This window comes from Megalops cyprinoides, chromosome 18 (genome assembly GCF_013368585.1).
Source record: "Megalops cyprinoides isolate fMegCyp1 chromosome 18, fMegCyp1.pri, whole genome shotgun sequence".
In the NCBI taxonomy this organism is placed as follows: Eukaryota; Metazoa; Chordata; class Actinopteri; order Elopiformes; family Megalopidae; genus Megalops; species Megalops cyprinoides.
Window position 1 is genome coordinate 14,415,105 of NC_050600.1, and position 576,716 is coordinate 14,991,820.

General features: G+C 38.2%; 7 protein-coding genes across 24 annotated transcripts; 5 read left to right on the plus strand and 2 right to left on the minus strand.

Annotated features, from left to right (window-relative positions):
• Positions 1 to 56,567: 56,567 nt before the first annotated feature.
• On the minus strand, positions 56,568 to 309,756 carry si:dkey-237h12.3 (teneurin-3). Of its 17 annotated transcripts, none has more exons than XM_036551907.1 (34): positions 309,688 to 309,756; positions 246,080 to 246,154; positions 213,680 to 213,985; positions 209,831 to 210,109; positions 150,918 to 151,124; positions 138,250 to 138,472; positions 130,535 to 130,633; positions 128,246 to 128,484; positions 121,124 to 121,246; positions 112,330 to 112,544; positions 108,795 to 109,005; positions 107,267 to 107,368; positions 106,784 to 106,978; positions 105,406 to 105,606; positions 101,971 to 102,156; positions 96,680 to 96,706; positions 95,866 to 95,886; positions 94,773 to 94,919; positions 92,312 to 92,522; positions 89,569 to 89,688; positions 87,574 to 87,835; positions 84,519 to 84,786; positions 83,475 to 83,618; positions 74,968 to 75,217; positions 73,345 to 73,365; positions 71,196 to 71,428; positions 68,977 to 69,131; positions 66,243 to 67,117; positions 64,706 to 64,881; positions 63,525 to 63,760; positions 62,328 to 62,624; positions 58,675 to 60,286; positions 58,092 to 58,222; positions 56,568 to 57,343 (listed from the first exon to the last, which is right to left on the minus strand). In XM_036551907.1, the coding sequence occupies exons 3-34, from the start codon at positions 213,909 to 213,911 to the stop codon at positions 56,588 to 56,590; spliced, it is 8,454 nt and encodes a 2,817-aa protein (XP_036407800.1). In that variant the 5' UTR covers positions 213,912 to 213,985; positions 246,080 to 246,154; positions 309,688 to 309,756; the 3' UTR covers positions 56,568 to 56,587. The 17 variants fall into 17 exon arrangements, with proteins under 17 accessions (XP_036407800.1, XP_036407803.1, XP_036407799.1 ...); XM_036551910.1 differs by lacking the exon at positions 309,688 to 309,756 and adding an exon at positions 270,448 to 270,962 and having other exon boundaries at positions 95,866 to 95,883; XM_036551906.1 differs by lacking the exon at positions 309,688 to 309,756 and adding an exon at positions 270,448 to 270,962.
• Positions 309,757 to 478,897: 169,141 nt separating this feature from the next.
• Positions 478,898 to 485,923, plus strand: aga (aspartylglucosaminidase). Its single transcript, XM_036551334.1, has 9 exons — positions 478,898 to 479,334; positions 480,374 to 480,527; positions 480,675 to 480,787; positions 481,722 to 481,834; positions 483,837 to 483,945; positions 484,200 to 484,275; positions 484,906 to 485,013; positions 485,417 to 485,550; positions 485,725 to 485,923. Exons 1-9 carry the CDS (start codon positions 479,220 to 479,222, stop codon positions 485,823 to 485,825), a joined length of 1,023 nt encoding a protein of 340 aa, XP_036407227.1. The 5' UTR covers positions 478,898 to 479,219; the 3' UTR covers positions 485,826 to 485,923.
• Positions 485,924 to 486,579: 656 nt separating this feature from the next.
• neil3 (nei-like DNA glycosylase 3) lies at positions 486,580 to 493,143 on the minus strand. The gene is made up of 10 exons (XM_036551957.1): positions 493,036 to 493,143; positions 492,159 to 492,268; positions 491,477 to 491,611; positions 490,800 to 491,013; positions 490,396 to 490,470; positions 489,789 to 489,955; positions 488,891 to 489,060; positions 487,977 to 488,397; positions 487,335 to 487,509; positions 486,580 to 486,762 (listed from the first exon to the last, which is right to left on the minus strand). Exons 1-10 carry the CDS (start codon positions 493,141 to 493,143, stop codon positions 486,580 to 486,582), a joined length of 1,758 nt encoding a protein of 585 aa, XP_036407850.1.
• Positions 493,144 to 493,246: 103 nt separating this feature from the next.
• On the plus strand, positions 493,247 to 501,987 carry LOC118793618 (vascular endothelial growth factor C-like). Its single transcript, XM_036551845.1, has 8 exons — positions 493,247 to 493,274; positions 495,615 to 495,688; positions 498,196 to 498,409; positions 498,840 to 499,030; positions 500,301 to 500,440; positions 501,016 to 501,122; positions 501,358 to 501,679; positions 501,867 to 501,987. Exons 1-8 carry the CDS (start codon positions 493,247 to 493,249, stop codon positions 501,985 to 501,987), a joined length of 1,197 nt encoding a protein of 398 aa, XP_036407738.1.
• A 5,276-nt stretch (positions 501,988 to 507,263) lies between these two features.
• On the plus strand, positions 507,264 to 515,265 carry LOC118793428 (ankyrin repeat and SOCS box protein 5-like). 2 transcript variants are annotated; one of them, XM_036551605.1, is made up of 8 exons: positions 509,207 to 509,305; positions 511,055 to 511,141; positions 511,619 to 511,698; positions 512,031 to 512,138; positions 512,431 to 512,581; positions 512,741 to 512,875; positions 513,966 to 514,157; positions 514,586 to 515,265. In XM_036551605.1, exons 2-8 carry the CDS (start codon positions 511,063 to 511,065, stop codon positions 514,711 to 514,713), a joined length of 873 nt encoding a protein of 290 aa, XP_036407498.1. In that variant the 5' UTR covers positions 509,207 to 509,305; positions 511,055 to 511,062; the 3' UTR covers positions 514,714 to 515,265. The 2 variants fall into 2 exon arrangements, with proteins under 2 accessions (XP_036407497.1, XP_036407498.1); XM_036551604.1 differs by lacking the exons at positions 509,207 to 509,305; positions 511,055 to 511,141 and adding an exon at positions 507,264 to 507,472.
• A 562-nt stretch (positions 515,266 to 515,827) lies between these two features.
• Positions 515,828 to 519,417, plus strand: spata4 (spermatogenesis associated 4). The gene is made up of 6 exons (XM_036550706.1): positions 515,828 to 516,024; positions 516,364 to 516,493; positions 517,463 to 517,581; positions 517,716 to 517,936; positions 518,782 to 518,898; positions 519,271 to 519,417. Exons 1-6 carry the CDS (start codon positions 515,924 to 515,926, stop codon positions 519,393 to 519,395), a joined length of 813 nt encoding a protein of 270 aa, XP_036406599.1. The 5' UTR covers positions 515,828 to 515,923; the 3' UTR covers positions 519,396 to 519,417.
• Positions 519,418 to 531,708: 12,291 nt separating this feature from the next.
• On the plus strand, positions 531,709 to 558,455 carry gpm6aa (glycoprotein M6Aa). Its single transcript, XM_036551290.1, has 7 exons — positions 531,709 to 532,239; positions 551,482 to 551,674; positions 553,453 to 553,609; positions 554,324 to 554,477; positions 554,895 to 554,971; positions 555,419 to 555,484; positions 557,793 to 558,455. Exons 1-7 carry the CDS (start codon positions 532,203 to 532,205, stop codon positions 557,943 to 557,945), a joined length of 837 nt encoding a protein of 278 aa, XP_036407183.1. The 5' UTR covers positions 531,709 to 532,202; the 3' UTR covers positions 557,946 to 558,455.
• The last annotated feature ends 18,261 nt before the right edge of the window (positions 558,456 to 576,716 follow it).

Sequence of the window (576,716 nt, forward strand, 5' to 3'; positions counted from 1 at the left end):
AGTCACATATCATGTTAAATGATAATGGTAAGGTGACATATTTATTGTTTAAATTTATGTATTATTTCAGAGAGTAACTCTTGAGATGCTCATTTTTAAACTCTGCACCCAATACAGCTGGGAAAAGAGCAGTGTCAAGATGTGAGTGAACTCTGGCTACACTAAAGCCCTTTAGAGTGCCCTTCCAGGCACACAAAGTAATTAAACACAAAACCGATAGCCAACAGAAGGGACACAAATTGAGGTGTAATGAAGCAAGTCATTTCCTGCAGGGAGGAAATTAAAATGTACGGTGCAGTCTTTCGGTTAATTATGAAGTTGTGAACTACTTTCCAGTGTTGTTGGCACCAAAAGTGTAAAACTTCCCTCAGGCTCATTCCAAATTACCTTGATTACCTTAACACAATATTCAGCATATAATCTCTGCTCCCAAAAAGAGTAAACTAACCCCACTCACTGAGGGTCTGTGAAGACCCTTGCAGCCCTCAGCCCTGCCCCCCCCACAGGCACACACAAATACACACACACACACACACACACACACACACACACACACACACACACACACACACACACACTATAGAAGTGAGCTAGACACACATAATGTTTATGTAAAGGGAAATCCAAGTTCAGAATTGAAATCTTGTATTAGTTGACCTCAGTAAGACTTTGTTCAAAATCCTCTTAGCGTTGCATGTCATGCTCAAGGTGTCACCAGAAAAAAAGATAAATTAATGGGGAAATAATATGATCAATCATAAATATAATAATACCAATCATACTAATACTACTGCTAAAACCGATCAATATACAATATCAATATACTGACTGACTGATAAACTTCAGTACTAAATCAATGCAATATATACAGCACACAGTGGGATAGTTTAATTTAATAGGTTCTGTGATAATTAGCTTCCATTATTACAGTATTACCATGAGTATCTCAGAAAATCATTTTTTATGTCTTTTTATGTTTTGTCACGATCCCTTCCATCCCTCATCCCTAATCCCAGCAAAGCTCGCGTCCCACAAGGATTTTCACAGCGCTGCAGATGTAGCCTGTTTCCGCCACATTTATCCACAAGCCATTTCTGGGGTCATTAGCTCTGACAGTAAAGTGGGTCAGAAATGCCTACTGAAAGCCAATTAGATAATGAACGTGCAAAAGCCGATTCAAGCAATGTCTCTTAATCCAGACGCAGCAAACAGAAATTATTCATAGAACTAAATGGCTCTTAATGCTAATATATCGATGGCACTAAAAAAATCCCTTGTGAGGATGGTGCAAAATGAGCAGTCAGGCAGAACTTTGTGACTCCATGAAAGCCATCATAAAGACCACCTGCCTCTTGTACACTTTTCCCTCAAGTCAGGAGTTCTAAGAAAAGCCAATGCATTGATGGCCGCTGTTGGATGTGTGCCACAAGGGGTTGGGTAACTTCATGCCTGCGCACGCCCCTTCCACACTTTCCCTGATCCCTGACACTGACAGTCTGCTCTTGAGACATCATTCTGTCCCCCACTGAGAGCAAAGATGCAGGGTACTGGGCAAAAGAATTAGTATGGACATCTGTGCAGACAGTTCCATGACTTTTCCTCCTCTAAGATAACACTGATATTGTTACCCAAGGCAGTGAGACAGTCAGTGATATTTTCTTTATTGTTTTGTATGACATTCACCTTGCTACAATCTCACCCCAGTTCCTGGCAGATGAAAATGACCAGAATCATCTCCAGAAATCCTCAATACATTCTGTACTGGGAAGTAATCTCTACCACTGAATAGAGCAAAAACTATCAAATCTATGTACATTTCAAGATATTTAAAATGTGTTGTCACAATCAATTGTGTGTTCGGTTATCCTGGAGACTTCTCATGTTGTTTGAAATACTATCATGCATTGCTTTTGGAAAACTGGAGAGATGCACATAGTGAGAAATTACACAACAAGGTGGATATTAGTGACACCAGAGCTGAGTAGTATAGTGTGGAAAAGACTAAAAGGACTAAACTGGAATACTGCTGGTGCAAATTGGATTCAAGCACATTGATCTAATAAATCAACGTGGTGAAATTATCCCACATTTCCATGTTATTGTACAGTTACAGTAACGCTGCCTATCCTGAAATAAGATTCTGACAAGTTACCAGAAAGGAATTGTCTATGTAATCACAAAGAAGCCAATCAGTACATACCAGCACTGAGGAGAAAACCAGAGTGGCAAAAAAAGAGATTGATGAAGCCTCTTACTGGGAGACATTCTTTTTCCCTATGGCAACATTTTAGAAAACAATAGCACAGCCACACATGGATAAGCAGATGTTTTTAACCTCATGTATGACATGGGAGCACATGCACTGAAATCCCAGACGATATTATGAAACAAACTGAGGATTAAATTCCAGGTACTGTTCAAATGGACCTCCATATTGACTTTTTGGAGTAGCGTTCATTTAAGTGTGCCTGCTACTCAGCCACACCATTCCGCTGACAGGAAAATCAATTCCGCTTCAAAGGGATTCATTTACGTTCTTGAATAATGTTGAGAGCAGTGCAAATGACTGCAATTCTGACTTTAGACTCTGGTTTTCTTTATTAATATTTGCTGTCAGTCAAACACAATCAACAGACACATAACCTTTGAAGCGATGATGGTGGATCATTGAAGGCACAGTAAAATTGAACCTGTACACAGGTGGTGACATTTTTGAATAAGTTAGATTTTTTTTTTTTTTTTTTCCAGCAGGGCAGCACTTTCAGAACATCGTTTTTAGCCAGGTTTTATGTGTGGATGTTCATCTTGACTTAGTTTCTGTGAATTTCTTCTGATCAATAGACCTCTGTGTCTAATAATTAGACTTAAAACAAAGCTGCAGTCCATTGAAATGAAAACGGTATTGATCTCCTTTTAGGATCTGGTGCCATGAGTATTGAAACTCATTTTAAAAGCTTTTACTGAGAATAGAGGCACTTCTGACTGGCAGTTGCACCCTAATTGACTTGTGCACCTGTTGAAATGTGTTTTTGAACTTAGGTATATAATCTGTTAACAAAGGTGCACACTCAGTGCCAGTATGCGAGTGTGTATCTTTATCATGGATTTCTTTTTACCTTTATTTAGATCAACAGACCTCTGTCTCTAACCAGACTTAAAATATGGCCACAGTGCCTTTCAACTGAACACCATAGAAGTAAACTGATCCTTTTCAAATTGTCCAGAAATCATAACATGATATGGGCAACGACCCTTACATGCTGATTTTAGATTAACTCAAACCTGAGTAAACACACACTGATTTTGACATTATGCTGACATAACATGCTCTGTTTGAAACAGTGCACTTACACTCACAAATATAGGGAAAGTACACAGGAATATAAAAAAGGGATTCAGAAGCTTTGGATTCATACATAAACTCATTTTCATCAATGTCCCCATTTATTGCATATTTTAACATTTTTCATTCATTGCATGACTTGTAGAAGTATTTTTAGATGTATGATTTTTTCCTAGCATGCAGTGCAGGGATGGAATGCTGATCTGAAATATTGATGGAGGAAATGTATACTCATACTTGATTTGTGGTAGCCTCATTGTTTTATGTGAAAACTTGCTATCAACAACCATAGCTGGAGGGGAAGTCTTTACAAAGGATGGGATGGGAGATTTTCACAAGTACTACTAACAAGCACAACTAATAAAAATCTAGGTGTGAGCAGTTGCCATTTTCTCACATTAACAATGTGGTTAGATTGTCATTTGGGACATATGACAGCACATATTCCTGCCACCCGATGCTAGTCCATTTTGCCAGAGGCATTGTGCAGAATGACATTTTGCTGAAGTAAGTGGCTGTGGGCAAACTCTCTCTGAATTGACTGTCTTAACTCGCAAGCATAGATATCTCTATTGCAGCCAGATTCTCTTTGCAGTCACTATTGTGCCAGGGTTCATGGAATCAGCAAAGACCTAGGAGTGAAAGGATGAGGACCTGCTCTGGCCAGGGCAGCAAGAGCAGTCCCTGAGTTTGGCAGATGTGATGACAGCTGTCAGGAGAGCTGATGGAGTGTGTCTGCTGGTAGTGGCTACACACACAGTACAATGCATGTCCTGGGGTTGAGGTGTTCACTGAAGTAATACTGGGAGAAAGGTGCATTCCTCTAGAAGTACTGTTTTTCATTCTAAGATAAACACAGCTATTGATTTGACAATGTTGCTGATGATTTCAAAGTGAAACACCCTGTTTATTTCCCAGAACACCTCAATGTTAAGTTGTTCGATTTTAATTTCCAGAAGCCACCTGGGAGTTGGGACGTCGTTTGGAGAATCTCTTGTCTAGTCAAACAGCTAAAAGTTTTGTTGCCATAACAGTGAGAAAAAATTGAAGTCAGTCATGCCAAGATCTGTTTTCCACAAGGTAGCACTTCAAAACACAGTTCACTCAGGGCATTCATGTAGGATGTATGTCACACATAGACCTCTGAGCATCTGAAACAATTCAGATCAGTTGTGACCAATCTACTTTGAAATGACAGCTCTTTATTTAACCCTAACTGACTCATTTATTTGCCTCTTAGGGCAATGTACTACATGTTTTAAAAATAGTACTAGCTGTTGTGCATTGGCAGGTGGTTGACTCACCATCACCATCATCTTGTTTATCTCTCAATAAAACAATTAACCATAATATATGTGTTAAACTCTGATCATATAGTCTAACTGATGAAAGTAACTTTATAACTAACTGCAGGCTAACTTTTCTGGATGATATCTGTATTGACCATTGTTCAACAATATCTTGAGAATATCATAAAATGGCTTAAATGATCATGCACAGCTACTCCATCCTCAACACTTTAACAGTTCAAATTTTAGAAACAACCTGTCTGAACTTTCCACTGAGGGACAGCACAAGGGGGTACATCACTTTTGAAATGGCAGTGTATCTGAAGATTTCTGTTCCATACCAATGCCGTGCATATCCGTGCATACATATGTGCAGAAGCAATTTCAGTGATATCCTCTCTGCTAAATGTTAGCAGGCCCGGTGAGACTTCTGAAGCACCTTCAGGAACCCCTCACTGCCTCATGTTACTGATGTTGCATCACCCTGTGCAGTCATAGTCTCCCTTGCATTTGTGTGTTTATTTAAATACACAATGACCATTCCTAGAGGATAGATTGTTTGTAGTTGTTTATTCTAATCCTTTGTAATTACTTAATTAATTTACTCATCTTGACATTTTGGTATGCATTGTTTTTTTTTTCACAGCTAAATATTTTCCAGCACAAAATATATTTGATAATATTTTGAAAATTGCAAGTTAAAAAAACATAGCATTAAAAGCATAGCATTTAAAAAGTCGTAGCATTTAAGCAAACAGACAAGACTGGATTAAACACTGTTTTTTATGTATTACTTAATTTCTCTGAAAGGTCTGTAGGACTACAAGCGCAGTTGAATGAATACTTACTCCTTGTAATGAGCATTGTCTAAGATTAAACTTCATCTAATCAACGGGTCAGTTAAAAAGCTGCCTTGTGCAAGGGGGGTGTGGAATGACAGCCATAGTTTTGACTGATGGCGCATGCATCATTTTTGCATTAACTGGAGACCCATTGACTGGATCCTACAGAAGCAGTGCCAACTGTGGAACTAAAGGAGCATCAGCAGGACTATATGATCCATTAGCCAGCGCAGCAGTGCCTAGCAGAGCGCAGCGGAGTAGACTGGGGGGGGGGGGGGGGGGGGGGGGCTGAAGGTAAACAGAATGAGATGTTACAGGGTAGGAGAGTGGTCACAGTGGGACGGAGAACAGACAGCTTACGATAGGCGGGGGGCCACGCCGCTGGGTGTCAGCGCGGCTTGGCGGGAAGAAAAACAAAGCAAAGGGAGGTGAAGAGAGACTCAAAGGACCTGTCCGCAAAGGTCAGGAGGACTGAGAGAGAGAGATTGGCAGACTAGCGGATAGAGGGTGACCCTCATCAGATACCAGCACAGCTTAGTCCAGGCCAGACTGCGTGAAGAGCCCATGCTAGATAGCGGAGGCAGAGAGAGATTAGGTGAGGGAGCAAATGAAGACCTGTAAGGAGAATGGTGAGAGAAGTTGGAGACGGAGATCCTGGCAGATGGATTGGTCAAAACTCCCCCGTCACAGGGAGCCGAGGAGATGAATAAGACCACCCACTGAGATTGAGGTGAAAGAGGAAGTAAGGAACTGAACATTGAAGAAAAGGCTATAAAGTTAGAGCAGAGCACTTTCTTCAGAAGTTATGAACCGCTGCCCCATCTATGGACAGACTTTGAGTTTGAGTTGCAGTCTGGGTCACATTGGTTGTGAACACAGTGCATTGCAACAGCATATCATTTTCCAAACATTTGTGATTGATTATATGCGCTGTTCTGTTCTCTTTCACATTTGGTTTATTCCGTTGAATAAGATTGTTTTCTGCCTTTTTTCTCAGGAAATGTAAGTGAAAAATGCAGAAACCAGAAGAATTAATATACGAGCACCAGCAAAAAGTGAAATATAGGTTCTGAGTACACAGAATGAAAAGATTTGTGGAAGCATAACCTGGAGGACAGATGAAATAAATATTGCATCACTGTTGTACTGCGGATGATTTTTTGTTCTATGGTGCATGACAGACACAATGAATCATGCAAATGGTAGCATCAAGAGCTGTAATTACAGTGACATTGTGGACATTGTGTGAAATTACACATTTGTATATTTATACTGGCATCAAAGGGAAAACAAACACCATTGATGCAAAATACATTTGATGATGATGATGATGATGATGATGATGACAATAATATGAAGAAGAAAAAGAAAAAGAAAAAGAAGAAGAATGATTTGGTATTTGAATAAATGGGGAGTTCAGTGTCTTAACTTCAATATAATCATCCAATTATCAGGAATTATTGTCCATCTACAGTGTTTATGCTTTACATACAGTTAAGAGCAGATAAAGACAGAAATGAAAAAAGGAAAGAAAAAACAACAATATCTCCTTTAACAAGCCAACAGTGGTGGGAATCATTTACAGAAAAGAAAATGAATGCTTTAATTGGTCATGCAGTATCAGGCTGGTGTCTCCTCAGGTAATTCTTCAGTTACTGCAGTGCACCTTCTTACTGGTGAAGTCTGAACAGCGCGTAACCACGGTGCCAGTGGGATGTGAATGTGACGCTCATTAGAGATGCCGCGGCTTTATCTCTAAATAAGCAAAACAGCAGCTTCATGGAGTGGTGACCACAGAACTATGGGCCGTTAGAACATTCTGTGCACAGCGTTATTGTTTCAGTTTTCTGTGGCCTGTGAGAAACGTACTGTGAGTACCGCAAGTGAAAACTGGTGACACGGACACTGAGTCACTTTTTCCACTGTGACCTTTATGGTTTTGGATGACTAGGGTTCATATTGAGCGACCAGGCAGGGTAATGTCCATTCACAATAAATTAGTGTGTAAGACTATGGTAATGCAGTTATGCTATGTTAACATTAGCAGTCCCTTTTCTCATGACATAAGGAAAAATACTTTTAAATTATTAATCTTGTTAATAAGAAGGTATTATTAATAATTAATAGTGTAATTTCTTTTGTTTTGTCTGAGATTATCTCTTTCTATGGCACCTTACCTCTTGGGACCATAATTCTGTTATTGGACTTTGGAACATGCCATGTTCATTTTACAAAAAATGTCATTATTGTCCATGTTTCTGCACTGTTAAATGAAATGTTTCGGTATTACATTTAGTGGAGGAGCAATGTTGTTCTGTCCAAAATCTAGAGTCAATAAGAATAATACTATTTTCATCATAATATCAGAAATCAATGGTGAAACTTAGCAGTTTGTGTGGCTGGATCACAAAAGGAGATCAAGGCAACCATGCTGATGAAGTCCAATCAAGAGCGAAGGAAACAGCCCAGAACATAAAACACTCTTTGTAATAGACATATGACTTGTGTTAACACTGAACATAAGAGTATGGCATCTGTCCAGAATGTAATACAAATCCTAGACAGCACAGACTTTAAGGACTAGTATTAAAATAGCATTGACCATTGAAGATTAGTATGTCAGTGGAAAAATGAGCAGAAGTGTGGCATAGTGGTGAGGAGCAGGGTTTGTAACTGAAAGGTTGCTAGTTTGATTGCTGCTGTTGTAACCTTGGGCAAAGTACTCTAAACTAGAATTGCCTCAGTAAATATCCAGCTATATGAATGTATAAAACTGTAACCTATGTCATGTTGGGTAAGAATGTCTGCTAAATAACAATAATTTAGTGTAAGCAGGGTATTTCAATGGATAAGGACTAGAGACATCTGCAGTACATGGGTACACAACCACCTACTGTTAAAGATTGATCTCGTCCAATGCATCAACCAGGATCACACTGCAGACAATAGAAATACAAGAATGTGTTACCTTTTCTTTGTATTTTATTCAGTGGCCACAGTGTCTGCAGTGTACTGACAATACAGTGTGAAGAGCTTTCATACAAAGTGTTTAAGGTGGGGAGATGGAGCAAGGAGTCAAGGTGAGAGGGGAGCTGTGGAGAAGAAGAGTGATGGTGGGAGTGATTGCTTCTGAAAAAAACAACAGCACAAGACCAGTGGAGCTGGAGCCCCAGCTGATTTTTAGGGGTGGGGGGTTCAGATGCTGTCCGACACACAGACCAAGTGATTTCTCAGTCAGGAGGCGCTTCATGATCTCTGTGCAGGATGCAGACTGAGCGAGGTTTAGCAGCATGCTGTGCTGATTGAAAGTGAATGTGGGATGAGTGCCGGGGCTTCGCACAGTTTCACTGTAGGCCGGTGTGGAATCTCAAAGAGGCCTGCAAAAGGAGGGAAGTGCTTTTGATGATTACAGGCCTAACCTAAATCTAAACCTTTTTATCAGCTGTTGGACAGCTGTAAGCAGCTGGTGCAGTGATGTAAATTATTGCTTACTGTTTTCCTGTATTTACTGTAGCTGCATACAGAATTCAGTTATTCAAGTATATCAAAAAAGGATCAATTTCCTATACTCCTATAGTTTCCACCTGTACATTTACATGAGTCACCTGCTAATGAATCATTATAGCTGAATTATGACTGCCCTGTTTGAAAGTATTTGATACAATAATATAGACTGAACATTTTTGCTGAATTACGTGTTCCCTGCTGTAAAGTACCAGCACGGGTCAGGCACTATTTAGAGGGCCAATCAGTTGGTGAAGATGCTGCCATTATGACATCACAGACGCCTCTGCCAAGGCCCATGCCTAAGGGAAGGAACACTCCAGCGGAACACTCCACACCATGCTAGCCTACCCATCATGCCTTTGAAGGGCTCTTGCTGCTCAGAAGAAAAAAAGTGAGCAGTGCCAGGCTGTGACCTGGCACCACTTCTCCCTGGCCCTCTTTATGGCATCTACCACTGTGAAGAGGTGCCCTCATTTCCCTTGGCTGCCTCACAGAGGTGACCCTGTGCAGCTCGTTTAAGCCACTTGTGATTGTAATTTTATTTCCTTGAAACTTGACTTGGACTAAAAACACTGATACTCGATGGAATGTGGACAAATGTGTCTGGACTGCAGTAATGGTATCGAAAAAGCCTGAATTATGTGTTCCTGGGCCTGTAGCTATATTTTGGCTTGTACTGATGTGAATGTATGAATAGAGATAAGCTGATGACACAGAAAACTAAACAGAAAACGAAGAGTATCTGTGAAGTGCGGATACTGGACATTATTATAAAATTAAGATCACTGACATGGACAGGAATATCAATACAGCACATACAGTATCACAAGACTGATTAGGGCATACATTTATGCTTAGGTATACTATCAAATAAATGAGACTTTGCAATTAATTTGGGTTTGCTGTTTTGTAACTGTATGCTTTTTGAAGCATGTAGGGTCAGTGGGATTCAACACTATTTTTGATCTCAAACAAAGAGTCATAACACAGTTCAAAGTGCTTTCCTACTGCCATTTTCTGTGATATTAACTGCTGAACAGCTTCAATTTACAGATGAAAGACTCCTCGCGCTGGTCTGTGTTTGCTTTCAGGGTTGCTAGATAGGATGATGTTGTACAGCTAGATAGGCTGATGTTGTACAGCCTTTCTTGCCAATTCATTTAGTGGCAGGTGGTCTTATTTTAATTACTTAGGCTAAACTGGACTCTGTTCACACAGCAAGAAACAGCAAGACTGTTTCCATGTTCAAATGTCCAGTTGGTACCACTGCTGGTACATTAATGATTAAGGTGAATGCCCTACAGCCTGAATGTTCATTGCATAAAATAAGAAAAAAAAAAAAGAAAAACTGGAAATAAGGCCTCCATAATGTTGGTGTTACAATTATCATGATTCAGATTTTTCCTCGTCCTTTGAGGTCTTTGCTTTACTGCTGAGAGTGACGGTGGCTGCATTACTGAAGTGTCTGATTAGCAGCATGGGACTGTCAGGTTTCTTCCTGATGGATAGATTTGCGAACTGACAGGAGCTGAGCACTGCCCCCGAGGTGAGAGAGTGCTTGTGCTGCTCTTCCTGAAACGGATCGGCCTGCCCAACACACGGCTTTGGAGTGTACTCCTTCCATCTCTCCAGGGCCAAGACTCGGGCTTTGTGCGAGAAAAGGGAGGACTACCTGGAGTGGCCTGAATATTTCATGGCTGTTGCCTTCCTGTCAGCTCACAGAAGCAAGGATCCAAGCTCGCAGGTACAACCCCCCCTGGCCCCCCCTCAAACAATGATCGATCTGGACCCCACTCTTCTGATACCACCCTGTGTGCTGCCTGCCGGCTGCCTATTTAATATGAGCTCACCATTAAATATTAACCACCCTGACAGGCTTCCATTGGGTTTCTCAATCTGGCACTGACAGAGGTAGAGGCGCAGCTAATAAATCAGCAGCAGCATTTTGGAGTAGGGTTGGTGAGCTGGGATTTGGGAATTAAATTGGACTACTGAGTGCTGCAAGAAATTTGGATAACTTTGTTGTCCTGTTAGTCCTCATTTCATACAGTTCTGTTCAACAACTGAATTCAACCATCGTGTGCTACTGATCCTACTGCTATGACAACTATGGAAAGATGATAAAGGAAATGTTGAGATTAGAACAACCCAGAAAGGTGAAATTGCATCACATTCACTTCATCCACAGAACTGGAATTAGGAAGGAATTTGAAACACAGAAACTTGGAAAACATTCTTTTTAAAATTTACAATAGAAAAGTCATTCTGATCAGCGAAAATGGATGCTTATTCCACTCAGCCACTATGAAAATAACTGTTACTCTATGCACAGGTTTTTTTTTTACATAAGAAGATGTGTCCAACTATAATGTAAACAGAAATAAATTCAGTTCTCAAAGTCATACAGGTCCGACAACAGGATAAATCATTCACAAACCTGATCAAGCATTTTTATGGCAGATGTGATTTTTTTTGCGTGTGTATGCATGTGTGCAGGTGTCTGTATGTGCGGGGTTGTGTGTACGTTTGTGTGCGCATCTATATATGTATATGAGTGTGTTGTTTGTATGGAGAGGGTGGGAAGCTGGCGCTGCTCATTTGTGATAAACCCCAAAGCCAGTAGAAAGGGAGTGTGGAGCGAGAGGGGGCGCAGCGGGGTGTCCGGTTCTTCTCTAATCCGTGCCCTGCCGCAACATGGCAATCTCCCAGGTGCTCAGCAGCGCAACACCAGCGAGGGGACCCAGGAGGAACACCAGATGCCAGAAAAGATGTGGAAGTTTTTAAAAACAGGAAGAAAGTTCAAGGCAGTTAATGACTTCTGCGTGGCGTCATTTGGATCTTAGGGATGCAGGGCGGAGAGAAGGAGAGGGGGGAAAACGGGAGTTAAGACGGCTTGATCAAAACTAGGGAGGATGAAAAGAGTTTTCTTTCTCTCTTATGAAGAAAGAAAATTGGTATCTGTTTCATGTTGCTGTGAAGCTTGATTGTTTATGCAACGCAGTGGGAGGCCCAGGCAGGTTCCTAGGCACAACAGCAGCTCTACAACCCAGTAACTGATGACCTTGCTGAGGCAATTTGCCCAAAACAAGAGAAAAGTTATTATTCATAAAGGAGAACATGACTTTCTTTTGCCCCCATATGTGTAGCTTTATGAGAAGCAAAAGTTTGATTAAATATCACTTTTTATGCCAATTTGGGCCCTGCTTCGCTTTTAGATGTGTTTCATATTCCCCTCTGCAATGGAACATCTAAAACAGGAATTAATTCCATAGTGTCCTTTGCTGTACAAGGAGAGTGAGTATTGATATCAGCATGTCTCATACTTGGAGCTGGCCTTTGCACACATTGCGTCTGGATTTTATGTGTTTTATACTTTTTATTGGGGAAAGTACATATGTATGTGCATATGTAGCACACGGCTCATTTTGCATTCATTTAAAGCCTAGATTTTCAATATGGTTAGGCCTGCTTCTTACATGAAATGTGTAGCCCCACTTCAAAAAGGAATGTCGGCAAACCCTTTGTCTTGAATGAGAAAGAGGTTTTGGTTTTGATCCAATTTGACAATGTGTTGAACGAGAATTGCACTGGTGAAGGGCATACAAGCTTGTGTCGACAATCATGGAATACAAAACATTTGTTTTGGGTTTTTATAGAGCTTAACAGTATCTCTATTTTCTATTTTTCATATGAAGCCTGTGCATTGTACACAAAAGCAAAGGTTTGTCTTTTTACCTGACAAAACTGGCCTCATGTTGAGATTTTGAAATGACTTCAGTGGTGTTTTTATAGTGAAATTGCTATGTGTTCAAAGGAGATGGAATTCCTCTCAGACTGCTCCTCTCTGTGCTAATGGTGGGATGTTTAGTTCATATCATTTTACTCATTAGACAGATTGTGTGAAAGCACCACATGCACTGTTATCTTTGTTGGAAATACAACCTCAGGTCAATATCTGCATTGAGATTTTAATGTTCTTACATAGCTTCATCTTTTCATATAAATACTGATAATCTGTCAGAATAATTTCTTAGCATCGGGGGTATGTCAGGGCCTAAAGTTATCTTAATAGCAAACAGCACTTACCTTATATATTTATGCTCCAAAACTGACATGTAAAGATGACCAAGAAACTTTATTTGATAATATTGGCAATTTTTATGAGTCTGCATTTCAGCTGCTACTGCAGCATGGTTGCTTTAATTAAAGATGACGGCAAGTCCTATCCTCTGCTTGTTCATTCTCTCCCATGAAGCCTTACTCAATAGTGGCTAATGTCCTATGATTTTTTCAAATTATTTGGACTCAGAAAAAACATGCGATGAGAGCTTGTATGTCTCTCACTTCTTCAATGTTACATTACATAAGTATGGCAGCAAACCTTTGTTGGCAGTCATTGACCTGAAGTGCACACACTCCATTCCGTGTATACCGTAGCTATCTTAGGAGTGTGGAAACATGGAACTGAGATAAACTGAAATCAAAAAAAGAATGTGATATATTTTAATTAATCGCATGGTTTTACACATTACTACTGACAACCCTCATTTGATTAAAATTCCCACAATATAGCAGATATATGAAATTCAGACTCTAAATATAGGTGGAGATATTATATGAGATATGGAAATCATCATGACAAGAATGCCAATCCACACTATGGGAAGAACATGGATGATGAGTTCTTTTATTGAATTTGTCCCCATGAAAATATTACTTATGTCTGGATTTTCAGAATGATTGAATATGGATTTAGAATGTGGTTCATAGAAAAGTAGAAGATGCACCCCCATTTAATTGTGTATGTACTGTTCTGTTCATAACTGTATGTATTTTGAACAGAATTTCAAAAACAGTACCATGATAAGTGTTCCAAAGATTTACAGCTTAAAGGTCCGTGACTCATGTTTGTTGACCCACCTGATGATGTAATTAGCTTTAGCTATTTTGGTATTTCTGTATTGGTCAGTGTCTGTGTAGCTTGGGATGAGGGATATTTACAACTGGATTGGAATTACAGAACCACAGTCTATACTGATAAAAGAATGTGTTCACAGAGGTGTGCATGTAAATACGTTTTGCAGATGTGGTGTTCACTTGCATAATCATTTAAAAAATGCAGACAGAAATTGCCTTCATTGGCAGTGAGAAAGTGAGAACATTGTGGTTATTTTAATTTTTGCAAAAGAGTGGAGCTTAAAGTGCTGCTTAAAAGGAGCCAGAGAAAAAGGGAGATTTGTGTGGCTACACTGCTGAGCACACACACTAGCTGGCAGGCTTATGGCTTCCTGGTTATTATGGTATTAGTAAGAACTGCAATGAAAAGTGTATCTTTGAAAAGTTACATTCTTAGAAGTATCTCACATTTTCTTAAGTGAAACACTGCATTTCAGTAATAGTAACCCTTTGCCTGATTGTTCTTTTTCCAATAAAAAACAGTCAGTTTTTACATTTTAATTTTTTTTTTAATTTATTTTTTTTTTGGAACTGTGGCTTTTGTGGTCTTGGATTTGTATAATCAAGGAGAGGTTTAACCTGTAGAGGGTGCTGGTTCCTAAAACTTAAAACTGCACTGCCACAAAACAAAATCCAGTCTTTATGGTAACATTACCATTAGATGTTTTTTGTTTATTTGGAGAAAGAAAACTGGGTTTGAATGACTTCCTTAGAGAAATGTGTGTGAGTGGAAATGTGTGAATGAACTGAATCAGCAAGGTGACTCGATGCCAGTGTCAAGCTGTGAGTGAAGGGAAATGGCTGAAGCTGGCACTCTGGAGGTGTCAAAGATGCCAGAGTAGAAGAATCCTTCAGTTCTGCCACTCTGAAAGTCTGGGGAAGAGAGGTTTAAAAAGGATTTGTTTGGTTGATTCCTGGCTGCTCCTTTTAACCCTTTGGTTAACGTGCACAGCCATGCAGGGTCTTGTGCTGGCTTAAGGATGAAAGCATGTCAGTTTACCTCAATGTCTCATCCTATGAGGTTTCCACAGACAGAAGCTGCAGAGATGTTGCACTGTTTATCAGTATAATTTAATTGCATGTGTGTGTGTGTGTGTGTGTGTGTGTGTGTGTGTGTGTGTGTGTTTTGGCTGTGACTGGAAGAAACAACCCTGCAACCCTCCCTTTCTTGTTGATTGATAAACCAACTGATTGATTGACTGACTGACTCCTGCAGTAACAACATTTTACCTCTAGCTGTCACAAAGACTGAACAGTGCAGGTTCTATTATTTCTTTCAGTTAATACGTGTATGAAATGTAATACGGAATTCAGTATTCCCGAACAGTTAATACAAAACAGCATTTCTGTGAAGAATGAAACAAGCAGAAATTAAACCACACTACTATATTTGTATTCCGTGAATAATAAAATAATATACGCATTTTCACCAAATACAGAGGAATTGTTAAAGGTTCTGCTAATGTTTAATTCATGTTCATTTATTTCACTGTAGCATATCTTAACACATAATGATGTTAATGTTATTGCTCCATCCACAATGGACAGATAATAATGTGTAATTTGTCAGAGTTAGCAATGAGGCCGTAAGTGCTGGCATAAAGCTCGCTCTATCACGCCTGGGCATTGAATGTCATGATCTGTCAAACATATTAATAAGCTGGTTTCAGTTCTTAAAAGCCCATATATGGCCTCACATTCTATTGTGAGGAATGTGCTACTATGTACACCAGAGGCAAGCCTGATATCTGTCAAGTATTTTATGCTTGTATCTTATGTTCTGTTTAGTATTTGCTAGGCCTACATGTGTTTGCTTGGGGGTGTGAGCTCAGATGGGGCCGTGTAGTGCTTGCTATCCACTGCACCCTGTCTGGCACACAGCTGCTGTATTTACTGTGGCTGAGATGAGAGGCAGGGTCCGTGGCAGAGGAGAGAGCACAGAGTGCATCTGTCAGCCTGTCTGTCTGGGCTGCTCAAGTAACTGTCCCATTGAGGAGCACATCTGTTCAGCACAGACACTGACCACCTGTACATCTAACACTTTTCTGTCCTTTTAGCAATGCTGCTTTACTCTTAGCCTGCACATGTCCATCTCAAAACCATAAAACCATACAATAATGAAATACCCTTGCAATACTGAAAAATACTTGAACCCCTACAATGTACTCTGCTCCCCAGAAAGGACGTATATTTGCCCACATTCGCCTTTGGCACTTATATGTCATGCACATCTGCACCATGTCAATACAGCTCCACTTGGTCCACAGCACAGATATTGAGTGCTTTCCCCCTCTGCAGCATTCTCAGACTAGAGACAGATTCACAACATTTTACCACTTAAGATTGATGGGAGCAGGACAAAGAAATAGCACAGAGTTTAAAGTAAAAGCTTGCCAGGGTTGGCTACTTCTTAAAAGAGCCGCCTTGTTAGTTTTGTAAATATAGGCCTTTCAAAATCAGTTGCCTTCTGAAAGTAATTGGATGCAGTTTGGATTGCTACCTGGAGCTGCAGGGTGTCGGCTCTCAATAGCATGCTGCGGAAACAACTTCACTGACAGAAATTACACATACCTGTCCAGACTAAATGAACTTGCTAAACTCCAGCCCTTATGTCTCAGAAGAGAAGGTTTTAGTGAGGTGTAAAAGGTGACTCTCTTTTTGGAATAATTTAGAATGATCTGACATACCAAACCCAAATGAGATGAAGGATCAGCACTGTTGTTCACATTAGAGAAGGGAAGATAGCAGCCATCAAATTCAGCTATGTAATGGTGGGCAGAACCAACAATCCAACAAAAAAATGTGCTGGAACAGTGCCTGGAATAACTATGAGAAGCAAAGAGTGCAAAAGTGACATTTTTTCAAACTAATTTTCCATCTTGCAATTAAAACATTCACACCTGACTATGGCATTCACTTTTCTGACAAGAATATCAGTCTGTTCACTTCAACAGGAAGCACTACATGCATTAAAATGTGGGTTTTATCCCACTTCTTGCTTCTGAAATGCTTCCGAAGTATTTGTCAATCCATCTGATTTTTCATTTACCTGGCCAGTCTAAGATGTCAGGCCTGGTTAGAGATTACTCACTCCGTTTTTGAAACATAAGCTTTCCAGGGACTTTTTGTGATCTACTTTTTACACATCCAATGTGAAAGTATTCCAATAACACATAGTGTTTGAGTTGTTTTTCAAAAGGGGCCCCATTGTAATAAGCTCAGATTTTTCCATGTTGTAAACTCAGGGGTGGCACTGTTGCCTGTTAGACAAATGGTTCCTCACTCATTTAGACAAATGTAGAAGTGTGATTGGGATGAGAGAAATTAATCGAGCAGCACAAATCCTTCTGATCAGTCTAAGCAGACGGAGGACATTCTAACTTGCATTTAGATATCCCACCTTCCTTCACACACTCTTTTCTTGTGCAGACTGCTCAAAATAAATCTGTATTAAATATGTAAAGCAGACATTATGAAGTGACAGCAGCTTGTCATTATGCTCATCAGTTTGAATGTCATTGTTAATTTTGAGCCAATGTTTTTTTTTTACCCGAATTCCCTTCACAATTGACATGTTCACCAAACTTCTCATTGAATGTTTATAATTTTTGGACATACCATAGTGCTTTACTGTCCCCGGAAAAGAAGCCCACGGGCTACTATGGCATGCCATAAAATGGAAGTGGAAGCTTTTGGATTTTACTGAAGCAGTTGCTATAGCAGCCATGGCACACCCACAGGGAGCCTGCTCTTCCAAGTTGCCTCAGCAGTTGGTCATCATCCTCAGCATGTTCCTCTGAACCAGGCTAACACCTGCTCAGCAACAGGGCCCTCCTCTTGCCTGTCATTAACATGTGATAAGCATCCTCTTCTGGTAGGAAAACATATTTTAATAGTTTTCATGCTGGAAGTGTACCTCCACATTTTCCAATTACCTGTACATTATACTCTCCCTTGTAATTCTCTAGGATCTTTTGTGTACACATAATACACACATAAGATCATTCAGTCTTCTGGTACTTTTCTCATCTTAGGAATCCTTGATAAAGTCGATGATAGGAGGTAACTATATTCTTTTGCTTTGAGTGAATAATGTTGGAATGCAATGGAATCTTTCATGTTTAATCAGAAATGTACTCAGAAATGTTACATTCTTAATCGTAGATCTCATATAATAATGTCATAGTACCCTTTAATGTATTGGTTTCTCTCAATCGGTGCTCAGGTTTTTACCAATTCTTTGCCCTCCATGGTCTTGATTTGATGGTCTTTTCAAATTTTAACATTGTCTTCCAGGCCCTGGAAGAGTCATGCTATAGCAGTACATCTTAAATAATTGATATGGCTTTATTCTCACATCCATTATACATGGCTGCCTGCTCTCTAACCTTAGTGCATGTTTTGTGTTTGGATTGTTCTCTTAGGCCATAGGTATAACCAACAGCATGGTTATTATTGGCTTGCAATCAAAATATGGTTATTTGTCAATGTTAGAGGGCATCAGGTCAGCAATTCATAGGTTCACTTGTTGAATTACAGGTTATCATACATGAGACATGACATGTAGATGTTGCAGATTTTCTTTCAAAATTCCATATATGTGGTTCAGTTTGTGCTGTAGCTGTGACAGATTCCTGATTTTTCTTTCCTCAAACTGTCGTTCGGAATCAAACGCAATCACAAACAAAAAGTGTGCAGATCTGAAGGGCCAAACCATGTGCGCAGCACCTTTTCCATGCGACAAATGTGCAAATCTCATCATCCAAGCAAGTGAGAAAATGCTGCCGCAGTACTTGGTGATTTTAACTCATTGGGTAATTCCCTGGAACGAAATAAGATGAAATACCCTGTCCCTTCCCCCTCTCCCTTCCTCCTCTGTAATTACTGTCAGGGTTCTTGTGGTGGTGTAGAAGCTTGTATTTTCTTTCAGTAGATTAAATGAAGGGGGTCACCGTGCAACAAATGAGTCCCACAGAGATGGGTCCTGCAGAGCTGAAGGCTGCCCCCCCCCACCCCAATCATGCCCCAAAATATTGTTTGAGGTAAAACTGCATTTTTTGACATTCCTGCTTTTTGTACCAAGGTAACATATTCAGGGAGAGTTTCGGTCCTCTCCCCTGCCAACTTTTCATTTTTCCACTACTTTCCAGATCCCCCGCCGCTGGTATTGAGATGCGGCCTTTGTAGGATTACTCAAGCTGCATATTGAGATGGGATCGAAGTTTGCCTCTCTGATCATGAGGAGGGTTGCCTGGCCTTCTCCTCCCAGCACAGTGGGGGTATAAGCTCCATCTCGGGGCTGTCACTTTATTAAGAGGCCTTTTTCACCTATGCTTCTTACTTACCAGTTCACCACCCAGAATGCTCATTATGGATTCAATGCCTTTTATTTTCTCACCAAACACTTTTTGGCAGATGAATGTTAAAATGATGTCATTTCCAATGGTTATTTACACCTCTGCTGCAGGAAAAAAAAAATGTCTGGCAAAGTGTATGAAATAAGCTGGGATTCTCCTATTCACCCTCTTGCCTATTTTTACCCTGAAATAAATGCAATAAAAAATTGAATAGCTAAATTATCCATTGTTTCAAGTTTCCATTTGGTGTAATGAGTGAGAATGAGTGTTAAGAACAACTGAAAGCAATAAAGCCCTCGGTTCAAGAGAATATGGTTAATACATTTATTAGAATCTTCTGCTTAAATCTATAAAACACTTTGATAACACAATTTTCTCAACTGAGCCTTTTTAGCCAGAATCCTCTTGAATGCATGTCCTTCAGACTGAGGGAGTATAATATTGGCTCAGCGAATCTGCTGCTGTGATGAACTTCCATTCCCATCAGCCAGCACACAGCAGAGAGAGATTAGTGTGCTTTAGGGGGCACTGTGGTCTTATTCCTTTCAGTAAAGAACACCCACTGCTCACCTCTGATACCCCCTGCTCCTGTATGGCAGGACACATTCAATCGTCTTTAAAAGGAAAAGAAAAGGAAAAAAAAATCTCTCCAACGACTTGTTTGGAGCTGGAGTGAAATGAGTTATGCTGCTTTCAGCCGAGTCTCCGCACAAAAAGACCCACCGAGCAGTCTCTGTCTCTCTCCTGCAGCAGACGGCTAATCGCGCACCGCCTTTTTATTTATTCATTCCGAAAATCAGTCTGAGTCACTGAAATTAACGTCTATTTTCAGTGATGCTAATGGGAAAAATCTGCCCTTCGTGCCAGGCAGGCGTCATCCTATTTTTTTTAATCCCTGGATCGAGAACGATTAAGACACATTTGTTTTGTGCATTCTGCACCACTCGCTCCGCAAGCCTTCGGTTTGAAACACTCCACTCCCCATCTCTGGGTTTCATTTCAAGTTGAGGGGATTGATTATCACAACCTGTCACAATCATTTAGTGAATCATTATCCATGGAAAGGCTGTGAAATAATTAGTGTGGAAAAATGATAAATCTCTCAGAGCTCCTAAAGTCTCATTGAGCTGCGAATTGCATCTGCGGCGAGAGCCAGTTTTGTTAGGGTGATCTAGGCTTTTGCGTTCATTTAGAAAAATAAATTACATGAAATTACAGGCCTGTGCTCAGGAGTGAGAAGTATGTGAAATGCTGATTGCATTCTGATGCAGTTTAATTGTGTCTTGGTTGCCTCTAATTTAGTGTCTTTTCAGGACCCTTTTTATGTCACCCTTCTAATTCTATCCAACACCTCCTATTGTGTGCCCATTAGCTAATCTGCTGCCTCTGTGTAGCTTAATCCCCTCCCATTGAAATGCTAAGAGTTGTCCTCTCCTGTTTACTGCCCTAACAGTTCCCATCATTGTTTGCGCCCCCATGCCTCAGCACAGCACCTGAACCCCCAATGCCAACAGAACAAATGACGGCTTTGCCGACTCCATTTTTCTCCCCTCTCATTTTTCTCCCCCTTTGATTGTTTTTTATGGAGCAGTTCATGGTCTCTCACTGGTTTAGGGGTGTTTTATCCCCTGCTGTTTATGTGGCATTTCTGCCCTGGTGAAGTGAAAGAGAGTTTTGGGGTTTTGTTATCTGGGAATAACAAATCTGTCTCCAGTGGTCCATTATGAAGGTTCCCATTTAGGTGGCATCATGGCCTTGCCATTTGCCTTTCCAGGCTCTTAAGGAAATGGTTCTCTCTCCCTGGTTTTTGCACCGTGGGATCCTTTTTTTGCTTTGTGGTAATGCCAGCAGCGCCACAGCTCTGTACCACATTGTGCAGAAAAAAGAAGAGTAAGTGTCCTCTCTACTGAACTTTTCATTGCAACAGTAATTATGTTTAGTGGCAGCAGGAACACAAACCTTGGAACCTGTGTCCACATAAAGAACTCACAGATTGCATGATTTGCAATCATAGCCTTGTAAGACATTTTCAGTGATGACCGAACCTTTCTGTCAGTTGGATTTATTATTTGTCCATTACCTCCATTAATCTACTTAATTACAGGGTAGCCCTTTATATGCTGCAAGTCCGATGAACCTAGCTCTCGAAATAAACTTCCCTGACTCACAGGCAGTTGAAAAATATACAAGGATTCATGAAAAATGCATGTCCTCACAAGGGTCCCGCCGGCAGATTCCCTGTGCTGCGGACGTGTCACCAATGGGCGTGCTGGATTGACTGTGTCCGTCACTGGCGGTCTCTGGAGGACTGGGGGGGAAGCTGTGGCTTTCTCCAAGCTCTGCTCCTGTCACCAGCAGGCCAGGAGGGAGGCAGCTCAGGGAGGGGAAGACGACATGACAGCATACAATTGGCATGTGCTGCAGCATTAGTGCACTTGCCCGGCCACCTGAACTTTTACCATAAAGAGACGTCTCAGAAGGCCTGGAAAGTGCGGACTTTTTGAGAACATTCACACTCGGTAATAAGTGTGTACTTCCTCAGCGCTGGTGACAGATGCCATCAAATGAATATTGGTATAGTGGGTTTCCAGTCTGGTTTTTGATTAATAAGTTTGCTATGAGCCAGATGGTTTTGGAGGTATAATTAATGTGTTAATGCTGTACGTTATATACACATGTATCATGTACCAGATCATTATTTTCTCTCTATCAGCTGTTTAGCAATTACAGTCATATGTAACTAAATCTTTGCTAGGTAGCTTGTTAAAAATAGCCGAACTATGGTGAGGGCAGTAATTGCAAACATTGAGCAGGTTTATCTGTTAGTTTACATGCAGAGGAAAAAGATTGTTTGAATGATGCTGATTATGTGTAGATCCAGCCTACAGTATCTGAGGTACTGTAACTGTAAGTGCTGTAAAGTGAACTATCAATGACATGTGAACTAGACCATGCTGCCTATATTGAAGTAAAGATACTATCTGGCTGTGGTATTATACACAGTTCAAACATGCTTACCTTCACTTGACTTACCAGGGCTTTAGGCGAACCTATTGCTTTGCACTTGAGATTGGTCCCTACTGTTAGCCCAGATTTAGAGTAGAAATGCATCTGTAGATATAGCACACCTACAGCTAAGGTGAGTCAGTGGAAATACAGTTATTACTGTCGTTTACTATCGTAAATAGTGTTGTCAGGTCACTTAACTTTAAATACTTTTCTTTATGTGCATTTTATGTTATCTTTACATTTCTTCTGAACAAAACAAAACTAAATCAGTGGACATGAACTTCAGTATATTAAAAACTGTAGTTTTCATTTACAGAATAAGTTAACAACCCCATATGCCACTGTGTTTTATTATAGCCTGGACAGGCATATCTTCTTGGTTACAGGTTAACGAGTCGTAATGATAACTAAAAATAATTTTAACTGCTACACAGGTTTGACATGATTTAGACCACAATTGTATTTGGATCATAATTTGAACTCCAAAATTTTGTAAAACAATGTTGTTCACTTCTACATATGGAATGGGGAGCTGCCACAAACATCAGGTGTTCATTATATATACCATGTAGTTTGTCATGCGAGTGCCTTATCTTTTGGTTCAGACATGGCACACAGAAAAACCCCTTGTGTCGGTCTCAGCACAAAGCCCAAGAGGATATACATGTCACACTAGAGAATAGGAACCCTTACAAATGTGTTGTTGTGTAAAAATACTGTGCAGAAAAAAAAGAACAGTCGTTCATTTAAAGGGCAGATCCCAAACACTGAAGCAAAGTTACACCAAAATAGGTCAAACTAATTTGTTTGCAGTCCTTTTTGTGCATATTCGCCCTGACGGCAGGAATGAGCCTGTTGCTGAATGGGCTCCTGATATACAGCCAGCACGCAGTGCTCTGCCAGCCCTGTAATGGCTCGTTATTCCTCTCCTATTGAAAAGGCTAGACTGCCTTCCAAGCCAAAATCCAAAACATTATGCACTCTGAATTTTTAATATTGACAATATGTTGTGCACATTTTCATTTATGCTGACTGTTTATTAAGATATAAATGCTGTACTTGGACGATTGTCTATCCCGCCTTTTCCACTTGCAAACCCTGCACACGGACATGACTTTCACACCTTGTGATGAGTTTTGATTTTTTTTTACTCTCAAATTAAAGATGAAGTTCCAGTGGCCTCACTCTGATTCATGTTCATAACACGAGAACAATCTGTCTCCCATAGCAACACTATTCTCTCCGCCACATGTCCATGCTGGGGGAATTGTCTGTCTCTTCTTCATAACTTCTTTTTTTCCTTGTTCAATAATGGCTGGTCTCTACTGAGTAGGTGTGTGTGGTGAGGGGCTTGACCCTGTGCTTCCCATTTGATCTAGCTGTTCACAGCTATCTGTGAACCAGCGTCCCATTTCATCTTTTCAGACAGGAAGACTTATTTTGAAGCTCTGCCGGTTCATCATCAGCTCTTTCGTTAGCCGTAGTCTCTACAAATATTTCTTTCAGTATTATTGGACAATAAAACTGTCCTTGTCTATAGTTGTCGTGGGACGCGTTTCGCATTTCTTTACAGAGGATCAGTGGATTTTGGGGAAAAAAAATGAAATGGTGTGAAATTAATATTGATCTTGTGGTGAACTGCTGCCTCACTTTGCTGGAGGAAACCAGGCATGAGGCTATCTGTGTGGCCACAGAAGTGCATTCAACAGAAGATGGTTAACAGTGGTAACCAGAGAGGACGAGGGACATGGAAGCTGCCTCTGCATTCGAAAATGTCAGGCACGGCAGTTGCCTGCTGTTTGACCTCTGGCCAGCCTCTGTCTCGCCCTGTCTCTGCCCAGCACCCTGCAGGGAACAGGAGTACTCAGCTGCAAACTCCGCTGCGGCTCCTAGCGGTGCGGCCTTATGTACTCTTTATCCGCTGATCAGGGGTGACATGTCCGTTTTAAAGATGACAGCACTGTCTGCAGGTGCCCTGCATGTCTCAAGATCTTGACAAAGGGTGACTTTCAGAGTTTGTGTTCGTGAGGGCCCCTGTCCCCCACCTTCCTATTTCTCAAAGCTATTCCTTTGCTTTAATTTGATTGTACAATCCTACGGAATTTACGCTGATGTTGATAATTGATTTGTCTCCCACTTTATGGATGATTAAGGCACTTCAGTGATTTAGCATGTTTTCTCTTACAAATCACCATTGCTCTCTGGGCTGCCACAGAGAAAAACAAAACGTGACTACAGTGGTCCTGGACTGTGTGGCGTTATGAGAGAAATGACCATGAGGAGAAAGCCCTCATCTCCTGTTTCTGGTTGCTGCGTCCACTACAGAGCACATATCACTGAAGGGATCTGTCGGCACTGCAGCATAGTGGTAAGGGGCAGGGATCATAACCAAAAGAGTGCTGGTTCAAGTCTCTGCTGGTGCACTGCTGCTGTACCCTTGGGCAACATACTTAACCCAAAATCGCCTCAGTAAATACCATCTGTATAAATGGGAAACATGTAAGAACTGTAATCTACGGAAGTCACTCTGGATAAGAGCATCTGCTAAATGTCAGTCATTTAATGTGCTAAAACACAGTAGTTTTTTTTTTTTTTTCCGGTTTTCCACAGTTTCATCAGGCCAGGAGGATGGATATATAAGTGCAGGGCTTTATGCACCTACCTACCATGCGGGATACCCAGGTGGCAGTCTGTGGAGGCTTGTACCTGACAGCATACTTTCCAATCCCTCCTGCCTCTGTGTGGAATTACTATTAATGGAAATGCTCAGCTGCTTATTGAGTTCAGTGTGGTGATCCAGAGTAAGCAATGCTGGAAATAATTTATCAAATGGATTTTTCAAAATTATAATAATAAACAGCTTGGATGGCATCAAAACTCATTTGCAGCAGGCACCTGAGAGGGTGGCCATGTTCGGTTTCCTCACCAATATCTTCATTTGTTTGCTCATAAGTATAGCCTATTGCCTTTTTCTTTTATCAACATGCTATGCTATTATTTCAAAATTTTATTTAAACACATTTCTCTGAATTAAATGAGAAGCTGAAGTTCTTCACGACACATTTTAACTCTCTTTTCAATTACATGCAAGCTGCCCTCCCCTTTTGAGAACTGGAGCAGCTCCCAGAACTACTTCTTTACACGTGTACAGTACACCCTGTGCTAGAACATATTCTGAGGTTTAGAGCAATAACCTTGGGTATATGTTTTTATATGATTTGGTTTTATCATGAATGATTTATCAGATAAACTAAACCTATAAAACAAGCATGGACATATACAGGCATGTATAAAACATGTATAAATCAAGTTCAGCATGTGAATTTGCTTAGTAGTTATTTGAATTTAATGAAAAATCTGAAGCACATCTAATCTGTTCTTGATTTAGAAGTATTTCTGATCACGAAAGTCAGAGTCATTTGCAAATGTATAGCTTTTAAACAGCTTTGTATCAAGTGAATAAATATGTTTGCTGTACATTAGATAATTAGATGTCAGGAACTTGACACCTGCATTTTTGTTGTTTCACATGCTTTTATATGGGGCAAATTAAAAAGTAGAAGTACAAAAATGCATTTGATGAACAGTAGTTACAATACAGAGCAGAGCACATCACATCCAAATGTATCAATAAGACAGTGCTGTGATGACCCTGTTCAAGCCAACGCACAGACAGACGCACAGGGACGATCACATAATAACCGTTAAGCACCTGGGAGCTGAGGTAAAATATTTATGGTTAGGGCTTGACGATTTTTGAAATTCCTCATGGCACTCCCTCCCTTTAATGATATTAAAGAAAAATGTGACTCCATGACTTAAAATAGTATTTAATAAATTACCTGTCATTAACTTTGCATTACACTGAATTAGTTTACTTATGATTTCCCCTGCCATGGTATGCTGACTTATGCCTGCAGTTGCCAGCTGAAATGTGTCATTAATTTCAGTTTTGAGCTTGAATTAAATCAAGGGCTTTTTTTAATATCACGTCAGGCAGCAAGGTTAATTCAGCTCTAATAAATTCAACACCATGGCAGATTAGAATCACCTCCATTCATTGAAGATACACTGAAACAATGATGAAACTAATGATTTTCAGCTGTACAATGCTCAGTACTGCTCCTTAGTAACATATCTGGGAACATGGTTATTAAAACCTAAAGCCAGGTATTACCAGCAGCAAGAGACACAAAAACAGGAATCACATTTATTAACTACTAAAGATATAAAAAGAATGAAAATTGCCTCACTGGAAGTTTCAGGTCAATCATTCAGTGAGTCATATCGTATTTAGTGTACCACCCTTAGTAGAGGCAAATAGCTACTACCAAAGATGCAATTCAAAGAAATGAAGGCTGCTAAGTGGCTTTTTTTCATTTGGCAAGTTGCTCAACTTGGGTTCAGGCTGGACCCTACTGCTCAGGTTTAATCCTACCTGCGTCATCAGCGGGCAATCACTAGGATCCTACAGCAGCAGGGGAAACAAATTTTGCTCTGCTGATGCAGGGCTGGGTTTGTCAGCAGGGTATCCTCATTGCACTGCTCTTAGGCTCAGTACAATGGGATGTTGCCAGTGGAGATGCACCTGCCATTCAAACAGCCCCCACTTTATATACATTCAGAGTATGTACAGTATAAAAGAGTATGAGCACAGAGTATGTAACACATAAAAGAATAGATGGTTTAACCTTGCAAGTGTAATGCGTGTCTTAAACTTTCTGATTCATACATTGGTTGCAACACAAGGAGATATCCACAGTTATGTCAACAGTATTATTGAAGCACACTCCCTATTTTTTCCACCCAATGACTGACTAGCTAGCTAGTTAGTTAAGCTGTGAGAAGTGACACATACTAGTTAGCTAGCTATTCTAAAAAGGAAACTCAAACATGCAACTAATTCACAACGTAAATGCAAATACAGAAAAACTGGCTTCGCAAACTGGATGCTGCTTAGATGTACAGATACCTAACTACTTAGCCTTTCCAAGTCATACAGGTAGCAAACCAAGGACAATTATGGCATGCTCTAATAGGTAGCAAGCTGGTTGTTTGTCATCCATTTTTCAGTCAGAGGGTCTCCATAATTCGAAATGTCATGGACATCACAAAATACATTGATTTGTTGAACATAAGATAAGTCATTAACATAGCAGTTGCACATATACTTCAACAGGGTCATGTTGTCATTACAAGAAAACAGATATCTTCTTTGGCAAGATCCAGTATGCAGTGTGCAAACTCTTCTTGTGTGATGCTATCCTGGAAGCAGACATCACTTTTCTTCTTCAAGTGTAGCTCTTGGGTGAAACTCATGAGTTTAAACAAGCTGAAGATGATGTTGTTTAGAAAAAACTTTGCATTAATAGCCCAGTGTGCACTCATCAAGCCTTTGAGTTCAAGAACAGTTGAGCACAATACCATTATTGAAGTTGTGACATCATTTCATACAATCCAATGTGGATCATACTACATTTGATTGAGAAATAGACCAGGACCCAACACATCTTCCAAAACCATGAATTCGTAGCCACAGGTCTGGTCTGTAGACTCCACTGCTAACCTCTTCTAGCCCAGCAGCACACAGCTAGGGCACAGTGAGGCTAGTCAGACCAGTTGTGGGGGTGGCCTCCTTCACAGGGTCAGCAGCAGGAGCTGGCTAGAAATGGTGCTGACTGGTGTTGAGAAACACGACCCTGGTGATTCATTCTGGGAGGCTTTATGTCCTGAACCTCCTCTCTTTCTCCAGTGTGTTGTATGGTAATTGGTTCTTTCACAGATCTGATGTGCTGGAGGACATTTAGGCGACAGGTTGTGAATTTAAAACGATTTTTTTCTGCTCTACATTTGCAGAGGAAATTGAGACTGGAAAAAGGGGAAAAACATTATGTTATGTATTTTAGTCAGCTTGAGCCAGCCCCAGCAAATTTGTCATTGACTTTAATTTAATTAACTTTGGAATGGGAAAAATGAGGGAGTGAATCCACTCATATCAGCCTCTCTCACTGAAGAAATTGTAATGTGGATTCACAGAAATGCAATATGAAGTATAGCAATCTATGACTTGTGAAAGGCACATTTCCCTATATTCATTATGACACACACAGCTCAGTTCTGCACAGAAGCATTGCCTAATTTTACAGCTGTATTTTAAACCCTTGATTATAAATTGGTCAAAAGGAAAAAAAAATCATTAAGGAATAAGAATTGTCTCACAGTGCTAAAAGATTCTGTACATTCAGCCAAGTAACTGCTTTTCAGTATGGACTCTTATGGACACTTATTTTTTCCAATGGGACTTTTAACTGAACAAATACATCTCTTCCTTGTGCACCAAATAAATGTCTCTGTTTAATCTTGTCACATGCTTCTGCTTAGAGACCTGAAAATAAAAATGGAAGAAAAGGAGCTCATATTTACCCTGTTGGTACTGTTGAGAGAGTGGGAAACAAGTAAAGGGTTTCTTATCCCCTTAGCAAAATTGAGTGGGGTGGTGTTGTCTAATGATGTTCTGGCTGCATGCCTATTGAAACCTGATTATGGTTGGTCTGTCTCTTTGATGGAAGTCCTCCCCACTGTTACTTCCTGCTCTTGAATCCTCAGTGGTGTCAATTCCATTTCAGTTACTGCAATGAAAGTTGTTGCCAAGAAACCCTTCAATCTAGAAATTTGAAAGGTGGTTTCCTCTTTGCTGTCGTATTCCAAGTCAGAAAGAATTACAGACGAGAAAATAATAGTTCAGACGGTAGATGTTTCTTTGGATATGGAGCCTGAGATCTGAGGCACCTGTGTGTCTTTGAATTGTCAAACTCTATGAAGACATTATGAATTTCAATTTCAAACCTGAAGAGAAAAAAAAAATCAACACAAGATCTGAAAAGAACAGCCAAGATGTTGAAAAAAAAAAGATCCAGGCATTTCCATTCTCTATACTCTTTACAAGTGACAAAATAATCGATTGTCAGTGTCTATTATCTTGAGGGTATTAATATGGTGAAACGTGCGAGTTGCAAAAGCTCTCAGAAGTTGCCCTGAAGCCCGCTTTCCCTCTCGCTCCCTTTCTCACTACACTGTCAGATGTTGTCCTTCACTCTCTTCAATGTGCTTGAGTTTCAGATCTACTCTTAGCACTTGCAAGGCACTCTCCAGTCCACTCAAACACAGAGAACACACAAAGGACATCTCTGTCTGCTCAGATATCCAAGTCATCTCTTCCATTTAGAACCTGTACAACTGCTCTGATTAACCAGTTAGAGTGCAGGAGACATGAGATCCGAATTTGGTCGAGTAAGTTTGAAAAGAGTGCTGGTGGATCATTGTGACCTCTGATGTGTTTGGTGCAAGTTCCTCAGCTGCGAACATTAAGTCAGCTTAGTATAGATGTTCTGTAGAACTCTGTAGGTGAACTAGTCTATGAAAATCTAGCCCATGGATTTGAATGTAAAAGTGTTTAAACATAATATAATTCAAGTAAGGCTTGGAAAAATAGTTGTTAAAATGAACAGTTTTAGTGCTGTTATATCTATATCTTAGATATAAGGAATTTGTAACATCCATCTTGCATAGATCAAAGTGTCTGTTGCTGTGTTTTTGCGGCTCAATATGGTGTGTCTGTGCCACAGCCTCTCAGTACAGTGGAGGTTGTTATTTGTTCTGCCCTCTTTTTCAGTTGTTAAATAATTCCTCTGTCAACCGTATGATTCACTCGAGTGCAGTCTGTCTCCCAGTTTCACACCAGCTGACACCACACTGCTGATGTACGAGTTTTTCCTACAAACCCTGAGATATGAATGCAGGTGCCTTGGATTGCCAGGCCCTCTAGACTCACAGATGCTGTTGAAAAGTCCATCTCCAAATCTGTTCCAAAAAAGGAGCAGTCAGCAGTTTGGTTTTCACCGCCGTGAGCAAGTTTGATTTTCGTACTGCTGAAGAATGTGTGTGAGCACAGAAAGTAACGTTTTCAGATATTTTTAACGTCTCACTTGAATGGTCCTTGCAGGCTCTTTGAAATGCACAGTGTTAAGAGTAAGACAAAAATCTGTTACAGACCATTTGCACAATAATAATTCTCAAGTGGTAATTGCTAAGCAAATTGTTGGGTTTTGAGAGGCTATGGGTCAGTATTTGAATTAGGTTTTTTCTGTAATTTTTTTTTTTTTTTTACCATTCAAGACATTTTTTCCAGCTGTATTTTTATTATTATTACAAAATTAACAAATGCACTTGTTGCAGTCACTAAGGTAATGGTACTAAAAATGGTGACAGGCTTGTTTGGTCTTTCATGTTCTATAACATGTTTGCTTGATGTTGAATTAGTTCTAGGTTGCCTGTGTAATGCCTTCAATGTGTAATTAAAAATGTACGAAATCAATTATTCCCTTTATTCCCCAAATATAAATTATTTCTTTCATTTCACTCACGGTATTACAGTGCTGTTTGTGAACTTCTTAGGGTTTAGCAATGTGCACATACCTAAATAAACCACACACATTTGTAAAACCTCAGAATCCATTTATTTTTCAGTTCAATATCATGTGCGTCATCCATTAGTAACACTTGTACATGACTAGATGCAAATGATGATTTCAAGATTTCCCAATTTCCCAGGTATTTTCAAGAGTATCCTAGGTCCAGAGACTTCACAGTATGTCTTGGGGGAACCTGCCTCTACACTGCTTATTTGTAGTCGTAAAACTGTCAGTTGGAGCACATTAAGGTTTCCTACCCAGGATGAAAGTTTCCATGTATTTTTTTACACAAATAATACATCGAAATTTACGTTTTATATTTATGTCCAACAGCACACAAATAGCAGCTCCAAAAAAGTGCACCTATAGGATATCAGTTTATTAAACATCAGTTTATTGTGTCATCAGTGCTCCTGTTAGGTCATATACAATGTGCAATCCAAATGTTGCCAGTTATGTGTAGAAAGAGGCCTGCACTGCTCACCTATAAGTATTTTTTTCCTGACAAAAATACATTTGTCATGCATTCGAGTACATTTACCCTTCTACATATGTGCATATGTGCTTCCTGTCAAATCTGTACTATATGCAAATTGAACACAGTTCAGGAAACATTTTCATTTTAATTTTTCACATGCATTGGGTTTGTTATGCTATAATCTGTTTTAAAATAAAGATACCCGAATAGTGTACTACTGCACTGGAATGCACTTTCAATCACATAACAAACAAACTACATTAACATAAGTAATTTTCAATGTAATTGTGGGTTTATCAGTTAGACCATGTTAGTTCTATCCTGTCAGAGGGTATCAGAAACTGTCAGATAAAAATCATTCCTTTAGAACCTATTTTAGGACATGTAAGCAGCTTTGTAAATATGCATGTTGTTGCACAAATAAATAAATAAATTGTGCTTTCCATTTTCTAATGTATTAATTATGGTCTACAATTTTATGTATAGGGAAAGCAAAATTGCTGTATATTATACATTGGATTGAATAATCATTATTGATATTTGAATAAAGTGCAACATAAGCCCTTGAGAAATTTCCACAAACTACCCTCTGCACCTAATTCAGCATAATCACTAAGGACCTTGAAAATTTGCAGCCGTCTGACTACTTTCAAGTCCTGTCGCCGTTGTAGTATTGCTGATCTGTCCAAACCAAACATCTTTTCACTATCGTGAAGTGATTGGGTTGCTGATTATGTGTACTCAGGTAAGATTGTGTTTTTCAGTTTTGATGTTGTTGTATGCGGTTTGTTTTCCCTCAGGTTAATCCTTTACATAAATAATAAAATATCAGTAGGATCTGCCAGAGACTGAAATGTTGGAATACTAAGTTGCATTGTTGGCATCGCATAATTTATCATTTTAAATTCTGTGGAGTGACACGGAAAATAAATCTGAAGTATTATGATATAAAACTACCTGAGGAGCATATCTGTAATGATTCAGCATGTCTTTTATCCACCTTGATGCACATCACATTTATTTGCTATATGCAATAGACTCATCAATTTTCCCAGCCTTTCTGGATCCTCTATATGCTGTTGTTTAAGAATGTCTTTTCAATAACTTACAAACATTTTCCCCTGGCAAAAAGGTGGATTAGGATGATTCAGTGCTTTGGTGCATGAGATATAGCCATCTAAGAGATTCCTGGTTTGAACAGAAACACATTTAGTGAGATAATGTACAGATGGTTCAGCATGTGTAATGCATCATTGGTACAAGGCCATTCTAACACTGTTGATTTGTGCTGGGAGTGCAAATTATGGTGCAGTTCTTCAGAACTTTTACATTTTTTAACTGAGGGATGTGACATAAAAAAGACTCCCTAGCTTTTTTTCTTCAGTTCTTTCATTATATTTTGTTGCTTATTGTTACCCTAAACAGCAGTTAATACTTATATTAGAGTACATGTGGCTTAATAGTATAATAATTAGGGGGTGTTTTTAGTCTTCAGCACTGTGTGTTTAAGGTTTTGAAACCAAATCTGCTATTGTGTAAGGCTCCATTTACAGAAACAATATTGTTTGATTGTCTTGGCAGTGGCATCTGGCATAAGATGATGCAAGAGACTTAAGTACTGCACAGAGAGAAGAGTGATTACAGCATCTGTCTTTTGTGACACAATCTCATAACACATTCAGTGCATTAGGCTTTTCAGATATTTTACACCACTTACTGCAGTATGTCTACAGTAGTTACAGGTGTAGTATGAACACAAACGGGATCAAGGAATTGCCCTTCTGTCTGGATAGAACTTTGGTAGAAAAGCACTGTTGTTTATGTTACAGCTAAGAGTGTCTGGAGGAGAGACAACATATCATTGACTGCTATGTAATAGAGAGAAACAATTGCTTGCCAGCCTGTTATTAGGGCAGTAACCAATGACAGAAAGATTTACCCTTTGATGACACAAAGAAGAACTTCATTACACAAGTGATACAACTGAGGAATAATGCAGGACTGTAATAAGGGAGCGGTATCCATTATTACCATCCAACAGGAAGAGTGTTGTTTAAATCTGGCTCTAAGTATGCAGATCCCGGTCCTTTTGTCGTGGAACCCCTGGCATTTTGCAACAAGCTGTATATCTTTTAGCATAACAGTTACACATCCTAAAGAAAACATCTTGCATGAATGGGGACCTGGGGCATGTTGTGGCATACAGGAACAGTGGGGATTCTAATAAGCCATGATGTCAACACTTTGAGTTCAAAATTGCCAAAGTAGTTTAACTTTTATGGCTCATGATGGGTTCTTCATGTTCCCTTGTACTGTACATGGGGCAATGTTGAAGGTAGCAGTGAAGGAAATGCCCAAATAAATCAATGTTTATAAAAAGCCTGAAATATTATGACATACAGTTTACATAAAAATGAACAAAAATGGAGTAACCTATAACAGTTATCCTGTATTATTGCTGAGGGAATACTGAGTAATACTTCTTCAGCACTGCTTACTAATGGACAAAATACATGAATTTTGTACTTCATTAAAGTTACATATCTAGTTAGCTAGCTAGTTACTTGCCAGAAGGTAACTTTAGATCTTATGGCTTGTCTGCTCACTGTAATTTTACTTGTTTTGTTTTCGTATTACATCCAAATAGGGTCATATGCCACCACAGCACATCGATAGTTTACACAGGCAAATTGTATGAGTTGACTCCTACATGTGCATCTGCACCTTTATTAGTTGAGGGCTTTATTTCACCACAGCCTGGGGAGCAAGGCATTGTATTTGTGGTTAGTGGGGCACAGCTGAGATCTCTCCAACTTTATTATCATCTGCTTACCTGGTCTGTGACTGGTGGGTTGGGGTGGCTAGTCCTGCATCTGGGGTACACACAGACAGTTTCATGGAACCTTAAACAAGGCTAAGATGTTGTTGTGGAATCAGGATAGATTTTATGCTGTGTTCAATTGTATATGCCTTGCCCTATTGGGTTTTGAAATGAATGCAAGTTTCTATTAATTGGAATGGATGAGAATATTTTCTCACCGTCCCCCTGTACAAAATGGACACAATTATGTATCTACGCATCATGTTTGTTTTCGTGTCAAAATCTCTAAAGATAATGAAACTGTTGATACAACCTATATATTCGATTACAGGTCTATGGCAAATAAGAATTGCCATGAAATTGTGAAATAATAGTAGGTGTTTTCAAGTTGCATTGTTTTGCTGGTTTACTGCAATGTATGTTTACAGTTTGCCATTCTACTTCCTTAAATGATACCCACTAATCTGGGAAAGCCATGTATCTGTTCAAATATACATTATTTATCAATTAACACATTGCATGACTTCTCCTTTTTACACCAATATACTCAGCACTTTAATGTACTGTGTATTGGTGAAATGTTTTGCATTTTTGTAGTCCATTTGTTCAGAGAGATGTCTAATTCCTTTACAATAACAGCATCCTTTCTTGGCAGGCTCTCAGAAACCTCTGATAGGCTCACATCCAGATCTTGCAAATGAAAACCAGCAAAGGCCAGCGGCTAAATGGCAAGGCCTCCTGAGAAGCCCCCTCCCCTCAGAAAGAGAGGGAAAACTGCATATTTCATGTTTCTGCATAGCTTTTTTGAACTTCAGCAATTTATTCCTGCTTTAATATTTGTTCATAAGCAGCTTTTGTGTATCAGGTTGACAATGCTGCAATGAGTTACTGCAGTATTCTCCACCTAATACAGAAAATATGAAATATTGAGCATTGAATATGAGACATGCAGCAAATATTAAATATCAGAGATGAGTCAACAGAATGCTTTTGATCAGTAGATGAGGACAACAGGTCACATGATGTTTATGGGTCATAGACAAACACATGGGCAAACACAACAAACAAAACCCATAGATGTTCAATGTATTTTCTCTAGCATTGCTGCAATGCTGACTGTGCAAAAAAACATAACTTACTCTGCCAGTTACCTCGTTATTTAACTTGCCTAGACATAGTGGCAACATGGCTGTCTTTTCATGTCACCTCTATGTATTGTTAGTTAGTCATGCTTTTCTGATGTCTCTTGACAAGTTCACTACGTGTGATTGACACACCCTCCCTGTTGCTAAATATTTAAGCTTGCTAGAAGCCAATTATGTGGAGTTAAACTGTGCAGAGTTATGTGTGTATAGTATAAGTATATACATTACATACATTTTTATGATCCCACCTTATGAATTCTCCTTATAAATTTCACTCATGGGTATACTGTTAATACAAACAAAATGCATAAATAATCTATCTTTATGGCTAAACACATTTAGGAAATTTGATTCTAAATCCAACGTCCATTTTTGTTATTCAGGTTGTGCTGTAACTATGATCTTCCTGTTTATATTATAAGGCCTCAAAGGAGGCACACTGTTAGTGTTCCACACATCAGGAAGAAAAGTATTCTCAGGTATTCCAATAGCAACTGGGCAGTACTCCCCAAATCTGAATACTTGCATGAAACTAGTATTGAAAGTCATGGCACTGAAAAGCAGAAGTAATCATCTTTATTCCAGATTCACTTCAGGATCTCTGTCTGAAAAGCCAACAGAATGTGAACCGAAAACATAACTGAGCATTATCTTAATCACGATTTAAGGAGCTCAGTGGATGTCACCATTGCTTTCTCCAAATAAAATGGAGTTTACTTTGTTTTCTGCTCATGTTAGTGGTGAGTGCCATGTTTTGCATTCTTAAGATTCCCTTTTATAAAGAAAACCAGACATTTCAATCAGGAACTGCCATTAGGAGCACTTTGCTTGCTGTGTGCACCTGCTCCACTTTGCACACAAATGATCAGCTGAAAATATATCTGCTACTGTTCTGAGGAAATTCATATTTGTTTTGCTTTGGATTTTTATACACAAACTATGCCAGCTGCAGCAGATGGTCCAATATTTTATTTTCCAAAGTCTGTTTTCTTCATTCTAATCTTCAGTCAATGTTTTCAGAATATCTGAAAGCAAATGGCAACCTGCTTCAAAAACCTTACATTGGTGTAATTGTTGAGGCTATCAGTAGTTTGTTTTAGTCTTTTGGCTTTCTGTGAATTTCTTGCTACTTCAGTTTTCAGCCAAAAACAAGATATTGGGATGCACAAAAAATGTCCTTTTCAACAGATTTGTATAAAGATTTTATTCAGTTTTTACACTAAATTATGGAAGTATTGTTTACAAGTCATGGCAGTAGAAGTCTTATTTGAAGGTCTTATTTGGAAGTCCCTCTGGGTAAATGGCATAATGTAATGTAATGTTTTCAAGTACAGCAACCATTACAGTATCAGAATTCAGTGTTCAACCAAATGACTACATCTAACAATTAGGTGTAATACTTGAACTGTGCACTGTAACCACCTCTGACGCAGCTTCTTAGGTGAACAACAGGTGTGGCACTGGACCACATGGTGTGCTATTGGCTCCCAGCAGTAACAGAATGTCTGTTGATGTGGTGAAGGTTTTAGAGTAAACCAACACCTACACAACAGAAGTATGTCAGAAAGTGCAGCTATTGCAGGCTGCATAGACAATGCAGTTGTAAATTGTGTGGTTTTCATTGGTGACTGGCTGAATTTTTATCCCTTCATTGTAGCCGTTGGGCCTTGCCTTGGCTCTAGTGGTGCATCTGTGTTGCAGACTGTTGTAAATGGAAATATAAATGAGTCCTAGCCACCTTCAAACCCACCACTGTAGCCAGCAAGATATTTGCATAGAAAAAAAAGATCAATCAAAAATGGATGAATCATTTGGTGTGTCATATCTAATAAATTGTCCTCTCATATAAATCTGAAGTGTGACCGTAGACATGTCAAATTTCCAAACAACGTGGTAGAACAATTATTGTTGGAGATAACAGGATATTTTCCTTTTTGGTTAGGATAATTGCATACAAGCACTATTCAAAGAAACCATTTAAAGTTCTGACCCTTGACAAATTATCAGTTGCTTTGTACATTTTTTCTTTGAGTCTAAGAAAAAGAATAACATTTTTTATAAAAATATATGTAAAAGGATTTGTCTGAGAGACATTCCAAAGTAAAGGAATAATTGCACTTCTGACATGGAAATTGGCACCAGAATAGTCTACATTTTTCTAACACAAAATGTTTTAATTAAAAGGTTTGTGATTTTTTGTGATTCTTTTTCATTCTGTGACTATTTACAGCATAGCAGTTTTGTTAGAAGGTCCACTTTTGGAATTTAGTAGGTTTTGTTAACATGGAGATTACATTTCTTTGGTTCTTCAATTGCCTGCATGTTTTTTGTTTGTCTGTTTTTTCCAATGGGCTTATCGTTTGGAGGAACTATAATGGGACAGAAGTAAGACACACAGTCTTGTCATGTAATTACGTAAGAGCAACTATTTCTGTTTGACAGTGGAGGCACAGTTAAAAGTCTCAAAATGAATACATAAATTTAAACAAATTGCAAACATTCACACAGAAAGCCTAATTCTTATGATCCATTATTAGTTTACAGCAGATTAGAACTATTTCATCAATTCTTATTTAATGGTAAATGTGTCAGCCAGCAGTATTGCTATCTACAATGTGCCTGGATTATTGGCTTGTATTGTGTGTAGTGCTGTGTGCTCCAGGGGGCACTATGCCAGTGTGGCCCCATCTTGTGTCCCAGATTCCATTATGGTGTTTGCTATGCCTTCATAACAGAGCTATACATAAAGTAAAAACTTAAATATACATGTCCTACTATATTGTATGTAGTATTTCGTTGTCGCTGTTTGGTAAATGGTGTATGATATAGCAACTGAAATGGAGCATAATGCACTGTTTCAGAGTGCACTTCAGTGTTTTTTTTTTTCCTTTTCTGTCCTTGCTCTTTCCCTCTCCATTTTGGTGTTGCTCTTAGTCCTGATTATAGAGGGAGGAAGCAGCAGGGGAGAGAACAGCTGCTGAAAGGGACCATCACTCTGGCTTTTGTTCTGTCTCCCACTCAAAATGAACTTTTGAGGGGACAATTCTTTTGAAAACAAAACATAGAGCACAAACTGTGTATTTTATGTCTTTGTCAATATTTTTGTTTTGTGGTGTGTGCAAGCAGAATGGTCTGTCATGTGTCTAGCTCTTTGCTGTTTTAGTCCCCAAGCTTTTCTTGCACGTGCGTGGAGACATAATGTTAGTTTTCGTGACACCTTCAGTCAATTTTTGTGAAAGTCATCCATTCAAAGGAAATGTACGACAAAAATATTTCACTGTTCATCTTTTCATCGACTAATAAATCAAGGGTCAATGAGGCAGGTCATTCTAGATTCACTTCAAGGCTCAGAGCTGAACTGTCTGAACTCTGGCTTGCCATAATGTAATTTTTTTTTTTTTTGTCTCATTGGGATGCTTTCACATCATAATTCACACTGCATCAACTTCAGAAGCAACAAAAGGGTGAGTGATATATTAACACACAATTTTTGAAAAATGACATTGGATTGGTTTATCTGTAATTTACTAAACACATTGCTATTAGTTTTTGCTATGTGTCTTAAGTAGACTCTATCATGCCATATTCATTAAAATCATCTAACAAGCTGTCCTGCACATCTTTACATGTATCAGGTCTGCAGTAATATATATATATATATATATTTTTTTATGTTTGTTTCTTTCAGTCACCATCACCATACATAACTTGTATGCTATGGGAAAATAGCACTTGCTTATGACTTGTCAGTCAAGACTAAGAAATGGGGACATTGAATAGCCAGACCCCGGAGATTGTTGTTCTGTAATTGTGCCACAAACCCAAGAGGCAACATAAACTGTGTGACTGCTAGAACATTTTATTATTTGAATGCAGTGCATGTTAGGCAGGACATGTCATTTGTGCTGATTTGAGCAATCTCACAATCAGTGAAGTAATTGCTGTACCATGCAGTTTATTTTAGCTCTGAGTTCCTCTGTAATTCAAAATCAAAAGCAATATTAGCGAAAACACCTTCTCTTAAACCACTCAATCCTGAAGCCCCTGCATCCACGGATAGTAAATCTAGTTAATGTTCTCTTACTCATTTGAAAATTTAAATGATGAGTATATATATACAAAGTACATGATATAATTGGAGGATGGGCACTACCTACATTGCAAAAACACCACAGAAAAGTTATTACAACATTGCAGTACAAAACTGAACATTGCATCATGACAGCATGTAACTCCACCAGTTTGGGAATGGTCTGATCAGACTACTATCAAGGTATCCACTCTGTCAAAGTCTGACCAATACAATTACTTCAAAGCACTGTGATAATTATAAGAGAATTCCACACATTTGCTATCTCATCTCATTTAAATACAGGTGACCAGAAAATTAGGAGGATGAAAAATGCATGCCATCACAGAAATGCAACCAATCCACTAGGCTGCAATCTGTTATGAATATGTTTTTTTTTTACTCTAATATCAGTGGCACATAAATATAAATATAATTCAACAAACAACATAGTATTGGGTAAAATCTATCAGTTCAAATATACAGGGTATTCTGAAAGAATATATCAAATGTCGAATTTACTGTTTGGGAGGAAGAGAGGAAATCACATTTCTCCCTGGGGCACTTCGATATCCGTGGTCAATGGAAGTGGAAGAAAGGCTGGCAACCCACTATTAATAATACAATTACACTCCCAAAGTCACTGCGCTTCTGGTGGAGTATCACACAATGGAGCGCAACACAATGACGTGTGACACTAAAAGCGGAGAGGTCTCTGACCAGGCTGTCTTTGTCTCTCATGTCACACCTCGCCCACTCTCCTCATGGGGACGGCTCGGGGAAGCTCGGGGAGGTGAGAATCTGCCTCGGACTCAGCCGTGTGCACCCGGTGGCAATAAAAGGCCAAGCCACCCTCATGATCCTTGATACGCTCAGCTTTTAAAATATGCAGATCAGGAGAAAAAAAAAAAAGATGCAGGGGCACTCTGGCAAAATGGCATTTGCTGCGGATCATAATTACGACAGATCTCTTCCTCTGTCCAACTGGTGGGTTCTGGCTCTTTACGAGCACAATGAGCAAGGGTTTCAGATGCTGTGTCTTTATGGGGATCGAGCTGAAGTATGCCTTCTGCACTGCATTTTGATTCCAGCTCAATTTAAGGGCTGCTCCGATTTCTTTGAACCGCGGCCATTAAATTAGCCATTAGAAAGCTGAGCAAAGCACAGCAGACTTTGTGGCTGGCAGGGAAAGCATGCTATTGTCACCAGATCACTGAACCAGTCCAAAACCCAGCATGGAGCCTCTGATAGTCAGCCAAAAGCCATTAATTTGACGTCAGTTAACAAAGGTACAGGGCAACCATCTTATTGGGTAGTCAAAATACGCTTGCAGCATACACTTTATAACACTGATAGTGATGTTGTGAATTGCTGGAATGGCAGAAAGTACTGCTCAAAGAACACACTGAATTGGCCACCCAATGAGTTTCTTCCCTTTACCTAATTTGTTCAGATTTGTTCATATTTTCATGTATATGTAATGCCTTCTCCCAGAGCAAAGTGAAATAACTTGGTGTTTTTTTTTGGGGGGGGGGGGGGGGGGGGCACTCATAAATAGAAGCAATGGTTATTGTCTAGCCTTCCTGCATCTATACTTATATCCAGCCTTGAGGAACTTTCCTGGTGGTTGTTTTTTTTCTAACTTTTTTCTTCTAACATGATTTTGTTTTTCATTGCAAACCATCACATCATTGGCTTATTGCACTACATCGCCGGTGGGGAAATCACTCATCATTATGTTGAAAGGCATCAATCAAAATTAAGAGAGGCCTAAACACTCAATTGAAGTTAATGAGGAAACAGTATCTCCCTGAAAGCATAGACCGGCTGGAGCCATTGTTTCCCTGTCTCTTTCACCAGCTGCTTCTCACCGTGTGCTGATCAATCAATACAAGTCCCTCAGGATGTTTAGCACCGCATTGGGTGCAGGGCTACATCTGTTTTTCATTTATCACTTGGGGTTATAATCTAGCACATGGAGTGGCTGGCCGCACCTCCATTATTTTTACACCTCTCTGTCTTCAGACTAACGGGAGGGGGGAGGGCAGGGATGAGGGTTCTATGGCACATTCTCTCACACCTGTGGAGAGGCTCTGGTGTAGTGACTAAATTTAGAGCGTATCAGCAGATGTCACCTCCGAGGAGGCTGTCCATCCTTTTTGAAAAATTAATTTGTGTGGACCACAGGGGTTTTAATCCATTTGCTTGTGGAACAGGTTGCTTGTGGACAGCTAACATTGGGTGTGTGATTTTTTTACCAGTCAGACAGTCCCACCAGAATCTGCCGGTGCACAATTAAAAACAGACATGAGTGGTGTGCTGTTAGTTACTGGAGGAAACCAACCCAATTGGAATACTGTTAGCATAGCAACAGATTCCTTTTTAGAGTTACGCCACTCTGTGACATGACATAAAATACATTTCTAAATTATCAGGTTTTGCAGTGAATCATTCTGATTGAATCTCATTGTAGACACTCCTCTGTCACACAATGTTCAATCACAGTCCACAGTAACATTCACCTTCCTCATCTAATCATTAAAATGATTTGCCTGCAGCGACTACACCCCAACTGTCTGTGCTGATTTACAAGTACTTCATTGTCTATTCATTTGATGAAAAATTTGATTTGCACATTGGATATATTATATTTGGTTAATGTTAATGTAAATGTATGTGCAGTGTTCAAAAACAGATGCTATGTTTTAATACAGTCTTCTTGAATTATTCTTTCATGTTTTAGTCTTACATTAATGATGTAGATTTTAAAATCTGCATGGTAGTATTGAAGAAATAATTGATGAATTAAATGCAATGCAATGCTTTTGATATAGGTTCAGTCATTGAGCAATGGCAGTGAACTGCCAATGTTTAATGTAATAGCTGTAGTTAAAGGTTTAGAGAGTATATTTACATGTAAAATGTCATGGGGTGTAGGGAAGATAACTGAAATATTAAGCAAATATATGCATACATGGAATGATAATCATGCATGGAAAGTTTCAATAGCACTAATTTGTGCAGGTTGTCATCACGTGTTACAATAACGACTTATCATTCCAGTAGTACGAGGCAGAAATGTGGAGAAGCACAATTTGGTACGGACATAATGGTGTTAAGAATGCAATTTACAATTCATGTACACATCCCTTTATTTAAAATGACACTTGTATTAAAGCAAAAAAAAAAAAAAAAACAATTGTACCAGTCACAAGGACAACAGTCATTTGTATTTGTACACTTCCCAGGCAAGCAAACATTCACATCAGTAGTTCTGGTGCAGTACTTTGTTTTATCAGTTGTCTTTTAGTTACATCTTTTAATTGACTTCCATTTTTCAAATTCTTATGGCTGCACAAGAATGGTTGTTACCGTCTTCAGTGCACCAGCATATGCTAAATTTTGGTGAATGCAGAACAGTGCACTCTCTAGGCACATATTGTACTGAGAATACAGGTCATTTCCTGCTAATCGCACACATGAATGTCTTGATTATGATAAATAAAGACAATAACCGAGAACAATCCTCCCACTCACACCAGTCTTCTGAGCATAAGGATGATGTTTCTTGACAAGTGCTCTCTTTCAGTTTGCCTTCACTTCCCCTGAGAGGACTGTAATTTGACATTGTCATTGTGCGTTGGCCCTCTCGATTCAGAATCTCTCATGCATCACTTGCACTTCGCGTTTTCACTACCATTAGGCATTTAAAACTTTCCCAACCTTAACAGTCCCCTCACTAACAATTTTGTGGATGGTAGCAAGACAACTAGGCAATAAATACTTGATACAAATGAACTGGTGGGTACATCTGAATGGAACTTCTCTTGTGAGACAGTCCCATATGAAAGGCGTTTTTCTCTCAATGGCGAATCAAATGCATACATAAAAGGCATGGATATTTATGTGTAATGCAGGAACCACATGTAATCTGTATAACTATGCATGCATGATTCAGGTGCGGTTTTTCTTTAGACTGACTCTCGGATGGTGAGAGTCTCATCTACCCTGGCATAGGGGCAGCGTGAGTAAAAGGTGCAGTTTATTTGCTTCAACATGCATGTCACCACGACTTCCCACAGTCAGCCTGACAATAATTTCTCAGGGCTGCCAGACCCAAATGAAGCTGTGCGGGTGTAAGGAGCCAGGAGCGAAATGTCAACAGACATTGACAGAACCCTGTCAGACGATGTGCCAGACCTCCCACTCTGTCTCATAACACTCAGCCCTCCCTCTGGAAGAGGAGGTGCTGAGAGTTATTGATTGGTCCTTAATTTCAAATGCATTTTATTGTTTTCCACAGGTACGCTTTGTTGTATGGCATCTCTTCTCAAACTCTTGACATCTCATCTTCAGCTAATTGTTGGGTATGACCTTGCAGTTAATATCAAGGCAGGATTTATTTATTTATGTATTTATTTTTTAAACCCACGTTTATGGCTTGGAGCCATTAAAAATTGTTGTTGGTGCTTTCATTAAGTATACCTTATTTCAGATCCCTACTAACAGTATCACACTGCTGGTATGCATATGATACATATTCCATACCTATCTGCCAAATGGTACTGAAGTATGGCAGGGAAGTACTAGCTAATTAAAAAATAGATAGAATAGATAGAAGGTATTTACAGATGTCTGTGTAAAGATATGTTAAAATCTGGGTAATATGGAAACTTAGAAGAAATGATTGTGCTACTTCTTGTCTGTACCACCTTGTATATTCTTATGAAGAGTGCTTTTGTCTTTATTTACTACTACATCCATATTCAACTTTAGTTTGTCTTGATTAGGTTGTCAGCAATGAATTTAAATGTAATTGATATTCAAGTGTGTTTTGAAAGCAGTACATTCATCTGGAATGTTTTAAATCCAGGAAATCAAGAAGTGATAAGGGTCCTGCTATGGGACCTGCTAAGGGCAAAAACGCTTTCAATGAGCGTAAGAAAGTGCTACATGAACAAAATAAAATAAAATAAAAAAAAAAACTTTATCATGAGATCAGTAGTCACATAAATTAATAGAAAATACTGTTCAAGAATGGAAAAATGCAATGGTTGTTCCCAGTCATGACTCAACTTTAAGAGGAAGGCACCTTAGGGATAAGATTTAATGCCCTTGTAAACATGCTGGAAATTCAGATTAGAATAAGAACCCAAACAAACATTGTTCAGATACAGGTAGGGATGGTTAGAGTAGCTTGGAACAGCTCCATCAAAGGTCTGGAGGTAATATAAGCAGCTGAATGCTAATGTTAGTGTGGTCTGGGCTTTGTTACAAAGTACTCTTGGCTATCCTCTGTATTGACGATAAGCTTGATGAAATGCAAAATGCCATTTTCATCATTCATGTAGGAAAGGAGCTGCTTAATGACATGAGGGACTTCAATGCCTTGGGCTCTCTTCCTGTCTATACAGATCAATACCACTGGCTTTCTACCCATTCAACAATACAACCAAGAAAAGAGAGTTGCTAAAACATACAAGGCATGTAAGTGTTTCAGATATTGATTAGGTTTTCAACTGCAGTGTCTGACTTCAGACTGTACTATTGGGAAATAATGACATGCATCAATACAGCCAGTTTTTTTGCCCAAAAGTTCTATTTTGACTGTGCTCTTCTCCTGTGATGATAAATGCAACCAACCTGCTCATACATACAGCTTTCAGTTGTGCCTTCTATCAATGTTTTTCTAGTTCACATTTTCAGCAAGATTCCAGGTCATGGGAGAATGTATATTTTCTGTGATCTGTGTTGACACTGCGTTGCAGTGATTGACCTGACAGCAATGGGCAATTTAGAGGAATCAGTTTAGCCAGGGGAAGAAATGTGGGAAATGAAGCTGTCTGCTAAATTAGAAGGTGAAAATAACATAGCCAATTCTACACAATTTGAAAAGTGATGTTTTTGTGTTGGGTCAGAGACTGTCAGGAGTTTTTCCTATGAACTCCAAAACTATCTTAGCTGACCTGAAGAGAAGAGATCATGTTCTCCTTGCTGCTAAATAAAAAATGCTAACGGTAACTTTTGGTGTTTTACCACATTCATATATTTTGTTATTTAAATACAGAAAAATATGGCCATCAATAAATTAATAAAACTGTACTCATTTTTCAATTATGAGCAGTGTAATAATGTAAATAATATATATATATATATTATATATATATATTTAATGATTTGTTTTAATCATGTTTAAGCTTAATTGAATTATTTCATTTCATGTTTCATTTGTTTATTCTTAAGTAAATGAGTAATAACAATATTTATGAAATATTAATGCTTTGTTGAGTACTAAGTGATCCAGTGGACTTTCTATTCATTAGGAAAAGGGATGGTAACTGCAGACTGTGATTGATTCCATTAGCTACCATGTTTTTATACCCTCTACTATATATATAGTATACCTTCTACTAAATTCCAAATGTTATCTTAAATATTTTTTTGCAAATCATTAGGGTTTTCACCTCATCAAAATTCCTCTCACTTACAATGAATGCGCCGGAGGTGTTTAGCTTCAACAACAACACTAAACATCCCATAATCACTCCTCAGAATCATCATCGCCCAGCTCCTTGGAACTCATTATTGTCTTGACAACATGGCTCCCTGGAGGAATGGGTGATTGGGGAGGAAATGATGGGAACCAGGTGTAACTTTTTGAATTGAATTGAATTAGGTAATTATGTGTAGTAATGTGATAATGCTGTGCAAACTGCACTTTGCCTGACTGTGTACATTTCTTCTCTCATTAGTTTTGATTCATCTACGGTCAAGCATTATCTTTGTTTTCAAAGTCATTTACTTTACCCCTGCTCCTTGATCATCACAGTATGTGTTGATTGTAGTGTAAATTACTAAGATGCATGATTGTTACTAGTATGCAAGCCAAAGGTCAATTGATCATGAAGATTTTAAGATACTCTGAAATAGAATAGAGCCACTGTTTTGGTGGATTTATTAACTGTGGTTTTGTATTCTATCAGAGACACTATAGTTATATTGATATAGAATGCATATCATGTCAGGTTGCAGTCTTTAGAAAATAAATGGATGCAGCTGTGCCTGTAAATACAAAGCATGCACTAGACAACACCATAACTCACTCCAATTACCAAAATTTCTTTGGGAATAATTATTCTGTTTGATAGATCAGTCTTAAGAAAGCTTAAATACCATATGACCCATCTTAACAAAATGTCCCTTTAAATTTAAATTTAAATGTTATTTGTAGCTCTCCCCCCAAGATGATTGTACAGAAGCTTCTTTTATGAAAGTTTTAATTATTGATAGGGTTAGGACTACACACACTCCTCACGCACACACACTTTTTGTTTTGTTTCCTGACGCAGCTAGAGACAGCCTCCCTTTGCAGGTAAACATAAAAGGTGAGCTGTTGAGTGCAAGGGGGGAGACAGGAAATACAAATCCATCTTCACAGACACTGGTGATGAGTTCAGTTTGGATGCTGTCTGGATGGGGAGACCAGCATATAGCATTTTGTCAGGGGGCTTACAATGATATTTAATCATTTGCAAACACTCTGTGTTTAAGCCAGAATGTGGGTATACAGGGTTTGTTGGGGGCCTACCACAACGAGAATGCAAGGTCCTGTTTGTTGACACTGTTGAACTTTACATTCCAATACATCATCTTAAAAGTGTAGGTAGATTTTCAGGAGATACAGATTATACCCCCCCCCCCCCCCCCTAGCATTCAGATACCTGGGTTTCAGATCATACTTCTATCAGACATATTTGAGTTTGTGCCAGTCAAGGAAGTCTCATCTGATCTCTCTAGCGTGAATTAAGGAGTGCCATAAGGTTCTAAACTTCTCTTCACATGTTTCTGCCAGGGTACGTTATTTGGGAATGTATCAATCAATCTTCACCACTATGCAGATGATACACAGCTTTAACCTATCGGCTTCTGATGCTTTGGGTGTGCTGAACCTGATGCCTAAGTGTCCCATTTGCTTGGTTTCACACTGGTTCTCTTTGCTTCCCCCAAGATTCATGATTTAGCTCATGAATTGGCACTGCTCAAAATCCTGTTATTAAGTGAAATCTCATAAGTCAGGGCAAATCACTTTCTTAACAAGGGACTGCCAAAATTCGAAAATAGAAGAGTCACAGCTAAATCATGCTTTTGCATGCTGGTATTCATATGTGCAAGCCAGTGCAATGCTGCTAGCTCACTACTCCACACACACAGTGGTAAATGTCAGGAACTATAAACTAGTTCAACATCTTGTACTTTTTTGACAGCAATGATTGAATTGTGGAAAATAATCTGTTATATACTGGCAAATATTTTTTGCAAGTACATTCTCTGACCAATGAAGGCATTCTAATAGTAACATATTGGGGATAGTGGAAGCATGGGAGCCTGTTTGACTCATAGGTCTTGGTAGAATCTCAAGTGAAATCCATCAATGACCCTTGTGGACTGTGTGGACTACAACGTTTTGTGTCCAGAATGCTTCTGCTCCAGAATTCCTTTGCCAATCCAACTCTCCAAGAGGAGATTCAGATTAGTTTCAGTAGTTGCTGCAGTGCAAATTGAGGCACGTTTTAATTCTTACGATATACAGTATGTACAACAACTTGGTCATATGGAAGCTCTATAAATAGAGAGACAATAGTGTGCCTTGTGATTGCAACAGTTTTTGTTATGTCAGTATGCTACACCAGTCGCTTAGTAGAAGCACTTACTGGAGGCGGAGAAGGGAATGTACCAACAAACTTATTGGTCCTGGATATAAGCTATGTCAATGAGCAATCGTGTACCTTACCTATAATGCATTTCAACAGCAGGATATTTACTGATGCAATTCAGGTTAAATACCTTGCTCAAAGTTACAACAGCGGGGCCCACATTGGGAATGGAAATGGCATCTCTTGGGTCATTGAGTCCTCGCCAGTAAGCCACATTGCTGCCCCACTGAAAAGAAGACATGTTTTGTTCTAAATGTGGATGACTTTTCTTTAGGTCTAGAAGCAGAGGTTGCAGATTTGGGTCCAACATTAATCCCTTATCTGTCTTTAGAATCTCAAGTTAAAAACAATCAAACAAAAAAAGCAACAAAAACATTGCCATTTCCATCGTTCTGTCCAGATACATAGCAAAACTAAGACAATTTCTGACTCTCAAGAGGATTTCTGTCTCTCAAGAATGCAGAAAAACTTGTCCATGCCTGAAGGCTAGGTTAATGCAATACCTAGCTGTCTGGCAGTTGAAACTGTATTTTATGTATTCACTCTTCAATTAGTCTTGAATGCTTCTGCTTCTTGACTAAAAGAAAAAAAAAATCAAATATTACCCATGCTAGTCCCTCTTCACTGCCCCACCCCCCCCACCCCCACTGTACTCCAAGCAGGCAAAATTTTGATCCTTACCTACAAAGTGAATGGGTAGCTTTGCTGTAGCTGTTTGAGCTTATTATTCAATATAACCCTGCTATTATTCCCTGCCACAGACCACTGCTGTCACAGACATACTTCCAGACATCCTTATCTCTTCAGAAGCACTCTCAACACTTATTTCCAAAATTTCAACAGTTAAAAGAGGTGAAAGAGTTTTTGTCTACTAGACCAAAATTATCGCGTGGCTTCTCTCATTATATGTGGGAATCATTTACTATCTCAGTATTTGCAGCCATTCCCATGGTAAAAACATCCTCCCTGTGGTGTATCCTGTACATACACATACTGTAGCTATGCTGCCACAGATTAGCATCTGCTGTGGTTCTTCCATGTCATGTTGATGCTTAAATATCATACCTTCAAACTACCACACACCCACTATACAAACACTTACTAAATCCATCTAACATTCAGGCCTGCTTCGTTTTCCTCTGTTCTTCTTCTATATGTCTCGACTCGCTGGTTGCCATTGTTATCCCACATCCACTTCAACACCTAGTCAACTTCAAATCTATGCAAGGCAACTTATTCACTAATGAGCGCAGCAGCCTTTTGTATTCCAGAATCTGTGACTGTGTTCTTTTGGTACAGCTTATAATAACTGTTAGCATTGTCATTTGTCTGCATCTGTTACAGTTTAGTTCATTTTCATTTTTTAGTTTAATTTCTCCTGTCTATCAAAATGACAAAGGAATTTACCAAAATTTATCTCTGGTTGCCATTTGGGGACACTTTGTGTCACTAATGTATTCACTAATGTATTCGTTTTTTGTGATAAATCATCCTCTCTAGAGCAAATCATATATTCAATAATTCTTAGTATCTGTCAGGTGTTTTGCCAGCACATACTGCTGTCCATAAACCAGTATAATCTGAACACATCTCTTTTCTGCTAATACTATCACTCTAGGTGATTTTCTCTGCATAACTCAAACTGTTTCTGTGAAATGGTTTCCCTCTTGTCTTCCCACTGTAATTCTTGAAATCACTGATAAATTATGAACTGCATTTGAACTTCAGGCTATACAAATAATTTAGTATCTTTGATTTATAATAATAGTAGGCTACTTTCAGTGCTGGGAGGATGTAAAAACGCCTGAAAAATGCACTCTGTGGTGGTACACAAACAAATACACATGATATGGTCAATGCACCACTATTTGGTCGCCTCACATTCCTGCCCGATCATTCCATGGCAAAATGGTTTGCCATTTACTGTGTATTTTTGTGATTATAGGTCAAATGTACAGTTTGCAGATATAGATGTGGCAGAAATACGTGTATTTATGTATGTATGCATGTAGTGCTTTTCAAAGCAAAACTGAATCTGTGAAGGACATGCAGTATGAGCAATATTATCCACCTAGCCCTGCAGAGTAGAAGGCAGAGGTCTAAATCAAGGGTTATTTTCACTGCCTATAGAGAGGTTTCATTCTCTGTTACTACAACTAACACAGACATCAAGAGGTACCCAAGACAATACACCACCAGTAAAAAGGCAGTTCTCTCACAATGAACCCCCTTCCTCAGCAGTCCCACAAATGGACCTGTCCCAAATCAGCTAGGGCTCCTCCAGTGGAAAAAGAGTCTGTCAGTGATTCAGCAAGTCCTGCTTGGTGTTGTCAAACTGCACTACACTTTGTAAAGTTGTATGTACTGTATACTACTTAAATCAAGTAACTCCTCCAGCACTGAATAGAACCTCCTTAAGCCAGATGGATATAATTTCCAAAATTATAACAGTAAATAAATTACAAATTACACTAAAGAAGACTATGGTATTTACCCCCTTTCCCCTACTGTCATAGATTAGTCTTTTTAAACATTCAATTTTATTGACTAATTAAGAATTTAAAAGGATACAATTTTATCCCCAATCAATAAGAATACTATTTTTGGAATTAACAATTTTACTGCAGAAGGAAAAGAGATGATCTAGACAATGTTACTTCAGTGAGATTGTGATGTGACATGCACTATGTGTCTAATACATGTTCAGCTCTGGGACTAAGTGCGGACAGCCATCTAATGTGCGCAAGGCTGAGGTTTCTAATTATGTGCGTGGTGCAGGGCTGTTTAGGGCCAACTTACCTGGCTCTCCTCCAGTCAGTCTCAACAGTAGAAGTAAGCGGTTGTGACCACACAGTGATGGAGTGCTCCCGGAGGCTCCACCAGCTCTGTCTGCGAGATGGCACAGTCACAAAATGTAAAAACAGACTTATCCCAGGGTTTCTGAAGCTGTCTGGCGACTTACGCAACCCCGGCTTCCTGTCACAAATGTCACGGGAGGGCAAACTGTGGACAGGAAACACAGCTGTGTTAGTGAGGGTGTGGCTCAGGGCAGCTCCTTTCCTGGGACCTTGAAATAATCTTACCGTAAAATGTTTATGTTAATGGGTCATGTCCTGCTGTCAAGGGGCCAATGAGCTCTAATGAATGAGGAGTAAAAATGAAAAAATTCACTGAAAATCAAACATGGAAAACATCTGGGTAACTTTTTTGTTTCCTACAAGGGCCATATGTGTGCACACATTATTGGAGCATACTTAAACTGTGAGCTGTATCACTGCACCATCAGTAAAATCCCAGAGTGCTGTTTGAAGTTGAATGGGATCCTTGAGTAAGGCGTACTTTCCCTCACTATAGCTTTTTCACGTGGATTAAATCTACACTATTGCTGTGAGATCCTTGTATCCAGATCTGAGCTGTCAGTTAGTAGCCTTGAGTTTTCAGAAATAAATATGTGCCAAGATAGTCCATACCAATGGTATTCTCATGGCCCTGTGGGGTGGAGTGGGACACACCACCTTCTGTAGCAGATGTTTATGTGTGCAATCATGGCAATGAACTCTGATACATCTACCTGTAAGCCACGATGAACAAATGGACCAGCTATTTTCTTTCACCCTCTTGTCTACCCTTATGGTTCAGACGGACTGAGAGAGGAACATGGAAGACAGGTGTCCTCGGGACAGTACCTTAGGTCATCAGAGGCAGGCCCTGGAGCGCCTGTCAGTGGAGTTGTGAGCTTAGCGTGCTGTTTCTCTGTGTGATGGAGGCAGATAGCTACTGGCTGTGTGAGGTAGCCAAGCAGGATTCCTTGACATGGGCAACAAATGCAGTGGACATCAAATGTTAAAATGCCAGCGTCCCCCTCCAAGCAAAACACAACCTCATTTTCATGGATATTATGGCATGTGTTTGCTCTACAGCAGCAGCAGAACAGCTCCAGGACTGGGAGTGGTGCTGTACTGAATGCCCTCTTAAGGCTTATGTTTCATAATAAATGGTTATATGAATCTGTATGCATACAAATTTGGAAATATATAATCTTGAAAAGGTTCACAGGTTGACACTCATAATCCGTAGTGATATATGCGGGGGTTATATTGGGTGGGAATGGGAACAGGACCTTTTCCAACACCTTATATAAATGATAAAATTATGCAAAATTAGTCCTCATACATGAAAGAGTTCACTGAACCCTGTGTTCTTTTGGCAGCTTTTCAAAACCTAACTTTGAGGTCAGGCTATCAGATACAGTATAACTGTCTATTTGAACCTGGGTAACATTCAGAAACAGATGACAAGTGACTGGAACAGGTTGTCTCTGCTGCTTGTACTGTATGTAAAATAGGGTGAGGAATGCTTTGCTTGACCCTGGTTGCCCAACAGTTTTCATAAAAATGAACATTATAACTTGTCAAAAAAGAGATGGACAAAAACTCCTTTTTTCCTGAAACGAAAACCAACAGTTGCTCGCAGGCTATAGATGGTCTTCCCCATGTTAAGGGACCAAACTGTTTTGTATGCATTATGCAGGAGGAATGCAACTGGGGACTATTTGTCTGTAGGGGTTATCACTTCAGTGCTGTCTTGCACAATAAAGTATACAGGATAATAAAAAAGATTTTGTGTTTTATTTCCATTATGACAAATCATTTGTTTATTAAGCATTAATTCAACTTTTTATTGCATTTTATGTGCATTTGGTAGCAATGGGAAAAAGCCCTTTCTTATCTGGGTATCTAAAATATGCTCCATAAATGAAGCTGCCTGCTATTTGCATGGGTCACAGAGTATCTAATACTCTAAATATTTTTTTGTGCTTTTAATCTTTTCTGGGTAAAGTATGTTTTTTCATGGTGCTTAGTTTCTGAACATCTTATTAAGCAGTCTCTCCTCATGAAAAGTGGCATTCTAGTCTGAAATAAGATGAATATGACCAGTGTTCAACTCACCAATATAATTAAATTGCCTGTACAATGATGTGACTTTGCCAAACCTTCTTGATTATTGCAATTCAAATTTTGTTATTATACCACCGTGATTTAACCCAAATGTAACAATTGCTCCTGAAAAAAAAAATTAAGCATTTGTATAATTGCAACTATATTTGCGAATGCAAATTTCTGTGATTTCTTATTTAATTATTTTGATTGATTGATTTATTTTACCTTTACTTCAGTATGCTTATAATATGCCTTGCACTAATAAAATTTAAACTGACGTTGAGAAAGCTTACAGAGCTTGCAAGTGCAACATAAACCATCATGACACTGAAGGGTGCTCAGGGAGGCTTACACTACCTGTAAAATCCAAATATATTTGCTGGACAGATGACTACCCATATCACCATATGAGTACTGTCAGATGATACCCCAATAACAGAAAGCATTTATGTGAGGTGACATTGCTCATAGTTCAACAGCAATACTTAAAGAAAGGCATTGAGTTGGTCATTGATTTATGAAACACAGTCAAATACATCTTCAGAATCCTTTGCAGAAATCTTGTTTTATTTGTATTATTGATCTCTGTAGAGCAATAACATGTTGGAGAAAGTATGGATCATGTCAAGGCAAAAAGTGTTTTGAGATTACATAAAATTGCACATGAACTTGTAGCAAAGAAAGTTATAAAACAATTTAATACACCTACACGGATGAGATTTAAATAAAGTCAAATAGGATAAATCAAAATATTTGTGCACCATCAATAGAAAAAGAGAAATTTAATGCTTTTACAATTATGGTCATTTATATGTAGAGACCAATAGGTCCATTTTAAAACTGGCATGACTGAACTGCTCTCAATTTTATGAAAACGCACTGGCAAAATAATCAAATTCCCTGAAAATAATCAAAACAAAACATACAGATTTCATTACATATTATATGTTAAAAAACACCTGGGGCCATTCTCTGAAAAAAACTATGATTACTTATTCCTACTTTTATCATTTTATACTTAATTGTAGTTTAACATTAATTTTAAGCTGTCTTTAGAAAGTCAAGTATTTGGAAATACAGGAAATACAGGAAAAGGTGTTATATGCACAACTCAAAGATGGCCTTTACTTACAAGGTCTTTACATGGGTGACTGATAAATGCTTGGTACATCCAACTAAGCAATTTCTCAGGGTTTATATTTTTCAGAGAATCACTCCTGGTAGTTTTTAGCTTATAAAGAGAAAACTTTTGGCAGTTATTTTGGAGGCACATGCACATATGACAACTCTGAAGCTAAATTTAATGAATAAAGAACCATTGCTGGACTAATCTGAGATTTTTTTGGTCATATCCAGTGTTTAAAGGTGATGGAACACAAAATGCAACTTTGCGCTAAGTATCACTATGTGCCTTTCTCTTTAACCAAGGATGACCATAGACTAAAATGCAATCCTTGGAAAAGGTGTCTGTGAATGGACATTGTACATCTTTCAGGTAACAACTGAAATGTAAGGGAGGGTCAATGTGGTCAAAAAGATGTACAGACATGTGACCGTCAGACTTCTTTTGTCCACATGGTGTAGTGGGATGTGGAGAAAAGCACTGTGTTAGGCTCTGCCTCAGGTGGGTGTTGAAACAAGGCAATTGGGAGTCGGCAGAGGCACAAAACAGGAAATGTCCATCATCATTTGTACAACACTCCTGGTGTTAACTGACTCTTAGCCACACTGTAAATGAAAAAAAAGTTTGTGTCAGAAAAAAAAGGTTTAACTTTTGGCAAAACATTATTTTCTAGTAAATCTGTATGCCCCCCTCAGCCAGAAACAACAGAATTTCAACACTGTAAAAAAGGGGAATAAAAGCAGCCTTCTGTTTGCTGATTTCATCTCTTACTGCCTAGCAACTGTTACACTGACTAGTTATTTAGGTTATGTCTGACAAATTATGTGCCATCCAGAGGGCTTTATATTGCTGTATCTTAAAAAAGGGCATTTTGAGCATTACTTAAAAACCATGTTCCTGCTTTTATTAATGAAACAGGTGAGTCTGTACATGTATTACACTAAATGCTAAGGTTTCAAATTGTATTGTAAAATTAATATTATGGTAAATAGTTCCTCAAAGGGAAGGATTTATTCAAGTCACAGTCAGAATTTGGCTTTTTTTAGACTGTGTTTGACACAGATCTCATTGCAGCCCATGGCAACTACATCCTTGCTTTGTGCTAAGCAGATTAACAATAATGCTTCTAACTATGGAAAGGGGGCTGTTTTTGCAAAGAATCTGATCATTTACATTTAGATTAACAAGACACAGTGAAATACTTGGGGAAAGAAAGGCTTATCCAGCCGTCCTGTTTCTCCTGGAGGAAAAGCTCCACAAAAGCACTTCAGTTTAAGGGACCGAAGCAAAGCCACTGAATGGACCTGCCTCAAACTTTTATTTTCAAATTAAATAATCAAAGCAGATATAATCAGGGGAATGTTACTGAAAAAATCTGTTATTCATCTTAAAAAAAAAAAAAAACAAGTGTCATTACCTGTAATGAAAACAATTTGTGGATGAGATTACTTCATACTTCATCTTACAAAAGTTACTATAAGATTTTATGCAGTAATACATCTTTAGAAATCAATATTACAGTACATTTATTACTTTTTATTTGAATTAGCATTACCATAAAATTTAATATAGAATAGAATATTTAAAATGTATGAAGAGTATAAACAACACATGACCAGAAAAAAATCCTCAGTATTCTTAATATTTTATTTGTAATGTATAAACACTTTACATAAATTACTTCCTCTGAGACTAATATTTGATGAACAGTTAATTGGAATTCATAGAAAAAATCCATAAAGAACCAGTCTCACATAATTTACAAAAAGTTTGAGTTTTCCTTTGCTTAGTAAGACATTATTTTGTTGTGTTTGTTTTTTTTTCCTTTTAAACTCTTTACGTACCATTTCACCTTTTTCTGTCCCAAAACCAAGGAAACCCAAGATAAATTTGCAAAATGAACAATACATTGGATATTTACTGGTGGCAATGTCCTTTTAGAAAGCAGCACAGGAGAAGCAGTTGGATTTATTAACAGCAGTATTTCCCAGTTTTGGCTTTGCACTGAGACACATCTTTTTTCATCATCAAGAGCAAAACTACTTTTTATAAGCAAAGTTCAACCATTCATAATCAAAACAAACATTTGATAATAGACATTGCCTAGTAAGAAAACTGATAGGCTTTTTACATATTAGTCCAGCTGAGTGCAGTGATATGCATATGTAAACACATTAATTTTTTTCTTTTCTTTTTTTTTTTTTTTTTAAAGCAGATACCCTTTTAAGGTCAGTTGTAAAAACACGTTGCGTTTATAAACTGCCACTCTTTCCCTTTGCTCCTTCTCTTAAAAACGGTCCACAGTCCAGTCAAGGTTGTGCTACAGACAAACATCTGTGTCACGGCCTTGTTAAGGCCCAAAGTAGTTCTTTTTTCCTTTTTTTCTACATTAACTTTGTAGAAGCTTTGTACCACAACACACAGCGTTGGTTTCAAGCCTGCCCGCCCCCTCCAACCCCCCCACCCCCCCACATTAGGAATGGCCAACGGCAGTCTCTTTGGCAGCCAGTGAAGAACAGTTTGTTACCTCTTCCCTATTTCGCTTTGCCGTAAGAATTGTATGTTGTTAGCACTGTCGGCTAACTCCGGGTATTGCTCTATGGAGAGTACATAGTACCCATCATATCCTAGTACCTTCCCACTACTCAGTAGCTGCCTCTTCTCCCCCTCTGTCCAGAGCCGGGCTCCTTCCTCTCCGTCACGCACACGCTGCTGCTCCCGTGCCCACGCGCTCGACAGCGCCCTCTGTCGGGCCTGCTCCAGGATGCGGGCCTTCTCCTCGTCCAGGGTCATGCCGTAGCGCACGTGCAGCACCAGGGCGCCGTACTGCATCTCCACGTCAGCGAACCTGCGAGTCCTGCCATTCACCACCGTGGTGGACTGGGAGACGGTCACGTTGATGCCGTTCTCCAGGGACTTGCGCCCGCTGGTGAGCCTGAGTGTGCTCAGGTCGCTCTCCGGCAGGGTGGTCTTGATGAAGTAGTGCGTGTCCCTCCCCTCGATGGTGAAGTGCAGGTTCTCAAGGTAGAAGGCGTTGTTCAGAACGGCTGCGACTTTGATGCAGTCCTCGTTGGCGATGTTGAGTGCGTTCGTGACCACTCGTCCCTGACTGACAGCCAGCATGACTCCTTTCCCAATGAGGGACTTGATTGTGGCAAACCAGAGCCACGACTTCTCTCTGCTGGCTCGTCGTCTGTTCAGCTGGATCTCTGGCAGCCTCTCAAAGGACAGGAAGGCCTTCGCTTGTCTTACTACCTCTTGCTGGACCCCAGAGATGGACTACAAAGACAGAAAAAAATCCATTTATGAATGTCTAAACATTGCCGAACTTTACAGTGCAAACTATCCGACTACAAGCTGAACAAAGCTGTTTCAACGCCTCTCCTTTCTCTAATGATGCAATCTCTCTTTTATTGCACAGTGTAATGCGTAAACAAGCAGAAATATGAAGAAATAAAGCAACATAACATTTCAAATTTGTTTCACTTCATGTCCTAATTTATAAGATCAAACACAAATATCATGTAATAGCAGCAGGGATGAAAACACATTTGTTAGACAAGTTAAAGGCAAAAAAGATATTGCTTCATCAGGAACGCTGTTTTCAGAAAACAATGACATGAAATGTGTGAAAATCGGCTTTAAATTGGTTTTCTTTTGAAAATATTGCACAATTGAGCTTGCAGTTGTACACCACAGCTTGCCAACTGCAAGCTGGAAAACAGCAGTGGTACTTCAACAGACAAATGTGGTATCATCTGCACAAATATACATGATGGGCAATCTTTTAAATAATAATAAAATCATATAACTTTAGAGTAAAATGATTGTGCACAGCATTTTTCAGCAGATCGCTGCATTTTTTCCGTCTCTGCCATCAATAACATACTGTAGCTATAGCTCTCTCTCTCTTTCAGAGTACAGGTTATTTTTCTAGTTTTCTTTTCTGTTTGCATAATCAAAAAACTAAAACTCAGACCAAAAGCAAACTAAACTGAAATGAAAGTACTGCCAAAGGATGTGTTACCGGCAGATCATCCCAAAGCTGACTCTTCTTCAGTTCAAACGACGGTTCAGTCAGGTCAAATTTGGGGATTGGGAAGCCAGGAATGGCATTGTGGAGATGGAACCCAAATGTCACCAGCCAGCTGTTGACATCTGTAATGTGAAGAAATGTGAAATATTTCTCATGGTGATGTTTCAGCTTAAAGTTTAAGCATGGCACCTTTATCAAATGGAAAAATCGATTCAAACAAAGGCATCCCCTTATACTGCGGCTATTTGTAGAACTTTTAAATATGCAGGTAAATATTTCATTTTAGATGTTTCAGATTTAATAACAGCTCTCATACTGTATACTTTTTATATTTCTACACTGGACAAACTATGAACTTCAAATTACAAGTAAAACCTAAAGTGTAATGCCATTATACATATACATTATCCTACTTACACCACTGCATATGTGATAAAGTCCTGACAAATTAAAGTCAAATAAAGTTTAATCAAGTTTACTCAATTCTACTGATGTGGCACTGTCAGAAACTGTTTTTTATATTCATTGTGATAAAATTAATGTCACATAAACACCAAGCCCATTTATGTCTTACCTGTGACATATTCTTTAACTTCATGTACTTTGCTGACGGGATTGTTGTTTCTGAACATGTACAGGTTAAATGGAGCAGGGTCCTTCCCCACCCTTTTCCATGTGGTGATGTCAGGTATGGTCCATCGCCCGGCCAGGATGTCATAGTCCCGCTCACCGAAATGTAGCAGTTTGGTCAGGGGGTCGTACAGACCTCCGTGGAAGCCGATCACCAGCTGAAAGTCCGGGTTGGAGTCGAAGTAGATCTCCCCGTAGGCTGTGTACTGGACCTGCTTGATCATGAGCCCGTTGCTGCTGAACACTGCCAGAGGGGTGCCCGTGTTGTCACAGGCGATGTAGAACTCCTCTCCGCTGCTGATCTCCATGGCGAAGAGGTGGCCCTGAAGGTCGTAGTAGAGGGAGGTGATCTCGGAGCTTGAGTGGTTGTACACATGGGTGATTCTGGTGGGGTAGTTCAGATCTGCATAGAAGAACTGGAGGTGCTGTCCCAGGCTTGTCCTGGTGGAGACCCTCCTTCCAAGGCCGTCGTAGCGATACTGGATGGTCCAGCCATTGCCTTTGCTGTAGACTCGCACGAGGAGGCCCTTGGAGTTGTACTCGAAGATCTCGGCGCCTCTCTGCCGCAGGAAACCGTCCTCGTCCAGGCGATATTGGACATCTCCCAGGCGTGTGATCCTGTCCCTCAGGTCGTACCGGAGCGGAGTGAGACGGGCACTGTTACTCGGGTTAAGCAGGTGGAGGTTTCCATTCAGGTCGTAATTGTAGCGCCACATGATCTTCTCGTTCAGGTAGACGGTCTGCAGCTGGCCATCCACGTCATATTCGTAGCCATACTTTGTTGTGTTGGCGAATGGCCCAATTTTGATCTCCCTCTTTGTGACTCGGCCCATGTTGTCATACTGTATGGTTATCCAATACATCAGCGAGCGGAATATCTCGTACTGAATCTCCTTAATCCGCCCATGCGCGTCGAAGTGCTTTGTGTAAGTCATGACCGCGGTGGAGATGATCTGGTTGATGTCGTAGTAGATGACGCCGAATTTGCCGAACTGCTCAACCTTCCCGGAGATGTCATCGAACTGATAGAGATCGATGGGCAGGGGTGTTTCGTTAATCACGCCCTGCATGCTCGTCACGCGGAAGCTGTTGTCGTAGGTGTAGTCGAAGCGGGCGTTCACCATCCCATCCTCGCTGAAGCGGAAAATCTGCCGGTCGATTAGGGGCCCGATTTGCCTGTACCTAATGGTGCAGATAAAGCCCTCGCTCTGCAGGTTGACGGTTTTCAGGACCCCCGCGGTCTCATCGTACGTGAAGCTCACGCGGGTGCTGTCGTACAGGATCTCTGACAGCTTTGTCTGCCGCCGGTACTTGTAGAGGACGCGCCGGCCCGTGCCCAGGTGCGCCACCTTCAGCAGCTGCCCGTCCTCACTGTAGTCCACGATGACGGACGCGTTGCTCTCCGGGGGGTTGTAGATGTTGCGGTAGTAGCCGATGGAGCGGATGGTCTGCATTGTGTGGCGGGCCACGCTCGGCATCGTTATGGCGGACAGGTGATCCAGCAAGTCGTAATCGAAGATGTACTGGCGTTGGCTGTGCAGCAGCAGCACCATGGACTGAAAAATGGATGGGGGCAGAATAATTGCACTCATTAGTTTCAAAATGCAAATGGCGTGACAACGGGTATTAACATTCCATTTTAGCGGCGACTTAGTTTTTTAATTGAGATATCCTTGACCCACGAGTCTCTAATGCTGCTCTGTTAAATGTACTTGAATGCATAATTCTAAAGGCTTTTGCAATTATTAGCTCTGGCCTCATAGTGTGTCGGTACTTATATCATACGGCAGGCGGCACTTAAAGTCACAATCACTTAAGAAAACATCAGCTAATTAAGCATTTTGCACCCTGGCAGGAGGTCGGGGATTTAATGCAGGAAAAAAAAATTTAAATAAAATAAACCAGAACCCACGGAACTGACTTCACCTTATTTAACTGCATAAAGTTTTGGCAAAAAATATGCCAGCCCTGTCAACGTCCTTCATTGAAATGTCTCATGTTTATATGCAGCATGTCCTCTGAGTGACAACACAAAAAGCCAAAGCATGGTAAACAGGATGTGGGGCACAAACAATGTGGGGTGTGCTGCGGACTGCAGAATGACGTTGCCTTTTGCTACCGCATACGGTATGTGGATGAGACGAAATCTTTTTATTTCGAGCAGGACCTATCCTATCCGAGCTCGCTAAAAAAAACAAATTCTAATAACCCTCCAAGAAGCAAACCGCTGGGCCATTGCATATGCGAACTCTGATTCTGAGGGCCCCTAGTGACTGCACACGATTCCTGTGAGAATCCCTCATCTTGTCATCTGCACTGGGCGGGACACTCCTTCAGTTCCCAGGGCTCTCAGTGCAGCATATGTTTCCGCATTGATATCCTTCTTTCTGGTCACACTACCTGCACCCGTGGCAGGTGCCAAGAAAAAAACTGAAATCTATGCATAAATAATATGCACACCTCTACATACTTTATGTTACGCAGGGGCAAATTCCTCTAGGCTCCTCTGCGGCACTTTTCCCTCAAACTCCAAGAAAAGTTACCCTCATGGAGCGGGCCCGCTTTCAAAAAGTTCTGCTGGAAGTGGAAAAACAATGACTGTAAAAAATCAGCCGTCGAGTTTAATCTTTGGATCACACCGGGGATGTCACGGTACTAAGCGCAACATCGCCGGGTCCTGCTATTCCCTGTACCAGGAATGCGCAATCGATCCCCTTTTTTGGGATGATAATAACACAGTGGAGTCAGCCGCAGACTCAGACTCCTGGCGCTTGCCAGGATTACATCTGAGTATCTGCACTGCTGTCCTTGTTTCTCCCCCTCATTTTTGGGCCACAATTTTATCTTTCCAAACACTTCTTCACCATCTATAGGTGCATAAACATAAGCAATGCTTTCTGTCTTTTGACACTGGACCTCCTGATTGCCAAGAATACACCTCTCTACCTCTCTTCCTACCTAAAGTGCTTGCTAGTCATTTACAGCTGAAGCCTTTGCGCTCAGAGCATTTATTTCCAATCTGATTTCTGACGTGAAGCCACTTTATAAACGTGTTTATTTTATCCAAAGTTCTTCTTTGTTTGCTCTTGTGAAAGTGTTGCTTGCCTTCATGAGCTTCATTTTCGAAAGCAGCATTTACAGTTAACACCAGGAAATGCACTTTACTTAAGGTGTCAAGTTTCCCTGCGTTTCTTCTCTCAAATTGAACAGCGATGTTGTCAAAAGCTGACCTTTCATTAACCTCTGCAAAAAACAAGCTGTGTTCTGACAGCAGGCCTGCTAACTGTCAAGTAAAAACATTGCTTTCCTTCACCACCTCAGTAATTAAAATGATATTAGGTCATGTTCCATGAAATTATTTTGGTGTTTACAAATGTCTGATTGCTCTAAAAGCAGCAGATCCTTTAGCCTCGAGGCAATCAATATACAGCAGAAGCAAATTAGTCTGATAACAATGTGTGGCCGCAGTAATGGAAATGTACTCAGCACAGCTAAACTTGGCAGCAGCCCTACTATGCCTGGCTACGTGGGATACATATGCAGTGTGTGTAAAGATATATGCATGGAGCTTTTCCATGCAGTGGACAGGGATCTCACCTTCTCCAGGTAGGTGTAGCTCCAGGTCTTGCCATCTGCAAACACTCGGGAGATGAGCCGGCCCTGGCTGTCGTACTCCACCCTCTCGGTGGTGGGGCCTCTCTGGATGCTGGTGATCTGGCCGGTGGAGGAGTACGTCAGGTTGACAGACATCAGCTTGCTGCTGGGCACCCACAGAGTTGGGTGACCCGAGGTGTCGTAAATGATCTTGAGGAGGAATTTGCGGTGGTCGTCGTAGATCTTCTCCGTCCGTAGCGTTCGATCATAATCGACAGACAGCAGGTTTCTTCCATTCACCTTTTTTTCCCCCAAAACATAAACAAAGCCACAGTCAGAGTCAATAATGGCGCCCTCAAAATACCCACTTATTGTTTCTCAATGACCTACTATTGTTTAAACACCATTAACTGTGATTGATTCTCTTTGACAGTAAATTAATTTTCAGAGTTCTTGATATAAGTGGAAAGCATTAGATTAGCTGCTGTTTTAAAGGGTTTCATTAGACTGAAAGACACTCTGGCATTTGTTCAAACTCTTTTAAATTAAGACCCTCAGAGTCCAGCGAACCGGTAAAAAGATATATTAGTGTGTATCCATGCAAAATTTCCTCTCAGTGGGAGACATTCTTTTAAAGATGACCAGCTTTAGAAATGGAGGCACTGCAAATCATATTCTGACCCACGCCCTATTTATTTCACATAAAAAGAAAAAAAAACAATGCGTCTTTATTGATGTTTTGAGAATACCCGATTCTCAGAAGTTTTGTATTGATGGATTAAAAAAAAAACAACAACCACAGAATATATAAATATCGGGCTTATACATTTTAAAGGAACTTGCAGAAATAGCAATAAAGTGCCTTCCAAAAATGCTGAATCAAGTAGTTCTGTGAATAAAGAAGGAAGGGCTTTCAAATTCTGAAATATCAATACAACTTTCCATACATCGTCACCCATGTTGGGTGCAGGGAGTGTAGGCAAGCTGATTTATATTGCAACAAGATTCAAACCTATGTAGGACGACAAGGGGGACACTGATCCTCTAATCACACCCTACAAACAGAGTGTTATCTGCAATAATGAGGACTTTTGTGTAACCCACACAGACATTGGTTAAAGATTGCTGCACCACTCCTAAATCACAAGTTTTCTCACAATACTATGACTGTATAGCGAAGCCAACCAGACCCTTCCTCACCCTCAGCTTCCTTCCAAACACAATGACTTTGCCCCTTGTCTGTTCCTTGCGGAAGCGCCACTCCACCAGGTTCTGTCCATTTTCTCCTGGCAGCGTCATGTTGCGACGGGCCACGGTGGGGTTGGCAGGACCAGCTAGGATGTGGGGCTCTGTTTGGTAGTGTGTATCCATTCCGTTGGCATAGATAATCCTCAGTGAATTGTCATAGCCCACCTGGTAACCATTTCTTAGCTGATCTGAAATAAAAAACAACCAAAAAAGCAAGAAGGAAAGAGTTAACAGCAGATCTATTTTAAAGGGCAAGACGTATGTTTATGAGCTTTAAAAAGATAGAACGCCAAGGTCAAAGCCTGTTCTGTTCAGTGACAGGTGCGCTGGAATGTATAAAGGTAACAAAGCCTACAAGATCTTTTCATTTAATCTACTTTGATGGATGACTCCTTTGGCAGCATCTCATCCATACAAGTCATGCCAGAGTGTTGGTGGCTGAGAGAATAGCAGCACTTTTCTCTCTTCAACGTCAACCTGCCTCTGCAGAGGCTGATTCCTCTATTTCACAATTTTCATGACCCTTCAGCGGTTCTGTAACTGCAACATATTTGTGCAATTTCTGAATAAAATTAGGTAATATTGCAATGTTAAATTGCAATTACCAAAATGTCTCCCCGGACTGTGGGTTGTTACACAGAAACAAAGCAAAAGCAAAAAAACAGTAACAATGAAATTAGGTGGTGTAAGAGCAGTAACATATTCTTTGTATCTTTCTTCTATGCCATGGTTAGAATTAAAAAAAATATATATTGAACTTGTGATCCATTGAAGGATGCCGCTAATAACAAATGTAAATAGCTGCTACGCATTAACTGTAATTGTAATTGAGAATCAAAACAATCCTCTGATTCCATAACAATTGGTTCCAGATCTGCCCTGTAACTCACACGCTCCACAGATTAAGTCACAGGACTGCTATTTACTCCTAAATTCCATGAAAAACCGCACTGAGAAGGCTTCAATACTGCTGCGCTGCCAAAGTGGTTTGTTCTCAAGATGATGAATGGCTGAAGGTTAGTCTACATTGCCCTGGTGGTCGTAACAAAAGAAGGAAAAAAACACACAAAGTTAAAAAAAAAAAAATGACTACCCTCCCTCTTTCTGCCTGCTGCAGCAAACCGCTGGCCTACCTTGAACCAGAGTGTAGAAGGAATCAATGGATGAGAGGTTAGTGGTGATGCTGACATCCTCTTCCCTCCCAGAGGTCTCGATGTCCACTGTAATAGCCCCCTCCATGTCTCCGTGCAGGTTGGTCACCACTCCGGTCGGGAAAGTTACATTCGTTAGCCGGCCCTCGCTGTCATAGCTGAAAGAAAAGCCGACGCGGAGGCACAAAAAGTCACTCGTAAGTCACAGCACCCTGGGTCAGTCCAGTGCGGTATGATCTAAGAAAGAACGGGAGTGTTTTGCTGACATTATGTTCTACTGTATATATCGGTGTGAACTGATGTTCTGTACATGCAGTACCAGTCAAAAGTTTGGACACATCTACTCATAGAAGGGTTTTCCTTTTTTTTTTTTTACTATTTTCCACATTTTAGAATAATAGTACTATGAAATAATGAAATAACAGAAATGGAATTATGCAGTGACCACAAAGGTGTTGAATAAATCAAAACTATCTTTTAGATTCTACATTTTATATTTTATATTTTAGATTCTTCAAAGTAGCCATTTTTTTAAAATAATTTTTTTGGAAAGAAATTCATACACAGACATCAATTTCATAACTGATTTTTGTCTAAGAAACAAATTTCATTTTTTTTATAACGAATGAAGTCATGCCTGCACTGTTTCAGCACATTTTAAAACATATTCTAGGACATATTCTTTTGCACTGGTTTGGGTGAAACTCATGTTAAGCCAAATGAGCTCATCCACACTATGAAGACAAATTACAGACAGGAGGGGAACACCACTTGGCGAGATGTTTCAGGCAGTAAATTCATATTTTGTGAATAGGCAGCCTCCTAATTGGAACTGAATTTTCACTGCTTGCGAAGCCAATCAGCAGCCATTCTGCAGGACACTGCGTGGGAATGTGACAAACAGCCGAGGACTGGCTAATGTCACCGCACACTTTCTGCTCTTTAATGATGACAATATCTGGTGTCAGCCGTACTAGTGAGCAGCCCTCAGTGACTCGCACGCCGATCCGCTGCGCACGCCCACGGTCCTACTCTAGACTATTGGTGCTTTGAGTGATTGGTGATAGTACAGTCTGCCTCTTCTGGAGGGCTGCCAGTACCAGCGCTCTGTGATTCATCCCTGACTTCACTTTATCTCTTCTTTCTGTAATTTCCTTTCAGCATCCACAATGACAGCGGGTCCCAGTGACAGCGCACATCACAGCCTGCCACTACTTCCCAGCCAAACCACGCCTTCAGCCTTACATGAGAGCACCATTCATGCCTTATTAATTCTCTATGGATACAAAACTATTTAAATTTTAGGTTATGGGACATTCAGTGGCTTTTTAATCTCAGGTTGCAGCTGAAGCTTGCGGGGACAAATATAATATGTTTTACAGCAAATGCATAATTACGCTCACCACTGAAACTGAATAAATATCTCTGGTAAGGGAAATATAGCACAGTTGGCATTTTATATTACCCACTAACATACTTCCTCTTACAGGAAAGCACTGAAGCACTGAATGATACTTACTCAAAGAATGTGGTCCATCCAATCTCAATGCTCTTGGTTGCCAGGAGACCACTGCTGCCATGGTATGTAAACAGAACCAGCTCTTGGCCCTGGGCGGTGAGAGTCTTCAGCCCGCCATTGGTCCCGATGGTCAACCAGATCACCTGGTTATCCGGGGAGACGATCCGGACAGGCATGCGATTGGGGTCCCTCCGGATGCGCAGTGTGTTCCCGCTGCTGTCCGTCACTGCTGTGATGTCGTTCTCGTTGCTGTAGCTGAAGTTGTACTTGTAGTCGCCCGTGACCAAGCTCATGGTGTACTGGTGCGTGCCGTTGGTGTCAAAGACATACAGCTCCTGGTCAGCAGGTGAGGCCACCTCGTAGAAGTTCATGGAGTTAAGCTGCGGTTTGTTCCTGTAGACCGCCCGTATTCTGATGTTGCCCAGGTCGGCGATGTACAGGGTGCCGTCGGGCGACACCACCAGGGAGGACGGGGCGTTGAGCTTGGCGTCTTTGGCGTAGCCGTCGCCGGTCTGGTAGCAGTCACAGTTGGCGTCGTTCTTGCAGTCGCACTCTGAAAGGGTCCCAGCCAGGTGAGAGATCTCGCCGTCCGTGGACACCTGCCTGATCCGGTTGATCTTCTTCTCGTCCGTCTCGGCGATGTACAGTATGCCGCTGTAGGACACAGCGATGGCGCTGGCCGACTCCAGCGTGGTCTGCACCGCCCTCTTGCCCATGGCGTACTCGATCCCGGGCACCTGGCAGTGCATGGGCCGTCCGGCCGCGATGCGCACCTGCCTGTTCTCTGTGATCTGCAGGACCACGTTGTTGTCCAGCACGTAAATCGAATTGTCCATCGGGTTGATGGCAAGATCGGTGGGCCACTCGAGGCGGACCTGCAACATGAATAAACCATAATGTGCCCATCAGCTCTGCCTCCGAACGGCATCGGAATTGTTTCTGCCAGACAGTGATGAAGAAGGATACTTTACTTCCAAGGCTCAATACATATTATGCTTCTCCATGATTCGATTCGGCTGCCAGTGTAATTTTTCTAAGACTTGATATTCTCTTACATCACTTGTTCGCCTAAGGATAACAAAAAAAAAAAAAGTCTGGCCAAAAAGAAAAAAAAATGTCTCTGTTGGGTTACAGCATTAAAATGTCTTAATTAACTAAACCTGCCTTTGAAATCCTGGTTCCTTTTGTCTGACTGCTAATGTGCTCGTGCAACAGTGCTGATAACACAGACAGAAATCCCCCTCTGTCCATTTGCACATTGCAAGTAGGGACAACAGTTTGGGTTCTAGTGGCTCAAGTCCAAGCCTGAAATAAACCTCGACCCTGATCGACACGGAGCGACCTCAAGGGTCAAGTGCCTTCAAGGGCTACAAATTAAAATGTAATGCCAGCTCATCTCCCATTCCGGCATGACAAAAGCCTCTCCTAGTTAAGCAGTCAGGCTATAATTTTAGGCCTTAAAATTACAGGGGGAATTTTAAGCGCCTGTGACTTGAGGTACACCCTGATGTTCCATTTCCGCTGTGTACTGTATCCTCACCGTCAGGTCACAGCTCAGACTCGAGCAGCCGACACAGTTGCTTAACTTCCCTTCAACTTAACATATTCTTGAAAAGCACAGGAGATGCACTAATTATTCACATCCCTTCAAAACGCCTATACAGTACTGCGGGTCGTGTCACTGCAGCGGAACATTTGATTCAGAAGACTGGAGGCTGCATCAAAATCCCTCAGGCAGACAATAATGTACACGCACTTCTTTGCTGTTTTTTACATTAATGCCGTCGACAAAAGCAATGCGGCTTTCAGCCATACACCCCAGGGGCTTTACAGTTTGGACTCTGCGCTTGGTGGTAATTAAACTGGTGACAAGTGCTGTCTTTGTTTGTTTTTGCTCCACTGGATCACAGTATAGCCTGCCACAATGCCCTGCCTCCCTTGCCCTCAGGAGAAATGCCTTATGGGTAACTTCTCTCTCTGATGGTGACAGTCGGGAGCCAGTGGAGGAGTACAGGCGGTACTTGGATTTAGTTTGAGATTTTGGTCTTGGTCTGATTGACTGCAAGGAGCTGAGCAGAGCATAACAGAAAGATGATCACACCCCGTTTCTCTGATGGAGAAAAACAGGAAAGCGCAGACAAGGCGTGGCAGAAGATTTTTCACTCACTGATTACGTGCTGCTCATGCACAGTAAACCAAGTGTTTGGAGACCTAGACCGGGTTGTGAACATATGTGTTCATCCCAAGCTTCCCAAGTGCTTATACACTTGCCCCGCCCCCAACAAATTTAATTTGTCACCCCACAGTTCCAGAGGGAAACAATGATAAGGAAAGCTTGCAAACAGACATACGGGCAAGGACAGCCTCTTTGCACTAACTGTAGAGTACATATACAACAGAATTAACTTACAAAGGGTAAGTTAAGTGCAAGAATGTGGAATGTCAGTTTCAGTTGTGAAGCTCTCTTCAGTTATTAAAAGTGTGCCACAAATGCGTTCTACTCCCAAAAGCGTTACGCAGTCAGTATGTACGACGTGTGAGGTGTATGATACAACATTGAAATGCAGTGTGTACACATGCCTAGATTCAGGTATCTTAATTATAGCCATGGAGAAAGGCCCAGCCATTGACGAGGTGCCACAAGGTGGTGCTGTAACCTTTCAGGTACATCCTGAGAGCGCCTGGGCTCTTGGTGACTCAACTGACCCAGGTGGGCACTGGGTTTAACAATCACCTGACGGATGTGCATGCTAGTGTCACAGGTCAGAGGTCGGGCAGAAGTGAGGTCGTTGGATCCCAAGACGGTGGAGATGATGCCGTTTCTATCCACCTTCCGGATCATAGTCCCGTCAACGAAGTAAATAAATCCATTCTTGTCCACTGCGATACCTGGAAGTAGAAAAAATAAAAGAAAACAAAAACATCAGGAAAAAAACAGGTGTGTTAGCTGCAGACACCCTCTGCTTGCATGATTCACTAGGCATACAAGACGGGTACATGTGTCAAGTTTGGCTTCACATTATTCAGGTCACTGCAAAAGCATGCTGTTAATAATTCACATTCTGCTTTCGAGTATTAAATTATTTCTCAGGGAGAGTGGGAAAGGATGTAGTGATGTTTATGTCTCCTTTTAAAACCCAAGGTCTAAAAACAGACCTCGGAGGCACCATACTATTGAATAGTCCATTAAAAAGGCAATTAAAAATGGAAAACAACAACAACCTTTTCTCCACCTGTGGAAGGAGGAAAACTGCAGCTTTGACCATTCCTAAATGAAACACTTGAAAGACAGTGAGTTGCCATGGTTACGACGGCTTGCCAAAACGTCAACCTGATAGAGTGGGGCCAAGCACACCGAAATTAGACTACCTGCAACAATCCTCTCTTACCCAGTACATATACATTAACACTCGACAGATTCTGCATTTCTCAAACTAATAACAGTGGCAACATTTAATTCAGCCTTTATTCAGAGAACCAGCTCCTTTGGTAATTAAAAAAAAGATATTTCCTTTGACTTGCTGCCAGTTGACAGGAGAGAATGTGACAAATTCTTTGTGTTGCAGCAGTGGCAGTGGTGGAGGGGAGGGCAGGGACGCAATGGGTGTGTGCAGTGATTTTGTGCAGAGAAACCACAGACAGATGAAAGGTGTCATTCTTGTGCAAAGTCCACAAACCATCTGGAAAACATACAAATCACTACAGCCATCTGGCAACTGACTTTTTTTTCTTTAGATATTCTCTTAACAGTACTCCAACATTCTCTAACTGCAGTTTAAAAGCTGCTGTGAGAGTGATCTTTCCAAGTAGGGCTTACAGCCATGCCAAACCCAGGGCTGTGTCTATCTCACACTTCATTATTGGCACCAAGGCCCCACACAAAATCTGTCCATATGGACAGAATGCTTTACACAGCCCTAAACAGCAATTGAACATGCCTGATAATCCTCCTGGAACACAAGTGATTTTTTTGTATGATGCACACTTACTGATATTATAGCACGTCAGTAAATCTAACTTAAATAAAATCATTTGAATATTGAATACAATTGATCATACAATTCAGTAACACTGTGGTTTAATTGTAAATTTCACATTAAAGGCAAATCCACCTAATATCAGTACCAATACAATACTATCCCTCAACTTTAGGCAAGCTGAGACTAATCCTGGACTGCATTTGGAAAGAAGAGAATTCAGGGAAATTGACATATTGCATCATAATAACATGCTTTTTTTATAAATTATTGCAGAATCTCAGTTACTCAATTGCTTTTGGTTCAAGTGTTGAAGACATCAATATGTTCACAGGAATTCTATCCAGTGAGAATTGACTGGTAAAACGGTCATCTGCTGAGAAGTATTCAGAAGTAGAATGATGTGAGAAATATGTTATAAGAATACAGTAAACAGTTCAAAAAAGACACAGTTGCAATGGATGAATATCCTGGTTAAAAACCTATCCATTCAAAATCACCTTGTTTTGAAGAACTGGTCTCCAGCACCTAGCTCCCTATGCTGAAAACACTGAGTGAAACTGATTGTTGGTAATATGTGGTAAAGTGTGTTACTGTAATGTAAGATCATGTTGCTCTTTAGGATCGTTGTATGGTACGCCATAGATTCTTTTGTGGATGGTAATGTTGCTTTTACAAAGCTTTGTCAGATATCACACGCATGTTAGAACGATGTTGGGTAACTGGCATACATCTAAAGCAACAATTATGCATTCAGCACTGCTTCAGTATGACGTGTAGTTACTGTCTTATTGGCTGTTCTGTATCAACTGCATGTTCTTGTACTTATTATTTGTGTAATATGTTTGCAATGTATCTTACCACAATGGCCTTGTGAGCCACTGGATGAGAGAACATGCCTACAAATCCAACAAATAATAAATAATGAGCATTTATTACCAGAGGAATGCGTTTGGGGTGTCAGGCTGTACACTACCTTTGGGGCCCATCAGTAAGGCCTCAGTGGCCTTTCCGCCATCCCCACACCGGGCCTCGTCAAAGGGCAGACAGTGCTCGCCGGTGCCTGCCACCACCTCGGCATTCTGAATCAGGTCTTTCGTCCCGGTCAGCACCTTCGGCCGGTATATCCGGCGGGAGTTGGTGTCCGAAACGTAAAGCTGTCCCGTGACAGGATCAGTGGCCAGGTAGTATCTATGAGCGGGGTTGTTACTGTCGAAGAAAAGGGCTTGTGTGAGCGCCATCAGTGAGAATACACAATCATTTCCACTGTCACAACAGTCACACATGCACAATTAAAAATGACAAGACTGTTAAAGCGATGACGATAATGATTACAAAAATACAATGATGCACTGCATTTCCTTTCTGACTGCTGGGAGGCTTTTTGTCAATTTGCACAGCAGACAAAAAAGGCCCTCAACAGAAAAAAGAGACCCCTATCAAAATGAATATAATAGGATCTGACTAGGAATCACTATCATTTGACATGGCATTAATGACACTTTCAAAATTGTCAGATCACTTCAATCATTTTCACTTCCCAGTGAGAGGGTGGCTTTGGAAAAAAAAACACGAGTGATAGGAATACTTTAATGAAAGTCAACATCAGATGACATTTCATTAGTCCGTATTTATTTGCTTATATTAAATCTGCCTTAAATACTGCTTGGCCACTTCACAAATAGTAAGCAGTATTTAGACATGGCATTCAAAAATAAATTGATGACAGCCACAAACAGAAATATTTTTTTCTCTCTTTGTGCAATTGCACTTTGGCAATTGGCAAGCTTTCCTGAATAACTACAGCTTAAATTTTAAATCCAAACGTGCCAAAAGGGTTGCTGAAGGTGAAAGCAAAAACAAATACAACTGTAACTATGGAAAATTGTGGAGAAATGTAATCCTTTTTAAATATTAAGTAAACGCTGCAGCTGAGGGCAAAGAGATTGAACTCATAAATAAGCAAAATGGCCAAACAAGCAAGGAATGAAACAGGACATGAATAACAAAGAACTATGAGAAGAGCTGAAAAATGAAGATAAGATGCTTTACTGTATTGCAATAAAGACAGCTTGATTTGGACAGGCTGAGCAGACAGAGGTCAGTACTCCATAACACTCATGAGCCTTCACGGTGCACTAATCAATACAGGTTGCCTTCATGACACAAAAAAGGACACAGTGTTTCTGTGGATGCATTAAAATGAATACCTGAGACTGAACAGAACTGCCATTAGTACACGGTCATCAAAAATCTGTATCACAAATGAACTGTTCACCAGAGATCGGCAATAATTAGATGCCTTGGGGTTAAATTAAAAGCTCCTTAAAGGGATTCTAAATATCTGTTTAATCTTCAAATAAAATGTACATCTGCAAAGGTATCTGCATTATGCAGTGTGCTGTTTGCTGGTTCAGGAGTAGACCTTAGTGGGGCTTAGCATAAGAGGGGAGGTCTGACTATTACATTTTCATTCTGTCAGAGAAGACAGGGAACCCACTGTACATCTGATTTACCAATGATTGGGCTTCCAAATCACAGAACCACAGTAAAAAAAAAAGAAAGGAAACGGCACTTCTTTGAAGACTGGCAGTTCTCGGTCTTCCCTTTCATCAGGATTACGTACACTTGTACTGTTCCGGCTGCAGGTAAGTCATTACGGCCGCCCTATTTCCCCCTTCTTAAGTGACTGCTGTGTCTGACGGCAAAGTGCCCCACATGCGCACAGGTGTTCAGAAGAATCTCCTTTATTTATGCCAATCGAAAACCTAGAGCGGCACCTCTCGTTTTGTGGAATGGGCCCTCTATCAGCAATCGCCGAAACCAGCGTGATCTCCCGCTCTCTTGGGCGGATGTTACATTTATTCACAGAAGTGATGAGCTGCAGAATGGAGCTGTTATACAAGAGTGGTTACCATCTTTCATCCATCTACTTGGAAATGAACTGAGCTTTTTTTTTTATACAAAGGTTACGCAGAAATAAATCTACACAGAGAACACTTTTCAGCCATCTGCAAAGTACATGGACTGTGACAGCTGTCATGGACTACATGGTCATGTAAAAATAAAGCAATACAACATAAAGACTTTCATAGACACAGGTTCACAGTAGGTCTGAGGCTTACCTATGTCTGAAATCTTTATTTCTTGGAAAAGTAGGAAGGGAAAGAAGAATAAAGAAGTGTGAATTATAGATTAAGAGGAAATACATATAAAAGAAGATTAAATATGACACAGATTTATTGAATAAAGAGAGGAACTGCAGGGCTGCTACACATGACATTTCCCTAACTGAAAGCAGCCAGGAGTTATTCCAACGATAATTCTTAAACTGTAGGAAGGTACAAATTTTACACCTGGGAGTTCACTGCCACATTAGATCACTGCTTATGCTTAGGTTAACGGGCTCATAATGGGTTATTGATTGTGTCACAGACAATAAAAACAGGCTTCTAAATTGTTTCTTTAACATAACACATTGTATCAAGGCTGTGGCATGCTGAGACAATGTGAGGTTGAGGGAACGTTTCCATTAATTTTATATAACCTTCTTAATGAGCAATTTAATTAGTAGGACGTATTCCCCCCCCAACACTATCCAACAAAGGCAATCATAAAACCAAGCAGGGCTGAGATACATTAGTGTAGTGTATGCTGGTGTGGCTGGGAGAAAGAAGTGACTGGAGGACACTGCGCTGTTTAAGAGCTAAATGAACTACTACAGCTCGGAGCACCATGTCACAGCACTCCTCTGGGTGGCAAAATGTGAAGTGCAAATTTATGATAATTTCGCCAAATGTCGATAGCAGCTTCGGACTGGATTTGATTTTATATGCACCAGTATATGTGAGGGCAGAGAATACAAGATGGAGAATGCACAACAAATGTGTGCGTCTCCTGAGAGTCTGTTCGATCCAAATGGCATTGCTGAAGGGAATAAAAGCAACTGTGTTTCCACCATGGCACTATGGTGACAAGCTATTTTCCCTATGTGGATGCATATTAACACACACAGACAGCAGCATGAGGTATTGCATTAAAGGAATCTGTTTGGATAAGGCAGGTAAAACAGGACTGTTCCAGAGTATCTTGCTGGATCAAGGTTTTTTTCTTCTCTGCCTCTGCTTTGTATTGTTTTTCTCCACAATAAGAACCACGTTACCCACAGGGTGCCCCATCAGTCAGAATTTCTTTAAACCTTTCAAGGTTTCTGTCGTTGATACTGAAAAGACAGTGTAGTGCAAATCAATGCAAGCCTGAAAGGACATTTAGGGTCGATAAGAGATGATGATAAGAAAGGGCTCATAATCATTTAACTTAGCATTGTCAGCTCAGATGTATGCCACTAAAAATTAATTTAATGTTCTCTGGAACAAAAATCAGAAGAATCGAGAAACAGAAGAAATACTTGATTGGACATAGTAAACATGTGCCAAGCTAATACATTATTTGTCTGGATGTCCTGCCCAGGATTCAAATCTATAACCTTCTACTTAAAACTCCCAAAGAAGAATTCCCAAACTACTATTCCAAACTAGACATAAGGAAAGTATCATTCAATTAAAGCAGAGGAATGCTCTCCCTAGACTCACATTATCTCTGCCTCCACGTGCAACACATATCATTCTGGACAACAGGAGATTGTCCCTCACTCAATTTTGGAGGAATTTGTGGGGAGAAAAAGTGTGAGTAAAAGCTTCGTGCTGAAGGTCATTCCCGGCATCAATCAATCACGTTCAGAGCCTTACCTCAGCTCCATCACGCTGCTGACATTCCCCGAGGGGAAAATCCGCCTGATGTAATTGAAGTCACCCACAAACAGGCTGCCGTCTATGCCACAGGCCAGGGCCACTGGGGCCAGCAGCTTGTTACCATCTGCCTGGCCGTTGCAGCTGGGGCAGGAGATGCTACGGCGACGGCCGTTCCCCATGATGGTGCTGACGACTGGGGGCTGCTGGGAAATAAACTGGTTCTCCCCGTTTCCTTTATACAAGATGCCTGAAGGGGGGAAAAAAGAAACAAAATAGTACACGTTTTAGCAATTGGATTTATTTTGAAGGTGATGTTTTTCATTTAATCATTTTATTTGGTGAAAAGTGGATGTCAGTGACCCACCCCCCACAATGTATTAGCATTACACAAAATGTAATTACTTTGGCTTTGAAAGCTATGTCCTCAGATCATGTTCTACTTCTGAAAATGCGATCAAAGAAAGCCCAGAGTTTCTCAGATTAAATTAGATTTAACAACTCTGTACATAATTAACAATATAAATAACACTTTTATATTAATTTCACTTTAGAAGGCATGTGTAGGACTTGAAAATCTCAGAGCTGCCAAGGCTTGTTTGAATACTGGAATTTTATGCAGATGGAACTCTTTACCTACATACTATGAAATTATTAATTACACAACTGGGTCTCATAATAATATGTTCATCATATGCAAGTGACAGGTTGGATCGTTTTTAAAAGTAAAATTATTATTATTATTATTATTATTATTATTATTATTATTATACACAGCCCCATTTATGACACTGGATTGTTTCTGGAAACCATGCTGTAAACCCCATTCTTGGGAAGGGATCCTATTTTCCCACTGACACAATGTTATAAACAGGGGTATCTTCACAGTAATGTTACCATGTAATAATATAAGGGAGATACTGGGTATTAGGACAGTGTGCGAGGTTTGAAAATGACAGGACACAGAGAGTAGTCAGACACAAATCATGGGTTTTAGACAGGTGTCTGTTTACGCTACAGAGCGAGCAGCGCATACATGCTAAGGGTAAAATAAATATTTAAAAAAATCTCCAGCTAGTCCTCACACCATAAAAACGTTCAATTAGGAAAGACCACATAACAAACTAAATAATAAATAACAATAAAAATGGTGAGATTCTGTTTCACTGTGGTCATTAAAAACCACATGGTACTTATCACGGTAGGGGGTTCGCCAGTGTCCTGCCTCAATTCGCAGTCAGGCTCTTTCAATATGGCGTCTAATGATCCCTCAGTTTAATTGGCTAAATAGCTTCCTAAGTCTCCATCTCAGCTGAAGTGGGATGAATTTTCTGTTGACCAGGGTGGGTGCTACATTTTTCTGGTGCCTGAGTGCTTTGAGATTACATATACATGTAATCACTTACTTGTTTTACTACAGACTACAACAAAAACACCTTAGAGAGGACACAGAAAAAGAAGACTTTTCATTACTTTGTCTAGCTCATATTCTCATTCTGCAGCCTTGTCAATATTCAGGACTTTGTGCCATAGAGCAAGTCTTAAAAAAAAATTATAAGGATAAACAAGGATTATCAAGCAACATGGGCTAGCTGTACATAATTATTATTATTATTATTATTATTGACAATTATTATGATATAAATGACAATACTATATTGCTACTCTAGTACTACACATAAGGTACTACAAAAATAAACAAAGAATGTGTTAAAAAAGACACCATAACCCTTGCTTCATACTACAGTTCAACCAGATTGAATTTAGGTCTAGAGTGTAACAATGCAAAATATAACCCAACTTCACTTATAATAACTGATAATTTTATCATTTCATCCTTAAATCACATGATTTAAGGTCACGCACTAACACCAAGCGCTGTGGTTAGAGAGTGGTCCTGAAACTAGATGTGACACAGAATTGGAAGGGGCTGGAAAAGCTGTCTGCATTATAAAAGCATAAGTCAGTATGACAGCGTAGTGTTCCTGAATCCAGTCTCACTTTTCTGCTGTGACTGAAAATAGCGCTTAAATCCCAGTGGCAGAGCTTCAAGATAGCCTCTTGAGAAATGTGGTAAGCAAAGTGAGAAGACATTTACAAACGCTCACAGAGAGCCTCAGACTTGCATGGAGTCAGATTTGCGTCAAGTCAAATGGATTTTTGTTCCATCTAATTTCCGCTATGTGTTGCTCTGCTCTGAGGAAAGATCTTTAGTCTTGTCTGTTCCTAAGATTTTGCTCCTGTCTCCATCTCTCCACTGGAGGTGAATTGGCCTATTGGGAATTTAAATGGCAGAGAGGAGGACATGTAAAGGAATGTTAGAGTCACCTTCAAGAGTTGAACGGTACCATTGTTGAGGACAGCAACTACGATTACCCCTGGCTTGGCAGGTAACCTAGGCCTTACCTGTAAACGAAATCAAAGTCTGTCCTTGCAAATTATGGCCTGATATGTTCTGGGAGGACTTTTATGGATTGCAGAGAAAGAATAAATTAAGAGAAGGTGAATGCCGAAGGCTGTGGATTTAGATTTGTAGGTTTTGACGAGTGTGCAGGTCAAAAATGTGATTTCATCTGACAAGTAGTTTAATATATGGCCGAAGGACATTGTGCAAAAGGTTCTGATTGAGTCTTAAATCCTCTTGACTAAGTGTTAAGCCTTAATGCAAGATGTTGTCTGTACTTAACATGTAGAGAGTTTTTTACATATTGCAGCAGGGGAAGAATGTGAGGAAGAGTTAAAAAATAAACCAATGGTATCTTGTGTGGTGCAGTATAGCAATACAGCATAATTGCTGTAAATAATAACACATTTTCTCTGGAAAATGAAAAATACATTTGAAACTGACATTTAGATAAGAATATTATTCAATTTTATAAAACAGATGGCTCTCCTGGCAACAATGAAATACAAACATTTTGCTCTTTTATTTCTAAGCTGAGAAAAACAGCTGCTCTTTTAAAATGACAGCTACTGTGACAGAGGAGATCTTTCAAAAATATCAAAAACAGCAATGACTGTCAACTCCTCAAACTCTCAAAATAGGTGTCAGATATGCACTTCATCACCTATCAGTAATTATATGTACTTCGGGTCTTGTAAACTATTTATTTTTCCCTTTTAATTGCTATGCCACATTTGTAAAGACAGATACAACATAAGCCTTTGCCGGACACATTTAATCATAATGCTTCTTTAAACTGAAGTACTCATAGAGCTTGAGTCATTTTGGATAAATATTTAAGTACCGTGCAAATATGACTTGTTTTGGGGCTCTTCAAAGAAGAACTTCAAAGGGCAATTACATGCTGTGAGTGTTAAATTATTCACAACTCAGCAACATGTTAGAATTCCAACACTCACTCTGTCCTAATTACTACAAAGATCAATGACTCCATCTAGACCTTCTATGTGAATGGTTAGCTAATACAGCTGCTCTTCCATTGCTTGTATGTCACAATAAATCTCAATATACTTAAAGCCACATATACCACGTGGCATTTTGTTCTTCTCTGATTAGTTCTTTTCATTGATTAATTGATCCAGGGAGGACTCAAATGAAGACACAGTCAAGGGAGACGACAAGGCAAATCCAACCAATACTTTTTTCCTAATTCAGAGCTGTACAAATGCTCTGTTAACAAAGATAAATTGGTCTAAGAGACTGCTGAGAATGTGACACAAAGGAATGTACGACCTTGACTTCAATCCGCCTTCAATTTTGACTTTCAGCATGCCCATTCTAACATGTTACACAGATAAGGAGGCTTTGTTCTCTCTGTGTCTAATTGGAAATATGAACAGCAATCTCTCCAGAAAATAACAGACAGGCCTGGCAAAGGTATGATGAAATATGTTGAGTACCATACTTAAATGAATTAAAAAGAAAACAATAAGATGAGGAGGCATCGCTGCCACAAATTTACCACTAAGTGCATTTTTATCTTTCCACACAAAGAGGACAGTCCTTCAGAAACATCAGATGCAGTTCAAACAAGCATGTGTGGAATTTAAACAGAGAAGACACCGGAATGTAGCACTGCTGCTGAGTCCAGTTCAATTTAGTGTACAAATGATCTACAGCTTTCTAGGCCTTTTGTAGAAAGGGTCCTTTTCTCGTACCCTTGTTTAAAGAAAAAAACAGAATCTTGGGAGGCTGCATGCGCATGGCCTAATGTGTCGGAGTACCACGTCTGGGGTCCTATTGTTGAGTAAACAGGAAATAGGATAGACTGAACATGTTCCCTCCAGCACACATCCTCACAGAGACACTGCATTATTTGGTAAAATTGGCAGTCGGCCACACCAACTCCTCTCCACCCCAACCAGCTGCCAAACCCTTTGGAACGAAAGAATACAAAAATGAATAGCTCCACAATTTGAACAGCAAAAGCAAAACAAGCACCCACGCAAGTGCACACACACACACGCACACACACACATAAGCGTACACACACACACACACACACACACACAGGCATGTGCATGCATACTCAAATGTCGTCCAGAGACAAGACATGTCAAAATCAGACAAGCACAGACAAAAGGACTATATCTGGGCTGTACTGCATGTGTCAAGAGCAAACATTCAGCAAACATTGTGCGAACACAAGTTAATGATTGCCATACACTACGGAAGATGAAGTACCCCTGACATTTTGTGTTCAGTACATTTATCTTAAACATGATGAGATGACAAGCACTCTTTTAAACATCTTTGGAATTATTCATAAATATAAACCATAACACATCAACAAAAAGCCAGGTAGGAGCACTTTAATGCATGCCACTGTATCAACTCCTGACATGAATGAACTGAAAGCTACCTCGCAAAAAGAACTGATATAGAGCATGCTTTTCTTGTTTTTATGGTCATCAGTTGTGCTACACTAAACAAAAAGTATTGGTAACATCTTGACGAATTGCTCTTGCAGGACCAATAATACTGAGTAGCATCAATGACGTTCAGAAATTCAGCAGAGGGAGATGACTCAAGCTGGCATTCTTCACAGCCGAATTTTCTCAGGTGTTGCGCACACTGAAGGAAACCTGGGGTGGCTCTCATTATCACCTTGTTTGTGCCGAATGGGCTCAATACTTCTGAATGACACAGAAGAGGTGCCGTAAAAGAAAGAGCTGCTAGATAGGAAAGCCTGGGGGGGGTCCATGACACAACTGCAGAGTGCCTGAAGAAACAATGGAGAAGGAGATTCCACCAACCAATTACCCACTGGCATCCAATGGTATCTACTCTGACCAAGAGTAGCATTTCTGGGGGGGAAAGGACAAACTGACACAGCATAATATGTGACACAGCCACTCCCTGTGTATGAGGTAATTTTGCATTGAACTGTTTTGGAAATGATTGCTGCGGGAAAGTGAGGACTCTGGGTAACAGGTAGGTGAATGACTTTTACAATTGGATTATACAGTGGGGTCTCCATGAACAGGCTGCGCCATATCAGCAAAAATATGTCGTCTCGAAGATTAGAATTTAGTCAGTGCTCTGTGTCCAATCCCCTGCCAACAGGCGGCAGGGGGACATGAGATGATGACAGCTGTACCCGCTGCAGAAATGGAGCAGCGCTTTACCTTATCGCCTCGGGAAGGCTGCAGAGGTGTAAACCAGCTGCTGTGGAGGAGCTGAGAGGCAATAGAACACCTGCTGGAGGCCGAGGAAAAATTATGCCGTCTTTAAGACTTGAATCGCGCCGGAAGCTTCAGATACTGAAGATTGCACAAGAAGATGGAAAAAGCCACAGAGACGTTCACAAAAATGACCAAAACGCATCGGTTTCCTGGCTGCCGTCTTTCCAGCTGACAGAGCCTGACGGTCTCTTAGAGTTTTATGATGGCGGCTCTGAGAAACAGGCACCGCGCTGATGATGAATGAAAACCAGAACTTGCCGCTGAAGTGTTGATCTGTGTAATGCTCAGCTGCAATCACTCAACTAAATTCTTCATCAATTCAAGGACTTTGCTCTGTAAAAACTCAAATGTGAGGCTGTCATACATCTGAGGCATCACTGTAATGGCATATTCATTAAATGACACAGAATTCTGATAACTGCCAAAAGAAGCAAAGGGAATATGAATTTCAAATAAAAACTTTTTAAAAATATTCATCATATCAATCACTGCAGCATATCAGAAAATAAGGAAAAGGATGAGGTTTACACAGGATAGAGAGAACTTATACCTGACATGGTGATTAGAATGCTTATTTCAGGGCACTGCTAAGCTGTAATGGTTAACTGCTGAAAGCATTCACCTGTAGACAATCTCCCAGGGAATCAAACTACTATGATAAGGAGATTAAGCTGTGGACAGACAGTGGACAGGGGGGAGGCCAGTGATATTCCATTGCAATTACCACTCTAAGTAACTGACAAAGGCAGCAGTCTATTACAATGGAAGCTTGATGGCCAGATACATGTGTGTATCAATGAAAGATCATGGGTCCCATTATAATCTCTATAAAGGGCCTTTTTTGTCATTTTTAAAACACAAGTCACTGACAAAGTGCTTTCATCTCTAATGACAGGATGACATTTTCATTATTTTTATTAATTGTATTTGCAAAATGAAAAAGTTAGTGACATGGTCACAACTAATTTGGTAATGTGGCACCAATGTCATTTTGCCTTTGTCAATATTAGAACAACTTAAAATCAGTCATCAACACTGTGTAATCATATAAAATATCTACTTTTGAGAAAGCTACTGTGTAGTTTGTAGTTTCTGAGGATGCAGTCAGAAGTACCCTTCACTTTGATTCATGGGACTGATAAAAAAGAGGGACATACAAAAAAATCCTTTGTATATAACTGCAGACTTCCACACAGTACTTGCTGCCAGTACTTTAAGATAGGGTTGGCTCCATAACACAGCGTGATGGCATTTCTTGTTTGATGGAGTGATAGCACATGTTGCTGCTGCTCCACAGTATGGGTGGGCACTGTAATAATGGGAGAGGTTATTGTGTTTAATGGAGGGGGGCGCTCAAATGGAGCGAACAGCCATTCCTATGCACAGAGATGGCACACTGAATGAGCACACTGGGTATGTGCTGGGTATGTGAGGGGCGGCAGTGTAGCATAGTGGTAAGGAGCCCGACTCGTAACCGAAAGGTTGCCGGTTCAATTCTCTGCTAGGGCACTGCTGTTGTACCCTTGGGCAAGGTACTTAATCCAGAATTGCCTCATAAATAAATATCCAGCTTTATAAATGGGTAACATGTAAAAAAAATGTGACCAATGTAGGTCACTCTGGATAAGAGCATCTGCTAAATGCCAACAATGTCAAAAGAGGAAACCTGAATCGCTTGGCAGGGACTGGGGACCCATTAGGGGTTAAACCAGAGCGGGACACTAAGGCAAAAATGCTGAACTGCAGGCTTGACCAGCTTCACTGAGTCTCGAGATTAAAGGGTCACAAATTCCTCAAGACAACTGGCACTAAGCTGGAGAGGTACAGAGGGTTTAGTGTCACTCAGAATGAGGCCGCCTAAAAAAGCTGGCCTGGGTCTCGTCCATAAGAGCCTGGTTGAGGACTATCACACCAGACAACCGGACATATAATTATATGTTTATTAGCCTTGTCCCTTTGGTTCCAGGTCACATCCAGAGAGTATTTATAACAAAGGCAGAACCTTTATGAACAAAGCAGAGGGTTTAGCGTATTCAGAGACTGTCTGTCAGAGGAGGCTTCATTCTTCATGACCCGCCACAGACCATCACATCCTCTAAATAGCTGAGTTCTGTAATTCTCCTCATACCATTCCTACAAGTCAGCACACAGCGTTATTGCAGCTGATTTATTCTGTCATTACTTTGAAAGATTGGTCCTTCACAACTCTCCTCTATTATTTCCAAATGGGATGATGAACAATATTTCATCTTCATTAGAATATTTATTACCGTGTTTCAGGGCGCTGGTGCAACCACCTGTCACTGTCCACATCCCCTCGCTCGGAATGAATTTCACTGCCTCATCCGGCTTGTCATTACAACTAATCACTTCGTTTATTCAATTAGACACACGTCACTTTGAGAAGTCACTGCCTCTCAAACTCCTGTCCTTACTATAATTTAGAACTTGGATCAATTCACCTGGTGCATTCAAACATTCATTTTTCTTTTATTTTTTTGGCTGTCTTAACATTTTCGCAATATTTAAAGTTAATGTCTCCTGGCTTACGCTAGATGGACATGATTGCTTATACATTTTTATAGGATCTTCTCTGCAGAACTCATTTCAGATAGTAAAGAGGAAGTCTGTCCTCAGATTATGCGAATAACATAACCAACATTTTACAAATATTTAACAAGCATTTTTGGATATAATAGGAAATATCAGCTTCTCCTTTTTGAACAGCAAACAATATGCTGCTTCATGCTGTTTGTATTTAAACAACACATTTTTCCTCCAAAGTAGCATCTAAATAAATTCACTGAACATTTACACTTGGGCAATATAGAGATTGTATTTGAAATTAATCCCCTTACCATTCTGCACATCCAACACATGATGCTTGTCCAAAGTCCAACCGCCCATGTTAGATGCATCCAGTTCATATCCCTGTAAAATGGCAGTTCTTTTCTCCCAGAGAATCAAATCCAGGCAAGATTCATATTCAAAACCCACAGATACTGTAATGACAAGAAAAAGTCAATCAGAACATAACTCCCCCATGTTGGTGACAAAAACGTACGGACCTGCAGTACTATCTCTTAACTGCTGGCTTTTGAAAAACTGAAAAAACTTCAACTATGTCTGTCTTTTTATGGAAGTTTTTTCATGTCTATTTTTATCCAGCCACATTAGGAGACAAACCCTGTGATAGTGAAAAATCAATAACGATGCATGGTTTCAGCTAGTTAAATAACTGGTGTAATTTATTTGGAAATACAACAAAATGAAGACAAAGTATTGGCAAAGTCTATAACCTTGACCCATCTCTGGTCATTGCACAATATCTATTGCCTACATTCTCTAAGGAAGGCTTTTATATCTGGTACAGAAAAGATGAATATGTTAAGCGGGGAGTCCTTTATTACATTTACAAAGAATTGTCATTGTATAACTTTTAACTAAGTGAACAAAAAAAAAACTTTATGCCACTATTATCTGACAGAGTTTAAGCAAAACAAACTTTGTTTTTCAGCTAAGAAAGCCATGTAGTTTGGCCCATTGTTTGAATGAATACCCTTGTTTATCAGCAGAAGAATTGAGAAATACATTTAGAAAAAGCTGCGGAAGTGAAGTGACCTTCAGAAGACTTGTGTTTCTAACTGTGGTTTCTGTGAAGGGTAATTACATATGCAAGAAACTACAGTCAGCAAAAGAGCCCTGGCCTTCAAAAACAGCCATACTGTTTTTTTTACATAGCGTGCAGTTCTCATTCTAAAAGGCAGACCTCACAGAGGACTAAAAAAACAACATCTGTTACAGAATCACAAACCTAAAACACAAAGTCTGGACTGAGGCCGTCATTATACTAAACCTCATTCCTGACATCACATTTGCACCAAACAAGGAATGCAACTCACCCATGGCCTCTGATAGACCATAGACACGCTGATTGTAGGCGTCAGTCTTGTCCCATATAAAGGTGTAGGACAAGTTGGGTGAGGCGGGGAACCACTTCTGAAACAGACGTCCCACCACGGCCACCATAAGGTGAACCTTCATGAGGTTGAAGGGGATGTTGGCCTGGGTCATGGTCACTTTAAGGATAGGTTTGTAGCCGGCCGCCCGCGAGCTCAGGTAGAAGAGGTTGAGGTCACTTCCCGGGATGGCCGTCTCCTCTTGAAGGACCTTCAATTCAAAGCAGACCCCCAAGCGTGAGTGCACCGGAACCCCCGGTCCTAACACCTTTGAAACCTGGTGCTTCAAAGAGTACTGCCCGAAGAGGCATTAGCATTTATAAATCCTCCACTTTCCATTGGATTTTTCACCTTAAACGTGTCTCAAACAGACCATCAGTATGCTGTCCTCAACCACTTCTGATTTTATATATCCTCTATATGGTTGACTATTATAATAGTAACATTTATATACAAGCATAAATATATAACACAATACATCATGCCATGATAGACTGTTTGAACAAACAAGTGGGTTTATTTCCTCACAGTGTCAGGAGCACATCTGATGAATTCACAAAGGCCCTTTCCCTTGTCTTTGAAATGAGGAAATAGACTTAAAATGATTTAAAATAACAGACAAATTTATCACCCGAGATTTCATTTCCCGTTAATATTGAAAAGATAGTCATGGTCCCCTGACAAGACAGTAATCCCCTCGATTCTGTGAAATGTCTTATGGCAATGGAACATTTAGATTGCAGAACAGCAAGTGGAGCATTACAGCAAGGTATCAGTGTGATGGCCTTGCCTTTTGTGTCAGATCATAGAGTGTTTCTGTTCCTGAGCCACTTGTGGGGGAAAACAAAAATCAGACATTTAGATAATATGTTTATCTTCTGGGGGCCATCAATTCATTATTTCAAAGACAAAGGAGCTCCTTAAAAATAAAAGGCACAGAAACATGCACTATGAAACCAATAGTTCACCATATGAGCCAACAGTCATAATCAGTGCAGTCTCATGTGTAATCCCTGTTAATCAATTTGTCATTATATTCACAGCAGACAAACAGCCTTCACTGTTATGTTATTTAATCTGCTGCACAAGTATTTTCCTAGGGGTCAACAAGATGCAAGAATAATTCTACAAACTGACCCTCCTCCTGATCGCCAATTACACCTGCCGTGCTAATAGTGGGCTCCCTATCACTTCAAACAAGCAAACAGTAAAAGGCACAATTAGAACCTGGGGTGTCACTGGTGACCTATGGGTAGGCCAATAATTACCTTCTAGAAAGTACCCTGATTATATAAGTGAAATAGGTGAGTATAATCAACACTTAATATGAGTATATATATATATGGATAAATGGTTAACCATTTTTCTCTCCCAGCCTGGGTAAAGATCATGATTTTATGTATCCATTCTAGTCCAGTTTTCTGAGAGGACATCTCTCTTTGAGAGGAAAGCTTGTTTTTCGTAAGACCAGCACCACCAACACCACCAAAGTGAGTTGTACAAAAAAGGAAGGAAAAAAAAAAACAAGATGAGTAACCGCTGCTGTGCTTCTAAAATGTCTGCTCAAAATGAAAGATTATTTTTTTGTTTCCAGTAGTAGTTGTATAACAATCAAACGGCCTTATCTTACATCTTCAAATTTTGCAGGCCAAGGTGAGGAAGTAAGGATGTAATCATGGAGAGTTTCTCTCTGACTGAGTGAGTACAAAGGGTAAATGGTTCTTACTGGGTCTAACATAAAACATTCTGTTTTCAGCATACAACCATCTATACAGCACTGTTCTTGTAATTTTTCTAACCATAAAAACATTCCTGTGAGATTTAGTGCTTACACTGGCACTTACTACCATATCAAAAATGGCTGCTTCCAGCAATTTTCTGTAACTCTTTATATAACTTGATGTATCTGGTGAATCAGAGTCACAAATGACCCCTTGAGACTTAATGGAGTGAATGCTTGTTCATTTCTTATATCTCTGTATCTTGATTTGCAGACCGCTTTATTGCATTCATCCAGATTCACTCTGACCAATGACACACTACAAACAACTACACGTATGTACAGTAAGTAAGCATACGGTATAATAAATGACCTCCACCACACACACACACACAATATCACATGAACACACACACACAAACACACAGTAAAGCCCTTGAGATGCTTTAAAGGTGCTACATGAATGCAATCCATTTTCATTATGTTACACTTACAGTAAAGCATTAATTGCATCGATCAGACTTTTGATTTGCAATGTAATATCTATCTATTTTCAATGCATTTGGTAGGAAACATCTAATTTCAGAAGATTCCTCCACCAGATTTACTGAGATTTTGCTCTAATGGAAAGCCGTAGTTTTGATGAGAAAGAAAATCAAATTTTTAAACACAATTGGAGCCATCTGAGGACAAAGCTTTGCATAACACTGTAGAGAAACTGTTTTCTAGTTTCAAACTGAGTTTTTCTTGGGTTAAGCCCAGGAAATGGCTACCATCTACGATATAATTTCAAATGCATTACTTGCATCATGATAGAGAAGAAAATATAACATTTTGCAGACCTTTACAACAAATACCCAGTGCCAACTGTGGGTGGTAATTCTTTTTACTGTTTCATCTTAAGAACACATATGCATACAGATGTAATAGATAGCTTTAAACCATAAAACTCAGATCAATCTTTCTTTCATTCAAGTTCATCATAATGAGATTCATCCTTTCCTATTTCCTTTTGTTTTAAGCAGCATTCTCTACAAATGTATGATGCCCACAAGCAATCTTTCAAGACTCACTTCAGCAATGTTTCACCTGTCCACAGTATGATATGACTTCCCTTACCTACCTGTATAATCAGACCTTTCTTGGATATGATAGGGATGTCCTCGCTAACATGTGTCTCATGTATGATGGGCCAGTTTCACTAAACAATGCCGCAGGCAAGATGGAATTGTTCTTACTCACCTGTGTCTCAGGTATAATGGGGCACCTCTAACTCACCTGTGTCTCAGGTATGATGGGGATGTCCTCGGGGGAGGACCTGTAGAAGGTGGACAGCGGGGAGGACACGATCAGGGGGCTGGGCCGGACGAAACCGCTCAGATCGCAGCTGGGAATGTCATTCTCCTCCTTCTTCATCACCAGAGTGTCCATCACGTAGAACACGTTCCAGGGGATCCAGACTGTGCGGTACTGAGTTAGGAAGGGGGAACGCTCAAAGCTCAGGGTCAACGAGGCTCCACCGTTAGCCAGCAGGTCAAACCTACACATAAAAATCAGGGAGAGGCAAAAAAAAATGCACATTTTACCCTAAGCATCTCTTTCCTTTCTCCCTTTGCCCTTGTCTAGCTGTGGGAGGACAACCATTTCAGATGAAATAAAAAATGTATGGAATTTCCCAGTAGGCATGAGCCAAGATGATTTTTTTCCCTAATTGAATTGTCAATTGGCTGACCTTTTGGTCCCCAAGCAGCTGGCATATACTGTATTATTTCAGAGAATCTGCATTATTCCCAAACAGTTTGGAACTGCCTGAAATCACGGAAAACATATGAAATTGCACACAGAATTTTTATAGTGTGGTGTAGCTCTGATTATCATACAGACCGGTTTGTATGGATGTTGTTCTGTACTGGAGAAAACTGGTTTCGAAATGAAGGGCAGCACTGTTAAGTAATGCCCTAAATTCTGCTGGCCCCATTACACAGCCAGTGGACCTGTGCGTGAGGACAGCATGCACTATGCACGCACACACGCATGCACACACACCCACACCAACCGATCCACCATCATACCCCCCCACACACACACACAAACTCATCCGCTGATCCACCCATATACCCACACACCCACACACACCAGCACACCCATCCACCCACACACATACACACACACACCCATCCGCACACATGCACACACCCATCTGCCCACATACACACAGGCACACACACCCATCCGTCTACACGCACATACACCCATCTGCCCACGTACACACACGCACACACATCCCGGTGGTGCTGCTGACCTGAAACTGCTTCCTCCACCAATGCTCTATCCAGCTTCATGCTGGCCACAGGATGCAAACAGCTCTCATGCTGTCATGCTGGTTTACATTTCTTTTTCTTTTTTTTATATTTTGTATGGAATATGGAATTCTACCAAGCATGATTATCTGTGTGAATTTTCATGCCTACCGTTAGAAGGTCACAGGGCGGAACTCTCAGACAGAATCCCTCTGTGGCGGTTATTTCAGCACCTTGTGCTTTATAAGGAAAGCTTTTGCAGGCATCTCCCAGTGCATTTCAACTCCTTTCACGTCATCAGCGCCACGACACACCTACACTGAGCCAATACCTTGCCAGCATCATTAACTCATCTCAGGAAGACACAGATCAGAATGCACCAGACATCTTTCAGCAGATGTGAAAACTAATCCAAAAATGTGTGTGTGTGTGTGATGCTCTCTTACCTCAACAACCTCCTTTCTTCCCAGAATCTCACTGAAAGTTGTGCTAGTAATAATGAACTGATGTTATATTCTGGGCACAATCACTCAGTTTCTGGTAATAAAAAGAGGTCAAACGGCTTCGTGTAATACCACGGTGCTATTTTTACAACAACTGAAAGCTGCCAGATACACTGATTGATTCTGTCCTTGCAGATTCAATGCATTTTAAACAGCTCCATTTAACTGGCTTCTTCCATGGTCACATTTGCATAAGATAATCTAGACGTTCAAAAACGTGACATTTTAGAGCTTTTCAAAAACAGACTAAAACACACTAAAGGTAAAGTCAACATCAGTTAAGACACATTATTTTAATGGATTTTACAGTTAACTGCTGCGCCAAACACTCGCGGGGTAATTGCCTCCAGTTTGCACTTTCTAGCAGCAGCACGATTTGGATGTTGTTTTAGGCTATTTGCATCTACTGTAAACACTTTAATGGGTCAGACCTTGACCAGATCCTAGATGTGTGTAAATGGGACACGTACATGCCGTCCTGTCGGGTGATGGTAAATCCATGATCCGGGTAGTGCACGAAGGAGACGTTGACTCCGATGAGGGGCGTCCCGTCCGCTGTCAACACCTGACCCCTGATGATGGACACTAGGCTGCAAAGCAAACAAACACAACATGGCCGCCATTAACATCTGTTCCCCCTCAAGGCCAGAGCCTCTCTGATTTACAGATATTTCCACTTACACTCACACACACACACACACACACACACGCCATTGTTATGCATGAAATCACAGCGCAACAACACCCCTAGCCCCTTTTAACCCCACATAAAGCATACTCTCTAAGTGTCTCAGAAATTATTCTGCCTTTTTAATGTAATGCAGGTCATTCCCTGCAGCGGCATTAATATTCTGACAACGAATGATTGTTTAAAATGTATAAAATATTTTGTCACTGTGGTTATCAGTTGCTTGAAACCCTTGAATTTCCAATTAATTTTGAGGTCTGTTTTTTTTTTCCTTGCATTCACCTTAAATCAACTGCTGGGCATCACTGTGTTGCTGCCACCAAATTCCGTAGTTTCTGGGATATTAATCTCTCATTGCTTAATGGGCTACAGGACACTTGTCTTTACGTGCTGGTTTATTTTCAGGTCATTACGGCTTTGTAAAGTGCTGATCAACAACTCAGACTGCCCTATTTCCATATTGTGACAAGTGCTGTATAACACCCTCTCATTTGTTATTTCCATCTTAGGGAATCAGTCCACTTAAAAGCTTTGCAAGTTCACTCTCTCCATTGCCCCATTAATCTCCTGGAGTCTATCTGACCCAACATGCGATGACCTCCAAGTAAACATTACATAAATTACCCGGTATAACCTAAACGCATTAATAATTTATGCCTCCCTTTTTATCACCGTAAAACAATAGCTGTCACTGCCACCATTTCTTCCACTGCCTGGATATTTGATAGTGCTGTTGACTTCACAGAAATATATGCCTGTGTAGTTAAGTGCTGTCCTCTATACAAGCCGAAAGGGAAACCCATTTAAAGTTAATCCGTTATTGAAGTCATCAAACATCAAGCCTTAATATGAACACTATTCTTTGTTCTTGGCTTAGTCTGAGGTTGACACTGGATATACATGCGTGCTGCACACTTTATTCACAGCTACTGTACGCTCACAATCTGAGCACATTTCCCCATCAAAACACACAAGCTGCTCATGATACTGCTTCTGTCAGAGGAGGGGAGAAGTGACTCTGCTCAAAATACAGAAGCATTGACTGCTTTCATTTAGGAACCTTTCAAGCATGCACTTTAAAGCAGCATTCTAATCATAAATTCTGCACATGGAGCAAGCGAGATGGTAGCCCCTGGACCCATGGCTAATTTGACACGTAATGATCCGTAGACAGAACATCTCAGACGTTTAAGACATCATTAGCTCCGATTACGGTTCCTCTCCTGCCTAATAAGTCCACCTGAACCCTCACCAGAACCAGATGCACAAAAATGCAGATGCTCCTAAAAAATCTGCTTTTAACACTACAATGGGATACCTCATTAAGTAACAGTCCATTGCTAGTGAATTGCAATCTAATTTACAAAGATCTACATTAAGAAAAACAATCTGATTTAACTGTTGTGACTTGAGAGACTGAACATCAGCATAAATTGAAATGATATAACTGTGGCTTTTAACTTAAAGCTAAGTGCATTTTATATACAATGTACAATCTCCTTGAGTTTGATTAAACACTTAACTATAACTATCTGCTCAGTTTTAACAGTGGCAAAACACAAACCACAGACACATTCTGCACACTGACAGTGTAGCAACTAATATATTTTATATACGTAGTATATTCATAATGCATTGTATTTTTAGGGATCAAAAGGAAAGCACAAGTTTCTGGCAACTTGTGAATGCTAACTGTGATGACAGCAAGTTGTTGAAGAAACAGTGAGTGGCTATATAAATTATCAAAAGAGGGCACAAGTGCCTTTTTATTTTATATTTTGTGTGAAAAATCATCACAGAGGGAATGTACAGAGTTTTCTTTACATTACAGAGGAAGCACTCACAAATCCCCACATGTGCTTTCATTTCTTCGTTTTTTCCCTCTACTGACTGCCAAACAAATCCTCTTGCATGTGTTTATTATTCAATACAGATGTGAGAGTACACTGTGGTTTTGATAAAAATAAAATTCTAAATCAAATCGTGGCAGGAAACCAGTTTTCAAAGCTTAGTACTTTTACATTGGAAACAAGTACTACTTGGTACAAAAAGATTTTGTGTAAGTTAATGTTTTATAAAATGCTATCACTATATGATCCAGTTTATTATCTTTTTAGCAGATTTTGCTTGAACTGTCTTATGGAGAGAACTTGCATCTCTGTCAACAGTCACTGATTGTCTGTATGCTGTTCATGACTACATATTGGTTATATATCATGAAGAGTCAATGAGTATTTTTTAAATACAAATGAGATTATACAAATGCCCATGTCTAGCAAAGAGGGAGAAGGAACACTCCGCTCTATCTGTTTAATGAAATTTTGAATCTACATGACAGACAGACTGCATTCTGCAAGATTTATAGTTAACATGGCCTGCTAGCCAACTAACTATAATGTATCTAGTGAAGACTGTGATAAATAATAAAAACAGACTCTGAAAAAGGGTATGAGAAAGACAAGAAATTATTATTAACAGATAGGCGTGTTTCCCTCTCCACTAGCTAAACAGAGACACTTTCTCACCTCCTGTTGAATGGATTTTCTCCAGGTATGACATGGCTACTGTCCGGCCCTGCCAAAAAGCTGATTCGGTCATAAAAGGACCTGGCGGGAGCAGGTGGCTGCTGGCTCTGTCCGATGATGTCACCGGGGTCAGGTGCTCCACGGCAGTAGGGCTGGTTCTGACACGAACTTTGCAAACAGCAGTCAGGGTCCATACAGTCCACTAATCCATCTGCAAGCACAGAGAGAGCGCACCACTCAGGATGTCATCCCCTCCACTGATGACACGCGCTGCTTCGCAGACAAATGTGCTGCTCATTTCAGAACTGTAAGCGCTCTGCCACCCCACACATAATATGAATCCTACCGATTTGCACGTTTGAAATGGTACATTATGTTTGGTGAAAAATATCAAGATGTGTTCACTTAATCACACATACATTCATAACACCTTTGATTTAGTGCGCGACACCAAAGGTGGCATATGATCCTGGCTCCGCTTAGCTCACAGGCATTTGTCATTATGCCACAGCTTTTATGTATATCATTAAGAGTATCAATTGAACACTCATTTCTAAAAGTGAAGTGTGCACTTACGTGTCAGCTTGCATGATTACTCAGCCCCACTTTCTCGAGTCATAAATCTTTTTTTTTTTTTGCCCACAGTGACAAATGACTACTGATTAACAGGACTGAAATGGCTGAAATTCTGTTTGTGAATATACGTCACACTTCCATAGATGCACAGATCCATGCTTTTCTCTGGCAGACAGGCGGTTAAAATTTTGTGGAGAGATTAGTTCTCCCACAGGTGGAGCATGGAACTCACATAAAATGTAGTCATTCATCTTTGTTAGTTTATAAAAAGCAAGCGTACATCTGGCACATAGTCTGGGGGGTCATAAAGCTGCGTGTGATTGACACCCCCTGAACTAATCAGCAGGAAATGCATTTTTACAAGCCTCTCTGCTGACATCAATCAGAGCTCAGATCTCATTTTCTCCTCTCACGATTCGGAGATACTGTGTTATTTTTCATGGGAGTTGCCTAAGCAAGTGAGGGATTGTTATGAAATTGCTTCCTCATAACTCAAGCGGGGCATTTTTCTCCCTCTTTCCTTTGTTTGTTTGTGCTTCCATGGCTGGGAGTGATTTCACCGTGATGGCTTGACTGTCCAAACAGAGGTGAGGGTGCCCAGGTTTGTAGAGCAGAAGGGACATTTTCCTCAGCTCATGCCTTCGAGGTAGCCCACTCGTGCTTTCAATACAAATTATTTGCATACGGAAGGGTGCCTGCTGAGGGACAGAGAGTCCTACCGCATGGTGGGCGGCTCTCTCGAAAAGTCAAGTTCAAATATGCTTGGGGAAAAAAATGACAGAAGTCCTTTTTTAAGCTGAGTGGGGCATTGCAGCAGCCATTTATTTCCAAGTAAAACAGAAAAGGTTTTTTCCCCTCAGTATCCATCACATAATGGAGCACGTTTGTGCTTGAAGACATCTGATGAATAGGAAAGGGTGATGTGAAAAAGACAGGAGAGAAAATGTTACCACTTCATACAGAAGAGTGAGTCTGGACACTGCCTGCAGGTCCCATTGCTCTTTTACACACTCATTACCACTACTTCCTCTGCAAGGCCGTTCGGAGATTAAAGGCCAGCAGCCAAAATATACTTACCTTATCACAGCTCCTATAGGTGGGGAATGGAGATGGACCCACAGGAGACTGTTCATGCAAACACTTTTTTACACTGTCATGTGAAGTAACAGGAAAGCCCTCTAATATTCAGTTGGTGAATGAAAAAAGGAAAAATGTTCTAATTTTATCAGCAAGCAAATAATTTATCCTGCTTGATCAACAACTGGTTCACACCATAATTGACAATTTGAAATTATGCATTCATTACATTACATGACATTATTGGCATTTAGCAGAAGCTCTTATCCAGATCGACTTACAAGAGATACAGTTTTTACAATGTTATCTATTTATACAGTTAGATATTTACTGAGGCAATTGTGGGTTACGTACCTTGCCCAAGGGTACAGCAGCAGTGCCCCAGCAAGAAATTGAATCGGCGAGTCCTGCTACTTAACCACTACGCTACACTGCCACCCCCCCAACTGTGATCTATGCTTCTTGTTAGAATTAATATGCAGAAAAGTGACTGCAAGCACTAGGTTCGGTGATTAGCAGATGGGTAAAACTTCTGGTGGCACTTCAGTGATGGAAGTGTTGTTTTAGAGAATCTTAGAGGGCTCCTGGTTCTATTCCAGAGGACCGGTCCTCATCAACACCCGCACCGTGATTGGCTGTCTGCGGTCGGTGAAGGCTTTGACTCTTTCCCCTGCTCATCCATGCAATTTGCCTGACTGATTGCGGTCGTGCCGCATGTTGTTTACCAATCAAAACAATCCAAACAAACACGGAATGGGCCTCAATGCCCTTAATCCCCCGGGCTACATGTTTCTGGCATTGCCCTTACCTCCCTCGTTGTCCTTGCCGTCTGTACAGAGGGTCTCCATGGCGACGTCGCACCCCGCCCCTCTCCATCCAGACTGACAGACGCAGTGCCAGCCGTTCTGGTCCAGAGTACACCTCCCGTTGCTGTTGCATAACCCAGGGCACCCCTCTGTCAAGGCAATTACATCAATGAAATACACAGAGGAAGCAGAGAGAGCCAGCATGGGGAGAAATTATACCCTTCTCATTCAAACCAAACAAAAAAAAGAAAGAAAATAGAAACATATCAAAATATCAATATTTGGTGAACATATACTGACACTGAAGTTCAGACAGGCCTCGAGAAATGCAAGGACACCGTAATTTCACATGAGCGTAACAATGACTGGTTTTGTATAGTGTTCTTTGTGCTTCTATTTATTTCAATAAAGTTTTGTGATCAGACAGAATGCTTTAAAATATACACTACATTGACGGCCAGACATAATAAACAACCAAGACAGCTAACTCAGCCTTGCAGTATTCTGCAGGGCAATACTGGGGCAATCCACAATATATATTTTGGCATTTATTTTATTGGCTTACCAGCTCAGTTGACTGATTTTATAGGCACTGCGTGGTACATAATGGGCCACAGTTGCTTAACACCTTACTGTTCACATCAAATCCAATATAACCCAAAAATAACATGATAGGAATTTTCTCTGGCCTTAAGGCAACACAGCGTTCATGTGAAGTTACAGCACATTCAAAAATCAAAGCACAAAGTATAGTGAGGGTTTATTTTGCTGCCTCCACATCTATACTTTATGCTGAAATTACATTCCTTTTCACGGAATAAGCAAAGCCCAGGAAATAACTAAAGCAGCTTAGCATCTATTCTAACAGACATTAGGATTCAGGCTGCAAATGCATGGAACAGGACCAACAGGATTTCCAACAAAACGTAATAATCGCGTGTGTTTGACTAGTTAGGACGGACAAGAATGAGATACCAGAAAGGACCACAATAAAACATTGATAGACTGAACAAAGACACGTTTACGCCGTGCTTCAAGACAGAGAGCAAAGAGTGATTGTTTGTGACAATCTCCCTGGGGCTTTTGTTCCATTACCTTTATATCCTATCTTGTCTGCTATTATGGGTGGGGAGGAGGAAAATTTGGGAAAGAAAATTAAAATACTCAGAACTTATCTCAGCAAAGGATGTTTCAGACCGACAAACATATAGGAAAATAAAGAGGGAAAAAAAATGGAAAAGCAGAACTGCTTGCAGACACCGGGTAGTACTAGCACAGCATCAGATAAAGTGTTATTGTATATTGTGATTGTAGATTAGAACCTGAGAAATAAATCTATGATTTTGTGAGGAGTTGCGAGTTTAGTATGTGGTCTGCTGTATGTGGAACAGTTATTGTTTGTCTTTTTCTATCGATATGAGTAATATTATATTGAAAATAAGTAATCATGAGGAAGGTTGCATAATTTTTATTTTAGTCAGTTGAAATCTTATGACAAGATATATATGAGCAACAGAATGTGTTTTGTTTAGATTAGAAATGTACATGTTAAACACTCATGAAATTACATTGTGTATCTCTTACAGCATGCCCTTAAAAAAAAAAAAACCCTTACGAGGGCTGGTTGACACACTGTGTTTTGTCAGAAGAAATATGTTTGAAATGAATAACAATTAACCTGTTATTCTGAGGGAAATGTTGAGATACATGAACTTTGTTTTGGTACAAAAAAAAAAACCCACAAGTGTAATTCTTTCCTCCAAGGTTAAACAATGGAATGGCATTGGATTTCAGTGGTCAGTTACAAAAAAAATAAAGAAAAAAAAGAAAAGAGAGAAGTTAGAAAATTGAGAATGTTACAGGAGTTGCATAGAAAAGCAGGTTTGGAGAAAGTGTGAAAGCACAGTACCTTTTACTATCTTATCCAGATAGTGAGCTTGAGAGATGAAAAGGAGAAAGAGAACAGACATTTCAGTTGAGTGTTTCACAGAACAGGAAATTCGCTAGTCTCACACACAAGTAAATAGAGCAGAGCTGACAGATCCACAGGAGAGCTGCTGTGACGTCTTCACCACAGAAATGACAATACATCTCACACCGCTGAGCACAGTGCACTCCTGCTAGCGCTCTCCTTTGATGAGAGGATATGACTAATTCCAGTTACTGCTTCAGTTTTCAGAGCAGGGCTATTTTTAATGCAACAAAGTACATATTTTACTTCTCCACTATTGCTGTATATTGTAGCTGAACTAGCTCAGTCTAGCTGAAATCGTACCATAAAGCGTTAACTGGCCACAGTTACACATCTGGCTGGTGCTCATGGGGGGTGGTTCAGTGTGCCTGCTCTTGCCGTGAACAATAATATGTTGAATGAATTAAATTTGTAAAGGGTATTTAACCCCTTAACCATAGACCCCAGGACTCTTGTTGTCAGCATCCATCTACTATATTCTCAATATTAAACCGAATAATCCATGTTCACAAACAACTATGTTTAGTCAAATAAATTTTTCTTTTGAGATTGCTTGGTCTTGGGAGTACATTTTTCCTGCATGCTGTCACCCACATTGCCATCACAACAATCATTCTGAGTGTTTATCAAAGGTCAATTGCGTGTGGAGGCTTAATTTTGGGTCTACAGTCTTCGCTGTTCACATCGAGCGGTAATGACGAGAATCTTTGGCACACGTGTGACTGCTTACCATAGTAACGACCAGACATAATTCGCCGGGACCTGTCTCTGATGGGAGCAGATAACGCTTCCTCGGGAGCAATGCAATCAGATACGAAATGTACGGTATGAAAACAATTACAATCATCCCTGAACTCTGGCATCCCAGCAGCAATTCGCCCACCATTAAGCGGGCACGTTTTCTCATTTGCTCCTTTTCCCAGACAAGGGAAGAGCAGAATCAATCACCCCCTTATGGACATCATTGCTTCATTATTTATCTGCTGATTCTGCAAGCTATGATAAAAGTGACATTAATCTGTGAACAATTACACGTTATGTTCGCGGAGTTCAATCAGCTCTCCCTCCGAGGAAGAACAGGGCGCACATTGATTTACAATATCTTAATTGCCATTTAGAACACACCGGTTTTTATAGCCACATAGCTGCAGGTAAACCCACAGTAAAAAGAAATTGACTTACGTGCTTTAATCACGGCAGGAGAGCCTCGGCTTTATTAAAACAATGTGCACAAAAGGAGGCTTTGGGGTCATTTGCATGGATACCACTTCCCCTGTTTTATATGCAGAATTATTGTTAAGTATCACAACACTGTATATGTCAACTTTTCACTTAACCACCTCCTCCACTTCACTGTGTTAAGCTTTCGGCAGCACTGGCTGTAGGCAGAAAAACCAAAGAAGATGTACATTTTAATTGTTTAAATCAAATTGGTTACTGTGTTGTTGCTGAATAGAACATTATTTCCTCTGCCTACTCTGTCAAAAACCACTGTCGAAAGAAAAGTGCTGAATGCTTAACACATTTAATATCAGCCTTACTAAAATATAAAGTGTAAGCACCAGCAGTACAATACGCATGGACTACTATAGGAAAGTAAAAAAGAGACATAAAAGACAGATTCAAAGAAAGACATTGATTATAACAGCAGCAAAACAGAGGTGATGTGTTTATAAACAATTACTTTTTAGCCTTTATAATAACTGGTAAATAAGGAGAAGGGGGCACTGTAGTTTGAAAATATGAAAGGATTTAATCCATCAAATCACTAACTGAAATCCACAAATTCCAAAGAAGACTGTACCAGAGCATAAAGCAACATGACAGCCCCATTTTGAAACCCTCTGACTATGAGCTACAGTGGATATTACATCCATAAACAGTTGTACTTTGAAGTGAGGCTGATACAGGTCACACAAGGCTGGTCTGATACTGCCTGCTCTATAGCTGCAGGGCCCTGATGCTCAGCAACATGCCGGCCAATGGGGTTCTTCCATAGAAGACTGGGAAGGAGAAGAACTGGAGGGAGGAGTCACAGCCTGGCTTGGAACCAGACTATCAGGGAAGAGGTGGCTCCTTTTCACTTAAAGCATGCATTTCATGTTAAATTCTCTTTGAATACAATGTTCAGTTCATATTTGGAGGGATAAATGTAGCTGGTTTAAAAAAAGCAATGCATTTTTTATGTTGATATACTGGATTTGGAGACCACTTTTATACATAATGGATGTTATAATTGCATGCTTGAGGGCTATACAAAGATATTTGACTGTGAGAAGTTTGCACCAAAAAACACTTACAAGTAGATATATTTTCATCCATGTTTCATTTAGATGTTAGACTTTGCTCAGTATATGTTACAGTTGCGAAACATCATCAGTATATCAAAAGATTCAAGGTTAATCATAACAAGTCTACTTAATTTAAAGTAGTTTGTATGCATTTAAAAACTCGAACACTTCTGTTAATGAAGTGCACCCTTACATTGATGTAACCACTGCACATTGTTGGCTGTTGGTTGATGGGGTATAACCTAACTACATGTTGGTATATGCTGGTAGCTAACTGTAAGATACAGTAACTGGCTAACTGACCAAATAACCAAAAAAGGCAAAAAAAACCTGAAACCACTGTAAAACTATTTAGATATATAGTGTACAAAGTGGCTTGTGATAGAATCCAAAATGTTTTTTTTTGTAAATCTGTAAATAAAGTATCATGGGATTCATCCATACTTAAAATAATCCAAAAACAATTAATCTGATGCAAATTTGTATATGGACACTTAAAACTATTTATAGTTTTCTTATTTAAGTTATCATTTACTTCTTAATTTCTGTATAAACCCCACCAAGTGAAATGGTCAGTGGCATACAAACATTAACAGGAAAAAAATAAACCAAAAAATGCCACTTTTTAAAACAACAACAACAAACTCACAGATTTTACTCAGCATTAAAAAAAACCCTGAATGGATAAGTAAAGCTTCCCTCAAAAACTCAACATCCATGCGTCAAACAATAGTGAAGGCTGGAGATGCAATCTTTTTAAATTGCTGCAGCTGCCCCCATACAACATAGATGCCATGTAATGGGATTAAAGCCCCTTTGTTGAAGTGGAAGTTATTTAAAACCTGAAACAAGATGCTGTCCTTGTTCTGGGTTCGGGAAAAAGGGGAAATTAGCATTCTTTTTTGCCCCTCAGTCCATCTGATGTGCGACTGTTTCCTGCCACAGGTCACACAGGATTTAAAGAGTGGATCAGCAGCATTATTGAAACTGCGAGGATTAATAACATGAGGAATGCACATCATGATGTGGCTCCTAAATCACTCTCCTAAGGTCTTTGTATGCTGGAGCTCCCACTTTATTTCCTGGATACAGAGAGAGGTGCCACCGATAATTCAACAAAGGCCATGCAAACATGTGATTATGTATGATCCATAAGTTGTTTCGGGGCGAATGGGGCTTCTGTCTGTGGGGGCCGGGGGAGGATCGCGGCAGACTGAGTGAGTAATGGCCAGCTCATACCCCAGTTATTCAGACCTCCACCAGTCTGGCCAAGGCAGTGCAGTGAGGCAGTGGGTCAAAAGAGCCACAAGTGAGCGCAGATCTCATTATCTCAATGTGCAGGAGCTGTCACTACTATCAAAGGTTATTCCAATGAAAAGCTGCAAGATCAAAGTTCTGGCTCTCTGTTGCCTGCTTTAGAAGTTAACCCAAAGAGTCCCTTTGTTACAGAGCCATATAGGATGCCTTGGGGCCCTGAGGAGCAGGATGGACAAAATGCATTGATGCAAGTTTAGGTGAAAAAAAAAAAACACTTGGAAGACATAGAAGTTAAGGTCTGTCAATGATTGTCTCACTTTCTTACAGCATGTGAAATGTCCATGGCCAAACTGTTAAAAGCTGCCCTTTTACTGAGTCATTTGCAAAGAGATTAAGCATTCCGTATCCACATTTAATTTCACTTTCTGTGCTTACCTAGATAAAACATGTCATTTTGGAAATGAATTAAGACATAGGGCTATGTAGATGAGCTCTCCCTCCATTTCAAATGTGATGCCATTCTTTTGCTGAAGCCCAGTGTTTTCTATCTACTTGTTTGTAGTTTTCAGGATTTCGCTAAGTGCAAATAAGCTCTGTAATGATCTAATCTTCCAAAACCCCTGAGCACCATGATCCCCTGCTCCCAGCAACCTGCAGTTTATTAAAGGAATGCACAAAGCAACTTTTGATTAAGCAAACAAGGTGTGTCTTTGTGATTGTTAACGATCCCTTACTCAGCTACTCCAGTGTGTCTGAATGAAAAACAAATAGCTGTTCTTGGAACTTCAAGGCATTAGGTAGTCCCCTAGGCCAAGTTTCCATTTGAAATGGCTAAATGCACGTACGTGGAAATCAAAGAGAATCGATGGGCAAGGCTGTGTTAACGGCTTGTAAATACCACAAGGATTATCCCCTAACTTGCCTAACAGAGAAAATAAATTCTAAAATAATGGAAAAATTCAAAAGCTGCTTGACACAGCAAGCCTATTTGTTACTGAGAAACAGGGTTTTCAATTATCCCTGTTGACTAATTGAGCGCTGTGGTTTCCTGTATCCTACTGAGAGTTTAACTAAAACAAATGCATTGAATGATGTATTCTACTGTTGTTAATAAACACACTTGCCAAAAGACATGATTCACTTGATAATACACTTTTGGGATGAAATAATAAAAAGCAAATTCAATAAAACATTTTTTGTTGTTTATCTGCGTTATCTGTTATCGAGCTATTCTTCGTAAACAGCGTAACTCAGGGATTCACAAAGGCAATGGGAGTTTGCTGGCATTCTGTACAGCTTCTGAATAACGCAGCCACTGAAGAGACTCATAGGCAGCAATGCAATAACATTTCTGCTCCTATGCGATTTGTCTCTTCTCCACACAACCTTAGAAATGTCAGGGCTTTGATAGAACACAAAGGTCAAGTGTTATGTGGAGGCCACTTCACTCATTCCACCACAGGTAAATAAACCTGATCATAGACCTGCAGAGGTTAAGGGCTGCTGCTCCATCAAAAGCACTCAGAAAAAAAGGGGATTGGGGGATCAGAAACACTGCCAGTTCAAGGCACCGCCATGCACCCGTAAACGCCTCTGATATCTCGGCACTTAGAACTTTCTCTGAATTACGGGCGGCCTAACGCCAGCGGGATGTGGCAAGAACGTCCGCGGGGCACCTACCGATGCTGCAGTGCTCGCCGTTCCAGCCCTGGTGGCACTCGCACTTGCCGTCCTTGCACGTGCCGTGCTCCGAGCAGCGCGGGTGGCAGGCCTTCTGGTCGCAGACGGCGCCGGTCCAGCCCTCCTCACAGCGGCACGCGCCGCCGACGCAGACGCCGTGGCTGCCGCAGTCCACTGCGCACACCTCTGTTCCAAGGGGAGGGGGGGGGGAGAAGGTGAGCTCAGCACACAGTCACTGAGGAAATAACAGCTCTGTACACAAGAAGTCTGAATACATCATCTCCACGTACAAGGACCTTCACAGAATATAACAACAACACAAGATAAAACTGCTCAGGATACAATGGCACAAAAAAGCAAAGCAAAAGGACAGGATACAACAGCTCCGTGCATGGTAGCTCAGAATACATCTCAGGATACAGTACAGAAGTTAAATAAGCAACTCAGGATATGACAAGTCCAAATACAATAGCGCATAGAAGTGCATAGAAATAGCGCAATAGTGCAGTAGAACAAGGACCATTCCGGATGCAACTGTTCGGGGTACAGTGGAGATTTGGCACGCATGCAAATTGAAACCAGCAAGGAGATTCAGAGATTGCTCCTTCCATGTATCTGAATGGAATCTCTCCCCATCTTTTATTTTGTAACCCTGAAACAAAGGGCCTTAAAATGAATTCTTCGACATCCCCGCTCACAAACGATTTGCAATTCCTACCACACCATTGTGTTTGCACATCAAAATCAGAGAGCTAACCTGGGCGTTGGTGCACATAAGAGGGGGAGATGCAGGAGTGTGCTGTAATTGTGGCGCAAGGACATTCACAGAAGTGGAAGTGTTGCACTTGCCACAGCAAGAAGAGGCAGACAAGAGGGGGCCAATGTAAAGAACCAGCCTGCTGTGGTACAGACACCAAACAACCACACATTCAATTAAAAATGAATAATTGATAAGGAAATGTTCCTATAGCACTAATACAAAACAAGAGTTTGTATCAAACACTGGACCGGCATGAAAATCTTAGGTGTGTATTTTTGGGGAAGACTATTCATTTTGCTTTAAGCAAAGATGATGATAAATCATTTAAATGGACAATTCCTGCAGGTAAATGCACATTTCTGCCCGTGAAAACCTTTTTATTAAAATAGGCACCAAATCTCTGTTGCAGTAGGTTTATTAATGTTTTTGTCTTTAATAAATAAAAACCACATGGGGCAAGCAAGCAATTCTGTTTGTTGTGTACTGGGCTATGGACGAAAAAAAAAGTTTAAAGCAAGTTTCTGCCGTTTGCATTGTATACTTCTTCCATGTTGGTGTCATGCATTTTTTGAGTCCTTCATTCCTTTTCATTTTCATGCAACTTGCCAGGGAGACTAAACAAATCAGTTTTGTTAGGCTCTTGTTATCCCAAGAGGTTTCCCTTTAGAACAAATCCAGCTCTGATGGATTCCTGCATCCCACAACAACCTTACATTCAAATCAGACACGGGACAGGGGGCAGAGCGAAAACCAGATGACTCCTTAATGAGCAGGACAAAAGGTCAGCTCACCATTTACAGTCACTAAACATCTTTGAAGGTTACATCAACCACTTACGAAATGTCTCTCTGTTCAGTGCATTGTTATAAAAGGAACACTGTAATTACTGAATCCACAGGTGGTTGGAAAGTGGTTTTCAGTCTTTGGCAGTGACAAAGCAATGTTTGAGGCGTTTTATGAAAACCGCATGATATGCCCAGAAATCCATTCTTTGATCCAGACTGGGAGTCCTAATATCATTTCCCTGAGGGCTTCCCAAAACATTTAGGGAGTTCACCGAGACTTTGAAATGTCTCCACGACCACAAGAGCGACAGGTCTTTCAAGTGGGCTGCGCAATGTCCTTCCCAAAGGTCACAGGAGTCCTGCAAGTCTGGAAACAAGCCTGAAATGACTGCTTTTGTTTTTCTGTTTCCACTGACACGGCAAGGATATCAGACAGATAGATTTATGAATCCCAGAGGAATTCTGACTCATGTGGAACACTGGAGAGGCAACAGAACATTCACATACCAAGTTCACCCATTTGTATGTATTTATTTGTTATTTTCTTGTCTTCCTTTTCACTTTCTCCTTGTTACGGGGCCATTTTCATCCCCTCTGAGTGAAAGTTTTTTTTCCTATTAAGAGACCTTGGACGGTCTGATTAACCTTAGCACTCCAGAATATTAACTGGGCCCAGGGAGGGGACTGCTTGATTCTAAGGGCCCCCTTTTTCCATGAGAATCGATGTAATCAATTTTTCATTAGTGCAAAGGTGTTTATCAGCTTTTAGCACCCCCGGCTTCCAGCGGGGGGAAGTCGATCCACGGCACGCACTTATTAATTAAAGTGTGTTTAATTGAAGTGGAGTTGCCGAGCTAATTAATAGAAAAAGCCGCACTGCTGGGGTAAAGGATGAGGGCTGGGCTCAGGTGGGCCGACTCCGGGCTGGGATCACGCTGTGCCCGCGCTCTCCTTACTTATCCAGCTCCTTATCTCCACGTTAAATATTGGTCCAGACCTGAGAAAATATCAGCGGAGGCAATCGCGTCCGTTCTTCTCTCTTTTCTCCTTGGCTCCCGCGGTAAATGGCAGCTCGTTTCCCCCCGCGTTGTCTCGGGGAGAATGAACTTGGTTTCCGTCCTGTAATGGGCCGGAGAGCTGCATGCAGCGCCAGCGCTCCACCAGAGAAATTCTCAAACAGCAGGAGCTCAGAGTGTTTTCATTACTTTCATCATTACTTCCATCATTCCCCCCTTTGCTGCTGCTCATGCCAGACTTAATAGCCCACTTGCTCTATAGATAATGAATAAACATTTCAGTATAGTGAATGAATATGGGATAAAGACAGCATTTGGTGTAATAGTTACAGTAACGGAGCCTGGGCCTGTGGGCCTGGTCCTGCTCTCTTGAGCAATTCACTTTATGTATATTCCACTATGAATCCAGCTGCATATTTGTGGTATAGAATATGTAAAAAAATATTACTGTGGGAACAGTCCCACAGTTCCACAGGATACAGGAATCTGCTAAGTGAATAGACATTAATATCAAGCACATGTCAGGACATTGTGCTAAGAAGCGTCAGTTTGAACCTGTGCAATGTTTTATTTTCAGGCAGACAGATATTGTCAGCCAAGAGAGTAAAACAGACTAGTGTTAGGAAGAACTTGTTGACAGAGCACAATTGCTGGCAGCATTCAAGGTTCCAAAGCTTTGGAAATAAGTTCCTGTAAGCAAGCCCTTGGAGGGCCCTTCCTGTGCAAATCCAAAGGCTCTGTTTTCCACATCTACAGAACTGTTAAAGACCAATTAGGAACATTAAAACAGTGCCAGGAAAATTATCTCTGGATGAAGAGAAAAATAAAATAAAGAACACTTGGGAAAAAAAAAAAACAGTGCGGTAGTTCTTACCGACAGAACAGTCTGGACCAGTCCAGTTGGCATCACAGTTGCAGGTTCCACTCTCTGTCTGGTAGGCACCATGGCCCGAACACTGATCAGGGCACATGGTCTTGAGGATCTCACAGTTAGCTCCACCCCAGCCAGGATTACAGTGACACTCTCCATGGATACACACCCCATGCGCAGAGCAGGATGGGTCCAGGCAGTCCACTGTGTGAGGAGTGATGTCAGAGACAATCATGTCCTCCATGCAAATTATCATCTATATTTTCACAAACTTTATTCTTCTCATTGTTTTCATTTTGTTCTCATAATCTACATGTTTTGTTCATGTATAAGACCTCTGTGTATCTAACAGTAACCACACAGATGACCTGCAACTTGTTAAAATGTTCGTGATTTTAGGAAAGATGAATACATAGTGATTTTCTACACCTGTTAACTAGCATGGGTTGGACTGTACAACTGTTGTCTCAATGAATATGTTACAGCATGCGTAGAGACAACAACCACACACAAGAGACATTCAGAGAAACAGATGGATTCTTTTCCTCTTAATTCACTTTAACATGTTGGAGATGATTGGATTTAATTACTCATTCAACTCAATAACATTTTACACATTGGGTCAACGACCTGAAAATGTAATTCTGTTGAGTTAATTGCATTAGTCTCTGAACAGGGATCAATGAAATCAATTTGAGTGAATACAGCAGTTGGGATCTTTTCCTCTGAGGAAAAAAAGAATGCCTGAGTGAAGGTATGTTGAAAAAAAAAAACAGAATTATATTGGAAAATGTAAAACTAATTTAATCAGCTGACAACAGAGCAAATCCATTCCAATCTGCAATTACCATTACCACTGAATATAAAAATGCAGGTTGAGGGGGAACTAGGGTATCAATAAGGACATCAGAGTAATTATTTGCTTGGCGAAGTTGAACAAAGCAATTGTCTATGGAATGTTAGACCAGCATCTTCAGAAATTTGCCTTACAGTAAGTGATTACAGTCACAAAGAGCAATCGATGCCCAGTAAATAACGATTGAGGCCACTGGGGTTTCTTTTGTACAGTAAAATCCAAATAGCCTGAAATATAAGACTTCTAAAAAGGGGAAATGCAATTTATCGACCGGGAAGAGGAATCTAATTTTAGGAGGACCGGTCATTTTCATCGTAAAAAGAGTTCATTTATTGGCTCAAAATGCAACTCAGTGCACCTCATTAAGCTGAGATGAACTGTAGGGAGCTGAGCTGAGACGTGCAAGGCTTTCCTGCCAGGACGAGTACCGTGTGAAATGTTATCTTTATTTTGAAAGGGTGAAAATGACACTGAACACGCGCTCCATCAGCTCTCTCTCTTCAGTTCTCCACAGGACGGCGTTACCTTCCTCGCAGTGGTCCCCCTTGTAGCCGGTGTTGCAGACGCAGGAGCCCACGATGCAGATGCCGTGACCGCCGCAGTGGATGTCGATGCACTGGCTGTTGGGCACGTCGCACTCGGTGCCCTTCCACCCGCTGAAGCAAAGACAGCGCCCCCTGGAGTACTGACCATTCCCGCTGCACAGCACGGGGCAGGCGGCTGCACAGAACGGTGAATTACACATCGTTTCCGCTACAAGACACCTGCTCATTAGCGTGTGTTGCCCAGATGAGTGGATTTGCCTCTGCATACCAACCATATAATAGTGGATAGACTACGAAAACTACAATGGCAACAGTGGAGGAAAAGGGACCATTTTAATTGAGACAGTAACTGCATTCAGATTGTAAATGCTTGAATTGTTCACGCACCGAATCTTTCCAGAGATAATCACCAATTACACATTTTGATGTTAGGTGTCAGATGTGAGGGTTGAAACAAACATACCTCTTGAGCAGTCCGGCCCAAGGAACCCTGGGAAACAATGGCATGTTCCAGAGAGACATTCTCCGTTTCCATGACAGTTGTGCGGGCACTCCATGATGGATTCTGCAAAAAAAAGAAAAATTCAAATGCGGGCTGTAATGACTACTTTCAACATTACTAGGAGATGGTAATTCAATAGCTCTTTGTGCAGGGGGTTAACCTGCAGTTAGAGTTTATGATTATCCCATTTCCCTCTATATTATGGCAAACCAGTATATTATCAGGTCAAACTGTCAACCGGATTTTTAAAAAAATCTTTCCCGTTCTTCCGAATATGGGTACTTAGCAATCTTTCAATACCATTCACTAACTATAGTTTACATTCAAAAAAATTATACATAATAAAATGGGAAATGAATTGAAGACATTTTAAGCATCTTGAGCACACTGTGTAACATCTTCTGTGTATTTAAGGATAGGTTTGCTATCGCCCCGGCCATTTCACCCTCCCCTTCTCTTTCACTGCAAATGGTTTCAATTGGCTTGAAACCTATTAAATCATTTCTGAAACAGAACATAATGTACATCTACGGTCAAAGTAGATGCGCTGCTTTCAAATAGCTTCTGATTGCCTCTCACAGTGATGGTTTATTCAAGGTGAAGGTTGAAAACATACATCTTTTTTACCTGCACAGAGTTGTGCTGGATGCTCATAATGCTGTCAACACAGCCTGGCAATAATGACTTTTCACTTGTCAATACTTTCATATGATGGGGACAAAATAAAGATCCAAAGCACAGAATAACTCTAAGAAGATAATGAATGTTTCATTTCAAAGGTAAAAACATGACACTCTATCCATTCCCTACATCAGTGCTGATTGGTGAGCTACAAATAGGGGAGGTAGAGAACTTACCTTTATTTGATCATTATTGTGAGGCTGCTTTTGATCATTCTGTGCATTAACATGTCAATTTCAATAAAGATCACTCACTACCAGCTAATTCCTTTTTATGCATTTGACATGGCAATTTTAGTTATATTGTTATATATAATCATATAATAGCAACACACTATTTTTATGGAAGGTGCATTAAGGTACTGTAATGTACCTGTAATTGTATTGTTATGGAACAACTATACAAGAATCAATTAGTTGCTAATGGGTGCTTCTTAGATTGCAGAGGTGTCAGGTGGTTTAACTATAGCATTACTTTCATTAGTGTGTTGTAATAGCGTCACTGTGTTGCTGGGCTGTGGGGAAACTATGGACTGTGATATTTGCACAAAGTCTCATATGCTTTATAGTGAGGCTTCTCATGTCATTCAATAACGTTAATGCACCAGGTGCTTACTTTCCAATAATGTGATTCCAACTCTTTATTAAAGTTGGCTGCACTAATGGCTGAAGTGCATACAGTATTTAATAACCATGTTTGCTGAATTTGTTCCTTATACGCAAGAAGGTCCGTATTGCAATGACATCACACTCGTTCATCACTGCCTGGTGAGAGACGGTGGAGGGCTCATTACACAAGTGGCACTCACCAATGAAAATGGTGTTGTACGACACCTGCTCTGTATTCCTCCCGTCATTGTAGAAGGCCAGGTGCCAGACGCCAGAATCCAGGTACTGGATGAAACCAGCCTCATGAACATTTATGGAACGGGCCCTCCTGCCGCCACCCTCTGATTCAATCAAACTGCGCTTCTCTTTGGCAATGAGTCGGCTCCCGTCCAGCAGCTCCACAAAATCATACTAAAAAACAAACAGGAAGCTTTCAATAGTACCAAATCACAACACTGCTCTTGAGAACCTTACTGATAGATAAATTGTGCATCATCAAGATAAACAGTTATGCCAGAGAAATGTACATATCACAAAGGATGCATCCCAATCCTCAAATGGGTGAGGGACGTGAGTGAGCCAGTTCATAATTCATGTGACATCACAGAAGTATGTACTTGTGGGTATTTTTTGGGAGTGCATGATGAAACAAGAACAAATCCAAAAAAACACACGAAACCATGGAAACAGCAGAAGTGATGACATCCAGAAATCACATCCGAATCTTACGTAACAATGTTTTAACACTACACAGTTCTGAAAATCTGAGGCCTTTCCTGCACTAAACCTTCCCACTATTAGAGGCATAGTTTGTTATTTGAGGGGCAGTACAGGTAAAATCAACAGACAGAGGTAAAATTAAATACATCTGCGGGAAGTGACATTAGATGCAAAATATCAATATGGGCAAATGCACAAAACATTACAGTAAGGTGAGTCCTGCTCCTATTAATCTACCAGTTTTAGACTAGCAGTACAACAATTTAAATATTACTTGCTTATAATTGACCTCAGGGAGCTATCTACATTGTAGCAAAGGCAGTCCTTTGTAAATTTGGCTTTAATGAAGAAAAAGGCTAGCAATTGGTAGGAAATATCTTGGTTTTCTACCAATTGACAATCACCACTTGATAACCAGACAAATGTCAAGTTAATCTGAGATTAGTTTGAGCCTTGATATCCAGTTGCAATCTTTTTGTGAATCACTCTGCAGGAGCACCTGGAAAATCATGCATACATGTAAATGTGCATACATGTCAGTTTTTTGTCACAATTTCTGTTTACTTATCATTACAGTATTTGTTGGTGTCCCTGTGGTTGACTCAAACTCTCGTAAAATTAAAAAAAATTTAGTTAGTGCAATAGTGCACTGTGGGATGCCAAATGAAAGGGATCCCGGGATACAACTCCAACATCTTGTACACTCGCTGGACAAAATGGGGGAAAGAGAAAGTTTTTTTTTTTTTGCTGACTGTGGTATCCTTGACCACATGCCTTGGCGGCGATTTAAGGTTAAGTGCTTAGGGCTAGTGAGAAAACATGCAGAGAGGGACGCAATCTAACTTTAAGTACCCAAATGACATACACAAAACATTCAATGTACTGAAGCAAAAGTGTCATTAATGTGTGCCCTTATTAGTACTTTTTAACATGAAACACTTGTTCCAGTATTGGATATTGTTGTAGAACAGAAATGCGTAATCGGCTACTCAAACTTGGGTATCCCTGGCTGATGTATGTACCCCCTTCCCTGGCAGAACAAAGCCAATTTGTTCTGACTCTGTCTCAGTCATTGTCAGAAAAAGATGCACACAGTTCTGAACCCGGGCTGTAAGGATCAGCCTGGGTTCAAAATGAGTGTGTTAACATCTGAGCCACTTGGGGTCAAATTTGTTTCACTTATACATGTGCAACCAACACCTTTTGATTACTTATATTTGACAAATGAAATAAACATCAATATTAGCATCATATTTAAAATTGACATAAAATTTAAATTATTTAAAATATTAAAACAATATAAATTCATCCTTTTATAAACTATTTTTTCCAGAGGGTTGAAATAAGGTGACCTTTTATTTCCTTTTCTTTGCCTTGAATAACGAAGAATCATCCATATGAATATTTGCGATAAGAAATGTTCACCTCAGAACTGTAAAAGAAATGGCAAACAAAGTCCATTAAAAAGGCATTTGGTATCGACCGTTGCGTGAGCAAAGGGCACATAATCTTTCAGTCCTCTGCATCTTTATACTTTGGACAACACAGTTTTAGCGACGGAGGGTGAGAACAATTCGCAGATAGTGGAAACCTTTTAAGGAGGTTGACAGATGCGAGTTTCTTTCTACTGGAGAAGAGACGAGATGGTAATGAAGGGGGCTAAGCTTTCATGCCTTAATTCACAAGTAAGTGTATACATCAGGATTATCTGGTGTGAAAGCTCCTTCTCATCTTAATCTCACAAAGGGGAAGCAATAATGGGCCAGAGGAGAACACACCAGCCCTCTTACTGCAGCTTTAACTGCATGGCCAGAGCAATTTGAAAAACTACCTTTAAAAAACGCCTTTAAGCTTTCCACATTCAACTGTATATGATGCCTTGCATGAAATACAGCTGTGCGCTTCACTTTACTGAGAGGCTTATAGGAATGTATCCAACAATATATCCCGCAGTGACCGCTTCAGAGGAAGCACTGATAGGATGAAAGAGGAGAAAAGATAACCGGCAGAAATTAGGGAGGAGGAATCACACAGGGCGAAAAAATCTGAAACCCTGAACTCTGACCCCGTTTTCATTTCTCTTCTGATGACCAACATAGCTTCAACTGCTGATGCCTTTCAGACTTGCTGCAGTTAAGCCTTAATTTTTTTTCATGATAGACTTTGCTATTGATAGTGTGGAACATTTGCTACCAATTACCTGAGAAATGTAAGGTATGTCTTTTATTAAGCGTCTTGGTTTGTGTGGAAGAGTATTTCTGCCTTGTATAGCCTTGGAAGGGCAACCCCTTATTGTCATATATATATTGGATTGTCTGTCAGGAGTGACCTGACATGCCAGTTCTTAAATTAACAAATCACTTTGCTCAGAGGCTGCTTTATTAAAGCTGAAGAAATTTAAAGAAGCTAAGGTTTGATGAATTAACTCCTCAAAGCCATGACAAAATAGTACTCCATTTGCGACAGTCTTGGCATCCAAGAGTTTTTTTTTTTTTAACCACAGTAACACAATCAACGATTTCATCAACCATCAACATTTCAATCATAACTACAATCATCAGATCTATAGCAAAACCAGTTTTGAAAACTGGATTAACAACACCCTAGAATTCATCCCAGAACACATATTCTACATTGAGTAAAATTTTAAACAGCAAATGAAGGCAGGTCACTGTGCTCACTGAATTCATGTGGGTTGCATGATGATGAAAAAGCAACAATGTAGAAACTGATGGATCACCACAGTCAAACAAAGGGGAAATACGCTTGCCATGGTGTGATCAGAGAGTACTATTTGTTTGGCAAGCACTAGGAGGGCAGCCTAAAAGTGCTGTGTACAGTGAACTGGGGCAGAACCAACGTGGCTGCCACACTGCCCATGGGAAACCCTGTCACAGGCGGGCAAGGCAAAGGCTGAGCAGCAGGAGCGCCAGGCCACAAAGTGGGTTTACAAAATTCAGCCGTCGGGGGCGGCCCCCGGGGCACGGAGCCCCTGCGGATGAGCTGGGGCTGTACCTGTGTGTGCGATGGCGGCAGGCCTTTCCTCCCGTACACCCCGATGAGGGCGTCCTTCTGCACCGAGATGTTAAACTTGAGGAACTGAGGCTGGTCGATAAAGAGTTGTGAGCGCCAGAACACCCCTGGGGGCACCTCCTGCCCCACCCTGCGCCCCACATCAACCTCCCCCGTGTCAATGGTGTTGTTTTCCTGCAGGAACACACCCAGCTTCCCTACAGAGAGAGAGAGAGAGCCATGGCATGAGCAAAATGCTGGTAACAATCACCGGACCAGCAGGAAAGAATGCGCTGTGAAACGGAAACAAAGGGAAAATACATGGCAAACATAGTCCTACATATTTACAAGCTTGCAAATATGCAGATATGTATGTTCCTTTAACACAAAATGCCTTTTAAAATAATTATTATGATGAAAACTGTTTATAAAGTACACCTTGACCCAGAGACCACCACTTAAACTTTCCTAAGAGCATTTTCTAAGACCTTAATTAGTTATTTATAATTAAGTATACTGAAGAGCTGAATACCAAGAATCTGTAGATGTTTTTACAGAAAGTGGGCATTATGATGGAGTAGATTTCCGTTTATGAAAAAAAGAAACCTCTCACAAGTGACAATGAGACAAAAATAAAAGCTATCCAAGTATTGCATGCAGTCAAACATGGAAAATCCATTTAATTATTTATTTTTTTTGTATGTGCCACCACTGTTTGCAACGTTTCTGCATTTGTAAATCTCTGACCCTTCCTGGTTTAATAGATAATAAATCCATGGTATGGTTTGGTATAGTATGATATAAGTTACAGTTATATAAAAAAAATAATAATAATAAGGTAGAGGCTAGAGTAGTGTAACCTTATTTTTAAGCAAAACAATGTATCAGTTGAGTGGGAAAGATTGTGTATGGGCATAATGGTCCTCAGAAATTTCAACAGTCTGTCATGTATATGGTTTTACATTTCTGAGTTGAGATAAATGGATTAAATAGTAAATGGACTAAATTATTAGGTGCCATCTTTCTATTAAGTTTGTTTTCACTCATTCAGCTCTTCTTCAGTATAACCCACAAATCAGTCTCACTCCATGTTGTAGCATTTCAAAATAATGACATTTCTACTGCTGCAGCTGACCTTATTCAACTTCTGCCCAATGAGGCATGTAGCCATGGGCATGTCGTAAATAATGGTAAACGATAGTTTAAATTAAATGTGTCTGAAACACATTTTCCTCTCAAAGTGGGGCATTTACTGGAAGACCAGGCCACATAACTGTGTGTGGGCTCATTCATGTCCAGGATAAAAAATATGACGTTTCATTTCCTCATCTTGAAGTCAGGATTGTCATGTAGAGAGCAACACTCTCGATATTAGTTCAATTTTCTTGAAAACTTTCTTTGTTGAAATATATTTATATGTATATTTACATATTTTCTAAATGTTTATGCATATTTTGTTTCACAGATGTCATTTGTTAGCCCATAGGGCTGCTGCTGTTTTTGTTACAAAGACATGTGAGCTTCATGTGAAACTTATAGGAGGGGAAGCTGTATTTTCAGACACAAAGTTAACAGTTTAATCATAAATTTTAGATTTATCTAGAATTTTAGATTTGTCTGGTGCTTTGCAATGCTATAATAACAAAAATATATGTCTTGTCCAAAAGAATAATTATTCTCTTGGACAAGACATATAAATAATCCACCCCCTTTTGAGAAGAGAAAACCACAGAATCCTTGTTTATTTGGTGTTTTTGTAGAAATGCTGACAGCAAGACTGGAATTATATTTCTTAATATTTAAATTCAGATTTTACAAAGGTTTGAAGCCAAAGTAAACACAGAGTAAATCCATTATATACAAAATACATTCTAAGAAAATTTGTTTTTGAATAAAATTTCCTGGGCTGCCCTTTGATTTGCATTATTTCTTGGGAACATGAAAATGACTCACTACAGACCAAACCGATTATGGTTTTGGCATCTTTTGTTTCGTAGTACAATTATTTTGTAGAATTACAAAATAATTGTACTAACATGATTTATCACTCCACTTAAGCTCTGTTAAATTGTCATAATACAACTTCTAGATAGATAGATTATTAAATAATAATAATAATAATAATAATAATATGCTAGTTATTGTCATGTCATTATGAAAAAGCCTTCCAAAAGCCCAACTTTTTAAAACTTGGCTGTGTACACTCCCAACTATACTGCAAAAGCATTGGAAATTTACAAAAAAGCTTTCCTACACATAGATTCCCAATGGCAGGGGCAGAGCAGGATTATACATAACCTCTCATAAAGCTCCAAAGTGAACTTCTCCAAAAATGTTCAAAAGAGGAAAAAAGGTTCTCATTCACCTATGTTAGAACACATGCCTCAAGATCTTCCATTCTGACAAGCATACTCAGTGACAAGCACTGGCATTTATTATCAATCACATCAAGTCGTTATGAAGGAAAAAACAGCAACAACTAATAAACTAAAAAAAATAAAAGGCGATTTTATTAAAGCCTTAACAATCAGGAGTGATTGTAACCATTCCTTCTCAATACACCTCACGGACTTTAAACATAAAATATCTGATTCTGGGTCACTGAAAATGTGAAACTCACAGCAAGAGGTAGGAATATAGACAATTTTCTAAAGAGGAGAGCCTATTTGATTTTCCTTTTTTTACTTCAAACGTTAATACCCAAAGACCTGAAAGGTGAACTACAGTTGAATGTCATGCAATAAATATGAGATTCCGCTCTTCACAGGCTCATGACAATACACATATTTGTAGTAATACATGTACTAATTTAACAGATGACATGAATCACAGGTACTGCATATGCATAGCTTGCAGCTGTACAGACACTATAACTGGCAAGTACCTTATTTTCACTCCCACTGTTTATCTCCATGTCTTTAGAAAGGTATTTGCAACTGAGCTACAGATGAATACATAGGTATTCCTGTCAGTCTGACATCTCGGAACAGTTGGCTTATCACCACAGTGGAGGCTGAGAGGACATAAGGCCGAGGCTCCTTTAGCCTGGTTTAAGTGGAATACTCTAAATCCCTGACTCAGAGCTGCAAACAAACAAACAAACACAGACAAGCAGCTGATGAGGTGACATTTTGCAGCCCGGCGCTGGTGTAGAGGAAATGAGGATGCATTATTTTGAAGGTTGTGCAGATATGACCCATGGGGCAAATAGGAGCTTGCTGATCCTTCTCCACACTACAGGAGATACCTAATAGCAGCCCTTGCAGGATAACTTCTCTGAACATCTAAACTGTGTTACTGTTGCTCATGACCTTATAGTTTAGCAAGTATGCATGAAGCAAGGAACTAGCTTCTTAGTGGAAAAAACCTAGATTCTCTTTCACAAGAATGTTACACTTTGATGCTCTGAGACATGCCGACTATCCTTTTCTTTTTACTTCAGTGTCCCTATTCCATTCATTTAGTTGAAACAGTGTAGGTCTTTCTATTTCCTTCTGCCCCAGAGTCCCTTTTGTCTGTGTCTTCTGTCAGTATGTGGCTAACCATAAGGTGGATAAAAATTCAAATTTCACACAGTAAAATGACAGCTTATCCTACAAAGTGTATCTACCACTTACCTAAGCATATGGAATGTGTGTTTATGTATTTAAATGATCAAGAATGTTTTTAAATGAAATTTTCACAGTGAGACAGAGGGAGGAAAAATGCATTCTGGGGTTTAGAGAGATAACACCAGCTTCTATATTATGAATCTTGAGAATTGTTAGTGAGTGAATTGTGACAATCAGGGAGGCACAAATTCACCAGGTAACTTATTTTACTAAGCTTTCCACCCACACTATCACGCTTCCATTATTTGTCAAGGTAGCTATTTGTGGAGGGATTAAATCCCCCATGGTCTTGCTATATCTTAAAGGATAATTCAATATCTATTGTGTATATGCATATATCTTTCTTCATGTTTACTATAGTAGAGGTCCACACAGAGGTGTTATTTTAAAAAATTTATGTGCAAAGCAAAAGCATATATGATTTAAAATTCTTTCATTGTATGCTGGGGACTGGATGCTCTGTCTGTTGCAACTGCAGCCTTGCAGAATGATAAGATCCTTGTAAAAATGCGTATGGGGTAATGTTCTTGGTTTCTTAATTAGTGAAACAAATGAAAAGCTGTTCAATAAAGATACCTACCATCATAGTGGTCAGGAATAACATAATGCATTTTAAATTTTCATAAAGTTACCCTTTGTGATCCATTTCAAGGGCTGCTATGACACTGCTATGCATTGCACTGGTGGATACCACTGTCTTTCAGAAATTTGTCCTGTGGTCTCACGGAACTTGAGTAAACTCTTGCAAAACAACTATAAAATATGATGAATATGCTCTTTAGAAAAACACACATTTTGATGTGGTTGATCTGGACATACACATTTTAACTTTTGGAGATTAAATACAAACAATCTGAATCACTCCTTATGAATCTAGCATACTACATTCATTAGACATTTCGGAAGACATTTCCATTGTTGGAAAACAAAACGCAATATGGTTAAAATGTCGGTTATTACACAGACACTATATTTCATACCTTATTTGAGAACAGCAACAACAACAAAGTACCAAGAAACAATTGAGAGCTCATCAGAGAATAGCAATTATGCAGGCTCAGTTCAAGTTTCAAGAGGAATATAAAAAACAGATCTGCACATCAAGAGGCTAACTCCCTGCTTGTCTACCTGCTACCACCAAGAGTAAGTTACTGTCGATGGTTTTAAAGTACAGTACATATTGTATATTGATATTATTGCATTGCCCTGCCTCCGGCATGCAGCATTACCTTGCCTTTAGCAGGCAAAGCTGTTTGTCTGTGATGGGAATCAAACATTTTACAGATTTAACATTTTACACAACAATTTTAAAAACATTTCCACACTCGGTACTGACAGGTTGCAGATCTGATTCCTAAGCTGGACACTGACTGACTGTACAACTGAGCAAGGTACTGTACTTAACCCGAAAAAGTTCAGTACACATGCAGCTGCACAAAATGCTGTGCCATGCTAATAATGAACAACCACAATAAGACATATAGCTACAAGCATCAATTATGGGACCAGCAAAAGCAAAAAATAAATAAGTAATATCCTACAAAACATTGCAGACATATTTCCCTAATTAGGTGCTACATTTAATAGCTGTATGCCAGACTTGAAACTATCTGAAATTCAACATATCCCTCCACTGGGTGTGACGGAGCGCAGCGCGTCCGTCACTGGGATCGGCGGAAAGCCGCCTCCGCATGAACAATGACATGATGAAACCGCAAATAATGCTTTACCGTCGGTTTGTATGATGTTAATGTGTTTGCTGGTAGGTCTGGGGTTTAGCTAGAGTCTGAGATAACAATTAAAAGTTGTAATGTAAGTAACAGAATCAATGAAAGACGCAAAACACGGTACATTGTAATTTAGAATCGCAATTTATTTAAAGCGGCTATGTAAGAGTTCTTTTAGTGCGCACATTTAACATCAGAACACTTGCTAGTTGGCTGTTATTTATGGTGTTTCTAAATGTATGTATCTACTTACTGGTGGTTCCTGTACTCCTGTTGTCTTCTGGGTGTGAGCGAGCAAACTGGGGTGCAGGACGGGGAAGCTTTTTCTGCGCTCCGATAAGGAAGCGCTCATTGGTGCAGGGGTGCTCCGTGCAAATTTATTTTAATCGTTAAAGAAGTGTCTAAGGGCATTGGTAAAATAAACATCTGATTGTCTGTAAGGAAGGTGTTTTGCCTAGGTGCTTTGATCACTGAAATATTGTGTGTAGTGGTTAATTGATTTATGTCTGTGCAATAGATGAGACCGGGGTTTCATATGGTTGCTGTGTAGCTCAGACGGGGAGATGCCTCTGAAGTGAGAGGTCATGCCATGAGACCTTTGTAATAGGGCCTAGTTAGTATATGGGCATTGTCTCAGTGTTCTTTTCCTTTTTTTGCCAAAGTGTTTTGTTTGTTTGTCTTTAGTGTCTGCATGCTTATAACCCTGCCGGTAGCCTAAAGTAAAATAAAAAGTTTTCAAATTGGAAACTTTTGTCTGCAGTTGTCCCTCATTCAGTCTTGACCACATCTCCGCTCGGGCACACTCCTTTACACTGGGTTGAACTGAACAGCATGTTATCAACTGCACCACTTAAGACATTACACTGACCAGGCACCCTGAGTTTAAAAAGTATGTTTTGAATTGACATTCAAAGATTTACTGCAGATAATTTATAGCCCATGACCAAATTATCCACTTACAAATAAATCAGAGCAAAATGCAGAAATACTACTACTGCTTTGTCATACATATAATTCATTTAGTACTGACATGCCTCACATAAGTCTTGAACTGAGAATGTAATGAAGGGCAGCCTAAGGATCAGGTACGGGCAATTTCATGCACATCGGAGGCTAAGTCCAAAAGATGTTGTCTTCTTAGCATTTCATAAAACACGGTCTATCTATTGTGGTGTCTGCATTCTATAATTGATTAAGTTATGTAACTGCACACCATATCTGACACATAGTGACCCAAAGCTGAATAAGATTTACTGGCAGCCATGCTGTTTCATATAATATAATAATAACAATAATAATAATAATAATAATAATCTGAATTTAACAAATCTGACATCTGAAAGTCCACAAACGGTGCTTACCAAATTTCATGCCATGGCAAATACGTGTAAAAGACATCAGACTGTGTTTACATACTCACTATTTTTAATGAATATTTAAAAACTGGATTTCATTTAACTACCAACGTACCACCATGTATCTAATAAGCCCCACATTGATGGTTTGGGGTTAGACAAAGGAACCTTTCCGTCAAACAGATTCGATGGGTTTTTAAGAATGGAGGACCAGTGGAAGACAAAGGAGAAAGCTGAGGAAGTAGAAGGGAGAAGAATGAAATAGTAATAGAGCACTTGGCCCCCAGGTAACACTAATCACTATATGACCAGCAGCACTGATCTGAGGCTATATTAGGCTCTGTGACAGTTGTTACAGCAGTGTTTTTTTTTCTGGTTGTTTCTGTAAAGGTAGTCATCTCAGCGTCATGTATCTGAGGCTCGATGGTTCGCTTCAGTGATCACTGATCTGGAGCTTTTTGCAGTTCTGTAACCAGCACAGCGTAGAAGCAGAGCATATCCTGCAATTTTCGAGTGAGGACACAAACAGAATTGCTTTTCACTTGCTGTTTTATAGAGTAAGAATGATGTAGGTCATCTGTCTGTTACATAGGTGAGCAAAAAACAACAAAAAATTACAACATACACATTACTTCTTTGATTTTTAGGTCCATGTTCACTGAAGACAGGGATGGGGGGTACTGTTTAATCTGTAGTGGTGATTGTCTGTGGATAAAGATGTCTGCTGTCATTTAAGACAACTCATAGCGGGAGGTACGGAGCCAAGGTTATCTCAAGGAGGAGAGTAGCCAGCTATTGATTGCCTATAAAAAGTCCGGTCCTGCTTCCTGACATTTTAATTAGCGGTACTTATGAGCATTTAAATCTACATCAGCGTACACAATAGACCATTTACTTGTGGCTTCCTTTACAATTAAAATTACTGCAGCTGTCTGCCGTAAATGCATTAACATCCACAATAGTCAGCTCAGAAGCTTTTTCCCCCTCAGTCACGAGGGAAATGTACCCTGAGTGATACCAAAAGCAGATGAAGTCTTGATGCAAATTCTGTTCCAACAAACCTCAACCTGATTGTGTCACCAACAGCTGTGGGACACAGCTGAACAACTGTGCCGCTCTGTATATTCAGCAGTTTCAAAAGCCCTGCTCGGTACACTACAATGTCCTCCACATAGTCATATTTTCTCTGTCACTAACATGTTTAACTTAGCTTAGTCTATGAATGGTGTATAATATAAATACCATCTGCTCCCTTAAAGGAGTTTATGCTGCGACTGTCCAGCATAATTAGTGTCATTCTGTCATCACCTTACCACAGGACATCCACATTAGATGAGCTATCACTTTGTTTAAGAGGTCAATCCACTTTAACCATCCAAAACAGATGAATAAAAAAGAGTAATGAAGTAGCAAAACCGCAATGAGCCAGAAAAAAAAACAAATGCTAGTCTGCAGCCAGGGTTAATGCCTCTGATGCAGGACTCCTGCTCTTGTTGTGTTCCAGTCACTGAGTCTGCAGTGATGAAGCACTTCTAAAAAGCAATGGAGGGCTTGGAAGACACATCCTTTTCATTAGTTGCCTGGGTGACCTTTCCCGAAACAGTGTTTGGCTTCGCTGAGTAACAGCACTCTAAATCAGCAGCGTGAGGCTGAAGTTCATTCTGATTGTGTGCAATCTTAACATAGTGTAATTTCACATCCTCTCCATTTAGACTCCAACATATCTGAGTTACAGTCAGACTGTGCCCTGGTCAGATGTTCTTTATCTCTCTATCCAAATGCTCAGACTAAAATTCAAAATGGAGCTTTACTGTTATGACAATAAGCAAATGTGTTGCAAAAAAAAAAAAAACAGAGAAAGACCGCTGAAAACAGAAATAGGGCACCTTGTCACTTGTCACTTTTTTTTCCCAAAAGCATGACCGGATAGACACCCAGACAGGCAACGTGCATCAAACAGCCAAAGAACAGAAGAACATACATAGCAAACAGGAGCAGGACTAAATGCACCATGTGACTCCTCAGTTATGGCTACAACTGTCTTGACAACAACTGACTGAGGAACATACTGGCGGTGATGCAAGCAATGATGGTTTTCACTTACCGTTGTCCACTGAGAGAACTGTCACTGCATTTGTGGGAGTGGCATCTGACTTAACCTGCCCGTTTTCAAAGGTGTAGTTTTCTGTCTCTTGGAGCTGCCAGTTGAGGCCAAAGAGGTGCATGGCTGCAAGGAGGAAAAAAAACAGTGAAACTTAGGCTGTCATGGACTACAAGCTACCACGGCTCACTCATTCAATATTAAGTTTCAAGTTATAATATAAAATGCTTGTGTGTTCGCTTGCAAACTCTTGGCCGTGTGTAATGTTTAACTAGCTCTAAGATCGCAGATAACACTAAGAGGCTTTTAATAACAGTTTCTTTTCAAGACTGAAAAAAACTCATTTTAACAAGCCCTCAAATACAGTTCTGCCTGAACCACTGGGATTCTCTGACATCGATCAAAACCAGAGCTGGTACTTCCACAAATTAAAGTTGGCCCAGACTGAATACAAAACTTCAAGAGCAATACATTTAGATTTTAAGGATTCCTATTAAAAATATCAAATGAGCAATAAATTTCTTGAATTACCACAGAGAAGGCATAATTTATTGCTGCTAAATATTTCAAGGGAAGTGATGAGTGGAGGGTGATGGATAAAGCCTCCTGAGCTGGAGGTATCTATTATATACTGCAGTGTCAAGGCGGGACTTTGGAGACGCCCACACCCTGGACTCGACCTTGATGGTAGAACCACATGTGGGCTGATCCAGGATCACTTCTTCAAGTAACAATGCTCCCTCACTGCAGACATTCAGCCTAATAAGGGTAATCTGTGGCTGCAAACAGCCTCCAGTCTACTTATGTTTTCCCCCCAGACTTTTGAAAGAAAGAAAGAAAAAGAAACAACATAGATCAAAACTTGTGTGCACGCTGAAATAACCTACAGACTTTGTGACACAAAGTGAAAAGCACAAGAGACAGACAGCCTCCAAAATGGGCAAATCCAGTAGCCTGAGAGAGGGCTGGTGCAGGAACATTTCCATCTGGCCCCACCAGACCCCCCCTGCTGCGGTGGAACCACGCACACACTACCCCTCCTCCCGGGCACCAGCTCCCCTCTCTGCAGACTCATTAAATCAGACTCCCGCTGGGCCGGGCCTGGTCCAGAGTGGTGCTCAGCGCAGACCCTCGCCTGGGTGGAGACGGGGTCATGGGAGAGATACAGCACCCACGCAACCTGCAGTAAAAAAGGGGCCTCGACCACCTGCTGGGCCGTGAAGGGCTGAGATGTGCAGGGAGTTGCTCTTTGCTGCTTGATAAGCTCGTCACAGAGCATTGCAACATCATTAAAATCATCACTTAAGTCTTATGTTTTTAGCTTGTGGTTTTTTTTTTCTCAGATGACATATTGATGGGATGTAAGGGAAATGCGCAAAGATGGTATATGGAAAGTCTGGAACTTAAGTGGAAGGTTTTTAGTTAATGTTTCACAAAGTGGCGAGCTGAAGTGAATGGAAAAATAGACAGGAAAACTCAATGCTTTTATTTCGGGGTAATATTAGACACACCCTTGCATTTAGCATGGTGCATGCTGTCAGTACATCTAACCAAAATCTATTCCTAGATTCCATTTTAAAATACATATTGACTCACTTCCATGAACTGGAAACAGTTTTCATATTTGACAAACAGGATAACTGTATGGTCAGCCTAGATTCTTTTTTACTTTGGAAACCCAAGGCACCATTTAAAAAAACACAGACAACATTCCTCTAAGATAAAAAGCTCTGGAGACAGTCCAGATCAAAATTTTCACCCTATATTTTAATGACATATGTATGTTACAGTCCATAGACACTAGTGCCTTGTGAACATCACAACACAGTCAAAGTCAGCAGCAGCCAACTTCAGTGGCTATCCATCCAACTATTCCATGGGCAAAAACAATGTCAACTCCTTATAAAAGAACAAAGATCACATCTGATGGGCAGATTTCATATACACACATAAATATGTATTGAAGGTATGAAAATGGTGTTCATTATGACACAGTCTAATGGTCTCTCTTGTGAAACAGCAGTGTTTTTTGTCAAAACAGGTTGATTCTGTGTTTGCACACAATCATTTGTCACTATGTAGCCGATACTGGTACTACATTATCTCCCTCTAATACAAAGCAAGGAACATAAAACAGCATAAATCAAAAAGTTTGACAAATATGTGGGAGAAGGAAGAACTCCCTCAAAGCTTAACTCACAAAACATTGTAAGTTTTAAAAAAGTTATCAGAAACTGCCTTTATCCTTTTCCCACTATCAACTGTTTCATGCATAGCTAAACAACACATACACACACACACGTGCACACACACACACACACACGCACACACACACACACACACACACACACACACACACATACTTTTTCTCCCTTTTAGGTTTGTTGTTGCTCCCCCAACAGATATTGTGGTGTGTAGCCCAGCACTGAGAGCACTGAATGAGCACAGTTTGGGAAATGGCCTCCTTCAAAGCTGTCTGGGAGGGGACATACTGGGTGGCTTCCTTGCATGTGTCTTTAGGGATTTTTTTCAAAAGCATTTCTTACAGGATGAGGTACTGACTACAGCAAATTACACACTGAGGGTATCAATGCAGGGAATTGGACAGAATACTAAATATGACATGAATCAGGGTAGAAAAGCCCTTGTGCTTGTTTGTTTCTATTGCAGGATGTCGGCCCTACTGCTTTCTTAATCTCCGATTCACAAACTGCATCTAAAACACCTTAAAACTGTGTGTCATCAATGTCAATAGAATGCAGATGCCTCCAAAGGTTGATTTTTTTTCCTTGGAAATTAAAACAAGGCTATCAGGAAAACACAATTAGTATACTGCAATGTTTTAAGAATTTCTGCAGTGCAATATTCCTCATCAGAAGACAGACTGAGCTTGCTGCCCTATTGAACATATGCATATTTTAAGATGTTTGATTTCTCAGAGTTATGGAAAGATACCTGTGTGTAAGAAAACTAAGGGTAAGAAAATTAAATGGGCAATAAGCAGGGGGTCAAAGTTAAGAAATCAAGCCAGGGGTCCTAAGAAAGTAGAAAAGTATGGATTACATATTATTGTCATGTGCATGAGGGAATACATGTATGTGTGTACTAGGAGACACAGTGATTCCACTGCTAAGTCTAACTTCTCAGTTGTATTTATTATTAATAAAAAAAGATGACAAGGTCAAGCAGATTAAGGAGAAAAGGGGGGTTGGGGGGCAAAGGAGACCTGCATACGTTTATGCCAGACTGGTAACCTAAAGGTCTGGAATTACCAAATGAAAATTTGTAGTGATCAGAAAAGAGAATATCACCATCATATCATCATTTTGTCAAAGACTGCTGTCTTTGACAAAAAAAGACAATAACTCATGACTCTGCTGGGCTTTATAAAAAAGCCAATCTGACACAGGATGTGTCACCTGAATATGCAATTACTGAATTTAGCAGGTATACTGGCAAAGAAAAGAGAATACTTATGAAGTGTTCTTGACAAGAATAATTCAAATCTCACAGCAGATGGCCTCCAAAAGGGATCCGGTATATATAATTTTTTTTTCCCCAACACTGAATGTGCCAAATTAGGTGAAGACATTTAGCATCCAAGGCATTGTTGCTGATGTGAATGGAGAACATATGACGTGAGGAGGCACACCATCTGTGGAAATTCTATAGTGAGCAGAAAATATTAAACTGCCACAATGGAACCCCTACACAATCTCCTCAGATACAGACATTGCAAAATATTTAACTCCACAAGACCCAGCATTGCAAACCAGAAAAAATGACCAACCGTGCACTAGTCCATTGCACAGTAACTACACATATTTTATATCTAGTCATGCAAGCCACAGTACTATGTGTGCCACCTTTGACAACTCCTGGAAGGAGTACACTGATCTATTCTCGCAGTAACTTTTTAAACAGAACTATGTGATCATCCTTATGTACCAAGAACTGGACCCTCAAGGACTGCATGCCATGCATACTCTGCTGTAAAACTTTTAAGATTCAAGATTTACAAGACTTATCATGTTTTACGCACCGTATATTATTGTGTCTTACTACCTACATGTTTCACCATTCTTAAGTACTGTTAAGAACATCTTAGGAAATTCTTTCCTACTCTATTAGTCTACCCAGTGCCAGCCAGAAGTAGACGGGCTCCCCCTCTGACCCAGGTTCTGTTCAAGGTTTCTTCCTATCAGTCAGGTTTTCCTTGCCACTGCTGCCTTTGGCTTGCTCTGAGGGGGTATCAGGCCTGGAATACCGATGTAAAGTTGCTTTGTGACAACTCATGTTGTAAAAAGCGCTATATAAATAACATGGATTGAATTGAATTGAATAACGATGCCAAGAATGTTTAATACAGTATGATTTTTGCAGGTTAAAAAAAAACTTGTATTCCTGATTTTTATTGCGTCACTTGGAGCTATCTACCCTACCAGTAGACTTTGGCTCAGGAGGCATTTAAAATGACAAGCATTAGAGATTCAAGTAGTATTTTGTAATTCTTTAATGGGCCATCCCCAATAGGTATCTGATGCAGTCATGGTTCAGGCTGCCTGGACTCAAATAAACCCTTAGAGAGGGTAAATGAATTCAAAGATTTGACTTGGAAATATAAATTTAATTAAAAAAGAGTAAAAGGAGACAGAAACAAAACATAAATATATGAGAAAGAGGAGATATGGTATGTGAGTTTCAACTTTATCCATATTTCTGTTTTCACTGCAAGGCATTGTATCAATGTTTCAAAGCACAGTGTGAATGTTTCAAAGCATTGTGTGAATGCTTAAAAGCATTGTGTGAACGTTTTTACGCATGGTGTGAATGTTTCAGGGCATTGTGTAAACCTTTCAAAGCATTGTGTGAACGTACATTCTTCATGACTATTTAACAGAGTCTATTGGCCTTGTTATTGGAGATATATGGACACAGTGCACCAGTGATGTTTAAGGTTATTAGAGGGAGATAATAAGGCTTGATAAGGACAGTCAGAGCAGTGCCAAAACAAGAATTTAAGATAAAAGCTTGTGACTCTAAAGCTGCATGGTAATATCTGTCCCCTACAGTGCCACACTGTGATTAGGAATCCATATTTTTCCATAATTTAGCTTTCACTTAAGCACCCTGCTGTGCTCATATGCAAATAGTTAATGTGCACCAAGTACCTCTGAGATCCATTGTCAAATATTGCACCATTTCTTCTCCAGATTGATCAAATATTTGAGAAGTATGTGACAGTATACTAATATGCAGAAAAGATCGCTTTACGCTCCCCAAACCCTTGTGCTGCTGAAAGCTAGCCTTCTCTTATGGTGGCTATTAAGAAACTGACAGATATTACCAAGTTACAATCTCTGAAATGAATGTATCATAACCCAAGGAAAACTGCCAGCTTTGAAAAAAACCTTAAAAATCAATTTTTTTATCCTTTTTTTACTCTGAAGCTTGCCTCACTGCAACGTCCTCAGCTCTCACACTGGAGTGTTGAAGCATAGCAAATGCAATCCACTTATACACCTGCATGCAGCTAACAGCACTTTAAGTGCCACAGTGTACCACGGGGGGGGGGGGGGGGGGGGGCAAACATCAAACGGAGGGTGAGTGCATATCTCACTGACATCACCTGAGCAAGACATAGGTGCCTGAACAGTCACTAGAGAGTGCTATTAAAAAGTGCAACAAGGGGGCCCTGGCTGATGTAACCCACCCTACTTCTGCAAAACAGAGACCATTAAGTTTCACTGCTTTGGACTCTGTTGTCTAATGACACAGCCTAGACTTGAACTTTGGACTTGAACTTTGGAGTCCTTGGCTGTAAACCTCAAGCTGCACTTGGAATGAACTTTAACAGACTGAGACACTCAGGAGTCCAAAACCAACAATTTTGACTGTATCTGTTCTTTCTTCTAATTTACAATGGACTCATTCATTTGAAATTAATCTATTACTAGATAATAAACACATGAATTAGACCCCATAATATAACAGACAAATCAAAATAATAAAAAGAAGAATAATAATTTAAAAATTACAATCAAATGAGAATTACAGCTGATACTTTCATGTAATAGTGCCAAGAAGTGGACCCAAGGAAAACATTCATAAGCATATATTTTCCTTAATTACTGCTGCATTGTATTGTCTTCTCCTCCTCCTCTTTTGAGCATATATTGGGTTCAAAAATGGGTCATCACACTGGGGTTATATATCCACCTGACACAACAGGAAAAGTTGAAGGAGATAAATCTAGCATTTTTATCATCCCACCCCAGACACTAAAGGTTAGCGGAGAGCTGGCTTGGACTCGCATCATAAAAATGGCAAAGCCCTCATACATTTATGTGTCCCGCGGGAGGCGGCGCTGGAACTTGTGTGTACTTTACGGCCAAGATGAAAACATTTTAGCTGAAGTAAGCTGTGAAGATGTTATCAGACCATGAGCCGGTTTATACAAGAGCTCCTCGTGGCTTCAAGTGCGGAGGATTCTTATGAAGAGGGCTCCTGGCAGCCCTTCCCCCTGTGTGAGACTCCCCTTTGCTCGACTTTCGAGCTTTTTTTACACTGACATGCTCTCTGCTGTTTGTCACCACTGCTAAAGTACAACCCGCCTGACGTTTCATGAGGTGTGGCACCTGTCTGCATGGGCAAAAGATAACACCAAGGTCAAATGGAAAAGATTGAGTCAAGTGAAGAAAATCGACCTGTAAGCAAGCTGATTCACTTTTCATATATACTGTATGAATAATGCCTGATGCATAGCTATCTCCAGGTCTAGTCAAAACATCATAACAGAGGCGCGAGGGCCAAAGTCAACAAGCTACAGTAATGACACTGTAGTGTGTGAGTACGAAAATGCAAACAAACAAAAACTGCCTTCACAGTAAGATTTTTTCAGAATATGACTAGAACTCCTGACTGAATATTGAATGGTTGTTTACAAAGAACAAAAAAAAAAAATCAAATGAGTCATTACAGTACCAACAACAAGCACATCGGTGCTCAACAATCCTCTGAATGAATGGACAGGCAATGCTAGCCTTTCTTATAATGTTAACAGCAATACAGTTTGTACCCCGTTTCAATGTGGGCGTTCAGTGTGGGGGCGTCATACGGACTTACCTATACAGTAACATAGCAGGATGGACAGCAGGACGGAGACACCCACAGCACTGAGCGCAGTGCACCTCCAGGAGCAGTACTTTGAGGACTTCTTGAATTTAAAAGCACTTCTGGAGAGTGTGTTCCTGGGCAGTGGCCTAGTGGGCGGGGAATAAACCGCTCCTGTCGCCATGGTGTAGCCTGGGGTTGCTGTGCTGAAGAGAGGGGTCGTGCCAGTTCCGGTCTTAAAGAGGAAGTGCCTGGAAATGCAACATTAAACAAGCCTCACAACTGTGAACCATGAGACCAACAGGAACACTCGCTACAAAACATGTTCAAACAAACACAGACAAAACAGAAATGACCAATACATGTTTCACAATACACACTGCAAGTGCGCTGGGCCTTTTTGTCATCAAATCTACTGTGACAGATGAACGCAAGGAGATTTTTTCTAGGCCAACAGAAATCCCCTTGTTGTCCTTTAGCAAAACTACGATTGACTAATAGACCATTGTGTGCACTGTAATTACAAAAGGTGAACTATTTTAATCAAATGACTTAGATGGCTGCCTTCTATTAACTTTTGCTCCCATATGAAAACCTCTGTAGTTGATAAATTAAAACATTGGTGCTTGCTTTGCGTTTCCATCACCCACAGATCTAATGGCTTAATAATCTAGGTTAAAAGTAAGGTCTGGTTAATTAAAACTGATCCGCTAATTCGGACTAAAGAGTTTTGACAGAATGCTGGTCTTAAGTTGTAGTGAGTGCTCCAGGGGAGAACACATGAATGTAACATAAAGGCAAAGTAATAATATTAAGCTCATCGCTTTGATAACTTTGCAGTTTAACACCCAAGAGAGTCATGGTGACATCCTCCTGTTATTAAATAGTTAGGAGGTACTCCCATATGCATAGGTCTATGTTTCGAAAAAGGAATTTGCAGACGCAGTACATTTCCAAATTTCCAACTCTCTTTTGATCTGCAAACAAACATCTAGAAGCAGGACTATGCAAAGTTAAGCAATTCTCCAAAACAATCATTTTTTAAACATAAAAATTTAACCATGAGGACATTAAACAATGTAACAAACAGGGATGACTCTAGCTCTGATATCAATACAACTGAGCATTAAATCCAATTCGCCTTACCTGCCTCCTACCACAACACAAACATAGACCACATCTAAAGGCATCATGTCCTCCAAAGCCTGATAAGACTTAGGCATTAAGACATTACACTAGTTATTAAAGGCAGAATGTAAGGCAGAATATCAGAAAAAGTATGTGTTTTTGTGACAAAGAAACTTTGTAAATACCTTTGACTGCTGTATCCCCTGATATTGCATATGCCAAAAACAGAAACAACATTAATTTGAGAGAAAGAGTAGTTTTTTTTTTTAATCATTGAAATGCTAGACTTGTTGAGGAGATGAATTGCTCAGTATATTATAAGTTAATAATTTACATAGCCCTAATGAATTCAAACATTAAATATTTCTTTTGAAAATGCTGTCATATGAACACTGTCTTTTTCATTCAGGGCCTCATGAACCAATCTTTTAAGTGTATGTATCCTTTAAGAGTGCTATTAACATTTAGTTCAAGCTATACTTGCTTGAAAAAGATTTTGGTCTGTGCTGTCAAAGCTGAGTAATGTAAAAGTTTAGAATCTTCCTTCATTCCGACTAAATGCAATGTTTGCTCCTTGAACTCTACCCGGGCCTGTCTCTTGATATTGCCTATAGTAAGTGCCATCCTGTCTTCATTGGATTTGGTTGGAAAAGCTGTTCTGTGCAGCACAATTACTGTAATAGGTATCAGCCAGAGTAGCAGAGGTGGGGTGTTAGAGAGAGGCGCTTGTTCACCCCTTCTGGCCTGTGCTGCAGCTCATCTCAGCAGTGTCATTCAAAGTCCCCACCCAGGAGACCGAACTGAACTCGCTAGTGGGGCGGCGGACCAGATTTAGAAGGTAATGAGGCAAAATGTCCGCCCATTAAAACACATGCACCTCAGAGTGTGTTTGTCTGAAACTACAGCTGGCCCACATATCATCTTACCAACTATGAAATGTGACAATGCAATTAGCCCGGGTAGAGCACATGAAAACATTTCTCTGCGTCAGCCGGTGTAATTCTCAAGAAGGGGTACAGTGCTCGGCGACAACAGGTATTTACAAATTGAGGGCAGAAAGGATCAGCCCAGTCTCACAGAAACACTCCCCTTGATGTTGAAGGGGGATTTAGTCTGCTCAGTGTTGACATTGACATCAGCAGCTAGCGTCAGGCGAACACTCAGAGAACATACCCATCCCCATAACCGCCATCGTGGCACGCTGGAGTGAATACATCCATCTCTATTAGGTTGTCATGCCCGTTTTCGAGAACTGCTTGCTTTGCTATTTTTCTACATGTGGGAATGAGATATAGAAACAAAAAAAATTAGAAGGTTTTCATATAGCAGAAGTTACAACCGTGCCCTGGGGTTAGATAAGACTATTTTCAGATGGTGAGGGTTTCCAGTGAATTAATACAAAGACACTACACAACACTGCAGTATTTGTGTATACGTTTTAATGTTGGTGGCAATAAACTCTAGAGTACAAGCAAAGAAGAAGCCACACAACAAACATTTTTGTAATTTTATAATTTACTGTAACTTCAGGTCTTGATTTTGAACTGAACCTGCAATCTGTGTGGCCTGTAATACCCTAGTAAATGTAGGAATTCTAACAATATCAATATAGATATATATATACATACATACATGCAGCTATTATTCATCAGCTTTATGATTAAAGGTGGACGACACTCATATACTGTACAGAGCATCTCCACTAATCTAAATAGCAAGGAGCAATAATCCAAGGAGTGAACATAAGAGGATTTGGCAGGTTTATAAGATGAATTACAAGATGTCTTTTCCGCTAAAACAGTGCTTCTCTCCTAACTTATCAATTTCTACTAATAAGCATTCATCACAGCTTTGATGAAAAGTGAAAAAAGTAAGTTTCCTCTTCATAGCAGTTAAATATAGGTTATGTAGAAAGACTGAAATGCATAATTTAATTTGAAGTAATAAATCTTGAAAGGCACAGTTTTGTCAGATATGACAGCTACACTCCAGATGATTTTACAGTATGTGCACTGCTATGTGCACTCTGAAAAGCCCCAAAACAACTAGTTTCACGAGTGCAGATGGTTGGATTTAACATTGAAAATGTTGAAAGATTAACTTGTAACTGAAGTAAAAAACAAATCACGACCAAATACATGCCCAAGTGCTGCCATTTATTAAAATAATTATAACATTACAATTTGTATTCTGGAATGCATATATGGGCCTTTACAAAATTCAGTATTTGCACTGTTATTAATAATTCTTGTATGCTATTGCAGACGCATCGTTTTGTTATTGCTGTAATGGGAGAAATAGGGTTCTTTCTGCAGTGATACTGGCAAATAAACTGTGACACAAACAATTTACATTATAATTAGGGAACACTCTTTCTGACCCACAGAAATACCAAAGCAAATGAGTATATTGTTTTCAACTAGAGTAGCTTTCTGTTGTGTGCATACCCACACCACCATGAATAGTTGTTGTTGCACCACTAAAATAAAACCATTTGTTCCCTGTCTAAGGGGCAGTCATTTTAAGCTTCATCTGTCCACAACCATTTCAGTTATTTTGTTTTAGGCAGACAAAGTAACAACTGGCCAACAAGCAGACAGTGGCGATTCTTGTAACCTTGGCTCTGCCTACACTTGAACCATTCTTATGACTGGGCTTGCTGTGGGTGATTAACATGACTGCAGACATGGTGTGCGCAAGAATAGAGAGAAAGAGAATAACCTACTAACCTTAAAGCACTCACTGATTCTGCACTCACCCATGCTTGATGGCAGTGATATATTACAAAATTGTCCAACATACCGCTTGCTAATGAGATCTAAGCTGGCGAAGGCTGACAGGCTTCACATGCAATGACAGAGCACTGTTCAGCATGCAATGCATGGAGGAAGAGCCGTTCCTCCGAACTAGCCTGCACTACTCTTCAGTGTCTGACCAGTCTGTTTTAACTGCATGTGAGCAGGACTTTTGTTTGAACGGGTAACATGAAGATGTGCAACCAAGGATTTATGGTGAAACTGATATGCCACAAGAGACGGCATTAAAAGGAGCTTAATGCACACTGTCCTGGGACGTGACCCATTGGGAGGATTAGAATAAGATGGGATACTTGCTGGAGGAGTACCAAGCTAAATTTATGAAGTGAGGTGGACATGGAGGAGGGAACCGGAATGGGCGGTGCACTCACAGCATGCTCAGGAGGAGCACAGGTGCAGAACCAAAACACAGAGGTCTGAGTATGTGCACAGTCAGTCACACACACACACACAAACACACACACACAAACACACACACACACTCACACACCTGAATATGTGCACACACTAGTGGACATGTGCACATGCATGTGCACACACACACACACACACACACACACACACACACACACACACACACACACACACACACAGCCAGACAAACAGACAGACAGACACACACACATAACCAGACATAACCACACACACAATCACACAACCACACACAAACACTAGAAATACTCAACAAATCAAAACAACTCAGGACATCAGATACGTGGAACATTAAGTTACTGAATTAACAGATAAACTGCTTTACCAGAAAGACCATATTTATGTCAAATGCAAAGGAGAAGCGCACTGGAGCGCACTCCCATTCCTGTAAAAGGGCACATTCTCCTTCTGGTGAGCTACGCTCATTTATATCTTTATAAGAGAATCAGGACCCTAACCTTCAGCTGAAGAGCCTTGGTTGTGTGGCACTGCTGTAGTTTTAATTACTGTCGTGTCCGTCCTCATGAGCGAGGAGACCTCAGGGACGTTGGTGCCGCTGTCCTCAGAGACGAGGCTGATCCGCGCCTCTCCCTCTCCCACTGCACAGCGAGATATATTTCACACCCTGGGGAGGCTACCTTCTCTGCATCCTAATGCCAAAACACAGTGCTCTCTTACACATGTGAGCAATTCTCACTGGGCTCATGGGTTTACTGGTCCCACTCCTCATGTCACAATGCCACAGTCCACCGTACCAACACCTATGACCTCACCAAATCAATGCACTTTCATTTACAGTGGGTTTCGGATTTCTGTACAGCAGAAACAGCAGCCAAGTAACAAACAACACTGATCTAGTATTGTATGTCCTTACGATGTATGGACATGTTTTTAGTGATCTATGAAACTGATGAGACTGGATACATGAATATTGATAAAATGCATTTAGTGAAATAAATAACAACTATGTTGCCCTTTGTTATTTCAGCTCTGTCGATAGACAATTTGTGTTTTTCCATATGTCTTCATTATGTATTTCTACTGAGACTGGTTGACATTGTATTTCAGAACACAGAACAGATACAAATTGCTTTTTCATTTGGTGAAACCACTGGTGTAGACCAATATAGTCTTACAGTAGCTAAGCTATTAGAATAAGATATAGTGGGTAAAAAATGCATAATGGATTGATGACTTCATTCAAATAGAGATAACATTGTACTACATTTGTAATGTATCATTTTTCTGAATTAATATTTTAAGATTTTAAAACTGCCAAATAAAATTTATATCAAATAAAAAATACTACTTTTCAAATAACCTACATTGGTTCATGATACTGGTGCTTTTTAGTAATATGTAAAATATAATAATATGTGATATGTAAAAATAACATTGGCTAGAAAGGAGAGTCTGAGGACAAACATGAAGTTGGCTTGAAAAAGCCTAGCATAGTAATAGTTAGTAGTCACAAGCTTTACTCAAGAGACACAGTCCGTACCTAAGGCCATTATAGTAGGCCTATAGTGACACCAGCTGCATCATAAATATCTAAAATATTTGAGGTATCGACACAAAATGCACAAGCTATGCTTAGCTGAAGGTATTGGCCAAGTTTCATATGTTTCCTATGTATAGCTAAAAGTCTGTAGGAGGAGTTACCTACAGAATATCAGATGGAAGAACAGCTTTTTCAAGTCAACTTTATAATACACACTCTGTCATAGTATTACAGAGAGTGTAGGAGAGAATTTTTATGATAAGAAAGATTTCATTATAAATACTTCCAGATTATAGAAGTCTGAAATTATATTTAATAATAAGATACTATCTATGGAGTTGTGTGCATTTCTGTAGTGGTGAGAAATTTACATGAGAACAGATTTGCTGTTTAGGCATATCTCCAAGCAAGCCTCCAGCTCCAGATCTAGGCTAAAACACAACAGCATGCACAGCATCTCTGAAATGGACTGATTATGTTTTTTTAGAAATTAACAAACACAATAGCAGGGTAAAGTTTTTGAAGCCAAACAGGCTGGATGACCGTTGATAATTGATTAGAGATGGTGTACCGCTCAGCAGCAAATTACTATGCTAATCCACATATCTCTTTTCATGTTTGTGAATGCTGCTCTCAAACAAGCGATTACAGAGAACCCGGCTCAAAGAAAGAGGAGAGCCGGGGCATCTGAGCCTCATGGAGAGTGCGGCAAGCTCCTTGTCATTGATGTGACATGTGGAACACTACTGTAAACAGAGGAAAAAAAAGTTGCGCCCCTTCTCAAATAGCCTGTACTTTGTGGGAGCATTTAGATGCAGATTAGCTCAAAGGTGAGGAAATGTAACAGGGAGAAAAAAAGGAAAATGCTTACATGTAATCTCAACAATTAGCTAGTAGATTAAGTAAATGATCCTGTGTCAATGCATGAATCAGTTCCTCAGCCTGTGTGCATTTACAGACAGAGGCCTTGGCAGGGTTTGTCCCCTGAAAACAATGGAGCACTTTTTCTTCCACAGAAACACCTGCTGACTTTGTCAGAGGGCAGGCAGCAGGTGCTAGACAAATGATCACCTCTGCAGCAGTATTTTGAGAAGGATCCTCAGTGCATTTGTATTGCTGATCATGTAAATACTGTATTCCTTGTGGCACGCTCCAAAGTGAAAGCAAACAAATGTGGAATGGCACCGCATTGGTGAAAACAGTTGAAAAAAAGGAAAAAAAAAAAAAAAAAACAAGAAAGCAGATGGGAATACAACATACTTGTGTGCCTCTCAATAACAAAGTGTAATCTGTTCACAAACTTTCAGCTTCAACTATGTTTTATTTCCAGAGACATACTCCAGTGGCACCTGCTTTGCATGTGAGCTGAGAATTGAGTGGGATGTGTCAGACGGTGGATATGGGGATGCTGTTGAGTCGGTTTTGAGGGTGCTGGGAAACGTCCCTTTTCAGCTACTGACACAGCATGTCTCTTCATTTTGAGTTGAGCTTTCCATTTCTTCATAATTGGTTTCTATTTTTTATATGAGCCATATGAAATATAAAACTGAAGCAGTTTCAAAATGAAATCCATCTTTCCATAGAACTCAGAACAGACCCTTTAAAACTGAAATGCAAATGTACATTTCTGGAACATCCTAAATGCCTTTGAGAATATAAAAGAAATAAAACATCTCATAATACAGAGATGCATATAAACCTTTGGACAAAAAAGCATTGTCATTCAGGGAGTGGTTTATACACTTCACTGCCTTCCACATGCAATATCTGCTGGTGATGCGCAATCAAAGTAGATAGAGTATAGAAGATAGAGTATCCTACAATTTTCTTTCATCTATCTAAAATTACCCTTGATCATATGCCATTTGTAACTGGTTATTTATCCTGAAACAACACTACAGAGAAAAAAAAATCCCAGACAAAAAACTGTACACAATGTATGATATCATGACTGATCATTACTACTAATACATACTCCATATACTCTTTACATAAGACTGTAACCACCCATGCATAAACAAGTTTGTAATACACATAAAAAGACTTTCTCCAGAATTTTACTGAGCATGAATATTTTCAGTGCAATGTCCTGAATTTTTATAAGTGCATTTTATTTGTAAGCCATAGTTCCTGAGGTAAGCAAATGAAAATTTGACTAAGAACATACACAGGGCACTTACAAGGAAGATTAAAACTTTTACTAGATGCAGGAAAGCAGGGTGACTTTACATTAATACATAACAGTGATCAGGATGAAGGAACTGGCTTTATTTTGGTGGTGCTGATAGATTTACTCAGAAACATTCTCATTATGAAGATATCACACAGGAAATGAACTGCTCCGTTGTTAAAACAAGGCAGAAATTTTACTGGCAAGTTGAATTCACTTTTGTGAAATAGAATTTATCAGCTAGATCTCAGTCTATTCTTGGATTTTATGACTGTAAAAATCTCAAGGAACATTTTGCTTTCTTGCATCCAAAGACTGTTTTTGGTTGATGATCTCATTATCTCTGTGTGAAGTGCAAGAAGATGGCTATGTTTAGCAGGCTGAAACCTGTGAACGCTGACTAGCTTGGAAGTTTAGGACAAGTGAGATTCACAGAAACTGAAAATGTGCTGAAGACCTTTCTCAGTCATTAACAGAAAGTACCCTGGTGTGTCACAAAACAATGTGCAATTGCAATTTCTACCAAAAAATAAGCTATTTGATTGGATATATTTGCTCAGCAAAAACACATATACATTTTAAAATAAAGAGAGGTGTATACATACAAACTCATACAGTTCTTGCTGCTTCATAATCTTAATCATCTTCTAATTTTGGAAAAGATGATCATTGATGAACCTGATGAACAGATTGTTGTTGTGCTGCACATCTTTACATTCTGTATTCATTTAATGCTCAGTTTTGCAGTATGTACTGGTTCTTTACTCTTCATTTTTATTCATAATGTTACTCATTTGCAAGTAAATGAAAACAACAACCCAGAACCAGGCTGATGTTTTTTTTCTTCCACATTGGTACATTGCAGAAAGGCAGATTGTTGTGTCAAGTTGTGTTTAACATAGTAAATACAGAACTTAAGATGGCACCAGTACTTTAGTGAGAGGCATATTTATGTGTGAAGCCATAACCATCCTACAGGCCATCATTCCACTATAACATATTCTCTTCCCACAGAGATACTTGCTTTGAGTACAGTGTACAGGCTGAGTGATTTATGCCCTTGTTGATAATAGCTGTCTACATATTGTTTTGTCAATACAGTTCAGACTGGCAAGGTCAAAGCAAGGATGTTATGTGGTTACTGAATCCCTCCTTCAGTGTGTAAAGCAGTGGATTGACACCGCTGTCGATGATGCCATACTGGAAGAAGTATCTGATTGACAATAACGGACCATTGAAGAGGCAGGCGTATTTTCCCTAGATCAGTCCTCCGAGGGTTCACTTTAGCACACAGGTACTAAAACACCAAACTATACTGATTATTTAAAAAAAAAAATACAGCTGAAATTATATTTCTCATAAGGTAACATTTTGTTGGCTGTTTTAGACAGAATCAAACTAGTGGAAAGCGGGTGGAAAATAAACATTGCAGGGATGGGAGATGCACTGTGGCCTTCGACCTCATGGGGCTCATAACCCTGTTGAATCTTATTTCCCTATCCTGCCTTAGTGATGTTTGTAGTCTTGAGTTTGCTAGCTTTAAATTTTAGAAAGCTGGAAACCATCTTATAAAAGGTTTGATGATCAGCCTACGTGCTCCAATTTAAGGGTGGGCGAGGTGACAGACTCCTCGCACTAAAGAGAAAATGCATTAGTGTGCTCAGGCTCAACCTCCGAGCAGAACAAAATTGAGTCCCCCGATGGGACTCTGTCGGCCATTCAATTGCTTTTGCGTGATAGACAGTGTCCCTGTTTTTCCTTCTATTAAACTTTGCGAGGTAGACGGTGTGATTTTGTGCTATTTTGTTCTAAAAAAAAAAACTTCCAGCCAAGCGATTGCCTGTGCAAGGTCTTATAAGAATGGATTTTCTGGCACTGCATAAGACTCATGCTATGTTTGCAACTGATTAAAACAGCACAGCACCCTGGCCAAGGCAAATGCAGTCTCAAGAGCAAAGATGGTGCTCACCTGCTCTCCAGAGGCACATTGCTGCCCAGGACCCAGCTGTCCTGCAGCTGGACCGATTCGGGTGTGGTTTGCAGCTCGGCGGGCAAGGCGGCCGGTGGGGCCGGGCTGTGGTTCCTTCGGTTAGTCAGAGAGTTACGGTTCAGCGAGGTGACGGACGGATGCTGCTTGTGAGTAGGCGGGGCAGGCTGCAGCGTGGACTGGCCTTGTTGGCTGGGAGGTTGTTCTGTCAGAAGGAAGACATCAAGAGAAGCAGTGATGTTAAGGAATGTTCTTTCAGGCTATGGAAATATGCAAAGGTGCTCTCTGTCAACATGCCCTATCATCATCAGCAATTAAGCATTCCAGCTAAGTAAGCCTATCCAAATACATACAAATGTCATTGCAACGTTACATCTGGAATAAAGTGCAATGGACTAGTGGTTATGGTACTGTATCTATTTAAATCAAGACAGCCTGTCTTGATCAAGTGTCACCTGTGAATAAAACACACAAAAAAAAAAAAAATACCGCCATTGTGATCATATGATGTTTGCTTTCCCAAATGAAAAATCTCAAAAATTTGTCTCAGCTTCCATCTTGTTTTAAGAGTGGTCATAAACAATAAGAATATAAACTAACAATCACTAGATGAATGTTTTGCATTCTTTACCAGAAGGACATTAAGTGAAGCAGATGTTTCTTTATGGGTGCTTAACAGAATGTATCACATCTGATTATGGCACGAGAAGACTCATGTAACTAATGACCTTATTGTCCATTAGTCCACAGAAAGAATAGGTTTCTCAGTTTCTCACAATGCTGTGATCGCTCCATCTTTTCTTTTTGTGGTAAAACCACCATGCATAAATAATAGGTTATTTCAAAATGCGAAACACTCAATTGCTTTTGATTTGAGGAAATTAGCGACAAAGAATGTAATGTTTTACATTGTAAAGGGTGCAAGGGTATTTTTTCTTAATTCAAAATTAATCATAAATGGGACACTATTTAAATCAGAAAAAATGTTAAATGTTTCATTTCTTCAAACACATTTTTATATTTGAATGAGGTGTCCTTCTGTAAGCCATGAGAAACTGTGAACAAAGACCGGTAGCTGCGATCAGCTGAGAGGTTAGGTTTATATTCTTAAGGGGTTACTAGAATTCTTCTTTTGCATGTGCGACAATGTGCAGATTCCATTGTGCATATTCCATTCTTAATTCAGTACTGTAATGTTTTTTTTCTTGTTTTTCTAACAAAAACATTATTTTAGCACTCTATGATTTCCAGGAAAAGGAAGGGGAAAAGTGAGTGAACTATAACATCCACCACCTTCTGGTTCAAGAGGCTTAAATGGAACAGAGGAATAACGCAAAGAAGGAGCTCTCAATAAGATTTCCTCTAATCTTGATTACAGTAATAGGGATGATCCTCAGCATCTACAATAGACCTAAACTGAGCTTTAGTTCTTAGAAGCAGGCAGATGCAGTCTCTGAATTCAGGGTGAAATACTTTGAGCGCATACAAAATGCCCACGTGCTTGGCCAATGCCTCTCATACTGACACTAACACACAATGTCCTATGTGCTGTGTCAATAGAGCGTATTGACAGTTTTCACATTTCCATCACAATTTTTTTTTTTTATCACGTCATATTAACACAGGAAAACAATTCGCAGAGAGTCCAGACTGTTGCAATGAGCAGACGGTCACATCATAAAAGGGCATGTTTCGTAAACAGAAAATTGCCGTCCTGTCAGCGCACAGACAGCATTCACAGCAAGTTCATTTACGGGAGGCAGCAAGGTGGAAACTGTTTTGCTAACATCAGACTGAAAAGGTCCAAGTTAAGGAAATCCACTGGGCGGGCTTGACGCTGAGGAGGAGGCAAACACTGTCAGCACGGTGGCACCTTATTGTTAGCTTACAGCATTCTCCCTCCTCTAAATGTCACTGGAATTAGGAGATACAAACTATGACAAGTAATAGTGATCGCCCGTAACAGGTTCTGCAAAGTGTGGGGACTGGCCGGTGCACCTGTGTGACAGCTTCCTCCGAGGGACGGCTCCGATCGCACTGGTGGTGTCGGTTTTCGTTTTGATGCAAATTTCGTCCTTGTCAATGTGTCTTTTCCACTCTTTGGGGCGGCATGTAAATCTGAAGCCGAACGCGCGATGGAGGGGCACTGATGTGTTTCTCTACACCAGGAAGCAAATGAATGCTTATTATTTAGATTTTATTCAATGTAGCAGCCTGGGCTCGCTGGCAGAATTAATCAGCCGCCCGTCCCAGCAGAGAATGCAGATCTCCAGAGCCCACTGTTCTCGACAAAGGGGATTCCAGGGCATAGGGAGGGGACTGTGTTTGCCTTAGGGCCACCGCCTGCAGAAAATCAGCCTGCGGAACATCCCTGATCCCCTGTGCGGCCCATGATGAACACGATCATCCCCCGCTCCTGCTATTTCATTGTTAAGGAGCCATGCCATGCCTAGGTACAGGATCAGTCAAAAGTCTGGACACACTTTTCTTTCTTTACTTTTGCTATTTTCCACATTATGGAGTAATAGTAAACACATCAAAACTATGAAATAACAGAAGCGGAATTATGCAGTGACCAAAAAAAGTGTTCTAAACAGATCAAAACTGTCTTATATTTTAGATTCTTCAAAATAACCAGAAAATATATATATTTTTTTAAAAAAAAAAAAAAAAAAAAACCTCATACATAGGCATCAACTTCACTATTTATATTTGTCTATGGAACAAATTTCAAGCACTTAATCATAAGTCTTTAGATCTAAATGTCTTTGAATGCATGTTAACCATTATGTTAATCAGGTGTGTCCAAACTTTTGGCATTTGTATATGCGATGGATAGTTTCACTGCTGGATTCAGGGTTCTCCATGTCCATTGCAAAACCTTTCACGACTAGAGTCCCCCGTCAGCATCTGTCACCTTGAATGTCCAAAGAAGTGGCAATCCAATAAATGTCCTCTAACAGCAAAGGGAGGCGTGGTCTACAGACAGTGAACTCTAATCTGCTTGACAGTGATTATTAACTGGGTTCAAAATGTCCTCTGTATCCTTTTTTTCCTCTGAAAACTCTTATAAATGAATAAATTGCATCACTTTACTGAGAACCATACTAGCAATTGAGGAAAACTGCAAAATAATAATCAAACAAATCTGTTTTCAAATCAGGAACAATTTTGAAGAGCTTCTGCCTTCAAATTAACTTGAGACAGAGGAAGAAAGGCTCAAATATTCAATTTCTAAGCCCATACATAATTCAGAGCAAGCACTACATGGCAGGGAAAAATACACACATACGCGCAACTATGCACACACATATGCACACGCACATGTGCGCACACAAACACACAAAAGGGCTTGAGATGGCCCTTCTTCAGGTTCACTGCTTTTGCAAAAGTGATCTACTGTCTCAATTCATTCAAAATCCCTTTAGGCAACTATGCCAGTCTCACCTGGAACTAAAAAACCGTAAACACAATCCAAATGATCGTAAAGTCAGCGGTCATAATAAGAGACATTACATACAGTGGAGGTTATGGCTTTGGTTAGGACCTCAAATGACCTTTAATTGGGACTCTAAAGTATTTCTGAGTTATTTTCTCTATATTATTATTTTCTCTGTGTTATTATAGAGCTATTTCTTTGATAAATACATTGGGCAATAGAGAGTGTCATGGTTTCACCTTGTGGGGTAACATAGTTACCAGCCTTATTACTGACTATTCAATACAAAAAAAAAGAAAAAAGTTACACTAATATTGGTCCTTTCACACCTCTGTATTCTGAGACAGTGCACCTGTAAAGAAAAGGTACAACTCTATATCTATAGGTTTATGATATGAGCAATAGTCCATTTGACTGGTATTACACATGATGAAGCATATTAAAATGAACTTTTATGCATGTGTCTCATGTGTGTCTCATTGAAAGCTCCTGACACCACATATAACACTGAGTTATGTTCTAATAACCTGAGTGAATATGACATGGTTAATGGAAACAAACTCAAACCTGTGGCCATCCATAATCTATGGTGTGTGTGTGTGTGTGTGTGTGTGTGTGTGTGTGTAAATTGATCTGTCTCAGGAAGGTCGACATTCTCATGCTCTCTGAATTACACTGCCATGTCACAACCTGTGGTGAGATGTGAAGATGGATGAAACAGCTGTATGTTTTATGGAGTTTACTTTGAAATAAGATCAAGACGGATGCCTCGGTCACATAATTCTTCAGTGTCAGATTGTCATACTTGCCATCAATGAGATGTTTTAAAGGCTTTTTGATTAATATTGCATGGCAGAACTGAAATTACATCCTTTGTCATTTAGATCTTAATGGTGCAAGTGATATCTATCAAATGCTGTTTTATGAAGTGTGCGCACTTTTATTGCTGCCCAGTTTTCAAATGTCCAAGAACACGTTATTATTTTAGTTCTGGTTTCGAAAGGCATTTTATTATTTCACGTGCAGCATCGGTTGGGGTTTCACATGTGGTGACATTCACATACCCCTGTTAGTCCGACACACATGTTCAAGTAAATCATGTGTATGTAGGTACAATTTTTACGGTGACTTCCATGCAGGTTTCAAACACAGTTCTATGATACAAATTCATGTGCTACTGGGGTGGCAGCACAGCTTAGTGGATGGAGAACTGGTCTATTAAATGAAAGGATACAGGCTCTGTTCCCAGCTGGCCTACTGTTGTTGTACACTTGCGAGCACTTAACCTGACTTGCTTCAGGAAATCCAGCTGTACAAGCGACTAATATAAGTTTCACTGTGGCAAATGAATCTGGGTCATCAAATCATTTAATGCACTGTCAACTGCATTTGATTGAAATCATTTTCTATTGCAGGACTGATCCATAACAGAACATTTTCCTGGTAACAATTTTTGCAATTATTAATATCTGAACGTTAACGTGCTGCTGCTAGTGGTACCGGTAGGAGTAAAGAAATCATTTCAAACAAGCAAGCAGCAGGTCCGGGCAGCCTGGCCATACCTTTCAAGACTCTGTTCACACAATCAGTGCTGTAATGAAAACTGTTAAAGCCAGCACAACAGGAGCGTGCACGAGAAAGCACACCATAGCAACAATGCCGTGACTATCCGAAAAAAAATACTTGTTTGTAGGAAACGGCTGTATTCTTTAACTACAATACTGACAGAAAGTACAGCACGTACTTGAATTTCTGTTGTCACTAAAAAATACACTGGGTGCTGCTGAATAACATGTGAACCCTCACTCTCTAATGGGACAAGAAATGAAAGGCATAGTCCCACATGTGTTTGATCCATTATTGATAATAAAGCTCGGGCAAGGTTCTTAATCTACAATTGCCTTAGTAAACATCCAGCTATATAAATGGGCAACAGAGTAAAAAAAAACTGTAACCGATGTAACTCACTCTGGATAAGAGTGTCTGCTAAATGTCAATAATGTAATGTAATGTAACATGCTGCAGAAGTTACAAAGCGCCACTGCGGTGTAACCGTCCACATCTGCACTGACGCTGCACCACAACACAAGGGCACCTTAGGGAGGCTTTTTTGGGGACTGAAATACTGGGACAGATTGGGTCCCGTTGCTACAATGGCCCTGCAGAGACCTCTCTGGGAACGCAGTTACCATAGCGATCAAGCGTCTTTGGAAAAATCACAGCGGAGCTACAGCAGTTTCACTTGAGAGGAACGGCTGTGTCCACGTGCCCTTTAGAGGAACAGCAGCTGGCTGTCACTTATCCGGGTGCAACAACTCTGGGGATAGAAAGACAGCGGCCGTTGTCATGTTGCAGCAGGGAACTCATTAAAGAGATATGGTTTCATAACGCACAGTATCTCTGTTCCAAAGCCGGAGCACCAGTCGTCTGTTGTCTCCTTCTGCTGCAAAGGAATCATCAGCCTGTAAAATAAGCCCAGGCTCTGCTCCAGAGAAACACATCCACCCAAATGGGAGCAAATAATCAAGAAACACAGGAGGGTTTCTCATTTGGAACATCAATGCGAAAAAAAAAAGGAAAAGAGAAAGCACTACATGCCTGCGCATACACGCGTGTGTGTGTACGTGCACACACACACACACACATCTTGAGGTAAAATAGCTTACAAAGCCCAGATGGGATTAATGTTACTAGAAGAGTGATTAAGCTTCCTTGTTGAAAAATAATGAACATCTATTGTTACACCTTTGAGACAAAAATAGGAAATCAAACAAAAGTGATGAGAAGGCGAGAGTAACTCACTTATGCCTGGAACCAAATGGTATTACAGAAAAAATAACAGTAATACTATTCCCTGTAAAGTCAAAAGCTATCATGTACATCATCTAAGATCTATTTAAATATCCTCCCATTAATAGAACATTGTGTGGCCTCATGTACTTGCAGTTTATAAATCTGTGCATGTACTGTAAACATTGCTGCTTCTTATTCTTTTAAGAATGGGATGTAAGATTAAAATCAGCATGAATGACTTGAAAAGTCTGCTGTTATGATGCTGCTTGGCATTTAGGTAAACTGAAAACCTTTTCCTTACTGGGGGACCATGAATGTCAGCTCCATTATCAATAATGTGTCAAGATGCTAAATTGAAATTTCATACCATGCTGTTGTTGGAGGAACTGTCTGAAAGCGACAATCTTCATTCCAGTTTGACAGAAATGGCAGGAAAGGTTATTTGTCAAAAATACAATATGCTGCCATGTTTCACCTCGGTGTTTATTTTATCAGTAACAGGACGCATGCCACCAATCTCCGACTGTTAAACTTGTCAGCTTCAAAGCTATGCCGTGAATCACTGTTCAAAACCACTTTATTACTCACAGATAAAGACAGATCACCACATGAATATGTTCAAAGTACTATTGTGAGATTATTTCATTGCAGGTTTCCTTCATATTCATACCCACGCAGGTATATTGTCTTGGACACAGTGCATCATATTTTGCTGACATTACACTGTACCTGTTACAGTATGTGCAAAAACAGTACCTTAGATGCCACACATGCATTGACCATTAAAAAAATGCATGGCCAACTCTGCATCAGGTACCTGACCTGAGATGTTTGCAGCATTTAACCTAAGATGAAGTGCTGGAGGATTATAGGAATTGGGTACAAGCTGGGTTCTTCTTTCACTGCCAGAGTCCCTGTTGGAACTCTAGTGTTTACACTCATAACCACACTCTCATCTTCTAGCCTGCCATGTAAATGTCACCATGCTCAGCCATGTGGCCATGGATTGGGCAAAGTGCTGTGGAACTGGTGGACAAAGTACAGAGGGGGGTTCCTGAAATTTTCACAGCTGTGTGGGTCACGGGGACGGTCACATTGACCTTCACCAGTACAATTAGCCAAGAGTCCCATGTCTAGGGTGTGAGATTATTTCCCTTCTGGTCTATCCAGAGAAAGGACCTTTCTGACTGGCAAGGGAAAGATCACAAAACCTTTTGTGAAATAGCAGGGGGGAGACCGAGACCTCCCATTCTGTGGAGTGCACCATCCTCTGGTCAGGGACCCAGAGAGAATTGCAAATGCCCCAGACGGATCTCTGTGAAAAGCATTAGCTGACAGATGTGTGCCAGGGAGAGGAGAGGAGCACTCCCATTCTCTCAGGGTCACTCCGCTGCTCCCTGCTGCCGTCCCCTTTCCATTTCAGATCTCTCTACGCACATAAACCACTCAGCAGCCCGGGATGCGGCTCGGCTTCATGCACAAATTCTCATTTCCAAAAAGGAGACAGGGTCAATTGACTTTTCTTTTTTAACAGACACAACACAGATCTGTACTCAAGACTTTATACCAGTTTAAGAAGTCCTTAAAATTATACTATGAAAATTATTATTAATGGCACTTAAAGTGTGAAACAAAACAGAGATGAAAATGTATGGTACAAAATGTCTGTCATACAACTCAGAAAAGATAAAATTGATCTGAATTCATTGACTTTTCAAAATGTATCTATATCCTACAGATACACATGCGGATTGCTTGGAACTATGATATTACTGTAACAACCAGGAACCTAAAATGGCTCAATGTCTTCAGAAACATGTAAATTTAATGCTATTTGTTGCTTTTGGGCTGTACTGTACCTTGGATACCTTGGATAGTAAAAGGTACCTAAGTTTTTTCTCTTCTCTTTCATCTACCTTTTCTGCTCATCTTTTTTCTGCACCCTTAAAAAATGCATCAAAATGTATGGTATAAAAAGAAGAAGAAAATATTTTTGGAGTACCTGTATAACACACTTTTCATCTTATTTTACCTTTCAGTATTCCAAATTATGTATCTGTATCTCTTATGTATTCCATATCTTCTGATTAAAACGTTTACATTGAAATACTCTTATATTTTATATTTATATTTATAGCACAGGGCAAAGTCATATTGTTCACAAATATTGGATTTTGTTCCAGAAAACACAAGGGTCACATTTATTTACATCCCCGTAATTAGTATTTTGTAAATCCTCCTCAGGCATGGATTACACTAACGCAATGGTTCCTGTAGTGTTTTATGAGGTCCTGGCATTTCTGAGTAGGATTTCTGACCATTCCCCCTAGCAGGATTGGTCTAGGCTTCAGATCTTCAGATCTTCTGTTTATTTTTCTTTTTTTTTCCCTGAACCATTGCTTAAAACTGAATTACAAACTTTTGATTGGACTGGAGTCTCGAAATAGAGATGAAGAGTCGAGAATATTCATTTTATGCTCAGTTAACCATTTCTTTGTAGATCTGGATGAATACTATGGACCATTACCATTCTGTGATGTTCATCTTCACCCCTCCCAACATATTTTACAGAGGGCATATGTTCTTTCTTACCATAACGTTAGCCTTTTTAGGTGAAGGCCAAACATACAGTAAAACTGATGACAACTCCCAAGCTCTGTTTTCATTTCATTGAACCATGAGCCATGCTTCTAGCTGTCATTCAGATGTTTGACAAATACAAGTTGCCTCTTTTGTGACTTGCTTTCAATAGAGTCTTCTCTCTTCCAACCAGGCCATGAATGTCACATTCATCCATGCAACTTTGAATGGTACTTGTAACCTGAACATTCAGTTAGTGTTCTGTACAGTCTGTTTGCATAGTAGATGTCCAACAGTTGCTACTGAGCTTTTGATTTCTTAGCAATTGACATATTAGCGGAAAGTGGCAGATTCAGCCTTTTGTGAATTCCTCTACAGCCACCTTCCACCTTGTGGGTGTCAATGTCCATTTACCTTCAAAGAGCTCTCTGACCTTAACCATGATAATGCATACTACATATGAAGTGATATCTCTTTTAATATCAAAGGGGTACAGTAACACTTTTGATGACTCTATATTTGAAGAAGCTCAAGAAGCTTCCACTGAACCAATAAACAAAATGTTGGCGTAGATGTTTTTTTGTCAGTCTGTTTAAATGACTACTTAAATGTGTGAATAAATTTTACTCATGTTTCTGGATTCGATCTGACCTAAACCTAAAATTCAACGTTAACAATCGTGTAATGTTCATAAGATTCTTTTTGAACCTATTTAGTAAAGGGCTTGTGGGGTACTGTATGTACAGTATATAAGGTCAAGTGTTGATGTGTACAACAGGTGGTATAGTGTAAATAGAAGGAAACATCTGCAGTCCTGGTAAAAATAAAAGTCAGTGCTAGGGGGTTTCTGAATACTAACTACAACTAAATCATTATTAGATCATGGTGAAATGATAGTGAAAAATATTTAAAAGTTTCTAAAGCCTTAGTTCAGTCCTATTACATGACGATTTATCCTTAATTTGGAGTCATTTTAAACAAATAACTTTTTAAACAAATAACCTCAAACAAATTTTTGAGGGAAGCAACAATGAGCATTCAATTGGATTGCTTTGCAAACCTACCCATGAAAAGCTCTATGAAGGTATGGGAATTGTATAAAACACAGCAGGACCACTTGTTAATGTCTAATAAACACAATATAAACACAGTGCTTTTATTAATGAATACCTGTCTGCGACACCCAGCAATTCTTGGCAATTATTCTGCACTAACGCGGTTGACTGCAAAGCTGTAAAACGGCACGAGAAGTTCTATGCGGTAAATGCGGGCTGGAGAAACGGTATGATTCACAAGACGGGAAAAAGCAAATCATTAAAAACCGTCAAGGGAGCCACAAACAGACAAGCCAGTTTCCTTACTGGTTATTGACCAGCACTTCAAAACACCTCGGAAAACAACAGACAGCCAATCACTCTCTAAATAATGGTATCATTTCCAGAGGGGTGTGACTGCTTCGAGACATGGGAATTTTCACCCTTAAGCTGCATCACATCAGACAGAACTTAGACTGCATTACAACCATTAGCACCAATAGCATTGGAACACACGTCCCATGCTGCTGCTACCATCACGCTTGAACTTAAATGCAAAAAAAGTTTGCTTGACTATATGCACAAAGTGAAATAATATACACTAACCAGTAGGTGAATGTACTGAACATTTGGTGCAGTCTGAGAATAATGAACAAATAATAATAAAAATATTAAGTATAACCATGTATTTGTATTTCTTTAATCTGATATATTAGAATCACCAGCAAACCTGATTTAATTACTGTTAACTTTAGTGTGATGCCCAGGCTGCATCATTGTTTTTCTGTTCCAAAAACGGCAGCCCTAATTACTCCTGCTTGTATGCAGTGCACATTTTCATTTCTGAAAAAAGAGACAAAAGAATAGTCCAATAATGCCCTTCCATCCCCACAGCGAGAGAGAAGGGATCTGCTTTTTTTCCTTTTTGTAACATTTATCAAGCCCTGTTTTTTCTCGTCCCTGAAAGACTAACCGGAGCAGAGAAAAAGAGCTGCATTTGAAAGACAGCCAGAAGACCTGGTGCTTCGGCAAGGAGACCGTGCTGCACCCACGTGCGTTTCAGTCTCAGCCGGCCACACTAAATGTTATTGGAATTTCTGTGCTGTAAAATTGCTACTTTCATGCCCAGTGCATCTGACAATAGCAATCCTTAGCCAAGGATGAGGCTGCCATTCTGACTGGCCTGCTAGAAGGATCTGAGCATTCCGCTACAATGGGGTTAGAACTCAGCTGAGTCCTTAATAGGGTAATCGAGAATGAGATACATGTCAGTGGATGAGTCAAAGAAGCACAGTGAACAGAGAAGCCTTTTTAAGGTTTTTTTTTTTTTTTGCATAGATGTGAGCACGACTTAAATGGGTAATCCTTAAATAAGCAAGCAAAGAGAAAGGCACAGACATCAATGGTAGTCTCAAGGCCAGCAACACTTTAAAACAATGAAAAAAGGAAAAAAAAATTCAAGTGGATCCTCTGTACTTCTGTCTTAAAAAAGAACATCAAAGCCTCGCAACAGTTCTGCCATCGATCTGTGTGAATCACAGCTCTGAAAGTAGCAATTCTGTTCACAGCTTTCGTATGTCAAGAAAAGTTGGTCCACAAACATTTTTACAATTCTTTAATTAATAAGACATATCTTGGAGGAAGCATGGAGGCAGTCGTAGGTCTTTGGTTTGCTGTTTGATTTACAGTGCTCGCTATGTTGGAATCAGGGTGAACTTTACCCTGTTCTCAGATCTCATGGCATATGCCAATAATGGCTTTGAATCCCATGTTACAGACATTGGATTGTTTGGGCCATTAAGCTACTTCATATTTTTAGGTAATTACAGCAAGGCCAGAAGCAGTGACAAAAAGTTAACACAACAGTGGCAGTGTAACATAGTGGTTAGGGAGCAGGCCTTGTAACTGAAAGGTTACAATTCCCCTCTGGAGCACTGCTCCTGTCCCCTTGGGCAAAGTACTTAACCCACAATAGCCTCAGTAAATATCCAGCTGTATAAATGGATAACACTGTAAAAAATGTAACTGTAACTGTAACTCTCCCTGGATGAGAGCATCTGCTAAATGGCAATAATGTAATGTGATGTAACAGGTATCGGTATAAGAAGGTAAAACATCTCTGACACAACACAATTTCTTTTCCATAAATTGACTTTTGTTTAATTTCTCTCTCCACTGATAGCTGTGATACACATTGTAGATGGAAGTCTTCTCAGTAGCATGCAATTAAAGGTAGCTTTACAACAGATAAATCTGAAAGCTAAACTTTAAATTGGCATGCTAAAAGCCCTCCTGTTTGCAAGTGAATGTAAAATAACACACTAACTGGATAATAAGCCAGTTAAACCTGCTATAATGTCAATAAATTGCAATTACTACCAAATACATATAAGGTTTATATAATATATAATACATTTTATATAAAATATTGCAAATGGCTTATTTGATAATATGACACATGCTTCTTTCACCTTATGTTTAGTAGCCTTGTATCTTATATTGCTTTCAAAGCACTGATGAATGGGGCAGTGCATCTCACAGACAAGGTGTTGGGCTTCAGAGCCAAAGCATGGCCTAGCCAGGAAGTGCTCCAGATGATACACGCTCTGAGACTGGGGGTCGCAGATGTTTCAAGATGTGGTTGTAAATGACCATGAGTAAAACAGCCAGGGGAGGTGTGTGTGCACATACATGGGTGTGTGTGTGTGTGCCCATGTGTAAATTTGATCCAGTCAGATAACAGCTGAAACAACAGCATCCAATGTGTCTCAGTGAAGCAAAGCAGGAAGTTTAAATTGCCTTACCATTACAAGCAGGGTCTTGACCAGCATGTGTTACTGGTAAAAACAGGCTGGCAGTGTACTCTTCATCCGAGTCAGAGTCATGAACTGGCTGGGTGGTGTCATTACTTAGCAACTGCCTCTGGTTGTCATGGAGATTGGGTGATGGAGGCTGGGAATGTGAATGCTCAATGACTGATGGACTGGATAAAGAGGATGGCATGGAAGAACCTAAGGAAGAGAAAATAATGTCAAATGAAAAAAAAAAAAAAAAACATACTCCAAAACAATAAAAAAGCCAAATAAATATAAATTAAATAATATTAAAAAATAAATATGAAGTATGAAAATTCTTGAAAATTATGTGGCATATCACAAAAAAGAAAAAAAAAAAGTACAAATAATATTTTGTGACATTAGAAAGAAGTATCATACACTAAAAGATCAGAGAAAGAAGCAAATATGCTTTAATTATCTAGGACTAGGTGAAACCACAGCTAAAGCTCTTGTGAAACCAATTCAGTGATTTCGGATGTCTACATAAACTCTACTGAGACTAGATGCAAGCTATGCATGTCCATATGAGTGTGAAAGTCTACTTTCAACTAATTTCAAAATGAAAGAACTTTATTTACAATATACCATGCAGAACAGTGATAGATGTGTTCCTTACACAATAGCTCAGCGGGTGATTGCATACAGCAAAGCTTTCAACCACCCTTTCCACCATTCTTATTATCTTTAAGTGTTTAGAACTACAGAAATCAAATGTGCATTTAAATAATGTTTCTTCAGTTTGTGTTTACTGATGGGGGCTGATTCATGCAAATGTCCATAAGCTAGACTTTTCTCCCTCTGTTCAGATCCCCTTCAACTGTCCCCAGTAACACAAAGCAACTCACATTATCATTTCCCACTTTTCAAATGCAAGGCACTCAGCATTACAAGTCCATTTACAAGGCTCTTATGTGTCATTCATTATTGACAGAAAGTGTGAGACCACTCTTGCACTCGACTCGAGGGTGAAAGCAGGCACATTTTTACCATGTGGAAGAGGAGGTGAGCGGTGTCGCTCCCTGTGAAATCAGCTCAATTTTGGAAAGCCCTTCTCAGAGACTCCTGAAAGCTTTCTCCTACATTTTTTCCTGTTGATATATAATAACCAACTAGAGCAAATTTTCACATATACCTCTTTAATACTTTTTGCAACTTTTCTTTTTTGGAGAGTTCCTTCATAAATGTCCTGGTGAAATATTGAAGGAAGCCATAGAGAGATTCAAAGAAAAGGACATTGATTTGTATTTTTATATAGGAGGCAGCTGGAAATCCCATTGACAATAAAATAGAGGTAGAAATCAAAATCTTATTTGATTTGCAACTCACATTTATGTAAATGTGATCATGAAGTGTTTGAGCAATTCTCCATTTTACATCTATCAACAAAAGGTCTCCAGCAGATCTGTTGCTCAGCAAATGACATCAAATAAATTTCACCACAAGACATTCTTACTTGACAGTTGAAGAAACTTGGGAAAGAATGTGTTTTAATCACGTATGTTTAGTAATTCTAAACCATTTGTCATATGTACAGATCTCAGCGCTTATTATGTCCCAAATTATTCATAATTTCTTAATAAACAATAGAAAAATAGATAATGGAAAGAAAATACATAAAATAATGGATTATAAAATCAGTCACAAAGCAAATGCCTCTTCTGTTTGTATGAGTAGATTCTGTCCTAGTTTAAGTAATTACCTTTTCTGTTCACATCCTGCTGTATTGTTAGAGAGGATAAGTTACAACTCCAGAAAGAAAAAAGGAGGAAATCAAAGGTTCATTTTAATCAATTGAAGATGCATTATTCACAAAAGACCTGGCATAACCTCTATCGATGAGTGGGCAAGCATTAGGAAATGACACAGCTTTGATGTTTAACTTGCAATCAGCTTTGAGGAAATGTAGATTTATTAACTCATGAAGGAGTGAAGTCACTAAATCAACTTTGATTTACTCAACAGTTGTTTTACTGGACACAGAGATTGCAGTGTTTATTCACTTAAATACTTTAATCATATTTCATTATTGAAGGCAAAAGAATTCATGGCTTGCAGAGACATGAGTGTCATCCAACACTGAGAGATTTTTCTGAACAGTGTTGCGCGCAGTAAATCATTTAGGCGCTCTCTGAAATCATCCTGTTTTAATTCACAGAAATAAAAGGCACTTCAGTGGGAAACATAAATGTGACAGCTTTACAGAGAGAGTGGAGTGAGCAGCACAAGAAAATAAAAGTGAATCTCTGTCCTCACAGAATACTCCTAACTGTCTGTTATTATCCTCAGCAGTGTATTTATTTTGACAGCTGAGTGTCTGATAGGGCCCTCTCTCCACATGGCATGCTGGGAAGGTTCACAGGTAGAGAATGGCTATAAATTGCTTTCCCACTGTTACAGTGTCCTGTGCTGTGTACTTCGGCACGGCAGGGGCGTTTTGACTGTTGCACAGGGCAATGCAGAAGTGCGGCAGCAATTAATAACTGCTATGAGCACTGGGCTGTTTCAGTGAGAGCAAGGGGATAAAAACATCGAAGGAGTCATGAATCTTTTCCTGATCTCGAAACCTTTGCCATCTCCAGGTTGTCTGAGGTCAGACCCATAACTTCCTGTCCCCTCAACACCCCTTTAAGGCTAAACTGGTCTGGCAGAACTTCCTGACCCAGTCTGTGTAATCAGACACATCTCTATCACTGCAGGCCAAGACAGAAGGAAGAGGGAACACGCGGGGAGGGGATCAAAATATATTGACCTGTCTGTGTGGTAAAATATGTTATAGAAGCTACAGATCTGGTGTTATTTGCTAAGGTCCAGCAGTTCAGACAAACAGATTATGGACTCCTATTAAAATATCTGATATGAGCCTCTGAATGCTGTCGAAATCAGACAAGAGACATACATTATCTACCGGGTATCAAACGTTACAATCAAACTGCTGACACAAGTGTGAACTGAATTGTTGCTCTCACTCCCAAAAGCTTTTTCGTCCTATCACAACCACAGGCATACAATACATAGAAGCTCCAGTCAAACGGGCTCCAGGTCCAAATGACCCTCTCGCTGCTGCTGAAAGCAGCGGAAAGCAAAAGTGTGCTTTCAGCTGTATGATTTTCAACTTCCGAGCAGTACAGGGCTGCCATCTCTCAGACCCCCCGCTCACCAGCCAACCTGCTTGAATTGGCTTTACCATTTATATCACTGCTGGAGACAGCAGGCTGGTACACTCCTCCTGTGGTGACAGTTCTCACTTAATTAAAAACCTCCATGCAGATAGAACGAGTGCATGTAACTTTGTGCCTGCATAAGGAAAGTGGAAAACACAGTTGCGGTAAAAGACCTACCACTCTCAATATGGTAGCAGCATTGGGCTTGAGGGAATATGTGTTGAAATGGATCTAACATAAAATGGATGCAAAAGGGAGGTCCCTTCACGCTGGAATGAAGGAAGCTGTGGTTGAAAAAAGAACCACAGAGGTACCAAACATCTACTACCTCTCCTTCTAAAACTTAAAAATCTGATGAAAAGCATGATGTGCACCCCCAAAAGGGGCCACATTTGGGGGTGGACAAGAACCTGCATTCCTGATGTGGAAGTGCTATGCCAAGAGGCCTTGTTTCCAAGTGCTTGGCTTGGTCTTCCTCTAATCAATGGTGTGGGGGACTGTAAGACTATTGTACACTAACATTGGATTAAATGTCTTTTTTAATCACAAATCCTTGCATTAAAAAAAAGAAGAAATTAGTCTCTCAGATTTAAAAATGGAGAAGAAAATCAGACATGCTGTCCTGCAACCTTTTCCTCCTGCGCCTCAAGTGTCTCCCTGCTCAGTGCAAACTGACAACGTCAGACGGCGTCCTTTGTAATCCGGATGTTATTCACATAAGAAAATATCACCGTGTGCCTAATCTGTCATGTAACAGCAGAAACCAGATATTTTTTGTTTGCTTGGCAGCCATTGATTTTTGCCTCTTTGTGTTCTGGAAACAGCACTGGCCTATACTGGGTCAGAACAAATCAACAGACTCTTCCTCACTATTCGCTATTGTCTTGTATTCACAGGAATGTACAGACACAAAGCGGCTTTAGAAGTAACAACTTTATGTAATCATCAGAGTACTCGAGCTGAGACCACCGAGCCGGTGACCATGAGGGTTGAATCAATAACTAAGGTTATGACATTCATCAAAAAGACCATTCATTTAAACAATATTGAGATGGACAGAAACAGCACCACATATAATATTCACTTTACTGATGTGTACTGAGTGTATGACTGCTCTGCGCAAGGAAACCCTGTATAAAATAATAACATTAGTAATTGTTTTATGTATATCCAAATGTTTTAAAAGAAAATGATCTAAAATACATTAGGACAGAATGCTGATAAGAAAACTCAATAATCAGTACTTACACTTTATAACAGAGATTAACTTTAGTTGAGCAAGGCTGACCCAGTCATCAGCAATTTACTTACTATGCATTGCCAATAACTGAGACAAACAGCGCTTAACATGCCTTTTTTAAGGAGCGGTTATTTACTCAAAATCTGAAATGGTTCCCAAATAATGTAACCTACATAACTGTTAGCAACATAAACTGTTAGCAAATCCTTCTCTTCCCTGTCCAGTACAATGACATTATCCCACTGTATTCTGTAGTTCTCTGAGAATATAATATCACAGGCTGTAATATTATAAAAATATAGATATACAGATATAAAGGGTCATAGAGCAGTAAATTAAGGGTCAAAAGGATGGTAATTGTGTCTTTCTAACAGGGTATTTTTTCTAAGAAAGAAGAAAAAAATAAACCCTTGTTAGGCAGGATTCAGTAGTCAACATAAAGAAATCAGCTGGAAAAACCTGAAGAGGCCCATACATAAAATGCAAACCATCTTTGCCCTAATGATAATAAGAAAATAAAAAAGACCATTTCCTCTATATCTCAGGCTATCACTTGCCATTTCTTCTGTCACACTCACTTGAAAGAAAAACAAAGAAGTGATGGGCTGTAGGGTCAAGCGTTTCTGAATGTCATTTATTTTCTTTACTGCCTGCTAGATACTTGCGTTATCTGTCTCTGCCGTTACAGACTGAGGCATATGGGGAACATCACAGCCATGCAAATACACCATTAAGACTAGCTAAACGCTGCATCAGTATCCTGGCTTGTCAAAGCAATCACTGCAAGTTTTATAAATGCAGTGGAAAAAACCCACAAGGGAGAGTTAATAGGGAGACAATCCAAACAAAGCATTTCTCAACAGCAGATGTTGAAGGGAGTGGAATGTAGCCCCTAATGCCACATCTAACATTTTTCAGAGCAAACCTTTACATGAGGAAAGCGCTCCATCTTTCAGATATCATTTGGATTTAAATCAATTTCACTAGGAAAAAAAAAACACATAAAGTTCAATAGTTTACAGTGCAATTCTGGTGCTAACGATCGTTTTAGTGGCCATGATTGTGTCAGCAGAAAAATGCTCGCAACAGCCGAAGCTCCTTAAAAATAGAGTAACAGAGAATGGTTTTCACTCCATAAACCACTATTAAGAATGTCTATAGGGACTGCCTTCCTTAGCCTCCATATAACAAATAACAAGAGAATATTTCTATACCCATCAATTATTAGATAGCAGTTTCTCCTACATATCTCTCTCTCTCTCTCTCTCTCTCTCTCAGTTGCAGGCATGTCTGTTGTCTGTGGATGAACATTATGAGATGAGCATGTACACTGCTTCATAGCTGCGGTGGCAGTAGGTGGCTAAGGTTCTGCCATGCTGCACAGTTCCATTAACATAACTGCAACAGTCTGACTCTCGCTGATCCTTGCAGGCAAGGTCCTGTCATGGCACATTAGTGACATACTCTTGCACGAGCCTGTGTTCAAAAGTGAGCAATTGCCTGTTGGAAATAACACAACACAGAGGTTTCCTCCCTCTGGAGACCTTGTCTGGTGGACAGTGGACTGCAGGGATGCTCAGCTACAAAGGACCAAGTAATGCCTGTTACGCTGACCACATAGTGAGGGCTACACTGTCTTGGAGTGGGACAGTTTGTAAGACAGCAGTTACTGCACATTGTCTCCACTGTAACTCTGGTGCTGGAGCCCAGCTGCAGGTCAGGTGACAATCAGAAGGCACTCCTACTTCTGCACAGAATCTTAAAAGCAGGATAGCAACAGTATAAACTTACAGATGATTTAAATGGAAAAATTGAAGATTAGTAACTTCATTAACATAAATCTAAAATGAAACTAATTACCAGAGAGGATCAAGCTTTTTTGATCTTTCCAAGGTTGCCATCATTCCATCTATTGTTGACATGTTCAGCGTGTCTGGAAAATGGCTGGCTCTACTTTATGATCTTGCGGGAGAAACAGACGGCAGAAGCTGATGTCTTTCATTGCCAGATCTACTCCTCCACATCCCCGGGAAAAAAAAAAAAACAGAAGCCCTCGGACACATCACAGCTGAGCTCCAGCTTCCTGAAGATCTAAGTATATTTTAGATCCACGTGAGATAGTACAATGCCCCTGGAGCCTCTCTGTTGCTGGGACTTTCTACTTGCCATTCCTCCTTGAGGCAGCTGTCCAGCTCACCTGAAGTTCCACAACAAAGCTCTATAAGGCCCCTGACAGATATCAAAATAGGAAAGAACTTGCATACAGATATACGTTTGATGAAGTATGTTCCATAAGGTCATTTTGTTCTCAAATTTTGCTTGCCAGAGACATAAAGCAGCGTATTTAGATGTATCTTCTGGGACTTCAGAAAACAGAAGCAATTTTCAAAATATTGTTATCCACCACAGAATTACAATGAAATGAGTGTTAAACATTTATATTTATTAAAAACAAGAAACACATAAAAGAATATTGTCTACTTCATTTACAGTGTATTTTTACGATGAATCCACCCTATTCATGATCTGCACTTTAGCATCTAGAAAATTTATACTATGGTTCATGTGTAGGTTTGTGATGAAAGACCTTCATTTACAGGGGTATACCTGTATTCAACTAAAAAATCAAGTATTTCACACAGAAACAGTAAAGGAGAATTAAACTTCAACAACACCTGCAGTGCTCTGGAGTATGTAAAAAATGTCCATTACATCATGTGGGGGAAAATGTCCTTAGGAAAAGTATGTGAGTATGTCTGTGAGAAAGCTGAAAGAAAAAGAATTTTCACTTGTCACTTTTCTTAAAGGAGAGGCATGCCATGGCTTACTCACTGCTACCTGAGCAGTAAAGGTGAACCATGGTACCATTCACTGTAGTGGATTTCCAATTAGTTGTCTTTTTGCAAACCTATAATTGGCCTGTGAAATGTTCCTGCAGCTGGACGTTTGCCAATGCTCTTCTGTACTCATTCAAATCATTCAAATACTTCATACAAAAATAGGTTCCTGTAAGACAGTGGAAAATGTTCCCATCCTCCATCCTACAACATTGGAGAGAGTCAAATCATTGACATCATTTTTTTCCCCCACAATTGAATTCTTTGTGCCTGAAAAAGTAAAAACCGGAGATTTTACAGAAAAATATGTTTCTATTACGTAAATTGCTGGCTAACTAGAGAGGTAGACTCAAATAATTTAAATAAATTAATTATAAGTGGCAGATTAAACTGTAAAATGAGCATACATAAGCTCATTTTAAGGAAAAATGCTTGATTTGAACAAAAATATAAATCAAAAACTACTTTTAAGCAGCTATGCACTTGACAAAAACATGCATTACAGAACTGAAATAAGCTCATAGTTTTTGGCCATGTGTTCTGGAGTCAACCATGTTGAGGTATAGCTTATCTCGGTTTAACAGAAACAGGACTTTAGATCAATGAATAATAGATACTTATACAACACCACAATTAACCATAATGTCACAATTAATATGCTTTCATTAACTGATATTGCTATTATGCTTATTTTGTTAACTGATAAACTGTTAAATACATGCACAATCATACAGACTACAGTTTGCAAATTACTGAAGGTAATTTACAGAAAACACTCAACTCCAAACAGTTATTTTTTTTTTAAGTGATGAGCCAATTACCACTGTAGGATTGCATGGTAGTTATAATATCACTTCAAGAAGAGTCAGAAAAGGACAGAATCTGTTTATTGCATTACACTGAGATCAAGGTCACCTTACTTGTATCACTCATGACTCATCAACCACAGTGAAAGCTTTCAAACCCTGCAGAGTTCAGCTCACGACCACACAGAGAATTCAAAACTCAAAATTCAAAAATGCATTTATTTCAACAGTTACCTGTAAAACGAATACATCTTAATCACTGCAACATTTCTGTACGCACCCTGCCCTTTCATTTTTCATCTTAATAACCTTCAGCATATTTAAGATATCATCCCTATGTCATCCCCACTGACAAAGGAACACAATCAAGCTGTTAACGATCATGTCCTCCATCTCTCCTCATGGACAATTATGCAGAAATAGACACAATATACAGTGATATGCATGTTCAGAAATATCTGTGTTCATAGCCCTTTCATCTGCTAAAAAGACTCAGCAGAGACAACACACATACTTTTTGGCTGCAAGATCTCAGCCAAAGGTCCCTTTCGTAAAACAGGAGTAGGCCCAATGCTTGCCTTCTGTGACCACAAATTTGAAAATGGAAAAAAAGAAACATTCTTACTTTAGTTTATGATGACATTCGTGTAAGTGATATATAAAACTGTGCTATGTCGTAATGTTGAAAATGTGCAAAAATCAGGATAAAAATGCAGGTAGCCCTGCCCCTCACTCTACTCATTTTAATACCACAAACAAAGTAACTGAACTTGACTTCAATACTGAACGAACTGTACCTTGCAAAAGATACACTCATAATACAGTAACAAATGACATCTTCTTGTTATAAGAGATTTTGCAAATGAAGACCAGTCACTCATTCTGGAGTCTGGGGAGAGAAAAAGCACAGCTGGTTTTGGTAGCAATTAAGTTTCACTCTAGCTTTAACCTTGAACACTTTCAAACTGTGAAACCAGAAAAAAAAAATATTCCATTTCTGAGGTAGAGGTAGAGGAAAAGTAATTATTCTACCAAATTAAGAACAGCAGTGAGGTTTTGTGCAAGTTTTCAATGGGAGTCAATCTGAAGGTCCTTCACCTTAATTGGGCTTTGTTTGTTTGCTTAAATTCATAAGTCTTAATTAACAGATGTGCTATTATAAGCTATTTATTCTCCCCAGTCTCTTCCTGATCTGCAAATGGGAGCAGCAGGAGGGAGAAACCGCCTGTTTGCACATGCATACTGTCATTCCCTCAGCTATAGGACTATAATATGAATTTCATCTATATTCTGGATATTGCAACATTAAAAAAGCAAGCTCTGCTAGCACATTCTCTGGCAAAAGGTAATGCAATAGCTCAAAGACAATGACTGGATACCACAAATCAATGGTATATTCAGTGAATTATAAACAAGGCAATTTCCAACTGATTAAAGTAATGAACTTCTTCCAAGTTCACTCTGAAAAACACCCCCCTATTGGAACAGTCAATGCTGTGCCAATGTTTCAGTTCATCTTTTCCTCTGTGCTGGACCTTCCCTGTCTCATGCTGGGGGGAGCAGAGGAACTGAATCATCGCCACAAGCAGCCATCCTCTCCCTTGTGTCATTACAGCCTCTAGCACTCACTCCAAATTACCAAGCAAGAATTACTACTGCAGGGTAGGTAAGGGTTAACAAAAGGAATATTCCAGCACAAAAAAAAAACATCCATGGGACAGGGATGAAGAGGGATTTGTTGAATATTTTCTCAATGAGAGAAAAACAATAAGCATGTTGTGTGAATATCAGGTTCCCCCTGCATCTCAGTTACTGTGGCCTAAGGGACAGGCATGTTTCCCTGTGGTGCACGGTCAGTCTCTGCAGGGACTGAAAACTCTAGTGTTGCGTAGCTGGCAGAACAGACTGAGCAAGAAACTGGATCAAAATTGTGCACATGCCAATAACGGGATTTAGATACGAGATTTACATAACTAATGCATTTATGCTCTGTCAATAATCACGGTTGTATAAAATATAACCAAATGATGAATACTGCTTTGATATATTTTGTGAAAATGTGTAATATTGGAATGACAGGCATGTCATCTACCAAATTGGTTCAATGTAGCCCGTACCCATGCTGCACTGGTACAGTTAGGCACTTTTTGGGGTTTCCTACAGAAATGAGGTCTGACTCATCACTGATATTAAATTCTTTGCTATCTAACTTCATTTGTCCAGCACTATATGTACAGTATGTATGCATGGCCACACAATAATGCCCAAAGTTTGACTATTTTCACTGTCTTCCTTATCACCTTTTATCTTAATGTTTCTGCTATATCAAAGAATATGTTCTGATTCCCCAGGTTTTGTATCTCACCATTGATCTCTCCTAATATATAGTCAATTTTCCCATCTGTTCAATTGCAAAATGCTTTCTGCCCTTAGCAGAAAATAGGTGATGACCATCTTGGTTCTACTAGGCAGCTAGCAAACTAAACCACTACCTAACTAGGAATGATATATTCGGCTTATGATATGATACATTTTGCAGAATTCATAAGACAAAACTATCATAATCGATATATTCCCAGAGATAATTCTGATAAGAAAAATAAAATTCAATGACTGAATCACTGAGCAGGATTTTTTTTTTCTTTCCTGTCTTCAGATAAGAATATTCTTTCCTTGCTTTCCTTTCTTCAAAATTCTTGCCTGTCCTTTCCTATGGCTGTGCCAATATTCATGATGTACCACGGGTTTAAGCGTCATGTCACTTTTATAGAATAGATCCATAATTGGCTAAACCCTACTTAGGTACATAAAGCAAGAAAGGAGACCGACATTAACGTGTTGTACTGATTATATGAAACCACCAATGAAAGTAATACCTAGCTTGTTACAGTGCTTACAGTAACTTCCCTAAAATTTTCTAAATTCAAAGTTTTCAAAGCTAGCTACTCAGGCACTTAGTTTTGTAAAACATAGTTCACACTTTTAAAATGTTGAGCTGTACTTACCACCCAAGCTACTACTTAGTGGTCCAACCATCTGAAAATGAGAGTTTAAATAATGTAGATTTATTTAAAACCCATGTACTCTGGACAGAGAATTCTGAAGGAAGAAACAGCTTGTCAGCAGCTGTGTACTTCCACTAGACAATTTCAGTGACATGTGACATTACCTGATGCAAACTGGACAAGCACTATTCCAAAGCAAATGTATTCAAACCAATCCAAAATTTCTGAATTGTTTTGTGCAAGAAAAAAAATGACATGGAAGAATTCAGCTAGCATTGAATAGGCTTGCTTTGGAATACTGCTTGTACAGTTTGTGCTGGGTAATATTACTCAATTTTTTACTGTATCTAAAAAACTTTTATCAATATATTTATATAATATAATAACAACTATATTATTTTTATATCATTTTATATCAATAATTTTAATGTAAGTGTTAAAGTTTAGAGAAAAAGTATTTATAACATGTAACTTGGCATTTTCATATCATGAAAGCATTCTCTGTTTCATGGAGATACTTAATATACAACCTCTTCCAGTCAAACACACTATCAGTCTGTGAGGCATTTAATCATAATGCCTTGAGGTTTTTTTTCCCTTTCTATTCTGTTGACATGTTAAGAGCAGAGACTGCCTTCTGTGTAATTCAAATGTCCATCATGGACTGGGCTCTGACAACTTACAGGTGACTCCAGCTTTGAGATCACCAGTGGTGTGATTATGCCTGAATGAGTGTGCTGTGTGATGTGTCGCATCCTCTTTGTTGGCTGCAAAACTACCATTACAGTGTCAGGTGTTTACTGAGATAAGGTCATAAACCTTAGAGATTATTGTCCACTCTCCTTAAATGTATTCTTTATGTTTAACAAACATGCAGAAATGAAGACCGACCAGTTTCAATGCTGAATCTCTTCAAAAAAGATTGGGGTCATGAGACATATTGCAAATAAATCAATTGCACCAAGTGATGACTCAGGGAAGAAAATGAAAGACCCTCACACCTCACAAGTATTAGTATCAATTACAGGCTAAGGAACATCAGATAATGCTGACAGTGTAACACGAGCAAGAGTATCACCTTCTGTTCCTGTCTTGAAATGTTTCTTTTGTGGGAGGAAACTAGAAAGTGAACTAATAGCACACATATACCTTTGATATTTTTAATGTAGCACAAAGTAGCAACTTGTGTAAAACTAAAAATAAAATAACGGTATATTCTCCCAACCAAATAAAAAAGTTAAACACCATGTGAAAAATGTAACTTGCTTGCTTGCAACCTTACCTCTAAACGAATGAGGAGCTATTGATCCCACCAACAGTTTTCTTTCTCCCCCTCTATCTCAGCGCCATAAAAATCAATGGAACAAATATATTATAGCCACAGAATTTTTATAGCCCAGGTTATATATCATTATGAGTAATGCAAGATAGTCTGGGCTGAATTAATAGCAGTATGGCTTCATTGGATAAACTCTTTTATCATTGGTAAATGTGAAAGTATGAAAGTAAATGTGAAATATGTCATTCTTTCTATAGTCTGTATCACTTAAAGTATAGCTACCACTCCATAATTTATACTGCTATACCTTGTATTGCAGTCTGCCAAAACTGTGTACTGTACATCTGTAAAGGCTCCACAATCATGCCTAAGTGCACTTGAGAAATGATTAAATGAACTTGCACATATGCATAAATGCAGAATGACTTTTCAATACAATTGTTAATACAGTTAAAACAATGATGAGGAGTAGTCCAAATGTTTTTTTAATATAAGTTGTGTCGGTAAACTACATTTTTGCATTTACACTTTAAACTTCAAATCTGAGCCCTAATGTGTACGTACAGTATTCATGTAGAACAGTGTGAAATATAAGGGCGTGCCCTGCTGTAATGCCTCTCACACACACCACAAAGTTCAGAAATCAGTATAAGGGCTCCAGGCCTGTAATCAGCTTCCACTCTTGGCACTGGTTGAATGAGGAACGCCCTGGCACTGACTGGGAGACCTCGCTCTTCATCCCAGCAGAGCGTGGCCTGCCATCAATCTCGGCGCTGTTGTGAGCGCGCAAGGAGACCAATCAGAGAGGAACTCTGGCATGGAGAGGCAGAGCTAAAAGACAACGCTGTGGCGAGGTTGGGAGCACATTAATCATGGCCCGTCCTGCTGCGGAGAACGGCCATGGGCACCGACAGGAAAAACAAAACTAAACAAACCAGAAAAATCCCACACATTTCCTACATAAGAAGGTTGCAGGCCCCTGATAATGCTCCCTGAGAAGTGAAAGCGAAGTCTGTGGACTGTTCTACCATGGCGGTCATAATAAGCGTACATGTGACATTTGTGTTGATGTACTGAACTTAAATCTTAGCACGATATCTCTCTTGCCTGTTGCTTCACAATGAGGTCTACTGCTCACCACTGTGCACTGCTCACTGACCTGTTCATTAACTCAGTCCAATGAGTCTGGTCTTGCACAAAAAGTGGCAGTGTGAGTCACCTGACACCCAGACATATAGGGGTTTTATTCTGGATCCAGTTTCATTTTTCCTTTTTCTTCCTGTCTAAGCACAAAATCCATGTTTAAACAAAACCAATAAAACAATAAAAACAGCTGCTATGAAACACCAGCTGAGACAACCCAAAGCAACGCCATTTCAACACTGGAAACTGCTGTAGCGACTGTCACAAATGTGCAGAGAAACTATCATCCCCTCTGCTATTTTTTTACGCTCCTCATCTTCTGATTCTTTTTTTCCTGTCTGTCTACAAATCTGTACTTATTTGGTGAGTGTCCTTAGCAACAAAGCAACAGCTGATATTTGACAAATGTAGCAGGGGTGAGCTTAGTCACTCTCTACATTGATATGTATCACAATCCTTCATAATGTGGTGTGGGTGCGAGTGGAAGTCAGAGGAGCTGAAGTTATTTACCCTCTCAGAGATACAAATCAGAGGCTTAGCTTGGTCTGGCAATGTCTGGAACCATGTGCACAAAGTCACAGCGAGAACACTCTATGGCCAATCCCAGGCTCTACCCGCCCAGCTTTGCTCACCAAGCCTGGATACAGTTAACTCGACAAACATGGTGCATTTATTTATTCCTTTTTCAAAAAGAAAATCATGTAGCAGAATTCAATTTATACAGGCAATTTTTTTCATTTAGCAAATACATCAGGCATCCTGGTTTGGTTTGAAATTCAATATGTAATTATTTTCCCTCTGCATTTATCAGAATACAGGACACTCAATGCAGACATTTCTGTATGTCTGAAAAAGGGCGGCAGGGTTAATTGTGTGCGGCTTATTGTAGTAGCTGGTTTTTAATGAAATGTGTATTTTCTAAATCATTCAGTTGTTATAGCTGCATGCTAAGATAACTTCCTATAGAGTCCCCTGCAGTCCCACACTGTTTTCTGCTCCCGGATCACGTTTCCCTCCAGAGCTGTATTTTCTTTTTTCCTCCCATCGTTGGGCAGCTCAGCTTGAGTTACAAGCATGCAAAAAAGATTTTTTTTTCTCCCCCCGACAACACAACGTGTGACCAGTGCCCACAATTTCTTCACTGACCTTCACACAACTTCCACTGGCCTAATGACATTTTCTGCATTGCATTTAAGTTCAAGACATTTGCTTTTCCCTGGTTTTTTTCCCAGTGTTATGAGCCCAGCATTCTGAGTCATTAGTCCTCTTTTTGTCCGCTCCTCAGGGGAGATAGATTTACTGGCTACAGGAATCGATGCGGCCCACACCTGGAGTGGATCTTTCGCTTTAAATTCCCCAGCGGGGAGGGGCCGGGCGCTGCCGAGACAAACGCCTCTCTGTTCTCCCTCCTTCATTCAGGGGACCCTGGAAATTAGACATTTCTGTCTCAGTTACCGATTTCCTAGTTACACCACGCTGAAACAAATAGCTTTTATGCCATTGCGAAGTTTGCAGATTGGAGGGGCTGGGAGCGATCGAGTGGAGAAATGGCCTGTGAGGCGGTATGGTTTCCGTGGTGTTTGGAGCCCCTTTCCTGAGACCACACATCACTTTGGCTCCTCTCTGTGAGCGGCTATTCTGCCATAGACCCGAGCAAGAAGGGAAAAATCCCCAGGAATGCTACACCAAATAGTTCAGTTATGTGCTTGAGGTAATTGGTCTAGCGAAGCAACTTGTTTATGCAAAGCCATTCTTCCGCTCTGTCCCTGATGCTACTGCATTATGCTGTCACAAACAACACCACCGCAACAATCAAAAGCTGTCATCATCCTGCAGGATGAAGGGAATTGTGGGATAGTTCTTTGCATGACTGTGGTATTTTACATGTCTGTGTGTGTATGTGTGTGTGTGTGTGTGTGGAGAAAGGCGGTCATTTCCAGTGTAGGGCTCCACTGCCTCTGATTCTACTGCCTCTTCCAGGGCCCCTGTTCCTCTGAGCAAATGTCCTGCCAAGCTCTCCTCCAACGACAGCTCCACCGAGTGCCACGGAGACAGACATCAGCAGTCAACATGCTATTTGTGATATGAGAGAAAGAGCGCTTCAGGAGGGATATTTTCACCAGCTCCCAAGTCAAGGCACAGTGCTAACAGAGAAATTGCATAGGGTGTACCACTCAATACTCCACTTTGAAGGAAGTTGCCTATACAGACTGGTGTCTCAGACTGCACCATGCTGTCTGTAAAGACACGGGACTACATGACCTTGATACAAATATATTACTGTTGCATAATCAAATGACAGACACTGTTTTGATCGAGGAAAGTCACATAAAAAGGGAGAAATACATTTCAGAATTTAAAAAAATACGCTAAGCACATGTGACAATGATGTGCAGTGAGATACTCTGAAAAAGCACCGTTCTTAATGTGACTTCATACATGAAAACAGAGCAATAGAAACCATTTGAAGAAAAAAAAAACAAAACAAAAACCCTGTGAACTGTGAACTGGCATACGGATCAAAACAAAGCCCAGTCATACTACAGCCACAGAAATCCCTTAGTGGGACATGCCGCCCCACTTGGTGTGTAGAGGAAGTCTCGTCAATCTGGGGGAGATGAAGAGATGCGCGTATCTCCTTTATGATGCCTCTCCTGTTAGATCTCGGCGTTCTGCAGCGCGTTCCTGGGAGGCTTCGGCGCTGTTGGAGGAGCCTCCAGAGATGCGTGGCCGTGATACAAAAGGACGCAGCCGGAGAATCAGTGCCTGCACTCATCCCCCATACATCACACGGTGCTCGGCCCAAAAGGGCGAGCGAGGAGGCCCGGGGACAGCTACCTCTCCGCCGTCTGATGTATGATTAATACCGCCTATTAATAGGAATCGGTTTTCCGACTGACACCGGGTCATGGGGAAAACAAGGCGGCTGGTCCCCGAGATAAACACCAGCTCCTCCCGTAACTGGGGTGTGTGCGGATGCGGGGAAAATAGGTCAGCCGCCGATGACGGTGGGCGCAGGGAATCTGTCTGTACCTGGTCCTTTGCTAATGAGACCACCTGAAAGGCCGGGGCAGGAGAGCAGAGCATGACTAAATCCTTTCTTCTGACAGACTTCACATAATTAAGGGTGGTGCGTTAAGAGGGAGTCATTGCTCTCCTGAATATTAATGATGACATCTTTGAGAGGGGGTCACCTGCAGAACAGTTATGAAAGAATAGATGATTTATTGCTCTGCCGGGACTAAAGGAAATGTAAGGAAAGCCAAGAATTTGCAGCCAGTGTTTGGCAATGTATTTATTTATATATTTTCACTATTTGAAGCACGTGTTCCGCTATTAAAAAAAAAAGTAAGTAAACAAATAAATAAATAACTCATGAAGTGTATAGATAAACCCTTAGGAAATGTAAGTAAATGAATTACAATTCCCATTGTGGGAGAAGCAGAAATTCACGTGTGTTTAGTTGTTTTTTCTATGACAATGTGCTTGACATGCTATACTTGAAGCATAGAGAGCAATTAAAACAGACACAAAGTACATCATTAAATAAGGGGGGGAGCCAGTAGTAACAATCACTTGGGAAAACTGACACATGCTGTGTAAACTTATTTCAAAACTGATTTCATGACACAAATCTGGATTAAAAATCATACATACTGAACACTAGCCTGAAATATCTGCTATTCGCCCTCACACAACCAACATGCCTTACATGTGGTCTCCATTTAAAGACTTTGGAATTCACAAGATATGTCTGCAGTGAATCCTGGAAGCATTCCAACAGTGATATCATTTGCAATCGCTCTGGGTGACCAATGAAATTACACCTACTAGGCACTTGCTTCTTTGCCCAATGCCAGCGTCACAACTAATGTGCAGGCTTCATTGGCTTGTACTGGCAATGAACTCTTCTAGTATATCAGTTCTAATGTCACTTTCTAGCTTTATTCTGAGCACACGAAAAGACTTATAATGGCTGCTATATCCAAGACAAAGAGCTGAGCTTCTGTAATACAGAGGCATGTCTGCGCTGAGAGAACCTCTACTTTGAGTTATCACTACCTATTGCCAACATACAAACTCCATCACTGTCCTCATAGACTGGAGCAGCTGCAGTAGATAAGCTGCAGTTATTTGCTGGGACCAGCCAACAACCCTTCCATGCGACCATCCTCTTTCCTGAAAATAATATCACCTGATAGCCTGTGTCTAACGCAGGGGCATCATCGGTTGCTAATTATGTACGGTGACGGGAACAGCAGAGGTTTCGGACACAAATGGCAATGCTATTCCTGTCCAGCACTGCAGGGGCTTTGTACTGTTTGCCTTTCAATAACCTCCCCAGTTTGCCAGATATTCCACCTCGTAAGCATGATTATACAAAGGTTAACATATTTGTACTGGCGTTGAAACATGTGTATGCAAATATAATTGTAAATGTCTAGATGTAAGTCTAAATGTCTAAAAAGAAAACATAAAAATAAAAAGGAAAAATGTCCAGACAAGTAAATCACATGATCCAATAAATATCAATAAAAACACACACACACACACACACACACACACACACACACACACACACACACACACACACACACACACACACACACACACACGCACACACAAACACAAACGCAAAGACACACACACATGCACACACAGACGTGCACACATGCGCACACACACACGCACACGCACACAATTCTTTTTTAGCTTTCTTGTCCCCTGTGGTGAACTGCACTCAGAACATGTCTTTGGGGTTTCTGCAGGCAGAAAGCACCCTGAGGGACGTGACATTTAATAGATCACATCAGACTGTATTGTCTGGTCACAGTTTCTGGCAGTGAAAGACATGAGCATACTCCCCTCAATTAAGCTGACCCTTCAGAAGCCAGCGCTTTAAAAAAATGCCCATTGATTGAGAATACCCTGCAGCGGCATTACATAGCCAAGCAGAAGAAAGTTTACAAATGCACAAATACAGAGGATGTTCCTAGCTCTGCAGACCACACTGCATGTTCTTTTTGAATGTGTGCACGGTGCCAGCTAAATGCTGTAGTGCTACAGACTGGCCTTTTCCAGCCAGAAAATTAGGTCAGCCATCATCAAAAAAAAAAAAAAAATCAAACATCGACAGTTGTGTTTCATCTACTGTAGTGACTACATCTGTGTGTGTGTGTGTGTGTGTGTGTGTGTGTGTGTGTGTGTGTGTGTGCGTTTGTGTGTGCATTTCACCAGACCATTCACCTTCAATGTGCTTTCTGAAGCATGGTAAATTAAAAAAAAAAAGAAAAAAGTGAAGGGAGATCGTTTAAATGTATTAGCATTTTAATAGAAAGATAAGGACCGGCTCTTTCCATTCCTAAAGTAACGGCTTGAAATGGATAACACTTTAAACTTTAGTATTTGGTCAGTAGGCAGTCAGAATGTTAAAATAAATCCTTTATAAATACTGCCCCTTCTTTCCGACAACACAATGACATTTATAATATAAACACTCTTTTTATGTTCACTGTAATATCTTGCCTAATAGGATGGCCTTAAATGAATAATATAACCTCATGGAATTTAGTTTTCAGGCTTTGGCACAGAATGGCGAGGGAGCTGGGGTGTATGCAAGGTGCTATCCTGACCGACGTGTTGTTGGACCCCTCCGGGCCACAGGCAGGACACTACAGGAAGCGGCATGGCTGACAGAGATTCAGATGACACCGGACTTGTAGGCCAACCTCTCCCACCACAGGTTAGCACACCGGCCAGCATGTTGCCACATGAAAGCACAGTGCAACCTTCTGTTTCAGTGGCTGTCAGATCACATAAGATAGAAAGCAAAAAGGGCTCAAGCGAGTTCACTCCACCCTCAGACAAACCAGACAAGACACTATTCCTTTCAATAACCATTATATAATGTTTAATGAAAAGATTGCTCTTTGAGTTATTTCCAAAAAAAATCATTTGCAGATAAAAGCTGCTTTGCAGGGAATAATGCACCACACATGCCTTTTGTAATTTATTTTTTTATGGTATTTCTGTAACCAAACATAAGGGACTGAAAGCCAAGGAAAGCCTTTCTTTTTTTTAATGCAGCACTCTCTTACACAGCACTTCACTCCGTCATAAAGCATCAGCATCAGGCAGCTCAGAGATGGAGACAACACAGAAACGCCCCAACAGGAGCAGCTCACAAAGCTCAACAGAGGCCCATATGAAGAAGAATACACAATCCTGAATCTTGCAAAAAAAAAAAAAAACTAAAAACCCACTCCACCTGCCGTGGCCAGAAAACCACCAAATGAGTTGTGAAAAAATCAGGCTATCCAGACAATGACAATATCTAATTTCAAGGAGGACCTTGAAAAAACAGATGGGGGTGTTCAACCACATTGTTTGAAAATTAGATCAGTCAGTTTCAACACATATGAGATCCTAGAAAGGCACTATATAAATACACTCCATTTTATTTTCATGCTAGACACTGTTTGATGAGAGTAATTTACTTGGACATGTCAAACAAAACAATATTAAAAGGCACAGAAACACCAATATTTCCCACTTAACCACTGAAACCGAAATTCAAATAGATCAATGCATACACACAAAGTGTAGTTCTTCATTTTTCCAACTGTCCGATCGGAACGCATGTGACCATACAGATGATTACTATCAGCAAAACAGAACTGTGGGGGATTAATGAGGGTTATCCAAGGAACCACTTCAGACTACAAACTACAAACAAAAATCATGCTGCTGTCTCTTTCTGCTAGTTTAATCAAGAGGTTCCACGGTCTGGTTCTCTATTATACTGACTCTGGGATCGAAACAAACCTGACCTGCGGTTCACTCAGCTCCTAGTGAGGAATTCATATTTCCTCCACAGCTACGATAACAAACTGAAAATGTCTGACCTGATCACATCCTTGAATTATCTCCAAATGGAAGAAATACAGACCGAAAAACATCATCACCCCACAAACAGATACAAGCCATGGCTGCAGATTATTATTACCCTATGTAAGAACTTGGTCCAACATCAAAAGATCCAGGAGCGTCTTTGAAAAAAGGGAGTAATCTCATCTACTTTTCTGCTCCTTCTTTCTTTCTCCTCCTGCTCTGAATGCAGAAATATGCCTCTTGCATGCAGCAGGCCCCGCAACTCATCGCTCTCCTGTCATTACCTGGAGCCCTGGCAGCGGGGGTCCCAGGATCTGAAATCATGCTTTCTTTGCCCAGGATTGGCTGGCCACTCACACATTGTGGTGTCAGACAGCTCCCACGCTCGCCCCGCTCTCTCTCTCCCGCACCGCAGCAGCACCGCTACCCGCTCTCATTCCTACAAGCGCAGGGAGGTAGCGGGAGAACTAGGTTCCCTGGTCGTGGCTATGCCGTCCTCTCTGCGGCTCCCCCGGGGAGTCGGGTAAACCAACTGCTGATTTCACAGCAGCACCAGCGTAGGCTTGTATCCAGATAAGGACAGATCCCTTTTTATTTCCTGAAGCAAAAACTTTCAGCCTAGACACACAACTACTTTTCCTCACTCGGTGTTCAGTGCAGAGGCGTGTAGCGAATCTCAGCCCCAGAGTCGATGGCACTGCCTCCTCTTCCACCACAGCAATATAAATAATGAATACTTACTGCTGCTCGCTGTAATCTTCCAGTAGCATTGTACGCAAATAGAACAGCACAGTATAGCATGCCAGAGCAGTTTTTAATCCTTTAACAAAATACAGAGCCGATTTCAATATGGGTGAAATCTGATCCCCACTGCAAGCTTTTACTGTACACATAGTGTATGAGTAAATGTGATATATAAATACATAAACTTGCCTTGTTTAACTTACTAAAGAATACTAATGAAATAAACTGTTTTGTTATTTAAGGAATATTCATTTCAGGGAAAAACCGAACTCTTCCATGGCCTTGCAAAAATAAATTGCATGCTGCTAACTGTAAATGTAAAACTGTAACAAAAAATCTACAACTTGATTTGTCTATTTAAAATACCAATAAATGCTATCTAATTAAAAACATTATAATTATTTCTTAAAAGTTCTCTGTTGACCAGTTCACTCCCTATTTCCAGTTCATCAGCTTAACGCACCCTGGCTGTTACTAATGAAAAACACTTTGTGTCCAGTGCAGTGACACAACACAGCACAGCACTGTATGAATTGTTGATAATCGCTTTGCAGGAAGCTCAGAGCAAACAGGTATATTTACATTTGTAAAAAGCGTAATGGGGACAGCTATTTCTGCTCGGTGTGTACAAACATCTCAATGTGTCCAAATTCATTATGAAACGAGCCCGTGTGCATCTGATTTGATTTGACATTTGCAATGTGCTGAAGTTTACAATGCACCACACCTATGACTACTGAACAATACAGCTTTGTGCTCCGCTTATCGCAGGCACAAGCATCAGCTGTCATCATTGTAAGCCAATATACATGAAATCCTTTTGTTATTTATATCTCAGCAAACACAGCAATTATCAGAATCCATTCAGCAGATCAATCTATTGTATGAGTAGTCCTTGATATCCTGCTAGTATGCAGCATGGTAGCCGTTATTGACACGGACTCCAAAATAGACTGCTGAAACACATTCTAGAACGCTCCTTTTATCTCTTACCAACCAACTGGAACCGGCAGCTCTTCTTACATTAAGGGAAGAAAATGGGAAAAAAAGACTTGGGTTCAGGTTTTGTCTTCTTTGATCGTTTTATACATTTCCTCTTTGAACTGTCAATCAGATCCTAGGTGTCTAGATTAAAGTAAGAACCACAGTTATATCAAAATAAACAATAATATTATTACATCAGCATGCTATCATCATCAGCAAACAAAATACAAGTATAATGCATTCACTGTGTTTGTTTCTGTGTAATTAATTATATTACAAAAGATACTTTGTGCAGTTTATACAGAATAAGTGAAAGCGGGAGAAGAGAATCTTTTAAAACAATCTAACACAGACTTCCCTATTGATTTTTTTTTCCCATGTTTTCATTTTTATATGTAGATGCACTTTGAACGATACAAATAACATATCAGCTATCCTTAATATAGGCAAGGGGAGATTATTGTATAGAAATTTGCTTTGTCAGACAAATCTCATCCTATTTGACCGACTGTTCAAATCTGTATGAAATGGCATGTCCTGTGGTGGAATGGTCAATGTACAGTGCCAGTTCTCCACCAGGCCTGTGCTCCATCCAGCATTTTTTGTATTTACTGAGTCATTAGATGATGACAAATCTGTGTTTTCACTCCACCTCTTACAAGTATATCCAAAGGTGTCAGTGTGAACGTGAGCTACAGTAATAGGTTATGGCACCTCGTGAGCTATACTTGTTAGGTGGCAACAGCTAGAGAAAATATATGAATGGCACAATTAAATGTGTTTTTCTGTCTTCAAGGAATCCCTTCATGTCAAACCAGAGAAATAGCAGAATGGAAGATTCTAAACAGAAACATTTGTTTAAGAAGGCTTTTATTACAGGATCAAACAGTCCCTCTTTCAGACACAATGCCCAGGCCTGCTGCAGATTAATTCAAATTAAATAGGATGGAGTTAAACTGCAGGCAGCAAAGAGCATGAAGCCACGAATGTACCAATGTCCCATATACCACATGCATAGCGACTGGGGTTTCAATGGAGGGGCATCGCTATGGAGCAGAGACAACTTTCCATTGCTTTTCAATGAAAGCCTTTTTTTGGTTCCAATCCAGTTCCAAAAGGGGGGAAAATCGCACGCAACCACATTGTACAATCTATCAGTATTTCAACAAAGAAGACACAATTAACGCAATTACCTCTAGCTGAACCTGTAAAACTATAAGCTCTTCCTGGCACACAAATTCAAAGTAAACTAGTGCCTAATTAACATTTAAGGTAATGAGCGTATAGGGTTTCAGAGAGAACTGTTAATTTTTTTTCCGTTAGTTTTAAAAACATGTTCACTTAATGGTGATCCTTTCCTGGCTTTTACTGGGACAATGGCACGGTGGAGGTACTGTTTTTATTCCACAAATTCTATTTTTTTTTTTTGTAAGCTGAAGCACATCACCTGCTAAGAAGGGCTCTTTTTCCCATGTAAATTAATGAATGACAAAAATGAATACAACAGGATTAGAGGTTGATGCGGCATTACTTCAGAAAAGGGAAAAAATTATGCTTAATTTAAGAAAAAAAAAGTATAACGTGGAAGACAAATCAAAAATCTTAGGAGACATTTGGAAATAGGACAACTGGAGGGGCCAAATCTGCTGATTAATTACAATTAGGGGGGAGTGTGATTGAGAGCCAAGAGACCAGGGGATATGTAATCAGTAATCCTTGACATTTTGTGTGATAGAAGAGGGTGCAGAGGGGCACTGTCATAAAGTAGCCAAATGGCTTTTTCCACCTCCACCAAGGGCACACTCCTGCTGCTGGCTGTTTGAGCAGGAGACCATAATGATGCAAACAGCAGCCTGCACAAACACTCAACGCTGACCCCAGCATTCTGCTCATCAGAGGGCCGGTTCAAGCATCACCACACCTGAAACACACCGCAATGCACAAACATACCTTGGCAGACGTAATTAAAACCGACATTTTACTGCAGACCGTTCCTCCTGAGCTGAATGTATACACTTCTACGCTTTCAAAACATGATTTGCAATTCAACATAAGGTAGGCAGCCAATGGGGTATTGTTTTCAAAAGGGGGCTCACACAAAGGTGACGCACGCCATTGCTGTCAGCGTGATCCCAAATAAAGCATCTTCCGGTAACCCGATCCCTGTCTCCTGGTCACAACCTGACAGACCTTTCACAACCCCAAAACAAGGTGAGGTCTCCATTACCTCCCTCAACTGACATTATCGGTTTAGCTAATTACCAATGACATCCATTAAAATGCTTGTCAAGGACGCTTTCAGCGAAGCAGGTAATGAGATGAGAGCAAAGCGTCTTATCAAATGCCGATTTGTACATCTGTAGCCTGATCCTTTAATTGCTGATCACGGTCCAAAACAGAGGTCATTTCCATTCTACAATCCGTGGGTTTTATTTTTCTTCGAAACACTCAGAAACACTTAAGCAAATTTAAAATAGGAGCAGTTTAAACTTAGGGTCTGTGGCCATTGTACCATTGACATGATATCTCAGAACTACTGCTTGCTCTAGGCTGGGGGGGGGGGGGGGGGGGGCGGGCGGGTGTATTAGTCTATTCAAATTTTCATTCCTCACTCAGTTCATTGGTTAAAAAAAAAAAAAAAGTACATTCTCCACACATTCTGCTTTTTGACTTGCTGCCTTTTGTGCAATTTAGTGTTCCAAGTGGAATATCTGATCCGGGAATAATTACACTTTGTAATGTTGAAAATGATCCCTCATGATGATTTTTCATCAGATTAAAGTAATACTGCTCTCAATGCTATGAATAATTTAATGCTGCCACTGGCCGTTTAGAAGTTGGTTGACAAGTATGCACTGGATTTCCGAAGTCGCTGCCTCTGTATGCCTTTGATATCAGAAGAGTTTTGCTTTCTTCCCCTTAAGATCTTGCCTGAGAAAAGGAACTATTGGAATTTTCAGTTTTCTAAAAGAATACAGATATACATGAGTTTTTGTCAGCTGTGCAGTTAAATTGTGTTTTTTTTTGTTTTTTTTTTGACTTGAGTGTCGAGTAGTATGGAATTTCAGCAAGACAGGGAAAAATCTATTTTAAACAAACCTTTATTCTGTCATTTTTTACTTACTCATACAGCAGTTGAGGAGATACAGACATGTATAATGTGGTTATCCTATAATCTGATTACTTAAGGTTAAGAGGATAAAGAAGGATATATTGCAGCTGTTATACAGCAAATTATTTAAACAGTTTTCAAGAAAAAATAAAACAAAACAAATTACAGCTTGTTTCATGTGCTTGGCCCCTAGCGACTCCAGAGAAGAGCAAATGGACGAATGCGCTACAGCACACCTTCTGGCTCTCGCTATAAATCACAGGAATGGGACTGTGATACAACACTGCAGAAATGATGACAAGCACACAGTACTTATATCATCTGCACACAAAGGGCCTGCTGTCTGTAAATGTGTGTTCATGACCGCACGACCCTGTATAACATGGCTGTTTATTTCTGTTTGATGAATCTACGTGGTTTACTTTGGTTGCCACTTCCTATGTGCCAGTAAATCTTTGAATTAATGGCTAAAACTGCGCTAATCAGATAAATCTGTCACTCTCGTTAAGAAAATGATGCAGCCTCAACATGTTTTGTCTTCCTAACTTCAGGTGCCTCAAAGGCCACACCCTTAAATACCGATGAACAGTACAATAACAGGTCAAGGTAAATTCAAAAGTACAGCAATCATAGTGTCCAAAAAAAAAGGTTGTGATGAAATGTGATTCTACACAAATTTGGAGAAGAATTACAACTAAAAATCACAACTTAAATATTTTTTTCTCTGATGACATAGTCTTTGTTCATGCATAAAATGTGGTATTTATTATGCATGTGTATGTGAGGAGCGGGACACATTATATGATTGTGTAAGATGACTGCATGATTAAATGTACAATTTGTGTATTTGTAAAAATGCATGTATAATTACACATTATATCTTAAAAACATTTAAAAAGTACACAAAATACATTTAAAATGAAAAACAAATAGTTCATGAATTCCTGAATGTCTAATGAAGTGTTATATCATAAATGTTTTTTATTTAATATTTTTATTTTTTTTAAAGATAGACCTAATGTTGTATCTGTGGTAGAATACAAAATTATTTATGTTAATAATTTATAATATATATAATATAATGCAATATTATGCAGTATTATATCCACACATTTCAGAGTGTCTCTGGTCTATTAATTGCGTTGTCTCTTCAATTCAGCCTATTTTTACCTTATTGAAATCATAGAGACTCCAATAATGAAACACAAAGAACACGGCTGTCATTCAGATGAACTCCTCCCACTGCATACATGATCAGTGCAGTGGGCATACCCTTGTGATCATGCACACAGAATATGTTGTCAATAAGGGTCTTATAATATTTTAAGTGCCAACTACAAGTAAATTCAGACACTAAATTTCACATTGTACTTTGATTTTGCTGTATTTCATCAAGAAATTCTCACAGAAGTAATGCAAAAAATCTGTCGAAATGATGACGTTACTAATGTAAAAATTCTCCTTCACTCCTTCACATGCACACAAATTCACAGACACACAATTTGCAACAATAGCGAATATCAGAAGCCAACAAAACGCATGCTTTAATTTATGTCAAGATCTCAGCTAGAATCTCCATTCAGGCTACACTGAATGGTCCAATCTGTAGCGATCTGGACCCTCGCCAAGGTAATAAAAGGAATATTCAGGGAACCGCCTTTAAAAGCCTTCTTTTCAGCAGCTCTCAAGGGCATCATACACCCATGATGCTTCATTCTTTACTAGTTGAACTATCATATCCAAAAGAATCTGCAACGTACCATGAGCAAATTAAAACATAATAAGGCAATACAAGTGGCAAAACTTAAATGGTATCTACCAAAATAAATAAGAGAAAAATAATCTTAATATGGTAGATAGCTTCCAATGTAAATAATCTCATGTCTCGTCATTCTCCTCCAGTATTGCAATGTATTAGAAACATTTATCTGTTTTGTTTTGTTTTTGTACAATATGCACAGGTAGGGATACTATGTGCATTAATAATGTGAATAAAATTTGATGCCGATATAAATGTTTTTTAAGTGATACTGAATACCACCATAGCCCTATCAAATATGTAAATCACTGTAACTTCAAGGACTTAGCATCTCTTTCAAGTATATTCCCAGATGATTTTCCAGCAAAACACTTTATATGATTAAACTCATGTCCTGTTGCACCTACAAGGCTTTGAAGGTGGAAGCCACAGCTAACAGTGGAATAGCTTGATTTCTGTTTCAGAGAATTGAAATTATTCATTAATCCTATTTTGATTTTTTCCCTGGTAGGTGGCATACGCTATGAAAATGAACATTAATTTTAAAACTTAAACCTTCCATATCAAAAATGTGTATTATTATTATTATTATTATTATTATTATCACTCCGTGCAAGACTGTCTGCTAAACACGTGATTAAAGTCCATGATAGAGCATCTGAAATGCTCCCACACACAATATAGGCCTACTCCCCTCATTGAAATGCTGAAACTTTTTACAACTGAGTCTTCACCTCCATCTTCACAAATGCATTTCATCGGGATGATTATGGCTCACATTCTACCTTAGCAGATCACAAATTAATACATTTGGTTGCTAGGCAATCTTCTGCCATTTATAGATTGTACAGCCCAGCTGAGCTCACTTCCTCCTATATTTTTAACATTCCAAACCATCACTTCCCCCCCAAATCAATTTTGTGTTCTGATTCATACGGCGCTGTCGTAAATCAAATGGCAGCATAATACATGACTCTAAGTGGAAACACACTCTGACACCAGCAGTGCACAGTACCCTTACAGATGGCTGCATCACTAATTCTGACATCTTATTTCTTATTTCTTATTGCTTATGGGGCCATACATTTTGCATCACAACTGAATCCCCTTTTTTCCCCCCACGTGAAATGGTTGACACAGTGCATTCTGCAGGTGTGTACTTGCGTAGAATTCTTATTTTCAATCATTTGCTGGTATATTAATATGCATTCTACTGTCAAGGTAAGTCTCAACATTGTATGTGCCCTGGTGTATATGTGCCTGTAGTACACATGTGTGCATGCATGTAAGTACATCTCAGCCCTACACATCATTTCAATGAAATAATACCTAAAGGTAAAATATCCCAGCACAGTACTGCAGATGATCCGTTTAGATTTAATAATAGTAACATCAAATGTTCCAGTCCTCAGAAACAAAGGTTTATTTACGAATGTAACCTGACACTGGAGAATTCCAGGCTTCAATCTGTTTCCAATTACTAGCACTGTAAGTATTTATAGTCTGGAAGAAACAGCTTTCAAGCACCTATTTTAGAAAAAAGAAGCATTACATCTGTATACTCACTGTCTAGAATTTCCAGACAATCTAGAAAACAGGGAGTGGAAAAAAAAATATGTACGTTTAAACGTGATTTTACACGTTGTAGAAAAAAGTGTCTTTTGGCATGCCTCAGTTAACTGAGCACTCACGTCATCTGGAAGAGTAGATTTAAGGGGCAATGAAACATACCAGGACCACTGCGGCCTTGACAAATGGCACAATATTGGTTTTAATATTCCTTAGTTTACCAATATTGCAATTTAGAATTCCGACCACATTCAAATTCAGAACAGCACCAGGCTGCTCAGAACAGCTACAGCTGAGATGCTCTGTGACACAATTCTCTCTGTCAGTGTTTTTCATTTAACCCCCCCCCCCCCCCCCCCCCCCCCCCCGCCCCCCCGAAACACATGCCAGTAACGGTAACTCATACCAAGATTATCATGAATTATCAGTTGGGCATTTCTTCAACAAAAAGCAGATAAAACATTTAGGAAATAAATGTGTCATTCCTTTAAACCAAGCTCACCGTATAAAACTTAAAGAGAAATGGTAGCTGACGGCTCTTTTGTGTAAGAAATAACAAGCATGTGGAAAAAGTTGAGCTGTTACCTTGGGAAAATCCTGTAGCTGCTCCCCAAAGGGTTAAGCGAGACCACCGCTTGTGCTCAGATAGTGATGAAGCTGCCGTGCTGGTCAAAAATGCTCAAGGTACCTCCTCCTCCCATTCCACATGCATAACCACACTGCAGAAAAAGAGGCTTGCACTTTCAAGCAGCTACCGGAACGACTTCATGGACTGCCAAAAGAGTTAGCGTATCCTGGCTGGACTGGGAAGTCAAATGGGCATCATGCTGGTCGCCCACCTTTTCTCTGCTGCCGTCTGTTCTGTCTTTTCTCTCTCTCCCTCTCTCTCTCTCTCTCTTTCTCTCTCTCTCTCACTCTCTCTCTTCTCCCTTCGCGAAACAGCAGACCCGACGCTGGCAAGTTTAACCACTCTATCATGTATCGTGTTACGGAGTCCGGTGCTCGCACAGCACCGAGCAGCAATCACACATGATAGGCTGAGCTTTGTCTGTTTACACCCAGCAGGGGAGGGAAGGAGGGAGGGGGGGAGTGAAGGAGAGGGGGAGAGAGAGAGAGAGAGAGAGAGAGAGAGAGAGGGAGAGAGAGCGAGGGAGGGGATAGATGGGGAAGGGGGAAGGGGGGAGGGGGTGTTGAAGGGAGGGGGTGGGACCTGTCTCCCTTAACCGTTTGGAATCTTGTGTTTGTCCTCAAAACATGGCTCCACTCTCACCCCAGTTTGAAAAAGCTTCAGCAGTTGCTGCTATGAGGTGACAAAAGTATGCCTTCTCATCGATTCATTACAGAGTTCCAGTGGTCTTTACATCAGGATAAATCTAGATATAGAGGGATGTTTAATCAAACCCCTTCACTTCATAAGAAGTTCTTTGAATGAAGCTATAGAAATGTTCTCTGTGCATATAAACGGACAGGGTGCAGAACTGTGGAAGACACATTATGCAAAAATTGCCCATTGTCTACATTACAGTTAAATTGCCACTTGAGTACTGAATTATTGAGTTCTACTATTAAATATTGAGCCTTACATATTGAGTCATATTTAGTGGTGACTACTAAAATATGCCGCTTGTAAAATAAATTAATTCTAAACTTGCATTTTAGTTCAAAGTCAATTTAAATATGCAAAAATCACATGTACAAAAAAAAACTTTAGCTTTCATCATATGAACATGTTACCTGCCATGTTTTGTAGACAGACATGGCCCACATTTCTCCACCTGGGGATCAACAAAGTGTTATCTTATCTTATATTATATTATCAGCCTGAACAAGTATGCATACCCTGCATGAATTCTGGTCATATATCAGCCCTTGAAGACAAATTTCTGGGGAAATCAATGGCAACACTTTTCTTCATCAGGGAGCAGCCAAATAAAATATGAACATAAATATCATAACCTTCAATCATTTTTTCCAACACCAACAATTACATTTATAACTGTTCAACAAACCTCAAGGCGGGAATATATAAGGGAATTTAAAAAAAGAATGGAAGAAAAAAAAAACCAATGTACTGTGGCTTAGGTCTAAATGTAGCAAGATATATATATATTTTTCCAAAAAACAAAGACATTTTGAAAACAGTCTTGAACAATGAAACAGGATTTGCAGGGTTGCATAAATAGGTAGACAATGACTGCTGTGGTCCAGGGAATTGTGATGCCATAAGGATACCATGTCCTCCCCAGCAACACACTACATACCAAGGGCATCTACTCCACCCAGAAGGGAACATTCCACTGAATTTACATTTAACATGGATGGATGCATCACCTGTTAACTCATGTATGAGGCTTCCACCATACACTCTAAAAATACATTTCACATACCCTCTGAAGTATTTTATACTTCTTCCAGAAACAACTTTCCAAACATTTAATATTTATATACTCATGCCTAATTCAGTAGGTCTACAATTTCTCTATATCTCCGCACATACTCTGACAAGTGCACTTGCAGACTTTCACCTGTTTTCTTTTTGGAGCCTTTTGGATCATGTCTTACTGCCTTCCCCTCCGCATTGAACTTTAAAAGTGGCCAGTAACCTATTAACTAGTTTTTTTATTCATCAAGGAAGTGGCATTTTGGACCTGTTTATCAATGCCAACAAGCTCAACAGGTGTACCTTTTTGGAAGTAGTTTTAATTCCACACGCAAATAAAGCCACGTCATGCTTATGCCTTCGGGTGTCACACATTACAAAGGTCCAGATACGCTGTGTTTCATACTAGTGCATCATGTTGTGAATCCTGCTTTGCTTAGTGGATTAAATCTTCCACTCCAATGGACTGAGCCAAATGAACACCATACTGGACCCCATAACCTCCCTCGACTGATTATCAGCTCCATGGACTGCTGGAATCATGGAGTGTTTTTTTTTTTTCTTGTTTTATTTTTTTTTTATTTTCTCAAGGGAATTTTCTTAACTCATGGATGGCTAAACATAAAGCCTTTAGTGTCCAAGATGAAGCCATTGGAAACATCCTGACAGCCTGCCTTCGGGCCAAGCCCAGATCAATAAAGGGTCATCAAATGTGTAAGAAGTGATGTTCCTGCTCTCATTCATGCACAACTGTGACAATGCTGGGAGTGGAACCACAAGTGGTGTAGGATATTGATGTGCTTCAGAGGGTCAAGTAATAAGAGACTGGATAGACACTTTATAGAAACATGCAGTGATGCAAAACATTGAATCAGCCCAATAGCATATTTTTTTCATTTCACTTCATTGTTTGTGTTGCTATTTAGGCTGATATGGCAATTATTGGTGAACAGTCAGTCTACAGATGATTTTGAATGAAACTGTCTTCAGGCTCATGGCAAAGTCCATGGGTGACCCCAAGACAGAATACAGCAGCAATGAGATGCAGATAAGACTGCACACAAGACGTGTTTATGAATGCATAGAAAAATATAAATAAGGCTACTTTCCAAAAGTTTCACATCTTCTAGAGAATTACAAAATTACCTGAAAAGGTAAATCACATGTTCTGAACAAGACAGGAAACTTTGTTCAATGTGAAGATGTTTGCCTTCAGACAACACAGAATCCATAACATTCCAATACTGATTTAACAAAGACTTGTCGAAAATTGTCACATTAATCAAATAAGATTTAACGTGCAAGGTATTTTATACTATGCTATTAACGCATAATATCATGAGTCATTTTTCTGAAAGCCTACAGCTCAAATATCATGAGCATGACAGGACTGGATGAATGGGCGCTACCCACTGGAAATCTGTTCTTGCAGGAAGGCAGGCTTCTACAATCTTTAACTCGAACAATGCAGATAAAACACATTCTTCCACTACTACAAACCTAGCTGAAATAACGCTACCTAGAGTTAATACTCTATGGCAAAGGCAACATTTTGAAAAGAATTCTATTAAAAAAAAGTAAACTGTAAAATGTAAAGGTATGGAGCCCTTTTATGTATACATTTCAGACAATCTAGAACATTTTTTTGATCAGGCTGACTGCAGTTTTTGTTTTCATACAATGCATGCAACTTAGCAAAGAGTTAGGTAAGAAGTGTTTGCATTAAGAAAGAAGAGGATTTCTTTGTTTCCCGTGTGTTAATGAGCTAGCTACAATATGTATATGTATATTTAGCAGAACAGTGTTTGAGCACTATTTTTTTTAGAGCTGACAAAAACATCACTCATCTGATGGACAGGAAACCTAAGAAAAACCAATTTCCTCTGTGTGCATACACAAAATAATTATATAATTCATATGAAATATTTTAAAGCTACAATACCATAATTTCAGTTTAATTGTTACTTTGCTCCTTGGTTCCATGAAATACTCTATATATGCCACATGGGGGATTCAGGTTCAGGTAATTGAAACTTTGCATTACAATCTACCACACTGAAACATATTATTACCCCTTTATCCTCAGCTGTAAAATGAAGTGCAATAAATTCCTCTATCAATGTTCTGGTGTTAATAACTTCAAAAGCATGAACCTATGAGACAATTTCAAAGTGTAAAATAAGTATGTGAACTGCAAAAACCAACATGAAGGCTTAATATAGACAAAGGTCTGCTAATATGACTCAATCCTCTGGATATTTGAAGGTGCAAACCAAAGCAACCTGCATAATCTAGCAGCTGCTGTAGAGACTGTGGGAAGGGAGTCAAAATGTCCTTTCTGCATTGCACAATCTCACCCGTACTGGTGTCAGGGTGAAGCAGCCTTTCCATCATAAACTCGAAGCAAAGGGTTAATTTACTGTCACTTTTACAATGAAATAAACTACAATCATTAAAGATTGAACTTTCAAAGCAAGCAATTCATTCCGAAGACATATCCCCACAATTGCATACTGCACTAAATATTGACTGGCTATTTCTTACTTTTTACTCTGTTGTATTATTACTTGCTGGATTCAGTTGTACAAAAACTTTCCATTCCAGTTTATATAGAGCAGGAAACAAAGACAGAACTTTTGCTTACTACATGCAATGTTGAGTGTTTATTTCACATTCCTTCCAACCTCTGTATAATATGTATAGTCACACACACATAGATAGATAGATAGATAGATAGATAGATATTCTAGTGCAATGTATTTCCATAAAACATCTGAGAAAATATGCGTATTACATAAGTCGATATTCTTCTTCTCCTCTGGGATTTTGTACTTCCCTCGCTGCATTAATCATATGTTGGTTTACCTTCAGCTCAGGTAATACAATATGAGGATATGTGCAATTGCATTTAATGATCCCATACTTCAGTGGGATCTAATGATATGCTATTTGGGAAGGTTCCTTATTTTTAAGGGACATCAAAAAAGATGAGACCATTCAGAGTCCTTCTATAGAAGATTATAATTGGGACCAGAGAGGAGGCCATAAGCTTGAAGCGGACTGCCTAGGGAATAGCCATCACATGAAATGTGCACCTTTCCCATCGTCTGGCGAATGTTGATCTATTTTCCTCTTGAAGCAGGCTTTTTTCCCCCCTCAGCCCTTAGTGAAAAGACCACCTATGGTTCAGCAGCTCATTTTCACTTGAAGCAGTATATGCAAAATTAAGAGTTTACGGCATCTCCCTGACAGTTTGAGTCTCTAACTGAAGGTGTCAGGAATGGTGAGAAATGCTTCAAAATGTTACAATGCAAATGTCTTGAGTAAACTGTTTCTCGATTCAATAAGCGGCAGTCCTCAAGGAGAATACAGGGGCAAAAGGGGGAGCCCTTTCTAATTTTGTAATGCATATTTATGTTTATATCATTTGATGTGCGGAGACCGTCTGCAGAGATAATATTTATTTTAGAAAGGACGCTTATCTTTTCTTTAATGGAGCTTGGGTATTGGTCCAGCTGCACATTACAATATGGATTATATGCGCAGTGGACAGAGGGGCTCGGAGGGGTGCAAAGGATTTCAGCTGCTGACTCCCCGTGGAGAACCTTGTGTGGGGGAGACGCTGAGAGGCCCAGGTTCACTAAGCCAGTTTATTTAGATTCTCACTCGTTTCCCACACAGAAAAAGAGTGTGGGAGAGCAGGAGAGAAAGAGAAAGAGAGGAACGGAGAATAAAAACAGCAAAACAAAACAAAAGTGGGGTTCAGATCGAATTCTCTTCTGCTCAGTTGCTCGTCATGCAAATCCACAATTATTGTCACCCCGTCAAAAAGATTTCTAGCATGCCACATTGCTAATTTCACTTTCAAATGGTCTAAATAACATTAATTTTCACAGCTAAGCTGGCAGGGGCTACAAACCCAAACTGAAGTTAATCAGAGGTCCTCCTGTTTTATGGAAGCAATGGCAGTTATAACTAACTGTAGAGCACTGTGCCTGTTTCTCAGCACCACAAAATGGGGCAGGTGATCTCCCATCTCATCCATTACCCAGAGGTCCAGCCAATCATAGGGAGACACTCAGCGTTGTGAGAATGATGAGCTGGAGACCAAGCTTTGATTTAAGGCCTGACTCAAAGTTTACACAATTGATTGTTTATTATTTGGATAATTAGATATCATATGGTATTCATGTTTTTACAAGTATACTTTACAAATACAGATATTTTTTGGCAATGCAATCGTCCACTCCATGGTTGATAAGCATATATATTATATATATCATTTTTTTTCCACTAACGAAATGATCATTACATGTGAACACAAATCTCCATACACTGATCCACTACACAATGTATTTTTTTTTTAATTTTGGAGATGAACACTGGTCACCCTTAAAAATTTACCAGTTGCCTGTAAATGTTCACACTACATTGACAATACGGTCACCACTAAAGAAGACATGAGGTTCAGCCATGATCAATTCCTCAAGAGAAAAGACGATGAAAGCTCCTGCTTTAAACTTAGCCAAATGTTTTACATTTCAGATTAGCCAAATGTAACCTGGATTATCATGAGGCACACTTCAAAGATTTCCCCTCCATCTCTTTTAAGCACAATCAATCTGTTCAGTATGCATGGATGTGACAGTCCAACACATTCCCTTTGAGGCTCAGCAGTTCTTTGATTGATCGGGAATCAATAACCCGAATGTGGCTAATCATCACTAAAGGCTACAGAAACAATGACTTTTGTTCAGTCATTTGTCTTCAGCAAAGACATTTGGAATCAGTAGTTTTTTATCACGTCTTGGGGACTGTGCTCAGAATTAAAGACCTAAGGATGCTGCTCAAATAACCAATTGCACTTAGATCTCAGAACAAAGATTAGTCATGTACCAACACATTTCATTCATGTTTTCAGGCCAGGAATCCAGTTTTGGACATTGTTTTTCCAACCCTTACCTTAAGACATCCCAACATGATCAAAACAGTGTGAATATTTATGAGTAGTTTAGAGCCATAACAGCCATGTTGACGAGAATTGGCCTACAGCCTTTAAAATGAATATACATAGTAAAAGTTTGGTGAAACAAAACCTGAACAGGCACATCCTGGAGACTAGAGCAACTGTTCTGACCTTCTTGCCCTCTAGTGGTAAAACATTGTTACTACTTTTCACTACAGTGGGAGCCACTTTGTCCAGATCGGTCAGTGAGGGGTTTGACAATGTTTAGTATTGCTTCAAGATTTTTACAATCCAATTGTACATTTTTCAACTCTGCAGAAATTTGGACATAGAAAAAACACATAGAATACTTTCAGAACACAACACAGAAATGTAAAGGTCTTAATTATGCCTTAATTACACTTAACATTTATGTTTCAAAATATTAAATCATAAAATATAAATAACAAAAAGAAGAGGTGTGTGAACACAATTGTCATCTTGGTACAGTAGAATTCAAAGCAAACATTTTTTTTTTCATCATTTCATCTTCCACTCTAGAAGGATAAGAACTGCTCTTTTGAGTTTGTAGCTGCCTGGATTTTACTGAAAGATGTGCAGCTCCTTGAAATTTCCATGTGCATTTAAAAACAAAGCCAGAGGAAATCACACAGTACTAGAGAATAGCCTACACATAGCCTATACAGACACAGGATAACTCATTATTATAATTAAACTGAAAGAAGTGGCTTAATTATCAAAGCATGTTATGTATTATCATTGTCATTTCATTAATAAAATTACGGCAGAGCTCTGTGACCACCCAACAACAGAACATATCACTTATCAACAATGGCTGAAGAGCTGCAAGTATCCCTACTCAAGATCATCAGGGAGTCCTGCAAAAAAAAAAAAAAAAGACACCTCTTTTCAAAACAAAATCACCTGAATAACGAATGTCCAAATCATTCAAGCTGAAGCTGGCATTTTAGGATGTTCTGTGTCTTATAGTTGAGAGTAGACACTCACTGTGTTTCTTTTTTTCAATATTAAAAAGCATGATCATTTCTTAAAGCAGCTTAACTAAAAACAAACTATAACAATGTTCCAAAATGCTTGGCTTTGTTGGAGCTGCATTATTTATGCCCTTTCACCATTTGTTGAGCACGGACCTCTGATCTGAAGGAGCCAGTGACAAAATTCAAACCGACAGTGATTCACCTAATCCAGTGAGTGTTCAGTCTCGCACAACAGGTTTAGCATTCCACACCATCAATGAACGTAGGCCTGTACTGCTATGCATTTCTAGCGACAATACCCCTTTTTCGGCCACTATACACTCAGAGCGGGGACCGTTTACACATAAACTATATTTTATACAAATATAATTTTTTAAACTCTTTTATTGAATAAATCAGCCATTTGTGCCACCATATCGCTAAATGAAAATGGCTGGGAGAAATCACTGCATGACAAATAAAAGCAGTCTCAATTTCTACATATGGAAATTAGTTTTGTACACTACCATAAATACAATAGGCTTATTTATATGAAATTATATAACATTTATAATAGAACATTTCAGTAGACATTCAAGCATGCATGACCTTTTATTTGTTTTTCTTTTAAATGTATGTTGTGCACTTAAATGTTTATAAGATTAATAATACATGCATTTGTACTGTTGTACAAATCATGCATGCAATCATTTATGTATATATGATCCCACATATTCATGAATGTATGTCCTATGTAACCATATATTCATTTCATATATATGTAAGTTCCTTCATTTTCATACCTGTATCATTTACCCAAACAAGAAGCTCACCATTCTGTGGATACTGGGAAGAAAATAAAACACAAGGAAAGCACCCTCTAAAGAAGGATGCAGGAATATGAAAAATAGCTTCATCCAGCTAGCACTTAAAGGTTAGGTCTCTATTACAGACAGTACAAAATGTCAGCAGAATCCCCTAAAACAGCACTCGCCAATATTAATGGAGGGCTTTGGTCTGGTTTCAGTCGGGTTTTCCCTAACTCCGAGGCATTATTAATTCTACTGTCATCCAGCACCTGGTACATGTCACATCTATTTTTTTTGTTGGCTTCTTAAACTAAATGAAAGGGTACAAAAGATTTCACTTATATCTGTGCTCTGAGCACTAGCTGAGCAGAATAATGCAACACTAAAGGTCATTACCATGCATACATTGTTACATTGCAATGTACATTGCAATTTTCTATTAGAGTTTTCAAAACCTGTAATTTTCTTGTGGCTTAATTTCATGCTCTCCACTGCACTAAGAAACCTTTTCTCTGTGTTAACAGTCTCAGTAAGAACAGTTAACATGAAACTGGATATATCTGTCTTTAGGGAAGTAAGGGTTGTACCTGACTTCAGCTTATTAAATACTGGCTCAAGTCACCATTATCCAGCAAATAAATACAGCAAAGAATAAACACCAAAAGCATGATTCCCTAACTGCTATATTACTCGTAGCAGATTATGAAGAAATAATATAGTGTCATGAAGTTATATGAATTATGTGTAGATAGAATATGAAAAAGTAGTGTGCATGAAACATAATTATTAATAAGACCACAAAATACATAATTTAATTTCCGGCATAATTTAATTTCCTTCATGGCGAACAATTGCATGAAGCTGAATTTTGATGGATTCAGATCAGTGAATATATAACAATGATCGCAGGGATAGTTGAGATAATTTTTTCCAATATCTTCCTATCGAAAAAAGGTCCTAAATGAGTGCCAACGATACATTGGCAGAGACAGAAAAATTGGAGTGCAAATTCACCGTGCAGTTAGCCAGCTCCCGTCTTCTATGCATCAGTACGACTTTGCAGGACAGTTTTAACACTATGCTTCTTCAGCCAGCCAGAAAATAGAAACAAAACTATTAAGGCATTGTCAAGGTACACTGTACACCAGGTAATGAAGGTCCCGTGGAGCCTCAGGCCTGACTGACCAGCAAATGTCAGAGCAAGGGCTACCTTGTACACAACATATCTCCACACCACAGTTCAAAAGACACTGGTATGTCACAGACAATCTCCCGATACTAAATATCAATCTAAAATTAGCGCACGGTGGTTTTACTTATTGAAAGCCCCACTCCCGTATATGTTGCATTTGTGAGAAACGAAGGAAAAACGTCAGCCACTTACTTTCAAACAGCAAAGGCTAAAAATGGCTTATACTAGCAGCCACAGACTGTCTCATTTGAAGTATGCCCATATAATTACCATTCCCCACAAGACTCTTTTGAGCCAGGTAAAGTGATCCAATGGAAAGATAAATAAATAAATGAATGCATTTGCCAATCATTTTATAATAGGTGCTCAGAAGTGGAATGAACATTACTTCACTTTGCTTAATACTGTGTGAGAGTTTTTTTGATCTTGACTGCTTCAGGCTTTGTTCCTGACAGCCACACGACCGCCACTTAACAAGGAGATTAAGTGCCATAAAGTCAAGCACCTGGTTTGTCTTAATGTTTTCAGCAGTTTATATGAGGGCTTGTTTCTCAGGATAATTGAGCCTTTTCATGTAAAACTCTAATGGAACTATACAAATTACCTTGATTAAGTGAGAGGAGTTTTGCCAAATAACATCTATTTTTTGTGCCACCTGACAAGGGACTAAAGGTGATTTTCGTCTCAAATTTAAGCTTTCCATTGATGGCATTCCCCCACCGCTTCATCACTGAGGAGTATGAATGAACATAAACTATTATATTCTTTCTTATCTTTCTCATCTATATTCTTATCGTTTCAAATGCAATGTTCAACAAATTGATTTTGCAAGAGAAGACACCAAAATCCATGTATTGATCGATATCCTCAGTATATCATGTTCTTATAATATGAAGGTAGTGGGCGGGTGTGTGTGTGTGCATGCACATGCGTGTGTGTGTGTATCAATGCAGCTCGGTTGTTCTTTTATAGCAGCCTGGATTCCTAGTAATGGAAAGATATTTTTAATCCTACATAAAGTGGGGCATATCTGATGATTATTTTTTTACTTGGGAACTGAAGAAAAGTGATATTATATATAAGAATATAGACACATCTCCTCTTCATAACCAATGTGGAGGAGAACACTCCACTGTTCCAGCCTGTTCTGACTGACTCACTGGAGTCTTTCTCATCATCACCACAGGGGCTGCCTGGCGTGGGTGGGATGCGCCATTTAAACTTCCACAATGCGAGATCCATCCCGCCTCTGTCTGTCCAAGTGGGTCTCCCGGCTCACCTTCTGTCCCTTCTCCAACGTCGAAGGCAGAAGGACTTTGCAGCTCTTCACAGATGTTGAGAATAAAAAATGCCCTAGCTTGGCTCAGCTCCAACGCACATGGGCCAACGGGCCTTACAGTCCTCCCGTTCGACTTAAGGGGAAGAAAGTTTCCATTAAGTCGCAGAGCCAAAGGTTAATCAGTTGTTTTGCTAACTCTCCGGTTCCTAACTGCCTGCTCCGCTACGGCTCCATGCTGGTAGAAGGAGGGAGATTCACACAGGCGAGACTTGGACTGGTCAGGTGATAGTGCTCGTTACACTGACTGACACATTCCCTCACAAACCAGACACACTAATCTCAGACAACAACACTGACTTGGCACTCAGTGGCATCTTTTTTGCTTAAACCGTGAGATGTATCGCACAAGTTGTCACTCCAGAAAGAGCTAATTACTTCTTATTACGGGTACCAGTAGAGCGGCAGTGCATATTCACTGCCAAGTGGCCCTTACTTTACATTGATCAGGGGAACCGTCTAACATTATTTGAAATAATAGATGCACTCGTTTCATTTCCTTTAGAGAGTTAGAGATTCTCAGAGCAAAGTATTGCCATCATATTGCACTAAATCTGTGGTGGAGGGAAACAGTCATCGTTGAGCAATGCATTTCATGTGTGACTGTGCAACAAGAGGAATCCTTCCTCCTACTTGCATGCCTCCTACTTTTTAAAGGCCTTTTTTTGGAGAAGACTCAACAGTGCCATCTTCATTTCAGAGAAAATATCAAATTATTTCAGGAGGCAAAACAATGAGCATGATTTCATCCGTGACGAAAATACTCATGTCAGATTATAAGGTAGAAATCTTCACGGCTGCTCTACTTTGCATCCTCATATCAAATAAAAAACAGTAATCTGCATTTAATGTAGCAGTAGAAAGAAAAAAAAAAACTGAAAAAGCACTCTTGTTATTGTGTTTCTTACACGATTGTTGTTTTCAGATTTTCACATCCTTCTTGCATGACAATATTGCATGATGAGACTTTTAAACACTCTTTATTGTAGCTTCTGCCAGGATCATCATTTCCTTATAGCTGATAATGGCACCTAGGGGAAATGGGGAGAACTCCCTCTGACAGAACCCATCAAGGCCTGTAATTTATCTTGTGTGTGAATATCCAGACAGCACTTCATTTAGTGAGTCACAAACTCACAGCAGATTCCATTTTCAGACTGTTTTGAGGGTCTCTTTGTATGGGGCACTCTCACAGCTAAGACATACAGTATGTTCTTTATGCTTTGCTTCAAATAAAGTCCCAATTCCTTTTATAAGGCACAGTTTCCATGTAGCAATCAGCAGCTCATGTGCATGTGCACACACACACACACACACACACACACACACACACACACACACACACATTACCTTCACATCCTCAGGTGAATCAGCAGCATCCAGCAGCTTTTTGGCATGCTTATAATATGGATGGCTTTCAAATATGCATACTCGCTTTCCTTGTGTTCTAACACTTCTAATTGGCATTGACATTGCAGCAATAATTGCTTTGTGAATGCCAGCCTCTACAGCTACAGGTAGCATCTATTGCTTATTATTTGTGAGAAGTTCCCATTGTTGCTTCTGGTGTTTCATGCCAGCTATTTGTGCTACATGTTATATGTAGGTCTTACATCTCATAATTTGATATGCTGAAGAGAGGAAAACATTACTACCACAAAGTCATTTAATTAAGGTTCCTTTGCGGTGACAGTAAGTCTGCCAGCTATATGTGGTTAAAGGCAATGAGGTCTATGTCTGTGGCTGCAATCAATTCCAGGAATAAAACCAAGAAAAGGAAAAAATATTAAGCACAGTAACTTTGCAAAATATTAATACAAGAGGACTTCTAGCAGTGGAAGCATTTTTCTGCTCAGAAACTCTGCAATCTCTCCTTTTGCACAGCCAGTTCACTTTAGACCTGATGTATTACAGAAGCTCTCCTAATAATGTTCCCTGTGTGAGAATCATTTATAATGGTGGCAGTCTGCACACAGTGAGCTCCCAATAATTATGGCCATCTAACTATTTTTTCCTCTCTCTTTGCATTCATGCATGTATTGCATGGGTATATTCAGTTCCTCTTGAAAAGGGTGCTGGCTTGTCATAGTAATGTAATCACCCATTAGTTCACCATTGAGAAAAAACCTTGGCATGTACATGGCTTGAACTTGATTGAACTTTAAATCTCATCCATATTGTAATAATAAAGGAATCCATTTTGATGGCTACATAGCCAACCACTTATCAAGAATTCAGTGGCTCCTTAAAATGTTAAGATGAAGTGCCAGGTTTCTGTATTTTGGAAGAGTGGGGGAAAGACACCACATCCAAAATCTTTCCTTCTGCCTCAGGAAGTCTGCTATAAGCCCTACTACAAAGTCAAACAAAAAATCTGATGAGTGCTCTGTTAGTGAATTGTGTGGCATGTGTTTGCTTTCTCAGATTCTGGATGGCTTCAGAGATTAGCTCTGATCTTCTGAAATACTGTGCAATGCAGTGAAGCTGCACCATCCATTTGCTTAGCAGGCACCCTATCCAAGGAAACTTGAATAAAGTTATGTACATTTTATACATGATCAATCTATACAGCTGGTTATGAACAGGATGTAGGATATTTTTGAGTCAAGTGGTTTGGTGTTTTCCTTGAAGGTAACTAGTGCCCTGCATAAATTCCGAACAAGAAACATTCTGGTGTCAAGGCAAATTTCTTCATCTTTAGTTGACCATCACATGATGGTGTCTTTCTTCCTTTCTGCCTGCCTGTCTCTCCACCTTTCTTTCTGTATTTCTTTCTCCTTCGATTTTTACTTTTCAAAAACTGTATCCAGCTGACCTCTACCATAGACTGCCGACGGTCAACCTACTGCTACCCCTCCTCCATTGGGGCCAACAGTCTGAATCAATGCCACTGGGGTACAGAGCCCTGTAGAACTGTGCTACCACAGATGATTTCTTGAGCAAAGTTATTACAGAAAGTTTATTACAGTCAATTTTTAAGCCCATTTTTTGATCGAAGTTCTCAAAGTCAAACTCACGCTCATTTAAACAATGACCTTGCTTCAATAACCCATACAGTTTCACATTCATAAAGTAGAGCTCAGAGAAATACATGGATGCTCTGTTTGCCCATGAAAACACATAATAAAGCATAATTCACATATCTGCCCACACATTTTGACACCTAGATAAAGGAAACTCTCAACTCTCTATGTAAATACAGAGGCTAGCCTTTCATTTCCTTTGCCTTTGCTTTGTGTGACTCTTTTTAAACAGCAGAAAGAAGGTGACTAAATAATTCAGGCGGTTGTGTAAGATGGACTTCTCATGTGCTGACAAAACAAGTGTTGCCATTAACTTATGCAAGCACACTTAAAACTACCATGGGAATTTTTCTGCAGATCACATAATCATATAATTCTAATGTGCACTGTTCACACATGTACCAGTTGATTACTTACCAGGGAAGGGAACAAGATGAGAGAGTTACAAGAGTGTGATAGAGAAGTGATAGATAATGTGTTGTGTTGCTCAGGAGGAGGTGAGTAAGAGACACCTGCTATAACTGTCAATATTAAAAAGAATAGTTACATATTGAAGAAGCATCTGCGCTGTCTCTCGTATGTGGAAAGCGAGAGGATCAGTGTCAAACTGGGGATCTCGCTTTTCAATGTTCAGGTTTGGAATGACATCCAGAGGAGATGTCAGTCACATAATTTGGAGACCACCTCTGCACCCTCTGCTTACCCCTTCTGCCAGACCTCCACAGTGGCTCCTCTCTGAAGTTGACGCACTAAAGACACAATCTGTCAAATCCTCTGCCACGGTGGGTGTGTGCAGTATGTTCTGTGCCTCCTCTGGCCATTGAGCTGACAAGTATTACTGCACCAGTCAAATCTTTCTTTCCTAATTCCGCAGTGTTTGTTCTTCCTCCTAAAATCCCTGCTCTCAAAGGCAGAGTGTACTTACTGTTCTTATTTCAGCTGTTGAATTAATCCCCCGTGTCTACAACAATTCCTCCGGCAGTGCCTTGTGTCTCTGTTTTTTTATTCCTTGCAATCATTCACATTAAACTTGAACACTGGCATAAAAGAGGCTTTGGCAGACCTGAATCATGCTTTCACTTACTGCAAGTACACATATTATGGTTCATAAACAAAAAAAAAACATCATCGAAAGCTTGGCTACAATTAGAATATTCAGTAATATGTAGCTTATATAAATATATATATATATATATATATATATATATATATATATATATATATATATGAGAATATCAACACAAATTGTGCTGCCAACTTTAATGATATTTTAAAGCAAACATAGACGGTTTGAAAGCATGTGAACATAATTACATGTTTCTTGTCATTCTGTATCTCTTTAATTGCATGTTCCAAGTGGAAATAATACTAAAACAAATCAGTTGCCACATTTCAATTGGTAGGATCTGGATTTCCGAAATGCTAATTTGTTCCTGTTAAAATCATGTAAATTAGTGAAGGCATTTGTCACTTAACAGCTGCCGAGAACTGGAGAACATCTCGCAAACATATTATCACCATGTGTTAATCAACCTTCATGATCGCTTGCATAATCCCCCATCAGTATTCTGCTACATATTAAAATAGCCAAATATGGATGCCATAATGTTTCTCATCAATACTTATGTCATTCACCTCAGTCTGGGGATCTCATCTACTCAAACACAGTTCAAAACAAAGAATGCTTTCATTAAGGAAATCATTTATCATATATGCCTTTTACAATTCAATTTCTGTTTGTAGAATTGACATATACCTTGGATAACAAACTGATACAATCATACAAGCTTATTCTTGACAAACCAAAAATGAAAGGTGTCAGTAGTTAGTGTGGCCTATGTTTTATAGAGCAGCAATTTAAACTGAGTGGTTAGAACATCTCTTGTCTTTCTGTACACCAACTTGAATCAAAGTCACAACCCAGATGAATCAGCAAGATTAAAAAGAGCAGGAAAAAAGGCTGATGGTGTTGTTTGTGGATTAATCCTGTAGAATAGATCATCATCACAGCTACCTTTGGCGTCTCCCGTGAACACTGTTTTCATCCCACACATGAAGACCCTGCTAATGGTTATGGAGGGGAGACCCTGCTATTGAATGATCCGCCGCTGTTCAATATTTAATCCTGCAATTGAGGCCGCTAAAAGGATACAGCAAGGTAACAAGATGAATGACTACTGACCTCAAACCTGCTAAAAGACAACCTAACAAATTTATCCAGGTGACCTCCACCATAAGCTGCCAGTGGTCAACCTTCTGCCTCTCCTCCCTCAGGGTCAGCAGTCTGGATCAGTGCCAGTGGAGTACAGAATCTAGACAAAAACCTTGATAAAAAACTGCATGCATTATCTACAAACACATGCAGAAACCTGTATTCCCATAAATATCCTGTTCAGGATCTAGCCTGTTGATCACCGCTGGTTGGATTTTTTTCCTTATGCTTTTGAGTGCTCCTGTATTGCTATTTTATATACTAATACATTTTTTGATTTTTTTTTAAAACTAATGAGCACTTTTTCAGGGTCAAACTGCACTCATAATTCACTCTAATATCGGGCTGAGTCTTTGCAGAACTCAGATAAATGCGCAAAATATGCGAGTTCACCACCTCATTTTCAGAACTCACATAATCGATATGAAAATTAACCAACAGATATGCATTTTAACTGAATAGGGTATATGTATTTAATATTTGAGACAGAAAAAAAAATAATGTCATGCTCACTGAAGTACACATATGTGGAAAGAAGTGTGCTCTTCAAAACTTGGAATAAGTTTCAACTTCAGGGACACAGACTGTATAGCCATTGAGGCTCACGACAAACTTGAAAAATTTTTCCAGAAATTAATATGTCACAGGGTATGAAATTTCATAAACTGGCATTGAATCTAAATTTATCCATGAACGCCTGATAGCTACATTGGTAATGTGATAAATTGCATTAAGAAATGACAGTCAATTGACCATTCCTCATGGACATGACCCATAGTAATTACAGCACCAGATTTTGGTGCCTACAGTGTTCTACTATACAGCCGGAACAAATCAATAATTACAAGCCAGAGAATGATGTATTCAGGTACGATTTTTGAGTTTAATCAAGAGAAAAATACTGGTTTTTATTTTTCCCAGATCACACATTTATAGTATTCAAGGAACTTAAACAGCCTACTGATTATGTCTCTGTGCTTTGTAATGGAAGCGATGCAAATCCTATCTATGTATGTACGCTTATTTTTAATAAATGATAATGTGTAAAAATATAATACTATGAAAATCTGCACAGATTTAAAAACAAGAATTGCATTTTTTTTAGAACAGTGATGAAACATCTTCCTTTAACTTTAATGACATAGAGGAGATACTGTATATGGTATAGCCTTTTTTCAGGTTCAGGCAACTCTCTGGAGGGATTCTGACCTTCCTGGCAGAATTTCTTGGTATTAACTTGGAAGCTGCATTCTTGAATTTGAACCACGAATGTTCAACGGGACTGAGGCCTGGTGATTGCATTGCATCCCTCAGAACACAGCTTTTGCCAACCACTTCCTTGCAGACTTTGATCCAACCTTTTGTTCATTATCTTGCTAGAATACCCTTTTTCAACTGAGCATGAGCATCTTGGCAGGATAAACCAGAATTTTAGCTAAAATGTACAGGCACATGTTTAAATTTAGCCTCCTCTCAATTCTGACAAGGGCACCAACACCAGGAAAAAGTCAACCCTCATGTCAAACAGAACAACCTCCTCTCCCCCCGAACATAACTGCTGATGAACATGCTTTGAAAGCTCAATTTTCGTTTAATCTGACCACAAACCTTGGTGTTGAGTGTTATGAAATATTTTAGAGATACGTGCTGCTCGTCTCTGAGCTAGGGTTTCTCAAGAGGCTCCTTGAGAGGCTATCCTTGGAACTGTGCCATGTCTACTCATCTCATGCAACAAATATGGAAGGGGAGTTTCTGGGATGTTGCATCACAGTGATCTTCAAAATCCCTGACATGGAAAGTTAATGATCATCCATGTTGCTTTGAAATTCAAGACAATGGACACTCTAGTGGAATCTCATAGGCCCAGCCAAGTGACAATGGACACTACTAATGGACTGCTTGCCTCTTATTTTTGTCTATCACCAGGTAAGACAGATTTTCGAAGCTTCTGTATATTTACAGCGGCTTCAACTAACTTTCACATTACAGCAATTTGAATGGATACACTTATGTTCCATGTATTGTGCTGAAAGCCACTCTGGATAAGCATTTGCTAAATTAATTTAATATAATAATGTAATTCCAGGATTACAATTATGTGATTTAATTATTACATAAAAATAAACAGTGAATAAATGAGATCATTCAAATATTTTGCCTTAATATTTTACAAGTGTTTCCTACTATATACTTTTGCCCTGTGCAAAAATTTTATATATTTATATTCAGTTGAAACAAAAGAATATTGTGACTTTTTTCCACAAATTTACAAAAGTTGGAGGGAACTGTCTACACTTTATATAAATATTATATACAGTAGACAGATGTAGTTTGATTCTCCCAATCAAATCTGATCAAATAATTTCTCTACTACAGGGACATCCCAGATATGTAACAGGAATCCCCAGTTACAATAGGAAGGGATTCATTTACGCACTGCTTTTGTGAACAGGTATTGAGACACTGTACAGACAGCACGTGAGACAGGGAAAGCTTTATTTTATCTGACTGCTTCCTTCTCTTTATTACAGTTTTGCAACTAAACAACAGCCAACAGAAGCCCATAGGAAATGTAGCCGTTAATGAATTATTAAAGCAGGCTTTTTTTGTTCCAGAACATCGGCAACGGGCACTACAAAGGCTCGCCACCTCCTGTCACAAATCGCAGCATCTGTGAGACTGGGGAGGGGGGGGGGAGTCACCCGAGCCTTGGAAACAGCTGGCTCTGCACATCCGTTGGGCCACAGGGGACCCGCCTAGCAGAAGCTTGTCGCTCAGCGCCTCTGTACCGCCAGTGCCGCGCCTGGAGCGCGTGGTCACAGAGGGCCGACATGGTTGACCGATGTCCTCAGAAACACGCCAGCGGCTGCGTGACCTCTCGTTCGCTCAGGCGGTGCGTGCCCCCGATTTGAAGGGAGCGCCGCTTCTCCATCAATGCTCTGAAACAGTCTTATCTCTTGGAAGCAATATCTACCACATTCACTTAGAGCTGCTCTGGGCCTGTGTCAGGGCCTCACAAAACTATACAACTACACTGATGTTACCATCTCATATTTTTGTTTCCTTCAAACACCAGTGTGTGACAAAGCCGTATTGTATAACTATCAATAAATAGAAATATTTTAATAGAATGTATTAAGCAAATGAATTACTGCATTAAAGCAAATGGTGTAAATTAATAAATAAATGATATCCACTGCTATATGTAAATGAATACTTGCATTTAATCAAACTTGAATCGACAAGAATATACTTTGATATGATTATTTCAGCATTACCATAGACTGCATTTCTGCTTTTTTCGCTTTTTTTCAGCAAAGACATGAAATGTTTCATTGTCAACACATGTAAACATGGTAATTACACAGCCTGCTGTGTCCTTTATTTAGAGGAACTAAACCAAAGTCAAAAGACTTCAAATTCTCTTGGGCAAACTTGAACATTTGTTTTCAAATGATTAATGAAATAGTCAATGGAAGGAAAAAAAGCACATAAAAATCATTGCAACTACATAAGCATATATTGGCCTAGCACGATGGCTTACAGCTACAATGGAACACAGTGTAAGGACTGTGTTGGCATAACATCTGGGCATAACTATTCCTCAGTGGCATTACTTAATGCAAACTAGTGGGCATAGATTAATTTTCATTTTAACATAAAATTCTTTATAAAACATCCCTGCAACAGAATATACCAATATATAACAATACCTCAATAATATGTGAAGAAGCGTGCTTTGTGTTCAATTTTCTTTTCAGTCCAATCATATCTAAATTGCTTACATTCCTGTAATGACCACTCATTGGCAAATAATTGTTCAATAACAACACATTTGGTTTCCTGTTCTTGAAATACTGCAGTACACATTTCTTCATCAAATGACCAAATACTGTGAAGAACAATGCTTCACTATAGTCTGGACATAAGCAATGCCTAAGAGATGTTGGACACAAGTTCAAGCAGCTTCCCAATCGTTTGATTAGGTGCTAATTAATACAGTTATGCAATTAATCAGCCTGTTGAACCAAAAAGCCTTTCTCTGGAATTCAGTGTAAGGTCTAGTAATTGACTATCCTGGCCTAACTCTTGATTTAAACAGCTTGTGTTCCTAAGCACTGGGCTTTCTCCCAAAAACCAAACCACAGTAAATACTGAACATACAAAATCAATTTGAATTGCAAGAAGCCTGTTTTCTTCCCAAGTCCTCTTCTGTCTGTACCACGTTCAGAAATAGAACACTGCACGAAATATGCAGTAATTATAGATGAAGGAGCTAACCTAACATGACACCTCCAAAACTCACGTGTCATATTTTTAGCGTCCACTGATACAGTTACCCACAAAATCACAGAACAAACCGAGAATTAAACCATAAAAAAACAGGGTTAAGTGGATGAAAAATAATGATAATACATCAAACACATATCTTCTCATTCAGCTTTCTGTTTGAAATGATAAGCATGTATCCAGTAGCACAAGATAAAAACGCAGGCACGATGCACCCATGGCTTTCTGGCGAGATAAACAGTGACTTGTAACATATCCAAAAATTTTCTTCAAACACATCACAGATGGCACGAGGCCTCCTCTTACACCCATGGAAAAAGTATTGTTGCATTTATTCTCTATACATTCTCAATTAGCGGGATAAATTAATGTGGGGGAGACTGCCGCATTTGTGTTGTGGATGATTAATAGACTAAATTTGATATTGAAAAATGTGATGTCGACCGAGACGGAAATTTGGTAGAAGGCATTGCTTCACTCATCTGTTGAATGTCTTCTTTTAGTTACAATCTATGGTAGGTTAAACAGCATTAAGACATCTTGACAGGCACTTGAAAGTTCCAGTATGACCCATTTCCATAAACACTGGATAATGGCACACATCACTGATTGCATTTTCTGTGAGATCAAATTAATTCCCAGCTTGGTCCTAAAAGTGAGGAAAGGAAAGAGGGAAAAAAAGGTATATTCACCATTACACATGCAGTAAGGATGTTGTTTTTATTCTGCCAAGTATCCACAGTGGGTTTGGGCTGGTTCAAGAGCCACGCTAGGAGACATGGGCTTACTTTAGAATCAGTCATCTCAAAGACCTTCTAATAGGCGTTTCAAGCCCAACCAAAAAGTTGTATAATCATTTCACTGGCCCGAAATCAAAGGTTGGTGCTTTCATACAAGGCCAGCGCTGGCACTTCTCTTAGGCGTGTGCTCCACACGTTCATCGTCCTGAGTGTCTCTCTACAGCACCAGAAGAGAAATCAAACCAACACTGGGCATGCCTGACTGAGACCTGGCCCGGTCATCTGTGCACACGCTGTCCCCCCTGTGTGCGCACATCTGTTTTCACATCCACATTACTACAGCACTGTATGTTCTGCCTTACAGTATTATTATGCATGCGTCTGAACTTATAACCTGTAAATACTAAATAATCAGCCAAATGAATATGTGCGGGTCATGAAATATTTCAGCTAATGCAAATTTATTTGTGTGTATGGTTTTATGTGGTGTGTAAGTGTGAGTTAGGCTTTGGACTAAACAGTCTGCCTGCTGACTGGATGTATCACAAGATGTAGAATCAGTAAATATCTTCATTGAATTATTTACATGTTATATGGGTTACAGCGTGACAAGCTACTGACTAATCTGAAGAGGATATGTTGAGGATACAGAGTATTTTACAGACCAGTGAAACTTTTCTTCTCTTTTTTTAATGACTTTGTGTTACTGCATGACCCCAATCTCTGCTGTATGAGGCCAGTGAGGCATGAAGGAAAGAGGATCAGGGACAGAGATATGGCTGTTCCCTACAGGTAAACTTATTTCACCACCGGAAGTGAGCGCTTCTCAGCCATTGTTGTTGTTTCGGACAGGGGTCAGACAGTCTTTCCAACCGAAAAAAGGCACAGTGATATTGATGTCACGCAGGGAAGGGGGCTCTCTCGACAGGCTCAAGCAAACAACCCATAAACTTTAGACTCTGGCTACGGCATGGGTCAGGTAAGATTAAAGCATCTTTCCATGTCTTTCTAAATTCTAAATAAGTCTTCTGATTCAATTGGAATTTAATCTGGATTGGAAAAACCCATTTGTCTTTGGGGGCACGCTTTTCTTTCAGTTTATGTTCAATTTAGATTTTTTAATGACTTAATGCTGTTCGGTGCAGCTTTTGTGTAGCCCCCAGTTGCTGTTGATTGTAGGTATCTTGTTTGTTTTATTTGTATTGCATTAATATCTCATTAAAAAGTTCTCAGATGTTCATGACAAAAAGTTTTATTTATTTTTATTTATTTCTAGTTGTTTATGCCTACCATCAGCAATTCATGAGGGGCTGATGTTTTGATATCTCCCTGACAGCAGAGCAATTCTGAACAGCAGGGTTCACATTAAGACCAAATCCAACATTCATAGACTACACAGTGTTTACTAATTTCCTCATCTTATAAAATGTGATTCCATTAGACCATTGGTTCTTGTTTGTTTGGAATGTGAATGAGATCATCTATTTGTGTGAAGATCAAATGCAGGGTCTTGTAGTGCCCTCTGGCATGATCAAATAAAGCAATGTACACTTAGGACAAACCTAATTAAATATTTCCTTGTGTGCTGTTTTTCAAAACAGGACAGAATAATGAGTTGAAGATTTCAAATCAATGCAAAATGACATTCAAAGCAAGGTACTGACACAGGTGGAATATCTTTGCTAAATCTTACTGTAATAAACCTATCAATAGTTAAAAAAAGCACACAGAGTTATGAGCAACACAAAGGTAATAACCGTCCACGTTGAGAGGAAACAGTAAAGAATACAGTCACCAGGAAGTGAGATGAAGGTCAAGGATCAAGGTTTTCATACAACATGAATTAACACTGTAGATTTTCATTTGCTTTGGGTTCAGTGTTCAACATTCGGCAGTGTTCAACAGTATGCAACCATTCCATGCTGTTTCACCAAGGTGCCACTGAATACACACACTGAATGTGAACTGTATCAAAAGAAAATGATCCCATTGTCTCAGTATGCGTTACAGAATGGTACCTTCATACTGGTACAAAGCTGCCGGAAAATTTCTAGAAGCTTCTTTCTGGTATGAAGGCAGGATTTTTTGCTACAACATATTTTGCCAAACACCTGGAGCTCAATTTAAAGGACACTAAAAGCCAGTATAGTTACCTCTGACACAATGTGCAATACTATTATTTTGGTACAGTGCAAACAGGAAAAATGACAGCTGCATTGAAGATGCCATTTTCCATCTTGCTTTTCTTAGCACTTGCACTGAGTGGGTGTGACAGGTGTATGACCATTGGTTTGGGGATGAGGTTTAGCACAAACACTCAGCATGTTCGCATTTAATTGGTCCTACACTCAACGTGGTAGAAGGTATTTTTTAATGCAAAATGCAAATTGTAAAGTGTAACCTTATGCTTATACCATAGCATCTGACAGGGAACAATTATAAGAAAAAGATTTAGTGAATGAACAGAAGAGGGTTGCACAGGCATACTACAATAGCATGAACTACATATATTCCAACTCATTACTATTCTGCAATTCATTTTTCTGTCCTGTTTTGAAAAACCGATCGAGGACACATCAGTTAAGCACTTGCCCGCCCCTCAGACTTTGGTTGATCAATGACATGAGTGTAGCCCTGCAATCACGATACTCACACGATGCATATAGAAGGAACTGTATTGTAGCTATCCCACATTTTCAGCGAACCTGTGACATCACACCAAATTGGTGTTCTAGGGAACACAGCTTTACACAGCATTGCCTCATATCATGTCTGTGGATATTTGTAAGAAATCAAAAGATGCTACTGTTGACTTGAAAGCTACACAGCTCTTCAGATTCAGATCTAGGTATATGTCAGATGCTCCTGTGATAGGTGATACAGACAAAGCAGCAATACAACTGTTCTACACAAATGAAAGAAATGTCTGTCGCAAACATGCATCAAATAGCCACAACCTCATGTATGCAGAAATAGAGTTTGTTCCAGCATTTGATCGCTGTCATGTACAGATATAACGGCCTCTGCTTACAGTTTCTGGATCTCTGGTATCATCAGTGACACCTATCATGGACAGCACATTCTCCCTGGCATAATTAAAAGAACAAAGCATTTATAATATGAATGGAATTGTGTTGTGTAATTCTTTCCTGTTATCCATGCAGGTTCAGTGTAATTGGCATGTGGTAACGATCCGTGATTAACCTGTACCTTTCATACGCAACGTACACTGCTTGATTGTTCATTGAAGTGAGGGGACTTGACACGTTGTTGACACAAAGATTGTTCACTACAGATTCCATGTAGTCCATGTTCTCTACCTGAAACCACATGGTAACAGAGATATGATTTTATCCATTATTTTAAACTGAACACTAAATACAAAGCCAAACAGTTGTACAACAGACACATTTTAATGATTTTGCTACAACAGGTTTATATACAATTTTATTACTATTGTAGTACCTGTATGGACGCCCCACTACATATTCAGTAAATCTTCATTTATCTCAATCTTACATCTCTTTCTCATGAATTTAATCAGTTTTCTTGGCATGGCAAATTTTGCTGTGCTAGCTAATTCTGAGCAAAAAAACTGCACTACAGCGGGTTATTCTAGTACAACTTGAAATCACTTCCCAGAATGTCCCCACCAAGTGTTAGTTGTGCCGTACACCACACCATGCCAGGGTCGGTAAGGAAAGCTCTGAGGCGTGTTAATTTTCTTTCTAATACCCACAAGGCAAGAGAGCACTAAGATGGAGTTTCTGGATGAGTAAAGACTCCCTAATGTCTCCAGTATATTTCATGTGCAGTGCTCCTTAATGCCATACATGATGAGTCTAAGGTTTCCACTGTCTGGTTTCAGTCTCATGTAGTATTATTTAGCTAGTTTGTGCTTTGACAAAGTTAATAGGGATTAAGACTCTGGAGTTAACTGGATACAGCATAAATGAACACAAGACAATGGACAGTAGTAGTACCTTGCTCACAGTGTTGCTCCCAAAGCTTGTCACTAGGTGACACAGCAATATTGTGTTGTCGACATTAAAAGAAAAAAAAGTATGGTTTAATGGCACTTGCATGGACACATCTATTGATACAACAGCACTACAGATTATCACCTTCATTTGAAATAGGCGTTTCCATCATTTGAATAAAGCCCACAGAATAACACTGATGAGTGCATGCTTTACTGAGGTTCATTTAGCAATATGCAATGAAGATGCAATTTGAATGTTCTGCTATTAACCTTGTTCAAATGGCAAAAGGACCCTCCATCCTGCCATTAACGTGATCAACCCTCTTGAGCCAAAACTGAATCTTGGACCAGCATGTTAAAGATAATTGTACTCATTCCACCAAATGCGCATGCATATTGAACTTCAAGGTGAAACTTGAAAAAGACAATACAACTTGCATAACCTCTCTAAATCAAACAGGACTAGACAATAGCCAAATTTTATCTTCATGGTCTGAATATTCAAAGGAACACTGTCATACCCTGGAAACAAGATGCATACTGTCACTGCAGAGCTAGAAGATCTGCACACAGCTCTCTCTGACTGGTTATGGCCTACCACTCCAAAAGCAATTGGCTGGTTTTGAACAAAGGGACGCATACATTTGCAGGGAACACTTGTGCTTGTTACTCGCGTCTCTCTGCAATCCACATCTCTGCTAACTACCTTCTCTTTCAATCAGAAGGGAAATACACTCTCACACACATCTTCCCTGGGTTTAATATTGAGTAGTGGAAAGAATAATGCCCGATTCCTTACTAAATATGTAGGCTACTGATCTCCACAAAATGAATATTAAATTTAAAGAACAAAGTCTCCTCAGACAAGAAGATTCTAAAGGTCATTAGAATAATTGATAATTAATAATGATAAAATGAAAAGTATAAAATAAGGCAAGACTTCAGCTTGGGTGACCAGAGGTATTTTAAAAGGTATAATGGCATTTTGCATTTTCTTTTTTTTTTTTTTTTAAATAATTAAAGTTACATTCCCTTGATATTGATCCTGGAGGACAGTTTGTTAAACAACTGGTTAAACTGGTAAATATATTTAATGGATTTAGAACGCTGTTGACACATATTTCTTAATCTAATTAAGAGCAGGCTCTTGACACGTGAACATACATTTCAGCTTCCTCTGTGTATTGCACAACATTGCAATACTAATTATGTGTTGACCAATCTGCACTAATACAAGAGAAATAAATCACGCAAACAAAGAGGGGGAGCAGGAGACCAAATCCCTCCAGCTGGGCCGGAGTTTACTGTAAGGTTTAGGTAGCAAAGCAAACACTGCTGACAAGCAACAGAGTCTCAAAAAAGACCTGCACTGTAGCCCAATGAATTTTATACTTCTAGGTTCTTCCATTCACTAAATGATCATTTTAACCATACCCTGTTTGTACAGAGCATATGCAGACCGCTTCACCAAAAAAACTGACGTTCTCCTTGGCCTGATCATATCAGATCAAATAGCATTATAATAAAATATTGAGGTCATTTAAGAGTAAGTGGAGCTCGAAGCCTCTTTGTAATGGCTTTAGCATGCACATCCACTTGATGAAAAACTCTGCAATAGGCCATTTCTCTGAGCTGCGTCATTCAATAAATGAAATAAAGTCGAGGATTCAATGTGTTGTGACCAAAGAAAAAAAAAAAAAACAGAAGCACAAAATATATGACAAGGAGGAAATATCAATTTTTATTATTGATCTGTTTTAGTCTTGTCTTCAGGAAAAATGAGCAAATTTATTGCATTTGTAATTTCCAATAATGCCTTAATAATAATGACAAAACAAAATAATTATCAATATCTCTAGACTACCTTGTGAATTTTTTGGTAATTAGAGCATATGAATCCAGCCTGAAGTGCCCCAATGTACCTTAATTAAAAAAAAAAAAAAACTGCAAGAGGGGGCAAGATGAGGGTTTCTTCGTTTAGACAAACAGTAACCACCTGCAACCAAGTTGGTGCATATCAGCAGGCATGATTCTTTTGCATCCATTGTATGTTTCAGTAATTAAAAGTAATAGTCAAAAAGGAGATAAAAGCCACAGTAGGGATCCTTGCTAACAAGACCCCAAATTGACAGCAGTCCTCCAGACGTATCCAAAAGACTCCAAAGGAACAAGACAACGGGGGGTCTGAAACAGGTCAGCACACAGCGGTGTACTTTTGAAATGAGTGATTCAGAGGCATCAGAGATGACAAGAAGCAGGCGTCAAGCGCACTGTACGAACATAGCTGAAAGTGACATTGGCAACAAGGTGCCATTTTGATGACATTCGCCAGTATATTGTTTCCAACTCTCCTATATATTCTAATGACAATAAAGACAACAAGCAAATACAACATAAAATGAAAAATAATAGATAGGATATTAGACATTAGACTTTGTTGGAACTCAGTCTGAGTTTGACATCGGAGAGCGCCAATTGATTGCTTTATGTGTTTTCCAACCCCTTTTCACTCCCAAACACAAGGATGTCAAAGGAAGAGCGTGCAGTTTAAGTACTTTTCTTTCACTCCTGACCTCTTGTGTCCCCTCAGGATAGGGAATGGTTTCCAATGACTGAGTCAGGTGCACACAGTGGGCCTAGAGATTCTTTGAGCAGCTGACAGTGGTAGCAGGGCAAAGCACCCCTGTGTCTCAAATATCCCCTGAAAAAAAGTCCACCCCCTTTGTGACCATCTCTTTTGAATCTTCCCACTACATAGAAGCCACGCTGGACTTGGATGACCTCAATTTACTGTCTCCATTACTGAAATTTAAAACCAAGGAATCATTGCCAAAAACACTTTGCATGTGATTTACGTCATTATTTTATTCTTATTAAGTTATCTAGTAAATGAACAGCGGCTGTTTTAAATTATCCAGGCTTAAAAATACAATTACTTTCTCTTCTTTGATGTTAATGGCAAATAGTAACAGTGCCAATAGTGCAGTCATGTAAACAGTGGCTAACTTTATACTTCATGTTAAATGGCAAGAACCTTGGAAACAATGACTCATTCAAGCATTTACACAGAGAACAATTAAATCTGCGTCTTTTTATTTCTTTAAAGGTGTTCCTTCACAATTGGAACCCCCCCCCCCCCCCCCCCACACACACACACACACACACACACACACACAGAGTAAATTTGATTGACACTGTGTTCAAAGAACTTTGCATCTGACTGACTTTAAGTGATGTTGATCAATTAGAACAGTAAAGTAAAAATATCAATATGAATATCCATTCTCCCATGAGTTCTAACAGCTTATGATTTTTCAAATAGTATTTGGAAAGGATCTAAAAAAAAAATCAGATAAAGAGTTTTGTAAGAAAATGCATTTCCAGATGAATTTGCTGGACAACCAGCAAAAGGGTGTTACAGAAATGGACATTTTATAGATTTATAAATGTGCAAAAGCATGTCCAGCAATATAAAGTGTATTCATGTATGTGTAATTTTAAAAAGCAAGAATGTTATACTCCTAAAAGGTTTTTCAGCAGTATACATATTATAATTATGCAGGGAGTCTACAGAAATCTTCTTCCAGCACTTTCACAATTCTGCATGCATTGGGGGCAAAAATCACAAAAAAATGGGTGGGCGTGACCGTTTAACATTTCCAATCTTCAAGAAAGTGCTTCTTAAAGAACTTTAAAAAATCAAAATTACTTGAAGGAACATACATGGAATAGCATAAATTTGTGGGTTTTTTTTCCACAAGAAAAATAGCACAGAAGCCTCATTTCCTCCTTTTGAAAGATTTCAAACGCACACCTCAGTCTTCCGAGTTTCAAGCATGATCAGATTTGCACTTCAACCTCAGTCTTCTAACTTTCAGGCATGATCAAATTTGCACTTCAAACCACTGAACCCTGTTAATCTACCATTGTGTGTGCTCGTTCAACCATCTCTGCATTCTGAATTTTCTCAGAGATCTCCGAGCGAGACCTACAAAGCTATCTTTGATTACACTCTGGCCCAAGGGGAAACTTTATCAACACACGCTTTACATCCCCAAGGAAAATAACAGGTGACTCATACAGACTCATTTGGAGTTTGTGTTTCTTCTTCAGGAGGAAGTGATAAAACTCCCATTAATCCTCTAAACGTGGCAACACATGCTCAGCCCTGTCTATCAACAACATCTTTGGAAAACTCACCAATCAGGGACCCAACCTAAAGACACCGACACACTGACAAATCCAGTCAATTCTATTCGAGCAGCAACAATACTGAACTCAATCAGATGGCAAAATCGCTTTAAAGATAAACATTCACTCTTTTTCAAAAAAAAAAAAAAATCCTGGATCGCGCCGAGGAACATCCAACAAAAGCCTGGCAAACCGCGCAACGCGCCAAAGAGGACAGACCGGGATTAAGAGATAAAAGACGGACAGACTCACCGCTCTCGCTGTCAGACCTGTTCTCGTGCTCCGTGTCGGTCAGAGTGAGGGCGGAGTTGGAGCGGCTCGACAGGCACGAGCTTCGGCCAGACTTGACCCCCCTGCCCCACAGGCGCATGGCGTGCTCCGGGGACATCACTCCCTCGTTCTCCGCGTCAACGTCGGAGCCCGCGCCGATGGAGTAGCCGCGGTGGGGGAGCCCCATCTCGGCGCAGAACGCCAGGCCCCGGCGCGTGGAGGGTTCGCATATCCCTAGCTGCCTCAGGGTAAAATTCTGCCCTGCAATATTTTGGAAAAAAAAAAGTAACAGATATCAGTAACATCCCAAGAATGCAATCTGCACATCACCAGCACACTTCATCTTACTGGTTTACATTAAAGGAGCCCCTTGTACGCCTTTGTCACACGAATATACATTCATTAAATCCCTGCATTAATATTTGTCAAAAATCAGTATGTATACATTATAACATGCTGTCAAACAACAAATGTGTACATATTTTTTTCCCTTTGTACGTGTTTTTAATCACACTTTAATGCAAGCACATGCCATTTTTTTTCTTTTCCAGAGAGTAATATGGGAGTGTTTCTCGCGGTCTCCACTGTTAAGCCTAAGTATCTTCTTTTGTGTCTACTATGGGAGACCTTGTCTACACCAACATGTGAGGCACGCAGGTCTGATTTGTTAGCTATTTAAGTGACTCGTGAAAGCCTCTCAGATTTTAGAAAAACAAAAGCTGACAGGTAAATGGGGCTCAGGGAACATTACTCTTTTGAGTGTTGAACAATGGAAAAATCCTCGTGTTAAAATACATTGAAAATTGATACGGCCACCTTTTCTTAGAGATTATATCAACTAACCCAGAACTGAAACCAAAAACATTGCCTCTATAAACAGAATTCCATCATGCTGACTCATCTGTGGGTAAAATGGTTCACTACATGCTTTATTATTTTTGGAAAATCCTACAATGTCTGGCCTAAAGTACAAACTGAGATGAATTCATAGCTCAAACTCTTAACTCAAAACTCATAGCAAGATGAATATTCACAAATGGCCTTTACCAAACTATGTTTTATACTGTATGTAGTGAATGAAAATGATTTATGAGATTAAAAAAAAACCTTCAATCGCAGCCACACATCAAGTATGTTTTGTTATTTAACCAAAGAACTAGCAATTAGCATATTATATTCATAATACTTAATGCAACTGAAGTTGGTAATATGTTTTGTTTTTGTCAAATGAAACCTTTAGTAATGTATTCATGTAGTGGAGTATAGTTTCCCCAAAGTAACAAAAAGGCATGATCACTGTTCTCTGATCAAGGCCATTCCCAGTATATTCAGCCACTTAGGTTAACTACAGAGTACCACATAATATGAAAATAAATATTTATTTTTCAACAGCGTTTCATTCCCCGTACTTTATGCCTAAATAGATCCTTATCATAACTTCCGCAGATTGATCCCTGCGAGAACATTCTCATGTTTTCATTGACCTACCTTTGACCATTTCGCATCTAATTTCGGTGACTATAGCAGTATAGTACAGGCAATTATTCTTTTAATCAGCGATACCGTCACTGTCACTACTGATGATTGCTAAATTTTAAAGTCAGAAAAGAGTCCAGTAATATATGATGAGGTCACCTAACAACTAACAAACAGCTTTTTTTTTTTTTTTTTTTTTTTTTGGAGGCCTGAAGAAGCACAACTGACAAACTATCAAATACTAAAACTATAAAGGTAAACTGTTTTATTACAAAAAAAACACAAAGCAATTCTGCATGCATAAAAATTAGTAGCTGGGATTATTATTATTACTATCATTATTAACAGCAGTGAATGAAGAAGCAGCTGCAGTGGCAGTAGCAGTACCGATTTAATTAAGGTGAAAATAATACATAAATATCGATAATCAAAACCTTGATGATAATCACACAAAGCTTGCTGTGGTAATTGAAGCATCCCACAACAACACAATTTATAATGATAATTTATTTATTATCATAATGTTTATTGATAATGTTTCTTTTTTAAAATAACAACTGACTAATACTAAATGCCAGAATAAAAATACCAGAAAATATATGATAGCAATAAAACCTTAACATTTATAATACAGAACCGATGTTGAACAGCTTCATGCTCAATTACTCTGCACCTAACCAAACCCAATAAGGCAGCACTGCGTCCTTAACAACAATATACAGAGCACAAACACACAATTTTCCACTTGCATTTCCTGTGCTGTTGTACCTATTTTGTATGCTATTAAGGCTGGAAAGCGATTTAAACTACAGCAGAAACCTTTAGAATGTGCGCAGTTTCCACAATATTTTCTACTTCCTGACTTAAGAATAAAATTTTATAAAGATCTGAATGGTTGAAGTGGACAAGCCAAGACAACAATCGTTCCAATGATCAAAGTATGCCAAAACTACTAGGGAGCATAAGGTTTGAATTACATGCAAATTAATTAATTCATATCTTTAAAGGTTTGAAATGAAAATGTGTTTTCACTTTGCATTTTTTCATATTTTCTCATTACCAGGAATTCTGTTTGACCTAATTTCTCTAATAAATCCAAATATGAATTTTGCTATATTTTATTGCAGGGTCATAATAAGCATGTGTTGAAATGGGGAAACCTTGATTAAATGTTATCCCTACAACCATGTTTTTGTGAAATACTGATACGCATTTCCATAATACTTAGATATAAATAACAAATAGTAAAATTTCAACTTTATAGAGAGTATACACAGTATATTCCATGTTTGCTAGTAAACTACATCAGTAATACAGGTGATCACAGAGAAGGCCTTTCACATTGCACCTTCAGCAAAATGCCACCTTTCTTTGTGTGAAGGAAGAAAATGAAACTGACTTGCTTCAGATGACATGCAATTACCATACAAAAAGATAGCAACTGCTGTTTAATTATAATTCTATTAATTTTAAATGAACACCAATTAACATACAATAAAAAATCCATGATAAGATATTTAAGTAATTATGATTTTCTACTATCAAATATTTATGAAGTGTTAATTGGAGTTTGTGAACAATCAATAAATCAGTAATAAAATAAATACAGCTTCCTGACTGTATATTAAATATGCACCTTACAAATCATTTCCGTTGGATTGTTGGATTTGTTTTAACTTAATACAAAGCAGATAACTACATAACTCCATTATCTATTATACACTTTTTAATTGTTAACATTACCCAGTTAAAGACAAGTAAGATTTGTCAGTTTTGCAAATTAAATGAGCGCATAAATTTTAAATGTAGTAGAGCAGATATGATTATTTTCTGTATTTTCTCTCTGTTTTAAAATAATGGATACTTGTGTAATGAAATAATAATAGTAATAATAATAATAGAAATAACGATAAAAGTCAGATAACGAAGTGTCAGAAAACAAATCAGGAGATCATATGCCAATTTGTCTGAACAGCAATAAACATCTTAAGTTTCTCTTCACAGCATCTCTGAAAGTACACCCACCGCCCCCCTTAAGGGAAGGCTTCATATGAATGGGAGAGCCACAGAATCCTTTGATCTGGTTGACCCCTTTTCACCCCTGCTCACAATTTCTTTCTTAACAAATCTGAGTATTGAACTGGCTGTTTCAACAACCCCACACACCCACCCACCCCCCCCATACCCCCCCCCCCCCAAAAAAAAAAAAAAACAACTGCTAAATTATTTTGTCCAGCATGTAAAACTTTCCCTAAACTAAACAGAGTAAATTCAGAAAAACAATAACTCCACCTGTACAGCAGTGTTGCTGGTACGCTCGTAATATGATCTAGTCCCAGCATTCTCTCCACTAACCTTGCCTATTATACTCGTCCGTCTCCCTGTGGACCATTTCTTTCACTCTGCCTCCATAGAGGAGTCTGGAGGAGTCATTGTCGAAGGCTTTGAGCGTCTCGCTGGAGCTGTAGGACTTCTGGGTAGGCACTCTGCACTCCTCGCCGTCGGCCGAGGGGCCGGTGTAGCGCCGCTCTTTGTCTCGCCTGTTCTTTGTCAGCGAGCAGTAGGGCCTGCGCTCTTTCACATCCATGCTGCAGACATTCTGTGTCCAAAGCAGTCCGGGGCTCACTGGAGACTCCACCCAGTGTTCGGATTAGGGTCTACCTGGTCAAACAGAAAGCAGACAGCGGTCAGATAACACTAATCCAGGCACTTAATCTTCCAAGGATTCGGAAATCCCCACGGAAACGTACGCGCAAGTATTTGCACGGGTGAACTCCTGGGAGAGGAGGCTTGTGTTTCTAATGAAGGGGAACAGTGCTAATTGATTGTTTCTCTCCCCACATGTGCAGCTGGTATATGACAGCCTATAATTTCGATTTATCAATTAAGCAGGATTCGAAAATTGAGGCATTTTAATAAAGAAGGGAGGTATTCTCATTAGAGAATCAAGCAAAAAAAAAAAAGACTAATAAAGAAACTACCTACAAAGTCCTAGCAACTAGGGAAAAAAGGTATCGAAAATTAAATTGAAATATTAGAGTGGCAAACCTTGAGAATCCCCCATGTGCTGTTCAGATGTTTATAAGCACAACATTCTCAGTTCCTGTGTGTTTGTTCTGATAATTGAGGTACTCCTATCTTGGCGGGCCATTTTTAATCTCTCTCTAGGAGAATATGTTGCCTACAGTGAAAATCTCCTCTTTTCCAATCATTTTAAGACATCAAAGTATTCTGAGAAGGCTTCCTACATGGGAGAAATTCCTCCCACAGTCAAGATAGGCACATGCTATGGCAACTCACCCAAACAATTTGGAAAAATGGGCACCATAACTCACACTAATGCAAAAAGCCAGCTTTTCCCCAGGCTTCATTACTCGTCCAACATTAATGTGTTACACACAGACATAAGCCTTCTGCTGCTGAGAGGCAATCAAAACTGACTAAAAGTTAGTTATGCCGCTTCCTACCCACGAAAAGGGGTAAGGTTGTTAACATGGTTTTTTTCTCTTCCCCAAAATTTGTTTTTTATGGGATTTTACTCCTCCCCTGAAGCCCAGGCCCGTTTAGCCAAAAAAAAGGGAAAAAAAGAGGTTAAGAAGCCATCCTTTTGTGGGAGGAACATGCCAGTCGGAACCTTGCAAATTCCTGTAATGCCCACACAGTGCCGGAACCTTTCCCCATACAACAGAGAGCTTCGCTTCAAAGTGTGCCTCGCGGTCTGGCCCTGCCTGATTAATGCAGCCAGAGGGAGAGAGAGGACACACATCACACACAGAGGGCCAGAGATGATGCCTGCTCCCTTCATTTATTGTCCTGTAAACATTTACTGAGGCTTATACGGGCTGCAGGATGAGTGTTGATGCCGCTCTGTCACTTGAGCTGTGAGAACTGCTTATGTGGAAATAAGATTACGGTCTAAATCACCTAAGCATCCAGTCTGTCAGGGACAACATTACAGATGCAGGACTCGCAAAATAAGGTGTGTATCAGACCGTGTTTGGCCTCAGTTGACCTCATAATTCTACTACCAGTAACAAAAATGTAAGCAAGTCACAAAATGGCAAAAGTGGCAAAGCTTATGGGTTTTTTTTATAAGGTGTTCGTACACAAAATGTTACCATCCATTCTAAGGCTGAGCCAAGCATAATGATGTAATTGCAGAGCCACAATAACAAATTCACTTAAGGAACATATTTAGCTTTTGGTCAACCATCCCTAAAACATTTATTTTTTTTTAATCATCATGGAATAATGCATGTTATAAAAGAAAAAAATTTAAAGTTTTCAAAAAATGAAAATGGAAATAACGGAAATCATTCTGAATCACTGTCATGTACCTATTGTGATCTTACTGTATTTTGTTTCCCCTTGCACAACATATGTTTACCAGGCACATGTGTAAGAAAAGCTAAGAAAAACACATTATCTCATAACCTTTCATACTTCAGATTTCTGGGCAAAACACATGACATAAACCCACAACCTCTGTCATGCTCTTGGACATAACAGAACACAACAGATGTAGGTGTAGGTGAACACAACTTCATTCATCTCATGAATATACGTTTAAAACTATATCTTCTTTGTCAAGTCTTTCATTTGGCAAATGATACTTAAGCAGTACTCTAAAATGAATGTGTTCATCATAGTCCATAAACACTGGAAATCAAATCGGGAATGTGAAACAAAGGGTGGCTAGATACTATATAATTGATAATCCTACACTGCTATTTACTGTATGAGTCATTGTGGATGCAATTAACAGGCCTGTGTAAGGCCTGGGGTGGAACAATTAAACAAACATTCATATATGAATGTGTATGAACGTGCTCATAACCCCTTCTGTTTTTACACTGCCATCTAGATTTAAATGTTTAATCGGGAGGAGAGAACACTTGATCCTTTCGATGGCTGCATTCCACACTAAATCCAATATGAAAACATAAAACTCCCCTCCCTAGATTAATCACTCCGCATTTATCATTTATCATGCCACCTGGAATACAAAAGATCAATAAAACCATCATCCTGTTATAATCTAATGTTAAATCAGAATAGCAACAATCTGATAAGGACAAATGACATTACATTGTGAGGACAGAATTATGTATGTCCTTTTTTTTTTTCTTAAAAAGGAAACTGTTGGGATTTGAATCACACAGAATAGATCAGGCCAAGCCCTGTAGCTGTGGGAGAAAGAGATGAGCAGGAAAACCCACAGTCCTGAGAGTGTGTATTGCTTGTAAATGTACCGTCCCCAGAAAAGCAAACACACAACACCAGCTTCTGCAGATGATGTATGCTGATTTCTGCTTATACTGACTGTGTGTATGTGTGTGTGTGTGTCTGTGTGTGTGTATTTTTTTTTTCTCCCCCTCCATTGCAAAGATGCAATCTGAACAAACGATGCTCTGTTTGTGCCCTCTCTCCAACAATAACCTGGGCTACTCAAACAGCAAGTCAGCCATGAAACGTATTAAAAGCACACACGCAGCAGAAGTGGCAATGGCCAGATGCGTTAGGATCCATCAGAGGGGAAGTGAGGCGGAAAAAGGGACACTTGGCAGGGTAGGCGCTTTGGTTGATCTACGGCCGTGGCTCCGGGCTACTTGGGCTGATAACTCCTGCTACCTAGTCGAAGGGTGTGCCAGGTTCTTCCTACAAGGCCCGACACTTTCAGGGTGACCTCAGAGATGTCCTAAAAGCACCCAATGCACTTCAGAGGCCGACGTAAAAGGCAATCCCTTCAAAACTACGCCTCCCTTATTGTACTGGCCTTCAACTTCCACCACCCCGAACTGAAACTTACAAAAAAGTGTTCTGTGAACAGAGCATTTCAATTAATTTATGTCATGCCTTTTTTGAGATCCCAAAATGAAAGAAAGAAGTCTATTTGCTCAATATAACATATTCAAATCAACAGGATGACATCTACTTTTAAGAATCAGATAGAAAGTCCTTCAAAATTTAGTGGGTTTTCAACTGAAGTGACCCATATTCTTTATATAACTGAAGAGTGCATTTTTTAACAGCTGCCATTGGAGAATTACCTGCTGAAATGGCATATCCTCCTCACTCAACCTCTTTCTTCGGTAATTACATTTCAGTAGATCTGCATTAAATATTAACTCTGACCCCCTCTAACCTTTGCTTCTGTAAATAAAGGCAATAAAAGGAATTGTCCACTTTGACATTCTTGCAGATGTAACACCAGCAACCAGAAACCTCAGCCCCTCCCCTTGTTTTATTATTTGGGCCCCGATGATTCGATGAAAGGGGAGGCGGTGAAAATGTGCTGAGGATTTAACATGGCCGCATCACTGCTGCCACCACCTCCAACAATAGCGAGCTTTCACTGTCCTGAATAATTCACATCAATGGGCTCAATGCCGCACGCTGTGTAGACGGACTAAGGAAGACGAGGAACAAGGGCGTTTTTTTTCATTAGCTGTTGCCATTTCCTCCCTGACACCGGGCTCTGATGACTATCCCCATTCTCTTCCATGGGCTCCTCTGTAAAGCTCTGACAGTATGTTCTATTCAAGAATCCCATCACAACGGCCGAGAGAGCGTACAGGATTGGAAGCGTTTCAACCTTTACCCTTCCTGTATTCATTTCCCCTCAGAGAAGTCTTCCTTCTCACTTCACTTAAAAGAAACTTTAAAAAAAATGGACACAAGAGTGCACAGGTATATGACACAATTTACAGATAAGGCTAGTGAAGGCATACAAAACCAGTGCTTTCTACATGTTATCAGATTACAGAGGATTCATTTTAATACCTGAAAATATGATGGTAATCTGACATTTTCAGTATAAATTATTTCCTGGGTGCAGAACATGAACAATAGAAAACAGGAAATATATAATCAAAAGGACAAGTGAGTTTATTTTAATAAAAGATTTCCCCCAACGACCAGATTAAAAGAGTCATATGCAGGCTGAACCACTTCAAAGTTCAAACCACTTATCACTGTGAGCATCATCTGAATGAAAATGGCATTCTAATAAAACATGCTTAACATAAACATTTTGACATAAATATCTTGAAAACCATTTGATTTCTTACATGTCTGTTTTTATACAATTTACAATCTGGAACTGTCACTACTGAATCACAGACTGAGACTCTTATGTCTCTCCCTTCGAAAGAACCACTGAAATTTAAACTTTTACAAATGACAAATACAGTACATCAACAAATGACTCCTGGTATGTTTCAGAGAACCTAAAGTATGAGGTCATCAAAAAAAAACACAAATAAATAACAAACCTTAATGACAGGTCTGCAAAAGAGCTTTCACGTCATAATCAAAAACAGACTTGCTCTGTTTTACCTTTTTTATATACCATAGAGGATCTGTTTTGTATGTTTCAGCTTTTGTTTCTACAAAGGCACTCATTAGTCATATAGAATACCAAGTATGCAACTCCCCAGTGAACTCCCATTAAGAAGTATGCTATTCATCATACATGTATTCAGGGCCATCACTGCTGTAACACAAATGTTACAGAACTGTTTACAGAGCGAGGTTCAGACTTACAAACACATCTGTTTACTTTCAGCACAGATTTCACATCACGTACATCTTCAAACAGTGTTCTCGTTAAAGGATACGATTTTTCCCCATCTTATAAAGAAAACACAATCCCCAGAAAAAAAAAAAAATCAGCAATGACAGCGTCTGCAGAGACACTGTTGCATGCAGATTGCTCTTTAATCGCAATACCGGGTTTAAGTGTGGACATGTGTAAGCGCCAGGCCCATCCATGCATGACAAATAAATCTCCCAGGCCTCCCCTTTAACGCTGTCCCTGGCCATCACAAGACCTCAGGATCGCTGTGCTTGGCTAGCCTGCCCTCTGAACAATCAACACCGCCCTCCCCCCCATGGATCCAGTTGAGTTTATCTAGAAACCCGAGACACTCACTCACGTTCAACCAGCCCCCAATAAATCGGCCCGGTGTTCTCTAATTTATGGCCAGTGTCCTGCGCCGAGGCTGGGAAAGCAAGTCGTTTCCAGATGGCTGAGGCGGGAGACACGCCCTGCCTGCAGCTGCTGGAGACCCAGCGGAACTGGCTGACACCGGCGGCTAATCCTGGCCTGCCCGAATCAAACCTCGCCATTCCATCACACTGCACCGCTCAGGCACCGCACAGCCAGGCCACAATGCCCGCTGTAATTTACTAGGCCCTCTGAGATATTCCAGCATGCTTTGTTTTTAGGCCCTGCCCCCCTTTCCAACACACATACACACACACACACACACACAAATGCACACACGCACACGCACACACGGAAGGAATGAAGGCGGTTAATAAAGGAACATTTTCAACTAATTACGCACTGGGTCAAATGTATCAAAATTACTCACTATAAAAAAAATTAATTAATGAACCACATAACCACATAAGAACATTAATTTCAGGAAAAAAGAACCGTAAATCAGCATCTGGCTATGTGATATTAGCACAGCCGCTTTGTTTCACAAACATGTTCTACAGCTGAGGACTATTTCAATGCAAAAAATGGCCTTACATTTTTCACATAGGCTTTATCAGTTGAACAGTATCTACTGTTACAGGTCACCTGTCAGCTGGATCAGTTCTGGTGTGAGAAGGTAATCTGGTGCCTATTTCTCCACCCTTACTTCACTTGTGAGATTCCGTCTTTTGTAGCTCCCTCATATTCAATTTGTATTTTAAAGTTCGAAATCATTATTTTCAGCCAAATAAAATGAAATACATACTTTGAAATGATTCTATTTCAAAGTATGAATAAAGTTGTCAGGCTCTGTTGATTTATGCTCTGCTCCCTCATTTTTAACGGTTGGCACACCCTGGCTTTTGTCACATAAAACAATGTGTTAAATGAGCACATTCATCCATATCATCTTTGCTGAGAAATCATCTGCTGAATGTTTTACAGGAGGTCTGTACCAGGATCCATATGGTGGCAAGAATAAGGGGGCATCTGCAGGTCCTGCCTGTCCTTACGTCTGTGACAAGCACCGGGGTCCACGGCAGTCACAGATCTGCAGACAACAGCTCAGGGATTCTTTTTATGATGTTATTTAAGCAAATTATTTTTTTACGGTACAGTGAAATATCATCTGGTTTAGGAATCTTATGTCAACATCATGCTGCTGTGTCATTCCCTACCATCAGGTAGGGAACATGTCATGCCACTTTAACAACCAGTTAATTAAACTTATTTCACACTGCCCCTCCAAAAGTGAATCTCATTTCAGGGACACTCCATGTATCTGTAGCCTACGCTATTTTTCTGCTGTTGATCTCGCTTACTTCCTGACTTCATATCTTCCCTTTTATCAGCAGTGTGGGAATAAGGTCAGATTAGGTCACAAGTACAAACATTTTATTTATGTTCTGATTAATTTTGTTTATGACAAATCGTCTTGCATTGAATCATCACAGGTAGGTGCAGTAAGGTACAGTGAACACGACTCTGAGCCCAGCAGCTGAAATCTTGACAAATAATGAATTTACAAACAGGTCTATCTCATTCTTAATGCACCTGGAAAGTAGGTTATTCATGGCATGCGGACACAGATATCGTACCTTTAGAATAAATAAACAAATTCACTTCATCATTTTTGCTGCATGAGCCTGTGGGAAAAGTCAAACAAAAAGAGATCCTCCACCTTATTTAGTCACCAGCTGAATGGAATAATGAGAAAAAGGATAACTGGAGGGCATTCATTCTACCATCTAACCTGTGTGCTCTTAAATGTGAGTATCCAATTAAAGCAAGCATAACTTACTTTTCATTTTTAACACATCATCACAAGTTCATCACTCACATAAGCCAGCGTAAAAATGTTGTAAGATGTAGATGTAATGTACTGTTTAAATTTAAATTCACCCTAGTCCATTGTTACTCCACATTTCTCCTATTAGAAGGCATGACAAAACTCCTTCAGTCTTCAGATATAATGCAAAAATAATTATCTTGTAATCATTACATTATCAAACTATGAATCGGTTAGCAGATACTTGTCTGAATGTGCACTGACACTAGGGAGGTACAGTATTGCACAAAGAACATATTGATTAAATTCCTTTTCTGTGTTTACCAAGATGATAACAGGTGAGCCTCTCAGACCCAACCAAACAATGGGCTGATTGTGACTGCCTGGAAAAGCTCTCATGTTCCTTGAAGACTGCATCACCTGATACAGCTGCAGTGAGGAGCTCTCTGGGGATGGGAGTTATGGGGGTTATGTATTAGATTCCCACTGGCAGGAGACTGATGACATCAAGGCTTAGGGGAGGTTTGGTAACAATAAAAAAAACAGCATCAAAAATGAGGAAATGCAGGCCTCCAGCCAAAATGAGACTAAAGTCACTGCAGTCCCTTGGGTCCACTCAGCTACTGAGCCTCTTGTACATTAAACTGCAATACCAATAATCAGACCGCATCAGCTGTATATATGTACTTGCTTATCATTGGATTATGCACACTGTCTGTGTTTATTCAGATCAAGTGGATATGCAGCAGGACATTTTACATACAGTACCTTCAATTATCAAGCAGTACAGAGTTCATTAATACTTTTGCCTATTTATACATTTATTAAAGAGATGTTCTCACCATAAATGCTTCCCTCTGATGCTGTAAATGCCTCACTACTATAGGGAATGATGCATGGAGTTTTTTAATGTTAAAAACATCTCTTAGGCTTCTCAAAATAGTGAGAAACAATTCTACCATTATTCATGAAATAAAACAGTAAAGCTATTGTTTACTGTTGGTCTGAGATATAATCCTCTCAAATAAGAACTGCAGTCATGTTGGCTTTGACTATGCAACCTGGTTCTCTGTGTATCTCTTCTACTGCATTACTCATTATGAACTAGACCCAAGCAGTACTGACACAAGGAACATCTTGGATGGATTCTTCACTCTCAAAGACAAAGACAACTAAACACACCTCCAACCTGCAGCATGCAGACAGCTGTGCAATCCTGGGACTCCACCTAGAACCACCAAAGCACATGCTGAAGTGAGACTAACTCTGCATCTAAAGCACCAGAGAGACATACCCCAGATCACAACCAAAAACTCCTCTCAAAAGGATACTGAAGGTGGGTCGGGGTAGAGGTGTCAATATGCACTTGTATTACAAGTACATCATAGACCCATATTTTATCACCATGAAATAACAAGACCCATGATAATTCAGTGGAGGAACCCATAATAATGCGCTGGTGTGAAAACATACAAATACAGTATATGCAGCATGGATCTTTAAAAGACCCAAATCCTATGGTTTCTTTTGTACATCTTCACAGGTCCCCAACCCCAAAAGATCAAATAATTCCCATCTTTAACTGAGTGTAGCAAGTACTGAATTGATTGTATCATGCAAAGCCCTCTCCACCTGCACAACATGAATATAAAAGGTATCACTTATACGTAAGTATTTCACAAATTTCACAAAGAACACCCTCAGAAAAAATATGAGGAAGTAGGCCACAAGTATCATCTTTCTTCCATTACAAGACACACATCTCGGTTCCCTCTGCAAAGAATCATTTATTCAAATGTGAAATTATTCTAAATAAAATTATTATTAAAGCCTTTGAAAAGCATTCCAGCACATCAGTTTAAACCAAATAAGGTTAAGGTTAACATAACCACAGCAAGTGATCCTCATTTTACAGCAGTGGCAGTAGTCGTAAAAAGAGACATACCATTATGAATCATACTAAATGATGTTGGACAGACAAACAGGTAAAAATTCAGTTCTGGGCAGGCGATGATTCAACTAAATTTACAGTAAATACTGTGGAGCAGCTGGCTGTTATCTTACTTTCAAAGGATCCCAAATGTGGCATGACTGGAAATACCCTCCCAAGACATAAACCTGTTGACACATGTGAGATCCAAGTACAATACAGGATTGTTATGTCTCTCTGAACATCCGTGGAAGCAACCATTTTAATCCACAGCAAACTTCAACGTCTTCCTGCCCTCCAGCACTAGCATTTACATTTCATCAACAGCTTCCATCAGTCAAGAACCGCAGAAACTATATATTTATGCATCCTTGCACTTCCTGTTGTATTATGTCGTTATTGTTGTTATCAAAATAAACACCCCTCTGCTGACATTTTCACACACGATTAAGCTGACTGCCTACAAATCAAGCTTACGAGTAAAATGTCTGCTCCTTTTCCCCCTCCTGTTTTCATGTAAAATTACCTCATCATCATTGATGCATGATGCATTTACTGATAATAGTTTGAGACCTGCACTTATTTTCCTCTCCTATGCATTGTCGTAGTGGCTTTCTTTAAGCATGGAGTGTACTAACAGAAAAATAACAAAATTACACAGCAATGAAACGTATTATTATTAGGGATGCACCGATCAGGGTTGTTGGGGCCAATCATTGAACGCCGATCACCGGAATCAGAATTGGCCGATACCAATCACCGATCACAGGGTGGATGTGGGGGGGCGATGGGGATCTTCCATTTAAAGTGTTCTATTTATTGTGTAGCATTATTAATTTATTTACTATTTATAGCAATAAAAGTAACTAATTTTAACAACATTGCAGAAATATTATAATTAAGAGCTGAGAAAGTATCATAAATTGACAACTTTATTTATTGGAAGGCAACATATTCCACTCTCTTATTAGGTCATGTAGATTATGAAGAAACTGAAACCAATATAATAGCCTACGCTCGGCTAAAGAGCAGTTTAGCAAATATTTTTATATATTTATCCTTCCTATAAAATAAAAGCTAAATGTGCTCAACACTATGCATTATGTTTCAAAGCATAAGAAAGCACAAAAAACCATTATAGCCTATATATGGCAATAAAAATCAATTCCAATAGATGGAACAAAATACAGGGCCTTTCTAAATTTAGGCCTACTACAAATCTAGACAATATAAAACAGCAACAAAGAAAGGCTATAGCCAAATACTGTACAAAGCATTCCTCATCATTTACACGTTTTTACAACCTGCCATTCTTGCTACCATTCTTTAGCTTAGCCTACTTCTTAAGCATCGACGACAAGTTTTTCTTTATAACTGTAAGTATCTCCGCATTTTTGGAAGTCAGCCTGTTCCTCTTCTCATCTCCAACATTCGCTGCTGTGCTGAAAAGTCGCCCGCTATCTACACTTGTGCACAGCGCACAGAGGTAGGCTCTCGCTGTTTCTGCGAGTGTGGGGAAGCGGCTTTAATTGTCCTGCCAGAAAGCAAGCGGCTGTCCGCTATGTGGGATAAGTGGCTCTGATAATTAGAGGTTCATCTGTGATGCTGTTTGGTTGCTGGTGTCGCCACCACCATGTTCCACATCTTCAATTGTATAAAATTGTATAGAACAATTGTATAAAACATGTTAAATATGTGTACTCTGGCCAAGATGAAGGCTAGGCTATTTCTTTCATATTAGTAGGCTAGCTAATGTTTCACACAACGCCATTGATTAAAGAACAGCTTACGTAGTTGACGGTATCAATAATAGTAGTCCTACGAAACATTTCAAAGCCAAATTTGGAAATTAATATAAGTGTATAATGACGTTAGCTTGTAATGGTGTTACTCTCAAGCATTCTTCTTTTATTTTTAATAGCTAGCTAAGGTTACAAATGACCCCCCACCCATAATGGTCGGCAGCCGATCGATCAGAGCATCCCTAATTATTATTATTATGCTTTAGTTTATACAATAGTAATAATTTCATCTGACCCATTGGTAGACTACATATGGAAACATAAACAAATAATGATGTAATCATATATTCTCCACAAAGAGTGGATCACATAGTTTATAAACGTTATTTTGAAGATTATGACCACATATTTACTTTACTTACAGTATATGCCGACATTAGTGTTCCAACAAACATCCACATGCACAATCATACCATTATATGCTGTACCTAACTTTATGTAATGTGTAACATGGGTTGTATTGGTTATGGAGAAAAAAAAGTATAAATCCAAGTAACCTGACTGTCCTTTAAAGTACCACACAAAGATTCAGTTATCTTGATCAATACTGATGTGTCTTTAAATCAGGATGGCTGGTTGCTTCTTATGGCAACAAAGACTACTGCACAGCTATGTATATTGAGAAGTGTTTCACAGAGGTAGACTGTGAAGAAGCAACCAACACTGCTGCAATGTAAAGATGAGAGTGAAGCCAGAAAACTGCTCAGATATCACTCCATTTTTACTGCCTTATCATAGAGATCTTCATACCACAATAATTACAATCACGCAAATGCAATGACTGTGCATATTTTGCTTCTGCACGGCAACATCCAATCTTTTTCACCAGAGAAAACAATATACATGTATAAATGTATTCAACATAAATCAAACAATGGAAAGATCTGAGTTAATCTGTGCCGGGGTTTTCTATTCTTCGGGCGTCAGCATCTACGGAGAGAATGTAGGTCATGATAGCATGCTATTTGAATACACAGAGATCACAGCCCTTATTAAAAAAACATAAATCTGAAATTCCTTGAATACTGATCCAGTGTGCCTTTTTTCTGCACTGGTGGAAATCAGAAAGTCTGCACAGCAGCAGTGGCGCATAAAGGCACACACCAGAGGCATTATGGGTTATTAAAAGAGCCGCCACGCATGTAATTTTCTCTCTGCTGAAAATGTGGATTGTTCACAACAGCTCCGTATGAATGAAGTGCTTTCTGGGTAACGGAGATGCAGAAGCACTGCGCCCCGCCTTCTGATGCGGTAAGATGGTGGCGAGTGCTGGCGCAGGGAGCCCTTTGTGCCCCCCTGTAAGAGAGAATTGCAGATCATCACCTGCCGAAGCCGCGGCTCCCCCGCTACAGAGGTTATGTCACTTGAATTATTTAAGCGAGTCGTCAAATGGTTTCATCTTCATGCATAACCGAAGCTCTCAGGAACTCTTCTGCACTTCCTGCTGTGTTGAGATGGCGCACAATAGGCTGGGCCAATATGGAAATCTCCCATCCGCAGCCTCCTTGCTTTTGGAAGCCTCTCATGGGGAAGAATATTGGTTTACCCTCCTAATGGCATGGCTTCTGTAAAACACTCTCTCTTTGCTACACAGTTGCCTTCCATTTTAGCTCAGGGGTTTGCTCCCGGGGCATAATTGAGGCTAGTCTTCCTCATGTGAACTTGGCATTGTGTGGGGGTGTGGGCTGGATATGTTGGTGGGGAGTGGGTGGGGTGGGGGGCAGTTTCCCTGCTCAGAGATGGCATTAGCAGTTGCCCACAGGGGAAATAAATGCAAATCTTTTGGTTCCAGAAGCAGACCGCTCTCTGAGTATCGGCAAGCTCAGAGGCCTGGTCAGCGAGCTGCCAGCCTGTAGCTAATCGGAGACCCGCCTCAGCCCCAGCAGGGAGGCCATGGGGAGCTAAGCATGTAAAGCTCCCAGGCAGTCACACAAACACATCGCAAGAGACGGGAGGGGGGGGGGGGGGTAAATAAATAAAGCTAAATAGCTGCGTGTGCAGCTTTCCATCAAAACCAGTTTAAAGCATTTTAGGAAGCGTTTTAAGGCCGCTGACAGGAGCATCGCATCGAGCAGGCTGACACCAACCAGAAGTGTCAAGTTTAAAACCACATTTGGAGCTGCTTTCAAAGCAATCATTCTTAGCAGCTAGAATTGGACCAAATAACAATACATTTTAAAATAATACAATATATAATCGTTCTTATGTATCTGCACATCAGATGTCCATACTCAAAGTGCTGTTTAACATACAGTCAATTTACACAGATGTATTGGTACAGAATCAGTTCAGATGAACTTCCTTGTTAAAGGATACAACAGCACTATGCCACCTAACTTTCAAACCCCTTTTACAGTGCCAGTTTTTTAGCCAATACTCTGCACCACTAACCCTTTGTCACAAGCCTGTTCCCCATCTCTCACCCCACCCTCCCACTTCCAGTCTCTCTTCCATATTCTCTCTCCCTGCTCTTTTTCATTGTCTCAGTCTCTTCTCCCTTGTCATTCTCTCCTTTACCCCTCCCTCTTCCTGTCCTTTACCCCTCCCTCCCCCTTTGTTTCTCCCTCTTTGGGTCTCTCTTCATCCTCCCCTCCCTTCCTCTTCAGGCCATGTTGAACGGCGTGGATTCACAAGGTTTTGTTAAGGAGAAGTGAAGCAGCTATAAGGGATGATGGCATTTATGCCTCAATGTCTAAAGCAAACCAAATCAATATTAATGGTTTCCAATTCAGCACTAGTGAGTCTGATTTTCAATATCCACCGTTTCATTTTACATGTTAAACTTTCAACAATATCTAAATCAATTTCTCTGTCATACACAGTCTACTTACTGCAATGCGTGCATGCGCTTGTGTGTATGCCTGTGTGCCTGCATAAAAGAAGACAGGTGATAGTAGCAAATACAAAAGGCAATCTTGTCTTCCGCGAGCTTACTGCCTAAACCACCATGGCAAGTGGGATGGGGGACAGCAGGTCAGCTCAGCACTGTTTTAGATTAACAGGCTGGTTGCGACCTGCCCACATCTTGCCATTTATTTATTCTCTGTTACTTCCAGTGCTGTTTGCCCGACACCTACTGTAGTGTGAAGGACTTTAGCCGTAATACATCAAAACCCGAACATGCACTGGCACATATGCACAATTCCTGTTCTCTGTGCACACAACCCCGCAAAGAATATGAATCCTTGAATGACTTTCAGAGCTAGACTTTGACACATAAAGGCACACACGCACACACACACACACACACACACACACACACACACACACACACACACAAACATGCTTCCACCCACACAGTTACACAAATGGACAAAGAGAAAGACAGACAGAAAGAAAGAGATCTCTTTGCATGGTAAGACATTTAAATGAATATGTAATACATATCTGTATACTGTATCTGTCAGTACACAGAGGCAACAACACAAATAAAACAAATGACCAAAGGCAATAAACAAAGGCATCCAATTAACATATGATCCATGTTATGCTTCAGAAAAATGCATGGGTGGTTAGCGGTTTCATAGATTTCAGCACGGAAAAGAACCCATTCTGTGAGCTGTATCATATTGATCAGCCCCAGTATGGTTGCTGCCATTCAATTAATATGAGATCATTTCATTTACAATATAGTCAAATGAAATGCTAGTCCAGTGTTCTCTCCCAAACAGCCTAATTACAAGAGTGACATAACTCAAGGCTAACCACAAAGGCACGGATAGCCGCAGTCAGTGAAGGCTTTTATGGGATGCTGTGTACATCTGAGAAGAAGAAATCTGAGTTGTAGTTGCTGTTAAAACAGTGAACCCAAAGCAAAAGTATGCCCTCTGATTACTTGCATATCCAACACATCATTACAAAACATGTAGATTTAGTCCCGCCTGACTTGACTGAATATTAAATGTACAGTATATAAACACATACATTCAGAACAGAAATATTGAATAATACAAAATAGAGTAAGCATAGCTATATGAGGAGAGATTTCATAATGAATAAGCATTTTGTAGTCTTACCTTCCTTCTGCATATCTTCAGTAGGTGTACCTTTAAAGCTATATGCTTTCAATTGTACTGTGGCATGGTGCTAATAGCACCTTGTCATATTACCTCAATAAGACTACACACACACACTCAAAAAAGGGACTGACTTTAGCAATCATGTACTAAACTCAAAGTATTCACTGTGGTTTGATACACAAGAGACTGGAATAAAATCAGCAACCCTACAATGGCCTACAGCAACACAGTAATATGTCCACAAAGGATTGCAAAATAATTATACTGAGTACCTTATACTTTATTCTTTTAAGACCAGCTGATGATGCCCAGCATCGTCTTTTTCCATACAAAAATCAAAACTTGCTAATGTCAAACTAATATTCTGCTGTATCAACACTATTCGCGGAACACAAATAGCCCTCCTGTCTAATGCTATAAAAATCTTTTTTTACAGGTATAGGATTTATGAAGATAGTAAACTTACATGACAGGAGCACAAACCTGGAGCAAACATTTTTTCATGTTTTTTTTTTCATTTATTTTCATACTCACGACTTGTTGAACAATAGTTTCTGCAAAACAGCAAAAAAAGAGTTAAAAGAGTTGATTAAAGGATTTTTAGTTGGGGGAAAGGTGGCACTAATTTTTTATTTTTTTTTACTTTTTCTGCACATGACCTATTTATTCAAAAGATGACATATCTGCCAGTGCGTTACAGTAATTCAATTAACCGGTTGGCCTTGTGTCAAATAAAGACTGTCCACCATCAAGCTAGCAGAGTGCAGTTGTGCAAATAAATCACAGTGGCACAGCATAAACACAGCAGTCAGACATTTCCCATAATTGTAGATGTTTACACAGAGGATGAATGTCAGACTTATCTGTACTAAAAAATAAACACTGTACGAAACGGGACTAACACGGTCAAGCTGTGTGACTGAGCTCCCCTGTTTCTGAGACGGTCCATCATACAGAGAGAGATGGAGTAATGAGGAGCAGAGCTGTGCTGTCAGCTGAAGCACATCAGGGTTAAACGAAATATGAAAATAAACATTTTAACATTCCACGAAAATCTGCTATATCCACACACACACACACACACACACACATATATAAGATACATACAGATGCAACAATGTTTAAAATAGGGTTTTTCTTCCCAGCAAAGACCGTGAAACATATTGTGCAAATTTCAAAATACCAAGTCTCTTTCATAAAATGTAATCCACACCATTGCATGTGCCTTCCTTGAGGGTTTATGCAGTGATCACCATTTTCAGAACACGCTGAAGAGCACGGCAATTTATGGTAAGCACTTGTGGTTTCACAAATGTACCGCACTGAAAAAGTATCTGAGGTAAGGAATGTCATCAGTGATGACCACTGCAGCCAAATGCACGCCATTAGCAAAGCCTCGACCAGCTACTTAAGGATCAAAGTGCGTGTTATGTAGAATTTAATCCTCTCCCCGAAGCTCCATGTGAAAGCACTTCTTAAATGGTGATTGGATGTTGCCTTGCAATCACGCTCCTCACATGTGTGCTAAATTACAATGCGTTTCTCTCCGCGTGAAAGATCCACAAGATCGCGCTATGAGTGGGATGTAATCAAGGCAAATTGGCACCAATCTGTTCTGAAGAAAATTAAATGGAATTTTGTTCAATTATCACATCCCTTTTGAAATTGAATATTGCACAATGAGCTGTTAAAAGCTGTGAATGTCTGGAATTACCAAAGAGAGCTCTCTCTGCACACCTGTGCAGGGCAGACAGCTCTCACCACAATAAAGTACAGACAGAGCACATTACACGCAGAGCGGCTCCTATGTGGAAAAAAAGTGAAGAAAAATTACTTCAACATTATTCAACATATATTAATCTAATAGGAATAATAAAATTGTCACAGATACAAAAATACTGATATTTTGATTAATAATAAACCCATCTAGCAAATGTTGGCAGAAAATCCTCTTGTATTATTTTAGATAAACGTTTACAGTTCCTTAAAATAAATACACCAGGATTGGAGGCAAATGATGTGCCTGAAAGATTAGTGAATATGAATATGATTTGAAGAACATCGATTATAATGCTAGAGCAAAGGTTTATGTGCATACAAAGCTTCCAGATCATTAACACATCTTCACTGCCATGAAATCTCAATGAAAATTATGTGATTCCTATTCGGAAAAGACACGGTATTGACGGAATCCCGCTACTTTCATGATATGTGGACATCTTCAGCAGCTGCACAAGCATCCAGCAACAGTTTGCTGTTGTTTTATCTTACTGCATTGGTGACAGCGAGCAACATGGAATATTTTAGTCAGAGGTAGCCACACTTCCTGCATTTAGACACGTACCGCAAACAACAGAAGACTAACATCTCAGGTGTTTCACCAGGGATTCTTGACTTGTGATCTGGCAACGTGTTGATTAGTGTTATACAGTAGTTCCTTCCACTCCACCATACTGATTCACTGATTGCTTACTGAGGCCAAGAGCAGGACCTTAACTGTGCTACTGTATACAGCGTTGTTGCAACAGAAAATGGCATAACTTGAAAGGGAAGGCAGCAGGTGTGACAGCTTTTTCATTTTGAGTGCAGCATTGTTTATCTTTCATCGCTGGTGTGTAAATTAAAGAGGGTGGTGCCTAATGTGACAGCATCCCACAGAGGGAACTCGACATGAGAATATAGGGTACAGATGTGAATATAATTGGTTCTGTGAGGGTAAAACAACAGGAAACACATGAATACAGGAAAAAAAACTCTTTTTCAAACAGCTACAGTAACTTTATCACAGATACACACCAACAATTGGCTACATGTAGTATATACAGTCATGTCATTGTTTCTAATTAATAGATACAGAGGGAATAGAAGTTATGGCGAAGTGGTTTAAGTACATTACAACACAGAATTTCTTGATAACTCAAGATCTGGCTCAAATAAGGACAACTGTCAGCTAGGGACTGTACACAGATCAAATGCATTTAGTATTTTGGTCTTGTTTTGGAATCAATATACAACTGAACAGCAGAGGTTAATATTGCACCTTTAATAGACAACACTGTTCCCTCAACTTGGTGTGTTCTTCAAACACCTTTTTAAATCACAAAAGATATGGATGGTGTCCAAGTATGCCACGGTCACACACCCAGAGGGTTTCGATCGGTTTTGTAGTCCTTATAACAGGCTGCAGCTCACTTATTTTGAACAGGAGGGTTCCACAATATGTGTCATGGCAAGAGGCACAAAAATCACCACTATTGTTCTCTACCAGCAGACTCTGGACAGCAGTCAATGCAGCCTGCATCCAGGGACCAGCTGTCCAAGGTACACAATCAATGCATTCTTTCCTGGAAGATCTGGACTGACATTCCACAGCAGTCCTGAAACAGACCAAAACTTCAAAACTTGGCTGTCAACTTTTTTTAAATATAAACTGTGAAATAGATGCAAGAGTTCACTATTAGAAAAGCAAATACATGTACGCTGTACTCTGCTATGTGTGGATGTTTCAAATCAACCTTTTGCATCTGTACGCCCTTTCCGGAGACACATCTCTTTCACTCTATACAATCTTGAACCTGAGATCTGGGGTGTAACACTACCGGGCTCCAAATCCAAGGACAGAAGGCCTTTCCCTATAGAATCAAACTTCCACTGTGGCAGATGTGTATGCTGCCCTCCTTGTAGTCCCGTCTGTCATTAGGAGGGATTGTTTTAACATGAAACTCTCACTCCAAGTTGGTGACCTAAAAAGACTCCTTCGATTGAGGGTTAACAATGCCTTTATTATAGTCTGTGTCTCATAACAGACTGTGACAGCCTTTGACTACACTGCCACTCCATGGCACAGGAGCCTTTGAAAATGAAATAGCTTGCAATGGTTTAAGGACAGCATTTCAGCGCTTGTCCTGGAGTGTTTATGTGGGTTGTTGTGATCTCTATGTAGAACCTTCACTTTAATCCTTTTATCTAAATATACTAATGAGGGTGAAGCATGGGTTAGGAATTTTGGCAGGGCAAAAAAAAAAGAGCACAACATCTGGATGACACTGTACTTTTATTCTTTAAGGGAGAAAATGAGATTGATAGGTGAGTTTCATTTCACTCTCTCCTTAACATTCACTTAACTTGTGACAATGATTACAAAATGTAGAAAAGAAATTCAACAAATTTACATTTCCCGTTAGAATGTTATGCTGTACTGAAAATGCAATATTATTCCAACATCATTGGCCTAGTTTCAAATGTAATTTTTCTGTAAACTATGACTCCCAGCAAATTCTTCACATTCAGAAGTCTACTGGGAAAAAAAGAGAAAAATCTGTGTTTACAACACAACACGCATGAGCTGAAAGAGATATGTACACACAGGCTGCCGCATCTCTGTTTGTGTACATTCCTCGGGTGGGAGGGTCATTAGGTTTACCCTAAGAGGAGAAGGGTCACCCTCAGTGGCTGCTGCTTGTTAAACACACAGAAACTACACAGATCAGTAATCAGAGTTCCAGAAGCCTGAACGTCCTCCTTTTCCAAACAGTTCTGAGGAATGCCACTCCCACAGTCACACGCACTTGACTACATGAACTAAGACAACCTTTTGACTTCAAAAATCAATTACATTTTTTTAAAGTAATCTCACACTATCATCTACAGCGTAGATGGGTAGGATTCTGGAAGTGACTTTGCAGTCCAAATGTTTGGAAAAAGTGCCGTATAACCTGGAGCCCATCTACCAGGTGCCTCTTTGCATCTGAGTGTCAAGCCTTTTAGAGAGATGGGCACTATCCCAACATTTAGGAGCCGCAAGCCCACTCGGCACTTACCATAACTTATAGGTTTTCACATTCCACCACAATGAGACTTTGCACTTCTGTGTTAATAAAAAGAGCTTTTCACTCCAAATCTCCATGACTGGTGCCAGGAACACTTCCAACCGCACTCTACCAAGTACAGCATTCTCCCCTCTTTATGAATTTACGACTACGGTTCTGAACACATGCAGTCAATCTTGCCTCTTCAGTATGTTCTTCCACTAAGGGTGAAGCACATGTTTTGTCTCACACATCAGAAGTGCAAGGCTAGCTTAATGGCTCTTCTCTGTTTTACCTTTACAGTATTTTTTTGTTTGTTTAAGCCGCTGAAAATTAATTTTCAAGTGATTGTAAAACGTGCTTCTTTAGAGAAAAAAAAATCTTATTCATATTAAGTAACCACTTGCAATTCAAGGAATGGAATATTTTCAGAAATGTGGATATTGGGATTAAATACATGTTTTCAAACTGATTTTTCACCCAGACCCTATTAAATGTCCTTTAAATTATTATTAAATTATTTGCTATCAATAGTCCTTTAGAATCCATTCACAAACATGGGGGACAAAGTGGAGATCAGCATTTTTCCAACCTCTCTGTGGTGTATAGTATCAGTAAAGGTTTGGACACACCTGATTAAGATAATGGGAAACATGCATTCAAAAACATGTTGATCAAAAGACTTATTCTTAAATGATTGAAATTTATTTCTTAGACAAATATAAATAGTGAAATTGAAATCCTGTTTTCTTGACATTTGTTTAACAACAGTCTATCCAGACTCTTCAATTTGCATTATTTTGCATAGTTTACATGGTTTGTTCTGCCAATACAACACCTACACAAGTGAGAAATGGGATAAATGACCTCTCAGAAGTGAGGAAGAAAGTTTGTGTTTATTTCAGTTTTGACAAATAGCCAGGTGTGACCTTTTAACCACCCATTTCAAAAGGCCAGGATAGTATATATCCAAATTCCAAAGTGCTTGCCTATGAGTAACAGGCTGAGAAACAAATGCTAACCGACCCTTTTGAAGAACGTTTTAACTGAAGAACGTATTGTGCAGGAGATGATAGACTTGACACTCCATGACTAGGTCCCAAGTCCTAAATGATGCCAGGAAAAGTGAGCTGTGGTTTCCACAGAGAGAAGATACCCAAGGGAGAGAGACCATCAGAGTGAACTGCACTGTCAAACATATTCATATGTACAACAGTCACACATTTGAAAGAATGCCGATCCACGAATGGACATGTGATGGAGAGGAAGTATTTTTTCCTTCCCTTTGCAGTTCACCAAGGCTCACATGAGTAACAAAAAATAACAACACATTTCAGGCAACCTCAAGGCTTTTGATTCAAATATCTAGTGTGTATCCAGAGACAGTGTTTGAGAAATATTATTTGAGTGAATGAATGCTGACAATATTTAGGTAAGGATCTTGTTTAGAAAATTAAATGATGCACATCTTGAGGCAACAATACTGTTTGCCAATCTGGGCATGTCTCAGCATGACTATAGACCAAGAGGCATTATCCGTTTGAATGTCTGCCTAATGAATGAGCGGAATTCAATGAATTCTCCCAAAAGTTTGAAATGTACGGTATATTCTTACCTACAATTGAAAAAGTATTTCAGACACATCGAGATACAATTAACAGTAAATGAACACAATTTTTGCTTCATGAAGCAAGTTAAGTTATGTAAGGTGTGTTTTGTGATCACATTTGGCACAGCTGGATATAATGTAGTTTAAAATCCGAACTGAGTGAAGACTATGAAAATGAATAATGTATTTGCACAAACATATTTGAGATGATCACCACATTGGATATGATTGTGTACCTAGGGCAACGAAAAGTATATATGTACATCTACAGACCATCACCAATACATGGGTCAAACCTGCCATTGTTTAGAAGAAAAACATGAAGAAAGAGGAAGACTCAAGTCTCAAGGCTACATGTTCAGAAATGCTACCTTGAATACCACAGACAATGCACAAAGAAAAGACAACCCCAGCAATCAACACACAGAAAAGACAGACAACCCTTTCCATCAACAGACAAAAGAGCAGAAGGAACCACAGTGATCAACACACAAAAGGTAAGATAACCCCATACATCAACACATACCTTTTGGCTAGCTGTATAGCATATCTAAGTCACCTTTCTGTAAATTGTTCAGATGGAATCAAATGAGCTCAGTCCTTACGACCATGAAAACAGCACCCGAACAACATGAACCCCTTTTTAAAATACTCCCACAACAGAGGTGATAGAATCTCGCTCTATCAGGTAACAATGCAACAAATCTATTTATCAGATAATTACATTCTTTCTATATGCTAATACATATATAATATATGATATCTAATATGAAGAGAAGCTTAAATTACTAAAAATATGTCACTCTGACAGGTAAGTCATTTAGTTGGGACAGTTTTTTGAATATTATTACAAAATGTGCAAAATCACAATGGATATTTTGCACAGCTAGATTTACCACAGCTGTTTGAATTAAAAATCCACTTGATTGATAATGTAGAAACACAATAAAAGACACAAATCAGGTGAGCCTCAGCTGATAGAGTACAGGTACTATCAAATTACACCTGAGCCATTCCATGCATTTCCACATAATACTAACTGACTGATCAGACAGAACTGTTTAATTTTCTTGCTATACTCTGTTCTACATTTTCCTTTACTAGGTTGGCTAGTGAAAAAAGCAAGCCATGTTCTTTATGGGAAAATATTACTCAACATTATTATTCTTTGGACTTCAGATGTGTTTAAAAGTTTTTATCCAGAGTAAGGGAACGATTCTTAATCTTCACATTCGTCATGACCATATTAGGTCCAACCACTTCAGTAAAGCAGGATGCAAGATCATCAGATCTAAGTTTTCATGGCAAGTGCAATGTTTAGCAGAGTTTTGTCAACAGGCAAAATCTGTATGACTAATGACTAATCTGTATGACTAATTTGTTCGACAGTACAACTGCGACCTTTGTTGGACCTTTAAGAGTAAATGATGCCACCATGCAAAAGAAATCCCAGAAAGAAAATAAATAAATTAATAAATAAATAAATAAATGCTAAGGGCCCATGTGATACCTACAGTAGGTAGAGTATTTAATGAGGCAATATGCTGAACAGATTTTCTCAGCAGAAAGTGAAGGTTTTCCAAACACAGAGTGACCTAAAGTTTAAGTCTCAACCAGCAAATGAGTTTAAAACTCTCAAATGAAAAAGCTGAGAGCTGCCTCACAGTTTTCTACAACAAGCGCCTGACACGTTTTAAAACAGGAACAAAAACTAAACAGGGAAAAAGAAACACTCTTCAGATATGCAGTATCAACCAAACTTTGTATGAGTGTATTATTATGAAAATCAATTGTCATTTCTGTACAATTGTTTTAGTCAGTAAAACTAATGTTCAGATTATTTCTACACCAGATCTCTAATATGTCATAGAGAGACATGAAAAAGCTTCATCTTTGCAATGTCCACTTATAAGCACACATGTTTAATTAAGCTTTAATTTCTGATGTGCACAGTCAAACACCAGAAGTGTGATTGTCCATGATAAGACATCCCTATATGTCAAGTCCATCCAGAGAGGATGTCCATTTGGTCATCATTATGCCATTGCTATTGAGACTAATATCTAATAGTAAAACAATGCAGAGTATAGCACATTACAGCAGATCTTAACTATTTTTATATAATGTATATAGCTCTGCCAATTCCTGCTTCAGAAATAGATTTCACAATACATAAGGAATGATGAAGTTGGAGAAACACAGTAATGCAACCTGGAGCCACTTTGCATAATTGGATTTCTTCTTTTTTCTTTTTTCTTTTTTTGAATCACATAATGAAACGTTGCTGCTGTTTATGCACTGGTTTAGAGGGTGCACTTCATGTTTAAGTTGATTATAATAATGACAGATAATTGCAATGCTTTTCATAATTTGTAATTATTCTTCAGTGCATTTCGGGAGGATTTCTGATTGCTTCACATCCTGTTATCTTCAGTGTCGGAATATTTACAGCGGGTTTCTTTATAAACCAGTATCTCAGAATTTGTCCTTAATTGCACGATTAACAATTCATAGTCAATTCAGATGCTTTATATTTGCAGAACAAAATGAATTAAATTACAACCACCTAAAATTCCAACTTTAAATAATTTACAAGGCAACATGAATATAAGAACTTACAGAGGTGAGAAGTTCAGATTAACACCCCACACATTACATTACATTACATCATTTAGCAGATGCTCTTACCCAGAGCAACTTACAAATAAGACCTACACCTTTTTTGGAAGCAGAAGGAGGGGTCTGATTATGGAGTATTTTCAAATCATTATGCTCTTTTAGAATAGCGATTAGACTAGGTAGCTATGAATGGATAATAGGCTGCTCTGGCTTCTATAATTCAAAATATTTAAAGTGGTATGATAGCAACAGAGAAAACAAATAGCATCAGTTGTACAAGTAAACAGAGGAAGCTACAGGATGGTAGTCAACTAGCTTCATTTAATTCATTCATTCATTTGATAAATGCTTAAAACTTATTGGTTTTGATCTCAATTACTGTATGCAGTTTCTGAATAGAACTGCATCAATATGTGACATAAATACCAACTGGCTAGTAAACATGAATGTATTGGTCTACACAAAAGTTACTAAATCAAAGGTCTCCTTTTTAAAGAAGCGTTTTTCAAGTGTGTTTTTAGCCATAACAATCTTTGAGGGGTGTTCCTGCTACTGAGCATACAGTTCTCATCTTGCTGGGTGTTAGAACAAGTCCTTGGACTATGAACACAGCCTGAAAATGATTAAAGGGGCACTAAATCTCAAAACAGCTCCATTTTCATGTTACCCCTTGTCTCACACTGAATTTCACATGCAGATGAAGTGCACTACATCATTCCAGGAGCACAGAACTCTCCCACTGTTTTCTCAATTTCTACTCGCCAAGCACCAGCACGTGGCACTCCCCCTTTCCTGGAAGTGAGAAGTGAGTGGATACTTGAGTTGAACCATGCAACAAGTCATTACTTTTATGGTCAAAATCTCAGCCCTCAAAGCTTGTAAAGATGGCTGTCATGGATAGATTTACGTTGAGATGTTTTTTTTTTATTTCATAAAACATCAGATTAAATTGACAGTGTTGCTTCAAATTCTGCCACTCCCTGTCTTAAATCCCCATGATGTACAGCAAGACTGTTCCCATGCCCCCTCTCATCCCCACCCACAGAACCAAAAAAAAAAAAAAGACAGGTTTTACTGTGGCTTTTGAATCATCAACTTTTGGGGAAAAAACATACTTCAGTTATGGCAAGTGTTCCTCTGAGTTCCATGGCTCAGGATGATGAAGTAAATATTTTGAAAATAATTTAATGATGAAGTTCATCATTATGCCTGAATACATGGAGGAACCAGTAAGTTACAGGATGAGGCAGAGAGAATTTCAGTTATCTCCCTCAACTTAAATTGCAAACAGCAATTCAAGTCAAGGTGTGCAAGTTTAAACAAGCAGTAATTGGTGGTTTGTGTTGCAACTGTCCACAGAAAAAAAATAATATACGAATTGAAGCAAATAGGATTGAGTGCATGATATGCTGACAAGAATCACATGCAAAAGCTGACTTTAGATAAGGGGTCGCATATTGGACTATGAGAGCTTTACTGATCACATTCACCATAGTGTGTTTCAGGCTTACTGCAGCATACTGAAACAGAGCTGGAGAAGACTTAAACCATCTGGGCCACAAGGGCAAATGTTAACAAAGGAATCGCATACTTGGAGCTAACTAGCAAGCTGAAATGAGTAAACTTCATTCATTTCATGATTACTCATGCAGTAGATTAGCATTTGCAGTAGTAGTTACTCACACTAGATAATGCTGCACTTTTTTGCGGTAGGATAAATGATTGCCATAGTCAAAATGGAAGCTGCAAAAGACTTACAAATTGGGTCATTTTATACATTGTGATGTTCAGTGTACATCATCACTTCAGTAAAGATAAGGGACAACAAACAACGTAATTGAGGAGTGGTTGAATTTTACTTTGTTTATTTTTCTCTCCTCAGTATGATCATCTTAACAAATATATTGGGGTCACATTGCTAAAGTACAGCCCTCAACTAAAGCCAAAGACCCAAGATTCCTGGAATTTGACACTATAACTTGATTTGGCCAATTAGAAACAGATTGCATGGCTTCATCTGCTTTCCTTTTATACATCTTTATCTGCATGATGTCTTTACACTTATATTCTCCTTGGAGCTTCAAAGCTTATGTCTGGTTGCTTATCAGAGTACACCTGTCCTGTGCAGTCTTTTGCAGCAGCATAACTTAAGACTGACAAGGGTATTTCCCAAAATCTCTGGTAGAGACCATAAAAACAATGGCCAATTTCAAGTTCCAGCTGACTAAATAAAACCTTAGGCCACTTCAAAACAAGACAGGAAAATGGACAAATGGACATGCTGCCTCAAAGCACAACATTAATAACTTTGAAAATCAGTGGCGCAAGACCGTAACACAGCCTAATCTTCTTATCAGGGTCCACAGCTCTGGAAAGAAACAGCTGATAGGAATTGTGCTAGTACCACATCCACTATCCTGTAATTTCAAGCAAAGAACTGCACAATAGGGACATAAACACTACTAATGGGGCATTACCAGCACCTGTCACATTCTTAATTAATGTGTCCTGTCACCTCTGCCTGTGGAATATGGGTGGAGCTGCCGTGAAACCTCCAAGCCTCCCCAGTAATCTGAGAATTGACTGTGCCGAGACAGAGAAAGAGGACATGTCTGGTTTAGTTCAGCTCATTCAGAAAGTACTCTGAGTGGAAGAGCGAGCTTTGATCTCTGAAGAGGTATCATAATGTGTGGGGTCAGACAGAGATAACGTTGTCACAGCCACGAACATTTTCATATGCAAGATTACTGCTGCAGACACCATTTGAGTTTAACTGTGAAAAAGGTTTGCAGCTGTCACCTACGTGCGCAACGCACTGCAATCTGATGGGGAAATTGCATTCACACCTTGGATTTGCACTTCAACAAGTCAACTCATATCTGCCACACAGATCATACTTCCTAAATCCTAGTATTGAGCTCAGTACGGTCTCACTGACAAGTTGAAACATATGAAGACACGCACAGCTTGCACTCATAAGTCCTGTTTTGTTATCTGATTTCTGGTGTTAGGTGGAGGAGTATGGTGTTACAAAGTTGCATATTGCACATTTCCAACAGACCATGTGCCATATTTAGAGCAACAAAGCAGTTTTTTTTTTTTTTTTTGGTTGTCTGTTTCATGTTCGGGCACTTGTTCTACTTTGAGTACTCAAGTACCCTTTTCCACACCTAATTTGGGCCAAACAGTTTGCTATTTGTGTGTCGTGTTTTGCAGATATTTGCGTCAAGAGTGACATATAAGATCATCATGGCATGATACACTGAGAATCTTATCACAGAAACAACACATACAACAAGAACATGTGTACAGAACAGCCAATAACACGATAAATAAGTATCAAGCTGAAAAAAAGATACAACATAAGCATACAACAGTCACTGTATCAGTGACTAACAATTACGTTATACGGCAACAAGCATATACTACACTAATCTGCACAGCCCAATAAAGACTTTTAACGTGGACATCATCTCATATCTTTGCCAGAGAAGAGCAATGTTGCTATACATAATATTACTGTAAGATCAACCCATGTTACAGAAGAAAAATGGCAAATATATAGCAAAATACTCAGACTGTACATCCCTGGCCCACAGTATCAGATTCAGCCCCAGAGTACGTAGTATAAGTGGAAGATGTGAACAATGTCTGAGATTGTATTTTATACTGTCACTTGTTATTTCATGTATTATTTGTTTGCTGAATATAAGTATTAGTGTACAAATGAAACACTGAAAATGTAAAGATGTCTGGGACTTTTCTGTGATCCAACACAATTATTCGGAAAAAAAAGAAAGAAAAAGTGTATGTATCTACCTGTGCTGAACTTAACACATTTTCCCTTCAACAGCCATAAGTGAATCTGGGGAACAGTTTATGCAAAAGGACTCTATTGCTTGGAGCAACTAAACTCCCCTGGATGAAATCCAGACAATTGTGATTGTTCTCATCTGTGGAATTAAACCTAGATGGTCTTTGGCACTGACACTCCTGCAAATGTCCATTTCATATTGGTGACATAAGCACCTTAATAAGCTCTTGAGTTAAGACAGCCATCCTATGAAATCCATTTACCTTGAGAGGAGGGGGGAAATTACAGAATACATTTCCCATTTTAATAACATTTTTATGGGGACACAGATATCATGCATTGCTCCACTATTGTTCAAAAATGAATCTAAAAATGTGCTTGGTTGACATTGTTGCAAACAATACAATAAGAAAAATAATTCATGGCTCTGTGTGTGTGTGTGTGTGTTAGAGGAGGAGGGTGCTCAGCATGGTTTACAGATTATAGAAAGCACTCTACCTTAGTGGTAGTCAATTCATTGCTGAAATACAGCAGGTTCCTTGTTGTGCTGCGAGGTCACTTTGGCATAAGTAATTGAATATGACAAAATTAAGATGTACCAAAACTGAGAACCAACTGAACACGCTGAGAGTATTAGCTTTTTTTATGTTAATATACAGGTCGCATCTGGACCAATTATATATTCAACAAAAACACTGAAACAAGGGGAAAGTGTCATTGTTACCTTTACCCCACAGAACTAGACAAGGTGCTCTTTGCAAACTCCAGGCCCAAGAGGAACATGAAAGAATGGCTGACACAATCCAATTTAAATATTAGTACTTGGGGGCTGTAATGTACTTGAGTTATATGTCTGGAAAGTAACCCAATGAAGTCTTTTCAAATGAATCTGTTCTTGTGAAAAAAAAAAAAACACATTTCGTGACCTTCCACATATTCAATACACAATCCTCTGTAAACAGCTTCATTTTCTTCAGTGAACATGTCCTATCCTGCTATTTATCACACACAAAGGAGAAAAATGTCAGCTATGTCCAGTTTTATAAAACTCACGCACACACCCTAACAAACACACGCAATACACGCAGGTACTTGTGCACGCATGCACACACACATACACATACACATTCATGGTATGTGCAGTTACTCAAGGTAATATGTCAAGTAAGTATTACTACATGGCAAGATAACCAGAAGTAGCCACCAGTAATTTAATGACACACTTAAAGCCATGACAGCAGAATAGCACACATACAGGTAAAATGTATTTACTTTTTTACCCTTTATGCAACCCTGTTTTGGAATCATCAGTTCCATACTTCGCTCTTATTTTTTCAACCTCTGCACTGACACAGAAGTGCCGAAGTGAGACAAATGCTATCCTCAGACACACATGTACATGTACCAATACCTATTTTTTTTGCCATAGAAGTCACACAGTGCACTAGCATAGAGTGTGTGCTCATTGGAGGATGAGAGCTACTCCACTGACGTCATGTCTGCAACTCACACTTGCCTGACAAATCACAGGGTGCCCAAGAGCAGTGAAACCAGTTAACCTTGGTCAATCTACCCACCTGCACTAGAATGAAGATGATTTGTTTTTTCCTTGTCCTGGTCATTCACAGCTCAGGACATGGCCAGTCATATCCAGGCCGTAGGTCTCAGCCTGCATTCAAACCCAACAAGCTGCCAACTGATATGCTCCCTTGATCCAACTTCTGTATGAATCAGTGCTGACCTCTATTACATAGATATAATGGTAATCATTCATTGCCAAATGGTAATCATATCAGTGTAGCTACCAATGCCCATTTTTTGCACAATCAATACTTAAGTGGAATCTTACCCCAATTTGTAATGATTGGTTTAATCAATACCACTAAATGACTAAATCAATGTGTTATCTGGAAAAGATGCATTAGAAATCTCACAGATCACATGTACCTATATAGTAAGTTAAATCCAAAACACATTGTGGAACATGGAAAACGTGATGACCATTTGAAGTCCATAATGGGCCTTTATTAATAAATTGTACCGTACATAATAACAAATATGGACAAGTTAATGTCTATTACAATCACATATAGTACTACAGGATTTCATTCCTTTTGTTTTCCCCACTTAATGTTTTAATTTCATTTTGTACACTCCACCAGCAACCAACCAGCTCCCACCCCAGGGGGTGTGTGTATATATATATCACACTCTACATACTTTGAAAAATAATAAGACAGGAATCAGGGTTTTACTGATGTAATTAGTTACAGTAGAATACACTACAATGCGAAAAATAGAAAATTTAAGTTCTTACCTGCTAAACTACCAAGATGCCATTGCAAGTCACCAGAACAATAAACTTCTTCAACGAAATCAATCTAAACCAATCAAGCAGTAGGACACTCACGTTTATTAGTCGCGGTATTATTAAAATTGGATCAGAGTGTGTTATCATAGTTGTGCATGACTTTAAAGTGGTATTTTAGATGTTATTGAAAAGAAAATGCTGGGGCAGTTGCCATTACTATATTTGCAGAAAAAACCAGACTGAATCAAAGTAATGAATTTTATGAGGAACAAGTAGAGAGAACATTCACTTTAAGAGTGCAAAATGCATTGCTTGACAGGGCAGAGAAAGGTCAGGAAAAAGCCATGGAAGATGTTGTTATACTTGACAGAAAGGCATGAAGCTATCTGAATTCCTAACTTTTACCACACATGAGATCTGGTGTCTGTATCCAGAGTACTTAACAATGCATTCAGTAAGTTTCAAAGGACTTTCCTCTTTGCCTACATCTCCCCAATTGCTCACAAAACAAGAACGTTCCAAAGCTCTGCTGGTGCTCACGGAGCCCTGGTCATTACTCTCAGGTCAAGAATTCTGATTGAAAAGTTGACCTCTATTTTTTTTTTTTCTTTTTTTGTGGCACTGTCAGGTTTATCATGAACAAAGAATCCTAGCTACAAGCAACACAACTTCAAAGCTTAAGCATTATAAAAAGAAAGGTATTCACAGAGTAGTCTCTCTATATTAACGCGTTTTCAGTTTACTGTTTTCCAGTTTATATTGCGTGTAATGTTAGCCTTTTTCATGAACAATGAACAAGAAAATGTACTGAATGATTAGTCAAACTGTGCACCCCAAAATTAGCGGCATCATTTAATTATAGCTAATTTCTCTGACAATGACTTCTTAGAAACTAATGAAGAAGGTAATATTAGATAGAAAGTAACAATACTTTTAATGGACAGCCTGTTAAACTATCATCAGCTTAATACCTATTATTGTTTGACCACTTTCTGCTGTTGCTATGATTTTATCCTACATTGTGTTTTGTTTTGTTGTTTTATTTCACAGACATCCAAAGAGATACTATATGTTCTATTCTAACCCAGACTATTCTCTCCTGTGCATTCACAGGTACATCATTCATCATACTCACTTGAGGTGAAGCATGTCAAGGTATAGAAAAACCTAACCATACTTGCATTGTTTTGCTTTCCCTTTATAGGTCAAGCCAAAGAACAAACATGTCAATCTATTTAATTAAGCCAATAGCTCAAACCTGTTCCGGCAGCTGCAGATGTGAACGAAGCCTTGATTAAAACCAACAGCCCTGAGAGACCCTTGGGTTTTGGTGTCAGGATACTATTATTTGCCTCCGGTCAAACAGGGTAAGTTGGTAGTTTTAAACGATGTGGCCTGTGATGCACTGAATGAAAGATTTCCACAGAAGAATCAATAAGTGTAAAGAGTGAAAAAAAATTAGTGAAGCTTACAGCCTCTGTATACATTGTCAAGGGAAATGAGATGTCGGCTCCGCTATTACAGCTCAGACAAATGTTTTCCTACTTTGATTTGCCCTTAACTGTAACAGAAGCCTGTGCACGGAATGTGTCAGTCAGGGAACATCTTTTTTTTTCTCTCTCTCCCTCAATGTAGCTGCTACCATTTCCATCCTCGGTGCAGGCGGTGTGGGTCCATTTTATTGGCTATTTTCTGAGAAGCTGGATAATGTTTTATTTAATCGTTGAGAACTAGATTGTGGGATATCACAGAAATAGACAAAAATAAAAAGCAGACAGGGATAAAACTGATATCCATATTTTCAGACTTTCATTAGAGGACTTGTGGACCTGATCAGGAAATTGTGGTTGGATGATATTGTTATCAAAGCACAGATCTAAAACTCAGCTCTGGTCTAGATTACCGTAGCACTCTGTGGAAGCTTTTGTAATTGAAGACTGAAGTTGTTTTTTTTGTTGTTGTTCTCTTTTTCTGAACTGAATCTGCAAACTATATGCCAATACTGTGCAAGCAGAATCCAATTACATGTTACATTTCCCCCAAAGGAATGCGGTCAGGATTACTCACATATGAAACACAATAGGCTGGGGACAGTCATGAAAGCTTGGACCGAGTCGCAAATGCAAGAGCTTGTTATTCTTCCTGAGGAGAAAAAGACAACAAATGGCAAAGTAAGGTGGCGATCATTTCTGGGTTGTTGCGTCATTCGGCTGCACAAAGTTTAGCATACAATTCTACTGAATGCGATTTATTCTATTTAAGTATTAAGAACTGTTCATAACATTCAACAGAGCTGACATTTAAACATGTACTTGTTCGGGATCATTTTGCTTGTACTGGGCTCTCTGGGGCTTTGCTACATTTGTTACAGTTGTGTTAATGTTGTTCAACATGCAGCCAAGTTAGGCCCTCTGAGATATACTGACTCATTTGTGAATTGACATTCACAGAAGAAATACTAGAAACAACAGAGAGTAATTAGATATCATTATACAGGACCAACACTCCTGAGCACATGGAAATAGATTATGAAATTAACTGAATTGTGCAATTATGTAAGACTGCAAAATGTTACAGTGGTCTAAGTGCATGTGACCCAGATACAATAATGCAAATAAAGATGAAGTAGGGATTCAGTCAATTAAATTAGCAAACAAGCAGCGCATTGTATTTGTTGAGAACGTATTCATAATGAATGCATCAATCTAGAGTTAATGGTTTCAATTTTTTCCTACCATTCCAAACAAGTTAAATCTCTACCACCTTCAAAAAGGTGTAATTATATAGACACAATGCCATGTTGTGCAAACCACTCAAGTATGAGTCAAAAACTGCTGAACAAAACAAGTGGTTCATTTTTAAGGGGAGCTGGTGGCACAGCTTTTTTAGTAAAAAAAAATACACTTTGTCTGGCCAAGAGCGAAATATGACTGATGGTATACAAATGATGGCCCAGTGAATGAGCCAACACATTTGCAGCAACGCCACAGCATAAGGTGCAACCTTCTAATAACACATATACCATATTCCACCTTGGATGCTGAAAAACACCACATTTTAGTGCCATACTTCTACAGTGTGGACATGACTGACTACTTTTTCTTATACCTGTCTTTTGTAAAAGAAAGCATGGGTTATAGTTGCAATATAATTTTTGGTGGACATTAACCTGATTAGCCCAGAGGTATCAGAGAACTAATTTGGGAAACTGATTAATAATAATATCCAATCCCACTTGCCTACCAGCCTTTAACTGTATTTGTCCTGTTAACTGGATTTTGGAAGACTGCTTGAGGACGCTTTTCAGATTCAGTGCAGAAAAGCACAAGACTGTTGTATCATGGCTATGTACATCCTTCTTCACTAAATAAACACAGGACTCTTTCTTTGCCTATGAATGATTGAGGAACACTGCTGTCAAGCTGTCAAGATGCACTGAAGACAGTATGCAATGACCAAACCACTTCAACAGGTATTGTAGAATGAAAATGGTGAAGGACTGATTGTTCAGTATGTAGGCTGAATTGGTAGAAAAGGAGAATACAGATAGGAATATCAGCTTCCTATAGCTTATGTGCGATCATGGGAAAACACTATCAATCTTGATCTTCATAGAAAACAGGAACATCATAATGACAAGCTGCTAATCTTATTTTTTTCATTTTGGCAATATTTATAATTACTGAGCTGTGTTTTTGCAGACCAGGTGTTAAACTGTAATTCAATCCTTTGGTTGTGGTACGTCAATACAGCATCATAATGAATCTGCCTGTTCGGCAATCACTAACAATCTTCCCATTACACTATCTGGTTCATCTCAATTAGTCATTAAAGAGCTAATTCAGACTGCATGTAAATCCCCACTTATGTTCTGTGGCTCTGTAACCACCACACAAATTCTGACACTGGGAAGTTATGTGGCCCATGTGAGAAATGTGTGTTTGTGACAGTTTTCTTTGCGCAGTCCTCATGCTCAAGGTAGAAAAAAAAGTGGAACAATGTACAACATTTATAACATATATGCACAATGCAATAATCTCTATGAGATGTGAATCATGAAAGCACAGACATCAGATGAAATGAATCAGATACACCCTATTGATTAAGGAATGTTCAGCAATCAACTCAGCTACTGTATGCAGTCAATTTGGTTACCGCAACATGTGTTCACTGGATGTATGTGCTTCCACACATGCAAATAAACAACCTCAAATAATGTCCCTAGTGTTCCAAAAGAACAAATTCATATGTCCTGCACTACACACTATGATCCTGAAGGAAAAGAAGTGGGGTAACATTTTTCCCCATTTTTTTCTGAAAACAAAAGACTAGCTAGGTCCAAAATGCAAAAGGAAATCATTTTATCCTAACACATTACAATTCAGACACCACTGTTTGAAACTGTAGCTAGTGGTCCAAACCACAAGTGAAGTGGTCCTAACCACGAGCCACAGAATGTTATAACCCGAGGTAATGGCAAAGGCTGTGGAGACAAGAAACTGCTCACAAGAGGTATGGATGAGGTACAATGGATTCTCCAGGCCTCTCTTAGAAGGTGCAACACTGACACAGAGCATGTGTCCAGTGCTTTCAGCCGGACAAAGCAGTGATTTATGACTTATGCCACGTTTTTTCTGAAAACGTGGAAGGCTGCATAAATTAGCCCACAGCAATCCCAGTCTTTGTGGAAATGAGTGTTTCCTGTCTTGGCCATGGGGTTGACCCCACAGTCATCAGTGTCTCGGTGCTTCAGTCATTTCTGTGTGGGATGCTATGGCTCACAGATGCCTTTACAAAATAACACTCAAATTTTAATTGAACTGTTTTCAATTAAACTGTTTATTGCTCTTGCTGTTAATTACATACCCTACAGCTAACATGAGCAAAAGCCTTGGATCAAATAAACTTGTGTGTCTTTGTGTTTGATCAAATATTTGATGCTGACATTTTTAACTTCATCCATTTTATGCAGACACAGTGACTCTGCAGTGAGGACACCTAGCTATAATAGAAGAAGAATACATATTGACCACCACACCTCATTAAGGGAGGCATGGTTTCCCAGGGTAAAACAAATTCATTCAGAGTGGGCAGCTTTGGACTTCCTATTTTAAGAAATATGAGTGTGTATAAGTCTGTATACAAAAAACTAAAATCCATATTGTGAGGTGCACAGAAGTTGTACTGATTGTCCCTAAATGAATTGGCCCCTAAATTCATACTAATTATGGGCTATTGAACATGATTCATGAAACAGTGCTCATGGTTGCTGACTCAGACTCTGTACCATTCACAACTGTGTGTTAATGTTACATTCAAGGTATCGCAGAACATGACTTGTTAACTGGTGATGTTGGGCTTTTTTATTCATCAGATGATAATAAATATCATTTTATACAAAATATGAAATGTAACTGACAAGAGAAACAAAATCATAAATGAATCTTCATTCATTAGCTCTCTGGTTCTTTTAGCAAAGCATTTTTTGTACAGATATAAACTTGGAATTTTGAAAATGTTCAAGAAATTGTTTATGCCCTCTGCAGTGTTAAGCATTATGCCATGTTTGATTAATTACTTTCAATTTTAATGAGTACGTTTTGCTGTGTTTTTTTTTTTTAATAAGTATATATTTCTGAATATGAGACTGTACACATATTCACTTAAAAAGGGGTATTATCTTCCTTGTCTCAAAAATATTTGATGATTGGCCAAAACAATGATGAAAAAGTGATTGGCATGAATAAAAACATTTTTTCATCAAAAAAGTGATACCTGTGTCTTAGAATAAAACTATGACAGAAAGAAGGAAATGTCAAGACTTTTTCCCGATATTGATATTGACTTGTCTGTTGCTATCTTGTGCTAAGACAAATTACATGTTAGATGTTGCCATCTAGAGGGATCTGATGTGGTTGGCCAGACCTGGTCACTGGTGATCAAACTGAAATGCTGAACTTGTCTCTTTACCAGGATAAACAGCCACAAGACATTATACATTTAAATACATGATGGTGGTGATGATGGTAACAGTGTTGATGTGAGTGTGACAGCAAACAGCAGCCATAAAACAACAGATGTAAAAAGTCATTTTCATTAACCAGGAGTAATTTACTAACTCGTTTGGAGGATATTTGTTCAGAAACAGGAATGTCTTGCTTTTCACTGATGTGGTTCCCAGAAAGAAATAGGAATGGCAAGTGTTTGTTAGAGCCTGTTCATTAATGATAATGGGTGAGAGATAGTCACTTGTCCTGAGAAAATCATCCATTCCGGTTTTCAGAAACAGATTGATTTTTGAGCAATAACAGTAGCCATTAAAATAAAATTGCACATCAGTGAGCACAATCTGTTTGGCGGGTTTTTAATAGGTCTGTCAATTGATGAACATCCAACATCTGCATGTCTAAACAGCATTCGCAAAAAAAGAATGCGCTCTATTATATACAAACATCATTTGCACAATAATGCTTCTGATGAAATGCATTCTATATGTGTATCAACGACCAAGTTTTCAAGGACATAAACACATTTTCAAAGGGTCAATTAAAGTGAAACGAAAGAAAGGGAGCGCTCCGGAGAAAACATTTTATTGTTCAATGTTCACCATTTGAAGCTCTCTCCAAATCACCTCTCCGGTCCAGCTGAAACCTAATGAAATGGCATATGAAAATGGGTGGAGGAAGAGGAAGGCTGTCCCGGGCCTGGGGACCTTGTTAGGAAGGAGAGAGAGAGCTTTGCACACAATTCCAGACACCTGGCTTTCAAAGGACCACTGGGGGAATATGAGAAGGGCCCCAAAAAGCACTCAGAAAATTAAAGTGGGTTTACCGCGAGCACTTAACATGGACAATCTGAACCAGGGAGCTTTGGGAAAGCCGGATTGCTAATAATCTGATCCTAAATTCAGTCTCATTCACAGGCAGTTGTGTGTTCGAGAGGGACCCTCCCCCGACCATCGGTTTCCCAAATTCCTGTGTGCCAACCCTACCTCCTGTACCCTCAGGCTGAGAGCAAGAAGAAGAAAAAAAAAAACAGGGGAAAATAGTCTTGACAATGCACTCTTACATAAAACAGGCAGCGGTTTCAGCTCTTCACTGCCCTGGGCTCTCAAAAGGACCTCTCTTCTGTCCCCAGTGAAAAGTCTCAAGAGCTGAGGCTTCTATACCAGCCAGCAGGCTCCTCTGCTCAGAATGCCAAAGGTTGACAACACAGTTTGAATAAAGGACAAAAGTGGGGCCTTTACATGTCTGTCCAAAGCATAAAAATGCCACTCAGTATTCTAAAAAACTACTAGCTAGTATCAAACATGTAGCCCACTCATGCATCTGACTGCAATGTTCAGTGACTGTAAAAAAAAAAAAAAAAAAACAGATCCCCCTCAACTGAAAGCTACACAGACCAAGCCCATTATCTGGTTAGCTTTCAACACAACTGTCATATGTTCAGGATGGTGGAAACCTCCTCTCAGACAAGGAGCAGAATAGCATCTCTTAAATAAAAGAATATTAGGCTACTGAGTTCCCTTGTCTCCACTAGAAACAAGATCATATCTTAACCCAGCAACAGTAAGAGGGCCATATATTTCATCACAAAAATACCGGAGCAACATAAATGTAATACCCCTAAACCTACACAGTCTGGCAGAATAGTTAAGGAGCTGAACATAAGGATGTAAGTTTGTTTTCCTGGTTAAGGTGCAGTCAATGTACTTTAAAGTGTGGTATATAACCCGCATTGCTTCAGTGAATATCCAGCAGTTTACAGGATAATATATATATAAAAAAAACTGTAGTCCTGGATAAGGTTTTTAAATAATAATTATGGGCAACACTACTGATGAGGATGATGAAAAGAAGCTAAAAAATGAGAAGATCTGCAAATAGTACGGCATTTGTATGATGCCCAACATGGTTGATCAAGCTGCTTTAACCTTCACCTACTTACTCAGCCATGTTGAAAAGCAATCATCAGGGCATGCTAGCCCACCCCAGTACCGGGTCTATAAAGCCATGTTTCCACTCACTCACCTCTACTGAGGGTCAACTATACCTGAGGCAAGCCGATAGCATTTCCATAGCGCACACTGACCTGGGCAAACCCCACATACATGAGTAGGGTGGCCTCGAGTCCAGGAAGGACAAAGAGAAGTGGCTGTGTATATAAACATTTCAACATCGTGGTAGATCAGCCATTCACTGTAACTTTTTTAAAGTCTCTGAACCATAAAAAATAAAAGCATTAGCATTTTTTCCTCCGTCCGTATCAAGTGTATAAATTTAATGAGAGATCATCCTCCTTCATATGCAAAATACGATGAGTAGCCCCGGATTTTAAAATAAAATTAATTCCCCTGTAAATCAGATAATTTGAAAATTAACCTTATTCTTCCAAAAGATGCAGTGCTATAAGCCAGCTACTTTCCTGAATATGGGATAGAAATCTATGTGTTCAATAAAGGCTGGATAAATATGGGATTGAGTCAAACACTTATTAGATGTCAACAAGGCATAAATACTTGTTATGCTTAGACATGAAGTACAGTGTAAATCTTCAGTATTATATCCACTGCATGATAGTTTGCCACTGACAAAACATAGACAACAGCAAGGCGCAAATTACAGGATTCGGTTTTTTTTTTTTTTTTTTTTTTAATTTGGCTAATACTACAGTGAGACAATATGAAAGTGAGACAGTGCACATACTCAAAAAGATACAAGATGCCCGTTTTCTCTTCCTCTCGTGTTCTAGTCTCTCCCTTATCGTGTATCAGGATTTTAAGTAAAATAATCAATGGTGGCATTTTTACAAATGTCGTAAATGTGGATCACCGAAAACCAGACTGTTGTAAAAAGGGAACCACACATATGCATCTGCAGCCAGAAATAATAATCTGTAAAGACGTCCCTTCCACAGTAAGCAGTAGGTGAGAATCCATCTGGAAAGTATCATATTGTGTGGCATTAGAACAGCTTTGGTGGCTAGCTAAACCGTTTTTGCTGATATTCTTGTCACAAAGACATGATTTGTTGTCCTGAGAAGATGATTCATAAAAGGACATGATCAAAGACAGAGAATCCTTTGCTAGCTTCTATACACACGGATAGAATGGGAACTTCATATTACCAATCTGAACCTCCTGTACATAGAAGAACACAAGGAATGGAAACCTTTGCCTATGGCCTTCTGTTATATGGCAGAGACCCAGAAACAAGATGATAACTGTCAATATTGTCTGCTCAGTTTTGAAATCATGCTCATTCATCCATCAAATCCATCTTCAAACACTGCTGCCATTTTATAATTCCTGTAACAGAGTAAAAACACTGCTTTAATCGACCAGACTACTGTACTCCACAGCAAGACTGAATTTGCATTCGCTCTAGTTAAGCAACACACTTTTCTTTTTTTACCCTCAACTTCAGAATATTACATTTAGTCATGCTAAAAATAAAACAAGCAATTAATCCGAGATTCAGGTGGAACCCACAGGGATAACATCCAATAGAGGGGCTTTCCAGGGTAAGATCCACAGTAGTAAATATCATTAGGGATCCATCTCTATCATTTATCAATGTAGTGTGGTGGGAGGCATCATTAGGGAGGTCTGACATCATAGTCTGACACAAACTGGAGAGAGGGAGCAGCGGGGGAATGCGCGGCATCAGGGACAATAATTGCTCCCCTACCATCAACCCCCCAGAGCTGACGGAGCCAGGCTGAGGACAGGGATGCTGTGGGCACAACTGACATTCGGGCCAAAGACGTCTCCACCCAGCGGCACTGCCCTATACCAGATGGGAAAGATAACAAGGAGGGTGGAGCAGTGGTTTGGAATGACATTGTTTCCTACCCTGCCTCAGACTGTGTCATATGCTGGGAAGGGGAGAGCAGAGGACAAGACAGAAAAATCTGACCTATGCTCCCATTTTGACTGAGCTCCCCAGTGATATGAAAGGGTAAAGATATTTAGAATGACACTGTCCCTGCCCAGCATCCTGTCCAACATAGTCTATGCAAGAATACATAAAGGAACCTATAAAGGGTAATGTAAAAACTGCAGAAAACCGTATCTCTGGTTCAGCATCACCAACCATCATTAATATGTCAAATGAATAAAGATCCCATTCAAGCATGTAATAGTGTGTAATAGGTTGCTTGCACTCTTGTTGAAACGCAATTCAGAGAACCTAATTACAAAGGTATACCACACGATACATTGTCCAGGGCATGAAAATATGCCTGTTCTCTTTGCACTACAAAGAAGCCATCCATTAAGACTGACATTAACTATAGCCATAAACTATATAATCACTATACAATATTCTAATGAGTGTTATATATTAATTACTTTGCAACTCATTAGTGAGAGTGCAGTTTCCCTTTGAACATCCTTTACTTGGCTTGAACAATTATGGGATCCATTACACTTGTAATTAGAACATGCTACGCAATGGTGTAATTATTTTCTAAAAAAAGCTTCAACTCCTTGTGCATTCCTTGTGCAAAATAGGTCAGATGGAATTGTTTATATATATATAATTTCTTTCTAGTTTTCTGCAGTTCCCATGAAAGGCAGTCTAACTTATTGTGGCCTGTCACCAAAATAATTATTCATTTCATGAAGTAAAATTAAGGAAAGAAAACGTTGCTTTTAGTCACAGAGGAACATATACCACCTTCCTAATTCCCAAAGCTTGAATCTGGAATCCCCAAGTGCCTTTTTCACCTTGAGTAGCTAGCTCATTACGTTCTGATATGGTACCAGTTGTAAACACCAAAATAGCTACGCGCCTCCAAGAGAGCTGTCTGTTCGTTCTGGCAAATCAAAAAATGTTTATTTTCCTCCAGATGGTGAGATTATATTACATAAATGCTGTCAGCAAGACCAATTCTCAGTTGCCTTCTCTTTTCTCCACAGACGCCCCTTGGCCCGTCTGTAATTGTGTTACTGGTTCTGCTAGACAGCTGCACTGTTCACTGTTGAGCAGTGGGCACGTTTGATTAACCACGCAGTCTGACTGGGCCTTCACTGCAAAATGCTACATTCGGGCGAGGGAAAAATGCTGAGTTTTGGCAAATTTTCAGTAATGATTGTCATAATACCACACATTCAAATTATCAACAGTGTACAGTTAGATCAGTTAATCATACCTTAATCCCAAAAGACAGCACATGATCGAAGAGCTGAGTTCCAGAAGCGATCTCTTTCTAAAAACGTTAAATAAAAGGCTCGTCTTTGTCAATGAACATAATGTGTATTAGTTTGGGAATCACACAACACCATTTTCTGAAAAAGACAAGTTTGTCTCAAATTCAAAACATCAGGGATAAGTAAGCTCTGACAGTACATTGTAACTCCACTGGGTACAATATCCATCAGCACCATTATAATGACAAACAGTTACTTTGGTCTTGTTCCAAACTTAGTTTCACTGCGCAAACAGATGTGAAACATCATGCCAATGAAACCCAGACGTGCATGTCTTGAGTTTGCCTCGCTGATGGTATAACTTGATAGTGCACTTTACTGCACTTTCGACTGACTTTGTAAGTTAATCCATCCATTCAGCGGTGACAAAGAAAACATGTAAAAAACGAGACACACTTGGAACTGCATTCAGTAGCAGGCATTGAAGATTGCTTACAGCATATTAATAAAGTTCTTTTATGTATGATTGGTAGTCACCTTACTGTTTTTAGTAAATATACTGATAAATTCATGAAGGGAAATAGCTGTTTTTGGAGAGAAAAAAATATCAGGTCAGGACAGTAAAAGATATATCTCTCTAACATATTGCATATGTTTTATCCACTTAAATTTTACCTATTTCTATCATGTTTTTTCTAAAACTATTATAATATTATTAATGCGACTGTTTTAATGTTCCCCTTATGTTGATGGCATCACGGCACTGCTGGTGAAGTACATCCAGCTGCTTGCCTATTGAAAAGAAGATGTTCATGTGGAACTAAGTTTTCCTAGAGGAAAACAAGATGAAATGATGAAATGCCAATTTATAGGACAACAGTAAACACATGCAATATGCTGGCTTACTGTTAAGGCCTTGTTAACCGCAACAATGTCTGCATGAGCACCAAAGTGACAGAAATGAATGTCTCAATATATTTATTGCCGACATAGGATTCTGACATTCATGACTATGGTGTGACATGAAGTAAAATGGAACTGACTTCTATTCATATTTTTCAAAAATAAACACAAACCACAGTCTACTGTCCATTGACTCACAGGAAGCCAGTGGAGTCATGAAGTCATCATTTTTGAAGTTGCTCATTTGTCATACCACACACAGAAAGTGGATGACTGACCCATAATTATCAAACACAGAACTCCGAAATTGCTAACATTCATCCTTAATACAGTTCAATTTGTCATTTTTGTAGAAAATGTAGAAATCCCATACTAATTTTGATTCCAAAAGGATGTTATGAAGTAATTTGTATTCATTTAGCCTAGCCTGTCTTTGTCCTAATGTGCACCAAAGTTCTATAAAACTTGCACTGATTGAAAAACTGCCTCTAATGTAGTTGTAATTGGTATAGATTACGGAGACGTCAATATACACACACGTTAATCACCATTCTCCAACCAGATTTTCCTTTGTTAGGATGATATGTTTGCACGAAAATGTCCCTAAATCTGATGCACATTAATTATTTGTAACCTGTCAAGTTAAATGAAAAATGGAGAAGGAGGGTCCCTTTTTACAGAACTGAGGAAAGCACAAATGAAACCTTTAAAAGTCACCACTTGCACCAGTCTGTGACTTCAAACAAAGATCAGGTTTTAAGCACCCTCAGCTGTGGGATCAATCCTGGATGGACTCAAAGGGGCATAGACAGCCAGTAAAACCTGTACAGCATCACTCCCTTACTAATTTTGAAACTTGACCTTCTCAACATATTCAATAAAGAGATCAGAAAGCTCTTACACCTGTTGTGTGCATTTTTCCTCCTCTTTCTGAACTGTGGCAGTCACATCTACACCAAGAACAAAAAGTATAAAGGAAACAAGTTGGGTGTCAGTAAATAACAAGAAAGCCAATCAATGAGAGCCAGGGAAAGCAGAAACAGAAGGTAAGCAGACAGACTAAAAGAAAAAAAAATCAGAAAAAGGTATACACTGAAACCTCTCTCTATATGTTAAGAAACTTGCTTTTAACCACCTTGGTGGATCTCAGGTTGTTTTGATATTTTATATGCGCCTGCCACATTCTGTTTATCCTCAGTGGATCTCAACTGTAGCTTACTTTTTCATGAATTAAACTATATTTTAATATTTTAAATTAATCTTACTCCAGGTATTCAAACTACAGAAGCTGCAATCTTTAACTTTGCCTGTACATATTCCTGTAAGTCAAAAAATGTTTCACAAATTCAGGCCCCTCTACAAACTACAAAGGTTTATATTAAAACTATAAACATATCAAACATAAAAATAATGTGGATATTTTGGAAGCTATTAAAGCTGCCAGGTTTCTCTGAAATGGCAAGAGCAACAGTTTTATGAGGGGAGGGCATTATTATTTTAGGGCCAATGAAGGTGTGGTGATAAACATGGTCAGATTGAAGCTGCTGGTATTTGAAGACTAAACATTATAACTGTTAACAATTTTATGCCTATACTGTGCTGTATGTACATTCTTGGTACTTACATGGATTCCTACTGGTTTTGTGAACAATGCATGTGGCCTACTACAGTTATAGCAAAAGAGAATGGAAACTGGGTATTTTTTAGATCCCACTCTTGTTTTTATTTTGTTAAATATATATCAAGAGGTGTAAACAAGATCATCTATCTTTTTAACCACAGAACTCATAATGAAAGAATATTATGTTTTATTTTATTTTTTTTTCTAACAGCCTAAGAGCACTGAAAGAAGAGCCTCGGGCCATTTTACATCACACAGACTTCTTATTATTCATCAGTATAAATATTCATAGAATAGGCACACGGGGGGCAGGTCTCTCTTAAGAAACCAACCACATGACATCACTCAAATACAGAAATGGAGGATGTCAGCAATTTCAGCTAAGATGGAATGTGGGAATTGAATCTAACACAGGAAAGACACAAAGGAAAACATACAGCATACATGCAGAGGAATGTGTATTCAAACGTCACAGCGCTGACCATGTATGCAAAAGCATTATAAAATGAAATTTGTACACAATGACCACTGAAAGTAATGCAATGCAAATTGCTATGTGACATGCAGCATATTAGTGGAAAAAAGTGTTGATTTAGATACAACATGCACTGTTTACATACAACATGCAGAAATACAATTCTGATGTGATTCAAACACAAGCATGACAACCCCATATCAGCAGTTATACTTTTTAGTACAATGACCCAAATGGTGCCTTTGGGGGATGGTTTGATAACACATAAAACTTATATATATAGCCATTTTAATTAATTTTTAAAAGCCCACTGAACACGTAATTACATTCAATGACAAGATAATTTTAAAAATCATACAAGACTAGAAATGACTTCAAAAATGTTATCCATTCAGAACTGAACTGTTGCACTAAAATGACACCATTACTACAGATGTGAAATACTTGTGTTTGTAGTGCTGTCACTACATGCTGGAAGTTCAGATCATATCTCATAGCAGCTGGACTCCAGGTGGAGTGAACTGAAAGACCCACCAAAAATGTACTGTAAATACTGCCACAGACAATGAAAAATGTAAAAAATGCTGTTTTCAAAAAATAGTATTTTGTGTATTTTAACAAACAGACCCCAAGCTTTATGAGTATTACTACTAAATTCCTCAATAACATTCCATTGTTATGATTTTATTAGGGCTATTTGGCTAAATTTTATTAAGAAGTAATTGGCTCTGTAATCAAATTCTATGATGTATGACTGATGCAAATGAATAGGTAAAATTGATTGACTAGTAAGGACCTATAGAATAAGCAGGGGTGTATAAACACTTCTTCAATCATTTCAGTGAAAATATACATTACTACAGCAAACTAAATCAGTTACAAAATCCAGAATCTACTAGTCAGCATGTGCATTCATATAACAAAAGGTGATATACTGATGCATTCTCAGAACCAGTGATGCTCGTGGAATCTTTTAAAGCCAATATTTCAATTTGAAAATAAAAATGTTATTCTCATCTCACATCCATCAGATTTGACACTGGTACATTTCCTTCCTGACACCATCTCCTCTTCAATGTGGATGCAAATTGGCTGACAAGCTGACTTGTCTGACATGATTCACAGAGATTACAGAGGTAATAAAAAGCAAGTTAATGTACTGTATGCAAATAGGAGAACTGCAGGGCACATCAGCGGCTAAATACCAACATGGAAAAAAATCTGAGGTCAAAGGAAAACAGACAGTTGTACTATAAAAGAGCAAACAGGCAGGAACAGTCTCGATGTTTTTTTTTCTTTTTCTTTTTCAAGGGAAGTCCTAAACTAACAATTGCACACATTTTGTGTGCTAACAAGAAGTTGAAAATCAAATAAAAAGTCAAAATGCCTGGCAATTACGAGGTTAAAATGACTGACCGGCAGTTCTGAAGTTATCAAAAAAGTAAAATTAAATAAAAGACTACTAGAAAGCTAGCCCAAAGATCATACAGGGTGACCTTGCAAAGTCTGAGAAATAAAGGCAGAGAACTCCTGAGACGTTCTTTCACATTACAAGAACAGTTCTCAATTAAAAGGAATGTCCTTTCCAACCATAACTCAGGAGAATCAGCTTTGTGTAGCATTAGCTGCCTTTCAGTGTCCTCAGCTCAGCAAGTGAGCCAAGTTAGGATGTTTAGCTGGCCTCCGTGAAGATGCTTAACAATCTGTCTCTGCATGAAACGCAGGCTAATTAACAGTGCTGCATGAGCATGTAATGTCTGCTGTGTGAGATGGGGGTGTGTGACATTCAGGCAGGCTTTTCACAGAGAGGAAGGTTGGCTATCAGATTGATGTAACTTTTGAGAACAACATCTGTGATTTAATAAAGCAGAGGGCTTTCCAACCGAGCACACAAATGTAGCAGAGAGTAGAACGATATGTACAAGGCCGGCCACTGCACAAGCACACACGTCACACCGAACATGTCTGTTAAATGAAGAAATACTCTGCACAGGTGGGAATCTGTATGCAATGTGTTATGTGGCTCCATGCTACAGAAAATAGGACACTCACAGGAATGATCAGATATGCTGTTTCTCCTTGGTATTGGTGAGATCATTTCTCTCTAGCCCAGCACATCCAAACCAAGTATTGTGATCACTTCTTTTTAATGCTCATCATGATTTAGTCATGACAAAATATAGCCAGGACAAATGGAGTCTGGTTTTTGGATTCATTGTTTTTCCTCAATAAAAATTATGTAATACTACTTGGACAGTTGAGCCATGCACTAGAAATATTAGCTGCAAATGACACAGTTGCCTGGGACAACAAAGTTCCACCAATCAAAACATTTTAGCAACCATTTTGTGTTACTCGGTTACCTATCTTGGTAACCAAAAAAATGCATTCAAAACCTATTTTTCCTCTTTAAATAAAACTATCCCCTTTCCAGATTTCCCCTATCATTCTATCACAATGGCAGACCACTTTTGCAATACTATTTCTCACCCTTGCAGAAAACCTGACAATAAAATATAATTTTCTCCTGTTCTCTTTAAAATCTGACAATATGCACTTTCATACCAAAAAAGCTATGACATTCATAAGACCTTAAGAATTACATATTACAAAATTCTTGTTGTAACTGCTTAATTTGGAGTTTGTAATTGATTTACTGCTACTAATCAATCGATAAACACAGGGATTAGAGCAGCCAACATATCTCATGAGATGCCCTCCACTGACCAACATACAGTTCTCAGCCCTGTCATGAAGCTATTTAATGCATTAGCCCATACTATGATGCGGCTAATTAGTTTATTTAGCTCACTAAGATGGTTTTGGCTTCCTAGTTAGCTGGCTAACTACCCTATATTCAACTTGGTTCAGGCATTGTTGATTTTTGAGAAGCACATGTGCATAGCCTACTTACGAGGTTATTTAGAGTTGAATAACGTCTCTGATAGGACTCATAATTTTTTTGTTTTTACCTAAATATGCAGCATCTGTTGATGTTGTAGGTAACTGCCACCTTGTGACCTTGATTTGTATTGTAAATAAGAGATTTGAACTTGAGGCAAGAAATCTACAAGCCTCCAGTTTTCTTCCCCTGAGAAAGTCTTGAGACCCTTGGATGTTATTATTTTATAGCTTCTAAAGGGTAAGTAGACCAAATAGCAAGTTTGGATGCGTCTGTACTGCAATAAAGATGAAAGCTGAACTTGACCGTCTCAACGAACCTGCTTCAGGTGAGTGTTCTCTTTTCTGCAATTTACCGTTGCTTGTGGTTGGGAGGAAAGTATGTATGGGTATGGGAACCATATTATCCAATCGGGCAACAAAAAACTAATGGCTGGGTTCCCAGCAGGATTACCCTAACCCTAATTGTTTATGAAAGCAGATTTATTTAGCAGAAGCAAGTTTAAATCCTCAGTCTACTGCTTCCAAAGAGGTTTCCAACATACTAAATTATAGAATGTGCTGAAAATGTGAATTTGTAAGTAGGTGATTTTGCAGGAACTGTACATATTAGTATATCACTACCCCCGGGTCCATCACAAGACACTTTCAACTGTAGGCCTATGTTGTACAGTATTTCCACACTGGGGTATCAGTTTACTTATTCACAACATGCTTTGTTTCTGAAATTCTGGGATCGATAGAAACAAGAGAAAGGAATAAATTATTCCACTGTTACAAAATTGGATTTTAAAAATCATTGCTGACATGCCCTTTATGTTCTTCCTTCGCACACAAGGCTATATAATACAGTGAATAATCTGAAGATTAAATGGCTGCTTTCCTATTGAATGGTTTTATTTACCACTGCTGAGAAATATTCATAAAGATAATCAAAACAACATTAGTCTCTGTTGACTCAGTTCTTATCTTAGAAAAGGACATATTTAGCCATCACCATTTGAGATTTGATGTATTTACAGGACTTCTGAAACCTGTTGATTCAACAAATCAATATGAAAAAAAAAAAAAATAATATCAATAGAGTAATCAGGGAAGCTAAATTAAGAACACAATCACTTAAAAAACATTATTCACAGCACAGCTCATAATTGTTCAACATAGCGTGACCAACTGATGTTTATATTATATTTGCCATATCAAAGATTTTACCTGTATTGCGTGTATAATGTAAAATTAAAAGAATGAAGGTGTTTTGAGGAAATCCAAATTTACCTGGTTTGAGTGTATAACCTGAAATTAACAACATGATAGCAGAACTGATCATACTGTGAACTTTGAAAATTTTATTTACTAATGCATTTCCATCTGTACTGTTACAAAAGGATTACAACTTTATGAATACTGATCTTTTAGCCAACAGCTATAGGAGTTGTATAGCCTATATAAACAAAAAGAATATGTGGAAATCCAGTTAACAGTAAACAGCAAATCTATTCCATCTCTCAGTAATCTTGTGGGGAAAACGTTCAACCTGCATTATTTGCTCCCTATAAACTTTGAGAGAACAAATGTGACTTATGAATTATTAAGTGTTTCAACAAAGTAAACAATACCTGCAGTAATTACTTTATGCAGGTATTTATAGTCATCTTTAACAGATTAATACAAGGTACAGGCTTAAAGACTAAAACTCAGATGACCGATTGAGACTTAAAGTTTTAAAGAACCACTCTAGTCAAAATGAAAGAATAATATGTATCAAGTACATGTCTGCATGACTGAGCATTCCAAACCATACCCTGTAAGCCCAGAAGCCAACCATCATCCCGAAATCAGTGACTCAATTCTGCTTTAGTACCAGCTAAGCTTTTACTTAGAGGGAATGGCAAAATCAAGAACAGCTTCAAAAAAAGCTGTTTTCCACAGATAGCTCTGAGATCGCCTATGCTACATGAACAGAGTTTATAGGCTGAATACTGTATTAGGTAGCCGTAACTGCTACAGCCTGGTGTAAGTACATACCATGTGTTCTGGTATTGGATTTGCTATGTTTTAGTCAGAAGTCATTTGACATCATTACGAGAGTTGTAAGGTTGCCAGCCTCTCACCTGCGCAAGTAATGTTTCAGAACTGAATGTTGATGTCAATGTAAATTTCATCAATATAAAGTATTAAAAGAAGTTTATCTTAAATTAATACTGTAATTCTGGCAGTCACTGAGGCCATACTTGATGTCAGGCGCAACATCCATTTTACATCCCCTTCTTTCGCAGGTCACAAGTACACCTTCAGACATATCAGTTACCTATAACCTATATACCTCTACACACCCACAACTATGCCAGATTCAAGTTGTAAGTCACATTAACAGTCATATTTGGTACTTGCTCTGAGCAGCAAAGACAATTCAGGTAACATAGTAAGAGAGAGAACACTATATGAAAGAATAAAGGGACATGAAAATCTGTATTCTAACTAACTGAAATGTGTATGCACAGGTTTAAAGAAACAAATCATGTGGGAGTATGTCTTGTCAGGGTGTCAGTATACATCTGTGGTTAAAAGCAGGTAGCTTCAGGTGGTTGGCTACCAAGTATTTGAAGTAGTCAGGTCATGGTTACAAAAGAGAAACAGGCATGTTTACGGAACCAACTGGGGAAAAAGTAGCACAACAGCAAATAAACAGTGTGATCTCCCGCAGATAGGAGTTACTTTAAAAGCAAACATTGAGTATATATGTCAAGCTAGAAGAGACATCATTCAGACACCATAGGAGACATTCTTCACTGACTGAGAGGAGGGAAAACCCTAAGTTTCCCTTTTATTCACACCAGGGTATGGTCTCTCTGTTTATTTGCCAGCTAGTTACATGCAAATGAAAAAAGCAGTATATATGAATGGGAAGTACTAATTATGTAGCATAACCTCCAAAACGATACTGTTAAAATTAATGTTAAATATATTGTTAATATTAAAATATATTGAGCTTGACCATTTTTTTCCACCCAGATAGCTAATTGGCTAGTTGTTAATAAATGATGAGATACTCATTTTTAGCTTACTATCAAGCAGTAGTGGGTTTTAGTTGTTTGCCAGCATGGTGGTGGAACAGAGAAGAGGTTAACAGAGGTATTTACAGAGATAACCAACTGAAGATAATGTAATTTTTGGATGGACCCATGTCCACTGGAGGCATAGAGGTTGCAAGAGATGAATGGAAACAAGTTGGAAAATAAAACTAGAAATTAATGCAAATGGAGGATTATTTCCTGAAAGAGCAAATGTTGCATTATATTGCATTTTATTATTCTAGGTTTACAGAACCTGACATTGCACTTGCATCTTGCAAAGAGGGACTTTACAGATGTCATAATATATACTGAATGTGATATTTCACAGAAGCTGTCCTTTAACCTAACTAGACAAACACTAGAGAATATGTGTTTATTAAAAATACTACACATAAACTATACATTTCATTACATTTACTAAAATATTAGTTATTTAAATATTACTAAACTATGATTACCACACATCCTTAATGAACTAAAAAAAATCTTTTGAATGATATGCCACACCATGTATTGGTAAAAATCCACACTAAATAAAATACAGACCTACGATGTGCCTAAACTGAACAATTCAATAGTTCTAAAAAAAGTGGATTTAATAATGATAGGCGTCTTTGACTAAACATTACCTCATGAAGTAAACTAGATGGTGTTTAGAGTAAAATTAGTAGCTGACATTTTCTCATCACTACAGTGAGTCATTTAGGAGATGACAAAAAGGAACTAGTGATTACCAGTGAATAAATTCTTGAAAAATAGCAGAAAATAATATTCTGATAAATATTCTGATTCTCAAAGCCTATGACAGCTGCAGCCAAAACATGTGAAGAGACAGTGTAAACTCAGAGGAAACTACAGCAAAATAAGATATTAAACGAAATAATCATAATGATACAACTACACTGACTAAATGAATGAACAAACTTCTTTGGTGTGCGTTTATTTACCAGTCCATACTACTGCCTTGCATATGTCAGGTGGCATGAGACATTTGTTTTTTTCAGCACTGCTACTCTTCCAAACAGTTATCCTCCTTCCTTTTTCTACAGCTATTGGCAGCAAGCATAAGAATCCATGTTTTCTGTAGTGGTCCATGTGCGTGTCCGTGTGCATGTTTGTGTTGTCAGAGCTTCAGGGAGGCATCAAGCACTGCGCTGCTGCTTAGACATAAGTAGATCAATCTTGCGCTGCCGTCCTCTGGATCACTGGATCTCCTATGGGCCCTTCAATCACAGTTCCGTGTTCTGCTTTTGTCTACTCTGAGAGCCTCTTTTTCACTCACTTCTCAGCTGTAGCCATCCAGACCCCTCTGATGAGAATACCACAAGGTAATCTTAGACTTTGAATGACATAATATCTCAATTTTTGGTTTCTGCTCATACTGTAAAGCAGGTCACAAATAAGTCATACCCTTACAAAGTATTCCTAGATACCCACATCATATGTGGATGGTACTTCAGCTTTGTTTTATTCCCCTACGATGGATCACAGTGGAGGCAAACCTAACCCAGAGCTGGAGGTAGAATTTTCCATTGTTGTAGTCAAAGGGCTGCAGCAATTTTTAAATTGTAATAACCGCTTACTTTTTAGAGAGGACTGTGATTATTACTATTATTATTACCACTGCTGTTATCATTTGTGTGTCTTTTAAAATCATTTTTATTTTGTAATGGGTGACGGAATGTCCGTTTCCCCTTAATATACTGTAATTCATCTAGTTTTATGCTTCTGGAGAAATGACAGGATAACATGAACACTCCTTGCTCAAGAGTGCCCTCATGTTTGTCCCATGGAAATAGCATTTTACCAACAATAAAATTAATCATGCCATTAATCCAGTTCATAATGGATGTGAGTTTTACTTAGATGAGGCTAAACCTAATTAAAAGATTGATGTGTGTGTCCTGATATCAGTACAAGCATAACCATGCAGGCCTTGGGTTATCCTATATGTTTCACAGTAGTCTATGATCTCCATTGAAAGAACATCTTACCATGAATTCCAGACAGTCCTCTCTTATTTAAATGTATGCATATACAATATACAATAGTTATCGAAACTCAAAAAACATCCCACACATTCTGGGAAATACCATTTAAACCAATATTCTGAAATATTAAAACTACAACAAAAAGGAAATAAATGTGTTTGATTCACTTTTTTCATACTTACCATAATTTACTGTTTATTTCATTTTTAGTCATTTTCACTCCTGCTTTGCCCATTAATTGTGATTTCCGAAGATTTAGGCAGTTGAATATATTACCTAGTTTGCTATGTCACTTACCGTGTCTTCTAAGAGAGCTTTGCCACGCCTTTGTTGTTCTTTACATGAACAGAAACAAATTAGCGAAAAAAAAATAACCAATTATTTTAATACAGACTTACTTGTTGCAAAAGACAAAACACTTGTCTTCATTGGAATCAAGCTGGAGGTGGAAATAAAGGATACATAGCTACAGCCTAGTTACATTTCCAGAGGGTGAAGGATGACCATCTGGGAGTAAAGTAAACCTCTACACTGTTGTTGATGTAATGGAATGCAAGGATTATATCTACAGAGTACAGACAACACAGACTTTAAATCCCTTTTACTGCTAGCATTAAATTCAGAATAATGTAAATGTACTTCATATAATAAAACAAAAATGAATCCCTTGCTGTTTTGAATCTTTTAAAATTCTTGAATAATTACTCAAGCAAGTTATGTAGACACGAGACTAAAATGTACTTTTGGTTTGTTGCAAGGTTTAGTTGTGAAGCACCAATGCATCCATTAGCTGACATTTTGTGAGAGGGTTAAATTTATTTAAACAAATAAATAAATGTACCATGGTTATACAACATGATTATAAGAGCACGAAAGCCTTTATGACACACAATGTCTTGTTAAAAAGGACACAGAGCATAACCAACAAACTACCAGAAAACCTGCTTGCTCAATTCATCCTGCCTAAAATGCATTTAACCGATTAGTAGCGCATAGCTAATGATGTTTCTTCACAGTCTGAATCACCCTGCCAAAAAGCAGACCTGCCTATGCCTGTGTTGCATATAACTCATATATAGTTTACATACAGATTCTAAGATGTTTTTTGTCACTTAGAATGAAGCTGCAACTTAAGGTACCCATCTGCAGCAGTCATTTTATGAAATTTGTCATACTGGTAGAAATGCATGCACAGACACTTCAGGTGAGAAGATTAAATAAAATGAACTAAAATAACATCAATCACAGTTGATTACAACTTCAAAAAGCACAGTGACTAGCTTTGCGGTGCGTAAATTATTACTGTAGCTTTAGTTGGTAATTTCGCTGCAATCACTCTGTTTGCATAGTCGTTGGTCATCACAAAAAGCATCCAGATAAGTAACAATGTTGCAGAACATGACTTCAGCTAAAAAAGAAGCTTTCAGCAGATAGAGCTGGGGAAAGTGTCAGTACTTTTCACAGCTGAGCTTCATCCAACAATTTTCCTACATAAAAATCTACACCTTTATCGCACCACATAAAGTACAGTGTTGCACCTGTGATTATAATAGACTCAACCATTTCAAAAGCTTTTTAAAAACGATTTAACAAATAGCAAAAATCTTTCATCAAAAGCTCACATTAAAGCAAAAGCACAGATATCTATGTGCTGGTACGTGCATATTTCTGTTATACAATCAAGAAGGCAGTGATAGGGGTCACTTCACAGAGGATATCTACCTCAGTCATCAGCATTACTTTGAGCCAATCACACCTGTGTATGATTTCAAAATGAAAATCACGGCAATTAAACTTACATTATTACATAAACAAGTAATCTCTTTCTTCTCTGTTTGACAAAGACTAAGATTAGCTGAATGTATGTTCCACTACAGCACTTTTAAAGAATTACTACTCCTGTTGTGAAACAAATGACTTCTCAGGACTGAGAAGTGCTCCTATCAATCATCAATAAGTTAATTTGAAATAATAAGACAGATTTGGACATAGGCTGAGCTTTAGTGCAAGGTTACATCAGAAATTGATTGCAACTGCACATAAAATGAATTCAACCCTCTAACCTGCTTCTTTGAACATTAATCTCAATTATAAGGAAAGCTTCATAATGGTAATGCCTTGTACAAAAATAAATAAATCAGGGTTTGTGGGACATTTCAATTAATCAGTTTGTAAAAATATAATTAAGCAAAATATTGTCCTTTGTATCATCAAACATGCCATGAAATTTAAGGAGAGGAAAAATTTAACAGTGGACCAGTATTTTCTTGAGTGGTTCACAAGTAATGGGTTTTAATAGCATGTATGCCATTACAAATACCACAGCATAAAAATAAGCTTTCACTGCCCCTTAAGCGAGCTTCACATTTACTTGCAGATTAGTGCAGCCATACATGTAAATACACTACATTGCATTTAATCCATCCCAATAATCATATTGAACAAGTGACGGGGGTTACATTTACATGAGTAACTGTTGGTGCTGAAAGTACAGAAACCTTTAAGCTCTTGTATAATATTGGGAAGTTATACTGAAACAGAATTTCACAAAATTGGGTTGTGAGGAAGAATTGTAATTAGTACACAGCAATAAACTATTTCGACCTAAAGACTGTGTAATGTAAACTTGCCCTGTTTTTAAAAGTATGCATTTAGAAGAATATTGTTCCTCAGAATGGAGGATTTACTTTATATTTCTTTCATCCACAACTAGGTACTATATCTCATTTCACATTTTCCATACTATGTAACAAGAAAAATCCTGTATAAACCATTCTAAGAATGAAACTTTTTTAAATGTAGGCTTTTAAAACATTGTTAAAGTATTTTCATTTAACTGAACAGGCATGTATGCTGAGCACATTATATAAGAGCATTGAGAATTCAGTCACACTACCACACTACATTTTAGACAAGCACATTCCACTGTTATCTGCGTATCAAAATAATGTTATGGCTGTTAATTTCCTCCTCCTGGAAGTAACTGATGATAGCTTCTTCTCTGCTTAATGGCAACTATATGCTTGCATGGAAATAGTAAATTCCATACATTGTATGTATTACTCACACTGAAATAATAAATTAAAATAAATAAATAAATACATACATAAATATAAACAAACAAGCTCGATTATAATCGTTTTAAGAATACAGATGGTGCTCGTACTGACACGCTTACTATTAGACTAATTGAAATGATTATTTTTGCATATTAACCATCAAAGGTCACAACAAAACATCAGCAGTGGCAGACTACTTTTACTATCTACAAGCAATCCGTTCCATGAGTTTTTATACTTCGATTCCATTTTCTTATTTTCTTTAAAAAATAATATGCCTGACAGTTGGACGATGTCTTAGAACACGCAGATAACTGTCACTGATGATTAAAAATACTATGTAATTCAGCTGCTCTACGTCATCATGAAAATCTATTTGAGCAACTGCAAAATCGTCCTTAAAATAGTACCTAGTAGGTACTACCTACTAATAATTGTCCGTGGATCCAAGTAGAGCATAACATGCACGTGTCTATTTTACGAAGTCATCCTTCAGGAAATTACGATCGTTTAGCTAATACTATCCTCAGGCTTTTGTTGGATTGAGTTACTCTAATTTCCTTTACCCCAGTAACCTCCTTACCATTAAATACAGTTACAACTCCTGACGCAGGGATTGGTATAACTAGGCTACTAACTTTACATGTCATACTTTTAAATGGTATAATAGTTCATTTATTCTTGGACCCATGTACCAGACTAAACGTCACAAGAGCAATCGCCGTTTAGATACCCAACACAAGCGTGCCAATCCCATCGGCAATTAAACCATCGAAGGGAACCCGAAAACACGAGTCTTTGGGCAACACGAGAACCATTAGAAAGTGAATCTTGGGGAGGGCGTAAGTGGAGGATATTTGTCTGTCGTATTCGTTTCAAAAAGTATTTGTAATATTGCAGTCATATTTGACTACAATGGCAACTATCTAGTCACATATGGGGACAACGGTTAAACAGATTAAAATTGTCTCAAACCCAGCCATCAATAACAAAAACGTCAAAGCTAGCAGTCTTATTTGTATTTAACCGAAAAAATGAACGATCCTCTCTTAAATGATTTCTGTGATTTTGGCTCGGATCTAGAAAATTGTTATGTAAATACTAAATTGTTTACGCAACCCAACTCTTCAAAAAGGACTTTAGCTTATGCTCAAAATGTCATATAAATAGCCAGCTACTTTTCAAATCGGCTTTACATCTTAACCAGTGAACGGCAAGTTTTGAAGTGTGGCGAAACTGGGTAAAATGATATTCCTTACCTGATGCAATGTCATTTAGCATCCGATTGTCCTCAGCTGTGGAAAAAAACTTCACCAAGATGTACCAACTTCTGTGAAACACGCCGTAGTTTGCTGATAATAGAGTAGGCAACGAAGCAAACGTCCCGCACTTGCTCTCCTGTTATGTCAGGCTGATTGTCCTTAGCTTCCGCTTTTTTGGAATGTCGATGCAAACGACGAGCGGTGGGTCTGTGTGCAGAGGGATGTTGGAACGCAGACACAGTACGCACGGAATGTAAAGAGAAGGACACGGTAATGAAAGCATAGGCTCCGGGGTGAAGAATCAGAATGTGACAAGCGCACATGTGTAACTGCCAAGGACCCTACCAACCAACGGCGACCAGAATCACGGGGAGATCGGATTGCAGGAACGTTTTCGTTGGAAACGACAGCTTGCGCGAACTACAGGCAGGTTGTGCCTCCACACACGTACATCTTTTCCTACAAATGCCAGGGAATGTGTTCGTTTCTGTAAGCGAGGCTTGGATACAGCACATTCTCCCTCTAAGTGCCTTCAAGTATCTCCCTCTATTCAGGGTTGGCGGATGTAAAGCCCTAGTGTTCCCCCTGCTGCGTCCAATCAGTGTCTACCACCAATGGTAATAATTTAGGGGTCATCCATGACCAACACTTCACTCTGATGAATGGTTCTGTACTACTCACTGCCCTGATGAGGATGTCTGTGTACTTCTGATTACAAACTTTAATGAACTTAGAGGTTCATTAAGCTTTCATTCCAGGTCTTTATACAAGGAGGGTAGTCATTTTATTTACTCCTGTAGGGGCACAATACTATGAGCCTACATAAAGCATCCTGTAACTATCCTTAACTGTTTATAAATATTACATTTGTGATAATAAACACAATGTTTATCATGAGCCTATTTTAATAACTATTTTCCATGCAATGCATTGTTTCATCCCCATTTAATTTCCCATAGATAAACTGGCAAGCAAAAGTAGTTATGTCATTATATTTTCAAACACAGACAATTTAGCCTTACATAAATGTATTCATTGTGGTACTATATGCCATTGAGTAAGAATTTATAATAGCCTGCACTCCTTGGTGTTACAATTTCATGATTACATTCACAACTGTTATGTATGAGTTCACACATTGGACAGCTACTGTTAATTGATTTTCAGATTATGTAGGATACACAGTAACACTGTGTACCCCTTCCTAGGGCTATGAGGGCTGTATAATTTGGGTTATTATTATTATTATTTTTATTTTTTTTTTTTTCCTCAACAATAGCATGCCTCTCTGGCCCATTTCTATATGAGTGCAAAATGGTTAATGTGACAACATTTCATTACATTCATAAACAGATGTCAGAATTAAATACTTACATGAAAACAAAATTAGTATAGCTGGTGATAGTAAACTCGCACTTCCACTCTGGTCACATCACAAACTGAGAATAGAAAATTTCCTGGAGAGTGCGACGTTATCTCATACAAACTACTGTCTAAATCGCAGTTCTGGGGTCAGTTGAATAGCAAATGAAGGCTGAAGAGGCAAACTCTGTCAGCAAATGACTGCCTCCTTGTGCCTCTAGTGGGGACACATGTTGTGTTGTAGCTGGGTCTGGAGGTGTTTGCTCTGTCACTGTCATAAGACAGCAGCACCTGGGTACTGCTGGAAATGTCACTTTCTCTCACCAGTCTTTTAGTTGCATCCCTAATGGCAGTAGGTATTAAGTGGCAAGGTATTAATGAGATTTTAAACTCACAGGACAGTTCATAATTTGTAGCCAATGGTGGGGCACTGAAGGCCCAACACTCAACAAAATGAACATGATCTGACAACTGAGACAATGGGAGGAAAGTTACATGTATAATTAAAGTTTATGGATAAGTGCTTTGTGAATGGTGAAAAGTATTGGACTATATTAATTTTATCTTTATTATTTGTTTTTTTTTTTGTTTTTTTTTTTGGGGGGGGGGGGGTGCCATTCACTAATTTACAGGGCAAACTCCATACCTTTCTTCATACCTTTTGTCTTACAATAATTACCATGAAGACTCTATGCCATTTAAGCTAACTTTAAGACACATACTTTGGAAACTGAATAATAAATATATAATAACAATATATAATAGCAATAATAATAGCCCAAAAATAAATAGCCAATAGACTAAACCTCATTATATTCACCCTATAGCAAAATCTATTCATTTTAGCCAATTACAAATTAGTAGAATTCTTCAACAGGTAAAATGTGTAAAATCATAATGTTACAGGCACAGGCACCCATAGATGGGAGAGTTGTAGCTACAATATCTACCTGGTGGGTTTTAAATTAACGTGCACAAAAAATGGCCGGTCCTTTTGAATGCTTAGTTACACCATGCTTTAACATTTTGCACAGTTATGAGTTATCAAATTCTGCAGATATTGCAATGATCTTACAACTATAACACCTTCACCACTAAAAATTATGGGGCCATTTTTTGTGCACCTCACTTACAGTTTTTCCATTTTTGGGATTCAGACTAAGTTATTCACCCTCATATCTATTCAAATGGGTGGTACAAAATGCCTGTATTACAGTGCAATTTGTTGCAATATTATCTCCTTTTGTGTTCACTAGTTAGCTGCTGTTTTCACAGAAACGCTGCAATTTTACCAACAATTTACTAACCTAAGGAATGGGGTACATGGTGATTTGTTCATATAGAACACAATATTTACATTTACATTTTACATTAATTCATTTGGCAGACGCTTTTATCCAAAGCGACTTACATAGGTTACAGTTCTTTACAATGTTATCCATTTATACAGCTGGATATTTCCATGAGGCAAGTACGGGTTAAGTACCTTGCCCAAGGGTACAGCAGCATTGTCCCGGCAACCTTTCGGTTAAGAGTCCTGCTCCTTAACCACTATGCTACACTGCCGCCCCCAATATGACAGGGGACATTATTTACAGGTATTTAGGTACATGTGTGCCTGCCTGTATGACCAAGGAGCATGTATCACACAGGTTGAATCGAAGTTCATTATAATGAATGTGTCTTGCAGTCTGTGTTTCCAAGTTTCAGACAACGGGGAACATTATGCAGTGTTTAAAGAATGTAAATGTTCAACATTTCGTTGATAGACTAATTATGCAGGGTTATCAAACTGAATTAATTTATTAAAACTTAAAATTCAATTCATGTGAAATGGAAGCTTGGTTTTATGTTTTTATGTTCAATGGGCATTGTCTGTCTGTCTAGTTACCAACATTGTTGTTGTTACAAATGATGACCACTATGGTGCAGGACTTATTCCACATTTTCATGGTCTGTAGAGAGAAAAAAGCCACACCTGTCAAGTCAAGAATATACATATCTTGGAAAATAATTAGACACACACTCATTTCAAGGAACACACCCTCATTTTTGGCAAATTCCTCCTCATACACAAATCTCCCACACAGACGCTTAAGTGGCCCATGTCTTAATGCGCTTCATACTAAGAGAGGAGCACAACCCTTAAGCAGGGTTGATGTGCACTCATCTGAAGTCTGAATGGGCTCCTATGTTATCTATGGTTTAGCTGTTATACCAGTTTCAACCACTAGGAAATTATGAATAAATCTCAAGGAAGTGAATACAATGAACATACTTAAGATGATGTGCATGCATAGTTGGCACAAAAAATGTAAATGTAGATTTAAATTAGTCATTAGTACCTCATAACTTGTTACATATAAACCCAGTATATAGTTCTTTCAGTAACATGCTAATTTACACCTTCCACTTTGCAGGTGCTACATATTTATTCATTCATTCATCTAATGGGAATGTGAGAGAGTTCAATAATATCATTGTTTATCACCTTTTTTCCCCACAGACTAGTGAGGAATGTTGGCATTGTTAAAGATTACTGTAATTATTATATACATTGTACCAATGATGAGCTGAGATTATCAATTTGTCATTATGATTTTCCTGTTCTTATGTTTATGGTATGAAGTGAAACATGTACATCATTCTCTCATCACTGCAAATAAATAATACTGTGGAAAGAAAATGTATGTATTTCTGTCAATTTGTGGTACATGCTGAACAAAAAGGAAAGCCTACCATCTGTTCCTCACCACTTCAATTCTACAATACCTGTTGCAGTCAGTGGTTCAGTTACCACATACTGTCATCACTGTATATTGGCAGCCTGACAGCTGTGTGCCTCAGTCACATCATTCATTAACATGGGAGAGGGAGACAGTGTTTTTGATTATTTAGTGAAGGGGGACATATATGTTTAATAGATTGTCTTCAACAGTGCAGCTATACAGAGCCACGCATGTTTCACAGTTCAATGTTGCACAATAAGTTTAAGGCCAGTTCTGTCCTGTTGGTAAAATGAGACACCACAGGACCAAGTTACATGAAAAACAAGATGAAACTTTGTGTAGCACTTTTTTTTTTTTTTTTTGGAATGGGGAGGTATTATATTAGGCCTATATTCTTATTGGTAAGGTGGAATCAAATTCATATTAGTACTTTCACTAGTACAGCTATTTTTAGAAACATATGTACTAACATATAGAGAATGTGATGTGCATGTACATGTGTTTGTATGCTGAAAGCATTTTTTGTCATTGAGATTTTCACAACCTTCTTGCAAAATGAAAGCACTACCACAGGTCTATGTAGCAGGATGTTGTCAGCTACAGTCTTGTATGACATAGTAGCTTAATGTTGATATTGCAGAGTTTTAGTCATCTGGTGCTGCTAGTAGCAGTATGTAGGGTAGTGCTTGATATAAATAATAGGGTAATTATGGAGTATAGTAGTATGTGTTGGGGAGCTGTTTATTTTGATAAGGTTTGGTGAATATAGTAGAATGGATTTCAACAGAAAGTTTTATGGTACAAAAAATGATAGGGGCCCAAAGTGGCTGAGCCAGCAAGTGAACACATTTACATTTACATTTATTTATTTAGCAGACGCTTTTATCCAAAGCGACTTACAAAAGTGCATACAGTAGGTACAGCGACAGTACGGGGACAGGATGTGTACAGTTCCACAATGAGACAGTTCTCAGCTGAGAGCAAGGTCTGTTTGAGGACGCAGTACTATCAGATTTTTACAATTACAGCCTAAAGGGCAACTAGTACGATATACTTTCGAACGGCAAACTTCAACAACTTCAAACGGCACAATGAGCGTCAGTGTTAAGGCGGCAACAAGAGACAAAATTTAAAAGCACAATTTAAAAAGCACAGCAATTTACGACAGCACTGATGGGCGGGGGGGGGGGGGGGGGGGGGGGGGGGAGGCAGCAATTGTGTGCTGGGTCAGTCCAGGTAGAGTCTGAAGAGGTGCGTCTTCAGGCCCCGTCTGAAGGACTGGGGTGAAGGAACACCATGCTGATTGAGTGATTTTGAAACCAGTCATGTTATCTGCAGACAATGACCAAACAAGAACAAACTGGTTCTCTTCTGCTCAGGATAGGGGCATATGTTGTTCAGAGCGTTCTCATCTCACTGCTCTTAGGCACCTGGCGATTGGCCAAGTGCCTGCTAGTTGCTCGGATAACATCAGTGGAGCGCCCACTCCGCTGCATCGCGCTGTGCATCTTGCTGCCTGACAAATATCACATTGACGTTTGATATTTATCTTGCTTCAGCACCCCATTGTGATTGTAAAGTCACAGTGAGATGAGCCTAATATACAATTGGCAATTTGGGAAAAAAGTGTAATTATTAAATCATGAAAAATGGCAGGTTACTCATATATAAAAAACAAGGCAATTAAAAGTAATATTAAAATAAGGCCAAGTTTGGTAATTCATGGTAAGAAATATCATCTTGTCTTGATTCTGTTCCCATATTTAAATCTATTTAAACTCAACAAGTATGAATGCTCTAGTCTTTTCATCCCAAGTCTCTGTGTGAACATATATGACTACTTTGTTTAAATGAGACCCTCCAACATAAACATCCAACATTCCTCATAACCTTGGATTCACTGAACACAGGAAATTTAAGTGTCAAAGCTGCTGAAGACTTTCACTGATGTGCCAAAACAGCCTTGTGCAAACAAGGAACACAAATATATTATCTCCTCTCTTGAGCTCATCTAAATACCTTAGAATAATTACAACTGCAAAAATGAGATCATGAAGTAAAATTCTGTAGACATTATGGGGGGTATCTATATATAAATATAAAGCAGACATACCAAGCATGTGCTGATTTTTATTTAGGTTTTGCTTTGGATTGTGGTTGAATTGATGTGTGTAACACATTTTCGATGACTAAGTGAACTGAAATAATGCAGTAGGGGCTACAGTGATGTTGAAGTGACAAGAAATATTGCACAGTTATATGATCTGAACCCTGCAATAAGTGCTTTATAATGAAAGGGAGAACAATGGTATTAGAGTGATTACATTAGAAGTAAAATGAAAATATCTTTCATAAATGTACTTTGCTATACAAATCTAGCTACATAATTTGTCAAGTTGATAACAAAAGCATATTCTAAATCTCATGGTGGCAATCTAAAGGATGAGAAGGTGTACTTCAGCCTCTTTTGACATATATTCCAAAACTTTTACTTTATATCTACATACCATCACCCTTTTCTGTTCAGTAAGCACAGTATTCAATTCCTGAGAGCTGAATTTACTACAACACCGAAGACTGATTGTGCCCTCCGAAATTGTGCTCCCATAAAATATCATTGCCTAACGTCTTAATTGCCAACATGTACAGCAATATTAAATCTCCTAAAAACAGTTTCAGCATACCAAAATAAAAGCAGTCGATCCAAAGGAACCCCGTTATCATTGTCAGCAGAAGAATATCCATGGTTAAAGGAGGAGAGCACTTAATGTTTAGTCTCATTTCTTTCTTTCTCTCTTTCTTTTTATGAAACTTACAAAGTGACAGTGATACATTTTGGCTGAAACGCATTCCTCAGAATGCCTGGAGCCACAAACACCTGGCAGCACTGAACCATTTGTTATGCCTTTTTAGTGTGTGCGAGGTAGTGTGGGCAACATTATTAGTTGTAAGTTAAACTGTTTTTTTTTCCTAGCAATTGTCAGATGAGTTTCATTTTTCTCACTCATATTTAAGCATATTTAAGTTGTATTAATGGTAACACAGCTGTTACCATTAATACAAAATGGATACTACGAAAGTAACAAAAGTGCAGTGCTGTGTTGCTACTATTCCACACAAATTTTTAAATCAAAATACACAATTGCTCATACGGAGATAAAACCAACAGAATCGCCCATCTATTAAATGATGATTTTAAAAAATCAGCTATAAAAGCTCAACTGATTAGTAACACAGCACTTAATCCATCCAGACCTGAGTAGTTCATAAAGGTAGACTTTTCATTGACAAAAGAAAACATCATGAAGTAAGGCATAATGAAAATACCTCAAAATACTGTACCTACTGTTCTGTACACAATGCAGGCAAGGGAATATGTCTGACCATTAGTTGGTCTGTGTTAGGCCAACTGTGTTAGGCAACTGAGAATCGATTAAGATGTCCATTTGGAAAAACCACACACCTTGCAGTTGCCTATAATTTTAATCAGAAGGTCACAGATGCTGATTTTTTTGTGGACACGAAGCATAAACCACAACTTTCTGTGCTAGCAGAGGATATTATCATGGGGTGAGGGGAAGTGCATGAAACAATGATATGTGTTTGCTTTTTGTGATTTTGTGTGTCATGAAAAATGAAATGCAGATGTATTTTTATGGGTACAGAAAGCATTGTTAATGCTTTTTGCTTTGCTTTCTCCCTTGCATACAGTCCATAACATAACAATAGCCATTTTGTTCCATAAATAGCCAGGATGAATTTGCATGAAAAAATGTCTTTGCATTAGATTTAACTGTGTTTCTGCAAGAAAGACAGTTTCCAAATGGAGGGAAAGACATAGAAAATATAGTTCATTACTGACATTTTTATTGGGTTATACTGTACGTAATGATGTTTACCTGACTACTTAATACCTGCATTCAATGTAAGCATAGATTAAATAATGTATTCTATGTGGACATGCTAACTGAGTTGTAGATGTAGAACACAGCAACAGACACACAGGGGTGTACCCATGAAAATTTAGCGCAATGTTACATCTATATAGAGACACACAGGGACTGATTCAGGTGTAAGGGTGCTGAGTGTTTGTTTTTAATCTTCACTTAGGCTACATGTTTTTCAGTTTTTCGGCTTTAAACTAAACTTAAGCACCCACGTATGTCTTAAAATCGGGGGAAAAAAGGAAAGTACCCTGGAAAAACACCTTCCTTCCCAGTGCCTCTTAGCCGATAGATTCTCTCACAGAGTTAATAGTCCTCATTGCAGAATTCATTTGGAAGGCACTCACTTTAATCACATTATGAAAGCTGAGCAGAAAGAAAATAAAGCATTTCTGGAATCAAGCTGAGCCTTTTCAATACTTGAGAATAAAATGGTACAGGTGTACAAAATGTTGGTAATAAATGTTTTGATTTTAGAATGTATTTTAAAAAGGAAAAATACCACAGTGTGCTTGCTTCACCATTGTTGTTTTTTTTCTCACATTATTCATCAGATAACTTTAGCTAAATAATGCAGTAAAAGCCAACCAGCCATAACAGTTACAATATTTGAATATATTGCTAAATTCTATATAAATTCATATAAAAAATGGAATTAAAAGGTGTGAAGGAATTTTATACCTATCTGTGTGCCATATGTCATTGATAAACTAATTAGGCAGGGCTATCAAATGGGCTGAATTGATTCAAATGCAAATTTCAATACATGAAAAATGGAAACTTTGTTTTCTGTGTTTATTTTCAATGTACTTTGCCTGTCTAGTTACCAACAATGTTGTTGTTACACGTGATGGCCACTGCACGACGACTTCTACCGTTTCCTGCATGGAAGAGCTGTGGACTGAGAAAGACTGAAGTGTCAAGTCTATGAATAATGAGACACACCCTCATTTTGAATAACACATCCTCAAGCAGCCCTTGTCTGAATGTACTTCATAATAACAGAAGGAACTCCCCACAGAATCATGTGTGTGGGGTTGGAAAAAAGATAATAGATCATTTGAAATAGCATTACATGAAAATGACCATAAATGTCATAAACAATGATCATTGTGATGCTCTGCACTCTCCAGATAATGTGTTGCCACTGCAGCAGCACACAAAATAGGCAGTTTTGTGACCGTATTGAACACTGTCCTCTCTGGTGTTGTGAGTTGAATGAACTGAGCATCATTTCTTAGTAGCAGCTGCAGATATCCGCCGCTTCTGGACAGGCTAATAGTACAAACGGACTATTGCACTGATGCATCAGAATTCAAGAAATATTAGTGTCTGCGCAGTGTAAGCTATGAAATGATGCCTGTGGGGACCATTAATGGAGTAACATCATTTACAGTCAACTATGTTACTATGTTACACGTACTCACTGTTATTGAAAGAAACACAGAAATCTTTTGGCTTTGGTTCACAGCAAGATGAGAGAATTATTTTGGTTCTTCATCGCTCAATTTTATTGAGTATCACAGAAGAGCAACTGATGCTGCAGAATACCACTGTGCTTTATGTGTACGCCCCAAAACTGTCTCTGAAAAGAAGGCAGCCAACATGTACATTTCTGGTGTATTGTTTCCTAGGGACTAAAGTATTGACTTATGTGTACAGGATAAAAAAAAATGGGTTATAGATTTTTAAATGAGATCTAGTTTTTCACGTGACTTAGAATTGTATTAAGATTCTGGTAGTAATATCATGATAAGAATAAATATGCAATTAATTCAGTAAAATAAGGACTAAAATATGTATCTCTGCATGGTTTACTCTTTAAAGAATGATATTATCTAATGACATTACCAGATAATAATTTAATTGTAGTTAGGAATCACAAAGAGGTTCTTTGATTATACTTATATGCATGTACGTTAGATATAACAACAAAACAACACTGAGCAGCTGAGCACAAAGGAAGGTTATTACATTATAATGAAGTTACTAAAGATTTGGATCTGCTTCCACATAGCTATACAGTGTAAAGGAATGTACTGCTTCATTTTCAGTTTTCAATAAAATACAAACAAAAGCCTAACTACATCTGCTACACAGAAGGGCCCTTGATCTTGAGGTTGCAGGTTCAAATGTTTTTGTTCCCTTGAGGTAAATGCTTAACCTGATTTGTTTCCGTGAATTGTAAGCTGAATTGTAAAGTTGTGTAACAGGTCAAACATATGCTACGTAATTCTTTCTGAAAAAGCAAATGTGTTACTAAAATATCTGCTATAATACTAGTACTAATTATGCTGCTGCATTTACTTTTTATTACTGCTAATAGTAATAATTCCATCCCATCTAATAATAACATTAATGACACCATAAGAATCAACATTTGCCATGTGCTCTGTAATGGCTTTGTCTATAAATGCATCATTCAGAAAATAGCCAGGGTGATTGGATTTGGGCCATATTAGGAGACATTTGTCTAAATCTGAAACGACGTAATTATGTAACAGCACCCTTGGAGCATTTTCCTGGAAAATGGGCTTGTTGATGGCCGGAGCACAAAGTTCCAGGGCATAGCATCTTCTCTGCAGAACAGACAGACACTGCACACAATTTTAATGGGTAATATTGGACTTAATATTAATCTTTTAGGCACTACAGTAAAGCTACTCCACAACTGTCTAACCATAGAGTAACAGTGCAAAATATATGTAATAAATACATATGCAAAATAAAATAAAGTGTATGGATGTTGCACAGACATGGGGGATACCTGGCAGATGTTTTGCCTTGTTAGAAACACAATTACATTCCTCGTATTTCTAATTGACATAATAAAAAATGCGAGATGTCAATTACCATTAGCATAGTCTGAATGACATTCATATTAACATCACCTAGTTAGCTCATAAGGCTGATCTACATTATGAACTATTTAGGAATATAGCAATATATTCCAGTTTTTCAATTTAGCTAGCTCACAAGGCAAGCTTGACTGCCAAACCTTTATGCTACATTTCCTTCACATACAACCTAAAATCAGGCTAGCTAAAGGGAACAACAATCCCTTGACATGCTGGACTGAGAGGAAGAAAAGCAGGCTATGGTTGTTATTGTTCTGCTGAATGAATCAATGGCTATGTTTAGAGTACTTGTACTACAGAGGTGCTGGAGTCATGTGTAAAGCCAAAGTGTAGGCACAGCGTGAGAAGCTCAATGGAAAAGGTTTACTTCACATTTAACTCTTACAGCCTGACACATTTTCATGCCATTTTAGTTTGAAAATTGAGGTCCTGTTCAAATCTCAACTCCTGCTATTTCAAGTATTAGTTATGCACAACTGAAGGGATATTAAGTGGGTTTCAGTGGAATTGTTAAGTAGTAGCATTCACATAAACATGAAGAAAATATTTCTAGCTGTACATTGGTGACAAGTCTTCACTGCAAACATCTCTAATCCATGCATCCCTTCCTTTCTTTGTAATGTAATAACAATACAACGCACCATTAGCTTTGCCTTATCACTGGATACGTAGTGCTAAATTACCATGGTTTTCAAAGATGTTTCACTTAAATGAAATCAGTCCATTCAATGGTTAAAATTTCCAGAGATGATCTGGCTATTCTGTAACTGAGACTGAACATAAAACACAAAAAGCATGTTTCTCTTCTGAATTTGTGGTGCCATAAGTCTTCAGGCATTGCTTGGCTTCACCTGTCCAGATACAGTGTTATCAGTGGCATGGTTGTTTGTAAAATGTAATTTGCCAAGGCCTTGAACCTCTCTGCCTCTCTCCCTTACATTCCATCTCTTTCTGGCTGTTCTCATGTCAAGACTTTCAAATTTCACAAATAAATGATACTTACATCTTAATTAAAACATCAATTTTCATTTAATTAGAAGCAAACGAATAATGTCTGCTAAACGTAACAACCCAGTTGCAATGATTGGGACTAGTGACTAATGTTACATTTCGCAAATGTAAAAAAGGCATATTCTGCCCAGAATACAATGGGATTCTTCTTTGAGAAAGAAATTAATGATTCATTACTGAGAAAATTTTTTTGTCAAAAGTGGGCTCATTTTAAATAACAATTTGTGCTCACAAATTGTAACTGGTACTCCTAGAGGAAATATTTGTACTCAAACAACACAGGTCCAATCTGTAAAATACAGATCAAACATTGACAAGCTTGGAAAACATCCTCAGTTCCTTTGTGCATCAATAAACTCCATAATCACACATTCAGAAATCATGGTCACAGTTGAAGACGTGTGGCCTGTAATGACCAAACAGCATCTAATAACCAGAAGTCTTGGTTTGTTTTACAATTAGGGGTTGCATTTTAGAGTACCTAGTGTTGATCTTTGGAAAGAGAAAAGGAATATTTTTTTTCCTATAAAATGGTATTTTATGAATGGAGTTACTTTTATTTATAATTTTGTTTAATACACAAAATTCACTATTTCTTTTTCCTTTTTCATGATGAAAGTAAAGTATGTTCTTCTACATTACTGTGTCTCTGAAAACCCTTGTCGCCAAACCAAATTGTAAGCTGAGATGTAGGGGTGAAGAACAATACATGTAAAATAACAGTTGATGGCATTAAAATTGCATCCTTTATGGGACTGGATAGGAAAATGGACTTTTATTAATGACAAAAACAGCGGCCAACTAATCCCACTAGAAAAAAGGAGCTGGAGACAACTTTCCTTTCTTGTTCTGGGAGAGAGAAAGTCAGACAATACCATAACAGATCAGACCCATAGTCTATAGTCTGCAGCCCAGAGCCCGGCGGGGGGCCCGATGCCGCTCTGGCTGTGTCATGTTTTAATCCCCTTCCTGAATTTCCCCCACGTCCAACCTCATGCTGAGATGAAGTTATCACAGAAGACAGCTTTACTCTTACCAATGAATCCAGTCCGAGATCTGTATTATCCTCAGCAGATCAAAACATTGCTTTCATCAAATAGTATTATCTGCATAAAAGGCATGCAATTGCCCAATAATTTCTCTCAAACCCTGCCATTCATTCACCGACATAGAGAGAAAACCTAATGAATCTCTCTTTTGCTGAGAAACTCCAAAGCCAACCAAATATGTTGTTGTTTCTTATAAAGACTTTGGGCCTATTTGAATATTCTCTGTCTTCTTTTGAAAAATACAATGTCAATGTTGAAACGCCAAGTCACAAAAAGTTTTCAGACACTGATAGAGGAACAATTACCCTTTTAACATAAGATTTATCATGGACATATTTTGTGGTAGACTGCAGTGCAACAGCTATCTCTGTTGTTTGGAAAAAGCAATTAGTAACAAAAACATCTATGAATTCAATCATTATTGAAACAATGCGCAATGAAGACATGTACTGTCTATCTCTCCTGTCCTAATTTTATGCAGTGTAGTCAGCTATGGACAGCAGGTTGTAAATATATCCATGGTGTGATTAAAAGCTAAGAAGTGTTTATTTAGATCTTTTTCAGCATAATATACACTAAACTGGAGTGCATTTTATTGTGTATTATGTATTGCAAGAATCTATTGATATTGATATTTGTATATTCTGGATATCTGGTCTATTTGGATTACTTCAGACTCTTTGTCTTTCGATCTTAAATGTCTAAGTGGTGAGCCAATGTACAACAAAAGCCGTCATATAAATATTGAAATTAACATATGCAAAGATAATCATTCATTTTCATCTGTTCGCATGAGGGACTAACATTCAGGCTAAGCACAAAGTGGTTTGTCTTTAAGTATGGAACTCAAGGAAGAGGTACTTTTGTGATACATGCTCAACAACATGAGTTTTGTGGAGGCTGAGCTTAATGAAAAACTGAACAAAGCATAAGACATGTAATTTCTATAAAATTTCAGTACAGTTTTTAGGCCCGGGTCCTCCATGAAATTCATCTGTTCCATACTGAAAATAACCTTGTTCTACAGCATGTCTCTTGGTATAGGTAAAAGCTGGGAAATTTCTCATCTTCAAATCATTTCTATGATACCCAAAAAATCCAATTTCTGACAGAGCCACATGAGCAACTTGAGCGAAAAACCACTTGAACTCAAACTACATTTCAGTGATTTTCTCTTATTTCATGAAATGATTTCAGGCCAAGAGTAGAAAAGGGAAATGGTGTCAAGCAAGTCAACACACACCAAGGTGTACTGTTGATGTAGGCCAGTACAAATGCAAGGTATCTACTGTTTTATTCTTCACATCTTGTGTAATAATATATTGAATATTTATAACTGATTCATCTATAATAATCTGTATTAGGATCCATAATAATCATTCTCTTTTCTCAATGAGAAAAACATAAAAAATAACAACTAATGCATTGATATTATTTCCTTTGATAACAAATTTTCTTTGTGCTATCCAATAGTCATGCTTAATTCCTACAAATAAATGAAAAAGAGAAACAACATGAAAATCAATCATAATGAAATCACGGAAGGCAGCAGTCAGAATTTTGCTGTTGCATTTTTTCTTGTTTGTGGCCTGCAAGATGCATTATGTTTTGTATGAGCGAACATAATGGTGCAATCAAGAAAACAAGACCTGTCATTATTTACCCCCTACTTTCTGCCATGAACAGCTAATTAACGAGGGTGCACATGGCATTTTATTTGGGATAATGAATTTACTTGTGACAAAGACAAAATGAAGTCTGGGCAGAGAGCAAAAAGTATGTCCTTTAGAAATTCATGTTATACCAGATTTCATTCAACAAGCTATCCTATCATACAGATTGTAAGTACATATTTAATACACACTGTGTTATATCAGAGCATGCATGTACATTTATTTTGCTTCATTTATAGAAGTGATGGACGTCCAAACTGAGTTCAACAACAGTGAAGCAAGATTTGTGCTTTTGGGGGTGACCTCTTACAAAGATATAAAAACAGCATGTGCATCTTATTGGTATCAGATTCAATAAGTTTTGAACCTGATACTGTATATTCAAAACATATATGAATATATTGTGTCCATAACCATCAAATAAATGCTTAACACATTTAAGCATTGATTTTAATGCACCACCAAACTGAGTGAGTAAAATTAAACATGTGCTTAAATTTACTTTTGAGAGTTAAGGGAAAAACATGACCTTAGTTAAACAGAATAATTGCTATGCAGTTACTGAATGATAGTACACTATTTTAATAACATATGCCTCTTCATCCACCGTTAGTGCCTAGAGTAAATATAATTTAAATAACTGACACCAGTAGTCAAAACTGAATATTTGCATAGTGGCCAAGGAAATTGTAAGCCAAGTGTGCAGAATGCAAAACGCTCACATGCTCTGCCATACACTATTGATTTCTGACCCCTTTAAGTTTGATATATGAGCTTAATATACTATGTGAGCGTAGCAACGACTTGGTCAAACAGAAGTAAACCAGTTAGTGCCCATCAGGGAATAGAGGATGGTAAGACATTTCGAGTTTCGAGCATAGATATGCCTAGATGCTCTTGGGCAGGCACACATTTTTGCATGCAAATTATTTTTAATGGAACTTTTTGAGAAATTGTTTATGGAAGGTGTGATTTCATTACTAACTACAATCTTGCAAAAATCAGTGAAAGATAATACCCTTAATGGTAAAATATTAGTAAGTAAACTTTTCATGGATAATGCCAATGTTTCTTTTAGATTATGTAGGAGACATCTAAAAACATTTACATGCATGCATACTGTGTCCTACATCTGCTTGTCATTACATAATTTTATGGGATCTCTTATTTTCTGCCTAAAATATTAATACTTTACATTATAATAAGTCGATACTAAAAGAGTTTAAGAAGAGAACATAAATGTAGATGCAGCTTACAATCACAGCCAAACCTGAGTTGCTCATGCTTTTCCCAGAGTCGGTGGCCTGGTATTCTGTGGAAAAGTCAGGGCTTGACTGCAACCCATAACCTCAGACTTATGAAGTCACTGCACTACCCACTGCACTAACGTGCATTGCTCTTTCTGTTTTCTTTGCATTGTGCACTGCGTGTAATTTCTGAGAACAGCATCTGAACCAGTTTTCGAGGTTTCATGCTTCTAGAAAATGTCATTTTAAAAACGGACTGCCTTTCCTGAAATCAATCAAAAGGAATGACTGGGCGTGGTGGGAGTGTTTTACACATGTTTTCTGAAGTGTTCCATAAATAAATGTGATATTGATGCTGAATAATACATAATGTTTTGCAGACAGATGCCCTAACATTTCATTTCTTAACATAGAATAACAAAGGCTATTTATCCTGATTATCATGCTTACTTTCACTTTAACACTGCAGGTACAATCTTGCTTGTGTCACTTCCCTGCGACTTCTAGCAAGGTGCTGCTGACCCATCTCTGTAAATCAGAGTATCTCCTCTGAGTAGACCTGAATGAGAACATTACTATTCTGTTAGCTCTATAACTGGTAGCTCACAAATTATGGCCCTGGAAAACTAGGTCAGAACGATTTGATTTATTTGATCTCAAGAAAAATTGAATGACAAGCTGGAACCTAAATCAATCAATCAATGAGGGTCTTTCGTCTGTATGCCTACTATACTACACTCCTCAAATGAGACCTTTTCCCAAAATTTTATACTTTACAGCACAGAATGCTGTTCAAAAGTAACATTTCTTGGAAAGGTCATTTTAATGTCCACATAGTGTGGTATACAGTGTTAAACAAGTACTGCATCTGCCTGTAATGTAACAAACAACATATTGGAGTTGAAAACAGACTGTTTAAAGGAAGGCAAAACATTAATTTCAATACAAAATGTAACATTTGCCAACAGTTAACAAAAGCTATAGTATCATATTTCCAAAGTCCTACTCCCAGGGGCATCACTTTGTCCCTAGGGTTTTTTTGCCGAGTACACAAAATCCTTTTGAACATTATATTCCATTTTAAGGTTTTTACCTAGAAAATGCAATATTTACATATATTCACTCCCTGCAAAATGGACATAGAAGATAAGAACATGCAGGTCAGAACTATAAAAAATAATTAAGGTAGGGGATTCTTTCAGGGGTGCTCCAGAAATTCTACAATTCACATATTCTGTGATTCAGAGAGATGCTATTCAAATATTTCTGTTGTTGTTTATGAGAACAGAAACGACTCTGGAGGAAGTGTATGTCAGAGTGAGAGGCAGCCTGGCCGATGCACACACCTCCCACAATCCTCCACTTCAGCATCCGCCTGGGGCATCTGCTGATCTTGAGCCAAAGCCCTTTCATGTTTGGGTTTTCTGGTTTAAGTGAACATCCTGTTATTCTGTGCCACTTGAGTTCCAAACAATACGAATGGCTCATATGAGTGTCTTGTTGGGGTGGCGGTGGGGGAGGGTACTGAGGACCTTGTTTAAAGGCTAATGGTGAAGCCATGGAAGTGTACAGGCCACTGCTGTAACTCCTCCTAAAATAACCGTTGTCTGGGTTTCTATAAAACGGAAAGGAACTATGCAATTAGTGCCAAAAAAATCTATTCTCCGTGGGAGAATAAAGAGTCTAATTGGAGGTCGGGTCTAGCTTTGACTACAAACACAATCAGCTATTTTCATGAATTGGTGAAACTGAGGGACACATTCAGTCCAACTGCTAAGTAGTATGTCCCTTTAGCTATGCTAGTTGCTTAAACATTCTTTGTCAATTTCAGCAAAACAAAGAAATCATAATGTTGTAGAATGCCCCTTTCACACAGTGGGTGGTCACACACTGTATGCTACACACAGGATATAATGTGGGCATTATACTGTATATTTTAGTGATGAGTTGTGAATGCACTTGATGTTGATAACAACAAATACACTATAGTGTAAGTGTAGACTGTTTCTCCAAGGATAACTATTTACCTTTCATTTTTTAACACAGGACACTATGGCTATGAAAAAGAACTGTGAAAGTCCCAGGTCAGCTTTGGCATGTCTGGTATGCAGCTTATAAATCCATTGTTGTGAACAATGTAAAGTTTGTATACTACCTTCAGGATAGTGTATACTTACCTTAAGGTTAACTATATGATGCATACGCTGGTGGCCATAGTCTTCTTGGCATGACAGGTATTTTGTATCATTGCCTCAGTGTAACAGACAAAGTGTGTCATTTTCCCATTTGTTTGCATACAGTATATGTCAGCCTTTGTTTATCTGTTCATGTAAATACAAGCAAATTCAATTTCTCATGTCAAACTTGGTTGCCCTCATTTTCTAACGACAACAGAGTCAGGACAAACAACAAATTTAAACATGTGATGTGAATGCCAAATCTTACATTTTTACAATGTCCACAACAAGAACTGTAAAATACTGTGGTCTGCTACATTACATGTACTGTGTATTTTCATCATTTAACCAGGTGGATGGCAGGGATTCCACCAGGTCAAATTATGCATTGGTGGGGCATGCCCCATACCGATGCAACACAGATAGCTACATGTATACTAACCAAGCCAAAAGGGTTGGAAGCAAACTTAGTAACTAACAGACTATATAATAAGCCTGAAATCTGACAAGTTTGTGAACTTGAAAGCTACAATACTATTTGTAGCTAACAATATTGAAAACCCACTGAGTTTACTAGCTAGCTAACTAGATTATAAGGTTGAAAATCTATTGTAGGGAATATGTAAGCTTCCTGGCTTGCAAACAAGTTGGAAAATGGATTGAGCTTGACAGCTTGCTGTAAACCATACAGCACAAAAATAAACCACATGAATCACTTTAATTGTACAAAATGGCAAGTTAATCATTAATACAAAGCATTTTTAGTAAAATATTGCAAAATATGTCTGTCATTAAAATTACTTAAATAAAAAATGTGAACAATAATAAAAGTGAAATTATACTTAATTTGAGTCATATTACACAAACTGAACAAGCACTATTCAAAGGCAATTCTAACTTGTATTTCTTAATTTCTTTAATTTAACTTGACCCTGTGTTTTCTTTATCTTATCATATGCAGAGATTGTACATTATATCCTCTTTTGGAAGATATACTGTATATATATTTACAGTGCATAACTCCAGGTTCAGTCTTGCTCAGTCTTTTCCAGAGAATGTATCAAAATTAAAGCAAACATCTAATACTGAAGTGTGAAACCCCAGAGTGACAACTAACTGATTAAGTAATCACAATTATATTACAAGATCCTGAGGTTCAGACCCCATATTACAGTGCTGAATTTTGTGTGACAGTGAGATGCCTCTTAATCTCAGCACAAGCAAGATTCTCTGGACATTATGCAGATAATGTAGAGGGGAGCTCTTCTTGCTGACAGCTACTTTGGCATCAGGCCATCATGCTGTCGAAGTCCAATTTCTCTCAGCGTGGAGGCACTGAAATTAGCCAAAATGCAAGTAATGCCCGAAAAGTAAACTTCCAATCTATCTGCACTTTGGGAGCTGATGTGTTCCTGAATGACTCAGATAGATACAGCAGACACTTTCAGTGTTCTGCTGATCACAACATCGTGCATACAGTCAAACAGTTAAGATAGACACTATGATGACTGTGCTGGGATAGGGACAATACATGAGCATGCCCCATTACTCTACTGTGGGGCCTGGTAGTACAGGCGATTCTCACTTAAGACACAGTATAGACAGCCACGTGTTGGTTGTCTGAAAACATTATTCCACGTTGTGACACGAGGATGTCGGTGTGTGGTAGCCTGTGTGCTAATCTGAGCAGCACACTTAAGAAAGGGTAAGAGCTTGCATGAAGCCTTATACAGGAAACTGTTCATTTATTCTCTCTCTTTCACACACATGCACACTGCCACACTGGTAAAGCAAAAGAACCGACTGTGCCCTCTAATGGTAGCATTTCAATTGAACGGAGCACTGAACATTAAATGTCTCAATGCATATTAAAACAATAATAATAATTACCTGAGTGTTGTACTGTGCCTTCAGTAAGACAGGAAGAAGAGAATTGCATATTTCTGCTTTCCTGCTTACTATTATTTTTTAATCTTGTGAAAAGTAAAACACTGATGCTACACTCCATTTCATATAGACAATAGGTCCTGTAGCATTTTCACAATTTCTTATCATTTATTGTAAATGCAAACATTTGGTACCCCTTTCCCCAGAATAAAAGGATTTTGCCCAAAGCATTTGTTTAAATTTGAGCTGTTATTACCCTTTTTGGTCAAAGCACAAGAGGTGCAAAGATCCCATAATATTTTGGTGTTTTTGTTATCACTCTACCTGTTTTCTAGTGCAGCCACAAGTATGGATACTGATATGGTGATAGATGGTCACTGTCCCTCTTTATACTTCCCTACTGTAACATCTCAACCATTTGCAGCAAAGGTGCAAAACTCCATGTGAGTAAACTCTTTTTTCTATTTATTGAGAATTTATTTAGAAAATTTAAAATTTTAAAGATAAGCTGAAAATACAGCACCTCTTATGAACCAAGGACAAATAAATATGGGATTATTCCATGTCTCACCTTTTTATTGTCCTCTAGCTAAACTAGAACGGAAAACTTATTTCATTAAAAAAATCATGAGACAATGAGATGGTCTCATGTATTTATCAATTGAAAACTAAATGAACACTATATATGACTAGCCACTATAAGATCATGATATACTATGCCGCCTTCTTACTTGTAATTGGTCACATGGGATATCACCCATGTTGCATTTGCATAAAACACTTAAACTGCAACTCCTCATAAATCATTACTCCCAGTGGTATGAAAAGCGGTATATGATGCTTGTAAGGTTATCAGTCTCTCTATGTCAGCTTTAAATCAAACATTTCTCAAGACATGGCTGCTTTGAGCCACTCAAACTTAAACCTGTACTGAAATTATTTAATAAGTAAATAAATAAAAAAAAAATATTTGACCATAAATTACAGACATTGCAAGCATGTAGGAGAATATGTGTGAAGTGCACTCAGAATTAAACGTTTATAAGACAGCTACTCAGTCATAATGCTGATTTATATGCCTTTTTAGTCATTTCTAATCTTTGTAGTAAACTCTTTTTAAATGTCCTAGAAATAGTATGTAAAACAATATACGAGCAGTGAATCATTTGAACTGCAGAAACTTCTTATTTGCATGTAATTGCTAATAAGACATTTCAATAGTTAGATCATTGTGGTGAAAATGATAACAGATGCCTAAAAAGATTTTGATTTTCACATATTGGTACAAAAGAAACAACACAAACAAGCAGATAGGACAGAGGACGGTTTACTGAATGGGTGTGGGCAGAATGGCAGAAGTATATATGCAGTCAGCAGTTCTTTTCCCTCATTATCACAGCCCTGAAATTCTCACACACATCTAGTGCACAAACCACAGTCGCTGGAACTCTAAATGGGGCTTGGAGAAAGATACTGACAGAATAAAATGCAGCCCTTTGTGATGCCTCCCGCAGAGGACGCGCCTCTTGCTGTGCTGTTGTTACTGCTGCCCCCTGCTGGCAGACTAATCTGTGCCACAAAAGCTGCCTCCATTCTTATGACTGTGGTAGAGCCTCGCCACTCTCGAAAGGAGAGGTGCAGGGCACAGCATGCCAGCCAACAGAGGCTCTTCCCGAGGCAGCTGCCTGTATACTGAACACAGCATCAACGCCCCTGCACTGTATGTGTTATCATAAACACTAACGCAGTCCTTCCATCTACTGCCACCTCTGATTAGACTGATGACCCTGCCACCCCATCTCTGTGTAATTCATATCCTAGGGAATGTCATTCACTATAACATCACATATATAAACTGTTATATAGGATGCATGGTGCTTTTCCTGACAGTTGGGTATTACTTGTGTTGTGGGGGTGCATACATAACATCATGGAAGTCTTATGTAGTGGTATATGGTGCTTGCATAAGTGGGAATGTTGCGTTGCTGAACCAACAACGGACGGACCAAAGTTTTCATCGACTCAAGCCTATTCTGAGATATTATCAAATTATTAAGTCGATGAGCTGATGCTAAAACATTAGTGGGAAGAGGGTTCAAATATGTTGGAGGGCCAGTATCACAACCCACTACAGCCATGTCAGGTACAACCATATAAGTTAGCAATTTAAATAGTTTTGAAAGTGTGTTACAATACTGGCAAGCTATCAGATATATACTGGCACAGTGCATATAGTACTGTAGTACTGTGCAGTTACATGAGCAATTACAAGCAAACATTCAAACCCCAGGAGGCATTATACACTCCTCACTGACTTACACACTCCCTTTTCCTCTCTCTCTCTCTCTCTCATGCATACACAGCCAAGTGTGTGACTTTTCTCCTGAGTGAAAGTCAAATGCTGTCGGCTGCACCCCAAGTCACCGCAGCACAGCAGTGACTAAAGCTGAATTTGTGCAGTCTTCCAGTAAGAGATATTTTTGGAAGTTTTGTCATTACAATACAAATTGGAAGAGTGCATTATTTCCTAAATACAATATCCTAATGTCCACCATTCATAATACATTTTTTTAAATATATATTTTAATATATCATATATATCATACTTACATCAAAACCACAACCTTGTTGAAAAATAGAGTCATAACCGTAATGCCAGATGGCTGAATGAGTATCATAAACATGATATCAAAACATGGTATAATCTTTGCATTGTATGACAAAGAAAATCAAATCAAATCAAATTCAATAGCATGCCTACTGAACAGTGCTCCTAAATCAAAGCACCAGCTAGGACATAAACAGAAACACTCAACCGTAAATCAATCAAACTATATATGACTACAGTGAGATAAAATATTTATATGTATAAACGTATGTGTATTGTAATCTTATCTATGGTCTTACAAGCACTCTCAACCCTGCTGAGTAGAGTAGTACAGGCATCTTTAATAATGGTGCATTATCTGCTGAGGTATAAGCTACTATCCAGCTACTATCCATGCATAGTGTCTCAGGTAATAAATATGCTATAAACATGCTTCTTGTCATTTATGTTGCCTATCCTTTTGTAAACAAATGATGTGTTCAAGCCTGGGGCATGAGTGTCAAGGCCAAAGTTGCTTTGCAAACGACAGCCTGGACCAAGAAGGGCATTCAAATTTGGGTCTTGACACATTCAATTCATTATTTTTTCAAAGGCAGAAAAGTTCAGATATCTTTGTTCTGACTTGTAAAACTCCCTGACTGTACTGACACTCAGCCAGCCTGACCGCAGCTCCCCTTAAAGCCTTGGAGGCAACAGAAACATAAACTCACCTGGACCTTTTTTTTGTAAGTTCAAGTGCCATTATTTGTGCTTCAGGGGCTGAGCTGCATAGGTTTTGAATTCATTTGTTTGAAAGAAAGTATAGTGTTGAAGGACCTGTTTTTATATTTAGAAAGAATATGGTATGTACTTTGTATATTGTTGACTTTGCATCCTATTTCTGTTCTTTCTGGTTCTCAGTCACAATGATAATGAGGCCTGTAGAGAGTGTCATCTCCTTCGAGTGTAAGAAGTGGCACAGAAATTGTTCCATTTTCAGCCAATGATATGGAGACACGAGAGAATGCCATGTTTCCTAAGAGTATAGGACAGTACTGAGATGAGTTAGGGATTTTAATTTCACCTGCTGCTCCATTTGACATAAACTAACAGAGAAGAGTCCTTTCAATCCAACCTTGAGACAAAACCCTATTTCTCTGAAGTAATTATTACAACAGTTGAATTTCTTGCTGTGGAACAGAGCCAACCCAGGAAATGTTGCCTTTTGTTTATGAGCTGTTCTAATATTCAAAGGAGTAGTGCGATATGAATGAATATGGAAATTCACCATTTAACCATGGACAGTTGTTTCATGTTACCAGAAATAACTATTTACATTGTGTGAGCCTATCTTGATTAAGATTTGCAAATGGATCATGTAAAATCTGAAAAGATGTACTGTTTCACAGCTGCATAGTAATAGTTCAGTTATCAATTAAAGTAAAAAGTGCTCTGTGGAGCAGCATGAACAATAACATTTTGCTTGAGGTGAGAAGATGAGAGCAATGGATCAAACCAACAACTGGCAAATCTGGCAAAACTTTGCTCAGAATAACTAACACAGAATTTCATCAGTTAGAACAGAACAGGAAATTCTCAAGAAAGTTTTAAACTCTTGAGAATCTATAAAGATCTTTAACATGTTCAAGAAAAGGCTTAATACAGCCATAAATATACTGTAGTCTATAGGCAAAATGATGATATTCAGCCCAGCCTAGCCTGTTCTTGTCATTAAATGTATTATTATAATATTCTGAAATAATATGCCAGTCAAACAACTTTTTAATCCATATAATTGTATTTAAAGGTATTACAGGTATTACATATAAAAAAAATGCTTTAATGTTAATGTTTTCTGTTCATTTTGATTTCAGGTAATTTTTTGTAGTGCTCATCTCAGGTGGTTCCTATATATGGTATCCTAACATTTTTTATTTAAATAAATGAGTGTTGTTAGTCATTGTCATGCACCTACAGTCTTTTACAGATGCTGTTTGTCAGGCAAAATACTAAAGGTACGAATGGGAAAATGATGAAAGAACTGTACCAAGCATCTTTTAAATCAAACATGATTTTAAAAGTGATACACTTCCCTGAGGGAAAGGGGAATCAGGCCGTAGAGTGGGAATTTGGGGATTCAGGTGTGTGGAGACGGAAATGAAAAAAAAAAAGAAAAGAAATTTCATCATCTTCAGTGGTGCCTGAGACAGAAAATCCTTCACTTGGTCTATTCTAAAGTTCAGGCAGAAACACACAACTCTATTTTTGGTTCTCATCTAATTTCTAAGTTTTTTCAGATTTTTGTTTTCATATACTGAGGTTGCATATAGGTTTCTATAACTTCAGATAAGGGACAACTTCAAACTCAAAAGACAGTATAGTGTCTGTGTTATAGAAAAATATTTCAAATTCCTTAGAATAACTGTTCTTTATCAAGGATCAGCTGTCACACATTCAGTGTTTTGCTTTTTTTTAAACTGCAAACAAAGAAAAAGTCACCAAGCATGTCATCACTAACATTTGGGGGGGAAATACAGACAGCACATAAGCCACTATATGGGCAGTATATTAGACATTGCAATTCATGGCATAATGTATAAATAATCTTGTTATTATATAATGTATATTATGTATACATTATATAATGCTCAATAGCTCAACAACCTTAGTAACATGGCACCTGAACTAATGAATATTTGAAGTTTGATGGACATCTTGACTTCTGTTTTCACAGTCCTGAAGGCTTACTGTTTGAGCCGGAAGTATGTTTTAAGTGTTAATGGCTAAGATGTTCTGATTTATCAGTAAGAATAAGTATGTTGACCATAAAGGAGGGAACATTGAACTGAGCCTGTTTTTGAATGTTACTTGCACTTACAGTATGCTAACACCTAGTGTGGACTGTCAAAGCAATACATCTGGTGCTATAGTTATGAGGACTTACAACCATAGTCAATGATCAAATGCTTTTCTAAATTACCAGCCTACACAAGCTACTATGGCATGCAGGTGGCTATAATGTTAACAGGGGCATGAACATTTCAGCATTTGTCCAATGACAAGTGCCACCATGGCAGCCTCACTCCTTCACAAGAGTTCCATTTCCACCATGTCAGATACACATAAAATTAGAATGAAGTCATGGAACATTAAAGGCCTTGTCATCTCATCAAATGAAATGCTTTGCATTTTTCAGAGGTTATAGTATCCATAATAACCTTCAAAGGAACACTGGCTGCTATTTATAGAAATAGATGGGTTTCCAACAAAAGACATGACAGCCTTGTTGCCATTAATTTGCCTTTAAGATCTCTTGAAAGGATTTTCATGCAGATTCTAATTTCCTTTGGCATGGTTGTCAGTGTTCTCTTATCCTTCTCCAACAGAGGATTTCAGGCCAATGTATTTCTACAATCATCCCTCCGTCAAGTCTTGTGATGGGAACTCTACTTGTTATATCCATGTGAAAGCTCACTGTAATGTTATCATTGTAATTAAGAATGAACAAAATACACTGAGACGAATGCACTGACCAAAAACAAAATCAATATAAGCAAAACTATCAAAGTTCCACTTTCACGTCATTTAGCTATCAAAACTGCCCAGTGATAGTAAAGCCATTTCCATCACACTGACATAATTGGACACTCAGAAGGCTTTCTAAAGCTGTGATTACATGAATTAGATGATTCGCACACTTTTCAAAATAATTTACACTAAATGTCATACCTAGGAATTTCCTCTACCATACATTCACATCAATATCGCAATAAAGAGGATGCAAAAGAAGCCATTAATTATAGTAACAGATAGAAAAACAATGAACTATAGTACTGTATATAATATTATCCCATTTAAACCTGCCACTTTGGTGTATTAAAACAAAACACCTGAAGACAGTTAACCAACAAGGTGTAACCCAAAACCATGGATTGTTTGTTCCTGGCTGAACTTTAAAACAGGCCGAGGAAAGGATTTCCTGTCTCAGACAACAATGACAAAGGCAGCATTTCTTATTAAATTCCATTCTCACACAAACTATTCTGAAATCTCAAATTGCTGTCTCATTCCCCTTTTCCACAGAGACCTGCATGATGCTTAAAATCACGTTGCTTGGCAAAAGTTGTTTGGCAAAGTTCCTTCATCCCTTTTCCATTTCTAGCTTCAGTATTTAGCCTTACCAATCACATCTATTATAAAAGGCTGTAGATGCATAACAATGATTAGCAAGAAACTTACAAAAACAGGTCATTAAGTCTGACAAGGCCTGTCTTTTAACCATTACATTGCAACATGCACAATTCCGACATGGAAAACTCCCATGAAGAATAACTGATTCTGGGGGCAGAATATAGATACCAACTTAATTACTATAAATGTCTCTTGTATGTTACCATTTAGGAATCCTGGAAGACCTTACCTACACGAGTGATACTAGATATTACATGCCATTTTCAATTTACTATAGCCTTTACAGACTTCAAAATAGGAGAAAATGTAGTTACTAGAACCAACAGAGTCCTATGTTAGGGAGCTAACTACCATAAGTGTTTCTCATCACCACTATACCATAACTTGGACAATTAACATCTTCTACTTGGTGGAGAGGGCAAACAACAGCATCACCACATGCACAACTGGATGGTAATTCCAGAAGAAATAGTCTTGAAATTAACATGCATACATGATTGATACAACTGGTGAACAAAAAGCATCTATATCACCTTCAGCTTGAGCTCTTGCCCAATATTGGACTTGTCCTCTTCATGATCCCTGAGCTTTGCATTGGGGCTTGATGACATCCACTAGCATGGTTTCATTCTCTAGGAAGTACAGCTGGAATTTTATTCCTTACTTATTTCTGTCACTGGCCTTTTTCTTGCATGCCTTTATAAATGTCCACTCTCCATCCTCTAGTCCACACCCCTAAACTCTGGGATCCATGTCATTTAATAGCATTTGATATATTACTGCTCCTATGATATGCAATTTGCTTGCATCATCACTTCAAAGTATACATTATTTGTCTCTGCATTTATTTGTGTAGTCTACTTGTGGATAAATAATTTATTTGTTACCTTTATAAAATGTTGAAATAGCATTTAGTTTAATTTGCATTTCTGTAATCCTGTAACACTGTGCACGGACAAGAGAATAACATGAGTCTTGATATCCCATGCTGTTCTCACCAGGTTGCCTTCATCCTGGAACTCTTCGTGGAAATGCAATCACACCTGAGATATCCTCAGTTGTGTTCTCACACTTTGAAGCTCATTAGAGAACCGTGCAGGAGGGTGTTGGTAATATAGTGTCAGTGTCACTGGCAGTCTGCTCTGCTTCAATGTGATGTCCTCTCCATCTCCAACAATTGTCTTGGCTCAAAGGAGGTCTTCCCGTCTCTCTCTCTCTCTCTCTCTCTCTCTCTCTCTATCTTGCTGTTTGGGTTCAGTGGTGCTTTATTAGCAAAAAATAGCAGTGTTGTGAAAGCATTCCCATACAACATAAAATGCAATTTCACATACAACAGTACAGTATAGACTAACATACTTATACACACATATACCGTATGTACGATGAACATGCAAACAATAAAATACAAAAAAGCAAAGTGAAAATCAACAAATATATTAACAATAGGTACCATAATGGTAACACAGCTAAGAAAATCAGAACCTTCCATTACTACTGTACAGGGCATTTGCTGCAAATGCTCTCAAACTAAAAGACCTGGAAGGTGTGCAAATGAGGCAATGGTGAGCGTAGGGAAATGGTAATTGTATTGTAACCTTCTATAACTTTTTTATGCTGATGGGGTTGACCAAAATTACTTACAAAGAAATTTACTTGCATCAACCCATAATAATTGTGATTATTATTTAAATTTAAAATCTGCATTAATTTAGCCCAGAGCTGACATTGACTTTCCCTATTCCAGCCTAGTGCGATATGATGTGTTTCATTCAGTTAGTGGATTTTTTCTTTGTGTCTGTTCAAACATACTTGGTAGTCAACCAGTTTCAAGAGATTCACTCTTTTTAATCATTACCATTTCATTTTTCATCAAAATGAACTGTTTCCACTGTGTGCTAGGGTGAGATTAAATATCCAAGGTGTACAGCAGCAGAGCAGAGCCGGATAATTATCTTGAAGGATGTTCCAGATGAAGTTATGCCTGGAGGAGAATTTAAAGGCCAATAATGTCCCAAGACAGCTAATAGAAAACAAGATGGCTTAAAAGGGTACATATTTTTAGGTCAACATTGAAAAGTAGGTTGAACAGAAAGACAGACAGAGGCAAAGTGACAAACACAAGTGATGGTATACCAATGTCACAGAAAGATCATGTCTCATTTACAGGTCCTACTTTCCAACCTTGAGTTTTCTCTGTAACACTTAATACCTGCTTGATGTATGTATTTAATTTAACAGCCATCCATATAAATGGACTAAGAGCTGTGGTAAGAAATGATATATTTATGGTGAACTTCCATCATGCGCATACTACTATGAATTACTCTCACATATTTCGCAACTATTTTAAACAGAGTTTAGGATGCAGAAATATTTTGAAGCTGTGTTATAGAGAATGAAAGTAATGGCCAGTCCTTCTGTCTGTCAGGCCACCAGCTGAGTGCCCTGGATTGGACAAAGTACCTAACCATAGGCTTTCTTTGAAATAAGACATTTTCAGCACTTTAATGCTTTATAATAATTACTTTCCAAGAGGAAAAGGTCTAAGTAAGAAGTACAAAAAAGATGCTTGAAAGCTATTAAGTGTATTTCAAAACCTGTGTACTTGGTTTTATCAGACAGCACTCTGAGGAACCTCAAAATACTTATGAATAAAACAGAAACAGGTAATGAGCCTGAATTAAATGTTCCCATGACTAAGAGAACCATGGGTGTGGAAGAGGTTATTAATACATAAGCGATTCTGTATGCTTTCAGTAAGGTATGGGCTAAAGCACCAAGCAGATATCTCTGTCAGAGCCATAAGGTACACCTGCAAAAATAAGTCTGGACTCAAATAAGCATTTTATGTGTGCTGTGTTGCAACCTGTTCAGATATGTTCAGAAAAACTTTAGTGACTCCTGAGAAGTATATACGTTCAACTTTTATTGCAACAATTCAAACTTTATTTTTATTTTTATTTAATCATTCAATTTTATCAGTTTTTATTTTCAGTTTTTATTTGCAATGTATTTGTCACTCCAATACAATACAGATGCAATTATATAAGAAATGAAACACTATCACACATATGATTGTTTTGTACATTTAATCATCTTAGATGGCAGAGAAGTTAATGTTTATAATGAGTCAGATGTCAGGTTAATTGCAGTTATTTCTGTAGGAAATCACCAAAAGGGCTTAACTCTGTGCTGTATAGGTATTGGGTATGCCCCATCAGCCCATTACTTTGCCTTTCCTTGCACCTTTTACGTTTGAGTGATGTTGTCAGGGTAAATTCTAAATAGTTAGTCACGTAACTAACTACTTGGAAAAAAAAGCTGCCAAAAGTGCCAAGGGGATTCTGTAAATGGGGCCATTAAATTAACTAACAGCATCATTATGCTCAAGCCTCAAATTTGCATGAAAACTGAAGGATGTCTGAAAAGCAGATGTTAACACACTTTGTATACTGCATGGGTCATTGTGTTCAAGAACTACAATAACAGTTAAGTAAACTCAAGTAAATATTCGCACACACTTGCCTATAAAACCAAATATAAAATCTCTGTTCACAATCCAGATTACTTTCTCAATTCCAACTGTTCAGTTAGAAAAAACAGCATTTTATTCTTATACTGTATACATTATATTCCTCACATTGCACCAATGATGAGAATATACAAAATCTATAAAAATGTTATCTTTGGCCAATTCTCTTTTGAAAACTCCAGCTCTCACATTTACCCACATCACCTGTTAGCTGTTGTTGTTTCAAGTCATTATTTACTCTTCCTCTTCTTTCCTACCATAAATAAAATATGTTTGAGAATGCCCCCATGGAACCTGCAGCTATGATGCATCACTTCAAAATATCAGCCACATTAGCAATATTCTGAGGGCATGACTGTGAAGTGTGTGTGTGTGTGTGTGTGTGTGTGTGTGTTGGAGGCTGCAGGGAGAGTCAGAGGAGAGTCTTCCACTGCTGTTTTTAAGCCCCAATGCAAAGCTCAGGGATCATCGTGAAGAGGACAAGTCCAATATTGGGCAAGAGCTCAGGCTGAAGCTGAAGATGCTTTTTGTTCACAAGTTGCCTTTTAGAATTGTGTATGCATGTTAATTTCAAGACTATTTCTTCTGGAATTACCAACCAGTTGTGCATTAATATGTTTTGGTAAACATTACTGTAATCAGTGTGTAAGGGTATCTCTTAGAGGTCGAAGGGGGAGGGGTGAGAAGATAGTGATTAAAAAAGTAAAAAAAAAAAATACACTAATAGCTCATTGATCACATCTATTCATCACATTTTGCTTCTGAGCATCATTTCAAAGCCAGGTTGTAAATCACACATCTAACTGACAGATAAATAGCTGTCCCAGAGTTGTTATTTTAACCCTAGACTTCTCCTGTGATGTCGGGGACAATCCTGTCAGAAACGTTGTATCAGGTCATATGATAACAGCTGTCTGCATACTAAAGCTGTGTATTACAGAGGCCAGGCTTACCCCTATACTCTCGCAGCCGGACACAGCACTACACATCATTTGTCTTTTCTATTATCAACATATGTCTTGATCAAAGACAATATCACCTGCCTGCATTCATCAGGCAATACCCAATCCTACCACACACATTGTGCTCCACTCAGTCCCATGTGTACACTGGTTATATTCAAGAATAATGATAAGCAGTGAAGTAAACATTTAGTCAATGAAAATTCTTGACTCAGAAGAAAAAAATACAGACAAAAAGAGCTCAGTGAAAAATAACTGTAACAACTTGACTGTTAACAGATATTTATAATTTTCATATTTGGGATTCTTCCAGCTTTGGATTCTCCTCTAAAATTGATATTGTCGATAATTAGCTGATTAGCTTTAATTAATCCCTCACTTAATTCAAGTAGTCCAGTCATAGGCAGTCTTGCATTTGCACTGAATCAGTCTGTTTCAAGTAGTCAATGGACCCTGACTAAAATATGAAAAGACCCTGGATACTAGAACTTTCCACTAATCTTATTGAACCCTCTCACAAATATATCTACTGAGGAAAACAGGTCTTACTCTGCCAAATGAATACCGGATCAAATTCAGGAGAAAATTGAACTATTGCAGGCGTTCACTTGTCTTTGGTGTCCCGGGGTTTAGAGAAAGCTGTGATGAACATTCACTGGCAGTGGAGGGAAACTCCTCCTTCACAGAAGTGCGCCCATTTATCATTATGCAAAGAAAACAGTTTCGGAGAGTGCATCATTTTTCTCTTCAAAGCATCCAGCTCGGGTCTACAGAGAATGTGGCAGCATATGAAACGCTATGCCTGCATAATGGAGGCGAAGTGAGACTGTGATGAAAACACTGCCGGGATGGGAGAGAAGTGCTTGCTTTGTTGGGATTTCGCTTATTATTTCCCTCAGAGAATGATATGAACTCTTCACGTGTTGAATTTCAAGGAACAGTAGTATAAAATGTACCTCATTGATGAAATGTTTCTTTTGTAAATGGATTCATTGACGTATATCTTTCTTGTTAAAGGCTTACCTTTCAGTGGGACATTTGTCCTTGAATGACATATGCCATAAGAGCTGACAGAATAAAGGAAAAAAAAAAACACATTAAGTATGAAGCAACATCTAACGATGCCGTGAATTCAAACGGTTGCATTGGAAGCACTGCTGTTGAGAGCTGTTCTTTCTGTATGTCTGACCATTATCTGAGAATGCATTCTTTTGCAATGTCATTTTCCCAGTTATCTGCCCTTATAACAAATGAAAATGATTTGTATATTAAGTATTGTTGATGTATTAAGGGGTGCATTTTCAAGAATAAATAGTAAGAAGAACAGGAATATTTGTTAATATAATCCAAAATCAGCAATGTAAGTATGGCCACTGCTGTAAAATGCATTCTGCGCTACTGGCTGTATGTCACCTGTGTACTGGTGACTAGTTTTGAGGTCATGTTTCATTACAAAAGGATTATATTCTTGTTGTAAAAATTGTGCAAAACATGCACTACATTGAAGGAGAGAATCCCACGTGAACCTGATTTTAAGTTTTACATCTTTTAATATTTTTAGTACAAGTTATTCATTCACTTGATAATGATGTCAATTACAAATTAACATTAATGAGGTAGGTTCACATAACCAACTTTTTGGATGTTTTTCAGGGCCATTGCAAATGCTCTTTCTGTTAACGAGCTCAAAAAATAAAAACGTTTCCAATCAGTTGAATAGGTGTGGATTAAAAACATTACTGTTTACATTTACTTTCCCTAAATTTCCACACTTGCTAGAGTACAATGTATCCATCACATCTGTTTTGTAAAGACTGTTAATTAATTAATGCTATTTAAATTACATTGTATGATAATTTAAATAATGACTTCCACATCTGATTCATCAGTGCAGGGGTTCCCAGCTCCATCCCAGGGTGCTTTACCGCAGTTGTGGTAATCACCTCCTTTCTGAGATAAGGCAGAGCTGCTTCTGCTCCAGCATTTTCGGAGAGATTTAGGAGAGATGTTAAATATTCATCCAACTGGCATTAAAATAACAAATTCAGTTGATTTAATAGTTGTTTTCATTGTGAAGGGCATAATGACCCCAAACCCGAAGCATGAATTGCTTTCGCTCTGTGAATAGTTAAGGAACAGATATAGGTATAGGATGTGCCCTGTCAATCTGTAACTTGGAAGATGGCACACCTGCCATTGCAACAGTGGGAGGTTAATTTTTTTGTTTACACTGAACAATAATCTGAAGAAGACTGACTGTATTCCAAAATGCTTCAGTATAATTCTACCCTTTTTTGAAGTGGCTGCTGAATGAATGTATACGTGGTTTGTGTCCATTTATTCTTCAGTTGAGGGAGTGCTAACTCATTCTCCTTCCCCAGGATTTTTTTTCTTATATTTATTAATGTTTCATTTGGTGAAGGAGAAATTTGAATGACATTGTGATATGTTTTTGTTCTCAGGAACTTAAGTGTTGAACTGGACACTAATCGTGACTGATAGGAGAACATCCACAAACACAACTTTCTACTGTGTGAAATGTTACAGTTGGTTCTAACATGACATTTCAAGTCTGTGTGAATGGGTGTTTAGATAGTGATTGATATAAGCCAGACACAGTTCAGAAGCAGTGCGTATACCATCTCTGTGCTTTCACTGCAAACTAGTCTGGAGTTATGTGCAATACGTACATGTGTAGTGCTACAGAGTGACTGATCTTATAAGGGAAAAAATAATAATTTTGACAGGTTATTGACAGATTCATTTTCAGTTGGTTAAGCAGAGAAGGGCATCTGAGCATTTTATGTTTTTCAAAAATCTAGAAGAAGGAACATTTAAAAAGGGAACTCAAAACTGCACAGTAATGCCACTGTCAAGAGTAAATAGATGTATTTAACCTGACAATTTATACTCCAGCTATGAAGCTGTTACTTTGTTTACAAGGATTATTTAGGTAGTGTAAGTGCCATTTTAAGACAAAGAACTAATCTGTAACAGGGTGAGAATTCCTATTATTATAATTCAGCACGCATGTTTTTGTCTCTTGCTGATACAACAAAGATGTGGTTTAATCTCTCTGACCTTAAGCACTACTAAAAACTACTTTTAAGCAACACTACTAATTACTAACTGATGGGTCAAATACTATTGCTTTATAGTTGCCTTGTTGTGGAGAAAACACATTTCCTTTGTGAATAAAATTAACAAAGAATTAAAGCACTTTGTTTTACCAATGAATAAAGAATGACATTGATTTAGATTTTTGATGCACGCTGCCACATTATCTGATTTGCATTATTGATGTTCACTGTATTGATGATGAATGTTCCAAGATGTCTTGCCTAAAAGGCAGTGGCTACAGTAATATACATTAAGTAACAGTAATTACTATCAGGTTCCATTCAAATTTACCAAGTGGTCCTGAGAGTTGTATTATTGATTATTTGATATTTAATCACAACACCACTGTTCACATAATTCTCAAAGAAAAATGTGAAAATGGGGTTGCATATATAAGAAAGTGATTCCTTTTGAATGTTTGCTGGATAAAAGTGGCATGTACCTAAAAGCAATGCAACTGATATATGTTGCATATGTTATGCACAGTATATGATATACTTTTTCTGTGTAGAAGTTCTAACAATGGTAAAGTTTTGTGGCTGACAAGGTAGTGACTGATATTTATTTTGGCAGCTCATATTTGCCCATGGACCTTGAACACCCAGAGAGTTATCCGCAATACAAAATCAATATCTCACCGGCTGCATGCATCATTATAAAGTCTGGAGCTGATCTATGTTGGGAAGGCATAAGTCAGTTTGTCTAATGTTTTCATTAGTCACAAATATGACTCATTGCAGCTTGTCTAGATTAGGATCATTTAAATTTACTTAATGTCATGAGTTAAAATGTTGACTCACAAATCAGATGGCAGGGACCCCTACTGGCACATGCTGTGCTTCAGTTCTCTGAGGTAATGAGGCTGGCACACTGTGTGCTGTGATTACAGGCAAGGTGAGTTACTGGCCAGGGGATACAAAGTGAGAGTCTTGAATTGCTGGAGCTTACAGAGTTGATCACCATACAGAAATGTGAGATTTTATCCATGTCAGGGCAGACTCAAAGTTAGCTGTGCTGTAGGTGTGCCAGCTCTTACTGTATGGAATGGAGCCCGTTTCTTACCACAAGAGCTTGTTGAAGGCCATATGGGTTGACTATACACAAACCACTCCCTTGTCTTGCCAATACACTTCACAGTCTGTATTCTGCTGAGATCTAGCTCTCCTTGCCCTTTAGTCATCGGTGGATAGATAAGATCCCATTCTTCCTTTGCTTCTCACACCTTAACTAAAAAAACAAACACTACACAGTACAGTGTTAATGTCATATGACTATACCTTGTGTCAGGAAAACCTGACAAATGCTTATACAATCATAATGCAGTATCCTTTTGTTGACATGTTTTACATTTACATGTACATTTAGGCATTTGACAGATGCTTTTATCAAAAGTGACTTACAAGGCAGGGTATGACACAAGCAAAAAGCCATATAAGGAATCAAGAGTTTTTATGTTAAGACAAAGGTAAATAAATTAATGGTCACACTGTGATTTTTTGGGAATAAACAGTCATATTTTGTCTATTTCAATGAATGTACTATTTTGTGGACAAAGTCTCTACCTGCAAACCTCAAAAGTCAAAAACAACACTATTGCAGTTCACACGCAGGGAGTTTCATCATTGGTGACGTGATGGCAAGGATTGTTAATCGCCAGACAACAGCAGTACAGTTTCTTAACACAATGTGCTGCTCTGTGAGTATGAGGTGACTCTCATAATCTGTTGTCCCAAAATTAGGATTATATGTTTTATGCCACATTAGAAAGAAACAAAAATCGACACAGATACTGTATATCTTAACATAATGCCTTTTATTCTCGTTGATTACTTCCATGAATCACGGCATATGAATCGATCAGTATGCACTGAGGTCAATTAAGGGCTCCTTTTGCACTTATCAAACTCTTGCATTACAATACTGCAAATGGCAGATGTCTTCTTTCATGATATTTTAATGATTAATTTTGATATATCTGAGGGCAAAATACAATTCAGTTCCAGTCAGTAGGCAAACAAACAAACTCACACCCATCAGCATCTTTACAACATTATTAATTTGCTTTGGAGATACTGACAAGCAAATCACAACCTTTAAATGATGGATCACTGGGACTTAATTGGCTGTCTTTGAGCAGCATATTTATTATGGAAGGCAGGTAACATTCCCCCATTGAGGTATATCATCAAATTGATTTGTTTAAAGTCACATCGGAACAGCAGTGAATATAATATGTTGCTGTTTAATTAAAGATGATGAGATCTTTCAAGAAAGACTAATTTATACAACTTTCTGAAAGATACTGTCACTTTAAGCACGCAAAATGTAGCCTTGTACAGACAGTGCAACTTGCATAGGGTTTCCCCCAAGTGTGTGTCAAACGTATAGACTGATTAAATGTGAATACCAATAATATTTGCACCATTAGGTTTCAGAGGCCAAACAGTGTGGGAAAACATATGCTTACCTACTCAGGAGGTAAGAGGTGACAGCGTTATCTTGTGTGGATTGAGGTATGTGTGTGCAGTTGATGCTTTTCCATATTAAAAATCATTTATTCAACTTTGGAAAAAGTTCTAATAGAGTGGTTCAACACTACCACATTCCACCTGTTTGAAAGGGGCTCAATTCTAAAGCCATCTGCTGGTAGATTCTGCTGACGTATAGTACCCACAAAGGATTCAGTGCGATGGAGACCTCCTACAGAGAAGACAGAAGAAAGGGAGGTTTGGAACCACCCATCTGAGCACTGGATGATGCCTATGGGGAAGAGAGGAACTCCAGGCAAACAGGCCCTCACAGAGCCTTGCTGTAGGCTATGCATTGCAAAGCAGTGATTAAGCCTCTCAAAGGCACAATTAGGGGTTTATAGGCCAAAATGTGGGTCTGAAGTGATCCCACAAAGTTATACATAAATGAAAGTTGGGGGACAAAAGCGAGCAAGAGTTTAGTTCTGTAAGAAGCATGAGCAGCAAGAGGGCAAAGGTGGTACTCGGTTTTCACTCAGAGTTCACCACTGATGGTGAGCTGGGTCTCACACAGTCAGCCAATAATATCATTTTTGTCAAAGGTAACAGATTTCATAATTGCTAAAAATATAGAACTTTTATTTCCTAAAACTTTTATTATTTTGTTAAATTTGGCCATTTTGCTGATAAAATACAGTATTTTATCTAAAATTGTGAATTAACTATAGTCATAAATTTCTAAAAGCACAATGTCATCATTGATAACTGTGTGCAATTTTAGTAAAATCATACAGATTTATATTACCACGTCCCTAAAGCAGATTGAGCGCAATTTCAAGATTTGAATCCCACTGAAAGATTTGAATCTCTTAATAGAAAACTTGGCACTTGAAATGTTTGTGAACTTGAAAAGGTATTTAAAACCGAAAAGCAGCCAAACTATATACTGCTGCTGTTCCAAATAACTATGATTTAAAATGTGAGATTTCAGAATGTGGCTTTACTTGTAGCCATATAGTTTTGATATTTTATTGAATTGCTTTAACAAACTACAAATGATATTCATGTTTATTTATTCTATAACATTCTCTATGTGAGTAAAGCACTAGGAAGAAATTAACTGCTCCATATTTCTCCAGTTTATCTGAAAATAACATGTTGCTTAGAATAAAAATCTGAAAAATTAGATATTTGAAAGAGGTTTTTCTTATAATAAGCACTCAGATTTGAAGAGGCCTCAGATAAGGACAAATGTTGATTGAATCCAGGGGTCTCTCTTAGCATGCTATTTGATTACAAATATTTTGAAATTGCAAATATGTTTACGCAATCAGTGAATTGCACAGTCGGTTGCATTACTGTTTTCCGCAAAATAAAAGGGAGTAGAATATTAAGTGAGTATTAATGTTAATGTTCATCAACACAACATGTATTTTTTAAAAATGTAATCATTAAATAACATTGACACTGGTATTATGTATTTTGGTCATTTAGAAGCCTCACTTTCAGAAAGCAGTGACAGATGGAAGATAGGTCTTTGTCTGGTAAGGCATTCAAAATGAAAACCTCACAATGTCTTCATAAATTCCTTCATCTGAGCACACAAGCTTGAGAGGGCAATTGTACGATTGGTTGACTCTTTTGCACATAATAATCTGTGATATTCAAACACAGTACCCTCTGTGTCTATCTGAAAGACATACAGACATGTCTTTTCAGAGCAAACAATCCATTACCTTGTGGTTAGCTGGACAATGTATTGACTGTGTACTCAAACCTCAGTGAGGAGGGGATCTATTGTTTTAAAGTGTATTAAATAGCTTAAAGCGACATCGAGAGCAGGAATTGTAATGCAGGCCGCTTGGTGAAGTCCTGTTCTGGAGTTAATGGAATGCAGAAGCTCCTCTTTAAGTAATGCCTTTATGCAGCGGCACACCTCTCAACATAGTGGCCTGTCATTGCGTATTACGAGTAAAACCTCCACCTGAACAAATGTTTATTTATGAGGAAAAAGCCTCCGATACGCAAAGGAAGAGACAAAAGAGGGTCAAAATTGTTGATGCAATACACCAGGGTGAAAGTACCACAGGAAAATCATCTGCCATGAATATATTTAAACTGCTTGCCGTAAGATCCTTCTCCTCTGTACTTTTAAAAGAGCTGGGCTGACGGAAGTCTGGTGTTAAATTACCAGCTCCACTCCAGCAGTTTGATTGCAGCGCAGATCCAATGGAAAAGGATGAACAAACATATCAGTCATGCAGAATGGCGGTGGTTTATTAGAGAGACCAAATCAAAATGACCACAGGGCCATGCACAAGGTTTGCTGTATAAAGACAAAATATGTCTTCAAAGAAACATTGCAGAAATAGCCCGATTAGTATTTCAGATGGGTATATATTATGGGCCCCACTGTATTTTGATGTAAACCTGTCCATACCTGGTTTGAATTTCCCTTTGCATCCTTATAGCTCATTGAGTCCCTCAGCAAACTGGATCCATGGAGTCCAAGAATCAAAATGGTGGAATAAAGTCCTGCACAAATAAAAAAATACATTTAGACTGCAGCAAATGTAACTCTATTCATATTTCCACATATTTTTCAAATGAATACTACAAATTAGCAGTCACAATGACTTGTAATAATGAGAGTGGGTTTATGCCAACTCATTAGGTCCATTGTAAGGGGGGCTGGTTTCACTGGTTCATCATAGTTTGATGGCTAAGAAAATCCCTCCTTGCATATGGAGGGCCTGAGTCCACAGAGACTCATGGCTCACAGAACATCATGGCAAAAGCAAAACACTTAAACATGTTTGTCAGTAATAACAGATGTCTTCTGTTTACAGTAAAATGTGTTCAGCCAGCCATCGTTAAACTGTTTATGTACTTCCTTCAAATGCATTTGAACTGGGGAAAGGGATATTTTTTTTCAAATCTCATTCTTCTCAGATCATCAAAATTATTTAAAAAAGTCTTTATAAATGTCATCTTTAATGTATTCTTGTGAAAACTGCACAGTATCTTTGGAAAAGTAGCTCATCATAGATGCTGTTATGTGTACCACACATGGGTTATAAAGCAAGTATCCCTGACATGTATCCCTGATAGCTTGGAGAAAATACGAGAACCAGGGACAAAAAGCATGCGGAGCCTTAACCTTTAAACCTTCTTTTGAAAGTGAATAAATATCATTTAATGGACATATACACCCACATAGTATATATAATCTTTGAGTTTTCATTCATCTCAATAAAAATAATAAGTCCCACAGAACTTATTACCAATAAATCACTCAAGTAAACTGTGTTACAGTTGTTATTGTTGGGCAATATTCAGGATCTCTTTACCTAAACAGTTGTGGAGTATGTGTGCCTTGCTCAGTGCTTCTTGCAAAAATTATACATTCTCAAGGGATACAGGCAGTCAAAACTAATCCAACTGGGATCATAAACCTCAGCTTCATCTACAAAGTAAATATTTGATCATATTGTCATTGTAAAGAATTGTTAGTCTTGGGTGTGGTACCTGTCCTCATGTCTGACCTTTTTTCCTTAGCTTGGGGTCATGTAAAATGAGGAAATCAAACAGAATATTCTGACTCTTTGATTCATTGCTATGCACCTTTTTCCTTGGCGCAATACTTGAGAGTCAGTAAAATACTTTTTGATGTGTATCCTCTGTATTTTAAAGTTTTTGGTAAACTGTTGTCTTGAACTGATTTTGATGCACAATACAAGCTTTTCAACTTCATTTGCTAATTATTGAATCAAATTAGCCAATTATGATAAACAACCTGATTATTAGTACCAAACAATTTGTTTTAGAATACAGTCAATATGAAAGAAAGGCAAATTCATTGAACAAAGAAAGGAATAACCAACCAATCCAAGAAACATAACATAACAAAACTAAATGAAAGGCACTAAAGTATCCTTATTCTCAACAAGGCTTGTAAGAAAAACCCTTAATGACTCCAAGGCCAAATTTAGCTGAAATATTCAGCAAGTGACAAAAGAAATCCACTAACATGCACTTTGAGTCAGCAACTAAAATATTTATGAATCTGTTAAAGTGGTGGCTTTTAACCTTCCTTTGACCCCAAGTAAGTATTAAATGCTTCTTAAAATTTTCTCAGGATTAAGAAAAATGTAGGCAATGATGACAGTTCTCACTCCATATTAGTTCTGATTTAACGGTTTAGTAAGCGGGCAAAATAAGGTATTTAATGAGATAAGTACTGAAAACACTTCACAAAAAAAAAAAAAAAATATGTATATATATATATATATATATATATATATATATATATATATATATACTATATATATACTATACACACATTGTCATGGGTTACAGAGGACTCCACATCCAGGTTGGCAGGCCATTATCTCCCAAGAAAATACTGGGCACCAATGAGAATGTTTGGGGTGGAGTAGCAGCATTCTCCCGATTTTGCAAATAATGAAGGCAGAGACTGCAGCATATTTCATAAAACCTTGTACATTCTCAATATTCCCCACACCATTTCCTTCAGCCAAAACATAACCTACTAAGTGCAATCTAAAATACTGATACAATTGCTTGGCACAAATGTGTGTATTTCAAAATTTATCAAAAGAAAACAGTTGCTGTATTCCTTTTTCCTTGTTGTGAACCAGAATGATCATTTCTACTGATAAAGAATGAAACACAATAGAATGAATCATTTCCCGTATGCTTTCAAGCTTACAAATGAAATACTGAGTGAGAATGTAAGATGGGAGAATCTTGAATCCAAACGGCATAGAATAATCAAACCAAGATTCAAAATGAGACCAATTTATTCATCACCACATTTGATGAAAAAGAAGTTTCAGTTTCAGTACTTTGAGTAGATAACTAACATTTTAATATTTTACTGTGAGTGGACACTTTGGAATTGTCATCTTCTTTGATTTATTGAAATACCTAAAGACTGACAAGCTGAATATCAACCAATAAGAAAAAAAGGCAGTGAATTATTGACCCTTCTACATCACTTTGATATGGGGCTGATTTTAATGCATGTATAAATATGCACCACTTGAGAACAGCGGTACTGTGAGGGGCTACAGGGACGTGTCAGCGTGCGAGCCGCGACTGTCACTTTGGCTCCAGTTTGCATGGTCATGCACCGGTTGACATGTAATGCCGCCGTCTCCCTGACGTGCGCCGCTGACGTGTCCCACTGGCCGTGCACTTGTATCTGATGCCCTGGACAGACACATTTGCATATACAGACACTCTTTGGATCTGTGACCCATAACCGAAAATGAAATGCTGGGATTTGGTAAAACACTTGACTACTGTTACAGATGCAGATGTTCTATTTCTCATGACTGTAAAAATAATAAAAAATTGATATAATTTATTACACTAGGTGACAGGATCTACTTACCTGCAGTGATTCCAGCAAATTAACAACTCAAAGTCCTGATAGAAATATATTCTCATATGACAAACATATATATATTTATGAATGTAATATTTCCAATATTTCTCAATATTTCTTTTGCAGAAAACAAAATTAGGAGTTCTTGCATACTTTCCACTTCACTATAAAGTATAACTACGTTCATACTACTACAAAAGTCCTCTCAGTTATACCTCCTTTCAAATGTTTCAGAGGGATTCTCTTTGCTTGAACATTCTCTTTGCTAAGCTCCTGTTTAAAGCAGTCAATAAATGGTGTTTGATAAACTCTGGATGGCATGGAGGATTGCACTGTGCCCTGTCCCAGCTGTGCCATCCTGGTGTCAGCGCCCTCACAGCCCAAATGCATAGGGTCTCAGAGGCATCGGTCCCTAACTGCTTTCCTGAAATGATGTGAGTCCTCTGGCAGCACATATCCTTTTCTCTCACAGAGATAAATGTCACCTGGAGGCAGTGGGGCATTTTTAATCTGTGGTCCATGGCCCTCTAAAGCCTGGAACACACAGTATGATATTAGCTCTAACTAAGCCCTTATAATAACCATTATGGTTTTGCTATTGCAGCAATTATTACTGAAACACAGTGCGAACACAGTGAAATAATGTTGCCTTAATTGTGCAGAAAGTGAAGTGTGAAAGCTACTTATGGCCCTTGACATTTGCTTTTGCACCTGCAAGCTGTGATTCAGTTTCCAGTAAGTCATAAAATCTTTGCAATAACTACAGTCAGTGTTGATTTTCACAAGCCAAATGTATGAGTGAATCAACAATTACCACTCAAACTCAAAATGTGCTGGCTGTTGTTTCCCTATAGCAGCTCTTTCCTGTAGAACCCACAATAAAAGCAACCCGGAAAACTGCAGTGGAATAAGGAAGACACAATGAAAAACAGACAAGCACCAAGGCAAAACACACATTGGGTACAAGGAAAAGGAGCTGCGATGGAAGCATTAATGCTAATTTGGCACATACACAACTGATTTTGTATGTCCAGAAGTTATGTTTCCAACCTGAAAACTCAAAGCAAGAAAGAAAACAGAAAGCTTTGTAATACCTGTAGTAATAATCATAGCCACATTATGAGGGGGTTACACATACTAACACTTGCTTGTTTGCCCACTGAAACATTTTTCATGTGGTATTTGGAAAGATGGGTTTTAGCTGATTCTTGTATCTTGAGAGGCAAGAATTTCCCGGCAATCCATGGCAATATGTTTTCTACTGAAAAAGATTTATTTATTCTCCTCGCCTAAAGATTCATAGTCGCTGACTTCAATTGTATTATATTTGATCTCATACAACAGATTAATAACAACTCATCCCATGCCTCCTGTGTTACAATATCAATACAAATATATTATGCTTTTATCACTTCAAAATTTGTTCACTTTCTTGCACTGCTCAGCTACTGTTATGTATATTATTCTGTTAGATATCTCTTTGAGCTGTTTGAACAATGTATTCTTTGGTCCAACATAAAAAATAAACATTCAAATACATTTGTTCTGTAACATAGTATAAGCCCAATATTTTCAGCAGCATTAGGTATTGGAGGGGAGGTTTACGTTCATGACATTCGTTCTTGGGGTCATTGTTCAGTGCTATGTACAGTAATCATTTTTTTAAAAATTGTTTCCACTTGCCATTCATTGGAGTTTAAACTAGCCTGCTGCAAATTGGGAGACAGTAATAACCCTGACTTATGTTGCAATCAAAGTAGGAAAACTTTATATAAAATATTTTTTCTCAGATGTCCAAGAGAATTTCTGCTAGCAGTTTACATTGATGCCAAAATAATCCTTGTTGTTTCAGGAGGACTTTTGAGGACTTGAAGAGAGAGGAATTCTAAAACAAGTATACCCCTACGTTTCTCAGTGCTCTATAATTCCTGATCAATTATTAATAATCATGTACAACTTTGCTGTACATCTTACACTAGTAATCAATTTTTTCAACTGATGAATATACTGAGAAACAGATGAGCAGACCAAGTTTTTCCCCTTGCTTTTTTGTTGTAGACTATAGCCTGATGCTATGCACCAAGTGCTCTACGTCCGGTCCTCTACTTTCCAATATATGAAAATGACCACAAGACACACTTCATATCTGAGACAGAAGTGAGCTCTGCTCAAAGGAAAGATAACATCAATGGGAAAAATAGCAAAATAGGAAACAGTGTTGCACAGTAAGTGTAATGCATTGATCCTCAAACTAATGGTGTCATATGCATATGTTTGAAATTTGCAGTGTAATTCTCATTTAACAGTCAAAGACATACATAAGTTGTTAATTGTTCTGAGTTATTCTCATTGAAAACATAAATAAAATTATCTGTTAGTATTTGTTGAGAAAAACATAAATCATCACAAATTTCACATTCATCTGCACAAGGAAAAGTTGCAGACAACATTGCATGCAACCTGAGATGAACTAATCTCAGGAATGACATATTCACAAATTGTTTTTAAGATATGTTATAGTTGCTGAGAGCCACCATGGGGCCCTTACAACTTTAACTCCTCTTCAATTATGCAATTTACTGTAGATTTTGACCTGAGGCACTGATCTCTTCTGCTGAAAAAATAAAGAGCCCTTTTGACTGAAGTAGGTGTCCTCAGCCCAACTGTTGTGAATTGTAAATTGTCATACGGTAATATTTTTGCACATGAGTGAATATAAAATTGATGAAATAAACCGAAGGAGTCATATCAATGAAACTGAGGCACATTAGTCAAATGCTGATGCCAACTGTTTGACAAGCTTCTTGAGGCATCATAAGCTTGAAAAAGCACAAATAAGGGTAGGTTGCCCACCAGGTAACCAAAGGAAGGACATACAATTAAAATACAATAAAAGTAAGCTACAGCTATGTGTAGTCAGGCTTGGCGTCTGGGGAAAATATAGTGGAGTGCACTTGCAATCCTTCTGGCATTAACCTATACCCCAGCGGATGATACTCAGTTTGAAGCAGCTCCTTTGTTACTTCAATACAATAGGTAAATTTTTTCACTCTTGGGGCAATAAGTAGCTGCTGTTGTGTAGAAAAACTCAATCCATTGGGTGTTTGTTATTACATTTATATATAGGACTGATCTCCTTATTACATATAGTGCTGGAACTACAAAGGATGTAACATTGTAAAATAAACATGTAATATGTAAGATAAAGTTTTTATTTCAAATAAATTGTGTAAAGGACCATGTCAACAATATAAACCAAATGAAATGCAATTAAGCACTTTAACCCCATTTTATTCCCGAACACAGCATGTCATCTTCTAATTGTGGTTCGCAACACATTTGAAAGATCTCTAGACTGAGTTGAAAATTGAACTGAACAGAGTCCAATTAAGCCCAGGTTCAGGGGCTTATTTGTGTGTTGTCTGTCATCCTTCTATGATAATATGAAAGAAGGAATTCCACTGAGATTTTTATTCTAATTTTGAAGCTGCTCGGAACGAAGATATCCAACCTAAGGCGTATTATGGTAGCTTGCTTTGTGACCTAAACCCTTGCTTATGTGCAAATTTCCCATAACGATTCATATAAATTATGGTTTTATGAAGTCTAATGAACATAGTTGACTTAATTATGATTTATCGTTTCACAGCCTCACAAGCCCTCAGGATATCTGTAGAAAAAGGCACGAAGAGGGTCATCTGGCTTGTTTTCATTCAAATAAATGTTGAGCTACGGCGCTTATGTTCCCCTGCTGTATATGTTGGCAGTCCTAGGTCTCTTTTAATTTTTTTTTTCCTATATTTTACATATGAAATGACATTTGTGCTGGCACAGTGCCAAACCTTGGTTTGAACTCTGCAGTGGACATACATTACTTATTACATAACTGTGTAGCAATGTGTAGATGCATGTATGCTACAAGAAGGTCACTGCCTCTCTTCAAACATGATTCTTAACATGAATAATACATGGAATGAGCATGAAACATTTCATGCATCGATAAGAACAGCATGGAAATGTATTATCAAACTGCTTAAAGGAAAACATTCAATATATTCAATGTTGTATAAACCATTTGAGATTTGCAATTCTACATCTGTTCAAAAATATGAACATAATATGACATAATTGTTATGTCATTAATACTGGGGGAAAATTTCAGGGTTGTCAATACTGAAAACAGCTGTGCATGTGATAACACAGATGCCATAGCAAGTCACAGGCAGTAATAACAATAAACATCCATGAAATACAGAGCCAATTGCTTCAAATATTGTCCTGTGTGAAAATTTTGTTGGTAAATTATTTAAATGCAGATATTTGCTTTCTGTAAAATATTTTCCCTAAAAACACAAATAGCAACAAAATGCAAAAAAAGCATTTCAATACAATATCCGCAATGCACATGCATATGTGAGATGTATATCTACTGTGCATAATCATAGGAATATGGATACACTTACATGTATTGACCATGTTGGATAATGATTTATCAAAACCTGAGAATGCATCAAATGGATTAAAAAGAACTTGGTATCACTGAAACTATTAAAGAATGGACCAACATTTTTGACAAAAAAATGAAGCTCATTTTTACTGTTCATAAGGAAAACTATATTTCAAACCTTGCTATAAGACTACAATCACATACTTTCCAAGATTAATGGTAGAGCTTGTGATTGATTAATGGCCTAATATTTGCTTTCTTTGGTGTCTATACCAGGATTGCACTTCTGTAAGCCTCCATAGGTTTTTGTTGTCCAATGGCATACTTACCCAGACCTACCCAAAGCACTTTGAACTACTTAACAAAATGGATTTGTTGGTTTTACCCTGAACTTGACTATGGACCTCAAAGATAACGGTGACAAAAAGGAAAGTCAGCTCTGGCCCCTCTCTGCAGCCTTCACATCCAAGCGCAGCATCCATTTTGTTTATTCTCTTTTCCTTTGCTTTACACCATAGAGAACTTTTAATATAGTGCTTTGTAACAGGACAGTACATTAAAACAGGAAATATTATTATATGATGCTGAATATGAGAACAGGGAATAACCCACAGTCACCATTTTTTTTTCTACTGGTACATAGTGGAAGCTATATGAATTTATATATCATTTGGAAAGATATTCTCATATTAAAATTATACACATTTGCTGATAGAGACTTGGTACTTCAGTGTTTGTGTTGCCTGACAGCTGATGGACAAATTATAATTGCCCAAGGCCACAGAATCATTGAGTGGCTCCATTCGTGAACAACAGATGATACATGGCGGTGCTGTAATGCTTTTAGGTGGAGGCTAGCAATAAAGAGATGCTATATACCAGCAAGTCTGATAAAATTCTCATCCGGGCTACGAATTCAAGACATTGATTCGAAATAAATTGAGACTGATGATCAGTCGATGATGATTTCCATAATCGTTATATCTTCAGTAATTCATCAAGGTAATGATATTCTTGTCCCTAATGTCACATTTATCCTGTTGGAGGGGAGCAGTGCACATGCTGTGATTTTTAAAAGGATTGATTACACAGCAACTGCTTTTTCCTCTGCCTGCAAGTGTAGGGTAATCTGTTATTTAGCCAAAAATAACAATAAGGAGAGGAGGAAAAAAAAAGAGATGCAATCTAATTTCTCTTATAAATTTTTTTCTATTCTTGCTGACTGGCAGCAGGGAAGCAATCACAGTAGTACACACTTTGACATACTACTGTTAAAGAAAAAAGATCACACACTAGAATGCCAAGCATTACAGTACACACTCAGTGCAAACGAACATTTTGTTTCATAAAACCACTTTTTTAATGGACAAAATGATGATTATAACTGATGAGATGAACAAGTAAAGTAACATACATAACACATTCACATTATATCCGACAACAGTATGAGGAATGCGTACACTTTTATGATCATGCCTCCCCTATTTTACCAATATACATTAAATTTTTACTGAAAGCATGCTAGGATTTAAGCCAAATTAGTCTCAACAGTAACTTAACTCAACACAAATTCTACTGTTTTTCATTGGAAATGGAGTGGCGTCAATTCTATTTCTATTCAATCAATTGAAAGTCTTCATAGAAAGTGATGGGTAATTTCAAGTTCAAAACTGAATTTCAATTCAATCCCTGACTTGACCATACTGAAATGAAACTGATCCCAGAAATACCAGCCTTGAAATTGTAGAATTCATGGGACAAGGGAGACCCATCGATATTGACGATATCATAAAATGTGCTGTATCAAACCACCACTTAGAGAGGGCATGTCTGAATTCTATTAAACAAAACGACAAAATGATTTCCAAATCATAGAATACTCAGCACTGTGTCTGTCTAAAACACTTACTGTGATAATTATTCAATATCCAGAAGTGTACTTCTCAGTGTAGCCAGCAGTTCATAGACCAGTCTCCATCAAAGTAAAAAGAAAAGAAAAAAAAACAAAACAAGAAAAGACAAAACCTAAATGTAAATCTTTATCCAGGGTGGCTTTATTCACCAATGCCTTCCTTTAAAGAGACTAAAGGGAAAACCTTTGCTGCGGAAAATGAATTTCAAGGGTTTGAGTATTTTATATACATTAGTATTATTTATTATACATTTATATACAAGCTTACTTCTCTTTCCAGTTGAGAATCTACCATTCAGTTTGACCAACATACTCATATACTGTAACAGGAGGCCAAATGCATTATGTTTAGTGCTCTATCCATCCATGCACTTACTATCTTGCTTAAAAGCCAATTACAGGGGAAAAAAAACCCTTTACATTCTGCTTTCAGAAAAAAAAAAGTATGCTTTTGTAGCGGAGCTGAAGTGATTAGCTCGTGTGAGTCCTGCGTAAAGCCTTAGGTAGCGGGTAGCAGGTAGCCGAGTGGTTGCAGCGGCTACGTCACTCCCTCTGAGACCTGGCTAAGTAGCGTTGTCGCCGACAGGCTAACGGCAATTTGCCTTTAGCTCAACTGGCAACGACGCTGGCTTTAAGGGGTTGGCAGTGAGCAGTAAGAACCTCGGTTCGAAACTCGCTCGCTCGCCGACCCACGTAACATCATATTAAAAACACAACGCAAGAGACCACCCGTTACACTTTCACACTTTAAAGGCATATCATTCTCTGAGATGTTTCTGAATGCTGACCATGTCTACTGTACTAGTAAAATCAACATGCTGGAGTACACACTATTGACTATTCTAATATTAATGGGGAACAGTGTGAAGTTTCCCACACTGACAATTTACATTCCAAGCTGTTGTTTTTGGGGAATAGTTGTTTCAGGCATTTGCCTTTATTGAACAGGACTAATTACAGGGCTGTAATTAAAGACTCTGACTGCAGTACACAACAATATTCCATTTCCAGTTTATTGTATGTGGTAATATGGGAAAAGCCTTATATTGATGCGTATGTACTGACATAATGGACAATACATGATTTATACCAGTGAGTAAACTGCTGTGTTTGTACACTGTTTTGTTACAGATATAATGCAACAGAAATAATTTACTGTTTTGATGAGAAAAAGAGCTTGACAATAAATGGCCACGTCATCCAATGCCGTGATAAATGCGGAAAAAATAGTGTTAAGCAACTTAGTTAGCAATGACAGGCTCAGTACAGTACTGCACATAAAGCGTATATAGTACAGCATATCTTGCCAACTGAAGGTTTGTTATTTTACATGATTTATGAACTTTACATAGCTTCACCAACAGTGGTTTTCTGCCTCAACTGCATATTTCAACATTCATTAAACTGGCACAAATCTGTATTCTGCCTCTCCTATTGGTAGCATACATCAACCCCGTGTCCAGTGTCTGCTCCCTAATATTGATCTGCGGAAATCACTGTCAGGGAGAAGATACATTCCAGCACATCGTGAAATTTTTAGTTCTAACAAGTTTATTGAGGAGCAAGCTGTAGACTTGTTACAGCACACACTGTAAAGAAAGTGAAGAGAGGCTATATTTGAATTTAAGCCTGACATGTTCAAAAAGTGCCCTTTTATTACTAATGAGGTATTCGGGCAGTGTGGTTCTATCGCTCGGCATGTGATCAGGGAGCTGTTCTGAAGACTCTTGGTCAGTGTGACAGGGTGTCAAGGGCAGGCACTGATTGGCAATAGCAGGAACAGTTCTTCATGTTAGTTGCTCATATCTAGACTTAAGATTACACCAGTGTTACACCAATGTTTCTTGATTCACCAGAGTATGTTGTTGTTAGTTAGCTTCACGAGCACCTGAGGCAAGGTTAATGCATTGGCAATGTGTGCACTTTATTAACATCCCTATTGCCTACTATCTGTACAAAAACACAGGCATTCTTTACTTCCTTATGTAAACATTTTATTTGGAAGATTAGGATGGTTCTTCTGTAAGAATGTGTATGTTATTTAAAAAAATAATAAATGTACCTCTCAAGGATCATTCTGCAAATTCCACAGCTTCATCAGGTTTCATCAACCACAGACAATTCACAAATGTAATTCATTCGAGGTAGTACTGTGACTGTTCCTTAAATGTTAACATCTATACTGCAACCTGGTAACATTTAATTTTCTGTAGACTAAGTAGACTAATTGTATCATATTTCAATACAGTTCTTCTCTATCTGTTTTCTATTAACACAGCTGTCGTTACACAACGGTTGTCTGCATTCAATGTATATCACAAAACAGCATTACACTGTCAGACAGGTTGAAGTGAGTTGCATGCAACTTTAAAAGAAGATTTAATTAGAAGACTAACATAAGATTCAAAACCATTATGGCATATAAAGTTGGGCTGTAACACAACTTAAGGAGTAACATGGCATTTAAATTGATCATGGGTGTAGAGATAATTAATTCCTTTCTCCAGTGGTTGTTTAGATGATCCATCATGGTATTCAATCACTGTATGTGTCACAGCTGGAACACAGAAAAGGTATGTGTCTCTGACATAAGATCCTCTCTTAAGAGCACAAAAGATTATTTATCCCCAGTTTATGCTTTTACATGGAGACTGCTGCTAACCCTTGTTTGGAATCCTTGATAAGTAAAATAAACAATTTAACCCTGCTGAGGACCTTGTTCAGAATGAAGGTAAATGCAAGCAGGTCAAATGATTTCTATTGCAAAACTGAGAAGCATGAACCTATTAGTGTAACAACAGAGCTTGGAGTGCAGCATAGATATCTACAGCCGATCCAGCATAGAAATTGGCCTCTTTAGGAAAATCTATCCATTTAGGATAATCTGTCCATCTGTCCATTTTAGGATATGTCAGTCTAGTTTTGGAATCATGCCACCTTACATATCTAGATATTTTTCAAGTGTTAACTTCAGGTTGTTGGTCGCATTGCTACTTGGCTTTACTTGAAAAAGGTCCTACTCTGAACAACTGGTGCTCTTTAAGAATGTGACTGCCCTTCTTTAATGTTATTAAAAAAAACCCTTTCCCTTTAGACACAACTTTAGACACATGCCACTTGCCATCAGGAACACATCTGTTACTGTATTAGCCAGGTCCATCATATTGCACATTACAGAATTTTGAAAAATTAGCTTACTTGCCAAAATGACATCTTCTCATGATCGGTAAAGCCAATTTGCACAATTTGGCATGAATGACATTTACATCTATAAAGTTCTAACTTCTCAAAGAATAAGTGCAAAAACATGACTGCTACCAGCCAGTAAATTTGCATCACATGCAGAAAAATATGTAAATGACTCCATGTTGTTCAAAGCTGGGTACATCTCTTTCAGAACTGGAATGCCATGCTAATGTACTAATGTACTGGTCATGCTAATGTACTAATTTGAATGCAATTCGATAATAATGGTAACAGAATTAGCAATTACTATTTCAAAAAAAGGCAATTTCTTTGAAATACTACAAGACAGCCAATGCTAGTTAACTCTAGCTCATTTATCTGTTACATTAAAGATGGTAAAAGTGCTACTTTAGCAGACTTGCGCAGTCTTTATACAGGAATGCAATTGCTCCCTATTATTAACAACTGTAGATACTGTAGGTTACTGTTGTGAGGTTATTAGGCTAGGGGATGAGGTTGACATGCAGTTGACAAGGCAATGTTCATGGAAATCAGCAAAGAGCTTAACTGTCTTTGAAATCAATCATTTCTTGTCCATGATTCCTCCATGTTGTAAGCTAGTTCAGTAAGCTTAAAATCTAGTTTGATTTAATTACTGCAATTACAAAGATGATGTGATGAAAAGGCAATACTCTTGCACCGTGTTTAACTTATATTAATTTGAGGTGAGATGATTTTTGAAACATTAGGGGTGTGCAAAACTGTAATGGTGGAGATATTACACTTTGGATTTTGATCAGAAGTTTTGTCCAACTCATAACCCTACAAAGCACCCAATAATAAAGACAAGACAGTTAAAGGACTTTCACAGTCAAAAAAGACAACAATGAGACAAAAATTTGAAAAAGGACTCCTATGATATAATAACATGCAGAAGGAGCCCTCATTAAAGAGTCTTTTGTTCATGCTGACTTCGTGTTACATCTACAGTACACACATGACTTTGTTCCCCTCTTCATGCTGCTCAATTACAATTCAATGTGCTTTTATTATTTTTTCTGTTGTTACCTGTGGTCATATAATTCCTATACAAATTCACAACATTTAGCTGTCCTTGTCTTATTGGAAAATCTGAAAGGATTATATATTGTTGTCTCAGAAAAGTGTGGAGGTTCTGTAAGCAAAGGCCAATCATTTCCTTTTTGAAAGTGTACAGTAAAAAAAGAACCAAAATTCAACAGCAATTACGCAAGAGCTTTGAGTTTTATTTGTGACTACTTTGTTTAAATTGTACAACTGCACAGTATAGCTGTATAGCTGTCCAGCAGTCATTGTGTGGGTTTCACATACAATGGTAAGTTAAGATAATGATGAAATAACCCATTAAACACAGTCAATACTGCATCAAGACAAATCACACAATACAAATTAAACCTTCCAATGGCTAATGTAGTGTCCAAAACCAATTAAATTAATCAATGCATGACTGTCAAAGTCCGATTTGTATAATGTCCTTTCGATGAAATTGGTAATAATCACCTTTGTTTAACCTAGTGTTTTAGGTTGTTTCTAAAGTTACAAGGGAATAAAAGTTCATTTTTGACAATGGCTATGATTTTGTCATAGAAGTCCTTGGACCCATAAAATTAACAGGTGTCTGTTAAATCTTTGAAATCACAAAAATATGACAATAAGATGCTGGAAAACAGAAAGATTTTTGCTTTGTTGAAATGAAACAAACAGTAAAAAGAGTTGACTTCACTGCTGAGAAAAGAACATCTGGGCCCTAATAATTCTAACTTGTTGGTTTATACATGAATACAATATACAATATGATTATACAATATGATTTCTTGTTGTATCCTTGAGGAGTGTGCATTGTGTTGGTAGAATCAGAATGTGAAACTATTATGCATAATTTATGAAGTGATACATGCCAATATGATATCATGGATTTCCTAAATATATGACAAAAATTGATGTGGGAATATGGTAAGTATTAAATTAAGGTATTAAATTGTGCAATTTTACACTATTCGCACTCATGGCCAACTTTCAAATTTACTGGTCCTCCCACATTTTGAACAGTTTGGAGGAGAAAAAAATGTCAATGGTTACATTTTACCATAGACACTCGTGCTTGTGACTAACTGTGCATTGATCTATAAATTGGTAACAACCCTCGTTGAAATTTATCTTTATTAACTGAGCTCTATATGTGCATAATTTGTCACACTAGTTGGAGAAAATATGAAGGAATGACAGCCCTAAAGTTAAAAAAAAATATTGAAGAAATGCAGTCATACACATGTGGATGAACTTCTGATTTATTTTGTTCTGAAGTCTGGATTTAGTTATAGAACATGTCATCACTGTTTCTGTCAGTTCTGTGAGGGCTACAAGATATGTTTTTATGCTCTGTCCCAGAAATTACTTTTTTTTTTATAATGAAAGGAATTATTTAGATAGGAAGTCATCTCAGCTGGTGTTCAAGGTTGCTAATTTTGAAAACTATAAAATCTGCACAACTTTGGCCATCAAGATATTGAATTGCCTTCCCTATTTTAAAAATGATAGAACATTTTGTATGATCACAATGATGCGAACAATCACAGAAAGGTTCCATGAGGGAAATGCCAGTGCTTGTAGGTGTAATCCAGTTATAAATATCATTCCTGACCCTGGAAGTCTTATTATTTGAATGAAGGAGTATTCACTTGGTGCACTAATGTCAGACCTCACTTAAATCATTATTCATGCAATTACAAGGATAATAATGGTTCTGCTAAAGCTCAAAGCATGAAATTAAGGGAGTGTAAAGTTTAAAGACCTTTAAGCTCACACATTAGAAAGCTGGTAACTATACAAAGTACCTTCCAGTGTATTATTTAAACAAGGATGTCCTGCAAATAGTTTTTCCTTTTTTGGTTTTTGCTTTGTCATGGCTTATACTTTTCATGTTAATAACTTCAAACCTAGATATTCTCAACTGGTAATAACCATTGCCATTAATAACTAAAGCACCTTGATTGATTACCTACAAGGAATGATGAAGTATTTAAGAAACCAGTAATACATAGGAGGATGTGAGTTATTGTGATTACTGCCATTTTTGTGATTCAGGAATTGTTGATTTTTTATAAACATGTGTGTCTGTTAGGTTATTTATAGTCAAATGACATCTTGGCCAGGAAATGAACTACACAAAATGAAGGTGAAGGTGGTCCACAACTCCTTGAGTGGGCTTTGAACTCTTGTTCTCATTGCACACCTAAACTCTAATCTGCAGCTGATTTGCAATTTGCCCTTAGTTCCATACGCAATGATGCAAGCTAACTAAGTCTCAGGGAGTGCTATTTGCTACCCTATCAGCTTTACACAGAACTCACAGAGGCTACTACTTTCAGCTCAGCAACACATACATTATTTTGTGTTCTTACACTCATGTAGAGTAATAGCTAAAACACAGCATAAATATACAGCATCCCCTTGTTAATCATGCAGGCTATTGCCACCTTGTGACCTTGATTTGTAGACTATTGTTAAGAGGGTATTTGAACTTGAGGAGAGCAATCTCTAAGGCTTCAATTGACTTAAGCGTACTGAAGTTTACTGAAACAGTCACAAGATGATTGGATATTATTATTTCCAAAATGTGCCCAAAGAGAAGAAACCAAAGTCTGGATGCACTGCATTGCAATAAAAATAAAAATTATAGTTGAACTTGACCTTCTAGTTGAAACAGATGCAGCTGAGAAATCTCTTGCCATCAATTTACAGTTACAGGACTTTGAGGGGTCAAAATATACAATATTGAAACATGACAACCATATTGTCTATTCAAGTCCATGATTGTGGGAATGGTCTCTGGGAAAGATACACTGCCAAGAGCCTTTTCATTTCCCCTTTATGGGTCAACATAAAACAAACAAACAAAAAACAAAACAGGCTTACATACACTATATATACTTACAGGAAGGCTGTGAAGAGACAGAACAAACCAGGACTGTGTCTATGTAGGTCTCTTCCAAAAAGTGAGACTATGTCTTTATAACAGGCCTGAAGATGGCAACAAGCATCATCTAGTAGACGTGTTGTTCTGGCTAGTATGGCAGTCTCAAAAATGAGATAAATGTGAGTGCTATTTTTGCAAGATCATGAGTCCCACTCTCTCAATAACTCATTTATCTCTAGGCTGATGAGCTGATTGTCAAAATAATGCTATCTTGATAGCTACCTTGCTAACAATCTACTGACACATAATTCTATTGGGGTGGGATATTTGAATATATATGGTACATGTTTCATGGATAGATACCAAGCCTACTTAAAATAGGACTGCACTTCACACAGGTTAATTGACTCGCACAGACAGCTTGCTTTCTACAGATTTTATTGCACTACACTGCAAAAGAACTTCCTACTCTTTGCTGAAGTATAATTCTTTAAATGTTAGTGAAACCTGTTTAAAAAATCATAAGAATACTTTTCCCAACTCATACTGAAAGAGCACATTTTCCTTTCAAATGAAATTTGAATGAACTTGCCTGTAAATGTTTAAGGCATAATAACATTACAGTCAATGTGGTGCAATTTTCAATTTTATTTATGTTCCGGTTTAGTCTTTCCAGCAAAAGACATTCATAAAACCTCACATTTGGAGGCAAAGCAAAAATTTAAAGTTCAAAATGATCTCTGCAGACTAGAAAAGTTCATTGTATAGTGCATTCTGTCTTGTGTGTCCACAATGATGACGTTTAATTTTGCCTTAATTTAAAATGGCTGTCATAAGGTAGCATAAGGTTGAGCAGGAGTACACGTCATACAGTCTGGGGGCCAGCTGTAGTCTTAATTATTTTACAGTGGCAGTGATTACTTATAATTTGATTATTATTAACAATTTCTGATTAGACATGTACAAGAACCATCCATTTTGTTCAAATAGGGGTTAATGAATAAAGTGCACTGTAATGTCTCCTCATGGTCAAAGGTAATTACTACTCATTATAAGCTGAAAATGCACTGCACATTCTCAAGCTTGCCACTAGTGGCAGCCTCTTTTTACAAGTTATTAAAAAGCAGTCCACATTTTCTTTAAAGAGTTTCTCCATGTGATTTTGGTCATTTAAAAAGGATTAAAATATACATCTCAAAGCCAAGCAACAGGAAGAAATGGAAAGGTCTTCTTAAACACAGTACAGAATGGAATTGTTTGTGGGCTACAGATTAGGTTGCTTTGCATATACCTGACTTTCTTGGAATGGGTGAAGTGGCCAAACAATACAACAAGTGTTAAAGTATTACAAAATAAAAGTATTACAGATTAAACCAGTAGGTGAAACAAAACAACTGAATCACTGCAAACACATTGACAGGGGCAGGAGTGTTTCTGAGAGGAAAAGAACAATAAATCCTAGCATTCACAGTTGTTACAGTAGCTTCGGAATTAAGGAATTTCATTTCAAATTCAGGATTTGTAAAGGACTGTTTTCAATATCAGGTATTCTGTGCGCTTAGACACCAAGGATATCTTTAAAACATCAGTCTCTCCAGAAATAGCATGCAATGGCATTTTGTGGACAAGGCAGACCTTTCTTTGTAACAGTTCAAATGCAATTGCATATTTCATCTTGGCCCTTAATGAAAGGACAGATGCCACAAATACATCACAAGTTCCGGGATGAGATATTTCCAGTCCTTTTCCTTACACAGTGGGATAGATTGGTGGCCATTATTACCCACAGTACCCAAAATTGGCAAGGTGAACAAAATGGTATCGTTGGTTAAGTAAAAAAAGCACATTTTGAATCATGCTGCATTCCTGAAACGGCACCACTGCATTATCCATCAGAAGGCATTGTGTGGGACGTAATATGAAATCAAGGACTTTGTCATAACTATCGTTTTTAGGGAATCAGTGCTGCATACTGGTATGTTCTTAATCACACAGCAGTCAGGTGGGTTAGCAAGGGGAGTGTTTTGAACTTGTTCCATGCCCTGAGAAACAAAATCAAGTCTCTTCTGGAAGATATGGGCTGGGACAGATCCATCATGGAAAACAATGACTGGATTGCTAACCCTGCTTGTTTAAAATACTGACCTGGACACACATATGATTGGAATGTCAAATTACACATGAATGAAAGCTCATTTGTGGTTTAAGGACTTTAGTGCTTTTGAAATTATACTGTGTAGCACAAGGAGACTGGAGACTTCTGCGGACTCTCAGGATTGTAGCTGCCATGCAGTTGTATAGGAGAAACTGAGGGGGTAGCTTTTCATGCAATTTCAGCACAAACAAGCTGAGTTGGAAGCAACTGCTAATCAATTCTCTGTAAACTTGAACAGCACACCTGATGATGTTCACCTACTGTATATGCAACTGATCTGCAGTATGACACTGCTTTGGAAAGCAAACATACTATAGGTTCCTCTTGTGGAATTTTGCCAGTCACTTGACTACCAGCAATTTCTTAATCTCTTGAGAGGAGCACAAAAATTAATCTCCAAGTTCAGAAATATACAGACAGGTGTGCATATACATTAGACATAGTTATAGTTTAGTTATACTAATTCATTAAATAATCATACACTTACGAAAACAAACCTTACAAAGGCATTTAAGTGGAGGGCATATAATAGAATACACTGACAGTGATAAGTGAACGGAGAATTGGATAGAATGATTCATCAGCATAAGACAGTATATGATCATTATACTGTATGTTCATAATAATGTGGTTCACATGGTGACACCGCGCACACTAACAGGTACAAGATAGATATGCTGTAAATTCCAGTTTCTGTCTTATTAATAAGTGACATGCATGTGTTTCTGCTAAGATTAACCTGACACTTTAAACTAAACAACTAAAATGATGAATTCCATTTATTATGCATCTATGCTATGTTATGATGGCATAGCTCTAAAGATATCCATATGTAATCCATACCATGTTCTGAACAATGTGAGGCTGGTATTGAAAATTACACCTAGCTGGTAACAACACCTGCATGCAACTGCTTATAGTAATGACACAGACACAGTTGAGAGGTTCAAAGTATTTAAATTGAAACAACGGTGCCCATATTTTGGTAGAGACTTTCAGAAATAAGTATCATATTAAAACTGTTACAGTATGATCTCATAATGTATTAGGCCGAGGCAGAATTTGAATTAAAACAAATACGTATGTGTGTACCTCTATGGAATGTTTTATATTCATGTTAGGAAATGGTGGCGTTTTTTCCCCATGTGTGCACAAGCACACTTGCAATACATGAAATATGTGTAAAGTGTAACACTTTGATATGTACTTATGCTTTCCTTTTGTAGAATTACTCAGTACAACTCAGATAAATATTCATGAGCACCGACAGACAGAAGTTATGCCATAATCATTTTCAGCAATTTTTCCAAGCTTTAAGCATAAAATATGTTGGATTTACATTCGGATGAGCATTTATTCTTAGTCCAGCAGGAAGAGCTTCTCTCCTGTGAAATGTATACTTACAATTAAATCACATTGGGCAAAAGTGTCATGATCCACAATCAAAACTTTCAACTTTTTTTATGTACAACACTGTGGTACATCCAGTAGCACATAGTCTGTTCCATGCCTCGCTCACTGTAATGGTTAAGGGTAATTTTGAGCCGTAGAAATGAGTTCTTTGCCCCTTCTCAGCAGTATTAGTTCATTTTTAGTGCTAATGCCCTGAGCAAATTTCAAAACTGTAACATTCAGGTTAAGAAGAGGGATATGCTTTTGTTTAAATGCCATTGATACATATTTAGAGAAAGAAATGAGCTCATGGAATGAAATGAGATATGTTTAAATGACTGGTGAGCCTAATATAAAAGTGTAATTGTGCTCCCTTTTATCCGAGTGCATTAAAATGTCACTGTTAATGGTGCAATCATAAAATAGTTATGAGTGGGAAATTTATGCTACTTTAAACAGATGCATTGAAACTCTTCACAACTGTGTTATGATGCCCAAAACACTGTAATAAAACCATCAGGAGAAGGTAAATTGGGGAGTGGGTAATGGCCAGATAAATAGCCTTTTTCTTGGGTTAGCTAACCTATAGGTTAGACCCATTATATGCTGGAAATATTGTGGTGTAACACTCATATAAGTACTCCATTCCACATGGATAGGAAATTAATTGTAAATACTTAATTTGTGGTATTGATATTGTGCTCATTGATGCTTTCAAGAGTTTACTCCATAACAATGCTGTCACATGATATTTTAAGAATACTATAATATTTAATGATTTTTGAGCTGTTATTATTATATGCTGCTCAAGGATTTGTATGTATATGTTGTGAATTAAGTGTAACATGTTAGTGTTACAAAGAATTGTTTGCCAGCTGAATTTCACAACAGAACTTCAAAACACAGATAACCGGGGAAAGTTATACGATTATACTGAAGTGAACATGCTTCTGTTGCTTTGCCAAACATATTGCAAGTGCTCTATGTAACTTAGGCTTTTATGTTATACTCACCTTTCAGTAAGCATCAGTTACAACAGACATCAGAATCTGTTATAACGACACTTTAAAGTAATGGTTGAGTTAAACTGATTACTAAGGTAGAGGAACTTTCCTGTGTTCACCATAAAGCCTTTCTGCGCACATGAGCGAGGACAGAGGAAAGCTCTCTTCTCGTCAGTCCATGGTATAATCAATGTTTATGCATGGCGCATCTTTGAATAGCAAATGCTTGCTGTCTGGCAGCCAGACATTGTTTTGCAGCACCTCGTCCACTCCTGTCTCCATGACCGCTTTGCGCGGTGTTGCAAATCTCATTTAGCGCAAATTATGCGCTGGTATTTCACCGGGAGAGTAGGAGTGTGATTAATGAAAAGTGACAAACCCAGATTGCTTTGCCATTTGGTCTCCTTGGTGAAAATATCACCTCAACGAACCGCAGCTTGACCCTTTTGTTTCCTTTCACAGGGTCACGGCCAATAATATGTTTCTGTTGCCATTAACAATTTCAGAGACATAATGATGGCATCCTTAACCTGTTTTAAGTTGTTTGCAAATTTGGTCACAAAAAAATAAAAAAGAAAAACCACCAAGTAGAAAACAAATTATGTTAAATACCATTAATAGCTGGTAAAACAAACCAGCATGGGGTATATTTTTAAATGTACATCAGAGTGTGCCTGAATTTTCTCCTAATTTTGATAAAGAAATCAGGTATTAATGAAGCTTGGATAGACTAATTGGAGCTGTCATATGGGCAGCAGGAGACAAAGCACTTGACATTTAGTCAGGGATAACATCATATTCATGAAGAAGACAGGGACATCTCTGTAAAGTTCTAGTGTAAGTAATGATTGAAACTATATATATACTTATTTAACACTAGATTTTTTTAGTAAATGTGTCATATTTAAAGCTAACAGGCTAACTGTATTACACTCTTTACTGCTATATGTCCTATTCATTGGGAAAAATCTGATGACTACTATCACAAGCATCAACAACAGTTTACAAACAGTCTCCGTTTTGTTGTTCTGGGTGTTCCTAACAAGTTCAAATCACTGAGCACATCCAGATTTTTGCTCTGATTGTAGAAATGGCTCTCCATGTCTTGTAGTGACCATGTTTATTCATGTAGCAAGTCTTCCTTCATACTTTAGACATTGCTTAGTGCAAGGATTGTATTTATCAAATTTTGTTCCAGTTCATGAGGAGTTGCCATTTAGCACAAAATAACCATATTAACATATTCTTAAAATAATGCATTGTTTGCATATATTATGACTTTAAGTGTGTATTGAAGTGCATTACAGAAATGCCTCAAAACTTCTCCCTCCTTTGGATTAAAATGAATGCCAATTCCATGTATACTTTTATCAATTAATGCATGGAGCACCAGCCTATTAAAACAGAAGTTATCAATACTTTATACAGCAATATAAACAGGACACTTAAAACCAATGAGTTTAATATTTCTAACCTATCAATGGATCAAACGAGTGGAAAAGGAAAAAGGAGCATCAGATAACAAAAAGGAAATATTACAACAATAAATTTCTTATTTATGGTTAATAACCCTAGTCTGTGATTTGTTTTGCTATCATTTCAGCATTTACGCAATGTAATTATTTTGACATTACTATTAATTCTATTTAGAAAGGAATCAAAAACAAGGAAACTTAATTTATCTACTTCCAAATAATCAACCTTCTGTTTCAAACAATACAGGTTTGACGGTAGAAAGAAAAACTCATTAGTTGATAATACTTTAATTAAAATGAGTAATTAAAAGTTTAAGATAAGGAAAAAGTGACAGACTAAATATGTTGATTTATATAATTTAATAACTAGACTTTCATTTTAGCTGCTTACTTGACCAATAATTTACAATCAATTTCTTTGGATATAAAATGGCTGATTAACACAGTTAATTATGTAGAGAACTTACAATGAAATTATTCCAAATACACTCATTAACAAAATAAATTAGATTTAACAGAAGACTGTACTACAAATAATGATGGCAATGTTTTAAAGGTAATTGTTTTTGCCAATCAAGTCTACATCAACCTGTACAAATTAAAACCAAAAAAGTTGGCTAAATAGTATGTTTTTTATTTATTAATTGGAATGGAAAAAACAGCAAAGACGATATGCATCTGTTCTGCAACTGGTTCCCCAGATTGCATTTTTATTTGTATTTAATATTTATTCATTGTCGTCATTGATTTTGACTTGCTGACTGGGAATATTGGGGATTCATCTTAAAATGACATATGCAACATATATGCACTGTCAAACTCCAGATTACATCTGTTTTGGATCACCTATGTATGTGGATCTGCATACCACAACTGTAAACTCCCAATGAACAAAAGATTGTTATTTTCACCAATTCCATGAAATATCTCCATTACATCAATGACTAATTAAGCCATTTACAATGTCTACATTCTACATTGTATCACAGGTTGTAATGTGGTAACACACGCACACACACACGCACGCGCGCACACACACACACACACACACACACACACACACACACACAGAGCATTACAGTGAAAATTGCTATACAATATCTGAATAAAACTGAAAGAATATCTTCTCCAGGGGTGCCGGGCATTATTATAACAGAAAGCCTAGGCACTTGTCTTATGAGACTGGTAAATCTTCATGCAGATGAATCTTGAGTGCAGCTTTTACAGATGGGAGTGATTCCACAGATATGGGACTTCTTGCTTATTTGATCAGCTTCACCCCTTTTGTCGATCCTAAAGCATTACCAAAAGTTTTTTATTTTTTTTTTTTTTTTTTTAATTTGCACTCATTAGATTCATTAGATAAGCATTGAATAAGCAACTCACAGTCATAAATGTACTGATGATACAACCTCATCAGTGAATTTTCCTCTTGTTAAATATATGATTTATTGATTGTAGTTTCCCTTTAAGTTGATTATTAAATCACACAGTGGCCATAATTTGGTGTAAGTTTTGATATGAGATGTAGATTTTTAGGTTTTACGTATGACAAACTGAGGAAAACTCAACCTATTATCATTGAATACACTAATATGTGAAGGTGCTGCAAAGAGTCACTGGCCTTCTTCCATTGTTGACTGAAGCCCCATCTCTTCAGACAGCCCCCTTCTGTAGTCTTACTGTAGTGTGTGTTGCATTTCTCTAACTATATGATATATAATAACATAATCTGAAAGGCTGACATACTGAAGGTTCCTTTTGCATTCAATAACTATTTGTTTACTTAATGAATGCTGTGCACAAAGGGTGCAGGTGTAATCATATAGATCCAGAAGGGTCACGCAAACTAAGGGCACTTATCTGTGATACATTAGGTAGCTGTTATCAGTTCTTAATTATCTGGTAACTGAATAAGTAAATTGCACCGTGCAGGCCACTGTTCAGCATATATAGTGGAGGTCACACAGACCCTCAGGTTAAATTACTGTACTAATGTGCCAGCACTGTAACTTCAGCGCTGCCCTGTTCTTGAAGCTATATTTAAAGAAATCGTAGTACTTCATATGCCATGGTCTCCCCTGGATTGAGCTCAGGTATTTTCAACTTTCTCAGTTGAATGATCAGAGATATCAATGACAGTGTACAGTGAAAGGACATTATCAAATATTCCCAAATGGTGTGGGAAGAAAATTGTTCCCTTTAATGGTTGTGAAACTTGATATGATGACCTGATGCACTTTGGTAAAGTGCTTTACTTTTTGATCAATCATAAGAGTTCATTTGTGCCATAAAACAGTGAAAGATTTATGTAGAGGTTGATCACCTCTGAGTCTATGCTCGCCAGAATAATGATGACTTAATTAATCTTCCCCTTGATGTCCATCTTTTCACCTAACCCCAGCAATTTTATAGTCATGATGTGTGTTTGTTTGAAATAAAGTCTAAGGGGAAAGAAGCATTCTGCACCCTGTGACCGCAAGTTCAACCACATTAGCAACAATACTAGTAACTGTCAGTACTCAGACCCCCTAGCTGTTGTTTTTGTGTTTCTCCCTGTCTGTCAGTGTCGTCCATGTGCTTTTGTTTCAAGTTCCCATGTGTTTTGGCCCTGCCCCGCTCTCCACCCAGTCCCCGCCCACTTGAATTCCTGATCACCTCCACCTGCCTGCCCTGCCCACCTGCATCCCACCTCCTCGTCAGCCCAGCCCTTTATATATCCTGCTTGTCTCTGTCATGTTGCCAGTTCGTCTCAGTTTTTCCTCTGTTGCATACCCGCATGTTGTGGATGTGCTGTGTCCTGTGCTGACTTCTGCCTGACTTCTGACTTCATCCCTGCCCGCCGTCCTGCTTTGGTTGCCTGATCTGCCTGGGTTTTGACCCTGCCTGTTCTGCCACCATGAACCTGCCCTGTGATTCTAATAAAGCCGTTTCAAACCTGAATACGCCTGTGCCTTGACAGTAATAATAATTTGAGACATCTCAATGCTTCAAGATTTTTTAAGTTTTTAAATTTTACACAGAGACTATATATAATGTAATATCTGTAATATACAATATATATATATATACCATTCCATACACTTCTATTGCATCAAGACATCATTAGAGTACACTAGTATACATATCCTCACAGGAAATCATACAACAGCATTTCACTGTAGCTTACAACCCTGTAAACCCTGTAAACCTTCCACAGTGTTTTGGTTTATGTGTATTCATTACCAAAGTTAAGGTGACTCTATATAAAAGAAAAATAACAGTATTGAACAATTGATTGTAACTGAAACATGCCATTTGTGTTATCATAATTGAAACCATGTGGTTTATAAAAAACACACCATACTTTTCATAAGATGCTGAGGACAGTTTATATGCCAAATCATCTATGCAAGGCAACTACAGTTATGGAAAATAAGAAAAAAGTTGATAGCATTATGCAGCCAATTTGCAATTGACCTCAGCACAGTACTTTAGAAACAATACTGTCAAGCCATTGTAATGGAAAATTCAATTCAACACAAAATGAGTGAATAAATAAACTGTCGCAAGAGCTCAAAATCCAGGAAACAGGGAAGGTGTGCCTTCAAATTAGGAGTCATCAGGCCGGAGATTGGAGCCTTTTAAAGGGCATGTACCAGCTATCTGTCAAACTGTTTCTACCTGTCATTATCTTTACAATCCTGACTGTTTAACTACTTGATAAAATGCAGTATAAAAGAAAAATAATAATAAAGCTTACCAAGTGGATAATACATTCATTAAGAATATATCATGTCTGGTTATGAAGTGTTAGAGAAACAAAGCCATTCATTATCTAGCCAATTGTTTTCAGTATTGTGGATGTATTGATAAATCAAAACAGTATATAATTGAACTATTTCATCTTTGTGCACACAACTGAATTAAAATTTCTCATTAAAAATGATTTAGGTGAATTCCAGACAGATGGATTTTTATTCACAAATCATTTTTGTTTGTTTTTTGTAGCTTTGACTATGAGCATGCCCATTTTTTCAGATCCTACAAACCACTGTAGCTCCTCGACACACATGCAAAATATTAAGGTATCTTGTTACCACTGTTGTGTCCTTCATGTTTCTGAGATGAATTTGCTCTTGTATTTAAAATGTATTTTCTTGGATAACTAATGTATTTTTCTCCATGGCAACATCAACAGAAACGTCAGAAGTGAGTCTTAGATCATTGTGAAAATAAGTGGGTTTAACAAAGTGTACACGAACATCAATTCCTCTGTCTAATGGGTAACTGTCCATGTTAATTGCATCTGTGTTCACCATTAATGTAGGTAAGAGATGTTATAAAGGCAATTGAATGTAACTTTAATGTGTGACTACACATTATATCGATAGCTTCAGTATTACATGAAATGTGGGTTTTCTTCCATTTATTCACACATGCAAAATTAAACATATTAGCAAATTCCATTCAAAGAAAGTTCAAAGTAACCTAATAATGGAGCACAGAAGCCTGTTCCAGTTTCATTGGAAACACTTCTGAGTTTTGCTCCAGCTGGAACCTAATTTATTAACTGGATAAATTATTCAGGTAAATTAATTCTGCCAACCATCTCCATGAGACATTCATCATTTCACTATTTAGAGAGGCCTGGAAGATCTACAGGAGTGTTGCACTTTTCTGATATAGTCTTATTTATACCCTCACTTACACATAATGTTAAATAAAGTTCCCAACCACTACATTTAGAATATAGATGCTTTTCCATGTGTGGGTTGACATTTTCTTAGCTCATCTCTTTGTAGAGTTGACATCTTGAGGAATCTCAACAATCAGAAACTTGAAGGCAAAGATAAAGATCAAAGACTGAAGGCAAAGGTGAAGATCAAAGATTAAGGGCAATAATAACAAGTAAAGGTAAAGACATTTAATGACATCAACACTGACTCGTGTATCCACATTGTCCACAATATTACAACCTCACAAACTGCAGGAAGACGTTACACTGCTTAGCCAGCCAATAGTAGATTGCAAAGACAAACAAATATAAATGGACTATGAGGTAACAGATATTTAGCACAGAATGCAGTTCATTCCAAAAGTGTGGCCAATAAATGACCCCATAAGTATAGCTAAAAGTGCCTCATACACAGTTTGTGATTGCTTGAACTTGAAAAGTACTATATGTAGGTAATACTCATTCAAATGTTGTACGTCTACATGTGCCAAATATACTTTCAAAACATCAAAGGTTCCTACAGGCATCTATGAAGTGAACATATTGAACGTAATGGTTTTCCCCTAAACCGTAAAATTGAAGGTGACTCTACATCTAACTGATGAACACATCCTTAATCACGCACTAATCTAGCCCTTATACCAGATTATCACACGTCGTTGCCCTAATGCACTGTGTGTCTTCTATTTTACATGGAGAGGTCTAGGCTGTGTGCCTGCAGTGTCTGTCATGCTGGGAGTCCAACATCAGCCATGCAGAAACTCTCCAGATGTCCAAGTCAGCAGGGTGGGGAATGCTCTACTTGTTTAGTGGATGTGTTTGCTGATGATGCCTGTGGTCCCTAAGTAACAAACAGACTCCCAGTAAGCTAAAGGCATGGCCTGTGGTGGAGCACTACATGTGATCCACAACAGACAAGGATTCTTGCACTTCAGAACCACAAGCCCTTTTTTAAGTCATGGCCACTGTGAATATACTGTATCATATTCATTAAAACTTAGCTGCAAATCCATAGGTGCAACTCTTTCAAAACTGCAGCTGAAACTGTCTGGTTACTAATATGAGAGCAAAAAACATCAGCAACCTTAACGAAATTCACAGTTCTAAGTTTAATCGATTATTGCCAATGCACCACCTTAATTGGGGAAGGGGACACAATAGCAATACAACTTATTATAATTAAACTATGCTTCTGTGTTATTAATAGGGGTGTGTCCAGGTACTTTGACGATGGAACTAAACTGATGGAATAACATCCAAATTTTCAATGGCCGTTATAACGTCTGAAAAGTGAAGTCGGGTCAAAATTGTATACTGTAGCTATTACTACAGCCAATTGTGAACAATGGATTTGACTCATGTGACTCATGTCTGTTGCAACCCACCTCTCAAACAGAATTATGTAACAAGCAAAGATCATTCCAAGTTGTCCGACCAGTACAAATCTGACTGTAACTGAAAAAACTGAACATGTCCAACTGCACTACTGTCTCATTCAACATTTAAGTTTAAAAAAGACGTATCCAGGTATTCTAATTATTTTTATTTTCCTCAAAATATAGATATATAGACAGATACCACAGCCACTTCAACACATAACCATATGATGTACCAGAAATGATCTCCACATCGTCACCGCATCAGGTACGCAGCAATGTTACATATAGCATCACCATCACTTTTACACCTCCACTTAAAATGGTTTAAACTACATTGGTAAAAAAAAAATAAAATAATTAAAAAAAAAAAACACTATGTAGAAATACCCCCTTTAAATTTGAGATATATCACAGAAAGTTTGGAGTTTTCCCACACAACCTTGCTAAACCTGGCTGTGGCACAGCATTTTTCTGTTTATGGTAATGAATGTATGTTAAAGGAATTTAATTCATGGGAGCTCTGAATTATTAATATCAACTGAGCAGGTCCTGGGGTAGTGCAGACATGAATTTTTCATTAAAATATACAGCCCTTCCCAAACTAATGTACATACCACTGTAACTGGCAGTCACCGTTGACACAACTTTGTTTAACGTTGTAACTGAGAGAAATGGGCTGCTAGATTTTTGTATTTATGGCTCTTTTCTCAGCCAGCAAATAAAATTTGAGGAAAATATAGGTTTATTTTTATTGTATTTTATATAACATTACAGTAGACCCACTCAGCAAATTATCAACACTACTATTGGAATCTATATATTTTAATAATGCTTTTGTTCTTCATTGTGGAGCAACATGTTGTTAAAAATAATAACATGTTTATATGGTGTTGAATATTGTTATATAATAATGAATGACTGCGTTACATATTAATCAGAGATGCTTGGCCAAGAATACATGTTAGTCTGTCTGTCAAATTAATATTTTGTTTCAATCAAACCCAAACTGTCTCCTCAAAATTCCCAAGGTAAATTCATTTATTTAAGAAAATTATATTTTGGTACAGGTAAAGCATGTAAGCATCATGCTATTGTTTAAAAATTGCATCGTTTATGAAATAAGCTTCTGGTCAATGCTCGAATGTCAGAACAAAAAAAAAATAAAAAGGTAATGAAAGGCGTTAGTATAAATGGAATCATGATCCAATTACACAGTCTAACTAAATAAAAGATGTCACACCCAGAATAGGACAGGTGCTATATCACAGGATCCCTTGAAGAAATTTTCACAAATGACAACCCTATCAAAGTGTAACATTACCTAACAAGAAACCAGCTCCAACCATTTTGAACAAGCCCTGATTTTGCAACTTCCCCTGTATGAAATAGAAGCATCAGCTTCACCTTCACCAGAAGAGAGCTTTTGATGGCCATGACTGATTGGTATTCATTGATATCTATAAACTACAGGAGCTGAGGATTCAAAGACGTAACAAGCTCCAGCACAACATAAACTGAAAGTCTTTGAATCATGATTTTATAGAACAAAGCATTCTTACCTGTTAAAAGGCTGTAAGGAATAAACAGTTCAGAACATTTAAAAATGGTAAAGCAGATAATATTATCAAGCCATAAATACAGATGTGGGCAGAGGAGCTACATTTAAAAATGAAACATTATCTTTTTTATTTTTAGATGAGCAGGGCCTCATCATGATACTTGATCGATCACAACAGAGGGCATAAGCAGCAGGGAGTTGATATAATTGAGTCAGAATTGGTTTCCTATGGCAATTAAACTTAGTTCATAGCAATAAAAGGTTCAGAGTGATTTGAACAGCTTTTAATGTATTTTTGGAGGAAAAAAAGGCTGGTTCTCTTCGTCTGCCTCCATTAATACTTGGCTATTAGACATGGGTCGTGCTCTCAATAAATGAAATGGGTTATTTTACTTTATTCTTTAATCATCTGAGTTGCTTTGAAAATGTACACTTTGTGATTAAGGAGATGTCATTCCTCATTTGTGTGAGGTTGTTTCTCTGATGGTTCTGCTATTTACCTCACATTGTACCTGCCATGCATATCCCCACATTTGGCAAACAAAAACTACAACCAAACTAAAAACTATGTAACGACGATATAATAAGTACACAGGGAAGCAATACTTATGTATGATTTCATGATGAAAGGGGATAGACACAGATACACACACACACACACACACACACATACACACATACACACATACACACATACATGCAATAAGGCTAAGAAGATTCATAGAAATGATCAGGTCTGGACTAACCATTGAGGGCACTGGCAATATCCCCAGTGGGCCTATCCAATGGTGAGCCAGTGATCCATGTAGATTAGAAAAAAAATAAAAAAAAAAACATCAGTGCACCACAAAAAAGAAATACACAGTAGTCCATATGTTTGGTAACATAATTTATGATGATTATGAAAAAAAAAAAAAGTTCTCTAATTTAGCCTTTCAACTCTCAAAATTTAGACACCCCCCCTCCCTTAATTGGACTGGCCCTTTTTTTGTGACCTTCCTGCATTATCATGTTATCAGCATTGGTTCAGGTTCACACACTTGCTTGGAGATTGAAAACGTGGTAATTGTTGTGTTTGTGCAAACACATTGTAGCCTAGTGCTACCACAAAAATGAACAGAAAAAAAAACGAAAGGGAATGGGGCGTGGAGTTAAAAGTAAAGCATAAAAAGACTTTGATGCAGCCCAGTGTATAAAATCACAGACATGTTGTGCTCCTTTACTTCAACCAATGTATTCAGCTGAGGGCACTAGTCAGTTGAGTCAGCTAGTAGGCCAGGAGTCAGAAAACGGCCAAAATGATGCTGCAAGGCTAACCTCAGAGAGTGCAGCTCTGGGGCGGGAGCACAGATGCAAGCAACAAGATGATTCAGAGTATGAAACAGGTACTAGTACAACTGGGGAAGAGATTGCCCAGGCTGAATTGTGTGTGAAACGGGCTGTTTTTTGTTTTTGTGTACCTTGAGGTTGGTGTTGTTGGGGCTTGGATGATAGAAATAAATCTTCTATCGCTTAGTTTTAAAAAAGTCTTTAAAAACTCAGAAAGCACTCTAGTTTGATCCAAATTCCTATGTTAATATGAATACAAAATTCAATTTAAAAATAAATGCTGTGGATTAATCCTTGTATACAATATTGAATATTTTTGTATTTATAATGTTGTATCATTAGTTCTGTACTGATGCATTGATATGAACCAATGTATCATCACACCCTTACTGAGTAGTGCTCAAAGAATGGTTACTGTTAAATACATTACAGGTCCCTATATAATACATATTATTATTATTATCATTGATTTCTTTGCATTTCCTGCTTATAGTAACAATTTTAGAAAACAGCCTATGTGGCCTGATAGACTAATATAGTGTGAATGCTTCTTGTGCATTTCGTTAAGTTAACCAGATGAAAATTTAGTTCTGTTACGTCCAGTGGTGAGAGTACGTCGAATTGGTTTTCTATGCCATTAGCTGTTCTATATACCTGGATAGCTAGTCAGCAATGTACATGCAAGGTTAATTCAGAAAATGTCTGTTGTCTAAACTTCATAACTAGACAATGTAGATAGCTACATTGTTTGGTGAGTAATGTTTTGCACTGAGATGTAGTGAGCTAGCTATTAATGGTTCTGTACAGCGTTATCTTTGCCCTTTGGTCGCAACTAATAATTGCAAAATACCAACCTAATATTGAAACAAAAGTAATAATGGTAGGGTAATAACTAGCTACCTGCAATCATAAAATGATCAAATATGCAACTCTCTGTTTGCATCACTGCACCTGATTAGCCTACTCAGGGAAATGATTAGCTAGCAGTCCAGATACTGCTACATCCAGATGCTGCATGCTGCATCAGATACTGTTCCCCCACAGGGCACTGTCCAAATGTTAGCCTTTCAGTGTCTCAGTTCTCTTATTTGCACACTCCCAGTCAAAAAGCATCCAACCTCAAATCAGCCTGTAGATCAAAAATACTGTTGTTTTATAACAAGTGACTAGAGAGGGCATGTTTTGAGCATTCTCTATTTACTCAAGTGTCTGTCTGTCTGCCTGTTCTCTGGCCAGTGGTACACTCAGAATATTTCACCTGCATTTTGGCAAATTAGACCTCTTATGGATTCATTACGCTTTCAAAAACACAATTGGACCTCTGTGGTATATAACAACAAATATTTGTTGTTTGACTTGTTTCATTAATTAGATACAGAACAATCTGATTTCGAGTGTCTATTAGACACAATAAAGAAGCAAACTGATCTGCTGAAAACATACATTTTGTATGTCAAACTCCTGGTAAAAAGCACTGTCTAATTTGATGCAGCATCAACTAAACACTGACTCATTTTCACCATTATTTATGTCTGTATATGAAATCTGGTCAAAATAAAATTGCATTTGCATGTAAAGTCTGAGTTGACATTTAATTATGAAGAAATAAAAAAAATACAATGTGCATATTATGATCAGACATGGGCTGTCTTCCTTCTTCTCCCACAGTTTTCTCCCACTTCTCCCACCAACATAATAATTAGTGATGTAACATAATATGAAACTTAAACTTACTTTTAAAGAAATGTAGAGTGCCTAAGCATAGCTCATTACATGCCACTGAGATAACACTCAATGTTTAAAGATGACTAGTATTGGTAAAAGCACTTTAGTTTTATCCAAATTCCTACAATAATATCCATATGAAATAGGTTTAAATATAAGTGGTATGGATCAATTCTCTCAGGCAATATTGATATTGTTGCAATGTTGTATCACTTGTTTTGCATTGATGCATTGATATGAACCGATGTACCGTCACACCCTTACTGAGTATTGCTGAAAGAATGGTTAACTGCATGGCTGGTCCATATATAATGCATACTATTACTGTTATTGGTTTCCCTGCATTTCAATAGCATTTTTTTTATTTACAGCAGGTTTTGCACATTTTCATCTGACCTAATTTTATAAGTTTCCAAAATGACTATGAATGAGATTAATGAAATTGATTTTTCATGCATTTCTCATTAATATCTCATCTCCACATGTTGCTGAGTATTCACTGAAGCACACCAGGGGTCTGATCAGCTCAGCAAAGATTAAAAAGAAGAAGAAGAAGGAAAAAACAACACTGTGAATGGCAATGAAATTCCAAATTCAAAGTCTGGCTGAACCACATACTTGGAATTTAAATTGGGGAAGCTGTCAAAATCAAATTATAGCCTTGTAATATGTAACATTATCTCAAGGCAATAATTTAATTTGAAATATACATTTCTGTAACACTGCAATATTACAAATATTAACTTTAAATACCCTTCACATCTTTATATTACAACTAAATTGTCTTTAAAACTAAAGAAAATCTGAATCTAAAGTGAATCTGTATATGCAAGTAATTCCTGGACCCTTGAAAACATCTAAATGGAAAATACCAAGACCATAAAGTAATGATAATATTGAGACAGCACTCTAGGCAGCACAGAACATCTGATGACATTCATTTCCTCCGTATCAATATTTCATAAAACAACCATTTCTCATTTGATAAGAGGCTGCACATAAAATGCTTATTCAGTGTTCACTTAACAACAGCAAGGTGCCTTGTGTAGACCAAAGTCTTATATATTGAGTGTTAATTGATGCTCACATAAAACCTGTCACAAGACGTGTAACCAATAGCAAATAAGGCATGTGGTCTGCTGCATAGGCTGCTTAGGAAGAAAGCTGTTGCAGGTGTGTGGGATGACTAAAACAAGAGAAATGCTTCATTAGTTTCAACGATGCATAAGGACTGACAAATAAACTTACCTTATTTAATGAAAAAAAATGCTACATGTAATACAGGAGGTGTGACAAGAAGATCATTTGATGTTAATTCATTTAAGAATTAGAAAGGTGTCAACTACGATAACGTGCATTATGCATTACACATACCACTTCATTGATATCATTGATAGAGAATTTTTATTCACTGCTGGGAAGAGGGTTTCCAGATGTACCACTAATAATTGTCAAGAAAACTGAGAATATATAACCATAGTTCAGAAACTATTCCATAAGGAATTTCCCTTATAAAAATGCTACAGTATTAAGATATACAATACACAGATAATAATAGATTAGATCTTGGTCTTCAGTTGTATGGTTGTTTACAACATTACATAAAAGTAAAGGCACACCAAGTTTGCAAATGGGAATATATGCTGATTTGATGAAGGACAATCCTCAAAAAATTGTATACGCATGAGATTACAAAATATATTTATGAGAAATAACTGCAATGCTGTATCATGGTGACAAAGCAGAGAGTTTAAATAAACAATATCAATAGTTTAGTAAAATTTCAAACACACTTAAGAATTCACATGAGAACAACCATAGATTTACACAGTTACCTTTATCAATTGATGTGAGTCAGACTGTAGTTTAGCAGTTTGTTATGTGAGAGATCATTGCGAGGGAAGTAATTAAGTAGTTGTTTACCAGAAATGTTTCTGGAAGATAAAGTTGATATGGCTTTAAATCGCCTTCAGACTATTAATCCTAATTGAGACAGTGTCATACGTAATGCCAACAGTTAATAATGATGATTACTTTTTAACACCTGAACAGAGTAAGCAAGTGTCAGACCACTGATGGACACTCTACTGATAGTGATAGCAAGAGTGATGTGTTTGAGATGCTAATGCTAGCTACTGAGGAGCATTAGGAAGATGCTGACCAAGTTATAGTTTTTGATGAGGCATGAGCAATATATGTAAGAGAAGAAAGACAGTATTTCACTTTAACTGAGTTTAACTTAGCATAAACTATGGAGCCATTTTTTATTGTGAGAGCTGAGAAATAAAGCTGGTATCATTAGAAAGCTGAGTTTTTCAATTGAATGTGAAACATACAGCCTTAGGGTCTAAAGTGGCTTATTTTGATAGGGAAAATCATTCTTTTATGTGCCCCAGTAGCCCTGTCTTCACAAATGACTACTACTACTGACATAAGAAGATTAGAAGTTTAGCAAAAAGAACATGCCATTCAGACCAACTTGGATGCTCATTTTGCTTCTAGCCTAGAGTATACTGTACTATACATAGTTTATGGCCTTAAACTCTGAAGCTATGCATGTTGAAGTTTGACAGTTGTATTAACTAACCCTGGTGTAGGGGATATGGACACATAGTCACAACCAAAACCAAGCTTATTACAATGATTACTCTCAGCTTCTTCAAAAGGTATGGTATATAGCCCTGGCCATCTGGCAAGGAGAGGATTATGCTCGGCATGATTCCTACCACTTATCAGGCCATAAAACAACCACACGAAATTTGTAAATGGACTTTGTGATGCTGCTCTTGATTTAAGATAAACACAAACATCCGGGTGCAGCCGTGCATGTGTGGTAGGTAACCCCTCTGTGTTGGCTGTTACTTCAAAGGGCTGCTCCAACAGGGGTCACCCAGAGTTTATCGGAGATTCACAGGTTTTGTCGTGCAGCGCCTACATGAGCTCCCAGCATCCAGTCGGATCGCGTGGCAATTGGAGGCGTGAGTTTCCTACCAGTGACCGAACTGTGTGCCCATATGGAGTATAACCTTTGAAGTGGACCTATATAAGTGCAGCGAGAACAATGTCTGAGGTTCCCTTGGCTCCCCTCTGAGGGTTCCCTCTTAGCGCCTTTCTATGGCCTCCCACCTCTGGCATCTCTGCTAGAGGGCCCCTCCTTGTCCCAATCTGACACTCCCCTTTTTCTTTTGTCTTGTTCCGCAATAACATTTTCCATTATTCATTAATTCATTTGTTGTTCATCATTGTCTGTTTATTCAGCCATTCTAGTTTTTTTTTTTTTTTCGTTTTGTTTTGTCAGCGTTTGTCTAAGTTGTGTTAATAACCTTGTTTATTAATTACATTGTCACTTGGTCTGTATTTTGTATTGACAAACCAGGCTTTCACAGGCCTTAAGGACCTCATTTTATTATTTTTTATGTTTCTTGTGGAATGTTAACTATCCTTGCCATATGACCAGTGCCTCTATGGGGATAGCGATACTCCCTACTCCCTCCTCCCTGTCTGAGGATAGGCATGTCCACTACACTGGTGTATACCTTTCTACACACACAGGCTATGATGGAGTGAGGGCACGGACCATGTGAACATGGAAAAGGACTTGTAGCCGCAGGAAACCTTTGTAAAATGTAAGTTTAATGGGATCTACTGCATTATTATCAACATTATTATTCATGCTTGACAGATTTCAGTTGGACTGTGTGCTGCATAGCATTACTGTTATTTTCATAGCCAGCATGCTGGAAACATGCTGGTAGTAGCTATTCTCCTCTACTAAATGGTCACTGTCCTCTTCAGTCCATAATCTAAGGAAAAATGCAGTTTCAACGACTGACTAAGAAGTGCCACAACACACCACCATGACAGTGCTATCTGATTTTCTAATCAGGATGGGACTATTTGCACAGTTGTTCACAGTGCAACTACTAGCAGTAAGCAACCACTGCTCACACCTCTCACATCCTGCTCATTTGCTTACTAACTGGATTTAACAATTATCCAGATGTAACGTTTCATAAGACATATGAATAGACGCAATACCTAGTTTCCTACGAAAGTTGAAGAAGATTTTTTTCTAAGTTTACATTCTCTCTGTTGAATATCCCTTAATATATCATTTATTTCTGGGAATAATTTCTAACTTATGCTTAATGATAGTTTAATTTGCACCTCTTGTATGTTTTTGAAATGTAATTGCCTTTGGCTACCTGGATCAATGTGATCTACTTTACAATACAGGGGTATTTTGCTGCTTTGTTTCCAATTATCAGATATTGTATTTCCTCAGTTGCTGGAGATTGCTATAAGATCTCTGTTAATGGTTTTAAATAATCTCCCCTAGTTCTTTAACTGCTCTAGGGTATATACAATCACACCTGCTTTCTTGTCTTGATTTCCCCTGCTGATTTCCATAATATCTGATTCTTGGCTATTAGATAATATTGGGCATTAGATAATGTATCTGCAATGACTTTGTTGTTATAAAGCAAAACCCCTCTGCCATTGTGATTGCACCTGACCTCCTACCTAACTTTCCTTTTTCTATTACAATTTTTAAAAATCGTAGGATATCTTTTTTACATCTTCAGTGATTTGCTTCTCAAAGAGCCTTTTGACCAATCTTATTTCTTTCTTAAAATTGGCACATATTCTATATGTTTTTATGTTCTTCTCTGAGCTGTAGCATTCAGCCTTGTCTTTTTATGTTTAAATCTATTATGTACAGTTTTTCTGTATTACTCTCTATTCCCTACTAAACAATTGTCATTGAGCAGGTCTTGATGTTAACCTTTTCTAAGCATTTGCCCTTTGGATGGCATTGTTCGATGTGGTGCTGAACTGATATCACAGAAGTACAAATAAAATCATGGGTGATCACATTTCTGTAACTACATAAATTCTTCCTGTGTTGCACATTACTTTTTGTGAAGGGCACTAACAAACAAAATCAGATTTATATTGCATCGTTTTGCTAAAATGCAGTTTGTCAAGCCATAATATCAAAAATCCTACTTCCCCCCCGCCCCTGCATACCTGTGCTCTTATGTACCATATACTGGGGCCCTTTCCTTGGGATGGAATGCTTCTGTGAGATTCTGTATGGTTGATAATGGGAATGTCTCTGTCTGAAAGAGTGAAATCAGGGGTGCACTGAAAATATTACACGGGCAAAAAGCCAAAATGCAAAAAGACCAGGTACAGATGGCCTAATACTTAGGCACTTAATGGAAAAAAACATCATCATACTGGGCAGATTTTAGCATTCATGCTAGAAAATCTGCTCAAATGACAACTGTACTTTTCCCAATATAAACGTAAAATACCATAGTCAATCAGGCTTACTTCGCAACAATCTCACCTTTGAAGTTCAACTTGCAAAAATGCTTTTCCTAAACTTTTGCCGACTTGAGCAACTCTCTAACTACGACCCAATACGTCAACTGTGAGATGCACAACAGAATTGGATTCGAGGAAATGTCAGCAAACGATGTAACAATAAAATGAAAACCATTACCCAATTATCTAGTGCCAAGACACACAAAGGAACTCTGAATGGCAGCGAGCTTATTTTAGTGCAGGATTTATCTGGGGTTGTTTTGATGCTGGAGAGGTGCACATCTGTATGCTCGGAGAATGTCTGTGGTAAATGGATGTGATGTGTTTATGCCGTTCATCCTCACAGGAAGAGAGCTTCATGGGGAGTGTCACCCCCAGGCTTTTGAAAGTCCTCACCAGGGATCCTTGGATGGTTTTGAAAACAAACTCAGGCAAATTAGGGAGTTTTGAACACTGCCACCTGTCTTTGACATCTGCATTAATGATACATGCTGAATATTCCCATTCTACTTTTCTTAATTTGTTTGATGAAATATCCAACTTCCAGTCATACAGCATCGACAAGGGATAGTGCATTTAATGATTCAGTCATTCAGTCAGTATTGTATAAAAAACTCTGACATTTCATCACATGAATTAGACAAAAGATGATTATTTTAACATGTATTGCTTATTCATTGCATACTAATGCAAGACATATCAGAGTTCATATCATCCAGTATGGTATGATGTGAATGAATGAGAACAAAATAAGACAAATAAGTGGTTATTGGTCATCCATGTTGAAGTGCAGCAAGGAACAATTAGGCCTATATCCTAACAAAAATTTCAGCAGGTAATGTTTTTATAGCTAAACCTGCTCTGATATTCCATCCCATTATCACATTTATTCTGTTTGTCAAATTGAAGAAAAAGCTCAGATTATGTGACAGGATGTTCATCATGCAACTAAGGTCTTCATAGTAAAAGACCAAAAGAGGTCAAGATTAATTTGATTCTGGTCAATGGAAAAAAAAAATGATTCACTCATTTCACAGCACTATTGGGCCAATTTAGACTTAAAGGCACTGAGCATTTTTTTCCCCAAACCTTACTTATGTGTTTGTCAGTTTTTGGAATTCAGACATATTTGTCCTCATTGCAGAGCATAGCTGCAAGATACTCGCAACTTCAATTATGTACTGTAAAAGTACTGTAAAAGGCTGAATATTAAAGAAGTTTGTACACTGTACAAAGGAGAATAAGACATACAATACATAAAGACTCATAGACCAATAGGGCAACAAGACACAGGAGTAGACTGACAATAGAATGTAGGAGGTGTAATGGAATGGAAGTCTTGTGACAAGACTTTACAATGTCAATAATAGACAAAGACGGGACAGCGTGAAAGCATACCAGAGGCATGGGGCAGCATTGATAGACTGCTGAAAAGTCCTAGTTGAATGCATTTCATCTAGAAAGGCTCTCATCTTTTGGTGTATTTGTGTATTATCAGCTTATCATTTTGATCTGTTTTACAACGTGATTTCTAGAGGCCACCACTTCTCCCAAGTCACTAAAATGATGAGAGTGGAGTGTATCCAAACTGCACTACCACAAACACCCTTCTCCTCATTCTGCAAGTAGAGGATTTACAAAAGACTGCTGTATTTGCGCAATGTTGCGTGAGGCATGGACTCGTTCACTCGCTCACTTGGATTGGGAGGCTGTTGCATTTTCAATGTTCTCTCATCCGCTTTGCAGAAAATGGGTATTTACACATTCTTATAGTAAAAAGAGACCTGCCACATCAATGAATATTCATTAGCTCATATACTTACTACTGTGGCAGTGGCGGAAGGAGACATGACAAATTAAACTGGTGCACCTGTACCTGTGCCATTAGTTTACCTGCATGTGTATAATATTCTGAATAATCTAAAACCTTAATAAATCCTAAATGCATACAATTAGTACCAATTATTTTTAAGAGTAATAACAGCATTTTCCATTGTCAACATTCACATTTGTCAGTTTGCCCCAAGGCAAGCTTGAGGTGAAGAAACAAGTTTCTAAACGTGACCAGGGGCAACCCTGGAAACCTGGGACAGACTGATCCTTGCATGAAAACATTAGTTTGATACAGTGGGGTGTTAACATGGTGCATCAGAGACATCTTATAAACGATACAATTTTCACTTCAATGTAAGGTTAATACTGTAATATACAATTTACTTCTTGCTTTATGTGTCTTATTTCATTTACATTTACAATTATTCAATTGGCAGAGGCTTTTATGAAAAGCAACTTACAAGTGAGGTACAATACAACACAAGCGAAAAAACATACAGTCAACAACATAAGAAGCACTGCATGACCAGGTTTCAAAGGTTGGCCAGGAAAGGTACAAACTACCGGGTAAAGCTAACGAGCGCATTAAACCATTAGATTACTTTTTATGTATATAATTTTATTTTATAGTTTAGTAGGAGACAGTTTGAGACATGAGAAGTTCCTTTAAGGGGTAGTGTTTCAGGTGCTCAGGTGAGAGCGGAAGAGCTGGGTCTTCAGATGTTTCTTGAAGACAGAGAGGGACTCAGCAGAACAGATGTGTGGGTAGAACTCTCCATTTTTCACCCATACTGTTCCACCTACTCATGTCTTGAGTGTTCAAACTTCATGCCTCTATTGCACCTGCTCCAGGCCTAAAAGACTTTTCTCCCATACAGCGTTGGGAACATATAATTCTATACTATCATTACACTTAAATGTGACATTGGGATTGCATTCATTAAAAGGGTTCAAATAATTAATGATTTAAAAATCTTTTAAGCCAAATACACAAGTCTTTGAAACTGACGCAAAATCCACAGCTCTGTTGAGAGTTTTGCTTTCCTACATAAAATCTCACATCCATCATTTCTACAGATTTTCTACATGTTCAGTCCAGCCATGGGTTAATTTATTTTCCCTCTGATGGTCTTACATTACTTCTAAACCTCCAGACATTTTTCAAGGTCTGCTATTTCTCATTTTCTCATTATGCACAATAACAGAGTCAATGATGTTTAACAGTCTTAATTGATTTGGTCAGATTTGGTCCCAAGCAATGGTACAGCCTATTGGAAAAGTTCAATTTCAGTTTCAAATGGTGCTTTGTCCAGGAATGCGTTTTAGCATGCAGCTTTTATGTGAGTCACCCACGAGAAAAGCCTTGGTTTTCTTTTCAGACACTTATGAGGATGAGAGTATTCCAATACCATTGAATCAAGAGCAGATGTTTTTACTCATCCTGTCCATTAAGAAAAGAAAGGATTGGTGAAACAGTAATTTGCTAAAAAATGCGTTTCCATATTTGTACAAAGACATCAAAGGTCTGCACCCAGCATGAGTAAGGCCACAGCGTTCCTCAAATCAACCTTACTATTCATAAACGCCATCAAGCCGTCAGCAGAAGGGCTGCAATTACCTGCACCATAAAATGTATCACCTGAAAGTTTTGGATTGGGGGAAAGCTGCTACATCTAAAAATAAAAGCAGGTCCAGAGACATATGGAGCATGACTCTCTTAACATATCTGCTGATATTTTGTCCTGTGTGTAATCAAATCTCAGATTCCCAACCTGGAACATCCCCATCTTCTGCTTTTTTCTTGCATCTCGACGGGTTTATATTTGGGAAAAAAGCCAAAGGAGTCATTCAACCCACATTTCCAACTGTTAATCATGGAGGTAGATCCATAATAGTTTGGGCAGCCATCTTGTGTGGGTTATTATGCCTTATTTATTACTCTGTAATGTTAAGAGACTGTTCTGTGGAGCGGCACAGCATTTGATCCAGAGACAAGCAATGTGTATTCGAATACAAAGGGATGCTGCTACATCCGACCGGAGCCAAAAGGCGCCTCTTGATGATAAGTCTGTGTACCACGGGGTTCCCCATGACCATATATGGACCTCACTTCTGAATAACATGGGGTTCCCCATGACCATATATGGACCTCACTTCCGAAGTTTGAACCCTACAGATCCAATAAGGTAATGAGGTTCAGGAAAGACCCAATTAGAGAGGGAGCTGTTTAATAATGCACAGCTCCAAAGAACCAAAAACAGCACCCCCTCTGGTCATCGTAATTTATATGTAAATGTATCTATTGTAGCTGTAAAAAAAAGAATTTCATCCTATACCTGTTGAACTTCTGCTCCATGCTGTTGTTCCCACAGCCGGCTGTGCAAATAAACCTTCCTGACTCTGTTACTAACATCGAATCTGCTTCTTTATCAGAATAAAACATGTTTTGGTATTTGGGACATTTACCAGCCATAATAATTACAGCCAAGGAATATGAAGTGATTTTAGGCAACCGGATGCACCCTATGGTGCAAATATTGTTTCCTCAAGATGTTCCCATAAGATGACCCCCCATACACACAGTTTCAAGAGTGGTTTTATCAACACCAGGATGAAGTCAGGCACCTTCCATGGCCTCCTCAATCACCAGATCTAATCATTACTGAACATTGATGAGAGGTTCTGGAACATAGACTGCAGAGAAGATTTACTGTACACCTCCTTTATCTCTCAAAGAACCGGAGGCTTTAATTCTAAAAGAATAGTCCAATATCCCACTACAAACAGTTCAAAACTTATGTAACAGCTTTGCAAGGAGAACTGAAGCTGTTCTGAAAGAAAAGGGCAGTCCTAATTAGTTAATGAATATTCATATATGGTTTGGTGTTTCCATTACTTTGTCTTCCCACTGTTTTTATTTCAGCATCTTATTTTGGTTTCTTTTATCAAGTAGACCATGTTTACTCAATCCCCATCATCTGAAAGAAAGAAAAAAAAAACACTTGTATCACAATGACAGTGCAGTGCAGTGCAGTGAAATGGAGTAAAATACTGCCTGTATTGCTAATTCAACTAACAGGCATACATTAAGCATATTTCTAAAATGCTTTACAACACAATTTGCACAAGATGTTGATAGCCATACTTAAGACTGTAAGTTGTGTCCAAGTAATAGAGTATAATTATTTTCGAAGGGTGGTGGTGATTATGTCCGTTGCCTATGCCTTATAAAAGGCAATAATCTTTCGAGACAGAGCTCCATAATATTATTCAGAAAGCATGGCTGTTCTTGCTTCACATGACAGATGTATTTGTAAGGCACACATAAGCTCTGGAGTTTGATTTAATCCCCTGCTTGTAATGGAAAGGCATAAACTGTTCATTCAAAAAGGTTAGTCAAAATAAATGCAACACCTATCTGAGGGATGCCGGACAGTGTAATTACTGAATCTAATGCCTTATTCAATATCCAATAATGCTTCAGAATTTATTTCCTATAATCATGACCCTGTGGTGAAGCATCTGACACACGACTGTAGTCAGTATTATCTCCCTGTCATAACCTTTTTGATGAGTATTTTTTTTTAAATGTTCTGCTCATATTCTAACAAAAACCACCTCATACTCTCCCTGGATTTTTAAAAAAAGTAATTTTATGCCTTTTTGCTTTGTGGTTAAATCGACAAGACCCCAATGTGATTTGGAGGATATGCAGGGGTAGACTTTTATATTTCCCGTGAGAGCATCACCTAGACAAAGTAGAGAAAATAGCATTTCTCTGTGTGAATTCAAGATGAGCAACTACATTCAAACAGTAAAAGGACACCAAAGCAATCATACTTCTATAATCATTTACTGCCACCAACATGCCCTCAGACCATGAGACTGACTGCATCCTTGTTCAAATGTCTATTCAAAATAATAACTGCAAAAGGTTTACACACACACACAAACACACACACACACACACACACACACACACGGCAAGTTTATTGCAAGCTATTGATTATTCATTATTATTTTGCACCATGTCCTTTCAGCTGGAGTGCAGAGGAATGGGGTGAAGCGGGGAACATTAAAACCCTACTCCTTTAGGACCCCCTGCTGACTGAGACTAGATCAAAGCCACAGAGGAGGCTGTGGAAAAAAAGGCTGAATCCAGCACAGCAATGCAGGGCCTGTGGCAGCTGCTCTGGGCACCCTCTCACTGAGGCGTACCTCTGACTCCGACCTGCCAAATGAATCACGTTTGTGCACTGCCTCCCTTCCTCCTTCATTATTTTATCCGCAGTCTCAAAAAGGAGATGCGGGCTCCATCCATCACAATGCACAAATTCTCCCTCGCACAGACTTGGTTCTGGCCTAATTAAAGCCTTTCCTTTCATTTGTGGAGATAATTAGACTTTCATCTCACCAGGAAGCTTCACAAAGATCCATTCCTTTCTTCAATGAAGGCTACATCAAAAAAGCGCAGATTTTTAACCGCCTTTCTTTAGGGCACAAGTCAATAATTAAAGATATCTTGGGTTACAAAAATGTGAACAGGAAAAGAAAAAAAAACATACTCAAATTTGAATTCTTGAAGATGAAAAAACATGAAATTAGTTAAATCGGAGGGTGACTGTTTGATACAGTATCTAAAAAAGGTTTTATTAGAGTTCAACCCTGAGAGTTAAATGCTAATAGAAAATCATAAAACATACACAGAGAACAGGTCTGCAGTGTCTAGGGTTTCTGAACCAATACTAGTGAATACAAGTGAATACACGAATTTGTATATGTATATCAAAACCTTTTTTGTGACATCTTGTTATCCAGGTAAGTAATTTACAAGATAAGGTAGATCTTGTGCAAGCTTATTTAAATTTGTTAATATGGCTATAAATTCAGAAGAAATAGCCAATCAAATGATCAGGATGATTCAATCAGGGAAATAATCTGGAAGCCATATATCTACAACAGACTGCCAGATATGAGACAGCTGGACACTGAATAATTTAGAACTGTAGCCAGCTCCAAAAACCTGGACCATTTCTTAACATCTGTTTTATATCTTTATTCCTGTCACTCCAGCCATCAAATCTGTGCTGGCATAGGTTTTACTTGCTATACATTTTCCATCAATCTAAAGGCATCTCCAACATTTGTTTAAATCAATTCATAAATGACATCTTAGGACAATTTAAGTGCCCTGAATTTGATTAGCATTTATCTCTCACAGCATGATGCAGATGTAAAATGTTTTTTTTTTCCCCAGATTTATTTTTTATTGTCTGAGAGTTGACTGATTAATTCATGAACTTAATTAATCTTGTTTGCTCCAATAGTTGCAATTCAACGTTGCTAATAAGCACCAGGTAATATCACAGTATTAATTGATAATGAAAATTTATCCATGCATCTATTTTATTCAATTAATTTACCTTAAGTGGGTGGTAAGTGTTTTTCAAGCACCAATGTAACAATGCACAAGAACGGCAATGTATGCCATCTTGATAAAGTGTAACTTACCACCATGTAGCTAAAATATCCAGACCCATTTCTAAAAGCAGTAATAATGGACCGCTGTCCCTGCAGGTTAGCCTTGAAAGGTTCTGTTCCAATTTTAGAACAGATGTACAATTCCTTCTTTTTGTTTTTTTTTTTTTGATGCCACAGCCATCTTCTATTATTTTATAAATATTATAATAAATAATATAAATAAAATATTTATTAAAATATTTTATAGATGAAGGGCTTCTTACAAGCTCTAAGAAATGATCAGGTTGACTCTTTCAAGTATACATAACCATGCCCAACTAATACAATAATTGTGTGTGAATTAATAGGTGTGACCCCCCCCCCCCCCCCCCCCCCCGGGATGTAATTTGACTGATAATAAACTTTGATTTTGACATGAACAGTCTGTGTAGCCAGAGGAGAACAAGAGACAACAGAAAAATGAAGGGCTGTACTTTGCCATATCATTCACCAAGCTATTAGTTTGACTCTGAATTTGTCCTACCAAGAAATTACATAAATTTTGATGGGTGAGATGGTAAAGTAGTTGACAGACCTAATAGGTGAGAGCCTGTGTTATATAGTGTAGTGTGATGCAAGTTAATCAAAGAGAATAATGCTTGGTGAGAGATTTGAGACAGCTCTGGAATTAGGCTCTGGAACATTTCTCTTTGTCTTCAATTCAACAATGAAAGTAAGCCACCATAAGCCCATTTTAAAAATCAATAATGGCTGTTCCAGAGTGTTGATTTTTTACATGTTGGGATAGTGTGGGAAGAAATAAGACACCACCGTTGGATCACACACAAGTGCTCATTTGTCCCCACAAACTGTCAGTCCATCTATTTTCCACAAGTCAGCCTGATGTAATAGGACCTTAAGAGGTGTAAACATATAATGCATGCACTGCCATTGAACATAAAGAAAAGGCTAGCACTGCAAGTTGGAAACCAGATGTTTCAAAATGTATTTTACATTTCTGTGAATGCTTTAAAACACATTCAGATGTGACAAAATATAAGGGAGACCAGCACTAAATAAGAAGGTATGGTATTGCTATCATATACTTGGGCAATGTGGAATAATCTAAGTTGCTTCACTAAAAATCCAGCTTTAAATCATGCTAAGAGTAAAGACTTATCATTCACCTCGATAATACTATTGTATTTGATATTGGCTTTATGCTTTTGGCCAGTTTCCATGAACTATGTACTATGAATCAGTTATTCAACCACATCCTCCAGCTTTGCCAATATGTTTTTAGCCTGGAAACAATGATATAAAATCAGTTATATCAAGGCATCACTAAAGATGTTCTGTTCAGATGTTTTTTTGTTTGTTAGTTTATGTAACTCCATATATGGTTGTACTGCAGTTCCAGGTGTTAATGCCTTTCTTAGCTGACTACAAAGCATGGTCCCCTCTATGAAATCCCTTTGTGAAGAAACCTGAAGGATCCTAAAGGATACTTGTACCAGATACTGATTTATAAACTCACCCTTTCAGTACTGTAGGCAGCAGAGTGGTGTAGTGTTTCAGGAATTAGGCTTGAAATCGGAGGGTTGTCCCTCATGGAGTACCTTTGTTGTACCTTTGCCTCACTAACTGCCCTGGATAAGGGCCTTTGCTAATAGCTAAATAAATAAATACATAAATAATGTGCAACAGGTCTCTATTTCAACAGGGATAAAAGGCTGCTTACAGTATCACCTAAATAATCAATACTGGCTTGATGATATTTCATTACATAAGTGAAATTTATACTCATATGAGTGTCTTCTTTTTCCTCCCACCCCCACCAAGAACAAATTCATTTAGTAATGATTACCTGACTCAGGTAAAACCAATTTTCATTCACTCACCACTGAAGCCAGTGACAAGGGCACAACAACGCTCATTTCTCAGCAGCTTTCAGCAAAGCTAAATCAGCAGATGATGCTTTGTTCAGTGCTATAGCATTTATTATCCTCTTCTGCTCATTAGTAATGTACCAGGGATGCCGTGCTCTGACAAAACCTTCAATACTTGTGCTTAAACTCAACACTCATCCATTAATATTCCTTGTTTCAAAATAGTTTTTTTTTCCCTAGAAGTCCAAAACTTTCTAAGATAAAGGCAGCTATACAGGATTTTTTTATCAGCTATTTCTAGCTTCCAGCTCAGAGCTTAACTCCTGCTGGTAAGCCCAGCATGGACCTCCCATCACTCCAACTTTGAAACTTTGTTAAAACAAAAATTTTAAAAGAAAGGAAAAAAAAATCAGAGAAATTAAGTAATTAATCTTTTTTTCAAGGTTTGCAATTCACACTACCTCATCTCAAGATGCTTCAAGCTATTTAGATAAGGACATTCCTTATTTAGCTGCTACCTTATTAAGCATTAAGGACTTAAGAACAAAACATGATACATTTTGAGCTGTCTTAAATGTCAAATATCAAAATGTCTGTGAACAGACACAATACTACAGCACCTGACATGCAATTCCACTCAAAATGTCACTGGGATATTCACAAAAGTATCAGCATCACATTTTAGTCATCATCAGTTCTTTTCTTAATTAAGAATGTTTGATTAAATGCATTGTGTGTGTGACTAGAAAGAAGATGATCTAAGCCAATTTCTGCCTGAATATGAGGAAATGGTAGTGGTAGCACGGTTGCCACATCTGATTGTTGAATGTATTTCTCCTGACAGTAAGCATGGGATTACAACAAATGGGAGAGGAGCAAAGAGATATGCCACATAGGCCAAACCCTGTCTGTAATATCTTACTCCCACTGTCTAAGAATGGTAGCAAAACATTATTAAAGCTGCTGGGGGTTAGAGATTATGATATATTGCTCTCAATATAATGAGACTTATAACAATCCAAAACAATTGTGCTGTCATCCAGTCCCAGCTCCCCTCTCTGTAGATATTTTTGGAGCCCTAAGAAAGAGTGAATCTAACATTATATGAAAGGCAGTATTGGAATCCATCAGGAACACACAGTCCACCCCTGAATCTGGGCAAGGACAGCTTTTCTATACCCTATCCCAAGTTTTAAATTATTCCAAAGGAACTGAGAAAAGAGTGTACAAATTTCCCTAAACCAGTGCTACGCAAACCTAAGGGGGATAGAAGAGACAATGTAGGCCAGCCGAGAGAACAATCATTTTCAGCACCTCGGCTGTTCCCCTTAGAGACCGGGGCATCTCTGTGCAGCTTTTAATGTCATCCCAGATGATCTTGAAAGGGCTAGGTCCATTCAAGCTAAATATTTGGGTCATGGAGGATTTGATGTTTATGCCTAAGTACCTCAATCCTTGGGGTTTTCACACAATAGAGGTGCCTGGAAAGTCAGTGCAGAGGGTGTGGCAGCTAAGGAGCATGGCTTCACTTATAGCCCCAATTAATCTTATGCCCAGAGAGCTGACTAAATGACTTCATCTAATACTACTGGAAGGAAAAGTGAGGGTCTGAAGAAATTGAGCAAGAAGTCATCAGCATAGAGGATCATTTCTAAGCTAACTACTTGACTAACTATTGAATTTCCCTTTGTCTCCATCCTGCCGTGCAAGGGTCAGATGCAATGGTCATAGCTCCATTTCCACAATATATATTAGAGGGGACAACTCTCGTCTAACACTACAGAAAAGACAGATTGGATCGGCAATCAGTCCATTCTTTCTGATAGAAGAAACTGATGGCCTTTATAGTGCCTCTACCCCCAGGGAAAGCAAATGGGACCAAAAGCAAATTCAGACAGTGTGGAAAAACAGATCAGGCACTCGACCCTGTCAAAAGGTTCCTCTGTGTCCGACAAGACAACAATCAACAGAGTTTTAAGTGAGTTAGCCTTCAAGATGACATGGGAAAGTTTCATATTGCTAGGGGCAAACTGTCTTATCATAAATCCCACCTGATATTAGTCAATTAACAGTGGAATAATATTTTTTGGACTCAGGGCAAGAATGGCAAATGCTTACTTCACCACTTCAGCAAAGAGAAACCATTTTTACATTGGTAGTAGGGTACACACAGTGAGGCATGTTTTAGAAACAAGCATAGTTTGTTCTTGGGAAAGTTTGAATGAAAAGGTGACATTGTATTTATGAAACTTGTGTCAAACCCCAATTTCATTTGGCTACCCTCGTTTGTATGATAATGAATGCTGATTGTTCCAAAATTAAATACCTGAGCATGCTACCTGAAATCACAATAAGGAAGCATCCTGACAATCCCATATAAGACCATTCTGACTACTCTGAGTTGCAGGTATAGCCAAAGTGCTACTGGAAGGGGGGGGGGACTAAATATTTCTCTTATTCAGCTGCACAAATTCTTATTCATGTCTATGTGGCATAGTTGTATTTACTCAGTCGTGTTATATTCAATACACTCCCACAATTAAAAATTTTAATAGTTTATTAATACATGCATGGGGTTATGACTAATTGATGTTATGAAAACACAAAAAATGTACTGTGTGTGGAGGTAGACTTACACGTAACTCATACTTTGAGTCAAAGACATTCAATTAATTCAAAGTGAGTGTGAATCATAGCCCTTTTCTTTGGAGTGATTAGTGGGTCATGTGGGTTTGTGGTCCTCTTGTTGTTCAGCTGATATCAAAGCAATGCTGTGTTAGATGTTGTGCCATATTGTGTGGGATACAGCAGGTCAATGTGAAGCTACACACCTGTGTGTAAAAAAAAAACATGTTGCCTGCCACATACCGATAGAGCACTCTGTTGGCAACCAAGTTTGAGTATATACTTGATTGTATGCAGTCCCCCATGGCGTCTGGGTTGGCCAGCAGTGTCATCATCCAGGGTTTCAGCACATAACCACTATCATTTACAGACAGACTTACAGTTACAATAATTTAATACAACTGATTACATCAGTTACTTAGTATATTTATTTGTTTATTGCGGATTGAATTGTGTGTTTTTTTTTAACTGTGCAAGGTCATTTTGTAAAGCTGCACAATTTTAGGTTGCCCTGCTCAAATGTGTAGTTGCCTACTTTTGATTGAGCAAGCTTCAATCACATATTTTGGGGGGATAATCCAAGGACGGATCAAAGGAAAATACTTGAAATTGTTACTAACTGAAGGCCTAGTAAATGTTTTGTAATTCTTAAAAACAAGCAAGTATACTGTGAGTGAACCTGACACACACTAATAAAGATGGAGAGTTGGCACTGACAGACCAAACAAGTTTTGAGAATACAAAATTTTACTGGCCACCACAGCCTCAGGACTCAGCATTGATTTAGAGCCATGTGGTGCTGCACAAGTTATAAAGAACTTCTTATAAATCCAGGACACACAAAGTCACAACCTCTTTCTATCAAGCTACCCAGGCCTCAGTAGCCTGTAGTGTTGTATGAATGTGTATGGATTAAATAGGCCCTCAAGCTGTAATCTTAGCCCCATAAACCCCAGATTGTGTATTTTTGTCTTAGTACTCACTCATTTTTTGCATTCCATTATTCTTATTCCGCAGCTCTCTCATTTTTTTTTTCTCAAGATTCAATAGGAAACATTAATGTTTTACAGAAAACAGCTGGGATTTGTTATTGACAGTTCTGATTGCTCATGGGCACTCACAACCTACAATGTTTCCCAAGCGTATATATGAGTAGACTGCTTGTAATTTTGTCAAATAAATTTGATACCTCTCAGCATACCCCGATTGGCTAAGCCTTCAAGAAACACAGTGGAATGGAAAGGAAGCAATGGAAAGTGAACAGAACCCTTGACTAGTTCCACCTCAGTATAGTTCAGACAGAGGGAGAGTAAACATTCTCCCAATTACACATACAAGATTAAATGAGGCATATTCAATAAGACGTGAGCTCTCCGCCACTTCCAAAAGCTGTGAGCATTGGAATGGAGATCAAAGGATTTGGTTATTAGCATGGATTCCTCACTGTTCATAGTTGGATCTGATAGTACTTTTAGGATTACCTTCACACTGTAGTTAGAGACCATCCAAATGCTCTCTGACCCAAAGAGATAACAATTTCCAGATTGTATCTCAGCCAGTGAAGACATTCACTTCAAACAAAATAAAGGACAATGAAAAAAAAAGATTTTAAAATGTTACTTTTTCAGTACAAAGACATCCCCCTCACCACTTTCATTTAATCATATCAAACTTAACACTGACTTAAGAATCATGACTGGATCCAGGAGTTAGTGCCTTTTGTTTCTGAAGATGCAGTTCTATAAAGCCAGTAATGATGTAGATTCTAATTCTGGTACTTGGGTTACATTCCTCCATTCATATTCCTGCAATGAATACTACTACCACTACCACTACTACAACCACTACCGCTACTACTACTACGAATAATAATAATAAATGAAACAGACATAAAGGCTTGTGTTCAAAACCGCTATTATTCATCCATGCTTGAAATGGTTTTTTAATGGTTGTATGGTTATAAAAACAGTTTACATGCAGTTTATAGTGCAACACTGGAGAAATCTAGACAGTGGGTACCATCAGCATCCAGGAGTAGAAAAATTAATAAGGCTGATACTATTAACAGTTTAAGCCAAAAACTACAACTGTAGATGAGTACCTTCAAATGTTTCAAATCTTCTCTCACCACACTGCCAATAATACAGACTGATGCCTTGCTTTCTGGAAATGCTATTGTCTAAGATTCAATGTTTGGTTGTTGTCAGGCAAACAAAGAGCAATACTACTCAGCGTGATTATGCTTGCTGTGTAAAACAGATGTACAATGTACAGATGGCCTACTTTTAAAATACATGAATCTGCTGTTTCTTTTATCTTCTAGGGAGCTGGCTCTTCCGAGTGGTTGTGGAAACTACCTGTTGCTGTTTTTATTGTTTCTTTGGTTGTTGTTTTTTGTGTTTTTTTTCCCTGATTTTAGTAGCATTAGGCAGAGCAACCCAATATGCCAATCCACTTTGCTTCCACCTCATTCCAAGCACGACACGATTACTGCAAAAAAAAAAAAATACGACAAAAAGTACAGAGCCCAATTACTATTGGCACTGTAAATGTGTCATGACAATACATACCCAAAAAATGGAAATCTGCCATCAAGTTCCTTAATTCTGTTTTGGTGTTTGAATATCTTTTAATTATTCATGTATCTTTTTTCATCAAAAGTACATATAACTACCATTGACAACACTAATATATTAAAAAAATAAGTACACACTAATCATTAGTAACGTGATTGATGATTTCCATAGAAATTCACAGATTACATAACTTTGTTCATAAATTGTGTTGCTTTACCATCATTGCATGCATTAGAAGAGCTTAACCATATAATGGATCTATTCAATCACAGAAACAGAATTTTAATGTTATCACTGCCTGTCGGTATGCTTCTTTTAAAGTGTCAATTGATGAATATTGAATGTGATACATTTAATTCATGGTTTATTTTATTTCAGTAATGTACATTACAGGTTTTATTTAAAAATGTGAGGACTTAAATTCAGCACTCTGTGGACTAAATGTTTGCTTTGTCTCTGCTTGAAACATGCATGCAAATGTGGAATTTCAATAATAGCCCCCTGTAGCTACCTCAGACACATTTGAAATTCTTTACACCAACTGGGATGGCTAAACTGACTGAAACTGAACCTCTATGAATACTCTCCATTAACTTGAATTGCTACAGTACAGCCAGGCCGAATGACATTGCAGATAATTTTGCAATTTGTACAATTGCTGAGTAAAGGGAAAGAAAATGCCAATTGAAATGACAATGTCATAATTATCACTTCTCTAAAATAGCAATTTGGGATATGAAATTAAATCTAAAGAGCTATAAAGGTCAAGTGACATAGATCAAATGATTGATTGAAAAAAAAAAAAAAAGAATATGTCTGAAGAAAAAAAAAAAAATTCCTCTCAGATTTCCTCTCTACATTCATCACAAAAAATCATACATATTTCCCCTGCCTCTTGTGTTTCCTGAGTAGCATCAGAAAACTGCCTTTGGATTGCAAATGTTCAACGATGAACATTATTTATAGGCAATGCATCACGCCCAATTGCATTAGATGTGACATTAGAAAAAGAGTGTTATTTTGAAATCTATACAGTAGCTATAAGCCTCTGGCCTCATGCCACAGCACGGAGTCAGCCACAGAGAAAACTGCACCTGAAAGTCATTTCAAACCACCAGAGACTGCAGATTGTCTCTAGCTCTGGATAATTTAATTTGGGGCTTGGGTGATTTTTACTGTCTTTTTTTAAACACATTTTGGGGGTTTTAAACACTCTTAATGCTGTAATGTTTTTATTCATTTATTTAAAAAAAAATATCACAAAGGTTAAAAACCTCTTAAGGTGCCAATTTGTCCTGTAGAGGTAGCGTACAGTAATGATGACCAAAATTATACATAAATAAATAAATAATTTATATAATATAAATACAAAATCAACACAAACACTTTTCTTAAAATATTACTGGTAGAAAGCACCATTTTTGGTAGATTATTCCAGTTTCTTAATCAATTCTCACAAAACACTCTCTCCAAAAATTCTTAAATTGTTGTACATTACCATTTGGTCTTAGTCTTGTACATTATAAAGTATTTTTTAATATACAGAAGTATAAAGATAAATATATTTATACTACAATGGCAAACAGCACTGGTGAAAGGAAAACCACAATGAGTTGTACTGGGACATCTCTGCAAATCTGCAAAGACCCCAACATCCAATTCATGTTCAGTAACAGAGTTTGGTGCATTTTAATAGAAAACATCCCCATAGTCAAAAACTGGCATTAACAGCATTACAGATTTTACCTTACATTTGTGGTAAAGAATTCTTTGGACATATCATTCAATCTTATTGATTTGTTCATATGATTTCATCAATATGTATTCTGTAACTTAGCTAAGGATAAATCCCAAACCCCAAATATTGTGCTATGCCCAACATTTAAGAGCTATTCAGACCAATGGTATCAGGTTGGTATCAAATTTGAATTACTTGGGATGGAAAGAAAACTTATAAATGACCTGGCTTACACCTTTTCATTTTATAAATACAGACCTGATGCCTAGACCCCTCATGACAATATGGCAAAAACAGGACACTTACACTGAGTGTAATACTTTCAAAACAAGATAATGTGAAACCCCATAACATCAAAGCACCGTCATGCAGTTTTATATTTATAATGTTATTCAAAAAGCCTTCCAAAATTGTTAAAAGAACACAGATACCACATCATTATCCTCCATGTTAGAGCCAAGCAATGCCTGAGGTACAATTTCTTCAAGGTACAAACTGCAAGCAACTGCGTTAAATCAAACAGACTGTTGTGCTTATCTGTGCAGGGACATCTTTCTCATTATGAAAATATATTGGGTGTTATGCTGTCTTGAAAGACTTCCCATGATCATAAGCTGCAAATGATTTGAGATCAAGAAACACAGCTGCAGATACTGTATATAGAGTCCACTCAGTTTTACATGTAAACGTTACCAAGGAGATGTATCATGTAATCAAGCATACAAAATTATTATAACTCAATAACTCAAACACCAGCAAAGCTGTCCTGTCAATCTTCAGACCCGTCAAAAAAAGAAAAAGGTACTGAGAGCAACTGGAAGATGCAGACTACCTTGGCTTCACTGCACATCACTGAAGGCAAACAGTGACATTGAAATTCCAACACCGAATGCACCGTGCCAGCCTTGTCTTTAGCGAGCAGACTCAATTGTTGTTCAAAACCCGTGGCATCAGGACACTCAGTAGGCTTTTGTCAACAAAGGAACGGATCTCAACTGTCCAACATGACTGTGACTCAGCTGACGAACAGAAAACCCTTGATTACTTTAGAGCATTAGCACCAGAACCCTGTACAGATGGTCTGCTACACAAAGAGGGAGGATCACTCCGCAAATGCAACTGTCCTCACAGGGGCCACAATCTTCAGTTCTGAAGCCCTGATTATGCAGCAGTAGCTGACATGGATCAGACGTTGTGTGCACATTGTGTGCACAATGGCAAAACTGGGAGACCAAAAACTGGGAGGCCAAAAATAATCAAGAAACACCTCCTTCCAAGACAAACTTCTAAGAATTTGGCATCATAAAGACAGAATAAGTAGACAGCAACAAGGAACTCTCACTTTTAAAGAAAAGAATCACACCTTGTATCAGAAAAAAAAAAAAAAAAAAACTATGAAAGAAGACACTATCTGGCAAGCAGCAACTCTAGCCCAGGTCTATTTTGAAATACCATCCTGTAAAATATGCCTGGGAGTTTATGGAATGGGAATCCTCACCAAAGGCCCCATGAAAAACAGAATCTGTGGTCCAGAGTATCCACAGTCCAAAGACCTGCCGACCCAAAATGGAATTAAGTAGGATGCCAAGACTACCTCACTTTGAAAAGATTTCTAGATTCATTCTGAATACACACATTTTGCACACAGAATACACATTGCTCCAATTGAAATAACTATCTTGTAGCATCAAATAGTTTGGCAAAAAGATTACTTTTAACGTACAAGGACTCCTTATTTGGTTAAAAAGATCACATTTTCTCAATGAAATTGAGCAATGAAATTTATCTGAACCATTAGACCAAGCTATTAATTACAAGAGAATTTAGGGTAGCATTTCTCTACAGTTTCTGGACAACGCCACCTGGCAGATCTAAAAGAATTACTGGACTTGTTTTCCTGGGTCATGATCATATTTGTTGTTAGATGTCACAGCAGGGTTTTCTGGGTTGTTTTTCATACTCAGTGTGTTAACACAAAACAGAGATGATCAGACCCAAAAAATGCACGGCCAGTCATAGTTGACATTTGGTTGACAGGTGTTCAACCAAAAGAAATAAACAGAGGGAGATAAAGCTCATACACTACGTATGTTCTCTCGAAGAAAAAATTTCATGTCTATTCACACTTGACAACGTTCACTAAATTTACCAGCAAAGTTGTGTTATCCAAAACAAAGCTTTAGACAATGACATCACAACATTACTTCAACTATTTATTAACAAAGAAATTAACACAAGCCCGCAGGCTATTTGCAAAAAATACTGTTTTCAGAGAAAAAATAGCAGTATACCTAAATCAAAATAATACTAATAGGTTTCACAGAATGTGATTAATCAGTCAATTAATTAAATGAGTGGGAAAATTCAGATAATTATGAATGAAAGAAAATAAATATAAAACAATTTATAATGATTTTTCTTCAAATGAACTGTATAAAGACCTGTATAAAGAAACTGTGTTATGATCTCACTTAAAATGGTGTATTATCCCTGTGAAATGAAAAGGCCCAGGTCGGCATTGTTTGCTTGTCCTTGTGCACTTGTTCCAGGGCTCTATTTGGCTTGACAACCATGATTAAAACTTTTAACTGGTTGCTTCATGCCGCACACATAATTGTCTGTGAGTGACGATGGCTTTGAACGTGTCACGCCAAGCACATCGCCAAAGAGGGCAAATCAGTGAAGTGGATTAACAACACTGATTTTTAATGCACAATGTTTTAGATGAAATCTAACTCTGAGGCCAGAGCGAAACCATTATGAGCTGGTAGCAGCCGAGAGGGGTAAATAATGCAGACAGAGAACCGACATGGTTTTGCGGAAGGCATGAAAACTGCATCAGAATACTGTCAACTGTCAAGCGCATACACACGTGGCTCCGTGTAAGAGGATGTACATATGCAGTGGATACTTGCTGTATATCGGCACTTTTCAGTGTAACACAAAGAATCACAGGGCCAATTTGCCTCTGCCCACACCAGTCACCTTGATCTAACCTCTATTTTCCTCGCCTGTAAACATACTGCCACAATATGACAGATTGTCTTAGGGACACACCCCACTCCAATCTTTTAGATGCAAGTGGAGCAGAGCTGTGTGAAGAATAGCGCATGCATTTTTTACATGGCTGGAGCAAATGATGTGCCACCTTCTTTGCTCAAACCAATTGAACACAACTTCTCGCCTTCACACCAGAGCTGATCCCCCTTGAGCAAGGCACAGAAACCTTTCAACCCCAGAGGAGATAGGAGGAAAATATTTTGTGTTAAATACAGAGGGGTTGATTAGACACTGAGCAATGCAGGCACCATACTGTGATTCCTGGGGCTACATTTAAAAATAAAGCAGTCACCAGCTGCTTACAATTTTCTTCTCAAATTACTAAACATAAAAATATTACAATTAAAATGATAATTTGTAGTTATCTGAGAAGAGAATGAGCTGCCTATTTATTTATTTATACATGCTGCACCAACAAACAAAGCAAATAATGACTACTAAGGTAATAGGGTTTATTAATTGCCGATCAGTTACTTAATTCCTGCTAGTAATCTGCTATGGTTATAGGCTGCAGTGAAGAGCCATTTTCAGTAGTTCAGCTCTAAAGTAGCCAAAACTATTTTTTTTTAACTTAGGTGCGGTTACATGAAAAGGTAAAAACTCTGAATGCCTTGGAGATGCAGTTTAATGTATGGTCTTTCCAAGGACATATTAGAGTGAAAGTGTCACTGTCTCTTCTGGTACTACTGCTAAGCAAAGAGCTTCTGTGATTTGTCAAATTACTTAAAAAGTAAAGGCAGCATGACCTACGTGCTCCTCTCTAATTCAATTTTCAAAAGAATGAGGGAGGCCACTTTTATGGGGATTAAATTAATCACCAGCCTCCCATTTTCCCCTTAAAGACCAACTGCAAGATAACACATTTCCAAAGAATCATTTCCCTCCCGTGGATCTCTCGGAAATTGAACACGCTTATTTGACAGAGATGACATTACCAAGTATAAAATTTGCCTGATTAAAAATAAAAAAAAGATGTTGATAAAGACAGCTCAATATTAGATATATGATCATTTTTGATCACATATCTAATATTATGACATCTTTATCAACATCTATTTTTATCAGCAAAATTTTAAACTTAGTAATGGGGAGCCCAAATGTAACTCTTTCATAGAGATTAAGATATAATATATTGTATGAATTTGCTTAATTTTCCAATATGAAAAATGTGAATATTTATGAAAATCATTCAACGGCAATGAATATTTTTTTCTTCTTCATTACACATTATTGTCTGTCTGTGAGTATCGCTTTGCAGAAACCTGAAGCACAAAAAGTCCTCTGGTCTGAATAGTGCTTCAGTTGCTTTCCACAGATATGGTATAAAGAATGTAGTAAAATGGATATAGGATCCTGATAGCATCCAGCAGCAAAAAAAAAGAAAAGAATACAGAGAAAAGGGGCTTGTTGGCCCAAAGGCAGTAAATGGCTATTTGTATTGATTTGAGAGTTCTACAGGATCATATACCAGCCTACAAGTAACATGTAGTACTATAACTATGAATTAAAACTATGCATACAGTGAGGAGGGGTTATTAGCCATAAAACTTAGATATGAGTTTTTAATCTGGATGTAAAAACTGAAACAGTCTCCCACACATGATAAGGTGAGTCATTTCATAATTCAGGAACCCTGTAGCTGAAGTCCCTGCCACCTGTTTCAACTTTTGAAATTTTGAAATTGAAAGCCAAGATGATTAAAAAATGAAATGGGTTTCTATTATAAAACCAAACTGACTTCATTTCTAAACCCAAAGCATCTTCAAACCAAACTATTTTGTAATTTTCTTTTCGTTGATTTTACTGCTTGTCAGTCAACTCAGGGTCACTCATTTGAGAGGGACTAACTATTGTATCACTTTACTACTTCTCATTGCCTGAAGAACCTTCTTATCTCCTTTTCTAAACTAATTCCTACTACAGCAATTCTTTATAGAAATCTGCAGGCCCGGAACAATAGGGGAATTATCTTGCTGCCCTAATACAGGAAGTGTTTTGCACACACAGTGCAACTACCCCACAGACAGACACTACATGCATAACCTCAATCCCACCACCACCAGCAGGGCCCTGGGATGGATTTTAGACCAAAACACTGCTCCACCGCTACAGTTGTGTGTATGTGAAGATGTACACATACAACAAGGAGATGGTCAGGAGGAATGAAGTTCCTCTGAAATGGAGTTAGCACAAAAAGGCAACCTTCAAAACCCAGCGTAAGGCTTGCAAATTCTCTCCTGAACAATGGTAAACCCAATACATTTTTGAACATACAATAGCTTGGTCTGTTTATCTGAGCTCTTCAGTGGGAGAAACAGCAGTATATAGTCAAATTTAATGGGGATACTTCAATATCCAGCCAAATCAAAATCAATGGAAAAAGCACTGACAAAACAAAGGAATACTTGCCAGTCCTTCATCAAAGTTATGCTGAACACTGTTACAGGGAAAGAGTGAATGCCGCTCATAGTTTATCTATTATACTGTTGATTATAAGTAGGCTTTCATTGAACTTATTTAAAAGGTTGCTGGTTGAAGTAAGATGGAGGTCTAGACACTAACCATGAACTATATATTGTTCTAAAGGAATACATTTCTTAAGTTAGCCAATGTTGAGGTAAAAGAACACATTGGTGGTTTGATAAATCTTTTTATAATTATTCCAAGGTGTCTTACAGTGCAGTAATTAACATTTTTTTGAGAACTTTTAGATTTATTGAATGGTCTGAAGCCAGATACCATGGTAACACAAAATCAAATTTTCAGTTTCTATGGCTGTAAAGGAACACATAATCAATGCATACAGAATCAACTTTCCACTGAAAAAAATAAAAAAAAATGACATTCCATCACAAGGAATTAAATGTTCTCCCACTTGCCTGACAATTATATTCTGTGTAAATATGACCATTTAGTGTCGCATGACATTCCTAATGAGCTGCTATGATTGACTTTTCTGTGCAATCAGCATATGAATGTTTTACCATGCAACAAATTACATTCATCTAAAAAGCATGTTTGTCTTCCATTGCTATCAGTAAATGCTCTGTCCACAGTGTCACAGTTCTTATGACAATGGGTGTGGGAAGCAGTGTAGCATAGTGATAAAGAGTAGGTGCTTTCAAACAAAAGGTTGCTGGTTCAATTCCCTACTGTACCCTTGGGCAAGGTACCTAAATGAATACCAATGTAAAAATTGTAACTTACGTAAGTCACTTTGGAAAATACTGCCTGCTAAATTACAATAATGAAATGTAATCTCATTCAACAAGCATGATCTCATATGAATACACAGTTTATATGAATATGCCTCACATGAATATGTTTGATATTAATATTGTCTTTTAGCCTTGCGTCATTGTCCACTATACAGGGACGCATTTTGAAAACAATGAATATTGCCTGTCCACTGCTCACTACATTTTTCAGGTGTTGGTTCTTTTACATTATAATAATATGATGTGATAGATGTGGGGTTTATTAATTCGTTTGTTTAACAGATACCCTAAACCATGTTGATATGAAATATGTTAACAGTACAGGAGGTCTGATCAGAACAGCACACAGTCACCACAAGAAGCATCAGTATACTGGATGTTTTCAGCAGTGTGGTGTAATGGTAAAGCACAGGTATTGAAAACTAAATGTGAGTCACAAGCACAAATGAAAGTTTTTTTACATCCCTTGTGTCAGCTAAGCAAACAATTTAGAGTAAATTATAATCTGAGTTCTAGTCAAAAAGCACCATATCAATTCACCCTTACATTGAAAGTCACCTACATTTCCCTTATTGCAAAGAACATGGTGGGTATAGCAGTGCAGCTACCATGATATGGAAGATCCACAGTATTGATTAAATGCAATCAGAGCCCGTATTTATCAAGCCACAGAGCATTACTTCTAAGAGTCGTGGTAAAAAGCACTTTTAGGAGCAAAAATAGTCCTCCATCAAAGTCGGCAATGGGAGTTATGAATCATCCTACTCCTACTCTCAGCTGGGAGTAAGACCATTTCCTACAAGAAAAGCTCAGTTGATTTTTATGATATGTGAAGTGCTGCAAATGTAAGATAGTTATGGTATTTTCATTTTTTCCCCATATGTTAAAAAAAACTACCAATGAATCAAATTATTGAAAGCAGTAGTGTTGTCACAGTGCTGCAATTTGTGAATATAATCAAACATCATTTTTAAGATGTAGCTACCTGTTGCTCTTGAGATATGCACCTGCAAGTGGCCATCCACTGAGTAAGTGACATCCTACTGGGACAAAATTGTTGCTAAATAAAGCATTTTCCACATTGCCTAGAATCAAAGTTTAAATAACTTATTAAAGCAGCAAGTGTTGATGTTCTCACTGAAGGAGTGACATGTCTCTGATGCAGTTGGTGACAAATAAAATACCCACCTTATCTCACTGATACGCTCTTAAAAGCTCAGTCCTGTCAAATATACGCAAAACATATTTGTTCACCTAAAAATGTGCGCATGCTGTCTCACTGTAGCCACCTGTCCGCAACTTGTAACAGGTTAGAACAGCTCATGAGGTCTCCTAAATACCTGCACAGGTTAGAGTATTTTTATGTCTAAAGAATTTAGATGAATTACTTTTTCTCTTAAGAGTAAGAGTATGACCAAATTGATGTCCCTCTCAGAATTTTCAAGCACTTAAGAATTATTTACCTGAGACACTTGTGTACACTTTTATTCACGTATTCATTTGTGAACAATTTCTGAATTATTATTTTATTTTATATTCATTTTCTTATTCACAATAAGTGATTTAACATAACACATAAACATAATTTTACCCCACACCCTCAGACAACCCCATGGCATCCCCCAGCTGCAATCCCAGTATGAAAAATAAATAGTACTAATAAACTAAGAAAGTACTAATTAATAATAAAATAAAAAACAATACACAGTATATTTGTACAAGTTTGTGAATGAATGTGGATTGTTTTGGTAAATAATATTGCCCACTTTCCACGTCAAAACACTTGGTGAGAGTTAGGCTTCAAATACAGTTTGCCCTGGCTAAATATTGGTGTTTGATCGATACAGTGAAATAACTCTGCTGTGGTTGCCATAACAAAGACTTGTATATCAATATTACAGCCAGTTATAAATTTGTCCTACCAACTGTTAACAAGTGCTAAATCAGTGGAGGGAATTGGCCCTGAACTGTAACAGACTCTCCATTTGCCTTCATAAAACACACTTTACAGTATTATTTCTGACCTATAAAATAATTCTCAGGGGTGTTCATGTGACTAATATAATGTGGTATTTCACAATACTGTACATAACACGTTTTTCCTATTGCTTAGAGCAGTACTCTTGAAAGGTTTAAAATTATCTACCAAGGTTCTTGTTGATGCTGGCTGGTAAAACTGTTCTGAGGACTATAAATCTGTTCTTCTACAGCCATTATAAATTACAACCACTGGGTCATTCAGTGAAAACACAATTTCTGCTGACTCACAAAATTCAGGGTGCAAGTTTTTAACTGATATGACTGAATAGTTACAAAGTGCTCAGTAATATACAGTAAGGGCTATTTAGATTTATGTTGCACAGTGAAGTGTTTCCTAAAAGTCCCTTTATGTTACAAAATATATTACAAGTAAATGTGTTGCCTACAGCCTCTATGTGCAATAATTTAGCAGCTGTAATTTTTTTTTCTCTCTTTTTTTCCCCAGTGGCACTGAGTACAGTGATTTTAATACAGGACTGAAAAGGCAAGAGTGTACTTAGTAATGAAAAGAATACTCTTGAGTCATTGTCTCCTGAAAGACTCAGTGCTTGACTTCAAGTGTTGTACGCTTTCCCCACAATATACTGGATGAGCCTGGCATAGTGTCTATTGCAAGTGTGACAAGTCATGTAGCTCTTAACAAGGGGAACGCTTTCAGCTGTGGACGTGTTACATGCTTGGAACACGTCTTCACTCTCAGCTGCATCTTCCTCCAACGAGGACCCCATCCTCATTAGAGCAGGCTTAATGACTGTACTATGCCTCAGTACCTCCTTTTCAAGTCCACATACAGGGATTGCAAAGAGCCCCCATAAAGCTGAGAACTGGAGCTTCTTCATCTTGATATAAAGCCTCCCTCGACAGGAACACGGTGAGAGAACTTCTCCTCTCACACATTACTCAAGGGGTTCCATCGACCGATACTGAGTGCTTAAAGGTTAGCTGCCAGTCCGTGACTTAACATTTCATTATGCAAAATATAAAATTCTTAATTATTGGTTACACTTTTCTGGCCCCCATTCCTTGTTGTGCTGTCTTCCACACCAAAGTTACTTTCTTGGTGTTAGCTTACCATTGTAAATACGTGAATCCTTTCATTATTACTTTTATATTACTTCTTATGTATGATGTATTTATTAGTGTATTAAATGCTTAGGTTAAACAAAATATTGTGGATTCATGCATATTTTAGTTGGTATTATTCAAGTGTAAACAAAATTCAAACAGCCTGGTTAAATAAAAACAATCATTTCATCATTTTGAATTTGATAAGGTATATCAAAAGTATCATTGTAGGTGATTGTAATCAAAATTCAGAATCAGAATTAGACTTTATTGGCCAAGTATGCTTTTGCACATGCAAGGAATTTGACTCCAGTTCAAGTGTCTCTCATAGTGCGTTCACACAATTATTTACAAGGTGACAACAACAAATTCAAGACCATACTGAATTCCGGTTTTAACATGACATATATTTCATTGGTTTATTTGTTGTTTAATGTGTGGTCATTGACATGTTTTGTGTAACAGTTCTACATTAGTCTTTGGAATACAAGTCTAAATGAAGCGGCCTAATAGAATCCACATTTTGTTTTTTTACAGTACAGTTACAATACATAGTACTGCAGTACGGTTAATGGAAAAAGCATTTTGTCAACATTTTATGTCAAAATATGTCTATCCACTGAACATTTGAATTTAGTATTCATTGTACTTCATTTGTATGTGCATGGTATGTAGTGAAATGTCACAATACAGCATTATGTAGCACAATATACATGACATTACATTATATCATTGGCATTTAGCAGATGCTCTTATAAAGAATGTCTTACACAGGTTACAATTTTACATGTTACCCATTTATACAGCTGGATATTTACTGAGGTAATTCTGGGTGAAGTACCTAGCCCAAAGTTACAGCAGCAGTGGCCCAAAGGGAAACGGAACCAGAATTTTTTTTGATTACAAACCCTGTTTCTTACCACTTTGCAACACTGCCATCCAAATATAACTACTATCACATAGTAAGGTTAGCTAGATAGTGTAGCAACAACAACTGTGTCATTGATAGTCCTGCTTAGCTCCTTGGTTGTGTGGTGAAAGATCATCTCCCTTCTTCTAGGAAAACAAAAAGGTACTCTCTCTCCCTTTCTGGCCACTTAGTTAACTAGCTAGCTCCTGTAAAGCATAGATAGTTTGTTATCCGTTAGTAAAGCTCTGTGAAATTATGATGATGATGATGGTTATTACCCCAAAATATGAAATTATCGACATACCACTGGTGTGAGTTTTCACTGCACACTGAGGTAAACTTGGGTTGATATGCTTCTTTCGGTACCTCACGAATTCAAATATACAGGTAGTGGCATAGCAACTGAGAAAGGCATCTTGCACAAAATTATAGACACTATGTTGATTGTACTGTTAGCAGGCAGCACCACACAAAACACAAAGAACAAAAATTGTAACTATATATAATGTGTTCCCTTAATGGAAACAAGGCTCATGCTTCATGATTATTTAATTGGGAAATCTGTAATTAATCTACCCCTTTCTGTGTGCTTCAGGCAATGCAATGATTCAGTATGTGAAACATTAAAGCCAGCTGCTGGTGGCCATCACTCAGGCATTTCTGGCCACATTAAGCACACAGTTTCAGAATGGTTGTTGTGATTCATACACTTGTTCGCATTCTTGTAACCTACATAGATGGATTGTAAATCAGCTGAAAAAAGGAGGGAAAGAACTGCTGAAGCAGAAATTTACACAAAACATCAATTTCATATTGAATTTTCTCTTCCTGCTCTTTAAAGGAAGATTGCTGTAAATTGATTTAATGTACAGTAGAACACTATATTCAGCTTTTTACAATTTTATAGTTACTGTTTTTACTGTGAACATTTGCATGAGTTAACTTGCATCATAGTCATAATAAAATCATTTTCATTAAAGAGAATATTCATGTTCTCTCCATGTTACACTTACAAAATGTAAGGTATGACAAATTTGCATAATTCAATGGGACTACCTTTAAGAAGTTAGGAAAACATTCGCAATCTGAACCTAACAGCTGGAAATAAAGGGGATATTGAATTTAAATTGGTGATTTTAAAAAGCATATCTGGCTGTGGTTGAGGGACATTAAAAAATTGGATCCCAGGGGAAGTGCTGGACCAAGCACACATTACTTAAATGGGCCTTAGAGGCTGGTTTTTAAAGGCTTGATATTATACTTCACACAAATCCTTGGGTTTAATTTTCTCAATCATGTTTTCTACAAAATCCAACAGGAGTAAAGGAAGACCCTTCGCTGTTGGAATGAACATGTCAGTGAAGCATGCACTACAGTGACAGAGATCTGTGTTTAAGTGAAGTGTCATGTGCACAGGGTTAATCACGGACTTGATGCAGAACTGAAGCCTTCACGTTATGTGCAGTTCGCCATGTAGAGCACCCCTTTTTCCACCCTTGAATACCCCTCTACGCTCACTGTTAAGTGGAGCACAAAATACCAATGTATGCGATTGCTCTCTCATTAGCAAGGTTTTTTGGATATTAGTCACATCAATGCTGTAGCCTGGCTGTAGAATTTGTTCATTTATCACTAGTGTAAGTGAGAAAGAATAATCTCTTAAAATGTTAATAAATGTTAACTCTTGTATTTCAAACAATGTAGCAATTACGTGTTTATGAAAGCTTTGTCTTTTAACATATTTTTTCAAGAGAGAAATCAGTACCCTTAATCAATTACATTTTGTAATTACAAATCAATTTCAAATCAAAACAAATCACGAGGATACCTGTGCTTAACACAGCCGACATATACTGTACAAAAGGCATCAGTAGCCCAATACAGGATCTTAGTTCTGTCTTAATCAATGTATTCTTCAGTGCTGAGCATATTGTTGTATACTCATTTGCCTTTTTAAATTGACCCACATCTCCTGTAGCACTCTGTGCATTGCAGTCAAAATAAATCTGCTTTCAGAGGCTTTGCAGAAGAAAAATGCTCTCTTTCTGTTCTTTGAACAATCATGTGGAGTTGTTTTGATGTGTGGAAAGAGCTTGTTTTGACACCATCATACTTTGCATGTTTTTTTGGTTTGGTTTTGTTTTCTCTGTCTACCAGGAAGGCTTTTGCACTCATATTACCTATGATTGCACCATAAGTGTGATTCAATCCAGGCAAAAATTAATTGGTCACCTTGAGAATATGACATGAAAATAACATCTTTGTTGCCCAGCAGGGGGTAGCTATGTGGGTGAAACAAAGCTTGGTTGTTAGTGGTATGCTTTACTGGTAACAGATTGGTACTAGGGAAATACATAATAACAAAAGGCATGTGTAAGTTTTGTAGCTACAGTATCATCTGGACAAGAAGTAATTGATATATTCTGGAAATAAAAGACTGGAAATGTGGAGATTGCTATCCTTACAGGTGTATCCATTTGCCTTCCTGTGAATTATCATTAAGATGTCTGATACTGAATGAAAAAACTATGAGCAATAAATGCACAGCTCCAAAAATGTTCTCTAGGACACCTTGTTGGGAATGTTACCCTTGGCTTTTGATACCAGCTCTGCTGCAGAGAGAGGCTTTCAAAGCATGCAGTGCTGAAAAAAATTTGCCAAGCTCTCAAAGACCCCCTGCTGTAGATGTCAAACTAAGAAATCTCTCTGAACCTGCAGAATTAAATTCATCTCCCTATCTCCACAGTCTCTCCTTGTGGTGCAAGCTTCGCCCTTGTTCTGTTGGAGTCTCCATGATGAAAAAATGTGTGTGCTGGTGGTGGGAAAAGGAGCTTGGACAGCCTACAGCATTTTTATTTGGCAAACAAAATGCAACCAAAAATCCTCTGTAACATTAAATTGAAAGTCCTTCAAAAATGTTTGAGCCAGACACTGAAAAAGGAATGTCTTCATGCACAATATTTCCCCAGGTCAAAATATTTTAAGCATCAGGGTCTTCTGACTGACTTAGTTGACAAGGCACTTGTTTTGAGGGCAGGCTGACCCCTCGGTGTGGGTTTGATCACAGCCATGTCAGCAACTGACAATGACTACATCAGGAGAGACTGGGGTCAACAGGTATGTCTGCAGGGTCTTCTCATTTCACTGATCTCAGGCACCTTGTGACCTATCAGATGACTGCAAGTTGCTTGGATAACATACGTAGAGATGTGCCTACCCTCTAGTCAGTGCCCACTTCACTGTGGTGCACTGTGAGACATGTAAAACAACCACTGGCTACAAGCAGGGGTATCAGAAGGCTATATTTACCTCATTTCAGAACCTGCTTTAGCGCAGCAAAGGTTGTTATGATGAGATGAGCCCCGTGTACAAATGGAAATTCCAGAAAAGGGTCGCAGAACAAATCCAAGAACGTTAGAGCAGTCTAAAGTTTTGGGGTAAAACTACATGTGCCATCAATGACTAACATACGCCAATCTAGGTCATGCACAACAGCCATTTTTGTATCAGAACACTTACTACACAACAATTATGGAGATGGGGTATTGATTTTCAGTAGCATGAAAGAGCAGGAGATGATTACCCGTGCCTTACTAGGAAAATGCAGGTTTGATTGTATCCTTAACGAGAGGCAGGAAAGGTTTTAAAATAGTATGCATGATTTCCAATACCGCCATCATCTCTGATCAAATTTATGGTCTTTAGCATCATTTGGCTGGGCTCTTTTTCACATTAAAATAAGCACAATTCCTATTCCTACAAAAATTACATTTCAACTGTGGAAGATGTATTTCAAGGATGCCTGTGGCTAGGAAAATTGGCAGGAATTGAATGAGAATAAATGGATCAGCTGTTACAATAATGAAACATCTGAAGGATGACATCATAAAGTGGAGCCCTCAGTTCAGTAAATCAGTCTTATTGAAATAAAATTGCATATAACTATACTACAGCTCAATCAGAATCAGAAAAAAATACATGCACAATCAGACTGAATATCTGGAAATACACAACAGCTAAGAATGCAACCAGCCTTGAAGGGGTGTTGATGAACTGTAGGTATTAGTTTCAGTAAAAGCGATGGTTGCAGTTGAAGGCTTACTAAGCAGAATTTATTAGAGATGTTTTAGATGTTTTGTATTAGAGATTCTTCATTAGAGCATTGTTTGTTCCTCTCCTATAAAGATATGTAAAGCCCTGCAACAGTGCAAGACAACAAGGCTTGTATTTTGAACATTTCATATTCACATGATGTAAACTTTAATTTAATCAGCATTTGGCAGGCATTTAAAATCATCAGATCTAAGATTCCTTGAAATAACTTTTGTTTAGTAAGGTCAGAACTCTTTTTTCATGAAATATAGGCAAACAACTTTTGCTATGTATATGACGAATGTAAAGGCATTCCTGTCGGGTTGGTACTGCAACAAAAGAACAGAATTTTTAAAATCATGCATAGGAAAAAAAATGCACATAATAGTAAGTGTTATTAGTGTGTTGACATTGTTGCTAACTATATTTGAATTAGACTCGATTTCAAGTTTTTTAGAAGACTGGGTCAGATTCTTAATGCTTGTTATCCAATGCTTTGTGTATGTCATGAGAAATGCATGAACTGGTTACCAAAAGTGCTGAATCATTTCTGCATGCCATAATGTGACAGTGCTAATGTTTAACTCAATTGCCCTTGTGGTGGTGAAATGTGTGGCATTATAAGCTCAAACTAAAATTTGCCCACAGATTTGTGCATTGTGGGAACATAGGAATAGGAATAGGAATGGAAAATAGGAAAAATAAAGAAAACCCCTTCTATGAGCAGGTGTGTCCAAACTTGTGACTGGTACTGTATGTTTAGCATATGTGTGTACAATGGAGAATTTCACATTGCATCCTGCAAGTCTGGAACCCAACCTTCCTCCGCTTATTCGTGATGCATGCCATTTTTTCTGCTGGCTAGATCTTTTTGCGAAGGTGAACAGAGAAACACAAAACTACATTAAAACTAGCTCTCTAATCACTGATGACATGAGAAATGGCAGTGTTATGCATGATGAGGATTTCACAGATCAGAGTTAAAACCTAAAATGCCTCTAAAGTTTGCACTTACATGCACTTTCATTACATCACATTACATTCAATGAAGCATGGCTTGCTGAAACAGCAGAGCTAGCTTTTCAACTGTGGTTAGCTTCTCAAATATGTATGTACTATACCTACTTATTACGTATCATAAGCACATCCAATTTTAATTGTTTACCATAGTTCTTCTTCAAGAATTTACAGTCCTCATTTGATTTAAATGAAGTAGTAGGACTCATTTTTCTTCCCAAAGGAAAAACAACATACCCCTAAATTAATTTACCTTAAATTACATAGTCCTTAATGCAAAGTGCTATGTGGGCAAACTGAGCTGTGAAAAAATTAATTAGAATGGGCTATGATGAATTAGAATCCTGGAGTGTTGTTGACAGTTAGGTGGGGAAAAAAAGTTTGACAAAGCTATTTCTTTGAACAAAAAAGACCACCTGCACCAAACTGTACATAGCTGTTAAGATGGCAACAGACAGCAACACTCAATCTGGAAATGAAATTCAATATTAGCTTAATGACTGCTAAAGTATATTTGTCTCTGGTGACCTAAATAATGCAGATAAATGAGATTTAGCAGGGTGTTCATTATATTGTTCATTATCAGCTTGATCTTATAGTAATTTTCAGCCTTAAAGACTATTTTCTCTGCAAATTAAAATAACAGCTTTTTCATTTAAATTAAAGTCAATACTACTTCCCAGCTTTTACTACAAAAAAAAAAAAAAAAAAACTTTTTTATCCTTTCAGGACAAGCAATTTAAAGACCCCATGTTCTTTTTTCATTACCATGGGAGAAATTGTCTAAAGACTTTTAATTGGAATCAAGAACCAGTGCTCTTAAATTGAGTTTTCTCTCTTTGCAATATAAGGATACATTGTTTCTTGTGTTCACCTCATCCGAAATTGAACCCAGGAGGCCAGAGGTGGATCTCTTCACAGGACTCAACAGGAACTATTGCCTTCTAAGAATTCAATCTAGATTTGTAGATTGATCGTCTAATTCTGGCATTCCTGTAATGATATTCTACTGTTCTTTTAATTAACTCTTCACAGTAATGTATTGGATATACTCTTAAAAGATTTGCATTTCCCTAGCAGTCAACATGTGAGGTAGAAGACTATTTTAATTTCTCTGTCACTGATTGACTCAGTGAGCTGTCTCTGTGGATGCATGCAAACAGAAACCTCATTCAGTGATAGCTGATAATGCTTTGATTAAGTGTTTGTACCGTGCTTCAATCAGAACTTTTAACCATACAAAGTGCATTTACTGTACTGTACTCATTTGCATTATAGCACTAAAAGGGTATTGAATGCTCACCAATACAAACAAAACAAATGAAGCACACCCCTCATTTTGCTTGAACACATGAAGAAAATTAGATGGATTTCTTTCAGAACACCTGAGACAATACCAAAATATCTCCATAAATAATGTTCCAGTGTCTGGACAGTATCTGCACCATTATAAAATCAGATTGATGAGAATAAGATCCAGACACAACCTAACCACAACAGCTGCAAACTTTTATTGGTTGATTGTCTTCCTTGCGAAACACAACACAGATCAAGAGGGTTTGATTGCACTCTGACCAAAGTGTAAGGAATAAAGCATTTTGACACTTCATGACAAGTCATGTAATCACCTTTTAAATGAAAACCTACAGAAACGTTTTCAGCTGTCTCCTCTCATTTTTCAATTAAGTTTATCTGTCCTTGCTCATTGAGGAAACACAAAACACCTGCAACAAGCTAGTTAAAGATAGGGAAACTAAAAGCCTTTTACATTGTACCCTGTATCCTTGCTTTTCCCATTTTGACAGTTACAGGCCAGGACTGGTAGCTCTCAGCTCACTTTCCAGTACAGCACTCAGTGTGGCCAAAGACAGCCAGAGGAAGTAGACATGTTGATTGTGATGCTATACAATGTAAAGTCAGGGTAGCACGGGCCACTGAAGATCACCAAATGGTCATCTGTGTTTTATGTTTTATTGCATTCCTTTGAAAAACATCAGATAACAAAGGGAACGGCATAACATATCTATTTGATAACTCCCATCGTATTACTACGTCCTGTATTAATTTTTCTGTAGTGCATTCTAACGTGGTGTAGGAATAATCATGTATTTAAGTATTGATGGATTCAACTCCCAAGACCATTGTTGCTGTCCCTCTGCTTCTTGTTCACCAGCTTCTACCACCACAGCTTGCTGGAGAAGGAGAAGCATTACAATGCAAAATGGTTTCATTTTTGCTTGATTGGATAGCAATTAAATTAATTTACTTCAGCAGCTAACTCATCATTGTACTGCAGTGCCTTATACTGCAGTAAATTATCTCCAGAAAACAAAATATCCTTTAACATACTGAAATATTACATTTCAAAATGACTTGTGTACAGTTCTGTTTACTGGTTTTACAACAATGGAAACCCAAAAGAAAATATAGCGCTTATACAGTAGGTAAGATATAAGATGTACTTATCTGATGACAGATTAGTGATCTCTAATTAATCCAATTAATAAATCTCTAATGAGCACCAGCTAAAAAGTCTACTTAATTAAGACCAACAACAAAGTAAAACAATCTTACTGGTAGATTACCATGTCTGTTCTCATTTGACTTATAAGCTTTCTACCATTCTGGAAAGTCAATACAGGAGAGTCTCTCTGGTTGCATCTTCACTTAATTAAAAGGCATCTCACTGCATGTTCAGCTCATTTTTATATGGTTAGAAGGTAAAAATTCCATCTAAAACTGTAGATGGAGATCATAAGGCATCTTTAGCTGAAACACTTGTCTCGGTATTGATGGATAAAAATCAAGCAATGACATCCTTGAGGACATACCATGGCAATTTGATTCCATTACCATTGTAGTATAGCTACAGTGGACTTTAGTGGATGGCAAAAAAATAAATAAATAATAAAAAAAATAAAACAATGTTTTTACATCCTCTCAGAGTTTACGTCCATGTAAATAGATCCCCTTTGGAACTGTTAAACTTATTTATATTTCTATACTAAAAAAGCCAAAATATTTTTACAGTTAAGATGGATCCCTTTCTTGTCATCACCTCCTGTGTATCTTTGTGCACTTTGTTACTTTGATGAACAACTATCGACCTACATATTAAAGTCAGAGGCCCATTTGTTTAATAAAATATTGTAGCAGAAGTACGAGGTATAAGTGCCAACACATAGCAATACATCCCTACACTTCAGCTTTTAAATGTGCTTCATGAGCTATTCTTCATTCACCTGTGTTTCAGATGCCAGATGCCAGATGCCAACCATCCTTGATTTGCATCTCACTACATTGATGCCAATTTAAAGAATAAGTACATGACTATGGATCTTTCTTTTCAGAACTTATTGTGATGGAGATGATGGGAAACAATTACAAGTGTACTTAAATTTTTGATTAAGGTTGCCATATTCAAGATTCAGCAGGAAAGGCAAAATATCCCAGTCTAAAATTTAAATCAGCTCCATGCTTTTTGAGTTCTGCACTTCATATCAGTCAGCAGAGTTTCATATTTCTGAGGCTGAAATAAAAGGTTAGGCAAAGTTGATGGCAAACAGCTGATGTCCACTGAAGCGCGGCATAATTCTACATCAGCAGTAAAAACAGTTGCAAAAAAGCTGGTGGACATACCCTCTCTAGGTAGTGTAAGTTAGTGTAACAATGTCTGCATTACAAAAATGTTGATTTAAGATAAAGAATGGTTAAGATTTGTGTTGTTTGTTTCCACATGCTGCTGTACTCATACTACTTTAAATTTCTGCTTTCAGGAAAAATGGGTCACATGGTGAACATGAACTAATTCTTTACTTCTTAGATGAGGTCAGAAAATTACAAATTTTAAAGCATAATTATATTTCAAAAGATTATGAAAATGCTTAATTATATTCTTTTAAGCACAAATTGCTGATTAAAGTTAGTAGAGATTTTAAATCAAATTTTCTTTCGGGCAACAATTTGGGATAAAAGTTACCAAATGATTTTAAAGGGTTTGTTAAAACTCCACACTAATCCAAGATCATTCATACCCTCATGGCTGAATCAGAAGTTGCACTAAGGGTGCAGTTTGTGTACTTAGCTGATGGATGCCTTGGCTGACCTTATTAATTGTACTCCTGCAGTGATAGTTATAGATTCTCAGTCAAATTAATCTTTGTTTTTATTGATAGTGCACTCAAATGTACTCCATTTCCAGTGTAAACACTGCACTTGTAGAGATCAAATTTAACTGCTATCCATGAATTATTTTGGAGTTTTGCCTGTGCACTTTAGCGCCTGAAACACAACCCACACTGAAGTCCTCACTTGATAATATTGTCACACCACCCTATTTAAGCATAAGTGACCAAATTTTGACTTCATGTCTCTATATTTATTTTATGTTTTCCCAAACATAATACAGGGTTTCCTTTTAGCAAATTCATTAATAGATTTTTAAAAGGCCAAATATTCTGCCTGTCATGCCGAGCATGGCATGACAGGTGTCCACATCACTGCCAGCTGTAACGGAACTATGAAGCAACCAGCAAAGTAAAGTATAAACATTAAGTGTTAGCACCAATTTAGCGCTTCTAATTCTCCTTGAGAGTTTGCCACGAGTCTTGGTGAAATTCCACATATGTACACTGAAATTGTACTTTGGTTTAACATCCTTGATCTTTGAGTGTGTCCGGTCCTACAAGTGATGATATAGTTGCTTTTGAGTGCACCTTACTAGCTGCCACTGGATATCAGGCAGTTTGGAGATTTCAGTGTAAGATTTCCCAAGCAGAAGTGGACTGTAGCCAGTGAAAAATAATGACTCAATAGAATACTGTGTAAACAAGAAAGATCTATCTTAAACAAGATGCTAGTGTTTCTTAAATACTGGATTTAAGCACATATCATTGGTAACACATTGTTTTACAATGCAAAAACATTAATATTCATAAATCTCAACACAAAATGACTCAAAACAGCCATATTGTTTGGCCCATCTGATACTGCTTGTGATTATTACATGAAATAAGTGTGCAAACTAAACAAAATGCTAAGTGGAAAAAGAAATTTTGACAAGGAATTCTCAAATGTTACTGTTTTCTATTCTATATCCATGTTTGTAACAAATGTAACATTTGGACCTAAATGTGTAAAATTTGTCAGCTTTCCATTTAATATTTCTTGTTTAGAATATTATAATCTCATTTAGAATATTGTTGGTTTATTTTATTGGTTTAGCAGTTCCCACCAAAGTGACCAGACTTACATTAAAGTTTCTGATCTCAGAAAATATGTATGTGCTCATATAAACAAATAGGAAATTTAAAGCTGTGCACTTTTGTCAAATCTTGCACATATTCACACAACCTAACACTGCAGCCTAACACGTCCTTCTTTGGAACAAACATTTCATTGGTGTAATAATATTATTTCAGTAAATTCTTCAGTGGTATCCAATACAATAGGGATTGGACTGAATGCTTAATGGAATTATAATAGCCATGGTCGTTGCAGCATTTCCGGATGCTTCACGGATTTTAGTTCAGAGGCTGTCTTAAAACTGTTCCCTGGCTGATACATTAGCATGTAAAGTAAACATTCCCTCAGTGATACTACTAGAGGCTTTCTACCTCAGTTGCAGGTATATTACCTCGATTCTTGTAGAACTTACTCTTATCTGCTCTACACAGACAGCAAGTAACACAAAAAAGGGCACCAGAAGAGAATGCATGCAGTGCCAAAAGCCCATACAAAGGCGTTCCTGCTCTCTTGTGTGTGAAATAGAATTCCAATCTCAAGTGAAAGACCTTGAGTGTTATACTTGAGGTATGCTGATACTTGGCAACTGTATTTAATTTCCCATTCATAAAGCCAAATGTCTGAAGGATTACTATAGCTGACAACATTACTAATTTTAAAAGAGATATCATAGTATGTTTTGTGGATAGCATCTGTTGGAATTCAAAACAATGCAGGATTTTTAATGGGAGATATACAGTGTATGCAGGACACCCTTATGTCATAGACAAAATGAGGTACAATACACAATGCACTGCCATCCTTGAGTGATAATGCATTCCTCACTGAGGTCTTCCACATTTCATTTGTATTGACACAAATCTCATGCAAACAGTAATACTGCCATACTTTGTATTACTTAATGAAATTTTAAGAGATGAGATTTTAATGAGATATCAGGTAAAAACGGTTGCCCAATACTCCTGATCTGAAATGAGAGCCCCAAATGAAGTAATAAAATGAAATAAAATGGAGACCACAGTGGGTCACCATTTAACTGGTTATCTAAGCAAATCTATTTATAATTTAATATAACATAATCTACCTACAATCGCAAGAATTTAGGTGATAATAATATTAGGCATATGTCCAAACTTGACATATCATCCATCATACAGACAGAAAAATAAGATATACAGTGCAACAGGATAGCCAACAGAATATGGCTAAAACTTAAAAAAAAAAAAAAAAAACGTTAGACTTCATGATTGCAGGATAGTCTTAATTTACTATTTAGCTCAAGCCTGGCTAATTTGATAAGACATTTAATGAGGCATTTATATAGCATTTCAATCACTGCCAAATCCACTTTAATTAAAGTATTTCAATTATGATGGATTTTCATCATAAACTACTCAACCTTTACACCTACTTATGGTTTGAAAGAATTAAGTGAGCGATTACTATGAATGTTTACAAAATTTCCTTCAGCGCTGACCTCTTTGCAAGCCTCCAAAATGGACCAACAGATTGATAACAAAAGTTGTTAATGAGGAACTGAGGGGAAACTATTTAGGTAATTGCTTTTTTTCCCTGTGTAAAGTTTTTAAATAAGAAAGCAACACATTTCTTCCACTTTGTCTCTACAGATAGAAACATAAATGGTAATTAAGAAGCAATTAAATAATGTGCAACAAAATGGCTCCTTTGAATACTTTTTTTTTTTTTTGCTTCAGTATAGAGTCAAAGTAACCAGAATTTTGATGGCTGTAAAAAAAAAAAAAAGCATTGAATAGGTAATACAACATTTTATCTGAAAATTATCAGCATTATTTTACCTTTTATGACAAACTTGGACATGGACCTAAATTATCCATAATTCACAATCTTGACTTAAAATACTTCTCTTGAAGGAAAAAAAACAGCCAAGCACCCTAAATACACGTATGACAATAAATAATATTGTGAAGGCATTCACACATGCAATACTGAAGTGCACACAAGACATGCAGGGAAAACACAGCAGTTAAAAAGACAACTGATAAAAGATTTGAACAACAAAAACTGCATGTTTTCTATTCCCTGCTCTTACTGTAAGTAAAATGTATTTTCTATGATATCTGAATCATACAGTGGCACTAGATAGAAGGCAGCAGAACAAAACCAAAGGTCACTGTTTTTGAAATATCTAAAGAATATTTAAACTTGTTCTGGTGATGTAGACCATGCACAACCAATCAGACACATGAGAGAGCTATCTTTCTTAATCTGCTGCTTATCATGTCTGCTGCCTAGAGTTTATTACAGTATGTGTGTGTTTAATCCTGGTTGTTAGGAATTTGTGAGGTTGTCTGACTTTTTCTTTGATAATATGAACTATGCCAAAGTTTGCTGAAATAAAAAGTAAGTTCTGTGTGTATATGCAATACAACCACTGAAGATCTGGTTCATCGAAGGCAGGGAAAATAACTTGAACTAAAGTGTGGGAAAGGGATTAATACATTTCACCATCCTGAAATGTAATCCAAACATTTTGTAAATGTTTTTGATGACACACAAACATACCCTGAACTGAACTCACTGAACTAAATTAAGTTAGGTTTCATTTCGCTGTTCAGCTGAACACCAATCTTGACTTGACATTTTGGTATTTTTGTCCTATATGATATCTGAGAGACACATGTGGTTGGATATGTTCCAATGCTGACATAAAAGTAAGGATGTTGCTTCAATTTTCCCCTTAAATTAGTCATACTGATTAGTATTCAGCCTAATTAATTAAGAGCTTTGTTGGAGAAAACCCAGTATACTCAGTGGGTAACCAGGACCAAAGCAGGACCAATGCTGAGACACACAGATTCTGAGGAACCATCACTATCAAATCTGTAATTTTATACAGTGTGGGTCAATATCTGCAATAATTCAAGAAAGTCGCACCTCTCAAAAAAATTCTCAGACATCCTAGTACTTGCTTGTTTATGCTTTCCCTTTTGAGATCAGTGATAATTAATGTTATTATATGGCAATAATTTGCACCTCCCATGCTAGACACTTGCAATGCTAATCTGTTGTTATGGAGAAACATCACTTCATCTTCTAGTTTTAAGGGCATATATTCAGTTGCTCTCAGAAGCAGACCCGGTTTTATTTTCATAATGATCAAATGTTAATCTGTACTTTTCTCAAAGTAGCTTTAATGATGAAAATGTTCCTGCTAATCTTACCGCTCACAGTGTACCTCAAGGGACAAATAAACAAAGCCACCAGCCGGGCACTCCATTTCTCTACCACAGACTGGTCTATCTTTTAATCATGGAAACGTAACTTGGAAGATCACTGATATTTTAATTAGGCGGGATGAGTAAACACTGTAAAACATATGTCTGGATTGTTTTTGTGTAGAGGAAAAAACGTAAAAAACGAAAAGTAATTTTCATTGATAGCAACCACAGAAACATACAATGTCACATTATAGCACCCATTAGAATTAACTATATCAAATTCTCTCAAAAATAAAAATCATCATCATCATAATCACATTAACTATAATCATAAACATAATCATCATCATCAATATTGTTACTCAAAAATTATTCCATATTCATTCAGTTGCCAGTCTTGTCCATTGCTTTTAAGATCATGCTGCTTTGTGAGTCAATAGCATCCTGTACGGTGTGGTGTATAATTTACAATGAAAGCAAACAGACCTGGATGGATCCCAAACTCTGGCTTCTCCTTTTCAGAAGTAGAAGCCAGCTATGAGGCAGCCTCAGGTAGCTGGTGTGAAGACGTCACTGTCTGCGCATCTTTTGTAAGACCATTACTTCACCATTAGACCATTTACATCTGCCCCCGTGCACTATGTTCTTTTATCTCTGCTAAGCCCATACTGTTGGCCAGTGTAATCCTCAAACTCAGGGCTGCGGCCCGCCCTCCACGTTTCATGAGGTGAATGACAATATGCATTACCTTTTAGTGACATATTTGGCTTCAAGGATGAAGAAGAGAATTCATGGAGAGGAGCCACACTATATAAAGGCTTCAGCAGGCAAGAAATCAGCAAGTAAGCCCAACTGGAAGCCGCTGGAAGACTGCTGCATGAGGAGAATGCTGAAGATAAGTTACGATGATGACAATGATATGGCATGAGGGGTCATAATTAAGTTGAACAGCAAATGCAGCCGTAACTGCATTGAGAGCTACATATGGTTCAGATTCTCTGCACAAAACACAAATGTTTATGGCCCTGATTTAGAAAGCATGATAGAGTTTCACATCTACTTAAAAATACATGCCATGAACCTGGATATTTCAGGAAATTCAATATTCCTAAAACACATATTGCAGTATTTATGTCTTCAAATGACAAGAAATTAAATGAGACATAAATCCTGCATGGAAATGAGAAAATTAAGCTGACAAACCTCAGAAAAAATAGATTGTTACTGTTTCTTTCCTCTGTTATATTAGCCATTACACGAGACCCCAAAAAACAGTAGAAAAGAGGGTAATTATTCTTTTCTGTAACCACAATAAACCTTGACTGTTGCGGAATGATCTTCTGCGAAGACCCTTAAAGATTCCATCCATTCACTTGAGTCAAGATTTCACATGCATATAAGTGACATACTGCAATGTGAAATAAAGACTGCAGAAGGGTATGTAAAATCCTACTTGGAATTGTCATAAGACATCTTTGAACCATTAAAAAAATACCTAATTTTTGTCTTTCATAATGGCTGTAAAGGTACTGGTTTTCTGTGTAAAAAAAAGACATGTTATTCACATTTTAGGATTTCCACTGTGCTCCAGGAACTTATAAATAAAATGCATAAATACATCAATCGAGAACTCGACTCTAAAAATCTACAACATTTTATCATCCTATTTACTGTATATGTAAATTGTAGCAAAGCACTTGCATTTGTTGTTACCTGACATGAAAAAAGAATTGGATATACACTGTTTCGTTTTGCTTTGTTTTGTTTTGAAGAATCCTCTGTCTTTAGGCATTAGATGGGAATTGGGAAGAAATGAAATAGATGGATACTTTCAGAGATTACAAACTGTCTGGTGTTTGAAAGATGGAATACAATTCATATTTCATCACCTAAAATATAAGAGGCTGTTCCACACAAATTACCTAATTTATATGCAAAATGGAAGCCAAAGTATTGCTTATCATTAGTTGCCTATTTGCATACAATCAAGTCCGCTAGAAGTGAAGTGGCTTCTAAACGGCGTGCTTGCCACCAACTGAGGTGACACTTTAGCCCCATCTACTGGACAGAAAGGTGACATACACCATGAATGGCCTGCAAATGACCTGTTATTTACAGTGTAATGCACAGTTCAACATGAAACTGTGGTGTGAAAGAAAAAGAAAAATATAAACAAAATCCAACTGACACAACAAAATGAGCCTTCAAAACTAAGTGGATTTTTAATGTCTGGCCTATTCCAAGATTGCCTGAATAATAGATGTATTTTAATACCATTCAATAACTTATTTAAGACATGCTTAATACTTTATGAAACCTTGTGGTCAAGTGTATGATTGCAAAAATGTATTCCATTAGGTGGGAAAGCTAAGCATGCGTGTTATGTGCTGAAAACAAATAGCCGGGTTTCACCAGATCTCACAATGTATATCATTATTACATTCAGCCATATAGCAAAACAAGTCATAAACATAACCCATACCAGCATTACATTAATATAGTATATGAGAAACTGTTGCGTTGAAGTTCATCGTTCAGCAAAACATGACTTTAGAGAAGATATTTTTCAATTAATCAGAATAATACAACATTCATATTCTCTCAGACCTGACTCATCCATCCTGCATGTGAAGATTACGGTTTATGAAGGTCAGTACACACAGTTAGCCTGCAAAAATAAGACAATTTTTTGTACTCTGGGAGAAAAATCAAAAGGCAGGTTTGCTAATGAAATGCAGAGGTATGCAGGAGAAAAATGATCTAAAAAAAAATCAATGTCTAAGCAAACATTAGACCCCAAAATTTTCAGGAGAGAATTTCCAGATAATTTTCCTTTTTGTACATCAAAAAATAGAAAGAAAAATGTGCCATAGTGTCATTAAATATATTGTGTATGAACTCTTAAACTATAAAACCCATTGTACAACACAAAACTGAAAATGTGTCTAATCTCCAGTAGCTGACATTAAAATGAAATACAAAGCGCCTCTCCCACAGAGCAGTCACACTGCAGACATGTGAAAGTGAGGCAGGGGCCTGCCCGAGCGTGAACGTTGCAGGTGAAGGTTGAGCTCTGCAGACAGAGTGGAGGGACCGGCAGGAAGGGGAGCGCTCTCCTGGGAGAGTGGCAAGCAAGGCAGTCAGGCTTGGTCTGAGGCGGTGAGAGAGGCCCGCGGGTTATGTGCTGAGGAGACTTCAGCAGTCAAACAGAACCCCTCTCCACCGCGTCTCCTCCTCTGGAGACTCCACCACAGCCTTTCAGCGCAGGCGACCCGCAGAAGGAGCTCTTTCAGCCGAGGAGGAAGCACCAAAGGAAGAGCAGCTCCTGAGAGCTCCCCAGAGCCAACCTGAGCTAATGATGGTGAAGCCGCCCTGCTCCTTTAAAAACTGAACTGAGAACAGGGGATGCCAGGACTGTTAGAACTGTATATTCAAGGTGAGAAAGGAAACCCCCAATGGCCTGCATGGCTGTGTAATGAGTGTCTGAGCAGAAGTTAGTAAAGTTAATAAGAAGCAGATAAAACAGTGGAGTTCTCCCTCTCCATTATGCAATATCTGCTGTTGCCACAGAGGGCAACTGCTGGAAACAGCGCACTGACACTTCTTTAACTATGTATCATTCTGCACAATCTGAGAGAAAGCAGGTTAGGAAAGAGTCACATTTCCACATGCAGAGCGGCTTAGTAGGTACGGTGCGTAGTCCTCTATGAATGATGATGTCACTAGCTCCTTCAAGGTCTCATAAGGTGGCTCAACCTGAGAACCTGGTCCGTTATGCATTGAGCTGATCCAGGGAAGTTGTGTTGAGTTATTGAGGAGGTTGGGGTTCTTTTCCCCTTTGATCCACACCACTTATACATTGAGAAGCTTTAGAATTATCATATCAGTTTTACTTAGTAAAACTTAAGGTTGTGGAGCCTTAAGATATACAATACCGCATCTGTTTTTAAGGCTTATTTCTGCTCCAGCAGCTGTTTTATGAGGAACAAATCAGAAACATTCAACACCAGTATATGCCTAGATTGAGATGCAAATTATAGAGCTTATTACAGAGATACATACATATTACTTTTTCCCCTCTGAGGAGGGTATTCACATTTGGTTATCCAATTGTGTGAAATCCAATGGAACACAACTGAGACAGTTCAGTAGCAATAAAACAATGTAGGGTGTGCTGATTCATTCTCTGCCCTACAGAAACAAGTGCATGACAAAACCATTCTATTTGACAGATTTCACTTTTAATTTTTAAATTGCTCTATTTGAATGGAACATACTGTATGTGAACGTTAGTTGTTGGGTTTCCCTAAATATGCCTATTAATTACACTGGCTGTGTTTCAGATCTGTGATCGCAGCGACTCCATCTGGCAGAATGATTCGGGTTGTTACCCGGCCCCATCAAAATACATCAGAAATGGTGACAACGTGGCCTTTTGAGCTCTGTGATATATTCCCGCAAATGCCCATTGATCAAAAGTCACTAAACACGCCCTCTCTTTAGACAACAGTGGTGCAGATTCCAAATGGCTGTTGAATTGCAATGCTGCAGGCACACTGCTCACAATGTGTCGGACAATAGCTCAGAAAATGTAAGTGCACATGAGGAGCGTGATTATTCACTCTCAGGGTACATGCATGTGATAGGGACATCCTCAGAAAACTTACCTAACTTATCCACCACAAATGTGCAGGATGTGTGACATAAAACATGCATGATACCCAGTAATTGATGCATATTGCAAAGAGGGTACAATGTTTCAGCTGATTTGGCTGTTCTGAATTTTTTGTCCAGAAAATGATGTCAGATATTAATATGGGTGCAATGTTGTTTTACGTTTACACCCCTTAACATGGGCAACTCGAGATTCTTTTAGGTATGAGGAAAAAAAAAAGCTGGTGGTTTGTGCGTCCAGTACTTCTCTTGCACAAAAAAATAAATGCTCAACAATGTCTCTGTCTTTTAGTACAACACCCTGTAGAAGGTGGGCACGGTGCAATGAAGCTTAAAGGCTACTGTATATCTAGTGTCGGTAAACTTCATCTGATGGATGACTTGAATTTATGACGGCGAGGGGCGAGGGAGGGGGCAGGGAGGGGAAATTCTGGGACAGGCATGACTCCCTAGTGGGGTGAGGCTCTGTGGCAGAGGGAGGACATCTCAGGAAGAAAAATGACTCTCAGCACACTCCTGAAGTTTCTAACTTGTTCTTTATAAAACACTTAAAAGCACCAACTCCGTCACCTCATCTGAACATGATGTAATGCACAAAGGTGGGCGTGAAGCACTTATCATTATTATTATTATTAGAAGCATAACAACATAAACAGTAATTTTTCAGAGAAAAGTTAACACAAAAGCTGCTTAACAAAATGGATAGATGATTGCCAGTTCAGACAGCTCATTGGCAATCGATGCCCTTCAAATTAGTTGACTTATTTTTCCTACTAGAATTCCCAAGACAGTGTATGAATACAGTGCATCAATGTCAGGCTGAAATGACGTGAACTACAAACAGTAAATAGGCTTCCCTTTGTGTTTTTATTAAGAGGAATGCTATTCATGATGTCTCAGACTGTTTCTGTCCCTTTTTATATCCTGTATTTATCCATGATCTGCTCAGGCTGATCTGCAGTGAAAATGCTGTGATCAGCAAGTACTGTGATATCAATTCCAATTATCTCCCACTTCTTATCAAACCTTTCCCAAGATCATAAATAGCACTCATTTCCCATAATCTCTTTCCAGAGCTGTGGCCTACATTAAAAACTTACACATGAAAGTGTAAATGGTTTTGAAGACTTTATGTACCTGGTCATGTCTAACATGTGGACATTTTTTGTTTTTCTCATCTTGTGCAAACAGTTGAACAGTGCCACTAACGTAGGTCTAGAATATCGGCTTTACCCTCGTTTATGCAAGACATTTCTAATTTCAAGTCTCTTGCTAGCTATATATTAATGACAGCTCACTTGGAACAAGGTGTTTAGTTGCGTTTCAAACTGTCTGTTGACTGCTGTTATAGACTTTAGAGTTGCTCAAAATACACTAAACTCTGTTTAGTTGAAGTCCATCACAATGTTTTGTTGTTTTTTCTTGCTAAAAAAAGCCACTACTTGTATACACAAAGAAGTCAGAAAAGATTTAAATAGTCATCCTCAGAGAATGCCTCTTGTGTATACTCATTTAAACTAGATTGCTGAAGGTAGCTGCTAAACACCTTTGGTGTGAGGTTATGCTTTTGTTTTATATGTGCAATGATATTAATTGGTCTTTCAGATTCACTCAAGGTCTCTGGTAAAAGTCTCTCTCTACCCAGAGCAATTTATTATAATGGGACATTAAAAAGAGCCACGTCTCATTACATTCATTGACTTGGAAATTAAAGGATTAGAGTTGGAACACTACCAACTGCAACCATAATTCTACTACTCAGAAAGGTTTCCTTATTTCTGTGGCTCAGTGGAGGCACAGAGGAAGATGTGCCGTCGAGTGCGTGACTTCTAGGTCCTCTTTCATTTGTCAGAAAGGTTGATCAAGTATCATGGACATATTTTTCACAGATAATTTCAATGACAGTCTAATCCACATTTTCCCCCACTATGAAATAAATGGCTGTCAGACAGTCATGAAGGGAAAATTAACATTACAAGGAGACATTCAAATTGAACAGAAATGAGATGATTATAGCTTTGTATCACTGGAGGAAAACAGAAAAGCAAATAGAAATATTGAGATAGGTGTCTGAGATCAAGAAAAGTGGGCAATGTGTTTTAATCAAAAACATCAAAATGTAAGACCGTAATCAAGAGCTAAATTCATGTGAGCAAGGTGAATAAAATAATACAATGAAACACAGTCACATATTCACACATTTTAAATGTGACAACTCATGATATGTCTTTGAAGGGGCTTTGCCCAACATGGGGATGTCTTTTCTTATGCTGACAAAACAAATGCCACAGAAAACAAAACTATGCCAATGGTATATGGCTTTTCCATCTAAAACACGCATAATGGCTAATATGAATTTACAGATAATTACAGCAAACATGTTGATGTTGTGTCCAACAGACTTTGTCTCACTACCACAGTGTAAATGCACATGCATGTCGCTGGGCTGACAGCGACAGAGTAATGCGTAAGGTTCAGAGGCACAGAGCTGCATTGGTATGACCGTAGGGTCTCCAGGGAGGATCAGTGGCTATTCGCTGTGTGATCCGGGTAGGCCTGCAGAGACGCGCGCCTCAGAGGAGAGGGTGAAAGTGTAGGGTGGAGTGGTGTGCCAAAGTCACCTTCAAGGACCACCGCACATGACATCTTTAATCCGGGGGGGTCACGGCTTGGCTGCACTCACCGCCTCTTTCCACACCGGGCCCGAGTGACTGAGAGGACGAGTGTGGCGGTCGATAAAGGAAGGGGGCAGGGGGCACGCTAACGCTTTCATGGCATTCACTATGACAGATCCGAGGATTAGCAGCAAACATCAGTGTTATTGCTTGGTGTACCATCTAATTATGTTAAGGGTCCTCCAATATCAATATATAGACCCTGCCCATTTAGTAGTGAGGAATGAAACAAGCCAAACAAAGAATCAAAAAAGGAGGCCAAACATTTATCCTCCCCAAACCTGTGAAACTGCATTAGAGTTGAACTGGTTCTTGGTTAACTTTAAAGAAATTTAAAGCTCACACTATGCCCCAGGCCTTAGGTAGACTGTTCTGTTTTCTCTATGAATGTATCAGTAAAGCTCATGTGTATATAGAAACTGCTGTTGTACGACTGTTCCACTTGTTCTGGAGAGCCAAAGGTGCATGCCTTTACACATCCACATTCCCATTAGAGATGTCCTTCATAAAGATTTAAAACTGAATATCCAATCCGCTCCTTGCAATGCTCCAAAGTTGCTTCATGTCCACTGCTGTAAACCTCAGTTTGAAAAGCTTGGGATTAAATCAAAAAACCCTATCTGTGGTCACACTGGGTGATAAAATGGACAGATGAGAAGCAGAAAAAGGTTTGCTGTGAAGATGCGCAATTCCAGCTGGACAAAAAAGGTCTAAAAGCATAACACAGCTCTTTGATACGGTGGTGTACTAGCTGTGCTGAAAACTACATTTCCAGGGTCATCTGCTTCTTGTACGGATGAGTTATTTTCCACCGTAAGGTAAGTTACCAGTGTCTAGTATGAATCTGGGGAGCAAAATGGAAATCAATCACAGAGATCTACTGAGAGTGAACATTGAACTGAAGCAGGTGATACCACAGTATGGCCCCTGCTCAGTTTGAGTCCACTGCGCTTTGTCTTTATCTTTAAATAGAGTTATTTCTTTTTAAATTCTCAGTACACCTTCCACTGATTTCACCACCAAACTCATAACGTGGTATAAGAAATTTACAGTAACATTCATGTGCATGCTTTACTCAAGTTAAACACAAAATGCATGGTACTTTGATTGAAAACAGGCCCCTTTTGTTTCTGTCCATAAAACTGCATGAGAAAGTCTCATGTTTGATTTTGTTATAGTTAAACATATCAAACCGAGGCTATGACAAAGAATAAGTAACAATTAGCACACACCTCACTTGTCAGGTGTGTAGTAATAAGAATATGTTTAACAACATGAACAATAAAGTGACTAAAAGTACAAAAAGCATAACATTCAACATTAAAAGCATTGCATTGTGCAATGTACAGCTATTATATTATTGAGTTCAATTTATCAGATCATACTTTATTGGCATGAACATTGGCATTTGGAATGCATCTATACATGCTTCATTTCATCTCATTTTTTTATCTGTATAAAAGGTTGAAAAAAGGTGTTGTTTCAAAACTAAGTCACAGCTGAAGGAGAAACACATCATATCACATTGATGAATCTTTATTCATCATGTAGCAGACTGTACTTTTCATTTCTTAGCACACTAATTTCACCTGGCCACAAAAGACAAGATTGAGCTCACTTCTATGTCCCTCTGTACAGAAAGTGGAGATGCATTACCGTTGTAGGCTTTAGTTCTGGCAGGTTAGAGCCCAATCATATTAGTGACATTTGTCGACTCCAGTGGTCAGTGAAAGGAGATTTGCTTGAGTGCCCAATATAAAGGCCTCTTGAGACCTACACAAATTTAATTTGTATGTAATGCACAATAAATAACCATCCACAAGTCTTGTTTGATTCAGAGTGACTGCCTCGTCTGTAAAGGAATACACTACATCAGCTGGTGTCACTGTCCCATGTCTGACCACTAACAGCAAAAAAAACATACAAATGCAGTCCCCACAATATAACTGAAAGAAAGCTTAGTTTGGTTGTCTTGCTAATATTTAACTGATAACTGAAATGTTTTGTAAAGTACATAAAGAATGAATGAATGAATGAATGAACAGATTAATATAAAACTTAAACTTAACATTTGATATTTGTCAGGACACAATATAACTAGAATATTTTGCCTACAAAGAGTAGGCTGTCAGTCCTTTGCTATTTCTTACTTCATATTGACTGTAACACATATTCCTGCTTATCTGAGGTGTGATTGGTCTTTGGCTTTACTTTCTTTACCCAGAGAAGCATACCAATATGTGGTGTTGAATTAACCTACTGGGACTAGAAAGGAAATGACTAGGTCAGAACTCAGAAACAAGAATGCAACATGATTTCAAAAGATTGGAATTGATGGGGAAGAGGGTCAGAATTGCCAGAAAGTGAGGGAAATCCAGGTATGTGAAAGTAAAACTGAAAAAGACCAAAGAGGATAGGAGACAGGTGATAGATGGAAGGGATCATGGAGCTTGAAGGGATGCATTAGGTATCAGTGACCCAAGAAAGCATTGGTGTTACAATGAAGGGGTCCCAGTCACAACACTCTGTATAAATGGTGTTTATTATGGAGACCACAGACTTGAAATACTAGTTGGCTCATGCTGATACTTGTTATTAGCTGGCTGATACATCAGCAATTCATTTGAAATAATTACTTTGTCATATCTCTATTTGTTATACATCTATTTAAACTGTGTTTGAAAGCTAAAAAGGTTAACGTCTTGTCACCGTTGTGCACCATATTTCCTTTTTAAGTGGATGCGAAGAACGAGACTCTAAATTTTGACAAGAAATTATCTTTGAATAAAGTATTTCTTCCTGTTTTATGCATAGTTATCACATGAGATGAGTAATGGTCAACATGTGGGTACTGCACTGTGCTTTTTTAGTGCTCTGTGTCTAGCAGCTCAGGGACTCGCACCTGCCCGAGGGTATTTTAAAGTGTTCCCAGCCAAGCCAAGTGACTGTCAACTCCAACAACCCAAGTGGCTGGGGTAATGGACCAGCACAGAATAAATGCTTTAAGTACAACCCATACCCACCTATCTAAGCACTGCCTCAGAGAGAATAGTGCAGAAATGTCAACTTAAGACTGGACGCTTGGTTTGTGGGCCTTCCCTGGAGGCTCTGTTTTCTGCTGTCATGACAGTGTTGAATCTCTGGACACCTCCATGCCAACTGAGTACCAGTAACTCACTTGAAAGGGCTGCAGCCTCAACTGTTTACCTTTCACTACTGAAGTATTTGTAGTGGGAACACACAAAAGAGACAAAACATTTTAATTGGGGGAGGTAATAATATGCAGACATTCACATTCATATCCTTTCTAATTCACACCAATGTTCCCCATGGCCCTCATTGCCAATGTACACATCTATTTAGACCCCAACTAGACAGACACTCAAAAACACATTTTATATACACATAAAAGCCTGCACACATGGGAACAAATCAACACAAAACCTTGTTAACAAAAGGAAACACAATGAAGTGTTTTTTAACACATTTTTAAAAGGCAAATTTTTCAATATGATGATCAGTATTTCATTTTTGTTGGCAACAAGGTGACATTCCCTTTTAAGACATTTGAGAAAGATTCATTGATAGTAGTCAAAGTAAGAGACAACTGAAGAACAATGTTCAATATAACTGGACATGAAATGCATCATGTTGTGTTTAAACAAAAGCTTCAGTCTTAACGTCATAGTCTAGTAAACAAAAATAGATATTCAGCCATCAGAATACATCACTTCTGATGACAATGACCTTTCAATATAATGTTTTGTATGACTAGTCTGTTCAAGAATGTTTTTGAACAAATATTAGCAAACAAAGAACATGCTGTATTTATGATACAAATAATTACTTATCAATATCAGAGCAGAAGCTACTTATCAACCACCTACACACACACAACCACCACCACCACAATACCTCCTCCATATCATGGTGCCTTGCTGTCACCACACATTAGCAGTAAAAATTTACAATAAATTACACTGCCCAATCACTAGACATTCTTAAAAATAATGAAACACTAACATTAGACAAAATCATATTATATATCCTCTGGAAAAAAATAGATCCCAATACATCAAAACATCTGTGATGACTAATTCATCTTTTTTTCTCATTTTATCACCCAAATGTACTTTCTAGTAGTCAGGGATCAATTAAGGTTATCACCACTAAAATGACAACCGCTGAATCTATATAAGAGCGTAACACACATGCACGCCTACCAAACACCGAGGCGATTTTTCACGCTACAAATCCTACAGTCATCAGGAGGAAAAATCTTTTGGAGGATATGCACATCCTGCTGACACTGTCTGAGTGACTCACAGGCACCCACGTGAGTCCCAGGATATTGAGCACCACAATGAGGGAGCCCTGGCCAACCTATCCACCCCTATCCCCAGCAGTATGAATCCAGTTTGTTTTGCCAATGCGGGCCCCCGGTCATTGTTGGCAAACAGCATACCCAGTTTTGAACCCAGGCCATAGCCCTCAGTCTGAACTTGAAGCAAAATTTTTCATGATGTGAGTCACTTGGTCCTGGCCTATTTTTCTTAATTTCCTCCCCATTATAAATACATGAATAAATGGAGTCCAAAACTGTATTATTTTGATATAATAACAAATACTGATATAATAATAATAATAAAAACTGATATTTAATCAAGCACTTTCCAGTTGGTCCTTGTATAAAAATAAATAAATAAAACCCCTATAGCAACTCATTTGAAATAACAGGGATATAAAACACAAAAGCAAATGGTTGTATTAATAGTGTCTCACACTATCACTGGTCAATGAGCTCTGCTCAGAACAATGCACATCTATCTGCTTATTCAGGTTACAGATGTAATACTGGTACTATAGTTACTGGTACAATACAAATTTTCAGGGACTCCCAAAACCATAGGTTTTGGTGTTCTAGAAGGGGTAAAAACATTGTTCAGCAACTATTGCTGCTGACTACAATATACTATCATAGATCCAACTAATATAAATTTTGGAGATGTTCCCAGGCTTTAAAAACAGTTCATAAACAATATGAAACTATCATTAGGAAAGATTCAATATCTGTCCGTGTTGCTATCCATAAACATATTTAATGTCAAGTGGGATAAAGTAGGGACTCTCTTTAAGAACTTCTCTAGGTTAATCTAATCACAACTATCAGAAGAAAATCACAACTAATCTATAATGCAGATGTCAACTCTGTCTATATAGTGTGTATATACATACACATATATATTCCTGGTGATCTTCTTAGACTATGAAGGAAAATGCTTGGAGATTCTGAAACGTTCTAAAAACATCAAAGGAATAAAAACCTGTGATGTCTATAGAAGAAAAAAAATATTTGCTCATTTTGGAAAAAAACCCTCACTTGTTAAATTATTATATATTATGAATGGGAAAATACATTATATATTTTCTCATATACCTGAATACTACATGACTATACTGATTATGTCTGTCTGTACAGTATGTGAGTTACTGCAGGTAACCTATATGATTCTCTCACTACAATAAAAACATATACATAGAGAGGCAATTAAATCATACTACAAAGATATCAGAATTTAATTAATTAATTTGATGTGTTTTGATAAGCTTTAATTTCCTGACCCATCAGTAGCCCACCCACAAACATAAATAAAGTTAGGAAAAAGCGAATGGATGCCATCTTGCATGGGGGAGCTAACAGCCCTGAGACCCAGCAAAGTATGCCAGGTGTAAAACTGAAAACTGAGTTCCTTCACACTGCAGGATAAAAAGGGAATAGAATTGTCCTGAGCATGTTGCGGACTTCCTTGGTCACACCGGGCTCACAGGCAGCCAAAACTCAATACACGGAGACAGATGGCTACTGCATCGCCTTACTCTGGCACTGGCCACTCTACCCAGATCCAGGAGTCTACCAGCAAATACCTGTAGTGTGTGCAGCCTTCCAGAAGAGGGAGTGGGTGACTGCCAAGTATTTTTCTTAAAAAGTATGTTTTTTTTTTTTTCCCCTTCTCTCCCCTAAAAGCCCCTGGTGTTCTCACACAAAACATTTCTAAAATATCTGTTATTGGCATCCCATTTGTCAACCTTCTGTTTCAAAATTCCTGTCATCTTTTCCAGACTTTTCTCCCACTCTTTTGTTCATGTGTGTTTCTTTCATTTTATTCTTTTAAAGAAAACAGATATTGCACACTACCTATGTATTGGAGTTATAAATGCCTTTCTCAGGCTGTATTGTACTGTGGCATAAGACTGAAGATTCATTTTGCCGGCTTCTCAGCCGACTTCAAAAAGCTTAGATACTGTGATGTGACGGAATCAGTGTTATGGGTCATGTAAAAAGATGAAGCTTGATAAACGAAACAATATGGCCTACATTAAAGTAAGACCTAAAGCTGTGTTTCAGCTAATTAGCAGCTACATGTGGGTGATCAGCCAAAGGCTTCCATTAAGCAAAGAAGTTTTGTGTCGATTCCAAAGATGGTTTGATTTCAGGGTCCTTCACAGGGTCATGGTATTTTCACACCATACTATGCCTCATGCCCTTGGTGGAAAACATTAGATTCCATCCTTTTGTATTCTGATCTGACTGATCTGATCTTCTCACTCGACCTTAATTTGCTAAATATCAATGCAAAGCCATGGCAAAGCAATTAAAATTACTTTTCCCATAAGGATGGTAATGACTGATACAAAAAGCCACCAACCTCGATTAGCAGTCCTAAGGAATAAACCATGTAACCAGCAATATTAACTGGTATGCTATGTCTCAGAGTACTTGGCTTCCATTTGTCTGTCTGATTCCCCCGAGTGACAACCATTGAGCTTACTTTTGCATATTTCTTTGAATCAAACTGTATATTGTCATTGCTTAATGGATACATTGGATGCACTTTACTCAGAAAAAACAATTAAAATGATACATTTCATTGAAAAGTGACAGTGATGCCTGGACATGCTTCTTTATCCCTGACCTGGGCATCCACTGTCGATGCTGGTTTTGATTCAAAACACCTCTCATTCACTTTGGCTATTTGAATTTGAATATTTGAATATAGATATAACAATAATTATTATTATTGGCTGATTGTGCTCACCTCTAAATGGATATCAGCAATAGATTTGCATCCCAACATGACTACACTACTTTGCCCCCGCTTATTCCCATCTTAGTTGCTCATTGACACTATCAGTTCAAGGCAATCTATAAAAGTTCAAGTTAATTAGTCTAAATATTTAAAAGAATCCATAGATCTCTTCCTCAACATCCCCATGATTAGATTTTTGCACTGAAATCAATGTTCTGTACAATAAGAACTTGAGTACAAATGAATTAATTAAAGTAATTAAACACTGCTTGCAGAGTGATGTCAGGGAATTAAGTGTCCCATTGGCTTTAATCATGACAGCCACTGCTGACATTGCACAGAATTAAGTGTATTCAGTATGGGGCCTGGTTTAATGTTAGAATTATTCACTGTTAAAATATTGCCATTTTACTGTACAAATACAACCATAGATGATCATGTATGTACAACACCAACAGATTTCACTGCACAACACATATGTGGTTTGACCACAATCACATAAATAATTAGGTGCAAATAATTTAACTCTTGAGTGAAGTGCTGGTGTTAAACACTAAGGACCATGTTTACTTTATCATTCTTCATCATTTATCTTCACTGTAGATTTTGCAGCTCCTCACACTAACAACAAACTCAAGTTTAAAACTGTTAAGTCCCTAACACAGAAAGCAATGATCAATTGAAAGTTTACAGAGGTGGGACCAATACAACTGTGGTATTTTGGTTATTCAAAAACTGACTGATTGCAAATTGTGCCAAATACTGAGGAAAATACAATGTCTTCTTTTTAAAGTTAGAAAAATTAATATTTCAGTACACATTTTCTACATATCCTGAAAAGTACATTGCATTATTCAGTCATTTGGTGAGCATTAATGATTGCAAATGGTTGACTGTATTCTAAGATGTCTCATACATTATTAACACACAGCGTGCCATAAATAGAACCTCTTCTATTAGCATTACGACCATGAGTCCTCATTTAAGAACGTGGGCATCTAAAGTTATTATGCTCAAATGTGCAATTGTAATATGCATTACACACAGATAATATCCTATTCAGATTGGTTTCTTAGCTTGCTAATCATGATTAGAGACATGATATGGTTATCAACACCCAATTAAACTGACAATTGCCACGGTGTGCTGCACATCCATTTTACATTCAGCTTTAACTTTCAGCGCACTGTAACTCACACTTCATGTCACACATTATACCTGTCAAGAAATATGTACTCAAAATAATCACAACCTCTACTCTTGCTCCCTGGTCTTGCCAAAAAAGGAAAAAAAAAAAAAAAACTACTTACTCTTTTTACTACCTCATATCCAGATGATCTCTAGGAGTGTGTAATGTGCATAAATTAAGAGAATAGCACCATCCACAAGCATGCACTGACCCACTATAATCAAGTATTATAAACAGTATCATAACTGTGTGATAAAACATACAGAAATACAGTTAATACCTTGGAAGCATGCCCAAAAAAGCATACCCTTTTTGTGAATGTATTTCTCTATGCTTGTAGCAACTGAGCAAACAATCTACACATCCACCTTAATGATACTGTTTGCATCAGAGCTCACCAAGACTCGTTTCAGAACCATTAACATCTGGTTGTGAGTCATAATCGGAGCAAGTCTCAGTACCATCAGTGAGTAATTATAAGTGAACTGCTGTATCCCAGCATTGTGTTTTTACACTAGAATGCTAATATTCCTGTCACACAAAAGGCCAGGAGACAGCTTTAAATCCGATAGCAGACAGGGGTCTAAAGGGTCAAAATAATTTTTGTTTAAGAAACCACATTAGCAGAGAGGTTGCTTTTTCTCATTACCCTCTTTCTCCCTGTAGACCTCTGAAAGGCTTACTTATCTCATCTCATTTTTACTGCTCTGGAGGTGGTTACTACCAAGGCAATGTAGGTAAATAGAGAAATAATGTTAGTTTCACACATAAAAGCATATCAGTATGCTGGAAGATAGGGCCCTGGAGACCTCCCAGGCAATGCATACTTAACAGCAGATTAATCGCCTTGCCCTATTTAATTTAGCAACCTAAACTTGCTGAAACGGATCTAATATACTACTATAAACATAGAGGGGCTAATTCAGACTTGAGATACGCATGCATAAACCCCACTCAAGTGTTTCTGTAGAGAGTTGTGCACCTCTGTTAGTGCTAAGCACATTGAGACATGGGCCACTTGAGCTCCTATATTAGAGATATGTGTTTGGGGTGGAAGCTTGCTGAATTTGAAGGCCTGTTGCTCGAAATGAGGGTGTATTTAATTATTTTCCATAAAATAGATGTATTCTGTAATGTATAAAAATAATGTATCCAAAAACTAAAGTACTCTGCCCTGACACTTAAGTCTCTTTTCTCTATGCAACCCTTCTGTGCAGGAAAAGGTCAAATCAGTCTTGCACCCACAACGGCCGTCATGTGTAACAATAACATTGTCGGTAACCAGACAGTCAAAGTCCAATGAAAAAAAAATGCAGTTTAATGAGTTGCTGACATATAATGAGTTTCAAATTTTAATAAATTCATACCATCTAAGAACCCTCCATAATTAGCCTATGAATGAAATGTTGAACATTCACTTTCTTTAAACACTGCGTAATATTCTCTGTCATCTAAAACTTGGAAGCACAGACTGCAAGACACATTCATTAATGACTGTTCAACTCAACCATTGTGATAAATTAATTTGGCTACCATAACATCCTCATTGGTCATATTTGCATGCTCACATGCTGAGTATTGAAAATGTTCATTTTTGTTTCAGAACTGCTTTATTTTCTCAGAAGTATCTGCATAGATTTAATAGTTAAATTGATTGTCTTGCGACTGCATTCTGCAATGATGACTAATGACTCAGCATGAAAATCTATCAGCCACCAGACTTTGGGCAGGGAGTTGTGGTTTTCCAGGGCAATTTATAATTATTCACAGTGCCCAACTTTGCAACACCCATTTTAAGAGATACACAGGTGCAGAGGATATGTCTGAATTCCCAAAAATTAAAATACATGTAATGCATGTAAACACAAAAACAAAACAAAACAAAAAGAAATTCTCAGTACCCTTACGTCTGAGTTGGTCCCAGAATGAATGAACAAGTGTATATGAGGATGGAAAGCAGCTGCGCAACATTCTTGATGATGCACACATCTATGTTCTATTACAATGCAGCCCTGCTTTTGAAATATAGAGTCCATCTGAGCAGTCATCAACAGAGGATTGTGAAATTACACTCACTGCTCCCACGAGTCGCAAGGGCAGGTCTTTGCTTCCCCCTTCTCTATGAACTACAACAAAAGTGCACAGAGGCTGAATGGAATAACACCGCAACAGATGTTGGCTGCTGGTGAAAGCAAATAGTGAGACAGTAAGAGTCATATGTTTGAACATGACTAGAGCATGCCTTTAATCTTATGGTCATATTTATACATCAGCAACATATGAACTCTGATGCAATCGACACATTTAAAAGGATCCAGAAAATAAATACTGTGCATCCTTATCAGTTGTTTAGCTCCTGTTACAAATAACAGTTGACTGGTATGTAATTTACTGTCTCCTCGAGGCAAATGATTTAGCATTACAAATAACAAGCATCCCAGTCTGATTTAAGTGTTAAATTATACCTACATTAAGTGAGCTAAGAAGTAACCACTACTTTCCAATCTTGAATAATAAGGTCGAAGGAAATTTATTAAACTCTGGTTTTTCAAAAAAAAGGAATGGATCCAGCATTGACAATAAAAAACAAAACAGCTCTTACCCAATGCTGTCTGAACATTGCAAAGAAAGCACATCATGCACTGAATGATATATCATTAAACATAGCTCTGCAGTTTGACTTTAATTTCAGTTGAAATATATTTCTCTCCTCAATGTCATTTTGAAAGCCACAGTGTGTGTCATACAGCGACTGAAGGTAGTACCTTGAGAAACGGCCATGCTGATCACAGTTCCATTACTGTGATCTTCTGTGGTATGGCTCACAGTTCAGACTGTGTACAGAGACAGGGTATAAGTGGTGTGTGCAGAAATTATAATTACAACCACTTCAGACGCTACCGCCCTGCAGGAATGGATGGATTCTGAAATTCAATTAACGTGGTATGTAATGGCCTTGGGAAAGGGAAGCAGCAATCACATATCAAAAGAATTTATTTTCACTGATATTTGTCACCGTTGTGACAGAAAATATACTTCAGCCAATTACTATTAACCATATGCATACTTCAGCTTTGCCTTCTCCCATTTCCCTCCAACATGGGTTTAGATAACTATGAGAACTATGAGTCTGAAACAAAGTGCAACTTCCTGTGCAGATGTGCTGAACGTTTCAGCTTGGTGACTAATATGTTATTTCAATGTCAAATGCTCAATATTTACATATTAATACATGGCCAGCAATTACATATTACACATTTAATCTCAAGAATTTTAGTTATGACCACAAAAGATGGCCTATTAGACAACTGTTGATCAAAATAAGTCTTGCTATTTTTTTTCCTATAACAGTGCGATAAAATTAAAAATTACTTGTGACAAAATTATTCCTTTACTAATGCTGAGAAAAAGAAGTCAAGACAGGAAAATATCTTTCAAGTTTGGTTATTTATTGTGTGACCACATGAAATTATGTCCAAATCTTGTGTTGAAACAAAGTTAGATGGCACAACAGTCTCCAAATCTCAACAGTAGCAAATATAAGTGGAAAGCCACCTTGATACGCTTCCACAGAAAGCTCTATGCATGTTTTCAAATTTGCTATGCCATTCAACTTTGAATGTTCTGAGTCACACGCATTCCATTAAGTCTCTCAGTGTGTCATCAAGCATCCCCCGATCCTACACTTAAGAGACATTTCTCTAAACAAAGTGTATTTCTTTATCAAAAATGAAAGTGGTGCACCTATACATTTTTAAACATTTCCATAAATGTCACCATATACTGTAATTATATGGTTTCTACAGCTGCATACAGAACACATCCTACAGATATGGAACCTTGTTTACAAGACATCTCAGTCTAATGAGAACCTACCTTCCTGTGCCAATGTCTAGTTTACCCACAGAGAGCACAGCAAGTCTCCAGAGTCCTGAAGACAACTGGTTTAAATCACAGAGGCACCACTAGTAGGGAGATCCCATTGACAATACACAATAGGCTGAGTGCATATGGGATTGTGTGGGGATGCTGAACAGAGGTGATCTGTTCATCATTATCAGCCTCCATAGTTCACAGACACCTGCAGGGATGCACTGGGCTTATTTCCAACAGAAGCAACAGACTGTCCTAGAATGAAAACCAGCTGAATTTACATACATCAGTTATGTACAACTTTTATCCACTCTGAGAAATTTTAAGATTTATAAAAGTATGATGTAGCTCTACATGATACTCCATCAACATTTTGTAATTAGCAGGGCAGAAATTCAATTCAAGATCTGCGATCAGAAATGTGTTCAAACTGTCTAACTTGACACTTAAATAACCAACACCTGTATGTAACACCTGTATATACATATCTAGATCTATATTTAAGTTAAGGTAATATAATGTAACAGAATTCAATATGATGAACAAATGTATATAACATCAAAGTGAGGTCTAATCTAACTTACTGCAGCCTGCTTTTTTCAAACCCCCAAGAAACTCCAAATGCTGTTTTATAGGCATAAAGTACATCCATTACAGTCATACAAATAATATAAAATGTTTAATACAAAATTATCTTCATCAGTACCTGCACTAAATTGAAAAACATTTAAAATAAACCATTCCAAAGAAATGGTAAAAAAATCACTAACAATCAGTTTGACACTACCAGTAGCAACTGTTTTAGGTAACCCTACTTGCAATATAGTTCATTTAAAAGAGTATATAAAAAAAAAACTTTTTGGTGTAGTGAAGTACACATAAACAGATTCCTGGACCTATGGTCAAAAGAAATTGATCAGTCTCAGTTGTGCTTTTGACATTTTTTACCCTCCACTTGCCAGCTTACACTTCAAGGATAAAACAACCAGATTAAAGTAATATCCTGCAAAGTGCACCTGCAGGCAACGGTGTCAGCTGACACAAATCATGTTCCGCTGAACGCACTCCATGCTTCCTGGCATAAAAGATAGGGCTCACCTTGCTGTGGCAATATTCTCCAGACCTTCAAAGTATGAACGACAAGACTTGATGAACATTTTCCTCAAAACATTTCAGAAATTATTTATTTGGAAATGCCTCTTGCGTTTTGGCATTGCTGATGGTAATCTTCCGTCACGTCAAATTCACCCTTACAATGAAAAGCATCTGTCAACAGCATTATTGCCACTGATGTGAGGGAGGATTTGTTTGCACTGAAGAAGAAGACTGCTCAAGAAAGACATCTTCAGTTGCTACATTTTACCCATTTAAAGTATTTCTGCAATAGAGACAAGCATTTGTCATTGCTTTCAGTATGAAACAAGAACTGTAAAGCAAATAAACCAATAAAAGTAACAAGTTTGGTGATGTTGCTAACATGGATTATCTTTTTTTATTGTTAGATGCTCAGTATTTCTTACATTGACTTACAATTGTCAATAACATTTCAACCAAGTAGGGAACGCCCTTGTAGTTGTCAAGCAGTCAGCGTAGCAGCAGGGAGAGGGGAAAGACATTTCACAAAGGCAACAGACGAGACAGGTTCCACACCAATGTGCCCACAAGGAGTTCTAGTAGAACGGCATTGATCATGTTGACTGCATATGATTTCACTTCATTCTTCCCAGTTACAGTTAAGTGCCTGAATTCTTCGAACATGTTGTCTAGCTACATTACCATAATTATCCTGGCGATTTGACTCACACTGAGTGACCTTTTCCCCTTTTTCTTAACTAAAAATCTTGCTGAACCAAACATTTCCTTACAATAACTACCAAAAGATCGGTAACACAGACATTTAGTAAACATGTAAACATAATTTGCATCTGATTACTGTTTAGTAACATTACATAAAACAATATTTTCAAATACACAACAGCTTTGTCTCTGTATTTTTATAATGTGAAATAGAAAGCACTGTACTTGCCTGGACCCATACAGTTAGATACGTATACATAGTGGTTACATGTTTGTACTATCCTTATAGATTTTTCGTTTTTGCACGTTCCTCTGTCTTCATCAGTTCTTATTAAGAAGAAACTAGTTCTCAGATGCCCGTTGATTCCATATTACCTGTAGCTAAAGTTAACCTACATTACTGCAAACCTTGTTCTCAAAGTTTATATTTTTTATTGTAGGTATTAAAATTCTCACTGACTGCAAATTGAGATTTACAAGTAACAACAACTAGGCAAAGCACCATCCAACCCTACAGTCATTGTTGATATTGTTACGGTTGGTATTGACCAATCTTAATGCAGAAAAATCACAGAGTATCCCCATATTGCTTTTAAAAGTATTATCTATTCAAGATTCAGGTTGCAGAAAAGTAAAACGCTGCCAAAACCAAAACTTACCTTCACTTCATTTACATTGCTAAAAATGTGACTATTATATTATATTAGCTGTCAGCAGGAGGGTGTTGAAAGTAAGTTCACTGACCCAGGTCTACATTTTGGTTACTAAACCGACTAAACCGGTGTTCTAGATCTTCACACAAACCTTTGTGAACAGCTCAGACGCAGTGGAAATATTGACAATGTTGCTAAGAAGTTTGGGTAAAACGGCAAATAACTACAGGGGATGAAATTTATAAAACGAAAAATATATCAGTAACTGTACTTGATAATATATGTAGATAAGAATGAAACAAATTATTTTGACAAGTTTTTCCCCTCACTTGAAGGTTTCCATACATTTCTTGAGAAGCATGATGAAACTAATTTGGAAACAATTTCATCATTGGACAATTATGCTACTGTCCTTGATGCATAACTAACTTTTGTATTGGATGAGGTGTTGGTGGGGTTGTGGCAAAATGAGACCAGCAAAACCATGACAAAGGAAGAGCATCATCTAGGGTTTAAATACACTTTAAATGACATTTTTAGGCCTTTTGAGCGTCTGTTTCAAAGTAGTTCAGACTCTTAAATCTACTGTATTGTGGATTGAGTATTTCAATTCCAAAAAAAACCAGAGCAGGCTCAGAACTCTTGATTACCTGTACAGTCACCTCACATAGACGGGTCAAGGGAACACAAATTATTCTACCCTAAGAGCCTGGGAAACTATATAGGAGTAAGATTAGCTACGGAAAACAACACGTTAAGAACACACACCTCAGAGAACATAACAGACAGCACACAGTACCTTTTTAAAAGCGATGAGGCTGTAGAAAGTTAGCAATGAGTCCCGGCTGCTTAACAATCCGCTGCTACTGCCTGTGATAGAAAGACAAGAAACCCGATTTTAGCAGAAAAAGCAAATGGCTCCATAAGGGCCTTTGTGTGAGCACAGAATCAGGGAACATGACAGGAGAGACAACAAACGCCCCTGTATCCCTTCAGAAACCACCTTTGTGATCACTCATTCCCTGAAAAGTGTAGGGATCAAAGCCTTGAATTTGTATAGACTCGTGACTCAAGTGAAAGCTTGGCAGGCTATCCAGTGTTGCAAATTCAACAGAAGATGCATCACAGTTGCATTACCTATGCCTTGGAATAAAGTACCAGTCAAAAGTTTGGACAAGCCTGATTAAGATAATGGGAAACATGCATTCAAAGACATTTTTGTCTTTTTTTTAATCTTTTTTTTTGTTTGTTTGTTTTATAGAGAGTTATGCTTAAAGGCTTGAAATTAGTTTCTTAGACAAATATCAATAGTCAAGTTGATGTCTATGCATAAATTTCTTTCCAAAAAATCTTTAATTTAAACAAAAATATTTTTTTTCGCTATTTTAAAGAATCTAAAATATAAGATAGTTTTGATTTGTTTATAACACTTTTTGGACACTGCATAATTCCATTTGAGTTATTTCATACTTTTGATGGCTTTACTATTATTCCAAAAAGTGGAAAATAGTAAAATAAAAATGAAAAGTGTGTCTGAACCTTTGACTGGTACTGTTTGTAATAGCATACTAAATAAATAACTGTTGTAACAGTTTAACATAGAGTGTAAAGTATGGGTGCCAGCATCTCTGAAGACTGGTGTTTTTTATGATAAACTGACATTCTTAATAACAACTAAGTACAGTTTCTGGATGCAGGTGTATGCTGGTGAAATATACATCAGCAACAGAATATATAATACAAATTGCCAACTGAGAGACATCATTGTTCAGCTCAGTTGACCATATCTTAGGTAGATATGAGCTTTTCATTTCTGCAAATGTAATAACCTGGCTTGAACTTTGGGATGGTTGGGGAAATACTCTGCCTTTATTTCTGGAGATATCAGAATTCAGTCCAGGGACCTGCGATAAAGTTCAGATGGATGGGTTTTCGGCAATCTACTGCACAACATCCCAAATGAGCATCAATCATGTTATGGTGAGTCCATTCTGTAGGATAATTTCATCTTCAGGAGATCCTCAAGCATTCCACAGACCACTCAGATCTTTACCAGGTTATTTAAAACGAGAAAAGTAGAAGATGAAAAAAAAAAAAGAATCATGGTCACCAAAAAAGAGACAAATACAAGACACTGAGTTAACTTTGCACTTGAAACTGTTCTTTAAAAATATATAGTGTCATTTAGTTTGGATAAGTCCTTATTACTAATTATATATATACACCACTAAACCACCAAATCATTTAGCATATGAGAAAGCAGATTGACTAGCAAATATTACTGGGTTTACTTAGTTGGTTTGTCTTGACCTCCAACCTTATCCATGTGGTCCATTAATATCTTAATGTCAACAATGCACAATGATTTCAACATCCTTCCCTGTGAAGGGTTTTTTTTTTTTTTACATTCCCAGCACAATAGTAGGTACATCTGGGATTTTTTTGAGAAATTAAAGAATTCTTCCCCTTCATGAATTCAAATTGTCAGATCTAGATGAAGTATGTGAAGCTACTGTGAACTCAGAACTTATTTTACAGGTGAATAACCATAAGTGTTCACTCTCATACTGACACATCTGCATACTGACATCTCTAACACATTACATTAAGTACAAGGTGTGGAATTTATATATGAGTGCATTTCACCTCTGAAGCATGACTTTGATTTTATGTGAAAGAGAAAAGATATCTCATATTTTCTTTCACAATATGAAACCGTAAAATGGAAGTAATGGAAAAGAAAAATGTACTACAATATTTGTAAGGTATGGGCTAGAACAAGACAATATCTAATTGACAAATATGCCAAACAACAGATTGTGCTACTGTTGCACTCTGTGGGGGGTTTAAACCATTGTTTGCATAGAGAATATTTCATTTTAAAGGCAGCAGGATAAATTAAACACCCTATAAATTAAATACCCTATCCATATGCTTTGTCTCACATTGAGTGATTATATGGGGCATAATTGTATTCATGGTAATACACTTTTTTGCAACTTACAAATTTTGATGTGTTTTCAGTAACACTGTACCATCCACAGAAATTTCTGGAAAATGAAAATAATAATAATAATAAAAAAAACACAGTTTACAGTGGCCATGTGTCTCTGCCTCTGGCAGACTACAAAACAGAAAACATGAGCCATTTTTGGATATACTGTTGGGTTATTTGTATTGATACATTACATGTGTAAACCGTTTCAATGCACACTTATGCATGCACACACACACACACACACACACACACACACACGCATGCACACACGCACACACACACACACAATATGACTCATAATTAACAATTTAGTGATTTCAGGTGCCAGAAATTAACATTTGTGAATTATTCCTGTTATTATTGTTGTTCATGTACATTTTTGAAGTGCAGGATCAAAACAGACATAGTTTAGACAGCAAAAACAAGGATGTGCTTACTGCATTGTTTCCAACAGTTCATTTTGAAATTCATTCAATCTATTGACACTATTTTCTTCTATATTTCTTTCTTTTTCTGTAAATAGTTTTATGAGAAAAATAATTAGCTTTGTTCATGTTATTTCTAGTATAATCAAACAATTAGGACTAGGGCACAGCTTTTCATTTTTATTATTTGACAGCTGATGCTTAGAAAATAATTTGAAATTTGGTCTACAACTGTTTTACTTGATGAAGTACATCAAGCTGAGAAAATTAATAATTTCAACTGAAATTACAGTATCCCTGATGCTAAATGATAAAGCTGAAGTTTGATGATATTAAAAACAAGTTCACCTCAGAGAAATATAACAGCAGTTAATATATAAAGCAGTTCCAAACAGAACCCTCCGGAGTTGAATCTGTTTGGCTTATCATTCTGAACACTTCATTTTGCTTGGAGGAGACTTTTATTTGCATAATGGGCCCTAATTTGTTTTGGTGAAGTTTTAATTATCTAAAGGAAGGATGAAATATCTGTGGAGGCACAATAAATATGTATGTAGTATAGCTTTGGGTCTATGAAACAGGCTTCCTGCAGCCCCCTTTATGGATCTGATAGCTTGTTTCATATTGGCATGCTGAGCTCTAAAAAACATGATTGAAGCATATTGGTCTCCAAGGGTGCAGTGCTTTGTTACTCCCAGGTACTGCTAATGCAGATAGGTCCAACAAGCACTAGAGTTACATTTGGAGTTAACTAGGATAGGGCTTGAACCTTGACATTAGTTTGTAATTAACCTTGACATGCAACTAACAATGTACTGGCTTGCTACTAGAACATTGTGACTCTGACCTGCACCTTCCGCTGCTTCATAGCAATCAGAAGAGGAATGCGCTCTTTTCACCCCACTCACTGTACTCCGCACAGCTAGTGCTCTCCTAACTGCTCAGATCTGGATGGCAACTTCACTCGGTAACAATACCATCCTAGCAACTTTGACTGGTAGCTTACAATATTTATGAAATATGATGTCATTAGATAATTTTTTTATTTAACTGCTATACACCTACAAAGCTATCACTGGCTACTGCGAAAAGCCAATAAACAATTATGATTTTACCCATAGTGATATTGACGGATTGACCTACAGGTTTCCCCACTTTAATTTAAAGAAATCATTACAGCAGAAATTACCACGTAAGTAAACTCCAAACAAAGAGTGCATTAAATGGTTCTGACATGGAGGTTTGCCTTGGAGTAGTGCATCTATGTATGTAGCTAGTAAAACATGTAAGACAAAATGCAGGGACATTGAAGTCTTCTATAACATAACATAGATATACTGTGATGCATTGTTCTGAAATCATAAGTCATAAACCTGTGACTATGCAGTCAATCTGTCAGAATATAATATACCCTAATAGTCTGCTATTTTTTAAGTACTCTAAATACATATGGCACAATTCCTTTAAAACTGTGATAAACCATACATCAAGGGGGATTTAAGCAGTGAGTGTAAATGAGAGAATCTGAATACATACACTCTGGAAACATTATGACTGAAATTCAGTCAGTAAATAAACACTCATTGTTATTAACTCATGTTAAGGAATCGAGCTAAACTCATTTTCTTTCATATCATAAAGACACAGTCTCTTCTCATACATACAAAAAACTTTGATGCATTAATGAACAGCAATATTAGAAATTAATAACTTTTTTTCAACAACAGGGAAATATAAAATGTAAGCTACAGTAAAAAGTACAAATAATGACATTGACATTATTTTGAATGATTAATCAACTAATCAACATCTAACATATTGATCAAAAGTACTGAGTTAATTCACATATTTCTTACTTAAAAACAATTATATGAATTAACTATCCATTATTTTCTCACATTTTAAGATATTTTCTGTAGTACAGTAATTGATATTTTGCATGTGGATATACCTTTACGTGCAATTCAACGTAAAAGGATAGGATAGGATATGACTTTTGTTTGCAACACTGAATGGAATGACTCATGAACAAGAGCAACTCCGTGCAACTCCATTACACCACTTTTTTGTAATGGTCTCTTTACTTAAGCAGTCTTTGACTGAGGTCTTACCTTCACATTGCAAGCTCTTTTTTGAAAGCCAGTTCATTTGAAACATGAAATGAAAACATAAAACAGACACGGGTTTGCATGTACAGGGTGATCTCATATCAGTTGTAAAGTAAGTAGGGTAGTTTCTCCATTTCTACACTGCAAAGTGCAACCCCCCACCCCGCTCTGTATTATTGGTTTTTCAAAGCTAAATTCATTTAGGCACTTAGTGGGTAAGATCGTCGTGCACATAGCCATTTCATTTTAATTGCTAAATGCTTTACTGATAAAATCATCAAATTTATGCACATCAGGATTCTCATAACAGACCACACAAACATGGCATGATCCTAATGAGGTAGGCTGGGCTTATGCCACCCACGGTCCCTGATCTCATGCACATGTGTCTCAGTCATTGTCTGTGCATATTTGGGAAGGATTCAACATTAATACCCAATTAATGATACCCAATTGCCCCGGGCAAGTAAGACATGTGGCACACAAGCAAAACCGGCCAGTGACTTGCCCTATTGGGCAAGTGATGATTCAGAGCAAATTTAACATTTCAGTTCGTAAAATCCCCAGTTTCTGTGTGCCTGCTGCCAGGCAAGTACATTAGCATTTCTGTGTGTGCATGTTTTTTTTTTTTTTTTTTTTTTTTTTTGAGTAAAAAAAGAATGAGGCGGTTCACATTGTGTGACCAATCATAAGCTCTTGATCACTAAATACCTGTCTGTGACAGCGGAATTGGACTTGACTGACCGTCTAATGTCAAAGTGAAGCTTTTTCTCCCCTCTATGCCTTTCAAAGCTGTTTAAGGGGTCGTCCAAAAGGACCCTCCAAGCCAGAAAATTCTCCATTGTTTTTCAACCACTGGGTCACAAAAAAAAATCCCAATTAACTTTCACAAAGTAGCAAAGTGACAGTTCTAATCAAGTTATCAAACAGCAAACCCACCAAATCCAGTCTCCAGGCAATTTCGTACATATGTTGGTTTTCTCTCAGAAAACATAGAGTATGTACCATGCTGATATTCACATCCTCTGAAGCAGTGGAGTGCAAACAGGTAATGCAGATCAGGCAGTGATAGCAGTTCAGCGTAGACCCTGATATGAGGCTTAAGTCTCCAGTTTGAAACCAGACATCCCCTTGCTCACATATCAACTGGGGGAGGATGGGGTGACTGCAGTGAAAATTCTTTAGCTTAAAGCAGCAATTCAATAACATTAATTATTCTGAATGGATCTTTTTTACAATTACAGAAAACAGAACCCAGAAAGCCACAACAACGTTCAGGTTCAGTAGGTTTCTGCATAGGGAAAATAAATTGTGAAGCAAACACACAGGTGATCAATCTTATGATAACAGTGTTGACAACCTGCACTTTATATGACAGTTAATCTATGTCATATCTAGGCAAGTAGAAGTTTAGTTTGGGCAAGTCCATATCTGACCCACTCGCCTGATCTTGCTTTCTTAGTAATGCTTTGTCTGGAGTTGATGAAAACTGTCAGAAGCTTTAGGTCATGTGATGAAAAATTAATCGAATCAGCTCCATAATTTAAATATCATATACTATTTGTCTGATTTTTCACTGCCTTTTATTTACACAATTCTTGAACTGTCTTTCTAAAACACATTCTCCATTGTGTATCCAACCTCATTTCACCCCCTACTCATCTCTCTCCTGGTCCATTGTTGTCTCTCCCTTTCCTCCAGTCATCTCATTGCAATTCTTTAGCCATCTCTGCTTTTCCCTTTGTGGTGGAATGACCTCTTCAGTAAGAGATCAAAGCTGTCCAATCTGATCGTGACCCACCATCCTCTCCAACCTCAACTCATCTACATTATATATAGTTCTTGGCGGTCCCTCCACTAACGCCATATGGAAAATTGATTTTTTTTTTTTTTTTGCCTGGCATTACCTGTTGCTTCAGATTGTCATGTTCTTTCAAGTATCTGAAATATAGTATCATTACAGATGCCGTATTCTACTTTATATACACTAGCACCGTATGATCTTATGCGGTTTTAAGTAAATAGAAAAATAAAACTGACATAAAGAATACTGCAAGTCTAATTTATTTCACTTCTGTCTAAATCCAGTGTAAATAAAAATTGGGTAAGCAAAAATGTACTCTGATTCCAAGTGCATTACAGAAGTGATATTGGATAAGATAGATGGTTGGATCAAGTGAATTACTTCAGAAGCGAACTTGCTGAGACTCAATGTCAAGTGCCAATTTTCTATGAAGAACAAAGGACGTATGGAGCAAACTGAGCAATCACAGCAGCAGAATATGGTAGAGAGAGGTTGGTAATGGTTACAGCAGGAATTACCTATCAATGTTTTCTGGGGGAAGGTTATTTCACCTCGGGACAAGGTTAAGGAAGGAGCAGGCTTTGAGACGGAGAGAAAAAGATGAAGCACGGATAACCAGTCAGCACCTGGGGCTGTCTAAATGGAATGATAACACATAGAGAGGGTGCAACAGAATAATTCAGAAGGGTGTAAGCAGTTAATATAATTTGATTAATGCATGTTTGCAGGAATAAGCAGTGAAGGTGTGAGATGACATTAGCTTAGCAGGTAAGAGTAAAGACAAATCAAGCAAAGGTGTTGACAAGCAGAGTGGTCTTACAGGGGAAACAGCTGACAAAACTGGGCCAACAAGGATGGATTACACTGGCGTAATCATGAACAGATGCTGTAATGGATCTGTGCAGACATAACTCACTGGTGTGATAGGAAGAGAAAATACATGTCGATACAGACGCACAGGAGCTATTGTGATGTTGTTCATGTGAGATGGGGGAAAGGTGAGAAATAACCCATGAGATTAACAGTAAGTGACTGGATTTAGAGGAACACACACCGTTTATCATTATATTCCATTCAGGCTATAGTGTGTAGGTTACCCTACAAAGGCCTAAAATTGCCATTTGCCATTCACCATTACTTGCTTCTTTCTTTGTATGAGCACCGCACAGAATTAGAACAGGATTATGTTTGTCTGTGGTGAGAAACTACACAAAATGCAGGTGCTAAAAACTGTTCTGGATGACACCTAACTGACAGAGGTTCTGCTCCCTGTTTCAGTTGGATTCTGGATGGCCACATGACCTATTTTTATTTCTTACCTCTTTTGTATGCTGCCACAGTCTATCCCAACTGAAGCTACAAAACACTATCCATTACACACTGTGCTCAATTGCCTTGCCCTAATATTGTTGCCATTCCACTTCTCACTTTCCCTCACTCTCTCCTTCATTCCTCCTGAACATCAAATGCACCTATATCTCAGCTCCCAGATACCATAGGGTTACCTTGAATATCATACACCCTACATTACTTGACTACCCTCTACCATCAGATAAGATAGGAATGAATATATATATGTGTGTGTGTGTGTGTGTGTGTGTGTGTGTGTGTGTGTGTATGTGTGTAAGAAAGCATAGTGACTGTATTTACAGTTGGCATGAAATAAGGCTGTCCTGAGGGGATGAATACCCCCTGTGTTGCTTTGTTCTGTGACCTTATGAGAAACATATCAATAGAGTGCATATACAACTAAAGTAAATGTAATAAGTAAACCTATTTCATGTTCTGAAATCTTTCACTAAATGTATTCAACTAGCTTTATCTGCTTAGTGATTACAAACAGGAAGAATAACCCTAACTTGGCCCAGTCAAAAAATGGAATAAACACAATGTTTCATTTAAACAACCACTGGGAGCTCCCCATATTCACCAGAACAAGCCAAGCTGATAAAGTGTCCATGATGCAAATCTGCTTTGTACAAACTGCTTTAGGAAGCAGTAGTTATCAGCAATATATCAAAGAGCTTAGCAGTGGACAACATACCAAGTGGACAGCAATGGCACAGTGACACCGGTAAAGAGGCCTGGATCATGCTGTAACAATATCAGGGTTTAGAATCGTAATGCTTTGCTGTAATGATGCAACACTACCATGTAAAGATTACATCATACAGGCAGAGATAGTAACAAACACTTACTGTGTTCTTATGTGACTGCTGTGCAATTTTACTGCATAATGTCGCTTTAATGAGCTCTGAAATACAATATTTCTTGATTTATTGCCATCTGGCTGAAAACAGGGAGAGTGGCCATCATTTTGCATTAGCATTTGCCGTGCATTATGCTTAGGGCAGAAAAAAACACAGCATTAATAAGCACTTTAGGAACTAACACAGTTACAAACATAGATGAGGGTCCTGTAAGTTGATACTAAAGAATAAATGGCTGCTTTCCAAGTCATACACATTTTGCAAATGGAATTATATATAGATTCAAAAAAGAATATTTAACTCCAGCAGTATTATCACCATTGCTGGCTTTGACAACGTTAATGGCATTCACAGCAAGTGCACTAATTTACGTATTCCTACGGGGAAGCTCAGGACAACTTATTTTCAAATCAAAACCAATTCAATTCCAATTATAATATTGTTGTGCCGTTGAATCTTTTAGCAATTAGCAGATATTACATCCTGCAAATGTGGAGATTTTGTGTATTATTCAGACATTTTCTGGTGTAGATAAAATGAATATCAATTCATAGTTTAGTTTTCATATAGTTTTCACCTAAACATCACTACCATAAGGACAGTGAAATTAATTATGCGTTCATTCAACCATAAATCACTGACTCAAATCATTTTGAGTCTTTGACTCTTTCATTTTGTGTTTAGCTACTATGTGATTCATTTGTATTATTCAAACTGAAAAATCTAATCCTGTTCAGTCATTTAATATGCTTTCTACCACTGCATTAACATTTTTAGTTTGAAACTGTGTGACCTTGATACTTCTAAAGCTGATGGTTCACATTACTATTGCATGCCTGCCATATACGATTTCAGGTTATTTTAGTTCATGCTCACATAAGCTTTTATTTATAAACATGATGCTGGTCATGTCAGTTTCCCAGAATGTGCGCATAAGGATTTTCACTGCCATTTGTTAATGCCTTGTAGGGGATTTGATTATTGACCACATTAAGTCTGATAATGCCCTTGGGACAACATTTTTAATATCCTTACTCTTGCCTAAGGTAACTAGGGTCATTACTGATGCAATGCAATGATGCCTGCTGACGAACTGCCCATAAAAACCACAGAAGGAGCACTTAAGAAGAAAAAGTACAAACCATGGAAGCTTTTAGCATTAACTGAGTATCCATAAGAGTTAAGTACTCTCATTCAGCAGCCACACACCTGTATTTAAGCAAGGAAAATTAGGTCTGTGTGTTAGCCAATGGCACACTCCCTTTGTGTATGTATTCAGTACACACATGCACACATACAATGACAATTTGTCAATATGAAACAAAATTCATGGGTTGCTGTTGGTAAGATAGAGTATCAGGTATTTGACATTGGTAAGTGGAAGCTGAGGATCCTCTTAAATCACAAAATGACATGCATCCATTGCCACACTTTATGCAGCTATGGTGTTAATGAGAAAAATGTGACTTATACCGACAACATTCAATCAGGGCCAATGAATAGCAGAGATAGTGTCATTTACACGTGTCAACTTCAGGTCAGGCGTGGATGGAAATTCATGATACTAAAAATACAATAGTTAAAAAAAAAAAAAGTTTTTTGAACTCACGTCTATGCAAATATTTGAATTTGCATCAACATAAGTAATATTTCCTAACCTAGAATTCTTTTAGATATTTAAATAGTTACTAGCATCATTAACTAGCTGTTAATAATATTTACAACAATAACATTTAATAGTATTATTAAAGATCATGAATATGTTATTGAGGATATTGTAGTTTATGATAATATTTAAGCCCTTAACACTAGCACCAGATACAGACAAATGGATGTTGATGTTTTATTTGTTTTACAGGAATCCATTGGAAAATACATAAATGAACTACATACTGCAAGCTACTGAAACAAATACTTTGACATACCTAAATTTCAGGTGTTTTGTTACAAGAGATCAAACCTTGAGGATAAAACCAAAATAAACATCTTTTTTGTTTTACTGGAATTCTTTCTATTTCACTTCTTGTTGCCCTGAATATTTGAAATGGAGACAGGAACATAATCCTTTAAGATATTAATCCATTAGCCATCTATGCTAAACATAAATCAGAGACATATAAAGCATGCCTTTAAAAGAAATTGAGAACAAGTATTCATTCAGTAAATTAAAAAAAAAAATTCTCAGACAGTCATATGTCCGTCTTTACTCAGCTGTACAGATATTTAAATTTCTTTGCCTAATGTACACAATAACTTCAATGTCATCAAATCCCTTCCATTTCAGACAGACATTCTGTCTTTAATCCTATGGCCGTGACAATCCTTGGACCCTGCACAACAGAATACAACAGCCATCGAATGTGACTTAGTTAAAACATACATTTTTGTATATGTGCACATCATACCTAGGTCATGATTTGTTTTGCTAATGCTTTAATCATGCACTTTATTTCACATTCATTGTTTGTTTTTTTTTTTTGTTTTTTTTGATACTGTTTCATTCTGCATAAATTACATGGCATGCAGTTTTTACATACAAAAGTCTTCATAAGAAAAATAAAATCGCTGATAAGTGTTGTTTATTCTTGCAGAATTCTGTTCCAAAAGCTGCATAATGTTATGAAAAAAAAAAGTGAAAGCAACTTGAATACATCCATTTGACCTTCAGAACAGCCCCTTTGCTTACATGATCCATCAATATTCAAATCAAATTTGGGCAGGGGCTGTTTAGGGTAAGAATTCTCTCACAAAGCTCTCACAGAAACTCTTACAGAGCTTACGTTTCCCGCTGCCTCCCGGCTCCTTACACACCAGGTGTTTTCCATCACACAAATCTCTTTATCTTCTTAAGAGAGGTAAAGTGCCCTTTGAAATCAAACAAAACTGCCAAAGTCATCAGTCACTCTGTTGAGGAAATATTTAAGCCTTGTCATTTTTTCCCATGAGGTTTGTGTCAGACTGCAATCTGGTACCACAGCTGAATTACAGTCTGAGCTATCAGTCCCCTGCAATGATGTCCACTGAGACCAGAGATTTTAGTGGCTAAATTGTACATTCCCTCTCCCTAAACAAAGAAAAATAAAAGGCCTGTCAAGACAAGTATGATGCAAAGACCCCCGGGTATGTATGGTCATTAATTCACTGGTTTATATGTAGAGTGCTGCCAAAAGAAAAACCAGTGAATAGCGTGTCTGTTTCTTTCAGAACTACCTTTGCCAGAATTGAATTTCATTTCTAATTTAGCCTGTATCACACTGGGATGTTCAGGAGACCAAAATGTACAATGAATAACTGAAACATGGAGTTGAGGAGATGCCAGGCATTCTAACGCTAATCAACTGCAGGCAATGTTTTGTAGCCAAGCTGTGAAAATTTGGTTAAAACACGTGGCCTGAGCACAACAGATACTGTTTGCAGCTGATACCATTAATGATCACAGTAAACAAGTGCATTGTTTTAAAGGTAGCCTATTCTGAGATTGCTGGCATTTAAACAGGGGGACAATTTAAAACAAAAATCAAAAACACGTTCACAACAACAGTGAATAATACTGGCCTGTTGTCCATCTTCACTGTTCAATAACTAGTGAAAAATGTGTGCCTCACAGCTCACGGAATTGCTTGTCCAAGGCCAGAAAGAAGATTCGTAGCTAGCTAATAAAGTCTGTGCCCTTGAACATAACTTTTGGTTTTGTGTGGGATTTTCCATTTGTTTTATGGCACATTGTTTTAAATGTGCAAGCAAGAATACACAAAGCAAATAAAGTCTGTTGGATTTTGATAGAATGAAAATTACTTACTGTTATCTGACCTCTACTTAATATCTAGTCAAATGAGGTTATATTTTGCACAATATGCCTTCAATACATAGCTGTAGCCATTCTTAAATCTTCATCATCAATGTGTAATAACAATTTTCTACTATTTCCCTATCATTAGAAACACACTTTATGTATTATAAATACACATATTATGTATTTTATTACAAACGCTCCTTTTCCTCTGACATAAATGTACAGTACCAAGCTTAATGCATTAGTAAACTGGGAAATCAACAAAATCGTACACATCATATGCCATTACCTCGGTCTGTGCTTTCTGCTTCAGTATGATTTCACTGTCATGTGTTAAATAGGGCAGTCCCACACGAGTGTTTATACCTGACTTAAATAATGCATTACATTAATACATTAACAATACATTAAATAATAAATGTTTGTAAATATTTTAAATCAGACACCATGATTTCATTAAGGATGTAATTAACCATCCTATTGCCACCTTCTCATAAGTATCTGCGTATACTTTGCATGATTGGTGTATATCACTTTTTATTTTTCACAAGATGTTGGTAAAACAAAGGCAACAGCACAACTCTTACAAGTGTGAAACAAGGACCTCCTTGGACACAGCACTTATTCAGCTAAACATAAATAAGTTTCATTGCCAAAAAGGTGATTCAGTGCTTAAAAACAAATACTCTGTTTGCAAGTTCATTTCAGGTTTCGTACAAATAGCATATTGGTACTGTTTATCAAAAATGCATTATGGCATTGGAATGCATTGTGCAGGGAAATACCCTGTGCAAAGTACTCACTGTTTTATTCGCCTTCAAAAAGTGATAAACGTATTTCTACACATTTGAAAATACTTATTAAAAAAAAACACAATCACGTACTGTAAGGTGGTAGAACTCTACCTTTTTTGTCATCCGTCATGTTGTTTACAGTATCATTTGTGGAATCACGGCGATACCCATAATGTAACTGTTTACGAAAACACAACCATATGAGCAAATGTTGTATGCAAAATCCAATCGCCATAATGTTTACAAACTGTAAACACAAATTTTCACTTAGTGTTTGTAAATTGTCTGATGGTGAATATCTGTTTCAGACCACTCGATACTGTAACAAACCAGCCAAATATATACAATTAATAAAGCATGAACTCGTGTTTAAAAAAATGAATAACTAAGGTCAAGAGTATTTTCCCCAATACACTTTAACTGAGTGAAAATATGATTGGTTCAACACTACATTCTGGACAATAATAACATGATGAAATAATTTACATGATAAAATGAGAGGCTGTAGTTTGCAAGTATTGGAGTCCCTCCGTGTGCTTGTTTGTGGTGATCAGTGGAGACATAATTGTTCATCTTCAGGCTAGCAGACATAAAAACTTGCCCCCACAATCATTTTGTTTCACACTACAGATTGTGCACTCATGTTATTATCAGTATTCTGACACATCACACATTTCCACACTTCATTATCTTTACATCATTCTGGAATCTGGGTTGCCCATGATTATGCACCATGAATACAAGATGAAATATGACAAAGCTGTCTGCCGCTAGCATGTATGCCACTAACACAAAGTCACACATGGCATTGTTCACATAAATTGCCATGATATGACTCATTTCCTTAATGTAGTGCATGTGTAGTGCACATTAGTGCATGTGCCAAAGTTGATATGTAGATACAAGCCAACATTTAAATTTTTTTAAATACCAGGTATTGTACAGCCTTTCCTAAAGCATCTGCTGATAAATAAAGCATCTGCTGATGCCTAGGGACCCAAATTCATATTATCATAATTGCGTGGAACTTATTGGCGTTTCTTGCCTTTCATCAATATGAACATCGTTATCACAGAATTGGCTCTGTCTCCCCCCGGTCATATATCAACAGGTTACTTGCTCAATATGGCTTTACACGGATTTATGACGGCCGTACAGAAAAGTGCATTCAAAAGTACCGAAATCTGCACATAACTAGGTTATCTGGTAATCTGCAGAACTCCGTCCTGGTAGCCCTTCACTCAGCACAACTGTCTAAATTTTATCAGTCAATACTCCCATATGTGCGATACAATTAAGAAGTGCAATTAAAAGCAAAGGTTATCCTCTCTTAAGTCATACACAAAGCAAAGAAACGAAAAAAAAAATGCCCACACTGTGTAATATTTTTTCCCAGTAGTTTATGGTAAAAGTTGGTCGAAAGTTGCATTAATGAACATCCCCATATTGAACTATTATAAACTTCGTCCATTCGTATTTTTACAGTGGTTTTGTCAGTGAGGCCTACTTATTAACGATGTAATTTAATAATTAATTAAAAATATGCATGTTGTGTGTAAACAGTCCGAATACTGTATAAAACATACCTCTCCGTGGAACAGAACTTTCCGCAGCGCTGGTGGCAATTTGTCTCAAACTGACACAAAACGCACAGTACACAGGAGACTGTATTCTTATGGAAAGTTGAGTGGAAGACGAGAGGTCGGTCTGACACGTTGTTCTAGGAAGCTCTCGTAGACAGACACTCGCTCTCTACAACTGTCTGGAGATCCCTTTCTCTTTTTAAGATCGTGTTCGTCTGAAGTCACTCAAAAAGAAATGTCACTGGCTCCGTCGTCTAATCCTTCTGTAAAACAACTGAGACAGCATCCCTGGATCTTTGACCAAACTCGCTGATAGGCATCCGCAAGTCTGATACGTTGGAAGATATGCGAGGTTTCCCCGGCTGTTGAAATGTGAACCGGTTACAGAGCTGTGGCTGTCAGGAGAGAGTAGGATGCGTTATGAATACGGACCTTAGTCCAGCAATAATGAAGAGCACAACACTGCTCTGTGGCTGAAAAGGCAAACCGTATCTCTCTATGGTGTATCTTTGATTAACCCCTGAGATCAGAAACAGGGTCGTGTCTGACGGGTTAGATATTGCGATCAATCGCACGAATTTAAGCGTTTGGATGAGCTAGTATGCTTTTATACAAAACGTGAGACAACAGTCACGTTACTATGAAGTCGAAACATGGACCGGTGATAAAAATGTTAATTATGAGAAAATCTGTTAAGTTATCCAAATTTATAATAACATATGAACTTGTGTAGTTTAAAATGGGGGGAAAAAAGCATATGTTGTAACATACGTCACTCAATCTTGCAGTCATGTCACACCAGTTTCCACACCAGAGCTTGCCTGTAAAGATGTATTAATTTTGTTCATTTGCTATTGAAGTCCTAGCCAAAAGTACTCCTAATAACTCTAGTTTGCCACAAGGTGTGAAATTAAGAGGGTATTTGGATGAGTGATACATCATCCCTACATTTACAGAAATGTAATGATGTATGCGTATCAATGATTTTTTTTTTTTTTTTTTAGAATATCAATGAGGGAATTAAGTACTGAGACAATATCAAGCTTTCAACTCAAAATTAAACATTCTCTATGAGCCACTAGCAAAAACAATCCATGAGATGATTTTTTTTTTCAGTGCTAGCTGTGCCCATTCAATTCACATTTAGAAAACTGAAGTCAGCTGGACTGTACATGTTCTGTTGCACCCTGCAGGGAAAAAGATGTGACTTGAAACAATGAAATTTAAGTGATTCATTAGCAAGACGTTTGGCAATATGTGCACAAGTAGTATAGAATCAGAACAAGCTGTCAATCACTAATAATGTGCATTAATGATGCCTTTCAAAGACAGCCACTGCTATAAATACTCCCCAGAGAAAAAATCAAATCTTTTCTGTTATTTCTTGTTTTAATTATAAATTTTAGAAGTAAAACAATGTCTAAGATATAGTTGCAAGCAGTGGTGACCAGAGACTAAGCAGGAGAAAGGCCTCATTTGCACAGAATTGATTGGGCAGCTTAGCTGTGTGACGCTACATGTTTCAGATGATTTAAAAAGGCTAGATTTAGGTTATGTTATGCCAATGATGTTAGTCAGCACAATGTGTTTTCTAACTAAACTTCAGCTCCAATACTCAATCTCAAATGTGAGCAGGCTTTTTCCAGGAGCATATAATAAAAGACACCAAATACTTAATTAACCAAGTTGACAATGTATTTTTAAATGTGGTTTAAAAATGCAGCGAACTAATATGAATAGACTATCCAGATTTAGGTTTTTGTTTTTTGTTGTATGTACACATCCTACCCCCAGCTTCAATCAAAGTGAATCCACAATGCTTTCTCGATTGAACAGATCTGTGTGTGGATGAGCCAATGATTCCCTACATTTTGTCAGTTATCAAACACTCTTATCAATAGCAACTTGCAAACCAAGGGTTCAAAAGGGTATCTGATGAAATCGCATGAACAATGGAACACACCAAACACGACACACCAAAGTCTACATCAGAATATGTGTCAATGTACTGCACATTTATGTAATAACTGGTGCCATCCTATAGACAGAAAAGCTACAGTACATTTTAAATCCAATAAACCATACCCTCCAGTTATATAAATGTACAATGAAAGGACATATTTGAGTTATTGTTTGGTAGGGGAGCCAAGATGCAGGATGAAAAGGCGAGCCCTTTCTTTGCAGAGGAGAATTGCTAGTGAATATGTGGGGAGAACTCAATCAATTTATGAATGGAATACCAGACAGGTTTAGTCACAAGCATTATCGTTTGAACACACACCTGGGATATCGGATTCAGTGACTAACTTATGCTGGGAAGAATGTGATAAATCCTCAAAGTAACAGCGTTATAGGCATTTCTGTGATAATGAAATTTATGGACTGAATGACAAAGACTGTCAATTCAGCTCACATTTAAAAATTTCAACACTATTGTCTTTAATAAAAGGCTACTGAGGTCTGTTAATACCTGACTAAAGTACAATGTATTATAAGTATTTGTCTAGTTACAATTTGAGAAATATGATGTAAAAGTTTTTTTTTTCTTTCACTCACATATTCTAGAATTTACAATGGAATATGATGTCAAGTTATTGAGCGTTTAATCTATAAAAAGCACTAAAACAAAACAAGAAGTACACCCTTTCTTATTTGTTCAGTCCTTTTGTCTTGGCTTCCATTTGTTATATTCCTCTTTGATATTCTGTCTAAATATGAATATATATACACGATTGACATTTATTTTCCTTTCCTATAACCTCTGTACTTTTCTTCTGTTTTACTGAAATGTACATGACTCTGTTGCTGTCATGTGTTACTACCTTGTGACATGAAGGATAAATGAAAATAAATGTAAAAGCCAAGTTATGGAAACATTACAAGATAATTCATGATTTCTGTTTGACCTTCACTTGTGACTTGTGATTGTCCTGAAACATCTGGGTATATAAGCTGAGGTCATTCACACCACATTCAATTCAGCTTGTTGTCATTTTCAATTTAAATTGTTTTTCAGGCCTTGAAGTAAGTCTTAAACGAGGAGAAAAAGTAAAATTAGATGCAAAGTAATATAAGACAACTGAAATATATTTTTTTAATCTACTGAATCATTAAAGTTACCTTCTCTCTCCTTTTAGAGTCCCAATTTATGCCTGTGTGCCTCGAGCATGTATTCTAATGCTTCATGAAGAAATGATATACTCAAAGTAATTCCAGTTTGGGAGTTTGAATATCAAGTAATTATGCTGTTTTGGTAGTGTAAAGTGTAAATTCCACAAAGTTGCCTACCTCTGTTTTAATGTTATTTCTTCTTGGTTTTGTGTTGACTATTGACTTTAGTTATTTTGCATTCAACTTATTTAATAATCTTTATGCACCCCCCCCCCCCCCATCTTCAAAATCACTAGTTGGGCAATAGTACATCCTTGAAACCAGCCTCTTTACTGACTGAGCAACCCATGAGCCCTAAAGGCATTTATATCTAAAAAAAAATCTGAGTAATTGTTGATGATGTGGAATCTAGCACTCAGTATAATTGCAATATGAGTTAATGCAGAGTAGGGATTAACTGTATAAATCAGTCCAGTACATATTTTTCAGGTACACCAACAGGAATCCATCTGATATACAAGGCTTGCAGAAGTGTTTCACTAAAATAGGATGTCAGACCCTGTCTGGCGGAAAGTTGGGTAATTTTAAGTTTGAATTGTTTCAACTGTTTCCCTTCCAGTTTTGACCTCTTTTGTGGTATTGTCATGGGTTCCATATTTTTCCTTTTTTGAAACCTCAGTCTTCACACCATCTGTGATCTATTTTTTGCACCCCTGGTGGGAAGAGTTGAAAATACGACATTTTTCTTCTTCCTCTGGTAGAATTTCTGATACTGTGTCCTTGTTTACCAACATCATCAGTAATGCAACTCAAGACACTCCTGTTGGTTCAGCGCATGTCCAGCAAGCTTAGAATGAAAAGTTATTATGATTAATCTGCAAAGTAATGCACTTTATCCAGTAAGTATGAGGTGAAGAATGATCATCTCTGCTGCACAGGTACAATTTGAACATTACATGTTGAGCTCTTTATGATTTAATGTGTGGGTTCACTACCAATAGTTTATCCTAAGGGTAGCATGATTTTCCATATATATAATACAAAGAAACACTGTGTCTCTATTTTTTTAGCATGCCACTGAGATGTTGCCACAGTGCCACCTGTGTTAACAGGAAAAGAAACATACAATGTCTTCTTGTCAAAGCTCCAGAGATGGAACTGACTTCAACAAGCAAAAAACAAAAAATGTGGCAGTTCTCTGGGCCAAGGAAGTATTACATGACAGGAGAGCTAATTCTTTACAAGGTTTCCATTAGGGAAGGTAGGTCAAACAAAAAGGAGGGAAGCAGGGCTTGTGGGACTCTTAAGCCTTGGCTCACTTTACTTAATAGCTAACTATGATCTCTTGTATACTACATATAATGAAAAAAGGAAGAATTGCTCAGCATTATTCATTAAAATACATTTGCATCTGTCTTGAATTTTCATGATAGGTCATTGGCCTTTTATTTAAAGGAGAAGAAACCATTAATGTCACAAAATCTTTAATTCAAAGGTTAAAGGCAGTTACAGAAGTGAATCTGTGGGCATTCTGAGGTGTATTCATCAACATCTATGGTTGTTTGTATTTGAAAAATCCTTGTTCAATGTGAAAGTATTTAAAATTACTAGTAATAACTTCCAGAATGCATAAAAGTGTGGAAAATTTACACAGGGATTTGTGGGAACCAGGTGTTTACATGCTCATGGCTTTGTGGATGTACATGCAACATACTTAGGATATATGTTGGTGAACCATTTTACCATGAGTTTTAGAGTATGACATGTTCTACTCTGTAGGCGTTCATGTTAGTCTCTACAGCAGGTGTAATGTTTGAAAATGTTTGAAAGATGTGGAGTCACATGTATGCTCTTGTATGTACATAACACTCATAAAATAAAGTTGCTGTAGCCCAATTGCAGTTGCTGTATAATTTAAGCAGAAAAGGTGCTACACTGAAAACGGAAAAATCTGAGAAATTATGTTCCAATTCTTATGTATATTTCATTACAATAAACTACGCCTCAGAACTGTTTATTGGCAAACAGAAACTAAGATGGCGTTTCATGCTTTATTCACAACAGTTTTTCTGTATTTTTCTCCTTAAAATGACAAAATTCTGTCAGATCCAGAGTGAAAAATTCTTATTTTCCAGGTCATGTTTTTTCACCTCTCATTGGCGCCCTCTCAAAACAGAGTAAGGAGTGTTTGTGGCATCTCATTATTTCTGATTCAAAAATGGGTTTGCTAGTTTTTTTGTGCCAGTAAAATATTTCAGCCACATCAATTTATTAATCTCTTTAATTCAGAGTTAAGAGTCTCCATCTGCTCTAAAATGCTCTGTTACCTGTCATTGCTCTGTGCCAGCTGCATAATTGATTAGCTTCAGCCAAGCAGTTTACTCACTTTTCCCTGGAGAATCAGAATCAAACCATGTTCTGCTTGTTAACAGATAAGGCAGAGAGAATACACAGATGCCATAACCATATTTATTCCATTCTTCAGAAATGTATACAAGTCAAAAATAAACAACTGTTGGGTTTTCCTTCTGCATCTGTAGCATATTTTGCAGACAATGTATTTTACTGCGACTGAGTTACATGTGACTCCATCTTACCATGTTTCCTATTGCTGTCTGCTTTGGCAACTTCCTATTTAACATATTGATTATTCAGCGACTGCTTTTTCACCTACAGGTAACAGCACAAACTACATAAAGCCACAATCACATGGACGTACTGTACTTTTCATGTGATTTCTAAATTGGCTTGACAATGTAGCCATGCATACAATGCAGCTACTTGTGTTTATCATGTACAATAACTTTACATGCACAGCCATTGTGTGCATTTATTGATGGAGAACTACTGGTTATAGCATACATACTTTCAAGCTGCAAGAAAGAGTGAAGGATGGCTTGGTACATCATTCATCCTTTATGTGATTAAAATGCTTTGCACAACAGTTTGGTGACATAAATGTGTTTTATTGCAGTCTTATCCGATTTAATCATAAGCCACAGGATGTGTGATTTTTAATAATAATAATTACTTGCAGTGCTTGACGCATTAGCTGCTTTCTCACTGTCAAATACAACCCAAAATGACCTGGTTCACAGTCCATGTCAGAGAATGAAAGAAGATAGATTTTTTTCCTCACCAAGTGGTCAGAAATTGATCACAAAATGGCTAAAGGTTTGCAGTATGTTTTTTTACATATGCAGATTTGCTACATTTTTTGTATTTTAAGTAATCTTCAAACAATTCCATTTTGAAATAGATCGCAATGCTAAAGATGGTAAAAAATGAATATAGACAGGTTCGCAAGCGTTCCTCCAAAATATATTTCATGCAAAAACCGAATGTTGATGCAACATTTGGAAAAAACATACTTTCCCCCTATTTATCAGTATAACCCCACCTCTTGTTGGCTCCTGGGAGTTCAGTTTTCTCATCATCATGCTGTAATCTGCTTCACATGTTCCATCTTACAGTCTCTGTAATGATAAGTTGTTTATTTCTCTTTTTAAATGTCAACACAAACTAAAGGCTGGTTACAAAACTGTCCATCTGTGTTCATGGAAATTGCTATTACTTGAGAAGAACCACTGTCATTCAGCTTGAAAAAATGGTCTTGTTTCTGAAACTTTCATATTTTTGTAAAAGTCAAATCATGGATGAAGGTGACATTCAACACAAGAAAATAGCAAATTTATATTCATACTTGTGCTATCAGTGATATGTGCTTCTACCAGTGCAAAATAACAAGAAATAAAATAATAATCAATTTGTTTAAAAGATTTCATAATTCAAAAAGAACACCTCAATAGGGCCATCTCCTGTCATTTATTGAAGGCATAGTGGAATGCCAGACAAGTGTATTTCATATTTAAAAACTGAATATTAACAGAGTAGCTTCTGGTATTAATTGTAAATGTTACTGTTTTGAACATCCTTTGGCATTTCCCTTCGTCAATATACTGCTGGTCATGTTACATGAACAGTCATTGTTTCATCATGTTTCATCATTCAGTCATGTGGGGTGACATGATTGGATTTTTTTGTTTAACTATTAGAATCAAACTGCAGCCATGATAGCCACTGATGAAAATGTATAAAATGCACTTGCCATGTCCTAAATTATTTATTTTTGAAGATGAATCAGATGTATCTGTGTTGCTTGCTCTTTGTCTTCCACAGGTGGTTGCTTAGGAAATCATCAGGAAAAAAAACCTTCTCAAATCATTTCCAATTTCTCAGTCTTGGAACACAACTCATTATTAAGCAATCAGAGCAGCAAAGATGCTGCACATGGGGACATCCATCCTTACTGCATGAAGCAGCTAAGTTTGAATTTACTGTTTTTGGTTGGAACCATTGCCCGAGCAAATTCACAATAAATATACAAATCCCAATATAAAACTTTTAACACATTGGCTGAACCGGTCTTAGCAACTAAGCTTACAAGGCCTAAAGTAGGTGCCTGCAGCAGGGTCTAGTCTATGCTACAAACTACTAGCTGCAAAGTAGTGGAGCCAAGCATTTGTTTAAATATGTTATGTCGCTAGGTACTATAAATGGACAGAGTCTCCCGATTCACTAAAAGCTACAACAAAAGTAATGGTTTTGAGGTAAAGACAACTCTAAACAAACTAACAACCAACAAGGCTAATGTGATTTTTAAATGGATAGTTATAGTTAGTTGCCCAGCAAACATACATTGGTCTCCAACCGCAGAGTACTTCGCTGCCATGAAGGTGAAGGCAATGTCTACAGCTAATAAAATGATGGATTTATATAAAAGTGAATAAAAGTTGTTTGTATATATTGTATATAAAAGTTGTTTTATAATGCTTATATCACACCAAAATCTGACTTGTCAAAGACATAAACAAAGATAAAGTGCCTACCTAGCAATCATTAAATTGCATCTGCCATCCAGTCATGCTACTTTGTGACCCTCTTTGCACCTTTCCATCTAAATCGTGTCAACTGTCAGATGACCCATCAGCTAGCTAGTGTCACTGAACAACTAGTCATAACATTTTCTAGATTGCCGAATCCGAAACCTCATCAGATCACTAGCTTGCTATTTATAATTTACTACAACACGATTTGAATGAAAAGGTGCACGGAAGAGTGTTTTCAGAGGCATATATTAAAGTAGTGTTTCTCAAACCTCTCCTGGAGTACCACTTCAAATGATCAACTCATTATGAACTCCTGAAGCTGCCTAATAACAAACTGATCATTTGAATCAGCTGTGTTGGAGCAGGGAGAGATCTAAAACATGCAGGACAAGTGCTACTCCAGGAAAGGTTTGAGAAACGCTGTATTAGAGTCTAAGATAGCATTAAGCTAGCATAGGCCTACTATTTAGGTAACTACATGTACAGAAGCCAGCCAGAACAGCTAGAACAGACATATTATTCAGCTTTCATTTTATGTACGTAACCTTCAGTTTGGAAGTCAGCAATATCAGCAATTCATGTGACACATGCGGATCACATACATTGCATGTGGAATGGCTGCACACATAATCTATTGGAGGGAATGTCAAAATGAAAATATTGCCATCTAGGACCAGTCAAGAGAAAAAAAAATATTTTGAATGATATGCCAACATATAAAGCTCAGTCAGCTTCTTACCTTGCACTTCTGTCCAATGTGAATATTTATACATATCGCATCATGATAACAGTTTATCAGCTTTCCCATGGTGTTGAGAGAAAGACTGATCACCTTCAGGTGATTCCATGAACCTGGAGCAGACTGCACAGTAGCATGGCAAGACTCAATATTCTCAACCTTTACCAACTGTTCTGCAGTAGCTTATGTCACATACCACCAAGTAGTCCCCTGTCCCCCCATGAGAAAATTATTAACACACTGTACATGGGTTCTGGTATAAGTGAATTGTCAGCCTGTATGCAACCTCACTATGCTCAATCTACTGTGCAGAGACTGTGAGGTACACTAAGGACATACTGAAGGGATTAAATCTCTGACTGAAGATGATGGGAGATCCCTTAGGGGAGCTGGAATGTGTTACAGGAGGAAGGTTGTTTTGGTGTCCGTTCTGTATACTGCCATGCGAAGCTCACTGGGATTAACTCTAAAACAAGAACCGGTCTTGACCCTTTGTCACTGCCTGAAATAAACACCTCAGACACCCTTGCTAAGTCTGAACAGCACTGCATTTTTAGTGAACAAAACCCAACCTTACATACAGTGCAAAAACTTTTATTTGAAATGTGTAAGCAAGAGAACACTGATAAATGCTTTAACCTCACCGAGTTCTACATCTACTTTCTTAGTTCCAGAGCATGAGAGACCAATTCCTCAAAATCTCTCTCAAAGGTTGGGTTTATTCCTCTTCTACATGCTTTCCTCCTATTAATAATTTACTGCTCATAGGATTTAAAGTGATCAAATATTCATTTTAATGTTATCTCCAGCTACCCTAAGAGAATGGGAGTTCTTCATTCTTTCTACCTGAAAACTGTTGTCTTCTAAGCTGTCCAACATTGCAGCCTCAGGCAACCTTGTATTTTACCAGGAGCTACATTTTAATGTTGACTTATTACTAAATTGCAATATTTCCCTGTCTTCCATCTAAAGTTACAGGTGTCCCTGCAGATACAGAAGAGGAAGAGACAGGGCTACTGCCTGTTAGCTCACAGCAAAAGCAGCAGGTATCTTCATACAAGAGTGCAAGGAATGACTGTGGTGCTTTATTATATACTGCATTTGTAAATCCTTAAGAGTTATTTCGACATAAACATTGGATCCCCCATTCAGACTGTATGCCTTCTGAAACATAATTTATATACACCACTGAAATTAAAAACTGGACAGCTCCCATCTCAGCTGGACAAATTCTGACTGCTTACCTTTCTAACATTCAGTAATGAAAAGAAAAATAATTTATTATTAATATATATATATATCCATTTTGATATATTACAATATATTCTGCTTTGCATTCACATATTTAATGTATCTGCAATATATATTATATACTATATATTACAACAGCTATCATTTTTGTATGGGTAGTCACATACTCCCTTTTGTTACATTAAGCTTGTTGTCATATCTATATATCCTCTCTTTTGCACAGTCAGGTTGCGTACATGATATTAACATGGTAAGACAAAAATATTCCCTAAAACATCACCAAAGTATGTGCATAATTTGGCTACTATCTGATTAGTATTCATTTTTTCTTTATATGCAATATTCATGCAAGTTGGTTGAATGTAAATAGTTTTCAAACAATCTTTTTTAAAAAAGTCATTTAATTTCAGTATATCATAGAAACAATTACTAAAAACATACAGTTTCTCAAAGAAAAGGTGCCTATATTTTGAGAGTGGGAAAGATCAGAAGGGTAAGCAAAGCGTGTATATAATGTATTCCTACAAGAACTGTCTGACTTACTTTTACGAGCTTGCAATAAAACCAATTCAGTTAATTTATTAATGAAATAATTGTGAATGAGTTCAGACTCACAAGGTTATATCGGGCAGATAATATATTTTGATAGTTAGTAACATAGGGTTAGCAAGCCACAACAGGACAATACCAATACAGGAGACAACACTGAGCAACAGCTAGTCAAGCTGTAGCTTGTTAAGTAATTAAATACACTGTTTCATATACATTGCAAGTTCAAATATTGCAAAAACCCACTCAGGTGGTCCTACAGATTGTATATTAATAGTAAAGATGAACTGTAAAATGAAGCTTTGCTTGACATTTTAATCTTATTATCCACATTATGTTGCTTAAACATAAGTTGTTTAAAAATGTTTCATGGGCTAAAGAAAAGGGAATTGTAAATGCATTGTAAAAGCGAATATGGAAAACAGACAGGAAAGTAAACTGACAAAATTACACATTTGTTGCTTTCAGGATGAGAATAAACCGAAATATCCTTAAGCTTTTTGGAGAGAGACTAGCGCCCTATGTCATTCAGTTTCAACTGAATCTGGATAGGAAGACTACAGAGAAAAAATATACACTGCTAAATGTATGTAACCTGAAGGTATAGTAACAGTAACGCTCTTGTAAAATTGGTTAACTGTCCTGGCTGTATTTAGTCAGTACCTAAAATAGCAGTGCCCAAGGGCAGCAGGGTATGGACGCTGTAAAGTTTTGATGCTCACATTATTCATGTGTTTTTATTGATCACACCCGGGGTGTGTGAGCAAAGGTACACACTACAGCCTTCAGCAATTTTTCTGGGCCTTATGTTATGCTCTTTGACTGCATCATGTTTTCTTTTCCTGGCTGGAGAGTCAAAGGGTGGGCCGGTCAGCAGAGTGCTTTCGGAATGGAATCTTGAACTTCATTCTTCTTTGAAAAGTATGCTCTGTATGAAGTGAATTTACAACACTATCCGACTTTTTATGCCAGCGGATCAATACACAGAACAAGGAAAAGATAGGGCTAAATCTTTAAATAAGAAATTAAGGCAGGGCTCAAGGACAGGATTCCTTTTGGTGATTATTCATTATCGTCAGTTACAATAACACCTTGTAATGCTACGCTGTTTCTTTTTTTAAATTTCAGACTACCACAATTGGGCATTTTAAAAAGTTGAATTCTATACATATTTTACCTGGCATCAGCCTTTCCTGGAAGCCATAACTAGTTTCTGAATGAGCACTGTCAGCTCCTCCTCTAACCTATGATGAACTAGCAGTCATTATTTGTTCTTAAAGTTGTTCTACTGTTACACTTAAGATGTGAAATTTTTGAGTCACTGTTAATTTAGACAATCGTTAGCCTATCTGTTTCTTTGTTACATTAAATTTTTATGACAGATTGAAGACTTAACATTGCCAGTTCTGCGTTTTCAACTGCATTTTTTTTTTTTTTTAACCTGTAATACCTACAGTATCGTTTCCGGCAGTCAGAAACCATATTCATCAATCTATCAACATTCAATGATGCATTTACAACTAGTCATCCGGCAGCCTCTGTCAGCCCAGCTGCCCCTGAGTCTGTGAGTCACAAAGCTCATAGCCCAAGTCCTGCAGCTATAGATGTCACCTCTAGAGCATGCAAAGTCAGTAGACCTCCAGCTATTGTCACCATCTGTTCTCAGTCATTCGGCAATGTCATTACCATTGTTTTCCACTCTGCGCTTGCCCTACCAGGCTGTCACTCGTACCCCACATCATTACCCTGTCTTTTGATGTCGATTTTGACAGCTGCTGTATACCACCTAGAAAATTGAGGAGCTGCATTTACTGGGAGCCCCATAAAGGGTTGGCACACTGGCTAACTACACAGACATGCACCTGCACAAACTTACATAGTTTGTTTGGTTTAATTATGGTTGACATATCATGCCACATTTTCAGTCTTCTTGGATTGTCACATCTGTAGCACTAATTACTAATGGATACAATATATGACTCTTTGAATAATTTAATCATGCATTTGGCCAAATAACAAAAATTAAATTTGAACATTCATTATAACCACTTATCAGCCCTAAAACAACATCTATTCTATTTGTACACATTGATAACATCCCACAGGGTGTGTTCATAACATTTTAGCAACGCTTAACATTAATGCAGATACCACTGATTAGCAATGCATAAGAGTGTATACAAGGAGATTTTCTTACAGCTTTATAAATATTCTGTTAAATAGAGTAGCTCCACGAAAACCTGAACTCCACGATATTACATTGATGCATAAAACGACAGTGCAAGTTAAAATTTAACATCCCATCATTTGATCTTTAGCAGCCAGAGAGTGAATACCAATTGATGATCTGGCACACATAAATATGGCTCATGGATTACTGATGGTAGACTTTCAAAATAACTGATAATGGTAAATACAGCTACATTAAAATGACTAAGTAATACTGCCATGCAGTGTCGAGATAACGGATAGCATCTCCACTGTACTGAAGCATAAAGCTTCTTCACAGAGTTCTGTGCACTCTCGTGATGTTAATGATGTTAGCATTATTTATTGTTGAATAGGTGATTTGTATCCACAATTACATTAGATCAAGATCAGTGCTGGTCCCATCGTGTTGGACTTCCTTCAAAACACAGTGAGACCTGGGAAATAATTTCATGTGGTACTCATTTTTAAAGTGATTAAGAATGACAACTTTGGTAGCCCCTGTATTTACATTGCATATTACTTCAAGGGGGAAAGATAAAAGTAAAATTTGGGTATTTACACATTTGTCCATATTATGCAAAGTAATGCTGGTTTCAGTATCAGTACATTAGAAACATACAGATGTAGTGGTAAAGGGGAATGCATTTGTTTTATACACACCTGAGAATACAAAGGCATTATACAGTTCTCACTGTTATTTGCTGAACTAACATCTATCGACTAGTACAACAAATCATTTCTAGTGATGTTTTTCTATGACTGATTATATGATTCATATAAGTCACACATTGTACACCCTCCATTTTTCAGAAACAGGAAGCATTTTGGAATATTGCCGTCATGAACAAATTGAAGAACGCCCTGGAACCCGTTCATTCAATGAAACAAAGCTATTAGCGAGTGTGCTCTTCGTGTACTGTGCGCCTTAAAACAGATTAAGACATATGGCATCAAATGCAATACTCCTATACGAGAGGAAACATACATTCTTTACATTAAAGTCTTGGACATTTACTGTGCCTTTACGCTTTTCATTCCAAGTAAATGTGTAGCTGTGTTTAAATATTAAACTGGAAAAACTGCCTCATGACTGGCATGTGTGAATCAAAATACAGCCAAACCCCTCTTTTTTTTTAGCTTGCGTCTAAAGTTTGCAAGCTTGTATTTCTTCTGACGTTCTTTTCTAGTGGCAACTTTCTTTGCACTACACTGAAAGTTCAAGCAACCCCCAGCCTCCCCGAGTGTACCATACATACACGTGCTCGCACACACCCACAGACAGACGGAGTGAGCGAAAAAACACACACACCGGGCATTTAAATCACGTCAAATTCGAACCGTTCACGTGTGCTATATTACTAACAATATTTATTTAAGTACTGTTAAACACCTTTGACATCAACATGACCCACAATAGCGTTCTATGTTTGTCATTAAACTGAAACTTACCCACGGGTAACCACAGGGAGTTCCATGTCTCCGAGGTGTAAGGGATGTCCCCAGAAGACGCAGTTTTTGCCAATACATCATGGCTATTTGATAATGTCTCTCGCTGTTGTAAAGCATGGGTACACGTGTCCAATGCAACAGCGATTAACATCCGTTTCACTCAGGTGTGTTTGAAGATGAAGATGCCAGTGTCTATGACGCGGCTCTACCGAGGACGAGCACGTGATAGTTTTCAAATGTATTTAATTTTCACACGATATTTTAATACAAGCTGAATGGCCTTAGATCTCTATAAAAGTCGATGCATTGTATTTGGCGGGTTTCTTTTTCTCTCTTTTGGTTCAAATGGTGAAGTACCTCTGCACAAAGTGCTTGTCTTAGTCCATGTGTAAGGCCAGCAGTAAGAGCATAAAAGACTGGAAAGTGTCATTGTAATGCTACTTGTTACGCTTGATATTGCATAATTACTTTCTTTTATACACCCCCGATCCAGCCCCCCCCCCCCCCCCCCCCCCAGAGGTATACAGCTTCAAGTCTGAGCAAGACAGTCTTACACAGTGTTGATGTCAGCTTGTCACACCCTGTCTTTAGGAGAGGGTAATCTTATACTTAAAGACTCAGAGGCAGGTCCAGGTTGTGACACTGTTGCCTTTGAAAGACTAAAATGATTTATTTACAGGGTCCATTTTCTTTTAGCCCTCCAAACCTTGAGTGCAAAATAAATAAGTAAAGCATGCAAAGACTAGACAAAAACTGTAAACTCAGAAACAGCCTGGACACGTACCAAGGCAAAATCTCTCAGGGAATGATGTAACAATCAATCAGGGTTACATCGACATGCATTATTCTATGGGCTAGCATTCACCTCAGATATTGCTTTTACTTTGACTGCTGTGTGTATTTCAAAAATATAACATTTATTGATTACTGAGTTAATGCATTTATTTTATTACTGCACTGCATTATGCTCATGTTCATAGCTGTCATGAATGCTGCATGATTATTGTAATCATCACCCTTGGATCAAAAACAAAAGCAACAAATATGTCCATATTCAGGCAACAATTACCATTGAAAATATACTTTCTTGGGGGTCTTGCAGTCTACAATATGAGCAATGATTGACTGTTGAAAAATTGACTGTTGAAAACAGATGTTTTACACTGTATGAATTTAGAAAGAACTGTCAACTTCATTTTTCACTTAAATACAATGTGAATCAATGGTGGTGGATCTAAAGGACATAATTAGACATTTTAGGACCTTCCCTTTGAAATAGTTTTCTGATATTTATGTCATTCTTCTTATAGTGGTAGATCATTGCTCTTATGACAGGACTGGTACAAAGTTTTTGTCAACAACAACTACCATTTCACATCAAGCTGATTAAGATGAGAGATCATGAAAAATGTATTATTGTGATATTTCTTCCATGGCTTCAAGGACTTATTTGCACAAAAGGTTGTTTTTAGTTTTCCATTTGAGCATAATGTATGTCTCACGATATAGTTTAATGTCAGATGTGATTTACATGAGAGGTTTCACAAGGTTCTTGTGCCTTTAAATGAGGACCAGGGCCAGTTCAGGTGAGAACAAGTTTCTTCCAGGCTGAACTTGTGTTTTGAGAAATGTATGGCTGAATCCTGAAAGCATGAAGTACTTCAAAGGGTAGTGAATGGAAAGATTTCATTTGTTCTCCTTGATTTGTGTGGCCTCATAGTATTTCTTTATGGCAGTAGATGTTTAGGGTTTCTGATGTGCTCAGTTTAATTATTCAAATCAGGTATTTCACATTTTCATGAAATAAATAGACAGATCCATGCATTCAGTGGATCTGTCCACTGAATGCATGACCAAGACTCAAAAAAGTCTTTATTGACCCTGCTTGCATTCTGTAGTCTTTCAAAAAAAAATTCCTTTTCTATTGACATTGATGAAGCAAGATGATGATACAAAGGTCTTAGTTCACTCCATTCCATAGCCAAATGCAAAAGGATGACCAATTAAATAACAGTTTCCAGTTCTTTCTCTAACACAATAACCCCAGGAGCTGTATGTCATGACTGACCTTTTCCACTCTTAAAAATATTAGAATATCTTAGAGATCATGTACTTCATCTGACTATGCCTTTGCAGACATTCTTTCTTGCTGATCCATATCATCGAATGAATGTTATCACATTAGTAATTCATATAATCAAATCATTATTTATTGATTAGCAGTACGGTACTGTAATATGGTGTACCTACAAATGAATAATTTTCACCCTGAATTTCCTTCAAATGAGGGTAGATAGAATGGTAATGAGCAGGGGAAAATTGTTCGAATTTAATCCTCATTTGGGACTGTAATACAATAATGTAATTTGAATGCTTCTGCCTTTCACATATCTGGTACATTTTTTTTTTTCATGAAAGCTATAGCAGTTTCTGTCTTTGAACTTCTTTCAGTGTTGCTACTGGGATTGATTATTGCTAGTGTAGGCACTCATCTTCCTATCTGACTAGCAATTTGTTTTTTTCCTGCACTAGATGTATATCAGTTTATAGTCATAGCCATAGGTTCTTGAATCTCAGATCTGTTCATTTGTGTGGTATATGATGCCCATATTAGAACAACCTTCATTCCTGGTATATTTTATCACTATGCCTTCCTTGCTCACATGCTTCAGCCCTAAATATTGTATCTTAAGTACTTATGCATGGTTCAGGCAATAGGCAAAATGGACATATTGAAAAATGCTGTAATTTTTTCTGTGTATAGAGGCTCTACAGCACTGATTCTCAATCCTGCTCCTGGGGGCCCCCTGCTCCACACATTTTTCCATCTTTCCCTGCTCTACCTACCTGACTGAACTCATCAGTGGCACTTTTGATTAGCTGAGCACACCTGATTTAATCAAGAGCATGCACACTAATTTCAATCAGGTGTGTTTGGAGCAAGGATAGATAGAAGATATGCAGGACAGTGGGCCTCCAGGAGTAGGATTGAGAAACACTGCTCTACAACATCAAAACAACCAAACCAGCCAAAACGACCAAACAAAACCATATTTCAGTTGTCACACTAACCATGGGCCTCCATTGTGTTCCCTCAAAATTGTTCTCAATCAAATACAGTCACATACAAGTGTGATATATCTGAGTGATGTATGCTAGTGTTATGTGCAAAAAACTGAAAAGTTCTGACAGATGAATATCATTCCTTTAACCACGTTAAGAACCAGAGTTCTGGTGATTTTCTACAGTGGAGGGTGAAAGCACAGTGGCATGGCAACTCTTTGGTCCAAGCAGCCATTTGACTCAATCAGTAGACTCTTAACAGCTGGAGAGATAAGCTGAAACTGATATATTTTTTACATGCTCTTTTAAAATATGTTCTGTCTTCTCTTTTATCTGTAAGCAACTTCAATCACACTGGTAATACTTTATTTATGGCATGATTGGGGTGTCATGAAACATCAAAATATTCATCATACATACTACACATTTCAAAAAACAAATTTGTACATTTGTACAAAGGGACACCATTTTTATGGATTAGCTAGCCAAAGTGTTATTGTAATAATATCAACATCCACAATTTATCTCAGACAGAGGCAGATCTAAATAAATAACGCTGCAGTATTGTGAAATGAATTTGTCCAAAGTAGGCCTTGTAGCTAAGGAATATCCAAGAGAATTGCACTGCATGGGACAACTGCACATTCACCCGAGATAACCTGCATAACTTAAGAAAGGGTGGTCTGTCCCTGCATGCATTGAACTGTTAGACTTGCTTAAACGCTCTCAGAGACAGCTGAGAGGTTCTACTTCAGTGACATTCTTGACACACTAGATCCATCTGGAAACAAGAAGACACTGATGCATCAATTACAAAATAACCTCCAAATTTCTATTTCAAATGCAAGCATTGGCAGGCTATTCAATTACAAATGATCACAAAAGGGGCCAGGTCCAACAGAAAAAGAATGTTGTGAGTTCTATATAGCTAGTTATGAATCACAGCTAATTATACTGAATATATTTCGGTATTTCAGGTTTCTTTGAGACAGAATGTCTGACAAGATTTGCATGCCATTCCCTTCAGGTCTCAAAATGTTTTGTACAAAAATTCAACAATGCTCTTTAGGCTTATTCTTTAGAATAGCCTCTGTGTCCATGTTACACCAATATCAGAAAATACTATTTGCAGCCACATAGTATCAACTAAAATAAACAAGATGTCACACATTCCACATAAGTCATAGATTTGTCAATGATTCACTGTGGTTATGTGCTAAATATCATATCATATCAAATAAGATATTATAATGTGCCACATTTTTTGTGTCTTAACCTGCTTGTGTGTAACACCTTGTTTGTACTATCTCCCTGTAATTTCCTGTATTCCGGTATGTGCTGTTGGTGTTGCATTTATTTAGTTTACACTGATTTATGATACTGTAGTGTAATGAAATAAAATAAAATTGGTTCCCTCTGATCAAAAAATAGAGGACTACAATGTCATTAACCATCATGACTGAAAAATGTACTCTGAAGAGAATATTGTTTCATAATACTGTCTGAAAATAATTGACAATTTTTGTGGTGCTTGCAGTTTTGATGGGAATAATGGGTGTCTGCGTGATTGAATTTGGATTTTGAATTGTTCCCTAATGTTGTTTTCTATGAAATGAATGAATGAATAAATAAATAAACTTTGTAAATTAATTAATCTGAGGTATTTCTTTGAAATCCATGGGTATCTGAAAGTCTTGTAATATTAATTACTTCTTAATTGCAAAGCCTAATGTACACTTTTCTTTCAAGTAGTGACATACAGTATAGTGAGGGGGTACTATGGGCTGTATTTCCAACTTGAAAATTGAAAGTGAGCATGTTCACTGTTTCTGTGCTTTTTATGTCCTTGAACATAGTGTCCCTTAAGTAAGAATTGAGCACTTACTTCTACCTACTTCTCCATACTTCTCGGTAAAGGATATTTGTGTTCCCCAAATGCCATGTCTTGAATCCAACTTGTTTTTGACCATCTAAGCCATAAAAAGTATATATATATATATATGTATAAACCTCAGAGAAGAGCAATTTTCAAACTAAAACAAGGTTGTCATGACAGCAGTGTGGAGAAGTGATGAGAGAGGGGGCTCTTTAATGCACAACTGCCTCACAGGTGGAAAATAAAGAAACCGAGCGAGCCCAGGGGAAAGAATAAGATGGAGCAGTGAGCAGAAAGCAGAAATAGTCCTGTAGGATCTGTCTGCTTTCTATGCCCCCATACGTTACATGCTTTTTTTTTTTTTGAATCAGGGAATCTGAAGCAACTGCAAGGATACAACAGAGAGAATGTGTTGCAATTGAGTTCAAGCTTTATTAAAACAACCTTGCAAGGTAGTCATTAGCATGTCAGATGCGTCCTTCAATCACCTTTCCTTTTTAGATGCAGACTGTAGTCTGAAAATACACAACTATCAACTTAAATTGGGATTTTTAAGGACAATTTTGTGCCGACAATGGCAACACTACACCAGTAAATATACAGAATGAAAGAAAAAACTATTCTGGACAGACTTTTCAGCATCTGAGTGTTTTTTTTTTTTTTTTTTTGGACTTATGGCTCACTGTGAGTTCAGCAGTTACTGAAATCAGTGACAAAGACTGTGTGAGCCATAACAAAGGGGCAATGCCTGCTTAATGTGGGTATATAAACTATCATATGGGTTAAATTTGTTTGTTCTTAATGTTAAGTGTAGCTGTGAAGATTCAGTACAACTGCTACCGAACTGCAATGCTGTCCACTTTAACAGAACACACCAGTCATGATCACCAAAGTTGTTCATCTCACCACCCATCGTGAGAGCCACTATCTGTGGCCAATATGTCCCTAGAGCTCCAATTATGTGGGCTACAGTTGGCTTAAGCATAGTCTTCTTGCCACAGTGTGGTAACATGGTGACATTTGTTACCAGCCAGCAATCTACAGGACCAGGTCATTGGAGGATAGTTGCTTGAAACTTTTTATGTATATATGTATATATGTATATTATATATGTATATATATATATATACTATGTATATATGTATATATAGTATATATTATGTATATATGTATATTCGAACGAATGTAAGGAAGAGGAAAATGTTTGTGTTTGTGTGTGTGTGTGTGTGTGTGCGTGTGTGTGTGTTAGATTCCAGTGAAGGATTTGAATGGGAATTCATTGCTTCTGGTTGAATTTCAGATGCTTATATATTAAAAAACAGACATCAGCTTTTTAAAGACAAAAAACTCACAAAAACTAAATTTTATTATATCCCGGTAATAAAATTATCACCTTGTCTGTGGCATCCACTCCAGGGTTTCCAGCTTCCACCTCCAACTCCTTTACTTTTAATTGCAATCCATACCACAAGTGTGTTGCAATTCCAGTGTCTGCTTTTCTTTATCAGCAATTCCTGACAATTTAAAAGTTATAAATTCCACTTGACTGCAGCTCTCAAATCTGTCTCATTTGATACACACATACTGTATACAGTATACGTTGTACAGTATATGTTTTTAAACTTAAACCATTTAATTTGCATACATAAAATGTAATCTAGGCAGGTTGTTAGAGTTATATAATCTACTAAGACTTGACGAAATATATATGTACTCTGAATGAAAAAATCAATAAGCAAACATCCAGAAACAGCATGATTACATTTTTCATTTTGCTGAAAGATGGAAGGCCTGTCTTTTCTGTTAAAGAAGATTATAGTTGGAATCATCGCACAGACCAAAGCCGCTAGGTTACTGGCCAGGTTTTCATTTTAACTGTGATGAAACCTCAATATCTCTCGATGAAAAGACAGGCCACTGATCTTGACTGTCTGCGGAATATACTGATGCACATTTTCCCACTGATGTTGGTGGGTGTATTGGGCTATATGTCATGACAAATGGTTAAAGGAAAGAAGATTCAAGCTAACAAGTGAAATGACAAGAACTAATAATCAATTCATGGATAAAAGTGCAGATAATGACAGGTTTAGTTACCTGCTTTGTTGATGTCAATACATACTTGCACAATATTGATGGTACTCTGATTTTTTTTCATATCTTTGCCTAGGTTTCAAAACAAAATTTTGCCATAGGAATATTACATATCACCACATTCTGGTGAATGGTCAGTGTAACAGTGCTGGTCAATGCACTACACATAAAACATCATGAGAAAGATCCCACCTGCTCTCATGCTTTTAAACATTAACCAATTGGTCATGAGTGGCTCATTATCCAATTACTGGCCTCACAAATGCATTTACCACACAGGCAATTAACAAGTTGTAAACGAAGTTGATTGAAGAGTACTGCTATTGTTAATTGTGGATTGGTAGTAAATAGAGGACCCTCATTAACAGTTACATTCCTTTTCACAAAATGATAACATGTTACTGACTTTTTTTTAATCAGCAGAGCTTACACAGGGATAGTTGAAGGCTACTCTCTCACTCTCAGGATCTTACATAAACACAAAGAACATTTAGATAGATGCTGGATGAAATAACCTTTCCAAATCACTTGTATTTCGACAATAAAACAACTTTACAAAGTAAAATGCATCTGCTTTCGGGTGTATACCTTGGGCTCTAACTGAGCTCTACAGCCCAGGCCAAATCCCAGCTGTGTCATCAGCTGACCAGGAGCCTGCAGTCATGGCACAGGCTTCACTCCACTGGGGATAGGGTTGGGTTGTCGCAGAGGTTCCTCTCAGCCATCCTGACCCATCAGGTCTCTGCAGGTTACTTAGATGACATCAGTGAAGCCACACCCATGCTCCGGTTAGCACTCATTGTGATGCACTGGGCAACTTGTAGTGTGAAAAACAAGTTGATGTGTGAGTGTATTGAAGGATTGCATTTGCCATGTCCCAGCACTCCTGCATGAATGCAATTATCCCAGATTACACATTGGTACAGAACACTGATACTGAATAAATTACTGCATTTTTTATCACTGCTGTTTTCACATTATTGTGACAAGAAAACACAAGTCGATGGCCACAGTTCAATATGAAGTAGCAAAGTAGCACATTACAGACATCAACAGATTGTTTCATTTATTAGAAATGGGCAGGTTTTGGTACATGGTGCATGGTTTGTTTTTATATTATATACCTTATTTATATGCCTTGTTCTATAATGATAGAATGACTGGGTTTACTATTGTAAAATGTTGTGGCATGCTATACCTGTGCTTCCCTGCAAAAGGAAAGTAAAGGAAAAGGTTTGTGTTCAGCCAGAAGAAAAAAATAAAATACTGAAATGTGCCGAAAACAAAATTTCAGGCAAGGTTTTGACTTCCAGAAATGATTACAATTTCTCAGTATTCAGCTGTATGTATCTTCCCAACGCACAGAGCGGAAAGCAACTATATTTTTCCAGAGAAAAATGTGACTGATCTTGACTTCAATGAAAAATTTCCCCCCAGGACTCTGAGCTTAAGGAAAATTTGGCTGGTCGCTCCAGATGATATGTGAAGCTATTAGGAAAAAGAATGCAATCTTCAGAGAATCCTTCAAGAGGGCTGGGGTCACAGAAGCATTAACATGTCAGCCAGTGGGTGATTCATCAGTTTTATGCTACTTATTTGTTAGTTACTGGGATTACGGGAAACAAAAAGCAGCCATATTTCATCTGCAGAGGCCTGTGTACATGCCCTGATGCCTACCATATGAATCCTATAGACCTGTCTTTTTTTTTCTTAAACAAATAAATGTCAAAGGAAATTGCTATATTCTTGAAGCTTGAGATTTTCACAAAAACAGTGGAAACATTAATGGAAATGAGAAATTTATGAAATGATTGTTATATATATTTTTTCTCTCCTTGTTTATGTATGTTGGTGTATGTATATTATTATGTATGTTATGTATGTTTATGTATACTTAAGATGATCATGGGAGATAAACCACAATTTCAATTTGGTTGTCAATTCACCAGGATAACACAGATAACTACAGATAGAGTAATTCAATTTTGATCATAATATTAACAGAATAATGAGCAAATCAACTTAATGTGGTTCAGTTTTGTAATTTACAAAACAATATACTGTAGGTTGTCATTGGCTGTTATATGACTTGGTTTGATACCCTCAAGTTTATTTGACTGAGATACTGTACTGTATGTGGGCAGAAAATGCCAGCAGCTTTGATGCTAAATAAAGCTTAAGTCAAAGACTGCCACATTTATTTGCCATGGGCAAGCTTTGATAATATGTTTTCCATCTGCCTTGTGTAAGGTAATCCTTCAAAGTGCAATAAAAGTGAGGGCAGTTGTGTGAAGTGGAAATTCTTTTAACTGTGTAAAATTTTGTTTCAAAGCATCATTCTCTCAAACAAATTTCTTTTTCATTGAAAATTATGAGTGGAATTCATCTGACATTTTTTTCCAAATAAGTGAGGCATGATTCAAAATCAAAGGTAGAATATAAATATATTTGTATTAAATGTGTATGCATTATGAATTATTATTAGTATTAGCACTAGTAGTAGCAGTAATAGAGGGCAGTGTGGTGTAGGACTCATAACTGAAAGGTTGCCGGTTTGATACACCACTGGGGCACTGCCATTGTACTCTTGGGCAAGGTACCTAACACACAGTTGCCTCAGTAAATATCTAGATGTATAAATGGATAAAATGTAAAATTGTAACCTATAGCTGGATAAGAGTGTCTGCAATATGACAATGATGTAACGTAGTGGTATTGTATCTGAGAAACACATATTCATAGCTGGTTTAAGATTAGCCCACCGTCTGCACTACTCAGTGCTATTATTGTTATCATGTTAAGAATTTTAATCCATCTATATTTCTAAATATGGTTCTTGGCCCTCTGGGTTGATAACACAGTTATGATATCAAGGTTAAAGGAGAGGTTGTGCAGTGGTGATATACCTGACATGTCAAAAAGTTCAGTTTTAGCAAGATGGATCATAAGATGTTTACTGCTCTTACATGTAGACAGTGTCAATTTACTTGACACTTGTTGCAGAATACGATGCTTAACCAATGTGTCAGGGTTTCGCTGGAACTCTGTAAACATGCACCTTACATGAAGATTCTTTCGTGCTTGATTTTAAGGCCCGGGTGCTTAATTAACCACTGCATAGACATATTTAAATGATTGTTCTGTGTTCTGTATATTGATTAGCTGTAACTTGTTACCTGTTAAACCTGTTAAATTATTGTGAACTAAGAACAGTGAACAACAGTGTCTGTGCATGATAAAACAAAAGTAAAATAGATTTGCAATAGCTGATCAAATATCCATATGATTGATAATGTAAATAACAGCTGTGATCAATTAACCTGATAATTTAACAAAAATAACACAAAAATATCTTAATTTATGATAGCCAGTATCAATATGATGCTAAATCTACAACCAGAAATCAACGGCCTTCTTGTGGCCATCAACAACTGCAGTCATAAATGGCCCTGAAGGTTTTCATACCTTGAGTCTTCCTGCAATGCCATGAGTCTTCCTGTTTTGGCGTTTCCTGCAATTCCCCTCATGTCACCTTGTGGCGCCTCCAGTTTGGGAATATTCCATGTCAGTGGCACCTCAGTGCTGTATTGTTGAGTGGAGTTTTGCTACATTGCTCCTTCAACATCAGTGGGGCGACCTCTGCTTGCTTTTTGCAGAAGCTCCTGTGGACCGATGCTCTTCAGTCTTACCTTCTCACATTACCAGATCTTTCAGTCTCTTAGAATGCATGACGATATCACTCTCAGCTATGATCAATGCTGAACGCAGAGGTTTCCAAATGACTGACATACTTCCAAACTAGGGTGCTGTTGGATGCTGGGTATTGTAGTTAAATCCTCTCTCTCACGACAGGATTTTCTCTTAAATCATATAAGCAAAGTGGCTCAAGAACATCTTGAGTGCCAAAGATAATCCTGTGGTGTTTTAGAGTCCTCTAGAGAACAGCTATAAATGTATGGACCATTGCAACTGGGATTAAGGGATAGACAGCTGTGAATTAACATGCTTTCCACAGTATTTCACAAGTGCAAATCAAGTCAAATGTTACAGCTGGTTTCAGCCTCAAAAATGTAAATAGGGACATAACTGCAGATGATACTTTCTTAAATCACAAAGAAAAACAGACAGGGAAAGGGCTCTTGCTATTGCCCTGTGTTTTGCCTCTTTATATTGAATGAAATATTTGTTTGGCAGCATTTATTACCAAAGAAATTTCTTTGAAGTTCATGTTGAACATTTATGTCATCATTTACATTTTGCCATCAATTCTGTGCAGATAACAAATTCCATTGGCATAGAGTGAAATATGCAGTTAAGGGTGCATTTTTTGTTTTGTTTTTCTCAAACTGCCTTGCAGTCACATATAATCCTCACAATACTCCTAGTTCACCTAGTTCACAAGGCAGCACCTAGATGTGATTGTCAACTTAAGATAATTCTCCTGAACAAAATACAATGGAAGTTGAATTTTCTTGCAGTCAGTGTCCATGATGTATCTTCCTTATGCATCATTTATGCAATTTCTGTAGTAAACAAAGCTAGAAGATATATAAACTATATCTAATGCTTGAAGCAATGTAACATGTAGTTCAATATGATGGACTACAAACTGAAGGTGATGGTTCAGATTTTTACTGCACTCCATGGTGGAAAGAAACAGTTCGGATGGAGCTGACATGATTCCCTTCTCTCAGTACAATACAGATACAAAATTATTGTTATGCTTAATTTATTAGAAGACCATGGGCTGTTAGTCCATAGCCAAGAAAGGAGGGCAGGGCAAATTTAACACAATTGTGTTCAAATTAAAATCCATCGTTTGCATTAAATCAATTTGTTGTTTACAAGCCATTGAGTTTAAGGATAAGAGACCATTTGTATTTCTCTTCAAAGTGAACATGCATGCGTCAACGTGACTGAAGCGATGTCATTCATTTACCCCTCCTTCGGCCTTCCATACCAGGTCAGTGGTCTTCAGCACTGGCTTGTATCTTCAATGTAAACATTCATGCATCTACAATAAGGCAGAATACACATAGCTACAAACAGGTGCAATTGTAACATGCAATTTTTTTCAGCAATTTTGGTTCCATGAAATATGAACATAATTCAACATATTGTAGGATATGCTTAAACCATTGAGAACATTTATATGACCCTCAAATAGAGGGCCCTGGCCAATCTTCAGTGAAGCTTGTTAAAATGGTTTATGATATGTAATAGAATGAAAATAAATTGAGAAAGTTCTCACTTTCTCACACACATAGATATATTATATACTGTACATACAGTATATTACATTACACACACACACATAAATTTACTTTTGGGAATAAATTTACTTTTGTTCCCAGTCATAAATGATAACAAAATGCACTGTATTGCATTTCCTTTTATTCAGAATATGTTTACAGGACACAAAGGCAGCTCACACTGGGTTATTATTTTGAGCTGCACAACTGATGAAGTATGAACATGTATATGTTCTTCCGGGGCATAAACACACACCAAAATCAAGAGGACACAGAAAATATAATAACCAGAACTGAATATGGTACCTAAAAGGAGAGGAGCATCTCATTAATGAACATCATCTGAGGCAGATATACTTTATCTCAGTAAAGTATACAATCTCCAAAATGCTAGGGCTGTTAGTGTTGCACAGTCTAGAGAGTCTAAAGTGGTCTACACTGTATAAACTTCACCTGTCATACTACAATATGAACATCAACAGGTAAAGAGAATAACAAAATGAATATATTAAGATAAAACCAACAGCAATAAAATCAACCATTTTGATATGCTCTTTTCACTGAAGCATATTCTCAATCTGCCTTAATCTTGCTAAAACAGCACTGTTGCTCATTGTTTTTTTTTTCTTCAGTTGCTGTGCCAGATATATTGTAGTAAAAATTCAAAAACAGCCAAAAAGTTATGCACAAAGAGCAATGAAGGAGGATTGCAAGAACACACTTTTATCAATGAATGTTTAAGAATTCACTTAATGTTGTCACACACAAGTGTACCTCAATCTAATTTATCCTCTAATCTACCACTCTCCTTTCAATGGGACTCTAAAAAGGCTCTGTTGCAATAATTGTTAATATTGTTCTCTAGAGTGATTGAAAATATTGTTCTCTGAAGTACAATAATTGTTCATATTGCTGTCCCATTTATTTTCCAGTACATTTTTATGCCAAAGAAACTTTCACATTGATTTTCAATGCCACCCACTCCATTAATAATTTTCAAAAATATTTAAACTGGCAAAATGAGCATGCCAAAAAATTATTTCTGCATGCTACCGTATGAAAGCAACAAAGTTTTGCATTTAATATGCCACCTAATACAATGTGCTCAATGTGCAAATTTGTCAGTAAACAATGAAACCATTGAAAAGTGGCTGTGAAACTTTTACCTCGAGCATGCTGAATATGCAAACTTATGTAATGCGTACTAATGGCGCGCAGAACTTGTCAGCGTTGACAGCGGGCACTCAGAATGGACTTCTCTGCCGCCGGGCATTACGGCTAGCTTTGAAGTCATTGATCATTAATATTTTACTCATCTTCTCGGCACAGGTTGCTCTCTGGGGTTGGAACAGCATTGGCATCATTTTTATGTCTGTCACAGTCACCAATTTGTTTCACCCACTGACTGCTGAGGTATGGAGGGTGATCCCAGTGGGGCTCTGCTCCATGGTCCCCTTACATTCATAATCTCCCAGAGACCTCATCCTCTGTAGTCTCCAGGCTATTAGGATGGGACTCGGGATCTCTTCCTCCTTTCCTTGTTTGTTTTTCATAAGTGGGAAACACATTACCATACGCAGTGCCAAATTCACAAAAGCTCGCTGAAAACCAGCCCATCACCTGTCTTGGCCTTCTTTATACAGTACAGCACATACTGTATTCCACTCCCAGAGAAAATAAGGATTATGTTTACTGTATTGTGATTATTTAGTTCATATATATATATATATATATATATATATATATATATATGTGTGTGTATTTTTTTCCAGTGTATTTTGTTTGGCAATGTACTGCATATTGTATAAATATGCAGTACCTTCAATGATTGACTGTATCATACTAGTACAAAATGTCATAAACCACATTAAATCTGGTTGCATGCTACTCATTAAAAATCAAATTAGCATCTGAAAACACACCAGCCACAGTTATACAACTTGTTCATATGGAAGCAACCAGCAAAACATTTATGTTTTAGTCCATATACATTCAAATAATGAATTATACACTGGTAACAAGGTATGTTTATATAAATAGTCATTTCTCATGCAGTCATTTGTCATTTTCATGTGCAGTACAGAAGCCTTGGTGATTGCTATTTCATTATCACTTAGCATTGGTCGCATCCAATGGCTTGATCCCAATTTATTTCAGTTATTTTATTTTGATCCTGCCATTATTTCTATTGTACACTTACCAAAGGTTACATAAGGAAAATATTCTGAGTTAATTGCTTCTAAAAATGTACCTTTGTGCAAAAATGATATACAGACTCATCAAATTAAAATGATATCTATTAAGAAAATTGTGAGAGTGCATTGAAATAAATGCGTGTAATAGATTATTAATAACTTTGAGAGGAAGTGGTTCATGTACCCAGTAGAATATGCCATAAATAATCTATAAGCATATTATTAACTTTATAGGTATGAATAAGTATACGTACATATATACATCGTATTTTAAAAAGCTCTGATATCTGACTGATAATGATTCAATAAGGTTCAAATACAAAATGGACTAATGCCTTTGCGATGCAGATCAACCGAAACGTTTGATTAGTCACAATTTCAGACTTTCAATTAAACAATTAATGCATAAATAGCATATTGCATATTAGCATAGCATACAACATATTAGCTGATAAATGCAATGCCCAAAAGCCACTCAGTTTAATGAGTTACGGAAGTTAGTATATAGGGACAACAACTTTACTTAAAAGAAATATATAGTAATTGCGAAGTAGTTATGCATTGGCTCGATTTGCAAAGCAAACCATTCATTCCTGCGAGTAACCGTCCAATAATGTAAGCTAATGAAAAGCTGGAGAAGTGCCTACCTTTTCTGACTTTATGTGATAATTTACTTTGAGTTCAGCCTGAAACTTGAAAGTAAAGCCCTCCATTAGTATGGGTAGTTCCAGGAGTTTTTTTTTCTTTTTTGTATTTGGTTTCCTCTTCTTCTGAAGGCAAATCTGTTTGCTTCCTTGCACTATTGCTTATTCCAAAGCCAGCCGCAAAAGTAAATCCCTACGAGATTTTCCTTATTTTGCTGGGCAGGAGTAATGTCGTTTTTATCTACCTTAGCTGGCGCAGCACCTCATCCGTTTCCTTTGAAACGCCACTGGCCTTTAAACGTTGCTCAAAATGGAAGAACCCACATGAACCTCTCCATTTGCGCATGTGTTACAAAGCCTGCTCTGTTGACAAGCTTCTTGACCATCTGTTTTGCCTCAATATTACGATTCCATCTGGAAGCTATCTGGATTTTTTTTTCTTTTTCTTTTGTATAGCAAAAAAAAAAAAAAAAAAAAGTGGTCGCCTCCATGGTGCAATAAGCCCTTGGGCTCCGCTTCGGGCTCTCTGGTGCGAAATCATCCAAATCCCTTATGTTCCCTTTCCAAATGTGAATGTGACACTTCTAGTGCGATTATCCGAGTTTAAAAATTAGACGAACTGTTGTTGAGTGTCGCAAATATTAGTGGGACTGTCTTGATTCCTCCATGTATTGATTATTCATTCCTATTCCTAGACAGAAAATATAGAAAATAAAAAATAAATAGAAACAGACAGAAAATAAATAATGGTTAATTTTGTATTAACCATTGCACATTATGAATATGACTAAACTAAATATTTTTTTATACATTTACTTTTGACTGCCACCTAGGGTATCCTGAGGGGACATCATGTTTGCGATGCTGATCCTGTTCTTAGTTTACTTTTCATTCCTCCAAAAAGATACAGATTTGTTTATATTATAGCCAATGTGTGTAGTTTAAAATATATTAAAAGTGAAATCTTAGCATGGTTGGGCCTTATCAATGCTTCAATGGAATACTGCAGTGTGGCTAATGGGGACACAGTGCTATTGGAGGTTCCGTCTTAAAGCTGAAAGTTTAGTACATTAGTTGAAAAGCTAATATACTAAATCCCTGATGGTCATCAAAGAACCTCTCTTTCTGATGAGTAGCTGGGAATCCCAATGTTCACGCTAAATTCACGACAGGCTTTCCAAATCTATCTGAGTAATCCAAACAGTTTCATTAATATTTGGTGAGGTAGGACTTGCTAGCTGTATAATGTAATGTAATGTAAAATCCTGGTAGGTACTACTAATCAGTTATAGTTAATGTTAATGTGAATTTCCCATTATCTGTTTAATTCTTGATTAGTGTGCACTGTTTTTGTGCAATTATAGCATGCTGCATTGTAGAACCATTGGAAGAAGCCCAGAGTATCTTCATATAGTTCCGCTAAGTAGTGTGTTCTATTCATGTTAAGTTGCTTGTATATTTCTATCATTTTTTGAACAAAATAACCAATCTAGAGATGTTTTTCTGTCTCAGATCTCTATGACATAATTTACTTATCTCAAGTTGAAGACCCAGTCCTCAGAAGAATGTATGTTAACTACTTTCATTTCAACCAAATGTCCTTTTCCTTTGGGTTTATAGCATACGGAGCTACCTGTTCTTCATTTAGCTTCGTTTACATTGTTATGGTACGCGATGCAAGTGTTTTCTGCTCTCAGTATTGCATTGTTATGATTGTGTGACACGACTGAAGAGAACTTATGCATATTTCTGCACAAAGTATTGTAGTTAGCTGCATTCAGAAACATCATGATGTCAGAGACAGTGAAAACTTAACAGACTTTATAGACTTTATAGACTACTCTTGGATCCAGATGTTCAACATTGTCTGTCCCCTAAGGCCTCCACAGTGCTTCTACAGCCAAGCTGAGTCACTTTGAAAATAGCATATTTTCAGGCTAAATTCAATGATGCTACACCAGCAATCTATTCACCTTTCCAACAGATTCTTCCCCCTCAGTAGCACACCTACTGAGAAGGTGCTCATAATTGCCACGTCCATAATTAGACTCCAGCATAGAGGAAACATGGCTGCACTCTGAGTGCCAGAGTGTTTGGCATTGACTCAGATGTCTGCTGGTTAAAGATAAATGCAAATTCTCAAAAGTTTTTTTTTTGTTGTCAGCATAACAGTGTTCACAGTTCAGGCAATCAGAAGAGTTATATTTTTGCTTTCCCTGTGTCCCTGTGCTCTCTGTAGGCCATGGTGCTCTCGAATCACCTTCTCGGCCACAGGTTTTATCCTCACATCGCACCTCTTTTGAATGCTGTGTAAGTACAGGGTATATCCCATTAACCTGTAAGATGGCAAATGGCATACATGACAGTCCAATATTTGATGGCCATTGCTTTGGCATTTTTTGTTTGTTTGCTTGTTTCATTCACAAATCTAATACATGGGAATACTCCTCTGCAGATTTAATGAAGGTCTGTGTGAATCAGCATGTGCATGGGTATAACTTAAAAATACAAGTAATTTAAATGTGCAACTCATGACTCATGAGTGTATTTTCATTTAGTAAAAAGTTTGTTGCAAAAAAACAGTTAATCAAGCTCATATCAGCAGTAATGGTTTGTCACAAGAATCTTATTCGGCAGAATGAAATGAGACAAATGATGATAATAATAAAAAATGTAATACATAGATTTCTCCACTATTTTTTTTTAAATTCAGAAGAGAAGTAGCAATAAATGCTGCACATATTTTCCTCCTTTAGATTCTTAATCTGACTTCCTGCTGGCACATACAGCTGACCTCTAAATATGAAACACTCATTGGCTTGGTTTACAGATTAATTTTTCAATTCTTACATTAAAATAGAGAAAAGCTAATGCATCTGTTAATTGACATCACATATTTATGACCATGCATAACATACACATACATGTTCAATATGCATCCAGGTAAGAAAGGGCATATCCTCACTGCCTCTTGTGACACAGTTCAGGAAGTATCAGGAACTATTCAGATAAGAATAAATTCAAACAAAACATGTCCATGGTTCAACCATTTTAATGAAACTAATGGGGGAAAACCAGTTTAGGTTAAAGTGAAACTATTATCAACACCATAATGCTATTGCATACAGTTATACCTGACAATTACACAGAGCAGAGTTATATTGTCAATTTTGTTTACAAGCATTAAGTGATAACTTTTGTGGTTTACTGAGAGTATTTGGGGGCTCTTTGGTGTGGCCAGGGAAACATTTTTTTAAAAGCTGCACATCAAGGTGTCCTGGTAAGTTAGGGACATTATAGGAAAAAAGGCTTATTGCTTTCTAGAGCTTGTTTATGTTACTTTGCTCATGCTGTAGACAGCAAATTCAGTCCTTGGAGTCCTGTTAGCTCGAAACTTGCTGTGGCAACATTTCAGTTCCCATTTGCACTGTGCGGTTGATTTTTACTACACTTATAAACTCGTAAGATTTGCTTTACAATGCTAATGCATTACAGTCTGTTGTTATTATTTAAAAGAGTATTCTTTAAGAAATACAACAGAAACCTGATAATTCTAACATTGAGGAATTGCAGTATTATTTATTACTTCTATATAGTGACTTGCTCTGTACACCTAAATGGGTAGTGGCAAAACAAAATTCACATTAAAAGTTTGTAAATAATATCCAATCAATGCACTACAAGTATGCAACAACACTCCAGACTGTGTGTCACAGATTTTTTTCCCCAAAACTGTGCTTTTTAATATACTCATCTTTAAAATGACTGCATGACAGAATTATCATCATCCAGGAAGTGTCAAATTGAACAACTATCACTGATGCCAATTAATAGATTTATTTTTGCAATGCACAAAGGCATGTACTACTGCATAATTTTGACGTGTGAAGCACTAAGAGAGTCCAATTCATTCAGGAATTCTGTAAAATTCTGTAGTCTGCCATTCAGAGACACAAGTCAGTTGTACCCCTGGAACACAATTGGTTCCTTATAGGAATATTTCCACAGCATACAAGTTAAGTCCAGCCTGGCAATAAGCCTCTGACTGTTGCATGTGTCTACGTAGCTGAGCCTCTATAGAGAGATGTCTACTCAGTGCTTTCCTCAGGAGAGATGTAAGTGCATCCTCTTCAGCTTGAGCTGAAAAGCTGCTATGGAAACTAGGCCAATGCAAGCTAAGCCATTGTCTGCACCATTTCTGATAGCTTTTTAGACTTCTTTGTTTTCATTGTAGTAAAGGCAAGATTTTCCACGGGCTGTTTCTTCGTTTGATATGTGCATTTTCAATGGCCGAGGAATCCAATTGTCTTTGGTAATTCTATTTTCTGTGCATGCACTCATCCGGTCTTAAATAATTGCAGCTTAATGTCCACTTTGTAATGAGGCAACTGTATGAAACTGTAAATTTCTCTTGAGGAGATAAAGATGGTCCATGACTAACCTGTTTAAATACAGACTCTGAGGAGCAGATGGCCAAACAAATTGAGGCAGCCCTAAAATTTCTTTTCAGCAGCCAGAAACAAGTGCAGAGAGAAACGCATCCACAAGCTGCCAGTGCACATCTGTCTCATTTTTAAATACATTATGAGGGGTTCGTTTCTTGCTCATAAAAATCTTACAACTTGGCAAAGTGGAATGGTGAGGAGCATTCAGAATTGAACATAATCATAAGACGCTCTTGTTTTTAACCACAGGAGGAAAAAATGTGCAATTATTTTTCAGTCCATTGTCTTGTCTGCATGTTTAGTATGGTGATAAAAATGATATAAACATCTTCATAAAGTGGGTGATCAGCCTGCAAGAATCTCTCAGACAACATTTTCTGGCATATGTCTGAGGAGAATAATAAACTGTGTACACCCCAAAGAGCTCTGAAAATCTATAAAAAATATATTTAGTTATAATAGCATGACTATGCACATAGCTACACGTATCGAGTAGGAAGACACCGGGAGTCAAATTACTGTCTGAAAAGAAAATAATGGGCCAATGGGTAACTGTTATCACTAGACCTTGGTTAGCCATAAACCACATTAAAGACATGTGTGACAACACGTGTGTTTATCTTCACCATGACCAACCCAATAGGTTAGTTAAATTATCTGAACCTTGCCAAGTACGGATATTCTGTCAAAGTCACAGTATGGTGCAGTGCAAAAGGGCTCTCCTGTAATGGACATGACATTTAAATCATTTTATATTTGGCACGTTCTAGCAAAACAATACTACTCACTTGCTTTGTTGCCACTTTGAGTAGAGCTGGAGTTAAAACTCATCATTTATGTGTTCTTTATTTCAAGCAACCTCACCATAACTCCAAATTTCAAATTAACACTAACCCCAGCACCAGCTAGCAATATATGTTCATCTGTTTCAAGATTAAGAAGTGACAGTTAACATTCAGTTAACATTCAAAGTAACATTCAAAAAATAAATTAATTTTGGGCTGTCATGAGAAAAAATTAATTTAAAACCCCAGTTTCTGAAAATGGTACTGTGGTTGTGCAATATTCCAATAAAACAAAGTGAATTGGAACAAGATATTGACAACTTTGTGGAAATATCAATGATGCACAAAGTGTGGACATATTGATTATTAAGAAAAAGCAACAAAATATTGTTCTTTGTAAACACTTCAGCATGTATAGATGCTGAAGTGTAAAATCACATGCTAATTCTAGAGGAGAAATTCCCTCAGTCACCTTGTCTGCTACATTTATTTTTTAAAGAAATGGGGTTACTCTATTCAGGCCACCAGCTACATACAGATTTTCCTTCCCAAACTGGAGCAATCACATTAATTTGACTTTGCAGTTTGCATTGCATTAATTTTACCATTTAAATATGTCTGACTTAGCTAAAAATGTGCATAACAAAATAAAACATTCTAGGAAACTAGTGTTCCCCAAGCATTATCATTTTCTTTTCACAGACTAAATTCATAGGATATGTGAGGATTGAGGGCATTAAATAAGTGTATAGTAACAGTGAATAGTAACATTATTGCAGGGGAGTCATTTCCATATACCACCGCACTTAAAGGCATTCTTTGATTTACATGCTTCTTAATGTAGCATGGATTTACTGGAAGAAATATGCAATGAAACATAATGCAAATAACATGACCAGAGGAAACAGTGGAAGACTTGCATTCTCTTTGTCTTCGCGTTGTTATTATTAATATTATTAGTGTGTGTTATAGTTGTTCAAGTAAGAGATTGTCATTATGATAATATCCCTTTTCTCCTAAACATAATATCATTTTAACCAGTCTCCCTGGTCCTTATCTTTGTGGGTTCTTGGTTCATGTCTGCATAGAATTAATATTGCAATACGTTATGATATTCAGCCCCTTATTTGCTGAAATATATTGAAATGCATGTATTTTTGGTCAAGCACACTTTTCTCGTAGTAAAGTCATAGGTGTATCCCATAGCAAGCTTCTGGCAAGGTTATTAGCTGATCAGGAGGAAAGCAGCCTCGAGGAAACATGGAATCAATTACATGTGTAACATCAACATCTTTCATGTCTTGTTATACTGCTTATTACTGTTACAAATGTTTGCTGAGGGCAAATAAACCCAACTCAAACAGGTTTTTACAACATATCTCTTGATGTGGAATATTCCATTTATTTTATTTAACGCAGTATTATATTTCTTGTGTATAATAAATATGTATTAATTTTGTATTTATTTGACCATCATGTTTCAGCAATTGTAACGTTAGCATGACTACTACCCATTGGACAGTTACAGGCTTTGTTATGATGTGGACATATAGCTGAGGGTGCTACAAGTGATCTACAACACAACTTCCATTAAATAATGTTTAATATGACTTGTAATAAACTTCAATATTAGGGCCAAACTATGTATCCATCTGGCCTTTGGACTGATATTTTATGCCAGTAATTGACCTGCACATTTCATTTTCATTCATTCAATTTTCACACAACCTTTTAGAGGACAGCATTTTTCAGACATATTTTAAGGAAAGGGTAATGAAGGTTTTGTAATTTTCAGATTGGCTTGTAAAATGTTTGCAGAAGTTCATCTGTGACACTATTCAAAGTGTTTACTATTATAACTGACAGATTCTTACAGGTTTCACAGACAAGGTGTGTCAGTGAAATCCAGGTCCAAGAAGAGGGCTCATTTTAACTTTTAATTGCTGTTCAAGGGTTATGGTATAAACTACAAATACTAATAATACTGTACTTCAAAGCAGAAAAAGAAAAATACATGACAATACTTTCTCCTCACCTTCTTCACGTACAGGCAACCAAAACCCCAGATAACTGTATACTGAGAATGCAGTTGTGGGGCATCAAGTAATGATAATTTATAAATTGGACATTGCTTTCTCTGAATAAGAGAAATGTAACTACATTATTTATATTGTCTTTCTCAGTATACTTGCAGATCTTTTTCCCCTTTTCCCCAGTGGATTTATTTCTTAACCTCCAGCCTGTTATGATATATTACCTTCAGTAAAGCACAAATAATTGAGTCGGGAGTGAAACATTCTGTAGATGCCACACGTAACACATGGAATAACTTTTTCTGAAAACAGTTAGCAGAATGTCTCAGAGGCTAATTATATCTCCACACTGAGAAACACAACAACACTCACATATACCCTCTTGTGACAGGAGAGTTTTGCATTATGTTAAGCTTTGGACAGATATTACGACTGGCTCTCAGCGAAATTACTCCACGGAATATCTTTTGCAGGCAGCACACGTTTATGTGACAAAGCTGACAACGATCATTAAATTTAACGGTGGGGAATAAATGCCACCTAACTAGTAAAAATAATAACATCAAATAAGCCCGTATCCAGTGTCTCATGGGGAGACCCAGCAGTTAAGATGAGGGCCTGCTGGATTTTCGGAGTGAAAATGCAATATTGGTTTTGGGGATAAACAGGACAAACACATTGTTTCACACCACAGCTAATTGGCATCCTGCGTTGTAGCGGTGACGTCATTTTATGAAGACACTTGCATTCAAAGCCATCTCCTTCACTTGCAATCAACATAAGTTCTCAGAGCTGCTGCTACATTGTCCGCAGTCATCTTTCACTGCTCCTGCCATAGTAATATTTTTGTTTACTGCGTGCGAGGTTCTGTGCACAGTTACTGTTTTACATAAATGCTGAAAATGAACTAAGAGATGAGCACCTATTCAGAGTATTATTAATTAATTAATATGTGATTTAGCAAGGCCAAATATTAAGACAAAGTCTACAGGTGAAATTGAGTAGATCTTTTAATTGCCTGCTCTACTTTTAATTACTCAGTCTGCTCTTTGAGGGATTGTTCTGTACTAAGAGCATCGGCTTGTGTTTCTTCATACAACACTTGACTTCTTCAAAATATCCAGCATGTGAAACCAAAGCTTTATCTCAGATCCACTTCTATTTACTTTCTCCATCTGTGCTCGATACTCTCTCTTGTGGCTTCTGTGTTTTCTTTGCAGATGATGTAGTTGTTTCTCCCTTTTCAGTAGGTCTTTCAGACTAGTTTAAGATGGTGTAAGTGCATCCAGGAGGACCAAACTTCTCCAAATCTGCCCTCTTCCTTCACTCCCCTCTGTTCTCCTCTCCCTCTCTGGAGTCTTTCACTGACTCCACTTCAAACCCTGGGAGCCCCTTTACACTACAGTTTCTCAGTTTAATTCAATCCTGGCTTTCTCTTGCCATGTCCTCTCGCATAATGTGTGTAAAAGTGTGTTTGTCAAGTACACAGATACTATGAGTATCTCTAATGCATATGATGTTTTGAACACACAGGAAGATAAAACAAGTTATACCCTGCTAGCTAATTATTAAAATATAATATGATAAATGTACTGTACTTTTTCACTTACGAAGACACTAAGGAAAAACTTTTTTGCTTTGTAGAAACAGCTCCATGCATGAAAGCCAAGGATGTTATGATCTCATGGTTCAATTTTGTTTTTTTAACAAGGTTCAAAGTCATGGACAACTAAACTAATCAGACTGTGTCACTGTAAGACCATTGTGGGCATGGAAGCATCTTATTCCCTCTGTTTCAGGTTGCACAACATAACACCCTTTTAAAACATACTACCTGTATTTTGAATATTACCTTCACTGTCATGGTGGTTTCAGCTGATGCCCCAACAAAACAATGGCCAGAGATTTTTAGGGATCTACATTCAGTAATGCATCACAATAACCATGATATATTGATCAGCACATTGACTATGAACAATTCCTTGAAACAATCAACATTTCACCATTTATTGTTTCATTGAATTCTTCTGAGCACACTTTAGTCTGAAAGTCTCTACATGCAGTTTACACAAACACTTGAATTTCATTAGTTCAAACATCTCTAACTCTGTTGTGATCTTCACAATAACTGTTCTTATAAATGGATGTTATATGCTATAGGCAATTCTGGATTCTTAAGTTATGCAGATAAATAGATCACCAGAAGCTAAACTTAATACGGATTTAGTTCAATTAAATAAATTGTTTTAGTGAACTAATGCAATTTAATTGCAAGTTTGCAAGTGTTAATAGACGGATCTAGTTCAGACATATCTAGTTACGTTGCATTGTTTCTCAGAGCTGGTGGCATTTATAAATTAATGCAATAATTGCAAGCAGTGAAACCTTTAATCAGACAAGTTTAACCCAACTGTTGAGTAGAGACAAAGTGGAAAATGTCACCTCATAATTAAGTATCAATTTCAAAGACAGTGAAAGATAAATCCGTTTTTAGGCGTCAGCTTGCCCTTTTCACGTTTCATCCCTCAAATCACTATTCATAACTTCTTAACATTATAACCTGCTATTTGCCACTATTAAAAACAGCTCACATCATTCGTTTGTGAATCAATCCAAGTGAACGAATCCAGAGTTTGTTCAGAGGTTATAGTGTTGTGCATTGTTTATGGCCAATACAGGTTATAGTTTGTATTTTCATTATATCTCTTTATATAAACCATATTTACATCTATCAATGAAGAATGTGAATGTGAAATATGCACGTGTTCATCTTGTAGGCCAGGAGTAGTGAATGCAAATAAGATCAATGGCCAGCACTGCAACCTACAAAAAGCGAAGGCTGAAACCTTTCAATTGAACGAGTTTTAATGTAATAGGTATATAGCTAAAACAAAACCAGATTTGATGCCCTAAATACTTTTAGTCGATGATGAACTGCTGAAAGAGCAAAGCATGTTTTTTCACTTTCTGTTTCTATACTATAATATCATGCACAAAGCACACTTTGATATGGTCAAGTGGTGGTTGCAGGGATCGAGAGAGAACCAAGCTTTTTGACAGGGCTTTGTTCTCAGTGAAAAGCTCTGACAAGTATTACGGCCATCTTGCATCATTGGCTAGAAGATGAGGGTTAACTTCTAGGCTTACAGGATGCAGATTGATTTGCTCAATTGTGAACATACACTGTACACCCCTTCCCCTTTGCAGCTATAACAGCCTCCATTCTTCTGGGAAGGCTTTCCACAAGACTTTGGAGTGTGTCTGTGGGAATTTGTGCTCATTCAGCAAAAAGAGCATTTGTGAGGTCAGGCACTGACGTTGGACGAGAACCCTGGCTCGCAATTGGCGTTCTAATTCATCCCAAAGGTGTTCAGTGGGGTTGAGGTCAGGGCTCTGTGCGGGCCACTGGAGTTCCTCCACACCAAACTCGTCAAACCATGTCTTTATGGACGTTGCTTTGTGCACAGGGGCACAGTCATGCTTGAACAGGAAAGGGCCTTCCCCAAACCATTGCCACAACGTTGGAAGCATACAATTGTCTAAAATGTCTTTGTATGCTGTAGCATTAATGTTACCCTTCACTGGAACTTGGAGCCTAGCCCAAACCCTGAAAAACAGCCCCAGACCATTATCGCTCCTCCACCAAACTTTACAGTAGGCACTAGGGCTGGGACGATATGCTTTTGTCACGATACGATAGTATCACGATACACGCCAAACCCAGATTCATCCATCAGACTGCCAGATAATGAAGCGTGATTCATCACTCCAGAGAACGTGTTTCTACTGCTCCAGAGTCCAGTGGCGGCGTGCTTTGCACCACGCCAGCCGTTGCTTGGCATTGCGCATAGTGATGTTGGGCTTAATGTGTGCTGCTGCTCGGCCATGGAAACCCATTTCATGACGCACAGTTCTTGTGCTGATGTTGCAGCCATAGACAGTTTGGAATTCTATAGCGAGTGATTCAGTAGAGGATAGTTTTTACGTGCTACGCACTTCTGCACTCGGCAGCCCCACTCTGTAAGTTTGCGTGGTCCACCGCTTCATGGCTGAGCTGTTGTTGCTCCTAGACGCTTCCACTTGACAATAATAGCACTTACAGTTGACTGGGGCAGATCTAGCAGGGCAGAAATTTCACGAACCGACTTATGACAAAGAGGGCACATGACGTGACCTATGACAGTGCCACATTTAAAGTCACTGAGCTCTCCAGTATGACCCATTCTATCTCCAAGGTTTGTCTATGTAGATCGCATGGCCATGTGCTTGATTTTATGCACCTGTTAACAATCGATGTGGCTGAAACACCTGAACTCAATAATTAGGAGGGGTGTCCACATACGTTTGGCCATATAGTGTGTGTAATTGGTATTTGTCTCCTGTAAGTATTGTAATCTTTCAGCTCCTCTCAGTCACCATTTGCCACCTCTCTGTGTGAGAGATGAAAGGATGTACACAGACTAACAGAGCAATAAAAAGGTGAGAGGTAATAATGATTGTCAGACGGTGCAACAGCAAAATAAAGTTTGTTGGTGTACATTACCACAGAGAAATTAAGGGGTGGAGGCGCTTGACGATTTAATTTGGTGGAACTGTGAAGGTAAATTATGAAGGTTTAAGAGTACAGTGAGAGAGTATAGGTTGACATGGAACACAGATGTAAGCTTGTATTTGATTGCAATAGCAGCTTGAGAAATGCTTCCAGTATTATGGAGAAATTATCACAGCGCAGCAGTTTGTTTTTCTAAAGATGAGATATGCATGGTAAACATGCATCTACCACATATAAAGTATAAAAATATAGACAATCTCAAATCATTTGCAAGTGTATTAGGTCTTTGAATACAGAGGGCCAAATATATTATGGAATTTTATGTCCAAGTAAGTCTTCAAGGCTCCCCTGACCTATTGAGTGGTCTGTGGTTTTTCATAGTTGAAGTGAATTATTGCTAAATATGATGCAAGTGGATTGGCCTTTTGTTTCCAGACATTGAAAGATAACATTTTGTTTTGATTTGGAACATAGCATTGGATGAAAGTGAGTCTGCAGACTCCTGTGTTCCACCAGGCCTTTACGTTGACAGACTGTAGGATTCTTTGTTTCTTTTTTTTTCCATAGAACTGAAATGTTAGGTAGTCTAGGGACATGAACAAAAATGGGTGGGTGTCACAGAAAACAGTTCATTTGAGGTAGAGTATTTGTCTTAATAGTTGCTATGCAACCTGAAAGTGGTAAAGATAATCTGAATCTGAAGTTTAATAGAGATGATCATTGAGGTGTAGAGGTAACTGTTCCTAGGCCTTTCATAACTCCACCAGACCAAATCTAGGGGTTTCTGGCTGCCGTATCCCAGTTAAACCGCTTCAGAGACAGAATCTCACATTTTGAAACTGAATTTCTCAAACTGAATAATCTTGCAGTATGAACCTGTTTGTATATTGTATATTGTATGTTGAGGGATGCTATAGATATAATTTCATATCATCTCTCAGTCTATTGTGAGCTCAATATTATAAAAATAAAGTTGACTAAGGATCAAACATCTTTATAAAAGTTATAAAAACATTAGTTTTTTGAATGACAGGGAAATTAACCCACAACAACACTCCAAAAAATTCCACACACAAATTCCCTAACTACTTCACAGGTCATGAAAATTCAGTGCAGTATCTTAAGGGGTGGCCAGGGTGAAGGTGCAGTAGGTGAAGTTCTAATACAATTACCCCAGCCCGGGCTAGAAACACATGTATATATATCATATCATATATATTTAATGCAACTCTAACTGTGATGTAGGGAAAATAACAGAAGCTCGAGTAAATGCAATGGTAATACTTAAATTGAGTGGCCACACCTCAAGAATACTTCAAGGTGGATGTACTACCAGATGTTTTGGTGAAGGTGTCCACTTATCCGCAGCCTAATTCAAAGCCTAAGTGCAAAGAGCTTAAATATTCTTCAGGCTGTAACCTTGACCTCAGCCTCAACCTAAATGATTGGATACTTTGTCTCTACAAAGTATGAGTGAATATTCTTCAGGCCGTAGCCATGGACAGTTTCTGCCTCATGAAAACTTACTACATAGCAACCACCCAACAAACACACCACTTCTCTCTTTTTTATGGTCTCCTTCCTCTCTAAAGCACATGTGCCAGGTAACATTAGAATTAATTAGGCCCCAGTACACAAATCAAGCTGTGGGAGCTCAGAAGGTGCATTCTGTTCATCACAATATTTATTTATTAGTGAAGTCTGCATGAAAAAGTCAGAGCAAACAGCAGGAGCTCACACATGAGATCATCCAATGTAAGTGACATACAGCACCTGTTTGAAGTTTACTCAAAGGAAGGGATGTTGTGAGCGCTTGTGCACACTTTTCTGTAGAGTGTTGTCTTTCAGGGAAGATGTCCCAAATCTGCCCTTTCAGGATCTCCAAGTGACGGTTCAATTCAGTTCAATTTTATTTGTATAGCACTTTTTACAACACAAGTTGTCACAAAGCAGCTTTACATTGTTACCAGGCCTGATGGTTGACCATTAACACAGTCTTCCAAGCTGAATAAAAAAATCACAAAGCTAAAGCAGCTAAAACACCTCAAAAATAGACATCTTGCATCTATGCACCATTTTTAAATTCAGGCTTCATTTTTGTCGGTGTGGACAAAATAGTATGCATATGACATTCTTGAAATCCTGAATTTGACCTATTTAGTCAGGAAGAAAATATCTGAAAGACAGTCTGGAAAAATAAACTAAAGGCTGGAAAGATAGCTGGGAAAAGCAACTAAAATCTGCAAAGCCTCTGGAAAATCATTGGTTGTTACTACAAAAATTTCTCACTGGATCTGTTAAAGATAACCTCAATGTCATACAGTAGCTTTTGATATTCTCCTTTCATGTCCTGACATGTTTTGAAACTTCCAAAGAGACATGCATTGCTTGACCTGATCTTGAGCACACTGTCTGCAAAAAAGCTTCAACAAGAGCCTGTTTAAGAACTGGCTCCTTTATTTTATATATGAGGCAGTGAGTGCACTTGCTGTCATAAGAAAAAACAAAACAACTCCGCCAGTCCAGGCCATTGTCAGATATAAATCAATCTAAAATCATGAAAAGGGCCTTCATTTTCTAATATAGTACATGTCAGCAGCAAAAGACACCTTACCTACAATGGCTTTCTTTGTCATGTTTTCAGCCACACTGTGACATTGGCTGGCTGTGTCTGGCTACAGTTTCTTTAGACACCAAAACTGATTTGCAGCAGTTTGCCCAAAAAGAATCAACTTGGCTACCTAAATTAACCTACCACTTGCTGGCAAATAAGGCTAAATATGTTCAGTGAATAAGGGCGCATCTCTACAATGCTTCCATGAGCTGGAATGATAAAATCAGCTTACTGTACACAAATATGCAAAACACCTAATACAGTGAATACAGGGGGTCAGATGAGGAAAACCTAGTACCTGAATTAATCTGTACAGTCTGACAAATCACATGCCATATCAAACATTTCTACTCATAGCTTGGTAGAGTGACTGTTCAATTGTCTTTGTCTTGATTTCAATCATGTGTGCCTCCCTTTTTCAGCTACACCCTTCACATGGTACACTGGTCTTACATAAGCAAACAATTGTTTTTCCTCATTCCAGGAGTCAGTTCATGTCATTAATGAGGAGACGACTTAGTACATGCCAAAATGAATAGTACAAAACAGCTGAAGCCATGTCTGTGGCAAGATCAATGAACATTGGCCAGGAATATTGTTTGGACAGAAGAACTAATCTTGCCACAATAACTTCATTAAAGCTCTTTCTTCAACACAGTCTGCTAAATTTTCACACTTCTTCCCATTTCCTTCACAAATGATTTGAGAAACACATTTTATGAAATACAGAAATATAAAATGGAATTCATGCTCCATACTCGATGGAAGAGAGATGATTTTACAAACTGCAAAATGCATCGGAGTTGACTGCTAAATCTTCTAAGTATATGTGAACATATGTGAACCTTTGACAGATATTACACACTCATATAGAGACTTGACACTTGTAAGGTAAAGCAAAATGAAAGCAAAGTAATGTATTAATTGTGTAGTGTATGAAGCTGGTAAGCCACCCAGTCAAATGGACCCACTGCAAATAACTAATGTCGATTTTGTATTTTGCAGGACTACCAAAATGAATGGCTGTTTATTGGTGAAACAATCGTGGGATGTGAGAATATGCAATATACACACATATGCTGTGTTTGGTGAGGTACAGGCAGTGCAAGTATTGACTTATTTAATTTTATTTTTTTGCAAAATGGAAGTGAATACTGACAACAGTGGAACCTGCATTCATCTAGATTTATATTTCTGCATACAGATATTTGGATATAATCTGATGTAATACATAAGGGAATTGTAAAATAATTTGTGTTAATTATGTGTGCATATATTAGTTATATAGTTATGGTAGTCTATTGTGCATTGAATATTCATTTGTAGTGGAAAAAGCCCGTGTAAGAATTCAGATGAGGGGAACATACAGGATACAGGGAAAACTATTAAATTTTTGCATATTGCAAAGAGCGATGCCAGGAAAAAGGCAGTGAGTGTCCTTGGATCCCAAAATGCATGGTGACAATGAGAGTGATATGATTCTGAACCAATTCAACCTAAAATTGTTATGGCTGTGACAGGTGAATGTCATGAGGCTAAAAGGATTGACTGTTGACATGACCTTCGTATTAGAATTGATTAGCATTCATACGTTAGCTTACAAAATGTAGGAAGAATTTCTGTCCAAAGAAGCTCCGGCTCTCTCTCCTGTCAAATGTTCCTTTTTGTCTGAAAAGTGATCACTCATACGGGGTCTTTGCCTTTTTCCATGTATATATTATCATGTCCTGTAATATTTTCATGTTGAAGGTGATCATGCTGAATATTGTTGCATTCTAAGAAAGTAAAATCACCAATGGTCTATCTCCACCCATTTTACTCTATAAATCAGTTCAGTACATGTGTGTGCATGAGAAACCTATAGACTTGCTCTATACATCTGAGCTGAGCTACACAGTTTGTAGCACATTACACTGCATTTCTGAAATATGTATATGTGCTTTTGGTATGATCTAAGAGAATACACACACTGAGAATTGTAATTTGTATGCTGAATATGTTCTCAGTGGAAAAGGGATTTCTGTGGAAAAGCCAGAAACAGGTAATTGGGCATATGGAACGTGATCTGGGGCTGCACAAAATTCAGAGAGTCAATAACTGGGAAATTATACACGAGAACTGGCATTTGCATCTTGCAATTTGAACCAAAGGAATTTTTAAGCAACGTGCCTCCTTTCAACTGTGCCCTCTTGCAAGTTATTTACCACAAAACTGCACTTATACAAAAGTAATGTTCTGATGAAAAAAGGAAAACAAAATATAGGCTAGTGTAGGATATTGCATTTGGGTGTGTGATACATCTTGTTAACAATATACAATTTTGTGATTAACTTAGCTTTATTATAGGTTTTGGAAGACAAACAAACAAAAACAAGAACACAGAAGCATTGACCGTCATCACCATAAAAACATATGACAGTGTCAAGGAAAACATTTGCATACCACATAACCAAGAAAAGAAAGGAAATAAGTTTGCACAATTATAAAGACACACATCACTGATCTCTAAGAAGGTCACCAATATCTACCACTGTTTTGGCCTTCACCCTGTTAAGCCTGGCAGTTGAATACTCCAAGTTAGCCATATATTGTACATTCATCAGCCATAATCTTATTACATTTATCTCCTGATTAACCCGATGTTCTAAGATATAGTTTTCTTTGCTGCCGTAAAACCACATAAAAGGGTTCTTTCCTTATTTAAGGATTCTCTAATTTATCAGTGTAGTGTTCAGTGTGGTGTCATCATTCAACAAACATAAACAGGGGCCTGGGATAATCGTAGTCCCGAGTAGCTTCCCCATGATGTTACACACATGAGTCCATAAAGCATTCACCTTAGCACATTCTCAAAACATGTGAAGTACTGTGCCTACAGAAGAATTTGGACACAAAGTACAATTAGGACTAAAAATTAGTCCCATTCTTTAAATTTTGTAAGGAGTGGGATAAAATCTGTGGATTATCTTGAAGTTGATCAACTGGTGGCTCAAATTTTGAGACGAGTTTACATTTGAGGAAATTCTGTGCCAGTCTAGGTGAAGGGCATCTTTACTTAACTCCCTGTCCCAAATATTTTCAACTGGTAATGTTTTACACTGCGCACTTATGAGAGAATTGTATATTTTTGTAACCAATCCCCGAGAGCACTGGCTGCTGTTAATCCAATCTGACATTGGGTGGGTTCATATTTGTGCATCACGCGGAACACCACATTCCTTCATTGATGATCGCAATCTTAAATAAAGAAAAAATAATGAGCCTGGGAGGTCAAACATTTGCTGTAACTCCTGGAATGAATGGTGGCAATGTCACCATTTTTATTCTATATATTAATGCCTTTAGATGCCAAGGGAGGTGTGAAACATCTTTGAGGGAAAAAAAACAAAACAATATTTGCTCCCAAAAATGTGACAAAAGCATAGTTAGTCCTTACATAAAGATATGGGCTCACAAAATAAAAAGCAACAACAATGCTTTATTGTGCATAGTGACCATGACATTAACTCCATCCATCCAATCCATAGCAACACAATTTTTCCACACTTGCAATTATAGCAGGGTGGTGACAGACAAAGGCCTTGATTGGGATACATTTCTTCTTAACAACCCACACTGAGAAAAACTCTGCTGTGAATGAATAGGGTTCTAGTGCCGTTGCCATTTCTCATCGCTAGAAAATCACTTATGAAGCAGTTAGCGGTGTGAGGCATTTCTCATGTCTCCTTGCACAAAGTGAAATAAAATTCTCCCTTGGCTTCCGGAAGTCTCTTTCATTTACTCACCATTAGCTTCTCGAGCACATGCCTCTGCAGCGGTTTCTCCTCTCACCACTGCAGCTCATTAGTCCCGCATTTGTCCTGAAGGACCTCAGGCTGTTGACAAGCAAATAAAAAAACTTAAACTGAAGGACTTGAGAACACTCCTGTCTGTTCACTTCAGCTCAGGAAATGTGATTTTAATTGCAGAGCAAAGAGCAAAAAAACTGCACTTGTTCATCTGAAATCAGAATCCAAATGCTGTAAACCAATTTAAGCAAATTGCAGCCTACTTAATTAGACCACTGATAAACGACATGATGGCGACGCCAGCCCCTACTTACCTTACTTACCAATCTTATGGGTACCCATGGAACAAACCAGGTCCTACTGCCCTCTGAATATAAGCAATAGTAATACAGACCTAACTGGAAATGCAGTCAGGAGAGTGAAATACCAGCAGAATAGAATACAAGGCATAGCAACAGTATATAAGGAGTAGCAAGACAAGTTTTCTGTATGATGTGCACTGGGTTTTATTGGCAGCATCGCTGTTTGAGCAGTTTGTTCAGCCAGTGCCATTTTTCAGTTGTTGGACTCTTTCATTGGACACCAGAATACCGCATGTGCTCTAAATACTTTTAAGTAGCTGCTAAGTAGGTTTTGATGTAAGTGTGACTTCAGAAAGGTGGAATAAGAGACTGTTTGTTAAACAAGGGCAGTAAACAAGAATTGTTCCCAGATTGCTGGCTTTTCTACCATTGAAATGGACAATCACCAAATGAATTACACAAGAGTGAGGTTTTTCAGAGCAGTAGCAAGTGATAGTGGCAAAAGGTAGATTTGTACGTGAGTTAACATACATCTAGTAACAGGGACGTTACTAGAATATGTAATAAAAAGAAGGTTGTTCTCTTTGTATACATAGTAATTTGTTTTGTTGAAGTCTGCAAGGATATGTCTTGAGTCATTTCTCATTTATTGTTTCCGTTTGCTATCTTTCCAGGTCAGCTGGAAAGATAGCAATGTTAATATTGATAAATTCTGCACTGAGTATAATTAAATAGACAGACCAATACACGTATCAGTAGGTTTCCCCTCAAAGAATACACCTGAATATCAGATCTACATGTATATTTTAAGATGACAAAACACCCATTTGTCCTCTCAAATGTATGGATTATCTACAATTTTATGAATGCTCCTCTAAAATGGAATTTCCCAGGTGAAGGAATTAAATGATAAATCAGACATGTTTAAACCAGGACGTCTAGCACAATGATAATCTAAGAAATCGTAGAAATTTACTTTTATGGCTAAATTTTGAGCTGAATGCTACAGTATATAGCTAAATGCTCTAAGCTAATATTGCTAATAAATGACTTTGAGGAAACAGCTTACCCTCAGAGAAAGCTGTGCTGGATATCCTACAATAGTTTCACAAAGGGCATCTGTGATTGATGAAGGTATATTCTAAAAGGGCAATCCTTTTGGTTCATGCTCTTTAACTTAGATCAATAATACGAGGAAAAATGTAATAAATGTTCTTTTATACATACTCCCTGCCCTTGGAGTTTTAAATACATTTCCCCATCTGGCACTTTTGCAATGATTTTGTAGTAACATTGTGGGCAAAACGTCTTGAATAAAATACATAATTGTGTTTGCTGTGTCAATCATAAGAGAGGAAATAATCCCACAGCAGGCTTCACATAGTAAAGGTTGAAGCCTGTCTTGTTGCCTTGTTCCACTGTTTGGTTTTTTTTTTTTTTTTGCTGTTGTTGTTATTTTGTTCTTTGAGATTAGAGGATAAACATCCAGAATTCCATCTGCTTTACTGGTTGGACCACAATATCACTGTGCTTGGGCCCTGCACTAAGCCTGGAGACTGTGTGAAATATTCAAAGCACAGCAAGAGGTGAGCTGAGCCAAGGCTCCAGCACCCCTGGGGCAAGCTATTTTATGGCCTTATCGCTTTACTGTTATGATCAAACGGAATCACACCACATCAGATGACTCCAGCTGCATGCTTAACTCCTTGGCTGTAGAGGTAACAGAAGTTTTACTTCAGCAGCATCAACATTGATTTTGAAAAAGGATAGCTGTTTTCACTGTGTTAAGGACAACTACTGTAAATTTGCTGCGCTGTGTCGATTTGAACCGCAGTCAGTGTTTTGACTGAATCGCCTTGCTTTTCTTCTCCAAAGCCTGCAATTTCAGCATGTAATGATAGCTATTAAACTATCTGCTTTAGACATGTAACATTTAGACATTTACTTAAGACAGATATAACTGCTGATGTGTGTGCACGTTTTATGTATTTTTGGCTCAGACGTGTCACTTTGAAGCATTTAATTGACACTATTACAATTGTATGAGTAAAAGTGAAAACAAGTAGAGACGTTACTACAAGACATAATATCTTTGACAAATGACTTTTAATTTGAAATAAACAGATGTTTTCATCCAGTCAGCCATCTTAATCTACTACATATTGTTCAGACCCTTTTTCTACTTCAAAAAGGTCATTTACAGTTATGTTACCCACTTATGGCTGGACTCAGACAGCCATTTTTATCTCACAATTTAGAAATGTATTTTTTCAGTTTTCAGTTTGGATTATGTTTTTGTGATGCACTCATCAATCAAAGCCAAATTTTAAAGATGAATATGTATATTCACAAAAGTTTTTCATGATGCTAAAACAAACAGAAATTCAGATGGTGTTGTTTAAGGAGTTATAAAGCTGAATTAGGAGATATTCCAGGAGATTTGGCATTTGCTGTCAATGATGGTGGCATTGGCCCAAATGCACCTATTCCTGATACTAAAGTAATGCATAAAAGGATACTGCCCCACATCATTACAGCGTTACCCTTAAAATGAAATACCTGTGTAGTCTTATGCAAATAGAGAATGTTGAGCAATGACATTAAAATCAAAATAAAATTGATTTTTTAAAAAAGGATTGGCCATTTGAAATAATACATGAAAACAATTATAAAGAATCCCCATATTGTGTGCTCTCAAGATAATGGATGCCTCTGTCTAAGAGAATGGGCCATCATGGCTTCACAAAGCATTGTGTTGCGTGGTGTTGATACTGGTGTTATATCACTGTAAAGACAAACAAATCATGAAAATGTGTGGTTTTGTCAGTGCTGAAATCTCTGGTGGCAAATGTCAAAGCAGCTGAAAGTCCTCCAGGTGTATACTTTAATGTTTCACTACTGAACAGTATTAGCATCACAATACACCTCTACACATATAACCTTGAGTGTTATTCTTTTTCCCTTTGACATTACCTTTCACATATTTCATGTTTTATTCATAGGATGATTGTGGTTTTAAGTAAACAAAGCTGACATGATGAACATATTGATAAATAAGCACCATTTTTACTGGGGGTGGCAGTTTAGTTATCACCAGCACTGATGCTAATTCTTTGTATTTTGATTAATTATTATTTACACACCTGTTACCCAGCAACTAATACCTGCAGTGTTCTGCATTCTATGTAGCTGATTCAGATGAGATGCCTTCAGTAGTGCACAGCTGTAGATAGAACTTTTTTGATAATTTTCATTTAGGCTTACAAGAGAAAAGCATATATTGGTACAGAATCTTCATGAAAATAATGAAGGGAAAAAAAAAATCAAACACTTTTACAGTGGGAGCAACAGAGTTAAAATTAAAAGTGTGTTTCAGATGCAGATTCCATAAGTTCCATTCTGTCATTACCACCGATGAGGTAATGACAGAAAGCAGTTATTTAGCAACTAGATAATTGTTTTCAAACAGCTTCTTGGTCCTTTCTACCAATAATGAGCAATGAAAATAGTATGTGTCATTGATACTGTATCCACCTTAAAGATGAGACTGACATATTTACTGTATTTGAACTGTTCATGCAAGAACACATGTAGTTAAATATGCACATATACAGCACATTGTTATGCTATGTATAAATTACAATAAAACAACTGAAGCACAAATGAAAGTAAAGGTCAAGAAGAAATTTAAGAGTAAACTTATGTTCCAGAGGTGTGAGCAGGGCCATTTTGTTGAAATGTCTCTTGTGCCCCCTACTGGAATCAAGGAGAATAATGACATGTAAACTTTCCCAGTTAAGCATTTGTGATCATGAAAGTATCCCTGTGGAAATTAAATTAGTAAGAACATGAACATGGTGCAAATGATGTACTGTAGTACTCCCTGTGGAAAGAGACATATTTATTTTGTCTGTCAAGAAATCCCTCTAAGAACAAAATGTGACCTTATAAGGTATGGGGCATGCAGATTATTTGCATATCCAAAGTGTGGTACAAAAAAGCATACATTTCTCAGAGATGTTGAAAAACTGAATTTAAATGCCAATAGGATTTCCTCCAAACTGAATGAGAAAACAAAAAAAAAACACAAGTGGACCCAAAGCTCTTGACCCACACTGAAACATTCTTCAGAGTGGGAGCATATCCTTATGTGAAGTTAAAAACAATACATTAAGTACAGGTTACATCTTTAAAGGGCACTACCAAGCAAGTATAAAGCACTCCCATAAGGACTATTGACTTGGCGCACGCTGTGTGTCCAAATGAACCCTCTCACCGCTCGTAATATTCAGAAAACAGCCCCATAAGGCCTTTTCCCAAAATTTGCATATGATTCTGGCGCAGCAGAGTACATATCACAACACAATGGTATGTTTTCTTGAGTAATTTCAGAAATTTGAAACGTTCACTTGTTAGGCTACTATGATTACGCTGCAGCAAAACAAAGCAATCATCATAACATTAGGGGAAATATTATGGACATTTAAGAGTATGGATAACAAGGCACATGGCATTAATCAACTCGTTTAGGAATCAAGAGGGAAACTGACAACCTGGACATGTAGGTTAATTTAGTTTGGCCATTTATACATCTTCTCAACATATATCAAGTTAAAAAATCAAACTTTCTAACTATTTAGATAAGATAGAGAGAAGTTATGTGTTCGCGACATAAGACCAAATCTGTGAAGCACAACTGCCTATTCAAAATAAAATGCTTCGGTGCCAGTCACAGCTTTGTCAGTTACAATATTTTAATATTATGCCTTGTTTTTTTTTTTAGCCAGCTAGCTTTTTCATATCGCTAGGCAGCTACATAGATAGGGAGATGGCTAATTAGTTAGTTGTTTTATAGCTGTAACCAGGTAACTGACAATTACGCCAAAATTAATCTAGCTAACTGGTATTTAGTTAGGCTGCTACCAGATAACAGATAATCCGCTAAAATAGCCTGAGTATGTATCTGCGTAGCCTCTATCCGCAAGACGACAAACATGAAAAACTTGTGGAGTGTGAGTAATGCATTTGTATCTACTCATACTTATACTACGTGTAATGCAGACAGAAGACATTAACGTAACTTACGTTACTGCACAGACTGCAGTGCGCACTTCTTGCTACCCACAATCCATTGTCGTAACGAGCCAGGAAGGAAAGGGGCGGTAACCTCAACGCTAGATGCGTAGAATCACAGAAGTCCCATAATTTGGGACACAGCCGAAGAAGGTTGCTACAGATCTGTTGTTATTGTGTGTTTCAAAATACTGTCAGTTAGCTAGTCTAGTTAACTAAAACTGAATGAATTGTGCAGGAGTAGCTAGCGTTAGGTTAGCTAACTTAGCTAGTAGTGGGGGAAGTATGAAGCTTAGGTAGCGAAACTAAAGTTAAGAGTCACTATTTATGTGGCTAGCCAATGTTAGCGAGCTAAGTTAGCAATTAGCAGGTCAAGCCTGACACTTCCTCCTTTTTTACAGAGTAACGGTATTTAGCTAGCTACATTGTTGTTTTTATCGACAAAATGATGCGAATATGGCCAGCAAGCATAGTACTTTGCTTCTCATTGGCGCTGCCCTGTTACGCTGTATTGCCTTTGGTCATTAACACTTGGCCTTTCCAGGACGCTACGGCAACAGGTAGATACCTTAAGCTGCAGCACTGCAGCACATGTCATTGCTTGTAAAAGTGGTATATCTTTATAAATATTGCAGAAAAAATATAGCTAATGTAAGTGTTTATGATACAGTTTGCATGGGTCTGAATGACTGTCATTTACACCAGAAGCCATGCCACGAAATGCACAGTTATGCAGTTTAAATGCTCAAAAGTATTCATCAGGCTAGTAGACAGGTAGTTTTTTCATAGCTGCTGTATGAATCATTCATTTATGACAACCCCCTATCTAAACCGAACTGTTTTTCCTCACTCCATAAAGCCATTTGGAAGGTTTATGAAGAGTTGGTGGAATTAACATCGCAGCACCATTGGCATTGTTTATAGCACGTAGCCTTCTGTTCCTTGGGCTTTGCCATACTTAAGCGTCAGTATTGGGTCCTCTGCTGGTTTGATCCCCATGTACTATTTCCTTCTCCCTCCGAACCTCCGTATTTTCCATAATTCAGAGGATATTAACGCACAAGCTGTTGGAAATACTGCATCAGTAGGGATATTAGTCTTCCAAGACAGGCTGAGGGGATTATCTGCCAAATGGTTAGTTGGTGTGCCATATTTATTCTTGGAGTCACTGCAGGTGGTGTTCACCGTTTGGCACCTGCATGGGCATAAAGATCAAAGTCGCTTGTCTGTGAATATGTAAGCGTAGAGAGCAGGGCATTTAAAGCGTATTTTTCTCTCTTTTTAAAAGTCATGAGTAAAAGTAAACTAAAACTGAAACTTGGCAAAGAATTGCTGACTATGAAAATGCAAGCCCCACTGAAGCTAAAAATGAAAATATGATTTAGCCTGTCTAAGCTCACACAAAACCAATACAAGGATACAAGGTCACTGTAGGAAATATTACTGAAATGTTATGCAGTCTGCCTCAATTAGCGGAACGCCAGCTTTATTTTAACAGTGCAAATGATCATTTAGTCATGCATTATGAACCACAGCTCTGTGCTGCTATGTTGCATGGCACATCCCCACTCCCTATACCTCATCTCTTTCCTGTTGAAGCATGGAAGACACTCAGCTCTGGAGGCTCTGTGTTGGATGCTGTTGAGAAGGGCTGTGCACAGTGTGAAATAGACCAGTGTGATGGCAGCGTCGGCTATGGAGGAAGCCCAGATGAGACTGGCGAGACAACACTGGATGCCATGATAATGAATGGGTGAGCTGATTTGCATGACCTTGCCCCAAAGCTGACCCAGGCCGTTGATGCAAATGCTCATAATTAACAGTAATTGGCAACCCAGTCAAGGGTCGTTATGGCTATTTCTTCTACCATTTACTTAATGGGTTTTGACCTTTGGTGCAGTGACACAATGGAGGTGGGGGCCGTGGGAGACCTCAGACGAATCAAGAATGCCATTGGTGTGGCAAGGGCAGTGATGGAGCACACCAAGCACACCTTTCTGGTGGGGGAGTCAGGTAAGTCAGGTGGCGGCATATCTCCCAGATGGCGTATGCTAAGGTTTGTATACAACTGTCTGTCTAAGGGTTCATCAACCTAATGTAAAAACAGACTTTTTTCAGCTTCTGCTCATGAAATAGTTACTTAACTACTTAACTACAAAGCCGTCTGCGGTGGCTTTGATGTGTAGAATGTCACCTCTTCGGATGTTGCTGACACAAAGGAAAAAAAAAAAACAAGACTTGCTATTTACGGTATGTGGAAGCATAGGAAAGGTCAAGGACCACAGCAACAGTAACTATTCACCTTTGGGTAGCACCACATTGAAGCTGAACTACTGCTTTTTCCTGTGAGTATTTTGAGTACAAACTGAAAGAAATATCAGTGTAAGGTACTGTACAATCTGTCAGAAGACAACGGTAATGCGGATTTTATTAACAAGGCTACTGTGAGAAATATAGAAAGTGCTTTACAGATTTACAAGGACAAATTAAGATAAATAGTTCAGAGTACTACACCAAGAGCAGAAGCATCTAATACGGGCACTGACATAACTGTGAGCAGACTTTGAGATGTTGATCGAGTCCACGTTTGCATATTTTGAAACTTATTTGAACTGTTGGAAAAATCAAAATGTTCACTTGAATTAACCAAAGACTATGCATGGGTTGTAAAGTTGGTTTCACCAGGTACAACTGTTCAGAAGTCATTTGATCTCAAAGACAGAATGAAAAAGACTTGTTGCTTGCGAGACTAGTTTTACAGTCAGACATTATCAGCAATGGTACGATGATTATCGGAACTGCCATTATAATTTGGGAATTTTCAGCCAACCTGTGTGCAACCTCTCCTTTCAAACAACACACCTTACATTTATACACTGTTGTTGGATGTCACGTTTTCTCAGGGAGAGCCAAATTATGTTTTTTTTCCCCCTTTCTGTTTTAATAGCCTCAGTATTTGCAGAAAACATGGGATTCACTGCTGAAGACCTAACAACTGACAAGTCTTTCAGTATTTTCACAAAATGGCTGCAGGGGAACTGCCAGCCAAATTATCGTCAGGTGTGTACCTACTTGGAACCTTTTAGTGTACACGCTGGCATGCTTTTGTATTAAAATAGTAGTAAAATATTAACCAGATGTGAAGCACACTTCTAACATGTTAAGCATTTATACATGAACAGTGCACTTCAGAGAGGTTCTGTGCCTATTAAGGTATATATATTTTTAAAACCTACATTTTACCCACCGTGTTATCCAGTAAGCTGTCAGGAAAATGGAGTGATTTATTTGTAAATACCAATTATAGAAATCCCACTCCATCCTCAATGGCACACACTTAGTTGAAACCAGTTTTAATTAGTTTTTTGGATTTCACCATGTTTGTTTTACCTTCTTGTACACAAAGGATAGAAAAATGTTTACTGTAATATTCCAGTGTATTTAAGTCTTTAAAGTTTTACAAATGACTGGGTGAACTGCCCAGAAGTTCATTTGATTAATTTAAATGTTTCTTTCCATTTCTATGAGTGTACATTGAATTCTAGTGCCCTTGACTGAGTATTTCAACTCACTGTGTACTGGCTTCAGTCATTGATTCAGATGCATCACATTTGGTTTCAGATTATATATTATGGCATGTTGTGGAAGAATAGCAATCACTTTAGAAATGTGATGAGAGAATACAGCTGAAGGAGAGTCCACAAGTGTGGCTGATTACATTTTTTTTGGACCAGATGTTGTTGTGGAAATTCACTTGCTAACAATGGGAGAAAGCAGCAAAGTGTGGGAGGATATGGCTAAACCTTGAACATACCACGCAATAAAGGAGCATAGGAAAAGAAGATACCTAATATATACATAGTTTGCAAGCTATGCTAGCAGAAAATTAAACTAATGTACTGACTTTGATCAGATAACAAAACTTGGGAAGCCATGTTGGGGTGGGGCATGTAAAGCTGTGCCAAGTTTGTTTTATCATACACGTTGGCCTGATTAAATTCATGGTTCTAGGTTTTGCTAGGGAAATTTCACATGCCAGACTGAATTTCACATGCCAACTGAGGCATACACTCAGAACATCTACATCACCTGTACATAATCTTTTGTTCAGGAAAAATGACATTAGCAGTATATAATTAGCAGATGAAGGCTGATTAAATGCTTTTGTGGGGCTGTAATTTCTTGCAGTTTCCTCCAGGATAGCTACATTATCTGTGTGTCATTTCATTGTCTGGATCTGAATTTAAGAAATTTAGAAATAGGAAGGGAGTGTCATCACATCACTTCAAAATCACTGGCTTCAGCTGAAACTATAGCAGATTTTATTATTGCTTAAACAGTGCAGGCATTACAGGAAAGTTTATTTAATGCTGTAGTGTCAGACATAAATGTGGAAAATGTTCAATATACATAGAACTGTGGTCACTTGCGACAGTCCTTGCATCTTTGTGGGTCTGTAAATATATCTCATGTGACCATGGCACTTCTTATGCAGACTTGCTGTGTACGAGCTGCTGACTGGCCTGGCTTCATCAAAATGCCGCAATCATGTTTACTTTTGGGAGGATATTACCCTAATCTCCACCCTAAAAATATGCAGAATGCATTAAAGTTGGTATGAATAATTAATCATGACCAATATGAGAAGGACTACTCTTAATCCCAACATGCTGTTAAACTTGGCATGATGAAAGCCCAGTGGAAATGTGGCCTTAACATTCAAACCAATATGCCTGCAAATGCATATTGTCTGCCTGACAATATGCATTTCATTGTATATACACAGCAACGAAATATGTTGCAGCATAAAGGCAGTGTTTTAAGATGGATGATAAAACCTCATTGAAGGGTATTTTTTCACTTTACAGAATGTACATATTTGGAAACAAACCCATGCAGTTGGCATCTGTTTTTAAGATGAAATTCAAAACAAATGTCGTGGATTATTTACATCTAATTACAAGGATATTACACATGCTTGTTACAGCCACTGTTCCACTGGTTAGCATGGTCCCTATGCCAAGTAAAGTAACAACACACTTCTTCCTCCCACAATGAACAGAATGTTTCTCCTGACCCTTCCAAATCATGTGGACCCTACAAGCCTCATGCGTTGCCGCAGCAAAGATGGAGACACCAGCTCATTGACATCCATGCACATGACACTATTGGTATCATTAATTTTATATATTTGGTTTGGTTTCAGGCTCTGCCAGTCAGTATAAAGGCAGTGGCACATTTTTTAACAGACAACAGTCACTGTTTAGATACCTTTTTAAAGTCATCTTTGCATGACCATGATATGTAGTAATCAGCAGTAGGATATGCCATGCAGTCAGGTCTGAATGAAAAGTCCACAGTTAACTCATGCATAATGAGCGTGAAATGACTAAATGGATTATAACATTGTTTGCTGTTGTTTTAGGAATGGTTGTTATTGATCAGGCTGGGCGTGTGGCAGCAGGAACGTCAACTAATGGAGCAAGGCATAAGGTCCCAGGGTTTGTATTGAAGTGCTGGGTATCAATAAGTTAATGAAGTGAGCTCTGCCATGTTGTTTAGAAAGTGTGGTTTTGAATGTTAATTCAACCCCACAGGGTCACATTCATTTAAAGACCAAAAACTAAAATGTAAGGCAAAGGTGGGGGCAGGAGGTGTCTCAGTTTTGTCCCCTGTTAAGTGTTGAGGCGCAATAAATGGAAAATTTAGATCAGATTATGGTTTCAAATTTCAGAGCTTGTACAGACTCATATTTATTGGCAGAGTAGTTATCAAGCACTTTCAGAATCTTGGTCCTGTACATTTGTTTGTATTTTTGACTGCTATGGATGGATGTTCTCTAACTCAAAGGCCAAAGAAAACCCCTTTTTTCTTTCAAAATAGCATCAGTAGTCCTTGGTCCTGTAGGATAAGCATTCTTGTAGATTATTGTAGATGTTTCATTTTAACATTTCTGGGCTGAAGCACTAAAGTCCAGGAATATTGGTTTTCTGTCCCACTTGTGTACGGTATTTGAGCGTGTTTCTTTTCTGCGATATCGATTTCCTATATTCCACATTTTTTGCAACCGAATGGAAAGTGGACTTGTTGCTTGATTTATTAATTTATTTTCTGTTTCTCCTGTTTAATAGCCGTGTGGGGGATTCGCCCATTGCTGGAGCAGGAGCCTATGCTGACAGCACAGCAGGGGGTGCGGCAGCCACCGGGGATGGGGATGTTATGATGCGGTTCCTTCCCAGGTTTTCTCACACTCGTAACATTGATCTGATAAGAACGCTTTACATAGAGCTATGTGCTCAAGCAGCAGAACATTTTTTTTTTTTCTGGGAGCCAGAAGCCCACCAAAGAGTACATTTACAAGCTGTATTTCCTGTGTAAGCTTTAAGTAAATATAGAAATTTCCAACTTCCATCTTGTATTAAAATTGAAAGCATGGACCATGAGTGGGATGAGGGTGTAATCATTCTACCTTGTCACAGCAAATGAGGCGGTCATTAAATGACTGTGATTGGACAGTGTGTCAGTGCTCTACTGACCTTAAGAGAAGAGTATCAGCACGAGTTTTGCTGAGAGATTCCATATTATAAAGCCTAACCCAGAGGACTAATTGGTGATTTGGTTTCTTCATTGCTCTAATTGTAGTTACTTGGCTGTGGAGCTGATGAGAGGAGGAGTAGATCCGTCCGTGGCTTGTAAAACCGCCATCACAAGAATTAAGAGGCACTTTCCAGGGTTTTTTGGCGCTGTCATTTGTGCAAATACAACAGGCAGTTACGGTGAGTTGGGCCATTAAAGTGTTTTATGGACAGGTACACAGCACTGCAGTGTTACAGCATATCATCTTTTGGCAAGTGTACTATACACACTAATAAATGAATTTACAGTATTCGTGAGAATTAGAAAGGGGTTATTTTTCCATGAAATCTCATGTTGTTCTTTGTTATTTGAAGGAGCTGCTTGCAACAAAGTTCCTGGATTTTCTCAATTTCCGTACATGGTGTTTAACCCGAAATCCAATGTACCCATTCAAGAAACAGTGGACTGTATTTAAGGATAAGTGTGTTATTTTGGCAATAGTATTTTATATTGATGCTGTCAGGATCCTACACTAAATACAAAATGGCAGATTCAGAGAAGATCTAAAGCTTGCCTGTGATTTTAGTTGTTCAGTGGTAATGTAATGTAAATGAAAATGAGTTATGCTTTGTATATTTGTGTTAATGACTCATTTTTTTACTCAAATTGCTGATTGTGCTGATTATGGTTTAACTTACTGCAATGTAAATAAATTTTAAATTCAAAAATGATTTTATCTTTGCAACTTCCAGATGATATATAATTTCACCAAGACAAATGAAATCATTAAAATATGCATTTTAATCTTAACTTTATTCAGCACTGGCTAATTGTAAATATGGTTCTCTGTTAATGCCAAATTGACAATGTTTTGGAACACCACAACAAGGTACAATAAAACAAACATTTAAAACTGGAAAATGCAACTGAGCAATTATTACTGCTTATTTTGGGGCTATATGTTTGATGGTCATACAGACTGGCGTTAGCTTTTTACACATATCATCCATTCCCACAGCTGCAGGGAGGGTACAGACCCACCAGAAGTGCAGGACAGCCCTTCAGTTAGACACCATACATATAGAATATTACCTTGTACACATTTCAGCTGAATTAACATAGCTTTAAATATACATAGGTTAACATCTGCAAAGACATGATCAGTTTTGCAAACAGAACAGTGTGCAGTGTTAAAGTCTCCCGGATGGGTTGGATTTACACACTCAGACTCAGCACCCCGGGAGGATCTTTATTCCAGGGCCGTTCTCAGCCCACTGGAAAAACTCACACTGTTTATCCTTTCCAAGGGGACAAACGTAAAAGTTGCGTCCGTTGTTGGGTCCGAGTTTCAAGACCGTTCTCATGAGGCAGCGCTTCCCGTGGTTACAGAAGGGAAAGTGTAAATCAGCCCACTGCCAAGAGGACACACAGCGTGGTTTAAATATGTACACATGCATTTTTCATTCCTGTCATGCAAAGGTAAGTGTTCAGAGTGCAAACACTTGTCCAACCCAGTCTTACAGTGTGGTATGATACTGCATTCCATTCCAAGAGATGTAATACTTCAAATGTATTTTACAAATACTAAATAGAGTAGTTAAGATACATCTCCAAAAATGCAGTGCTTTTTTTAAGAACAGGGTAGAGACCCTTGGAGCCTGCCATGTTGATGAGTCCTTATAACATGAAAAATAAACAGTATTAAATAGTTAAAAAGTTTCTTTTTTATGCATTTGTTCTCAATGGCTGCTGCAGGGGGATTATCCTTATAATGCTGTCATTTATCTGTGTGGCAAATCTGCTGTATATGGATCTAGCTAAAGGTGTTGACAGAGTTTATGATCATGGGCAATTTGGGAATCCCAAAACAAATATTTCTGGTAAAAAGTATATTTTAATTGGTTTTTGAAATCTCATCCAACAAATACGATTTCAAAGAAACATAATAACCATAACCATATTAATTTTTGCCATTTTACCTTACCTCAAAAAATTCACACTGCCTTTCCCGAGGCAGAGAACAGACGTAGAACTGCCTGCCTGTGTTCTCCCCCTGCTTCCTGACCACACGGAGAGTACAGGGACGCTGGTGAGTGGCGCAGCAGGGGACGCTGGGAGGGGACGATGCACTTGTTCCTGTGCCATTTATCTGAAGGGTACTGGTAAACAGAAAAAAAAAATATATATATATAAATATATATATTTTTTTTTTTTCTGTATTTTTTTTTTTAATTCACAAAGCTTAGAATTTAAACTGGTAGCACATGCTGCAGTTTGTTCTTGCAGAGACCTGATGACTAACTGCTCATTTATTTACATTACTTTGGCCTTCTCCCTTTTTAATGAAATCCGGTAATTGAATTCCTCATACCCGTCTTTGACTGCCACACATGCTGCTTTTCTTGGGGTAGGGAACAAAGTCAGAGAAAGCATGCATGGTGCAGATTTGATGAGGAAAAACAACTCCATACAGCAGATCATAACGAGGCAGATAAGTTAGTGAACCATTACATTAGTGTGAAATAAACTGAAAGATTCTTTTCTTCAGCACGTTCAAAGCTTTCCCAGTGCATTTCGACATATCTACACTGCACAAACTTACTCATGAAATAGTGTATGCAGTTACCTTGTTAAGCCATGATGTCCACTCTGTGCTTTGTTCACAGAAAAAGAACCATGATCAATTCTCATTTTCTTTTGCGGCTGACTGTTGGAGGCCATAAATTCCCCACTGGAGATCTCCGAGCTTCTTCTCCGAGAGGCACTGAGGGCGTAATTGGGACTTGTTTTCCCTTGGCTGAGGTTATGTTTATTTAAATCTCTCTCTGAGGCGAGCAAATTCAAACGACTACTCCCAGAACTGAGTGGGGAACTTCTCACTGGGGAAGACTTTTTACTGAGATCTGTGAAAACCAGAGTGGAGGTTCCAAACACAGTTTTTCTGTTGACTTTCAGTTCCTCCTGTGGTTTGGAAAAGGCATTGCAGGGGTACTTGATCAAATCTCTGCTAAAGGTTGAAAACTCATCTTCTACCTGTTCCTTGGGGCCTGCAGAGTAGAAAGCAAGGCGAAGCAATACTTCAGCATTTCCAATCATGGCCATCACAAGCAGAACTTATAACAGAATGCAGGCCAAATTTCTCCCTAGCAGCAGTTATTAATGGAGTAACAGAATGTACATCAAAAAAGGCACTCTACACTAGCTTAGCACTTAACTTTGTATCTTACTGACCTCTTGTAATACTTTGCGCTAACTACTCTTATCATAGTGATGTACTCATTTAGAAGTTGCTCTGGGTAAAAGCGTCTGCTAAATGAAGTAATGTAATGTACATCAGACCTCCTCCTAGTATTGGTCAGAGATGGGGTAACAGATCTCACCTTACCAACAGATAGCCATGGGGTAACAGAATGGGGACTAGACCCCTCTCCCCCTAACAGCAGTCAGTAATGGGGTAGCAAGGCAGATCTTTCTAACAGCTATGAGTGATAGGCTAACAGAATTAAGGTCGTTGCAGCAGCAGAGCTTTCTATGACTCACATTCTGGGCGGGGTGTCAGACAGGCATCACATGAGCTGCTTCTGGGCTGGTTTATCAGAGTGCAGAGGTTACAGGTCCACTCCTCCTCCTCCTTCTTCGCTACCTCACCACCTGATCTCATGCCGCCTTTGGAGACCCATCCCACCAAGTTATTCCGGGTTGGAAGCTTGCTTTAAAAACAAACAAATGGTGGAGACAAAGGTAAATGTTGATTGCAACTGCTTTTATGTGAGTAAACTGCTAAAACCTGCCATATATAAATGCAATACTCAATATATTACAGGAGGGACACTGATAAAATACATTTGCAGTATTGATGATGTGGAAGTGTAGTCATTATCTGTAGCATAACTAAGGGAATCATTTCAGTTCTTTACCCAAGATGACATGACTATTTCAGGACATGAGGACAATTTCAGGACATGAATCCAAAACACAAATGCTAATACATTTATTTTGGTCATCATCGTTGCATTATTTGCTTTACGGACAGTATTTGATTTACATAAATGACTTCCCACCAATACTGCATAGTAAACAGATACTACAGAGAGAATTTTTCCTGGGATGAATTCAATTAAAATTCAAAAAACAGCCCTGTAATGCAATTCGGGATTTGCGACGAAGCCCCGTAAAGCCTCTCTCAACAAAAGCAGGAGGGAGCTAAGCTCGCGTCCTGCACGATAGGCATGCGAGCTCATTCCCGGTCATGATTCCTTAGTTCCAGCCTCCCCCAGTCGCACAGGGAGATGGCTTTAATCTGCAGACAATGCGCCTCCAGTTCAGCGCGGAATAAGCAAGACCAGTTTGTCCGATAATCCCCAAAGACAGTGTAAACATTGCATTATTTAAATGAATATAATGATGAAGGGGGGGAAAGGCGAGCCGCAAGCCTTACCTCACATTAACCTGGTGTGGGTCCCCGCTTTGACAGTGCTGGCAGAAGTATGTCATCCTTCCGTCCTGTCCAAGTCGACAGACGGTGATTTTCCCGTTACACTGACCGCAGTTCGGACGTTTGTACACTTTGTAATGTTTGTAAAGAGGAGATCCAGACTTACGACACTGAAGACAGGAAGTGAAGTCAAATTAGGTTGGCCATTGCACTGTGTAATTTACATTACAGTGCATGTATTGTAACGCACTACAACCTGTCTACTCAGTCAAAGTGATTTAAAATTATACTATGAATGTTTTCACTCAGTGGCTTCAATTCAAACTGAATCAATGCTCTGAGGAAACAGTGGGCCAGAACAATGTATTCTGTTCAACAGGTAAAAACTAATTTTCTATTCCACATTTTGTAGATCGAGAAATTTTAAAGAGCAATTTTTTTCAGAACTCTTTTTTTTTTTTTTTTAACAAACTTAACTAGCCACAGGATTTTAGTGACAAGCTAAAGGATAACAGACATGGAAATACATACAGAACCATGAAGGTGGAATTACTGCCAGGTCTCCTGTTCACTAAGACTGTGGAATTACATGTGCTGAATTAAAAAATACCTTGTAAAAAAGCAGCGTAAAGTCACGTGTCATCTTCACTAGGTGGTGGATCTGTTCATCTGTCAGCTGGTTGACCTGAGGTAACATATTTGAGCTGAGATTAAATCTGAGAGACAAACTCTGAAATGCTGATTGCTGTTTGCTTTTGATCCTTAGTAATAATTACTAATATGTATGCATACAAAACAATTCTACAGAGCAATATTTCCAACTACTAAAATTATTCAAAGACCTGTTTGTTTACTGCCGAACAGGCTATCAGTACAGAGGAAAAGGGTGTGGGTGTATTGAAATCAGTTCATGATTTTGCAAGTCTTTCACATTATTTGTAATAGTCTTAAAAAGTAAAGCTTTGAAAACATGGTCACTTGGTTGTTGTTATATTAAAATATTGTAGCAGTCACCTTAACAGCAGGGTTAAGTCCACTGTCCAACAAAGCTTCATTTTTAATGATGTTTCCCACTCCAGGCAGGACTGACTGATCTAGCAGAACATCGCACAGCATGCGACAGCTCTCCCTTTTCACCATGTCCTCAGCTCGAGAGAAACTGAATTTAGGAGAGCACACATCCAGGCTTTCCATAGACCACACTTTTTGGGCACAATCTTCTGTAAGTCTGAAAAAAGGAAGATTGGTAGAGAATTGTCATGACATTTTATACAGTATATGCATATGTACATATTCACACATGTAATGTACATATATGTATAAAACACATAAATATATCTGTTATATGTATATATGTGTGCGTGTGTGTTTGTGTGTTACTGTTATGGTACTGTAAATGATGGACCTGGGACAAGCAATAGCATTTGATCATATTAGCTGCAGCCCTCTGATTTCCCCAATGAGATGCCAGGCTGAAAAGTGAATTAGTCTGAACAGTCGTGCTGCGTTATGATACCGAGTGTGGAAAATTACAATCAGATCAGCAGCACATCACAACAACAGAAACAAAAGTCACCTTGTTCTCACTTCAAACTTTAAAAAGTAACAGATATCCCTTCTGCAAGACAAAGTGGTTTCTGTTTTAAATGTGTGTCACATTCTGCTTGGGTATAAACCAAAATTCCAGTCACCTGATTTCCACAGTTGCGTCAAAAAAGCAAATGGTATCATTAGTCAGCATGACTTCCAGTACAGGGGATGATCCCTTTCTGGACTCTCTGTCACTTGGGTTGATCCTCATGGAGCCATTCATTCCAAAGTGAACTCTGAAACACAGAGGGGGGGCGGCCACTGAGCTACATACTGTGATGAATACACATACTGTATTTTCCAGAGAGTTTATTTCAGTGTTCCAGTTAAGGCTTTGATTCAATCTAACCAAACTGTACCTTGCCCTTTATTAAGTAAGCAGAGTAAGAAAGACATGAGGTTGCATTAGCAGTAAGCACTTGCATAAATATGCCATATAAATAAGTTAACTTTCTACACCACTACATTGATGTGTTACCTCATACAAGAACTGATAAGACAATTCTGAGTGGCCATTCAGCGGTTAGCCAAGAGGAAATGTACAACTTGTGTTTCACATTACTCTTCTGATTCACATATTATACAGCTGCAGTCCCCATCTGCATGGCACAGCTACTCTAGAACTGAAATTAAAAGCTCTTAATTATTGAAATGTATAAAATATTTCTTCCATTTTATGATACATGTACAATGATCCAAGAAAGCCTGTCAAAATCAGGCAAAAGCTAACTATTGGTGTGAATTGAGACAGGCAGCCATTGCAATACATTTTGTAATTGGTACCTCAGAGCTCTTTGGCCAAAATACATGAAAAGCTCTTTTCCCAGTGTCTCCACACCACTGTACTGACACCCACTGAAGACCTGGAAGGAGTTTGTATGAGGCCCATTGTTCTGCAAAGAAAATAGTGTTCCCAGTCAGTCATATCATCAATTCATTTTTACTGGATGTCAGAAATTAAAGTGCCTCTGCCACACTTCACCTTTTTTCTTATCTCCTAAAATCATCTTCTACTGCTAAACTGACTGACTGAACACAGTTGTATGCAAAATTAAATATGCCAAGAGGCATTTGTCTCAAATCCCAATGTCGGTTGTCTGTGTTGTTTACCAACTTCTACCACTAGATGTCATCATTTTTAGGTCACATCATTTTTCCAACATTTGGGAGTGACAGAAAATTGAGCAGTTCCTGTTCGTAGCGAACGCTGAGTAATTAATTTTTACTACCATATTTGCTTACAAAACGCATGGCATAATACTGTTAGTTAATGTTAACTCGTTCCGTAATAACAAACGAGTGGCATATTGCAATTGCTTTATATAGCCAACTCAGCCAATGCGTTCTCACTAGCCAACTAGCATTACGATTAGTGGTTAGACTAACTTAGCTAAGAGTATTTTATGCCACCACATAATTAACCAGCTATACCTACCTAAATAAAAGTGACACTATATCTGCTTCACTCTAGGACAACCACACTTGAAAAGTGTATATCTTTTTTGCTAGCTAGTTAGCTTGTCTACAGCTTTTAAGTGCATCTGAGCTGGAAAAAAAAGTGACCTAGCTAACTTTATCTCTTGTAGCTGCTCGTGGCGTTCTTGACATTAGCCGATGTGAAATAGTTGCCATCACTCAAGTCAGTTTTCGCCTAACTTACTGGTGTGACGGCTGTTGCGCCTCCATGGATATCTATGACTTTTTGTCCTCTCTTTACCCTTGATTGTATCTTTTCTCCGTTCAGAGTACAGCCTGGTCCTTCAACCATTGCCGATCCAGAAACAGACACAGCAACAGAACAGAATTTACTAGGAAATACTATCCAGCCTGTTACCCGCCTTTACATTTCAAACCACCCCCTTCCTACGGCAATGACGTACAACCGACAGGAACCGGAAGGTGGAGTTCCAGAAATGAATATGCATATTCAGAAAACGTAGGCGTCGACTCACCGAGTGCACCGACTTGCCCGTGTTCCATTTACTATCACTGAAAAAGTGATAGTTCGTTTTACAAACCTGTTCAAATTACATATGTACTTCCATCCCAGTTTTATGTATAATACATTCAACAATGAGAAACAATGTGTGCTTTGCCTTGACACAACTTAGCTGCGTTTGGACGAGTTGTTACACTTCTCAGTATCAACCTTTACACTCTGCAAACGTGATTAGAATAGCCTCACTACCACGCAATGGAGGAAAAAAAATAGGGCACCGTAAAGCAGTCGGAGCAAAAGCATATTATTCAGCATTATTATAAGCATTATGCAGCATATTTGTTGGAGGTCAATGAAATCAACACAAAACAGAGTAGCCTGCAAAAAAAAAAAAAAAAAATCGACGTTTCCTGCACATGCACACACTTGCAGAAATAGATGTTCCATTAAAACTACAGATTTCAATGTGAGTCCAAAAAAAAAAAAAAAAAAAACAACAGCAACAAAGAAATAAAGGTGACACAAAACTGTCTGGGACACATCAAACTGGACCAACTATTCCCAAGCAAACCGACCCAATCTTTAGTAAATTATTTTCTGTAACAGCCTGCAATTTGAACACAACAAACACATCTGCGACATTAGAGGAAGGAAGGACAGCATTGGTTTGTTGTAACATATACTGTATATAGCCATTACATAGATGTCCTCCAGAGGTCTAGCAAAGCTGAATCACAAGTATCCCTTCTTGTGAAAAGCCACAGCCTATTCTCTACAGATGGCAAAATGAGAACATTCAGGGCCAAGTAAAAAAAATGCTTTGGAATAGTTCAGTTGTTCAATCATTTAGCCTAAGGGTGGCAGCATTGGACAATTGTTTGAAAGCGTTTGGTTACTTTCAGGATATAAATGCATCTTTCCTGTTCATATTTTCTTTTAGATAAAGAGACCAAATGAAATTGTATGCTTTCGTTTGTTGAGTCACTGACCTCAGCATATCAGTTCCTTTGATTTACATATACATGTTGCATTGTGAAGTTTTTACTTGCTTGAGACAACAAAAGGTCCGATTTAAGGATTGTATCATTCCAGATGGAATGCTAAGTAACGTATACTAAATGTATGCAAGTAAATCTCAACATACCCAATTACACAAATCTTTGAAATACACTACCGCATATATTATTGCACATGAGAGAGATAAAAGGTCAGGGGAGATAAGGTGTAGCCTGAAGAGGTAGGTCTTCAGTCAGTGACGAACAATGGCCAGTGTTTCAGCTGTTCTGACCACCACAAAGGGGCAAGGCAGACAGTGGGCTTGACTGGGATGCAAGGTTATGAGAGGGGGCGCAACCTGGCAAAACTGAGCACAGTGTCTTGGCTAGTGTGTAGGGCCAGGCAATCCATGAAAAATTTGAAGCCTCATTGCTCTGTAGGCTAATACCAGAATTTTGAAGTCCATTCTCCTGAGTCTGGGTTGCCTCATTCTTCTGACTCAAGGGTTTCCAAAATGTCTGTTGTGAAAAGGTTTTGAGCCTTAGCCTGAAATTCCAATAAACATGTAACAGGTCATTTAAGGCCATACCCTACAAGCACACAGGATCCATGCTTGGCTGAAGGGCAGTGCAGAATACATTTACAAAGACATTTATTTCACTTACGTGGACTGACAGATGCAGTAAATGTAATCCTGACGTTTTCTGTAATAAAATTCATTATTTGTGAACAAGATGCCTTTGCTCTTTGGTTGGATTATTATGATTAAAGTATAGCATTTTTTTTTCTAAACAGAAACTAAAATCATGTGTGTGTGTGTGTGTGTGTGTGTGTGTGTGTGTGTGTGTGTGTGTGTGTGTGTGTGTGTGAAAGATTCCGTGTTGGTAAAACCGTTGTAAGGTTATTCTCCTAGAGAAGGCTCGCGTTTCAGAAGTCATTCTTTCCGCAGAAGTACATTTAAAGGAGGAGGAGGAGGAATTGCGAACAAACATTCTCGCCTCTTTGGACTCCCTGGAGTCTCAGCTGGATGAGTAACATTCTTTCTTAAGTTTCATTATCAGTCGACACGTGGAAAAAGTTACCATATAAAAGTATTCTATTTGCATTACCTTGCTTTGCGTTCACCGTCGGATACTCTTGTGCGTTTTGTTCTTGTACTGAAGTTTTGAACCACGCTCGAGTCGTGCCACTGTGATTTACACTAATTAAACAGGCAAAAAAAGCACCATATAGGATTAGATCTGGATCTCTGAGACTGTTTGATATGCCATTTCGAGGATTTTGCTTTTTTCTGTTCTGTGCAGTATTTGTTTACAAAGACAACGCTGTTGAACTATTGAATGATTATTCCGGTTATGGCCACGCTGGAAATATCAAGGTACGTGTTTTCCGTTTGTCTGGGTGAGTTAAGTGAGGTGATTGATCCATTTTTCATACTACAGCATATGTGACATTTTGCTACATTCGATAATAGTATGCACATCTTTCATTTTGTAAATTTTAATGAAGAATATAGGTTTGTAAAAAGTGTCGTTAGAAAGGGCAGTATGGTGGTTTATTATTATTATTGCTATTGTTGTTGATGATGTTGCTAGTAGAGTAAGAAGTAGTAGCAGTATTAGTAGTAGTCGTTATAACAGCATTATCACCAGCAAGAGTATTTGAGATATACTACTTTACTAGTGCGTCTGCGTCCACAGTCCTAAATAAAATTCATTTACGTATTGCCTACACACAAGGTTTGACACAAGATGTGTTTCGTCATCCTAGTTACAGTTTAGATTTGGATGTTCATCATCTGTATGCCGATCTCTGTTTTATTTTTTTTAAAATTCTTTTATTGATATAATAAAACATGTTACCACTATGTTGCCATGTGTTTTATATTGTTGTGGGTACAAGAAAATTCTCTTTTTTGGTATACATGTGCATTATTGTAGTGCTGTATTATGGTACAAGGTACAGCAACAAGTAGGGCATTCATTCAGAGTTGCTTTGTTACTGTAATGACATGACGTTTTACAGTGGACTCACTGAGTGATTTTGCTCAGTGCACCAATAGTCTTACATTTGAACAGTATACACGTAAATCATACAATACATTGAATTTTCAACAGTAACTACCCGAGCCAGTTGACATGGTGTTTCCAATTTGTGTGTGTGTGTGTGTGTGTGTGTGTGTGTGTGTGTATGTATGTATGTATGTACCCCCATGATTGCCAGGATGACCATGTACACCTTTATTAAAATATGTTGGGGAGATGTTTATTGCAGATAGTTACAATAAAGATGCAAGGAGCTTTACATTTGCTAGTGTGACTGCCAATAGGGTGACAGCCCTCCTTGATAAGCAGATTCACTGCCACCATCTCTTGTGTAATGTTTGTAATGCTTAATCAAGAACACACTTAAACTCACAAAAGGTAGTACATTAAGATGTTTCTTTCATTGCATTTTTCGTGTAAGGTTAAGATGGTAAGGCAATACGAAAGCCGATTTTATTCATGGTGTGTCAGTGCTGTAGAGCAAATTCTTCAAGGTATTTGTCAAAAATACACTCTAAATTGAATTGAATTGAATCCCACACACCTACATTTCTCTGGATTACAAATGTCCATTATCAGATGATTTTTATCTATGGAAAAGTCTGTAAAATGACCTTGTGTAAAACCTGGACCAGGAGGGCCATAGTCCCACAGGGTTTCTTGCATTGTCACATGAAACAATGTCTTAATTACCATTTACAGTGATTACACTGAGGCTGAGCTGTCTTTCAAGTAGTACTGAATCGTCCTGGACCAGAATTGGAAATATATAGCTAGTGTATTTGTTTATTCTCCAGATAACCAGTGTATTTCCATCCATATTTCATATCAATAATTTCATATCTGTTTTTTTGTTTGTTTTGTGCTCAACTTAAGCACTTGCACCCAGTACTGCCAATTTAGTGCTTAGTTCAGATTCTTCACTACTTTCTTTGTATGTAGGGCTAACATCACATCTACTGCCTGTTCAGATCAGTTTGGGAACATACCAATGAGTTAAGATGGGTAAATACATGTTTCCACTGTACCATGTCTGTTCATTGCAGTGTGATTTGTTGCAAAGGGAAGTGTTGTTAATCAGATTTTCAGTCTTGTTTGTTTAGTAGCCATTTTAACACATTTCTTTAGGAAGCAAGAGATTTATATATATAGATAGATATATAGCCATACCACTGAAGTGGAAAACAAGATATCTGTGTTGAGGGGAGAGAAGAGTGTTCTTGCCAAGTCTTTGAGAGATATGAATGAAACAGCTGCAAAATAGCTTTTGTTCACGTTGATCCTTGTACATGTATGAGTAGATATATATACAGTACAGCAACAAATCAATAGCAAAATAATTCATTTAGTAGAAATTAATTTCAAATCATGTGGTCAAAATATGTGCAGCACCATTATAAGATAGATAGAAAAATCACAGAATAACATACCACAAACATAAAAGGTAAGCCCAGGGTCTATCATTGATTGAAACCTCCGGATACTGGCTGCTTTGCCTGCAAGGCTTTTTGAAGTTCTCATTTTCTGTGTAACAAAAAATAAAACAACTAAGTTGGATAGCTAAAGTGCTTCCCTGTGAGTTACTAGCATGCAGAAAACTTCTATCCAATGAGATTATGGATGTGCATGTTGTTAACAACTGTGTTCTCTGGGTAATCATGGACACAATCCAAACTTGCTCCTATGCACCTTTCTTGATCAGCTTGAGAGTATCTAATCTTTGTTGCTCTTTGTATTGCTGTAGTTTTCCTGCCTGCCTGATCCTGTGTGGGTGTGTGTGTGTGTGCGCGTGTGTGCGTGTGTGTGTGTGTGTGTGTGTGTGTGTGTGTGTCTTTGTCAGGAACATGTGGCTTCAGAGACTGAGGAGCAGCTGCGTTCAGTGTCCAGTGTGGATGAACTGATGAAAATGATATACCCAAAGTACTGGACCATGCTGAGATGTCGATCAAAGCGAGGCCTTCAATTCACCACCAGGGATCATGTCTCCTCTGAGACAAGTACAGAGCAGCCTCTGACATTTGCTGCAGCTTTCTTTAACATTGAAATTTTAAAAAGTGAGTTTTCATATGTGCAGTGTAAATGAGTGCTAAAACTCCACCAACATCAAATGCATCAAATGCATACAAAAAGTAGAAGATCCTTTTGCTGTCAGTTGTCAATGCACATTAGAATTAGATTATATTTTTTCAGCCAGATCATTGGAATAAATGCATAATTCTGACATGGGTAAAGGAAAAAAAATCTCAGACCCATGAGAAGGGCATGCTAGCTTTTTTCCTGAGATGAAGCCTGAAGTAATTATGCATGTCATCCTTATTTGTGGCAGTTGTGCAAAATAAAATGGAAAAACAGACCAAAGCAGTAGGTTTCCACTTACTGGCACAAATCCGTAGTCTGCGAATCCTTAGTGCAGGAATTGCTTTCACTGCTGCTCTTTTAATGCGTCTTGTTTTCCTGTTTAATCTCTTGTTGCGCATTCAACAGGTATTGATGCAGAGTGGAGGAAGACCCTGTGCATACCTCGCCAAGTGTGTGTGGAAGTGGGGAGAGAGTTTGGGGCCGCTACAAATGTCTTCTATAAACCCCCTTGCGTGTCTGTCTACAGATGTGGAGGCTGTTGCAACAGAGAGGAACTTCAGTGCAAGAATATTAGCACTTCCTACATCAGCAAAACAGTGAGTTACCGCCAGGCAGATCAGGTCACGCACTCAGTCCACTGCTCCACTGGAGCCCTTTCTATGCCTGGAAGTTGAATATTTTGTATTTACAGAAAAAAATCTGATCAAGCTGTATCTAGCAGAAGTAATGTATGGTCCGTTTTGTAAAAATATTCCTTTAACCAATTTGGCCTTTAACAGAAGTCATGAAGACATCACTGTTGTCCTTAAAGAAACTTTGTGTTGCCATGGTGTAGCCATGTCCTTCTTAGTGGTGAACATTATGCCTATGTGACAGAATATATTGACAATGAGTCACCTGCTTCCAAAGATCACTGTAATGATAATAATTATTTTCAAAATAAATGTCTGCCTTCAGGAAAACAGCCTGGCTGACTGATTGTATTGTGCTGATTGATTAAAAACAGTTAAATTATTATTTTTATATGACACCCCTTTAAATTATTTTTATATTATACCACTTTAAATGTGAATGCCAACATTTTATACTTGATAAGAGCGAGCTCAAATGGCCTTTTTTGACCTCATCACAATGTTTTACCTCTCATGGTTTGAGAGCTAATGGGAAATGTAGTACGAAATGCCACATTACGTTGTTGCATTGCTAATGAGCTGAACCTGTTGTGTTTACTGTAGTTGATTAAACCTCACATGTCTCCTGTTTAAATGTTGCCAAAGGAAGCTGTGTAGGGAAGAGGGGAGCCTCTTTAGTAGTGATGTCAGGTCCTGAGTCAGTAAATGATCATCCCATAACCCCACAGTCCGTACCAGGAAAAGAGGAGTTATTTTAATATCGATAGCAGACACAGGGAATACATGCCAAGTCTTTGTGATTTTAAAGCTCTGATGGTCTGCCAGAGCATGCAAGCAATGTAACTGGACCAATGGAGCCTGAACCCTAGCAGTGACTCACTGTTTAAATGTTGGCTTTTACTATTCCGCACTCACTGGCAGGTTGACTAACTTGCTTTCTGACTCACTGAGGGAGTCTATAATGGGAGATACTCATTAGAAGGTAAAAAGGCAAGCAAATTACTCTCAGTTCTTGACCAGCACCTGTTCAGTCCTTCTTAGAAGTAAGTGTGATTTGTAAAGTTGAAATTCTTCATTTTGAGGGTTATTAAAACAAAAGGACATATTGAGTTAATCGAGTTAAGACAATTGGTAGTTTGGTAGAAATGACAGAAATGGGTTTTTTTTGGGGCATGATATGTGTTTGTGTGTTTCATTTCTTTAAATTTCTTTATTGATTTCCCCTCTCATATAGCTTTTTGAGATTACTGTTCCAGTTACAAAGGGAACAAAGCCAGTCACAATCAACTTTGCCAACCATACTTCGTGTCGCTGTCTATCTAAAGAGCATGTACACAGACAGATGCACTCAATAATAAGGAGGTCCCTACCACAGTAAGTATAATACTGTGCCACAGTTGATGTTTGTACTGACTTTTATTATGTTTTCCCAAGATACAATTCACTAAAAATGTTCAATGATAATTTTCCTGGATGTCACATTCTTTTCTGGTACAATGATGGAGGAATACCTTGTGTACTTAAGAGTGAAAGTTTAATTAACAATGTAGTAACTTAGACTAAAATTTCTAATAATGTGCACTATGGTAGCTATCAGCATTTATAGAGTTACCAAATGAGAGGCAGCCCATATGTATTAATACAGACACACATATTTGATAAAAATCCACACTGTGTCCTTACTTGAGATATGAGAAATGAAATGACTTTCTGAATGGCATCTACCTGCCTACAGTGTCTTTAAAATCATTTATTTAGTTCAATTGGTCCCGGAACGTCCATTCAGCATTTCTGCTTGGCTATGCAGCAACAAAGTATTTATCCCTTGGTCAAAGTTAAGGACACACGTTGCTTGAACTTCAGTGGTTTGTCCTGATGTATAAACAGCAAATGAATATTCCTGTAATGTGTTGCAATGAGTCTGTTGAAAATGTTAATATATCTTGTAGTTGTAATGTGGAAAACAAAACATGCCCGGAGAATCACATTTGGAACAGCCATGTGTGCAGATGTGAGATACAGCACAGCACTCTCCCATCACAGCATTCAATACTGCGTAAGTGGCACTTTTCTTTCCAACTTTTAAGAAAAATAGATTTTTTTTAAAAGAAAAATGTTTTTTGTCTCCCTTTCAGGAAGATGCAGATGCCTCGGTACTCTGGCTGCAGTAAAGTAATGTCATCAGCAAAAAAACAGTGTCACCCATCCTTCTACTAGTTCAGAAATATGAAGCTGGAAATACCTAGATGTGTGTGATATTTTAAAGGCATCTTGTTTTTACTCCCTCCCAGAGTCTTTTTTCACTGATGCCTGTGGACCATATCAGGAGTTGGATGATGACACGTGTCAGTGTGTGTGTAGGAGACGAGTGGGGGCTTTCAGCTGCGGACCTAACAGAGAGCTGGACGAACGTTCCTGCCAGTGTGTCTGCAAACTGCCTCCTGCATCCTGTGGACCTAACAAAACTTTCAACAAGGACACATGCCAGTGTGTCTGTGAAAAGGTTTGCCCTAAGCATCTACCCCTGAACCATACTACATGTTCCTGTGAATGTGCAGAGTCACCAAACAAATGCTTCTTGCGAGGGAGAAGGTTTCAGCATGCAACATGCAGGTAAACAATGACATAAAAGTTAGCTTTATCTTGGTCTAACTGACAAGTGTTCTCACTGGCCAGGAAGACCAGAGAGATGAACTTTCTGATTAAAGCCTTAGAAGAAATTAAATTACCAATGGAAACAGCAAACATATACATTAAAATCTGAAAATTGGAAAATTAAAGGTGATGTTTTTATTAACAGTTGCTACCATCCACCTTGTGAAGTTCAGAAGAAAACTTGTGAAGGAGGATTCTACTTTAGTGAGGAGGTATGCCGTTGCATACCAACATACTGGAGAGGACTAGATTTAATACATGGATGAAACATGACTGTTATTTCAGTTTCACTACCTTGAGAATTTCATTATCAATTTTAAAAAACAACAATTAATACTAAGCAGCTCAATGGACACAGAATATGGTTTTTATTTTGTGAATTGTAAATAAAGAATTTATCTGAAAGTCATGTAAAAATATCACATAAAGTCACATAAAGTTTTGTTTTAATATAAAAAATGTATGATCATGTAATGTATTGTTTCTAAATATTTCTTGGGCATTCTTTGTGTAAATAATTTAAATCTTAAAAAATGTCATGTAATGAATGTTTGTTTCATTTGCATTTCCTTTATAAATATAAATAAAATTGTATTTTCTATTGTAATTTATTGGACAATAAATTGTAAGTTCATGGTCAAAATAGGTATCCCCTGTCATACTTAAAATCTAAAATATGCCAGTTGAAGTTTCAAAAGGTATAGTATAATACTTTGAGATAAAACTGAAAACACCAGACCTGTTTACATGGTTCACAAAAAATATAATTACCCAAAAAAGACGAAGCAAAACCTAGACCCAGCCACAGCAAAACGTCAGCTAAATATCCAAATGTAGCAGCCACACACCTGTATTGAAGTACAGCCGGTTAAACAGGTGTTGTTTGCTTGCCAGTGGCTGCCTTCCTTCTCATACATTCCACACACACACACACACACACACACACACACAAATTATTCAAGTGGAAATCTAGCTAGAAAGAGGTGTTATTGCTTAGTCTGACAATGGAAAGTCTTCAAATTTAAACATTACGTATTCATCTCTGCACTTACACAATATAAAAATACAAACACATGTTACTAACATGTTTAAAGTCAGCTACAGTTTTAGTTGCAGGTTAAGGCCCTTGCTTCACAATCCTATAGAATATCAGTGGAATCTTCTAGGTTGGTGCACAAGTGGTTAAACATTCATTTAACCACCCTGTAGTGTTCCAGTCAAATTTGACCGATTTACAATTTTTATGTCTGAAAGCTCCATGACATTGTCCACACAGGCCATCTGAAAACACAAAATAAGTTTAAATAATTTTCATTAAATTTTGGGGATTTTCTAATTTTTACTAATAAAGTCACAATGGTCAGATTTGACCTGGAACACCAATGATGTTAGTTTGTGCCATGTCTTTAAAAATTGAAAGGGTTTCACAACAAATTTCCTGGCTAAATATTAAAACAAAATATTGTGCTATTTATCACAGACTATGTCTCCTCTATTATTTACTATAGTCAAAATAATCCATAAATAATGGTACTTTTACTCAAAAATGTGTTATATGAGCTCAGGTTAATGATGCCTACTGGCCAAAAGTTCCAAATAGAAATACAAAACCTACTTACTAGAAATAAAGTTGATAAAAAGATCTAAGCCAACATCTAATGACAAAATCTACATAATAAGAGATTTATAAACAGTTATAAGGGGTTGGTCATTTTTGACCGGGAACACAAAGGTAGGTAACATGAAATGAACACAGCACAAGGGTTAATATTACATTAATAATGTTTGGGGTCAACTGGCTACTTTTAGCACCTTTCCAAACAAAGCAAGAAGGACAAAATGTACAACAATATAATAACAACGTTTCAATGCCAATGGAAACATGTCTGACTAAATGTTATCTAGTTGACCCATGGGTGTTAAAATATGATAAACCATTACAACCTTGGGAAAACGCTGACAGCATTGCAACACTACTTTGACCTTTCACTGAATGTTTTTACTAGTTTCTATAGGGATATTAAACACAAGAGATCAGCACAATAGGAGTAAAACACATACAGGAAGGGTGTCAAGTGCTTCAGATACTTTGTTCTTAATCCAGATTGAGCAAGATTTTGGAAACCGTATGAGCTAAAATTTGAGCAAAACATTAGGCTTCCTTATCTTTACTGTTTACCTCACGTCACTTAAACTGCAGAAGAAAATGAAACATCTTGCCATGGCTCATGATTCCTTCATAATATTGAAGGAGACTTCTGTGTTCATCTAATGGCCATGACAGTCAAGTTTCACATTTTTGTCCCAACATATAAAATATTGTAAAATCTACAAATGGAAGCTAGTATTTATTCTGTTGGATCACTGGAATGGTATTAGCACCAACAGAATGTGTTCTTTACAAAGCCCTGTTTGGATCCTTGTTTGGTCTTTTTGCAGTCACTAGCGATTGACAGAGGTAGTACATCAAACAGCAGGTCTCAGGAATGACCACAGTCATTACAGGAGGAGTTGTGCAATGGGGAATTTATACCTCAGTGAGACGGATTACATTTTGAACATATAAAGGCCCTTCTGCTTGCAGCCAAGGTTTCATACATTTCTCATTTGAGCTAAATCATTCAAACCAGCTCTGAAAATATAGAAGTGAAGAAGGTGATTATGAGAAATAATACCTCCAGAATATATGTACTGTATGACGTTAATGCCACTGTTTTGAAAAGAAATACTAAAAATCTTCATTATGCTCCAGCATGTCAGGGGGTTATCTGTGAGGGCAACAGGAAAGTGAAACCTTCTAGCTGTCCAGCAATCCACCTCTCCATTAAGTGTTCACACCCTTTTCCTCCTGTTCCCACAAGTAGAACCCCTCCCAGATATCTTTTCCTTAAGACACAGACCAGAATAAACAAATCCAACAAATGTACATCCTCAGACCAGAGCTGCATTTTCTCTTGGAAAAGGAAGATGAACATGTTATATAAAGAAAGAATTACAACTACAGACATGTAATATACAGGTGAATTTTTCTACTTTTCAAAACACCTCTGCCTTATAGTGCAATGACTGTGAACATGGATCAAAATTAATAAATGCAAATGAAACAAGAATATGATAAACTAGAACAAATTTGTTTTCAGATTGATCTAGGCTAATTACACTCTCTCAACTCTAAATATCTTCTAGGTTGCTTGCACAGAGGGCCATGTTTGTTTCTTGGATGGTGGAATTTGATTAGGCTGTGGGAAATGAAATCATTACACAGTAACTCATTGAAAGGCAAGAAAAAAGGATACAGTCACTCGTGACAGGGGAATTCTTTGAATGTCACAATCAGTGCATATGACATAAATAAGTAAATGAAAATAAACTTTGCACTCATGTGTTATACATCACTACTCACATAATAAGATCTACTCTACAATGACATATTCATAATTTGTGTTGCATGATCAGCATATCAGACATGTAAATATAAGTCAAGTTGGAGATTACCTTCTGCATATGTGTAGCAATAGAGCCTTCATTTCAAATTGTCGATTTCCATTGTGCTGCACAGTGATTAGGACAATCCAGGTCCCATTTCATTATATTCTTACTGTACTAATGTTATGATTTTTAGAATATTCAGTCCAATATAATATTTAACTTGCCCTCCAAAGACATTTAAACCTTATTCCATAGAACTATGTGCATAATATAACAGGTTATCATTCAAGTATATGTCAGTATCAAATAAAAGTAGGCCTCTCAAAGAACTATATCATGCAAATTGAGGTTGTCTATAGCATTTTGTACTTCACTTTATGATGAGCATATTCTTCATAATTAATATTAGTTTAATCATCAATCCAAATAATGATTTACCTGTAGACCAGCTGAACTGAATCACAGCAAAGGCATGTTGTTACTACCTTGAATACTGTTAGGTATTAACAGATGTCTTCATTTCCCCATTACTTAAATAATGAGTGATCCCTCTGGAAAAGAAAGGAAGGAAACTTTGTGAAGTGCCTGGACTCCAGATCATAACATAATGATTTCCAGATTGCAGGGTTCATATATTAAATTACTGCATCCAACATTTACTATCATGTGCTTTTCCTGCCATTGAATTTCTAAAGATCTATGACGTCAATCTAAACAGGGCAATGGAGATTTTGTTTATGTGTGTTAAAAATAGGTGTGTCACTGTCTCAACAACAATGGTTCATTTAACACAGTCTCATAGGCCTCTGAAATGTGTTTGACATTCATTCCACTAGTACTGTATGTTCTGTACAGTGACTCAGGCAGTTACTTGCTAGAAAGTAAAAACACAAAGTTAATTTTATGTAGCAACTAAGAGTCTAAGTACATATAGTCACCAAATACTCACATGAATATTTCCTATATTGCTCTGAGAAATAAATATTTAGTAGTTTGAGATAGTGTTTGAGTGAAGTGTTAAGATTTGTGTGAAGTAACCTAATACAATATGTATCATTAAGTATCATAGCATGTATCAAATCAGTAGACTGAAAAGCCTTAACAATGCATGGGCCAAGTTGAATGCAGAGGTAATTTGATGAATTTTGTGCCTTTTATGGCTTGTTCCAGCATTAAGCCTGAAAATGAAAGTAGTTTTTGTTCATGATTAATAACCTTTCAAAAGAGATTCTTTATCTCATATCTTTATCACACCTTAGAAGTAGATGTTTTTCTGGTCAGATCAACTTAACTGACAACTACTGAATGGACCTGGAGGGTCAGGTCCATAAGTGCAATCACACACTTGTCACACCAGGTCAACCTTTATCTGAAATAGAATTTAATACTTTTTAGATGACAACATAGGAAAATAGAGCTGCACATGTGTAGGCCCAAGCCAATTTCCTGGAGATTTCATATTGAAAGGAAAACTTGCAAGTTGATCCATGCTGTCATCTTGTGGTGATAATTGGTAACTACAGGCTGCTATCAAGATCTCTGTGTCACTTTGGGGCTGTTTGCTTCTGTACTTTATCCCAGTCTTGGCTGAACTGAAGATGCAAGCGAGAGGAATGCCAAGAAAAATACAATTATGATGATGAATCTTGTGTATGTATAATACATGAAGGCAATATTAATGTTAAAACCAGAATACATGCTTGACGATCCTCCACAATGCTAATGCTTATTTATATTCATGTAGGGCTAGGTCACAAACTGCACACTTTCACAGATTTACCAGGGTATTAGAGACAGGAAACAGTCTACTTTTGATGGAAACACAGCCACTTCAGTTTCAATTTGGTTTATGTAGACACAGTTCTGCTTCATGGTGTTAGTCAGCTGCCCATAACTGCCTGCTGCAGTACTGCGCAGTGCACACACTTGTGCCATGATTCAGTATTTGATGTGGCCTATTACAATAGCGCGCTTAAGTGCTGTGCTTCCACAGGTATGGTTACAACGGCTGCGGTCTATCCCCGTTTAGGACCCAGTTGCTAAGGGAATGTCAGCGCAGTGGCATGTGATCCCTGAAGCACATCACAGCCTCATTCCAAAACCTCTACAGCAACCAGCGAGGAGCAATGACAGAGATACCGGAGAACAGGCCCTTCGCTGCGCAGTTGTCTAATGTTTACCTCACCATATTGGCACTCTTTTGTTTCAAGCTCTTTGTGAAGATAACCCTCAATTTGCTCACGTACTTCTACATCATCAAAGGGAACCGCAAGGAGGCAGCGCGGATTTCTGCCGAGTTTTATGATTTTGGTCAAGGACAAAGTAAGTAAATCACTCTGAACTGAAATGACTAAACTGAGACGCATCCAGTCAGGCACATGGGTCTGAGGAATGCTTTAGATCCATGTTATACAGCTATTGGCAATGTCCTTCCTTTAGTCAATTGATCACCACCCTATTTTCAATTTATTTGCATGGCTTAGAGATCATTTTGTGCACCAAAACATTTCTGCTACAGGGAACTAGCAGTTTGCATGGAACACATGCTTGTAAGCCGCACTCTGCAGACTCTTTTTCCCCATGTACAACAGCAATTGTTCACAGTATATTTCAGGGATGAGCAAGTCTAATCCTCAAGGGCAAAAGGTCTGCAGGTTTTTGGTTTTATTAATTGTTTCATTTTTTGCACAGGACGTCACCTCCCATCATATCCCAGGTGTCAGATAGTTGCTAAATGAATGGTAACTCTAAAACAGGCAGGACTCCAGCCCTCTTGGGGTGGAATTAAATTGAACAGATAGACAGTGGCATAGTTGTCTCATGTTGGTTGAAGTTGTTTCATATTAATTGATGTAATGGCGGTTAAGCAGTTTGAAGGTATGTGTTAATGAACTTACTGTGTTCTTTTTCCCACTAGTTCTTGATACAGGGGAGCTTGTGTAGCACACTTTAAAGCTTTGCAAAAAATGATTTGATCACAGAGCAAGAAGGGTGTTCAGGATACAATCGTACCTGTAGGTGCCTTCTGAATTTGGCACATAATTAGATGTAGGTTAGATACATAAAGCATTAATAAGGATTTACATACTGTATACGATAATAAGATAACTAGGAAGCCTGCCAAATAGGATTTGCAAATAAAAGTCAAGAGGAAAAATGTTTCCTTTTATTTAAGTGCATTCAAATATTTACATAAATATTTACATAGGAACAATGGTCTTAAAACTGAACTCCACATCTTCTAACTATGATCAGCATTTTGATACTTCACTGTCAGAAAATATCCAGTTGATATAGAAAGTTTGTTATAAAACTATGAAATTGTTAAAGGGGAAAAAAAAAACACTATCACAGAATTCTGTGAGGCTGTCACATCCAAGAAGTGTCTGTGACATTCAGTGCTGCTCACAGTCCAGAGCAGATTCATAATTCTGAATGTCCTTATTTCATATATTCAATTCATTCAAAGGGGAGATGAAGATTTGTTGAAGAAGGTGTTGAAGATTGCTTGACATGTCCCATTGGCAGAGGTGTCTCTGTCTTAAGTTACAAGCTTAACAAATTTTCACTCCCGTTCCTTTTCTTTGACTCCAAATACTTTGTCTAAGTCTCTGTCCGTTCTGCAATATGGTCATAACATATTGCTTGAGGAACCTGCCTTGTTCCCTTGTTTTGGGATAATCAATAGACCATGGAAGCTAGTCTCCCTCAGAGCAAAAATGACAAAGTCATGCAAGAGATTAAGTCTGTTTTATGTGTTAGCCCCCCCACCATAACCTGCAGCGTAAATGCCAGCACTGTGGATAAGCTGACTTCTAACCTCATTTATAAATAGAATGGAGATATGCAATACCTCTCCCTTCCCCCCAGCTGTAACTTTCTCCAGCTCTGGACATCCATGTTATTCATCAGCACTGGTACTGCTGTCACCAGTCTCTCAGTGTAACAACAATTTAGCAGCCAATCAGGAAGGAGCCAGGCCTCCTCTCATGCTGCCAAGGGTTTGCAGTTAGGCAACAGAGTGTGTAAATATGCCTCAAGTCCCATCCACTGAAAACTACCACACAGAAAAGACATCAAGGAAAAGGACGCTTGAAAAAACAGAGGATTTTCCTTCAAAAAAGAGATTTTGTTGGGGCATTCTAACTAGCCAAGGTCAGTGCCACATATGTGCTCTCTCCCCCATGGTACTATCTCAGTCTATTGCAAAATCCTTCTCATTTGAGATACTACTGTTTTTAAATTTTGAATAACATGCATTAATGTACCTGCTTTGTACATTTGTAATTAACCACTTGGTACATTTTCTTTGGATTTTGCATTTTCAGATGTGAAAACTGAGACTGTGTTGTATACAAGAGTTCTTTCAGTGGGTAAACATTGCACATGCCCAAAATAGACATATACCATACTATGCACTTAGAACAGTCAAACTCTCACTGCTCATTCAGACCCTTGGAGTAAGTGGAGCTGCTCTCAGCTCACTCTACACACATTAAAACTTCTGTCTGCTTAACTTAAATTATTCAAATATGGCAAGGTTCTACTGTAATTTTAGTTTGTTTGTAGAGCGTTGAATAACATAATGTTTTTTTTTTCTGCCCATGAGCATTTACAGATAAAAATTGGAAGAGATTTTGTGGCTTGATTTTAAAAACTGCTGTGATACAGACATTGAAATACCTGTTCAATGTTCCAAAGTAATATCTAAAATCTCATTACTAATGATATAGAAAATTAGGCAGCTGAAACATATTAAAGGTTTACATTCCCTTTTGCTGAATTAACTATCATGTGTGCTTTGATTTCTACCATTTGTTTGTTAAGTGGAGTAGACGCACATGGAAGCTTGCAGATGGTTAGAAGCAAATCCATTTGAGTGCTATATCTACTCCAACTAGTTATGTAAGGCCTTGCTACTGGGAAAACAGTTTTCCATTAAAAGAACTTCTCATGCAATATTGCACTGGATGGTCAACATAGTCCATATGAGGTAATGTGTTCTTCCTGACATAAAAAAGTAATTATAACTGGTGATGAAAACTTTAACATTGACAAGTCATTTTTTTATGAGTAGTTCAGTACATTTATAATATGGTTAAACACATAAACACAAAATTATCTCATATTTGAAATAAATTGATTATAATAATAAATTATATGTAAAAAGTATATTTTGACTGTACGTGACCCTGAAAGAAGCAAACGCATTGTTATTTGTCAGCTATATAACATAGATTTCAGTGAGGTAACATATCTCTGGCAATAACTAGTGTATGTTCAGTATTCCACAGCCTGTGTCTATGAAAAGTTTCAGGCTCCTAACAAGAACACCAGATGGGTCATTGGGAAAGCTGTGTAAATATAGCCTATGATTCGTTCACAATGAATGCAAGGTTTACCTTTTGGTAGGTTTACTTTACCTCTCTGAAATAAACACTGCATTACTTCACATTTCACAAAAGTGACAATGAACACATTGCTATACTATAGTGCTACACAATAGGTTACATTTTTGTGACCAATGTGATACTTTGATACTTGATACATGATACTTTTCACATTTCTCAAGCAATAATATCCTGGAAGAAGTAGTTTTAAGACAAAGCATTTCACTATTTCCTCCTGTTTAGACATTTACATTTACTCATTTGGCAGACACTTTTATCCAAAGCAACTTACAAGTGAGGCAGGATACAACACAAGCAAAAAGCCATATAAGGAGTCAATGATATAGATTAGCTATTTAGCTTATACCTTAAGTTCCATACATCATTAGAATGTCATGTGACTTTGATTAGGCATGCAGCAACAAGCCTCAGGCACAGAGAGAGGGCCGCAGAGAGAGCGAAATTGGGGGTCACTCTTTTAAGGGTTGTCCTGAGCTCTTTCCTCTATCAACAGTCTTATAGATGATTGAAGTGGAGGATATTGATGATGATGATAAGGCTGTCTGGAATGCATCAGCGGTTATACTGGATATTGATTCAGGTGTGTACATTGTACATGAAACTTGTTCTGAAACACAGCCATGTACCACTAGCACCAGACAAGCACACTAAGTATGTTATTATTATTTTTTTCTTTCAGGTATGTTGTTAACTATGCTTCTTTCCTATTGGGGTTCTGCATTGACACCAGACAAATATATGTTGAATCCATGTTGGAAGGCAATCCAAAGTTTATTTTATTTGATTTTTTTGCCATTGGCTAAAAAGCATGCACACAATAAATACTGTTATAAACTTAATCCTTTTTTAAGTCAGCTGTCTTCACAGATAACAAGGTGTAACAGAGATCAGAAATTGTACTATAATATAGGGTAACTATGTACGTTAGTTTATGTGAGGTGGAACTGCAGCTGCAAGGATGAAAAATGGGCCTTGAATCCTTGCATTCTTTAGTGAAAGATCTGATAGAAGTGGTTGTCCCTGGAAGGGAGTGAGATGTGTGTACTCTGTGTCACAGGGTCATGGGCAGACCGGTCCCCTCTTCACGAGGCTGCGGGGCGAGGTCGTCTTCTGAATGTCAGGAACTTGATTGCTCAGGTAAGCTGTTGGGGGCAGGGGCATCTGCTACCGGTTCATGGAGTGTCTCCCTTACCGCATTGAATGTCTGAAAGTGCAAAGATCAGAATTTGTAACCAAAATTTAGACTGAAATAAAGAAAACATCAGAGATGTACTCAACAGGATATGTACCAGAAACATCTGGAGTTTTCCATGTGTTGTATGCCTAATCTGAATGGGAGCATTACTTTGATATCTGCGAGAACTGTAGTTCTTCAGCTGTCATATTTAATTTTAGTCATTTCAGTGCTTTCCAGTTTTCTAATTTTCAATGAAAAAATAACCAATGAGATGTTCCATTTGTTACTGCAGGGCTACAATGTGAATGTACGCACCATTGACCACGTTACCCCTTTGCACGAGGCCTGCCTTGGAGACTATGTGGCCTGTGCAAGGGCTCTCATTGATGCTGGTGCCAATGTAAGTTCCCCTCACAAAATATTAGAAAACCTTTAGTGAAATAAATGTACGGCTCCAACTCCATGTGCGCTTGTCTGTATATATGCATTCACAAAATGTATGAAGAAATAGATTTTGACTTCGTTTTACATTTCTGTTGCAACATCACAAATGTACCGCACTGAGAATGTTAATAGAAATTAGAACATGGCATGCCATTTTTGTCACGCTTTTAAACAGTGTGGTGAGCAGTGAAGTGAATGTCGAACAGGATACACTTAACGAAGCATGATAATTGGTTGATGTGTCACAGGTTAATGCCACCACCATTGATGGGGTGACTCCTCTGTTCAACGCCTGCTCGTCAGGCAGTGTGACATGTGCGGAGGTGCTGCTGGAAAATGGTGCCAGACCTCAGTCTGAAGTGTGCCAACCATCACCTATTCATGAGGCAAGCAGTAAAGGTATGCCCTCAGGGGTCAGCATTCACGTAGGGCTCACCTCATATCTCCATTTCCCCCAAAGCATCAAAATATGTAAACCAGGACATTTGAACTACAGACTGCAGAGTACATTTAAAAGTGATGCACCCAGGAAGCTGTGATATTTTTTTTCCTATTCAGGCAAAAGTGCTTGTGTAGAAGCTCTGCTAACATGGGGGGCTGATGTGGACTACGACATTCCTCACCTGGGAACACCACTATTCATTGCCTGTATGTCCAAAGAGCTCCAGTGTACCAGGAAGCTTCTGGATGGAGGTGAGGCCTGGCAGAGAGATTGCCACCTCTTTTGTTTATCAAATTGCTCCAATCACGTAGGATGTAATGGCCATGCCCCCAACAAGCCCCAACAAGTTAAGATGATAAGTAATTTCAGTAAGTTTCAAAATGGAGTTTTGAAGTTTAAATATTTTCAGTGTTATAATCACCAGCTGGCAACATCAAACACAGATAAGATCTGAGTAAGAATAGAGCCAAAATAAAAGCAAAACGAAAACCTGTTTTCTACGAAGGATGAATTTGTTCTTTGAATGTGTGAAATCACACCTTAAACAGTTCATCTGGATGGAAAAGTTGCAAAACTCATGCCCCGTCATCAACACTCACAGCCAATGACACTGCAGCTCTGTGCAAGTGAGGAGTGAAACAATAGCTTCAGTGCATCAGTGGTTGCTTTGCAAAACATCCAGTGCAATCAGTATAATCCCAGTAGACAGGTGATGATTGAAACATTTAGCCTCAGCAACAATTCATTTTCTGAGGGCGGCTCACCTTCACCAATGTTTAGAAAATGTTGACTCGTCAAAATAAAATGACAAATCAAATGTGATTAAATATTTACCTACTTGTTATAGTGCCGCAGGGTAGAAAGTGGGCGATGAATGTGACTATGCCTGCTATTTTATATACGCAAAATTTTGCAGTTTTTAATGTTTTTCGAAAATGCTATTTGATGAATGGGGCTGTGCAATAAGTGTCTGAAGATGTAAATGGGTGTGTGTGATAAATGTCAAATGTCAAGATGTACAGTGGACCGACACCAGAAATGTGTACTAAATTGTTAGAGTAAGAAACAACTGCTTCATTTCCACAATCATAAACTCCACTTCCAGCACCTTGCACATGAAAGTGTTTGCTTTGTTGCTCAGACTGAATTTACCTTCAGCAAAGTCAGAGAATTTTCAGGTTTCAAGTTCCAGGCATATTTAGGTGAATCCAATATTGTAATGTTTGTATTGCCCAATACTAATAAATATCCTGTACAATAATCAAAAAATAAGTAAAAATGTACCATCCTTGAACCATTCTAATGTATCCTGAAGGGTTTTGTGTGTTTACCACCACACAGGAGCGAACGTGCAGAAAGGTAAATTTCTGGAAACTCCTTTGCACGTGGCTGCTCAGAAGGACTGCACGGATATTATAAAAGTCCTGCTTGACTATGGGGCCAATGTCAATGCTAGGAACCTGGAGCTGCAGCGGCCAGTGGAATCAGCTCCTCCCAACAGTTTATCTGAGGGATTCCTCCTGTTATATGAAGGTGCGTTATTAAGGTATCCTTAGAGAATATCAAAGTGAAATAAATGAATACATAAATACTACTACTACTAATAATAATAATACATTTTCCTGTCTCTGAATACAGATTTATAATTTAAATTTGTAGGACTCATAAAACTAATTAAAAATTAAATAAATATAGGCCTTTGTTATGGTCTTTTTTAAAATTTGGTTACTCTTTGTATATGAGATGAGTGGTGGAAACAATTTTTTTTTTTTTTTAATTCCTGCAGCGATCTAACAGTCACATGTATTAGGTTAGCAATTGTCATGAGTTCTACATTTTCAGTACAACTGCATTTAACAGATATCACAACGCAGCAGGTGCTGTGGTACCAAATGGAGCTTTGCGGCTTCAGTAACAGGTGAGGCTGAGTGACACGTCTGTATCCCTCTTCACCCCAACAGCGATGCCCCGCCCACTGAGTCAGCTGTGCCGCCTGAGCATCAGGGCGTGCATTGGCCGATCCAGACTCCACCTCATTCCACAGCTTCATCTGCCGAACCCCCTGAAGAAGTTCCTTCTGTACAGATAGAACAGCAGGCTGGAGCAGAAAGCTCCGTGTTATGAAGTGCATGTCCTATACATAAAGCTTTAATTGTACCGGTTTTACACCCTTTAACACACATTCTTAAAAATGAACCTGTGTGGATGTATTAGAACACTTCTTGTGTGGAAGTAACAGATCAGATACACAAGCTGAGAAGTTGGAACTACTACTGTTTGATGTTCACCCACTTCAATTGTCCTCAAATTATGAGACAATTTTAAAATGATTTATGAAAAAAAACTTGTTCCTAGACTGTACCCCTGACTATACAGTTTTATCAATTTATAATAGACTGGTTCAGATATATTACTTGGCTTTTGGGTAGTACTGGTGACAAATTTAAATTGTGAATTATAATTCTATTTTCAGTCAATGGCAACTTGTACTTCAATTTTACTTCTCACTTTGCACCTCATGCTTTGTGTCACACGTTTCAGCCTGTATTCGTGAATTTGCTGTTAGCTGCACTTACACTTGATTGTCTGCATTTAGTGGTATTTTTGTATTTTGCACCGTAATCTGCACGTCTACTTAAAGTTGTCCTGGATAAGGGCATTAGCCAAACAAATAAACCAAATCAAAAATAAACCTTTAAATGTATGCAATGAATGTGATGCATTTCAGTAAGATAATTATATAAGTAGAATATTTATTTTGCAGCATCCCACATGAGAAAAATCTCTAAATAACGATATTGATAACTTTCTTATTATACTGACTGTATACACACCAGTCTTCTCTCAGCTGCGCCAGTGGAAACAATTGTCAAAGAAAAACAATTTTAGCTGATACCTCTATGCTGTTAGATGTGATATTTTCCATACCGCCCAACACTGTCAATGTTTCGTCTCGTGGTTGCTGACAGTACCATCAAGGCACGATTTTACGAAACCAGTGCTGCGCTCCTCAGACAACGCAAAGCCTTACATAGACCAGCTATCCGCTGTCAAAGGACGCCACCTGGCGGACACAGCATGGTATCAGGTAGGATAACAAGCTGGGAACTGCAGGACTTGTTGCCATAGAATCATAAACAATGAACGCGTGACGTGAGAAACCGGCCTGGGGGAAAAAAAAATACGAAGCTTGGATAAATTTTAGTAAGCTATTTAACGTAGCTCTGCTAGCTTATTTGCCAGGACTCACTAGCCATTTGACTCGGGGTTTGAAATCCCATCGCCTGACACTGCTAGCGATGGCTTATGCACAGCCTCCAAAAAAGACAGGGCTGCCACGAGAAGTTCTAAAATGGTTACAGAGCCTTGACTTATCAGTGTCACCAAAAAACACCCGCAGGTGAGTAACGTTAGCCAGCTTGAAAACATTTATTGGATTTTCATCTGGGCTATAATATAGTGTAATCGACATAATTGAATATTAATTAAACATTGGCCTTGTTTCTTTAGTTTGATTAGCTGGCAATATCTTATCCTGCAAATCGTAGGGTACTTAAGTTTTACAGCAACCCAGCGTACTGTAACCCAACACAGGTATTGCTAACATGGCAAAATTGAGTAAATGCCATCGTATAATCTTTTATCATGAAACGCATCTTGTTAAATTTGATGCTCATGTTTGGAGTGTTACGATAGCCAGTGGCAGTTTTTAAGATTGACATTTTTCTGCGGTCTCTAGAGACTTTTCTAATGGCTACCTAGTCGCAGAAATATTCTCCTGGTACTATCCTGAAGATTTCCCCATGCACTCATATGACAACGGAACATCACTACCAACCAAACTGGGCAACTGGTCGCAGATTGAGAGGGTAAGGATCAGTTACAAAAGCTTACTAAGGTTTTGTGTTGGCGTCTGATGATGTCCCCTCCTAATTTCATAAGCAAATTACACATGGGCCTAACCCATTTTGCTCGTCTAATTTAAGTTTAGAAATAGTTTGTCTAAAAAAAAAAATGCAGTGTAAATATATCTGCACTCCGTATTCAAATATAACTATGACTGTGCTGGCCAATGCGTTTCCCATAAAAAGAGAAGAAATTTTACAAAACAAAACAAATATCTTAAACAAAAAATATCTCTCAACTTCTCAAGAACCAGCGTCGCCAGCACTACACCAGAACAACTGACTACCCTGCTCAGCTAACTTAACTCGTACAGCAGCCACACCTGTTTTTAAACACAGCCATTTAAATCAATGTTGCTCGTTAACCAATTGCTGAGTTCCTTCTTTCACATTCTTCACAAGGCTGTTATTATTACTGATATGGTAAATTAAAGTTGAATGTATTCACAATTTAATCACACATTGTTTCTAACACTCAGTCGTTTTAAAATACAAAGCACATGGTACAGAGAAATATTTTTAAAATCTGCAGTTAGTTATTTAATGAGGCAATTGTGGGTTGAGTACCTTGCCCAAGGGTACAGCAGCACCAAAATGGAATTAAACCGGCAAACTTTTGGTTATGAGTACTGCTCCTTAACCACTATGCTACACTGCCACTCCAATTTTAAAACTGGGTGAAGGCTCATCCTCATCCTCATCCACAGTCTGCTCTTTTTTATTGCTCATAAATAAAAGGCTGTGGCCATAGATGTGAAACCACTAGATCATTGGGCTTATTATGGGTAATGAGTGTTGAGTGTTGTGGCCAGTACAGACTCACAGAGCAAAATAATAGCCACATTAAAATGTGACAAAGCAAAAGCAGGTATTTGCCAATATCTTGTATAGAAATGTACAGGATTATTAATTTGTGCATTGTTGTTTTTTAAGTTCCTGTCAAAACAAAACCTCAGGCTGCCGAAAGAGGTGATTGATGGGACCATTCACTGTAAACCAGGAGCAGCAGAGCTTCTGATTCAAGAGGTTTACTCTCTTCTGACCAACAGACGGTGTGTGCACCTCAGATGAACCTGTGCTGTGTCAGTGGTTATTCACATAATGTTTGGAAAAATTTGTTCATGACTGTTGTAATCATTACAGAGTGGCTTGTACCAAGTACACAACTGACTTTGTTTCCCCTCAGAGTTCAAACCCTGCAAGAGGGTGAGGTTGACTTCACTGATCGTAATTATCAGGAGAAACTGCCCATGGTTGCACGAGCTACAGCTTCCATTGCCATCAAGAACAACCTCCGTCTTAGTGAGGTGATCGCAGAGCCCAACATCACTGTGAACAAGCAGAAGATTCAGGCCATCATTCACATGCATCTACAGCGGAGGCGGGCAGAGAGAGCAGAGAACCCTGGTGAGTGCCTCACCCTTATCCCTGTAAAACTCCAGTGAGCCCCATGGACTTATCCCTGTAAAACCCCAGTGAACCCTACTGGCTTATCCCTGTATAACCCCAGTGAACCCAACAGCCTTATCTCAGTAGAACCCCAGTGAGTCCCACAGCCTTATCCTTGTAAAAACCCAGTGAGCCCTGCTGGTTTATCCCTGAATACAAATGGAAAATGGTTTCAGTTCCTTCAGACTGTTGTCAAAGTGATCCTTGCACTCAAATACTGGAACATATTGACCATTATTTCAAAAATATTTGTGTTCAGCCAAGGTAAAGAACTTGTAGGAGTTGTCTGAATGAAAGTATACATAAGCATGATCCATACAGATGCATTCTGCCTTCTGAACTGATATTTCTTCAGACTATCACATATCAGTGCTATTTATATGTTCATATATTTGTCGTGTCAGTTGTTGAAAAACAGTGAGAAATATATCAGAGCTTGGGGGTTTTATCACTGGTTTATTCATTTGTTGGTTTATTTTATATGTTTCAGATATGTTTTGCAGACTGTTCAATATGTAGGCATACACGAGATATGGTTTTGGGCATAGAAGAAGGTAGTATTATAAGGATGTAACCACTCAGTTTGTTGAATGACATGAGACTTTTCTGTATTTTTAATGTGTTCAGGTTTGTATATCTGGGCCACTGTAAAGGACTAATGTTGTTTAACATGAACATGGAGAATGTAATCAAGCTGATTAGTTCTTCTGATTTTGTACATCATTCAGTCATGCAAAACATGAATAGGCAGGTGGATTTTCCATGTAGAATGCTGCAATGCCACAATTTTTCCATTCTGAAAGGGCGCTTCAATGTGAAGCCCACGCTGGGCGAGCTGGCCATTAGACTGCCTCCAACATCACAGGAATGGCAAGAAGAGTCCTCTGTCATCAGCCCCTCACAGACCAGTGGATCTGCCAGTGAGCCTTACCTTAAACAGTGTATTTTTTATCAAAAACTAATGCATTATATTTGTGTGATATTTCTATTTAACAGTTGTTTTAGGTTATCTGAATCCACTACAGAGATTGATAAATATATGAACGCTTAGATGTTTTGTTGCAACATTAATATCCAAACCAACTTGAATTGTATTTACAAATATTCAGAAATGTTCAATGCAACATATCGTTTACATGGCATTCTACTTGAAGGTTATTTCTGTAAGTCTCAACTGTATCTTATGGTGTTGGAAAGAAAAGTAGTCCAATGAACTAACCACCGTAACTGTGCCCTGTCTGTGTGTCACTTCTATAACAACCCCATTGTCTTCTCTGTTTGTTCCCTTTTAGGAATGTCTCCTGCTACCAGCAGAGGTAAAGCTATTGTTCAGTTCAAGGAGATTAATGTACGGCAGACAGATAAGCCATCTGTGCTGTCCAACATTGACATGTCTTCACAGATTAAAGGATTTTAAAGAGGTCAATGCATCACCAAAAGCCCGGATACAATCAACATCACCAACTTTCTGTATTTGAAATTTGCTTTGCAAAAATCAGTTGTGAATATAAAATAGCGACTCCATCTCACCTGATAATGTGATTTAAAATGTATGCATGTGGTAAGTACACAAATCATTTTGTCAGAAACAAGTAGCAGTCTGAGAGAGACCTTGCAGTCCAGTGTGTGGACAAGGAGTAGAGACACTAAATGAGTAGAAGCAGGGCTGTATAACCGAAATTAACCTTGGTGAAATATTTTTAGTATTTGAAAATGAAAATAAGTTATTTTCCATATCTTAAATATTTTCCTAAAAAAAAAGAAAAATCGTGTCAGAAAGAATGCCTTGGACAGACAGAAGCTGACTATACTTAAAATCAATTAAAGGCCTGATTTATAGGGTCTAATAACACAAGCAATTAAAGAGTTGCATGCAGTGTTTGAGAGGATATTTCTTGATGTTACATGTTGAAATTGTGTCTAGATTCATCAAGAAGAGCTTTTCAGTTTAAGTATCTGTACAAGAACTCAACAAGTGTGTTACTGTGCCCTCTACTTGAGACAAATAAAAGGCAAACAAAGGTTCAGAAATATGTTTGTATGATAATTACATACAATACATTGTAAATGCTGTGGTATTTTATGAAAAGGTGTGGTCCATAAACCTTGAGCATGAAAGCATGAAAATAAAAAAAAGCATGAAATATAAAGAGAGTGTCCTCATTTCTTTTGGGATAATAATGTGAATTAAATATTACTTGACTGTGAGTGTCCATTTGTATTTAAATATTTTCATCATATTATTATCTCAATCATATAAAAATAGTGAGTGATTCTAAAACATAACTTCTAACTTGTGTTAGCATTTGATTACATTCATGGGTATAGTAAGGTAGTATTGTATTGCTACATGACAGCTGATATCCATGATCCAAACATTCTCAATTTCCCTGGAGGGTGTGTACAATATAATGGTAGTTATAACAGGCCAGAATGAATGGATGTTTCTAAGCGCGTTGTTTACGTGGTAAATAAAATCTAATAATCCAGAACATCAAATTTTAAATTACCAACCAACAGATGGCGATGTCGGCTTTAATTTATTTTCGATTAAGGGCGTGTTCAGCAATGGCAGAATAGTCTACCGTATATGACATGTAATTATTTGCGAACATTAAGGACTGCATACGTATGAATGTTTATTAAATGTTAATATTACAACCGAAGACGAGTTTATATCGTACCACCCTAAATTTAACTCAACTGCTTTAATTCTTGCCACACGATGTCACACAACAGAGAACAAAAAGGAACATATTAATACAGCATATTACATAAAGAATGCTGTATAATATAAGAGGTGTGGCGCTCTGGCATTAATAAAAGGAAATAAGCAACGTTGTTGGAACTGTTGAAACTAAAAATATATACAATAACATTACCATCACGTAAATCGCAATTTCGGAAACGATAACAAAATAACTGATTCCTTGTCTTTGTTTTACTGCTCACATGGCGAGGCAATCACATGACTTCGCTAGTCCACTCTGTTATGATCACGAAAAACATGTAGCTCAGGTATGTGTGCGTGCCTGCGCACATTTTAATATATCTAAACCCAGCCATTGGTAGGATGTGACAGCATTGCTTTCTGGATGAATATTCGTTGGTATCTATTGGCAATGCAGTGAGAAGGGTAGCATCTAATTCTGCAGTGAAGCATCGATCTTACAGGCAAAAGAAGTGTTTATTCTCAAACAATGCTGTTGTCTTATTCGTGTATGAGTGAGTGGCATGCATATAATCTCATGATTTATTATGTTCAATATTTATTCATCCATAAAAAAAAACTGTTCACAGTTATTATAAATGCAGTCCATACGCTTTATAATTATTATGAAATTCTGTGATATGTCGCTGATGTCATCATACATTTTGTTCTTATGGTTACAAGCAGAAATACTGTAAACCGGTGTCAAAATAATAATGTGCTAAAACAGCTGTACTTAAGTGTGACCTTTAATTACTGGTAAATGACAAGGGGTCATTTATAGGATTTAAATACAGCCAGCTATTATGCTGTGAGCAAGCCAGTAATTTATTGTTCAGCATTAGCAAGCTTTCAACACTGTGCACAAGGACTGTAACTCACACACAAAAAGCTGTACCCGCGATTCAAATTGATTTCAATAACAACAACAACAACAACAATAATAATAATAATAATAATAATACACTTTGGACACAAGTTTACATATGATGCCGACGCCTGGCACGATATAAAATTCCCTTTGAGGAGAGGGCATTTACATTCATAAACAAATTCTAACAAGTTTACAAAATAATATATTTCTCTACAGTACGGAACAAAGCCGAATGCTCTAAAAATTTACATGACTTGGAACATGTGGCCATGATGACATGAAAGATCAAAGTACTTGATTAGTATACAGTATTATACAGTATTATAGATTTATAGATGAACAAAAGTTAGACAGAATTCATAAATTAGTAGGCCTAACTTCCTTTAAACTCGCAAAAGTCCAATCACTCATGTTAGACTCCCTGAATGGACACACACCGCCCACCTCTGAGGCTACTAACGTGTCCTGTCCCTGAACTTGGATTTTGTGGCGTTTGGTTTGGATTTTTTGATGTCAATTATAAACATACAAATAATGACCAAATAATGTTGGAAGCCTGTCAGAAGGCCACAGGCTGAGTGTTTAATTCTTGTGTTGAAAATGTACATCTTACCAGAAAAACTCTTCTCAGTGAGTCCCTGCATGAATGGGACCCTTCCAAGGTCAACAACTTTTTTGTCTCCATAAAGGCTAACAGTCTATTAAAGATCCAAATAGATATCACTGTGGGGCTCTGTTGCTAACCAATAAATTTCTGTTTCTTTCTACATAGATGGAAAAAAGATTGACAAGGCAATTACAGTGCAATTTTGTCAGTTTAGCAGCAGCAGTTTTGGATTTGAGCTGTTTCCTCCGAACCTGTGTAGTTTTTTCCCTTAGAATCCTCAATTTATTCTGTTCTAAATAACATGGATCCTATTTGTTTTTTGTGCACCAGTTTCACTACCAAACTGCAATTCATTGCAGTAAAGAGTGACAGTTCTATTATTACAAAATAGAAGCTGTTGAAGTCTCCATTTATTCAGCCCTTTATGTTTCTGCTTTTGTGTTGAGCTTCATATTTTATGCAGAATGTCATATGGAGGATAAATGGCCACAGTATGTGTTCTAAGACCTTAATATGTGTTCTAAGGCATTTCCCCTCATGGAAGTTTCATAAGGCAAAAAGTTTAGTTAAGATTGTCTGTTTATTGACCTTCTCAGGCCTCCTTGTCTACCTGTGAAAAGGGATTAAATTATATACAAACACGGATCATGTTGGAGCAAATGATGCCTTACCCTGATATATGAGGCTGGAAAACCATTTAACTGTTTAACAGTAAGATCTACTTTGCTGACAGTTGCAATGAATCTCTGAGTATGTTCATGGGTGCATGTGTGTTGTTGTATGTGTGTGTGTGTGTGTGTGTATGTGTGTGAGAGAGAGAGAGAGAGAGAGAGATAGAGAGAGAGAGAGGACCCAATTACAGTATACATAGTATTTTTGTAATTTTGTTTATCTATTTTGTATGTACATCCATTAACAAAACATATAACTTGCCTTCATGAAATATTTATGCAGGTATCTGCATATTCAATGAAAGTAGAATTTGAAGAATTCAGCAATGCACCTGTCTGTGTTTGCAGATTCAGTCTGCCCTTGCAGATTCAGACCTATTTTTCCCATTGACAATAAATGAAAATGTAAGTTGATGTTGTTGGCAGTGTGCATCTGCAAACCAAATTAAGGGCAACTGAAGTCAGATTAAAGTTTTAATTAAAGAAATTGATCAGGTGATGCTCAATGGCTGTAAAGGAAATTAATCCTAACTTAAGTATTTCCAAATCAGAGCTGTAAATTTAGAACCCAGCTTCCACTAGTTATGATGTACTCTAAACATTTGTGTTGGGCTCACTGTTATAGGTCGACACAAATGGACATTGAACCAGCAAAACACTAACAAGAGATCAGTAGCTCACAACCTATGGTTTACAGATGTTTTCCATTATAACTTTAGTTAAGGTGATAAATAGCTAGAGATGATCTTGTTGTAGTGTTCTGTTTTTGAGTCACTTGTAAGTCTTATTCTGGTCCAGTCCGGAAGACAGACTTGGTTGTACATGTTTTGCAGTCAATTCCCTTATTGAAAGGTCTTTAGCGTCTTATTTATACATGTGGTACTATTGTGTGAACATGCATGTGAGAGCAAGTGATCCCAGTCACATGTGATGTTTTAATGTGCATCAAATTAAGTCCAGACCCAGTCCTACCATGTCATGGGTGAAAAGCACTGACAAAACAGTTAATTCAAGTGATTCGTTTTTAAGTGTCTTTAGACACATGGCTGTAAGCAATCCAATAAGTTTGAATCAGTGCCTATGCAATTTTTGCCCTTAGCACAAATCCCTTTGTTTATACTTTAATGTCCATATCACATGTTCAGGACACAGAAATATCCTGATTTTATATGTCTTTTTAATTTCAGAATCTAGCATAAATTCTCTCTTTATGGATCTATTCAGTATTAGACTGTGTTGCCATGGCTCTCTTAGGGCAGTAAATTGGTGTTTAGGCATTTAATTCCAACGAGGAGTCTTCAAACTCCCCTCCCCCATTCCCTGCAGCCCTCTCTTCACTTGTATTTCTACCTCTCTGTACATCTCTAATAATGTATTATGACTACAGCCATGCTGCGCTGGAACATTTGTGGAAATTTAGCTCTTAATTGGTTGAAACCATTGCAGGAATACTTAATGTGAAAGTCGTCACATCCATCAGCAGCAACAGTCTCTACATCTTAGCCATTAACAGTCAGCTCTGAATTGTGATCTGTATTTTGGAAAACAAGTTAATTTTATGCTTAGTAAATTGCATGGGGATGTTGGCCTGACAGCCTGTCTATCCCATGGAACTACAGACAGTAAAATGTTTCTTTGAGTCTGCCTCTCCCTGAAGCCTTGCTGCCATTCAGCACAGTGGGCTATACCTGAAATGTATCATTATACACTTCAAGATGCTGCTTAGATATTAAGTTGTCTTATTTTCAAAATAGATGGTTGAATGAATTAAATGAGAAAACAACCAGAATGGTGGAAAATATGTTAGGAACTACAATAGAATTTTAAATTACTAGCACCAAACAGTAAGATCTTAAGTATCAGTGATGCTGTGACTTGTGTGAATGTGGATGTGTGAATTGGGCATGTAAATATGGCTAAGCGCACACAAGGGACACTTTTTAATGTAATAAGTATTCCTCTTATAAATATAAATGATCAGTTTTAAATTATTGAGGCATCATCTTAGGAATTTCACATAAACATCTAAGGAATTTATTCAAATGAGGAATCATTCATTTCTGAAGGAGGAGTAGCCTACATTGAATGGACTAATGTTAGTCAATGTATTGAGTAATCAGATCACAATTCACAATTCATAAACAGAGCATTATTATCACACAAAATATGTATAAATATAATGAAAGGTGGTGGTAAATAGGTGATAATATCACAAATACACAAATATATATTATAGTTTGCCTTTTAGTATTATCAAGAGAGAGTTGGTGTCAAAGACATTGGTGTCAAAGACATGAAGAATATTTATGATATGTTATATATTTAGTCTTTATCTGTGTTCCTCCTTGTTTGGGCACAGCAGGAAGTTTTATGTGACTTGGCCCTCTCTGTGTGCTGGTCAAGACTGGATCTCTGGTCTGGCTATTCTCTGTAACCTGGAGGATGACACAGCTGGATCCCTTTCTCTTTGTTCTTATTTGAACAAGAGGCCTGATTCTGTCCTCTGGTGATGCTTGTGGTTGGACTCAAACATAAACCTCTGGGTCTGGCTTAGCTCTGACTTCTTTCACTTAAGCTGAAGTTCCATAAAAGTCTCTCTAATTTAGTTTCACATTGAATTAAGACCAAATGCATAACAGAAGTTAACGCTTCACTCTGAGTCCTCCACATGCCATATATACTTGAATTCTAGTTTTTTTTTGGTCATAACATGCCAGTGTCTTGTTCACCAAAGCATGTGGTAAGGGCTGGTCCTGTATTAGTCCTGGAAGAGGGAGACGAGGACATCTTAAACAGATCTAAAAATCCAAAAAAGAAAAACTTTCAAAAGGTAGAGAGAGTCTCTGTCTTATGAAGGTTTTCACATAAGTCTGGCAGGGATCACATGTCAGCCAATCACAAGTCAATGGTCACACCTCAGAATGTGAGCTGCCAAGAGAATATGAGCTTTTGTTTGAGCGGACACATGGAAATTGAGGGAGAATTCCTTTCTGTCTCACTCCAGATGTCAGCTTGAATGCATGTTTGACATGTTAATATTTCATTTCTCAAACATGTATGAGAATTTTTAATATACTTTGAGACAAGAGCAATGTATGGATGCAGTGGTATGTGGTTACATTGCACTTTGCAGTTGGCAGCTTGGGGATGCTCATGTAGCACTAAGCCTCATGCAGTTGCACCACTGTTATACCTGGGGTCAATCTAAATATCTTAGCAAGCCCACTGAGGCAAAGCTGAAGTTAAGGTCATGGAAACAAGCATAAGACTAATGTTTACTGTTAGATGAGCAGACGTCTTGTCTCTTTGACATTTTTAAATATTGCAGAGTCACTGGAACCTGCTTGCTTGTCACTATTAATTTTCTTTTGCTGTGAAAGGTTGTGTGAAAACATATTTCATGCTTATATGCTTTACCATTCAGAGCTGCAAAGTTGAGATGTGCTTATTGTTGAGGTACATGGGTGATACTAACAGTGATACTAGATACTAGATAACAGTGATAACTAGATACTAGATACTAGATAACAGTGATACTAGCACAATCAATAAGGATTCATCTAAGTGTGGGCATTTTCTAACTTGATACATTTTTCTGGATGTGATTCCTCAATCTTGATCAATTTTGCTTTCAGTATCGGCATTTATAGACTGTGCTGCCTCAAGTGGGAAGATGCATAAGGAGGTTGCATTTAATGTATGCTCTTTGTTACAGCCCAGAATAATCCTGGAGTTTTTTAAAGCACTGTCTGTAACATTCTTTGCCTTTGTTCTGTTCCCCTAAATATTACATGAAGCCAATTAAGCATTTGACTGGGTCCTGAATTGCTTCACCATTGAGCTGTGGCACGATGACTTGGCTGGGGATGTCCCTGCAGGGGTGCCACTCTCTAACCCGTGAATAATCTTTAGCATTTTAAAATGCTCATTTACCCAGCTGCATTCCTGGCAAACCTCCACGTATTCATTGTGAAAAAATAACAGGATTCATTGGACAGGAGTATTCACAAAATTCTTGCTGCTTATTCTGCAGCACAATGAGCTGTTTGAGGTGATTCAAGAATGGAACACATGTAGGGCTTTTAATGATCTAGGTCCTTCATGTGGAATGCCTTGATGAGAGTAGATATTCATCTTCCCTTAAAATGATGGAGAGAAAATGAATAACAGTATTGATTTTTAGAATCGGCTTCTTTGATTCTCTTTACTTTCTACTACTACTACCATTTTGAATGGATCCCATAAGAAACAGGTAAAGCATACATGCATACAGTTTTATCATTTTAGCTTGGATTATCAATAACATGCTTGTCAGAAAGTACCAGTCAAAAACGGGAAGGTGGGTCAAGGATTAGGTACAGTCGGTTTTCGTTTCCCACCATTTTGTTGGTACAATTCTCAGGCATTAGTTGCCATGGTTTCTAGCTCGACTATACAGAATAAATCAGGAGCCAATAATATGCTTGCTTTTTGCACTGATTCTTTACCTCTGTCTGGCCAGTGAAGGCAACATCACTGTACAAATCCTGCTAGGAAAAATACTGCTTAAGCGTCATAAGTTAATACACATCTCTGTCTGTATAATTCAGTTTCTAGCCTTACTGACATCTCAGATCTTCTGTAATAAAAGTGCTGGCTTACATTTAGCATAAACTCACATAATGACCATCAAAGCTAATAGTCCCCCATCTGCTCCATCTTGCATCAGGCTGAAGTGTAGGGAATGGGCAGGATGGGCTGCCTCTCACTGAAGGCACAAACGGAGACACAAATGGCCACAGGCAATTATGTAGCCTCCATGAGCTGAGGGCTCTCTGGCTGAACCTCCTCCCTGTCGAAGAAAACCCCCTTCAACTACAGCAGAGTGTGGTTTAGCGCCGGAGTAAGCATGGCCACAGGCGTGGAACTCCACTGCATTTTAGGTCAGTCTGTGTCAGCTCCACGCTATCCTCTTTCAGAGATGTCCACACAGCTCTGCTACTGTATGAGTTCACACTGAGATAAGAGACATCAAAAAGAATAGCAGGATGAAAGGGTTTCTCTGTGCACTTTTACTTTCCCAGGACAAGTTTATGTCTTCTTGTTATTTTATAGAGCTTGCCTCACATGATAACTCATTATTTCATAGCATAATTTGTTCTGTGTAGAATCATTTGTGGAAAATTTTAGCTCTAGCAATAGTTGTAGTACTGTATATCTGTGCTGAAATGTCCCCTGCGTATTTATCAAGTACCAAAATGGCCCACATCAATATAAACAGTAGAAAACAAAGTACTTTGGCAAACAGGGCCATATTGTAATAGATTTGTTATTGAAATTGCCTCTTTGGCCATGGACTAATGTGTTTTGGATTGCTGAAAGTACTACACACGTCTAACACCATGGTGACAGGATATGCCTTTAATTGAGCAGTGATTTCAATTAGCTCCACTTGTTAACTGAACTAGGAAGCAGATTGGTAGCAGCTTGTGAGCAAGGAGTATGAGAGGCAAAGGCTTCCTCCAACCTTTAAACTCACAAATATCCAAACTTGTTTTTTGAATGTATGATTTAAAGTTTGCCAGTTTAAGTAAGGGTCACCTGTCAGTGGATTCCTCTTTATGTAATTGTGCCTAGTGTTGTAACATTATAGTGCATTTGTGATCCTCAAATTGAATAAATTAGAGACTGAGATTCATTAAAAGATGTGATTATATCAAATACATGTAACTCTCCAGCTGCTACTGTAGCAGGTAAAGGAAAAACGTCCTTACAGCAGATCATTTGATCCTTTGAAATAGCATTCATCTCACGAAGGGTATGCGTGCTTGTGTATAATTTGAAAACAATATTTGGAGCTCTGTGAAATGACTGCCTTGGATTACTAAACAACACCAACACATTCTAAAAAGTCATTGCAGTACTCAAGAGAGCAAAATAAAATGCATATTAGGTGTACAATCAACAATTGCTCAGAGAAAATGCTGTAATCTCTAAAGAAGTAAGCTCTAAGGAGGAAGGAGTAGCTGTTGGGTGAGTGTGCAGATATTGGCTCCATAGTCTTTATTTAGGTACATGGGCGAAATGATCAACATGGTAGGTGTGTAAATGTATAAATTCCCTTCATATATGCAGTTATTGTTTTACCTCTTGGTGCTGCCTAAATGCTGGTAGCTACATGGTATTGATATGTACTCCCCATCTTACAATACAATACATGAAGTGCATTCTGTGTGTTCTGTACACCGTGCTTTGGATTTTGGAGAATGAAAATGAAAAGCACTGACTTCGCAGGCACTGGCCTCTTCAGATGAAAAATGAGTTAATTTTTAATCCATCCCTGCCGTCAAGGGAATGGAGTGCTGCTCTGGTACTGTGTTCCCGTTGACTGGGAGCAGGAAGCACTTTGAAATAACACAACATCAAGGGGAGAGCTGACGCTGCCTCTGCATCTCTATGCTAGTGTTTTGAATATGCTGTAATTTTAACTGTGTTATTGTTATTATTGTTATTATTATTATCTTAAAAATGAATCTTAAAAATGAACAATAAAAACAATACAAAAGCAACTGGGTGCTGGCGTGAAGAAGCTACTTTTGGTGTAATACGTGACCTCTTGTTTGTTTTGGTTAAGTATTGCAGTACTAACTGCAGACTGTCCATTTACACTTGGATAGAGCGTGTCAGAGTAGTCTAAGTGAGAAGATATGAATGCATGGGTGATTCTCTAAATATTTCTTAACTGACATAATCATGCCTGTGATACTCTCTTCGCATGTTGTGTAAAGATTACATCTGAGTCAAAGATAACACCTAGATGGTTTTCACCTCAGGTTTTATATTGGGGATTAGATTACCCAGTTCAGTATATATCACATCTTTTCTGCTGTGCAATTTAGGGACTTTCCGTTTCTTTGCAGATTTTCTGCACTTTCTTTTAACTTGTGTAATCTTTTCATTTATCCAGATGTATTTCATTGAATTAGTTGAATTAAAGGGACACTGGATCTGATAATCACTTCTTTATTTGAGTATGACTGTAATGGACCTGGCTGAAAAGACAGAAATACATCAAAGAATCTACCTTCACTCTGATAAACCTTCACTTTTGATAAAGTGTAACTATCAGTTGTATTCCATTAAGGTTATGCTTGTCAGAACTTACTAGTTAACGATGCATGGACCTAATTTGCTGTGCTCTGTGGTTGCATTGTGCCTTTGTAATCAATTGTTGAAGAGCATGTGTAAGAATGCAATTAAAATGATTTGCACTATGTGGAGGAAAGACAGCATTTGGTGTGAGGACCCACAGATAACAGCTTGCATTTCTAACATGAAACATGTTCATGATGTTTTACAACGAGTAGAGATGTCACCTCTGCATGAGTGCATTGTGGAGCAGACAGAGGTGTTTAGCTTAACAATGATGCTGCCACTCCCCGGGCTGCAGTCAGGAGGGGGGCTGTTGTCTCACACCCCAGGAGGGATCCCCCCCTAACTGTATAAGAGAACCCAACTGTATGGGTTCTCATGTTTAGAACTCTGCGTCATGATGATGTTCCCACGGTCGGCTGTAAAGGGGCTTTCTTCCCTTACAAACTTCAGAGTCCATACCTTATTAAACATGAAAATCTTTATATTCCATTGATTTGGTGTTTGCAAACAGTGAAACTATATCTATGTATCTATATTTCTATACATACATCTCTCTCTACCTCCCTCTCTGTCTATTTCTAAATATGCAGACATAAATATTTACAAGAATATATTTGGTCAATCACTTGTGCATGAGGTGGTTCAATGGTGTCAGATTAGACTGGGAATAAGTTCATTCTATTTATAAATGGTTGCCTTTAACTGCAAAATGGGACACCATGAATAGAACTGTCAGTGTCAATATTTAATAAACTTTGCATATTAATGTGTTACAGCGTCTAGTTTTGTAGCAAAGCAAATTTAAGATGCACTGGACTACTGTATGAAAATTATATGTTCTTATTAAATTAGCCAGACTGGTACACTTGAATCAGGTGCTTGCTGGTTGTAATATTCCACCCTGCCCTGCATTGTATGTTTCTCTTTTAAAAACATGCCAGTCAGATTCCTCTTCATCTTGAGAGTGCCTTCCATGTACTCTGCAGTAATGTCACTTCTGCGTTAATGGCATGCTGTGACTCTGAAGAGGTATCCAACCAACCCTTTCATTGCATGCACCTCTTTTGTTGCTAGGCTTTGCACACCGCCGCTTCCATGAAGGCAGCCCATAGTAACCATCTCTATTCATTGATATAATATTTCTCTGATGTACTACCATACAACCGCATCACAGACACAGGCATGATTTGATGGATCTTTTGCTTAACCTGCTTCCAATTACTAAAAATTCATAATGAATTCATACATTTCCCATTTCCTGTTTTTCTATGTTATTGCCATGTATGTCAACAGTGTTGCCTGTTGTTGCTTATATTAGGTACTGGATTGAAAAAAAAAAAAACACACACACACACACACATTCATGCTACACTTGCGCTATACATGCAATTGCCACAACAGAACCCCTTGGGATAGTGAGATGGTGATACTGTAAACACAGATTAGAGAATAAATCTGTCATCAAAGAATTATTATCCCAGCCTATAGAAACCAAATATCCTATGGTTAGTAAGCTGTGTATCATTGTAAATTGGAAAAAAAAAAACAATATGAGACTACCTCTGTTAGTCTTTATGTTACTCCACATCACATCAAAATTCAATGTAGAATTCATCTGAGAAAAAAAAATACATATACATATATGTTATTGCTCATGTTGGTGAGAATCAGTTAATGCAGCAGACCCCAGCTAGGGGCGGGTGGGCTTTTCCATTCTGAGGGAAACAGGGGGAATATGAGTTGGTGGTCACTTGTCTTTAACATGAACACACCCATCCATCTGTTCTCAGTGTGTGGGGCTTTTTTTTCAGCGCAAGCCATCTACACTCCCACAAGCCTCTATGCTGTTTCCAAACACCTGCATTGCCTAGATCAGCTGTAGTGGCTGGAAGCTCACTGCCTTGTTCTCCCTGCAGACAGAGCAGATTTGGCCCCCAAATTTCAGTGGGAGAGTTTGTTTCAGTACGTGCGCTGTGGTGGCTTACAATGGATAGCATTGAGAAGAGAAACTGATAATCTTCACGGAAGACTAATTTGAATGAAATCAGTGCTGACAAGCAGTCTCGAAGCAGAGTAGGGAGCAAGTGCATCTGCAAGCTGAGCTCTAAGGACTTCCCTAAACCACTGCTGTCGGAGCTCCCAGGGAAACAATAAAAACAGGCTTTTAACCACTTTACTGGAGGCTTTGTTGAATTCAGCGCTACAGCTCCAAATTAAGGCAGGCAACAATGGAAGAGGACATGGATGAGGGACAGACACAAAAAGGTATTGTCAGCTTTCTAGCTCATTTCCTGTATTGACATTTTTTTAATGAGCATCTCTGTAAATGCATGCATTTGTGTATATGTGTATGTGTGTATGGAGCAGAGCAGACTTGATTCTGTCACCTACATGGAATAGGAATATACAAGGAAAAAAACAAAAAAAATGGTGAAATAGGAAACAGATGAACATGCATGTGCATGTGATTTCATTATTGCTTATCTGTGGTTATAAAGAGGTTTGTTGATGTATGCACAGACAGTGCTTTGTAAGGTGGAGGACTGGGTCTTTAGTTGTGTCTGCTGTGGACGGTCCAGGAGAATCGTCTTTGTTAGCGTTCATTTAGTTCATGCTCTCACGCTTGTCTGGATGGGTCAGTGGAGACTGCAGTAATGTGACCTCTTCACTTTTTTTTCTGTGGATACCCCTATGAATTTGATTATGTTTTGATTTTTTTTTTTTTCTTTTCCGTGGAGGGAGTTTGTTAGGGGGTGGTTTGACAACAGATTTTTGTGTGCTTGAAGTGCTATTTGTTTTCTAGAAGGGAATTATTTATGCATTTGAAAAAAGCTTTACATTCAGATGTGGATGTGTGGCTGTGTATGTGTGTGTGTGTGTATGTGTGTGTGTATTTCCTTTCTCTCTCTCTTTCCCTCGCTTTATATGTATATGTAGATAGCTGCATCAGAATTCTTCTCCCTCCTCCCCCACACCCCTGTCTCATGTCGATTAATCTGCATCAACTATATATCTAGGATTTTTCCCTCCCTAAAAAATAATTTCATCTGGGCATGGAAGATAATACTCACATAGAATAAAACAACTGATGGCATTATGTGTATTTCAGTAATCTGCTGGTAGTTTTAGTCACCCTTGCTTTTAGATTTGATCTGAAAAAATAGAGTATCTTCAGACATGCAGTGCTTGTACCTATACTGTAACTATCTTTCCATCTGCTTGGATTGATAGTGAAATCATTCACCATCCACTCAACACCTTTCAAAATGGTCTACATGACAAAACAAACTGAAAAACATACATTTCTGCAAATCCATCTTTGTGATGATATGCTTGTTTACCGTCATGGTTTCCTGGGTGTGAAATGGTCATGGACTTGCAATAAATAAAGCATATGTGTTGGTGTAGTACCGAGCAGCAGTCAGCGGTGTGGATGTAGCCTCATATTTCAGTGTATATGAGCATGAACTAATAAATATTCAGCAGCACTAATGGTGTGTTGGTGCATCATTTTCTACTTAATTTTCAAGTGTAATGAGATTTGAAGGAGCCTACAGTCTGCATGCATATATGTAATCACATAACTGCATATGCATAGGGATCAACAGAAAGGAGAGATGGCGATAAATCTCTCAACTATCGGTCCTGAATACTTCATCAAATCCTGCTTGGCCAACGATGGTGTCAGACAAATTCAACAGCAGCATAAATGCAAACCTGCAAGAATATCCTGATATTATTGCTTTTCTCATGGTGTGAGCTGGCATTGCAGAAATTGCATCTCAGTGATGTTTTATGTACAAAGGGATAGCACTGCAACAAAGCGGATATGGTCTGCTTTTTCTCCATATGGTATGATATACCAAACCTGCAGCGGGGCACTGACTGCAATGGTGGTGATTTCTAAAGAAACACAACACTCATCTGCAGCCTGTTAGCTCTTCCCCCCCTAGGCAAGAATGTGGCTCACTGACACATCACTCGCCCATCAAATCTTCATACACTATAAATAAAACATTCTTCTTTAGCAGATGGCACAGCGTTCCATATTCATTTTCTCCTTTAGTGTAATACCATTCTGATGAGCTGTCGTCAGAGACTCCTGCACACAATAATGGGGTGGGCAGTCTCAATCTGGGATTTCAAACACAAAACACGAAAACATAGAGTACAAATAGAAATTACATGTTTATGACAGCGATGGTGATAGTTACGTTCTACATTCAAAAGTTTAATTGAATTTCACCATTTTTAAAAGGTACCTAAATGATTATCATGTGGTCAGGACATGTTGGAATTGTTCAGTCAGCACAGACCAGCCGTATAAAAGGAAAGCACCCTTGGTGGCTTCCTCTTAAACATCCTTTGTAAAAGAATCAGTCAGCTGTGCCCATTGCATCATTTGGACATGGTGCATTTCAGCATATTGGATGAAAACTATAAATTTTAGTGGCATTCTCTATATGAGGTCATCCATCTGGAGGTACTAAGAGTATCAAGCCTGTGTTATTAAAACCAGGGAGTGGTAGTATGTCACACTGTCTAAGTGAGCTCTCACTCTATTGGTAGCCGTGCAGGAGATTGGTGTGGGGTGACTGGGGTCACCTGGCTTTATTCTATTTTTTTTTTTTTTTTTTGTAATGAATCCCAGACTTTACTGCACAAGACAGGCAGATTAATTATCACACACTCAGAGGGCATTAACCTTAATATCTTGTTGGTCATCACTACTAGTAACACTAAGCCATATCATTCAAAGAAGTAAATTATATATATACACAAATGACTATAACTTAAAGTGTGGATTGCAAGTAAACTCCTTTGAATGAGAAGGCTGGTAAATATTCTCACTGTGAGTACTGAATTCTTTTAAAGAGACGTATTGAGTGACAAAATATGAAATTACTCATGACAGCTTTATTGGGACTAAGATTAAATGTTGGCCTTGACCCCACACAGTAATAACGCATTTTACAGCCTTTGTGTGTGTCACGGGGCTAATGGTGTTTGTCCAGGATGAGCTCTAAAATGCGCCATTATCGTGTCAACATTTTAATGCAATGCAGCCCAAAGTTAATGTCTGGCTGTGATGTAGCTGTGCAGTTAAAATTTATTTCTTCAAGAGACTCTGCAAGATACAATGCATACAACCATATAAGAAAGTGGAATGGTTTGTGTAGACTGGTATTACTGAGCTTACTTTTAAGTAGTAAACTCAGTTTAAGCTTACTACTTAAGAATTTGTCAGCTACCATTCGCTTCTGCAAATTCAGTCTTTTGCTCTGTGGGCTGATGGGTAATGTGACAGCGATGTATTTTTGACACTTTCGGCATTCGTTCCTTAGCTCTTGGCTGTACAGCATAGAGTATGGTGCGGGGAAGGAAATACTCCAGATACTGTGTTCATAAAATATACTATTACATGTGGTCTTTCTCACAGAAAAAATAGACTACGTGCTGTAATCTGACAAGCGTCATACATTTGCTGAATTAGTAAGGACTTCTTCTGTATGATTCTATGCTATGCATCTTAATAAAAGCTTTTAATTTGTAATGACTGATTCAGGGCTGTAATTAAACAGACTTCGCAGTTTAAGTAGCCTAATTCAACTCTGAAATAGGTTTACCCATTTTTGCTTAAACTGAATAGGTCTGGGTTCAGGTCTCAGGGCAGACTTTGTAGCATGATCTGTTTTAAAGCTTTGTTTTTTTTTTTTTTTGAAAATCAGCTGGACTGGGTCTAACTGTGTTGAGGACTAGTGTGTCATTGGTCACAGTGTCTGATATTCTACTGCCACGTTAATCTGTGCTTGCCATTACTCATTTACATTTGTGTCATGAAGTGACAAATATGGTATTCCAAGGAAAACAGAAGACCGCATTCTCTTTAGAAGTGTAATCAATTCATGATATAGTGATATTGCATGGTTACTGTATGGTACCCACATTAGCAAACAATTTGGCATTTTCTGCTAAATTTTGGTTTCGATATAAAGTTTTATTGTTAGGAATATGCTTATTGATATAAAGTGACCAAAAATAAACCATATTTATCCTTGATATGTTACAGTCAAGCACAATTCAGAAGTATAAAGCAATACAAAAGTCTGAAACCATGCCATCACTTCCTTTTTACACAGCCATTTTCTTTGTGCTGGGCTGAAACGACAGCCAGCCCCTGTATGTCAATGTGACTGACATGCTATGATTGTTCTATGAAACCTTCAGATGAAGTGTGAGAGATGCTGTCAGCTGTAATCATTGCTTTTATAGCAATGCAAGTCAAATTAAGCTCTTTGTAGGCCCGCTGAAGGGCTTGAGGACATTTTTCAGCATATTTACACCGATTTACAACGATTTGGGTGAAAGAAAAGGAATTGCAGCTATTAAACTCTGACATTGCTTTTATTTTATTAAAGATACATTTTAGAGTATTTCCCAACTTCCATGCTTAAACATAGATGAAAGTGCACTTTCATTATTTTGAAGTATATGGTTTATTATTCATATGAATGTAAGAAATGCAGCCAAAAGAACAAACACAGTGCAATTGTGTCTAGTGCAATTCATTCAAGTACTTCCAAACTAACTAAATACAATAGCTTTCCAATTTTCATCCATCCACTGATTTCATTAATATAAACTGTGTATCTGAATCTCTCATGTGCTGTACACTGTGGAAAGCAGGGAATGTGGTTGAAGAAAGTATACGGATAAATAGGAAACATAAAGCCGGTCTATTTATATTGGAAAAAGTTCATCCCCTTGGTTACCTTTTGAAATAACTGCAAAAAATAAGTCTAAGTGGACCATTTAGGTCAGCTGTTTTGTGGCTAATGGGTCTGAACTTTCTCATCTGGTGCAACTCATTTAACAATGAATGAGCAGGAAGCAGCTATTGAGGCATTCTGATGACATTATGATGATTTTAATCTTGAATCTAGAATCACAGTGCCAACTGGATTCACCCTTGACCTCCCTTCCACCACCACACCCTGCTATACAGTTTTTTCTAGACTTAGGTCCATTACAGTCCTCCTCATCATTCTTCAGAGTCTTCAGGTTTAGTACACAGATAGAGGCCAGACAGAGACAGAAACTGTTCTGGGGTCTTAGAGTATGTGTTTACTAGTATGTTATTTTCAGTGTTAAGTAGTACAGCTAATGTATAGTAGTATCAGCTGAATCAGATTCTTCAATGAATTTCTTTACAATGTGGGATCTACTCTCCAGATATGGTGTGTCTTCCATAACAAGAGAGGCAAATGAGATCACATTTAAACAGCAAAGTTAAGCCGAGCTCTTCACTCTTTCATGGTGTCTCATGAAAAAGAAAATGAGGTCATGGATTTGTCCTAAAAACATCTTTCTCAGAATCACTGTGACACACACAACATAGTTAGTGGCATAGGTATTAACTGATCAATCCGTATAGGCAGTGTTTTTTCCCTGCGGAAAGAATGTCTGAACTTGATGTCTGCGCTCTTCACCCGTTGCCTAATGCATGTTAATAGGACAAGCAGATTTGAATGTGCTGCTCTCTCGGTTTCCCTGCCCCTCCCCCCCACGGGTTCAGCCTGTCTGCCCCAGTGAATGCAGCCTGGCCTCCTGGCATTGGTGTCCCCGCCGGGGTCTTTACAGCAGACTCATCCGACTGACTTAGGCTCAGCCATTGTGCAGGAAAGGCTGTCATCTCTTTTTATCATGTTTCAAATTTCAAATTTCACATCATCGTCCAACAGAATGGGCTGCAGGCAGTTTCAACAGCTCTATGGTACATCAGCATTGTTCTCATCACTCTTGATAATTTGTCGTCCTTTATAAAGAAATATTCAGTCATACTATTGTAACTATTCATAAAACTACTCATGAATGCACACTTTAACTCAGGTGAGTATTTACATTGGAGAGTTCAAGCCTATATAATTGCATTCAGCTTTCCTCATCAATTAATTATATATATGCAGTTAATCTCTCTGTGAATGCCATGTTTTCCCTTTTTGCCACATGGCTATGGCACCTATATAAATATATTTATCATTTTTACACTACACAATAAGAGTGGTCAGATAAGCATTGCACCACATCTTGTACATAATGATATTGTTCAGACGCTTGACTCTTAATTTAAAAACGGACCGAAGCAGAAACCATAACCTGAAGTTCTGCCAGCATCACCGTCTCCAGTGCCAAATCTGTGCTTCCCACACAGTCTGTTCATTTCCCTAGTTGCTCGTCTGTTCTCACTGCCGTTAATGAGAAAGGCTCATCTCAGGTCGTTAGTGTGATGGACCAGGCTGACTATGTGCACCTCTGCTGCCAGGCAAGTGGAGCGCTGCACTGTGGGAGAGATGTAGTGACCAATGCCCTGGTGGACCCTCCAAGGCAGCTCAGCCGGATCTCATGAGGATTCTCACGTTCACCTTTAACTGCAGGAGACTGAGGTTAATATGTTCATCTAAGTCCCCCTTTTCCATGGCTCAGAGTGTTTTTAGTGTGAGTATTTTGTGATTTTTTATGCTCGCCAGGTTCATGATCAGAGCTATCTTTGGTTGGCACTGTTGATGGGTGTGTCATCCTTCCCACAGTGCACATGCTTTAGGGATGCATTGCCGTGCATCTCCCTTTTAACCAGTATTAACTATTGATATTCCTCAGAGCAGGTCTCCCCAGCACCTACTGTGGTGTGTTGAAGAGCTGTACTGTGTCTCTGCCCACTCTTCGGCCACTCCTTACCGAGGTCCCCCTCACCTCCAATATCTCCACCCAAATCTCGGTCAAGAGAACTTTGCTAATTCTGCATAAGACCTGCTTTCCCTCAATTAATAGATATAAATAATATACTTTTCTTGGAAAGATTCCTTAGTTTTATTCAAAAGAATAAATAACTGCAAGAATTTTTTGTGAGTGGGTATGATTGGTATTGCAAAAAAACTAATAAGGTAGAAGGAATTGTTCAGATGATGTATAATTTGAATAGATATATTAACATAAGTAAAATATTCATATGTAACAAATACACATTTTATTTATTCAGATGTTTTCAGCATGCAAATAATCATAATTTTAAATGTTTTGTGAATTTAATCACAATATCCTGCTCCCTTGTGGTGTGCCAAGCCATAATGTGAACACTCAGGCATGAAAGAGAGCATTGCAGCTAGATCTTGACTCAAGTACAGACTTCAGCCTGTGTGGGAATGGTTGAGAAGCAGTACATTTCTATATTTATAGATATTTTAAAATATTTTTTAAACTCCTGAAATCAGTGCCTGAGCCTTCAGATGTGGGCTCCGGTGTTGGTACCCCAGAGCTTAATCTGTGTAATGTGTCTCATTCACCATTGTCCCACTGAATAGGCTGACATACAGTAAGTGGGTCAGTGCACTGAAGTACCCAGTCTATTCTCAGAATTTGCACCGTTGTTGGCATGGCAACTATACTGGTTGATTAAACATGCGCAGAGCATTCAGGAGCCTGTAGGGTTTAAAACCTGCTGGCTTCAGGGGAAGGCGCTAAGTGTTAGCAAACTACTGTAGCAGTACTTGGTGTATCCCTTGTATCCCCATGTTCACCATCACCTTCTGTCTTTGTTTTATTGAGTTTTGGTGGGTATACTCAGCTTTTGGAGATAGGGGGGATCTCTTATGTCAACAGAGATCAAGGGCTGTTTATCTGAAACCCTCCTGTCAACAGCCATTCAAATGTTATGCCTCTGTTGAAATAAAATGAAATTCTAAAACAGAACAACACATTGAATCCCGTTTGCATTGCCTTTCCAGTCCTTTTGGTACACTTGAGGTGGTATTCTTTGTCTGGCTACATCTCTGATACCCCCCGGGACCTTTTACATATGCGGTTTCGAATGTGTGTGCATTTATGTTAAAGCAAGCAAAGGGATTTGAGTGTTTTGTCTTTTAATTATTCTTTGTTGTGGTTTCTGTAACACGCCTCCTCATTTTTTTTGGGTGCCTAAGAAGTAACCATTAGATAATTATGACCCCTGACCCTGTGTGGATTAAGGGAGGAGCTAATCCCTCTGTTGCCCGTTTGGCATGGCTCTGACAGATGGGAAGAGGTGGGAGTGGAGAGTGAGCAGACGAGGGGAAGGAGGGGGGAGTGGGTGCCCTGATCTCTTTGTCATCAGGGAGACGCCTTCTGTTGCTCGTTTGATGATGGTGCTTATATTTAACCAACAGTTTATTCAGATTTGGGTCAGGCTGAAATTAGATGCCGAATCTCTCTCTGGTATTTGTTTTGTTTTATTGTAGCTGTTCTGCAGGGAGAAAAAAAAAATTGTGGTTTAAATTGTAGGGTTTATCATAGCACAAATGCATTGTTTTATAAAAAAAAAATACATTGACTTGTGCCATTTTATGGTTCACCTCACAATTAGGAATCAACACAATGCTTGTTAATTACAGGATGACGTAAAGATTTGATATTCAAATTAATATTTGCTCAGTTTAAATTGTATTGCATACATTTCTTGAAAAATTCGTATGTGAGGCACTGAGGATTACTGCATAAACTCAATCAATATGTGGACACAGATTTTGTTCACAATGTAGCCTCCATTTTATGGGAATGATGAGAAATTATTTCATTTGTAAGTGAAACAGGAAATTAAAGGCAGACACAATCCCTGTGTGTGCACTGTTGATTTGAGATGCCTCGTGTCAGAGGGTAACTAACTTCAGTAAATATACCTCACTAAAGTCAATATAGTCAACACATACCTTTATAATAACTGTAAATATAGCATTGAGGTCAACTAGAATATTTTTGTAGAATAATTTTCCTCTCCTTCTTAACTAAGGTAATGCAGATAAAGCAGGGTTAAATTATTAATGGAAATGGCAGGCATGTCAGTTCTGTACCCTGCAGCACTAAATAATGCATGGAGCATCCTGTGTCTCTTCATTCAACTCATCGTTTGTCAATAACAAACTGTGTGCTTATAGTCCTGGGAAGAATTAATTGTGATACACATAATCATTTAAAGACATAAAATAAGTGGTTATTGCTTTATCTTAGAAAATGGATCCAGACTTGGGTGACACATCATTTTACATGTAGCTCATACTGAAATAAATTAGATGCAAACCAATGCCGAATTGGCTATGGGAGAGATATACAGATATACAGATAGAGACCAATCACGGATAAGAAATTCAAAATAAAGGCTCAATTTTTCCCAGCCCTGCCAAAGATTAAGAAAAGGAGAATCCTCCTGGGAGAGGGGAGGAGCTGTGTGTTTGTGGCAGCACAACGCACCACCAACTATCAAAGCCTGGGAGACAGGGACCACTGAAGCCTGTGGACATAAATCACACAGCATGGTTATTGTTATATTTATTAATATCCTTCATTGTACAGGGTTGGAGGTCCATGAATATGGCTCTGAAAAATCTATTATTATTATTACAGGGAGAGACATGACACTATCCATAATCGCTGTGTGTTTACTGTGAAATAATGCAAGTGCCACAAAGTATACTTTTCAGTAATATTTGTTTGCTTAATATTAATATCAAGCTCCTCTCTGAACCTGATACTGAACACCATTATGAAACCATTCTGTAAAGCATAGCAAAAGGAGAATACAGACATTATCATGCAGTAAAAGACATTAAAGCTCCTCAGTGATACAGCTGTTGTGCCCATCCATTGCACAGCAAGCTCTCAACAGATGAGGGTAAAGTCATGGAAAATGAGAATTATTATACAACTATACACTATTATCACAGGGAGGGCTTTAATGGCAAAGCAGTAGTGTGTCATTTTAGATGTGAACCCACAATCACTATAATAAAGTTAGTAGTTTATTGTAATGTCCTGGAAAGAGAGGGAATTTCCCAGAGGAAAGTCAGGAGCCATGCCCCTGACATAAGGCTTCACAGCTGCCCGCAAGGTGACATCCAACATCTGCCTGTGCTGGAGTGTCTTCAGGGAACTGCTCACCACAAGCTTCTCCCTGTTTTGACTCTATAATAACTACTGGCTACTGCTCAGTGAACCTCAACAGCCCAATATAACCATGGAGTTATTGCTCTTTCATCCCATAGCGATTATGTGGAATATTGCTGTTTGACAAATGTTTATTCTTTGTAAGTAGTACTTGGGAAGGGTAAGCAGGCTGGAATATTATATTTACACACACACACACACACACACACACACACAGAAATACAAAGAATAACTGTGCACTGTCATGACCTCTGCAAAGGTTTCAGTGATTAAGACTTGTGGGCAGCAGCGTGGTGTATTTGTAAGGTGTAGGGCTTCTAACCCAAACCTTGCTGGTTCGATTCCCTTCAATAAAAATGCAGCTGTATAAATGGATAACATGTAAAACTTGTAACCTGTTGAAATCGTCACTCTGGGTAAGAGTGTCTGCTGAGCAACTAAATATAAATGTACAGAAAAGATAGACTCAGTCACCACTCACACTCCCACCCCTTCCCATCTGTCACTGCAAGAAAGTTAAGTCTGCCTGTTAAAGTGAGCTCAGACCACATGATTTAGGGGAACCCAAGAAAATTAACAAGGTATGTCAAGATAAAGGTTAACATGGGGAGGCGTGCCAGATAAATCTGATGTATGAGGAGGGTCAACTCTGTGAAGTCTACCTGGGGAAACCTAAAAAGGGAATTGCTGTAGCTGTAAATCAAAGATCACACAATATCCTTGAGAGGTAAAGAAGATGGGTGAACTGTGCCATCAAGAGATAACTGTGGTGCATAAAACATAGCTTAATAGTATGAAATAATATGACTACTATTCATAGCTATAGAATATTATTAATAGTATTCAATAGTATAAATAATAGGCAGCTATTATTAGTACTGCTTTGGGGGTGATTGCTCAGAACTAATGGGGTACTCTTGGTATTGTGAGACTCAGACACCTGTCAGTGAACTGAAGCTGCTGCAGAAATTCAAAGTGGGAGAATGTAGTGAAGCTACATGTGTGCATGGGTTTCTCTGCAGAGTCCAAACCTTCCAAGTGCAATCTTGACTCTGTAGAGTTCTCTCTTCCAGATTTTTTTAAATCTAAGATCTCTATTCCTCCAGCCTTCTTAAACTACAGTTTGTGGTTCTTGATTGCTTATGCAGGGAAGTCATTGTCACAATGTGATTTTTTTACTTTCATTTAAACTCACAATAATTCACCCCTTCACAGTAGTCTGCAATGTAAAAAACATGTAAGCTTCTTCTCGCAGTCAGATACTTTTTTTACTGTGTGACAGTTCTGCACCTCTTACTGGCAACGACACACATTCTCTTACAATCAGAGAATGTGTGAAACAGCCAGCACTCACTGTGAGCTTGCATGGGCAATAGGAACCAATTTGCAATCCCGCTCATGGCATGGAGTGCATTTCGTGGCAGTAAGATCCCAGACACAGGTGCACTGACTGCGATCAGAGGTCATACTGGATATTCTTCCCATGGGCTTGAGGATCACCAATTTTTTGGCTTCCCTTGCAGATAAATAGGTCTCAACGATGCGTTTGATGGATCCTTTCTCTGAATACCCGCACAGCCTTTTGTTCCAGCATTTCGAGTGCTTTTCAGTTCAGTATTTTCTCTTTAAAACATGTCCCCCTGCAATGAATGTAATATTGTACAAATAGTAGGAAACCTGTCTGACATTCAAGATGGGATGGATTTTCATGCCATCAGCCCATCCAAGTCTGGAACTATGGCAAGGAATGTGCCCTCGCATCGACACTTTTAATTCCACATTAGTTGGATCAATGCTGCCATAAACATTATTCCATCATATATGGACTTGAGTCAGAGTTGCCCTGCTGTGCAGTCCAATATAGCAAGAGATGCTCACCATTACTTTGTGAGGACTCACTTCGCCTGTGAAGTAAAAACTTCACAAGAATAGTATTGGATTCTTTGTGCCATTGACATGGGTACAATTTTTGTGATTACTCCATCTACATATTCACATCATTTAACATGTCTACAACCAATTAGTAGTGCATGTATACAGAACTGTATTAGTCATATTTCACTGTTAATTTAAATACATTATTTGAAAAAAATAGCAATGTATAAAATGTGCGAGGAAATGTTTTTGACAAGGATGCCAATTTTGAAAGGGAAACACTGAAAAATGTATTTTAGGTGTGTGAAATTTGTGTTTGCTGCCGTGACACAATTCCAAGTAAATACAAGCAAACGACAACAGGATGAATTGATTATGGACAGTGGGAGGCTGTTCTCATTCCCTTTGCTTATCAAAGTATGTTTTCTAACAATCTGATCCTCGGTAGTTGCCATGGTTACAATGCCACAATGGCAGCCCTTTCAGTCAGGTCTCAGGGATTTTATTTCTTTTCCTGTGTTGCTCCTTCTGCATATCTCAGAAGAAATCATCAGAAACATTTCACATGAAATTGAAGATTCACACACTACGAGGAAAAATGAGTCCATTGTATGTTATCTACAGGTATACCCCCCCCCCCCCCCCCCAAAAAAAAAAAAAAGCTAAAGACACAGGTGTCACCTTTTAGTTACGAATAAAGCAGAATCTTGAAAAGCTCATAACTCATGTTTTCTTGCAGTGCTCTTTATTTGAATCTGAAATACACATTAATTTTTACATCAGCTCTATACTGCACCTGACTGGAAATGTTGAGATGCAGTGAATTTCTAATTCTGACCTCCTCCAGAACTGAACACCATCATCATTTGATCATTTAATCATATTTGTAATGAAAATGTCATGAATGGTTGTTGAAATTACATTTTCTCAAACTGGCTACACAGTATTTAAAAACATGCTGTGGTAGTATATTCTGAGCGCTATGGAATATTGTTGACAGTCTGCAATTTCAGGTGCCACACAAAGAGAGATGCATCGTTAAAACAGGAAATAAAACATAACCACATACGCATGATTTCATAATTCCCATGGAGAGAACAGCATGGGAGGGATCAGGTCTGCTGGATCACGATGGGGTTTCAGCACTGAACAGGTTGCTCAGAAATACGTGTGGATATTTTCCAGATTTTTTACATAATCGGAACATCCAAAAAATAGAGATCTTTGACCATGTGTACTCAACACTAAGTGTTTATTTATTCACTTTTTTCCAGGTTTCAGAATTGTATTTTATTTAATTATTACAACATCTGGACATGTAACCACATGAACTGTGCAAATGAAAAATTCAATTGCATTTTCAGCAAAAAGATTAATGAGAATTGATAATATACATGTAAACCAGAGAAGTAATGATGCAGAAATTGCCAACTGCTTTGGGCCATTTCTAATTTCATATTGTTGTAACCACATGGCATTGTTTGGCTGCTCTTCAGATTCTATTGGAATCCCTCTCCGGTGTCCAATGTCAGTTGACTTTATCTGGTCAGGTAATGAAATGTCACTGACACTGTCACTTGATCTGTGTGGTTGCAAGCTTTTAATATTCCCTTCTAAAGAGAGTCAGACAAATCACTGGCATTCTCTCTCTTCCTCCATCTCCCTCTCTCTTGCCATCTCTCTCTCACAAACACAATGAAAACATCTCTTACATGAACAAATACAGATATGATTACAAAATCAGGCCATATATAATATGCACATATTAAATTGGACATTGTATTATATGATACTCAGTTTAAGCCTTGTTTATTACAGCTTACGTAAAGGTCAACGTGACTTAATACTTATCAATATGTTGTGTGCCACATTAACATTTGTTTGTATCTTTCCTATCAAAAAAAATGTGAATTGTGATGAACATAGACTGCAGGTTTGCCCATGTCGATACATTCAAGCAGAACAATAATTCATGGCAAATTAATTAGGAATTCACTCACATCCACTTGGTGTATTAAAATCCTAGCACCCGTAGGACATGGTTATGGTGCAGCAGTTTCGGCGCTTTGTGACGCAGATTGATGCTAACTGCGTTTGTACGTACGGAAATGTCTACTGAAAGCGATAAGGCGATGGCGCAGATATGATTGTATTGAGACAATAGCGGAGCGGGTATAGCAGACAGACATTAGAAAAGCACGGGGATCCCTGACATGGGTTTTTGGTGGATTACGTCTGTGCTCCTGCAGAAACACTAGGCTGGGTGTGAGGAGCAGCGGCACTCCCCGCCTTCGTAGAGGTACTTGTTATTCCAGTCAGGATCCTGCTAGAAGCAGCAACGGAGCTTGGCAGACCGTTGCAACGCGAGAAGCAAGATCTGCATTCTTTGCAGTGGACAGAAAGGCAGGGGAATATGAAAATAACTTCATCACATTTCAGAGCAGTGTAAATGGCTTTGCAGCATTTTTACTAAATAAGGAAGAGAACAACAGAAAACAGAAAAACTGAAAAAAACAAACCCTCTTCAAATGGAACATCACAATATTCAAAATCTTGTACATATTTTTTGAATAAACACTACTGTATTGTAATGGCTGCTATTAGCATTAGCAATAGCAATATTCTCATTTCTCATGAAAGTAAACCTGTTTTTAAATTACACAATGTGAATGATCACATTCACATTCACACACCACAGATGCACAGTACCATGACACCAATTAATGTGCCAGTCAGGTTACAATGACAAAGACTGGGATCAATGACTCTACCTCCCACCACATGGTTCAGCCACACATTTAAAATCAGTGACACTGTTAATGTGTGTTGTGTTGCCTTGCCAGCCTCATTATAAATATATGAGAAAGTCCTTAATTTACAGTTCTTGCTGATAGAATGTTGTGATGAAAATTCAGATATGCATGGTCCAACAGGCTGGCTTCCAAGGCAGCATCACTGCAGATCAGTCCAAAATGCTGTCAACTACCCTAGGTAACAAAGGGAAAAAGCAGTCCTCTGCTTTGAGTAATATGCAGCTCTAATATTCTCCAGCCATATTGTCTTTGATTGAATTTATTTATCAGTAGAAACTCACAGACTGTGACTGACAAATGCTATGAAATTGTTATTTTATGCGGCAAATGTGGCGTAGAGGACAACCATATTTCAAAAGCACCTAATTAATTCATTGGCAAACTGATTTAAATTTCACAGTTGGCTGAATAGTAAAAAAATAAATAAATAAATAGGGAGTTACAAATCAATTGACAAATGTTTGTCAAAGAACAAGAAGTATTTTACGTTCCAAATTTACCAATTCTGTGTCGTGTTTTTCATGTGCAAATGATTTTTTTTCTGACTTAAACAATGAAAATATTCAAAGTTAGATGATATGAAGTCATTACAAAACATTACTTTATATGTGAACAGCTTTTCAACCAGTCCCAAACATGCACATAATTTATTAGCTTGGAAGATCACATGCTTAAAGCAAAACCTTCAGATATTAGTAGTGACGGATAACTTTTGAATGATTTTTGTTAATGCATTTGCTAATTCAGGATTTGAATTGGAGGGATGTGCTCCTCAAATCTACACATTTTAAAGCAGAAGGATCTAGTAACTGTAAATGAAGAGATGAGGAAAATTGATGCTAATCTGAAAAACTTCATCCCAGCCGGGAGGAAGCCTTACACCCTGGAGCTAATGTATGTGGATGGCAGCAACTGAAGTCTGTATGACTTGATTCATTTCCATTTCATCCCTCCAGTTGGCACTGTCATGTGTCCCTCTGTTTAAAGCATAAAAGCAGAGGGATGTTATAGTGTTACACTTTGTGATATCCCATGATTCCGAGCAGCAAAGAAGGCATTCTTTTGTGCATTAAGCACGTTCAGGTCAAAAGGGTAATATAGTGCGCCTGTATATATTTGTTGGGGCCTGTAGCAAACGCACAGCACTGCCTGGCCTCAAGTATCCATTTGTGTGGTGGAAGTGCAGGCATTGGAGTGTTTGTGCTTTATCAGTTCCACAAGTGCGGTGCAGTAAGCACCTCCCCTGAGGTTGTGGATATAGAGGATGGATACAGCATTGAGATACAGCAGTGAAGTGTATGCTGTGAAGCACCCTAAAGGAATGGCTGCTGGGCATATTAGTATTCATCAGTTTCTTTCCCCATCCTGTAAATCAGCAGTACATACAGTATGTCTTCAGTCACATTTTATGTTTAGATGGCAGTGATGCCACAACCTCTATCTGTAGATTTTAATCATGCCCGACAAAGTCATTACCAGGATAATAATTTCTGTTTCTTTTAATTACATTTCTCGTAATATTGGAATCAGGGTGAAAAATTTTTTTTAGAGGTTCAGGCTAGATGAGTGCTCATTATTTATTGCTTTATAATGAAGGTATGGATTGAATACACAGATTAAACAATGTACACACAGGCCGTTCATATTCATGAACCACATGATATATGTGTTTTAGTTATGGAAACATTCCTCTGCAGGCAATAACCAAAGATTACCATTTAAATTAGTTTCAGTGTGGGTGTACGTGCATGGCTGTCCCCATGGGTAGAGACTGGAAATGCAATTCTGCTGATAAGGAACTATTGAACTTAAAGTGCAATGAATCCTGGTGAAAACTCTTACTTGAGGGTACATTGGTCATTTTTAAACTAGCACTGTCAATAACTTTTAAAATAAGCTTCCACACAACCCTCAAAACCACAATTGCTCATGTTTGCATCCCTCATATTAAATGTTGCCTGGTCTCAACGCTCTCTTAGAGTATTTGCTCAGGGCACTTGATACTGTCACATAGTTTAAAATATAGCAAAACTATAAGACGAGTTCAATTCAGCCACACAAATTCAGTATTTCTCTAACATTCCAATGTATAAAAGCCTTTTCCATTAAACACACACAATACACTTTAATGTGTTGATGTGAGAATGTGCAACATTGCTGGCTTCATTTATCATTCTCTAAGATAACATGAAAAAATAATTCATATTGCTTCATAATCAACATATTTTTACATTTAAGATATAGATTTGACAGTAACTTCAATATGTAGTTCTTGTAATCCTAAAATCTTGGTTGTAAAATCAGTCTCAGAATGGGTTACTGTCCTCCTCAAACTTCAGGATGGGCGTTTGGTGTTGGCTGTTGAATCAGTCTGCAGGATTATGGGTAAGGTGTTGATCAGTAGTTAAGATGCAGCGCCTGTGCCAGGATCCAGCACAGTGGGCTTCATAGAGCTCCCCCACATGTGAAAAGGAAGACATGCTCTGACTGTAGCCTCGGGGCATGAAGCAACTGTGGTTGGGAGGGGGGCACCAAAGTTATACTCTCCGAGCCAGTGGGAGGGATCACAGGAGTGAAGGGCGGATAGGAGAGGACACACCCTTCTCAGTGGGAGTGTGGGGGGGGGGGTCTGTCCGTCACATTTCCACAGCCCGTCTGTCATCGTTACACATACTGCCGCTTTGTTCTCTGTCAACAGTAGTCCTGCTGGCTCCATCATAGTCCCAGAAATAGGCTAACACCTGTCAGTTGATAAGGATGTATGAAATGAAATAACAGCCGGTACAGCCATGGGATTATTTTTTATTATTATGTTATTTTTTTTGCAGATATTCATGCATGCCCAGTACCATATAGTATACAATACTGTAGCACTTCAAGCATCCATAGGGATGGTTGGATTGGATTGTGCTGTACTCTCAATTTCTGCAAAAAAACAGTTATTGGCCTTCTTGGTGTCCATTCAATCGAAATTCATATACCCCTGATGGAGTTTCAGAGAAGAAAAGAAAAACAGATCATATAATGGCTACATTCAAACTCAGGGAGACAGTTTTAGTGAAATTGCCAGTCTTATTGTGGGCGGCATAAGTAGGGGTGAGATTCTGGGTACTTGGCTTGCATCTTCGTGTCCAGACTCTTGGCATCAGACTCGGTGTGAACTGAAATGAGCAGAATGGAGCTATTCTTTTTATATAAATGGATACACAGGCAGATGAACAAAGAGCTGATTTCTTCATTTGGCAACTACTCAATAGAGATTTAAGGACAAGATGCACTGTGTGTAGCGCACTGGCTACTTCAGTGGATTTTCCCAGGTGTCTGGTGAGGCTGCGTGTCTGTCCTCACTTCCACAGTGCACTGAAATTAATAGTCTAGATACAGGCCTTTTTCTGGGGGCTCAAGACCAAATTAGCATGCATGCAATCAGACATTCACCATTCTGTTGAACTTAACTCTACAAGCAAGCAAATACAATAGATGTATTGGCCTTTGACAGATTTAACCATTAGTCTATCTCAGTCTGGGGCCACATTTTTGAACGTGTCCCCAAGAGCTATTTATTCACTGTTTGAACACCACTTCAGTGGCCTACCTGCTTTTTCCACTGTAATTTTTAGGGTATAATAAGATCATAAGTGAGGGTAGATCAGAGTGTTAAGCCTCACTTGTGGTATAGTATATGCCCCTATGCCAAATGGAGTAATTAGACTACACAATACTACAATGTTTCATTTTATAAACACAATTTACGCAAGATGTGGTCTCCATTTTGAGCCAGGAGCAAATTAGCTTACTAGTAAAATTATGAATTGAAGCTGGACATATCATCAAAAGTAAAGAAACATGATTCCTGAATCCAAGTGGATAAATAGCTCTTCCAGCACTCAAAGCTCAGGTACTTCTCTCATAAGTAATGATAAGCAAGAGAAATTGAATTTTTTTCTTTTTTTTTAGGACTCATGTCCCGTTGATGTGTTATATTCCATAGTGACGATTTGATCAGTTGATAAGCTTGGGGATACACTAAATTATGTCAGGGAAAAAAAAACATTGTATTTTTTGTAAATATAAGGCCTGGTGTCTGTGGGCTTTGTGGTTTTTATTGTCTTGTATAAAACAAATATAAATAAAATTGAACTAAAAAAAAGAAACCCAACAAAGTGGTAACTGGTATTCCCAGTTAAGAAACAAACTGGACAGCCATAACCCCAGCCATATAGGGAATTATTTTTTATTATTATAAGTAATTATTATTACTTATTATTCATTAAGACATACTGTACACAGACAGCCTTCACATACACAGTGATATATGAAGAAATATATGATACATAACTAGAAATATCTGTTTACTGTATATCGTTACAAATAGTGCTCAAACATATCCCTTTGCAGTTCGATCTGTCGTCTTGCAACATGCATTAATTTGATGGATGAGGTGCCTGGTGCTTGGTTTTGTTGTCTCTGCACTCCTCCATATAAATGAATCCCTGCTTCTCTTCTGCAGTTTCTGCTGCTGTGTGAAACACATACTCCTCGATCAATAGTGCATATTGAAGCCATTTGCCAGGTGTGAAAATGATGGGGCAGCACTCAGACTGGCAACTGTGTTGCTCTTGTGAATAGGTCTTCACTTTGGCCTTTGTCCATGAATGTACATTGATTGTAGCGTGGGGTTAGACAATGACACTGTTTTAGCATTCTGTGTTACGGATGTTTTTTAGTGTGTGTGTGTCTTTATTGCTCTTCATTATCTGTAGTACATAGGTGACTCTCCATAAAAGCATCTGCAAGGAGTTCCCAAGCATTTAAGGCATTGTGTCTTTGGTTTTTGTCATTTTCCCAGGATGCTTTGAGTGCTGCATCAAATGCTTAGGCGGCATCCCATACCCGTCTCTGATTGCCACCATCCTGCTGTACGCTGGGGTGGCGCTCTTCTGCGGCTGTGGGCATGAGGCTCTCTCTGGCACCGTCACCATCCTGCAGAACTACTTCGAGGTGGTCAGAGGCCCCATGGACTCCTTGGATGTCTTCACCATGTGAGTATCTCAGCCTTGAAGATTATGTTTAAGTGACCTTTTAGGCATGCAGGTCCACAACTGTCATGTGCCTTGATACATGATGCCATCAATTTCCCTTAGGTTCTCATACACGTCCCTGAAATCTCACGCAGTTGTACATTGATGAGCATTGATCACAGCAGAATAAGGGCTTTACAAAGTCGACTCAACACAACGATTTGCCAATCAGATTATCCATATCCACACTTGTCTGCGCTGTACATATTGACAGCACATTTTAAAGCTGTGCCTGCAGCAGAATCCCCTGCAGTACTGAAAATGGGATTTTGATTCAAGGCCATTCTTTTTATTGAATCCTCTGTATTCATTAGTTGCTCTTCAATCTCCTTCCACCAGAGGAACAATCAACTCTGAACTGTGTGTGCCCGTGTTTGTGTGTGTGTGCGCGCGTGTTTTTGTTTGTGTGAGCGTGTGTTGAGGCCAGGTTTGATTAAGTGCATCTTGATAGATAAAAGAAGAGCTTTCAGAGGATGGGAGCCACTTAAAATGAAACAGTACAAGAACAGCCTGTACATTGACTTCAACTTCATCGTGTATTTCGGGGAGCTTCCATGTCTTCCATTCCCCAGTCCTTGCTTTTCATGTGCTGGATAACCTTGGATAAAATTGAAATCGATAATCATGATTCACCGGTATTGATATCTGTATGAAAGTATACCAAATGGAAACACATAGGATTTCAATTTTTGATTCATTAGTATAATGACATGACATTGTCAGTTGGTCAATCAGTCATTTTGAAACCATTGCATGTATTCATTGTTAGATAACTGTAGCCAAAATGACAGACAGTTTTAACATCATTTGGTATTTGATACTGAAAAGGTGTTTTATTCTTGGTTTTTAAGTCAGACTACAAACCTGACAAAAACAAAAAATAAAATAAGGATACAAACAGACTAATAGACTGATTAAGCACAATAGAAATTGTCTGCTAACCATTTGAAAATGGCCACTTATTAAATTTTAAAAATTATGGGCTCATTTTGACACCTTTGTGATGTGGATATCAGCTCCTGGTATTAGGTTCGACTAAATGTGTATCCACCACAGCAGTCATCTTGGCCACAGATCAGCATCGGAGCTGATTTTCCATGCTTGTGAGCAATAGCGTGGCTCCAGTCCCACACAGAGAGCTGAGCTCACCGAAATCTCTCTGGGTCGTCTCGGGCACACCTGTTCAGCAGAACCCTGCCAGCTGAGAGAGGAACGTCACCGCGCGCCCACCACAGTGGCAGCTTGTCACGCCGACACTATGCCCTGTGTCTTTCCTGGTTCATTTCAAACATGTATCTTCCTTATATCACACTCAGATATGAAGGGATTAAAGTAAAACATCTTAGTACAGTGCTGCAGTGTTTTACCAATGTATCCTGTCACGCTTGGTTGGTAGATAAGTAGTGGTAAGTGGTAGGTGCAGATTTGGTTAACGGTGAGTTGCACAGCTTTCTAATAGAAATAACCCTGCAGAATGGAGTAATACAAAAGAGTGCTGAATGAATATGTCATATGATGGCCAGTTACAACAATTAAAAGCATGCCGCTAAAAAAATAACTCAACCAGCACACAGTGTCTCGTTTCTCTGAAACTATCATTCAAAAACAATGAAAGAAAAATGCTCTTCTGCCCAAAAAATGGGTATTGCAGTGATCCATCTGACACAGCTGCACTGAGTGTTCTGCCACACACCCGCTTTCATGTGAAGTGTATTGTTTACGATCTCACCCCTCTCCAGGATTGATATCATCAAGTATGTGATCTACGGCATTGCATCTGCTTTCTTCGTGTACGGCATCCTGCTGATGGTGGAGGGCTTCTTCACAACGGGGGCCATCAGAGACCTGTATGGGGACTTCAAGATCACCACCTGCGGCCGCTGCGTCAGCGCCTGGGTAGGACAGCGTCACGGAGGGCTGTGTGAAGGCCCGGGGGTGGGAAATCAGGACGACAGGAACGGGTTTCTCTCAGTGTTGCCGAGTGTGTTTGACAGATTCGGGTGCAGGTGTGATGGCTAAACTAAGTGCGAAAATCTGCGTCACAGCTAGATTGCACTGACCTTTGAGCAAAGTGACATCTTGTGATAATACATGAGGCTTCCATGAGGCTTCTTCAGAATGATGCTTTGTATAAATACACCACTATGCCAAAAAATCAGGAACACAAATGAATACTACCAATTTACACACCACCATTAAGAAAAACAACATACAGTCACTAGTCTTTTGCCTCATTGTTCTTTTATCCATCATTGTTTATTATCTCTGTGCAAACTGCCTTGGACTAAATGCAAGATTATCATGCACACAACTGCTGTGCAAATAAAAGCTTTATCATTACAATGGATCAACACATCAACATCATGTCCCACCTTTTCCCTCAATTTTGTATTAGGCACCTTTCGAATACCTGTTGCATTCTGCCACTCCCATAATTCACTCTGAGTTATATCTTTGAAATGGAGCTTTTTCAAGCTGTGAACAGAGTCGGAATGTACGTTTTACCTCTCCATACTATTAAAATGTAACTAAACAAGACAAAGGGCAGAGGGTAAAGGCCCACAGATTTGTGTCTGATCAGCGTGGTTTGTTGGAAATTTCCTCCTTCAGTTCATCCTGCTGACCTACATCTTCATGCTGGCCTGGCTGGGTGTGACCGCCTTCACCTCCCTGCCCGTCTTCATGTACTTCAACATCTGGACCATCTGTCAGAACACCACAGCCGTTGAAAGCGCCAACCTGTGTCTGGATCTACGCCAGTTTGGTGCGTGCCACACAGCTTCAGGGATGCGTGGTCCTGTGCTGTTTCTGTACTGTGTGGACATTTCTTTGAATCATTTTGGGAGGCCTAAGAGAGAAAACTTTGCTAGAACAATTAATACACCTGATGTGACAATTGGAAAAAGTAAACTTCTGTTTCTTCAATAGTATAGAATTTTGTAGTATACACCAGGATAATGTCTGTGGAGAGGCACAAATATATATTAAAAAAACAAAAGTTTTTAAATGTAATATTGTCTGTAATCCTGCTTTCATAGTGAATAGCTATTTGTGGAGGCTAGCATGCATTTTGACATGCTTGTTGAAGAGACCAAGATACAGGTTACATGTAGTTTAACCTGAAAGCCAACCATTCAAAATGTTTCCCCAGATTTTACGAACTTGCTTTTGTGTATTTCAGGAATTGTGACGATTGGGGAAGAGAAGAAGGTTTGCACAGGGTCAGAGAAGTTCTTCAAAATGTGTGAATCAAATGAGGTCAGTAAGAAAAGAAACACTCACACTCTGCTGTGCTGTACGACTTTACTTATTCATTCATTCATGCCAGCTTGTTATTCAGAGAACACCGTTTTTGTAGCACATATCAGATAATATTTGACTGTCCCATTGTTTTATTTAATGCAGTAGAATATCTCATAGATTAGTTTTGCAATACCATGAAATACTAGAGAAACAAATTTAGGTATCCGAAATACAGGGAAAGTGAAGCAAAAATTAAGACCATATGGTTGTTGATTGGATTAGGCATGCTTAAAACATAAAACGGCAGGACGTCAAGTGAAAACCATTTAAGCAGACATTAACATAACTGATGAACATGAAATTGGTACCATAAGTAAATAGTGTTTTCCTTTTTTGCATGAAAAATAAGAAAGCAATGTTTTTTGTATTTGTGCTCCTCTCCTTTATCTGAACACATTGCAGCTGGACCTGACGTTCCACTTGTTCATCTGTGCCCTTGCTGGAGCCGGAGCAGCGGTCATTGCAATGGTGAGCAGACCGAATCTATTGTCCTGTTATCTCTGGGTATTTGTTAGTTCTGACTTGCAGCCATTACATGAAAAAAAACCCTTACAATGTTTCTCATTGCTCTGAACACATAAAGATAATTCACTATTTAAACAGCCGCTATGAAAAGATACAAAAAGGACAATGAATTACCATAGCTGCAGTGATGATAAATCATATAATTACCAGATGGGAATGATTGTAATTGATTTTTCTTCCATTGGGATTTACTAATCAACAATCATTGATTTAACGAGCCATTAATTAATTCATGAGAACAAAAAGTCTCTGATTACTGCCAATGCTGTGCTGAAATGTACAAATGTGGAAGCAGAAACATTGTTTTGACACAATTACAATGTGTGCGTGCATGTGAACACAGTGCTGACATCTTTCATACGGACGGCACAAGATGGAATTGCATGCCAAGGCATTGTATAGGAGGAATAGATTTTTTTATTCAAACTTTGATTGAAAATCCAAGGTTTCAAATGCACATTTTATTCTGCGCTGAAAAGAATGACCTGGGAGGAAATATTTTGGTGCAGTACAAAGACAAGCCTTTCCATTCCTGAGAGACTGTGGGCTTCGAAAATGCATGGCATATGGTTACCATGGAAACTGGGGATAGAAAGGCCAGGAGCTTGCTGAAAGCATCACTAAGTGACTGCGAGGAACCATCTTCTAAGAAGGAGAAGGCAGCCGGTAGCCAAGCATGATGGCGTCAAAGTTAATGAGCTAATTTACTTATTACCCGTTTTAAGATTTAATCACTTAATCGTTTAAACAAAGCCACCGACCTTTAAACGGATAAGCATGATGTGTGCTGTACTGCTGGCACTTTCAATGTTTACAGTGGAACACTGATGGAAATGGTATCAGGGAAGCCTACCTTCCCAATCTTCCTTTCATAAAGAGACTGCCTGGAGGAGCATTACACATCAAAACAAAGTAAATAGATTTAGACTTTTTTTTAATTCATAGATGTCTAATGCTGATTGAGTTGAACAGAGAGCACAGTTGTCTATTTATTTTAATGTTTATCTTGTCATAAATTTAGATATCTCACTATAAATCAATCCATCTAAATCCACAGCTTATCCTGTGCAGAAGGCACTGTTTGCATGTACTGAGAAGAAAGATATAGGCATATATAAATTGTATGAGTTTTTATGAACAATGCTGTTTACACTTTTAATACTGTGCAAAAGAAGATTCTTTGTGAAAACACCTTGCATGCATTTGTGCAGATACATCTGGGCTGTTGTTGAGCACCATTTTTTTAAAAAATAAGCAGAAATCGTTTATGTTTATTCCTTAATCCTCAATAAATGGAGTTTAATGTTTGAGGATATTCCCCCCAGCCTCGTTTTGGATACTTCACTTGATTGTTTTGTAATTTGTAGATTAATAACACATGATTTGGTTGCCGACAGTACAGTCTGTTCTTGAAATTAACATCATGAGATCCTCAAGCGAGCTGTTAGTTCGCAGTCATAGACCAAAGAGAAACAAACACATTCATAATGGATGTCTGGACGGTAGGAATAGCCTCCGCCTCTGGGGCTCAAAGTGATGTCCCAATCGCCAGTGCAATGTTGCCACCTGCTGGTCCTTTATGGGAAAATAAAAATATGTGAAATTAGCAAGTGACGTTATTTTCACTGAGCTCATTCTCACTGCCAAATAAATCATTTTTAAATGATAGTCAGTGGTTAATCAAACAGGTTCATAATAATAAATAATAATTTGTAAATAATGATTGTTATTATTTCACATCATACTACAGGTATTATTTTAAAATTTGCACTCAGGAGTCAAAGTGCTTTATATTACAAATGCATTGCCTAGTATTATGGCTTGATGTTGAACAGGTGATCTATGTTTCTCTTCTGATCCTACATTTTGTGACAGTGAAGTATCACAGAAATTCTTCTACAAGAGTCAGAAATGTCAAGAATAGGATCTTTGCACTTATGGAAAGGGGAGGCTATGGCATTGTGAATGTTGTTAAAGTGACAAAATTCAATTAATTCAAAAGCTTTACTTGCACCACTCCAGTACTTTCCAGTGTCTTCCAGTAATCACAATCTGAACTCCACGCAATCTGTTTTCCACTTGTTAGATAAGCAAATGGGGTATCATGCACAGCATGCATACACTTTTTCTGTAATGATGTCACATTTGTCCTACAACGTAAATTTTGTGAATTTTGTTTTGTGAATTATACTGTCAATGTGTCTCCCATGCCAGCTTTATGCTAACACACCCTAATATTCCTCTCTTTCAGATTCATTATCTGATGGTGCTCTCGGCCAACTGGGCGTATGTGAAAGATGCCTGCAGAATGCAGAAGTATGAGGATATCAAATCTAAGGAGGAGCAGGAGCTCCACGATATCCACTCCACCCGCTCCAAAGAGCGCCTGAATGCCTACACATAAAGCACACATGCTAAGTCTCTGCCTCGCCTCCTCTCCAGGGGGGTGGGCCAGACTCCCATACTGAGCTTACGGGTGTGTCGCAGTATGGGTCAGGGGGGCCACAGCGTCGCCCTGACAGCATTGCTGATGACAGACCTTTACCTCTGTCCAGGACTGAGTTCTTTTTTCTGATTCCTCTACTACTGCCTCCTTTTTAAATTTACATCAGAGACAACACAACTTAGCCGTCTCAGTTTTTCAGTTATTGGCGTACCATCCCTCATCAATCTATCGTTGTTTTCTTATTAATTCATCTCTAATGCGATTGAATTTCCATAATCATATTTGTTTTTTTTCCTTTTCTTTTTTTTGAGGGATGTTTCTGGGGTTAAACAAGTTCAATCATATTTTCACCTTCTCTAAACCTAAAAAGGTTTGTACATTTTTAATAAGCTCTCATTTCACAGAGCTCATTCGCAGCTCACGAATAAGACCATCCTTTTTATTCCAGAACCAAAATGTGACCAAATTTGTATAATTTACAGGTGAACTGTATATGTTTCCATGCGGTAAGCACCATCAGTATAAATGTGCAGATTCTTCTCCAGCAAATTCTGCACCCACTGGGAGAGCAGAGGATTTAAAATGTACCGTAAAGTGGCTTTTTACATGTCTTCTCTTGACCAAACGGGGTAATTTTTTGCTTGGTGTGCCAAGCCTGTTTCTGCAGTGTAATGTTGATATGTCTCAATATGATGGTAAAGGTGCTTTATAGATAAGGGGAACCAAGCATATCTGAATCCATCCTGATTGATCAGCCTTGTAGGATTTGCCTTGGATAGACTCTGTAGATAATCATATTATCATTCATTTGCAAGCCATACATCCACACACAGATAACCTTTTATGGTATTTTGTTTATTTGTTTTAAAGGTAGAATTTTTAAATACAGATACAATTAAAAGCAGTTAGTTTTGGCAGTATTCTGCGCTGTATATATCTATGTAGAAATATATACGTAAGTCAAACACTTAATTTCAGGTCATTTCATAGGAGTTAAAAAAGCACATCTCAGTGGTCGGAAGATATTCCACTTCAGTGAATACACTTTAGATATCAGTTTTAAAATGTGACAAAATCAAGATGAGTAGGTGACTGGCATTATGGTCCTTTCGGTGGTGCTACAGCGATTAGGGGACTATCAAAACTGAGAGGTAAAATAACTGTTTGCCAAGCTATTTACTATACAACATTAAATGTCACTGAAAAAAAAATTGTTCCAGACAATGGGGCAAGTCCTAAGTATGTCTTGTCTATTCATACTGCCATAGGATTGCAGTGGTGTCACGTCATTTTGTTGCCTGACAACTCTTGTTTTGTCAGTGTTTCAGAAAACTAGTTTTGTGCACTTATTAAACCATTGTGAGCTCTTTCTCGGTGTAAGTGCATTTCTCTTTCAATCAGAGTTAAATCTCTGTACTGTAACTAGTCATGCAGCATTGGTTATGGACAAATCTTGTACTAGGTAAGACAGTGAACCTTGTTGTTATATGTGGCATGGTAATGCATTAAATGGTAATAGTTTTACTGATTCAAAAGTATTTTCTTTTTCTACACTTTGTCTTGCTGGGTCAACTGTTTTATGATATGTGCAGTATTACAGTTCCTACGCTAACAGTATTATAGGAAATGATATTAGGTTGTAGTGTTTGATTAGTGTCTCTCTATAGTTTGTGATGATTTCCAAACCATGTCTGAAACTGATTCTTGTAATGATGTTGAGTATTCAGTATTAACCTGATGATGCTTCTAGCTTTCTCCTTGTGTTAGTCTTTTGTATTTTCACACAGAATGCTTTGTAGGAGCCTGTAAAATGAATCTGTTTTGTACATAAATGTGCCAACAGCTTGACGGTGGCTTTTTTGAACTGTAGGAACAAATTGCTTGCGTAAATAAAATACACTGTGTACTTGTTAATAATTCACTTCAGGGTCCGTCTCTTTATTTCTGTGCTTTTTTGTTCACTTATAAGGACTCTGTGATCATACACAGGTGTATGTATACTGTATTGTGTACATTACAATATGGTAAATATTGGAAGAAGGACCATTATGTCTTAGGGGAGGTAGTTTGTCATATCTTTGTCAACAAATTGGTCTGAGCAAATAAGAAGCAAACAGTCTCTGTCATGCCTTTTCAAGACACTATTGGTGGATTCAAAAAAATTACCCTACAACAAAACAACTGGACTGGACCGAGCATGCATGAATAGCTACCATGCACACCTTTCTTGTTTCCTCAGTGGTAACACAAAAGATTATATGTCTTCTACATTTTTCCCATATCCTTTGTCACTGCCATAAATTAAATAAATGTATCAATCAATTTATTCTATGAATAAATAAATACAGCATTCACTCACTCACTCACTCACTCACTCACTCATTTCAAACCTTAGTCACTCTGAGCATACTGCCCTATAAACAAAACTACACATTCATGACCAAAAAATTGTTTGGTATCTATGTATGTTTGCATGGATATACATACATAAAAATATCCTTGTACATCAGTAGAGAAAAACACAACCTGCAGCTTAGAACCAGGCTCAGGTTTTTGATTCCCTATGTAGGGCACTGTTGAGAAGGATGAGCTCAGTACTGAAATGCTGTAATTTTGGTGCCAAATTTAATGTAATTGGTTATGTGAAGGTTTACTTGCATCCATGTAGTATATGTCAGCATTATATGTGGAATGGTATCTTCCTTAAGTTGCAAATATTGCTTTGTACTTACATTTCAATCATGGCACATGTTTGTGATCTCAGCACTATGGTTTGCACTGACGCTTGTTCACGTGTGGTTAGTGGTGTCCTGTTTGTGCAACTTTTTCATGCCACTTTATTAAATATTAGTGTAAGTCACTCTGGATAAGCGTGTCTTCTAAATGGAAACAGTAAATAATGTAATATAATGCAATGTAATGTTACATTACACACAACACTTTCAGTCTTCACTGAATATGAGCTACAATGATTGTCATAATATTAAGTGTAAGAACACATACATTTGTAAATATTGTTTGTGAAAATGTTTCAGTTGTGATTACAAAGTAAAAATCTCAAAAGTGAACAGTTACAAATATGAATGCTCATTATGAGTTGAAATATGCTCCTTTGTGTTTGAAGACCACATGCAATACCAATCATGAACAGACGATGGCAGTGAAGCCCTTCATGTCAAGTCAATGTAAAGATTTCTAACTGGTTTACATATTTATTTGCATTCCATCAAACACAGTATGGAATGAAGGGGGACAGGGAAGATGGAGCCCCTGACACTCAATAATATGGTAACCAGATATGATATTTATGTTGCAGGAAAGAGTGGAAACCATAGTGAAAGGCATACCTGCAATCCCATTATGTACCGTGAGTGAGTATTGATGAGTGTTATACGTTCAGGACAGAAACACTGCTCATTTGGGGGAAAATTAATGAGAAGTGACTAGCCTGTGCAGAGGCATTATTGAAATTTACCGCACTATGAATTGTCTCAAATGTGAAAGTAGGGTGAATTGCATAATCTACCAGTGGTAAAAAAGTAATTGAGGGATTGAATCACAAGATTGCTTTGGTGGTGTGGCATACAGACTGAATAATATTCCAGGGCTTTAAAAGAACCTCTTTACAACAGTTATATTCGTAAATAACTTCCCAGACTGGGATAGCAAATAATGACTGAAAACTAAACAAATCCATTGATGCTTGGCCTTCTGACTCCCACTGAATCCAGGTCAATGATGTAGAAATACCAGAGAAGTTGCTTCAGACTGTTTCCTTTATTTAAGAAAACTTTGTTGAAAGTGAGTAAACTACCAGACTTTCAGAATGCAAGTGAGGAGAAAAAACTGAATGCTTTCAATCATGGTTCAGCTGGTGTGAAGCATGACAATGAAGCTAATAGAAAATGTGGATGAGTGTATTTGAACATTACTGTTGCTGGCGGCACTGACATTCACATTCTCCTTGTCTCAGCAATCAAACTGGTAAGTAAAACTTCACTCAAACTGATCAACACCAGTGCTGAGTTACTGTGACGTGCGGAACACTGCAATTATTGGAAGTTTTGACCATTCAAAGACAAGAGGACTCTTGCTGATGAACAGAAAAAAGAGTGTGTGCATTTAAAGTGAGCATACTCCACCACCTGGAAAGACAGAAATAGTGAGTTCAATAAAATAAACAAATGCACTTTGTGACGTTGAGTTCACACAGTATGACAGACAGACTTTACTTTGTTAATGTTCTACCAGCACTCCTGGTATCCCTTGTCTGAATGTTTGTCTTGTTGTGATTGTCAAGTAGTGTTGCTACATATGAGAAAAAGTACCACTAGACTTGTAACAGATCTTTTACATTTTTATCAACTGTGTCAGCATTTATTAGTAAATGTCACCCCAATTAATGCAACATTTTCATAATATTATAAAAACACAACGAGTCTGTTTACATTTAAAATGTAATTTTCATCAACTTTAACACCAACTGTCACATCTTCTGGAGTTTCAGCAGCATACAAAAAGATGTGCTTAGGAGACCAGTCATCTCTAGGCAGGTGTATAAGGGCATTTTGAGAGATCAGATCAGGTTTAAAATATCAATTCAGATGTCCCCACAACCAACACAACCAACTATCCCCCATTTACACACAGGAATGGCAGATCTTTTTTTTCCCCTTTTCAAGCTTATGACATCATACAATTATTTACATTGTGCTGGTTTTTACAACATTTATGAGTGGAGGCTTAGGGGATTGTCATGGCATGAGTATGCTTTTTTATGAAATCCCATTCACATGATATGCATTATTTTGTTTTAATGACACTGAATGATGATGCTCAAATGCAGTTGCAGGCACAAACAGCAGAGCAAAACTTGCATCCATGTACACCAAGCCCCACCCCTTTCATTCCTTTGAAAACACTGTCAAATTTATCCTATATTTGCATGTTTATTAATATTTAGAGAACATGATATGCAGTGATGTTCATAGATAAATCACCCAAAGTGTGCTTCACCCTTCTGTTTCAAAGTGATGTACAACAGCAGGTAAAACCAACATGAAAAGCATAGCTAACAGCCATATTAACATTAGATGTCTATGTACTCATGAGATGATTTTATCAATATTTACACAGCATTTTATGAATATTACATTCAATTAACTAAGAGGGGCATAGCCATATCATAGTAATCCATGTAAAGGAATATTATCCATGTAATCATCTGCATAAAGCACATCTGTGTACAGCAGGGAGACTGGGCAATGAATACAGCCACAGGGGATCTGCTGACTCCAACGCTAATAGACACAGTGTAATTCACTGGCCTGAGACAGGGGGATGACGTAACATTACACTGACCCGAGAATGTGTTTGTATATGTGTGCAGATAACAAGGATAAATTTATAAATACACCATGTTGCACAATGGAAGACAGCAGAACCATATATCAAGTTTCTTCCTTGATATATGTTCAAGTGATATTCTCTGGTGCATGACATATATGTAAGATATCACTTACATACTGCCTGGAGGGTGAAGATGACCAGCAGAATATACTATGATATACAGTGAAGGATGAAGTACAGCACAGGTATTGATTTCTGGATTTAAAATTAAACCAAGGGGAGGTGAATCCTCAGCTGCTAAGGTGCCACAAAATAAAAAAAAAAATTCAATCTTGTAAGCACTTCTAACTTATGAACACCAGAAAGCACTCAACAGTCCTTACTAAAGTTCTCACAGCTCCTGGGGAAACTGTGCAACATGGGGTTCAAAATTCCAACCCAAACTAATGTCATCTGCCTCTGTGCCAAAAATGACTAGCATTCGCTTCATCCTGAACTCACAGTGACACAAGCTAAACTGTCACTTGTACAATTGCAGATCACAACATATCTGCAGAACAATAAAGAGGAAAGTCAATACCAAAACATTACAGACAAACTAGAAGCCAAATTCACAGAGAGCTTCTGAAAAACAAGGCAACAGAGCTATTGCTATAACTCCAAAAATATTTCCACTGAGTTTAGATGATTTCTAACAAAAAGCCAAGAAACCCTACCCACCAGCCAACATTTTTAATCTAACAAGTTAGTACCAATTTTAACAGAAACCCTGCTGAGGAAACCTCAGCTGGGAGAGCAATTTATACCCTTCTGGCTTCCAACCACCTGCAAGTGCTCTTGATATTCCATTACCTGCAGGTGTGTTGCCTGTCTGTGTAGAGAAAGGTTTGGGTGTCTAAGCTCAGGTTCAATGGAAGCTTTCAATGGTGCTGCAGTTCCAGCGCTTGCTGACAAACAGATTGAAAATTAAAATGCACATCATTTCAGGAAATTCAAGTCTGTTTTACGTTTTAATTTTTGAACAACACACATCACACAGCTGAATCGTGCACAGAGAATTGCAACCCATGTGCAACCTGTGGCTTTGTGCTGGGCGTGGCTACCGTGCTGGATTGTCATTGGACAAGAACACAATAAACTCAGGAACACTTTTAATTGAGTCTCTTATTCCCCTTTCACAAGGAAATGCAGGCCTTTATCAAGTCAGCAATTATGGTAGGAGGGCTGTGAAGCACCAGAAAATAATGTGTCCATGGATGCTGTGTCTCTGTATCAGGCCTGATTAAAGCAATCAGCCACATCTGGGTTCATTGCCAATGTCTCACGGGAGTGCATGTCTGCCACTCCCTTTAGAAAACAACAGGAATCTCTGTCAGCGGTCGAAAAATGTAGGACTAGCCCCCTTTGCTCCAGAATAAATCCACCCAGCATCACACAAGCATATGCAGCTCTAGGAATATCAACAACAACAAAACAAATCATGGTATTATACATGTAAAACTAAAAAAAAAACATCAGGAGCATTTTGTGCTACATACTAGAAATTATTTTTTGATCTAAGGTCTACTCACCTGGTATCACACTGGACCTCACAAAGACAGCTTGGATTCAGATTGTTGTATGTGAGCGTTGGTCCTTAAACAGAGGTCTTACATACTTTTACAAAAGCTTTTATGTGAAGAGTTACCTGCTGTAATCTATAAATTCACCTAGCTTTAGCTTTATGTAGCTTTACTACATAAATTATAAGAACTTGTGAAGAGCTCTGACAATAATGTCACCGTCTGTGTTTTATGTTCATACAGTTTACTCTGAGATAAAAAAAAATACTTATCCTGTAATATTTTGTGTCAGACTTCTAAAATCATAACCTACAAAATCATGTCCTACAAGTGTTCCAGGTTATCACAAAACATCCTAAACTAGTAATCAGTGAAAGAATAGAATCATGAGTGCACAGTACAGACTCAGCTAGCAGGTCCATAATGCATGACGACTGAAGCATTTGCAGTTACTATTGAAGAAACTCCCTAATCGACATTGAACCCTCTCAAACGTCCTGTGGTGCAGGGCCCTAATTGAGAGCGGTCTTCACTGGGGATGCCGAGAGTGATGCTTTTAGAGTGCTGATCCCAGGGAGACCACCGCGCCTCCCTCTTTCCCAAAGAAAAACGGAAAGTTGAAATGCATGGCTGGAGGTGAAGCGAGTCAAGAGGCTGCTGTGAAAGAGACAGCAGCATGTTTGTGCCGTAGTGTGTGGGCTGTCGCTTATAAGACCACGGATCCGTATGAGTGATGGATGTATATGCTTCTTACTGAGAGCTCTAAGGATGAGCAAAGTAGTGCTGTGCTGCAATTTGTACTTTCTGTGTTAAGACAAATCATTGACTTATATTCGAAATAACACCACAACATCTCAAAACATAATGATTAAGTATGTGTACAAAACATATTCCAGTTCTAGGTTTGTCTTTGAAACACATATATCAAAGAATTCTCGTACTTTTTTTTCCAGATTTGAAAGAGAAAGCAATAGACAGTGATATGGGACACCATTTCAGTAGTGTTGCACATGCAGTAGCACAAGTGAATGTGGAAATGCCTTAGTGAAAATTATTGATATTTATATGCACACATTTGTTCAGTCAGAACTTGTTCACAAAATGAACTCATGCAAGTAAGCTCATAAGCAATGTTTTCTTTGTTGATGATCAAGTAGATAAATGCATTAGAAATAATATGCCAAAGTACTGTACACTTCATCAAGAATAGACCTTGTTAGAACATACATATTTCTTCTTTCTTTTCTTGTCATTTAGAATGCATGTATATATTGTTATTGTTCGGGCCTGGACTGAATGTGTTCATAATAGTAAAACCAATGAGCCTTCTTAGAGCACATGTGGTTGTTAGCATGAATCTCCCACCGATCTCAATGTAAACCAACAAGGTTCACCTCATTCTTCAGACAAACATCATTGTGATTGATAGGATTTTACCTGTGTTCATCTGAACATGAGGTACCAGGTGAGAGGAGAACATGTACCACAATATATTTCAGAAAACTGCTTTGACATTTTTGGTAACCCTTACCTAGAATAACACATTTTCTGTTTTATATAGAGGGATATGGTGGCAGTTTATATAATACATGGTATATTGTTATTTTAATCAAAATAGTGTGAAATGTGATATGAATTGCTTTCCTCTGTGTATTTTTATACCAGAATGAAACATGCATTAGTTAGACAAGTGACTGGTAATAGCTTTTGAGGAATACCAAATTGGGATAGAAAGTTTGGCTGTCAGTAAAGTTTGAGTAAGCAGGGCACTACGATCTAAACTCAGTTATTCACACAGAACTTACTTGCAGCTTCATTAGGCCACAGATGCTTGTACAATGTATGCAACAGTGTTATTGAATCATACTGAATAATCCTGCAGATGAGGGCTAAGTCCATAACCCCACATAATATTATCTCACTGGAAACTATAGTCATGTCCTGCATTTGCTTCCCTAAAGGTATATTTTGTAGTCATACAGTATTCATAAATGCTAAAGTTAACTTTGTCATTCTACTGCAGCCGCCTTTGTCTAGGAATACTCAGACCTGCACACATTCATGCATATTTCACTCTCAACCTTCTTTGTATTGGACCTTCCCTGTTTTGAGCTTGCAGCTAGGTTCTCTTATGTTAAGAACTGCATGTCAAATAAAGAAAATACATTGTACTCTCCAGTTAAAGACTCAAGAATACACTTGATATATCTACTTTTTGCTCTATTTTCATGTAGTGCAATACTGCATTATTTGATTTCATACCTATACTGGATTATCCTTATTGTGCTCAGCCTCATTGTTATTTATTGATGCTCTTTATTATAATCATAATTACAGGTATATATTATATTTATACAATTGCTGTACACATTCTCTCAAATAGTTGATTATGTTTGTATGTGAAATTGAAATGTGGCTGGATTATGAAACTGAGTTGTATGGATCTGAGCAAACCCCTTTCCTTGTCATGTTAAATGATGTCAGCTACATTCATAAAGAAAAGCAAAGGGTTTCTCATAAATTAACATCCTATAATAAGGCAAAATCTTCACCTGTTAAAAATCTTATCATCACAATGCTTTCCCTGTCCTCTGAGACATCACTGCTGGCTTTCACTATCTGATTTTAAAAGACAAGTGTGTCAAAGGGATTCTTGAGACTCTGCTAAAGTCAATATCTGGATTATTATTTCCTCTTCAGGATAAACAGGAGGGAAAACAAATCATTTAAGGTTTATTATGTTGTCGTTAGAACTGGGTTTAAATCTCATGGCATTTAGAGATTAAACACTTTTTGTGCTACACTTTAGGAGAAGTGCAAAAAAGCAGGAGACAACATGACTTTTTAAAAGATCAAGATTCATCATTTATTATGCAATGACTTTAAATAACCTAAGAAAGAGAGGGCTATAAATACATGATAGCATGTATTATAAATAGCACTTCAGTTGTTATAAATGTAACTGTCAACATTCAAGCATTTGCAATGAAAACTGAAAGGTTCCATCTTGCATTTTAGAAAGTAATTTAATGATTAATACACATAATTATCTAACAACTCCTTTCTGTGTGTGTGCATGTATGTGTTCAGTCACAGATTTATTCTTTTTTTTGGCATCACCACAGTTGATGTGTGGCAGGACTTCTGATTTTCTACAGGTTTACACATTATATTGTAATTGTACATGTGTATTTAGCACCATGTTTACATTACTATTGAATCTTCAAGTACCTGTTGTCAGAAATGTATGATATACACTGTACAATTGCACATTATTCTCTTGTTGGGTGCATGGTGGACTTTCCGTTGATACAGTTTAACAAACTGTTTTCTCTCTTACCACACAAAAAGCTATTACATTACCATTTTATATAATTTATAGTATTTGAAGATAACTGTAATAGAATTATAATGAACACTTAAGAACAGCTCTCCCATGTTCTTAAATTAAGGATCAATTTGAGTGGTGTTTGGTCGAAGCTGAGGAAAATGACCTTGGGTCAGCTGTTGTGAGTAGATCTCACAGCACATAAACCATTGAGAAGTACACACATTTAACAGCTGTCTCTGCCATAACCCAAAATGCATATGTCCATCCAAGTAAAGCACACAAACTGTTGGACATATCATCAAACAAACAATAGACAGACAGACAAACAGACAATAGACAGACAGACAAACAGATAAGATAGATAGATAGATAGATAGATAGATAGATAGATAGATAGATAGATAGATGCCAATCACCACCACACCACCTCCACATTAGTGTCTAACAGTCCTCTGGTAGATCCCCCATCCACCCACACAGCAATAAAAACATCACAGACTGATTTTTTTCTTTGTCCAGCTTAAACCCAGTCACCACCCTGATTTCATTCACCTTAACTCACCTTCAGTTAAATAAAATAAAGCAGCAAAAGTAAACAAAAGCCCTGACGCGAGCATTTAGTTTCCAAACGAACAAGAGATTGAATTAGGCAGCTGGATGCTCCAGGAGCCAGAAAAGCTAAATCAGCCAATCACACGATTAAAACGCAATTAAAAATGGATTGCTGTCTAAAAAAATCCTTTTCATATGTAAGCGAAGGAATGACTGCGTAGAGAAATTATTGGTGCTAATAAAATTAATAAAAAGAGATCCATCACCTGCTGCTGGTATTCCTAATATTCTGTGCATCTCCATTTTGTTTAGGAGGGCTAAAAAGCAAGCCTTTACAGATAGTAGATACTAGATATCAAGGTTGTCAGGTCTCTTCCTAGATGACCTTTACAGTAGTACCCATCTAGTTCAGCTGCTCAGGGTGAAACTGAGGAAAGACTGATGGCCGTGTCTAAAGCGATACAGTGGTCTTAGTAGAGATGTCGGCAATTTCAGGAGCCGTAAAAATGCTAAAATTACTGGAAAGGTTTTGAGTGAAGTAATGAATTTAGTTATCAGAGCGGGCTGAGGAGATGGATTTTCTTGGCTTTGCAACGCTCAGTTACACGGTTGCTTTGCTTGGCTTTGAGGTTATATATCATCATTGTATGACTGTGTGTGGATCAGCTATGGCCTTGTGTGACAACATGTATCAGGATCTATACATCTCTTGATGTCTGTATTTTTCTTATATGAAAGAGCATTTTAATTGGAGATTAACTGATTGAGTCTTTCTTTGAAGTCCCCATGGACAGCTGACTTTTATGACAAAAGCCCTTGTCACGCAACAATGTCTGTCTTCTCACACAACACTAGTGGGTATATTCAGTTTCCTGCCAAAGGCAATGGAGATATTTTAAATGTATAATTTGATTTTAGGCACAGGTCATGGAATCTACTTTATAGTTAATATTTGGAGGCATTCTTGGGTTATAATACCATTCGTAATGAATATTTGGTCTGTAGCTGCCCATGGGTGATGACAGAGCCTCAAAATTATTAATTTTATTCCACTTTTAGCTTTTCCGTGCAGGCCATTAGTAATATATCTCTGTACTGTATTAGTGATATGAACCTTATTGTTTGCTAATGTGATGAAGTGATCTGTTTTTGGTCTTTGAGCAGATTTATGGTATAAATGTTTTTCAATATTTACTTGAAAGTGATATCTGCTTGTAAACAATGAGCAGGATAAGGAAACTGATACAATTTTGCACTGCATGACACTGGCATGACTATAAAAATATAAAATACAATTCTAAATTCATGTCAACCAGTTCCTTGCAAAACAAACTTAACCAACTGAACATATCATCATTTACATGAGCCATAGCAGTCCTGACCAATTGGATTAAGGGAGGAATATTAATTTAATTGTCAATTAATCAATTTTGCTAGCTCATTAATTTCACATTTTGTTCAGCAATACTATTCACAGATGGTGTTATTGATAAAAAGGGTAATGTGAGTTATTATTGATTTATACCTTATATTTTCTGAGCTACATCATTAGGATACTAAGATCCAGATATGTATGTTCAGTTGAGCAATAATCTATAAAAACAGCATGACACAGCAAACCTTAAGCTTCTTGAAACATAACATCTGGTGTAAATTATAAATATTATAAATGCAACACTAGACTGTTAATGGATTGCCCTCAAGGACACACTTGCATTCCTTAGATGAAATTTAATTAGCTTTTTCAAAGCTTCTTTTCCAGAAACCTCAAGGTCTCATCTAATTTTTGCATTTCTGTTCACTGTAGTGTGAGAAAATAAGAAAACTTTCACCTCTGCAGAGTTTTTAGAAGCCAACTATTATTGCATAACATCTCTAAGTCCTGGGTGTTTTGCATATTTTACAGTGTCGTATTAAATCATATCTTATTCATGTGCAGTTTATTTCTCATATGTAGTTAATTGGTGAGTCACTTTTGACATGTGAATGATGGATATCCAGTGGAAAAGGCTAGACAAAATTTGAAGACCAAACAGTCTATGAGTATGCAATCAAACAGGGGTATCCGATAAACAGCACCATGACAAAACATTTTCAGAGAAAGCATTACCCTTTTTGAAGAGGAAGACATTGAAACTCAGGTAAACTAAAGTAAATTAAGTCAAATTCAGTCTGAGGTGGCATGGGAAACACACAATGCACTGTATGGACAATAACAAGTAGTACCTGCACAGACTATGCAGAGATCCCACCAGTTTGAATTATTTTTCTTTAATAAAGATGGCAAATTAAACTAATGCAGTATGCCATTGTGTAGCTACATTATTTAGCCATATATTATTCTCATCATTTCATTATTTTCACCCTGCATTCATTTTTAATTTTACAATTCATCAGAACAACTATTGCCAGCAAGCACACATAATCAAAATCTGGTTGATTCTGACCAATTGATAGCTCTTTTATTATCATCTTCAATAGACCCACACAATCATTTTTGGGCTGCTGCCCATGAAATAGATTCGTTTTCTAAAGGCTCATTTTGTAAAGAGTTTATAGAGAGCAAGCATTCTTTGTCTGTTCCATTATGGAGGTGGAAGACAGCTATGTCAGTCCCATTACTGAGACACGTTGTCTCAATGCCTGGAGATGTAGCTTCAAATGACAAAAAATCGACTTGCAGGCCCTTACCAACAAGATGTTCAATCTAAGGTGAAGGTTAGCCATGCCATTCATTTGTATGCTGCTGCAGTCCAGTAGGGGGTTTCCAGACATTAGACAGTTATCTGTCTGTGTTGTAGTGACATGCTGCCACTTAATCGTTGCTACAGTCTTCAAAGAATAAAGGAACCATCAAGTGCATGAGCCTTGAAGTACAAGACTTTTCTTATAATGAGGTTATTCATGCTATTCTTCTCTAAAATATGTAAGGAAACCTTAGAGAGGTTGAAGAGAATGTTACATAAATGGAGAGTGTTGTTTCCACCAAAAAAAAAATTCTCTTTTGAATTTGCTTCATATATAAATTGCAGCTTTCAAAAAGCAAGATGTTATTTTTTGGGTTTCTGCATTTTTGATACAAGAATATACTGTAACTACCTCTAAAAACACCTGAAAAGTTAGATATTTGTAATTTAGGCAATCAAACACCTTCACATTAAGGCATCATTCATTTGTCATGGTTTAGGTAGGAGTGAGAATCCTTCAGTTTTACTGAGATATATCCACGATTGTAAATATAGTACCACATGGTTATTCATTCCATTCATTCCAGAAAGATATTTTTTTGGATATTTACCAGAGATACATGGCTGTTCCCATCACATAACGGTACAAAAATATATGTGGCAACAATTTTCAGCGTGACTCCACTCTACATAATCAAACTAAATCCATTCACACTTTCACACATTATTCATCTGAGCATGCAGCATTTACATAATATCCTTTTAGCATGCAAAATGAACACTGCACAATTATATTTTGAACTATGGAACATTCCAAAGACATGAGTTATAAAATTTCCAAAATTTAAACCAGTACAATAATCACTGTATTGATCCACATTCTGGAGACTTCCCCCGAGGTACATAACAAACCGCAAAATGCAAAATAGGGATAACGTTCTTTGCCTTGAGGAGACAACAGCAGATATTTTACACACCATTGCATATACTAGAATGTTAACAAGTGTATGAAAGTGTGACATTCTAACGCTACAGCATGCTAGCACATAAGGTTTCCTTCTGATGCTCTCACTGCCCTATTCTGCCCTGCAGATATCCTCAGCTTTCAGGTAGCAGTCACGCTAAAACCTTCCCTTAGATCCTGTGAGTCTGTAGTGGGAGTTTGCTGTGCATCCTTTTGGCAAAGCATGTGTTCTGGCACGCCCACATAAGGAGACACTTTGTCTCATCTAACACCTCAGCTAGACTGTAAGATGCTATCACTTCAGAACAAGGACCAGCCAGGCAGACAGGAAACCTTTGTGGAGTAGTGACTGGCCAAAGTGTGAGGGAGTGCTAATGTGGAAAATACCTCCACAAGTTGCTCCCAGTACATGTGTAAGGACCAAGTGTATTGTGTCATACTACCCCCTCTACACCACCACTCTACACCTGCACCACTTTTACTGAAGTGATTGCTTGGCTATTACCATTATTTTCCCAGTGTCTAATCTTGTGATAGCACTGTCTAACACTGCGTTGAGAGGAGACTGCTATAAGTTAAGTGTTAATCCGTCTGAAACCATTATAGTTCCATATGATTCAATGGAGCTCATTTTGCGCCCTGGCATCAGTTTCATGGGTCAAAAGTGCTGTCTGCAGACCGAAGACGAACTTGGTCTTTAAAAATATTTGATTTTAGAGTAATGGCAGCTTCTCTTTACTCTCTTCCTTCTGAGAATGTCTTAAACCCCCCTCAACAAATTGCTCTCAGGAAGCCCTCCTCTTGCGAATCAGCAGAGCATAGCTTTCAGGGATAGAGCAGTCTGATTGGTTTCAGGCTTGGGACAGTAGAAAATAAAACAGAAAGTGGAAAAACTCTACGGTTGTTGTAATGCTCCACACAATCGTGGAAATGGGACGTTGAGCTCAACCTTCTCTAGTCTCCATGACAACACACAATTTAACACGAGGCCTTTTGTTGAAGCTCACCTTTTGAGCATACAGAAGGCCATTCTGGTGTACTGTTCTCAGAACCTTTGGTTTACCAGCTTTACAAGGCTCCATTTAGTTGTATGGGCTTAATTGTACATGACAGCAAAGAGCTTCCTCATTGCTTAGAATGATGTGTGTGTGGCATGGCCTGAATCTAAGACCGTTCTCTCAACCACTTTGAGGAGAACACAATTCACTCAACTGTGAGGCGTCAGCAGCACATGCTGTGCTTGTTCACATGAGATATTGTGAGCCCAGTTTAGCTCAAGAGTGTATTGCAGAAATGTTTCTATTTTTCCTAATAACTAAAGCAGAGAACACAGAAAAAGAAATGAAAATAAAAAAAGTGTATATAGTGTATATATATGAATATAGATATCAATTTTAGTTTTTACTTATTTTCTGTTTTTTTTTTTTTTGGATACCTATTGTTTTAAATGTTTCCACCATTTTATTACTACATCTTACTGTGATGTCCAAAAACTAATATATACCCTGAGCCAATAGATCAATCTTCAATTAGACTGTTCTTTTCATTAAAAAGGTGAATTTTTTGTCATCCCTCTCCACTGTGAAAGGTGGTGTTATCACCATATTTCAGTGAGAACTGGAGTACCTTGTCTGGCAGTGAATCACTGGGTGAAAATTTATCATCCTGTCATCCTCTTTATCGCTCATTTCCAGAGTAGTCGCTTCAAACACCCCTACAGGCCTGGGAGGAGGATCAGCATTCAGCGGTCCAGGCACAGGGGCCAAGGCACAGATGACCCTACCCCTAGGTTTGGTGAACTACATCTACACAATACGGCCAGAGCCAGCATCTATCTTTCACCCATACACTTGTTCATGATAGTTACAGATATCCTCTCTGGAATGACTATTGTAGAAGATTCCTATTTTTCACAGTATCTTCAATTATATCACCAGGAGTCTAGACTAGCCTTTCACTTATCCCCATGATAGCATTAAATTATGATCAGCGCAGTGTCTGAGTAATACATAAAGTTTTAACTGTGCATACTTGGGACTGACATGCCATTTATCCCCTAAAAAGGCCTTCCTGCACTGAAGCTAATCACTGCTTGCCCAAGCAAAGTTTTCCATTCATGTTTACTGCACTGTTTATAACCAGTGCAATTCAACATTTTTCACATAGTATTTTCACAAAGGCACCCTAGCTATGTACCTGTGTCTTTTGTTGTATTAAACATTAGAATTTTGGATAATGGTCTTGCCTGCAATTTACCCATGCTTAACATACTGTAATTTAATACACTATATAATTTAACTTTTTAACCAGTTAAGGACCTACCGTATGTGTAATGGAACATACTACACAACAGACGAGTAGTAATCCACAACATCAACAGTTATGTAGTCTCAAATTTCAAAATGCATTCATGTTTACCATTAAAACCAAACTTTGCTTGATTGTATCTCCAATAAAGCTGTAATAAATACTTTTAAAAGAACAATACACAGAATGTGAACATACAGTGAACATGCACATTTTATTTAATGGTCTTGACTACATGGCAATCGTTGCCAGTTTATTTTCTATCCTCATACCACCGTAGTATTTTCCATATTCATATCACCGCAGTATTTTTCTCCACGTGTGAGATATCAGAGTAAAAAATAACGTCCGTCTATCCCAACATTATCTGAATAAAACTGCCACAGTAAAAGAACATCTTTCCAATACATTCTACTGAAGTAGTTTCTCATCCACGCTCGTTCGTTCCCTATCGGTATTGAAAGAGTGGTGATGTGTCAGTCACGAGCGATTCTGGGGCGGGCTGATGTCTATGGACTATTGAAATGTGAAGTACCTTGGCTACAGCGTAACATTTCACTTTGCTGCGCATTTTAGACGAGGGTCGAGGATTTCTCTGTTTTAGTGACAATCGTGTCGCAATGCATACATATGCATGTTATTACTGCTTACGATGCGTGGGATTTAAACACTGATTTCTTTCCATTTATTCTGAGAAAACGTGCTTTTGTTGGATTGTGGAGGCAACAGCAGTGCTGTCCGGGGTGCTGAAGTGAATAAACCAGAAGCGTAGATTCACAGACTTTTGTCGTCGGTTGTTATGTGTCTCTGCTGCTGAAGTTTTGAGATGACTCGGAAAAAGCTGCCGTTTGTCGCTGTGTGGGGATTCTTCGCGTGGGAAATGTCACTTTTACTCAGGTAGGAGGAAACGCGTGTGGCCACTGTAAATTCGTGTAGACTATTATAAACTAACTTGCTCACTCAAAATTACTCTCAGGTTATTTTGCCAACTGTTTCATTTGTTTTGTTTATTTTTTTCCTTCTGATTCAAAATATAGTAATGTTTACTGGAATATTTGGCTATTGTTGTCATTACTGTTCATTTTAGCAGATATATGGGAAAGGAATTATATCGGATGATATACAGTCGCTAACATTGAGAATGCTGCCGAGGTAGTTAAAATAGTCCACTAAATATGTATAAAGTTCAAAACTACCGCTTCCCTCTATGACGTTAATGGCGGGGATTAGTTGTTATTTTATAGCAAATTAGCTCTGACATAACACATAATTGTGTTATTTGCGCCCGTGAGAACAAAAAGCGAGAGATTTACAGTATATGTTGTGCCTGCATCAGCTACGGACCGATACGCTAACCATATGCATTCAGAAGTCAAGAGCTTTGTCTCCTACAATTCAGCACTTTCAAGCAGTTTAAGCCAACCAGTAGGCTATGTGACATGCTAAACCAACCCATGGTTAACCGCTTCTTCATATTATGATGAAGTGAAAGATGCGTTTTCTAAACTGTTTTGGTATTTAGTATTTACATACCTCCAATGATCCAACTGATTTAACCTTTAGATCTAATATAAATATCATAATATATTAGGAAAAAAATGTTATAGCTCTGATTGAACATTCACAGTAAATGAAATCTTGCCAAATTCCTTTCAGTGAAAAGGGAGCTAAGTACAGCATTGTAATGATAACCTCATCATAAAATACGAGAGCTGCATCACGCACAGTTAGATCAAAATGCAGTTATAACAATGTCCACCGCGTAATTTATTTGATGCTTCATTTGTTACCTGCAGGCTGACGCAAACTATAGCACGTCTGTGTATGCACTCAGTGTTATCCAGCCAGTAACGTGACAGACATGTCACACTGTACTCCATATTTTACAGTCTCAAATGTTGGGACCAGTTTGAGCATCCAAACAGAGAGATCATTAGAATGTGAAAACTACCTTTGCATATCATGGGACAGTGGGGT

What these genes read in the sequence shown, in the direction of transcription:
- aga (XM_036551334.1), top strand. Translation starts at nt 479,220, where the DNA reads ATGATGCGAATATGGCCAGCAAGCATAGTACTTTGCTTCTCATTGGCG. An exon ending in GCCAGCCAAATTATCGTCAG is followed by an intron (nt 481,835 to 483,836) that starts GTGTGTACCTAC and finishes CACAATGAACAG; the next exon opens with AATGTTTCTCCTGACCCTTC. An exon ending in ATGATGCGGTTCCTTCCCAG is followed by an intron (nt 485,014 to 485,416) that starts GTTTTCTCACAC and finishes CTCTAATTGTAG; the next exon opens with TTACTTGGCTGTGGAGCTGA.
- neil3 (XM_036551957.1), bottom strand. Translation starts at nt 493,143, where the DNA reads ATGGTTGAAGGACCAGGCTGTACTCTGAACGGAGAAAAGATACAATCA. An exon ending in GACTTAACCCTGCTGTTAAG is followed by an intron (nt 490,471 to 490,799) that starts GTGACTGCTACA and finishes ATGTTACCTCAG; the next exon opens with GTCAACCAGCTGACAGATGA. An exon ending in TTACGCTGCTTTTTTACAAG is followed by an intron (nt 489,956 to 490,395) that starts GTATTTTTTAAT and finishes TCCTGTCTTCAG; the next exon opens with TGTCGTAAGTCTGGATCTCC.
- LOC118793428 (XM_036551604.1), top strand. Translation starts at nt 507,277, where the DNA reads ATGACAGAGATACCGGAGAACAGGCCCTTCGCTGCGCAGTTGTCTAAT. An exon ending in TCATGAGGCAAGCAGTAAAG is followed by an intron (nt 512,582 to 512,740) that starts GTATGCCCTCAG and finishes TTTCCTATTCAG; the next exon opens with GCAAAAGTGCTTGTGTAGAA. An exon ending in ATTCCTCCTGTTATATGAAG is followed by an intron (nt 514,158 to 514,585) that starts GTGCGTTATTAA and finishes TCACCCCAACAG; the next exon opens with CGATGCCCCGCCCACTGAGT.
- si:dkey-237h12.3 (XM_036551907.1), bottom strand. Translation starts at nt 213,911, where the DNA reads ATGGATGTGAAAGAGCGCAGGCCCTACTGCTCGCTGACAAAGAACAGG. An exon ending in GGACGAGTATAATAGGCAAG is followed by an intron (nt 210,110 to 213,679) that starts GTTAGTGGAGAG and finishes AAAATATTGCAG; the next exon opens with GGCAGAATTTTACCCTGAGG. An exon ending in AGCTTTGGGATGATCTGCCG is followed by an intron (nt 57,344 to 58,091) that starts GTAACACATCCT and finishes CTGTCTTTGTAG; the next exon opens with TCCATCTCTGGGGTCCAGCA.
- spata4 (XM_036550706.1), top strand. Translation starts at nt 515,924, where the DNA reads ATGGCTTATGCACAGCCTCCAAAAAAGACAGGGCTGCCACGAGAAGTT. An exon ending in TCACCAAAAAACACCCGCAG is followed by an intron (nt 516,025 to 516,363) that starts GTGAGTAACGTT and finishes TGCGGTCTCTAG; the next exon opens with AGACTTTTCTAATGGCTACC. An exon ending in AGAGAGAGCAGAGAACCCTG is followed by an intron (nt 517,937 to 518,781) that starts GTGAGTGCCTCA and finishes CCATTCTGAAAG; the next exon opens with GGCGCTTCAATGTGAAGCCC.
- gpm6aa (XM_036551290.1), top strand. Translation starts at nt 532,203, where the DNA reads ATGGAAGAGGACATGGATGAGGGACAGACACAAAAAG. An exon ending in TCCTTGGATGTCTTCACCAT is followed by an intron (nt 551,675 to 553,452) that starts GTGAGTATCTCA and finishes ACCCCTCTCCAG; the next exon opens with GATTGATATCATCAAGTATG. An exon ending in AAATGTGTGAATCAAATGAG is followed by an intron (nt 554,972 to 555,418) that starts GTCAGTAAGAAA and finishes AACACATTGCAG; the next exon opens with CTGGACCTGACGTTCCACTT.
- LOC118793618 (XM_036551845.1), top strand. Translation starts at nt 493,247, where the DNA reads ATGACGTACAACCGACAGGAACCGGAAG. An exon ending in CAACCGACAGGAACCGGAAG is followed by an intron (nt 493,275 to 495,614) that starts GTGGAGTTCCAG and finishes TGTTCTGTGCAG; the next exon opens with TATTTGTTTACAAAGACAAC. An exon ending in GCCACGCTGGAAATATCAAG is followed by an intron (nt 495,689 to 498,195) that starts GTACGTGTTTTC and finishes TGTCTTTGTCAG; the next exon opens with GAACATGTGGCTTCAGAGAC.